Source organism: Microtus oregoni, unplaced genomic scaffold (genome assembly GCF_018167655.1).
Source record: "Microtus oregoni isolate MIOR12 unplaced genomic scaffold, Mior012 000003F_ref0000135, whole genome shotgun sequence".
Lineage (NCBI taxonomy): Eukaryota > Metazoa > Chordata > Mammalia > Rodentia > Cricetidae > Microtus > Microtus oregoni.
The window spans coordinates 57,209,095-57,783,851 of record NW_024543062.1 but is presented as its reverse complement, the minus strand read 5'-3'; the positions used below and the strand labels follow the sequence as shown (position 1 = coordinate 57,783,851).

Genomic DNA, 574,757 nt, shown 5'->3' with positions numbered 1-574,757 from the left:
CTGCCCTCCACCCTTACACCACCCTGTCCTTCACCCATACACCACCCTGTCCTTCACCCTTACACCACCCTGTCCTCCACCCTTACACCACCCTGCCCTCCACCCACACACCACCCTGTCCTTCACCCTTACACCACCCTGCCCTCCACCCACACACCACCCTGTCCTTCACCCTTACACCACCCTGCCCTCCACCCACACACCACCTTGTCCTCCACCCTTACACCACCCTGCCCTCCACCCACACACCACCCTGTCCTTCACCCAACCTGCCTACCCCCAGACTCGTGAGAAGAAAGGACCCTGGTACAAGTGTGACAAGTTCTAGTTTCTATTCAAAGACATCAGAACTGCTTTCGGCTGCTTTCCTCAGGTCCTGGGCTGAGGCACCTGGAGACCTTTTGGCCTCTTTCTCCTTGGCAGTGATAGGAGAGTTGTTGACTTTTAGACTCGTCTGTGAGGGATTGGCTTGATTGCTAATTGAGATGGAGAAATCCAGTCCATGACAGGCAGCACTACTCCTTGTGTTTGGGTCCAGGACTGTTTAAGAGCACAGAAGGTGAACTGATTTCAACAAGCTGGGCTCATCCAGTCAAAGAGACAAGTGATAACGGAAAGCAGAGAGAGGAGTTTTACTCAGTGTGGTTGTAATGATTTCAGCCACAATAAGGCTGGTACTTCTGGGTTCTAGGGGCCATGCATGTGCAGACAAGCCTCCAGGCAGAAGTGCCTAATGGCCCCCGGGGATGTTAAAGGGCCTCCTCATGACCCATGTGCAGCTTGGATTACATCATCCGCGTATGACTCAGCTAAGCCCTTGCGCACATGTGTGAGCCCCATCATCTGCATATGACATAGTCACATCAACCCCTTGTGTGCATGTGCTAGGCAGCTTTTAAAAGCTGGATGCGCCATCTTCCCCCCTCTCTCTCTTTACACTGACTTTCCCAGGCCTGTATATTTCTCCTCTAATAAACTCCTAACCGAGGGTTTGTTGCATGTTGTTGGAGGAGGGCAGCCTTTTGGTTTCTGGCCACCAAGCTAGCTTAGACACAAAATAATCTACACAGAAACTGTATTAATTAAATCACTGCTTGGCCCATTAGCTCAAGCTTCTTACAGGCTAACTCTTACATCTTAATATAACACATTTCTATTAATCTGTGTATTATCATTTGGCCATGGCTTACTGGCTAAAGTTCCAGCATCTGTCTCCAGCAGGGCTACATGGTGTCTCTCTGACTCTGCTCTTCTTTCTCCCAGCATTCAGTTCTGTCTTCCCCACCTACTTAAGTTCTGCCCTGTTATAGGTCCAAAGCAGTTTCTTTATTAATCACTGGTACAGAGGGAAATACCATATCAGCATGTTCCATGTTTCCTTCTCACTCACGCCAGGTAATTTCAGTGGTCACAATGTGAAAGGGACAGAGTGGTTCATTCACTGACTCTCCCCAAGTCCACCTTCTGAGCTCCTAACAGGGGGTTTAACTACAGGGCTACATGGATGCAATATTGAGAAGTCCTGGTCAACCAAAGCGTGGTCCCACCCATCACTGACCCATATTTATCTGGGCTCCAGTTTCCTCTGCAATGGAGTTTGACAAATTAGAACTGTGAAATCTCTTCCTGGGAGGTAAGTTCACTCTCTGGCAGGCACTAGGCTTCAGTCCTTTTCTTTCTCTTAGAGTGAGATTTCTAGGAACTTCCAATTTCTTGGGGTGCTTTTTTTTTCAATATTCTGATAACCAAAGGAAGGGCACAAGAATCTCTTCAGAATAGTGGTTGTCAACTCATGGGTCTCAATCCCTTTTGGGGGGGATGAATGACCCTTTCACAGGGGTCACATATCAGATATCAGGCTTACCAGATACTTACATTACAATTCATAACAGTTTCAAAATTGCAGTTATGAAGTAGCAATGAAAATTATTTTATGGTTGGGGGTTACCACAACACAAGGAACTGTATTAAAGGGTCCAAGCACTAGGAAAGTTGAGAACCACCACTTTAGAATGTCTTCATTTCTGCCAGGATGGTGGCAAGTCTTACTATCTGGAGATGGTCTTAAATTTGTCTACATTCAGAAATTGCTGAACTAATAACTTTTTGAGTAAACACCACAGGAACAGGGACTACACTTAGCTCGTCTGTTAATTTTATGTTCTGCCTCGTTGAGGTTCTGATGCTCAGATCTTACGCCAGACATTACTCTGCCCTTTTCTGCTGATGCAGTTTTAAACTGTAGCAACATTTAAACCAGTGGAGTTTCAGTAAACTGATCTATTATTCACAGTGATTATGAACTTCCTCCTGTGAACTGAATGAGACTTTGTTTAAAAAAAAAAGCAACAGACTGGTTTTCTCTCCTCCCACCCCCTGCCTATCTGTCTATCATGTCCCTTACTGATGGAAATATGTTCCAGAATGTGTTAGGCAACTTTGTTATCATGCAAACACGATTCAGTTGTACTTACACAAACGCAAATGGTATAGGGTAAGCAAAAGACTTGGTAACACAGATCACATATGAAGCTGCTGTCACTATAGCATCATGGGTTTATTTTTTTGCTAGTGTGTGTGTGTGTGTGTGTGTGTGTGTGTGTATTGGGGGGTTAATTGACAACTCGACACACCTTAGAATAATCTGGAAAGAGTCTCAGTGATGGATTGTCTAGATCAGGCTGACCTGTAGACATGTCTGTGGAGAATTGTCTTGATTGCGAATTGGGGTGGAAATATCCAGTTCACTGCCGGCAGCACCATTCCCTGTGTTTAGGCCCTGGACTGTGTAAGTGTGGAGAAGGTGAAGCGATTAGCAAGAATGGATGCATTCTTGTCTCTCTGCTTCTGACTGGATGTGATGTGCTTGTCTGTCCTAAGCCCTGCCATCTCTGTCCCTGCTATGATGAGCTATAACCTGGAATTGGAACTGTGAGATAAAATAAACTTTTTCTCCTAAAGTTTTTGTTTTTTTTTGTGTGTGGGGGGTAAGGTTTTCATTATGTAGCTCTAGCTGTCCTGGAACTTTCTATGTAGATCAGGCTGGTCTCGAACTCATAGAGCTCCACCTGCCTCTGCCTCCCAAGTGTTGGGATCGAAGGTGTGTGCCAGTATGCTTCTTTCTACATTCTTTTTCTTTTTCAATGTATTCTCTCACAGTAACATTATCAGACAGTTTCCATTCCCAGAGTGCCTCTGGCTCTTTTTATATTTATGTAATTAAGTGTTCAAGGGTTGAAACAGAAATTAACTTTAGATTTGAATTTTAAAAGTGTTGGCCTCAGTGGTAGATGGAAAGACTTTAAGCCATAGACATGGGAAGAACTAGGCTGTAGACTAAATGTTGACCTGCGTCTGATAAATTAAGATCTCCTAGACTAGGGGAAGAAGCTCAAAGAAGGGACAGTAGCCTATGGACACTGTGAGTCCAAGATAGGATGGGAGAAGAATCCCTAGATGAGTTAAGAGATCTTGATCTAGGAATGAAGAGGGGTTTTGTGCTCATGAAGAGTGGAGGAAGGAGCCAAAAGGCAGGATGGAGGCTGTACCTGGACCAACAAGGCTATGTGTGGGAAAACAGAGTAGCCACACAGCTCAACAAGGTGAGAGAGCTTCAGGGTGATTGCAAAAGGAGGATGGGAGCAAGTCAGATATCAGGAGACCTGGGGGAATAGGTAAGGGATAAGGATAAGCCTTCAGGCCCTGTGTGTGTTAGTGGTTGGAGAAGAAGCATGGAACCACCCAACATCAGCGATTGCCCATACTAAATACTACCTCTTCATGCAATTCTTTTGCCTATTGCATTAGTTACTTGTTTTGTTGCAAAATATCTCACAAAAGCAACTCAAGGAAGGAATGGTAGTTTTGCCTCACAATTTGAGGGTACAGTCATAGAAGCAGGTGCATAAGGCACCTGGTCATGGTCTTTCTATCTTCACTAATCTAATCTAGAAACTCCCTCATGGACATGATTCTAATCCTATCAAGTTTGTCTTCGAGGTTAGCTATTGTGTCCACAGGGAGAATGGGAAGACCTGGGTTAATAGTTCAGAGCATGAACTACAGCAATGACATGGATTTTGTTTCTTTGGGCAAACAACTTAACTATTATCTCTCTCTCTCTCTCTCTCTCTCTCTCTCTCTCTCTCTTATCTATCTATCTATCTATCTACCTACCTACCTACTTACTTATCTCCTGATATGTAAAATATGACAGTAATGGTAGATTCTACCTTGAGCTGTTATGAGGATTAAATTAACTAATATATGGAAAACATATAAATCTGCTGGCTAATGGTACATAAAGGTTAGTCATTGTTTTTCTTCTTACTGTGGCTATAAAAGCCTGTCGGAAATTTAGTTAAAATGTCCAGGAAAATGTGCAGATAAACGAAACCCTGAAATGACTGAGGTAAGTTTTCACAATTTGGTGGTAAAAGAATTTATTAACAACTGTGCAGAATCATAGGGAAGTAGAAGAAGTTGCATTTCACATCCCTCTGTGGACACTCCCGAAAATTTTGCAAACTCCTTTAGGAATTCCTTAGGTCATTGTCTTACGGTTTTTATTGCTATGATAAAACAACATGATCAAAAGCAACTTTGGGAGGAAAGAGTTTATTGGGCTTACACTTCCACATGTCAAACCATTATCAAAGGAAGTTAGGGCTTGAACTTTCAAAGTAGGAACTCAAAGCAGGAACAGAAGCAGAAGCCATGCAGGAATGTTGCTTACTGGCTTAGTAAGCCTGCTTTCTTATATAACTAAGGCCCATCTATCCGTGTGACACCAACGACCTCCCTGTGGGATGAAGCCACAATGATCAAGAAGATGCCCCATAGGCTTGCCCAATCTGGTGGCAGCATTTTCTCAGTTGAGGTTTCTCTTTCCCCATATGTCTGTAACTTGTGTTGTGTTGACAAAAGAGTAGCCTGCACAGTCATTATAAAGCCCAGGAGGCTTGGAGACTACTGGGGATTGGTCACTGTAGGTAGGGCACATCATCAAGGGAATGAAGTACCTGAGGAGGTACGGAGCAACAGATACCAGGAAACAGGTAAAGTGTAAGCTTAGGGGAGGAGGGCACAGGAGATAGCTCAGAGGGTCAAGTGCTTACTACTCAAACAGAGGGACCCAAGTGGGATTCTTTCAGCACCCATACAAAAACCTAGCTATAGCAGCAAGCAGTTGTAATCCCAGTGCTGGGAGGGTGGAAACAGATGGATACTTGGGGCCGGAGCACAGTCTAGCCTACTTGGTGAGCTCCAGGTTCAGTGAAAGACCCTGTCTCAAAAGCCAAGGCAGATATCACCTGGAAAAAAAAAACTACCCGAGATTCATCTCTGGCTGCACACATATGTTCATACTTGTACATGCACACACACGAACATGTACATATATATAACAGGGGAAGGGAGTCAAGGAACACTAGTGTGTAGGTGGAGGGTTAGCTTTGGGAAGGAGGGTCCTCCATCTGACAGGCAAAGACGAGATGAAACAAGGCCGTGAGCACAAGGCAACCAATCATCCTCGCCACCTTTGGTCTTTGTGAAGGAGGAAGTGAGGTCATTGTCTGAGACGGAAGTTAAAATTTACAATAATGGAATGGCCTTCACATGTCTGGGTGACAAACAGCAGCCTCAGCCCTACAGTACAGTTAGCCTTTAAGAATGTCTAATTGTCCAAAGTCTAGAATAAAGTGTACTGGATTGTTGTCCTGAAGAGATTATTTGCGCTTCTCATCACTGTTTTTTTTTTTTTCCTTCTATGTGCAGGTGCACAGGGAAGCCAGAGGCCAACGCAGGTTTCTCCTTTCTCTTGTAAATACTCTTTACCCTGTGTGTATGCAGTTTTTTTTTTTGAGACAAAGTGTAGTGATAGGAGTGGCGGGGCTGTGTCCCCAGCACCCCAGCCGCCTGGCTAGCTTATGCCCGAAATAACAACACACAAACTGTATTCATTTAAACACTGCTTGGCTCATTAGTTTCAGCCTCTTAACCCATTTCTTATTATCTATGTAGCACCACGAGATGCGCTTACCAGGAAGATTCTAGCCTACGTCCATCCTGGGTCAGAGCTTCATTGCATGTGCTTCAGAGAGCAGAGCTATCGTGTCTATCTGGGAGAGGAGAGCATGACGTCTCTCTCTCTGAGGCGTCTGCCCCCGAGAGGAGAGCTGACGAGTCTGAGCTCACTTCCTCTTCCTCCCAGCATTCTGTTCTGTTTACTCCTCCCACCTATGTTTTAACCTATGACGGCCAAGCAGTTTCTTTATTGCTTAAAAAATGAAATCAACAGATTGATATATGACACGCTCACATCAACAAAGTTCCCTGGCTGTCCTGGAACTTGTTCTATAAACCAGGCTGGCCTTGAGCTCAGAGATCTGCCTGTCTCTGTCTTTTACATCCCAGCCCTACCCTGTTTTTGAAAAAGTCATTTTTTTTTTTTGGTTTTTTGAGACAGGGTTTCTCTGTAGCTTTGGTGCCCGTCCTGGAACTAGCTCTTGTAGACCAGGCTGGCCTCGAACTCACAGACATCCGCCTGCCTCTGCTTCCCGAGTGCTGGGATTAAAGGCATGCGCCACCACTGCCCGTCTTGAAAGAGTCTTTGACTGAACCTGCAGGGTTAAGATTCAGGCATTATGCTGACCCTGTCACCTAGCAGGATGCACTCAGGCAGTAAGTACCCTGGCCAGTCCAGGGTCCAGTGGCTGCTGTGCCACTACTATTAGTCTGTGCATATGCGCCACGCCCCCTCCTTAAGAGACAAGCTCGGCCCACTCTAGCTCTCTTTCCCATAGCTCCTCTGAAGAGATAGACAGGTCTTTGCCTGTCTCTCTCTCTCTCTCTCTCTCTCTCTCTCTCTCTCTCTCTCTCTTTCTGTCTCTCTCTCCTTGTCTCTCTCTCTCTCTCTCTCTCTCTCTCTCTCTGCCTTTTTCTTCTCTTCCTCCACTCCTGACCCCAGAGGCTGATATCCCCCTGCCCTTTCTCCCTTTTCAATTCCCTTTCTCTTAATAAAACCTCCCACATAAACATGTGCCTGTCTCTCATCCGCCGTGGGACTCCTCGGACCGCCAAGGTCCAATCTCGTGCGGTATCATAACGTGCATCTTGTCAGTTTGACGAGGTTGGTTGGCCAGTGAACCCCAAAGTTCTTCCTGCTCCCACTTCCCCAGCATGGGATTACACGTGTGCGTCATTGCACCCGGCCTTTTTCATGATGCAGGGGATCCAAACCCAGGTTCTCGTGCCTGTGCAGCCCGCACTTTACTAACTGGGCCATATTCCCAGCACCTTCGTGAACACGTGACAGTACTCCAAGCATTTGAAGAGTCTAGAAAACTTGTTTAGAAAGAACTCTCACTGTTTCACATTGCTAGTGTTCCCAGAAGTCACCACCATCGCTGTCATGCTTGGCCCTGAAACGCAGAGATGACTTCACTCAGTTGCTGAGTCACAGTTCCCATTTGACCCTAAAACCCACACACGATGTGACTTTCCTGTCTCCTTCAGCAACTGAGTCAGTAACCTCACAGCCCTTTGCTTTTTACTCCAGTTATTCCCGAAACTAGAGAGACTCTATCCACCATCTCCTCCCATTTCATTAGTTTTGCCAGATCAGTTACCTAGTAGGAGTCTGCACCTGGGCTGCAGAGATGGCTCAGTTTGTGAAGGGATTGCCCTGTAAGTGTGAGTGAGAACCCAAATTTGATATCCAGCACTCAAGAGAAAACAGCTGTTGTATGCAGACAAGCAGATCCCTGGAGCCAGATGGCCAGGGAGCCTAGCTTTCTCGGTGATTTCTATGCATTCAGTGCCTGAGACATGATACTGGATGCTGTCCTCGGGTCTCTGTGCTTATGTGAGTAAACACACATGCATGTGTGCACGCACTTGGGCTGACTCAGGGGCCACCCTTTACTAGGACTAAGGAAACATGTTCGTTTCACTTCAAATCAAATACAGCCCCAAAGCTAGTACGCTTGAATTTTATTCATCTTGTTTCCCTACTATGACTTTGAATCAGTCATCAGCAGCTCCTCTGTTGAAGTCTCTTCATTCACTACTTTTGGAGTTGGTGACTAATTCAGAAATGAACAGTAGGCATTTACAGAGTTGGAGACAGTGTGCCAGGCACTCAGGATATCAGCACAGTGCGCCAGGCATTCAGAATACCAGCGCTGGAGCTGGCAGTCTGCACTTCTTTGCAACACTCTAAGATAGAGAGGTGGATATAAATGCATGTAAAATCCTGCACCTGGGGTGGAAAGAAGGAATTCCATACTAAGAACTCTGAGGATAGGAAATGATTCTTTTCCTACAGGGTTTTAAGGCTAAATTTAGAAAATTACAGTTTCTCCCTATGAAATCCTAAATGTTAATCACCTAGAGGAATCCAAAAAGATGGATATCAACTCTTCCCTGGTGCTCCCCATCAGTTACCTTTAACTGTCAACTTGACACACCCTAGAGTCATAGAGAGATTGTTGAGGAATTGCCCAGGTCAGATTGTCCTGCAGTATGTCTGAGGGGTGTGTCTTAACCATTAATTGGCGCAGGAGGGCCCAGCCCACTGTGGGAGGCACACTTCCAGGAAGGCGGTCCTAGAGTGTATAAGAAAGTTAGATAAGAGCTGGAGAAATGGCTCAGTGGTTGAGAGGGACCAGGTTTGATTGACAGTACCCACATGGCAGCATCCACATGGCAGCTCACAGCCTTCTGAGACGCCAGTATCCAAGCCCTCTTTTGACCTCTATGGGTACTAGGCATGCAAGTAGAACAGATTTGCAGGAAAACACCCGTACATGTAACATGAAATAAATAGAACAAAACATTAAGAAAAAGAAGGCTAGCAAAGCATGAGCCATCAAAGCAGCATTCCCACATTGCTCCTGCCTCCTGGTTCCTGCCCTGATTTCCTAATGATGGATTATGACCCAGAAGTGTAAGCCAAATAAGGCTTTTCTTCCTTTAAGTTACTTTTGGTTAGAGTGCTTTCTTACAGCAACAAAAGAAAACTAGAATCTCTCTCTCTCTCTCTCTCTCTCTCTCTCTCTCTCTCTCTCTCACACACACACACACACACACACACACACACACACACACTCTTACCCCCAAATGCAATGTGCAGTCAAATTTGAATTTCAGATGAGTGGTGTGCGATGTCTTCCGTGTAGCGCCATTTCAAAGATTGCGCAGAGCGCTTAGTGCTGGGACTGTAACTTAGTGGTGGCATCCTCAAAGGTCAGAAGAGGGCGTGCTGAAGTTATAGCTGGTTGTAGACCCCGTGTGGGTTCTGGGGATCAAGCCTGGGTCCTCTGAAAGAGTAACAAGTGCTCATAACTACTAAGCCATCTCTCCAGTCCCTGAAATGTCCTCAAGTTCTTTGGGTTGGTTGTGATGTTCACTGAGGTGAAGAAAGATGAGGCTGGACCTTCCAAGGAGTTCTTTCTAGGTGGAAATTGGCAGAGGAAGAGCTGAAGTAGCAAAGAGAAGGATGGGTATTCTAAAGACAGACCAGTGGGGTTCATCCTAACCCCAGTAAAGTCATCCTATTTTCTATCCTATATTCTGTGTGTGCATTTTGTTTGTTTTGGCTTATATGTCTCTATGTGCATGTGAGTAGGTGGGTACAGGTACATATGAAGGCCAGAGGGCAACCTTATGGTGTCTTTCTTCAGGAAACAGACCATGACACTCCCTCAGTGTCATTGTGGGGTACCGGTCCATTATCTCAACGACAGAGTGTGTTACACATGCAAATCCCTAACCCCAGACAGTTGCTGTTTGTTTTTCTGTAAATGTAGCTCAGATGTGTGAGCTGGGAGCTGGGATTTTGAGGTCCACTCTGTTTTAGAGGGAATCCAGGAATGAATAAGAAAAGGTGGGGAACACAGCTCATGAGCCAGGGACCAGAACTTCTATGGACTTAATAATTTCTTCAAACATTTTTGTACTAAGTTAAAACTGTTTTTATTGGGAGCTGGAGAGATGGTTCAGTGGTTAAGAGCACTTATTGCTTGTCTAGAAGACCAGGATTCAATTCACAATGTCCACATGATGCCTCTCACCAATCTGCGACTTCCGTTCCAGGGGATCAAATGTCTCCTTGCTTCGAATTAGGCCTTCTATGTAGTCCTAGGGGTGTAATCGTCAAGATGGGTGAGTAGACCATATATTTGAAGTCCTGAATGAATGTGTGTTTTTGACATGAGATGGACATGTTAAGGACTCCTATGTCTCACACCCATAGGAAGGGCAAGAAAGTTCTTGAATCTCAAAGATTTTCTATCCTCTCCTTTCTAAGTGCTGGGTTTCAAGCTGAGCACTACAATGCCCAGCATCAGTTTTACAGATTTTAAAAAACAATAGATTGCGTCCCCCCAAAAACATCTACTATACTTTACTGCAGAGTCTAGCCAAAAAACCCCACAAAAACAAACAAACAAACAAACAAACAACAACAACAAAAACAGATGCTCATTGACTTGGTTAGGGTTTCCATTTCCATTGTTGCGAGAAAACACAATGACCAAAAGCAACTTGGAGAGAAAAGGGTTTGTTTCAGCTCCGCAATTCCACATCACAGCCTGTCATTGTGGGAAGCCAGGGCAGGAACTCAAGGCAAAAGCTGCTGCAGAGGTCCTGGAAGCGTGCTGCTTACTGGCTTGCTCTCCGTGGCTGCCCCAGCCCACTTTCTCCACACCCCAGGACCATCAGCTTAGGGCCGACACTGCCACAGTGAGCGGTACTCTCCCATATCAATCGTTCACCAAGGCAATACCCCACAGACTCGTGTTACAGCCGGGTCTTATGGAGGCATTTTCTCAATCACTCCCTCTTCCCAGGTATGTCTAGGACCAAGTTGACGAGACCCAACCTGTAGACCCACACTCCATGTAACTAGCTTAACTCTCCTATATTCTTGTGCTGAAGGTAAAGGAAGTTCTAGGCACACTTTACTAACAGAGTTCTGTCCCCAGCTCTGGACTCAGTCATTCACTCCTCAAAGCAACCCACAAACAAGAACCTCTCTATTTTTCTGATGGCAAAATTGAGGCACTGTGAAGGCTCATTTCCATCAAACCCAAGGACAATATACTTCCGGATGTCAGTGGGTCAGGCAAAATGATAGGAAGACCCCGTCTGCTGCTTGAGAGGCTACTCTTTGAGTTCTTGTACTTTTTAGGGTCCGTGAAGCTGCTTTCAGGAATGCCTGAGGGAGCCTTGGGAGGGAAAGAAAGAATGCTGGGGCTACATCTCGAGGCCATGAAGGCAGCTGTGTGAAGAGGGTCATCTTCTCAGGGCTGGGGAGGTGGCAGTGGGTGAAGCTTGGGGTAGAAGCCTGGGGAAGCTGAGCTCTGGTTCCCAGAACCTGTGGTAAGTTGGGTAAGGGAGTGCAGATCTGTAATCCAGTGCTCCTATGGGGAGCTTGGAGGTTGAGATGGGACCCTGGGAGTTTGTGGGGACAGCAGGGACTTCTCAGAAAGGTGGAAGGTGAGGACCACCACTAGAGGTTGCCTTGTGACCGCCATGTGGGCAGGATTGCACACAATAACTTGCTCCCCCGACCCAGGTACACAAATCATCCTCCCCCATCTCTCTCTATCTCCTCCTCCTCCCTCCCTCCCTCCCTCCCTCCCTCCCTCCCTCCCTCCATCTCTCCACTCCCTCCCTCTTTCCCTACCTTCCTCTATCCCTCCCTCCCTTGCTCCCCCCACCAGTAAAAATAAATAAAGAAGTGTTCTTTCCTTGATGCACGATAAACGAGACAATCACGGACAGCACACTACTCCGAATTCTAGACTCCACAGGAAGAAGATGAAGAAAAACCACAGGCGTTGCCATGGCAGAGGAGACAGGGAGCTGACTCCAAGGCTATCTCCTGGCAACCATTTGACAAGGAGCTGCACTTGACTTTGAATTACAGGCAAGGCAGCAAGCACTTGGGGATCCTTTGCAAGAAAACTTTAATCAAGCTTACCTGGCTGCCTCGGGAGAAGCCAGGTTTATTAATAGAAATTAAACACACTTTCAGGCACTCCCCATCCCAGCCAGGGGGCCACTTCTCTAGTTTACCAAGTCAGAAAAGCTTTACACGCTCGGTTCCATGAAAGTGTTTTATTTTCTTTTATTGTTTTTATTAATATTTACTTATTTATTTATTTATTTATGTATGTGGGGGGCACTTGTGTGTGATGGCACATGTGTAGGTCAGAGAATACTTAGACAGAGCAGATTCTCTCCCTCCATCATGTGTCTCCTGGGGCTTGAACTCAGGTCGTCAGGCTTGGGGGCAGACTTCTTTGTCCACTAAACCACCTCACTGGCCGTAGCATGCCCTATGCTGAGGAAAACTTGGTAGTCCTTATCTGCAAACACTTCTATCCCAGAGGCCAGAGCATGGGGTTGAGTATCCTAAAATATTTGCTGGAAAAATCCCATCACTGCTCTTGCTTTGATTTTTATGGTTTCTGGGCAAGGATACCATGTGTAGCACAGGGCTGTAGCACTTCCATTATACATTGGCATCACAGGAACTGAAAAACCACCCTCATCCCACCTGAGTGTCCACATGTCTGAAAGCTCTGCCGGCTTTCCTGATATCCAGTCAAGGCTGAAAAGCGCTAGCTTGAGGGATCATTGAGGACTAAGATGGACTAGAGGAAGCCGTCATTCTGGGAATAGAAAAGCACACACTGAAGGTTTACATTTTCTGTTTTTTTTTTTTTTTCAAACAAAGTTTCTCTGTGTAGCTTTGGAGCCTGTCCTGGTGCCGGGTTCTCTGCAGAAAGAGTGGGGTCAAAGCCGGACTCTTCCTGGGGCTGAAAGGGATGGTGAGAGCCACGACTCAGCACCCTCCCTGGGCACCAGGGAGAAACACACCCACGGAGTCGGGAGTCCGTCAAAGCAGGATCTCTGTTAATAGTATCAAGTAGGGACTTATATAGGGTTGTGATGGGGGTGGAGAAGCCTGGGATGGGTCAAGGCAGAGCAAGGAACAAGGGCCAATAATATTCTGCCACGCTAGAGGTGGATGGGTGGAGGCGGGTCTAGGTCGGGTAGCCAGAGACAGGTCTCCAGACTCTAGCTAGGCTCAGGAAGTTACACTAAGCCTCACACCAACTCAAGTTAGGCTCAAGAAATTACACTTGGCTTCACACCCGGGCCTAATGAGTCCCAACATCCTGGAACTAGCTCTGTAGATCAGGTTGGCCTTGAATTCAGAGATTCACCCTCCTGCCTCTGCTTCCCAAGGGCTGGGATTAAAGGTGTGTGCCACCACTGCCCAGCACATTTACTGTTTTTTTTTAAATATTTTATTTATTACGTATACAATATTCTGTCTGTGTGTATGCCTGTAGGCCAGAAGAGGGCACCAGACCTCATTACAGATGGTTGTGAGCCACCATGTGGTTGCTGGGAATTGAACTTAGGACCTTTTGAAGAGCAGGCAGTGCTCTTAACCTCTGAGCCATCTCTCCAGCCCACATTTATTGTTTTTTGAGACAGGGTGGGTCTCTCTATGTAATCCTGTATGCAATTCTCTGTGTAGAATTGGAGAACTGTAGAGCTGCTGGCCTCGAACTCACAGAGATCTGCCTGCCTCTGCTTCCTGAGTGTTGGGATTAAAAGTGTGTGCCACCATGCCTGGCTATATTGACTTTTAAAATTACATTTATTTAATGCTTTTCATCAGATTCTCAGTTATTTTTGATAATAAGAATGTTGCTCAAATTGTCTTTACAAAGTTTTAAAAAATATATATAAGTTCACAGGTAGATTTCCTTCCTTCTTTTCTTTTTTGTTTTTAAAGCAAAAATCATTCTTGTTTACTTGTATTTCAGAGGTAACTCTTTTGTTAGTATGGGGTGTATCCATTTGGACTTTTGCCATGACTGCTAAATACGTATATGTGTATAGAGACATAGACTTTGTATATGTGTACATGTCTATGATTGTGTGTGTATGGAAATGTATGCATGTGTGTGCATATGTGTGTGGAAGCCAAAGGTGAACTTTAGTGGTTGTTCCTCAGGACGATGCCCACCTTGTATTTTGTAATAGGGTCTCTCATTGAACTTGGAGCTCACCTATTCAGTTAGGATGGTGACCCGCGAGTCTCAGGGATCCTCCTCTCTCTGTTTCCTCAGCACTGGAGTTACATGTGTGTTATATGCCTGACTTTTTTCATGTGGGTTTTGGGGGATTGACTCAGGTCCTCATGCTTGTGTGACAATCACCTTACTGACTGAGCGGTCTCCCCAGTCCTGTAGCCCTCTATCCTGCATTTTTTTTTTTGCCAGTCAGTCAGCCCATAACCATGTAGGTGTGTGCCCTTATTTAAAAACAGCTTATACATACATTTGCATTGTCCTTCATCTGAGTGCTATTAGTATTCTATCAACAGTGGAATGAGGGCCATGTGAGTATGATGCATCTAATCCTTCTCTAATTAGGAACACCTTGGCACTGTTGGAGACCCGCTCTAAACAGCAAAACTATCATCAAAAACCACAAAAATGTTGGTCTGGAGAGATGATATAGTGGTTACGAGCACATACTGCACTTGCAGAAGATCTGAGTTTGGTTCCCAACACCCACACAGGACACCTCATAACCACCTGCGACTCCAGCTCTGAGGGATCCTACATGTCTAGTTTATAGAAACACCTGCACTCATATGCTCACACACACACACACACACACACACACACACACACACACACACACAGAGAGAGAGAGAGAGAGAGAGAGAGAGAGAGAGAGAGAGAGAGAGAGGAGCGTGTGTTGTTGTTGTAGAGGATCCAGTTTTGGTTCCCAGCACCCATGTCAGATGACTTAAGCCCTCCTGTAACTCTAGCTCTAATGTCTTTGACCTCTGTGGACATCAGTACTCAAGGGCACATACCTCTACACACACACATGCACACACACACACACACTTTAAAATAAGATAAATCTTAAAAATATTTTTCTAAAAAGAATAAAAATATGGAGAAAATGTGGCGCTAAGTAAACTACAGAAAGGAAACCCAGAGACTTAACAGAAGCTGAACAAGGCAGTTGGTTGTTTGTTTCTTTGACCTTAGATGGAAATGTGTGTGTTCTGAAGACTCATATTTTCTACTGCTCTGTGCATTATCTGTGAGTGGCCCAATGACCCCAAACAACCTAGTATTGATCTGAGGGGTGCAAATCCCTTTGAGTAAGTAGGCAAGTTCACAGATACACAGATACAGAATCTGTAAACAGTGATCATTGACTATTTCATTTGCAGCATGGTGATACGGAGGAGGGGGATTGACTGAAGAAATTGAATTATAGGCTGGAGCGATGACTCAACAATTCAAAATGCCTGCCGCTCTAATAAAAGACCTGAGTTTGAGTACTAGAACCCATGCCAGGCAGCTAGAACCACTGCCAGAAATTCTAGTTTCAGGGGGATCTGATGCCCTCTTCTGGCCTCCAAAGGTACTGGCATGATACACATCCACACATACATAATTTAAAAAAATTAAAAGAAAGAAATTGAATTAATGATCAGGACTCTAAATTTCCCAGCAGAATTATTGCACTCTATTTTGAAGGAAAAACACTATTTGGAGGCAATGGAAAGGAGAGATGGTAGATGCAGCTTTGATTCTAGAGTGCTTACCTAGCATGCTTGAAGCCCTGGATCCCATCCTCAGCACCTCACAATTTATTGGTAGACGTTTCCCACCTGCTGGTTCCCAAGTAACCAACACGGAGACTTAATATTTATTATAAATGCTCAGCTGATAGCTCAGGCTTATTACTAGCTAACTCTTACATTTAAATTAATCCATATTTCTTATCCATGCTTTGCCGTGGGCTTGGTGCCTTTATCTCAGCACGGCATGCCCATTTTGCTTTTCTCTGTATCGGCTAGTGACTCCAGACTCTGCCCCTCCCCTTCCCAGCATTCTCAGTTTGACTCTCCCACCTAACCTTATTCTCTTTAGCTATTGATCAGTCAACTTCTTTATTAAACCAACCACAGTGACATATATACACACAGTGTATAGGGATATTTCACACAATTAGGGCACATTGTCACATCACTCTCATTCCAGCACTGCAGAGGCAAAGGAAGAAGAATCAGAAGTTCAGCACCATTGTTGGCTATGTAGTAAGTTCAAGGCAGCATCAGTTACCTGGGGACTTGTCTAAAAACACCACCAATGAAAGTAAAACAAAATAAAATAGAGTGACAAGAAATTAGCTTTGTTTTGTTTTGTTAAGAAAACTAGTGAGTTGAAAACAACACAAGAAACCATAGGTACAAAGATAACCCAGCTGGGGCTAGAGAGGTGGCTCAGTAGTTAGGAGATCAGAGAACCTGGGTTCGAGTCCCAGAACCCACATGACATTTCACAACTGTTTGTAACTCCAGTGCCAAGGGGATTTCATAACTTTTTGGACACTGAATGAATGTGGTGTATAGACGTGAATGCAGGTAAAATGCCCCCCCCACAAAATTATAAAAATAAATCTCAAAAAAGCTCCACACAGATAACTAAGCTGATGTATGTGAGGGGGCACAGGAAAGAAACTACTGAAACAGCTGCTGCATTAGAGGGAGGGTTTTTATTGGGATAGGAGAGAGAAAATATCCAGAGGCATCTTCAAGAGTTCAGAGCAGCGAGAAAAAGAACTGGACACATTCAGGGCTTTCTGCGAGAGAGGCTAGGGGGCACAGGTATATGTCAACAGAGAGCCACATATCCCTTCTGCCAGGGGCAAAGGAAAGGACTCAGTCCTTTTGGCAGACAGAAAACAGGAGCTCCCAAGGAATGCTGGCTTTCATCTAACCAGCAGAAATTTTTCTATAGTCCAGGTGGAGCTCGATTCTGGGTTTGTGCACTGCCTGAAACCTAACACTAATAGCCAAGTGTTCATATTTTGAAATTTAATTTCAACCATTTAAGCGAATTTTCATTTTCTAGATCTGCAATTCAGTTAAAAGTTTTTAAAAACTGACATTCAGTAATTTTCATTCTGCTTTTAGGAAATGAAGGGGATACAACTTTTTTGTTTTCTAATTTTTCTACAACATGGCATCACTTTCAAAGCAGTAAAATGAAAGTGAGGGAAAGCCTTCACATCCCTTGGGTTCATCATCAGGCTCCCGTGTCTGATTTGCTTGTCACATATGTGACCAGAGCCAGAAATGTCACAGCAGAGAGCAAACCACATTTGGTGGGCATTTGCCTAGAATGTCTGGGATCCTGGACTTGACCTCCAGACCTCATAACATGGGTGCAGTTGTGAATTAATGAACCTAGAACTTGGCAGGTGAGGTGGAGGCAGGAAGATGAGTACAAAGTCTTCTTTGGCTATGGAGAGCTGGAGGCCAGTCTGGGGCTAGGTACAGGAGACCTTGGAGAGAGAGAGAGGGAGAGGGAGAGGGAGAGGGAGAGGGAGAGGGAGAGGGAGAGGGAGAGGGAGAGGGAGAGAGAGAGAGAGAGAGAGAGAGAGAGGGAGAGAGAGAGAGAGAGAGAGATTGGGAGTGAGGGAAAGGGTTTGGGGAGAGGGAGAAAGAGACAGAAGAAAGCAGCTCTGATAGCAACTGCAGGTCTAGCATTGTTCCTGTAGGGCGTCTGTGTCTTGCCTACAGTTTTGTGATGCTGTGTTTCATAGCAACACACATTTGAATCCTTCCCTTTGTTTAACCTTTGCTTAAGCCTCCTCCCATTTTCTACCTGAAAGAAGTGATTCAGCCGTTAGTGATAGACGTCGCCCCCTAATGGACATTCCTCAATCCTTACACACTAAGGTCTCTCAGTCACAGAGCGGATTTTCAAGTCACTCTGCCATGCAGGATAGATAAGACCAGTTTTCCTGGGTTTCCAAGCTGTTCCATCAAACTGGTTATGACAGACAGAACAGTGTCCCCAACAGAGATGCCCGTCTCCTAATGCCAGAGTCCACGAATACATTACGTACAGAACCAGAGGTGTTGTGCCCATGTCTTCAAGAATATCTAGGAGGAAAGTCACGGGGACTGTCCAGGTGTGTCCAGTGGGAGCACAAAAGCCATGGTCCACAAGGAAGAGGAGGGTCAGAGTCAGAGGAGGTGTGAGGTCAGAAGGACAGAGAGATGAAGGTATGTACAAGAAAGGGTCTTTGATGACACCATGAGCCAAGCCCCACCAACAGCTTCCATCAGGTAGAAAACACAGGAAGTAGATTTTTCCCTGAGGCTCACAGTGAGAACCTATGCTCACATGGACTTTAATTTAGGTCAGTGAGACCCATTAGTTTAGAACATGTGTTTTCTTTATAGGCATGTATGTATTTATGTATTATGTATGTATATATCCTCTAGTTCAATGAGAAATTCTGTCAAAACAAAACAAAACAAGGTGTAGAGTAACTGAGGAAGACACTCAATGTCCACCTCTGGATTTGTTGCCTGTGCATCACCTTGTGTATTACCCAATTTGAAAAAAAATCCCTATAGATCATGAGAGTAGGTAGGATTGATGGGCACTTACGAGAGTCAAGGAACTCCCCTTCTAAAGAATCTCACCACCCATGTTTCACACAACTTGAAGAAACACATCAATCTGATGAAACAGTCACAGTGCAAGAAGGAAAACAGCATCTACATTGCTTGCTGACCAACCTTTTGCAATCTGAATTTAGCTCTGCATGGAAGCAGAAATGCCAGCCTGGTTAGTTCTTCACCTTGGATGTTTTTTTAATTTGAGAAGTTCTCACAGGTACACACCTTGTGATTTCTATGCGTTTAGTAACGGAAGACTATGTGGGGATCACAACTCCTTAAAATTCTAAATTCTGTGAGATTCTGATGCCTGTTGTGCCTTTGATGTCATCAACACTTCAGGGTATGTGTGAATGCTAGCTAGGCTGTAAGAAAAAAGGCCTTAAATTTCTGGGGGTAACATCTGTGGGAAGAGAAAGAACAAGGGAGGAGGTTTTAAAAATAGAGAAAGGGGCAGAGAAGAAAGAGACCACTTCTAGTTTTAGATAGATGGCAGAGGAATTTTCTCAGATTCAGATATAAGAGAATTTTTTTCTTAGTGTATTAAATGCAGCCATTGTGGCAACATACTTTTAGAATATCTGCCAGCCAGCAAACTTATCAAACACCATAGAACACCAAGTTCTACATCTAGTGGGCAATTTCTTTTTTATATTTTTATCTATCCGTTTATTTTTTTTTTTTTGAGGCAAGGTCTCATATAGCCCAGGATGGCCTTGAACTTTCTGAGCCTCCCCCCTCCACTTCCCAAATGCTAGGATTACAGGAATGTGCCAGCACAATGCACCATGGGATGATTAGTGTTAATTGTTCAACCTGCCAGGATCTAGAATCACTTAGGACACAGGCCCATGAGCATGTTTATGGGACATTATCTCTGTTAGGCCAACTGATGTGGGAAGACCTGGCCACAGGGGATGCAGCTATTCCCAGAGTTGAGATTCTGGATGGTGTAAAAGTGAGAAAGTGAGCTGAGCACAAGCATCCGTCACCCTCTGCTTTCTGAATATGTGGGATGAAATGACCAGATACTTCAGGATCCTGCCACCTTAACATCCCTGAAATGATGGATTGTTCTCTCAAACTGTGTGCCAGAGTAAATCTTTTCTCCCCTAAGTTGTTTTTGTCAGAATATTTTATCACAGTGACAGGAAAAGTAATTGTATTCACTGTGTGAGACCTCTAGTTTAGGTAGTGCTAGATATTGAACTCAGGACTTCATGCATGCTAAACAAGTTTGGCACTAACTGAGCCACATACCCAGTCTGAGCTATAGAGAACATCTGTTGCTGCTAAAGAATTTTTCTGGAATGCACATTGGAGAGGTCTTGGGCTGTAGACAGAAATTCTGATCCATTTGTTGACTGGCATTGTAACAACATTGCCTACAACAACAATGCTAGCTTTTGCTATATTTCTGGGCAAATTAGGAAAACATATCATTGATCTAATTGGGTGAGTCAGAGCCAGGCACTTCACACAGTAGAGGGTAGCTAGGGCTTGAATGCTCACCTTTAACTCTTGGTCATGTGCATTTTCTAGGGTCTAAATTTTCCACATGTAGACTTCTGTAAAACCTCTTGTAGAGTACTGAATATACAACCCTAAAGTAGACAACATGTCTAGTCTGTTGAAGACTCAGCCTCCATCCCTAGTACCACCAACCAACCATCCATCCAACCAACCAACCAACCAACCAACTAACCAACTGTCCAACCAACCAACTACCCATCAACCAACCAAACATCCATTCAACTAACCAACAATCCAAACAACCAATTACCAACCAATCAAACAACCAAAACATCTATCCATCCAACCAACCAGCCAACCAACCAACCAACCAACCAACCAACCAACCAACCAGTCAACCAATCAACCATCCATCCAACCAATCAAACAACCATCCAACCAACCAACCATCCAACCATCCAGTCAACCAACCACCATCTAACCAATCAACCAACAACCCCACCCCACCATCTAACCAATCAACCAACCAACCCACCAACTAACCAGCCAATCAATCAACCAACCAACCAACCAACCAACCAACCAACCACCTAACCAACAAACCATCTAGCCATCCATCCAACCATCTAACCATCCAACCATTCAGCCAACCAACCATGCAACCAACCAAAAAACAATTCAACCAATAAACCACTCACCCACCTACCCACCCACCCAATCAATCAGTCAGCCATCCAACTAGCTCAACAACCAACCAATCAACCAATAAAACCAACCAACCAACCAACCAACCAACCGTCAGCTAACCAACAAACCAGCCAGCTCGCCAGCTAGCCAGTCAGTCAGCCAACAGCCAACAGCCAACCAGTCAGTCAGTCAGTCAGTCAGTCAGTCAGTCAGTCAGTCAGTCAGCTAACCAACCAATCAGTCAACCACCCAGTCAGCAGAATACCTTTGTGGAAAGGGTACCTCCAACACCCCTCTCCATCTGTAAATAACACCCTCCTTCAACAGATACTCACGATTTTCTAAAATGTAAAGGAGTTATTATTTGTCTCCAGAGAAACAGTTGACAGGGGCAGGGGTGGATGAGGAGGTAGGAGGGGAGTGAGGTGCTGGTCTCATTTTACAGACAGCCAGGGAAGAGCACATTTTCCTTCTCCACCATGTCTCAGGATCCTCTACTTCCTTGAATGACCAAGCAGAAACTTCGGGAAAGGTTAGCCTGGCAATCTTTTATGTGATTATGTTAAAGATCAAGTCCAAAGGTCATATCAGTTAAGGATGGCTTTAGCAGCACACATGCACACACACACACACACCAAAACAAAACACAAATCCCCCCAAAACGTGTCCAGAATGGCCATGAATATAGGCCATCTCATTGAGCAAGAAGTTCTGAGGTAGTGTAGTGTGGGGTCAAAAAAATCACTGCCGTGCTTGAAGGTATAACTTAGTGGTAGAACAATCAGCTGAACTTCTCTGAGGCCCTGGGTTATAACCCCAGTGTCAGAAAAATCAGATTATATCTGATTTGTCAAACTTTTGTTAATTTAGCTCCCTTTCTGCTACAAAGTGGTTGCAGTGGTTCCAGATTTTCCATACTGGCATGACACCATTTAACAGAATGAGATGAAACAGAAAGGATTTTTATTTGTGTGTGTGATGAATTCATGTGTGTTTCTCTCTCTCTCTCTCTCTCTCTCTCTCTCTCTCTCTCTCTGTGTGTGTGTGTATGGATGTATATATGTGTATTAGGTAGGTCAGAGGACACGTGGGTTCCAGGGATTGAACTCAGGTTCCTAGCAGCAAGCACACTTATATGCTGATCCAACTTGCTGGTCCTAGACATTATTTCATGCACTTTTTGGTTCCTCTTTCTCCCTGCATACACCTGCCAGCACATTTTCTTTTTGGATATTTTCTATAACTGTGTCCAGGCCCATGTTCCTATCACTCACTTATAGATAGCCTATTTGATATAGATATGAAAAATTTGCATTGGTATGGATTTTAAGGTCAATCTTGTTATATGTATATGTATTTCTGATCTTGATTAAAGTTTTGTGATTGTGTAGTTAATTTAAAAATGTAATGTATAATTAGGAAATATAGGTTGTTAATGGATAATCATAGATAATAGTCAAGCTTGTAGTCATGTTAGTTAGATTTTCTGGATATATAGAGATATATTTCAGTTAGATAGGCATTCTTCATATCTTTCAAAGACTACAGAATATGGCATTTTAAATGTTTTAATAACTTAGGGCTTTTCATGATAACGAGACACATCTGCTCATGGCAGCACCAATCTACTTCAAGAGGAAGATGGGCATTGAAGAGGCTCCTTATGGAGTTTGATAGCCATTTGGGCAAGAAACTGCTCTTGCTTGGACTGTTGCATAAACTGGACACAGAGAACCCGCAGAGAGAGGACTGATGAACTTGCCTAAAGGTGAGATGATCTTTTGGGGTTCCTGATTCATGAAAGAGTCTGCAAGACATTCTGCAGGACATAGCAGAAAGTGACTGAACTGTCTTTGAAATTTCCTGCTTCATGGAGGAGTCTGCTGGATACTATGTCCCTGTAGGAAGAAGATGGATGCCCCAACGGTACAGAAGAACTTTGGGTGACTGTCCAGGCAGTGAGATGTCTCTGTCATTTCTAGAGTTTTGGAAGTTGCTTACTTCTTGTTTACTTAGGTAATATTATATCCTTCTGGAGTCTTTGATGGAGTTGAAGAATGGATAGTTATTGTTTTCCCTAGTTTTGATAAAAGATAAAGTAGATATAAATATTGTAACTGTAATTCTTGCTTGATAACTGTTTTGTTATATGTAATTTTACTATGTTAAAGTTAAAGCCTTTCTTTTTTGTTTAAACAGAAAAAGGGGAAATGATGGAGGAGGGTCATCTGTCTTATGTGTTACTCTTGTTGGTCAATAAAGAAAACTGCTTGGCCTGACAGGTCAGAACATAGGTAGGTGGAGTAGACAGAACAGAATGCTGGGAAGAAGGGAAGTGACTCAGATGCCATGAAGCCAGCCGCCAGGTCAGACATGCTGAATCTTTCCTGGTCACAGATTATTAGAAATGGGTTAATCAAGATGTGAGAATTAGCCAACAAGAGGCTGAAACTAATGGGCCAAGCAGTGTTTAAAAGAATACAATTTATGTGTTGCTATTTTGGGTGTAAAGCTAACCATGTGGGAGCGGGTGGGACAAAAAGCAGGCCTGCTCGCCTCCTCACTACACCAATTAGGAAGGGCTCTGAGTAAGATCTCCATTTGTTGCGTGAGTGTTGAAGTAGATTGTTGCTGTCAGGAGCAATCATGTCTCATGTCAGCAGAATGCTAAGTTATTTAAATGCCATATTCTACAGTTCCTTGAAGTAGTTGAAGATTACCAATCTATGCATAATACAATCCCTATGTATCTAAAGAACATGATTAGTCTATAAATGTGATGAACATGTATGACTAATGGCTTATAATTCTTAATACCTATATAGCTTAAAGAGTAAGGTCTCATATTAGAATATTAAATAATCTTTAAACAACTGTGCAGCAAATTAGGACAATGACCTAAAAATGTAAACAATGTATAATATGTATAAGTATCTTGGTCAGAAGTAGAAAGGTATAATGCAATATGATAAATATATCCTAAAATTGTAGCAATATACAAAATGTCTTAAGGAGAGGTAGAAGAATGCATTCATACAATATGACAAAATAACTTTGCCTAGGTTTACAAATACTGTAAACAGAAATATGAGCATATTCAATATAATTTGAATCTGTTTCAATATTCAAGAATCTATATTAATGTAAATTTATAAATAATAGCTCACAAGTATTCACTCTATTATTCACTATTATTATTAGTGTGAGTAATCTCACACTAATCTACTTATTATCCCATTCAATTTTCATTTTTTCAAAGAGATCCCTGAGCCTACATAATTTCTACTCCAACTCCCAACCCTCTACCAGTTATAATCAACCACTAGTTGATGTCCCTAACCCAAACTTTGTTGGGAGAGGGGAAGTTGTCTTCTAGAATTACTTCCAGATGTCATGAGGCCAATGTTTTATCTATGGGATCCTGTAAAAGTAAAACGATGGTTAAATTTCAAGATTACTCTCTGGTATAATTGCAAATAGTCGCTGAGTAGGCAAAAAGGGTTTTTTTTTTTTTTTTTTGAGGCTCCTATTTGAAGTTCTGGCCAGAATGTTGTAAGAAATTATACCATTTCAGCTAATCAAGTCGGAATCATCTTGAGCAGCTGGTACACAAAAACAGTCTTAAAGTAGTGATATCAACATCATGATGTCATATCAACCATGTAGGATTGTTGTTGTGGGGTCCCATCTTCTTTCTGGAAACTTCAAAGAATACTACAGTGAAGGCGTAAGTCATAAACAATGCCACACCAGTTTGGAATTATGATTAATAGGGTGGTATTTATTTAAAGGGGAAAAAACTTACAGATCACTGTCAGCCCTCTGCGCAACCAGGAAGTGAGTCTAGTCGCCGGCGGAGCAGGAAGTGAAGAGAGAGAGGAGAGGGAAGTGGCCACTTTTTTAAAGGGAGAGAGACCACGCCCCAATGGGCTGGTATCTCAGCGGCGATAGGCTGGAGGAGTGGGAGGACCTCCTGTAACACCTCCCCCTTTTGTTTACATAAGAGAGTTCTAAACCTACTATGAAATTATATACAATAAGTACAAATATCCTATTCTAACTAGCTTAGGTCTTGTATAATAAATAACTTGGCCAAGTCATGAGAGAAAGTAACTGCATTTATATAGTCTTCAACCCCATCGAAGATCTGAGAAGGGAAATAATGTTACCTGGGTAATTAGGAAGTTCAGTAAAACAACTTCCAAAACATGCAACAAATCACAGAGACAACTAGCTACCTAGGCAATCACCCAAAGTCACATTAGCAGCGTTGAAGCAACCAACATTGGCTAAGGCCTAACATAACTGACATACCATTTTTCAAAGGCAAGCAACTTTTCAAAACTATCTTACCCTGTCTTGGCAGGATATGACAGCCCTGTTTTATCCATTGATGCATGCTCTGTATCTTTGTCAGTTGGGGTATGGGCATTTCTTTGCCCCAAGGCCAGTTCTGCCAAAAAGAAGGCTCCAGGTGGAGTGTCTTTGGTGCTCAACATTCTCTCGGGAATAGAGCGGTGTTGCCAGGAGCAATTGTGTCTCACTACCACAAAACTCTGAGTTAGATTAAAGGCCATTTTCTACAGCTCTTTGAAGAAGTTGAAGATTATCCATCTATACTGACTATAATCTCTATATACCTAAAGAACCTGATTAGTCTAATTATAAATGACAAACTTAGATGACTATTAGTCTATATAATTCTCAATATCTATCTAACTTAAAGACTAAGACAATAAACGACTGTGAAAGAAATGAGGACAATGGCCTCCAAATATAAACAATGTACAAATATACATTGCAGTAGGTAAATATATATCAATACACAAACATTATATAAGTATCTTAATCAGAGGTAGAAATGTACACTGCAATATGGTAAATATATACAATATATATATCAATACAATATATGTCAATACATAAAAAATGTTTTAAGCAGAGGTAGAAACATGCATGCTTACAATAGTCAATATAATTTAACTTTGTGTCAATATACAAGAATCTATACCAATATATTTGTCTAAAAACAGTAACTCACAATTACAAATCTATTATCCCATCATCCCTCTTTTTTTTTTTCCAAAATGATCCCTGAGCTTCTAAAATTCCTCCCCCAACCCTTAATCGTATACTAATTATAATCAACCCCTAAATGATGTCCCTAAACCCAAGGGCAAACTTTACTGGGAGAGGGGACGTCGTCCTCTAGAATTACTTCCAGCTGTCATGGGGGCGACGTTCTTTCTGGGGGATCCTGTGAAAGTAAAATGATGGTTAAATTTCAAGATCAATGTCTTTTAAAATTGCCAATAATCTCTGAGTATTTTGTGCAGGTCTGGCCAAAATGTTGTATAAGATGTGCACCATTTCAGCTAACCAAGTTGGAACTGTCTTGTGCAGCTGGTATCCAAAGCAGGTCTTGTAGTAGCGCTATCAGTATCATGACGTCATATCAACCAGGTGGAGTTGTTGTTATGGGGCCCCATCTTCTTCCTGGAAACTTCAAATGTCACTTCAGGAAAAACTCATTGTTCTCTTCCTGGAAACTTCAAATGTCACTTCAGGAAAAACTCATTGTTCATTATGAAAAACTTAAACATTAATCATATATATATATATATATATATATATATTCAATGAAAGACAGGATAGATATATTCAATGAAAAGTATGATAGAGATGAAGAAAAGCAAAGATGTTTTCTAAACTCATATTTCTTTCTGTCCCACATCATGGCTCTTGACATGAGACAGAAACTCTGGGTTTTTCTCTTACTAACAGGCTTGGAATTGGAGAGGGACTGAGCCAGAGTCCAACTTCAAAACCAGCTTTATAAATTTAGAAATATGGTTTAATTTTACTTACACAACCCATTCAGTTTTCTTGATATTTCCTATTGGGCAGGTATTTTTCCATCTGTCAATATCCAAATATCCAGGGTCCCTTGAATTTTTCAAAGATGAGTGTTTTCCTGTGGAGATAAGAACAGAACCCTGCCCCCATTCTATATGTTTTTCTTACCACCTGTATGAATATCATCATTGTGGATAAGTTGTCATTTCTCCTTTCCAAGAGGTTTCTCCTCTTCAAATCGAAACTTTATTAATTTTGATGGTATCCACAATTTTTCTTCTCCTGTGGAAACAAGAGCAAAACCCCTTCCCCAACGTAGCATATCTCCTGGCTTCCATTGAGAGGTCAGCACATCTTTGAAATAAATCGGTTGATTTAGTTCAGCAGACTTTTCCATTATCCAATGTCTCTCTGCTGCTGTCGTTCCTTTCTCATTAGCGTTAAGAAAATTCAAGGTTAATAAAGCATTATGTAATCTATTCCTGGGGGTATTTTCGGTCCCTTTCTGTTTGTTCAGCATATCCTTTATAGTACGATTTGATCTTTCTATAACTGCCTGACCTGTAGGATTATTTGGTATACCTGTAATGTGTTTTATATTATAATAATCAAAAAAAGCATTTCATTTTCTTAGATACATATGCTGGACCATTATCTGTCTTTATTTGTGCAGGTATACCCATGATGGCCATAACTTCCAATAAATGTGTGATTACTGAATCAGCCTTTTCTGAGCTCAGGGCAGTAGCCCATTGAAAACCTGAATACGTGTCTATGGTGTGGTGTACATATTTTAATTTACCAAATTCCATAAAGTGGAACACATCCATCTGCCAGATTTCATTTCTCTTAGTACCCTTTGGGTTACTCCCTGCAGGCAACGGTGTTTGATTATACAAAGAACAAGTAGGACATCTCTTTATAATGTCCTTAGCTTGTTGCCAAGTAATGGAAAATTCTTTCTTTAGGCCTTTACTATTGACATGATGCTTCTTATGAAATTCTGAGGCCTGTAACACACTTCCAATCAATAACTGATCAATCTCAGCGTTGCCTTGGGCTAGAGGACCAGGCAGACCTGTATGGGACCGGATGTGTGTTATGTACATCGGACAAAGCCTGTTCCTGATTATGTCTTGTACCTGGATAAACAATGAAGTCAACTCTGTGTCATCTGGTATAAATTCAGCGGTTTCAATATACAAGATAACTCTTTCTGCATATTGTGAATCTGTAACTATATTAAGAGGTTCTTTAAAATCCCTTAGCACCATAAGAATGGCATATAATTCTGCCTTCTGGACAGAATTATAAGGGCTTTGTTCCACCTTACTCAATTCATCTGACTTGTAACCTGCTTTCCCTGATTTATTTGCATCAGTATAGAATGTACGGGCTCCAGTTATTGGAGCATCACGTACAATTCTAGGAAGAATCCAAGAAGTTCTTTTTATGAGGTTAAGTCTACCACTTTTGGGATAGTTGCTATTAATTTCTCCCAAAAAATTAGCACAAGCTCTTTGCCACGGTTCATTATCTTCCCATAACTTTATTTCTTCAGTAGTAAAAGGCACTATAATTTCTGCTGGGTCTATACCTGCTAGTTGAGGAAGTCTCAGCTTACCTTTTATAATTAATTCAGAGACTTTTTCCACATAAGTTTTTAATTTTTTACTTGGTTTATTAGGTATAAATATCCACTCTAAAATAATATCTTCCCTCTGCATTAGAATCCCTGTAGGAGAAATTCTGGAAGGCAATATGACTAGGATGCAGCTAAGATTTGGGTTCACCCTATCCACATGTGCCTCCTGTAATTTTTCCTCAATCATTGTCAGTTCCTTTTCTGCTTCAGCTGTCAGTTTTCTTGGACTATTCAAATCTTTATCACCATCTAAGGTTTTGTTTAAATGAACTATTAGATCAGGTGTTATCCCAACAGCTGGTCGTAGACTGGAAATGTCTCCTAACAATCTTTGGAAGCCATTAAGAGTCTTTAAGCGGTCTCTCCTAATTTGTGCCTTTTGCGTTTTAATTTTCTCTAACCCTATTCTGTAACCTAGGTAATTAATAGAATTTCCTCTTTGAATCTTTTCAGGGGCAATTTGTAATCCCCACCTAGGCAAGACTTTCTTTACTTCTTCAAACATCCTTTCTAAAGTATCTTTATTTGAATCAGATAACAAGATGTCATCCATGTAATGATAAATGATGGACTTGGGGAATTGTTTACGAATTATTTCCAATGGCTTACTTACAAAATATTGGCACAGTGTAGGACTATTGAGCATACCCTGTGGGAGGACAGTCCATTGATATCTCCTATTAGGCTGAGAATTATTATAAGTAGGCACTGTGAAGGCAAATTTTTCTCTTTTTTTTCTTGTAACAGTATAGTGAAAAAACAATCTTTCAAATCAATAACTATAAGAGGCCATCCTTTTGGTAACAGAGAAGGCAAAGGAATTCCAGATTGTAGTGGGCCCATAGGTTGAATTACTTTGTTGACAGCTCTTAGATCTGTCACCATTCTCCATTTACCAGATTTCTTTTTTACAACAAACACAGGAGAATTCCAAGGGCTGGTTGATTCTTCAATATGGTGAGCATCTAGTTGCTCTTGCACCAGCTGTTCCAATGCCTGTAGTTTATCTTCAGCTAGAGACCACTGTTTGATCCATATTGGCTTCTCAGTTAGCCATTTTAAAGGTAGGGCTGTTGGTACCTCTAAAGGTTTGGTATTTGCTGTATGTTCTTGTACAGCCTGAATGGCTGGTGACCTTTTTCCATAATACCTCATCATATCCTTCCCAGAATTATGAGTTCCTGGAACTACAGGAATGTTAACCTGGGTATTCCATTGCTGTAGCAGGTCACGGCCCCATAAATTTATGGCAATATTGGCTATATATGGCCTTAGTCTTCCTATTTGCCCTTCGGGCCCTATGCATTCAACCCATCTTGTGCTTTGTTTTACACGAGATAGGGTTCCAATTCCCAGGAACTGAACATCTACCTCTTGAAGAGGCCAATTCGGATGCCAAGATTCTGGGGTAATGATACTTACATCCGCACCTGTGTCTAATAAGCCTTCAATAAAAGTGCCATTTATACAGACTCTTAGCTTTGGTCTTTGATCATTAATAGAAGTCTGCCAAAATACACGTTTACTCTGTCCTACTGGGTTTTTTGACTCATCTTCCACACGTATTTCATCATTTAGACCAGTATTACTTTTTACAGCAGAAATTGGAGCTTTTAATTTTCTTGTTGAGGCACGTTCTCCACTGTGACTGGGAATGACTGGGCCACTGTTGGCTTGGGGGCCTGCGAGAGGCCCCTCAAGGAGTTTCCCGATGGTATCGGGTTGCCTTGTTTGTCTGTTGTTGACCTGCATTCATTGGACCAATGTCGGCCTTTACCGCATCTCCTACATATACCTGAAGGCCTAGGTCTCCTATTTTTGTCATTCCCAGAGGAGATAATATTCCTAGAAATTCTGTGCCTGCAATCCCTTTTCAGATGTCCTAATTTACCACAATTAAAACACCTGGCAGTTTGATGTCTCCTCATTGCTGTGGAAATCGCTTCTCCTACCCAAGGTTCATCGTTATAACTAAACGTCTCAACATTCATCGTATGCTGAATCCATTCATCCATAGGTGCTGATCTAGACTTTAAAGGCCCAATTATCTTTTTGCATTCTATGTTTGCATTCTCAAAAGCTAGAGATTCAAGAAGTATTCGTCTAGCTTCTGGGTCTGTTACCCCTATGTCCAGAGCCTTAATTAATCTTTGCAAAAAGTCAATAAAGGGTTCTCTCGGTCCCTGCCTAATTCTAGTATATGATTCAACCCTTTTTGCTGGATCTTGTAATTTATTCCAAGCATTTAAGCTTCTTGGTGACATAGACACAGTACTTCATCATCATAAAGAGCTTGGACCTGTGGATCAGCATATTCTCCTGCACCAAGAATTTGATCTTGGGAAACCTCGACACCTTTTGCTCTTCCTTGCTGTTCCATATGTTTGTATTCTTCTCTGAAATAAATTCCAAACATCAAGGAAGGTCCATTATCTAAAACTGCAGACACTAACTGATGGAAATCATGGGGGGTAGCTCTAACATTAGAAGCCCAAGTCCTTATCATTTCCTTTACATATGCAGAGTGCAAGCCAAAATTAACAATAGCTTGCTTAATTTCATTTAGATCATTCATTGCTATTGGCGTCCATCTAGCTTCTCTGACTCCCTTTGAGCCTTTAGAAGTTGATGCTTTGTCAGAATTAAGTATAGGGTATGCCGCTAAAACCTTTGGTAAGCCAGTTCTAATGGCTGGTGTTGGCATTGTATCCTGTCCTTGTGCCTTATTACTCTGTTCACCAGCTCCAATCATTTCTTCAATCATTTCAAGTCTTTTTATTATTGTCTTTATTATTGTCTCTTTTGAATCCTGAATCTCCTGACCTGCATGAGTTTCTAGTAAAGATTGTATGGTTCTTAGGAGTGCCATGATCTTCCTAAATGATAGAATATTCAAAAGAATACTGAAGCCTAGTAACCAGTAAATTAAGTTATCCCCATAGTCATATAAACCTTGCATGATATAACCCATTGTATTGGCAACCAGAACAGTAAAATTCGTGTTGGAAACGAAAACTGCCATATTACCTATTAACCAGCAGGTGGCGCTGTTGCCAAGTCGCGACGACAACAGAGTCCTGTTTCAGAGTCCGCCTAGTATTTGTTAAAAACTGGAAAATGTAAGTTGTTCAACAAAGTAAATGTAATTAAATCAATTCCAGAGACGGAACCAGAAACCCAGAATCCATGTGTAGAGAGAAGAGCAACCTAGAAGCTGCTTATGCCTCCACGTGACAGAGTCACCCTGAGGGGTTGCAGCTTTCAGCAACCGCGTGCTCTGGTTCGTGCCACTTAAGAGCTGTGCTTGCAAGGGAGATTTAAAAATGACTCAGAAAAGAGCAAATCACGCGGGAGAGACTACGCGGGCCTGTGGAGTTTAAATCCACGTGGGGAGGCCAAGGCCGCCGGTGGCGGCTGAGGAAGGGAGGGCTCCCGCCAAGCCGAACTCGCGGCCGGCAGCCGAGCGGGGAAAGGAGAGGTTCTAAAACCAAACGTTGGGTGCCAACTGAAGGCATAAGTCATAAACAATGCCACACCAGTTTGGAATTATGATTAATAGGGTGGTATTTATTTAAAGGGGAAAAAACTTACAGATCACTGTCAGCCCTCTGCGCAACCAGGAAGTGAGTCTAGTCGCCGGCGGAGCAGGAAGTGAAGAGGGAGAGGAGAGGGAAGTGACCACTTTTTTAAAGGGAGAGAGACCACGCCCCAGTGGGCTGGTATCTCAGCGGCGATAGGCTGGAGGAGTGGGAGGACCTCCTGTAACACTACAGGAAAATTCATTGTTCATTATGAAAACTTAAACATTATTTATATAGACATATAGAGGCAAAAATAGGTATGGAGAAATGTAAATTTTTTCCTAAATTCTTTCTTCTTTCTGTCCCATACCAGATGGCTTCTGACATGAAACAAACTCTATTTCTTTTAACAACATGCTTGGGGCTTAGAGAAGAATAACCATTGTTCAACTCCAAAGCCAGCTTTGATTTTTAAGTAGAGATATATACATATTCAGATAATCAAATTTTCTGAAAATCAAATAATTATGTAGATGATATGGCATAAGTCAGATTTCTGTTTGCGTGGCAATTCTTTCTGGATCTTTTTTTCTTTAGGAACATAGATGTCCAAGGTCTCTCAACTTTTTGAAGATAAGTATTTTCTTGCAAAGACAAGAACAAAACCCTGCCTCAACCCTAATAAGGTTTCCTAACCACCTGTATGATTGTCGCCTCTGTGAATAAGCTATCATTTCTCTTTATCAATAGATTTTTCTTTTTTAAAACTGAATCTTTATTAATTTTGATGGTATCAATAGCTGTTTTTCTCCTATGGAAACAAGAGCAAAAACCTTTCCCCAACGTAGCACATCTCTTGGTTTCCATTGTGAGGTCAACACATCCTTGAAATACACCAGTTGATTTAATTCAGAAGTTTTTTCTATTATCCAACATCTCTCTGCTGTTGTTGTTCCTTTCTCATTAGCGTTAAGAAAATTCAAGGTTAATAAAACATTATGCAATCTATTTCTGAAGGTATTTTCCATCCCTTTCTGTTTGTTTAGCATATCCTTTATAGTTCAATTTGATCTTTCTATAACTGCCTGACCTTTAGGATTGTTTAGCATACATGTAATATGCTTTATATTATAATAAGCAAAAAAACTGTTTCATTTTCTTAGAAACATATACTGGACCATTATCTATTTTTATTTGTGCAGATATACCCTTGATGGCCATAACTTCTAATAAATGTGTGATTACTGAGTCAGCCTTTTCTGAGCTCAAAGCACTTGCCCATTGAAAACCTGAATGAGTGTTAGTGGTATGGTGTACAAATCCTAATTTTCTAAAATCTGCAAAGTGGAACATATCCATCTGCCTGATTTCATTCTTAATAGTATGATGGAGGAAGGTCATTGGTTAAAAAATAAAGAAACTGCCTTGGCCCATTTTATTGGTTAGAACATAGGTGGGTGGAGTAACAGAACAGAATGCTGGGAGGAAGAGGAAGTGAGCTCAGAGAAGCCATGCTCCCCTCTCCCGGGCAGATGCGATAGCTCTGCTCTCTGAGGCAGATGTGATCAAGCTCCGGCCCAGGATGAACGTAGGCTAGAATCTTCCCGGTAAGCGCACCTCGGTGCTACATACTTTATTAGAAATGGGCTAGTCCAGGTGCGAGAGTTAGCTGAGAAGAGGCTAGATATAATGGGCCAAGCAGTGTTTAAAAGAATACAATTTGTGTGTTGTTATTTCTGGTGTAAAGCTATCCATGCGGGAGCCAGATAGGATGAAAAGCAGGCCCGCAGCTCCTACTACAATAGTACTCTTTCGGTTACTCCCTGCAGATAGTGATGTTTGGTTATAGAAAGAGCAAGTAGTACATCTCTTTATGATCTCCTTAGCTTGTTGACGTGTAATAGGAAACTCTTTCTTTAAACCTTTGCTATTGACATGATGTTTTCTAATGAAATTCTGAGGCCTTCAGCACATTTTCAATCACCAATTGATCAATTTCTGCATTACCTTGTGCTAGAGGACCTGGCAGACCCCATTATGGGATCAGATATGTGTCATGTATATGGGACAAAGTCTATTCCTGATTATATCTTCAACAAGGAAGAATAATGAAGTTAATTCTGTATCATCTAATATAAATTCAGTGGTTTCAATATGCAAGACAACTATTTCTGCATATTGCAAATCAATAACTATATTGACAGGTTCTTTAAAATTCCTTAGTACCATGAAAATAGCATATATTTCTGCCATTTGAACAGAACTATAAGGGGTTTGTTCCACCTTACATAAATCTTCTAATTTGTAACCTGTTTTTCCTGATTTACTTGCATCAGTATAGAATGCATGAGCTCAGGTTATTGGTGTGTCACATACAATATGGGGATTCAAATAGTTCTCTTTCTAAGGTTGATTCTATCAAATTTGGGATAATTGCCATTTTCTCTCCTAAAAAATTAGTACAAACTCTTTGTCAGGGTTTATTGTCTTCCCATGATTTTAAAAATTTCATCAGTAGCAAAAGGCACTATAATCTCTGCTGAGTCTATTTCTGCTAGTTGACAAAGTTTAAAGTTTTCTTTTATAATTAATTCAGAGACTTTTTCCATATAAGTTTTTAATTTTTTAATTGGCTTATGTGGTAAAAGTGTCCACTCTAAGATAATATCTTCCCTTTGCATTAAAATTCCTATAGGGGAAATTCTTGAAAGCAATATGACTAGAATGCAATTAAGATTTGGGTTCACCCAATCCACATGTTCTTCCTGTAATTTCTTTTCAATGACAGTGAATTCTTTTTCAGCTTTAGCTGTTAATTCCCTGGGACTATTTAAGTCTTTGTCACCATTTAAGATTTTGTTTAAATGAATTATTAGATTAGGTGTTATCCCAACAGTTGGTCATAGACTGGAAATGTCTCCTAACAATCTTTGAAAGTCATTAAGAGTCTGCAATTGGTCTCTCCTAATTTGTGCTTTTTTTGTTCTAATTTTCTGTAAACATGTTTTATAACCTTGGTAATTGACAGAATCTCTTTGTATTTTTTTCAGGAGCAATTTGTAATCCCCATTTAGGCAAAACTTTTTAAATTAATTTATTTATTAAAGATTTCTGCCTCCTCCCCGCCACTGCCTCCCATTTTCCTTCCCCCTCCCCCGATCAAGTCCCCCTCCCTCATCAGCTCGAAGAGCAATCAGGGTTCCCTGACCTGTGGGAAGTCCAAGGACCACCATCTCCATCCAGGTTTAGTAAGGTGAGCATCCAAACTGCCTAGGCTCCCACAAAGCCAGTACATGCAGTAGGATCAAAAACCCACTGCCATTGTTCTTGAGTTCTCAGTAGTCCTCATTGTCCGCTATGTTCAGCAAGTCCGGTTTTATCCCATGCCTTTTCAGACCCAGGGCAGCTGGTGAGTTCCCGATAGAACATCCCCATTGTCTCAGTGTGTGGGTGCGCCCCTCGTGGTCCTGAGTTCCTTGCTTGTGCTCTCTCTCCTTCTGCTCCTGATTTGGACTTTGAGATTTCAGTCTGGTGCTCCAATGTGGGTCTCTGTCTTTGTCTCCTTTCATTGCCTGATGAAGGTTAATATTCAGGAGGATGCTTATATGTTTTCTTTTGGGTTCACCTTCTGCAACCACTTTGGAAAGCAGTATGGTGGTTTCTCAGGAAATTCGGGATCAACCTACCCCTGGACCCAGCAATACCACTCTTGGGAATATACCCAAGAGATGCCCTATCATACAACAAAAGTATATGCTCATCTATGTTCATAGCAGCATTGTTTGTAATAGCCAGAACCTGGAAACAACCTAGATGCCCTTCAATGGAAGAACGGATGAAGAAAGTGTGGAATATATACATATTAGAGTACTACTCAGCAGTAAAAAACAAGGACTTCTTGAGTTTTGCATACAAATGGACAGAAATAGAAAACACTATCCTGAGTGAGGTAAGCCAGACCCAAAAAGATGAACATGGGATGTACTCACTCATATTTGGTTTCTAGCCATAAATAAAAGACATTGAGCCTATAATTCGTGATCCTAGAGAAGCTAAATAAGAAGGTGAACCCAAAGGCAAAACTTTTTATTTTATTTTTTTTAAATTTATTTATTTATTAAGGATTTCTGCCTCCTCCCCGCCACCGCCTCCCATTTCCCTCCCCCTCCCCCGATCAGGTCCCCCTCCCTCATCTGCTCGAAGAGCAATCAGGGTTCCCTGACCTGTGGGAAGCCCAAGGACCGCCCACCTCTACCCAGGTCTAGTAAGGTGAGCATCCAAACTGCCTAGGCTCCCACAAAGCCAGTATGTGCAGTAGGATCAAAAACCCACTGCCATTGTTCTTGAGTTCTCAGTATTCCTCATTGTCCACTATGTTCAGCTAGTCCGGATTTGTCCCATGCTTTTTCAGACCCAGGCCAGCTGGTGAGTTCCCGATAGAACATCCCCATTGTCTCAGTGTGTGGGTGCGCCCCTCGTGGTCCTGAGTTCCTTGCTTGTGCTCCCTCTCCTTCTGCTCCTGATTTGGACCTTGAGATTTCTGTCCAGTGCTCCAATGTGGGTCTCTGTCTTTGTCTCCTTTCATTGCCTGATGAAGGTTAATATTCAGGAGGATGCCTATGTGTTTGTCTTTGGATTCACCTACTTATTTAGCTTCTCTAGGAACATGAATTATAAGCTCAATGTTCTTTCTTTATGGCTAGAAACCAAATATGAGTGAGTACATCCCATGTTCCTCTTTTTGGGTCTGGCTTACCTCACTACGTATAACCCCAGCAGCACAGACATTAAGGGCATCATTGAATAAATGGGACATCCTGAGACTGAGAAGCTTCTGTAAAGCAAAGGACACTGTCACTAAGACAAAAAGGCAACCCACTTACTGGGAGAAGATCTTCACCAACCCCGCAACTGACAAAGGTCTGATCTCCAAAATATATAAAGAATTCAAGAAACTAGACCGTAAAAGGCTAATCAACCTAATTATAAAAAACTTTTTAAAAATACTTCTTCTAACATTCTTTCTAAAGGGTTTATGTTTGTATCAGACAGCAAAATGTCATCCATGTAATGGTAAATTATAGATTTAGGAAATTGTTCACTTATTATTTCCAATGGCTGATTTACACAGTATTGGCACAGAGTGGGACTATTAAACATTCCTTGTGGGAGTATAGTCCATTGCTATTTCCTAGTAGGCTGAGAATTATTATAAGTAGGCACTGTGAAGGCAAATTTTTCTCTGTTCTATCCTTGTAAAGATATAGTGAAGAAATAATATTTTAAATGAAAAACTTTAAGAGACCATCCGTTAGGCAATATGGGAGGCAAAGAAATCCAGATGGTAGAGGGCCCATAAGTTGAATTACCTTTTGACAGCTCTTAGATTTGTCACCATTCTCCATTTACCAGATTTTTTAAACAACAAATACAGGAGAATTGCAAGGGCTGGTTGATTCTTCAATATGGTGAGCATCTAGTTGCTCCTGTACCAGCTGTTCTAAAATCTGCAGTTTCTCTTCTGTTAAAGAGCATTGTTTAACCCATATTGGTCTCTCAGTTACCAATTTTCAAGGTAGGGCCATTGGTATCTCTAAAGGTTTGCTGGTTGTTTTGTGTTCTTATACAGCCTGGATGGCTGGTGACCTCTGTGTATAGTACCTTATAATATCCTTCTCAGAAACATGAGTTTCTGGGACTGCAGGAACGTTAATCTGGGTATTCCATTGCTGCAGCAGGTCACATCCCCATAAACTCACTGCAATATTAGCCACATATTGTATCAGCCTTTCTCTCTGACCCTCTGGACTTATGCATTCAACCCATCTCATACTTTGTTTCACTTGAGATAGGGTTCCAATTTCTAGGAATTGAATATCTACCTCTTGAAGAGGCCAATTTGGATGCCAAGATTCTAGAGTATTAACAGTCACATCCACACCTATGTCCAGAAATCCCTCAATTACAATGTTATTTACATGCACTATTAGCTTTGGTCTTAGATTGTTTATAGAAGTCTGCCAAAATATATGCTTCCTATTTCTTACCAGAATTTTTGATTCATCCTCCATGTTTATTCAATAACTATGTTGAGAGGTTCTTTAAAATCCCTTAGTACTATGAGAATAACATATAATTCTGACTTTTGGGTAGAATCATAAGAGCTTTGATCTACTTTACTTAAAATTTCTGATTTGTAACCTGATTTTCCTGATTTATTTGCATCAGTATAGGATGTAGGTGTTTCCTGTACGATGTGAGAAAGGATCTTGCTATTCTCTTTATGCGTTGAATTATTTTGCTTTTGGAATAGTTGCTGTTAATCTCTCCCCCAAAATTATTACAAGCTCTTTTACAGGGTTCACTTTTTTCCCCATAATTTGTCAATTTCATAACTATTAAAAGGTACTATAATTTCTTCTGGGTTTATTCCTGTGATCTTTACTCCATTGCTGACAAAGTCTCAATTTTCCTTTTAGAATTAACTCTGAGACTTGTCACCATCTAAGGTTTTGTTTAAATTAATCAATTCATCAGGTTTTATCCTAATTGTGGGCTGTAGATTAGAAATGTCTCCTAGCAATCTTTGAAAGTCATTAAGAGTCTTCAACCAATCTCTCCTAATTTGAACTTTTTGGGGCCTAATTTTTTGTACAACTATTTTATAGCCTAAATAATTATTAGAATGTCCTCTTTGTATTTTTTCAGGAGAAATTAGCAATTCCCAACAAGACAAAATTTTATTTACTTCTTCAAACATTCTTTCTTAAGTATCTACATTTGAATTAGCTAATAAGATATTGCTTATGTAATGGTAAATTATAGACTGAGAAAATTATTTACATATTATTTCCAATGGTTGACTTACAAAATATTGGCACAGGGTGAGGATATTTAACATTCCCTGTGGAGAATCTTCCACTGATACTTCTTAAAGGACTGAGAATAATTGTAAGTATTCATTGTGGAGGCAAAATTTTCTCTGTCCTTTTCTTGTAAAGGTACAGTTAAAAATGTTTTAAATCAATAACTATAATAGGCCATCCTTTAGGCAATAGAGAAGGCAAAGGAATGCCAGAATGTAGAGAACCCATCAGCTGAATCACTTTATTAACAGTTCTTAAATCTGTTACCATTCTCCATTTTCCAGATTTCTTTTTAATAACAAGTATAGGAGAATTTCAAGGACTGGTTGATTCTTCAATATGCTGAGCATATAGTAGCCTCTATACCAGCTATTCTAAAGCCTGCAGTTTCTCTGTTGTTATAGGTCACTGTAGAGCCCATACAGTTTTGTCTGTCAACCATTTTAAAGGTAGGTTTGTTGGTGCCTTTGGAAGATCAGCAACTGTTGTCCCTGTTCTTGTATAATCTGAATGGTTGGTGGTTGTTCTTTATAATACCTTCTAATATTTTACCCAGAAACATACGTTAATTTATGGTTTGTTTCTAAGATCGGGGGAATGTTAATCTGAGTATTCCATTACTGTAACAGATCACACCTGATGGAGGAAGGTCATTGGCTAATAAAGGCACTGCCCTGGCCCATTTTATTGGTTAGAGGATAGGTGGGAGGAGTAAACAGAACAGAATGCTGGGAGGAAGAGGAAGTGAGCTCAGACGCCACAGCTCTCCTCTCTGGAGCAGACGCCTGAGAGAGACGCCATGTCCCGCTCCCAGGATGAAGCCCTGACCCAGGATGGACTAGAATCTCCCCGGTAAGCGCACCTTGGGGTGCTACACACAGATGATTAGAAATGGGCTAAATTAATATGTGAGAATTAGCCTAGAAGAGAATGGGCCAAGCAGTGTTTAAAAGAATACAGTGTCCGTGTAATTATTTCGGGGCATAAGCTAGCCGGGCAGGCGGCTGGGGTGTTGGGGACGCAGCCCCGCCGCTGCCCTTATTACTTCACACACCCCTTCAAATTCATAGCTATGTTAGCATCCTATGACTTTAATTTTCCTCTCTGTCCTTCTAGCCCTATACATTCGGCCCATCTTGCACTCTGTTTTGCATGAGATAATGTTCCAATCGCTAAAAGCTTAACATTTACCTCCTGCGATTTGGATGCCAAGATTCTGGTGAATTTTTTGTTACCTCCGCACTTGTGTCGACCAGACCGGCAATGACAATGCCATTGATTTGCATTTTTAATTTTGGTCTTTGTTCATTTATAGAAGTTTGCCAAAATATGTGCTTTATGGGTTCTCCTGATTTTTTTTGTTCTCTCTTCTATAGCTGTTTTATTATCTAGGTTAGTGCTCTGGGATGGAGTTTCCTCGATGATGGTAGGAAATGACTGAATCAGATTTGGCCTAGGGGTTTCTTGTTGACAAAGGGTGATCTTGAATGTCTCTTGTTCTGTATTCATTAGTCCAATGCCTGCCTTTGCCACACCTTCTCCGTAATCAAGAAGGGAGGGGTATTCTGTGTGGATTGTGCTTAGAATAAACATTGCTTCTAGGAATGTCCTATTTATAATTCCTTTTAAGATGACCTTATTTGCTACAATTTTAACACTTGACTTTTTTATTTTCCCTCAAACCCTTGGTTTTTTCTTTTTTCTTTTGGTTTTTCGAGACAGGGTTTCTCTGTGGCTTTGGAGCCTGTCCTGGAACTAGCTCTGTAGACCAGGCTGGTCTCGAACTCACAGAGATCCGCCTGCCTCTGCCTCCCGAGTGCTGGGATTAAAGGCGTGCGCCCCCATCGCCCGGCTCCCTCAAACCTTTGGAAATCACCACTCCTATCCAAATATCATCATGCCATGAGATTCAATATTGATTGTATCTTAGATCCATTCCTCCAAGGATGCTGGCTTTGCCTTTATGCCTAATTACCCTTTTGCGTTGAGAATTAGCATTTTAAGAAGCCAGAGATTCAATTACTATTTTCTAACTTCTGAATTTGGTATCATTCTATTTACTACTGAAGTCAATCTTTGTAAGAAATCCATGAAGGCTTTCTTTTGGGCCCTGTATAACTTTACTAAATGACTCAATTTTCTTTCCTACTTATCCATTTCTGTTCCAAGCATTCAAAGCTGCTGAGTAGCATAAACCCACGGCATTGTCATCATATTAAGGTTGCCTTTCTATAGTAGCATAATCGCCTTCTCCAAGAAGTTGATCTTGGGAAATTTCCATACCTCTAGCTTTACTCCATTGTTCAATAGTCTTAGCATCTTTACTGAACCAGGTACTCCACTGTAATTGTGGACCAGGCTCTAAAACAGCTTTAACCAAGTCTATTCAGTTCTTACAAATTGACCATAAGTTTAACATTTGCTTCACAAAAGGTGAATGCATACTGTATGAGTCTATCGCTTTCTTGAATCTCCTTAAATCCAACATTTCCACAGGAGTCCATTTAATTCTTGTACTGCCTTGGCAATATCTATCATTTGACAGTTGTTCCTGTAAGGTTCTGGATATATTAAGGCTTGTTTTTTTTTTTTTTTTTTTTTTTTTTTTTTTTTTTTTTTTTTTTTTTTGCTTAAGCTGTTCCCCTCTAAATTTATAATGCAGTGTTGAAATTGTTTCTCACCATTAAATTCCTTTATCTGAATTTGAATATCTCTATGATCTATTTTATTAAGTTTTTCTAAAGTCTCTATTTTGGCAGTTAAACCAAACAGCTTTCTAAGAGATAAACAAAGAATTATCAAAACGACAAAGATTATCAAAATGATAACCAATAGTATGTCAATCCCAGTTGATTATGCCTTCATTTAATCGTTCCATTTTTAAATCATGCATTACATAATCATGCAGAGACCTAACTTTCTCTATCATAACTATGTCTTCTTTTTTTTTCTTTTTTAAAAATTTATTTAACGTGTATTGGTGTTTTTGCCTGCATATGTATATGAGGGTATCAGGTTTTGGAATTACAGACAGTTGTGAGCTGCCATTTGGGTGCTGGGAATTGAACCCAGATCTCCTGGATGAGGTGCCAGTGCTCTTAACCACTGAGCCATCTCTCCAGCCCTATGTCTTCCATTTTTAGGATGGGAAAAATTCTCCCTTTTAACTAATTTCTCCCTTAAGAATTCTCAGTTTTCTCACCAAATCTGCCACCAATAATGATGAAGATGTGAGGCTTATTGCTGCTGCATAGAACAGTAAAATTCTGACTGGATTTCAAGGCAGCTACTTAGTTTGGCAGCAGCCTGAGAAGGGGGTTCAGGGAAAGCCCACCAGGAAAGAAGAAAGGAAAACCTAGCTGGTAGGGCGGTGACTCCAGCTGTGTGTAGCTCTGACCTATGCCAGTGGCTGTAAAGTCACAGGCAATAGTTTTTTTTTATCATGAATTTGTACTTCAAACGTTGGGCACCAGATATAGCACAAATAATAAAAACCCAGAGACAGATATTAGGGTTCAAGCTGAAAGATCAGAGAAACAAAGCAGCCAACCACCAGAGAGCTCTTACCTCTACAAAATCTTCAGACTAGAAAGAGAGTGAGTTCCTGTCTCATCCTGAATCATATTCCTCTCTAGTGCTGGGATTAAAGGGTGCACCACCACCTAACTAGTGTGGCTGCTGTGATTAAAGGTGAGTGCCACTACTGCCTGACCTGTATGGCTGACTAGTGTGTCTAATTTTGCATTCTGATCTTTAGGCAAGCTTTATTTATTAAAACATAAATAAAATATCACTATAGATCTTAACCAACCTCACATCTGACAGAAGGTTAATCTCCAAAATATATAAGGGACTCAAGAAACTAGACATTAAAATACCAAATAATCCAATTAAGAAATGGGGTACTGATCTAAATAAAGAATTCTCAAAAGAAGAATCTCAACTAGCTGAAAGACACTTTAAGAATTGTTCAACATCTTTAGTTATCAAGAAAATGCAAATCAAAACGACTCTGAGATACCATCTTATACCTGTCAGAATGGCTAAGATCAATAACACTAATGAGGATGTCAGAGAGGATGTAGAACAAGGGAAACACTCCTTTACTGCTGGTGGGAGGATAAACTTGTATAGCTACTTTGCAAATAAGTATGACAGTTCTTCAGAAAATTGGAAGTCAATCTACCTCAAGACCAAGCTGTACCAATCTTGGTCATATACACAAAGGATGCTCAATCATACCACAAGGACACTTGCTCAACTATGTTCATAGCAGCATTATTCTTAATAGCCAGTACCTGGAAACAACTTAGATGTCCCTCAAATGAAGAATGGATAAAGAAGATGTGGTACATTGACACAATCCAGCAGTAAAAGAACAATAACGTTATGAAATTTGCAAGCTAATGATGGAATTAGAAAAAAAAATCCTGAACAAGGTAACTCAGACCCAGAAAGAGAAACAAGGCATCTACTCACTCATAAGTGCATATTAGCTGTAAAGTAAAGGGTAACCATGCTGTAGTCCACAACCCCATAGAAATTAGGTAAGAAGGGAGACTCAAAGAGGGATGCAAAGATTTCCCCTGTGAAGGGGAAGTAGTTGAGATCTCCTGAGTAAACTGGGGGTAGAGGCAGGAAAGGGGTGGTGGGAGGGGTAGGAGTGAGGTGATGGGAACATAAGGGATCAGGCTGATCTGGTCTGGGGTGGGATGGAGGGGAGTTAATGTAAGAGATACCTTGGTGGGGGGGGGGTCATTTTGGGGTTAGGGAGAAACCTGGTGCCAGGGAAACTCCCAGGAATCCACAAGGATGACCCCAGCTAAGACTTCTAGCAATAGTGGAGAGGGTGCCCGAACTGGCCTTCTCCTATAATCAGATTGGTGACTATCCTAATTGTCATCAGAGAGCCTTCATCCAAAACTGATGGAAGCTGATGCAGAGACTCACAGCCAATCAATGGGCCGAGTTCCGGGAGTCCAATTGAAGAGAGAGAGGAGGGATTCTATGAGCCATGCGAGTCCACATCATGATGGGTAAATCCACAGAGACAGTTGACCTGTGCTCCTGGGAGCTCATAGGCTCTGAATTGACAGCTAGGGAACCTGCAAGGGACTGGCCTAGGCCCTACATGTGGGTAACTGGATCTGTTTGTGTGGCTTCTAGCAAGAGAATCAGGATCTGTCCCTGGAGCATGAGCTGGCTTTGGGAACCTATTCCTTATTCTGGGATGCCTCATGCAACCTTCATGCAGTGGGAGGAGCTTGGTCCTGCTTCAACTTGATACTCCATGCTTTGTTGACTCCCATGGGAGGCCTGCCCCTTTCTGAATGGGAGTAGATGAGAAGGGTGGACTGGAGGTTGGGGGAGGGAACAGGAGGAAAGGAGGGAGAAGAAACTGTGGTTGGTATGTAGAATAAACAACAACAATAATAATAAAGAAGACAGCCTGGACTACAGAACAAGTTCAAGGACATCTAGGGCTACACAGAGAAACCCTGTTTTTAAAAACAAAAACAGGGATGGAACGATGACTCAGCACTTAAGAACATTGACTGTTCTTTCAGAGGTCCTGAGTTCAGTTCCCAGCAACCACATAGTGGCTCACAACCATCTGTAATGGGATCTGGCACCCTCTTCTGACTTGCAGGCATACACACAGACAGAACACTGTGTACATAATAAATAAATAAATCTAAAAAAGAAAGAAAAACTAAAAACAAAAAATCAATAAGAAAAGAAAATATCCTAATTTAAGACTTGGTTCTGTTACTATGAAAACTTCATGAGACCATTTTCCTGATGGCGGATAGTATTTGGGGTATTCTAAATCTGTGCTCCCAGACACAGTCACTCATACTCAGCTCCAAAATAAACCATCTCTTATTCCTTTTGAGGTAGGCGCTGTTTCTTCTGGTTGTCAGTTTGATTTTTATTTTATTTAGTTTTGCTGTGTAGCCCAGGCTGGCTTTGAACTCTCAGTACCCTGACTCCACCACTTGAGTACTGGGATTACAGATGTACATAGCCATGCTTGACTTGTACCTACTGGGTGTCATTTTTCATTCATCATGGCTGCCCTGTGTGTTTTCTAAGGACCAGCTTCCTGATGTCTGTCTTCTCCATGTACACAGGAGGGAATGCCCATCATGCCTCCCTGCAGGACTTGGATACTCCTAGGACAGACACACATGCTCCATTCCTCTCAGATGGAGGTCCTGTCGGTCCCCAGCAGGGTCCTTCAGGCCTTCTGCAAGTGCTCCTCTTCCTGTCCTTAGACCACAGCAGCACCCCTCCCCCAGTCCTGGAGGTTTCTGTGACCATGGCTCCTTGAAGTGTCTACGTTTTCACCCAAGGAGAGCTACTCACCTTTTCCCCAATTTAAACTTCTCACCACAGGTAATTTTCATCTTGATTCTTTTAGGTGCCTGGACGGCAACGTCCCCTCTTTGCACTCACATCACTTTCTATTTCAGTGCGGCCCGAGAATGTCAGTTGTGACGCGGTGTCCTTTTCGGGAGAGCTGCAGAAGATGCCAAAAGAGAAGCGTGTTGCGGGTGACCTTCTGAGATCCCCAAGAGGAGCACACACAGAGAACATGTCCTCACCTACCCAGGCAGGCCCTCCCAACATCGGGGAGGACACAAGGTCTGTGGTCACTATGTCACATCCCAGGGACTCTGCAGCGCCCTTTAAGGTGTCCCCCCAAGTGACAGAGGGCATCTATATTTTCATTATTGCTGTGACAAAATATCTCACGGAAGCAACTTAAGGAAGGAAGAGTGTGGTTTGACTCAGTTTGGGGGATATGGTCCATCATGGGGAAGAAGACATGGCGGCAGGAGTGTGAGGCAGCGGGTCTCATGGCATCCACAGTCAGGAAGCAGAGAGGTGGGTGCTGGTGCTTGTTTACTTTCTCCTTTTTATTCAGTCTGCGTCCTGAGCCCATGAGATGGTGCTGCCAGCAACAAGGGCTGATCTTCCCACTTTAATTAATCCAATCTAGAAACTCCCAAATAGAGACGCCTAGAGGTTTGTTTCCATGGTGATTCTAGATCCCATTGACTTGACAATCAAGATTAACCCCATTTACAGTTGTGGAAACTGTGAAGCCTTAAGCGGGTACCTGGACATAGGCTTTTACTAGGGCATCCTTAAGGCTGGTGTGGAGTCAGGCTAGATGTCCACAGGCCGCTGCACGTGAACAGTAACCCTGAGCCTGGGGGCTTGGGACCGTGCCACAGTGCCACCATGTCCTAGTAGGAGCAGCCGGGACTACGGAGGGGGCAATAAAATAGGATATGTGCGGCCAAGATGGGCAGTAGCGATGGGGATCCTCTGTTTCCTTTTCATTTAGGCTCTGGGACCAGCTGCTCCCAGAGACTCTCTCTCACTTTGGGCTTGGCATTTACAAAGTAATTCTGACTAAAAGCAGGCAGACTGTGAGTTCTCAGCCTTGAACCTGGTCTGAAATAGAAAGATTGACAGCTCCCTGCTCCATGCTCTGTTCTGGGAGCTGAAAAGACACAATGAACTCCCAGGAATTTTTTCCTCCTTTGTTTGGGATGATACTCTCTTTCCACTGGGAAACCTGCAGAATAGCCTATCCGTACAGGCTGGTGGAGAAGGCAGGTTCTACCTAGCACTGCAGTGGTGTCCTCTTTAGTCAATACTAGGCAGTGAAGCCTGCAGTGAGGCTGTAATACATAGGCAGCCACACTGGTCCCAGGGATTCAGTATCTGCTGTGAGTGTGTATATGTGTATACGTGTGTGTGTGTGTGTGTACATGTGGGTATATATATTCATATGCATATGTGTAGCACAATTAATAAAAACCCAGAGGCAGATATTGGGGTTCATCCTGAAGGTTAGAAAAGCAAAACAGCCAGTCACTGGCTCTTAACTCGACCTCAGCCTGAAAGGGCGATCCTGACTCCAGGAGTCCTCAGAATGAGACTGTGCCTGAGAGATGTCTCCTCTCATCTTATATTCCTCTCTAGGACTAGGATTAAAGGTGTGTACCACTACCGCCTGGTTTCTAAGACAAACTGTGTGGCTACTGGGATTAAAAGTGTGCATCACCATTGCCTGGTCTGTAAGCCTGGCTAGCGGGGTTGTTTTACTCTCTCATCTTCAGGCAAGCTTTATTTATTAAAATACAAGTAAAATATCACTATGCATATGTGTGTGCATGTGTGCATGTGTATGATTATATGCATGTGTACACTTAGGCATATCTTGTGTGTATGCAACTGTGTGAGTGCATGTCTGTGTATTTTTGTGTCTGGTGTTAAGGATCAAACTCAAGGCCTCTCACATGCTCAACAAGAACTCCATCAATAAGCTACACCCCAGTACCTATTTATATACCAGTTACAGAGTAGCCAGCCCAGCTCCCTTGTTTGGACCCAATCCCACAGAGGCAGTGGTCCCAGGCCCGGGGCCAGGTGGTGGCTGTCCCTATGTAGAACAACATCACTGGGAAGAAAGGTTGCTGCATTTGGGAGAGGGTGGAGAGTGGTCAGCACCCCTCTCTCCTATCCCCTGGCCACCTTCCAAGGGCTACCACCTCCTTCTCACATCCTGTTTAAACCAGAAAAGCTGAATCAGCTGTGGTTTCCAGGCAATGGCGAGAGACTGAAAGGAAAGGTGTCCAAGGGTTAATGTGATTGTGATGAATGTGAGAATGGATTGTCTTATCTATTAGTTTTCTTTACTTGAGACAGGCTCTCACGATGTAGCCCTGGCTGCCTCTAAAGTCATGACATCCTGCCTTGGCCTCCCAAGTGCTGGGATCAGAGGCAAGACATACACACCTATTTGATACTGATTCTTCCCAATTCCCTTCCCGTAGGAGTCTGTTTCCTCATCCACTTTCTAAAACTCAATCATTATAATTTTAAATCTTCTTCTCTTCCTCCTTTTTTTCTTTCCCCCTTCTTGTTATTCCCTCCCTCTTTCCCATCTATGACTTCTTCCTTCTTCTCTTCTTGCACAGTCTCACTGTGTAGACCAATCTGGCCTTGATCTCTGTGACATCCTTCTAAGACAGGGACCAAAATACCAAGACCTAGTCCTTGTCTTAAAATTGACTTAGACCAGAGGTGCTCAGCCCTCACTCATGCGTCTACAATGTAATCTCTACACCCGTGGCTCAGAGAACATCTCTAAAGGGGGGAAAGGCTGCAAGAGCTAGAGGACCAGGACATCTGCTTCGAGAGTGTTTCCTATAAGTGAAAGGAAAGTTACATGCACGAAACCCCAACAATAAGACCTGAACAATGACAGGACCACTTGACATGCTAATGTGTATGTGGGAAATCTCTCAGGACCCCGCCCCTACATGAAGAACTACGAGCAATTAATGACTGCATAGAGAGGGAGCATTCATCTTCCTAAGGGATAAGTCTCCTAACCAATACCAAGTGGTTAGCCCTAAAAACATATATATATATATATATATACAGGCAACACTGAATAGACTCAGCATGTCTATATATAGATCATATATTAAGAAGCCATGAATTTGCGAGGAAATGGGGAGAACATGTGAGGGTTAATAAAAAAGAAAGTGAAATAAAATTGATTTAGAAGCATTCCACATATTAAGAAAATTAACCACTCAATCACTGTATTTCCCCAGCCTGGACCCTGTCTGTTTTCCTTTGCTCATGATATCTGTTACTGTGCAGAAAACATTTTATTTTGTCAAGCCAAGCACATAAATAACTTTCTTCATGGCTTGTCAGCTTTGTATAGTACTTGGTGTTTCCATATTTACATTCTCATCTTCTGTTAGAATTTGTTCAAGTTTATAATCTTGATTCTTCCTATTTCAGTTTGGGTTCCACTAGAATTTGTTGGGTTCAGAGGTCACATGGAGGAGGCATTCCCCCCTCCCCCCAGGAACAATTGGCCATTCCAACACTGTGCATTGAAGGATTTATTTGTCCTATCTGATTTGAAGCACCATCTTTATCCAATAACTACCATTCAGAGGCATTTGCCCTTATTTCTATATTCATTTTTTATTAAATTAAACTGAAATTTCTACTCAGAGGTTACTATCTAGGTAATTCTGCTAATAATTGTGAGCTATTGTGTATTTTTTTTACTAAAATTCCTTCTCTAGGGGAGATGTGGACATTTACCCCTGCCACCTAAGGCCCTAATGACAAACAAAAATATAACTTTACTGTAGTTCATCCTGGGGAACCAGTGAGTGTATTGGGCTTGCTTACAAAGCATGGATGAGGTGAGGGGTCATCCTATCAAGGAGCGTGAATGGCCCCAAAGCAGTGCATTGGAAGGTCTTCATCCATCACGATGATGGTTGCCCCATAATCATACAGACGGAGCTCACACCTTTAGTTCCTCTCAGCCTGCATACTCTAGAACCTCCTGTAGATCCCAAGAATGTTGTAATAGGAGCGGCGGGGCTGTGTCCCGGCACCCAGGCAGCCTGCTAGCTTATGCCCCGAAATAATTACACGGAAACTGTATTCTTTTAAACACTGCTTGGCCCATTTCTATCTAGCCTCTTCTTGGCTAAATCTCGCACCTGGACGAGCCCATTTCTTATAATCTGTGTAGCCCACGAGGTAGCTTACCAGGGAGATTCTAGCCTACGTCCATCCTGGGTTGGAGCTTCATCGCATGCATCTACCCGGGAGAGGGGGACATGGTGTGCTGTATGTGTGGGGGCTGTAGAGAGTGCCTGTTCACAAATGCTTGAAAGCCAGAGGAGGCTGTTGGATATCTTGTGCTATCATTCTCTTTATTCCCTGAGACAGGGTCTCACTGAACCCAAAGTTAGGCTGATGGCCAAGGAGCCCCAGCAATCCTGTTCTGACCCAGATTAGCACTGGGGTTACAGACACATGCAGGTGCACCTGGCTTTTTGCATGGATGCTGGGATCTGAGCTCAGGTCCTTGTGCCGCTGTAACAAGTGCTCTGACCTGCTGAGCCCCTTGCCTGCCCCTCGTTACTGTGGCTTTGACAGTATGTTCCAAGACAGGCATCGCCTCCTATCAGTTTGCTTTCATTTTAGAAAATCATTGGTTATTCTAGGAAGGTGTTTGAACTTGACAGTTAGCTGTGATGGCCCAACCTCCTCCAAAGTTCTGGTTACCATTTGCATTAGGAGAATATTCTAGAATAATTTATGGGGCACCGACTTATTTATAATGCTTAATACCCTTGTAAGTTGGTTTAAAATGCTATTTTTATTTAAAATGAAATATATATCCATTATTTATTTATTTATTTATTTATTTATTTTTGGTTTTTCGAGACAGGGTTTCTCTGTGGCTTTGGAGCCTGTCCTGGAACTAGCTCTGTAGACCAGGCTGGTCTCGAACTCACAGAGATCCGCCTGCCTCTGCCTCCCGAGTGCTGGGATTAAAGGCGTGTGCCACCATCGTCCGGCTATATCCATTATTTAAAAAATCTGAAGCAGGGAAGGTGGATCAGTGGATGGAGTGCTTGCTGCTCAAACATCAGGACTTGAGTTTGGATCCCCAGGACCCACAGAAAAGCCAGGTACGGTGTCCTGCCTCTGCCTCCTGCCATGGGCACAGGGGACAGGAGCAGTACAGAGACTTGAATACCTGCAGGTTCATGATGGAGGAGGAGGAGAAGAAGAAGAAGGAAGAGGAGAAGGAGGAAGAAGAGGAAGAAGAGGAGGGAGAGGAGGAGAAGGAGGAGGAGGAAGAGGAGGAGGAGGAAGAGGAGGAGGAAGAGGAGGAGGAGAAAGATAATGGTGTGGAAAACAAAAACTTCTGCTCATGGATTCCAAGCCCTTGCCATGCAGAGTGTGACTCATTCATGAACAACAAGGAACCGGTTAGAATTTTAGAAAACTGGGCCTCGCTGGAAGCCACCTGAATGGACTGTGTACTTACCAAGAGTGGTAGTTGATGCTCGAAGTTCGCAGTCAGGTGCTCTGATCTCATCCAATGCCTTCTCACACTTGACTGTATGTTAAATCCTTTACTGAACACAATTGCCTGGATGCCATTGCCAGAGATTCAGATGCCCCTAGAGATTTATCAAGAGTACAGAGGTGGCTGGGGTCTCATTTATTTTTGTGTATTTATTTGCTTATTTTGAGACAAGGTCCCATGTAGCCCAAGACGGCCTCAAAGTTGCTTTGTATCTCAAGGTGCCCTTGAACTCCTGACCAGGAGTTTCCACCTCCTGAGGACTGGCACTGTAGGTTTGTGCTGCTACAAAGACAGTGCTGGGGATTGAACTCAAAGTCTCATGGACACCAGGCAAGGTCTTCACCAACTGAGCTTCGTATAAACAGGATTGTTATGAAATAATTTGATTGGACTATTTACTGTCCTTGTTTCCAAGTCGTTGACGTGTTTTCAGGACATGGAACTTGCGATGCCCAAATCAGAACTGCCTCTAGTTGTGACGTTTGCATATGTAATGGCCCCACAGGCTCACACACTTAAACACTGCTCCCCAGCTGGTGGTGGTATTTTGAGAGATTATGGGACCTTTGTGGAATGAAGCTGGTAGACATGGGCACCTAGGGGTGAGCCCTGGGAGGTGGTACCTGCTTCTGCTTCCACCAAGGCTCTCTACCTGTTTTCTACCACAGCAAGATGAATCAGAATGCTGCAAGTTCCTACTACCTCCACCTGGGTGCCTTCAGCCTTGAGCTTCCTGGTGAGCGGTTTCCTTTGAACTAGCAGCTGGAAGAACTCTCATCTTCCTTAAGTCTTCCTGTTGAGCATTTAATCAAATTGATGAGCAAAAATAGCTAACACATTGGCCGACCAGTATGAGCCAGCTGTTCTAGACTGGGTGCAGTATAATTGAAGTCTGCTGCTCCAAAGGGTAAGGCTGGCAATGTAGAAATGTAACACATTGGTGGGACTGTGCATCCCTTGAAAGCAGGGATGACATTTAAAAAGTCTTTTTTTTGGCAGACATGGTGGTGGCACATGTCTTTAACCCCAGCACTCAGGAGGCAGAGGCAGGCAGATGTTTGTGTATTTGAGACCAGCGTGGACTACATATAGAGTTCCAGGCCAGGCAGGGCTACATAGTGAGATCCTATATGGTAATTTGAATGAGACATGTACTTCATAGTCTTGGGCATTTGAACACTTAGTTCCAAATTAATGGTGCTGTCTGTGGGAGGTTTAAGAGATATGGGCTTGATAGAAGAAGTACATCGTTAGGGCTTAAGAGTAAGAAAACCTCCACCAGTTCCTGTAGTCAGGGGCTCCTTGCTCGTTCCCAGGCAGCCAGACCCAAATAATCAAACAGAAACTATATTGATTACACTACTACTTGGCCTATTATCTCGGGCTTCCTATTAACTAACTCTTACATCTTGAATTAACCCACTTCTATTATTTTATATTTTATCAATAGTCTCATGGTTTACTGGTAAGGTTCCAGAGTGTATTTCTCCTGTGGCAGCTACATGACATCTCTCTGACTCTGCCTTCTTTCTCCCAGCATTCAGTTTAGTTTTTCTGCCTAGTTCTTTTGTGCCCTGCCACAAGTCAAAGCAGCTTCTTTATTAACCAGTGGTAATAAAACATATTCACAGCATACAGAGAGGAGTCCCACATCAAGTTCCAGTTCTTTACTCTCTCTATTTTGTGCCTGTGCACCTGCCACAAAGGGTGTGAGCACTCAGCTTGCTGCGTGTTGTCATGTTTCCCCCGCTGTCATGGAATCTAACACACTGGAACCTTAAGCCCAAATAAACTTCTTTCTGTAAGTTGCTTTCATTGTGACAATTTATCACAGCAGGAGAAAAGTAACCAATATAGCCTGTGACAAAAAAAGTCATTCAGGATGCCTCCCTTCCTTCCTCCCTCCCTCCCTCCCTCCCTCCCTCCCTCCCTCCCTCCCTCTCTCTTTCTTTCTTTCTTTCTTTCTTTCTTTCTTTCTTTCTTTCTGGTGTATATGTGCCATGGTGCCTATGTGGAGGTCAGAGGATAACATGAGGGAATTGGTTCTCCTTCAACAATATGGGTTCTGAAGATCAGGTTGTCAGGCTTGGTAGCAAGTGCCTTTGACCCCTGAGCTGTCTCTACAGCTTCTTTTTGGATATCTTATAGCTTACTTGCCCCATGGTATCTGGTAGACTGGTTCCAGGACTCTTACACAAATATCAAAATCTCTTGCATAAAACGATTTACATGCATCTCTTCCTGTACACTGAAATCATCGCTAAGCTGCTCACTGTCTTAGTTCCTGTTGCTGTGACAGGTGGCCTAATAAAACAACTTAGGGGAAGAAGAGTTTCTTTAGCTTGCAGTTCCAGTTCTAGGTCCTAGTTCCCTATTGTGGGGAAGTCAAGGCTGCAGGAATTTGAAATGGCTGCTCACATCCACAGTGAGAGGCAGGGAGATACCGAGTCCTAGCATGCCTGCTGCTCAGCTTGCTTTCTTCACTCTTCTACAGCCCAGGATTCCAAACTAGGGGATGGTCCTACCTACAGTGGGCTGGGTCTTCCACGTCAACTAATAACTATGGTAAACCCCCCCCCCGCAGACATGGCCACAGGCCCACATGATCTAGAGCAGTGGTTCTCAACCTTCCTAAAGCTGCAACCCTTTCATACAGGTCCTCATGTCGTGGTGACCCCCAATCACAAAATTATTCCGTCGCTACTTCATACATGTGATTTTGTTACTGTTATGAATCGTAACGTAAACACGTGATATGCAGGATAGGTGATATGTGACCCCCAGAGGGGTTGTGACTCACATGTCACTGATCTAGATAGTGTTTCACTGAGACCCTCTTTTCTGGTGATTCTAGGTTGTGTCAAGTTGAAAACCAACCAGCACACTCATAATAAAGTTACTGTTGTGTAAATGATTGTTGCACTGTATTGTTTAGTAATAATGAGGAGAAAGAAATCTCTGGGCTGGGGAGATAATTCAGTGTGCTCACTTTGTGAGCACAGGGCCCTGAATCCACTCCTCAGCACCTATATTTCAAAATATGGCACACACTGGAGAGGGAGAGACATGGGATCCCATTGAGTCTACTTGGCGAGTTCCAGGCCAGAGAAAGACACTGACATAAAAGAAAAATAAAAAGTAGACCATGTCTGAGGATCAACATATGAGGTTGTCCTCTGGCCTGCACACACACACACACACACACACACGCACACACGCACACACATGCACACACATGCACGCACGTATGCGCACATACAGGTGTGTACACACACACAGGGCAGAGAAGACAGAAAAAGGGATCTCTGCAGATTCGGTAGAAGTACAATTTAAACATGTCTACTGTGGTCTGTGGTTTGCAGAATGCACAGGTACAGAGCTCATGGACCCGCGGGGCTGACAGCAGAATGTTTTACGTACAAAGCCTCTAAAATAAATAATGCTTCTCATAAATATGTCATCTCTCTAAATGTTCTGTGGTTGTGACCTAGTTTGCTTTTTTTCTTTTTTTTTTATGAGAAAGAGTTTATAAATGTAGCACTCCCTAGTGCAGGCACTGTTCATATACATACATACTTGCTACTCTTCAAGGGACCTTAGGGATCTCCTCATAGATGGCACTGAGGTCGACTCTGGCCCCAGCATAGACACTCCTGTATGGCACAGCTAGCTCCTAGTCCCATCCAGCCCTGGGGTACTTGTCTTCCAGGGCACATGCTCTTCAGGGCTGGTTGTGTTTATATAAGACATAAAAGGAAGGGCTGGGTGGTTAGTTGGCTCAGTTGGCAAACTGCTTGTCTAACATGGAAAAAGCCCTGGGCATGAAGTCCTGGCTTCTATCTTCAGCACGCAGTAAACTGGGCATTGTGGCATATGCCTGCAATACCAGTACCTGAAAGGTGGAGGCAGGAGGATCAGAAGTTCAAAGTTATCCTCAGGTACATAAGTGACTGCTAGACCAGCCTTGGCTACATGATATCCTGCCTCAAATAAAATAAAATAAAGTTGGCTTTATTGCTTAGGACAGTTTTTAGTTTGTGTAAAACTTAAATATTTTCATGGACTCCCCGGCATTCCCAGTTTCTTCTTTTCTTAATGCCTTGCTTGGTTCATTGACTGCAACCGAGTCACATTTCCTTCGCAGCTTCCTGCTGGAATGGCTTTCTTCCTTTAAAAAATCATTTTAAAATAATTTAATTTATTATATTTAATTATGTGTGTCTATCTGTGTGTGTGGGTATGTGCATATGAGTGCAAGTGTCCTCGGAGGCCAGAAGGGGGCACCAGATCCCCTGGAGCTGGGGCTGCAGGTGACTGTGAGCTGTCCAAGGTGGGTGTTGAGAACTGAACTCTGGTTCGCGCGCGCGCTCTCTCTCTCTCCCTCTCCCTCTCTCCCTCCATCCCTCCCTCTCCCCCCCTCCTCCCCTCTACAATTCTTTAGGGCCACTCACTTTTACGACTGTGAAATGAATCTATGGGTACTACATATCTAATTTTAAAATCAATATAATGATAGCAGAGGAACAAAAGTAGCACCATACATAATTAATGTGTATTTGCTGTGATAAATGACCACTCAGAACTGTACTGGAAGCCAGCAGAACTCAGAGGTCTGCACCTACTTGTGATTTAGAAACAGAAGGATGAGAAGATTCTAGAATATTTTTTGGCATTGTTTTTTTCATGTTTAGAGTGTTGAAATAAAATCTCAATAAATATATTCATAAACACACATGGAATTCCTTGGCCTATGACAGTTACACATACGATGGGCACAGAGATGCTGACTGCTGACTCAGACGTGGGGAATGCAGCTGCCTTCAGTGGCCAGAGTTCCTGAAATTAAAAGAGTTCTGTCTTAGTGAGGGTTTCTAATGTTGCAATGAAACACTGTGACCCAAAAGCAACCTGGGGAGGAAAGGGTTAATTTTGTTTCTGCGTCCATATTGCTGTTTATCAAAGGAAGTCAGGACAAGAACTCAAACAGGGCAGGAACCTGGAGGCCAAAGCTGATGCAGAGGCCATGGAGGGGTGCTGCTAACCTAACCGGCTTGTTCCTGCCTGCATTCTTACAGAAGAACCCAGGGCCACCCACCACAGGATGGGTTCTCCCCCAGTTTCCACCAATTGGGAAAATCCTACAGCTGGATTTCATGGAGGCATTTCCTTAGTTAAGGTTCCCTTCTTTCAGATAACTCCAGTTTGCATGTAAGGTTGATATAAGACTAGCCAGTACAAATTCCATATGCCTAGACTTACATGCTAGTTGTATTTTTAGAAAATTTTGTGTATACTCAAAAGATGTCAACATATTTCATGTCCACATATAAAACACAGTTAAAATTCTAATGTGATTGGAAGCACATTTTTATAGAATCAAAGACCCAGGCAGGCTTATGCATCTAGTGTGGCATCAAAGAAAGCACCTGAACTTCTCAAGAATGTCCCCTAGGGGGCGGAGCTGCTGCGAATTGTGCCGCAGTTGAGCTGGGAGGGAACGCTTGTGAAACCTTTAGCAAGGTGCCGGCCACGCCGTCTCCCTTAAAGAAAGCAGCTAATATAATCTCCCAGGAATCGGCAGGGGCTTGGTTTGGGGGGAGCTGGAGCCTAAAAGGCAGGAGAAGCTTACAACAGCTCTTGCTTCTGAACCCTCTTCCTCCCTTTCAAAGTACTGACTTGGCTGTGGTACCGAACACGAGGGAGCTTGACGAGCCCCAGTTTGCTCAGTTACACCTTTACATGTGTGATGCTCTGGATACAAAATAAAGTGAGGAACCAGCACAATGATTCTTTCTTTTAGAGAGCCTGCTATACAGCTTGTGTGTGTTTGGAGGCGAGGCCGCGGCAGGTGCATCGGCGAGGGGCTGGAGGAGGGGTTTGGGGAGGGGGCCCGTTCCAAGACTTCTAGGCAGTTCTCAAGATCAACTGAATCAGAGAGCAAAGAAGAAATGCTTGTTAAAATACCAAACACACACACACACACACACACACACACACACACACACACACACACATATTGGAGGGGGATAGAGTTTCGTGCTAAATCCTGTGTAAATCTACCCTTCTCTTGTCCCCAGCACCAGAGAGAGAGAGAGAAAAATGATTTTCAAAAAGCAGAATAAGGAGGAAATGGAGTCTAAAAACACTCTCGCTAAGGTTTCAGCCAACTCTGTCGCAGTCTGTGATATCGCCCTCCAGCTGAGCTCAAGGCCTGCGCTTTTTCTGTTCTTGGTAGCCAGGTGATTCTCTGAGAAACCTTGACAGGACATCCAATGGAATAACCTGGAACAACCCCCGCCCCACAATCCAGGATGTGGGAGGACTGGGGACTCAGTACATTTGAAGCATTGTTATCGAGGGCAGCATCAGGACCAGAGGGTAGAAATTGTAAGCGTGTGTGTGTGTGTGTGTGTGTGTGTGTGTGTGCGCGCGCGCTCGTGCCTTAAAGCCCAGCAAGCATGGCGTGATTCTTTTTCTTTTGGGAAAAGAAGGGGCTGTTAAAATGACCTAGTTTGACGCTTTCAGTTTATAGTTGAAAATATTGTTTAAAAAAAAAAGATCACTCAGATCTGATCCCAATAAAATATACCCCCCCCCCTTTTCATCTCCGGAACCCTGCAGAGACGTTTAAATTCTCGCTGACTTCCATGATCACCGGCAGAGCGGAAACTAAAAAGGAAACCGGTTACTCTGGAAAGAAACTAGGGTGGTTTCCTTTAAATAAAGGCATTGGCATGTTAGAGCACTCAGATTAAATTTAGAGACTGATACTAACCTATTGATAAAATTTAAACTCTATAGAGCTGATTCTCTTGTGAGTCTTCCCGGGCCGGCCCTGTGGACCAGGTTGCAGCTTCGTTGGGGAGACCAGCACCACCGCGCAAGGGTATGAAAGTTGGCAGGGTCAGAGATGTGGAGAACATGGATGAAGGACCGGCAGGAAGAGGAGTCTTCAAGGGGGATTGATCTTGGATGTTCAGACAGGGAAATGAGACAGATGGATAGAAAAAGGCCCAGGGATAGTCGCATTGGGAGAAACCACTGTTACAGCAAATCCACAATCTAAGTTGGTGGAGGGAAATAGGGAGGAGAGTTAAAGCCCTTCAAATGCAGGAGATACAAGGACTTGGGGACAGGTGAATTCCGATACCGGCCTGGGCAGGAGGGAACCAGGTGCAAACCCTGTAACCTGCATGGATCCACGAGAGAAAGAGGGACGAGCCGCGACGCTTTCTCTCCTGCCCACTCGCGGCCACAGGCTCGGACGACTGCAGAGCAATTAGGGTGGAAGGGTTCCTCCTGGGCACCAATCCGCTACGCGAGTGGGGGGCGCGTCCTCCGTCACGCCCTCGCCCAGTCCTGCGCTAGCCTCAGGCTGGTCCCCACGCCCCCTAACAGTCCCTCGGCTTCCGCGCGCCTGGCCCGTGCGGGGCCCTCCCTCTCCACCCGCCTCGGTGCATCGATCCCGATCCCGGTGGCCGGGCTCAGCGCCTCGGGGCGGGTCCCTGTCGCCCGCACCTGCCCCCGGGGGCGGAGCGCAGCGGCGACAGCGCTGCCCCAGCCTCCTCCACACGCCAAGCTAGCGGTGGACCTGCCGCTCACCGCGGTCGGGGTGAAGCTCTCCGTCTCCGCGCCCTCGGTCCCTTGTCACTTCGGACAAGCGGTCGGTGTTTCCTCGGGGATCTGCAGCCCCGGCGCCATGGAGCCGGCCCTGGGCAGCGAGCGCCGCAGCCCCCCTGGCCCCGGAGCTCCGCGACCACCACCGAGGGGCCACGCGCCTTCGACCACCGCCCCCGCCCCCAGCCCGGCCCCGGTGAGCTCCTCAGTGCAGCCGGACGAGGAGCGGCAGCCGCGGATCAGCGAGAGCGGCCAGTTCAGCGACGGGCTGGAGGATCGAGGTGAGTTGCCACCGCCCCGGGCCCTTTCCCCACCGCCTCTCGGAAGCCACCTGTCCCCTGTACGCGCGGCTCGGCGCGGAGAGCAGATACGACATTCCCACCTCTCAGGATTTGTGCCGGCCGGGGGCGGTGCCTCCTGGGAGCCCCTTTCAGGTTCCCGATCCCGGCGGGTGCCTAGGCCAGCCTTGTCCGGTGTCCTCGGGAAAAGTTTGTAGATAGGGTTCTTGGTCGCTTAGAGGAGACTGAGAGGGTTCATCTCCGTGCTGGGAGATGTGGGTTCTAATGCATCCCGCCGCGCGATCCCTGCCATTCACCCGGGGAAAGTTCTTTTTGCTGGATTTGTGGCGGGGTGCCTCATAGGTCCCCTTAGCCTCTGCACTCAATAGGGCCTGACTCTCTCTGAGGTTCTGGGTCACAGCGGTCACCGCTCTACAGTGTGAGGGTGCTGGCAGAGCGGTTGGGGTTTTGGGGCTCTGACCGCTAACCTGGTCTGCACAGATGCTACTCAAAGCTGGTACTTCCTGGAGAACGTGTGTCCAACTCTCAGAGTCCTTCCTTGGACGCTGGACTTGGACCCGTGCATCTCCCGGAAGGCATCTCCAGCTCTTGTCCACAGCCGCTGCCTCCTTAGGGTGCCTGCATCCAACGCCAGGGCTCCCTTTATTCATCCCGCCTCGCTCTCCTTCCCCATCCTGCCCTCGTGGCCCTTGGCTTGGATTCTTTGCGGAGACGACCGCATCTACTACACCTTTGCTCTTTCTTACTGCTTCCGAATTGGACCCCTCGAAAATTATCAACAGTTCTGCTAAAAACCCTTGGTGGCAGATTTGGGGTCTCTGCAGCCAGGCCCTTCCCAGGCAGCCGGCTCTGAACACCTCTACTCATTTTTTTTTTCTTGGAAGCTTTCATCTGTCGACTGTAGAGTGCTTATATTATTTTAGTTCCAGCAGGTTTCTGTCCTATTCTTAGTACCTTGCACATCTTTAAATTCCGGTTTCGTGTTGGGATGCAGGATTTCTTCCTTAGAGATTCCGAATTGTAGCGTGTGAAACAGGATGACATGGAAACAGATTTCCCAGAGAAGCGGCAGAGATGCTGTGCGGGGAACTGGAGCTGCTCCAGCTTGGAACGAGTTCTGCACCCGGGTTGCAGGTTCATTCCCTGTTCCCTCAGAACTGTATAGCCTTGAGGACAGGAGAGAAGGTGGCACCCTCGGAAACCCCGAAGAACCTCTCGCTTTAATTCTGGGGTGTTAGAATTACCTTTACTCCGTGGTAACTCGCATTGCAAGATTTAAACATTTTGTATTGAAGAAAGACGGATGCCCCGGGTTGGGCTTAATTCTGTAGCATTGCGGGTTATCTGTAAGAGCTGGCCAGTCAGTCTCTCCTAACCCCTGCAGAAGGACAGACAAGAAACCCAGACTGGAATGAATTGATATTTATCAATATCAAGAGGCCCTGCTTCAGCATTAAATTACAAGGAAACAAAACCCTTTTCTGAATACGTTCTTTAGGTTTTCTGTCAGTGGTCAAATGAACTTCATTTTCCATTATATTGTCTCCTGAAAGCATTGGCTGTTCATAAGCCACTGCTGTGTGGAAGCTCACATATCACACACAATCTCTCTGTTAGGATGCATTGTGTCCCCTACAGAACCCGGGGTTCTGTGCCATTTTTAAGCTAGCTGAAAGTCGCTGTGACATTTCTTTTGTTCCACCCATTCCTGGCTGCAAAGGGTTAATGACAAATGAAAAACTCCAGTTAAATGAGAAGCCTCCTGGAAGCTTGGGTGTAATATTTTATATGGTTGTGCTATTTTATCTTTCTTATATCCATTTTTTTTGGTATCTCTTGGAAAAATGGTTCATGGGTTAGGACCACCTTCCCACCAGCGACAGGAACCAGGGAAGAGGACTGCTCCCTGGTCTCCAGCTCTCCCTTTAAATGGCTTTCTGCTTAGGCCCCATCCCCACAGGGTGTGGGGGATGGGCACCCCGGGGCTGCGTCTTCCATACTGGTTTTTGTGTTGACTTCCTTCTGAGGCTGTAGAACCCTATGGCAGACCACTGCTGATTCCTATTGGAAAGTTGCTTTATAACTAGTGGTTTGGGATTTTGGGGGACATTTTCTTCTTAGAAGAGATATGGGCTAGTTCTCAGAATTCCAGAGAGCCCAGAATGTCCCAACACTACTATGACAGCTGGTTATCTTAGTGGTTTCTTCCCTCTCCCCTTCTTTAATATCCATTTTTTATGATTTGTCTCAAACCTTAGGATGTGGCCCTCCTCACACAGTTATAGACTTTATTGGGCACTTTCCCCAGCTGCTCTTCCAATTAAAACAAACAAACAACAAACAAAAACCCAATAAAACACCTTTTTGCAGGCATTAAAGCTCAATGGCCTGGTGTGGTGACTCTGGCCTAGAACACCAACCAGCACTTGGGAAAGAGGAGCAGGAGGATCACTGTGAGTTCATGGCCACCAGCCTGGGCTACATACCAAATTCTGGGCCAGTCTTGACTGCAGAGTGAGACTCAACCCAGAGACAACAAGAACAACAAAAGTGAATAAGCATAGGAGACATCAACGACAAGTTGGAAATAACATCTTCACATATGTTTACCTCCGTCCTCCTTTGTTAACATATCCCTTGGCATTGTCAGAGCCACACTGTGGAGTTTAAGTTAGGTTAAAATTTCATCCTGGAGACTGGCTGTGGGCAGGGGGCTGCAGCGCTGCACATGGACCGTTGGGCTAGCCTGCCTGGTTCCCACTTGTGATACACTGCTGTCTGAACCCTCCCTCTTCCCCCACATCCCTGTGGCTTTTGGGTGGGAAAGCATCTGACATGGATGCAGAAGGAGCATCTGTGTGGAGACCCATCATTTCTGAGCTGAGTCCTGTGGGTCATCACATTCTACTTCCTTTGGGGTATAAAATGCCCATTCTTGGCATCAGCCATGTGGGTACCTATGTATGTCTATGTTATTTGTGTGTGTTGGTGCTCGTATGTAGAGGGCAGAGATAGCTTCAAGTACCATTTCTCAAGTGCTGTCCTCTTATTTTGGGAACAGATTCTCTCACTGGTTGATTCCATTTTCTGGCCAGTGAGCGTCCAGGGGACCTAAGCATGCACCGCTATTCCTGCGTTTTTATGTAGATTCTGGGGTTCTCATGTTTGTGTGGCAAGTGCTTTACCACTAAGCCTCCTCCTGAGCCCTGCAGCTGCATTTTTAGAAAGGAAACAAAGAGATAAGCACAGTTGCACCGAAAGAGAAAAGTCCTTCCTCTTTTGAAGTGTTTCCATGATAATGACTTCATGTTGTTTTTCCCTCCTCAACTTTTCAGTCTCCCAGGGGAGCTACAGGGAAGGTTGGATCTCTGGAAGAACCTCCAGTCCTCCTCACTCACTGGAGCAGGTGGTCCAGCCCCTTCTGGCTCCCACTTGAATCTTCTGTAGTGAGTGCTGATCCTGGAGAGGCCAGAGGAAACACTCGCAGGGCAGGCGTGGTCAGGGCCAGGTGTGCTGGCAAAACCAGCCAGCTCTGGAGGGAGAAAGAAATGTTGCTTGGCAGAGTGGGCAGGAGTGTTCCCAGTAATGGCTGTCCCCCAGTGGAAAAGTAAACCAGCTTCTCAAAGGGATCATGTTTTTGCCTCCACTGGACAAACCTCTTAAAATGGGTGCTGTCAGAATGCCTGGCAAATGAACCATTCGTTTGAGCTGCTACTTAAGTGGTGTGGTTTCACTTCTCCTGAAACCAATGGACCAGGAAGAAAGCACACACTCGTGTGTGTGTGTGTGTGTGTGTGTGTGTGTGTGTGTGCGCCGCGCGCAGAAGTGGAAGTCGGAGGTTGATGTCAAGTATCTTTCTTGATTGCTCTCCACCGTGTGTGTGTGTGTGTGTGTGTGTGTGTGTGTGTGTGTGTATTAAGGTTTTTCAACTTAAAATTTATTTTTAAATTCAGGGATGGTGGTGGTGGTGGTGGTGGCAACACACACCTTTAAGTACAATACTTGAAAGGCATAGACAAGGGGATCTCTATGAGTTCAAGGCCAAGTCTGGTCTACAGAGTGAGTTCCAGGACAGCCAGGGCTGTTACATAGAGAAACATTTTCAAAAAACTGAAAAAAAAAACTCTTTTTAAATTTTATTTCACAACCCCCCCTTTTAAACACCAGTTTTGGAGTCTTATTTTTTCCTAATTTTCAAATTAAAAATATAATTACATCGTTTTCCCCTTTCCCTTTCTTCCCTCCAACCCTTCCCTTGAACAACCCTCCTTGCTCTCTCTCGAATTCGCAGGCTCTGTTTCTCTAATTGTTATTATATATAAGTTCAGCCTACAGGGCTGATCACTTGGTAACCAGTTTTCGGACTTATCTCTGGAGAAGACTGTTTCTCCTGCTCTCAGTGTTCCTTAGTTGCCTGCGGTTCTTAGTCTAGGGTTGAGACTCCATATGATTTCCTCCTTCCGTGCTAGCATGCGGGTTCGTGTCATCCTTGTTCAGGTCTTGTGTAGGCAGCCATACTGATGAGACTGCGTGGGTGTAGCTTCCCTGAGATGAAATCTCACTCCACCTTGTTTTTCAAGACAGGGTCTCTCACTGAACTTGGAGTTGTGTTTTCACTAGACTGACTAGCCAGAAAGTCCCATGATCCTCTTGCTTCTACTTCCCCAGCACTAAGGTGACAGGTATGCCTCCATGTCTGTCTGTTATGTGTTCCTGGGATCTGAACCCAGGACTTCAGGCTTTCACAGCCAACACCATTCCCACTGAACCATCCCAACTCATTTGGGAAAGGGAAGGGAGCTTTTAGAGGTGCATGGGACTTGTTTATTCTAGGTTATAGCTTCCCGTGGACACAGGAGTGATTTGCTTTTAGGGATAAAAAAGAGATTTTTCTTCAAGAGCCCAGGAAGAAACAGAAAACTGTGCTGTCAAGTTATCATTCGAAGGCGCCAGGACCTGCAGCAGAATCTGTGCAGACAAGAGGCCTGAATTCTTCTCCTCAACCTGCTCTCACTTATTTTACTGTTTGGAGATAGAGTCTACATAGCCTAGGCTGGCCTCAATCTCACTGTGGAGCTGAGGATAGCCTTGAACTCCTAATCTTCCGCCTCCACCTCCGGGGGGCTGGGATCTTAGCTGTCTATGACCCTGCCCCTTTTATTTGGTGCTGGGGTTAGAACCTGGCCTTGTGTGTGATAGGCAGACCCTGTGCCAACCCAGCTACAACTGCAGCTCCGTGGCTGAATTAATGAAGGAGGTTTGAGGCTAGTTTCCCAGGGCAAAGGTGAAGATGGAGCTGATAATACCTGCTTGCTTTCTCATTTATCCTCTGATCCTATAGAAGCGCCCCTTCCCCGCCTGGTTTTGCTCACTCTGATGTCTCTTGGGTTACTACTCACAAAACACCTGTCTGCAAAGTCCTGCATGCTTTGAGGCCTGTTCAAAGATGACTGGGCAGAGGTAGTTCAGCTGGATCTTTGTTATAATTGTGTGTGTGTGTGTGTGTGTGTGTGTGAGAGAGAGAGAGAGAGAGAGAGAGAGAGAGAGAGAGAGATAGACTCTATTGTATAGCTCTGGTTGTTCTGAAACACACTATGTAGACCAATCTGGCCTTGAACTCATAAAGATTGCCTTGCCTCTGCCTCCTGAGTTCTGGGATTGAAGGCACAGGCCACCACGCCCAGCTGTCCTGATTCTTTTAAACAGGATACTGCTTTGGGCAGTGATAGGGCTCAGAAAATGATTCCCCAAAGCACACTACCTTGGCCTGCTGGACACTCTGAGCTGACTGTTTCTGGAAGGCCTTAAAAACAAAGCCTTGTCCTTTTTCTTCTCCTTACCTTTGCACCCCAAGGCTGACCATGGAAACTAGAATTCCTGGCTGGGGAGCTGGTTGGGTTGGTAAGGTGCTGGCCTTGCAAGCATGGGGACCTGAGTTGTGTCCCCAGAACTCATGTAAAACCAATGCTGGGTGTGGTGGCGCATGCTTGTATCCCCAGCACTGAGGAGCTGGAGATGGGCAGATCTCCAGGACCCACAGGCCAGCCAGCCTAAGCAGAATAGGTGAGCTCCAAGTTGAGAGAGAGAGAGACACTATCACAAAATATGTGGCAGACAGTATCTGAGGAACAACACCTGAAGTTTACCTCTGACCTCCAAATATGTGCACACACATGTGCATATGAACCCGAACACATACCAGTGTACACACACGCACACATTTAAAAAATCCCAAATGTTAAAAAAAAAACAGGAAAGAAATTTCTACCCTCCTACCTCAAAGATGACCATAAACCCAAGAATTATTGTTTTGCACACCCCGTCCCAAAGTGTGAGAGCTGGACAGAGAGAGAGAAACTCTCTGACTGCCCTTGTCTAATGGTGAGTCAATCAAAAGACCTCATCCCAGAAAGGGGCCTGTGCCACACTCAGCACATTGGTGTCTTTTATGGAACACTAAGGCTCAGAGCAGACAGGTCTCGCTGAGTCTCTCTGCCTCATTCGTCTCTTATCTAATCTCATCTCCACAGGGATATGCATTTTTCATTGAATTGGAGCATAAAAATAGCTCCCCTTGGCTTTTGGGTCTTTATTTCTGAAGCCTTCCACGTCATATAGGATGGGATCTCTCTCTCTCTCTCTCTCTTCACCGCTCCTCTTCCTCCCTCCCCCTTCTTTCTTTCTCCTCTTTCCTCTTCCTCTTCTTTCCTTTCACCTCTTCTTCATCCTTTCCTCCCAACTATCTGATTGTTGGTTTTACTAATTTTTGAGATGGAATCTTATGTATGCCAGGCTGCACTCAAACTCCCTATGTATCTGAAGATGGAGACAACATGGAACTTATGATCCTTCCTCCACCTCCCAAGTACTGGGATTTCATTCATTCATCCCCATGTGTGACTAGACAGTGCTACGGGTGGAATCTGGGGCTTCTTGCATGCTAGGCAAACACTCTACTGAGTGAGCAACATCTCTAACCCATTGCATAGATCTTTGTTTTAATACATTTGCTATATGTTTTTATGTTGTTTTTCTCATGTTAACCTGTCTTGTAGGTGTGTCAGTCATGACCATAATTATAGGAAGAATAATCTCCTGTCCTTTCTGCTCCAATAGTGGCGGTCAGTCAGATACAGGAATGGTGCTCGTGTGTGGTACGTCTCATGCTGTGACATTTTACAAATGGTGCCTAAGCTTTACCTTCCTGTTCACCATTGTCTACAGCTAGTGTGATGAGGCCGCCCTGTCTCTGAAAGATACGTTCCGAAACCAGAGCAGGCACAGTTGACTTTACCTGTACAAGATACACTTCTGATATTTTAAGTTGCTGGTAACTAAAAAAGAGTATATACACACATCATCATCTTTGTCTTCCTCCTCCTTTTGGGTTTTCTGAGACAGAGCTTTTCTCTGTTTAGCCCTGACTGTCTTGGGACTCTCTTTGTTGATCAGGCTGGCCTTGAACTCAGAGAACTGCCTCCAAAGTGCTGGGATTAAAGACATGTACCACCACTGCCTGACTACAATTTTATTATTTTTAAAATTCCATAATTATTATTTACTGTATGTGTACATGTCTGAATATGAGGAGGACAGGAGATCCTGTCAGATCCCCTGGGGCTGGAGTTACAGACAATTGGGATCTGCTTGACATGAGTGACAGGAATCAAACTTGGGTCCTCTGCAAGAGCGGCATGTGCTCTAACCACCTCTCCAGCCCCTACAATTTTATTCTCAGAGGATAAGAAAGAAGTACAAATCAACCCGGAGATGTGTCCGTGGGCATTGCTGGTGAGTTATCACAGACTCTTGTTAAGGACTCCTTATGTGCAAAGCGTAGGAGATAAGCCTTGTTGTACTTGAAGCCTTCCTAGGAAACTAGGTTTGGCTTTAGCAGTTTTCAATGTACTTTCAGATTCAGATAGTATGTGTATGTGTGTGTACATGCATCTGTGGGTGTAGTTTAATCAGAAGTCTTTTCTTGGGAATGCTATACACCTCGAGATGGAGTCTCTCATTGGCCTGGAACTCATCAAGGAGGGTATACTGGCTGGCTAGTGAGCCCCAGGGATGTGCTTGTCCCTGTTTCTGAAGTGCTAGGATTACAAGTATGTGTTACTACGCCCATCTATTTTACAAGGATTCTGGGGAATCAAACTCAGGTCCTCATATTTGTATGGCAAGCAGTTTATTAAAATGAACTCTCTCCCTAGATCCCTGAGAAAGCTTTAAATTTTTAATTAATTGGTTAATCAGTTATTTGCTTAATGTGTGCTTCAATACAAAGGAAAGAGAAAACATGCTGTATAATCTGGGCCTGATGGCTACTAGTTGCCTAGGGGTCTAAAGAGGGCATTTGTATCGTCTCAGATTCCTTGGTTTGTATAAACCCCACACTGCTATTGGGACTGTACTAATGGATCAATGCTCACAGCTAGGGAGCCCAAACATCTAATTAGTTACTACAGTTCTTTCCTAATGAAGGGTTTTGTTGGGACGAGAACATTCTATTGAGCCAAGTGGCTTAGTGCAGAGGATGAAGATTGGCATGGAAGGAAGATGGCAGGAAGTGGTGAGGTGTGTGAAGGAGTCCTTCTAAGTTGGAGAACTTCTGTTGCCCTGTGGAAACTCTTATCTGATACTGCCGGGGCCTGTGGCTTTATAAGGAATGCCAGAACACTTGATAATTTTGTTTTGTTTTTTGATGTGCAGTCTCCTAGTTGTAGAAACGTAGTGTGGGCCAGACAAAACACATCTTGGCCCACAGGCTGTGGGTTTGCAATCTTTGGATGAGATTCCGTAGCTCTGGCTGTGCGTTCTGTTGTATGAAAATGCCTTATACTCCCTCTCCTCCCTGTTTCTATCAGGTTTACTAGAAAGCAGCACCCGGCTGAAACCTCACGAAGCCCAGAACTACAGGAAGAAGGCATTGTGGGTATCCTGGTTCTCCATTATTGTCACCCTGGCCCTGGCAGTGGCTGCCTTCAGTGAGTATCAGGAAGTCTCGCCAATCAATGCTCGCAGTTGCCTGTCTTTCCCTCTAACCCCCGTGGGATGTGCTTTGCTTTTAGTTGACTGTTATTGATGAGTAAAATTTTTTTTAGATGGTTGGATAATCAGGGTACTCATGAATTAGTAAAATGGCTTCACTCCTCTGCAGAGGGAAGAGGTATGAGAAAGAAGCGGAGGGGAATAACTGAGAGCTTCGGTCTCATCAGTATGCAGGTTTGTGGAAGTGGATTCTGGCTGGCACCAGCCGAATAGTGAAAATAGTCTCTTGGCAGATGCCTTCAGCTCGGGCTGACATGACAAATACGCATCCCGGAGATTTGGATTTTGAGCCTAATGCAACTTGATGAGTGCAGTATTGCAAGAAGCTCTCTCCTTTCCCTCTTGACTGGGGCTCGTGCAAGGTCAGGAATGAAATCACATGTACGATTTTAATGAAAGAAACATGGAAAGGCCTTATTTCAGGGTTTTAGGGCATGAAAAGAAAATAATTTCCTACAGTTCTGAGATGCATGAGAACAGAACAACTTCTGTCTATAGATGATTTTGTGTGGTAATCTGGACTTTCTATGGTGGGTTTTCTCCACTGAGACACATGTGCTATTTATTCTTACTAAGTGTGCAATGATTCACAAGTTTAAGCTCTGAACTACAGCTCAACCCTGATAGGAATTGTGTTGTTTTATTTTTATTTTTGGATTCTCTCTCTCTCTCTTTTTTTTTTTTTTTTTGGTTTTTCGAGACAGGGTTTCTCTGTGGTTTTGAGCCTGTCCTGGAACTAGCTCTTGTAGACCAGGCTGGTCTCGAACTCACAGAGATCCGCCTGCCTCCGCCTCCCGAGTGCTGGGATTAAAGGCGTGCGCCACCACCGCCCGGCTCTCTCTCTCTTTTTTTAATGGTGGGAACAAGGCACTGTGTTTAAAATTTTGTGATGGAGAGAAAGATCTGTGCTTGATGTGCTAAGCATCCCACAAGGTGCTTCAGGGGAGGAGGGAAAAGACCGTGGTCATTAGGCCGTGTGGCTGTGTGCAAGTTGTTTAAAATTCTCCGCCTTTGATGCTTCTGCTGGAAGTTGGGGCTGGATCCCAAGGGGGCAGGAATTAGAATTTGACCAAATGCTCCCTTCAAAACTCAGCATATATTATTAGAGACAATTTATACTGGAAACAGTGTACAATAGCCTGGCTCTAAAATAACCAAATATTCAGAATACTGAAATTTTATTCCCTGAAATATTTCAGGGAATAAACATTTATCAGTGAGCCAGAAATCTAATCAGGAAGAACTCTGATTTTTGAAAGTATAATAAATAGCTTCTCTTTCCCCTTGCCTTCTCTTTTTTAATACTGAGACCAAAATAACAAGGCAATAGATGTCCCTCGAGGGCAATTTGGTTGTTGTGGCTGGTAGGGGCACGGGAGATCAGACATGGTAATTTACATATGTGAAGAAGGAGGAATGAAATGAAGGGGGGAGGGTGATTTACAGACAGAATAATGGCTCCTTAGGCGTGTCCCCGTGCCCTAGAAAGCTGTTAGGGCAGCAGCCTCCTCCGAGTGTTTGAATAAGGACTAGAGTATGGGGTTGTGAATGCGTCTTCCTTTTGAAATAACACTGTTGCATTTCGTGTGCTTACGCCATGTAATAGAGAAGAAATAGGAGAAAAACTCAGCTTCACTTGTAATACCCAGTCAGGAGAATTATTCTAGAAACGTTCCATTACTTTTGATGGAAAAAGTCTCCATGAGGCCAGGTCACAGGCTTAGGAAGAGTTTCTTTTTGAAAGCCATCGTACTCCTTTATCGTAGAATTATTTAACTTAAATCCTTTAACTTCCCTTTTAAAGATTCGCGTTTACTGGTTATCTATGTGTACGCACGTGATTGCCCGTGTTTGTTCTGTCCATCCTAGGAGGCCCGAAGAGGGTGTGGAACCCCCTGCAGATGGAGTTCTGGCCAGTTGTGGGACAGGGATATTGGGGGCTGAGTTCAGCTCCTTTGCAAGAGCAGCGAGTGTTCTTAACCACTGGCCATCTCTCCAGTCTCTTTAACTTCTTGCCTCTAAGATGTGGATGCTGTTGTGCTGTCTATTATGATCTGTTATGTTCTATAAGCCTTTCATTTCACTTGTGAGCTGCTTCTAACTGCTTCTGGTTTAGTTAAACCCTAAAGCATATACGATAAATCATATTTTGCCCCATTTAAACTACAGTGACTTCAGTACCTCTGTGTGTGTGTGCACACGTGTGCACATGTGCGTGTGTAGGGGTATATGCTTATGCATGCTGCAAGTCCTTGCAATTCCCATCACAGCCCTCCACTGTACTCGAAGCTACCCTTAGCTTTCTATATGGGTGCTGGGGATTCAAACTCAGGTCCTCACGCTTGCACAGCAAGCACTTTGTTGACTGAACCATCTCCCCTCTGAACTCAATTTATAATTCTTGGTGAGATAATGATTTGGGTAAGCTAGAGCATCTATATGAAACTATGGTAATTCATTTTGGAATATTTCAGAGGGAAGTCCTTGTTTGGTTTTAAAATAGATTCAGCATATAATGGGTAGGCAGTGTAGAAAATAGCAGCACTCTTCTTATGAACGAATGTGAAAACAGGTCTGTTGTAATAATGAGGCCAGAGAGAGGATAAAAGTTCAGCTTCAAAACTCAGAGTTCTGCCAACATTGATGTCTTTGTCAAGATGATCGAAGAAAATGTATTCTGACTTTGGTTTTAAGACTTGAGTATGTTAATTTTTAGGGGCTGGATACTTGCTTGGTTCTGTGGAAAATGAAGTTATGTTGGAAACAGTATCAAGAGGAAAAATCATTTTCTAAGGTGGTGTCTTAGTTTCTTTTTTGCTGATGCAATTAAATATTCTGTCCGGAGCAATTTAAGGGAGAAAGGGCTATTTTGGCTGCTGGTTCCAGGGTATGGTCCATCATGGGGGTGAAGTCACGGTGGCAGGAGCTTAGGGTAGCTGATCTTGTTGCATCTACAGTCAAGAATCAAGGCCAAGATTCCTGCTTAGTTCGTTTTCTCCAGTTTATTCAGTGTAGCATCCCTACCGAGGGAATGATGGCACCCACAGTGGGCAGGTCTTCCCACTTCAGTTAACAAAATCAAGATAATCCCTCACAGGCAAGTCCAGAGGCTGGCCTCCCAGGCGAATCCAGATTCTCTCAAGTTGACAATTAATTAACACCAACCACACAGCAACTATATAGCTCCATTAAAACAAAATAACAACCTCAAACTAAATAACAAAGCCCCTTAAACCAAAAGCACTCCAAACCAAGATCTCAGAACCTGAATCTGACCCTCAGGACCCATGTTAAAAATAGAAACAAACAAGCAATTTGGGTGTGGTGGTGCACACTTGTTGGGGAGGTGGAGGCAAGGAGACTCTTGGGGTGCCTTGGCTGACCAGCCTAGTCTAATTGGTGAGCTTCAGGCTAGTGAAAGACTTTGTCGCAAAAACCAAAATGGAGCCAGGCAGTGGTGCATCCTTTTAATCCCAGCTTTTAGGAGGCAGAGGAAAGTGGATCTCTGTGAGTTTGCATCCAGTCTGGTCTACACAGGCCAGCCAAAGCTACATAGTGAGACCCTTATCTCAACAAACCCAAACAGGTGCTTGGGGAATGACATCTGAGGTTGTTCTGTGTTCTCCACACACAGGCACATATGTGCCTCTACACACACGTGCACAATCACACATACAGGCACACACAACATGGAAGTACATTAGGCAACTTCAGAACTAGGAAAGCAAACCTCTGAAAGGAGTGGTTTCTTTTTTTTAATATATGGGGATTTTTTAAAAAAAAATTGTGCTTGCATATATGTCTGTATACCATGCGCAAGCCTGGGGCCCAAGGCCAGAAGAAGGTATTGGATCCCTTGGAGCTAGAGTTACAGAGAGTTGTGAGCTACCATGTGGGTGCTGGGAATTGAACCCCACTCTTAATCACTAAGCCGTCTCTCCAGCACCCCGATTGTGGGAATTTTAATATTTGATTTAGTTTAAATTTTTGACCTTTAAGCATGATAATATAATGTGTATGCATCCTTTTAGAAAGCTTTTCCATTTACTGTATCATTTTTATGCATGTGTGTGTCATGTGTGGAAGCCGGAGGGCAACTTTCAGATGTCCATTCTCTCCTCCCACCATGTGGGTCCGAGGAACTGAACCCAGGTCCTCAGGCCTGGTGGCAAGCCCCCATCAGCTGAGACATCTTGAAGCCCACGTCCTTTTTATTTCTATACCCTAAGGGTAACAGAAGTGAGATAGATAAGGTAAGATCACATGACTTGTCTGCATTAGTAGAGAAGTCTGGGGACTTCCCAAGGTGTCCCCTTACCTCAGTGGATACACGGTCAGATAGAGAAGAACCAAGGTGACTTCCAGGACAGGTGACACAATCTGAATCCCTAGCACCTTGAGGCTGAAGCAGGAGGATTGAAAGTTTGAGGTCAGCCGATGCTATGTAAGGGAGACTTTGTTTCAACAACAACAACAAAAAGAGAGAAAAAAGAAAGAAAGAAAAAGAAACAAAGAAGGAAGGTAACTGAGAGTCCGCAGGAGGCTTCCTGGGTTCTAAGAGTAAAATCTTAGTGTTTAGAGTGGTATTTACTTATTTATTTATACTTAAGTATTGTTTTCTGACACAGGGTTTTATTGTGTAGCCCTGGCTGTCCTGGAACTTGCTCTGCAGACCAGGCTGGCCTTGAACTCACAGAGATCCTCCTGCCTCTGCTTCCTGAGTGCTGGGGCTCCACCCTGGCCAGACCTGGCCCTTTGAACTTCGGCAGGACTGGAGTCATGTTCTTTGGTGTGGCTTGGACTCATAGGACAGACTGCTTCTCACAGACTCCTCCCGAGTCACGTGGCCTCACCACCTAGAAGAGGCTGTATGATGGCCAGGCAGGAGTGAAGATGATCTAAGGAGGATTTGCACCTCTCTTTTTTGGTTATCAGATTATTGAAATCATGTCCCCCAAGAAACTGGAATTTGTCCAGGAATCTCCTGCTAGAGAAGGAAAGAACTGGAGTCTGGTGCCGGCCAGAGGAGAGGCTTGTTCCCTAGAAGGAGCTTTCTTTCACACAGTTCTGGTGACAGACAGGTCAGGCCATGTTGTAGGAGAGGCTGGAGCTCAGACGGTGATGGCATAGAGGGGCAGGACCACATCTTGACCAGGGTTGGTCAGCTTGTGCATATTTCTTGCCTTCCCTTTAAGTCTAACCCTCTATCGTTACTCTAAAGACAGTCTTGGGGGTCAGCCTATGTCCATTCCCTTTCCCAGTGTGGCTGTGTTAAGCAACCTGCTGCTTTTTGTTTCTTATCATTGCTTATGGCCCTGCCAAGGATAAGTGGCTGAACCTGGCTTGTTACGGCTACCAAGGCCCAGGCTCTGACCCTACAACACTGCTGACAGAGATCTCCGCATGCACTGAATTTCTCCCTTTGGGTTCCCCTTTCTCTCAGGCCGTGTGGTTTGTGAAGCTCCAATGCTTGTGCCTTTGCCCCTAAGGGCTTCTTCCACTGAAATACTTCCTGAACCAAAGTCTTCAGCACCTAGCACAGATTCTGCAGGTAGCTGATTCTTTGCTGGATTCTCTGGTCTTTTATTTATTTTTATTGAAAAGAGAAGTCTGTGCACATAATAACCATTCGTGAGCCTAGAGCTGTGGTTCTGATCCTTCCTAATGTTGCGACCCTTTAACACAGTTTCTCATGTTATGACGACCCCAGCCATGAAATTATTGTGTTGCTGTTTCGTAACTGTAATTTTTCTACTGTTATGAATCATAATTTAAATACCTTATATGCAACCCAGACGGGGGTTGTGACCCATAGGTTGAGAACCACTCGCCTATGGGTACTTGGTGCATCGTCCCTTGTCCATCTATCTCTTTCTTCTGATCCTGCCAGGCACAGGACCCTACAAGCCCGGTGCATCGTCCCTTGTCCATCTATCTCTTTCTTCTGACCCTGCCAGGCACAGTACCCTACAAGCCCGGTGCATCGTCCCTTGTCCATCTATCTCTTTCTTCTGACCCTGCCAGGCACAGTACCCTACAAGCCCGGTGCATCGTCCCTTGTCCATCTATCTTTCTTCTGACCCTGCCAGGCACAGTACCCTACAAGCCCTCTGCATGCTACTTTCTTCTTCTTGCTGGTCTTCTAAACGCTGTGAGTTTCTTCCCAGAGCAGCCTCCAAGTGGAGCATTTGCCTGCTGCTGACCTGGGCCTCAGGGCAGCTCCGGGGGATGTGGGCAGGAAGTCTTGAGCCACATCCTGGGGTTGCTGGGGGGATAACTTTTCCCTGTCAATGTGTTCTGTGAATGATAACTCTAGAGGCTGCTTCAGGGAGGTGGAAACGGAAGTCAGAACCGGCAGAAACTGGCTTTGGGAACTTGGCCCTGAAAACTTCCCGCCTCTGGGCTCTTCCTTCCTAGCTTCATGGTCGTGTCCACAGAGATGCTCAGGTTACCCTCTGAGCTGCCGGCCCTGGAAGCTCGGGAACACAGAGCAGCGTTTTAGTCTGACCGTGTCCCGTGAGGCCTGCCATGACCTTACTCTTGGTTCCTGGTCTTTGCCCATCCCCCAGCTCACAGAGATTGCAGTCCATAGATGCTTCTGTGGTCCCCAGGCGCCGCTGCCTTCAGACCCATGAGCTTGCTCTTCTCTTTCTCGTAGATTTCCTGCTTCCTGGCTTTTAGCCATCTTATTTCATTATACTCTACCTTATTTAGTTCTATTTTATTGACTTTTTAGTGCATGTTTGTGTGTGTGTGTGTGTGTGTGTGTGTGTGTGACGTGCTTGGGTTTCTGTGAATCAGTGTGCATTGTCAGTGCTGGGGTCTCCCTCAATCCTTCTCTGCCTGATCTTTATTATTGTTGTCACCATTTGAGACAGTCTGCTTCTGGGCCTGGATCTCACTGCTCTGCCTTGGCTGGCTGGCCAACGTGTTCCCTAACACTGGGATGATAGACATGGATGCTGGAGAGGCAGCCGGGGTATCCATCATGATCGTCTAGCAGGCACCTTATGGACAGAGTCATCTCTATTTTATTTTATGCAGAGTCTGGCTATGTAGCTCAAGCTGGCTTGAAAAACCCTCCTCCTCCAGCTCAGCCTCCTGAGCGCGGGGTCACAGGTACATACTTTAACAGTTGACTTCTCACCAAATTGTATCTAGCCCTTAAAATAAAAGTGAAAAGAGGCCACCTCTTCTAGGCAGTCCTCCAGAGTGATGTAAATGTCCTTTCCCAGTGACATGAAGATCAGACATGTCACACAGCCCTTGAATCACAGCAGTATCGCCTCAGTGATAATCTACACTCCTCAGTACAGGGATTTCTAGCTTCTCTGGGCTCTCTTCCTGGTCCCTAACACAGTTCGCCTGGAGGTATTGGTTGCAGTGAATTTTGACATCTCCCCGCTGAGGCCACTATAGACAGTAGATTGAGAGTGTGTTTTCAAGTGCGGATTCCAGACAAAGGAATGGCGGGCGGCCTGCTCAGGTGGAAGGGAGCTAAAAGCGAAGTTATACCTTGGGCTTTGTTGAGGATGTAAGCGGCTAGTTTCAGGAGCCCGTCCCCTCCCCTCCCTCCCTTCCCCTTGTGGGACTGAGGGTTCCTGGCCTCCGCTGCTGTTAGCACGGGGCATCTTCCCCAGCTTCCAGTTCACAAAGGGCTGCTGTTTGCAGCCTGCAGCGGAGGAGGGGTTCCAGCAGCTGCCTGCCTGTCCTGCCTCCGTTCTCAGTGCTTTCTGCACACAGCCTTAATTAAAGCGTGGCCAGCGTGCATTAGCACGAGGGCCCGGGATACACAAGGGAGCTGAGCGTGTGCTCCGGACTGTATTTCTAACCATGCCAGGCCTGTCCTAAGCTCTTTGCTCAGGTCTGAAGGGGAGGAGCTGGCCCGAGAGATGGCGAAGGCTTATCTGGCTGCCTCCCTGTCTATGAGTACCCGTGCTTGGTAGCCAGCTGGAAGAGAGAGGATTTCTGCTCTGCTGGTTGTGAATTCAGCCTCTGAGAACTGCCCCTTTAACGTGAATTTCTAGTGCAGGCACAAGATGTGACTTCACAGGATCCTGGGCTGCGTTCTGATAAAAGCAGATAGAGTGGGAGAGAGATAGAGAACTCTTTCTAGACTCAAGTAAAAAAGGCTGTGGGGCTGAAGACGTGGCTTGCTTTGGAAGAGTTCTTGCCTAGCTTAAGGAAGCCTTTGGTCCAATTCCCAGCACAGCATAGACCGGGTGTGGTGGTGCCCCCCTCTAATCCCAGTACTCCGAGGGGAAAGGCAGGGGTGTCGGAGGTCAAGGTCATCCTCAAGCTACATACTGACTTTGAGAGCCTGTTTTGAAAAACGAAAGGAATGCTGGGGAGATGACTCGGTGCTGACGTGTGTTTGCTGCTCTTTCAGAGAATCCAAGTTCAGTTCCCAGCATCCTGGTCAGGTGGCTCACAACCACTTGTTGTGATCTGGCATCTTCTCCTGGCTTCTTCAGCACCTGCACACATGTCACAGACATACATACATACACATAAACAAACAAACAAACAAACAAAAACAACCTAGAAGAAAAGAAAGAAAAGCCAAAGGGGAAATGTTTGTCATAGAATCTTTGCTTGCCGTTGTGATAAAACACTCTGACCGAAGCAGCTTTAGGAATGAGCTCTTCATCTCCAGCTGCCATTAAGGGTACAATCCATTACGGCAGTGAAGGCACACGGGCAGGAGCTTGAAGCGGCTGCTGCATTCAGAATCAAGAAGCAGAGAGAGATGACTGCTTGCTGGTGGTTAGCTCGATTTCTCCATTTTATACAGCCCAGGATCCCTTGGCTAGGAGATGGCCCCACCTACAATTAAGGTGGGTCTTCCCACATCAGTTCCTATAACCAAGAAGTCCCCTCCAGACATGCTCAGAGGCCGATCTCCTAGGTGATTCTAGACTCTGTTTACTTGACAACTAGTCAGCAAACTCTCCCTCCCTGACTAGAGCATCCTTGCCCAGTGGCCATCCCTCATTCCCGCTTGTGGCCGTGCTCCTTGGTGAGCGAAAGGCGCTGCGAGGACAGTGCACAGGACATTAAGAAGGAGAGAGAGCTGTCTCCCCCAGAAGAGCTCAGGTTTAAGCAGACAGGCGATGACAGGCTTTGATGCAGAAGGGAACTCCATCCCACTCAGGGAAAGGCCTTGCTGTCTTCAGCATGCATAGCATGTCTAGCTGTTTGTCCCCGGGACACAGTGTTGTCATCTACGAAGTTCACACGAGAACTGCACAGCTGAATCACAAAATATTGCACAAACTGTTTCATAATGTTTTGGGTAACTTTATAGTTTTGTGTTGGGCCGTATCCATAGCTGTGTTTGACTATGTGGCCCGTGGGCTTGGGCTGTGGCTTGTGGCGCTAATGCTGGGATCTGAACTCTGCTCCTCAGATTGAGCAGCTAGTTGCCTTTTTCTTGTAGAATGCTTTAATTCTCTCTGGATTTAATGTCTCTTTATCCATGTTTGCTTCTTTTTGTATGCGGGTGTTTGTGTGCTGGTGCAAGCACACACAGCAGTGGCCTGTGAGGAGGACAGCTTCTCGCCTTATCCCTCAGGTGCTGGGGATGGATGTGAATGGATCTCACTGACTTGGAGTCCTTTGGATAGACACCCAGAAGCGGCACAACCAGGTCATGCCATAAAGGTTTTCTCACACACCCAAGTATACACCACTCAATTTAGTGATAGGCAAACTAAAAAAAAAAAAAAAATCCCAGTGCACTAGAGAATAGCATGTAAAACAGAGAGATGAACTGTTGGGTAGAAAGCATTTACAAAGCATTCACTCACGTATGGCTGAAGAAATGTACAAGATTGTGTGTGTGTGTGTGTGTGTGTGTGTGTAAGCCGAGGTTGGCTCTGGTATCACGCCAGCACAGCAAGGGCATTCCCCCCCGAACCGTCTCACTCACCCCATGACTTCAGTTTCTAATAGCCAAAGCCTAGGAAGGAGACAGCGCCATTAGCAGGAAATCCGAGCCATCCCTCCTGCCGCCAAACAGTGCACTATACTTAGATGCAGGTTTTGGCTTAATCAGGCCCCATGTACCCTTTTTTTTATAACAAGTATTTTAGTATTTCCATTTTACTATCTTAAAATGAACTTCCGCCTGTACACACCACCAATAAAAATAATGTTGTTTCCTAAATATAGTACAATGGAGGAAAAAAAAAAGAAGACAGGCAAGTTTTGAAAATCAGGTGCATACTTATACATACAAATGCTTAAAGTGGTGATGGAGACAAGTGAGTTAAAACTACATAGGCTAAGCCAGGCAGTGGTGGCGCACGCCTTTAATCCCAGCACTCGGGAGGCAGAGGCAGGCGGATCTCTTTGAGTTCGAGGCAGCCTGGTCTACAGAGAGAGTTCCAGGACAGCCAGGACTGTTACACAGAGAAACCCTGTCTCAATTCTCTCCCCGATAAAACCCAAAACAGCAACAACAAAAACCAAACTACATAGGCTAATTTGGACCTAAGAGAGGGAGAACAGTCATACCATATTGCCAACATTTTCCTTTGTATGATTTTGTTCAGAAATATATTTGTGTGTACATATGCACGGACCATCAGGACTGTAATAGCTACATGCGCAGACTGTGTCTTAATTGTTCAGTTCTTTGAGTGGGGTTGCTCTGGGTGACTGAACTTTCTGGGTTGCTTTCATACCTCCTTGTAAAGGTCTGAATAAAACCAAGCCTGCCCTCTTAATTCAGAGGGTCATTACATTCGTGTGTGTGTGTGTGTGTGTGTGTGTGTGTGCGTGTGTGTGAGTGTTCTTTAAAACAACAGAATAAAACAAAACAAATTCTTCTTTATTGATAAAGTTGTGTTCTAGGCACAGTTGTCTGTTGAAATTAGCATGAGTGAGAAGTACAAGAGGGGAGCCTTTGTTGTGTGTGTAAATATTTATAAATAAGATCCCTGGCTCCATCCCACCCAGCAAATACCAGGATCCCAAGTCCAGAGTTGTGACCCCCAGTGACGTTGTACACACTTCCGTCTTGTCTGTATTCACAGACACAGAATTGCAGGCTCTGCTAACTGTATAATCCTCAGCGGTAGGTACCGCATGGTACTTGTGGTTCTGGAAGTCGCCGATGAGACAAGTACAGGGACGGTAGAAGGAACAAACTCAGAGGAGTGGGTCGCTGGGGGGGGGGGGGGGACTGAGACGATTAGTAAAGGGCATTCGAGGAGTGTCAATCAGAACTGTGACGTTTGTTATAAAAATGTTTTGGCAGCAAATGCAATGACATGTTAGGGTTTGTCAAGGCTGAGTAGAGAATTTATTGGTGTCAGTTTCTGATTCTGTTCGGCTCAGGTTTAAGAACTTTATACAATAATCTTAGAATCAGTGGAAAACACGGCATTGGTGCCGCCATTCTTCCGATACATTTGAACCCCTTCCCCCCTTTTTTACCCACTGAGTTTCCAGCCTGGGTTGACCTTGACCTCTCTATGTACATTCCTGAGGATGACCTTGAACTTCTGACTCTCCTCTTCTCCACCTCCTGGGGGCTGTGGTTACAGGTTAGTGTCTGTTGATGCGGAGCTGGGACTTGAACCCAGGGCTTTGCGCACAGCCCACACACTCTACCAGCTGGGTTACACCTTCAGCCTGCTTTTAAAAGCTGTTGTGTTTTATATTTATTTTACTCTATTACATATTGATCCCCTTTTGTTTCCTCTCCCCTCTCTTTACATATCTAATTTGAAATAACAGCCCACCTTTAAGGAAGTCTTCGAAGTTGCACCTTTTCATATCTTTCCAGTGAACTTTTCTTTCCTTCTCACATGCTGTCCTTTTTTATGTAGCCTCCAATGCTTCTCCACTCTTAGCAGTATCGTCCGGCAGCCACACCGTCAGATCGTATAGACAACATGGACACTCTGTTTTCTCGTAGCCATCTTTTGGTCTTCGGTCTACAAATGAACATGTTTTAAACAGTCTCTGCCAATCCCCAGTGATACTTCACCTGAGAACTTTCTCCCCTCTCTTCGGCTTCAGGGACAGTTGATTGTCACAGTGCCATCATTTGTGTCTGTTGCTGCCCCTCCCCCCACACGCTGTGGCCTTCATACATCAATTTTGACTGAATATAAAAATCTTTGGTTTCTATTTTCTTTCCCAGGTATCTTAAATATATTACCCCGTTGTATCAGGGCACAAAGCACTGCTAACAATGTTTGATGAGATGTTTCATTTTCTTCCTTTCAAAGGTAATGAGAGGTTTTCTGGGCTACCCAAATCATTACTCTCTTAAAACAAAATCCAAGGGCAATTTCAGCTTTTCCAGATAGAAGGCATAGCTTCCTGCCCTTTTATTTTGTAAAAATTTTGAGTTATAATTGTCTGTCTTTGTTCTGTAGCTTCATTCCTATTCCTTAGAGAGCTCTAACGTGTGCGCGCGCTGGGTTCTCTTTGCCTGACCTTGATGTCTGCCCCTCTCCTCCCCTCCCAGTTTCTATTTGATTTAATAAAATTTCCTCTATGTTCACCTAGTTCTTTAAGAGTATGCCTAGTTTGTTTTGTTCATATTCATTTGTAAATTTCCCACATTGTTGAAATAAAAAATTTCTTTCTTAAAAAATATATTTTTTTAACTGGGTGGTACTGGCTCACGCCTTTAATCCCAGCACTTGGGAGGCAGGCGGATCTCTGAGTTCGAGACCAGCAGAGTCTACAGAGTGAGTTCCAGAACAACCAGGGCTAGAGGAATCCTGTCTAGAAAAACAAAACCCAAAAATATATATTTTATTTTATTTTATTGTTTTTCAAGACATGGGTATTCCGCTGTAGTTTTAGAGTCTGGTCTGAAACTAGCTCTTGTAGACCAGGTTGGCCTTGAATTTACAGAGATCCACCTGCCTCCAGAGTGCTGGGATTAAAGGCGTGCGCCACTACTGCCTAGCAAAAAAAATATATTTTAAATATATGCTTTTAACAATTTTATTTATGTTTTCTTTTATGTGTAATGGGTATTTTGCCATGCATGCAGTTCCTATGGTGGCAAGAAGGGGGCGTTGAGTTCTCTGGAGCTGGAGCTATGGATTTTGAGCCACTGTGGATGCTGGAATTGAACCCCAGTCCTCTGGAAGAGAAGCTGGAGCTCTTCAACACTGAGCCGTCTCTGCAGCTCAAGTCTTTCTTTCTTTTCAAAGTCTTTTCTGAGCCTCACTTCCTGCTTTAAAAAGTTTCATTTTTTTTTCAATTACGCATTTCTGAAATTTTAAATTCTGTTTTTTGTATATTTTATATTCACATATGATTTTCTCTTTCTTTCTCTTTCTCTTTTTTTCTTTTGTTTCTTTGAGACAGGGTTTCTCTGTATAGTTTTGGAGTCTGTCCTGAAACTCACTTTGTAGACCAGGCTGGCCTCGAACTCACAGAGATCCGCCTGCCTCTTCCTCCTGAGTGCTGGGATTAAAGCTGTGAACTGCCACTGCCCTACTGGATATGGTTTTCTTAATTTCTACTTACTTAGTTCAAAATATTATGTTCAGTCCAGGTGTGGTGTCTCACATCTGTAATCCCAATACTTGGGAGGAAGAGGCAAGGAAAACAAGAAGTTCAAGGTCATCCGTGGCTATCAGCGCTGCTTCCCTGGTGTGGGGCTTCTCATGTGTTTCACTTAATGGCATATTTGAGGTGTTTCACTGTCACTTCCGCAAGTCACACAAGTCTTCCCTATGTTTGTGAAGAGTGAGTCCAGAGAGGCTTTTCAACATCACGGTTCTTGCTCTCCCTTGTTTGCCCAACAAAATGATGTCAAATATGGGCCCGCCTAATGTTGCTCGCCCAATAAAGTGATGACAAAATATGGCCCTTCTACTGTTGCTCCAGGTTCTCTTTGACTGAGATTCCTGGGGCCCAGCAGTTGTAAACCTCTGCTGCCCCTGCAGAGGACTAGAGCCTTGGTTCCCAGCACTAATGTCTGGAAGTTCACAGACCCCCGCAGCCCCAGTCCCAGGTGATCTGCTGCCCATTTCTGGGCCCCTTAGGCACCTGTATTCAGGTATACAGCCCTCACCGCAGTGTACACAAACACATCATTAAAAATAAAAATAATCACAAAAGAAGAACTGAGATTTCCTTTTCCCCAGTCATCTCTGGTTTGTTCACGTTATTCTCTGCCTCTAGTAATTTCTCTTTAGTGTGGTCTCTGACCCAGACTGGAGCTTTGACTCTGTTTGTGTTCTGTGCTTGGTTGGCTTCGACATCTTTTGCCATCTCTGTGGACCACAGGGTCTCTCGGGACCCAAAGTTCTTGCTTCTGGGTGGAGCTTGTGAAGTCTATCTTAGTCCGACATCCTCCTCAGACTGACCTGCTGCTCGCTCCAGTGGTTATGTCAGTGATCTGGGGATTCTCCTTTCTTCCCCAGACCTCTTCTTGACCACTGATGGGAATATACAGGCCTGTAGCTGTCAGGGATATTATGTATTGAAAGGCAACGCCCCTTACTCTATTAATGCTTGATTTTTCTAGCCTGTCATTTTAGTCTATTATATCCTATGCTGTAATTTATTGTCAATTCTGGGAGATTAAGTTGTCCTAACACCATTTCTCTAAAAATCAAATACATCTTTATTCAGTATGTGTGTGTGTGTGTGTGTGTGTGTGTGCCTGCATGTGTGTGTTTGCGGTATGTGTCTGTGAGCCTGTGTGTGTGTGTGTTTGTGGTGTGTGTGTGTGCCTGCATGTTTTTGTACCTCTGCCTGTGTGCCTGCATGTGTGTGTTTGCGGTATGTGTCTGTGTGCCTGCAAGTGTGTGTTTGCGGTGTGTGTATGTGCCTGTGTGTGTGTTTGTGGTGTGTGTGTGTGTCTGTGCGTTTGTGTGCCTCTGTTTGTGTGCCTGCATGTGTGTTGTGGTATGTGTGTGTGTGTTTGTGGAGTGTGTTTGTGTGTATATGTATGCCATGGCATACAAGTAGAAGTCAGGCAACAGTTCAGAGAATCAGTTCTTTTTCTACCTTGTGGGTCCACGGGTTTAACTCAGGATGTCAGGCTTGGCGGCAGGCGCCTTTTTACCCATTTTTGCCATCTCTTCACCGTCATTTCTCTCTCTCTCTAGAAAGGACAGAGTTCGCATTTCTTAGCTGGGCACATCTTCCCTTATGTCTTTATCCTTGAAAATTCCTGGCATTTTTATTAGTTACATTCATAGTTTAGCATTTTGTCTGGAAAGTAGCCTTTGTTCCCTTCATGAGAATGGAGACTTTATGCTTTTTCCTCCTACCCTGGGAAACAGTAATATGCGTATTGTCATTTTGCAAGAGTCTGGACCTAGTCCCAGGTATTCTCTGGTTTGAAAGAGGAGAAATGATATCAGAACTGAATAGATCTTAATCCATGTACTGGTCTCCTAAAGCAGGAGCTCAATTCTGCATAAAGACGGCATTATTAGGGGATGAGTTTCAAATGACAAAAGATGGCATATTATTTTTGTTGTTCATGGGGCAATTGTGGCTTGTTTCCGGTGAAGTAAGATTATGTCCTTAGCTGTGAGCAGGTCTCATCGCTTTCATGAGATCAGATCATCATGCTGGTGACACCGCTTCCTCAGCTCCGTGACACTGGTGGTGACTCAGATTGAGAAGCGGCCCTCTTTGCAGGCAGCCCTGTGTCCAAATTGCCGTCCTTGGAGAGCCTTTCCTCTCAAGGTCAGTTCTAATGGTTCTCTGGTCTTTGAAGTCCCTGTTACAGCTTGAATAACTGAAATGTCCTCCCTACGCTGAATTTTGACTGCCTTGCTCTGCGCTGGCAATGCTATTTTGAAGACCGAAGATTTCAGATATGGAGGCTGGCGACAGAAGTAGGTCATTAAGGGTAGGCTTTTGAAAGTTACGAAGGGCACTGTTATGGCCTCCTTTCTGTTTCCTGGTTGGTAGAAAGTAGATCAGCACTGCCTCCTGCTGCCTCACGATCCCATCCACTCCAAATCATATCAATTTCACAGTCCTCTTTCCCGGTTGACGGATTCTTCAGTCCCTCACCAACCTGTGTCCACTACCTCAGGTTCATGCTGCACCACACTGTTTCACTCTTTCTCCCACCTCACACTCTGCCTCAAGCTGTCACCTCACACTCTGTCACCTCACACTCTGTCACCTCACGGTCTGTCACCTCATGCTCTGTCACCTCATGCTCTGTCACCTCACACTCTGTCACCTCACACTCTGTCACCTCACACTCTCTACCTCACACTCTGTCACCTCACAGTCTGTCTCCTCACACTCTGTCTCCTCACACTCTGTCTCCTCACACTCTGTCTCCTCACACTCTGTCACCTCACACTCTGTCACCTCACACTCTGTCACCTCACTCTGTCTCCTCACACTCTGTCACCTCACACTCTGTCACCTCACACTCTGTCACCTCACACTCTGTCACCTCACTCTGTCTCCTCACACTCTGTCACCTCACACTGAGTCACCTCACACTCTCTACCTCACACTCTGTCACCTCACACTCTGTCTCCTCACGCTCTGTCTCCTCACACTCTGTCACCTCACACTCTGTCACCTCACACTCTGTCTCCTCACACTCTGTCACCTCACACTCTGTCTCCTCACACTCTGTCTCCTCACACTCTGTCTCCTCACACTCTCTACCTCACACTCTGTCTCCTCACACTCTGTCTCCTCACACTCTCTACCTCACACTCTGTCTCCTCACACTCTGTCACCTCACACTCTGTCTCCTCACACTCTCTACCTCACACTCTGTCACCTCACACTCTGTCTCCTCACACTCTGTCACCTCACAGTCTGTCACCTCACACTCTGTCTCCTCACACTCTGTCTCCTCACAGTCTGTCACCTCACACTCTGTCACCTCACACTCTGTCTCCTCACACTCTGTCACCTCACACTCTGTCTCCTCACACTCTCTACCTCACACTCTGTCACCTCACACTCTGTCACCTCACACTCTGTCACCTCACACTCTCTACCTCACACTCTGTCACCTCACACTCTGTCTCCTCACACTCTGTCACCTCACAGTCTGTCACCTCACACTCTGTCTCCTCACACTCTGTCTCCTCACAGTCTGTCACCTCACACTCTGTCACCTCACACTCTGTCACCTCACACTCTGTCACCTCACACTCTGTCACCTCACACTCTGCCTCACACTCTGTCACCTCACACTCTGTCACCTCACACTCTGTCTCCTCACACTCTGTCACCTCACAGTCTGTCACCTCACACTCTGTCTCCTCACACTCTGTCTCCTCACAGTCTGTCACCTCACACTCTGTCACCTCACACTCTGTCACCTCACACTCTGTCACCTCACACTCTGTCACCTCACACTCTGTCACCTCACACTCTGTCACCTCACACTCTGCCTCACACTCTGTCACCTCACACTCTGTCACCTCACACTCTGTCACCTCACACTCTGTCACCTCACAGTCTGTCACCTCACACTCTGTCACCTCCCGCTCTGTCACCTCACGCTCTGCCACCTCTCGCTCTATCACCTCACACTGCTCTTCTTCTTCTGCCCCCTCACATTACCTCATAATGGTTCGTATTGTCCTGTATATTGCCTTTCCTTGCCTCATGTTGCTTTATACTGTCTCTCGCTCCTGCCACCAAGCCGTGAGCTGTCTGTCAGACATTCCGTCATAGTAATGCAAACTAATACAGTCACATAGAATTGGAATTTTAATAACTTAGTGATCACTAGACCTCTTTATGTTGTCCATTACCCATTTAAAAAGTAGTTGCAGTAGCGACTCAGCTTGCCTCCTCCAAATGCCTGTGTCTTTGCTATTCATCTCTCCGCTACCACTATGTACCAGGAACCTTGAACTAGGTGGTTTACATACGCAGTTGCACCTGCTCTCACAGTGGTGCTTGGAGGCAGTTTGAACTTACCAGCTCCACTCAGTACAAAGATTTTAATGACTCCGAGAAGTCTGGAACCCAGCTGAAGCCCCACTGCTTCCATGGATCTCCATCCCATATCCCTCCTTGGTTATTAGTGTCTCCCTTCTACCATCCCAGAGATCACACTTGTGGACCCCTTCAGAAGAGGGTTCTGTTCTGAACAGAGCCTGGTCTTTTCTACTTTATGTGTCTATCCTCAAGGACATGGCTTGCTAATCGCAGGTAGAGGGGCAGTCGAGGTTTGGCAGTAAATCAATGAGCTGTCTTTAGTTTGGATATCTGTTTGTATCTTGCTGGTATCAGCCTTTACATTGGTGGGTACAGCCATGGTTTGCTTATACAAGGTCTAACTAGTTGGCCTTGCCACCGGCTTCTAAAGAAAGCCAAGATACTCGGGTGAATCAGAGGGAGAGCTGGGGGTGGTTCTCATTGTTTGCTCATGGTTCTGCAGAGGTCAGTATTCGGCGACCTTTCCGGTGTAGAAGAAATCCAGTTTAGAATCTGATTAGTGACTTTTTTATTTTAGAAATTGCTGATGTAGCTTCAGCTGGATAAATCAATGGATTACCTGGGATGTACAAAGTGGAAGGCCAGTGTGAGCTCCACGTCAGGGCTGTCTATGCAGTATTGTGGAGAAGGATTTTCTGAGTGTGTGTGTGTGTGTGTGTGTGTGAGAGAGAGAGAGAGAGAGAGAGAGAGAGAGAGAGAGAGAGAGAGATACCTGTGCATTATGTGTGTGTAGGCCAGAGGTTCCGATGTCTTCATTGATTGTTCCCTAGTTTATCTTTGGAGACAGGCCTCTCACTGAACCTGGAGCTCACAGAATGAGAAGAATTGACTCTAGCCAATGAAACTTTAGCTTCAGGAGACCAGCTGCAGGGAGGTGTGAAGGGGCCTTTGCTCTCTCTGTGCTCCAGAAGGCTATCTGGACAGTGAGCCACCGGGATTCTCTTGTTGAGGTGTGCCACCAAGCCCAGCTTCTCATATAGGTGTCAGAATCCCAACTCAAGTCTTCGTGTTTGTACAGCAAACATTTCTCGGAGATGTCTCCCTAGGCAGCGGATTCCTCCAGGGCTGGAGTTACAGGCGGTAGTGAGTCACTGAGAATTGAACTCTGGTCGCTTGCTCACCGCTGTCCGCCATCTGCAGCCTGGCGGGAGGGAGGCCAGGCTTGGGAGGCTGGATTAAACATGGCTGTCATGCCTGCAGAGTGGCTGAGGCACAACAAAACTGACGCAGAAGTAGCTTCAAGGTCTGGCTTCTTGCTGGAGCTTTCAGCCTGGCCACATGCACATGGAGTTCCTCCGACACTGGAAGTGACAGCAGCATCTGGTTCCCGTGGCCCAGCTGCCATCCCAGCCAGGAGTCAGTAGGCCTCAAGCAGCCCTGGGGGCTTCGTCACTAGAGGGACAAGGCCATGGCCCCTGCGTTCTATATCCCGTCCCCTCTCTTCTGGCAGCTTTGGGAGCTTGTGGTCCTGGCCTTTCAGGCACATCTCTGAACTCTGCCTAAATCCCTTCTCTGTTAATCGGAGTTGGTTGGTATTTTTGGCACTCGGGAATTAAGCTCCTGGGGCTGGAGAATCAGCTCAGTTTTTAAGAGGGGCCAGAGTGCAGTTCCCAGAAGCCATGTTATTGGGCTTACACCATTGGTAACTCCAGCTCCAGGGGATCGGACATCCTTTCCTGAACTGTGAAAGTACCCTCACACACATGCACATTCTTATACATGGGCAGGTAAGCAAAAATAAAAAAGTAAGTCTTTTAAAAAACAGTGATTTATTTATTTTTCTTTTATGTGCATTGGTGTTTTGCCTGCATATATGTTTGTGTGAGGGTGTTGGGTCCCCTGGAACTGGAGTTATAGACAGTTCTGAGCTGCCATGTGGGTGCTGGGAATTGAACCTCTGGAAGAGCAGTCAGTGCTCTTAAATGCCGAGCCATTTCTCCAGTCCCCCAACATAAATCTTAAGAAAAAGAATGAGTCTCCTTGAGTATGTGGTTCAGTGGGTAGATGCTACCCAAGGGCCTGGCCTGATTCTCAGCACCGCGCAAACCAGGGTTGGAGGTACATGCCTGTAATCCTAACACTCGGGAAGCAGAGTAAAGGAGAAGGGGATTCAGGGTCATTGTAAGCTACATAATGAGTTGAATGACCAGCCTGGGCGTGAAGGCATGAAGCCCTGTTTGTTGTTGTTGTTGTTTGTTTTTTTTAAAGAAAACAAAATATAATAAACTGAGGTTCTGTGCCATAAAAACATGACTTGTGTTTTATGAAAATGACATATATGACCTATGTCAGTGTGGTCCCTTCCCTTTCCTCACCAAAGAGCCCCCCACTCCACTCCTCCCTCCTTCCTTCCCTTCTACTTTCCTTTATTCTTCCAGGGAAATAGTGTCTCTGTGTAATCAACGCTGGGCTCAAAAGCTCCCAGAATCCTCCAGTTTCAGCGCTAGGATTTCGGGTGTGCTCCTCCATGCCCTGCCTCACATAGCTATTTCTGACCCCAGAAAAAAATGCTCCTTGGAATAATTCAAAAGCAGTAGGAGGAGTGTGATGGAGACAGCGGGGAGCTGAGCTGGGGGCTCCAGAGCTGAAGAGCGCACTCTGAACTTCATGGTGACTTTGCTGGAAGACGGCGCCTTATAGTCTTCTCACCATAAACCGTTCCTTTCACAATTTCATATTCCTACTGCTGAAAGGTGATGCTCAGCAAAAAATAACACAGTTCCCTCTAAACTGCTCAAGGTACAATGTTCAGTGCTCAGGATATGACCTATTGTTTTCTTCCCAGCCACAGCTCTTTCTGTACACAAGACACTTTGATGCCAGTATCGAGGGAGAGCTTTCAGTGGCAGTTTGTTGTGGAGACCCAGGGAAGCTGGCGAGTCTGAAAGCAAGCGTTTTGTTCCTGAGGGTTAAACATGTTTATGACACAATTCTGGCTCCAGGAACTGACTCAGCCGGGGCTGTTAGACGTAATACCACCGACCCCAGTGAGGACACACGTATGTACGTCTATGACAGTCACTTTGTCACCTCAGCTCCTGGGGGCAATTGGAAAAAGATCCTGTTATATTTCAGTCACAACACCATGAGGGGAGGAAATGGAGATCGAGAAGTGGGCCAGGAAGTGTGATAGTCATGGTCCGTTAGTGTGTGTGTGTGTGTGTGTGTGAGAGAGAGAGAGGGGGGAGGCTGTGGTTGTTAGTGTGTGTGTGTGTGGGGGGGGGGGCTATGGTTGTTAGTGTGTGGGTGTGCAGGTGTATGTGCACACGTGTATACTATGCAGTGACACAGCCTGCATGTGACTGTCAGTGGGTAACTTTGGATGTTGATCCTTGCCTAACACCTGGTTTGAGATAATATCTTTTATTAACTACTATGTAAACCATGCTAGCTGGCCTTCAAGCTTGTGGAGTCTCCTTTTTTACCCTACCAATAAAACAGACGTGTTCAGTATGGCTTCCAGTTTCTGTTGGGCTCTGGGGATCTGAACTCAGGGCATCAGTACATGGCAAGTACTATCACCCAGTGAGTCATCTCTCCAGTCCCGCACCCAGCTTTTGTATGACTTCTGGGGACAGAGCTCAAGCCTTCACTCTTGCAAGAGAACCGCTGCACTAACCATGCTGCCTTCCCAGCCTTGGTTTTGTTTTGTTGCTTTGTTCCTTTTCTTTCCATTCTTTGCAGTAAAGGGAATGGAACCCAGAACTTCACAAATACTAAGCAAGTACTCTACCATTGGAGCTACATCTCCAGCCCCCCAAGTTTTTGTGTGGAGCTTGTGTTGTAGAACATTATTTTAAGATGTGTTGCATTCATTTATGCTGTAGAATATTTGTTTAAGGATGCAAAGATATGTTATATTATGTTCGGTTGCACTTGTTTAACTCTGCGAAGCTGTGTTACTTTGCCAGTCTAAAACACCTGATTGGTCTAATAAGGAGCTGAACGGCCAATAGCAAGGCAGGAGAAAGGGTAGGCAGGGCTGGCAGGCAGAGAGAATAAATAGGAAGAGAAATCTGGGAAGAGAAAGATTGAGGAGCAAGAGAAGAAGGAGGATATCAGGGTCCAGACACCCAGCTACACAGTAAGCCACAGAGTAAGAAGTAAAGAAAGGTATACAGAAATAGAAAAAGAGAAAAGCCCAGGGGCAAAAGATAGACTGGATAGTTTAAGTTTAGAAAAACTGGCTAGAAACAAGCCAAGCTAAGGCCGCGCATTTGTTGGCGAATTAGGTTGGTACGATAAATAACCAGACCAGCTCAAGAATAACAGTTATATTTTAACAGTTGAAAAGGGGAAACTCACGCTACAAGAGTGGGAGGTCCCAATTCCAATCGGTCTGGTTAACACTGCGCAGAGAGAGCTCACACCTGGATCTCCCGGTTTTTCTTCCTGGGGTCCAGGTCGTCATGCCCCAATTAGCTGTGATTGGTTAACAGAGTTTCCTCATCATCTCTCCCTTTTGTCTAAACAAGATCAATTAAACCCAATGCAACTATATACAATAGGAACAGATACCAAATATAAAATTACAAACAATAAGCAAGGAACGCATAACAAAAGTTTTACTAAACATTCTATTTTAAGGAGTCTAAATATTGCATTGAAATTAAGCTTGGCTAAATCATGAGGAAGATAACCACAATTATCTAATCTTTAACTCCATCAAAGATCTGAGAAGGGAAACAATATTACTTGAGTGAACAGGAAGTGCAATCGAGAAACTTCCAAAATGTGCAACCAATGACAGAGACAACTGGGTTTTAGGGTTCCTTCTTGCTCCATGCCCTTTTGTTTGAGACCTCTGGAGTCCAGCCTTGCCAGCTGCCTCAGCTGCCAAGAAATCTCGTCCTTATGCCTTCCCTAAGAATTAAATGTTCTTCCTTCTGTCCTTGGTCTCGGGAGAATGTTCGTCTCCTTCAGGCTCCTGCTTGAGCTTTTGCTCCCGTTAATAGAACTCGCTACCACCTTACAGTACTGCATACAGTCTGGTCAGGCCTCATTTGATTTTGCCTTTTGCATTGTTGATGGTGGTTGACTGGCTCTATAACCCTCGCTAGAGAAACTCTGTGAGGTGCGTTTATGCTAGTCATGCCTTGGGGGCCATCTACCTTGGTGTTTAATTTTGTTTTGACACAGAGTTTTCACAGGTTGGAACTCACCGTTGACTGGCCAGCAAGTTCTAGAAAATCTGCCTGTCTCCACTTTCCATCTCACCATCACTGGGACTGCAGCCACATGCCCCTGGCTGCTGCTGCTTCCTCTTCCTTTTCCTCCTCCTCCTTCTAAACACGGGTTCTAGGGATCGAGCTCAGGTCCTTATGCCTGCAAGGCAAGCACTTCACCAACTGAGCCATCACCCCTCCCATCCATAAACAAGCTTTCTGATGTTACGGTCGCTCTTGCTAAAGCTTTTCTGTTACTAGTATGTAGAAGTTTCTCAGTCCAATACTCACTAAGAGGCTGAATGAATGGGACAGTGTGAGGCAGAGACCAAAGTCTGCTTGTTTGCTCTGTGACCTTGAAAAAGTTACTTTTGGTAGATCCCAGCTTCCTCATCTGTAAAGCTAGATAGTAAGTAGTGTTGGCCCCACGGGTAGGGGTGGTGTGGCTAGTGTGGGAACCAGCGTGTGCAAAGGGGCAGAGTCACGTGGTGCACAAAGGCCAACGATTATCTTGAGTCATTGTAAATACATTGAGATTTTAGTGTTCTGACTTTGCCTCAAGTTCAATTGCACCCTTTGGAGCCCAGGAGAAGTTCAGGGAATATCTGTGGTCAGCAGTGTTCAGATGGAGTTTTCCCAGTTCCCTGCTGGCTGTGACCTTGGCGCTCAGAGCTGTCTTAAGGAAAATGCTGAGACCAGGCACTCTAGTGCCTCTGTGTCCTCTGGCCTGTTGCTGGACCCATATGTTTTGATAACAAAATCTGATAAACTTTCTCCTCTTGTCTACAGAACACCTACTAGAAAGCCACGGGCTGTGCTGGGGGTGTCTGTGTGAGCAAGACCTGCTCAGCTACCTTTGGATAGTGTGTGTGTGTGTGTGTGTGTGTGTGTGTGTGTGTGTGTGTGTGGCGGGGGAAGGGAGAGAGGGAGAGAGGGAGAAGGATTTGTAAACCAAGAGCATATTGTGTACTGTGGGTGCCGGTCAGTGGAGAGAAGGCACAATGTCTGATGTGGAATCTGTGTAGTGGGTCTGCAGGACCTGGTTGCACGGTCTGGGGGAGAGTGACAGAGAAAGAAGGGGAGCAGGAGGAGAGATGGGCAGTGAGTGTGAAGAGTGTGGAGGAGAGCAAGCAGTGCCTCTGGGGAGTTGCAGGAAGCCATTCTTGGGTAAGAATGCAGGGGGGCTGTTCTCGTGGGAGGAGTTGCAGGAAGTCATTTATGGATAAGAATGCAGGGGTGCTGTTCCTGTGGAAGGAGTTGCAGGAAGTCATTTATGGATAAGAATGCAGGGGTGCTGTTCCTGTGGGAGGAGTTGCAAGGAGTTGAACTGGAGAGTAGGGTGTTGGGGGTGGGGGGTTAGTGGACTCAGGACTTTTCTCCCTAGCATGAAGCTGAGGCTCTACTCAGGCCTCATTGAGGTCACCCAAGGGTACCGATAGACTGTAACATGGCCCTGTATGACTCCCAGAGACGACTCTAGACATCCTGGGGAGGATGGAGCCCAGAACCTCAGTGCCTCACAGGTGACTGTGTAGAACAAGTGGGAAACATAAGAGAGTGGCATGAGTTGGATGGAGATGAGAGTGTGGCTTAGAGAATGTGGTACCCACCAAGGCACCTTCAGTGGCTCAGGCATCTTAGGCAGTCAATACTAATGGGTCTTTAGCATGTAAAATACACAGTAGCACCTAATTTCCACCTAAGCCTATCAACTGTGCCATGATGAATTGCTTGTGTTCAAGGTTTTTTGTGTGTTGTAAAGATAGTTTTGTATGTATGTGTATATGAACGTACATGACGTGTGTAGGGCATGTGTATGAACGTGTGTGTGTGTGTGTGTGTGTGTGTGTACATTTGTAGGTCATAGGATAACCTTGGGTATCATTCTTCAGGCCCCTTATTCTTTTTGTTTGAGATAACATCTCTTATAGGTCTGGAATGTTACATAGTCCAAGTGAAAGGGCTTAAGAACTTCCAGGAATTTGCCTGTATCCACCACATACCTTGCCAGCTGTAATGAGAAGCACAGGCAGCTGCCATGGCTTTTTCCAAGGGCTCCCAGGATCAAACTCAGGTGCTTACACTTCCAAGGCAAGCACTTTAACCAATCGAGTCCATCCTTAGCCCATGAAGTGAATCTTGGTTGGATACTACCTTAGTTAGGGTTTCAATTGCTATGATAAAACACCATGACCAGAAGCAGGCCAGGGAGGTTTGAGAACCACTGCTCTAGCTGACATCCAGTTGACAAAATCAAGCAGGACAGACACCTACTATGTGCCTGGGGTCTGCTCAGTCCTATACGTGCTTATGTCTAATCTTACGCCGACTTCATGAAGAAACAAACGTACAGCGGCGTTATCAGCTCAGTGTTGCATAGCTGACTCGCGGCAATCCTGGATCTGAACCTAGTTTTTATCTTTGTCCTCTGAGGTTCGCCACAGCCCCTGCTAACCCACAGTCTCCCTGACCTTCTGAGCAGGGATGGGGAGGCTGTCCTCATGCCTTTGACCTGGAGTAGTGAGCTGTCAGATCTGACGGAAACCCCGCCCTTTAATGTGGTCTCCAAAGAGCCCTGGGCATGGAACGCCAAGAAGAATAGCAAGTTTCGGTGGTTTAGCCAACAGAAAATGAAAGATTAATGGGAGGTAGAATTTAGACTTTAAAGGAAAGTTTTTATAGGTCTCTTTGTGGGTTAAATCCTGTCTTTGATTTTTAGTCTTTAAATCTAATCCTTTTATCTGTCCCTTGAAGGTAAATACTCATTTAAAATGAAAATTGCATGAAAAGAAACCAGTCGTTAGTTATTTATAAAGCAACTAAACTTCTTTTAAAGCTGTATCTAAAATTTGTTTTTGCCCAAAAAGGTTATGCAGCAAACCATTATTTCCATATAGGGTGGGGTGCTTGTCCAGCATGCTCCAAACCTGGTTCCCAGCACTGTGCAAACTGGGCATGGTAGTGCACAGCTGTAACCCCAGCACTTGGGAGGTGGAGGAAGCAGGATCGGACTCCAAGGTCATCCACTCCCTTGAACAGTTCCCCCCATGCTCCCGTAAGCAGCCCCTCACTCACACTCCTGTGGATAACCCAAATTACACGCACTGGATCACCATGTTAGACTGGGGTGGAATTCTTTTTTTGCTCTGCTACTGATGCCCTAACTGGGGTGAGTAGTTGTTTTTCATCTCCTTGGGAAAAGTCACACAACAGCTGGGTATGCCTGTTCATGTCTGCAGTAAGCACAGAGTTAGGTGTGCACACAGCAGGGCACAAATAGCCACTGTCTACCAGTCCACCCTCCTGCCTTTGGCCACCTCCCACACAACATCTGAATGTATTTGATGGCCAGCAACTGGAAGGTCCACTGCTGATGTGGGCTCCGCTAAGCCCTGACTCAGGACAGATGCTGTCACTGGTGACTGAGGGGAGCCAGTGCTCTGTCAGCTGCCAAGTGTGTGCTAGTCACCTCTGAGTATGAACCCAGAATTTTCGTGCACATGGATTTTGGCAGATGTTTTTTTTTCTTTTGAGAAACTGCCATTTCAACAGTTGAAGTAACAGTTGTTCTCAGATATAGTAGTCTCATTAAAATGTAGCTTATCTACTCGGGCTCAGAACAAAATAGTTCAATACAAATTCATTTTAGAGCAATTAAAACCCAGCAACTTGAAAGGATTAATGTATTCAGTAGACATTTATTGATCACCTGCTGTGTGCTTGGAAGAATAATACTTCTCTCGGATGAACACCAGAGTGCCAGGGCTGGCTATTGCTTCCGGGACCAGCCACGTTCAGTGTTCGCCTTGGTCTCCCTGTTACAGAGTCTGGGACACGAAAGAACTAGCCATGGATTGGTGAGTTAGCTCATGGTAGCGTGCTTGTGTAGCGAGCATGAAGCCTTGGGTTGAACATCAGCACTGCATACAGGCAGGGGAACATGCTTGCAATCTCAGCCCTCAGAATATGGAAGAAGGAAGACGAGAAGTTCAGGAATATCCTTGACTACCTAGCAAGCTTGAGGCCAGCCTGGGCTATAGACTCTTTCTTAAAAATAGAACCAGAACAAAATAAAACAGTATCTTCTAGGGAGCTTGTGGAGCAGCAGAAATTGGGTCTCAACCAAGGCATGATGATTCAAGAGCCACAGTTGTGGTCTCCAGACTCATTCATGTTGAGTATGGCCAGGAACAGGGCGGCTAGGACAGCAGGGCACAGTAGTGAATGCCCGTAATCCCGACCTTGATGGCGCTGAGACAGGAGGATTATTTTATGTTCGAAGCCATTCTGGGTTACATAATGAGACTAACACTAAACCAAACCAAAACAAAGGGTGAACAAACAAACACAAACTAAACCAAAATGAAAACCAATCAATCAACAGACATTAAGGACGAAAGCGACAAGTATCTGCCTTATCCCAGTGGGGGAGTCTACATGTCAATATAAATACTCTCCATGGTATCCTGTCACTCAAAACAGAACCAGCAAGCCTTTGCCATCTTAGGAACCATTTGCAACCCCCAAAGTCCAAAAAGCTGAAGAGAGTAGCAGTTCATGAATCACTGCTTCTTTTTTCCTTCCTTCCTTCCTTCCTTCCTTCCTTCCTTCCTTCCTTCCCCCCTCTTTTCTGTCTCTCTCGTCTCTCTGTCTCTTTCTCTGTCTCAGTCTCTCTCTCTCTCATATTTCTCTCTCTCTCTCTCCTTCCTTCCTTAGAGACAGAGTTTCTCTGTAGCTTTAGACCCTGTCCTAGAACTCGCTCTGTAGACCAGGCTAGCCTTGAAACTCACAGAGATCCTCCTGCCTCTGCCTCCCTAGAGCTGGGATTAGAGGTGTACCACCACCACTTGGCCAGGCCTTTGCTTTCTAAGACTCGTTCTACTGCTGCTTTTCCCAGGGAGTTCTGGCTGCTGGGCTGGTGTTGAAGATGCTGGCCAGGTATGTTGTATCAGTGCTAGGAGAAAGACTTACTCTAGCATGGGGACATGTGTGGGTACCATGGCTGTGGGCCTTTACAGCAGGAGAGACAGAGCTCACCTGGACAGTGCTGACAACTGAGAATATAGATGTGGAGCAGGCTGGGAGTCAGGCTGTTACAGCGATGGGCTGGGGAGTCCAAGAACATCTGCTGAAATCTCTGGTCCTGGAATACAGAACTGGCCAAGGGACAATACTTGGTTTCAGGGTACACATCAGTAGTGTTCCGGCTAGAGACAAAGATAGGGTCCTTAGTAGAGACAGAGGCCATTTATTAGGAAATAGCACTCTGCAGAATGGAAGTGGGATAGAAAACTGAGCTTAGCCAAACAAATATCACTGGGCCACAGGAGTCCTGACTCTACCTGGACCATTTGCATAGACCCCGCTTTATCTCGCATGTATAGCATGGGCTTTCCTTTGGCTTGTCCTATCCCTTACACATAGCTCTGTCGGGGCTGGGGAGTCTCTAAACTTTCTGCCAACTCAGCTTCTTTTATTTGGATCTTGGTGTCCCTTTCACCAGCTGCTCTAGTCTCTTGCCACGAGAAAATAGAAATTTCCATAAAAAACCTTACTGTTAAGGAGGGTTTTGTTTAAGCAAAGTTAACAGAGTTTTTGCTAAAGCCAGGCCTGCATCATTAGCCGGGATCTGGGGGATGGTGGAGGATGAAGAGCACAGTCAGGTTATGGGGCGATTACATCTTGAGGGCTTGGTTTCTGGCTAGCCTGAATTATGACAGCTCTTGATTAAGATTTTTTATTTTCTTTTTGAGACAGTTTGGCTCTATATCCCAGCCTGGCCTTCAACTTGCTGTCCTCTTGGCTCCCCATTGTAAGTGCTAGGGTCACAGAAATATGCCACCATACCCCGCTGAAGCTATTTTACAGGGACCTACACAGACAGGTTCAGGGGAAGACTAGAAGTCGAACTAAAGTTTGGCTAGCCAGAGAACCTTCCTCAGTAGGGGTAGACAGTTGTGTTAAAGGTGATTTTTAATAGCCCATTGCAGTAATGGGAAATAGGTGTTCTCGAGCTGGAAAAAATCAATTAGTTGTGTTTAATCTGTTTCCCTGAAGGCAGGAAGGAGCAGTGACAAAGAGGTGACTCCAGGTGGACGAGGGTTTTATGTCTACCCTGTGTTCTGTGGGGGCGGGCATAGACCGCTTGAAAGGAGGACGGTTCTCACGGTTAGTTTCCCGAGTTAAACTGTTCCCCAAGGAGACCTCATGAGTTCCCTCCTTCCTGTGTCTCCAGAGACCGTGGGGACTCCTGTGCACTCCGTGGAGAACACATGACACAGATGAAGATGAATTAGTTACTGAGATGGTGTAACTTCATTGTCAACAGGACTGGATTCAAAAATCCCCAATGGAAACATAATCTTTGGCCTGTCCGTTTCCAGAAAGGGGTTAACTGGAGAGGGAAGACCCACCCTGAATGTGGGCATGTCCGTCCATGAGCTGGGATCCAGGGTTGCACACAAGGGAGGGCGTGAGCTGAGCACCAGCCTTCATCTCTCTCTGCTTCCTGACTGCGGATGTGGCAAGCTTGACTGCCTCATGTTCCTGATGTCTCGCCTTCCTCTCTGACTGTCGGCCCGAACAAGCCCTCCCTTTCTTAAAATGCTGTCAAGTTTTTTGACACATCAGTGAAAAAAATCAGTTAACACAGGTATTTATTAGAAAATTAAGTTATAAAATTAATACATCATTTTTGGGGAAGGGGAGACACTAGTCTTCCATTCTTTCAGATCCCAGGCATAGCCATTTTAATATTTCTTGTTTGCTTTGACAACTTTTAAAATCTATTTTAAGAAGCATATCAAGATGGTCATATTGCAAATACCATTTTGCATTCTGCTGGTTTTGGCTAATTTTATTACAAAAGATCTTTTAAACATTTAAGCTGTTCCTCTACCTCAAGATGAAATAAGCTTCTTTTCCCTTTTGCTTGTGAAAGTTATTACATGATGAGACTAAAAAAAATCAAGGGGCTATAGAGACAGCTCGGCAGTTAAGAGCACTGGCTCTCCTAAAGGACCTGGGTTCGATTCCCAGCACCCACATAGCAATGTTTCATTCCCATGTCTTTGACTCCAGTTCCAGGGGATCTGGCATCTTCATACAGATACACATACAGGCAAAACCCCAATGCACATCAAGATAAACATAGCAAGTCTTTCTCTGTACTTGCAGGTCCCAAATAACACATGTATGGAGGCCAGTGGTCAACCTCAAGTGTCACTCCTCAGGTACTGTCTACCTTCTTTTGAGACAAAGTAGCTCACTGTATTCCACTAAATTTGGAGCTCACTGACTATGTGCTGCTGGCTGGCCTGGGAGTCTCAGGGATCCTCCTATCCCTGGGATAGCTTCTATACTTGTTTGCTTGTATTTTTGTTTAAATGTGGGTGCTAAGACTAGAACTTAGTCTTAAATCTGCTAGCAATTCTGTCAAGATTGGAACTGTAAAGGCAGTCTGGAGGAAGAACTCCCCCTGCTTTTGGATCCAGTCTTTTCTCTGAAGAACTTCAACTGCTTGTATGGGACCAAGTCACTCCTCGTTAAGCTAGGTAGTCTAATTTCATCCATCTTTACCAATTTAAATGTCAGCTCCATAGTATTGCTGTTTTGTTTTCTATATTAAAGAAGTTTTTCCATACCAAAAATAAAGAGACTAGAACTTAGGTCCTCATGCACTTAGTTCACTGAGTTATCTTTCCAGCCTCCCTCTCTCTATACATAATATATGATCTATAATGTTGTGTGATTTGATTTATGTGAACTATCCACACTAGGCAAATGTGTGGAAGGAGAAAGTAGACTAATGTTTGCCTACGACTGGGACTGTTGGTACCCATAAGGAGTGACTTCTAAGAGGTAGAGAGCATTTAGGGGTGGCAACAGTGTTTTGAAGTTCAACATGCTCATGGTTATAGAATTCTGAATTCACCAAAAATCTTGAGTTGTACACTTTAGTCATTTACTGTGTGATATGTAATGACATCTAAGTTAAGCCTACATAACAAGGTCTATTCATATATAAATATATATGCCCAATGCTGCTTGCATATATCTATATTTATGTCTATGTGCCTATCTATCTATCTATCTATCTATCTATCTATCTATCTTCTTTCTATCTATGTATCTATCTATCATCTATCTGTCTATCATCTATCTATCTATCTATCTATCTATCTATCTATCTATCTATCTATTTATCTATCTATCTATCCGTCCATTGCAGTTGATCTATTACCCACTGTGAACACATCCCTTAAAGAGAGAGTATACAGAAGGGTGATGCTTTATTCATCAGAAGGAGCAGAGATTCGGGGATCTGAATGTTTTTATTGTGACGTTCTTCGTAACAAGGAGTGAAGGAATTCTTAGTGAATTGCTGTGGGTTGGCTCAGACAGGCTTGTTTCTCAGTTTTCATGATTTTTGTTTTTCAAGATAGTTCATTTCAAATGGCTGACTTACATTTGGCAGTGAGCTGAGTCCAGTCTGGAAACTGGCAAATGCTAAAAGTCAGGGCTTTTCTTTAGAGACATGGTTTAATGCAGCTCAGACTGACCTTGAGTTTGCTATGTAGCTGAAGATGACCTTAATTTTTTTTTAATCTGTCAGCTATCTCTTTGTCTGTCTGTCTCTCTATCTATCTACCTACCTACCTACCTACCTACCCATTCACCTACCTAACTACCTACCTACCCATTCACCTACCTACCTACCTACCTACCTACCTACCTACCTACCTATTTATTTATCTATCATTCATCATCTGTCAGTCCTGGGATGGAAGGTATGTATTTGTACTATTTTTTCAATGTGAGGAATGGACTTCAAGATGTTTTAGTTGCTTTACTATTGCTGTGATCAGACATTGTGACTTAGGTGGCTTATTTTAAAAAGTGTTCAATTTGGGATGTACAGTGTCAGTCAGAGGGTCAGTGTTCACGATGGTGGAACCAAGGTATAGTGACAAGTACTGAGAGCTTATATCTTGATCTTCAGTTGAAGGCAGAGAGAGAAACATATAGACAAGAGACAGTCTAGGAAAACCTCAAAACCCACCCCCAGTGACAAACCTCCTCCAACAAGGTCACACCTTCCAATCATTCCCAAACAGTTCCACCAAATGGAGACTAAGTATTCAGACATATAAGCATCTGGGAGCCATTCTCATTCAAATTACCACATTCCACTTCCTTGTAGGCTCATGACCATATCATAGTGTAAAATGCATTTAGTCAAACTTCAAAAGACCCCATAGTCCTTCACAATCTCAACACAATTTAAAAGTACAAGGTCTCTTCTGAGACTCAAAGTAATGTCTTTATTGTAACCTCATAAATTCAAAAATCAAATTACATATTTCCAGCAACAATGGGACAGAATATGCACTGCCATTGCAAGAGGGAGGTATGGGCCATAGTGAGGAAATGCTGGACCCCAAAAGCCGGACTGAAACCCAGTAGGACAAACTCCAAATCCTGCGGATTCAGGTCTGATGTGAGAGAGGTTAGATGGAGCTCCTCTTCGGCTTTGCTGACTGTAGCAGACTTTTCTCTCTAACTCTGCTTCCATTTCTTTACATTCCCACTGTAGCTTTTCTTGGCAGGTGTCTCTGGCATCTCCAATATCTTGGGGTCTCCAGGATTCACTTCATACAACAGCCACTCAAGACCTTCATGTAGGGAACTCCCCTAACATATATCTGGCCTCAGAGGCTCCACCTAACCACAGATGAAGATTCTACAAACCCTTTGCTTGTATATCTCATGATTCTGTCTTTGTCAGTGTTCTATAGCTGTGGAGAAACCACATGACCATGGCAATTCTCATTAAAAAAAAAAGGCATTTAGTTTGGGCTTGCTTACAGTTTTAGAGATTTAGTCCATTATGGTCATGATGGGGAGCAATGTAACATGCAGGCAGATACGGTTCTGGAGAAGTTGAGAGTTCTGCATCCAGATTCACAGGCACCAGTAAGAGAGAAAACAACTGGGCCTGGTTTGGGCCCTTGCAACCTTAAAGCCCACTCCCAGTGACACACTTCCTTCAACAAGACCACACCTACTCCAACAAGGCCACACCTCCTAATCTCTCCCAAGTAGTATCACTCCCTGATGATGACTAAACATTCAGACGAATGAGCCTATGGGGATCATTCTTTTTCAAACCATCAGAGACTCTAAAGGCAGAATCCCCTTGACAACATTGCCAAGTTTGACTTATTTCTTGGGGTGGAGTCTGGCTCCCTTGAATCACATTTGCATAAGATGTTCTTTGTTGTTACTCTTTAGGAACAGAATATTCCTCTGGCCCTTCCTTTCTACGAGTTGAAAGCTTAGCTGGGAGTCTTGCCCTGAGGGCACTCCTCCATTTTAAATCAGGCATCTCCTTATTTATTTATTTGTTTTAGCACAAGCTTTGCTTCCAACATTAAATGTCTAGGTGCTCTGTGTTGCTTCATATGGCTCATTTTGTATTTCACTTTGCATTGCTTGCTCTTTTTCATTGTGATGCTGCATAGGAGTGATTACCAATACAGAATCAATATTAGACTGTCTTGAAATCTCCCCTAACAAGACAATTAGTCTAATACTATTCTAATATTGATCAAGGCGAATTTTTAGGATAGAAATCAACTGCCCTAGATAGCATATGGAAGAGTAGAGCCAGTGACCAAAATGGTAGGTGGTTCACTGACTAGGTCTCTGTGGCAAAAAAGGAAAAAAAAAGGCACAAGTCTTCAGAAACTCCAAAGCCCACCCCAGTGACATGCCTCTTTCAACAAGGCCACACCTCCTAACCCTTCCCAAACAGTTCTACCAACTGGGGACCAAGCATTCAAACATATGAGAATATGGGGAATGATTTTCATTCAGACCACCACATCAGAATCTTATGCATGCTAGGTAAGCCCTCTGTTGACTGAGCCACATCCTTTGCTCTATCCTGCTTTGTTTGCTCTTGTCACAGAGAGCCTGTGAACTACCTAGCATTGGGTCCCAGGCCCTTCCCTTGTGTATGTGATCCTGAAGGGTTGCTTTTCCTACCAGCAGATGGCCAGGTGGTTTAAGAGGAGGGGTGTGGTGTGGTCTTGATGGGGGTGTGTGGTGTGGTGTAGTGTGGAGGACTAGCTGAGGCCTCTGTTAGGCTCCCACATTCCCAGTAACACATCTTTCTGGCTTGAGCCAATCTACGAGGTCTTTTTCTTTTTGGCAGGTGTGAGTTGTGGAATATTTACTATCTGTAAATATTTACTATCTCCTTCCCAAGTATTCTGCCTACCAGCCTGCCTTCCTGTACTAGTTTTGCTGTTTGTAGCTGTGATACCCTGACAAAAACAACTTAAGAGAGAAAGGGTTTATCTGGCTCACAGTTCCAGGTTACAGTCCAACAGCAGGGTTGCCAAGGCAGCAGGAACTTGAAGCAGCTACTCACATCACATTCACAGTCAAGTGCAGAGAGCAGTGGTGCTCAGCCTGATTTTCTTTTCCTACTCAGTTCAGAACACATCCTTTCAAATTCTCCCACCTGTAATGAGTGGGCTTTTCCACCTTGTTAATGGAATAGAGCTACTGCTCCATAGACCAGCCCACAGGAAACCTAATCTTTGTTGAAATTTCCTTCCCAGGTGATTCTAGATTGTGTCAAGTGTCATGCTATCTGTCTGTCTGTGTATATCTGTCTATTTATCTACCTATCGTCTATCTATCTATCTATCTATCTATCTATCTATCTATCTATCTACTATCTATCATCTATCTGTCTACTCATCCATCTGTCCATCCGTCTGTCTGCTTGTCTGCCTGCCCACCTGCCCACCTGCCTGCCTGTCCATCCATCCATCCATCCATCCATCCATCCATCCATCCATCCTAGGTTTCACACTGTAGCTTAAGATGTCCTATGTATTCCAAGCTGACTTCTAATTAGTGGACTTTTCTGGCTCCATCTCCCATGTGCTGGTTTACAGTCATGCTCCACCATTTGTGGCTCATTTTGGCACCCCTCTTCCACACACTCTTTGAGACAAAACCTCATGAAGCTCATGCTAGCCTCAAATTCCCTGTGTCACCGAGGGTGACCTGGCAATTCTCATCTCCTGTGTCAAATTTCCTAATACAGGGTCCACCATCACACTTGGTTTATTAGATTCTAGAGAGAACCCAGGGCTTTAATCCATGCTGAGCAAGCACTTCGCCAAATGAACTATGTCCCCTGTTGACATGCTATTGAGAGTCAACAGTTTGACCAGATTAGAGTCTGCTCGCTCACATAGAGATTATTTTGCGAATTCCACACAAAGTTCGCCAAGCTAACCTAGGAGGCAGAACAACAGAACCCACTGCACTTATTACTCATCTTCTTTAATTAATCCAGTCTGATTTAGGTTTCTCTCTCTAAAAGTTATTTTTTCCCAGACAGAGAATATCTGAATTATTCATTTCCTTCCTGTAATGAGCTAGGTGTATCGGTCCCTTGAGAAATCGGTGCTACACATCTTGACACTGTTTACGTGTGTTGTTTTGCCAGCATCTCTCAGCGAGATTAGTAATCAGTTAGCTTGCTAGACATTTTAGGAGCGATAGAAGTTTTGGGGAAACTTCAGGTGATGTAAGAACTGAAACTTAGAGTCCCAAATGGTTCAGATTCCTTTCATTAGCTGACTTCCTTTTTTCCTAAAAAGAAAAGCAGGGCTGAGGAGATATACCTCAGTTGGTAGAGTGATTGCCCAGAATACACTAGAAGCCTAGCATGCATGAAGCCCTGTGCTTGATCCCCAGAACTATATAAACCGGTCCTGGTAATGCATGCCTGTAAACTTAGCTCTTGGGGGATGAAGGCAGGAAGATCAGAGTTCAAGGCCATTTTCAGCTACATAGCTAGTGTGAGGCCAGCCTAGGGTACATGAGATGGGGCAGGGAAGGTGGGGGGGGGAATAGCTGTGTGGTTTGTGTGTTTTATTAAATTTTACTAATATTTGGTATTACATTTCATTCTCACTAATGATCAAAACGCAATTTCAACCTGAAACTTTTCTGGGGCCAGGTCTTTTCCAGGAGTGGAAATTGTTCACATACTTCTCTGTGTGACTACCTAAGAGTATTCAGTTAGCACGTAGGGAGTAAAAGGTAATGTTTCCCCTCATGATGAGGGAGAAAGGCCTTCGTGTCCACATGGAGCGAGATCTGCGATACAATGTGTTAACAACAAAGGCTCTTGAGACTGCAGTGTGTGGCCAAGCCAATTCTGAACAGGAAATATATCGCCGAATATGGGGGAATGTGAATCCTTGACAGAAGCATATGTTTGTGTGTGCATATCAATGAGGACCAGACAAAAGGTGACCTTTCCTTTTCTAATGGCTGTATCATTGTACACACATACAAGGGCGGATGGAGGCTTAGGATGTTGTTGTTTAGAATCCAAATAGTTATACAAGAATGATATACCATAGTGTTACTCTGTGTAATCCTTAGTCCTGTTGCTGATATGACAAATGAACACAGATTTAGTGGCTTAAAATCCACACAATATTTTTACTGTTCTCGAGGTCAGAAGTCCACAGTCCGTCTTAGTGGGCCCGAATCAAGGCAATGGCAGGATTATGCTCCTTTTAGGGCCTCAAGGGAAAATCTATTACTGGCAATTTTTTTTTTTTTTAAAAAAAAGCTTCCAGCTTCTAGAAGCTCCTAGAGGCTCCCATGAGCTTCTTTGATTCGTGGATTCCGTCAGCCCTCAATTCAATACCTCCAGTTCTGCTTCTGTTATCAGATCATCCACTTCTCCGGCTCTCACTTCCTGTTTTCTAAGGGCTTTTGAAATTCCAAGGTCTGCCTGAATTATTCTGTAAAAATCTCAAAATCCTTCACGCTTGCAAAGATCCTTTGGCTATGTGAGGCCACATGTTCCCAGAGATTTGGAGGCGGACTTCTTCCGGGAGAGATGCTACTATACAATTTAAGTGCATGGCTAGCTAGCGGCATGATTGATTATTTTATTTAACTGATCTCCCTGTCTGAGCACTCGGGATGCAGAGAGGAATAGCACAGTTTCAACTTTAAAGGGAGTTGGGGGAGCTCATGACAGAATTTGGGGGCTTGGAGGATCTGGAGGTCACTCATGTGAGGTGACTGGAGCTCAGTTTCCAGGTAGGAGGTAGCTATTGAGGAAGGTAGAGAGTTATGAATTCTTTTTATGAAGTGGTGTTTATGAATTGATGAGTGTGTGCTTATGAACTGGTACCCTCTCCTATGGATTAGGGATTCTCAGCTCAGTGTTAGTGGAAGGATATCTCTCTTGCCCTTCTGGGTAAAATTTTAGGGATATGTCAGCACTAGGGAGGCAGAGGCCGACGTATCTCTGTGAGTTCGAGGCCAGCCTGGACTACACAAACTAGTTCCAGGACAGGTTCCAAAGTTAGAGAGAAACCCTGTCTTAAAAAACAAAACAAAACAAAAATTAGGGATCTGTGCAGTTTTTTATTATGAGAGTTCATGATATTCAATAAACTATTATTATTCCTTTTTATTGGGTTCTTTTTATTGGTTTATTTATATGTGAATGTGTGTGTGTGGCTGTTTCCTTGTGTGTGTGTGCACTTGTGTGCACTGTTTTGTGAAGGCCAGAGTCAACCTTGGGTGTCGTTGCTCAGGAGTTGTTCACTTTGTTTTTGAAGATAGGGTCTCTAACTGAGGCTTGGACTCATCGATTTGGCTAGGTGGGTTGCCAGCAAGCCCCAGGAATCCACCTGACTCCACCTTCTCAGTGCTGACATTATAAGGGTGAACTGCCACGTCCAGCCTTGTATGTGGCTCTTCAGTCCTCAGGCTTTTTACAGCAATAGGAATTTTTTTTTTGACAAAGTGTTTAGTAGCTGATGAATTTTTCTTACCTTTAAAATTTACAGCCCGGGGTTGGAGAGACAGCTCAGTAGGCAAAGTGCTTGCCTTGCAAACATGAAGACCTGAGTTACAGCACCAGGGCTTGCGTTAGAAAGCCAAGCATGGTGGCATGCCCCTGGAATGCCAGCGCCAGGGAAGTGAAAGCAAGAGGTTCCTGGTGCTCACCAGATGACAGTCTAGCCTCAGTGATGAGTTCCATGCACATGAGTGGCTCTGTCTCCAAAGCAAGCAAACCACCAAAAGCAAGATGGAACAATACCTGGTACTGACTTCTGGCCTCACACGTCTAAACAAACATGTGCACTTGCACATGAGCACACACCCTTCCCCATGCACATGCACGCGTGTGCACCCGCACGCGAGTGTGCACACACACACAGATTTACAGTTCACTTTTCGCAGACCAAATTCAATTTTTCCTTTAAAAAATGTTGAGGCTGGAGAGATGGCTCAGTGGTTAAGAGCACACACTGCTCTTGCAGAGGACCTGAGTTTGGGTCCTAGTACCCATGTTGGGTGACTCACAACTCCCTTTAACTTGAGCTTTGAGGGATCCAATGCCCTCCTTTCGCATTTATGGGCACCAGCACTCACATGCACATACCCACATACAGGTGTGCACATATGTACATATAAAATTGTATTACATTGGTGTATGTGTGCATGCACATGTGCAATGGCCTATGTGTGGAGGACAGAGGGCAACTTTCAGGAATCAATTCTATTATTTTACCTATGGTCACAGAAATTAAATTTAGGTCATTGGGCTTCGTGAAAAAGCCCCTCCAAATTTTGACCTCCCCCATGGCTACCTAATGAGGGATAGAGGATGAGCTGATAATAATGACAGGTGGGATGCCCACCACAGCAGGCAAGACTCTGAGTACCTACCTAGCAATTACAAGCTCACTTCCTCTCCACAATAGCGCTATGGGATTCTCCCTTTTAGTCTCCTCTCTAATGGCTGAGGTAGCAAAGTTCTGGAAAGGTAGGTTGAGCAATGTGCCCCAAGTCACACAGCTGGTGAGGGCTGGAGCTCGGCCTTGAGCTTGTCCCAGGTGCTCACAAGCCTGTGACTTTGTATTGGGTCCATCACTGCTGGGGATTGGCCCCAATTCATCCTCATCAACTCCAGCTTTGGCATCTCTTGTGCTCTGTCTCTCTAAGGATGGGAAGTGGTGTGGACCCCATACATTTGTGGTAATGGTATTTCTGTTTCAAGTCCAGTGGTAGGAAGGAAGGGTCTCAGAAGAGGGTTGTGGGGGCATCACAAGGAAGGGGAAGAGAGATGGGTCATGGTGGGTGCCTGGATAGTCAGCTGTGGGTGGGAGGCTCATCTGACTCAGGCTCACCTCAAACTCACTGTGTAGCTGAGAACTGCTTGGTTTCCATGGTCCTTCTGATTCCTCCTTCTGAGTGCTGTAATTACAGGCAGGCACCACTGTGACGGGTTTTACAGTGCTGGGCTGGAACCCAGGGCATCATGCATGCTGGGCAAGGGTTCTACTGAGTTATATCCCCAGGTCTGTTTAAGTTTTAACCCAAGGAATCTGGTATTCATGGAGAGTCAGGCTGTGGAGAGAGGCACTGGATATGGTCTAGTGAATGTGGTTCCCTAAGCATCTATCTATAGCTGGGTTCACGTCACTTGGTTCAGGAGTACTGAATTGTCTGTGTGGATGGTGAACATTCTGAATCACAGGCAGGAGCAGAGGCCTCTGGGTACTCCAGTTCTGCAGCAGATGCCAAGCTTTGCCTTGTTTGTGTGGGTTAGCTCTTGCAGAGAGCCGCGGTGCTACTGAGGGAAGGGGAAGGACAGTGCCACCGCAGTCACTGGTCTGCAGATGTGCTGGACAGCGCCACAGAGGCTATTTCTGGGGGGAGGGGAGTGGTATGGAGTCCAGAGGGCCTGCCTTGCCCAGGACAGGGACATGGGAAGAGACATCATCTAACAATAGGATTGGAACTGGAACCGAGCTTGAAAGAGTCAGAACATCACAGACAGATTTTTTGTTCATTTAGGCACTGATGTGGTGTTAGTTTCAAAGTTCTTTAAAATCAGGGATCTTAACACCAAGTAATTGGCTCTTGATGGAAAGGTTTCCGGTTACAAATGGGGAGCCGGTGATCTCAGATCCCAGCGGGGAGCTCAGTTAGAAGGCAAAGCCATTGGCTTTCTGAAAGGGAAGCTTCCCTCTGGACACGCCCCCTTTCTCCTCTCCACTCCTGCCTTGGCATTAATACATCTCTTTTACCTCTAATGTGTTTCTTGCTGCTCAGGGCAGGATTCTAGGTCTCCGATGAGTTATTGGTTGTTACAACTCTGTTTTCTTTCCTTTCTCCCTCCCTCCCTCCCTCCCTCCCTCCCTCCCTCTCTCTCTTCCTCCCTCTTTCCCTTCCTTCCTTCTTAAAGGTATAGTATATTTTTATTTATGCATATGTGTGTCTGCCACATGTGTGTATGGGTTACGTGGAGGCCAGATGAGGGTGTCAGATTCCCTGGAACTCGAGTTGCAGGGGACTCTGAGCTGTCCTGCTTGGGTGGTAGGTCTTTACAAGATCAGCAAGTGCTCTTAACCACTGAGCTATCTTCCCAGCCCTGTACTCTACTTTTTGCTTTTAGGTGTTAATCAGGATGCCTGACTGTGGGCTTTCAAAAGCTACTTTGGGGTGTGGCTGTGGAGCAGGGGATGGCAGGTGCCAGGGGGTGGCAAGGGTTGGGACAAGGATGCCTAAGAGGGCAGGTCAGGATCTCCCTCCGCGCTGCTGCCCTCACTCCGAACCTTCTTCCTGGATGCTTAGGACGCTTACACTTCCAACTGGGCACACTGTCCAAGGCTTGCTTCAGATGCCGCAAGAATGCTCTACGATCCTGAAAGAGGTATTGCAAAAGTCTCAAGATCTCGAAGCAGAAATTTAAACTCTTATGCTTTCTTCCTTCAAGTGTCCTTTATTGTACTCAGAGGGTGAGTTGTGAAATTAAACGCCGGTGCGATGTTCTAAACTCACCCGGAGGAGGTAAATGATTATCTCGAGAGAAGGCTCCTTTGAGCTGCAGATTCTGTAGGGGTTGATGCTGGGGAGGTGGCTGAGCTGGAAAAGAGCCTGTTACTAATCCTGACGGTTTGAGTTAGATTTCCAGTCTGTGGAGAAATGGCGGGGATGGTGGCAGGCTTCTGTAACTCCAGTGCCGAGAGGAGTGGGGAGGAAAGGCAGACACAGAAGGGTCCGTGAGGCTTGCTGCTCAGTCAGTCTAGTCAAATGGGTGAGCTCTAGGTTCACTGAGTCCGTCTCAAAAACGAAAGTGGAGAACAGTTGAGGATGACCTCCGTCTTAGGGTTGCTGTTGCTTCAATGAAACACCATGACCAAAACAACCTGGGGAGAAAAGGGTTTATTTGGTTTACACTCCCACATCACATTTCATCATCAAAGGAAGTCAGGACAGAAACTCAAACAGGGCAGGATCTTGGAGGCAGGAGCTGATGCAGAGGCTGGGGAAGGGTGCTGCTTACTGGCTTGTTCATCATGGCTTGCTCATCCTCCCTTCCTCTAGAGCCCAGGACCATCAGCTCAGGGACGGCACCACCCACAACGAGCTGTGCCCTCCCCCATCAGTCACTAATTAAGAACATGTCTTACAGCTGGATCTTATGGAGGCGTTTTCTCAACTGAGGCTCCCTCCTTTTAGATGATAACTCTAGTTTATGTCAAGTTGACATAAACTATACCAGCCCAGCACCTAACATCAATCTTTGGCTTCCATATGCATGTGCACAGACAAGCTCATGTAGCACCTCTCTCTCTCTCTCTCTACACACACACACACACACACACACACACACACACACCACACGCATGTTAGCACGCACACACACATACACACACACATATCAATGAATAAAGTAAAGAAGAACCTGTAATGTAGTCACGGCAGCTATATAGCAAATCACCCCCAATGCGTGACTTAAAACCACAATAATTGCTATTACCTTTGCTTTTTCCTTCCTTCCTTTCTTCCTTTTTTTTTTGGTTTTCAGAGACAGGTTTTTTTCTATGTAACAGCCTATTCTGGAACTCACCTTGTAGACCAGGCTGGCCTCGAACCCATAGATATCTACATGCCTCTGTCTCCAAAGTGCTGGGATTAAAGGTGTACACCACTACAGCCAGGCTTACTTTTGTGTTTCTATGCGTTGGAGATTTAAAAGCACATTTGCAGGACATTGGCTTGAGTCCCTGGTGAGGATACTGAGGCCGGTGTTGCCTCAAAGGCTTCTGAACGTCCATGTCTAGTGTTTGACGAGGGATCCAGGAGCTGTTAGGGGCTGAACCCCATGGGGCTCTTTGCCCACTCATTGAAGCCCAGAATCTTCTTGTCTCCACATCACCAGCCCTAGGATCACACATATGTGCCACTGCATGCTTTGATTGGCTGCTGGAGATAAAAACTCAGGACCCAAAGCTTAAGTAGCAAGTGCTTTACTAACTGAGCCATTTTCCCAGCTTTGTGAATTTTTTTCTCCCATGTGTGCCTAGAATGGCACCGAATCTTCCTACATGGAGTGGGAAAAAGAGGTCAAGAGTGAAAAACAGCTCAGAAGAATTCCTTTTGGGGCAGGCATCAGAAGGGATAGGTGTTTACTCGAGGAGAGGACCTTTGGTCTCGCGTGCTGGCATATTCTGAAAAGGATCAAAAGATTTTTCCTTTCCTCTGTTTTCCCACTCTCCAGAAATAAAGGGGAGAAGCCCTGGGCCCTGCTCTGGCGGATGCTGCTGTGGGGAGGATGTGGCCACGGGGTTCCTGTGCCTCTTGTTTGATTTGGCCCTTAGTGGTGGTCTCTTTCATGTAGCACATGCTGAAGGCTGAGAGTCAGAGTGTCTCTCCCGTGAGAGTTCTTTTAGGAGCTGAATCGTTCAGCAGACCTGAAGGAAGAAATGGCCACGTGGGAGCCAGGTCCACCTTGCTCCAGAGGAAAGTGATACATACAAGTAACCAACCTTCTTTGTAGTTTCATTGTGCTTAGCTTCTCAGAGAATCAGTCCTTTGTTTAAACTACACTCAATGAACTATGCTTCCTGTGTGCTGTGTCATGGAGAGGAGAAAGGTATCTGAGACCCTACAGCTAATGCATTGTATTTTTATTTTTTTTATATTTATTTATTTAATTAAAGATTTCTGTCTTCCCCGCCACCGCCTCCCATATCCCTCCCTCTCCCCCAATCAACTCCACCTCTCTCATCAGCCTGAAGAGCAGACCAGGTTCCCTGCCCTGTGGGGAGTCCAAGGACCTCCCACCTCCTTCCAGATCTAGTAAGGCGAACATCCAAACAGCCTAGGCTCCCCCAAAGCCAGTACGTGCAGTAGGATCAAAACCCAGTGCCATTGTTCTTGACTTCTCAGCAGTCCTCATTGTCTGCTATGTTCAGTGAGTCTGGTTTTATCCCATGCTTTTTCAGACCCAGTCCAGCTGGTCTTGGTGAGTTCCCGAAAGAACATCCCCATAGTCTCAGTGTGTGGGTGCACCCCTCATGGCCCTGAGTTTCTTGCTCGTGCTCTCTCTCCTTCTGCTCCTGATTTGGACATTGTGGTTGTAGTCTGGTGCTCCAATGTGGGACTCTGTCTCTGTCTCCTTTCATTGCCTGATGAAGGTTAATATCCAGGAGGATGTCTATATGTTTTTCTTTGGGTTCACCTTTGATAAAGGAAGGTCATTGGTAATAAACAAACTGCCTTGGCCCATTTTGATAGGCCATCCCTTAGGTGGGTGGAGTAGGCAGAACAGAATGCTGGGAGGAAGAGGAAGTGAGCTCAGACACGATAGCTCTGCTCTCTGGAGCAGACACCATGACGCTCCGACCCAGGATGGACGTAGGCTAGAATCTTCCCGCTAAGCGCACCTTGGGGTGCTACACACATTATTTGAAATGGGCAAGTAGTCCAGGTGCGAGAGTGAGCCAAGAAGAGGCTAGATATAATGGGCCCAGCAGTGTTTAAAAGAATACAGTTTGTGTGTTGTTATTTCTGGTGTAAAGCTAGCCATGTGGGAGCCGGGTGGGACGAAAAGCGGGCCTGCAGCTCCCACAACACACTTTCTTATTTAGCTTCTCTAGGATCACGAATTATAGGCTCAATGTCCTTTATTTATGGCTAGAAACCATATATGAGTGAGTACATCCCATGTCATACAACAAAAGTATATGCTCAACTATGTTCATAGCAGCACTGTTTGTAATAGCCAGAACCTGGAAACAACCTAGATGCCCTTCAATGGAAGAATGGATGAAGAAAGTATGGAATATATACATATTAGAGTACTACTCAGCAGTAAAAAACAATGACTTCTTGAATTTTGCATGCAAATGGAAGGAAATAGAAAACACTATCCTGAGTGAGGTGAGACCCAAAAAGACGCACTGTATTTTTAAACCTAATGAACGAGGAACCTGAAGTAACAGAGAAGACACCCTATCTCAACTCCTGATGTGTGGCTCTCTGAGACTCAGGAACTTGAATTTGGGGTTAGATTAGAAACTAGAATTCAGCTTGTGCCTCCTGTCACTTATCTAAGCTAGTGAGCAGAGATAGGGATAGACTCATCATTTGTAAAAACCATTTATCTTATTTTATTTGTGTGTGTACGCACATATGTGTGCGTGTGTCTTCAGAAGTCAGAAGAGGGTATCAAATTCCTTGGAATTGACAGGCATTTTTGAGTCACCCGGTGTAGGCACTAGAATCTGAACTCCAGTCCTGAGGGCAGTAAGCCCCCTTAACTCCTGAGCTATCCCTCTAGCCTCAGAAATAGAATATTTAAAACTGTACTTTATTTTGAGAGTCACTAATCTGAGAAGACAGTAGATTGACCGTCTAAAATGATCTGCCTTCCGTCCCTTCGCCAGTTTGCAGAGTGAATAGAGAGAAGACGGTAGTAGGAGAGACAAAGGCAAAGTCTTGCATTTGCCTGTGTGTGCTGCCTCACCCACAACTCTCTCTGTCCTCACCTGTGGGGCAGTGGGTGGAAGCCATCGGAGGATACATTCAGAGCAGCCAGCATGCACACCTGATGTGGTCAAAATAAACACAGAACTGATGAGTCAAAATGACAGGGGTATGACTCACACCAATGTGTTTGCTATGCAAACCTGAGTACCAAAGTTTGAGTCCCAGATCCCCCACAGAAAGGCAGCTGCAGTGGTGTGCTTATAATATCAGCACGGGAGAGACTGAGACAGAGTTTCTGGCCATTCAGCCTGGCTTAACCAGCAAGTTTCAGGTCCTAGTAAAAAAAATGTATCTCAAACAAACAAACAAACAAACAGGTAGATGACATCTGATATTGACCTCTGGCTTTCATGCACAGGTGCATGCACATATATATACCTGCATGTACATGTCCTTGCACATACATTCATATTCACATGAGCTCTCATACGTGTGCGCGCGCGCACACACACACACACACACACACACACACTCTGAGGTTGTAGCAAGGACACCGAATCATTAGGGACTTATGAAGTATACACACTTAGGGGCCTGGGTTATCAATGTCTTTCTCCAGACTCATCCAGAACCCAACCCAACAGTAGTTCAAACAGCCAAGGCAGAGTATCCTACACATGGGTTATTATCTCTGACTTCTTTAGGAATAACAAGAAATTCATGAAGGATTTTTTTTTATTGAGAAAAGGAAAAAAAAGTTTCCCCCTCCTCCCAACCTCCCATTGCCCTCCCCCTCCCCCCACTCCTCTCCCCCTCCATCTCCAGTCCAAAGAGCAGTCGGGGTTCCCTGCCCTGTGGAAAGTCCAAGGTCCTCCCCCCTCCGTCCATGTCTAGGAAGGTGAACATCCAAACTGGCTAAGGCTCCCACAAAGCCAGAACATGAAGTAGGATCAAAACCCCGTGCCATTGTCCTTGGCTTCTCATCAGCCCTCATTGTTCGCCATGTTCAGAGAGTCCGGTTTTATCCCATGCTTTTTCAGTCATAGTCCAGCTGGCCTTGGTGAGCTCCCAATAGATCAGCCCCACTGTCTCAGTGTGTGGGTGCACCCCTCGTGGTCCTGACTTCCTTGCTCATCTTCTCCCTCCTACCGCTCCTCATTGGGACCTTGGGAGCTCAGTCCAGTGCTCCAGTGTGGGTCTCTGTCTCTATCTCCATCCATCACCAGATGAAGGTTCTATGGTGATATGCAAGATATTCGTCAGTATTGCTATAGGATAGGGTCGTTTCAGGTTCCCTATCCTCATCTGCCCAAGGAACTAGCTGGGGACATCGTCTTGGGCTCCTGGGAGCCACTCTAGGTTCAAGTCTCTTGCCAGCCCTAAGGTGGCTCCCTTAACTAAGAATTGTGCTTCCGTGCTCCCCTATCCAGCCTTCCTTTATCCCAATCATCCTGTTTCCCCAAGTTCCCCCCATCCTCCCCTTCTTCCTTTTCTCTCTCCATCTCCCCTTACCCCCAACCCACCCCACCCCCAAGATCCCACTTTTCTCCCGGCAATTTTGTCTACTTCCCATAGGCAAGAGGATAACTATATGTTTTTCCTTGGGTTCACCTTCTTATTTAGCTTCTTTAGGTTCACCGATAGTAGACTCCGTGACCCTTATTTATGGCTAGAAACCAATTATGAGTGAGTACATCCCATGTTCATCTTTTTGGGTCTGGGTTACCTCACTCAGGATAGTGTTTTCTATTTCCATCCATTTGCATGCAAAATTCGAGAAGTCATTGTTTTTTACCACAGCGTAGTACTCTACTGTGTATATATTCCACACTTTCTTCATCCATTCTTCCATTGAAGGACATCTAGGTTGTTTCCAGGATCTGGCTATTACAAATAATACTGCTATGAACATAGTTGTACAAATGCTTTTGTCATATGATTGGGCATCTCTTGGGTATATTCCCAAGAGTGGTATGGCTGGGTCCAGGGGTAGGTTGATCTCGAATTTCCTGAGAAACCGAAACACTGATTTCCAAAGTGGTTGCACAAGATTGCATTCCCACCAGCAATGGATGAGTGTACCCGTTCCTCCACAGCCTCTCCAGCAAAGGCTATAGGAGTATAGGTATTAGAACTTCTTGGAAGTTCTGGTAGAATTCCGCATTGAAACCATCTGGTCCTGGGCTTTTTTTGGTAGGGAGGTTTTTGATAACAGCTTCTAATTCTTTGTGACTAGTAGGTCTATTTAGTTGTTCACCTGGTCCTGGTTTAACTTTGGTATATGGTATTTATCTAAAAAAGTGTCCATTTCTTTTACATTTTCCAGTTTTGTGGCATACAGGCTTTTGTAGTAAGGTCTAATGATTCTCTGAATTTCCTCTGTGTCTGTGGTTATGTCCCCCTTTTCATTTCTGATCCTATTAATTTGCATATTCTCTCTCTGCCGTTTGATTAGTTTGGATAGGGGTTTATCAATCTTGTTGATTTTCTCCAGGAACCAGCTTTTTTTGTCATTGATTCTTTGGATTGTTTTCTGTGTTTCTATTTTGTTGATTTCAGCCCTCAGTTTGATTATTTCCAGTCTTCTACTCCTCCTAGGTGAGTCTGCTTCTTTTTTTTTTTCTAGAGCTTTCAGGTGGGCTGTTAAGTCTCCAATGTGTGCTTTTTCTGTTTTCTTTAAGTGGGCACTTAGTGCTATGAACTTTCCTCTCAGGACTGCTTTCATAGTGTCCCATAAGTTTGAGTAGGTTGTTTCTTTATTTTCATTGAATTTGAGGAAGACTTTAATTTCTTTCTTTATTTCTTCCTTGATCCAGGTGTGGTTCAGTAGTTGACTGTTCAGTTTCCATGAGTTTGTAGGCTTTCTGGGGGTAGCATTGTTGTTGAATTCTAACTTTAATCCATGGTGATCTGATAAGACACAGGAGGTTACGAATATTTTTTTGTAACTGTGGAAGTTTGCTTTGTTACCGAGTATGTGGTCAATTTTCGAGAAGGTTCCATGAGCTGCAGAGAAGAAGGTATATTCTTTCCTATTTGGGTGGAATTTTCTATAGATGTCTGTTAAGTCCATTTGATTCATTACCTCCATTAATTCTCTTATTTCTCTGTTAGGTTTCTGTCTGATTGACCTGTCCATTGGTGAGAGAGGAGTGTTGAAGTCTCCTACTATTAGTGTGTGTGGTTTGATGGCAGCCTTGAGTTTTAGTAATGTTTCTTTTACGTACGTGGGTGCTTTTATATTAGGGGCATAGATATTCAGGTTTGAGACTTCATCTTGATGAGTTGTTCCTGTTATGAGTATAAAATGTCCCTCTCCATCTCTTCTGATTCATTTAAGTTTGAAGTCAAATTTTTTAGAAATTAGTATGGCCACACCTGCTTGATTCTTAGGTCCATTTGCTTGATAAACCTTTTCCCATCCCTTTATTCTGAGTAGGTGCCTGTCTTTGTGGTTAAGGTGTGTTTCTTGTAAACAGCAGAATGTTGGATCCTGTTTTTGTATCCAATCTCTTAGCCTGTGCCTTTTTATAGGTGAGTTGAGCCCATTGACATTAAATGATATTAATGACAAGTGGTTGTTAATTCCGGTCACTTTTTTAGTAGTAGAGTTTGTGTGTTTCCTTTCTTTGAGTTGTGCTGGTGAAGGGTCTCTAGATGTTTGAGTTATTGTTGGACTCCTTGGTTTGTGATTTTCCTTCTATTACTTTCTGTAAGGCTGGATTTGTGGCTACGTATTGTTTAAATTTGTTTTTATCCTGGAAAATTTTGTTTTCTCCATTTATAGCGAACGAAAGCTTGGTTGGGTATAGTAGTCTGGGCTTGCATCCATGGTCTCTTAGTTTCTGCAGTACATCTATCCAGGACCTTCTGGCTTTCATTGTTTCCATAGAGAAATCAGGTGTAAGTCTGATAGGTTTACCTTTATAAGTTACTTGGCCTTTTTCCTTTGCAGCTCTTAATATTCTTTCTTTATTCTGTATGTTTTGTGTTTTGATTATTATATGGCGAGGAGATGTTTTTTTTTTTTTTTTGGTCCAGTCTATTCGGTGTTTTGTATGCTTCTTGAACCTTCAAAGGAATATCCTTCTTTAGGTTGGGAAAGTTTTCTTCTATAATTTTATTAAATATATTTTCTGGACCGTTGAGCTGCACTTCTTCTCCTTCTTCTATCCCAATTATTCTTAGGTTTGGTCTTTTTATTGTGTCCCAGATTTCCTGAATGTTTTGTGATGAGAATTTGTTGGCTTTGCTGTTTTCTTTGATCAGTGTGTTTATTTTCTCTACGGTATCTTCAGTGTCTGAAATTCTTTCTTCTATCTCTTGTAATCTGTTGGTAGTACTTGTCTCTGTATTTTCTGTTCGTTTACCCAGATTTTCCATCTCCATCCTTCCCTCGGTTTGTGTTTTCTTCATTACTTCCATTTCATTCTTCATGTCTTGAACCGCTTCCCTTACCTGTTTGATTGCTTTTTCTTGTTTCTCTTGGTTTTCTTGGGTATCTTTGAGCGATTTATTCATTTCCTCTACCTTTTTGTTTGTGATCTCTAATTGTTTATGGCAGTTTCTCACCTCCTGTTTAAGGTGTTCTATTATTTTCATATAATTCACTTTTGAGTCGATTTCTTCTAATTCTCCTAGAGTAGGGTGTACAATTCTTCTTATTTCAGGATCCCTGGGTTCTGGTGATGTCATGTTGCCTTCAGGTTGTTGGAGGAATTCTTGCCTTGGTGCCTTCCCATCTCTTCCTTCAAATGGAGCCAAGAGAGGCCTGGTGTCTTGGTCCAGTCTTTGCTGTGACTGACTCTCTGGTTGTAACTCTTCAGTGTAGAAGCAGGAACCGTCCGGTCCAGATGGAACTCCTCAGCACCGAAACATAGACGCCTGGTAGTCCAATGACCCGTGGACAAAAGGGAGAACTTGGGGGGCAGGGCGGGGACGAGTAGAACACAGGACACCCTGCCGCAAAAGCTGAAGGTGCGCATGCTCCCTTTTGGGGGGGGTCCTTGAGGCCTGCCCGGTAGGCAGGCACTCACCTCTCTGGGTGGGTAGCCTTAGTGTAGGAGCAGAAAACTGTTCCTGAGCAAAGGACCTAGCAGAAAACACAGGCTGGGGGGGGGGGGTCCTGTATAAGAAAAGCTCATGAAGGATTTTGAATTTGATAAATATTTGTCCTTCTACTGGATTCTATCCTAGGTAATTGTCTTGTTCGACAAACTCACAGATTTGGGAATCACCCAACATATTACTAGAGTTCTTCGCTGCACCTTCTTACCTCGTTAGGACGGCTAAAGAAACAAGTGATAATGAAAACCAGAGAAGGAAAGGATACATTACTGTGGCCACAATGGGAAGAGGAACAAGAGGCCCTTTCCCTCTCCCGCCTTACCCAAGCCCATCTGGGACTTGATGTGAGAGTTAGTTTGAGACAGACAAGAGGTTGCATACCTGAGCTGTACCAGCCAAGTGTGGTCCTACCCATCGCTGACCCATCATTGACTGGGTTCCAGTTTCTCCTACAAGTTAGTCTGACAGGTCATCAGAACGGTGACATCTCTTGGGGACAAGCCCCTCCTCTGCCTGCATCTGCCTTCAGCCTTTCCCTTTTTGGCAGGCAAGGATCCAATTTGGGGGGCACCATTTCTTCTGTAGTCTAGTAGCCAAAGTGGGGATAGGCATAGCACTATTACTTACTAGTTTTTTTTTATTTTGTTTTTTCAAGACAGGGTTTCTCTGTAGCTTTGGTTCCTGTCCTGGAACTAGTTCTTATAGACCAGGCTGGCCTCGAACTCACAGAGATCTGCCTGCCTCTGCCTCCCGAGTGCAGGGATTAAAGGTGTGCCACCACCACCTGGTTTACTTGCTAGTTTTATGTCAACTTAACACAAGCTAGAGTCATCAGAGAAGAGGGAGCCTCAATTGAGAAAATGTTTCTATAAGATCAGGCTTCAGGTCAGACCATTGTGGGTAGTGCTACTCCTGGGCTGGTGGTCCTAGGTTCTGTAAGAAAGCAGGCTGAGCAAGCCAGGAAGCAGCACCCCTTCATGGCCCCTGCATTAGTCTCCAGGTTTCTGCTCTTTCTGAGATCTGGTCTTGACTTCCTTTGACGGTGAACTGTGATGTAGAAGTGTAAGCCGAATAAACCCTTTCCTCCCCAGGTTGCTCTGGTCATGGTATTTCATGGCAGCAATAGAAGCCCTAACTAAGGGCAGTCTCTTTTGACTATCTTCATTCCTACCAGGAGGGTTACAGGCAGGCTTTTAAATACTAGTATTAATAATTTCTAAGTGACAGTAGCCAGTCTGATTCTCCTGAAACCATACTCCATCCTAAGACTTCTCATGCAAGAATGGGATTCTGATCTTTGTTGGTTCAGCGTCCTGAGGCGAAATGCAGCTGCCTGAGGTAGAAGCTTAGTCTCTTAGAGTCCTGACAATGATGCAGACCTGATTCAGGACTCCCAGAGGAGACTCTGACTAGGTTGAAGAAGACCTGGAGTCAAACTAAGCCGTTGGCTGTGCCCTGTGGAGTTGGAGGCATGCATGGTGTTGGGGGAAGTATTCTTACACAAGGCTTAGTTCACAATCATTCTCAGAGAAACCAAAGGAACTGTTAGCTGAACAGACAGTCCTGGTGTGCCAGGCCTGGCCCAAAGACGCCACCACTTGGTGATTAGCTCCCCTGTTGTATGAAAGACTGTTGGGAACTTCCTGCTCTTTTCATCTCTTGTGAAGCTTGAAGTGTGATGTGGTATGTGTATGTGCATGCCCACACATGCAGATGTGCATACATGTGTACATGTAGAGGCCAGAGGTTGATGTTGGGTGCCTCCCTTATGTTTGAGGCAGGGTCTCTCCCAGAACCTGGAGTTTACTGATTTGGGCTATGTTGTGTGGCTAGCAGCGCCCAGGGTCCTCTTGGTACCTCTTTGCTCTGTGTTGTTACATCAGGCATGTGCCGTACCACCCTTCACTGCTTTCTTACACAGGTGCTGGAGAGGGAACATGGGTCCTCATGACTGCACGGCAGGCACTGCCTACTCAGCCATCTCTCCAGCTCCATGATGAGATCATTTTTGAGACTGCCAGTGATAGCAGGACAGAGATGAAAACCTTTCCTCTCCCGCCTCTCCTTTTTCCCTTCCCAGTAGAAAAACCATAAAGAGGAGAATCACAATTACTCACTTGCTAACACCCTGCGTGAATCACTGTTAACATTTCAGTCTTGTTCATAGGGAGCCTGATTTTCCCTCCTGTGTGCACTCTGAGATACTGTGAGTAATTGTCTTGAAAACAGAGCCTGGCAGATAGGCTGGGGTTTCTTTTGACAGCAGCCCACTTCAGCCTTGCCTCTACCTGGTGGAGATATCCTCTTTCCTGCATTTTGCATGTACCCTTCTTGTTCTTTTATTAGACCACCCCGCCTGTGTGTGTGTGTGTGTGTGTGTGTTCACATATGTGTGTAAGGTGTATGTTGGGGGGATGGGTGGAGGCCAAAGGTCAACCTCCTATATTGTTCCTCAGTCTTCATCCATCTTCTTTGAGGCAGGATCTCTCACTGACCAATTAGGCTAGGCTGGCAGGCCAGTGAGCCCTGGGATCCTCCTGTCTCCACCTCCCTGGGAGTGATTGAAAGTATGTCGTGTACCAACTCACCTGCTCTTTGTGTGAACTCTGGGGATCTAACTTAAGCCCACATGCTGATACAGGTAACTTTACTCACTATCTCTTCAGCTCTCTTACATCTTTTTTTTTTTGTATAAAGAGAGACCACTTTCTTTTAAAATAATTTTATATTTGCTTTTTGACAATTTCATACAAGCATATAACATATTCAGGTCATAGCCACACCATTCTTTTTTTAATACTCCACCCACTCCCTTTAGAACCTTCCTTCTTCACAAACATCCCCTCTTACTTTCAAGTCTATTTATTTATTTATAACCCTCTGAGTTTAATTAGAGTTGCTTGCATGAGTCTGGGTGAGGGGCTATTTATGGGAGCTATACTACTGAAGAAAATGACTCCCTCCTCAGCCCCAGCAGTCCTAACTGACAATAACTCCTCAGCTAGGGAAGAAATCACTTCCTACCTAGTTCAAAACATCTATTGAGAAGAAAGAGAAGTTCTATCTGAGTTCTCTAGTGTGGAAACAGAACACATACAAGTGAGCACACCTGTGAACATCTCCTTCAAGGCGTGTCGGGTTTTGTCACTTATTTCCGACTCTGACTTCTTTAGAACTTCCTGTTGTAAAGTCATGCGTGTATCCAGAAAAATGTGTGGAGGCAGAACCTCTGGGTAAACTAAAATGTCTCTTGAGAATGTGTTCAAGGCAGTGAAGGGATTGCTTAGTGGTTAGAGCATGTCTACTCTTGCAGAGAACCTCTGTTCAGATCCCAGCATCCTCACCAGACAACTCCCAACCACCTGCAACTCCAATTTCAGGTGATCTGATACCTTCTTCTGACATTCTTGGGCATTTGCTGTCATGTGATGAATATTAATTCACACACACACATGCATGCAAATACACTTTTAAAGAGTGTGTCAGAGTTGATTTTATTGCAATTTGTTCAGTGATTAATGAATAAATGAAAAAAGGTCTCAGTCTATAGAATTTAAAAAGGTTGTATATTGTGAATGGCTTACTTTTTTCAATTTGGCACAGGCAAAGGTCAGGTGGAAAGAGGGTACATGAGAAAATGCCTCCATTAGATTAGGAAATCTGCAGGGCATTTTCTTGGTTAATGGTTGATGTGGGAGGACCCTGTCTGCTGTGGATGATCTCTCCAGGGCTGGTGATCCTGGCGTATATAGGAAAACTCTCTGAGCGAGCAGTGAGCAGCAAACCAGTAATTAGCTCTCCTCCATGGCCTCTGCTTCAGTTTTTGCTTCCAGATTCCTGCCTCAACTTCTCTGGATAATGGACTTTAAGCTGTAAGCTAAAATAAAGTTACCTTTCCAAGTCGTTTTTGGTGTTTTATCACAGCAATGAGAAGTAAAGTAAGACAGGATTCCTGAAGTATGGCTTTGTTGGAGTAAGTGTGGGTGATGTGAGAGTTCCCTCTGTGTGCTGTGAATACCATAAATAAATAAATAAATAAATAAATAAATAAATAAACAAACAAACTGAAGTGGCCTGTTGATAGGGCAGAACTTAGGTAGGTGGAGAAAACTAAACAGAATGCTGGAAGGAAGAAGGCAGAGTCTATGTAGCCTGCTGGAGACAGATGCTGGCAACTTTGTTTAGGATGAGAACCTGTGGTTTGCTTCCACACTAATATTGTCTGATGGACCAAAACCCCCTAAAAGGTTGCCTTGAACACCCCTCAAAAATTACTTTGTCCAATAAACAGCAGGAAGAAGTTTGGACAGAACTATGCCCACATTCCCAAATATTGTCTATAAATATTTCTTTACATTTTAAAGGGTATATGCTATATAGAGTTGCATTGGTATGGATCTTGCTTTATTGATCCAAATTTAAAGTCAATCTTGTTATATGTGTATTTCTGCTCTTGATTAAGGTATTATGATTGTGTAGTTCATTTAAAAATGTAATGTATAATCAAGAAATAAAGGTTAATAGATAGCCATCTATAATAGTCAAACTTGTAGTCATGTTATGTTTTCTAGATATATAGAGATATATTTCAGTTAGGTATTCTTCAAATCTTTCAGAGACCTTCAGAATATGGCATTTAAATGTTTTAAGAAATTAGGACTATTCATGACAGTGAGACACATCTGCTCCTGGCAGCATCAATTACTTCAAGAGGAAGATGGGCACTGAAGAGGCTCCTTATGGCATTGGTTAGCTATTTGGGCAAGAAACTGCTCTTGCCTGGACTGCTTGATGAACTGGACATGCAGCACCCACAGAGAAATAACTGATGAACTTGCCTAAAGGTGAGACAATCCTTCAGGGTTTCTGCTTCTTGAAAGAGTCTGCTAGACATTCTGCAGGACACAGAAGAAAGTGACTGAAATTTCCTTCTTCATGGAAAAGTCTGCCAGATACTATGAGACAGTAGGCTGAAGATGGATGGATGCCCCAACAGTATAGAAGAACTTTGGATGACTGTCCAGGCAGTAAGATGTCTCTGTCATTTCTAGAGTTTTGGATGTTGCTTACAATGCACTTTCTGTTTACTTAGGTAATATATCCTTCTGAAGTCTTTGATGGAGTTGAAGAGTAGATAGTCATAGCTATAGTTTTCCTTAGTTATAATACAGGATAAAGTAGACATAAATGTTGTGGTTGTACTATGTTAAATTTAAAACCTTCTTTTTTTATTTAAACAGAAAAGGGGAGTTGATATGGGATTCCCCTCTGTATGCTGTGATTACCATTAATGAATAAAGAAACTGCAGTGGTCTGTTGACAGGGCAGAACTTAGGTAGGTGGGGGAAACAAAAAGAATGCTGGGAGGAAGAAGGTAGAGTCATAGAGAAGCCATGTAGCCCACTGGAGACAGATGCTGGGAACTTTGCTGGTAAGCCACTACCACATGGCAATATACAGCTTAATAGAAATGGGTTAAATTAATATGTAAGAGTTAGCCAATAAGAAGCTAGAGCTAATGGGCCAAACAGTGATCTAATTAATACAATTTCTCTGTGGTTATTTTTGGTTCTGGGCGACCAGGACGAACAAGCTCCCTCCTCCAACAAATTGGCGTGCCAGCGTGGGTAACTACATCCAACAAATGGCCTAGTTGGAGGAAGTGTGTCACTGTGGAAATGGGCTTTGAGGCTTCATATATGTTCAAGTCATGCCCAATGTCTCAGTTCATTTCCTGTTGTGTGTGGATCAAAGATGTAGAACTCTCAGCTCCTTCTTCCACACCATGTCTGTCTGCACTATGCCTTGTCCTGCCATGAAGATAATGGACTAAACCTCTGAACTGTAAGCCAGTCCCAATTACACATTTTCCTTTGTAAGAGTTATCATGGTCATTGTGTCTCTCCCCAGCAACAGAACATTGACTAAGACATGGCTCTACCTCTAGAGTGTTGGGTTTATAGAGTGTGCTCCACAACCTCTTTATACAGTGCTGGGGATGGAACCCGAGGCTTTGTGCATTCTGGGAAAGCATTGTACCCACCGAGCCCAGCCTCTCATCACAGAGTAATTAGCATTTCCTTAGTGGTAATGACTCAGAGCATATTTTCTTGTGTTCATTTGCCATCTGTGTAGCCTCCTTAGCAAAGTGGCTTTTCAAATCTTTTCCCCATTTGCAGAAATGGATTGTTTACTTACAGTGTTGACAGTTTATAAAATATACTCTGAATACAACTTTTTTGTCAAGTATGTGATTAAAAAAAACCCTTAAGTTCCTAGTTAGCAGTTTAGATCATTATCTCTGTAGCATCATTTGCAAAAATATCAGCCCAGTTTTTCAGGCATTTTCCCCCCACGAATTATAACATCAGTATCTTGTCTTTAGATCTCTTTGTGTAACTGTGTGTCCTAAAAGGTTCCTCTTGTCTTTTTGCTTGGGATGTTAATAGTCTCATGCTTTATATTCAGTTCCTCAATTTATTCTGTTAGTTTTTACATGATGCATAAACACAAATATTGGCCCTCATCTATGTGTCCTCATTAGTTTTTAATTTTCTGTTTGATACAAAGTAGAGGCACCTGGGAAAGAAATTTCAACTGAAGATTTGTCCAGATCAAATTGGACAGTGGCCATGTCTGTAGGGCATTTGTCTTGATTGGTGACTGATGTAAGAAAGCCCCGCCCACTTTGGACAGTGACATCTCTGGGCAGGTGGCCCTGGGTTATGGGAAAAGTTAGTATGAGTCAGTAACTGTGTTCCTCCATGGTTTCTGCCCTAACGTCTCTCAGTCATGGCCTGTGGCTTTAAGTACAAGCTTAAACCCTTTCCCCTACAAAGTTACTTTCTCTATATCAGAACAACAGAAAACGAAACTAGGTCTCTCTCTCTCTCTCTCTCTCTCTCTCTCTCTCTCTCTCTCGGTTCACACGTGCCACAGTGCACATGTTGAGGTCAGTTCACACGTGCCACAGTGCACATGTTGAGGTCAGAGCACCAACTCCAGTGTTGGTTCTCGTCTTCCACTTTATTTAGAAAAGGGTCCTTTGTTGTTTGCACTGTGTGATTTATCTAGGGTAGCCGGCCCATGGGCTTCTGGGGCATTCTCCTGTGCCCGCCTCCCATCTCCTTGTAGGAGCACTGTGATTATAGATGCACACTGCTGTGCCCAGTCTTACCCGGGATTCAGTCTTAGGTCCTCACTTTATACACCGAGCCATCACTACAGCTCAAGTGGCTTTTTTGGCATATGCACATCCAATTGTTTGTCATTTGTCAAAAGGGACACCCTTATTTTTCTTTTTCATTTGCTTTTGTGCCTTCATAAGAAGTCATGGCCACAGTTCTGTGGGTTCACTGAGACAGCTGTCTAACCCTTTGTTGACCCTACCCTGTGCTACTTACAACACATTCATAGTAAACCTTCACATTGGAGAGCGTATTGCTTTTATGCATTCTTTTTCAGAATTGTTTTTCTCTAGATCCTTCCATGTGATTTTTTTAAATATTTATTTATGTGGGGGCACTGAAAGTATGAGCATGTACAAACCACAGTGCCTATGTGGAAGTCAGACGATAACTTGCAGGGGTCAGTTCTTTCCTTTCATGTTTTGTGTGACAAGGATTGAACTCAGGCCATCAGGATTGGTGGCCCTTACTTGCTGAACTCTCTGGCTAGAAATCATCTGAACTTTAGAATTTTAGTCTGTATCTAGAAATTTACTAATAGTGTTTGAATGGAGTTAAATCTATAGATGTATTTTGGGAGACTTGCAACTTTGTTCCAACTAGATTTTCAATCTGTAGCCAGAGTCTGTCTCTCCTTTTATTTTTTTGTTTCTGTTTTTGTTTTGCTTTGTTTTTTTGAAACAGGGTTTCTCTGTAGCTTTGGAGCCTGTCCCAGAACTAGCTTTCGTGGACCAGCCTGGCCTCAAACTCACAGAGATCTGCCTGCCTCTGCCTCCCTAGTGCTGGGATTAAAGGCATGTGTCATCACTGCCCGGCTATCTCCCTATTTTTAAAGGTTGACCTCACCTCCAACAGGCACATTGAAGTCTCTAACACATTCACCCCTAACTTTGGGATCATGGTGATGTTGATTGTATGGAGAAGATGCCTCACTGTCCCTCCCTTTATGGATGCAGGCTTACATCTTCTTCCCAGCTACCTTCTGTAGCTCCCATGACATGTGTTCCCTTCCCTGCCCTACCTGGCTTCTTGTCTTATCCTGGCTCTTGCGGTCATCTGTGAGGTGGCACGGAACACTTTTCCTTCTCTGGCTTCTGTCCTATTCCAGCCATTTAGTGGTCCTTTCTCTAAATCATTCTTTTCACTCCTCTGTGGCCTTCAGACATCTTTTTTCTTTTTCTATTTTTCCCCATGAAGAAAGACTTTTATTAAAGACACACACAGGAAAAAGACCCTCTGAAAAGCAGAGGGGGAGTTGGGAGCCAAAGTCCACTCTCTTCTTGGGAGTCAGGGCTCTTAGAGTCTTGAAGGGTCTTCCTTCCAATTTAGGGTTGGTCAGTTTGAAGAAAGACAGGATGACTGGTTGGCCCATTACTGTTTTGTGACATGACCTGAACTGGCCTAGGACTTGTTGAGCCAGCCATTAGCAGGGGGCCTGTTGGTGGAGACAAGAGGCTACAGGCCTTTGTTTTCAGCTACCAGGCTTTTGTCTCCAGTCAGGAAGATGAGGAAGAAGTCAGCTACTTTGGAAGTTTGCCCAGGGCCCAGACCACTGCCTAGGCCATGTCTGTATCTGTTGTATCTGTGATCCTGCAGCAGTCAGGATCTAGGGTGATGTCCATAGCTTCTGTTACCATTGAGGGCTCTGCAGATGCCCAGGATCTGGTCAGTCACCTGGGACCGTGTTGGTGTCCTAGGGCCATGCTGCTACCAGGGCCATACTGATCTGGGTGGCTTGTGCCATCGTGAGGGACATGGTGACATCTGGGTCCAAGCTGCTGCTGAGAGCCATGTCTGGGTTCATGGTCCTGCTGCAGCTGGGGTCTGTTATGATGTCTATAGCCAGTGTTAGCACAGGAGGTCATAGGAACCTCATGTGTGGAAATCAGAGGGCCGTACTGAGCCAGCCCCAGCACCCTTCACTGCCCTACCCCTTGCTAGATACTATAGCAGGAGCACTGGCCCCACCCCTCAGAGGAGAGCTACCTTACCACACTCGGGAAAGACAGCTCCATCCCTCACCATGGGCATGCAACTCACTAGCATACTAGAGCTGACCCTATTGTCAGGGACATGGGTGAGCTAGCTTTGAGGGCCTGAGAACAGGAGAGCTGGCCATGCCCCTCCCCCTCCCCTGCCGTGCAGTGGGGTGGCTGAGAAACAGATGCCCTCACCCGCTCACCCATTACCACCTGTGGGAGGGGAGAGACCTGGCCCTGGAGTCACACGAACGGGAGAACTCACCCTAACCTTCACCGGCCGCAGCATATAAGAGAGTGGGTTCTGCACCCTGTCTGGACAGCACGCTAGAGCGGACCCTGTTGTCAGGGACACGGGTGAGCCAGATCTGAGGACATAGGAGCAGGAAAGCTGACTCTCTGCACCCACACACACACACGCTTCCTACAGCAATCAGTAGAGAGGCCCCTGCTCCCCACCTGGGCAAGAGTAGAGGTGGCCCTGGTGGTGTGAGTGTGGGTGAGCCAGGTCTCAGGACCTGAGAACAGGAGAACTGTCCCCTTGCTGCAGGCTGAATTGGGCGAGCTAGCCTAGGCAGTGCTGGAGAGCTTGCCTGGGCAGTGACTATGAGGGTAAGCCAGCAGGCTGACCAACCCAGCTACCACACAGGCCCAGACCCAGGGCTATGAGTTGGCCCACCCCAACATCCACTGCATCTATAGACTGTTGGAGCATGGGAAAGAGACAAACCTAAAGATCTAAAACTGCAGGGTCTCCATGACACAGGACGTCCAAGAGGAGCCCCAATGACAGACCATTATCAATAGTGCAACAGAAGTCAGAGGTCTTGAACCAGCCCAAGGACTCAAAGCCCAAGGAACACTTACAAGTAAAGGGGCTAAAGGGTGAACTGTGAGACTCAGTGGACTGCACTACAGCTTCCACAATGAGATTCTTCTCCTTTTGTTTTTTTCTTGTTTGGCTTCTTTGGTTCTGTTTTTTCTTTTAAATTTTGTTTTGTCTGGGGTGGGGTAGGTTACATGGGCAGAAGGCGGATGTGAGGGGGCAGGGAGATAAATGGGACTGGGAATCAATAAAAGCTACATAAAATAAAAAAATACATCTGTGACATAAACAGGGGAGACTTGAAAGTATAGCTAAGAAAATAATTCCTCCAACATCTTAATGCCACAGCACCCAGCCTGACATTAGTTTTACCGGAGGTGGCATCTGCCCTGGGGAGCAGCTTGTTTGGAGGCTTGTCTCTACCGTGCACCAGGCCTGGATACACGGGAGCCTTATTTAGTCTTTCCCCTGCTTTTTTTGTGTTTTAACTTTAATTTTTTTGTGTATTTGAATTATTTGGTATGTTCATACATGTGTATAATGTGTTTAGAGTACACCCAACTCTACTCATTCCTTCCACATCCCTCTCCTAGCTTTATGTCATAATTTCACAGAGAGAAGACTCATTATATAACAGAGCTTTCCAAACTCAACAGTTCTCTTCTTTCAAGTCAAGATGCTTCCCTTGTTCAACTGGAGGAAAGATTTTACATCTTCTCATTGGCATATCGAAGTGGCCAGTGCATTTTGGAGCCATGATTAAGTATAATCCCTAGTCCAACAGTGCATGGTTTGGTTCCCAAGAGGGCTACTGAGTAACTCTCGGGTGGGTGGCACACACTGCCTGGATATTCTAACTCCTGGCGGGGGTAACATGGCTGTGAACCATCCATGCTCACAATGAGCAGTGAGGCCGCATCCTGCCTCTCTGAGCAGCGCTCTAAACCTCAGGCAATGTCTACTTTGGAAGGTTTCCATTTACTATTACTGAAATGTGGCTGGTTGTAGAAATTCAAACAGGGTACAGGGGAGACTTCTGTCAGGGCACTGTGTTCTGCAGCTGGACCTGTGCTGGGCTTCCTGCATTGTCTCTTTTTATATGGGATTTTTCCTCCTGGCCCCCCGCTAAAGACTTACCTGGCACGTAGATAGACTGGAGCCGTTCATCTTCATCTCTCTTCTCTTCAGTGAAGGGATTCCTTAGGATTTCCATGTTGTGCACTGTGTGTTCTGGTCTTTTGAAGGACAGTAACGGTTGTCTGCCAGTGACCTTAGATTTCGTGTCTGAGATCTGTTTGAAGAGTGAAGAGGATCATTTTAAAGGAAATATTTGAGGATGACTTAGTTTTATTTCTGTTGTCATGATAGACACCCTGACAAAAATCAAAATTAGGAAGAAAGGGATAATTTGGCTTATGATTCCAGTTCATCACTGACGGGACTTTGGGCAGGAATTCAAGCAAGGACTTGAAGGCAGGCAGGCCTGCTTGCTAGTCCACGTAGCATTACCTATGATCAAAGAACTCACTTCGCAGTCAAAGAAGTGTGACAGGAACCATGGAGATGCTACCAGCTGACAGCCAGGCAAGCTGATGTTTAGCAAGCTTTCTTATTTAGTTCAGGATGGTCTGTCTGGGGCATAGTGCCATTATAAATGGTCTTGGCCCTCCTACACTAATCAAGATAGCCCCCCCCCCCCAGACATGCCCATAGGCCAGTCTGATCTAGACAAGTCAACTGAGATTTTCTTCCAAGATCATTCTTGGTTGTAGCAAATTAACAGGTAAAACTAGCTAGGACAGAGAGTATGATGAAGAGAGGGGGTGGAGCTTAGAGATCCGTAGAGCTAAGGCATGGAAGAACTGTGCGGTGGGCATTGGATACAAGTTTCTGTCACCAGGGAAGACATGGGTAGCATCCTTACCACTTACATTAACACAGGAAGCTGAGCATCTAATCAGAGATTATGTCTGTGATATAGTCAAGGATGATCTTGAACCCCTGACCCTCCTGCCTCTACCCTTCAAATGCTAGACTTTCAGGCATGTACCACCGTGTGCTGGGGGAAGAGAACCCAGGGCTTGACGCATGCTAGACAATGACTCTACCAACTGAGGCCTGCAGATGGCTTTTGATAACTGTATTTATGTGTTCCTCTAGCTTGTATATTGTTTCCAACAAGAACTTCATGGTTTTCCGTCGAGCTCTTTGCCGCTCTGTACCATCCTGGTCAACTGCAGGGAAGCATTAAGCATGTAAAGCCACTTGACACACTTGAGAGTGTCTGACTGGGAAACGAGGGGCCTGAGGAAGGGACCTGGGGACAGGGATAACCTTCAAAAGTTCACCCTCCAACTAGGTTTCCCCTCAAAACTTTCCAGAATGTTCTAAATCAGCTTGGAATCAACCAAGTATTCCACACATGAACCTGTTCATAACAGAACACATTATTTTTCTGTTTGTTTCCTTCTTCTTTTCTTTCCCTCCCTCCCCTTCTTCTCCTTCCTCCCCCTTCCTCCAGTCTTTCTTTCTCTTTTTCTCTTTCCCTCCCTCCCTCCCTCCCTCCCTCCCTCCCTTCCTCCCTCCCTCCCTCATGTCTGTGTGAATTTTCTCTCTCTCTCTTCTTTTCTTCCTCCTTATTTTTGTTGTATGTTAGCGTGGTGACTGTTGGGGACACATGCCCTTTGTGGAGGACACTGATTGTCCCGCTCCATCTCTATCCACCTTATTCTCATGAGACAAGCTCTCTCACTGAACCAGGAGCTGGGCTGGTAGCCCTCAAGCTCTCTCTGGAGTCCACCTATGCCCCCATCCCCAGCACTGAGGTTACAGGACTCATGCACAGTAATGCCTGACATTTTATGGGGTGCTGGGAAGCCAAACTCAGATCTTCATGTGTGTACAGTTAGCACGCTGCAGCCATCTCCCCAGCTGAACTTATTCTTTTCTAAGATGTTCCTGAGATTCCATTAATTGTTTATTTCATTAATGGAGAATAACACATGCTTATGAAGTTTTTAAATGTATGTAATTTAATGTCATGCCTATCTTTCTGGATATATGATTTTCCTTAGCATTAGGGCCTTTAATGGCGCTTTCAGGGAGGGTGGCTGGGAGAAACGGGAATTGTGAAATGGGTCTGCAGAACCATCCACTCTTGATTCCTAGCCTTCCTCTTTTGTATAGGTGAGCCTTAGGAAACTGCCCACCATGAAAGAAAACAGTTTATTAGAGAACCCCCACCTGGGAATGGACTCAGAATCACATTTTAAGATTTTACCAGGAAGTTGGCATCGCTTCGGTGATTGGCAGAGAAATAAAAATTCCTAAAATATGTTAGAAGGGTCAAAAAATGTCTGCTAATGAGAAGCCTGAAAAGACCTGACATTCCCGCTGATCTACAGTGCAGTTTGTTGGCTACAAGCAAGCTAGGCTCTCTGATTCCCTATTGGAATCTCTCAAGTATGTCGTCTTCCCTTCCCTTTCTTCTCATTCCTGTTCCTTTTTGTTTTTTCCTCTTCCTCATCCTCCTGCCTCTCTCTGAGATATGTTGTCTTTGTGTCCCAGGCTGGCTTTAAACTTGCCATGCCAGCTGAGCGTCACCTTGAACTTCTGATCTTCCTGCTTCACCTCCTGAGTCCTGGGATTGTGGCTCTGCACTGCCATACCCTGTTTTCAGTCCTAGGAATTGAACCCAGGGTTTTGTGCATTTGAGGCAAGCACTCCAGCAAATGAGCCACACCTCCTGGCCCTGCAATGTTCCCTTCTGCGGTCTAGAAGTGATGAACTGACCCTAAACTGCTTGTGAGGGAACACCTAACTAGGTCAGCTTGGTCAAATGGGAGTTTGCTTTCCTTCTGTGACTCTAGAGGACTTCACTTTACAATCCTGACAGTGACCAGGCTCTCTGACTTTGGTCTTTTCATCCCAGGAGCATGGAGATTTTACTTTCACATGTGGAGATCTTTGCTTCAGCAATCCTGGGAAAGGGAGATGGTTGAGCAAAAAGGCCAGAGTGAAACCAGGCGCTCTCTCTCTCTCTCTCTCTCTCTCTCTCTCTCTCTCTCTCTCTCTCTGTGTGTGTGTGTGTGTGTGTGTGTGTGGACTACAGGTGAATTTGGGGGTGTTGTCTACCTCTTTCTGAACCTGGAACTCACCAATTTGGCTAGACTGTTTGGCCAGTGAGTTCTAAGAATCCTCCTGTCTCTGTCTCTTCAGCAACAGGATTACTAGTGTATGCCACGAGGCCCAGCATTTTATTTAGGTTCCAGGGCTTGGATTTAGGTCTTTGTGTCTTCCCAGCAGGCACTTTACTGTCCGAGCCATTTCTCCAGCCTGTGCCCACACTTTATCTTTGTCTATTTGCTAGCCAGGACGTTAGCAAGCTACACTCTGATTCTTTGCTGCAGCCTGTGAGAATCAGAACTGCAGGGTCCCCCGATCTATCTCTCATCTGCCCTAGCACATGCTCCCGCAGATATCTCTAGGGCTTTCTTCTTCCTTTCCATGACAAGGGAATTCATCAAGCCCTGGAGAGGGGCTGGTGCTTCCCGAATGCACCAGTTTTCATTGGACTGGCTTGGTTTTCATTGGACTGGCTTGCTGATTTTCTTTCATAAGCCAGTGTTCTTGAAAGTGTTTGACACTTGGCCGAGTGGCTGTCAGAATGTTTTCTTCCCATCATTAGTCTAGTCTGTTTTAGCCAGGGTTGCCAGTGTTTGTGGTAGGTTTTGCTTGATCTGCCGAATCACTGATTAACAGCGAACCCCTCCCCCTCTTCCCTACAGAACCTAGAGAACTAAGTCAGTTTCAAAGAACCTTCTAGACATTTCTCAGTGCTGAAGAGGACAGGCGCCTGTTTCCCAGGCTGGAGGTGGTGTGCCTTCTGACAGAGTGTTGCCATGGCAACGGGGGGAGATGGGGGGAAGGCTAGCTTAGCCTAGCAGAGGACCTGGTTTGTCAGGCCCCAGTGCAGCCCTTTGGAAATATCTTATTTCTTGCCACGCTTGTGGGATGGGCTCCTGGCGCACAGTGAGTGCCCACGCAGAGCTGGCTTTGCTAGGTGTGCCAGGGTCTGTGCTGTTTGCTCAGCTCCCTTTTGCGTGCCAGTTTCATTAGCTTTCCCCATCCTCCTGCTTCTCTGTTCTCTGCACAGTGCTGTGCAGATGAGGGGCTTGCTAGAGGACACTCAGATCCCGAAGACGTCGCAGATTCAATGGTGCTGGAAATAACAGGATCTCTGTCTGTTTAGAGTTGTCTCCCTTTTCATTTTGAAAATGAGCTATGACCTTGAAATGGTCTAGTCATATGGAGATGGTGTCAGAACAGGCTGCCCCCATCCCTTAGGTGCCTACAACATCATAGAAGTTTAGCATGGTTGTATCATGTGGCCTGAATGGTTATCCCAAAGGTGTATAGTTATTTCCACTTAGGAGGAAAATGAGGATCAGGGAGCTTACATAGCTCACCTAAGACCACACAGTGCTGTGGTTAGTATGTAAAATGTCCCCCATGGGCTTGTGTATTGTGTCAGGGTTCCCACAAGTGTTACAGCGGATATGGAAACAGTCTGCAGGAGCTGAGTAAAACTTCAGAGTCTGACCTCGCGGTTTATTTTTCTTATACATTTACGCACAGTAAAATTTTGGGGGAATATCTCCGCTTGACAATTATCACGACAAACTTTGGGGGAATGTCTCCACTTGACAATTATCACAACAATGCTTTAGGCATAGCAAAGGGCAAAGCACCTGTGCCCTTTGCAGTAAGAGTGAGTTCTGTTGACTGATAACAGTGCTCAGTGTAAGGGCCTAGGGAGGAAGGGTTTGTAATAAACACAAGGATGGATCTATTGATGGAAGATGCAAAGTACAGGGGACCTCTCTCATAAGGATGGATTCTATTCACTAAGCAACAAAGTACAGGGGACCTCTCTCATAAGGATGGATTCTATTCACTAAGCAACAAAGTACAGGGGACCTCTCTCATAAGGATGGATTCTATTCACTAAGCAACAAAGTTCAGGGTTAGAGCCTAAGCAATGCTCAGGATTTTGAGGGATTCGGGAAAACTGGCACCATAGAATAGCAAAAAGATCAACAGGTTGTCAGACAGCATCTGCCCTGGCCCTTGGGGTGGAAAGGCATCGTCTCCTTCCCTTGGAGAAGATGGGCCTTTGTGCTTCAGCAGCGCTGGTGCCTCCTCCGTGTGTGGATACTTGCTCCTAGCTGGGTGGTGCTGTTTGGGATGCTTTGGAATCTTTAGGAACTGGAGTCGTTGTTGGAGAAAGTGGGTCTCTGGGGGCAGGCTTGCAGATTTGAGAGCTTGGCCTTACCTCAGGTCTGCTCTCTGCTTCCTAATCACAAACACGATGTGACTGGACAGTCTTCTTATACTCCTGTTGCCATGCTGGACTGTATCCCTCAAACTGTGAGCCCATAACAGCAATGGGGAGAGTAATCAACCCCGGCTACGTCTAAAGCACAGGTATTCTTACTCAGTCAGGCTGCATGGGCACTCCTGACATGTTGTGTGAATGAACTGGATTGCTACTGTGTGATCCTCCATTAATTCTGATATCGATTCTCTGGTTGGAAAAGTAGGTGTTACTAGTTGCTGTTCCCATTCCCCTGGCTATTTTGTGATGCTTGGCTTTTCCAGCCAGCGTGCCCATCACATCTGTTCTCCACAAACAGCAGAGGTCAACTTTGATGTGGAACCACAGCTTCCAAACTGAAATTCTCTTTATTGGAGAGGCTATGCTTTTGGGTGAAATCCATGCATACAACTCCACTGAATATTATAGAAGAGGTTATTGTTGGATAGCTTGGTAGAATGATGTAGAAGTTAATTTAGAAAAGTAAATCTGAAAAACAGACCCGAAGATTGGATGGAGATGGTGAGAAAGGACTAGAATAATCAGAAGCACGATGAAGTTAGAATTGGGAGATGCAAAAATAATACAGAATATAAAACAGAGCGTGAAGCAGGGGCTGATTAATAAAAGAAAATAAACAGCCTTTGTGATATTTATAAAAACTGACCACGCAACCAGAGAGATGGTTCAGTGGTTAAGAGTGTGAACTGTTTTTGCAGAGGACCCATGTTTGGGTCCTGAACCGCCTGTAATTCCAGCTCTAGGGAATCCAGCACCCTCTTCTGGTTTCTGTGGACACATGTTCTCATGTGCACATACCCTTGTTATACAGATAAATGTGTGCACAAAGGTAGAATAAGGTCTTTGAAACAAACAAAACAGAACAGAAGCTGCCCATGTGAGGCGGATCTTCTGACTGGAGAATGCTGCCCCTTCAGTCATAGACACTCGTTCTATCAGAAACACACGCACAACGTCAGAGTAAAAGCCCATCTTCCCTTGCCTTGATTCCACTTCCAAAACAAAAATACTATTACTAGATTTTAATTGTATTACAAATGCACCTAGAGGTGTGCATATCCTGGGGGAAAGAGGCAATATGATGTGTTGATGGTGCCTTGACAGAGAATGCCAGCTCTGATATGACATGGCTTCAAACCCTGATTACTGTGACTTGAGTCACATGACTTAATCTCTCTAGGCCTCACTTTCCTCATTTTTCCATTTTATTTTGATGTGTATGAGTGTTTTGCCTGCATGTGTTTAAGTGCACTGTGTGCATGCTTGGTACCCGTGGAGGCAAGAAGTCATTGAAGTCCTTGTAACTGGTGTGACAGAGGGTTGTGAGCTGCTGTGTGGGTCCTCCGCAAGAGCAGCAAGTACTCTTAACCACTGTGCCACCTCTTCAGCCCCAGCTTCCTCATCTTTTCCCCACTGATGCTTAGGAACTTTATTTTATTTTTAAAATAATCTTGTTTTACGTACCAATCCCAGTTCCTTCTCCCTCCCATCCTCCCACTCCTCCTACCTTCTCCCCACCCCACCCCCATCTACTCCTTAGAGAGGGTGAGGTCTCCCACAGGGAGTCAACAAAATCTGTCACATCACTCTCAAGTGACCAAGGCCCTCCCCAATGTATCTAGACTGAGCAAGATATCCCTCCATAGAGAATCGTCTCCAAAGAGCCAGTTCATGCACTAAGGATAAATACTGATTTTTGTTAATTTGGATATTCTCTCTCTGCCGTTTGGTTAATTTGGATAAATGTTTGTCTATTTTGTTGGTTTTCTTGAAGAACCAACTCTTTGTCTCATTGATTATTTGTATTGTTTTCTTTGTTTCTATTTTGTTAATTTTAGCTCTCAATTTGATTATTTCATGCAGTCTAGTCCTCCTGGGTGAGTTTGCTTCTTTTTGTTCTAGAGTTTTCAGGTGTTCTGTTAACTCACTAGTGTGGGATTTTTTTTCAGCTTCTTTATGTAGACATTTAGTGCTATGAACTTTGCTCTTAACACTGCTTTCATTGTGTCCCATAAATTTGGGTATGTTGTGTGGTCATTTTCATTGAATTTTAGGAAGTCTTTAATTTCTTCCTTGACCCATTGATGAATCAGGTGAGCACTGTTTAATTTCCATGTGTTTGTGGGCTTTCTGAGATTAGTGTTGTTGTTGAATTCTAATTTTAAACAATGGTGATCTGATATATATATTAGGATAGCTACACCAGCTTGTTTCTTAGATCCATTTGATTGGAAAATTTTTTCCCAACTCTTTTCTGAGACGATGTCTGTCTTTGAGGTTCAGATGTGTTTTTTGTATGCAGCAGAAGGATGGGTTCTGTTTTTGAATCCAGTCTGTTAGCCTGTGTCTTTTTATAAGGTAAGTTGAGTCCATTTATATTAAGTGATGTTAATTACTAGTGATGGCTATGTCTTGTTATTTTAGTTTTTGTTGTTGGTGATGTTGTTTTGTTTTTGTTTCCCCCTTCTTTGGAATTTGTTGCTGTAAGATCATCTATTGTCTGTGTTTTTGTGGGTATAGCTAACTTCCTTGGGTTGGAGTTTTCCTTCTAGTACTTTGTGTAGGGCTGGGTTTATGGCTAGGTATTGGTTAAATCTGGTTCTGTCATGGAATATCTTGTTTTGTTTGTCTACGGTGATTGAAAGTTTTTCTGAGTATAGTAGAATATTCTAGCATTTGTGGTCTCTTAATGTCTGCATAATGCTTGACCAGGACCTTCTGACTTTCATTGTTTCCATTAAGAAGTCAGGTGTAATTCTGATAGGTCTGCTTTTATATGTTACTTAGCCTTTTCTTTTTGCAACTCTTAATATTCTTTCTTTATTCTGTATTTTTAGTATTTTGATTATTATGTGGCTAGGGGACTTTTTTTTTTTTTGATCCAGACTATTTGGTGTTCTGTAAGCTTCTTGTATCTTCATAGGCATATCTTTAGACTGGGAAAGTTTTCTTCTATAATTTTGTTGAATATATTTTCTGTGTTTTTGAATTGAGCTTCTCCTTCTTCTATCCCTATTATTCTTATGTTTGGTCTTTTCATGGTGTCCCATATTTCTTGGATATTTTGTGTTAAGCTTTTGTTAGATTTAATGTTTTCTTTGACTGATGAGTTTATTTCTTTTATTTTATCTTCAGTGCTTGAGATTCTCTCTTCTATCTCTTGTATTCTGTCCTTTATGCTTGCATTTGTGGTTCCTGATCATTTTCTCATATTTTCCATTTCCAGAATTCCCTCAGTTTATGCTTTCTTTATTATCTCTATTTCAATTTTCAAGTATTGAATCATTTCTTTCATCTGTTTTATTACTTTTTCTTGGTTTTCTTTAAGGGATTTGTCGATTTCTTCCAGTTTTTGTTTGACTTTTGCTCCATTTCTTTTGAGGGAATCTTTCATTTCCTCTTTAAGGGTCTCAAACATTCTCCTAAGGTTATTTTTAAGTTATTTTCTTCTGTTTCATCTATAATAGGGTGTTCAAGTCTTGCTGTTGTAGAACCCCTTGTTAGTGTTGTGTTGTTCTTTGTGGTGTTAGTGTGTTCTTACCGTGTCTACCCATCTTTTCCTCTGATTGGTGTAGTTGGGACTGTGTCTCTGGTGATCAGTCTTCCAGGTGCCAGTGGATCCAAGGCTCAGATGGTTGTTCATCATGGTGCCCTCAGGGCCACAGTTCCAGTCACCCTGGAGGTCACTCGGTGTTTCCAGATCCCCCCGGGGGGGTCTGAAATCCTGGGAGATCCCATGGAGGTTGCTTTCTTTGGGCTGCTTCCACTGAGGTTACTAGTTTGTGCCTGCTCTGGTGGAGGTCACTGGCTCAGGATTCTTCTAATGGAGAAAGTCAGTGGCTCAGGACTATTCCTGCAGATGACCCTGGCTTGTGCCCGGTCATGTAAAGGTCTCTGACATGGGCCATACTGGTTCTTGAGGTAGGTTGATTCCCAATTTTCTGAGAAACCTCCATACTGATTTCCAAAGTGGATGCACAAGTTCTCACTCCCACCAGCAATGGGGGAGTGTTTCCCTTACCCCACATCCTCTCCAGCGTAAGCTTTCATTTATGTTTTTGATCTTAGCCATTCTTATAGGTGTAAGATTAAGTATCTCATAGTTGTTTTGATTTACATTTCCATGATGGCTAAAGATGTTGGGCAATTCCTTAAGTGCCTTCTGGCCATCTGAGTCAGCAAATATTTACCCAGTGAGCTTGAGAATCTGAGTATGAGCTTCAGAATCCCTGTATAAAGTTGGGTTTGTTGTCTTGTGCTTGTAATACCAGCAATGGGGAGATGGGGGCAGAGACAGGTGGATTTCTGAAGCCTGCTGGGCTGCTAGCCTAGTGAAGTTCCATGCCAATGAGAGACCCTGTCTCAAACAAAAAGTGGGAGGCATCTGAAGAGCAATACCCAGAGTTATCCTCTGACCTCCAAGGCATGTGCACACACACACAAGACCTGGAGAGGGGGCGGAGAGGGGAAGAGGGAGGGATAGGGAAAGAGAACAAAAATGAGGTTAATATTTACATATTAATGATACAAATAATATTCTTAGAACAATATTGGGTATGTAGCCTTGCAAGCTGTTATTACTGTCAATATTTAGTACTGTGTAATCAGTACGACAATAAGTCCAGCATAGACAGATTTGACAGCAGATAATGCTGTTCCTTGACTACAACCTAGTAAAAACCAGTCCTATCAGAGGGAGCTCCTTGAGGCTGCAGCCTGGACCAGCCAGAGTGTTTCATAGAGGAAATAGTGCTGCTCCCAACAAGTGTGCCTGTGGAAGTCGGCTGAAGAGTTTATGCCTTGTGCATAATCATTTGTGCAGCCCTGCACACAGTAAGTCAGGCCTTGAAGCAAGCTGCCTGCAAAGGTTTCTCCTCTTATTTCTTTTTCTTCATTGAGAGCAATTAACTTTCTACTTCACCAAAACCCTTACTTATCAATGACTGAATCTATGTAGCATTTGTGTGTGTGTGTGTGTGTGTGTGTGTGTGTGCATACACATGTGTGTAGAGGCCAGACGTGTCTTCCTTAGTTGCTCTCCTCTTTACTTTTTGAGACAGGGTCTCTTACTAAACTTGGAGATCACTGATTGGCTAGACTAGCTAGTGAGAGAGCCCAGGGTTTCTCCTGTTTCTTCTGCTCTTAGTGTTGAAACAGCAGGTGCATTCACCATCCCTGACGTCTATGTGGGTGCTGGGCATCTGAACTCAAGCCCCAGAGAGCGTTACTGAGTCAGCCATCTCTCCAGCTCTATATAGCATATTGCATCTTAGCTTATATTCTTGTATCCTCAGCGTGTAAATAATTGGCCATTGTGGGTTTTTTTTTTTTTGCTTCTGAATTGGGCATGTTGTACATTTGATAAAAATGATGGTAGGTTATCTACTTACTGAGCATTTAAGTCAGTGGATGGACCAACATCAGCTGTTGTGATTGCTGTGGGAGCCACGGTCCTCACATCCTGGGCTCGGAAACAGCAGAGTTCCTTTTTGTGCCACGTGTCTTTGTTTTGACCCCGATGTATGTCAGAGAGGGCATGGTGACAAAGCAACCTATGCATAGCCACTTTCTGCTTTTATTTTTTAATCTTTAGTGGTGAGGGTGTTTTTAAAGTGGAGTTTCTTATTTAATAAGTTATGGGATGTAAATACCACCTAATAAAAGACAGACTGAGTCTCATTCATTGGAAACTTGCAGCAAGTTTAATTCTGCGTATGGTGGAATAAAATAAACTTATCAATGAACTAACCATCAGTCCACCTTAATCTTCATTAACCCCCTCTTTCTTGTCCCCATCTCTCTCCCTCCTCCTCCTTCTAGCCAGTCTTCCTCCCATCTCTTTTGCTTTCTCACATCTCGCAAACTAGAATAAATCAGGGTGAAAGAAAAAGGCAGATGCCCTCATCTTCTCCTGCTGTAAGTGTGTGTGTGTGAGGGGAACAACAGCTCTTATCTCAGAGGGAACTAGATTTTATTGTTTAGCCAAATAAGAGGAACCATTGCCCTAGAGTAGATTCAGGTTGCCCAAATTCCATTTCCTAGCGAGGTGACAGTTTCATATCCTTTGTATAGCAACAGGATAAAGGAAGCCATACAGGAAGATGCCCTTTGGACACAATGGTGGAAACCCAGGTAGGCAGGGTTATAGCAGCATGGAGAAGTCTCTGCTGTGGGCCTCAGATGGCTCCGATGGCATTCGTTGGGTTGGTGGAAGCTAGGGGAGTCTTTTAGGATTTATCCTATAGTTACAAAAGTGCCAGACCAGACAAGGTGGGTTAAGGGTGCTAGGATGCTTTGCTTCTGGCCCTGCAACATCCCAGCTCTCCATAGTCACTGGTTTTACTCAACCATCTGCAGAGTGTTTAACTCAGGTGTGACTTCTTTTCTGGAAACGTCAATTCGCTTTGCCGCTTTCACTGAAGCAGCTGCCTACAGCCTTTAATTCTCCACCTAGTCAGTCCCAAAGCCTTCTGAAATGAACCTCTTGCCATGCCTGGTGTGTTGGAGTCTCCTCCCCGGCAGAGCTCGACCAAGGGCCGCTGATGACTGAGCCTCCTTCAGAAGGGTTAATCTTCCCACTGAGTTAAATCTTTATGTAGAGAATCCCAGAGTGAGAGTGAACTTCAATTTTTCATGAGTCAAGCTTTTAGCCACTGGGAAGAAATTATTAACCCTGCTCTCACCTAAGTTCCCAGGGCAAGATCTAAACAGCTAGACAGAGAAGGGAAAGGAAAGAGAGGACTTCTTCGGTGACCTTGGGTTCTCCTCCGCTCAGTGACCCCTCCCTACTGGTCTGAGTGTTCTCATGACCTTCAGGACAGCGGGGACTCTCCATCACAGTGTGCCTCAGGAGAACTGTAGGCAGCACTGGGGTGTGGGACCACCCATCTTGTCTTGTTCTTGCAAACTGTTAATTACAGGAGAGGGGACTGTCTGTTTGAGCGGTTCTCTGGTCACTCCTGGGTAGGAGTAGGGGTGAGGTGGGAGTGGGGGTGGTGGTAGGGAGGCAGTGTGATATACATCTGTTTCCCTGGAAACTGCCAGGTTCTGTAGATTCCATGAAAAGGTCTTAATACTATCTTTTGTCTGTCGGTGTGCATGTGTGTACATGTGCGTGACCTCACGTGTGTGAGCCAGGTGACAGACTCAGGTTGTCATTCTTTAGGCACTGCCCACTCTTTTTCTCTCATTGGTCTAGAAGTTATTAAGCAGTTTGGGCTGGGTGGTCAGGATCTTTGGGGAATCCTGTCTCTGCCTCCTTGGCTCTGGGATTACAGTGCACACCACTGGGCCCGACTTTTATGTAGGTTCTGGGGATAGAACGAGGGCTCTTCTGTTTATTTGAAAAGCACTTTACTGACTAAGCCAGTTCCTCAGCCCCTCCCAATATAACTTTTTTGTTTTGTTTTGTTGAGACAGGCTCTCTATTTATAACCTTGACTGTCCTGACGTGCTCTCTGTAGATCAGGCTGGCCTCGAACTCACAGAGATCTGCCTGTCTCTGCTTCCTGAGTGCTGGGATTAACCTTATGAATGCCCCCTAATAATCTTAAGTGAAAAGAATTAGAATCCCTGTTAGGGAGTTAGGAACTTTGGAGGAATTTGTGTTTTCTAGGGAACTGAATGGGCTGATTCCCACCCCTCCATTTGTCTCGGTTCTCCCTGCCCTGGTTCCAATCCACTTCCCATGCGGATCCTGCAGGCTCCCATGGGGTTCTCTCAGCTGTGAGCTCACAGGGCTCAGTCTGACCACACGCCACATATCTTATCCTCTAGAAGTGTGTGTTCCTAGCACCACAGAGTCTTCTAGAACTTCAGGATGTAAGATCTCTTTGGAAGAGTATAGTAGAACAGTTTTAGTAGCATGGTTATAGTGAATTGCTTGCTGGGCCTAGAGATACAGGTCCAGAGAGCCGACTGTTTGGGAGGCTGAGGCAAGAGGATTGTAAGCAACCTGAGCAGCTTAACAAGACCTCAAAATAAAAACAGCCACAGAAAGACAAAAACTTGGCCATCAAGATGGCTCAGCAGATAAAGGCGCTTATCTCACAAGCTTGGTGACCCAGTTCCATCCCTGGAACCAGAAAAAGGAAAAGGGAGAGGATCAGCTATACAGAGTTGTTCTCAGACCTCTGCAGTGTGTGGTCCTCAGACCTCGGCGTGCACACACACACACACACACACACACACACACACACACACGCACACACTTTATAGAAAACAAAAGTCAAAACTGAAACCAGAAACCAGGCTAGGGAGATGGCTCAGCCAGTAAAGTGCCCGCCTGGTAAAGATCTCAGTTAACACCCCAGAGTCCACATTTAAAGAGGCTTGTAATCTCAGCGCTGGGGAGGCAGAGGTAAGCAGACCCGTTCTGGCTCGCCGGCTAGCCAGGTTAGCCTATTTAGTGAGTTCCAGGGAGCGCCCCTGTCTCAGACAAGGTAGATAGCACATGAGGAATCACACCTGATTCCTGAGGTTGTGCTCTGGCCTTCATGTACATGTGTGTCTGCACACATGCTAAAAAAGTGAAAGCAGAAAAACTACAAGTGGCAATGTTTGTCCAATTCTCTTAGAAGATGCATGGCACACTACCGTGTGTTTATAGCCACACTTCTCTCCATAGAGATGTCTCCGTTGGCCTAAGTGGCTGTCTCCCATATGCGCAGCCCTGGATGCGGAGAAACAGGCTGGGTGTTACTTGTGGGCTAAACGAGAGATCACGGCATATGTGAGCAGTGGCATTTGACCAGCGTGTTGGAGCCTGAATGTCAGGCTGCCGAATCCGAGCTTTACTTGGTAGACAGCCTTTGTAAATGGAAAAGGGCCGTGACTACAGACCTGACTTGGGGCAGATTTATCTGGAAGCATTACATGAGAACTGGAGGAAACTAGCCCAGAAGAGTATGGTGTGGTACAGTGACAGGAGCCCAGGGGTCTCATGACAGTGTCCAGAGACAGGGGTCAGGTGGTCTGGGGGCGCAGAGAGTGGGAGGAAGGAAGATGTGCAGGAGGGCAGGCAGCAAAGTCACAGTCCCAGAGACAGCAGGTGGCCACTGCCCACCTCAGTGTCCTTGAATGGAGTTAGCTAACCCGTCCTGTCTTTAGTGGGTCTGAAGCAATGCGCCCAACCTTAATCTTCACATGACTACATGGGTATAGCTCAGCAACGGCTCTCAGCAGGAGAGAGAAACAGTGGGGCTTGAGTCTGCAGCACAGGAGAAAGCCAGAAGACCATGGAAGTTTTAAGTCTAAGTATTTCTGACTAGGAATAAGTCTGTCACAAGCATCTCTGTCCAATTAGGACAGTGGTTGTGGGAATCTTCTCTGCCAGTCTTCACCCCATCCCCCACTCTGGATTAGAAGCATACCTCACCAGGCCTTACTTTTTAAGTGGGTTTGGGAGGTCAAAGTGGGGTTCCTCAGCATACTGGTCAAGTATTTACCCAACTGAGCCATCGCCTCAGCTCTCTCGCACACTTTTCTTTTGGAGGTGTAAGAGAATGGCTTCTTAATTTCATTAACAACACAGCTTTCAGTGACCTAGCTGATTGTCTAGAGTCTTCTCAGAGCTGTGTGCAGGATAGGTGGGGGTTTTTGTGGGGGAGGGGGAAGACACTAGCAGGTTTTACATTCACCCAGTGAATTCTCTTGGTTCCAGAAATGGGAATTCCAGGCCCAGAAGATAAGCAGCTTTGGTTTTACAGGGATTTTTATGAAGGGGTGGGATCAGGCCAAGGTCAATAGGACTCACACTGAGGTAACTTCCAGGCTCCTGTTACATTTTCCCTTCTCTTTGGTATTTTCCTGGGAGATTGTCGCTGACTAGGTAGTTTCTCAGCCCTGTGAAATTGCTTTCTCCCTAACAAGGAAGTCAGTGCAAGCCTTCTGTGGTAACTGGGCCTGAAGTGTGTCCTCTCCTGCTGTTATTTGAATGCCTCTTCATCGTCTCTCCATCGGCGTGATGTCTCCAGAGACTTCACGTTTCCACCATCATGGACCAAACTGAATTGCTACCCATGAAAGAAATGTCTTCAGCCAGGGTCCCTAGGGGTAGCATTTAATTCTCTGATTGAGAAACAATTTTCTTATTTAGTTTCACACAGCGTTTGCTCTTAGCTTCTGCGATGTCACCAGATGTCTGATCTCTCTCATGACTTCGTTGCCTTTGGTAGATCTCATCTACCTGCCCACGTGCAGAGTCAGGCATGGGAGTCCATGAGTCAAATAGTTGCTGGGATTTTATACAGATGGTATTTTCAACCCAGCCTCCCAGAATGAGGGGATGGGGGATGATATCTTGATTCAAAGTCAAGGATAGACCTTCTCAAAGTCCTCCTCCTCCCTTTTAAAGCTCATGGCTTCTCAGGATCAACAGACTTGGTCTGAAGTTGCTGGTGGACCTGTATTAGATCACTGCCTGCTATTCCTCACTTCTTCTCCCATGAAAGGAATTGACATTCTACCCACTGTGTCCAGTAGTGGGATGCATCGTAGGAGCCAACCTTTGGGATATTCCTGGTGCACTAAAACCCCAGCTTCTCAAACTGCAGATTGTGACGTCATGTGGGGTCAGGAACTGTGTGTATGTGTGGTGGTGGTGGGATCCACAAGATATTTGGCCACTATGGAAGGTTTCTGAACACGCAGCAACCAAAAAATAAGAATTTGAATGCAAATGTGTAGCAAATGCCGGGTGTTTCTGGCAATGTTCACCATGGTGTGGCATGTGGCTTCACTGTAGCCTTGGTTCTGAACACAGAGCACAAGCACTTTGCACGGCGCCTGTCACCGGCACATGGTGCCAAAGAATACTGCCAGAGACACTTCCGCCCAGGTTCAAGACTGTTGTGTACCGTGAATCCACGCACTCCCTGTGTACACAAGGTCTCTGCTTCTGTGGAAACAGCACTTTTTACAGAAGACAAGGCTCTGCTGCCCCTCTCTCAGTTGTCAGCCTGAGCACATCAGATCGGTCTGTCCTTTGATCATATTGGTAAAAGGTTTGATCGTAAAAACTGCCATTTGCTTGATTTTCATAAAAATGTGAAATGGATTTTGTCTTGTGATTAGGACGGACTTTCCAACAGTTTCAAACCCGGCCCTAAACATGCTTCTGCCATTTTCTACTACAGATTTACACAAATGGAATTCTCATCATTGACAAAGATAGGATCAAAATATCAATTACTTCTGAACACATTGAAGAGGCTTTATAACCTGCAGCATCAAAGAGTCAGTCAGGGCTTAATTTTTTTTTTTTAATTTTCAAGATGAGGTTTCTCTGTGTAGCCCAGGCTGTCTTGGAACTCACTTTGAGGACCAGGCTGGCCTCAGACTCAGAGATCTGCCTGCTTCCGCCTCCCAAGTGCTGGGATCAAAGACTAAAAGCATGTGCTACCATGTCTGGCCCAGGGCTTAATTCTTTGTGTAAAAACAAGCAACCACATCTGTCTCCTTAGAATGCAAGTTTTCTCTCATCTTTAATAGGTGGTAAGATTGTATGTACACCAAAGAGTTGCTTTAAAATATATTTCTTCATGCTTGATTATCAGTGGGTGCTTGATTTGTGCACCTATTCTATATCTCTGTGTACTTAGGTTACATAAAAATGTCCTGGGTCTACAGGGGCCACAGTGGAAGAAGCTGGGAAGCCTAAAGTCCTGAACAGACAGAATGTTAGCTGTGGTGTTTACGTTTTTTTATTAAACCCTGTGCTCTGCCTTGTGCTGCAGCCATACTGGGTGGCCCTGGACTCTGCCCACGGCTCTACTGTAGGCTGACTGTGCTGTCCCAAATCCACACATTGGAGTCCTAACCCACAGCCCTTTACAATGTATTTTATTAGGAGGTAGGGCTGTTGTGGATGTAATTACTTAAAAGGAGATCATTCCAGTGTAGGGTGAGTCGTAATCGAACGTAACTAGCATCCTTTTAGAATGTGCATGCAGATATGTTCAAGGTAAAGGCAGAGGTCACAGTGATGCAGTAGAAGCTGGTCATCCACCCACTGAAAACCTTGGCCTGCAGAAGGAACCACGTCTTGCAGTATCTCAATATCATCCTTCTAGCCTCTAGAATATCTAGAAGATATTCAGCTTCTGTTGGTTGAAACACCTTTTAGTGATTCTTATCTCAGTTGCTCCAGACTCTTACTGTGAATTTAGACTGGGATTGTAGAATTCTCCAAGGAAAAGGACAGAGCCCTGCAGATAGCCCTGTCTCCAGCAAGCACTGCCTTAAAGATTTCCACATCCTTTATGTACTAACTCAGCTGTTAAAGTTTATAGTCGAACGCAAAGTTTGAGACCATGTTTGGAGGGCCTAGAGCCTTGACTGCTCTTTGTTCCATCTGCATTGAGCATGTTTTAGACAGAATAAAGTTGGGCAAGCAAGATGGCTCAGCTGGTAAAGACAGTTGCCACCAGGCCTGACCACTGAGTTCAATCTACAGGGTGCACATGGTAGAAGGAGAGACTTGACACCTGCAGTTTGTCTCTGGCTGTCACAAGTGCTGTTGCATGTGTGACCACATACATTACATATAAACAAAATCAACAAGTAAGATGCCAAAAGCTTTGTCTGTGCACTAGACTGTTTGTTTTTCTCTTTGTTTGTTGGGGGCCTGCCACCCAGCTCCCAAATAAACATACGGAGGCTCATTCTTACTTATGAATGCCTGGTCTTAGCTTGGCTTGCTTTTAGCCACTTTTCTAAACTTAAATTGTCTCATTTACCTTTTACCTTTCTACGTTTTATATTCCTCTCTTTATTTCTTACTCCATGACTGGCTGGGTGGCTAGGTGACTGGCTCCTGACCTCCTCCTCTCCTTCTTTTCTCGCTCCTCCCTCTTCTCTCTTTTATTTACTCTCTCTGCCTAGCAGCCCCGCCTATGCCTCTCCTGCCTACCTATTGGCCATTCAGCTTTTTGTTAGACCAATCATGTGTTTTAGACAGGCACAGTGATACAACTTTACAGAGTTAAGCAAATACAACATAAAAGAATGCAACACATCTTTGCACCATTAAATGAATATTCAACAGTATAAATGAACGTAACACATCTTAAACTAATGCTCCACAACATTTCCCTTTTCTCTAAATAAAAATGAAAGGTTTTAACTTTAATATAGTAAAACTCCATACAATAAAAACAGTTATCAAATAAGAATTACATTTATAATATCCAGTTCATTTGTATTTGGCAAATTTGGAGAAAATACTTCATTATTGATCTAACGTTAGTGATTCTAAAGCTTCATACCTGATTTATTTTTTATTATAACTATGGAAAACTAACACTATTTAGTCTTTAACTACATCAAATATCCCAGAAGGAAGTAATATTACCTAACAACACATCTGGCTGCCTGGACAGTCACCCAAAGTTCCTTGGAACATTGGGGCGTCCGTGTTTGGCCTTCAGTCCTAAAATGTCTGGTAGATTTTTCACTGAAGCAGAAAATTTGAAGACTGTTCTGCTTTATACTGACAAAGTTTGTCAGTTGCTTTCCTCTGTGTCCTGTAGAATAGCTGGCAGACTCTTCTGTGACGCAGGAATCTCAAAGGACTGCCCTGCCTTGTTTGGGGGAAATGTCAGTAATCTTTTTCCTGTCTACTGCTTGTTCAGTCTATACAGCATACTGCCAGCAGTGAAGACAAGAACGGTGTCTTGACCAATTGGCTCACCTTGCCACATTGACAGCAAACTCCATATGGAGTTTCTTCAATGTCCACTATCCTTTATGAAGCAAATTAGTGCTGCCAGGAACAGATATATCTCATTGTCATGAAAATCCTAGATTATTAAATGTCTTAAATGCTGTATTCTGTAGGTCTTTGAAATGTTTGAAAAATAATCTGTCTAAAATATACATGCTTAACATTGAAAGCATACCTAATGTGACTATAAGTTTGATTATTATAGATTAACTACTAACATCATTTCTTAATTATACATTGCATCTTTAAATGAGCTTAATAAGCACAATACCTCAAACAATATACAGTTATATAAAGTTTAACAAAAATAACTTAAAATTTTTATCAGTATACCAAAATCCATGCCAATGCAAAATATCTGTGATTAGTTGTTTTTCTATTCTATATTCCTGTATTCTCCTAAATGATAACAAACATCCATAGCCCACCAAACAACCAAGTCCCACCCACACCCCAACTCTTGGAATATGGGCATTTTCATCTCTAGACTGCTTCCTGTTGTCTGTGGGTGAAAGCATCTTTAGAGGTTCCTGAAAAATTGAAATAATGACAAAATCTTGGGAAGACCAGCTGTAACCTTTGTTGACATATATCACCTGTGGAGATTCAGGATCAAACCTGATCCATATTAATCTGGAAGGAATCCACAGGCTCTTGTCTGCCTTGGAAATCAAAGCAAAACTTCTCCAAAGCAATGCATTTTTTGAGTTCCATTTTAAAATTAAGACATTCTTAAAATATCCAGGCTGGTTTATTTCAGTTCTTTCAACCCCATGCCTCTTAGCAGCTGTCCTTTGCTTATCAGCAACCAAACAATTCAAAATCAACACAATAGCATACAGGATCCAGATTCCCTGTGTATTTTCCACCATGAAGTGTTTTTTCTTTTATACTACTTTTCATCTCTCTTTTAAGACTTTATTATTTAAACTGTTTATTTCTTTCTATAACTGATTATTCCTTCCTTCCTTCCTTCCGCCTATATACATTATAAAACACACTGAGACCTGTTTAGAGCTCTGTTTGTTTGTTTTTTCATCTGATCCTGCTTTACTGTGTATCTCTATCCTTTTCTGACTGCATGAGCCTTCTTGAAACTGCTAAGCAGCACAGCTAGGACCTCTGCCATGGCTTGGGCAGCTGCCTCCACCCACTTCTCTGGTCATTAGAGACAAATCTAAAGGTGGTTGGAGGTATGTCACCAAGAACTACATCCAACTCCCAGATCTGGAATTACTCTTTTTGTTGTTGTTTGTTTGCTTCTACTTAGCATGAAAGGAGTTTTTAAGTGCTCTGTTGTACATCAGAACTTCTTAAAGGAGCTGTGTCCCTATTTTCTTCTGTTTGTTTGTTCCAGCTTTCTCAGGCCCTATGGGAATTTGAACCTCACATTGGAATATCAAAATGTAGGTGTTTTGTAGTTGTTGTCTTGTACTCTTTGTTTTTGTGGGAACCACCACCGAGTTCTTAAATAAATACATGGAAACTTATTCTTACTTATAAATGCCTGGTCTTTGCTTGGCATGTTTAACTAGCCAGTTTTTTTTTTCTTAAACTGTCCCATCAATCTTTGCCTCTGGGCTTTTACCTTTCTTTAGTCTATCTACCTCTCTTTACTTCTTACTCCATGGCTGGCTGAGTGGTTCAGTGGCTGGCCCCTGGACTCTTCCTCCCTCCTTTTGTGTTCCTCCCTCTTCTCTGTTTTCTCTGCCTGCCTGCCCCACCTATCCCCGTCCTGCCTAGCTATTGGCCATTCAGCTCTTTAGTAGACCACTCAGGTATTTTAGACAGGCAAAGTAACACAGCTTCACAGGGTTAAATAAATACAACATAAAAGAATGCAACACACCTTAAATTAATATTCCACAACGCAAGACCTTTCCTTGAGATAATCATTTGTGATAAATCTTTATAAAATATTGGCTTATCTCACAACTGGTCAAAGTATGTATATAATGTCTGTAGAATACACAGCTACAAATGGAGCATCTCTCTCTCTCTCTCTCTCTCTCTCTCTCTCTCTCACACACACACACACACACACATTCACAAGGCTCAGAGATCATTGTGGAAGAGAGGACAGGAAGATTGTAAGACTCAGGGGTTGGGAAGTTCCAGAGATGTTGGGAGAATCTGGGAGAAGTTGAAGGAGGGGAGATTGATATGATTAAAATTCCTTGTATGAAAGTCTCAAGAATTACTTAAAATATGTTCGTAATGTTAATTTATATTTAATAAATGTTTGAAAAGGAACTATCCCTTTTGGTACATTTTATTAATTACTTCTTTCTTTCTTCTCCCTCCTTCAATCCTTCCCTATCTTACTCCCACCATCCCTTCTCTTCCTCCTTCTTCTCTTCTTTAGACAGAGTGTAGCTACAAATCCCTGGTTGGCCTGATATTCATGTGGAGTTCAGGTGCTTCTTGAACTCGAAGCAATCAATCCTCCTAGTGTGTGGACTCTCTAGTGCTGAGACTATAAGCATGAACTACTCTTCTTAACTTAATGGAGCATCTTGATTTTGTATTGTGTTTGTAAGAAATATTAATAATAGTAATAGCAAACAAAGTCATTGAATGTTTTCTCTGTTCAAGACATTTTTCTAGTTTTTTTTAAACTTTTATGGATTCTTTGTGGATTTCACATCATGAATTCCAATATCATTTTTCTCCCAATCTCCTCAAACCCACCCTTGCAGTCTCCCCACTCACCAAAAAAAAAAAAATCTTCTAGGTATTTTTTAATGTGATGATTCCTTTGAGTCTAGAGCTGTGGTTCTGAACCTATGGGTTGCAACCCCTTTCGGAGTCTAACTCTACCCTTTCACAGGGTAGGGGGAGGGTTGCCTCAGACCATTAGAAAGCAAGGATATTTACATTATGATTCATAGCAGTTGTAAAATTACAGTTATGAAGTAGCAATGAAAATGATTTTATGGTTGGGGATCACCACAACATGAGGAATTGTCTTAAAGGGTTGCAGCATTAGGAAGGGTGAGAACCATTGCTCTAGAGACTCTGCAAGAGCAAATGGAGGAATAGAAAGATGAGGTAACTTGCCTAAGTGTTTTGCAAGATGATTCAATTTGCAGCTGTCAGGTGATGAGCCATTAGGTTAAGAGGGTGCGATTACTATCTCATTCTACTCCTGTTTATAGGAGAATAGAAAATTAATGGAAAAATGCAATCAATACCCCTGCATGTAATGTGGTTATAATATAAATAAAATGTCAGGCATGGAGCTAGCAGTTTGGGGGCCTGTCTCTCAAGCTCTTGTTAGAGAGCATGCAAAGTCCGTAAAATGTCCGTTGTCTCTGGGGCAGGTGGCAGGTCCAGCCATTTTACTACCAGCTCAGTCCCTCTCTCTCCCTCTTTCTCTCTCATCCACTCTCTCTGTCCCCACCCCGGCCTCTCTCTGTGTGCACACACGTGCCACAGCATGCATGCAGAAGTCAGAGGACAATCTCAGGTGTTGATCTTCTACCTTGTTTGGGAGGGTCTTTTTGTGAGTTGCTGTTAAATACACTAGGATAATTGGCTCTTGATCTTCTGGGGATTCATATGTCTCTACCTTTCATGTACTAGAGAAGAAATATTGCATTTTGAATGGTGATATTCTAATACCTTTAGAATATGAATGTTCGACAGTTAGCGCCCATGGTCAAAAAGGGTCAAGTTAATGGAAATATCTACCTTTACTCATGTCTAACTTGAGGTGCTCCCTGGTTAGACTTGGTGGTGACTTGGAAAGCTATACCCACAGTCAGTAACTGTGCTTGAGGTATAATAGCCTCATGTTCCTTCCTGTCCACTCTTTGCTTCCTGGCTGTCTGCAGTGTGACTAGCTACATCACTCTCTACTGCCCTGTCTTCCCTGACATGTTGGACTGTGTTGACAGAGGCTTCTGTCCTGCCCAGTCCCACAGCCATTCAGCCCTAAAGAAACACACAGAGGTCTACATTAATTATAGACTGGTTGGCCTATTAGCTCAGGCTTCTTATAACTCTTGTAACTTATATTAGCCCATAATTCTTGTCTGTGTTAGCCATGTGGCTTGGTACCTTTCATCAGCGAGGCATTCTCATCTTGTTTCCTCTGTGTCTGGGTGACGACTGTAGACTGCTTCTTTCCTTTTCCCAGAATTCTCCTATTCTCCTCACCCCTCCTCTACTTCCTGCCTGGCTACTGGCCAATCAGCATTTTATTAAAATACAAGTGACAGGGTACAGAGCATTGTCCCACAGCAGGACTGTATTCCCTCAGTCTGTGAATCTGTGAGGCAAAATAAATTCTTTCTTCCTTAAGTTCCTGTGTGTGAGTGCACTTGTGCATATTCATGTGTGTACACACACGTGCCTAAGCCAGAAGTCGAGGTCTGGTGTCTTCCTCTATTGCTCTCCACCTCATCATTTCGAGGCAGAGTCTCTCCTTTATTTTTCTAGACCAGCTGATCAGCAAGCTCCAGGAATCCTCCTGTCCCCGCTTCCATAGAGTGTGACTACCAGTGCACATCACTGGGCTCATGTCTATGTGGGTGCTAAGATCCAACTGAGGTCTTACTTGCATAGCAACTACATGACCAATAGACCATCACCTTAGCACTTCTTTTAGTCGGGGATTTTGATACAGATGAGAGAAAAGTCAACAATATAGGGGTTCTGGAAACTTTACCTTCCAAATAAATCTTTCAGATGCTATCTTCTTGAAACTCATGGACTTTCCACTTGTGAAAGTCAAGGCGTGGCAGTAGAGGACTCATACATTCGTTCTATGTCCTCTGCCTGGTAGGACTATGGACACACACTCCTGTGGACATGCTTGTTGTGGTCTTTGTTCAGGACTGGTGGCCTTTCCTGGCCCAGGGCTTTCTTGGCAGCATAATGGACTGAAGAGTTTTCATCTCAAGGGTCTGACTGCTCTTCAGTTCCATTCCCGGCAACCATGGGGAGCTTCTCCTCTGTGGGATGGAGAGATGGTTCAGGGCTGACTGCACAAACATGAGGACCTGACTTGGGAGTCCCAGGATCCACACAAAAAGCCAGATGTGGTGGCACAGGTTGTAATTCCAAAGCTTGGGATCCAGAAGCAGGCAGGTCTCTGGGACTTGTCAGTTAACACCAGTCTCGCTGAATATGTCAATGCCAGGACAGTAGGGTCAGTAAGGGACTCTATCCCCTAAACAGGAGATAGGGGCCAGTGACATGCCTCAGTGGATATAGGTAGTTGCTACCAAGCTTGATGACCTGAGTTCAGTCCCCGGGACCCAGATGGTGAAAGAGAGAACTGACTCTGCAGACTATCCTCTGACATCATGGTGCATATGCCCTTCCCCTAAATAAATAAATAAATAAATGCAATTAGAAAAATAAAATAAGTAATGGAGAGGATGATTGAGGGAGACACTTGATTCAACTTCTGGTTTCCATATGCATACATGTATGTACACACCCATGAACACATACATCACACATTAGAGTTTCCTTATATCAGTTGGAGCTCACTGTATCACTGAGCCTTGTTCCTGCATTGCATCCATCCAACTCCTTATTTATGTGTGACAACTGCTCAGGGTCCTGAGGACAGAACAGTGAAGGAGACAGAAATTCCGGCTTCCAGGGAGCTTGAGACAAAGAAGGTCCATGCTAGATGCAAGGGATAGGGTGGAGAATATGAACTGGAGAGAGTGGAACCAGCCTTACAGTTCTCAACCTCCAGTCACACATTCAACAGCAAGGTCACAGAAAATCCCAGGGAGAAAGCGAGTGTGCTGGGGAGGACAGAGGGGTTGCGTGCAGTGATGTGCAAAGAAATCAGCTAGGCAAGGCGGAGTGGGGGTCTGGTGCAGGAAGAGAGAAGAAGGTGACTCGTGTCTGAGCAGAGGCTACTAGGAGCATGTAAGTTATTTTTTAACCTTAAAAATATTATTTTTAATTATGTGCATATGTCTGTATTTATGTGGGTATGTGTACGTGAGTACAGTGCCTGCAGTGAGTGACAGGTTCCCTAGAGCTGAGTTACAGCCACTGGGCACCACTGATAGGAGCTGAACTCAGGGTCTCTGCAAGAGTAGTATTCCTTCCTAAATGCTAAGTCCTTTCCTAAGCACCCATTTTAAAATCATGCACTAAAGAAACAATACAGATGTAGTAAGACCTTCTTTTCAGAATTCCCTAGTCTTCACTTCTGGTCCTTGAGTTCTATCTATCTATCTATCTATCTATCTATCTATCTATCATCTATCTATCTATCTATCTATCTATCTATCTATCTATCTATCTATCATCTCTGTTGTATGCATGTGTGCATAACTGTGTACCCTAGCTGGTTTAGGTGCACATGGTGGCTGGAGGCTGATTTCTGGATAGTTTCCTAATTGCTTCTTCACCTTATTTTTTCAAGACAGCATCTTTTCTTAAACTTAGGACTTGCCTTCTCAGCTAGACTGGCTGGCCAGTGAACCCATCTGTAACACCAGCACTGGGGTGGTGAACACACACCATGCCTTGCTATTCACATGTGTGCTGGAGATCTAAAGTTAGACTTCAGAGGTGCAGGCAGGCACCCATGCGCGTGCAGCAAGCACTTTACAGACGGAGCCCTCTCTCCAGCTTCCTGTCTTTATTTCTGAGATAGGGTCTCTCTCCAAATAGGCTCGGCTGGCTTCTTAGTGAACCCCAGGGACCCACCTGTCTTCTGCTCCCCAATTCTGTGATTGCAAGAGCACACCATTGCACAGGGGCTTTTCACATGGGTGCTGGGGGGTTGAATTCGGGTCTTCACTCACTCATAAGGCGAACGTTTTGCTAATGGAACTACCTCCCCAGCTCTTAGTTCTGTCTTGATTACAACTCCAGTGGCCTTCCCCTTGAGTTCTAGTGGTTTCAGCCCCATGTCTGATTTAACTGTGTTTTCTAACAAATGGTAGGACTTTCTTGTCATTGTTGCTTTCTCAAAGTTGCCTCGTCTAACTGACAGGTGGGAGGGTCTGTCACATGAAAACGAGATGTGTTTAGTACGAAGTCGCCTGCCAGCAAGCACTCACCGTGGGCTTGGCATGTTTCCCCATATCAACCCTTTATTATACGGTGAGCCTGTCACTACAGACTGTCACTCCAGTTTTAGAGCTGAGAAACTCACATTGGGACTGAGGAGGCGCTCAGAGAAGCTTACCTAGCACGCTTAGGTTCTGGATCCTAACCTCAAACACCACCAAAGCTAGAGAAATAGAAAGGCCACAGGAAAACTAAAACATGGCACAACGCTGTTAAATACCCCCCCTCCAGGTTTGTTGAATAGCTGGGGTCTAAACTTGGTGCTGTAGGCAATTGTTATGCGCAATGAGGTGTCTCTAGACCAGCTGTTCTCAACCTGTGGGTCACAGCCCTTGGAGTGGGGATTTTCACAGGGGTTGCCTAAGACCACTGGAAAACACAGATATATACACTATAATTCATAACAGTAGCAAAGTTACAGTTATGAAGTAGCAATAAAAGAATTTTAGGGTTGGGGGTCACCACAACGTGAGGAACTGTATTAAAAGGTCGTATTAAGAAGATTGAGAACCCCTGTCATAGATAAAGACTGACTTTGTCGTCTTCCTCCTAGGGGCAGAGAGCTTAGCATGGCTAACGGGCTGTGTGCACATCAGGATACAAAGAGCAGCTTGGGCAGGGGTGTCTGATCAGGTTGGATCTATCTTTTCATGGCCTTTGTAAAACTTCCTTTTTCCTCAGCGTTGGCCCTCACTCAGCCTGAATTCATGGTCCAGTGGAGTTACAAAAGCAAAATCAAACAAACGAAAATAGAGAAAGTATCTCTTAATGTTTCAAGGGAGTTTGTACTTTTCTGGGAAAGTGTGTTCTGAGCTGGTTTCAGCTGTCCGCGGCCATGGACTGTAGGTGGGATGCTTCCTGCCTGTCTTCCCATCGCCCACGCCCACCTCTCCTCCCTTTCTGAAACAAGTGCACTTTGGAGGAGATGAGGCTCCTCTGGCGGTCAGGAGCCATTTCCTCGATGTCTCCTGTCTTCTCCCCCTTTACCTTTGCCTTCCTCCTCACCCAGCTTCTTCACCTCTTTCTCTTCTCACCTCTTGAATGGCTCTGATCGCTAGAGTTCTCGGACTGTCTGCCCATGCTCACGGCACCGCAGATTCCCCCAGCCTCATGCCGCTGGCAGGAAGAACAGTGTTCTAGTTCCGGCAGCTGCCCTTGGACTGGGTGACTATCTAAATGGAGGACTGGCAAATCTTCAAAGGCAGGAGAGAAATTAGAAACAGAGTAGTTGCTTTTGGGGGATCTATTCTTTCATGTAAAGTTCTGCTCTTCCATATTCACTGGCCAACACGGTACAGTGTGCATGTTATGTACATGTGTGTTCACATGCAGATGGAGTGGGAGAACTCAAGGTATAACATGCTTCTCTCTAGAAGGAGTTCATCTGGCTTTCAAAGCTGTTACCTTATCCCCCTTATCAGCTTCATAAAAATCCTTCCCCTCGGGATGGGAGGATGGCTCAGTGGGCAGTGTTTGCCATGCAAGCCTGTGGACCTGTTTGGATCCCCAAAGCCCACATGAAGTCAGAGGTGGTGGCACGTGACTGTAATCCCAGGATTCCTACACTGAAATGGGAGGCAGAGACAGGAGAGTCCCCAGAAGCTTGGCGGCCAGTCAGCCTAGAGTTAGTGTCAACAAGAGATCTTGTCTCTACAAGGTGGGAGGCAAAGGCTGGCACCGGAGGTTGTCCTCTGACCTCCACGCGTGCTCTGTGGCATGCACACTCTCTCTCTCCCACACACACACAGACAGACAGACAGACAGACAGACAGACATAGATAGACAGAGACAGAGAGAGAGGAGAGACAGAAACAGAGAGAGAGATTGATTTAGAAGAATCCTCCCCTCCCCTGCAGAGAGTACGAAAGATGCCCAGCAGGGGTTGGCACAGCTGCTGCAGTGGTACGGGTGGAGTAGGTGGAGGAGATATTTAGAAAGTGGCAGACCCAGCTCTGAGGTGACTATGAGGGCTGAAAATTCTGTTTCTCTTGCCACAGTGAGGTGGGGAATTTCAGATAGGTTTGGAAGAGACGGACATGGGAAGGCTTTGCAAGGAGACACCATGGGGAAAAGGTGTGAATACTCTTTCTGCAGCACTCGGCTTCTCAGTAATTAAAAAATAGTAATTGCTTTTCAGGAGAGCTACTTGAGTTGTGTCTCTGTTTTTGCTCAAACTAGCTACTTTTTCAGACAGCAGTTCACTTTGAAATTTAAAATACAGAAGAAGAGGAGGAGGAGGAGACAGGGACGGCCAGGGTTAGCTTGAGGTGGTCAGTTAGCTACTGGAGTGTGATGGACCCTGACTACTCATGGCCTTCCTGCCTGACAGTCTCCACTGCACCAGCACTGCTCCAAACTGCACCAGCACTGCTCCCCCTGCACCAGCACTGTTCCCACTGCACCAGCACTGCTCCCCCTGCACCAGCACTGCTCCCCCTGCACCAGCACTGCTCCCACTGCTCCTACTACACCAGCACCGCTCCCTCTGCCCTAGCACTACTCTCCCTGCACCAGCACTGCACCACTGCACCAACACTGCTCTATTGCACCAGCACTGCACCACTGTACCAGCACTGTTCCCACTGCACCAGCACTGTTCCCGCTGCACCAGCACTGCTCTTATTGCACCAACACTGCTCCCGCTGCACCAGCACTGCTCCCGCTGCACCAGCACTGCACCACTGCACCAGCACTGTTCCCACTGCACCAGCACTGCTCCCACTGCACCAGCACTACTCTTATTGCACCAGCACTGCACCACTGCACCAGCACTGCACCAGCACTGCACCAGCACTGCACCAGCACTGCACCAGCACTGCACCAGCACTGCACCAGCACTGCTAGTGTTTCCATCTTCATTTCAGGGTTTTGCAGATGGATAACTGGACGGCACCCCAGGCACTGTCTTTGGACACCTTTGGAAAGAGTTGTGGGCCAAGGCTGGTCTGAACCAGAAATAGACCCTCATTTTGCCCCATTTTGCCCTACAAATATGCTAGTCTTGGGTCTAATTAAGCATTGATTAATTATTTCATTCTTTCCCCACCTCTCCTTTGCTTCCTCCAGCCCCCTCCCCCCGTTTCTTTTTTCCTTTTTAGACAAGACCTCAGATAGGGAAGTCAACCTTGTTACCCATCAGTGGATGCCCTTGAATCTCTGATCCTCCAGCCTTCACCACCCAAGTGCTGGCTTATACCACCACATCTGGCTCAGGAGATGCTGGAATGAGAACTCTGGCTTTCTGCATTTACCCAAGCACTCAACTGACTGAGCTACATCCTTAGTCCCCAACATGTTAATTTCTTGGTGTCTTAAAAACATTCACTGCACGGTTAATGAATAAATGGATTTTTTTGTCACACATACAGAACTGCACACTTTGGTGGCAAGCACCTTACAAGGATCTTTCATGCTTCTCTTGCCATGAGACTCTTCAGAGTACCCCATGGGATGTTCCATCAACCTGCTTAATAGGGCTTGACAGCTGAGTTTTTGTTCTTAAACAGTTCTGAAACCCCCCTCATTAAAGCCTGTGTGTATGGTGTTATGTCTCTTAAATTGATGGCTGTGACTCATGGGGCTGAGATGACCTGATTAATTCTCAACCTCTAATGAATTCAAACTCTCTTCACCTTTGTTTCCTTGGCTTCCAAAGTCATTGAGGTGAGAGACAGCATGCGCATGCATGCATTCAGCGTGCCACAAAAATGCAGCTTCTTAGTTTACCAAGTCTCCTTTCTTGCTGTGCAAGGTCTAAAATACTTATGCTTTGTGGGTAATAAGGTCACCAGCCTGGAACTCTCTAAGTAGACTCGGTGGGCCTAGGATAGCCCCAGGATCCTCCAGGATTGCGATGCTCACCATGCTCACTGTTTTAAAATGAGTTTGGCAATGCAAATTCAAGTCCTCACCTCCGTGAGGTAAGCACTTCACTGACCAAGCCATCTCCTCAGGCTGAGAACCATTTCAATACCAGGTATGGCCAACTGCCCTGCTTTGATCGTTGGTTTTTGGTGAAATAATTTGTATTTGTTTTTTGCCCTTTTGTTTCTGTAAGTCTAGATCTCTCAAGTTAGCATCAAATAAGCTCCTTCCAGTGGTGTAAAAGATGGAGCCATTCCATCCGTGCAAGGGCCACGTTGTCAAGCAAGAAAAACTCAGGCTGTAAATGAGTCATTTTTGAAATGACAGCTATAGATGCCTTAGGATTTTCAGTTAGTATTTGACCCTCCCACAAGCCCAGAGCTGGAATCTCAGTACACCGCAGAGAGAGGCAGAAGGACCAGAAGTTCAAGGTTGTCCTCTGTCACACAGTGAGTTCAAGGCTTGTCTGGGCAACAAGAGACCCTGTCTCACAAACAGGCGAACAAGCCCTGGGTGCGCCCGGCGTGGAGGTTTGCATCTCGGCCATAGAGGAGATGAGGACAGGAGTGTAAGTCCCGTTGTCAGTGCACAATCACCCTCTCTAAGAACATGGGGCGGCTCCACATGGCTGAGCTGGACAGAAATTGTTTTCCGTGTATACACACGCATGGCTGCACACCCACCCACGCGCCAGCCATTTATCCAATTAGGCCATGGCGTTTTACATGGGTCTAGGCCGGGCGTCAAGTCCCTGTGACAGGCTAGGGAGAGAGTCATCAGAGCTGAGCGACAGCTACTTGAGATGTGCCTGCTGTTTTCTATATTAACGGTGCCTGGGTGCCTTGGGGAGGTGCTGTATGATGCCTATTGCGATTCATTATCAAATTAATCTCTTCCAAATGGGTGCACACCGCATCACACACACACACACACACACACACACACACACACACACACACCCCACCCATGGTGGGACTTTACAGAGGGACACTGGCAGTGAGCTGGGGTTATAACGGGCTAAGGGGAACTGACGCTGTACACTCCCATTCTGGTCATAGACGCTTGATAGCAGGGCCGTGAGGCCCTTAGCATAAGCAAAGTGATCCTTTTCTCCCTGGGTGGGAAATTTGGTGAATGTAATTCTTTCTGGTTTTGCTTTGTTTTGGTTGACGTAGGATCCCATATCACAGCTCAAAGCCTGCCTATCATAGCCCAGGCTGGCCTCCGACTTGCTAGGAAGACAAACTTCTGGTTGTAAAGTTTAGAGACCAGCAGCTACAGACCACACTGCCTCTGTAGCCAGCTCTCCCCACCACAGGTGGGGCAGGAGTCCTGCTGAGATGTTGCCAGTCCCTCTCTAACAGTTGACAGGTGCCAGGCTTCCTCACCCTGGGGAGTGAGTTTCCACTCTCCAACTATCTCCCTCCCTGCTCCTACTGGGAATGTGGAGAGTCCAGCTGCAGCCTTGTGCCTTGAAACCTCTTTCTCCTCAGAGAGCTGTGAGAGACTCCCAACTTCTGTTGCATGGGCTGTGCCGCTGCATGGGCTGTGCTGGTTCTCTTCAGTGCGCCTGCCGTGGTGTCTGTCTCTGGTGCTGGGACCTGAACTCTTTCCTCAGAGGCCCCTATGTGTTGTCTCTCTGTCTGTCTGTTCGCAGCATAAACTCCATACCCTCAATGGTCCATCTTAGTGTCCCTCTTGAACAACCCTGGTCCCCAAACCCCTCACTGACCTTCTTCTGCTTCCCGAGGGCTGGGATTATAACTGGGTCTAGGGCACCGCTCCTCAGCTATACGGAGCTTGGGACGGAATCCAGGGCTGCATTCCAGCTCTGCCCTTTCTGTTTAGATGTGAAAATACTTTCAGATGCATTAGCTGTTGAGAGAGGTGTGACCCCTGCTTTGTCAGCCTGGAGCCCCAGGAGGGGCCAGGCCATTATCTATCTCTCCTGCTGGCTCCTTTTTGTGTGAAAGACCTTTGTCTCCTAAAATGAAAACCTTGGCCTTAGAGAGGCATCTGTTTGTGGGGAAGGAGTCCTGCCAGGCCGTTTGCAAAGGTTCGGATTCTTACTGCCACTTCTTGGTGACTCTTTTATCTTGGAGCTTATTTTGTGGGCTAAAATTAGGCCTGTGTGAGCCGGAGCCCTTATATCCCAGGCCCAGCCTTTCTCCGGAAGATGGCTACAGCAGGCTCTGTTGGTGCTGGTGCTTCTGCTTTTCTGATTTAGGGGTTACTGAGAAACACCGCAGTAAAGGTTTCCTGATGGCTATAATCACTCTGTAGAATTTCCTGGTCAGGTCACAGTCTAGGGCTCATTTTTAGCATCTTTCTTCTTAAAATTCTCCATCAGTTTTTAAAATCCTCATATCCTTTCTAGTCCGTCGTTGTGCTCCCTGGCCCACCCACTAGCTGGCTAGTAATACTCTTTTCTTTTCTCATTTTTGAATCTGTGTGTGTGTGCGTGTGCGTGTGCGTGTGCGTGTGTGTGTGTGTGTGTGTGTGAGCACACATGTGCCATGCCATGTGGAGATCAGAGGACAACACTGGGCATCTGACCTCTTTCCACATTGTTTAAGACAGGGTCTCTTTAATGTTTGCTACTATGAAAGCCAGGCCAGCTGGCCCTCAGCCTTCTGGCAATTCACCTGTCTCTGCCTCCCATCTCTCTGTAGGCCCTGGAATTACAGATACACTATCCAGAATCATAGGCTTAAGAGTCCCGAGACAAACAAGTACTTTACCCATTGAGCCATTCAGCCAGCCTATGACATCCCCTTTCTTCAGGAGCTAGCTCTCAGTCACTACGGCCTGATCAAACAACACGGTCACCCAATACTTTCAGCTTATTGTGCCTGGGAGGTCCCGCTTTCTCCACTGGCTTTTGCATCTTTGTGGGTTTCTTGGACACAGGTATCCCTTGGATCCTTCTGTGTCAGGTTAGTGGGATGGACAGAGAAGCCTCAAAAGTAACATGAAAGAAAAAATGAGAACCTGGAAACAACCGAGATGCCCTTCAATGGAAGAATGGATGAAGAAAGTATGGAATATATACATATTAGAGTACTATTCAGCAGTAAAAAACAATGATTTCTTGAATTTTGCATGCAAATGGACGGAAATAGAAAACACTATCCTGAGTGAGGTAAGCCAGACCCAAAAAGAGGAACATGGGGTGTACTCACTCATATTTGGTTTCTAGCCATAAAGGACATTGAACCTATAATTCGTGATCCTAGAGAAGCTAAATAAGAAGGTGAACCCAAAGACAAACGTATAGTCACCCTCCTGGATATTAACCTTCACCAGGCGATGAAAGGAAACAAAGACAGAGACCCACAGTGGAACACCGGACTACAACCCCAAGGTCCAAATCAGGAACAGAAGGAGAGAGAGGATGAGCAAGGAACTCAGGACCGCGAGGGGTGCACCCACACACTGAGACAATGGGAATGTTCTTTCGGGAACTTACCAAGGCCAGCTGGTCTGGGTCTGAAAAAGCATGGGATAAAACCGGACTCCCTGAACATAGTGGACAATGAGGACTACTGAGAACTCAAGAACAATGGCATTGGGTTTTGATCCTACTGCACGTACTGGCTTTGTGGGAGCCTAGACTGGATGTTCACCTTACTAGACCTGGATGGAGGTGGGCGGTCCTTGGACTTCCCACAGGGCAGGGACCCCTGACTGCTCTTCAGGCTGATGAGAGAGGTGGAGTTGATTGGGAGAAGGGGAGGGATATGGGAGGCGGTGGCGGGGAAGACAGAAATCTTTAATAAAAAAAGAAAAGAACAATTATCAAACAAGAAAAAAAAAATGACAGACGAAGACTGGAAACCCAGACTCAGGGCTGCGCATAGGAGACAGAACATTAGCGAAGAAAGCCAAAATCCCCAAGTATGGGAGAAGGTAGGTGCTGTGTAGACGATACAAGCAAACTTGAGACTCTTGTGGTCAAGTGTCTTCAGAGCTTCTCACTTCTCTCTGCTCTCTAGCCCACTCCCACGTGTGAGAGTGTCCCTTACAACAGGACGCAACAACCTGGAACTCTCAGCAGACGTTTCCTGGACTCAGATCCACACCTGTAACTGTCCTCATGTTTTTCCACTGGAGAAAAATCCCACGCTCCAGTCTCACTCCTGTGTGGATGAATCTCAGAGTCCCCATGGCGTGGTGCTTCGCCTGAGGCTCAGGAAGACATGTCTTTCCCAAGTGTAACGTATTATTTTGGGGTGGGTGTGGGCAGGGGTTCACGTAGTCCAGGTTGACCTCAAACTCACCATGTGTCAAATGTCATGACCATTGTGCACCACTGCACCCCGTGTATGCAACAATGGGGACTGGGCCCAGGGCTCTTTGCATGCTGGGCAAGCCCTCTGCCAACTGGAGCACATCCTAGCTCGCAATTACATCTTGACTCTCATTTTCTCATCTATCCGTCATCCATCCATCCATCCATCCATCCATCCATCCATCATTCTGTATTCAGTAGTAAAGACAACACAGGTCTCTGAGCACTGCATTGCTCTTCAGACCCCCAGGATCTGAGGTTGGTCTCATCTGCTCAGAGCAAGGTACCCCACCCTCAGCACTACCGCCATTTTGAGATAGCTAATTCTTTATTGATGGGCAGTATCCTGTGCCTTGTAAGACATTTGTCAGGAGATCTGGTCTGTACCAGATGCCAGTTGTAACCTCACCTTCCCACTGTGACAACCACCACAGTATGGACCTTTGTTTGGAAATAGGCCCTATATAGGAATGTTGTTTCTACTTCCCTATACACGTGATGCGTCACTTTCTAGGATTTTCAGATTTAACATATACTTCAGATTGGACTGTGGAAAGAGTCTCTTCATGTGGGCTGGCTGCTGGGTCACACACACACACACACACACACACACACACACACAAAATGGGACTGTGTTCTGGAGAGAAGTGACTTAGTGTTCTCTAGCCTCGTGCTTCTGCCATTCTCTGTGTGTGTGATGGTGAGGATGTCCCGAGAAGACCGAGGCTCTGTTTCCTCAGGCCATCTAAATAGCTCCTTAATTGTCTCTCAGGCTGCTTGAGCACGAAGGGAACACAGACAGCTCCAGTGATCACAGACAGGATGCAGAAAGTCTCTTGGCCTTCTCTGGAGTCATCACTGGGGCTTGAGCGGCTCGGGCATGTCACCACCACTGATGTGGTGCTGCTGCACTTCTGACTAATTGTGTGCATCCCAGAAGTGACGCAGACAGGCAGCGCCTAAATGCCATATTAAACCTCCTCCGGCATGGCAATCGTCTCTATTAGTTTTCTAATCTAAAGAATATTGGCTTGTTGTTGCTCAGTTTTCCTCTCAGAGGCCACGATGGGAAATTCATTTCAGATCATGGCACAGTTAGGATCTATAACAAGCCTGCGACAGTGGGCATCCTAGGGAGGATACATGGCTAAGAGTCAAGGTCGGGGTTCAGGGTTTTGATTTCAACATGTTAATAATGGCATCTCCGTCACGTGTTTCCTCTGCTGAACCTCACTTTTTTTTGGTCTGGTTTCCTGTTACTTAAAGAGTTTGGGCTAGGACCCGAGGACATAGCTGAGTCAGTAGAGGGCTTGCTACTGTACAAGCAGACGGGCTTGAGTTTGGTCCCCAGCATGCACATTAAAAGTTGGGCATGGTGTTGCAAATGTGTAATTCGAGGGTTGGGGAGGTAGAGACAGACAGATCCCTGGTGTTCCCTGGCCAGTTAGCCTAGCAGAGTTGGTGAGCTCCAAGGTTAGTGTATAGCCGGTCAGAAAACCTGGGAGCTAGCATCCTGAGGAAGAAATCCATGGTTGACCTTGGCCACCGTGCAAACACATGTGCACGTGGCAGCCCACGAGGCTCCACCCCACACACACAAAGAGGGTGCACCGGAGCTAGCAGACCGCCCCTAAGAACTCTTCCAGCTTTAAGTGAAGAACGTGCAACTTTAATTAAAGTGATAATGAATTGGGCATTAGAATATATAGTTCGAGTGGGGTTGGTTTTTTCTAAAAAGAATGGATCGAGGAAGGTATTTAAAATTTGCAGGATATCTGGCCTGTATTAGCTGCTAGTTGTAACCTTCCCTCCCCACTGTGATGATCATCAAAGTATGGGACTTTACCTGGGCACAGGCTCCCATCTGAGAAATGTTGTCTTCTACTTTTTTATACAAGTGGTGTGTCTTTCTCTAGGCTGAGCCCTTTCCCCCTTTCAGATTTATCATATACTTCAGTTAGACTGTGGAAACATTTGTATTTATTCCACCACTGAAATGTCTGAACATCCGATGTAATTGGTGTTACCATGGAGACTCTGTAATCCCAGGACTGAGCCCTGTCGTGCTCCATCCCTGGCAGGTTCCATCTGATGGGGAGCAACTTCTGTGGAAGTTGTGAGCCTCCGAAGGCTTAGGACAGGGCAACTGTGTGTGCTTCTCTGGGAATCTGCAGACCTGAGCAGGAGTTCCTCCCATGCTGTGTGACTTGGGGCAGGTTGTCTCTGAGCTCTAGTCTTTGGATTGTGGAGAGGTGGCCAGCAGCAGACTTGAGATTGCTTGTCAACCTCAGAAAAGCTTCTTTGCAAGACTGGCTGTTAATTTGTGGAATTTGGCTATCAAACACGTTTTTACACTGAGGAGTGAATTTGTATTCTTTTTCTGAGACAGGTTCTCATATAACTTTCAAACTCGCCATGTATCTGAGGATGTCCTGGGACTTTTTATCATTCCGCTTCAGTGTCCAGCTTGCTGAGGTTATGGGCATGTCCATCACGCTGGATTGGTGGCACTGGGACTCTGCACCAGGGAAGGCTCTACCAACTGAGCAACATTCCACGGCTCCAGAGAGTAAACTGTAAATGATAACAGCTCCCTGTGCCTAAACCACACACCAAATGCTCTGTGCTGAGCGCCTGATTTCCCTTGGGGAGCCTAGAGTTCTGGGAATTCTAGGAGTAAGATTGCTGGGCACTGACTGAGTCTGGTAAGCCCCCTGATAGACAGCACTTGACACATCCTGCTACAATGTACAGTGGAAGGAAGCTTGTGTGGTGTTAGCCAGTGGAAAGGGACTGGCAATTGGGGTTTTTTCTAAACTTAGTTCTGTCAGCTTTTCTCTCTGTGTGTCTCTCTCTCATTCTCTCTGTGTCTCTGTCTCTATCTCTGTCTCTTTCTCTCTCTCTCACACACACATCCTTTTCTGCAACAAATGTCATTCATGATTATAGCTCTGAATCAAGTCATGGGAGACACATTTTGTTAGCCAACAAATATGGGCGTGCTCAGGGGGACCTGTAGAAGGAGCGGCGGGGCTACGTTCCCACCCAGCTCCCGCATGGCTAGCTTTATACCCGAAATAACAACACACAAATTGTATTCTTTTAAACACTGCCTGGCCCTCTTATTGGCTAATTCTCACATCTTGCTTTAACCCATATTAGTAATCTGTGTAGCACCACAAGGTGGCTTACCAGGAAAGATCTTAACCTGTGTCTGTCTCGGGTGGGAGAATCATGGCGACTGCCTGACTTGGCTTCTTTCTCCCATCATTCTGTTCGGTCTACTCTGCCTACCTAATTTTCTGTCTTATTAAAGGGTCAAGGCAGTCTCTTTATTTAACCAATGAAATCAACACAAAACAGAAGACTCTCCCACATCAGGGACCTGTGACGTAGTGTACTATCTACCTTTCCTGGTCTTTGATAAAATGCTTGAAAAGGACAACTTAGTGGAGGAAGAGTTGTTTTCTGGCTCGCAGTTCAAGGGGATCATGGTCATTACTCAGGGAAGGCATGGCAGCTGCAGTGGGTAGCTGGACGCCTTGTGTCAACACTCAGCAAGCGCTCGTCACAGACATTTTGTCCACTACTATGTCTTTGATTACAAAAACAAATAAACACAGGTGAGCGAGTGACATTTAGGCAGGTGACACCACTATGGCCTTTGTCCTATTGCTTGCATCTCGGTGTCTGTGCTGTTTAGTTTTAACTGTCAACTTGACACAACCTAGAATCACTCTGAAAGAGAGTTTCAATTTTGATGTGTTATCTAGATCAGGTTTAGCCTGTGGGCATGTCTATGGGGGATTGTCTTCATTGCTAACTAAGGTGGGAAGACCCACTCAGATATAGTTGACCCTGTTTCCTTGGCTGGGTTCTAAACAATCCAAGAATGAAGAGCGGCACAGCTGCCTTGGAGTCTCTCTGCCTTCGACTGTGAGTGGGAATTGGCTTCTTGTCATTTTTCTGAGACAAGGGCTTACATAACCTATTATGGCTCCAAACACTATGTCGCTGAGAAGAGCCTTGGCCTGCCTCTATCTTTGGAGTGTTGGGGTAGTAGGCTTACATCACCATGCACTACTGTGCACAGTGTCTGTGGTGCTAAGTCTTGAACCCAGGGCTTATTGGATCAATTTCCAGCACCACCCAAAAGGACAGAAATCAAAGTATTGTTATTGTCTCTGGATTGTGAAAAAAACACTATTCCTTATTGTTATCTGCTTTTTGGAGAATCAATATAGATTAATTTTTGATTTATAGTTCAATACCACTGGGACATTGTTTCCATAGAATACACAGCTCCCCATCTATAAACTCCCATCAGAGTTCAGTCTGGCCGTTTGACTCTGGGTAAACGTGGCATGGTGATATCATACAGAGTGGGTAATTTTGATTTTCAGACTTGGGTCTTCCACATCTGTTCCTGCTCAAGTCTTCTCTAGTTTTATATTGGTCGTTTGATGGGTTTAATATTGTCCCTGCTTCCCCTCCTCCTTCTTCCTTCTTCACCCCCCCCCCACTCTCTGAGGTGTGTGTGTGTGTGTGTGTGTGTGTGTGTTTGAGACAGAGTCTCTCACTCAAACTAGAGCTTTGGCTTCACTGGTTCCTCCCATTTCAGCCACCACAGCAATTAGGGTCATGGGCATACCTCAGGTTTTATACAGGGCGAGGGGTCTGGCATAGCCGGACTTTCCCCATGGAGCCTCGCCCCAGCAACTATTCTCCTTACTGTTGTAGCTCCTCATTCCAGATTGTACACTAGACATACGCGTTGTCGACTTGGAAACACAACTCAAGGTTTCTTTTCCTTTATTCCAGTTTCTACCTTGGGTTACCCATTAAAGCTCACGCTCAAGGTTACTGAACACTGACAATACTCTATTGAAACAGAACAGGGTTGGAACACAAAAACAACAAAACAAAACAAAAACCATCAGCTAACACATTTCCAAAGAAAGACAGTTACATTTGTTGAGAGAGTTACCTTATTCTGGTATGAATCTTGAGCTCAGTTTTATTTTCTTGAGCTAGGATATTAAGGTTATGTAATCACCTGCTTCAGATAGGATGGCAGCCTTTGAAAAAGAGATCACAGAGGCTGGAGAGATGGTTCAGTGGTTAAGAGCGCTTGCTGTGAGGACCTGGGCTTGATAACTGTCACTACATTGTGGTTCACTGCTGTTTGTAACTCCAGTTGCAGAGGGAGCTGATGGCCCCTTTGGGCACTCCACACATGTAGTGCACAGACATACACAAAATAAGGTCTTTGTTTTGTTTTTGAGCTAGTCTATCTCTATATAGTCTTGACTGTCTTGGAACTCTATGTAGACCAGTCTGGTTTAGAACTCGCAGAGATTGGCATGACTCCACCTCCCAAGTACTGGGATTAAAGACATGTCACCACATGCTGCCATAAAATAAAAAAAAATATACTACAGATTTTTATATACTACAGATATATAGTATCTACCCAGGAACTATTCAGGACCATGGTATTACTAAAAACACCCTCCCTTCTCCTCCACCTTCTCCCCAACCCTCTTTTTCCTTGCTGGCTCTTTCTGCCCCTCTTCATTTTTTATAATTAGGAAGAAAAGTGGTTTTGATTTTGAAAATGAAGAAACATGATATTTTGGGACCTTCACTATTGGGAAATTTCTGACTCTAAGTTTTGTGGCTATTAACAGATAATGGGTTTATCAGGTGCTCTAAATGTCATCTTCACAGGCATTTTGGACTGAATTGGCTTCTTCTGATGAGTGATAGCAACCCATAGCAACCAGATTTGCAGCAACCCTGTCCAGGGGCAAGGCTCCTCTGTCCACCAGGGACACATATCTGCCAGTGCACACAGAAGACTCCCATATGGGGAGGGAGAGCCTCCCTTCAGTCTTGCACCCCCAGGTTTTGGAGGCAGTCAGCACTCCTAGTTTCCGTAGCTTTTGTGACGTTTTATCTGCATATATGAGCTCATTCTCTGCACACGTAAGCTTTAATAACCACTCATCCAGTTGCCTTATGTTTTAGCTTTACAGATCTGTGATCTCAAGAACTCAAGGACACAGTGTGGATACATGTTACTTTGCTAACGCACTCCCTTATTCTCAAATGCTCCAGTGGTAATGTTCTGCATTGATGAGACACGTGTGGAGATCAGAAGACATTTTCGAGAGTCAGTTTTCTCTCCCTACTGTATGTTCCAGGGATTGAACCCATGGCTTGCTGGATCTCTATGTTTGTTTTTTAAGATATGATCTCACCTTAGGGCCCAAGCTAGCCTAGAACGATATAGTTCAGGCTGGCCCGAAACTCAGAGTCTTCCTGCTATGGGCTCCCAAGTGCTGGGATTCCTGGGGAATACCACCATGTCTAATTCGATGGAGGGAGGGTCTGCGCCAATTGAGCCTTGCTCTTAGTCCATGCACAGATTTGTCTGAGGTGTGCTGTTGGCTTTTGGCTTCTTCTTCTAGTTCATCTGGCCTTTGATATATTTGGCAGATAACTTTTGTGAGATGGGCTTTGCTATGGGATGGTCTTTCTGTACATGTGAATTGTGTTGCTCTCCTTGGGTGATAATGTCACTTTGGCCTATGGCAAGGCAGGATAGAGCCAGATGGGAAATCCAAGCAGAGTTTTAGGGAAAAGGGCTAAGGCTGAGAGACTCCAGCAACTGCCCAAGAAGCAACATGCCAGCAGACCAGTAAAGCCAAGGCTATGTGGCAATACTTAGATTAATGTAAATGGGTTAATTTAAGTGTAAGAGCGAGTTAGTAATAAGGTTGAGCCATTGGCCAAAATTTATAATTAATATTAAGCCTACTAGTGATTATTTAGGAATGGCTGCGAGATGGGGCACGACATAGGAAAGCTTCTGTTAACAGGGCTTCTTGGGTTTCTTTGGCCTTTTGATTCTTTCTCTAGATTTCCACATTTCTTATTACTTTGGCATGTTTTCCATGGGAGAGTAGAAGGGAGGAGAGAGAGAGAAAAAAGCTATGCTCCTCCATGTTTAACTATTATTCCCCGAGCGGCAGTGTTAAAGATCCTCTAAGAACTTTGGTGCAGATCAGATGAGTAAATACTTTTTCAGCACCATCTCTTAGCCAGGTTTGTAAGGCCTGTATAGTATGCTCCTCTTCTTCACAATACAGTCATTCTGTGTAATGTACTTTGGGGCCAGCAGGACAGCTCAGTGGGTAACGGCGTCTGCTGCCAGGAGAGATGACCCGAGTTCGAGTCTCAAGGCCCACATGGTGGAAGGAGAGAATGACTCTTGCCGGCTGTCTGAGACCTCCACAGACATGCACACAAAGTAAATAAATGAAATAGATTTTCAAAATGTCTGATAGCAGCTTTATATCAGAGAGGTTCAGGGGCTGGAGAGATGGCTCAGAGGTTAAGAGCACTGACTGCTCTTCCAGAGGTCCTGAGTTTGATTCCCAGCAACCACATGGTGGCTCACAGACATCTGTAAAGAGATCTGGTGCCCTCTTCTGGCCTGAGGGCATACATGGAGGCTGAACACTGTGTATATAATAAATAAACAAATAAAAAAAAAACAGAGAGGTTCAATGTATAGCGTAGCGCCAACAGTGCCAGGCCAAGGAAGCAACCTCAGCAGGCAACATTCATGCCGTCTAGTTTTAGTGCTGAGAGCTTTAGCTTTTAGTTTTGGTGAGGGACCAGGCAGGAAAAACAAACACTTCTTCAGGTAACCAATACTAGTTTAGCTGTTTCTCATTAGTATGGTTTCTTCACTGTGACCCTTTAATACCCCATGTGATATTAACATCTCTCCTGTGTGAGGGAAATTCTGTTCCAGGATTTAGAACACTTTAACAAGAAATATTAGATAGTAAACATGTGTGATAACAGCCTAGTCCTGATCCTGGACCAGGGAAGCCTCCAGCCATACACAATGTGTGAATGATGTACACAATGTGTGAATGACGTACACAGTTTGTGAATGATGTACACAGTTTGTGAATGATGTACACAGATTGTAAATGGTGTACACAGCGTGTGAATGACGTACAAACGTGTGAATGATGTACACAACATGTGAATGACATACACAACGTGTGCATGACATACACAACGTGCGAATGACGTACACAGTTTGTGAATGACGTACACAATGTGTGAATGACGTACACGTGTGAATGACATACACAACGTGTGAATGACGTACACAACGTATGAATGACGTACACAACGTGTGAATGACGTACACAACGTGTGAATGACGTACACAACGTGTGAATGACGTACACAATGTGTGAATGACGTACACAACGTGCGAATGACGTACACAATGTGTGAATGACGTACACAATGTGTGAATGACGTACACAGTTTGTGAATGACGTGCACAACTTGTGAATGACGTACACAACGTGTGAATGACGTACACAATGTGTGAATGACGTACACAACGTGTGAATGACGTACACAACATGTGAATGACGTACACAACGTGTGAATGATGTACATAATGTGTGAATGACGTACACAGTTTGTGAATGGCGTACACAACGTGTGAATGACGTACACAGTTTGTGAATGACGTACACAATGTGTGAATGATGTACACAATGTGTGAATGACGTACACAGTTTGTGAATGACGTACACAGTTTGTGAATGACGTACACAACGTGTGAATGACGTACACAACGTGTGAATGACGTACACAATGTGTGAATGACGTACACAGTTTGTGAATGACATGCACAACGTGTGAATGACGTACACAATGTGTGAATGACGTACACAACGTGTGAATGACGTACACAATGTGTGAATGACGTACACAACGTGTGAATGATGTACACAACATGCGAATGACGTACACAGTTTGTGAATGACGTACACAACGTGTGAATGACGTACACAACATGTGAATGACGTACACAACGTGTGAATGATGTACATAATGTGTGAATGACGTGCACAGTTTGTGAATGGCGTACACAACGTGTGAATGACGTACACAGTTTGTGAATGACGTACACAATGTGTGAATGACGTACACAATGTGTGAATGACATACACAGTTTGTGAATGACGTACACAATGTGTGAATGACGTACACAACGTGTGAATGACGTACACAATGTGTGAATGACGTACACAACGTGTGAATGACGTACACAACATGCGAATGACGTACACAATGTGTGAATGACGTACACAACGTGTGAATGACGTACACAACGTGTGAATGAGTAGGTGTATAATTAGGTGGTTACTCTTTTGAGGGATTTGTCATGATGGGAAGTCACCCCAGCGGGACCATGCAGCCACTGGTCACATAGAAGCTATAATAAGGAAACATAGATGAATGCTGCTGTCAGTTCCCTTTCCCCCTTTTACTCAGGCCAGGACCCCAGCCCATGGGATGCTGCTGCCCACAGTTAGGGTGGGTCTTTTAATGTCGTTAGCCTTATTTAGATGCTCCTTCACAGGCACACCCAGAGACTTGCCATCTAGGTGATTCTAAATCTTGTCAAGTTGGCGGTCTTAACCATCACGGAGGGGCACCAACTGGAGAGGATGTAGCACACATTCATGCATCAGTGGGCTGGATACTGCTCTAGATGCCTCTGGATAAAGAACTGCAGGGAAGCAAGAGTGGAGATGGAGTGGGCCAGGTTGCAATATGAGATAGGAAAGCTAGGACAGGCCTATGAGGGGAACTTGAAGCAAAGGCCCAAAAATGAGGGGTCAGTTCATTGGATCCCTGGGGTAGGTGTTGTGGGCAGAAGAGCAAGGCTGGGGTAAAGCGGCAGGGAGGCCTGTGTGCCTGGGGAGTAGTGGGCAGGTCTGGCCTGTTCAGGAGGACATCAGAACATGAGGCTGGAGTGAGCTGTGTAGAGCAATCTGGCTGTGTGCTGCAAATGGCGTGCAGAAAGGAGAGGTACCCGCTGCTTAGGAAGCATCTCAGCAGCTGTTTCTTTTGAGACACCTGAATGGGATGGACCTCTCATTGCAGATGGACATAAGATGCTATCAAATGACACAGCAGCTCAAGGGCAGCATTCAGCAACCTCTTCAAGCTTATTCTCTTGTGTATGCTCATGTTTATGTATGTGTAGTAAATGTGTGTATGTCTGTGTGCTTATGTGTGTTGTTGAGTGTGGATATACAGGTGTGCGCGTGTGTGTGGAGATGAGAAGTCAGCCTCAGACGTCGCTTCCCAGGTACCATTCCCGTTGTTTCTTGAGACAGGGTCTCTCACTAGCCTGGAGCTTGTCAAATAGGCCAGACTGGCTGACCAGTGAGCCCCAAGGGTTTGCTGATCTTCCCCTCTCCAATGTGGGATTGCAAGAATACACCATGTACCATACCCAGCCTTTTTATAGGGTGGATTCTGGGCATTGAACATAGGTCCTCCTGTTCTTGTTTCAAGCATTTTTATCAACTGATCCATTTCCCCAGCTCTACACAATGTTGACTTATTCTTTTTCCTTTGAGAATTTCATACAGCATATTTTGATCATATTCTTAAAAATGTGTTAAGCAGTTTTCCTTTTTCCCTTGAAGTAAGAATCCTATCGCTAATTTTTCTGTAGCTGATAATCTTATTTAGAGTATGGAAACCAGTAGAGATCCTGTTGGAGTGAGTTAGAACATAGAAAAACCACTGTTTCTTTTTAACCTGCTCCTGGCCCCAGCTCTTTGATTCCCAGGTTCCAGTGAGCAAGAACGGAGAGCCTGCCTCTGATGGTGGGTGGAGAAGTGGCTCTCCAGGGTGGGCTTGTTCCCCAGCTGTGGGGGAGGTGTTTGCTAGGCATCTGAGTGATAGAAACAGTCTAATTAAACTGGGATTGATTTATTAACAGAGTTCTGCTGCTCACATAATTTAACAACTCCGAGGTGTTGCGGGGCCTGGGGTATTGCTAAAGAGTGCTAAGGCTCAAGATAATTATTGCCTGACTTTGGAGAGGATGACAGATGGGTCCTCATTGTCTCTGTAAATCTCGCTGGCAATTGAAGAAGGAGTCTTTGTTGGGTGTTGTGCAGGGGGTCTTGCTGTTGGTCCTTGGCATGCCTTGCTGGCATGCTCTCTTCCGCTTTCCAAGGCCCTTTGTCTCTGCTTTGCAGGCCCTCCCTCCAAGCCCCTGCTTACTCAGCTGCAGGTCTGCCTTTGGCATGGCCGTAACAATGAATCTCCTGGGTCCGGTTCATTATCCAGCTGCCTTTCTGTTTGAATTTATTTCCAGCCAACATGTTTTTCGGTCTGGTTTGACTTAGTTAAAAACAAAAAAACAAAAAACTGGTCTTTTAACCAGGCCTGTACAAATATTTATTTAAGACTTACATTGTGTGTCTGCTTCTGGGTGTAGCTATTAGTGAGTCCCTGACTAGATGACAGTCTGGCTTAGGACAGGCAAACTCTGGGAGGCTGGAAGGCTGTAGGGCAAGGAGCGATATTCTGCTAGCGTTCTGTTGCCTGGCTTATGTGGCCCACAGCCACATTCCTGAGACTATTAGCCACCTGCTCCTGTAGACCATGGGACACAGAAACCACACGTAATTATGGATAACATAGCCATGTACTTTCCTATCGGCCCCAATCACTCGCAAGCAGTGTTTTCTGTTTCTAAGAGATGTGTTTGAACTCTCCTGCTAGCTCATTTCAGACCTTTGCTCATTTTTTTTACCTTTGCTTATTTTTACAGGATAGTTTTTCTCCAAATAAAATATATAATCTAATTTGAATGGTTACTTATAATAGCTGTAGAAGACACAGAAAAGTAGGAAAAAACCCTCAAATATTCCTGTCCTTCAGAGGTTAGCAACTATTATTGTTTGAGAGACCAATAACAGACAAAGAAGTGACACCCAAGTCCACCCTGGTGAAACAACGAATTGGTTGGCTTTACTTCAGAGAACATTCATGACTCGAAGGCAACTCCATATCTCTGACCCAGTGTAGGTGATGACTCAGAAAAGGGGCATCTTAGAGTCCCGATTCCCTTCAGCTCTACGGCCCAACCTTGCTAAGAGCTGTCTTCATAGGAAAGCCCTGCTTCACAGCTGCTTGCGTGGGCTTTCAGGGTGCAGTGTGGCCGAGGCTGACATGGCTCATGTGTGTTCTTCACAACTGAGTCTAGCTCCTATCTTACAGGCAGTGTCTTGGCCCTATGGCAACTCTGGGCTGTGCTTGCCCATGTGTACACAAAGTGCTTTGGACCTCTCTGTGCCTCCATCCATCACCCTGGTACAGGCCCGTTCTCCAGACACAACTCATTCTTGCAAACCCTTCAGTTTGGTGGTTGCGTAGATGGCTCCAGGTTGTCAAGTGCTGACTCTCCAAGTGAGAGGAACTAAACTTGATGCCTAGAACTGCAAGAAGAGAGTTGAGTTACTATACTCTTAGTCTTGGGGAGACAGAGACAGGAAGACCCCTGGGACTTGCTGGCCAGCCAACCTAGCCTCTTTGGCAAGTTTCAGACCAACGAGAGACCTTGTCTTGTAAAACGAGGTGGGCCTGGTGGCAGCAGTGGCATACACCTTTAATCCCAGCACTCATGAGGAAGAAGCAGGCAGATCTCTGAGTTCGAGGGCAACCTGGTCTATAGAGTGAGTTTCAAGACAGCCAGGGCTACGCAGAGGAACCTTGCCTCAAAAAGCAAACAAAACAAAACAAAAAAACAGCCAACCAACCCAAAAATGGGGCAGACAGCTCTTGAAAAATAACACTGGGGTTTTACCTCCAGTCTCTACACACATACTCATGTACCTACACCCACATACGTACACACATACAAGAAAAGAAAGAAATCTCCTCAGTGTGATTTTATTTACACGGAAACAGGGCTACCTAAGCCTATCTACCCACTTCTGTTCAAGTAATTCTTATCCTGGATTCAGGATGCGCTATGATTCAGTTATGGGCCAAAGAAAATGAACTTATTACTTGACCCTCCTGAAAAGTCCTCAGAGGCTACTGAGCTCTTCCGCGTGGGTCTAGGGCTAATAGCTGTTCACAGCTGTTTGAGAACTGGCCACAGGGGGAAGCTGCTAGCACAGAGAAATGTAGGTGACCCTTCAGAGGACTCTTGACTCCCCATGCAATTTTGGCTTTTTGCGTCTTATCAAGGAATTAGATGAAGGTGAGTCCTGAGTAAATAACACATCCTCTGAAGGGCCCTGAGTTCACTAGGACCCCACTGGCTCACAGTGCCCTGCCGCACGGGGCATGAATAATAATATAGTCCAGATTTGCTAGCCTTTATCTGTCTACCTGGCAGGCTTAACTCACTTTCCAGTGTAGTTCTGAGAGTGAAACATGGCATTGGATGCCATGGAGTCAGAGAAACCTCCCCTTGGCGGTTATCTCCTGTGCGTGGTGTGTGTGTGTGCATGTGTGTGTACACTTGTGTGTATGCTTGTATTTGAATATACCTGCATATATATGTATGCAAACACAATTACATGTATAGGCCAGAAACAACTTTGATAACTTTGATAGCATATATATGTGTGTTATATATGTATATGTATTATTTCTTTATATCTGTATATATACTTTATTATTTCTTTATATCTGTATATATACTTTATATATATATACTTTATTATTTCTTTATATCTGTATATATATACTATATATATATATGTGTGTGTATATACTTGTATTATTTCTCTTTATCTGTAGGTGTGTATATGTTTATCTGTCCCAAAGAGGCCAGAAGAGGGTGTCAGATTCCCTAGAGCTAGAAGTAACAGGAGACTGTGAACCACCTGACATGGGTACTAGGAACTAAATTCTGGTCCTCTGAAAAAACAGAGAGTGGTTTTAATCATTCCCAACCTTGTTTTTTGAAATGGTCTCTTATTGGTTTGCAGGCTACCAAGTAGTCTAAGCTGGCCTGACAGCGAGCCCCAGGGGTCCACTCATCTCTGCTTCCCCAGGGCTAGGATTGCAAGTGCATTAGCTTGCCTGCCTTTTGTGGCTTGGGAGCCAAGGGTCAAAGTCATGCTCTCCCGTTTGCAAGGCAAGCATTTACTCTACTGAGCCCTCCACCCAGCCGACAGCATTTATTTAACTCAAATCTGAGGTGAGGCTCTTCATGTTTCTCACTGCAATAACTTGGGCATCTACTCCTTTGAAACCTGCGGCTCTCCAAGGAAAGCCCTGGTATCACCAAAGAACTCAAGTGCAGACGTTTTGAAGTCACAGTTTAACATCTTCCAATCAGGTGGCCTTCTGGGGCACGCAATGTGGGGGGAGAGGGCTTTTTAACTGTGCCCACCTGTTGTACCATGACCAGTTAGAGCAGATGAATTCAGAGTAGAAATACAGCCAGGCCTGATCGTGCAGGCCTGTGATCCTAGCAGCTGAGGAAGCTGAGGCAGGAGGATTCAGGTTCAGCTTCACTGAAACCTGAAATTTAGTTCCCAGCTCTCAGCTTTCAGTTTCTGGATTTTCAAAGGCACGGAAGCCATGTGATTGACAGGTGCTTAACTTTGTTTTCCCTGAAGTTGGTCCTTGGATACTTCAGAACAAGGTGGGGGAAGTGTTGTAGGTATAATTTGAAAATAATTTCTTTTTCTTCTTTTTGAATTCTTTGAATTTTTAGACATCGGTTTTTAAATTTTTATTCTCTTGGAGCTTTCCCTTGGTGTTCAAAGGTTGTATGCACTGTGATGACGAACTCACGAATGAAACACATAAACCATGAGGCTGTCAAATCTGACTGAATACTGTTTTCTTTCTTTCTAGCTGTCTCCGTCATGAGGTACAGCGCCTCTGCCTTTGGGTTTGCAGTAAGTAGCCTGAAACGTTCTCACCGTGATTAAGTTCTGCATGGGTTTCCCCGAGCCACGGCTCTCACCGAGTCGTGGAATAGATGGGTGCTTATGCTTAACAGATATGAAATGAGCATGGAAAGCACAAATTTAGGAAAAACAACTGTGCAAATGACAATGCAATAGAATTAAATGGCGTCACGATGGGATCGTTCCCACGTATACATCCGGGGTGCACATGTTCTCTGAAGGATTTGCTTGAGAGGATGTTTTGGGGGAGACTAGCCTCTCTGTGCCCTTCCAAGTTGCATGTAGTCCTGACACTGGGGTGGTGCATATTGCTGGTGTAGGAAGAGACACTGGAAGTTGAAATGGATTGGGGCTGCTCACACTAGAAGTCAGTTTATCTATAGCCCTGCTAAGGGGAGCTGAGCTTTCTGTCTGCCTCCTGGAGGAAATAGGTCATTTCTTCTTAGCCCTTCAAGAGAGGGCCAGCACTAGCACAGAACTGAGACGTGTGATGTCTCAAGCAAGCTCTTTCCCTCCTTGTTGACAGACATGGGGAATCCTGTACCCGGCCGCAGACCCACATCTGCCCCTTGTTCTAAAAGCTTCATGTTTGGAGAGTGTTGCTCTGAGACAAATTCTTTTAAGAGTTTTATAAAGGATTCAAACTGTCTGGAAAGTTACACATGTACACACTGGTACCCAGAATACGAACAACATGTGCACATATCCAGAAATAAATATACAACACATATACAGACAGCGAGATGCATATACAATATATAAACACAATCAGACATATACAACACATACACGGAGAGAAATAGAAATACATAAAGCATAAACACACATCATCCAGAAGTAAATACACAGCATAGATGCACACATCACATGTGTGCACACACACAATATGTATATATATATCCAGACACACATAACATATACACACTTCGAAACTCTTCTCTCTCTCTCCCTTTCTCTCTCTCTCTCTCTCTCTCCCTTGTTCTCTCTAAAGCATAGAGATTTCTATACAATATCAAACTGTTGGTAGACTTCCTGAACCTAGCTAAAACAGTTTCAACGAGAGTCAGAAGTAGAATTTTTTTAACTTACTATTTTTTAAAAATTTCCTATGTATAGGAAAATGCCAATGCCACCTTGCCTGTTGTAGTATAAACAGTTTCACGTATTTCAGAAAACTGTACCTTCCATTCCTGTCTCTTGTCCCATATCTCTATAGTGCCAGGACCCTAAGGATCTGAGAACAGAGTCAATCATGCAAGGGCCACAGCTCTGCTACCAGGGCAGTAATGCCCAGGGCTGCACCACGGAGTTCAAAGTGGCTGCAAGACGCATGTAGAAATATGTAAACTCCAAGACGTTTATTCAAACTCTCTGGGTCACTGTGCAGTTCCCCTGTGTGTTCATGGTTGTGCCTTGCTGACTCTGGAGAGCCACTAATGTCCTGTCTCCTTCTCTAGTTTGACGCCATCCTGGATGTGCTGTCCTCGGCCATCGTCCTCTGGCGTTACAGCAACGCAGCCGCCGTGCACTCTGCTCACAGAGAGTATATGTAAGTGGATTCTTCTTCCAGATGGGAGGAGCCTTAAATGAAAGCCTTGCCCTCAGTCTTTGTCCTGATGTTGAGAAGAGGATGCAAGTTGTCTTTGATATTAGCTAGTGCACTGTCAGTCATGTGACAGGTCTTCCCTGGGATAGTTACAGGGATATGTAGCCTTTATAATTTGCTTAGTTCCCTGATCTGGAGTCTGTAGTGAATAACTTTTTGTCTGTTCTTCTATTCAGTCATTCACCTATTTGTCCATCTGTCTGTTCTTTCAACTGTACATCTGTAGTCCCATACTCTCATCCATCCATCCATCCATCCATCCATCCATTCAGCTAACCACTAACCTATCTTCCCTCTACTCATTTATCTTCCTTCCCTTCCTCCTGTTTTCTTTTCTTCTCTCCTTCCTTCCTCCCCTGCTTCCTTTCTCCCCCTTCTCTCTCCTTGGTGTCTCCATTTTCTTTCAGGGTCTCACAAATACTAGACTAGTCCTTTATTACCAAGACGTATCTTGCAGTCAGATTTGTTGTTGTTTTGTCTGTCATATTTTCTATAATTAATAGCTCAACACAAAAACTATGAATATTAATTTATGATGATGATGATGTTTTTTGCAACAGGATTTCTCTGTGTAGTCCTGGCTGTTCTGGAACTTACTTTGTAGACTAGACTAGCCTCAAACTCACAGAGATCTGCCTGTCTCTGTCTCCCAAGTTCTGGGATTAAAGGCCTGCACCACCACCTCCAACCTTAACAAAGTAAAGTGTTTTCATTTGTTTGTTTTGTTAAGTCTGCAGTGCCTGGTATTCCCAGGTCTCCCATCAAAGTACTAAAGAGCCTGGCACAGCTTGGCTTCTAAGATCAGACAAGATTGGACTCATTCAGGGTGGTATGTCCATTGCTCTTTTATTTTAAAAGACATGGTATAAGGCACACCTATGCATATAAAACATGCACAAACACACATAGAAATTCAGCACCACTTTGAACATCACTACTTGCTAGCTCTGGGACTTCATCATACTTCAGCCCCTCATTTGGTAAAGTAGAAAAAGAAACATTCTTCCTCTATAGAATTTCCATGATGGACACATATGTTCCTACACATACACGCACATAGATACCTGTGTATATGTGTGATTGTGGATACACGTGTTTATATGTGTGTGTGTGTGTGTGTGTGTGTGTGTGTGTGTGTGTCTGTGTGTGTGCCTGTATATCGGGACGTGCAGTATTGCCCCTAGCTTCTGTAGGTTTCAGATGACTGAACATCAATGAACAAATGCTCTTCTGTGTGGTTCTGGGGCGCCAGGGGGGAAGGTGCTGAGTCGGTGCCAACACCAAACCAACAGGCAGAGCTATGTCTTCGGTGTTGGGAATTCAGGCAGTGATATATGGCTAGGTGAGTTGAAATGCAGAAACTCCTGAAAGTTGACAGCATCCAGATTCATTAATGAGAGCAAGAAAGCAGGGAGTTGGAGGGATGGCTCAGTTGCTAAAATCACACACTAGCCTGGCAGTGGCCCTGAACCCATATTAGGTGGCTTACAACCCATGAAACTCCAGCTTCAGGGGATCCAATACACCCTTCTGGCCTCCATCGTGACCTGCATTCATGTACATAAACACCCACACAGACATAGTCAAAAATAATTTTAAAATATCAACATATACCAAGCGGTGGTGGAGCACGCCTTTAATCCTACCACTTGGGAGACAGAGGCAGGAGGATCTCTGTGAGTTTGAGCCCAGCCTGGTCTACAGAGTGAGTTCAAAACAACCAAGGTTCTTACACAGAGAAACCCTGCCCCAAAAAACCAAATAAATAAAATAATAGAATACATCCCTTAAAAAAAGATTGAAAAGAGAAAACAAAAATCCGCAAACCCAAGCTTTTCTGCACGCATGCACCATTTGCTTCAATGGGCATCAAGCAAATGTGAAGTATCAGATTTGTGACATCAAAGACTATTACCATTGGGATCAAGGTAATCTTGAAAATAAGTTCATCTTTTGGTAAAAAATACCTTAAGAAAAACGGATAGTAGAAATTTTAATTTTATAAAATTTCAAATGATGATTCTATAATCTGAGAGGCACTAGTGTCCCCACCCAATTTATTAAGAAGGGGTTTGAGGGCTTCAATAAAACTGCCATGAAGAAGTCTTGAGAGCTTCGCTGTCCCTGGTCAAGAGCTAGGCACCATTTAGAGTAACATGCAACCCTGTTCTGCAGCTGTGTTGCCCAGTTTGCCTTTGCTGCCCTGCGTTAACCTGATATGGAGATGAAGTGTAAGGGTAAAATACACCCCAGACTCCGGAGAGTAAGAAGAATGTCTACAGTTTATTAATAAAAAAAAAACCAAAACACTGTGAGCTAGAGAGATGGCCGTGAGTGATGTGCTCTCCAAGTAAGCATGGAGCCCTGACACACACACATACACATGCACACGTGCACACACACACATGCGCGCGCACACGCACACTCTGGATGTGATGGTGCATTTGTCACGGGAACTGATGAGGAATGTCCTTGGGGCTGACTGGCCAGTCTGCCTAGCCTAGTCAGTCAGTTCCAGGTCGGTGAGAGACCCTGCCTCAAAAGACAGCGGAGATGGTGCCTGAGGAATGAAACCCACACATATTCATACATTTGTGTGTGTACCCTTACAAATGTGCACACACACATGCACAGAAATTTGATTGTGTGCTGATATCAGGATATTTTATTCATAGTTGGCTAAACTATTAAATTATTTCTTGTACTGTGTTCCTTTGGAAATTCAGAATTTTATATGGGCCTGGAATTGAATTCGGTCTAGGACTAGAAAGAGAAAGTGTTGTGCTCACTTTCCCTCCAAGTCAGAGCTAATAATTCCAGGTTTGAGCTATGTCTCCAAAAGAAGCTGAGTTCTGGTTTCTAATTTGATTTTTTTTATCTTATTTTTTTTCTGTTAAAAATGCTCTTTGTAAATACTTAGTCACAAAGCTAGAAATTACCGTGACTTTTCTGAGGCCTCAGAATCTCCATGAACACTCACCAGGCGGCCTGCAGGTTTCCCCAGGCCAAGCTTCGTAAGAACTGTCTTTGCTTTTACTGTTTTCAACTTTATTTTGTGTGTGTATGTATGTGTGTTCATGTGTGTGTGTATGTGTGTGTGTGTGTTTATGTATGTAAAGGGCAGAGGTCAACCTCAGGTTATTCCTCAGGTGAGACTCCTTATTTTTTGAGACAGAGTCTCCCTTTCTTAAATTATAAAAACCTTCATTTCTTTTTTGAGATTATAATATAGTTATGTTAGTTCCTCCCCTACCTTTCTTCCCTCCAAATCCTCTGAGAGCTCACTCATATGCTAAATTAGCTGACTAGTTAGCCTCGGGGATTTACCTGGCTCCATCTCCCTGGTGCTGGGATTACATACAGGGGCAGCATATTTGGCTTTCTGAAGGAGGATTCTGGGGATGGAAATCAGGTTCTTACATGTGTGTGTGGCTAGCATTTTCCCAACTGAGCCATCTTACCAGCCCTGGTTTCACTGTTTTTAAAGATCCCCAGATAGATGCACTAAAAACTGCGTCTGGATAACAAAAATGTGGACGACGTACACAATGGAGTATTCCTGAGTGGTAAAAAACAAGGACATCATGAAATTTGCAAGCAAATGGGTGGGACTAGAAAAAAAATCATTCTGAGTGAGTTAACCCAGACCCAGAAAGACAAACATGGTATGTACTCACTCCTAAGTGGATACTAGATGTAAAACAAAGGATAATCAGACTACAGTTCACAGCTCCAGAGAAGTTAGGTAAAAAGGAGGACCCTAAGAGGGACATACATGGAGGACCCTAGGAAGAGGAAATAGTTAGGCTCTCCCAGGTAAACTGGGAGGGAGGGGTAGAAGGGATGAGATGGGGATGGGAACATGAGGGATTGAGATTGCTTAGTGGGGGAAGGGACAGAGAGGGAGAGCAATGAAAGAGATATCTTGATAAAGGGAGCCATTAGGGGGTTAGGGAGAAACCTGGTGCCAGGGAAATTCCCAGGAATCCACAAAGATGACACCAGCTAAGACTCCTAGCAATAGTGGAGAAGGTGCCTGAACTGGTCTTCCCTTATAATCAGATTAGTGACTACCCTGATTGTCATCATAGAACCTACATCCAAAATGCAGTGATTCACAGCCAAGCACTGGGCTGAGTTCCTGCTCTTCAGTTGGAGAGAGGGAGGAGGGATTATATGAACAAGAGGGAGTCAAGATCATGATGGGGAAAACCACAGAGACAGCTGACCCAAGCTAGTGGGAGCTCATGGACTCTGGACTGTCAGCTGGAGAAACTGCATGGGACCGAACTAGGCCCTCTGAATGTGGGTGACAGTTATGTGGCTTGATCTGTTTGGGGGGTTCTGGCAGTGGGCCAGAAATGATCCAGGGTGCATGAACTGACTTTTTGTAGCCCATTTCCTATGATGGGATACCTTGCTCAGCCTTGATGCAGGGGTGGTGGGCTTGGTCCTGCCTCACCTTGGTATGTCAGACTTTGTTGACTCCCCAAGGGAGGCCTTACCTGCTCTGAGGAGTGGATGGGGGAGTAGTATGGGGGTAGGGGAGTGGGAGAAGGGAAAAAAGGGGGAACTGGGGTTGGTATGTAAAATGAAGAACAATTTAAAAATAAAAAAAATTAGTGCATTAAAAAAAATGTCTGTTACCCACAATGCAATGGTAAAGGCCTGCCCTGAGAATCTTTGGGTGGTTGCTCATTGGATAATGATCAGGAGCTCACTTGGAGATTCCTAATTTAAGGATTAAGTGATACTCATAATCCCCCATATCACCAGCTTTCGTTAACATTTTAATCTCTGGTTAAAAATTCATGAGATCACAGCCGGCTGGGAATATATCTGCATATTAATGCGCATAAACAAGCATTGAGGAATAGAGTTAGGAAAACCATCGGCTTCCAGTTAGTTTCTAGAGAGTAATGTCAGAGAGGCTGAGTTCTAGCCACTGGCTTTTCTAAGAAGCCCAGTTCTCTTACTTTTCTGATTGGAAATCACAGCCTCAGTGTGAACCTTGTGTTTGAAATTGCCGGTGTTGAAGGTAAATACCCGCTAGTCCTTGGCCACGTGGAAACCGAGGGCATGATGCTTCTGCCTCTCCACAGTTTGCTGTCTCCGTAGTTTCCTTTTGCTGAATTAAAAAACAAAACAACAACAACAACAACAAAAACCTTACTAAGCTCATATAGCTTAAAAATTGATTTACTTTCTTTGGTGCATATGTTCATGCATGTGCAAGTGTGCATGCGTGTGCTTGCCTGTGTGTGAAATCCAGAGGATGACTTTGGATATTGTTCCTTGGGTGCCATTCACTTTGTTAGTCAGGGAACCTCATTGGCCTGGAGCTCACCAAGTAGAATCACCTGACTGAGCACTGAGCCCCAGGGATCTGCCTGTTTCTACCTCCTGTTCCTGGGATTGCAAGTATGAGCCACTGCATCTCATATTTTTTTAAAAGCATTCTGCAAATTGAACTCTTGTCCTCATGCTCCTGTAACACACATTTTACCCAATGAGCCATCCTCCCAGCCCTCAAACGGACCCCTTCTATGTGTGCATAGCTCATGGTCGTAGACGTATTCATGTCCTTGTGAATCAGCCTTGCCATCCTGCATAACTGCACTGATCTTAGCCCAAAGGGCAAGAACTCCCCTCACAGGAGAGAGAGCCTATACCCATGGACTGTTCCCATTTCTTCTCCTTCAGGCCCCGTCAACACCACGTTACCTTCTGTTTTCATGCCTCCGATTTCATTATATAACTCATAAAGGCAGCTCTACCATATGGTGTGAGCTTTCCTGGGGAGGAGAACAAATGTCTGTCCACTCTAGATATGGTGTGAACCAATGAAAGTAATTGGGGTTTCTTACAGGATCATGGCCAACTTGTAGATGACTAAGCCATGGTGATGAAGACTATCAACTTGGAAAGCTCTTGAATCACCAGAGTGAAGGTGTCTGTGAGAGAACTGGTCTAGTTAGCTGAGATGGGACGGCCCACCCTAAATGTTGGTAGCAGCATCCCATAGTCTGGACTGCAGGCTGCGCTCCAGTGTCCAGGGCTCTCTGCTTCTGTGGGGTGGACACACGTCACCAACTGCCTTCATTACAGAGCACTAATGACTCTGTTAGTGCAGACTTCCTTCCTGCACAGAACCAAAGGTCCTGAGAGTTCAAGAGGACGACATGTCATGCCTGTGTGTGTCATGTGTGTGCCTGGTACTCTCGGAGGTCAGAGGAAAGGAAAGCATCAGAGTTCAAGGTGGTTGTGATCTGCCATGTGTATGCTAGGACTCAAACCCGGGTCCTCTGGAAGAGCATTCAAGGGCCATGTGACTCTCAGAGGACTGTGTTCTACAACACGCAGTTCTCATCACTAGGCTCTCCAGGCTTATCCGTCTTGTAGAGTGTGACACCGTTTCCTTGTCTTCACAGGATGAGTAATATTCCATGTGGTGTATCGGCCCCACACCCACCCATCCATGGACATTTCCACTGTTTCTGCACCTTTGTGGTCAGGCCCCAGTCTGCTGTATAACAGTGTGCCTCTCTCTCAGAACCAGTTTTCGGTTCTTCTAGACCTACACCAACTGGGATTGAAGGGCCATCCTTTTAAACTTTTTCCCCCTCTGAGGAAACTACATACTATTTCCCAAAGCGCTATCCTAAAATCCTGCCAATTAGTTTTTTTTTTTTTTGAAAAAACTTCAAATTGAGTTGGTTAATTTAAAACTGGATATATTTTAACCATTTTAAATTGTGTGTGTGTGTGTGTGCTCCTGTATTGAGAAACAGCGCATGAATGAGTACGATGCCTGCAAAAGTTAGGAGCATGTTGGAGCCCTTAGACCTGGGGACACGGGCAGATGTATGAGGAGTTCAGTGTGGGTGCTGGGGGGCAGACCCTGCAGGAACGGTGTGAGCACTAACCGCTGAGCCACCTCTGCAGCCCCCATCAGTCTCCTTTGGAAGAAGGAGAGTGTGTCAGGCAGAGTTCTCCAGAGGAGCAGCAGTGAACGGACGGACATGTGTGACACACAGTGTTCCCTGGGTTAGCTTCCATGGCATGAGCTGGGTAGTCCACCACTGGCCGGCCACCTGCCTGCTAGAGGGCTGAGCACTGCAGCTGCCTGGTCTGTGGATGCCCAGGGCAATGACACCATTTTTATGAAGATATCCCTTACACTCAGAAAGATGGGAACGTTTGCTGGACCTCATAGCCAAGTTAATAGTACACTTTGAGGTCACTTAGGACTCGGCCTGATAGCCTGCTGTCTACTTAGTCTGTTTAACTTGCCATAAAGGGAACAACGTAATAGCCAACCTCACTTCCCTTGAATTTCCCATGTTATCAGCTTTTACTGCCTAAGATAATTTATAGCTTTAATCTCAAATTATGTACTCTTCCATGCTCCTAACTCAAAGCACTCTCTGTATGTGTGTGTGTGTGTGTGTGTGTGTGTGTGTGTGTGTGTGTGTGTGTTATGGTGTTCATTTGCTGAGAACAACCAACAGGTTGGAAAAATCTTGTACAACAAATACCTGACATAAATATTGAAAATACCATGGCTATAACTGGCAGCTCATTTTGAAGTACTGGTATCTACTGGGTGCTTTGGGGTCAGCTGTAGTCAGAGGCAGTGACTTAATCCTTTGTAAAGTCCTGTTAAAGGTGCTGGAGTACAAAGAGCACCAGAGGCTCCACCAGAGGACCAAGGTTTGATTCCCAGCACCCATACGGCAGATCATAACTGTCTGTAACTCCAGTTCCAGGGCTCTGACTCCCTCGTCTGATCTCCAAGGGCACCAGGCACGTACACAGTGCATATATACACATACAAGCAAAACACTCCCTTGTAAACATAAAGAAATAAATATTCCAACAACAACAAAGTTCTTTTAAAGATTTCTATGAAATCTGCCTCCTTCCTTCTCCATGTGATTCTTTCTGTGTTGCTCAGTAACCACAGAGCAAAGACCTTTGTCAGGGACACAGGCAATAGGGACAGCTCAGACATACACACGAGAGACGGAATATAAACAAGCCAGAAACCACAAACTATAGACTGAAGCCACAAGAGAGAAATGGAGAATTAAGACTTTGGCTCACTCTTGGTCAAATCCATTCAGGGGTGTGCTGAGCTTTCTTCCTGTAATGCAACACTGATCATTTTGGTGGCCCCGAGTATCTTTACTGCCTTTCACCAATGCACCCCAGTCAGCCCAGTCTGGTGCGAAAAGCCCAGAAAATTTTTAATTGCTGATCTTCAGTCCATACTTGCAAACTAAAGAAGCTGAGTCTGATGTCAGCTGAGGAGGGTGGTGGTGGTAGCAGCAGACCGTGGAGAGATGCACTCAGCTGCAGGAAGTGAAGCCAGGCGAGGTGAAGCCAGGCAGTATGCTGTCCTTTCCTGGGCCTTTGACTCCCTGGGCTGGAGGTGCTAAGAGCCTGCTACTCTGGGAGAGGGGGCTCCCACTCAGTTAATCCCCACTAGAAATGCCCTCACAGACCTGCCCAGGGGTGTGTCTCTTATTTGATTCAAGATCCTCAATTTACCCTCACAGGAGATCACGAGTTTCACCTAGATTGAGGTTTTCAGTGTGTGCTAGGAGAGAAGGCAGAGTCAGGGAGTTGAGTCTGTTTGCAAAAGTCTTCAGATTCGTTAGTGTATGTCCCAGTTTCATTTCTGCGGCTGTGATGAAATACCTTAACAAAAGGCAGCTGGGGGAGGCTACCATCTTTTGTGTCAGAGATGTCACAGTGGGAGGGGCTTGACCCAGCTGGCCACATCATACCCACAGCCAAGAGCAGAGGGACGTGAACACACACATTCAGGTGCTCATCCCCCGGAAGTGAAGTTACAGACAGTTGTGAGCGGCCATGTGAGTGCTGGGAATAGAACCTGGGTCCTCTGCCAAGAACAGTAAGCACACGTAATTCCCGAGACGTCTCTTCATACCTCCCCGTCTTCTCTTCTCTTTGACAGTGGAGGTCCCCTCCTTCACTGTGTTTTTGGGACTTCCCACATCATTTAACAATCAAGACAGTCCCTCACAGACATGCCCATACCGCAACCTGATCTGGGCAGTTCCTCACCTGACACTTCCTTTCCAGGCGACTCTAAGTTGTTTCAAGTTGACAGAATGAGTTGTCCAAATATCTAAATTGGTCTAGAAGGTGTGAAAGGGCGATGAACAGTAAGACAGGCTAGAAGTCTTGATCGTCTGGGCAGTTGTTGGTGTGAGATGCTAAGGACCGGGTTCTCTAGGTGTTTCGTCGGTTGGTACAGATTTAGACTGATGATTGAGGCTGAGATCAATAGACAGGGATTTGCATCTGACCAGGTGTTGGCTGGATGCTCTGTCTGGGATTGAAGTTAAAAAGAGATTGGGGAGGAGATGCAGACAGCCAATCAGGTATTAGTGCCATCAATAACGGAAGGAGAGGGTCCAAGAAGTCAGAGAGTGATGAAGAGAGGCGGGTACGAGGCTGGGAGGATGGCTCTGCTGAGAAAGTGCCACCATGTGAATGGGTTCAGAGCCCGCACCCATGTCAAAACCCACATGTGGTCTCACGCATCTGCAACTGTAGAGCTGCTGGTAGGCAGAGGCAGATGGGTGTTCACAGCTCTCTGGGAAGCCGTCTGGCCAATGGATGAAAGAGAGGATGGTGAGCTGGGCTGGGAGCCAGGGCATGGCAATGAAGTTGCTCAGAAGAACCACACACTTACTTGTCCACTCGCATGGTAATCCCCAGTGTCAGTGAGTAGGGAGAGCACGGTGTGAAAGGGACGTGGTCTCTTCTAGATTGTTTTATATATGGATTTTACATTTATATGCTCTTGTTCAGACATATTTAGGGACACAAAGGGGATGGGTAGCAGATGACCAGATCTCCAGGAGAGGGGCTGGGGACAAGTGAAGGAGGAAGATTTTTACTTCCTTCCAGGCATGTCCAACCCACATGGGGGGGGCAGTTCAAGATATTGTGGCCCACCACAATATCACAAACTTAGCTGAAATAGTATGAGAATTTTGTGTGATTTTTTTCAGTTACTATTCAATGGGGCAGTTCTTGAGTGATCAATTTTGTAAACTTATTTTTATTTATTATTGGTGTATGATGGCGGGGTCATGCATGTACCATGGCATATATGTGGGTGTCAGAGGACGACTCTGTGGAGTTGGTCCTTTCCTTCCACCTTTATGTGGTTACTGTCTTAGTTAAGGTTTTTATACTGTGATAAAACACCACCAAAAGCAACATGAGGAAGAAAAGGGTTTATTTCACCTTACAGTTTGTAGACCATTTGTCATTCAGTGAAGTCAAGGCAGGAACTTAAGGCAAGAACTAGAAATAGGAGCTGTTGCAGAGGTCATGAGTCATCTTTCCTCCCTTCCTCCCTCTCTCTCTTTCTTCTTTCCTTCCCTTCCTTTTTCCTTCCCTCCCTCCCTCCCTCCCTCCCTCCCTTCCTTCCTTCCTCTCTTCTTCCCTCCCCTTCCTTTTTACCTTCCCCTCCCTCCTTCTTTCCTTCCCTCCTCCCTCCCTTCTCTTCCCTCCTTCTTTCCTTCCCTCCTCCCTCCCTCCCTTCCTCTCTCCTTCCCTCCCTCCCTCCTTCCTTCCTTCCTTCCTTCCTTCCTTCCTTCCTTCCTTTTTTTCTAACATGAGCCAGTCCCCTTTCAGTTTTCAGCCAAGACATTAAGATTCAACCACAGCTGAATTCTTCCTGGCTGGAGCTGGCAGGTGTTTATGCTCAGGCATGCGTTGCCCTGAAGCTGACTCCTCTTCAGTGGTACTTATGTCACGCTAATGTCTGAGTTACTTGTAGGAAATGCCATTGCTGAGAAGCACATAGACTGCCAGCCTCATGCTAAGGCCTGCAACGCTGTCCCTCCACATGTTGATATACTTGAACATGTTGATGTACTTGTTCCATGCTTGATGATATCTTTCTGAAAGGCTCCCATGATGCCACTGGACTGAAATCCTGCATCAATATCAAGCTTGGAAGCTCTCCAAGTTTAGCCTCCACGAGCTTGTCTCTCAGTGACACGATCGACACCATTTTGCAGTCCCAGTGTCTGCAGAACCCAGCTAGGCCCAGCCTGTTTTCTTATGGCTCCTATAACCACCAGCCCAGAGGAGGGACCACCCACAGTAATCTGGGCTCTCTTCTCCCACATCAGTTATCAATAAAACAAACAAACAAAAACGCCCCCAGGCCAGTTTGTCGTGGTCATATTCTCAACTGAGGGTCCCTCTCCCCAAATGATTATGATTTGTGCCAAGTTGGCATGAAACTAACTAGCACCTCTGAGTTCTGGGGATTAAATTCAGGATTTCAGACTTGCAAAAAAGTGCTTTCACCCCCTGAGCCATCTCACTGGCCCCTAAGAAAATAGTTTTTCACCCAGAGTGGCCCTGAGAAGCCTTAGCTATCAATTTGACATCTAGAGTCATCAGAGAGGAGGAGCATCAACGGAGGAATTGCCTAGGTCAGGTTGGTCTGCGGGTGTATCCGTGGGAGACTGTCTTTATTGTTAATTGATGTTGGAGGACCCATCTCACTGCTGGTAGCACCACCCATCAGGTAGGGAGTCCTGCTAGGACCTGTATAAAAAAGCTACGTAAGCATGAACAAGTAAGCAAGCCAGACAATGAGCTAGCGACGAGGTTTCCTCCACAATTCCTGCCTTGAGTTCGTGCCCTGACATCCCTCAGGAACGGACTGTGACCTGGAAATGTAAGTCAAATAAACCCCTTTCTTCCCATGATACTTTTGGCCAGAGAGTTTTGTCACAGTAACAGAAAGGAAACTAGAACAGGACCCTTGCAAGTTTAGACCACTGCTAACCAGTAGACTCTTCTATAATAGGCGAAGAGGCAAGAGGCTAGGAGTAGAGTCAGCCTTAGAGCAGTTGCTAAATATGCCTTATGCCCTGGGAACCCCAGCCTCAAAAACAAACAAGCAATATCAAAGTGCAAGAGATTTGCAGACAAGAGAAGAGAATCAAGAGAAGCAGGAGGTACTGATTACAGAGGATTGGGGGTGGGGCGGGCGTATACTACATGAGACTTGGCAAGGCTGAACCACACTGGGAATTTCATGCCTGTCTTAGCCATTCTCAGCCCCGTGCACCTTGTAAGGCCACAGGAAGGACAGCTTCCTGCTGCTGTCAGCTGCCAGGGCCGCTGGGATGCTTGCCACAGAAGGTACAGCCTGGTGCTCTTTGGGAAGCCTCTGACATTTTACATATGAGAGCTGCACAGGTGGAGCCCCACCCAGGCTCCCCAGGCCCAGCTGTCTCCCCGGGCCAGCTCCTTCAGAGTGAGAGGTGGCAGCAGATGGGGGGCATTGCTCACTTCTACAGGCTTTCCTTCCTCAACTGAGTCAGCAACACAGCCCAAAGACGCTGCTCTCCAGTTCCAAATGTGTGTGTGGCTAGCAGGATGCTCAGCGGTGTGTCAGAGCGTGCATGGATCTGAGTGTTCTGAAACGGGTGTTCTTAGAGGCCTGGAGATGCACCGTGCGGGTTCCAAGTGAAATAAACAGGGTACACCGGTTCACACCCGGGGAAACAATGCTGCTCTCTTTTTCAATTTGCTGAGCAAATGGCTTGGCGTGAGAACTCCGGGTTAACAGAATGGCTCCAATGGCACCTGCCCTTTCGATGCCTGGCATCAGCTAGCCTGTGTGTGAAGTTTGGGAACAACGCCAAAATCTAAAAAAGAAAAGTAGCTGATGCCAGGCTGGTGAGATGGCCCAGCAGGTAGAGGTGCTTGCCGCCAATCCTGCTGGCCCGAGTTCAAGCCCGGGGACCCATGCGGTAGAAGGAGGAGACTGACTTCTGAAGGTTGTTCGCTGACTGCCACACGAGTGCTGTGGCATATGCCGCTCGCCTAAAATAAGTAGGTAAGTAACGGATTCTCCAGAGAGGTGAGAGATCGGTGGGTCACTTCTGGCCCCGGAGCCTCTCATCTTCCCCAGCTTCTTGCGGGGTGCTTGGCCTGGCCCTAAATCTGACTGGCTAGGGGAGGACTCTCCGTTCTCTAGTGCCCTTCACATTACAGCCACCCTGAATATGTTTTGTCAACAGCAGGAGCCGCTCTAGAAGAGAGGAAGGGATGATTTCCCAGGGACCCTCAGTGTCTGGGATGTGAGGCAGGAGGAGTCTTTTGGGATAGTCTGAGCTAACTTGACTTGAAGAGAGGGTCCTGTCTTCCTGAAGGAAGAAGGGGATGGCCTCTATTGTCAAAAGCCTTTCAGAGTCAAAGGAAAACCTTGCCAGGACAGGCATGAGGCTTAAGCATGTGTTGGTGAGTGCTCTTTGTGTGTGTGTGTGTGTGTGTGTGTGTGTGTGTGTGTGTGTGTTAGAGAAAAGGGTATGTAGTCTTGCTTTCCAATAGCACTGAAATGTCATCCCCCAAAATATGTATGAAATAAGACATGGTAGTGTTGTCTACAATCCCATCCCAGCACTCAGGGGGTGGAGGCAGGGAGATTAGAAGCTTGAGCTATCCTTGACTGTGCAGTGAGTTCGAGGGCAGCTTTGGCTATAATAGACTCTGTCTCAATGACAAACAACCAAACAAAACCAAGTTTGGGGAGAAAGTTTCTCAAGCTTTAAATGAAGAGTATAAGCCTCCCCCTCCCCTTTCTGTGACTCTCTTGGGGGTGATTGAACAGCCAGAGCTGATGTGTTTCTCTCCTCCTAGTTTTGTTTGTTTGTTCTTTTAGAGAGGTTTGGGGCTTGGATGATAGCCTCTCTCAACATTTACTCTTCAGCTTCTTCAACCAAGAAACACATTTGCTCCTTTTATTTTTACTTTTTGAGATAGGCTGATGTAGCCAAGGCTGGCCCCAAACTCACTATGTAGTCAAGGTTGGCCTTGAACTCCTGATCCTCCTGTCTTCACTTCCCAAGGTCTGGAATTACAAATATGTACTACAATGTCCAGTTTATGCATTGGTAGGAATTGAACCCATAAACTCATTCCATTACTTTTTTATTGCTGTGATGAAACACATGACCAAAGCAATATAAAGGAAACAGTTTAGCTGGGATTATGATTTTAGAAGGTTAGACTTTATGACGGCAAAGTGGCAGGTGGCTGGAGCAGTAGCTGAGAGATCACGTCTTATCCACAAGCAGGAGGCAGAGAGTGCAATGGGCATGGCACTTGGCTTTTGAAACCTCCAAGCCCATCCCGAGAGACAAAGGCCACACCTACTAATCCTTCCCAAACAGTTCCACCAACTGGGCCCATACATTTAAGTACATAAGTCTATGGTGGTCATTCTCATTCAAACCACCACCTCCATACATGCTAGGCAAACACTATCAACGGAACCTTAGCCCCGAGAGGTTCTTTTTCTATCAGTAGACTCTTGTGTACTCAACTCCAACTTGACTGTCTGTCTGTGCCAAGCACTTTATAAAAACATTTGGAGGGAATGAGAGCAGCAAGCTCCATTCCCATGGACCCAAAAGGAGAAGGTAGCCAGTGTGGCAACATATGCAGGGGTAAGGAGAGCTGGGAAATAGCACTCTCAGGTGTGTTGTAAGGAGAGTCAACCTCGAAATAATCACACAGAAACTATATTATTTAAAACACTGCTTGGCCCGTTAGCTTTAGCTTCTTATTGGCTAACTCTTACATATTAATTTAGCCCATTTCTATTAATCTGTGTATTGCCACAAGGCTGTGGCTTACTGGGTAAAATTCTGGCATCTGTCTCCGGCAGGGCTCCATGGCTTCTCCTGACTCCACCTTCTTTTCCCCAGCATTCAGTTTAGTTTTCCCCGCCTAGCTCTGTTCTACCCTATGAGGCCAAGTCAGTTTCTTGATTCATTAACCAATAAAAGCAACACATAGACAGAAGGACCTCCCACCCCACAGGTGGGTTGTGGGGAGGGTGTCTTTGAAGCTGGGGGTCAAGGGCATCCACTTCTTAGAGACTTAAGCTATACTGAGGTTGACTACAAGAAGCCTGTGTGGATATTTGGCATTCCTAGACAGAGTTGGCCATGGGGCACTTAAGGAGGAACCCGCTGACTGCATTTGAGAGTCAGAAAAATGAGTTGCCGAGGCTTGACCTAAGGAGTAAGGGGCCTCACAGCTGGGGCCTCATGAGCCTCTGGAGGAAACTGTGATTATAAGAGAACTGGGAAGCCATGGGCGAGTTATTAAGCCTCGGGGTGAAGTGCCCTGGTTATAATTAATGCTGTGAGCTCAGCTGGCTTGCTAGCCAAGAAAACTAAGGTGACTGTGAATGCAGGAGGCTCCGTATTGATTCTTAAAAGGAGAAAAAGAATATGTCTCATTCATGTCGCCAATTACTGCTGTGGTGCATATGGGAAGAATAACGGCCTTGAAGTGGAGACCCACTTTAAAGCGTTCCCGCACCCATGGCTACCCTTTCCATCCCTCTACCCGTCTCTGTGAATGGCAATCACCACGGGCATTTGGTGCAATGCACTTCCAGCATATTTCCTGCGCAAATCAAGTAGAACAGGCAGATATATGCTGTTTGCACACACGTGTAGCTGGGCGTGAGAATGAAACTTAGACCTTTCTCTACATATTGCCCTGTAACCTGCTTTTCTCCCAACTCAAAGCCAAGAACATTTCCCAAATCTCTTTCTTATATCCCCAATCTGTTCTTTCTAGTGACGTCAGAGTTATTGGCACTATTTAACAGTCTATCGGGAGGTTTGAATTGCTTCAGTTTTTGTTATTTTAAGCAATAACACTTCTTATGACTTGATTATGAATCTTGTGTCTGCGATGTAGGGTTTACTTTTCTTTAATAAGAGACAAGGGCTGGAGAGATAGCTCAGTTGGTAAATCATGCTACCACACAGACATGAGGACCCGAATTCTAGCCTGCAAGCCTCCTTTTAAAAAGCTGGGCGTGGCAGTATGTGCTTGTAATCCCAGCACTGGGGAGGTGACCAGGAAGATCCCTGGAGCTCTCTGGCTACCTAGCCTGGCCTATCTGGTGAGTTCAGGTCAGTGAGAAACCTTGTCTCAGAAAAGCTAAAATTAAACAAAGTGAGGGCTGGTGAGATTGCTCAGTGGTTAGAACAAATGCGATCTTTTAGAGGACCTGAATTCCATTCCCAGCATCCACATTGGGCAGCTCACAGGGCGTTCTTGTGTGGCTCCTGCCCCAAAGGAGTCTAGACCCTCTTCTGGCCTCCACAGGTACATTACACACATGCACATTCCCACACCCAGACGCATGTACATGTAATTACAGTATAAAATCTTAAACAAAAACCAGCTAAGGTATATGATGCCTGAGGAAAGACACCCGCATTGTCCTATGGTGTCCCCATGCACCCACACAAACACATACACATGAACACACCCAGAGACAGTTAGGCCACGAGTTTTAAAATCTTTTAGTGTGTGTCCTAGCCCTGACTGCATTTTGGGTAAGAAAGAAAGCTGTTTGGGCCACAGCATGAAATAGACCTGAGACCCGTCGGTCCCCAGGTCCCCAGGCACAGTGGGTGGTTGTTCACCACCGATCTGCAATCTTGATTTTTCATGGAGTGGCTGCAGGGACTAGAAATGCTGCCAGCCCCAAATGCACGCGGGAATGAGGAGCATATGCAGGAAATGTTAAGCTCACCTAGTTTATATGCACGTGCAGCCTGGCCCACTCCCCAGGCGCTCCTCGCTGCGCGGGCACAGCTGCAGGGAGGATTCGGTTGCTTTGCTTAATGTCATGAGTAACTAAAGCAAGGGACAGGGCCCGCAAACAAAAGACAACACAATGAGCCAGCCATTCTGCTTTTCCAGAGATGCGATTGTCTGCGGCCATGGTGAGCATGGTCAGAATCAAGTACACACTTCCTCTATTATGGGATTAACATCGGCAGATATCACACCCTATTAAAGCAAAGGAGGGTGGCGGAGGAGACTGGACTGGTGAAAGCTGTGTGTGTGTGGGGGGGGGGAGGACTCCGAGGCATACTTCTGTCTGCGTTGTTTTTGCCTTGAAACAGTTCATCAACACCGGCCTGGCTGACGTGTTCACGGGGAACCTCACAGCGTTTGAGGCTTGTCATGCGCTGTCTGGACGTGAGCAGGGGAAGTGGAGAAGGGAGCAGTCTCTTTGTTTATTGTGCACCCCACCATAACTGCAGCGGCTGGAGTTAGCCAAGATGAGCATCTTCTAGCCGCAGACTCTCAAGCACAGAAGCGCAGGGCTTTGGGCATGTCAGATACATAGATCATGATCATTCGGGTTTTAAATGTTTGTGTGTACAGGTGTGTTTATGCCAACGTGTATGTGGAGGTCTTCAGAGGCTAGAAAAGGATGTCAGATGCTCTGGAGCTGGAGTTACAGGCAGGTCTGGGCCACCTGATGTAGGTGCTGGGAACCGAACCCTTGTCCTCTTGAAGGGTAGCAGGAGGCCTTCATTGCTGAGCCATTTCTCTGGCCCCAAGATTGTAGCTTTGTGCTCAACATATATACAGCTAAGCCTTGCTCTGAACCCAGCCAGGCTCACCCCACTTCCTGACTCAGTCTCAGGGTACTCCCTCCTGCAGCTCTCTTCCAGATCAGCTCGGATACTAGAGCAGCACACACGTTTTCAATGGCATTTAAGCAAATGAACTGATGGATTTCAGCAGCTCAGGCTGGCCAGGATGACCTTGACCTTCTATCCTCCTGCTTTCGCCTTTGGAGTGCTGTGCAGTATCGGACCTGGGGTGTAGTGTATGTGGTACTGGGGATGCACCCAGGGCTTCATGCCTGTGAGGTAAGCACTCTGCCAGCTGAGTTACACCCAAGGCTCCTCAACGGGCACTAGCTTGTGGCAAAGTAGGATGGCTACGAGTTGCCTTACTCCCTTCTATACATCACAACTGCTCTGTTAGAAGCTGACAATAAAAATGTTCACTGAAGCTCAGAAGAATCAGAGCCTCACTCGGGACATGCAGAGAGATGGGGGAACACTCTCTTCTTGGATTCTGGGTTTTTTTTGTTTGTTTGTTTGTTTTGACTCTGGACTGATCCACTTCAAAGGAAGCAGCAGGATGGAGAGATAGCTCGGTCATTAAGAGTGCTTGTCGCTATTCCAAAGGACCTGGGTTCAGTTTGCAGCATCCATATCACACAACTTACAATGGCCTTTAACTCCAGTTGCTGAGATCCAGTGCCTTCTTCTGGCTCCAAGGGCACTAAACTTGTGTGTACAAACCACACAAAGCTTTGTGTGTGTGTGTTTGTATGTATGTATGTACATATATACATATATATGTATATATAATTTAAAAAATCATCAAAGGAAATGTATGCTGTGTGAATTTGTATGTATTCATGCTCGTGTGTTGGGGAAATTTATTGTGGGAGAAAGTAAATTTGCACATTAGCGACTTTCCAGACATAATTACTTTGATTTATTCCCCTCCCAACCCTAGAGGGAAGGCCAGGTTATTAGATTTAGTTCCACAGAAGGCATCTGTTAGTGAGTTAATGAAAAAGCCTGAAAGCCGTTATTCAGGCTTCTTTCTTCTTCTGCAGAATGAGAATGGTTTTGGTAGGTTGATTGAAGCAGGCTTTTTTTTTTTTAATTCCTCTGAGATCCATTTGATTCTGGAAGGACAATCATGAGGTGTTTTTATTATTGTTGTTGTTTTGTTTTGTTTTGTTTTTCCTTTGTCAGCTGCCAAAATCTGAGCGTATCCACAGTGGAAGATGGGTGACAGTTGAGGAAACTGAGGCACTCCAGTTGACACTGGACTGGTCCATTTCAAAGGACCATCCCATATCAAAGGACGATACCTGGGGGAGGAGGTGATGATGTGAGGCTCTAATGATGAACCCATTACTTTTCTGTTGGTGTGATAGAATCCTAGCGACCTGAGGACGGAGGTGTTGACTTAGGCTCAGAGTCTGTCGGTGCAGTCAGCTCACTGTGGGAGGACATCATGGTAGCAGTGAGGCAGCTGGTCACATCGGCCTCCCTCCCCAGCCAGGAGAAAGAGGAAGACAAGCCCTGGTGGTCACTCTCTTTCTCCTTCATATTCGGTTCAGAACCCGGCTTATGGAGTGATGTTGTCCGCCCCAGTCTGGTTGGTCTAGACATGTCCTTGCCAGACACTTGTCTTCTAGGTGATCTAGACCCCAGGAAGATGACAGTCAGTGTTACCTACCAAAAACAGGGTCATGGATTCCTAGGGGATCCTGGGAAGAGCTGGGCTGGCTGCTCTGTTGGAAGTGACCTTAATGACCACCCAGTGTCACTTCCCCAACTGCATTTCTGTCAGAGTCTTGGGTAACGACCCTGCAGTCCCCACGTGAGTGCCTCTGTTTCCTTTTCATAGCTCTCCAAAGCCATTTGTAAAAGGTGTGTGTGCTCTAAATGGCATTTCCTAGCTTTCTGGTTAATGTATGTTCACTTTCAAAGTAAAGCATACCACGGTGTGAAAACAAAGGTTACCCTTTATCCTGCCATCTAGTGAAAATAAGGAAGGTAGATTTTTTTATTTCCATCTCTTTTATACATGCCCAGGTTCATAGGCAACAAAACTGGGTCCATGCTATGTGTCTGTTGTATATCCTGCCTCTGTCTCCATGGACTTTTCTAGAGTGGGGATTCTTTGAGAGTTAAAACTCGTGATGGGCTCTAAATGTTGTGTCGTCTGCGTGCAGCATCTTGTCTTTCAGAGAACACTGTGCGGGCTGCTGTCACAGCTCACTTGGTAGGGTGCTTGCCTACACCAAGCCCTGGGTTCGGTTCCCAGCACCACATAAACAGGGCCCTAATCCCAGCACGCAGAAGGTTAAGATAGGAATATCAGTTCATCTTTGATTACACAGTGAGTTTCAGACCAACATAAGTGTGGTGGTTTGAAAGAAAATGGTCCCCAAAGGGAGTGACTCTGTTAGGAGGTGTGGCCTTGTTGGAGGAAGTGTCATTGTGGGGGTGGGCTTTGAGGTTTCTTTTGCTCAAGCTTCCCCCAGTGTGACAGTCAATCGACTTCCTCTTGCCTGCAAGATGTAGGACTGTCAGTTGTTCTAGTGCTCTGTCTGCCTGCACGCTGCCATGCCCCCCGTCATGATGGTGATGGACTGAACCTCTGAAACTGCAAGAGAATCGCCCCAATTAAATGTTTCTTTAAAAGAGTTGCCCTGGTCATTGTGTCTCATCACAGCAATGAAAACCCTAAGCCAATAGGCTACATGAGACCCTGTCTCAAAAGAAACCAAAACCAAAACCACGTGTGCTTTTTTCCTGTTATGCAGCCTCTGAGATCCTTGAACAACTTTTCATCTACTTGGCTATTTTCTCAGAAACAAAATTCCCTCAGATGGACTCTCTGATCAGAATTCTTTTACATAATACTGAACTATCCTCTGAGGAGGTCATGGCCAGCATCAGGTGTTTCACTTAAAGAGGCAAAGGCTATCACTAAAACTAAAATGGCTTTTAAAGATGTGACCCCAGAGACCTCAGCCCAAGTTGATTGCTTGACTAATCCAGATTTTCTGCAGCGTTTATGGAGCTGGAGTTTATTCACCCAGCTGCACTGTTATACTCCCTTCTGTGTAGAATTGTTACAGTGGGGCCAGAGTATTGCGACGGCTCACTGGGTAAGAGGGCTTATTGTGTAAGCTTGAGGACACGAGTTTGAATCCCCGACATCTCTGAAAAAGGCTGGGCTTGGCCACATGTGCCTATAACTCCAGCACTGGGAGGCAGAGAAGCTGAAATAAAATAGCAAGATTCTGGGTCAGTGCAAGACTCTTTTTCAAGGCAGAGAGCAATTGAGAAAGACACCTGATGTCCTAGTCTGCCCTCTGCATGTGAACACGGGAGTGCACAAGCATGCACGTCTGCACACTTATGTGGATGTATCCTCCCATAACACACACACACACACACACACACACACACACACACACACGAGACACTTGTGGAATGCATTCATGAGATAAAATAGAGAACTCTAGACCATGTCCTGACTACTAGCTTGGGAGAGCCATGGAAAAAGAAAACGAAATGCTACCAACCGCATTTGTTCCTGGTGAGCCTGGGTGAGATTCTTCTTGTTTTGAATATGTGTCACTTGAAAAGAAGCCATCCACGCATCTGAAGCAAGCTTTTTCACAGAGCCTCGTCTCCAGGGTCCACTCAGGAATCTCAAGATGCATTTCTAGAATATTCTCCTGCTCTTTCAAGCAGCTGGTGGGTCTCTACATTAACTTGAATTAGTTAGTAGTTCAGTGTTTGGGAATCGAGCTGTGGTTAAAGTGGCAGGTGCTTCAGTTCAACGTTCTCTTACAGCATGTGTGCACATGTGTGCATGCATGTGTGCGCGTATTCGTGTGTGTGCATGCGTGTGTGTGCGTACGCACTTGTGTGCATGCATATGGTGTGCACATGTGTGCAGGCATGTGTGTGTGTGTTCTGTGTTGCTGTAATAAGTATCCTGACAAAGAGCAACTTAGGGGAGAAAGGCTTTATTTTAGTTCATACTCCCAGGTTACGGTCTGTCATTGTAGGGAAGTCACAGGGACAGGAGCTTGAAGCAGCTAGTCACCTTGCATCCGCAATCAAAGCAGAGAGAAATGGATGTGTGCATGACAACTGTTCAGCTAGCTGTTCTTGTTCTTACACAGTCCAGGCCCAAAGCCTGGCCAATGGTGCCATTGACTTTCAGTCTTGATCTTCCCTAAGGCAGCCTGCAGCAGACATGCTCAGAGGCTGGCCTGGTCTAGACGATCCCTTCTGGAGTTCTCTGTCTGGGTGACTCTAGGTTGGGTCAAGTTGACAGTGGGAACCAGCCAGCAGTGCGTGGTGGGAACACTTGCTCATCTTTAAACTGATCTATCCCAGACTTTACAGAGGGCCACCAACGCCTGTCATCTTAAGCATATGAAACTGCCTTGGGAGATGCTGCTTGTTAGAGGAGATGCTGAGGTTAGAAACCTGCCACCAGGTCTGGTGGGAAGTCTCAGAAGTGGTTGATACTTAATTAATTAATAGTAGTTGCCTTTCATGAAGCAGAAAGATGTTCAGGAACTGAAAAAGACTGAGAAGCTCAGAGATGGATCTGATAGGACATCATATAGCTCAATATATACACATGAACATGAACATTTATGCACATATACACATATTCATGTACACATAAGAATATTCATACCTATATGAACATACCTATAAACACAATTGCCATACATGTACAAGCACACATATACGCACATTAACACATAAGAACACACATGACTGTATACACATATATTCACATACACATGTATGTATATTCATATACACAAATATACCCACACACAAACATATACATGCACATATACATACAAACAATTCATGCACTCACACAAATATATCCATATATACATGTATATACATAAACAAATATTACAATATTCCAACATCTGTATACCAATCATACACATATACGCATATGCATACATGTATACACGTATACATATAAATAGATATTCCTAGGAGGTGCAGTGATGGTGTGGCTCGTGTGAGGCTATGGGTTTAGTTCCCAAGCACTGCAAAACAACAACACTACCAACAACAACAAAACAGCAAAACGAATTCCAGAAACCTGGAAATGGCCCGTCCCCCACTGTCTGTCAGCCCCGGACCATTACAATTGTGAGTACCATGTCCCAGCCTTTTTCTGTTGAGGACAGTTTTTGGCATGTGACCTTTTAACAAGCTGAAGGGTAATTCCCTAATTGATGTTTGGTGACGTTCACACACACTCGGCCCCGCCTCCTCACCCAGCTACAAGCCATTAAATCAGCAATGGTTGTAAATTGCGTATCTCTTGCACTGTTTTGGATCAGGAGCTCCCACACACACAAAGCGTGTTAATGGTTAATAAAAGCACTGTGTACACAGACGTCAGTCTTAAACACAAGACCCTCATTCTGTCATTCGCTTAACTACCCTTGGCTTTAATAGGGCAGATTGAATGCGGAGCTGTGATTACCTAGCGCCTCATTAAACAAGCACTGTGAGGGGTGGGGTCCACCCTCCCCATCTGTCAGAACACCATCAGGCTGGTCCTTAGGAAGGGACAGGCCTGGAGGGCCGCTGCAAGACACCCACGTTTTCCTTTCTTTCAATGTGCATGGGATTTGATCTTTCCCCTCTTGTTTTAAAAAAGCAAATAGCATAGTAATTTAGAATTAGTGGGCAGACCAATTAGAGCAAAATGGAACAGTTGAGATGAGCTTTGGATGAGTTGATAGAATAATTATGGGGTAGTTATAAGAGCTTTGGCTTTTTATTGCACCCTGAATCATTTGGCTCCTGGGGCTGGCAGCGTGACCATACAGGGCTGTGTATTTTGTTGGCAAAACAAAGAATGAAGGACAATGAGTGTCAGATGTGTAACCCCAACACAGCACAGGCACAGTGGGCTCCATGCATGTGCCCTGGTTGTGAGATTTTTGCGTAGGGGTGAAGATCATCCCACGCACACACAAGGTCCCCAACTATTGGAAACTTGGTTGATGTTAGCACCCAAAGTATTTATAATAATTGTTGTTATTGCTGTCATTACGTCTTATTATGACCATTTTTATAATTTTCAACAAACCTGCATAGCTTCTTCTCCTTTTAGGAGCTTCAGGAACAAAGGAAGGAGTGTGTGTGTGTGTGTGTGTGTGTGTGTGTGCGCGCGCATGCGTGCGTGTAGTCACGCGCATGTGCCCATGAAGCTGTGTGTGTCTAAAGAGGTACGATGTCAGCTCAGGTGTGGCTCCTCAGGAGCTGTCCACCTTCGTGTTTGAGTCAGGGTCTCTCGCTGGCCTCGAGCTGACTGACTCAGCCAGGCTAGCAGGCCAGCAAGCCCCAGCATCCTCGAGTCTCCCTCTTCCAGCGCTACGATTTCCAGCAGGCACTGCCACACCTGGGTTTTTAATGTGGGTTCTGAGGCTCGACCTCAGGTCTTCCTCATACTCCAGAAGCAAGCGCTCTGTGAACGGAGCCATCTCCTGGCTCATTACTGTCCTTTAAACTCTGTATCATCAATCGATCCTGTGCTGGAGACCCTCTGTGTGGGAATTCCCTTATCACAGTCAAATTGCTGACCTTAGTCCACACATGATGGAACTGGGCGAAGAGGGGTTGCCTAACTTTTCGGAGGCCAAGTGACTGGCAACCTCTGGTGCTGTAATCCAGCCTGGCACTCTGTTTCCTGAGCCTGGGCTCTCGGCGGCCCCCGCCTGGTTTTACAGCAAGGAAGCCGCTCACTGGAGAGTAAGATTCCTCCACACTTAGACATTGCATCATTGTGATAGATTTTACTGAAATTAGGGGGAAGGATTCTGTCATAGAAACATCCACAACTTTAAAGTTTAATCAATGAATCCTTTGGTGGGGGGATGCTGATTCTGTGTTTCGGTACTGTATGACTATATCACATATGTATATGTGTGTGGTGGTGGTGGTGGTGGTGGTGGTGGTGGTGGTGGTGTAGGGGTATGTACAAACGACTGCCGTTAGTCATAGATGCATTGAATCCCCTGGAAATAGAATTACAGGTGGCTGTGAGCTGTGTGACATGGATGTTGGGAATGGAAGACTCACTCTTAAACACTGAGGCATCTCTCCAGCCCACATCTCTTTTGAGACATGATCTCTCACTGGGCAGGAGCTCATTGATTCAGCTAGTGTGTCTGAGTAGCAAGCCCCAGGGATCCCAGTATTACATCTTCCATACGAGGATCACAGGTATGTGTCCCATATCTGACTTTGATATGGGTGCCAGGGCTTGAACTCATGGCCTCAGACTTGAGCAGCCTGTATCTTGCTAACTGAGCCATCTCCTCAGCCCCAGAACTGCCCTTCTAAAGGGAACCTTAGCATTTTGTGACTCTAATAATGTATTTCAATGTAACTTTAAATTCCAGAGTTTTTAGGAAGTGAACCCATGACGTCAAGGCTTTTGTATTATTCTTTAACACACTTGTCTCCAGGTTATAATGTTGTAAAGTTCCAGAGTATTGGTGTAATGAATAACTTAAAATAATTCTGCATAGACATCCAGCTTCCCATGGAGGAGGGAGGAAAACTCCACTGGTAAAGTGCTTGTCTTGCAGACATAAGGACTCCAGAGTTCAATCTCCAGATATAAAAAGCCTGTTGCGGTATTGAGTGCTTGTAATTCCAGCACTGAGGAGGCAGGGACAAAGGGCCTTCCTGAGCCTCTTGGGCCACTCAGCCTAGCCTACTTGGTATTCTCCAGGCCAGTGAGAGACCCTGTATAAAAAAACCTGATTAATAGAATAATATTTGAGGTTTCTTTGACCTCTATGCACACACACACACACACACACACACACACACCACCCCAAACCAAATACCCAATGTAAGGAATGCATAATTCTTCTTCTTCTTCTTCTTCTTCTTCTTCTTCTTCTCCTTCTCCTTCTCCTTCTCCTTCTCCTTCCTCTTCCTCTTCTTCTTCTTTTTTCTCCTCCTCCTCCTCCTCCACCTCCTCCTCCTTCTTCTTCCTCTTCTCCTCCTTCTCCTTTTCCTTCTCCTCCTCCTTTCTCCTTCTCTTCCTCTTCCTTTTTTTATTTTTGTTTTCTCAAGCCAGGGTTTCTCTGTGTAGCTATGGAGCCTGTCCTGGAACTCACTTTGTAGACCAGGCTGGCTTTGAACTTAGAGATATCCACCTGCCTCTGCCTCCTCAGTGCTGGGATTAAAAGTGTACACCACCACTGCCCAGTACAATGTTTCTTCTTAGATGTTCTGTTTATTATCTTTTTTTTTCCTGTCCTTCTGGGAACCATGGGCTCTTCTTCAAGAGGAGAGTATGTAGGTCACAGAGAAGGTGCAGAAATAAACAAGAGCTGGCCACAAGCCTGATGCACCTGACCCCCAGTCAACAGCTCTCTTGTAAGTTACCTACAGTTTGTGGATGGCTTATTGGGAAACCCATATTTTTCCCTAGCTTGTCAGTGAGTAAATAAAACCTGCTGTTCAGCTCTTGCATTCTGGTTGTCCAAACAAATCTGTACCTCAGACCTGTTGACTTAAAATAAGAAGTGTTAATGAGCCAGAAATCCCATTGCCATATCCAAACTAGAACCTCAGCTTCAGGATTTTTGAGCGTAAAGTCAAAGCTGCTCATTTTGAGCATGAGGGGAGCCATAGTTTTCCATGCATCCTCAGTGTTAATGACATGGATAGGTCTGGAACCCAGGACTCTTGATTCTTGCCCAACTTTAGCAATACTGCCACACATGGTAGGAAAAAATGTGTGCACAACTCTACATGAAAGAATGTGTGTGTGTGTGTGTGTGTGTGTGTGTGTGTATGTGTGTGTTTGGGTCTGGGATGATGGCTCAGTTCTTAAAGATTTGCCTTGCGGACACAACAAACTGAGTTTGATCCCAAGAACCCACATGAGAAGCCAGGCAAGGTAACCCAGCACCTGGGACTGGCTGATCACCGCATAACCTCACAGTAATAAGTTTAAGAACCTCGTTATCCAAAATGGGTTAGACCTGAGGAATGACACTCAATTTTTCCCCTGGTCTCCACATGGACAGACAGACAGACAGACATGGTGTGTGTTTGTTTAGGTTAGCAGATGATCTAGACAAAGAATATCCTTTATGCACAAGCCTCATGTTTGTACTTCAATTGTAACTGGCTTTCCAAGTCTCTGCAGGCTGCAGTCGTTCGTAATTCTTGGGTTCACACTAAAGCTCATCTCAAGTCCTCCAGTCACTGTGATGTCATGAAGATATGTCCCTGGTGGCACAATGGAAAGACATCACGTGTTTTCTGTATCTAAGTGCCACAAAGCTTTAGCCCCAGGAGATTTGTCCCCAGAGGACATGGCTTTAAGATAGATTCAAAGAGGACCAGTGAGGACAGGCAAGGACAGATGGCAAGATTAGATAAGTAATGTCACCTTGAGTGTTTGATATATGCGTAATCTCATCTCAACAACATTGAATGAGCCAGAGTCCTCTAGAGGAACAGAACTAATAGAATGAACATGTATTAAAGGGGATTTACTAGATGGGCCTACTTGATACAGTATGGAAGTCCGACAATGCTGTCTCACACAATACCAGGAGGGAAGTGTTCTTTTTCTCGTTCCCATTTTTCTCACAGGTAAACTGAGTCCCAGAAAAACTGAATAGGACTCTCTCGCGCCACAGGTTCTGAGGCTATGGCTTGCCTAACCATTGGTTGAAAATCCCTGGAAGAAAGTGTTCAGATTAACCGCATACAGACCGTTTCCCGTCAGTGTTGCCTAAGCCACGCAGCCCAACTATTTACCCAGCACTGATGGTCTCAGGTGTTGCAGGGAGGGGTGACTTAGGGGCTGGAGAGGCAGCTCGGTGGTTAAGAATGTGCACTGCTCCTGCAGAGGACCAGAGTTCAGTTCTTAGCACCCACATCAAGTGGCTCACCCTGCCTCTATTTAATTCCAGCTCCCGGAGATCTAATGTTCTCTTCTGGCCTCTGCAGCATGAAGACTTGAGTTTGATTTCCCCAGGAGCAATGTAAAAAAAAAAAAAAAAGGGTGTGGTAGCACACATGTGATGCCCAGGGTAGAGGAGGAAGAGACAAGTGGGCTGCATGGACTCAGTGGCCAGCCAGTGTAGACAAATCAGTGAACTTCAGGGCAGTCAGTGTGTAGACAGATCAGTGAACTCCAGTCAGTGTAGACAGATCAGTGAACTCCAGCCAGTGTAGAGAGATCAGTGAACTCCAGTCAGTGTATACAGATCAGTGAACTCCAGCCAGTGTAGACAGGTCAGTGAACTCCAGGTCTGGTGAGAGGTCTTGTCTCAAAAATTAAGTAAGAGAATCATTGAGGAAGACACTGAGATCAAACCCTGGTCTTCACACACAAATGGACACCCATACATACATGCATACAGACACGTTATCACACACAAATGGACACCCATACACACATGCATACAGACACGTTATCACACACAAATGGACACCCATACACACATGCATACAGACACGTTATCACAGACAAATGGACACCCATACACACATGCATACAGACACGTTATCACAGACAAATGGACACCCATACACACATGCATACAGACACGTTATCACACATAATGTTTTAGAATTTAGAAACGTGAGTTTCACCAAGATGGAAGACGGGCAAACGTTAAAGGGAAGGAGCTAGTTGAGTGTGGTGACTCCTGCCTGAAATGCCAGCACTCAGGTGGCTGAGGCTGGTGGGTTGCCTTAAGTTTAAAGCTAGCCCAGACTACACTGTGAGTTCCAGGTCAGCCTGGGATACTGTGTGAGGCTTTGTATAAAACAAACAAATAAACCAAAACAAAATTACTTTATCAACAGAAGGTATTTCCAGAATTTTCTTTCCTTTAGCACAATAGAAGGAAACAAAGCAGACCCTCATAGAATTATTACTCAGTAGTATATTTCTTTCCAGAATTTTCTTCCTGAATTTATATTTATTTTTACATATTTCTTATCTATCATCTGTCTGTCTAGTTTTATATATATATATATATATATATATATATATATATATATATATGTATATATGACTTTATGGCCCACTGTTTTGTTTGGTCTTCTGAGACAGAATTTTGTTATGTTACTCAGGCTGACCTTTGAACTCAGATCTTGCTTCATCCTCCCAAGCACTCCCTATGTTTTTTTTTAACTAATACTTTATTATTTACACTCTGTTTGTCATCTTCAGACATAAATCTTTTGTTTAAGGCATCTTTTTATATTGATCTTATTTACCGGTAATCAGATAACGTGTTCACAGTGTTCAATGATTCCGGCTCACAGCACTTTTATCAGTTTGTGCTAATCATCTCTGCACTGGAACAAGACACTCTCCCAGTCATTTTGAAATGTAGAGTACATGAAGCCATCATTCTGTAGCCCAGACGTCACCTCTGTGTTCCGCACCCAATTGTCTGAGTTCTCCACATTCTCTTTCGCCTCCCCTCTCTCTGGTGACCAAAACTCCACCCAGTTCTGTCAGAACAAACGCAAATTGAGTCCCCCAGCGGCCAAGCGCACTGATGGAACTTGGTCGCTTAAACTCCGCTTTTGTGGAACATTGAAAGTCCTCATGCTTAGATCTAAGGCAGCAGGTTCCTACGAACATTCTCATGTAAGAAGCTTTTTCTGTAGGGATAGAATCCCGGCGGTGACTCAAAGCAAATGAACGATTTAAGCCAATTACTTTAACTGCTATAATCAAGTAGCTTGAGAACATTGGAGAAAGGGTTCCTGCAGTGATGCTGGAGGGTGTGTGTGTGTGTGTGTAGCAAAGCGATTGATTCCACTCACCTAGGCATACAAGGAAGCATAGACACTAAGTGCTGAGCTGGGCGTGTGTGTTTGGGGATGAGTGTGTGGGACATTGTGTGTGTGTGTGTGTGTGTGTGTGTGTGTGTATAGGTCAGAGGTCAGTGTCTTCTTGCATCATCACCTCGTTTTTTTTCTTTTTTCCATTTGTGTGTGTAATGTGATATACGTGTGTATGCATGCATGTTGGAGGCACACATGTGTGCTGTGTGTATTATGTTCAGGAGGAGGCCCTGGGTTGGTGTCAACAATTATCCTCAGCATTCTCTTGAGATATTCATCAAGGCAAGGTCTCTCAGTCAAACCCAAAGCTTCCTGACAGACCCAGGCTTCCTAGTCCAGTTGCTCTGAAATCCCCTGTCTGCCTCCCAAGGTTGGAATTACAGGTGACCACCACAGCCACCCGGCTTTTATGAGAGTTCTGGGGGTCCATACTTAGCTCCTTATACTTGTATGGCTAGCACTAAACTGAGCCGACTCCCCAGCCCTGCACCTTATTTTTTGAGACAGAGTCTCACATTGAAGCTGGAGCAGATTGGCTCAGCTAGACCGGCAGGTCAGTGAGCCCAGGGGTCCACTTGTCTCTGTTTCTCAGCACTGGGAGTAAGTGAGTATCACTGTGATTGGCTTGTTTTAAAACATGGGTTTTGGGGGTCCAGTTCAGGTCCTCGTGCTTTGCAAGACCGGTGGGGTTCTTTCTGAGGAGCACTGAGTGATGAGGTCAAACCAGCTGCAGACTCCTAGCTTCAGCCTGAGTTAGCGTCATAGCCACTCAGAACCAGCAGAGAACACGAGCAAATCTGAAGGATATCCAGTTGGCCTCTGCTGCAAATAACCCTGCCCTGCAACTGGGACAAGTAGCTGAGAGTCAGTGGATGTGAGTGATGGTGCAGTTGTCCACAGGCTTGGTGGACGTTGCCCCTTGCTTGCTTATGATGCCAGTCTGCTCCCTTTTCTCCATCACAAACCAGTTCTAAGCATGGACTGCATGGACCAGCTCCAGGTGCAAAGGTTTGGTCCAGCTACTTAGTAGTCAGCAGACTCATGGGCCTCTGTATTACTGTGGCCGGCATTACAGGTTGATCCCATGCTGTGTCTCCCTCTCCCACGTGCTCTGTGATAGCACTGTCCTGTCCCTCCAGTTATGGAAGGCAGCATCTTAGTCTCCTGCCCCTCCCTCTCAGCAGCCTGTGATGCACCTTGAGGCTACAGAATTCTCTGGAATGTGCTGTGTAGCTCCCAAGGCTCTGCAGCTTCTGACTGAATCTAAGGGAGCACTTGATCTGGGGGAGGTCATCCAGTGTGTGGGAAGCCTGACTTCCTCTGGGAACACAGGTTAATCAATTTGGTTGACAGTTCTCACCCGGCTCAGCCCTCCAGCCATCCCAGTTCTGGGATGAGTCATCTCAAATGGTCTCTGCTGGCTTTCATTTTGGCTTAAAGTCTATAGAAGGAGAGACCAGGGGTACAGCTCGATTGATGGAGTGCTTGCTTAGTGTGCACAGAGCCCTGCGCTACATCGCCAGTGCCATATAAACCAGGAATGGCGGTGCACATCTGTCATCCTGGCGCTTGAGAGGTGGAGGCAGGAAGACCAGAAATTCAAGGTCAGTCTTAGCTACATTTTAAGCTTGAGGCCAGTCTTACAAGAGTATAGGATATAGAGATCAGCCCAGCATGGAGCAGGTGCCATGGTTCAGAGAGAGCATACTAACCACCAGCACTCTCCTCCTCTCTGGGACACCACGGCACAGCATAGGAGGGTACATACATGGCCCATTGCCGTAGAGCCATAGATAAGGCAGGTTAGGCCCGGCTCTGCTCTTGGCAGTCACTACCTTAGAGCGCTCTTGAAAATGCAGATCTAATTGTCTCACTCCATCACAGTCAAAGCTGCGAGGCTCCCCATGGCTTCAGAAGAGAGTTTCTACAGCTCAGCTCGTCACAGAAGGCTCCTCCGTGGTGAGCCTCGCCCGCTTCTCTACCCAGCGTCTCAGCTAGGACCCAGCATGGACTCTTACCTCTGGACATCTGTCATAATCAGAGCTGTGTCCAAGGCTTAAACTCTGTCTGTGTGCTGGGGACTCCCTAAGCATGTCCCCGCCTGGGCAATCTAAGCTCCTGCCCCTAACTGCCCTTCTCAGAACACGGCTCATTTGGTGGGGGTACTGTCATTGCAGGAGAATCTTAGTTACATGGGGATTCAGGGCCAGCTTAGGCTAAATGCGACCATGTCTCAAAATAAAAATACAATGAAATATCTCTACTTGGATGTCTGAGAGACGTCTCTAACTTAGTGTGTCAAAATGGACCTTTTGATACTCCCCTGTCAACACCCACTCTTTCTGAGGTCTCCATCTCAGAGGAGAACAACTCCATTGGCCTATTTTCCAGGCTTCGAAGTCCTGCCTCATTCTTGACTCCCGTTAGCTTTGGACCATACTTAAGAGAACCTGTTCACCGGTGCCTTCAGAGAAGCTCTCGAGTCAGAATCTCCAGACTTACTCCTCAAGTTTTACCATTCTGATCCCAACCTGTTTGGTCCTACCCTCACCTGGCCTGGGTTTTGTAGCAGCCTCGTAGCTGCTCTTCCTGTTTCTGCTTTGCCAGAGAGAGCCCAGTCCTGCTTTAAGACATGCCACTGCCTGTCATTTCCAAGCCCTGGTCCCCTGTGGCTTCCCATCCTAGAGACTCTATACCCTGCATGGCTCAAAGAACTCAAAGGGTCCACTCCCCAATCCCCCAACCCCACCTCTCTCTTTATGCCCTTCATCCCAACTCTGCCCCTTCCCTCTCTTCTCATAGACTGGCTGTATCCCCATCACATCAGGGAGACTTCCACATTAAAGTCCTCTTTTCCTTCTGTCTGGAAGGGTCTTCCCCAAATACCTGTTCCTCTTGTCAGGAGAATGGCTCCTGACACCAAGGAGCGGGGGTGCAGTGTTAACAAGATGAATGAAAGAATTCTGATATCTAGGATACACTTGCTGCTCTTTAAAATTGGAATTGTGTGTGTGTTGTTGTAGGGACCTGTTTGTGTGTGTATGTACACGAGTGTGGTGGGTACACATGTGTATATGTATGTATTGGCGTGGAGACTAGAGGTCAGCATTCAATGTCCCCATCACTTTCGCCTTATTCTTTGAGATAGGGTCTCTCTTTGATGTGCTGGGCTGGCTGGCCAGTGAACCCAGGAATTGATCCAACTTCACCTTCTCGGTGCTGGGATCACAGACTCAGTCTACCCTGCCTGACATTTACGTAGGTGCTCTGTTAGAGCCCGTGGGCCCAAACATAGATAACTATTTTCCCTAACTGGACTGGTACGGAGCCGCAAGGAATAATCAGACACAGCTTACACGGTCATCACGGAAGGGCATCTCAGGCTTCTTCTCTCCTCAAGATCTCTCCGCGTTTATTCTCCAAACAACTTTTATGCTAACACATAACTGAGCGGGAAAATACCTGTCTCCTAGGTAAACAGGTGAATGGAGTTTTTTCACGTCTGCATCTACCTGTCTGCTGTGTATGCTAGCTGTCACGTAGGCTTGAATCAGCGTCTCTATAAGGCATCCTCCAAATTACAAAGAAAGGAGCAACAAACATCCTGACCCTTTGTTAGGCAGAGACAGCCTGTCTTTAGGGCTATGTGACCACCTCAAATGGGGCCTATGACTTCAGAGCCTGGCTGCCACACCATATAGAAATATGGGTCTACAGTGCTCAGGATCTGCACTCAGGTCCTCTAGCTTGCATGGTGGAAACTGCTTTCTCCACTGTGCCACCTCTCCGGCCCCTGTGAGGCCCATAATTGAGCTCCTTTTGATTTGCTCAGAGTCAGCTTGCCCGCCCCTTGGAAGTACTCTGTGTGATTTAAATGTTTCCTTTCTCCACATCTTGAAGAAGGAACTTAGGCTTATGTGTCACATTCTAGTGCTCAGAAGGGTTCTTGGCAAAAGGTGGGCCCGCAGTAAGTAAATACTTCTCAACTGTGGCCTGTCGCTTAATAGGTGGATCAGCTCATATAGTCACAGAGAGCCTGCCGTGAGAGACGGAGAGCCGGCCCCCCTTTCCTGTATGTTTCCAGCAGGCAGTACCTAGGACCAGGGCTGCAACAGATTCCCTCAGTTTCCTTCTAGCACATTCTCAGGTGATGTGGATTCTGACCAAACACACACACACACACATACACACACACTTCCCACGGGAATCTCAATTCAGTTTGAGCCATCGGTTGGGGGTGGCAAGGAAGGGGAAGTGGGTCATTTGCTTTATTGAAGAGGTGGTAGGTTGTTTTCTCTAACTCAGGAAGCCATGTAGGGTTTAGGCAGGAGAGAAAAGGAATGTGTATTCTCTCTGGAACCCTGGCTGCTCAGGGCCCCTTTCCCTCAGCTAGGCCCGCCTGTGCAGAAGTCGGAAATGTGGAGGGATCCAATTCCGCTCTGCCTACCAGACCAGTAGTTCACTTAGTCCTGATGGAGAAGGAGTCACCTTTTCTCTATTTGCTTCTAGCCTAAATCATTGAAGTGTTTGTTCTGGAGACTAAGAGAGGTGGTGGTCATGTGACATGATACCCTGAGCCTTTGTTGAGTGGGCTGGCCTCTGGGAGGTCATTAGTTGAATCAGGTTCTATTTCTTGTAGCGCACACGCGCTTGTGTGTGTGTGTGTGTGGTTTGAACATGTTCCTGTGTGTATATACATGTGTATGTGATTATGTATTTGGAGGCCAGGTGTTGACATCAGATATCTTCCTCAGTTCCTTTCTACTTGGTTTTGTTTGCATTTGTTTTAATGTTTAAATTTTTTTTTAAAAAAAGAATCTATGTGTGTATATGTGTCTGTGTGTATATGCCACATGTATGCAGGCCAAGAGGCCAAGAGAGGATATTGAATTTCCAGCGCTGAAGCTCCAGCTGGCTTTGAACAGCTGGATGTAGGTTCTTAGAGCCAAACTCAGGTACCCTGGAAGGGCAGTAAATGTTCCTTACTGTGGAGCAAGCTCTCCAGCCCCTGCACAAGTTGTTTTTGAACCATGATCTCTCACTGACTCAAGAGCCCACCAGGTCAGCTCGTTGGTTGGCCAGTGTGTCCCAGGAATCAACCTGTCTTTTCTTTTTATGGGTGCTGGAGCTCCACACTCCGGCTTGTGCAGCAGACCACTTACCCATTGCACCTTCTACCCCGCCCTTCAGGCTCTATTTCTAGGTAGAACTCAATGCTTTCCATGACCTTGAGCCTAACCTCCTGAACCTGGTCTCTCTGGCTTTGTCTCCTTGTGTTAATGAAACACACATCACCCTCCCCATTCATAAACTGCAGAAAAACAAACACCTGGATTGAGGAGCCCTCCGGGGGATTTGGGAGCTGATGTGCAGAACTCTGAGTGCCTGAGGAGAAAGCTGCTGTGTAAACACAATGTATTATTAATACAATGTTAAAAAATAGCATTGCAGCCTGAGCTATTCATAGCTGCTTTGGGCTGCAGAAGCAGCAGGGCCCTGACACACAGGCTCTGACACACAGGCCCTAACACAGTTTTGGAAATAAGGGCTATGGTTTTCAAGTCTGCAACACACTGAAAAGAGAAAAATGAGATTTTAGTAAAAAAAAAAAATGAGCAAATTCTTGTGTATAACAGAAGTGTATATACAAGGTAGGTTGCAGTTTGTGAGGTCCAACTTTAACAAAATGGGTGGCAAGCTTCTTTCATTACACTTTAGAGCTACGTTACAATGTGAATAGTTTGAGGGTACAGGGATGAAGGATAGGAGTACCCCTATCCATTAGAAATCCATTAGAAAGCTAACAATGCTACCTCAGACTCCATGGTGAGAAACTCGTAGGGGGTAAACTAGCAATGATTAGTTATTGGTTTGGTTAGCTAACTACTTAGTTGGTCTTATCCACTCAACAGATGCACCCAGGGCATCTGCTATGTGCTTCTGTAGACACTGGGAAATGGAAGATATCAATTATTACCTAAGGGACATATTCTCCTCTCTCTCTCTCTCTCTCTCTCTCTCTCTCTCTCTCTGTCTCTGTCTCTCTCTCTCTCTCTCTCTCTCCCTCCCTCCCTCCCTTCCTCCCTCCCCCTCTCCTCTGTGTGTGTGGTGTGTAGGCCAGAGAGCAATTTGAGGTCTTTCACTGAACCTGGAGCTCACTGGTTTGTTTACATTAACTTTTCAGCAAGCCCCTGGAATCCATTCTAGATAAGGAATTGGCAACATACCAAAGAAATGATTCCATCTAAGTAGATTAGTGAACAATGAGTTTCATTGGGGCTACTTACAGGAGCACAGGTTGACTAAAGGCAGCTGCATCATTGAAAAGCTTGTCCCAGTACGGTGGTAAGTCACAAAAGCTGCCTCCCAGGAGCTCCCTCTACAACCTTCAGGCAGCTCCACTGAAGAAAATCACCTCTTCTCAGCAACTGCTACTGCTTATGTAACATTCAAGAATGGGCCTTGTGAGTCTTGTAAGTTTCAGGAGTTTACTGAGACCTGTGTGTTTTGTTGACTTCCTAAGACTTGTAAGTGTCCTTTACTTTCTGAGGCTTAATGAGCCTCCCTCCAGGGGGAAATGTTTTAATTTAGAGGAAATAACTACACAGCTATCCATGTTCTTTTTCTTACAGAGCCTGTGTCATCTTGGGGGTGATCTTTCTTCTGTCATCTATCTGTATAGTGGTCAAAGCCATCCATGACCTTTCAACAAGGCTGCTCCCTGAAGTGGTAAGGTCCTTCTTTCCTAACTTTCGTCCCTGAAGTTCCCACTTTGATTGTCACACGGGTCTGCTGCAGTGGGTGGGTAAGGGAAGGAAGGCCCTCTTAGGGACCAGAAGAACTCACTCCAGGGACACAAATGACACCGCATAGTGAAGTTCCGGGTCACATGAGACTCCACATATTTGAGCTGGCTCTGCCTTCTGTGTCCTGCTGGCTTTTTGACGAGTTTTAAAGAAAGATGCCTTTCTTTTCCTACAAAAAGAATTGTATAGGTGCAGCTGTGATCCAGCCTGTTGTCTGAATCCAATGATTACTATAATAAGAAGCATTTCTTTTTTATTTTGCACCTCAATGCAGATGTAAATCTATTTCCATAGGTTTCCTAGCATGACTGATGTCTAGCTATATAAACTAGAAAAAACAATTTCTGACAGGGATGTTTCTCACTGTTTTGTCCTCTGATGATTACTTTAACTCTTTCTTCCCCTATTCTCTCTGGATATTTTTGTAGCTTCCTATTGGGTAGCCTTCATAGAAGGCAACTGATTTGGTTACTAGGTGATAAAGATGCTGCTTTTATAATTTTTTACATTTGGGTTCAGGACAATGTAAACAAGAAACATTGGCTTGTCAGATGTGTTTGGATTTCAGCTTGACTACAGCATACCATTTTATATATGTCAGAATGATCAGGGAGACTGCATTAATCTTTTGGATGACATATTGCACCTGTGCTTATGTAATGCTTGTATAACTTTGGAAGTGGGACCTTGTGAGTCTTGTAAATTTCAGGAGCTTCCTGAGACTTGTGAGTTTTGTTGGCTTTCTGTACCTTGTAAGTTTCCTTTACTTCCTGAGTCTTAAGAGCCTTGCTCCAGGAGGGAATGTTTCAATTTGGAGGAAATATTTATATAACTGTCCGTAGTCTGTTTCTTATAGATGCTATGTCATCTTGAGGGTAATTCTCCTCCTCTGTGTGTGTGTGTGCGCGCGCGTGTGTGTGTGTATGTGTGTATGAGAAAGAAACAGAGAGACACATAGAGAGAGACAGAGAAAGGTAGACAGACGGACACACACAGAGTTAATGAAAACTTAAAGGGATATTGTGCTACATTTGGTAGAAGCATCCAGATGGCTGCTGGCGTTGTTTCTTTCCTCTCTTGAAGCCATCTCTTTCATAGTCCATCACAACTGTTCTTTATCAGCAACGTTGCCCTGAACCTGCTCCTGTGATCTCTCAGGAAGGAAAAGCAGAAGCCATACTAGGAAGGGACCTACTTAGGGTACTCAGTCACTTTTAGGGCTGCAGTTAGCTTGCGAAAACACTATGACCGCCTCTATGCTTGGGTCCCTCCCTTCTAAAGACTGAGTTGTCTCCCACCATCTGCCCAGCTGCTGCAGGTCTTAGGCCTGTCTGGCCTCTTCCTCATCAAACTCTATGTCACATGACCCATTTCGCTAGCGTATGAATCTGCTTAGCATAGAAGGCACCAGGGATGATTATGCATGTTACACTTTGGGTAGGTGACACCTGACTTTTCAGAGTCTATGAACACACCCAAGCTTGAAGAACTAGCACTGGGTAGAGCTTTTTAGCCCTGTGCCAGTTGACACAGTCATTCATTAAGATATTAAAGATTAATTTCCAGCAGGCATCATGGCATGGGATGGATGACTTTGCTCACAGGCCTCTATAGAAATACTCCTTGTCTCTCTCTCAATAGCAGAAGCTCTTTTAGTTGGGGCAGTCACCCATTACCCTATGGTGCAGACGGTCTTTGGTGAGGTGAAGAAGCTCAGCGATTTTAATCCTGCCTCACTCCATCAGAGTCTAAAGATCCACCCCGCATCAGGTTTAGAGGGCCACAGGGTTATGTCCAAGATGGGCCCTGTTCTTGGAAGACTGAGGCTGCTGTGGTCTTTTAGCAGTTCTGGGACGAAACTGAAAGTTTATGAATTATATCACTTTAAGGCTATCCTGCACGTGGTTGGTTTTATTTTTAAGTTATTTAGCATCATGAAAAGTTAACAAGGAGTATTTGCTGTTTGCCTGAGCAGCACACAGGGACACTTAACACTACCAGTGCATAGAAAACTGTTTATTTTTAATGCATGAGGGTGGGGTGTGCGTGGAGGTTGGAGGACAAGCACTAGTGTTGTCCTCATAAAGGCTGTCCCTCTCCTTTGAGTAAGGGTCTCTCACTGTCCTAGAGCTCACCAATTTGGTTAAATTGGTTGACTGCTGAGCCCCAGGGATCCACCTGCCTCTGTCTCCCCAACACTGCGATTACAAGTGTGGGGTCTGGGGACTGAACTCACGTCCCCACGCTTGCAAGGAAAGCACTTTACCAACTGCGCCATCTCTCCAGCCCAGTTTCTTCCTTAAATTAGTAACAGATTTCCTCATGTTGCATACACACACACACACACACACACACACACTACTTAGTTTTGCCTGCTATCCCAATACAAGCTCCTCTCCCGTCTTCCTGCACTCCCGACCCTTTTGTACCCTCTCACCCCTTCCATTTTCATATCGTGAGTGTTCTGCTACTCTCCACAGCCTCCTCCCTTAGGGCCTCTTGCTCCTGGCCTCTCGTGACCCCTTCTAGTCTTCTGACACCACACACACTCACTCCCACATCAATATGCATATATAAAAAGGAGAAGCCAGGCTCTGCCTACGAGAAAGAACATGAAGTGTTTGTCTTCCTCTGCCTAGGTTACCTCACTTATTTCCCCGAAGTTCCATCCATCTTCCTGCAAATTTCATGTTTAATGACTAAATAAAATTTTATCATGCACATGGACCACATTTTCATTAGCTCTTCATCTGTTGATGGGCATCTAGGTTGGTTCCATTTCCTGGCTATTGTGAAAAGAGCAGCAATGAACATGGATGAGCCAGTGTCTCTGTAGTAGGAAGTAGAGTCCTTTGGGTACATGCCTCAGATTTTTCAGTCAAGTGTACTTGTTTGTTCTGTACCAGGGAAGTTTCTAGAAGCCAGCCAACAATAATCAGGCTCTCAGTTCCTGCCCTGCTGTGACTCAGGATGAGTGTTAATACAGAGTGTTTCGTGTAAATTAGATTTGTCAACTCAAATGCCCAGGGAAATCAGGCCTGGGCACAAAAAGGAGAAGTTGGCCAGTTTTGCGGTACCCAGAGAGCATGTGCCTGGTTAAAGGGAACTCCTTCGGGGTTTCAGGAGAAAAGAGTAGATACCTCTGCTGGCACAAAACTAGCAGAACTGGGCAGACAGCTCAGTGGACAAGCACAAGGACCTGAGCTGAGTTTCAGCATCACTGAAAAGCCAGATGCACCAGTAAGGCCTGCTTGTCACCTCAGCATTGAGGACAGAAAACAGGAGCACCTTGAGGGAGGGGGCTCTCTGGCTAACTGTATTGGTGAGTTCGGGTTCAGTGAGAGAACCTGACTAGACAAATAAGGTGGAGAGCGAAAGGGAAAGATGCCTGATCTACATGTACATGTATGTGTGGAGTATCTGCACACAAACACATGTGCATATAACAACACACCTGCATACAGGCACATACGTGTAACACACTTTTGCACACATACTCATGTGTCTAACACACAGAGACACATATGTGTAACACACTTGCACAATACTCATGTGTCTAACACACACACCTGAACACAGACACATATGTATAACACACATACACCGGCACACAGCCCCCCCCCCACACACCACAGATGCAGGAACTAATAAGATATCAAAAGCCTGATTTGAGTGAGTGAATAGTTTAACACAGGGCAAGAGAAGCCTCAGCTGCACTCAGCGACTTTGCCACTTCTTGTGGGGCCTGAGCTAAACCAGGCACAGTGCTCTTAAGGGCTCCAAGGTAATGGCCATCCCTCCCAATCACACCTTAACCACTCCCCTCAAATCCAAGCTTCCTTGTCACAGCTCAGTTCTACCCTGACAGGAGAAGGCCCAGAGACTGTGTGTGGCACCATGGGTAATGCTTGCCTAGCAAGTATGAAAGAAAGCCTGGGTTTGAGCCCCGGCACCACACAAACTGTGTCTAGAGGGGCAAATCAGCCACGTAACCTGGCACTGGAGAGCTAGATATTGGAGGATTGGGAGTTGAAGGTCACCTTCAGCTTCATAGTGAGTTTAAGTACAAACGGTGCAATTCTCAGAGTGAGCTTTAGTACCAGAACATGTCAGTGTATGTGTGTGTACACGTATGTGAGGGTATACAGGCCTGTGAAACTAGAGGAGGGCATTATGTATTCTCTATCACTCCCCACATTATTCCCTTGAGACTGATTCTCTCTCTGAACCTGGAGCTCACTGTTTTTCATCTAGGCTGGTGGCTAGCAAGCCCTAGAGATCTTCCTGTCCCCACATCCCCTCCCCTGAAGGGCTCTGGTTATAGGTTATAGCTGGCTGTATATGTAGATTCTGCGATCTGAACTCAGGTCCCTCCTCATATCCACTCCCCAGTTCACAATGGGTCCATTTTCAACTAGAAATCTGTGTAGCCAGGAGGTACTCAGCTGTGAAGTCAGCTGGCTTTGAACCTCCAGAGTGTCACCAGCCCCTTGGGGTTTGTCTGGAAGCAGAACTGAGCCAGCTGGTTCTGGGGTGAGCCGCAAAGCAGGCCTGGGGGGTTTGTGCAGCCAGGCTGCCTTCATAAAGGGCAGAAACCTCCCCTTCCACCACACCTTTGGTCAATGAGGCAGATTCTGCAAGAGACTTCTCTACAACTCTGCACTGTTCCGAGTCTAGAAGTCGAGCAGTAGGCTGTGCTATGGTGTGAGCCAACACTTGCTCGATGCCAGCAGCTGGCTATTTACTTATTTACAGTACACAGCCAGCATCTAGTGATGGGGTGTGGTTCAGTCCGTAGAGTGTCCTTGCCTGGGTTCCATTCCCAGCACTGCCTTGAACTAGGTGCGGTGGCACAGTCTTTGCACTTGGGTGGTGAAGACAGGAGGATCAGAAGTTCAAGGTCATCCTCAGTTACACCGTGAGCTTGAGGGAAACATGGGCTATGTGGAATATTGGCTCTAAAACAGACAGATTAATAAATAAATAAAAATAAAAAGATCGAAAATAACTTCTGAACAAAAATGTGCATCTTCAGAAATCTGGGTCTCGGATTGCCTTACCCACTGCATTTTACTTAATTTTTTTCATTGATATATCTATGTTGTTTAATGCTAAGATGGAGTGCTTTATTCTGTTTTTCTTCTTTTTTATTTTGACCATGGGTTGCTTCTAAAGGGTCACATCCTGTTTTGACTCTGCAGCTGCTCTCATGAGGAAGGGCAGGCCGTGAGCTTTTCCTTTTCGTGGGACACGGGCTCTGAAAGCTGAAGTCTAAGACTGTCGGTGGCTGGTGGCAGAGTCTGGGTTTGAGCCCTGGTCTCTTTTGCTGGACTGCCTCTGGCTCCCGGTTCCATGGGCTTGTGTGTCTTTGTCTTTGCTGCCCACTGGCTTTCAGGGCTTAGCCCTCTCGAACATTTCGCCCCTCTTCCCCTCCCTCCCTTCATCCCTCCCTCCCTCTCTCCCTCCCTCCCTCTCTTCCTCCCTCCCTCTCTTCCTCCCTCCCTCTCTTCCTCCCTCCCTCTCTTCCTCCCTCCCTCTCTTCCTCCCTCCCTCTCTCCCTTTGTCCCTCCCTCCCTCCCTCTCTCCCTTTGTCCCTCCCTCTCTCCCTCCCTCCCTCCCTCCCTCTCTCCCTCTCTCCCTTTGTCCCTCCCTCCCTCCTTCTCTCCCTCACCTTCTTTTGCCTCACTTCTCTCTTCTTCCTCACTCTGTTCCTTCTCCTCCTCCTTTTCCTGCTCCTCACATATGACCCTTGGCACTGTGTGACTCCTCCCACAAAAAATAACTCAATGTAGTTTTAAAAACTGTAAACTCATCCTTGTCTGGTCACTTCCTGCTTGCCATCTGCTCTGTGTTGACCTTCATCTGCTTCCCTGGTCACTTGCATGGTAGAAACATCCCCGCCTTTACCCCTGCTTGGTCTGCCCCTGTTGGTGGGATCTCTCGAGCATGGCTTTAGAGCAGTGGTTCTCAACCCCCCTAGTGCTGGGGTCCTTTCGTACAGTTCCTCATGTTGCTGTGACCCCTAACCATAAAGTTAGTTTCCTTGCTACTTTATAAGTGTAGTTTTGCTACTGGTAATGTAAATAGCTGTGTTTTCTGATGGTCTTAGATGATCCCTGTGAAAGGGTCATTGGACCCCCAAAGGGGTCGCAATCCGCCCCCCCCCCAGTTGAGAGCTGCTGATAGAGACAAAAGCATCTGACAGAAGGAAGTGAGAGAACGGCTGTGTCTGAAGGAACAGCAGGGACACGGGGCTAAAGGAGCGTTTTCCTGGTCTTGCTGTCCATAAGTGTCTCATTGGCCTCTGCAACGAGGGTCTCATTTGGGGAGGGTATTTCAACAGGTCCCACAGGTCTCCAGTGAGGTCTCTGAGGCTCATAGCAAAGGTGTTAAAGATGTGAGATCGGAGATTCCAACTGTAAACTGAAGTTCCCAGAAGAGAAGAAAATGCTTCCCACCCAGCAAAGACTCTTCAAGGCTGATTGACTGATTTCGTGATTGGGCTGAGTTGGAATGCTGCCAGTCTTAAGCCAGATCGTGTGTGGCTGTTTTTAATCTCTCATTAACAACTGTCTTTGCTTGCCTCCGTGACTGACCTACCAACACCCATGACTGCCAAAGCTGGAAGATCATGGTAACCTGACCACTCATTCCAACCCAAAGCCAGACTGTCATACACAGCGTCTGAGACGATCCTTACAGAGACGTCCCCAATTTTCCGAACCCACCTACCTGATATTCCAGGCCATATATTTAAAAACCCCTTGACTTATGACTTTCTTTATTCCGTTAGTGTAAAATCTCCGTGAGGTAAAGACACTTACCATGCCAGCTCGACAGCCTCAGTCTGATCCCTGGAGTCTGCACAAACTTGGAAAGAAAAAACTGACTGTGCAAAGTTGTCCTCTGACTTCCATATGTGCACTGTGGTGTACACATACACACACACACAACACACAGACACATACAACACACAGACACATACACATACACACACAGACACATACAACACACAGACACATACAACACACACACACAGACACATACACATACACACACACAAACACAGACACATACACATACACAGACACACACACAAACACAGACACATACAACACACAAAATACACACACAAACACACACAAATTAATTATCATTTTTTTAAAAGGCAGCTGGGTCCTGAGAAATGACACCTGAAGTTGACCTTTGACCTCCACATGCTTGCACGCACACCCATAGAAGAATTCACAGTCACAGAATTTGTCAATGTTGATCGAAACGTGTACTTGAAGCACAGGGGCTGTGCTTAGCCACAAGTGGCCTCTCATTGTGAGGCCAGCTAGGAGCCCACTGAGATCTACCCAGGACAGATGAGTCGCCATGAAGACAAGGTTTGCTCTCCCAGTGGTGACCCAGACACTCTGCTGACGATACTGTTTACCTGTGCTATAAACAGATGGCGTGGAAGACAATGTGTTTGATTAGACAGGAAAGCTAAACAGGGAGCTAAATATAGCAGCAGTCCGCAGAGGATCTGTGTGGGAAACACGCGTGACCTCATGGCACATCCCATGAAGGACCCTGGCACTTGGGCTCCTGAGTGTTCATCTGCATCAGCTTCTGAGGTGTGAGCGGGTCGTCCTCCTGCTCTCCTGACTGTCAGCTCTGGTTTCCTGGGAGACTCAGGAGTCTCCAATGGGTCTTTTTCCTGGCTCGGGGAACCTTTGTTTTTAATGAGTTTGTTGTATCTGTGAGCAACCCGCCATGTTGCTTCATCCTGTCATAATAGGTATCGTTGTGTTTTCTTCCTCTGAAACAGTGTTCTTTAGCTTGTCGCCTCAGACCTTTGGGACATTTCCGTAGTGGGTGGAGGTGTTGGACTGGCCACCATCTTTCAACAAAGACACATTCTGGCTCAAGGGAGAGAGCCGCAGACTCTGAATGGTCATGTGAATGATACACAGTCTCAGAGGCAGTGAGTGGACCCACGTTTCCTGACAGCTGTTCGAAGGCTCTCCCTGAGGACTGAGGGTTGCAAAGCCAGGCTCCACAGAGAGCTTCTAAAGATGGCTGTGTGAGATCCCCTGGAGCTGGAGTTCAGGTGGTTGGGAGCCATTCAGTGTGTGGGCTCAGAACTGAGCTCAGGGCCTCTGGATGAGCAACAAGCACTCTTAGCTGCTGAGTTAGCCAGCCAGCTCCAGCTAGGAGCATTTAATATTTTTTCTGTTTTGTCCTCAAACGACAAGAGCCGTGAAATGCTCGCCTGTGGGAGGAGCTGGCCGAGGTAATTTGCATAGAGGCCCGTTTTCTGCTTTCCACTTTTCCTCTTCTGGGTCTTGTAGGTATGTGGTGGTTTTAGTTTCTGAGATTCTTGACGGTAACTCTTGGGGACCAGCTCATTTGCAGGCTGCGAGGATGAATGTGTGGTGTGTGAGGCTCCAGTGGCCTCGACTTATCGTGAAATCTGCTGGCTGTGGCACGGAATATGTACATATTGAGTGTCAACACCCAGTGAACCCACTGCAGTTGGTTGAAGACCCTAAAGACTGAGCCCAGGTCTCCCTGAGGAAAGAGGGGGTCATTCCGGCTATGGGCGTTAGCGTCTGTTCTGACCACCCTGCTGCTTGGCCTTGCGGGCTTCTAACTGCAGACTCACCAGAACCGCCTCAGCTGATGCCTCTCAGTAGCTGTCTGCCATAGGCAGACTTTCTCAGGCTGGACGCTGACCGAGACAGCCGCAATTACTATCCTGAAATATTCTCCTTAAATGTCTAAGATGACAGCTGGGGAGTGCCTCACTATGGTAGCCCAGGGTGGACTGGAATATATAATTCTTCTGCCTCAACCTTTCAAAGGCTGAGATTATGGGTGTGGGCCACCAGGATGGGCTAATTACTTGTTTTTCTCTAACTTAGACACACACACACCCTAAGTTGTTTTACAAGGTTCATTATTTAAAAAAAAAACACTTAACCTCTTCCCTAGAGACAACATTTATAATTTTTAGACATCTCCACATCACTTTTATATTTTATTTTAGTTTTTATTATTAGAGTATACTTAAAAATATTAATTGTGTGTCAGTATAATTGGTTTTCTTTGTTAGCTCACTCTAGAAACTTCCTCACAAACATGTTCAGAGGTGTGTCTCCCAGGTGATTCCAGAGCCCAGCAGACCGACCATCAAGATTAACTGTCACAGGTTATGTGATGTAATGTTTTTAGGAACCCCGAGGAGCCTCTTCCTTTAAATGTCATGATCATCCGGGGAGGAGGGTGTAGCCAGGTAGTCACCAGGGAAGGAAAGCATGGGCCCAGCCAGGTGGCTCATCTCTGCAACCATGGCAACACCCAGATATTAGAATACTCGGTTTCAGAGATTCACATTCTCATATGAGAAAGCAGAAGTGTGTCTGATGCCTCATTGAGCAGAAGCCAGGACGCACCAGGGGGTGTCAGCCAGCCTCTCAGAAGGTCCCACTGGACCCCTGGACAATCATAGCGCCTTTGCTGGCAAGGCTGTGGCTTCCTTCCATGGTTCCTATGACCCTCACATCCGTCTCAGCTCCGTGAACCCCAGGAAGCTGGCACCTACTCTGCTCACTACCTGGCAGACCCTCACCTGTCAGTCTGTCGGGGCTGGGGTGGCCCAGTCTGTTTCAAGCCCATAAAGATCCCCAATGCTCCCTGTTTATCACACCACCATCCAAGCATCAGTGTTCGACATCCTGACTTCCGAATGGCCTGATGCTACCTTACAAATTCCCAAGCCTTCCAACGAGAACACGGGGTAATTTGTCAATATGATTTAATCACCAGCGGGGAGTGAGGCTTGTGCTTGGTGCTATTTCCCCACCTCTGAGGGGGCGGGGGAGGGTGGTGACGAAAAGTTCTGAAGATGAGAGCGACGGTGTTAATTTCACCTGGGGCCGTAAATCGATTCTCATGCATTATTCAGCAGGCACTGGCATTGCCCTGGTGGCGCTCTGACAACATGCAGTGTCAGAATGGTTTGAAATCTGTCCTCATTAGGAAGGCAAAGGGCGCCTTTTTGCAGGCATAAGCAGGCGAGCCTCCAGAGTCCTTTCTTACCCCCTCATTGCCTATGAACAGAAAAGTGGGGGTCACCAGGGGAAGGCTGGATTGGCTTTGCAGATCCGGCCTCTGTCTGACATTATCAGGGACAATGCATCATGTCCTGGACTTGCAACTGTTACTGTCACCGCCCATAAAGAATAAACCACACACAGGAGGTGACAACTGGCACACACTATTGAAGAAATTTCATTTTGACACAAGGATTTCCTGTGAGCAATGGCATGAATACAAATGCTCTGAGATGCAGCTGTCTCGGGAAGATGGGAGTGGTGCCTGGGAGGGCAGAGAAACTCGGTCATATCGTGTTAGAAACTGCGGCAGGCAGGTGTCGGGTCCTGCAGACCATGGGACACCTGTGTCCCAGGATAGCTGCGAATGTGGCCCAACACAAAACTCAGGTGACAAATAGTGTTGAATGTTGGCCGTCCTTGACTATGTATGGAAACATGTGAAGATGAGAATCATGGAGAAGATGCGATCAGATGTCCTTACTCTGTGCTGATGGGCGGGATACTGGGTGAGCGTGGCATGGTGAGAGAGGGTACGTTCCATGTTGTACATCAGGTTGGAAGAGATGGAGTTGCGTGGAGATATCCTGACGGCCAAGGTCATTAGACTGACTAAGAGCCTGTTGTCGCTCCTGCAGGAGGCAGCATAGTCAAGCCTCCACCTCTGCTCATTTCTCTCTGGCATTTGCTTCTGGTCTCCTAAATAAGGGAACAGCGTTAGATCCCATGAGGGTTAATCTTGGTTGTCAGATTAATTGTATCTGGAATTGATCTTTGGGCAGCACTGTGAGGGAGTCTCCAGGAAGGATTAATAGAGACGGAAGACCCTCTCTCGGAATGGGTGGTCACCTCCTTGCCTTCACTTGTTGCTGTTAGGTGCCTTTGTCCCATCGTCACTGCTGCCCCTGTCCTTCCCCACTATCAGAACCCAGCTTCTTCAGCTTCCCAAAGTAGACCGAAGACAGGCTGCTTTTAGGAGTCCTCCACGCCTTCAGCACCAGATCGGGACTGCTGGGGCATGGACTGAGCAGCCGCTGGGTTCTCAGTCTTACACGTGAATATCAGGTGCATATGGCCACTGCCAATTTAATTTATATACATGTGTGTATATGTATATATAGTGTAAATTATATACATGTGTGTATATACATATATGTATGTAATGTATATGTATATATGCATGTGTGTGTATGTATAATCATTTCTCTTCCTCTAGAGAACCTACAGACCCTATGAGCTGTCCTCCCATTTGTTAGCTCCTTGTAGTAACAATTTTTCCACTGGGAACATAATGGAAAACTGCTTTACGCATGAGGAGCCTGGGTGGAATTACTAAAACAAAACAGAAATGAAAAAAAAAAAACATTTTGTGGTAAGAGCTGAGACCAGTAGATTGAGTATCAGGGCCACACAAGACAAGACACTGAAACCTGCAACCTCATGCAGGAATCTCAAAACCACACTAATAAAAGAATTCAGAGCCAGGCAGTGGTGGCACACACCTTTAGCCCCAGCACTCAGGAGGCAGAGGCAGGCAGAGGTCTGTGAGTTTGAGGCCAGCCTGGTCTACAGGGCAAGTTCCAGGACAGCCAGGGTTACACAAAGAAACCCTGTCTTGAAAAATCAAAAAAGAAAAAGAAAAAATAATTCAGACTGAAACTTGCTTACTGTGTGGCCAACTGTATAAAATCCAAGATCAGGAGAAATTAATATATAGGCTTGAAATCATAAAGCAATTATAGGGGACTGAGTTGGGGACATGAGGGAACTCTCTGGGTGTTTTGGTGAGGTTTATTTGTATTTCACCACTGACACAATCAGATTCAATCTCCAAAATCTTTATATTAAAGTGTTTTATTATATTTTGATTTATTTAGTGCAGGGTGGGGTATGTGTGCCACAGAGAGAACATGGAGTTCAGGAATGTCTTGAGGGAGTCCTTTCCTCTTATGGGTCTGGAATTGAATTCGGAGAGGGTCAGACTTGACACCAAGTGCCTTTACTTGCAAGAGACCAAAACAGGATGATCCCTGTGAGTTCCAAGCTAGCCTGGGCTACATAGTGAGTTCTTGGCCAACCTGAGCTATACTAGTTTAATTTCCAGACCAGCCTGGCTACACCCTGAGACCCTATATTGTTTACTTTTCTTGTTGTGACAACACATGTTATAAGAAGCAGCTTAAGGAAGGAAGGGCTTTTTCTGGCTCACGGTTCAAGAGGAACGCAGACCACCGCAGTAGTGAAGGCGTGGTGGCAGGAGTGTGAGGTTACTGGTCACAGTGTAGCTGCAGTCAGGAAGCAGAGTGAAGACAGAAAAGCAGGACCATGCCAAAAAACCTGAAGGCCGCCCCCTGGTGACCCATTTCCTCCAGCAAGGACTGGTGTCAAAGATTCCAACAATGTCCCAAACAGCACCACCAGCCAGGGACCAATATGCTCAAATGCATGACCCTATGGGGGACATTTCCACTTGACAGCAAAACCCTCTGAAGATGAGAAGGATTGCATTCAGGACCACCTGACTGAGGAGGTGTTGTTTTCAGAGAGAAGGGTGACGATGGAAGGGCATGAAGACACACCGAGCTTCCAGGCAGGCAGAGGAGCCTATACAAAGATGGGATAAGAACACACAGTATCCATACTGAGGGACCAGAAGGAGGTCAGCATGACTCCGGCAGAATTAAAATAGCAGGTGAAGGCCGAGGGGGTCAGCTCCATCCAGTAGCTTTGGCTGGCCTGGGATCCTCTGATCTGTTGTGGAAATAGAGAATTCTATCTCATGGGGACTTTGATTTATCAGCCCACATGCTGTAAGCTGAGGCAACGCTGGGGCCTGGCATCTCCCAGGAGAAAAACTCACTGGAGAACCTGGTCTGACTGGCAAGGTCCTTAACCTCGCAAGCACACAATGACAGATGTCACACGTCAGCACTAGAATCCTCACCTAGCTCAGGTTTTATCAGCTCCTCTCTAATTGCCTTTGAGTCTTAAAAAAAGAGCTGAAATTTTCTCCACCTTCTAGTCTGGGCCAAAAAATCGAAAGGGTGGGTGGCCTTTGTTAGACTGTGAGGGAGAGCCAGCAGATGTGAACTCGGAGTGCAGGTCTTCGCCAATGGGTTGAGGTCACCCCCACCCCACCCCTGCTCTCCAAGCCTGTTTCCTTAGTGCAGTGTGAAGTGGCTTCTCCCTAGGGCTGGGTCCAACTCTGCTGCTGTGTGAGGTCATGGATCCCTCTTCACCGCAGGAGGGAGGCTTTCTCCTCTGGTGTGGTCACATGTGGAACTCAGATTGTTTCCCTGATTCATTCTGCTAGGTGAGATGGGGTTAATCTTGACCCAGATTGGAGTGTAGGATTCAAAGCTTTGTATGTATGTGCCTGTGTGCATGTTTGTGTGTGTGCGCAGGTATATGTCTGTGGTGTGTGCCTTTGTGTGTATACAAGTAGAAGACGGAACAACTGTCTACCTTATTTTTTGAGGCAGAGTTTCTCACTGAACCTGTAACTCACCCATTAGGCTAGGTTGTTTGGCCCATGAGTCCTAGGGACCCACCTGTCTCTATCCACTTCCTTGGCACTGCGATTGTGAGGGCATGCCACAACGCCAGCTTTTTCATGCGGATTCTGAGGGTGGAAACCAGGTCCTCCTGCTTGCAAGGGGAACACACCACAGACTGAGCTACCACCTAGCCGAAACATGCTTTCAGCATCTAGAATCTTCCAAGTTCTTGGATTCCTCTACCAGCTGTTGGTCCTGCCAAGCTAAGGTGTTGTTTTTCACAGTTTGGGACCAACAAAATTGGAAAATTAGAGTCTGTCCATTATTTGCTCTTCACAAAGACATGCCACTCACGTGGACTGATCAACAGCCACTGTCACATGCAATCTGAAAGACAAGAGGCATTTGAGGGCAGATGAGGTGGCTTCTTATAAGATGTCCTTCAGCATGGGTCAGGCATTGCCCTAGTTTGGTTTCTGATGCTCTGATAAAACACTATGACCAAAAGTAATTAAGGGGAGAAAGGGTCTCTTGGCTTGTCATTCTGGGTCACATCACAGTCCACCACTGAGGGAAGTCAAGAGAAGAACTCAAGCAGGAATCATACATAGAAGAAGGCTCTCTTGGTTATCTTGCTTCTTTTTCTCCCCCTCCATCTCCATCTTTTTCTCTTCCCTGTCTCCCTACCCATGAACACACACACACACACACACACACACACACACGGGCAGTTTCTCTGTTGAGGTTCCCTCTTGTGGCTCTAGGTTGTATCAAGTTGACAATAAATTGAGTACACACAGAGGCTAGAGAAACGGTTTGGTGGCTGATAGCATGGATGGCCCCCAGAGGACGTGGGTTCAGTACCCTTGCACCTGTGTAGTGACTTACAGCTACCTATAACTCCAGTTCCAGGGGATCCAATGCCTTCTCAGGCCTCTGCAGACACTAGGCACAGGCATACATATGCATAGAGCAAAACCAAACCAAACCAAAACCAAAACAGCAAACAGTTGAGGGGCACAGACACTATCTCAGACCATTTGGGCTACTGCCACAGAGTACCATGGACTAGGGTTCCGTCTGCAAGCAATGCTTGCTTCGTACATCCTGGAGGTAGGGAAGGCAAGATGCCAGCCTTGTCTTCTTGCCTTGTCCCCACTCAAGGGAGTTTTCTGAGGTCTCTTTATAAGAGGGCCACTACTCCTGTATGTGGTGGTAATACTGATTGTCACCATGGCAATATCTACAACAGTGGTTCTTTCCTAATGCTATGGCCACTTAACACAGTTCCTCATGCTGTGGTGACCCCCAGCCATAACATTTCCTTGCTACTTCATAATTATAATTTTTCTATTGTTATGAATCATAATGCAAATATCTGTTTTCCGATGGTCTTAGGTGACCCCTGTGAACGCGTCATTCAGCCTCAAGGCAGTCATGCCCCACAGGCTGAGAAGCACTGATCTACACTCACATTGGAGACAAGCTTCTAGGCACACCTGTGAGGGATTATTTAGATTTTTTTTTTTTTTTTGCCCTTCATGAGGGATTCTCATGACTAGACTCCTCTTTCTGAGGCAGACTGTTGATGGAGCCACTCCTGTGCAGGTGACCACAGCTCCTGAGAGTGCTGTGTATGTCCTGACTAGGGAGTCTCAGCCTGTGACCAAGCATCCTAGGTTGCTTACCAACAATGGGTATTTACTACTCACGCTTCTGGGATTGGAAATCCAAGGATCACGGTACCGATGCTTTGGCATCTTGTGATGACTTGCTTCCTGGTTCAAAGATGGCTGACTTTTCTGTGTCCCCATGTGGACAAGTATTAGAGGTCACAGTTCCGTGAGATGGATTATTTGAAGATAATTATAAATCTGAAAATGTTTTAGCTCAGTGTTTCGTGTTTGTAGATGTAGGTTTGTATGTGTATGCATTCATATGTGTGCAAGTGTACGTGTGTGTGTGTGTGTGTGTGTGTGTGTGTGTGTGTATTGGTCTGGGCCTGTTGATTAGATCGATCCTTCTGGCCAGTGAACCCCAGGGATCCAGTCGTCTCTGCCTCCCCAGGTCTGGGATTGCATTGTACCTGGCTTGTTTTTTGTTGGTTCTGGAGATCAAACTCAGACCATCCACTTGAGGGGATAACACTTCACCAACGAGACACACCCCACCTGTGGACACTTCAGAGCCATGAAGAATCTATGTGCAGAGGGTTCATGTCCCCCACCAGTGTCCCCGTATTATCATCTCACAACCCCAGTGTGTTCTCCCCATGATGGGCTCATAATGCTACAGATAAAGTCATGGATGCAGTTTTAATGTCCCAGTTTTTCCACTGATGCTTTTAGTCCCTGAACTTACCCTCAAATGCCACGCTAGATTTAATTACCAAACCTCCCAGTGTTCAGTCGGTGACAGATTCCAGATATACCTTTGATATGGGGGGAATGAAGATCAGGTGCTTTCTAAGTGATAATTTAGTTTAGGATTGCTTGATAGTCTTCGCATTAATCGGAGGCCATGGATTTGGGGTGAGTCACGACAGAGGCACAGTCCCATCTCCTCATAGGATGTGTGGTATCACAACTCATGTTAGCCTCAATTACTCGTCCGGGTGGAGTCTGGTGTCCCATCTCCTCATAGGATGTGTGGTATCACAACTCATGTTAGCTTCAATTACTCATCCGGGTGGAGTCTGGTGGGCTAAAGCCCTCTGGTGCTACCATTCCCCCATTTCTTTCATTTTTTATTACATTTTAAACTTAGAGTGTGTGTGTGCGCGTGCATGCACTTGAGTGTGCATGTATACTTGCCACAGCATGGGTGGAGGACCATGAACAACCTTGGCAGTCGGTTCTCTCCTTTTACCACATGGGCCCCAGGGATTGAGCTCATGCCAGCAGGCCTGGCAGCAAGCATCTTCACCCACTGATCCATTTCAGCTGCCTCCTTTTCCCTTCCCTTTGTTGGAACTGCTAGTCTTGAGGCTCTAAGTCCAAGGAGAGCTGGTGATCCTGGGGTAGTTGGTCCTCCTAGGAGGGAGAGTAGATAGGAATTTGTGAGCACATACAGTCGGAGCTGCTGCTGTCAATGGTGGGCGTTTGCGGGGTGGGGGCGGAGATGCTTTCACGTTGTACAGAAACCCCAAGTCCAGAGAGGTAATTTTTTAAAAAATGATTTAGTTTAGTTTCAATCCTGGCAAGGCAAGCTGTCTCCTTTGTCCCTGCGTCTGTCACTAGGATAGCAATTTTATTAATAAACTGCTAAAGGATGATCCTATTTCTCTCTAAATATCTGCTCCCGTGTTGAATTTCTGCTGGCAGTTGCATTTTAATCCTGGAGAACCTGGAGGCTGTGTCTCAGGGGAGCAACGCGTGGGAGCTCAAAGGGGATCTCTAGGGGCCTGATGTCAGGAGATAGCAATGAAGATGCCAGCCTTGAACATGTGACTCACCCATTTGCTTGCAAACGTTAATGCCGCACCTACAGGAAGTGTGAAAATCACGTCAACAGTGGACTATTTTTAGGCACCATTTTTTCCCACCTTGAAGATTATCTTTGAAATCTCAATTGTGTGAATGAAAAAAAAAACCCACATGGGTTTTAAGTATCTCTAAAGAGAAAGGATCCTGTGGCTAAACCAGTTTGTTCCGTGAGGAAGGGTTCTTGGGCAGTGCCGTGGTTCCCAAATTCTCAGTTGCCAGCTTTGTGAATTCTCTAGAGAATACTACTTGGACATCATTCTTGGCATTATAACCAATCCTGTAACAATCAATGATTGCTGTGTGCTTTAGCAGAACTGCAGGCAGGGGGAATACATAATGGCTTTGTAAATATTAGTCTGGCTATTTTTAATAATCCTTTCTCAACTCCAGGCACACAGGTGACCACCTGCGGTATACTGCCACCTGGCGGCAGCGTGTCTGACCCATCCCTTATACTTTACACAATGCTGGTGGGGAAGATGATTGCGCTAGCGAGATTTGACAAGATGACTTGTCAAAATCTGGAATGCTCTCTTCTAGGATGACTTCCTGTTCAGTGTCTCCATTTTAAGTGGGATCCTCTGCAGCGTCCTGGCTGTGCTGAAGTTTATGCTGGGGAAGGTCTTGACAAGCAGAGCTCTCATCACAGATGGTGAGTAGTGTAGGCGTTTCTTGTCTGAGGGCTGAGCTCTGAGCCAGGGCAGGTGCATCTGGATGCTGGTAGATGCTGGTCTTGCAAGTGAACTTGACAACTCAGGGATCCATTTACCACCAGCCCTATTCCTCAAACTTCTTACTTTGTGACTCTTGGAGCTCTCACGCCAAAGCAGGCGTCTACCACCCTAAGTTTCATCATATAAAACAGAGCAGAAATGACTGGGTTTCTTTTTTTCTTTTTGGTTTTTCAAGACAGGGTTTCTCTGTAGCTTTGGAGCCTGTCCTGGAACTAGCTCTTGTAGACCAGGCTGGTCTCAAACTCACAGAGATCCGCCTGCCTCTGCCTCCCCAGTGCTGGCATTAAAGGCGTGTGCCACCACCGCCCGGCATGACTGGGTTTCTCTTGGTTTCCTGAGATAGGGTCTCGTATGGAGCTCAGGCTGGCCTTGGACTTTCCTTTCTCCTATTTAGCCTCCCATGTATGGGGATTACAGATGTGTCCCACTAGACCTGGCCTTTTATTTTCTTAAGGAAAGAAATAGAGCTAGGGACATAACCAGTTCATAGAGTGCTTGCCTAGCATGCACAAGCCTTGGGGGTTCGAGCCTCAGTAGGGTATTGTCTGGGTAGAGTGGTGCACACCTGCCGTCCAGCACTAGAGACGTGGAGGTACAGGGGCCATAAGTTCAAGGTTACCCTTGTCTTCATAGTAAGTTCAAGGCCAGCACAGGCTACATGAAACCTTGCCTCACAAAGCAAACAAGACATCGGTCAAATTTATTTAAACTGAAGGATTGTAGGCTGAGATTGTTTTTCTCTGAGGATGTATCTATGGCCGGGTTCTTCAAGCAGAAGATAACAGAGCCTGGTGGGGCCTTGGTCTCTCTAAGCTGTGGATTCTGTGTCTCCCCCATCTGTGTTTCACCACCTGGTGCCTGGGGTGGGGGTGGGCCCCAGAGTAGTCAGAACGGCCTGCTAAGCTCCTAGGATGGAGACAGCACAGGCACTCCCACTGTCATTTCCAAGGTAGACCTATCAGTCCCCAGGCTCTGCTGGCTTGCAGAGGCCTGGGGTCTGTATGCCTTCTGCTGCCCCCACCTCCGCTGCAATGAAGCTTGAAGCCTGAGCATGAACTCAGTGGTCAGAGCCACCCCCAGACCTGTCCATGATCACAAAGACCACCTATGGCTGTGACAAGACACCCCAACCAATCCAACTTAGGGGGAAAGAGTTTATTTGGCTCATACTCCCAGGGCTCATCCCATCATTTCAGGTAATCAGGAAAGGGATTTGAAGGAGTTCAACATATCCACAGTCAAGGGCAGAGAGAATGAACGTGTGCTTGCTTGTTAGTGATTAGCTAGCTTTTCCACTCAGCTACAGCCCAGTGCCCAAATTCAGGGGCCGGTGCTGCCCCCTTCGGGCATTATTCCCACAGCAATTAAGTCAATAGGGACAATTCTCCAAACCTATAGGCCAACCTGACCTAGACAATCCCTTATTGAGACTCTCTCGCCCCTTGATGCTTGACTGTGTCAAGTTGACAACGACCATCGTTCGAGTATGACCTCATCTCTCTGCACTGATGGGCCTCGCGCCTGTGTATGTGGTTTTCCCTTATCCTCAGAGCTGCTTCATATTCAGATCTGTGCTTAGGCTTCCCTGAACTTCCGACTTCCCACCACCGTACTGAGTGTCTCGCTGTGTTGCACATACACGGAGAGGCCGAAGGACAGTCGTGGTCATTGTTCCTCAGTCACTGTCCTCCTTGGCTTGTGAGTAGACCAGACAGGCTGGCTAGTGAGCCCCTGCAATCCACCTCTCTCTCCCTCCCCAGAGCTGGGATTACACATGCATGCCACGATGCCTGGCTCTTTGGTTTGTTTTGTTTTACATCGATTCTGGGGAATAGAACTCAAGTCTCCATTTATGGACCGAGCTATCTCCTCTGCTCCCTCTGAGCTTGATTTCCTACCTAAGTGGATAGGTCCATCATGCTCAAACTGGAAGGAAACTCCAAAGAAAAGTCAGTATGTGGAACGAAAGTATTCGTTCTCAAGCAGATGACTGCTGATTGGCTTCCTCCAGGAAAAGGGGTTCCTACCAGCTGGAAAGGGGCTCTGGAAGTTAGTGGGGGCAGATCCCAGGGAATGACTGTTCCCTGGGCAGAAAGACAGAAGTATGGCTATTTTATCAAATATTTAAGTAGTTGGGAGACATGACTAATCCATTTTGAAGGCACTTCTGGGTCTCTTGAGTGGAGAGCAGAAGGGAGGGAGGTAGCCACTGAAGTGGGGACAGGGTTCTGGGGAGGCAAGGAGGTGGCCGCAAGAAATGGTTAAGAGGATGCCCCCCCATGAATAATGGCAGCAGACCCCTTCTCCTACAAGGGGGTGTCTCTGGCAGATGGAGCTATAGTAATTACAGCCATCTCCTCATTGTGCAGTCCAGAATCTGGGCTCCAGTTGTTCATTAGGTTTAGGGAGCTACCTGCAACCCTTTCTTCTCTCTTTGGAAGCAGAGTGGGGTCAGGATTGAGGGTCCCTGGCTATTCTTATTGTTGGGGGTCCATTTTTCAGTTATGAGAAGACAATATACTGCTCCATTCTGCCACCCTCAGTAGCCTGAGGCGTTTTCTTAGACTTTTAGGGATTTTAGTCCCAGCCACTTGGGATTGATGGCTTTGATGCTGGAAAGAATTTCAGAAGTAGCTGCTGTAGTAAAGTGGACTTGGTTGGCTTATTAAAGGTATTTTAATATAGGCTTCCAAGAAGGTGCTCAGAAGACAGTAAACACAGCCACACGAGGGGAGGGTGCCTCTCAGGGGAGAATACGAGAAGTAAGATGTACTCCAGTGTGGATGTGAAGTCCTCAGGGCACAGCAAGTGATTAGCTGCCATAGCATTGGCCATTTAGACCCTTCTAGTGTCTCTCAAGTTTCATCTCAACGGTTGCTAAGAACTCTCTCTCTCTCTCTCTCTCTCTCTCTCTCTCTCTCTCTCACACACACACACACACACACACACACACACACACACATTTCCTTCTCTTTTCCAACCTTCTGGAGATGTCTTGGATGGGACAATATCTTGATAAGGGGAAGCTAGGAGCCATGAGGTGATACAGAGGGTTAGTACGTGCTCTTTCCCTGAAATGGGCTTTCTGGTGAGATTCCCAGAAAATTCTAGCCTTGTGACTAAGATGGGAGAGAAACCTTAAGTAGCTGTCAGTTACCAGGAGATTCTTGCTTGTCTGCTGGTGAGTGGCCTTAGCTAGATGCCTGGGGAGGGGCTTCTTTCTCTTTTTGTCCCCCCTCTCCCCCCCCCCCTCCCGCTAAACTTTCCCTACATTTCTATCTTGCCTCACTTTGGTGCATGCCCTGTGGCTGTTCCTCTGGTTGAGGCAGAGCCAAGAATCTTCTCTCCCAACAGAGACCAGAAGTGACATTCTAGAACCCTTATCCTATGAGCTAGACAGCCCCTGACTTGTTCCCATGATGTCAATGCATCCTGGACTGGAGTTCTGTGGGAGCTGGGCCCCGCTGGCTCAGCCGGCTGGGTCCTTGGTGTGTGTGTGTGTGTGTGTGTGTGTGTGTGTGTGTGTATGGGGGACAAGTGTCTTGGCATTCAAGAAGCAGGTCTTCAGAAGAAAATGACAGCAGCTAGTGGGGGGGGGTGGAGCCAGGGGGTGGGGGAAACGGCCGGCATCTTCTTCATGCACCTCGGAGGCTCTTGGTCCAGCTGGTTGGTTGCTGTAGACATTCAGTAAGCATGTAAACATGCCCTCAGACAGAAGGTGAAGCCAGGAATGTAGCTCTGTTATAGGAGTGCTCACCTGAATGAGTAGAGATCTGGATTCCATTCCTAGTGCCTACTAAATCACCTACTAAACCGGGCATAGTGGTATAAGCCTGTAATCCCAGCGCTCGGGAGGAGGGCCGGAGGGTGGGCAGTTTCGGCTCATTCTTGGTGAGTGTGAGGCCAGCCTGGACTGCAAGACTAAAATAGCCCTGAGCACAACTGAGGAATCAAAGTAAGACAACTATGCAAGAGGCCACCTTGTGGAACTTTCCAGTAAGGGTTGGCAGTCTGAAGGAATCAGGGAACCCCCTGAGAAGAGGGGCCAGATGTCTCATTCCTTTCCAACTTGAAAACACTTGGAACCTCTGTGAAAATCCTTATCAGACTGTTCGGCATGGAATTAAAGATTACACAGATCAATTAGTTACACAGATTCCAATCTAGTCGTGAAAGTCAGGTCAGTGGCATCTCCAGTCAGCATGGCCCCCACTAGTCTGTGCTGTCAAGCCAGCCACAGGGTTTATTCACAGAGACTGGTGTGTGTGTGTGGGGGGGGGGGGGCACTCGAGAACTTTCAGGACCCTGTGATCGCAGTCTTGGCAGCCAGGGGCAGAAGCAGAGGCAGGGACAGAGGCAGAGGCAGGGGCAGGGGCAGAGGCAGGGGCAGAGTCAGAGGCTGGAACAAGGGCAGAGGTGGGGGCAGAAGCAGGGGCAAAGGCTGGAGCAGAGACAGGAGCAGAGGCAGAGGCAGGGGCAGTGGCAAAGGCAGGGACAGGGGCAGGGACAGAGGCAGAAGCAAGAGCAGAAGCAGAAGCAGGTGCTAAGGAAGAGGCAGAAGCAGAGGCAGGGGCAGAGGTAGAGGAAAGCTAGGCAGCCCAGCTAGCTCCAGGTTCAGTGACTGTCTTGAAAAACAGGATAGAATGTGATATGAGAATGACCGCTGAGGGTGACCTCTTCTCTCTCTCTCTCTCTCTCTCTCTCTCTCTCTCTCTCTCTCTCTCTCTCTCTCTCACACACACACACACTACACGTTGGTGGTGGTGGGGGACTGTGAGACAGTCTGGAGTCAGTCCCTAGTCCCTGTCTATGAAAGAGAAGACACTAAGAGTCAGGCTATGTCACAAGCAGAGGATCCCCCCCCCCCCACCCCCCCAGCATCAAGCTCCGTTGGCCTCAGCTGCTCATCAGGGAGGCTTTGGACAGCTGTCCGTGGTGCTGACTGATGAGGGCTGGATCAGTGGAACTATGTGGACATCTAGTGGCTGCCTGGGGAACTTCTCCTCTTTTCTGAGCAGCGCAGCAAGGCGGTCCTCCCCTCCAACACACACTACAGGGACAGCTGAGGTCACACCACACACCCTCCTTTCCTCTCCCCAGTCTTGTGGACAGTCACTAATTATTACAGCACCATCAGCACCCTTGTTCTGGGATATGGGAGACGGCAAGGAACGGGACAGAACTTCTGCCTCCCAGCTTAGTTTTCTAGTGGGAGATGGTAAAATACAAATGGCAAATAGGGAGGAAAGAACCATGAGAGAAACAAACTGAGGACAAGGAGGCAGGTGGGGCAGTCTGTAGAGAGGAGGAGTGTGCGCACTGCGTCCCCTGCTGGCAGGAGAGGGAAGCAACAGGCATGGGAAGGCCCAAACAAGGAGCGCTTCTGTTAGTTCAAGGCCCCCATGGAGGACATGGAATGGTTGGCAGTGGGGTGTGCATGTGAAGAGTTTGGGGTGTGACTAAAAATAGTAGTGTCTTTCTGCTTTATATTTTTTGTTACCACACCCCACCCTTATGTGTGTAGACACACATACATACTCATATGTGTGAGTGTATGTGCCAGGGGCATGCCTGTAGAGGTCAGAGGACAACATCAGGTGTTGGTTCTCACCTCTCACCTTGTTTGAGACAGTGTCTCTTGTTTGCCACTGGCCAGCGAGCTTCCAGGACTAGTCAGCTGTCGCCATGTCCCATCTTGCCACAGGAATGCTGAGCTCACAGACTCACAGACCCATGCCAGTGTGTCTGGCTGGGCATCGCTGCTGGGGGTGCACACCTCCCTAGTCTTTAAACTGTTGTTCAGACAGCTTGCAGCCTGAGAAGACAGTGGCTTCACAGCCCAGAGGTGTGCCTCCCATCTCGTCTCCAGTGGGCAAGCTATACAGGGAGAGGAAGCAAAGGTAGCCAGGCATTCATTCCGTGTAGTCTCGCCCACTGGGCCCTGTTTCTCCTTCATCATTTTTCCTCTCTCTGTGTAGCGTGGAGGAAACCTCCCCACTAAGAGCCTCGGATTCTTCCCGAGCCAGCTTTTTGGCTGGCATCCAGATTGGAGGTTAACTCAGAACAAACAATCCATTAGCAGTGTGTGTGTGTGCAGGTTCCATCTACGGAATGAAGCCTGTTATGTTCGTCTGTAGTCTATAGACTTGATCGCCTAGACTGTGAAATGTCCACTTCACATTGGTATGTGATCTGTCTTCTTTTGCAGGGTTCAACTCCCTTGTCGGGGGAGTGATGGGCTTCTCCATCCTCCTGAGTGCCGAAGTGTTCAAACACAACGCCAAAGTCTGGTATCTGGATGGCAGCATTGGTGTCCTGATCGGCCTCACCATCTTTGCCTATGGGGTCAAGTACGGCTCTGCTTTTAATCTTTGATCACCCAGGGGGCGGGGATGCTCTGAAAACTCTTCTTTCCCCCACCCCTTTTCCAGCCAGGAGATGAAGAAAGGGTCTGATGTTTTATTCCTTTGTGCCTCAGGCACGAGTGCTGTGTTTGCCATTCCTGGGGAAATGTGAGCAAACATCTTCCCACCCCAAATAGGGCACAAGAACTGGACCGAAGTGCTGGTCCCATCCATGTCTCGCTTGGTGCAGGTTCTTGGGCTTATTCACAGGAGCACAGATGAGGAGCTACTTAGAGGCCTGCAGGTTTTCTAGTTGACTTTCTAGTGCTGTGATCCACACCATGACCAAAAGCAGCTTGGGGAGGGAAGGGTTTATTTATTTATTTTTTAAATTTCTTTCTTTTTTTTTTTTTTTTGGATTTTTCGAGACAGGGTTCCTGTCCTGGACTAGCTCTTGTAGACCAGGCTGGCCTCGAACTCACAGAGATCTGCCTGCCTCTGCCTCCCGAGTGCTGGGATTAAAGGCGTGCGCCACCACCACCCGGCTCTTTTTTTTTTTAATTTATTTATTAAGCATATAATGTACTGCTGGCAAGGTGGTTGTGAGCCCCCATGTGGTTGCTGGTAATTGAACTTGGGACCTCTGGAAGAGCAGCCAGTGCTCTTACCCTCTGAGCCATCTCTCCAGCCCAGAAGGGTTTATTTAATCTTGTACTTCTGCATCACAGCAATCAATGGGGGCAATCAGGGCAGGGACTCAAAGCAGAAACCTGGAGGCAGGAGCTGAAGCAGAGGCCATGGAGGGGTGCTGCTTACTGGCTTGCTCCAACATGCCTTTCTCAGTTTTCTTTCTTACAGAACCTAAGACAACCTGCCCAGGGTGGATGGCAGGGCTACAAAGGGCCGGGCCATCCCATATTAATCATTAATCTAGAAAATACCCCTACATACGTACCTACAGGTCAACCCGAGGGAGGCATTTTCTTAATTCAGTCTCCCTCTTCATGGATGACCCCAAATTGTGTCAAATTGACCAACAAAATGAAACACAGCACAACTAGCCAGCTCAGTGGGTGACCTTCAACCAGCGCCACCATTGGAACGCCTCACCCTAATGAGCCCCTCATAACTGCATATATGCAATAGCCTGCAGATAGCCTTCCTATTCCATGTACTCCAGCATATCCCATGAGGCCATGGAAGCAGCTGGGGTAGAAGATGCGCAGCTGGGAGGAAGGTGTGGGGCAGGCTAGTGTGAAGGCTGGGATCTCAGGTGAGCGTCTGATGACCCATCCTGCCCCATCCTTCTCTAAGGGATGTCGACCGGCCAGCCCTTGAGGGTCGCCTGTGGGTCAGTGTCGCTGCCTTGAGTACAAAGGCGGTGGCTGTCGTGCCCAGAGGACAGGGCTGCACAGCACTGACCTTTCTCACAAGATTGGAAAAGGCCTCATGGGATACAGCCTTCCCTGTTGGGTGGTCTTCTACGAGTGAAGTGGGAACTCTTGGAAGAGAAAAGCCTTTTACACTTCAGACACTCATTTTCTTCTTCCTTGTTCTTTTTGTAAGCATTTATTTATTTATTTATTTTGTATACAATATTCTGTCTGTGTGTATGGAGCCGGCCAGAAGAGGGTACCATACCTCATTACAGATGGTTGTGAGCCACCATGTGGTTGCTGGGAATTGAACTCAGGACCTTTGGAAGAGCAGGCAATGCTCTTAACTGCTGAGCCATCTCTCCAGCCCTCTTCCTTGTTCTTTTATGCACTAAATGGCCCCCTTTCTTCCTCTATACTGTGGGTTCAGAATTATTATTATTACTATTATTATTGTTGTTGTTTATTTTTAAGTCCAGGTTGCCTTAGAGTCACTCTGTAGCCAAGGATGGCTTTGAACTTCTGATCCACTTGCCTTCATCTTCAGAATGCTATAATAAGGGTCTCCGTGATGCCCAGGTGAAGGTCATCTGAGCATCCTTCCTGTCACCTGATGCCATGTGTATTGCAGGGAATCAGAGAAGGCCAGGCAGAGGCAGCCCTAGGCTTAGCAAGGCTTTACAAAAGGGACCAGTCCTGGGGCTGGAGAGATGGTTCCATGGATAAAGGTGTTTGTAGCCAACACTGATGATCTGGGTTCAATCTCCAGGACCCATATGATTAAAGGTAGGAGAGAACTGACCTCCACAGTTACCTGTGGTGTCTGTGCAAACACACACACACACACACACGCACACACACACACACGCACACTAAAATGTAAAAAGAAAATGTAAATAGGCCTACTCCATGCAAAGGGTCACCCTGGATGGAGGCAAAGCCATCTTAGCATGGGGTCCACTTACTGAAAAAGTAGCCCAATGCCAGTCCCTGGATATGGCCTCTAAGGCTTGTCTTGTCCTTAGGGAGAATTGTTCCTGTCGAGGTGCTGTATTTTTTAAAAGTTAACTGATTCCTGGCATCCACTAGGGTACTGTCCATATTTTGAGGACCTGACAAGTTCTTTTCCAAAGCAGCACCACTGTGCGCATTCCCAGCAGCCATGTCTGAGGTGGTCCTTGCCAACACTTGTAACTATCTCTGGGTTTGAGGACTCAGGCATCAAAGTGAATGAAGTGTCCCAACACCTTACAGTGTGGACGAACTAACATGCCAGATGAACATGAAGGCCATATACTTTTGATCTGCAAACTTCAGAATAGATCCACTTGAAGAGTCACAGAGTAGATCATTGGTTGTTTGGGAAGAGATGTGGAAGACGGAGCAGGGGTAACCATTAGTGTGCACAGAGGATAAGAAGAATGTTCTGGAATTAAGACAATGTGGATGAACACACAGCCTCACATGGGTGCAGGAAACCACTGAGCTGTCTGCTTTGAAAGGGACAGTGACGTGGCATGTGGGCAGAATTAATAACAGCTAGACTCGGGGGCAGAGGCAGCTCAGGTGGGGAAGCACAACTATGTGAACATGATCCCTGTGACCCACATTGAAAAGGAGAGCCAGCTGAGGTGGTGCATGCCTGTAATTCCAGACAGGAAGAACATCACCCAGCCACCCCGCCTAGCAGGGTGCGTTCCAGGTAAAGATGAGAGACCCTGCCGGGGAAAATCAAAGTGGACAAACGGACAAGGTTATCTGACTTCCACAGCTCCCCCCCCTCCCCCCCGCCATGCATAAGCACACACCACCCATGCACCTGAACACACAGGAAAGGACACAGACGCACACATACACAAATAACCTCCGTTTCCCCAAGCTCTCCTGGTATCAAGGTGACCCTGCCTGTCTTCGTTTCTGCAGGCTCCTCATCGACATGGTGCCCCGAGTGAGACAGACGCGTCACTACGAAATGTTTGAGTGAAGGCGGCTGAAGGGGCGGCAGGGACGGCCCTGGGGAAGAGCGTCACCATGGCGACGAGAGGTTTCCACGAAGGCAGTTGGTGCCAATATTTAACTGCACATCCAGTTTCATTTGGGGAAGTTTTCGTTCATAGAGTCTGTCATCACGGGATGAGGTCGGCCTGGAGGCTGCGCCTGCCCTACATCCTCACCCTGTTGCCCACTGTCAAACACGTTAGGATGCTGCTGACCATGGGAAGGGCTGCCGCGCTTCCCAATCTTGAGCCGGAAGTGACATGTTCTATTTCCTGGGGTCAAACAGTTCTTGAAAGCAGGATTGGGTCTCTGCTTGATGGGAAGCCACCTGTGGCATTTACTGTCAGCCAAAACCAGATAGTAACTGACCGAGTCACCGCCAACCAGATAGTAACTGACCGAGTCACCGCCAACCAGATTGTAGCTGACCGAGTCACCTCCCACACGCGGCCAAGGCGCCTCCAGGGTCACACTCCTCTCTCCTTGCAGCAAATTTCCTCCTAACGTGAATCAACCCGTTTCATACACTTTTACTAATCTTGACACTAAGCAGATTTGTTCAGAGGGAGGCCATTCTATTTTTTAAAGTATTTAGTGGCAGATGAATGAGCTTTGCATGGACAGGCTACGTAAGCACACAGCCCTTTATTCCACATCCAGATCCTGCCCATCCATGAAAACCCAGGAACCATTTTTGAGAGATGTGAAACTCTATACATTTATTTGTAATAAATAATTATAATCATTACCTGCATTCGCGTATCTCTGTATGTTGTGCTAAGTGGTCGCGCTCCCTCACGGTCTCTGAGAAGTAGGTCACTCGTCCAGAAGGGACGAGATGTCCCCAGCTTACGGAACGTGAGGTGTAAGTGCTGCAGACACGTCCCCCATGCTACCGTGTTCTGTAGCTGGCACAGCCCTGTGGAATGCAGATTCCACAAATCTGTCCACACCCTTCCTTGTAGTCAACAGACATGGAGTTCAGGGAGTTGAGCCTCACATGACGGTGAATTCCACGGTGTGGTGTCTTTTTATTGTGAGAACTACCCAGGAGGGCCCCTAGTTTCAGAGAGTGCCTTGAGAATCCCAATCCTCCTGCCTCCGCTTCCTGAGTGCTGGGATTGAGGGTGTGCACCACGTCCTGAGTGCTAGGATTGCGGGTGTGCACCGCCAAGTCAGTTTGTATGCTGTTGGGATTCAAACCTGGGGCTTTGTGTGTGTCTTAGCCAGCTGTCCGCTGACTGAGATCCCCGGGCAATGCTCATGGCCCACAGATGCCTCCCTCCAGGCTGCTTCTTCTCTTTCAGGTGAATGGAGGCGCTCTGCCTTTTACCACCCCAGTCGGACAAAGTTTTAAATGCACCCCGCAGTCAGAACTATTTCTGAAGAAAAAAAAAAAGTCTAGCAGTTCATTTTCCAGTTCAGCTCCTTCAGTGAGAGTGGAAGACGGAAAGACTGCTTTCCATTCAGTATTGCGGTGGACGTAAGGGAAGAGTACGTAGTGGTGAAGCCCTTCCCCTACTCGTGCGTGCGTGCGTGCGCGTGCACGCCAGACGTCAATTTCATGCGTGGTACCACGGGATGCTGTCCATCTTGTTCTATGAGACAGCGTCTTTAACTGGCCAGGAACTTGCTGGTTTGGCTGGGCTGACTGCGTAGCCCCAAGGATATACCTGCTTTTGCACCTCCAGAACTGGGATTACAAGTGTGTAGCACACTTGGCTTTTTTCATGGCTTCTAGGGATGAAACTCCGGTTCTTGTGCATGCCTCGCAAGGGCTTCCCCACGCAGCCATTTATTTCCCTGGCCCCAGGTCATAAGTTTTCTATGCATGCCAACCATGTTGTCTCTTCGAGAACTGGGGTTTCAAGCATGTGCCATCATGCGTGCCTTTTTAAAAAGTGGATTTTGAGGCTTGGAGCCAGGCTCACACGTGCATAGCAAGTGTTTTCTGAACCCAGCTATCATACACTCAGCTACCGAACTTCCCAGTCCCCGTCTATCCGCTGCTTGACCTTTGACAGTGTGTTGGCACCAGGAGACGCAGCTTTAGCGCCCCGCCCCAATCACTACCACCTGTCACACAAGAAAAGTTTATTGAAAAATAAAGCTCTCCCTAGGTTTTCTACAGCACAGGAAAACAAAGCAGTATTCTGTTTGTCTGGTACAGCAAGCAGGGGGCAGTGACACCTCACTGACAGCATCCTGTGGCTGAGCCCCAGGAGTGACAGTAGGAAACAGTGTACCGGGATCCATCTGGAGACACAGCCACAAATGGCCATGACAGCAGCTACAGTGGAAGGGACGTCACCATGTCCTTTGGCATTGTGGTTGCGTTATTTTAATACTTGGACTGGGTTCAAGGTGGGGAGAATGATGTGCCCCATGTCTGCTGTGTTCCAGCTTCCATGGGCTGCTGTGCTTGCTGTGCACCCACCACACCTGCGTGTGTCCCAGTTGCAACCCACATCTGCATGTGTGTCCCCGCTGCAGGGGTGGGGGTGGGGTGAAGGCAGCCTTGTGAGCCTCAAAACCTGGGGCAGAATGAAGCTCTGAAAAAGAAAAATTCAATCATTTCATCCCTTAAACGTAAAATCATTGACTGCCTGAGAAGAGCTGGAAAAACACCCTGGATTCCAGGGAATTCTCCTCCCCCTTTCGTACCTGCAATCCACCCAGATGTGTTGGGCCAGGGAAGAGGCTAAATCCGCAAAACATAAACAGCAAAGTGGTATTCAAGTCACCTCCGCGTCCAGTTGTGAAAAAAGTCAAAAATCCCTGCCGTGGGGTCTCATGTGGCTCCTTTGGGGGTAGTGGTGGATTTTTTTTTTTTGGGGGGGGCAGGTCATGGGATTACTCTTAGGGTGGGAATGAGGCAGAGGTAACCAACCTGCTGGAAGCCACCCTGTCCAGCAGGGGGCAGCAAAGGGTTTCCCAGGAACTGTAAATTCAGTTCATTCTTTCCCTTAAACAAATTGGTTCTATTATCACATTATAGAGGAATAAAAATTAAACTCTAATTCAAGGAGTGCAACTTGTGAGAGAACTTTTAATTTTGAGCTAAAAAAGTTCCCCAAAGAAACCCCTGGAATGTTCCAGAACATATTGGTGGATTCAACTTCCTTTAATAAATTCTTTCAGTCTTGTTTCACGGAGTGCTGAAGACTGACATATTTCCCAATCAGCACATTCAAGAAAAACGGTATAATTCCAGTGAGCAGAGTAGGCACAGAGCTGAAACATTTGTAACAACAAATTTCTATACCATTGATTGACTCAACAAGATTTTTGTGTAGCCATCATGTTTGAATCAACAGATAGGGGGTGAACGCAGGTCTTTATTTCTCAAGTTTTATGATAAACTACTAATATCAATATTGAACATTAGCCAGGCTTCCTACGAGCCAGGCACTGTGCTATGGGATCCCCACAGAACCCTAAATGCTAGGAGAGCTAGATTAATTCTTATTTTCTGTATCCAAGACTATACAGCTAATTTGGTCTTTTGCTATATGTAAAAAACAAAATCCAAACCAAAAAAAAAACTTGACTGCACTTTCTGTCGAAGGCAACGAGAACGAAAGGAACTCCTCAGCTCCAAGCCGCTGGCTTCCCGAATGACTCTAAATCTATTTCTGCCACCCGTCTACTCTAACGAAGACATGCCCTGAAGCCACACAGGGACAGATGGGCCAAGAAGAAAGCCCACGGGAAAGGAAAATAGTTTTAAATAAATAAAAGAGTCCAGGCTTGGAATAATAACACACGTAGCCGAGCCTGTCGTTAGCAAAATCCTTGGCTTTTCTTTTTCAGTCAAGAAGTTTGGGAGAGGGTGGCGGTGTCTAATCACACACAATCTAGGTGACCCACCCTGGTCTGAAGCATAACACACACTCACCTATAGACGACATACAGTTTCAGTGCAACCCAACTCACTGATCGGTCATTACCGTGAGCAGTCCTGCAGCAACACCCACGTCCATTCACCAAGGAAGAGAAGAAAGGGAGTGGACATGGCTCACCTCCATCATGCTAAATAGTTGAAGTGTTTGGGGGTTACTCCTTCCACATAGATGACCTCAAAGCTAATCTCCTGCCTCAGCAACATGTCAGCCAGGGCCAGGGTGACAGGAATGAGGCCTTTCACTACCTTGTTCACTATGAGGTCCTGAGGATGCCAGCTAAGGGATTCCTGGCTCCCTCAGCCCTATTCTGGGTGTGTGTGTGTGTGTATACAGACACCCTACATTGGGAACATATACAAACACACACATACACACTAAATGTTTCAGTCTTGTGCGCATACATACACTGGGAACATAACTAGCCATGTGTGTGCACACATACTGTGGATATATGCAGTTAGCCCAGGCTGGAACAATCTGCTGTCAGCCTTCAAATTCCAACCCCAAAGAGAAATGAAGACATGTCAGGAAGACATGAACCACCACACACACACACACCACCACCACCGCCGCCGCCACAACAACAACAAAAAACAACAAAAAAAGGCAAATATTTCCAAACACTCACCAGGCACCTAAAACAAGTGATTCATCTCAGAAACAAAAGTCTAAAACAGACAAAGCAAAAACTTCACAACATTTCCTTTTGGACAGGAAATCAGAGCACATACAGAAATGCCCGAGCTGCGGACTGGGGTTCAAGCACTGGCCCTCTCAGGAGTTCTCGCTCTGCCAAGGCCATCACCCTCTGAAGAGAAGCATTCTCTCTCTTAGTGAGTTACAGAAAGGTTTTCCCCTAGGTGAAGAGCCTAACATCACACAGGGGAAAGAACTCCAAAGACGGGTCAAGATCTGACGGCAGTGCCAGAAAACACAAGTCCTGATTTCAGGTTTCTCCCCTGCGGAAGGTTCGATCACACACAGGCCGAGGTTTCTCCAGGATCATCAATGCTTTGTCAGTGCGATGGGCTCCCGGCCAAGGCTGTGAGTTCCTTCTTTGCTGATGTCCACACCCGACAGGCAGAGTGCCCCACCCCCCACTGTCAGTTTCTCCTGGAGGGTCACTTGGCCACACCTTGCTACCTCTGGGCCCTGGGAGCTGGTATATGTTAAGGGGACACCCCACCTGTTGCTAATGCCCTTCACAACTAGAGTGCAGCTGGTTAGCCTCAAGAACGGGAGCCCACCAGGGAAAGTGAGGCTTGCTTCTGGCTAAAACCGGAAGAGGAATTTATTCCATGAGAGAAAGAACGTGACTTGGGTTCTGAGCTGGAGAGGAATAGGAAGGTGGAGAGAGCCTGAGCTCAGGCCCAGGCAGCTTCTGCAGGTGGGGGCAAGGCTGCCTCCCCTCTCCAAAATCCTTTACAGCCATCTACAGCAAGGGGAGCACTTCAGCGTGGGGTACCCCCTGCTGGTTGAATGCCAGCACTGTCACCCATAGCGTGGTGGACTCAAGTGGAGAGGCCTAGGAATTGCTGGTCTGGAAACTAGCAGATTCCCACAGATCTGGTGTGCAGCCAAGAGGATGGCTCTCAGGGAAAGCTCTTCCTCACAAAAAGACGGCCGGTTTTCTTCCATCCTGCAGCGGGAAACCACTTTTGCAAGGCTTAATAGACAGGTTTCATAGCTAGGCTTTTAAACTTTCGCCTGCATGGTGGCTCGACCTGGGCAAAGATGATTCTAGCCAGGTCTTGGAGAACCTGTCAGTCTTAGGATAGAATCCCCTGACATTCCCCCTCCCCACTCCACTTCTTTCTCTAGGACTGAAGCTCAGCCCCTTAGCTGCCTATCTCAGGGCCTAAAGGGGAAAAAAAAAAAGGCTGGAGATGTAGTTGGTGTGACATTTGCACCCAGGTAGACATTAAGAGCCAGGCAGATCAGATTTCCCAGACCTCAAAGTCCCATGCCCCACCTCTCCCCACCTTGGTCAGGTGACCACAAAGCCGAATCCTCCTTCCTGCTGCTTCTGGACTGCTCTGCTAGTCCTGGGCCTTGCTAGGTTTCCCAGGCTCCACCTGGCCACTAGGAGGCACTGGGTAGCAAGAGCAGGCCAGGAAGTCTACTCCAACAGGACAATGCTAACAGCAAGAGGTAGAAGAGGGTTGGAGAGAAGTGTGGGAGGTGTCTCTAGAAACTCACAAATGTACAGAGCACAGACACAACGCTTCAGCAGGGACGGACACGCACAAAAAAGCTCCAGATGTGAAGAGTGGAGATCCCAGCATGTATGACCAGGCCAGCCCGCTGACGGGACCTCTACCGGGCTGCCCAAACTCCTTGGAATAGTGCTTCAAGTAAACCCACCTCTAGTCTCCGGCCCTCTGTAAGCCATGCCCACTGGGGAGCAGCCAGAAAAACACCTAGTGTTGATTCCAAACTGTCCTCACCTCCCCAGAAACCATCAAGGAATCAAGGAAGAAACCATCTTCCCTGGAATTCAGCAATAGGGGACATTGATGGGGACACTGTATGAACCCCTCACGCTGCTAACTCATTCTAACCCAAACTTTAGCTGTTCTGAAGCTGGAGACCACCCACGCCACACACACACACACACACACACACACACACACACACACACACTCCAAGTTCAAGGGCAACTCTTGGGGTCTTCAGTTTCCACTGTCCTCCTTAGAGCGAGGCAGGGCCAGTTTACCACCAAGAAGAATTACACAATCCCGTGTTTCTGCAACAGAGGAATTCTAACCAGAAATTAGGGCCAAGCTGTGAAGGTGGGTAGGGAGGGGACACACAGGAAAGCAGCCTCTCTTGTTCACAGCCCAGCCTGTCTTTGGCACTTGGCAGGGCCCTCAGGACACACAGGCACACGTCCCCACCAAGGCTATCTGCCTTTTAGCTGCCACCTGCCAAGCAACACACAGGATCATCAGCTCTAGGACGCTGCTCTGACAGGGGCTGGCTGTGTTTGCAAAGCAAAATCAAAAAAACAAAAACAAATAAAACAAAAACCAACTGTTTTCTGAGACAGGATCTCTCGTAGCCTAGGCTGGCCTTGTCTTTGCTATGTAGCCAAGGCTAACCTTGAATGTTTGATCCTCCAGCCTCCACTCTTTACCTGTGATTCCAGGTGTTCACCTGTTTTTATGTAGTGCTGGGGATGGAACCCAGGGCTCCATGCATGCTAGACAAGCATGCCGCAAACCGAGTCACATCCCTACTCACAATGATAATTTTCTTTTCTGTGCTGCCACCTGCTGTCAGGAGCCAGGCTCCCACAGCTGCCGTCCAGCACGCCACCAGCCCCTCTGCATCCTGCGTGAGGCCAGCAGAACAAGAAGATCCTGAAGATGGGTGATTAACAGTGTGGGGACAAAAAGGAAACTGGTCAACCCCTTTCCTCCCTCCCGACCCAACCCCCACCCTCCCAAATAAATAAATTAATGGGTTTAGGAATGTCCCCAAAGTTCTTTCCAATCGGCTCAATTCCTCTTCCTGTTCTGTTTTCAGTTGAATGCGTCTCCAGACTTTTAGCCTTCCTTTTTTTTTAAAAAAAAAAAATAATAATAACCCCGGAGCAGCTGCCTGGACACTTTCCGGGACAGAGAGGACATTCGTTGCACCAGGGAGAAGCCAGGCCCCTGGTCTGACCTTTGTTCTCTTGCGGTTTTGGTGTAAACTCCTGGGATGCACTGACTGCAAGCTGGAGAAGTACCAAATCCAAGCCCTGGACCAAAGAGTTCGGGCTCCGGTCAGAGTCCCTGAATGACTTCGGCCCCCCTGGCCCTGCCCAGCAGAGCCACCTCTGCCATCTGAATGAACCCGGGTTGGCTATGCTATAAGCAGTCTTTGCAGAGGGCCACTTGGCCCTTGATGAAGTCCCGGCAGGGGCAGATCCTCTGGTGCGTGGGGTGGGCCCCGGCACAACTGAAGAGCAGGAGATCCCCTTGGAACACACAGTGCTTGCTCTTGGGGTGGAAGGATGGCACCAGGATGTCCTTATACAGTTCTGAGCTTTGGCAGGTCACCTTATACCTAAGGGGAAGAGAAAAGTACATGAGGCAGAGGTGCTGGGGCAGGACCTGTCCACCCCACATTGCTGGATCATCTGCTTTGTGGTGTTGGGGCATATCCCATTGCCCTGCTTCAGAGACGGTATCCTCTGCCTGACTCTGAAGTTCTCCACATCTAGGGAGCTCAGCCATGCAAAGAAAAGCACGCGTGCAGGGGACCAGCTCTGAGGATGGGCTCCTTGGGAGAAGCGTTATCTGTCGTGGAGAAAAGCTGAGAGCAGCCTGCACACTTGAACAGGGGATGAGCATGCTGTGCTTTGGGACTCTGTGCAGCTGCTGGAAAAACAATGGAGAAGAAATGTGTGTCCCATCCAACGTCTGGGAGGAGGCAGGAAGTGCAGGGTGAGAGGTGGGGTGAACGTGGTGGGTGAAAGCCAAATGGGGCTCGAGAAGATGGTTCAAGCCAGCAAAGTGAGGGCTGTGCAAGCATGAGGACCGGAGTTCCATGCCTAGGACCCAAGATAAACAAAAAAAAGCCAGTCGGTCGGCATGCACTGGTAACCCCAGGGCTGGAGACCACTGGGAGTTTATAATTAATTAGCCAGCCTAGCCCACTTGGTGAGTCCCAGGAAAACGGGAGACCCTGTCCCCAGAAGCAAGGCACCTGAGGCATGGTAGCTGTCTTCATATGGATATTAGTGTACCCACACAGACATATGTACACACACACACACATACACACACACACACACACACACACACACACACACCCTAGATCTATACCCCGATGTGCAAGCAATGGTCGCTTCTGAGAAGACCAGGACAAAGCAACGTACTATTGAAGTAGTTTTAGATATACACTTGATATTTAGCTGCGAATGGTGGCTTATACTGGCAATCCCAGTTGAGTACAGGGTTAAACTGGGCTACATAGTGACTTCTAGGCCAGCATCTGCTACAGAGTGAGACACTGTCTCAAAGCAAAGCAAACACCAAGGAAGAGGCTGGCATGGTGGTTCATGGTGGTCTATTATCCTAGCATTTGGGAAGTGCAGGCAGTAGGGCCAGCAGTTCGTGGTCATCACCAGTTGCACAGTGAGCTCAAGGCCATTCTGGGCTACATGTGACCCTGTCTTAAAATAAGTAAAAGAAAGGGGGAGAGGAGAAAGAGGAAAGTGAGAATAAAGAGGAGGAGGCAGAGGAGGAGGCAGAGGAGGAAAGAATGTCTACTTTCACTCCTAACTGCGCTCTACACAGGTAGGGCCCTTACTCTGGGTTGGCCAATTGGGGTACCCTTTGAAGAACCTGGGAGCCTACGTTTGTCACTTGTGGTGTTGTGATGACAAAAAGACTGATCAGAGTCACTTAAAGTTTCAAGTCTGGCTCACAGATGCTTTGCCAGTTGTTGTGCCAGAGCCAAGAAGTAATTCAGTGCACCTGAGAATATTCTTATCCTGCAGGTAAGAGAACAGAAGTGACAGGTAACCAATCCCAGACCCATGAGAAGCTGGGTGTGGCGGTGTGGCCTGTAACCTCAGCCCTCCTACTTCCAGATGGGAGGCAGACACAGGACATTGCGTGGGAGCTCACAGGCCAGCACTGGAGAAAACAAAGAACCTGTTTCAAACAAGGTGGAAGGTGGGGAACAGCTGCGGTTGTACTCTGACCTCCACACAGATGTCATTGTCCGTGAAGACCCACACTGACATACATAAATGCATGCATGTCCACATACATCATAGAAACAGACATCATGCACACACATATCACACAAATCCAGGTCGTACACATATCATGTGTGTACGTGTGAGTGTGAGAGTTGAGCTCTTTCTGGGCTGCAACCTGCTCCCCCTTTTCCCACAGTGTCTCCTTGAAGCCCACAGCTGGGAGAGCAAATCCAGGCACCTCTCAACTGGACTCTAAGGCAGAAGTACAGAGGCAGCAGGCCCTGTGTCCTCCCACTGTCGAGGAACTTACTTCAGCAAGTCTTTTTCCTTGTTGAGGTGCTGGAAGAAGGACGGCTCACAGATGAGCTGGTTCTCCTGGCACACTTGCTTGCAGGACTGCCCTGGCTCAGCCAGCTTCACCTGCAAGGCGCTCAGGGGCGGCCACATCACCTGGCCATGGCAGAAGTCCTAGAAATGACAGGGAAGACATCATCAGCTAGAGGACCAAGGACACAATGAAGCAGCTTCAGTCTCCCAACCAACTACAGGAGGCACCACGCTCAGAAAGTGATAAAAAGGACACAACCTTGGGACAGGTTATGGCCTCTTTAAACACCCGTTTCCAGGCCAAGGATGTGGCTCAGTAGGAAGAATAGCTTTCCAGCTGCATGAAGCTCTGGTTCTATCCCCTTGCACTGGATAAACCAGGAAACATACATAGCTGTAATCCCGCTCTTGGGAGGCAGAGCGGGAGGATCAGAAATTCAATGTCATCTTTAGCTACAAAATGAGTTTGAGAACAGCCTGGGCTAGAGGCTCTGTCTCAAAATGCACCACACACACACACACACACACTCTTCCTCATTCTCCATGAGGACCATCTTTGGGACCATTCCCACTAGCTCTGACTTCTCCTTTTGCATTTTCCAAATACTACACACAGGTCGTGCCTACACTAAGTCATGGGTAGCACAGTCCTGTGGGTCTGGATGCTGTTACTAAGGGAACGGCATGACTGTGCAGACTCACAGTACGTTAAATGGAAGTGCAGTCTATACTAATGGCCACTGCTCTTTGCCATTATAGTGTGTAGAAAGCTTGCATATGACAGCTGCCCATCCATCAGAATAGCTGTAAGACAGAACCAACAGTCGAGAGACGCACCGGCATCTGGAAAAGCTTACAGTGTGTTCTTGCTGGCTAACGTAAGCATCTTTACTTAAGTGCTCAGGAGGGAATGGGTACCTCTCACAGCCCTTAAAGACTGTAATGGAGAGAGTTTCGATCCAGCATACACGGAGTTTCCTAGGTGACTAGACAGCAGGGGAGGAGTACCAGCTATCATACTTGTCTCCTTGCTGTGACAAAATGCCTGCCAAAAGTGACTTCAGGGAGAAAGGGCTTGTTCTGGCTCACCTGATGGGACAGTCATCATGGTCAAGACGCAGAGCGAGAAGAGTGCTTGCCTCCTCCCTTTTACCCAGGTTATGGGACAGGGCCACCTATATTCAGAATGGCTCTTCCCTCTTCAGCAAGCCCTTTCTGGAAACACCCAGAGGTCTGTTTCCATGTGATTGTCAGTCCAGTCAAGTTCACAATTAGATAAAAACAGGCAATCCACAAGGACCCCTAGACCAGAATGTACCCGAACCAGAGGCAAGTGAGAATTTCTCGGCCTCTTGAATTTGGTGACTAGAGTTTGACCTTTAATATCCTTAAAGGGCCATGAATGGAAAGCTTTGTCCCCAGTGAGGCATCTCCTGGGAGATGTTGGAGTCTTTGGGAGGCTTAGAGCCTTCAGGACATTGTGAGCTTGCCTCTGAAGGGATGTTGGAGTCCCTTCCCGTCTTCCCAGTCATGAGCTAGGCAAGTTTTTGCTGTTGTTATTTGTTTGTTTAGATTGATCTTATTTTTAGTGCACATATGCATGTGTGTGTGTTTGTATGTGTGGGTGCCAGCGCGTGCATGCGTATGCATGTGGGGTCCACAAGAAGGTAGTGGATTCACTGGAGCTGTAGTTAGATACAGGCAGTTATAAGCAGCCTGTTGTGGGTTTGGGGAACTGAACTCGGATCTTCTGCAAAAGCAGCAGGTATTCTTAGCCACCACGTCTTCACTGAGTCCCTAGCTGAGCAATTTTGCTTTGGGACATGCTTGGCCATGATGTACTGCTTCACGACAAACCCACAGCAATGAGGCCCAGTCACGGATAGAACCCTAAACTGCACTGATAGAAAGCGTCCCTGTTCTGAGTTCATCATCTTGGGCGTGTACAATGGCTACGGAGGGCTCAGTAGCAAACCTAACTTACAGCAGCCTGGGGAGATGCGAAGCCTACCAAGGCTAAATGTTCAGGTTCTGGCTTTCACGACTTTGGTCTCTCTCCTTGGACGGTCCCTGGGCTGTATCCTTGCACCTGGTGTTTCAGAGCGTCAGAGTTTCCTTTCTCATTCATTCTTACCTTCCTACAAAGCTAAATCTGAAGCTAGCAGACCAGATGGGCCAGATCTGAAGCCTGAGCCCAGGACACTGGCTCTGGGCACAGGTCCTGGTCCAGCTCCGGGCTCATCTGAACTGTAGAGGATCTAGTAGAAGAAGAACGTGGCTCAGGGGAGATGGCAAAGGGCAGGCATTCACTGATACCCTTTAAGTTCCCTGGGAGAGTGGCTTCTCCTAGGGCAGCCTATGGACAAGGCCAGGCAGGCATATGGGGAAGTCGGGCTTCACGGATGAACCGTCACCCTGCATCTGTTCTGGAGCAGGGCAGGAGTCCTTGCAAGGCTCAGACAGTGGGAGCTACCCTTGAGGCTGCATGGTGGAGCTGAGGTGACAGCGGCTGTCTTCCCCAGGGCCCTCCCACGCACATGCCTCGCTCAAGTCTGCACTAAACAAAAAGGCCCCCAGGTACTTGCTCCTGCCCATTATGATGGATTGGCGTACTCTTAGGAGTCTGTTCTAGGGACCACAAGGTCCAAGAACAGAAAAAAAAAATAGCATTAAAGCCTTAAACTTAGTAACTATCTAGACAGTTTGAAGGTAACAATTGATCAGAGGGAGGCCATGTTGTCAGAGAAAGCATGGCAGAGGAGGGCTGGCCCCCAGCGGGGGACTTCACAGATGTCTTGCAAGCCCCCTCCACCTGACCCATATAGGAAATGGGAACAGTGACCCCTGCCCTTCTTTCCTGTGCAGTTCTGAGGATGAAAGGGAGACAAGGTAAGACGGAGGCCGAGAATAACAGTGCTGGGCACTGCAGCGGGGTGGAGTCACTGGGTCACACCCACAGTTTATCTATGACAGCACCTCTTGGTTCAGTTGCTTCCAGAGCACAGCAGGAATGCAAGTGTGGGGCCCCAGCCTCCTCTCAGCCACCGTGCAATGGCCAGTGGGTGATGGGGAAGCTGCCTCACTGTTGCCAACTGCTCCATTTACACATTCCTCCATTCTACAGATCCTTGTTAAGAGACAGGAACAGGAAGGCGTGCGCCTGGCCTTAGAGGGGCAGTGCACAGTCTAGTAGTAAAAGGTTGGCACTTGCAAAGCCTTGAGAACAGCGAACCAGATGCCTATGGACATGGTGAAGGCCACCTGGAGGCTGGGCAGGGCTGGCTCTATGGGGAGGGGAAGAGTGGCGGTGGCAGCAATCAGAGGCGGCTTCCAGGAGATGTGGCCTTCTAGGCTGGGTTCTGTAGGCTATAAGGGAGCTAGCAGCTTACGGCCAACATGGCAGTAAAGAGCTACTGAATGGGACTGCCTGATTTTGGCTTCCTGGAGGCTTGGATAGGAGTAAAGTAGAAAAAGAGGCTATTCCAACCCAATGAGGCATCTCTGCAGCCAGGAGGAGGGCGAAACAGCCGCCGCCAATCTGGTTAACAAGCTCACTGGGGGCACACGCCATCTGCAACTCCTCTCTTCCCGCCATCTTCCTCCCGCCATTGACGCACCTGTCTCTCAGTGTGTTTGGCTATTCTGAAATTGTCATGCAGGGACTAGAGATCAAGAATTCACCAACCGAGCTGTCAGTCAAAGCAATGCCTTCTCTCTCTGTTTCTGCACGCCCCACGTCTCTAAATGTGTACAAGTATGTGAAGGACCGAGGCCAATGTCTGGGGCTGTTCTTCAGCTGAGACTTGGTCTTCTGCTTCAGTGGGACCCTTCAAGCAGGCTGGACTGTGTGTCCAGCAAACCCCAGGGGTCCTTCCATCTCCATCTCCCCAGATCTGGGATTACAGGTGCATACCACCAAGCCTGCTTTTCCCTCTATGCTGGGGATGGAATTCAGGCCCTCACACCTATGTGGCCAGCACCAGACTGACCGAGCCATCTCCCTATCTCCCCCAGCATGACTGAGTCCAAGCACTGGGAAGGAGATACTGGTGCCAGCCCCATAAAGCAGGTTCAGCAGGAGCCTGGAGGAAGAGTGCTTCACCCAGTGCCCATACGGCTCAGGAAGACTGGGGGCCTGTCCTTATGAGGGGAACACTGAGTGGGGTTGGCTTGACCCTCCTCTGCTATGGCTGAATCAGGTGGGAGGGGCCAGGGGCTTGGTGTAAAGCAGAGGCTTCTGAACAAAAAAGCCAGTGACAAATGCCAAGTGTGGTGTGTGACAGGGTCTTTTCCATTCTATCCAGACCTTGACTGATTCCCCCCGGCCCCACTTGCCTCTCCATCCCTCCCTCCCTAGCTCTCTTCCTTCCTTCCTTCCTTCTTTTCTTTTCTTTTTTGTTTTTTTGAGACAAGGTCTCCCTCTATAGCCTAGGCTGGTCTTGAACTTGGAGTAATGGAGTCATCCACCTGCCTCAGTCTCTTGAGTGCTTTGGCCAAAGCCTGTAGAGAACATTTCCAAGTCTTGGTTGATGGGGCTGTTTGGGACTTTTAGGGGGTGCAGCTTTCCTAGAGGAGGTGGGTTACTTGAGGTAGACTTTGAGGTTTTATAATCTGGCCTTGCCTCCTGCTCATTCCTTTCTGCTCCCCCACTATGGATGCCATGCTACAAGTCATACTACGCTCTTGCAACTATAGACTGAACCCTGACTGCCGTGCAAACTCTGAGTGTGAACTCCGTAGGCATTGATGTGTTACGATGACAACAGGTTTTGTTAAAGAATTAGGTTGGTCCCTGCTGCACGTCTTGTAAAAAAAGTAACTGAATTGTAGGGGCAGGCTTTTTTGTTTTTTTTTTTTTTTTTAATTTTTCGAGACAGGGTTTCTCTGTGGTTTTTTGGAGCCTGTCCTGGAACTAACTCTTGTAGACCAGACTGGCCTCGAACTCACAGAGATCCGCCTGCCTCTGCCTCCCGAGTGCTGGGATTAAAGGCATGCGCCACCACCGCCCGGCTAGGGGGCGGGCTTTTTTATTTTGTGTGTGTAGACTTGTCACAGTGCACAGGGGTCACAGGACGATTTGTGGGATTGGTTCTCTCCTTCTATCACGTGAGTTGTGAGAACTGAACTTAGGTGGTGAACTGGCTGGTTTTATGTAGACTTAATATAAGCTAGAGTCATCTGATAGGAAGGAACTGCAATTGAGAAAATGTCTCCCTAAGATCCATCTATAAGACATTTTCTTAATTAGAGATCAATGGGTGGAGGACCACGTCATGGTGGGTGGTGCCACCCCTGGGGTGGTGGTCCTGGGTTCTGTAAGAAAGCAGGCTGAAAAAGCAATGGGGAACAAGCCAGCATGGAGAACCCCTCCACAACCTCTGCATCAGCTCCTACATCCAGGTTCTTGCTGTTTGAGCTCCTGTGCTGGCTCCCTTCAATGACGGACTACAATGTGGAAGCAAAATCTGAACAAACCTTTCCTCCCCATTTGCTTTTCAGACATGGTGTTTCACTGCGGCAACAGAACCCCTGACCTAACTAAGACATGTAGTTAGGTTTGGAAGCAAAACCTTTCCCTGCTGAGCCATCTTGCTGGCCCTGAATTGGGTTTTATGCTCTATAAATTATGTCTGTAAATTGAAAACAGTCCCTATATTGATCATTTAGGATAGCTTACATGGTGTTTTGTAGGAAGTATTTTGAACAAAAGATTCCTAGATTTAATTTTTGTTTTGTTCTTAGGGACATGGAATCTTGTGGCCCCAAGTACAAGAGCCTCTTGCTTTAGCCTCTTTACTGCTGGATGCTGTTTTCTGGGTTCCGAACAAAAGAAGAGCTACCAGGTCAGACACGTAGCTTAGCCTTAACCGTGTATCTGCCAACCCTACACAGTGGGAAGGTGGTATCGGCACTGTTTCAGAGAAGACGTAGTAGGCAGTCTGATGCAGGCTGTGAACTCAGGCCCTGCTTACTAGTGCCAACACAGCAGGGAGCAGGGTCACCAGCAACTTTCACTGTTAGCCAGTGTCCTCTTTCACCTCTTTGTGAGCCTTTTTCCCATCACCACCCTGCTGGCCCAACCCCAGTCCTCTCCAGAGTCAACCAAGGTCTTATCTTTGTTTCTGGAACACTCCCCAGGGAATTCAAGACAATCTGGGAGCTTGAGCTGATTCTGCTGCTGCTGTGGGAGTGGGGCTGGCTGTGCAGTGGGGTTGGCTGCACCTGTCTGTATCCTCATAATGCTTTGCATGTGACCAGACAGTTCTTGTTAAGCACATCTTGGTGGGGTGGGCTGAGCTGGTACAGAGCCTGTCAAATGTACACAAAGCCCTGGATTCCATCCTAGCAATGCATAAATAGGGGCACGGTGTAACACACCTGCAACCCCAAAATTTGTGAAAACACAGGAGGACCAGGAGTTCGAGGTCATTCTTGTCCACATAACAAGTTCAAGGCCAGCCTGGGATGCATGAGATGCTGTCTCAAACCAAATAACAATGTAATTGTGACCGACTACCCTGTATATGCATTTAAACATTTTTTTAAAGTTAGTTTTATTTTGTGCATATTTAATTGTCATGTGTGGAAGTCTATCATCTCCTTCCATCAGCCGGATCAACTCAGGTTGCTAAGGTTGGAAGCAAGAATCTCCTCACCAAATGAACCACTGTTCTGGCCACACTCTGTATATTAGATCTTTATAGGAAGCAGAAAATGAGTTTCCCTTCTCTCGCTGCTTCGTTCCCCCTGGAGGTAAATCAGTGACTTCCCCAAACAATGCAGAATGGGAACCTTCACAAGCCTGGACACACTCGGAGGGGGAAGAGTCACAACTCATCTTCTATCACTGGGGACTCGTGCTAACTCCCTATCAGGTGGAGTCACTCCCCTTCTGAGTGCTCATTTCAAAGACAATGACAACATTTCAAAGCCATAACAATGGTTTCAGTGTAGTGGGACAGGTCAGGGATGGAGAAGAGCAAGGATCTTCCTCCCATGGGAAGAGGGCTTGCACCCCAGCAGGCTGGGTGTGAGGTAGGCTTCCAGCAGTGACTCCTAACTGTACCTTGAAACCTGGGGTAATCTTAAAGACTGTCAGTTTAGCCTCATCTGGTTCCTGCAGCTGTGGGGAACTGTGTGTGTGGTGGGGGGAAATCTTGAAAGGGTCCTGGGATAAAGGTGCCCATGTTCCATGTAGCCCACATGGTGGACTCTGGAAGCTGAGCCCCCACTAATAAAGGCTCCAGTGTGGGAGCCTTCTCCTCCAAGCCCCAGGCTCCCCGCCACCGCCAGGAGCACCCTCTCTCCGTCCTTGCTGCTCTTTGAAGATACTCTCCAAACTCTAAAAATATAATGAACACTCCAAGCTCTAAGATCCAAGGCCTGCAGCTAAAAGAAGACTTGATCTGATCCAAAGGGGTCTTGGATTTTATTGTGCACCCAGGAAACATTTGGTGTCTGAAAGAGTTTCTGAGATAAACTAAAAATAGCCCCTGTCATTGCTCATTTATGAGGAATTCGGAGGATGTCTTATAAAAAATTGCCCAGAGATGGTTCACTTAGTGGAGTACCTGCCTCACAAGCATGAGAATCTGAGTGTGGTCACCAGAACCCACTTAAAAAAGTATAATCCTAGCACTGGGGAAGCCAAGCTATGGGACACCTGCATCACAGGGCTTTACACCAAATCTTCAACAAATCCTGGTTGTGCTCAGTTCCCAACATGCAGTTAATCCCGACACATCCTGAGCCTTACTGTGTGGATCGAAAGAGTATATAGATCCTGCCCCATGATGGTCAATATTGTCAACTTGGCAGGATCTAGACTCACCTAGAAGACAAATCTCTGGGCATGTCTGTGAGAGAGGACTGGGTAAACTGAGGTAGGAAAACCCACTTTCCATGTGAGCACCAGCATCTTATGGGCTGGAGTCCTGGACTAAATAAAAAGGAGACTAGTACTCATCCTCTCTGCTTCTGACCATGGATGGAATGTGACCAGCTGCTTCATACTTCTGCCGCCACGTCTACCAGACCCCACCATGACAAACCATACCCTTGAGCTGTGAGCCAAAATAAAACCCTTCCTCCATCAAAAACTGCTCTCATCGGGGATTTTGTTGCGGTAATGAGAAAAGCCACTAACACACCCTGTATCTTAGCAAGATGAAAAAGTCAGCAGTAGAAGCCCGCAACTGTGCAGAGTACCAAACCCATCCTCCCCTCCCTGCCCTGCACCCGTGATGAAGCTAAATTAGCCATGACAGGAGAGCAGTAGCTAAAACTAAAGCAGAACATTGCAACAGTCTGCCGCAATCAACACGATGAGGACAGTTTCTTCCTCTTGCAAAACATTTTCTCATACTGAACAGATATTTCCCACGTCGTACTCTGGGATCCTGATTAATATGGAAACCATCCCTTGGAAAGGGAACCCATGGCTGGGGAGGTGGCGCACACATGGGTGAGTGCTCACTGGTACAGCTGGTGCCAGAGCTATGACACTTTGGTTCTTTCTGTGTCCTGTGATGAATGGGACAATGACAAGCGCTGAGCTCCCCGTGTGCATCATTATATCACGAGACACCACATAGAGCACAGCATGTTAAACAATGCTGGTTAACCTGCTCTCCCTAAGCACGGGGTCAGACCTTACTCTCAGCACTTCCTGGGTACTGCTCATGCAATGCTCTCAGGAGCATTTTTCTTTTCTTTTTTTTTTTTAATTTTTTTTTTATTGAGAAAAGGAAAAAAAAGTATCCGCGTCCTCCCAGCCTCCCATTTCCCTCCCAGCATTTTTCTTTTTACTTCTTTTCTAAGGCACAGAGAGCATAAGTAACAAATATTCAATTCCTAGAAACAAAAACTCATGGTACGGGGAGTTGGACCCAGGAGGCTGGACCTGGGTGATGATTCAGTTGCTAAAACGTTTGTTGTGCAAGCACGAGGACCCAAGTTCAAGGGAAAAGCCGGACTTGGCAGTCAGTGCTGATAATCCCAGCAGCAAGGATATGGACACATATGGATCAGAACCTAAGGAATGACACCTGAGGTGGTCCTTTGCCTTCTACACGTATGTGTGCACATGCCGTGTGCACCTGCATATATAAGCATGCATGCATGCTCGCATATATGTGAGCGTGCACACTTGCAAATGTGCGCAGGCACCTGTACACACACATGCACGTCAACTCACCCATCTCAGGTTCCCTGCCTCCTGGGCTGGTAGCCTACATTTATGTTTCTCCCCTTCTCTTCCTATTTTCAGCTCAACTGCTCTTATCCCCATTGTGCAAAGATTCCTTGTTCACCCTTAAACATTGTTTTGCCCTATAAAGAGGACCCCCTGTGTCTGGACTGGGCAAGAAGTTCAGATTCCCTTACCGACAGGGGGTCTGGCTTTTGTCTATTTCTGGGTCCATGTTGCTTCTGAAGTCCAAGAAATTAAAACATCATAAAGGATTGCAATGGCAGTTGCCCCTCCACCTCTGAGAGCACATGCCTGGGCTTCACAGAAGGATTCTTTAGAAGGAGACCCAGTTCAAAAACCACTCAAGAGTCCTAACATGTTTAGAGTTGCTGTATTTATGCTCTTAAGGAAATGCTTCAAAAATGTAGATTTGATCCCTGCATGTATGAGTATTCATGTGTGTATAGATGCATACACACGTGAACATGGAGGTCAGAGGGCAAGGTCAGAGGCCATTACTCATGCTCTGCTTGTTTTTAAGACAGTCTCTCACTGGTCTGAAGCACCTCAACTCGGATAGGCTGGCTGGCCAGCGAACCCTAGGGGTTTGTCTGTCTCCACTCCCCTTGCATTGTGATTATAATTATAATTCATGCATGGCTTTTTAAATGTAATTTCTGGTAATCAATTCAGATCCTCACACTTGTAAGGCAAGCGCTTCACTGACTAGGCTATCTTTCCAGACCCTAATCCTTGCTTTTATTTTAAGGGGGGATTAGGGATGAGGAGTTAGAAATCAAGGGTGGACAGAGAGCCGCTTGTCTGTTCTTCACCCTTCTTGAGTGCTTATGACATTCTGAAACTCAGGGTACAGGCTGGTCAGGGAGGACCCCGTCTTGACCACTCAAACACCTTATTGCCTTATTCTAAGTGTCCGTATGACCTTTCATTGTCAATACTCCAAGGAAGACTGGCCTGTGGGGAGACCGTGAATGTCAGTGAAACATTAAAAACGACAATAAGTCATCATGGAGCCGCTGGGCGTTTTCCAAAGCAGGGAAATAGCCAGAGAAGGGCTCCAGGTGAGAGCTGGGAAAGAGGAAGTGGAACGCAGAAAGGACAGACAGACATCTGGTGGGCCTTACCTGCTTTTCTATGAACGCGTTGATTCTCTGAAGCATCCCTTCACACGTGAACTCATACGGCATATATGGCTCAATCTGCAGAAACAACAGGGCACCGTGAAAGGCGACACGGGACACGAGGCACTTACTGACTCTCCACTGACTCACACAGATGCCCACCCCTGAGTGGGAGCCCTGGCAGGTGTTAGAGCTGCACACCTGGAACTGGACAGACAGCGCTCAGGCCTTGCTGTGTTCTTCTTTAGACCCTGAACAATCTATCTTCCCTAAATGGCAGGTACCCGATGTGTGAAAGAGCGGCAAGGAGGAAAACCCGTCTCTGTTAAGCTGAGGTGAGGTACATGGTGGGAAACTGCCTGGTTAGTGCAAAGTACATAGCAGGCCTTCAAAAAGGTGGACGTTATCACGTGCTAGCAGGTAGACAGTGGGGAGTACAGACAATGGCTGTGGTTCACCAGCCTCTCAGGGCTAGGCAGACTGCACTGAGGGCGGGGAATTTAGCCAACATCTGCAGAATGAACATGTGCTCACTGCTCTGGGGAAGGCAGGGAGAAATGACTGGTCTGTAGTAGATGAGGTGAGAATGTATCTGAAGAACTCCTGCTGCAAAAGCAAGGGGACCAAGTGCTACAATCAAGGAACTCAGCTAGTGGCCCCGGGAGGGCTGAGATTTTTTTTTTCCTTGAGACAAGGTCTTATATAGCATAGGCTGGTGGCCTTACTGTGTAGGCGAGTGACCCTGAACTCTGATCCTCTCATCTCCACCTCTTGGGTGCAGGAATCAGACATGTGCTACCATTTCTGGGTTATTTGGTACTGGGGATGGATCCCAGCACTTTGTGCATGCTAGACATGTATTCTTTCAACTGAGCTGCATCCCTAAGCCAGAGTGTGAACTAAGACATGAAAAGACAAAGCTCAGGACTGGGAGCTGGTAGACAAGGTACAGCAGGATGTGCAGTATCACAAAAGCTTGTGGTTTCTATACAGGGGCTTACACCGTCTGGGGAGGAGGACAGGAAACCCTAGGAAAGTCATGGGGTAAGGAAAACATTCTGATGGCCGCTGAGACATCTGAGGGGGAGACAGGAGGGGTGGCACTGGGCTACACTGCATCAACTGACACACAGACAGCAGTGTCTCCAGGCCACACGCAAGGGAAGTGGAGACCTCATGTGAGAGGAGTCACCAGCTGTCCGTCTAGATGGAGCGCTGTTGGTGACAGGACAAAGAACCACCTTCAGGAGCTTCTTCTTGAGCCGGCCCTTACCCATCTGCTCACAGCACACATAGACCAACAGGTAATAACCAAGGGAAAGGTGCTAGAGAGGAGAAGCACAGGGCAGGATGTGCCTCAGAGCTTCCACAGCAGTCCTGGGCAAACTAAAGTCCTCTAGGAGGTAGACTTCCCACAGGGTGGTCAGCCTCATCTAGGGTGGAGGTAGCCATCTCTTACCTTCCTAGAACAGCTTATAGGGGGCCCTGCACATAACAGGTGCTTGATCAGTTCCTACTGGATTGATCAGAAAGATCTAGAATGGTGATGTCAAAAAGATTCTACCTAATGCTCAGGTAGAAAAGATAAACAGCAAACACTGTAGAAAACTACAGGACTGGGGAGATGGCTCGGCTGCTTCCTGTGTAGACCTGAGGACTGAGTTCAGATCTGCAGCATGCATGTGAAAACCGGGTGGGAGGGGCATGTCTATAATCTTGGTGCTGGGGGTGGAGACAGGCGGATCCCTGGGGCTTACTGGCCAGCCTGCAAGGCCAAATCAATGAGCTTTAGGTTTAGTGAAAGACCATGCCTCAAGAAAAAAAAAGGAAGTGGAGCGTCAAAAGGCACATGTGTAAGCCCCCGTGTCCATAGGAACATGCGCAAACACACATATAAAACCTACCACCACCACCACCACCACCACCACCACCACCACCACCACCACTAAAACAAAATAATTTTACAAACTTTACTGTTTGTATAAGGCAACATAAGCAGCCTAATTTTGCAAATCTCTCCAAGGACATGCTTAGATCATATGAGTAAGTACGAGTCAAGCCACGCCCTTCATGCCTAGAACCCAGGAACCCAGAAGGCCCATCAGCAGGGTCAATAAGACCCAAACCCACATCTGCCACCAGCTGTGTCGAGTCTCACAGAGCCTCCTTGAGATCCTCAGGCCAGATGCTATGGCTAGACTATGGTCTGAGTCTAATTCAGGTGGCAAGCTCTGCTTACTGAAAGCAAGAGACCGCAACATTCTGCACGAGTTCTAGGTTACGGGTCTAACAAAGGCAGGGCAGCAACCTTCTGGTTTAAGATGGCTTTCACAGCATCCTCCACTTCTTCTCGATTGCTGAGATCCACGGTCCAGACGTGTGGGCGGCCGATGAAGACTTCTGCGTACGGGTGCTGAGACGTCAGCTGGAAGACAGAGGACATGCTGCAGCTTAGTTTCACATCCGCAGGACTGCTCAGATAAAGCTCCAGGCTAGACAAAACGCTGTCTTCACGAGCCGAGCTGAACTCAGACAGGAGATAAAGCGTTTCCGTTCTTCCTGTAGCAATCAAAACCTTCTAACCCACAAACAGGCAGATAAAAGAAAAATAGTGATGGGTGGAACTTTTGAAGCTCACTGGAAATAAAACAATGTCATAGCAAAGAGGCTCCTACAGGTGGTGCTGGGTCGAACTAGGGTCTGTGTACAGTGAGTGGTGCTCTGTCACTAAGCAAGGGCCTGTAGCCTCTGTGGTGGTTGATAGGGCTCGTCAGCCTGACAGGACCCAACCTCCAGACATAAGGGAGTCTGTAAGGTGGTTAGATCTTGCTGATTAAGGTGGGATGAGCCCCCCATATGTGGACAGCACCGTTCTATGGGTCAAGTAGACTGAATAAAAAGGAGAAAGTGAGCTGAGCACAGCATCCATCTCCCTGCTTCCTGACCATGTGACCAGCTGCAACATGCTCCTGCCGCCATGCTTTCCCCGCCATGATGGACTGTATCCTCAAACTGTGAGCCAAAGTATCTCTTCCTAGGCTGCCGTTTGTTAGTTCATGTGTCACACAAATGAGAACAGCAGCTAACGCTCCTCTGTAGTTATCCTGGGCTCTTAAGGGACTACTTATTCTCAGCCAAAATTACCTCCATAAATTTAGTATCTATTCTCTGGGCTAGGATGGACAGGTATTCACAGAAAATCACAATAAGGACCAAAGCACCCCCCCCCACACACACACACCAAAAGAAAGACCAAAGCCATAGCCAGGGATGCCTGTGATTTCTTTAATTGGCAGGTATGCATAGGAACCACAAATCTGCGGCCAGCCTGGGACTATACAGTTAAACCCAGTAACAGACAAACCTGCCGGGGGAAAAGCACACGGGCACGAGGAACAGTGCACACAGGGGTGATGTCGGGAGAAAATGTGCCACTGGAGAACTCAGGAGTTTTCAGATGGTTTCAGGGATAATCATAGCAACACCAGAACATGAGGGTCACTGACTTTAAAACGTACGGGCGTGTGTGCATCGATGTGCATATCTGCACGTGTGCAGACAGTTACAGAGACCAGAAACAGTTGTGAGAGCCGCTGGAGCCACTCACAGGCAGTCAGTTACGAGCTGCTTGACATGGGTGTCAGGAAGCAGAGCAGTATGTGTTCCTAACCACCCAGCCATTTCTCCAGCCCCAGAAAACAAGGTTTGTAAAGGCAGTTTAGAATCAGAAAAGGAAGGAGTGAGTCTCCTTCCTAATGGTTTTAAGAGTCAAGTAGCTAGGACAGCTGAGACGCTCTGTAGGAAGGGGCACTTGGGGTCTGGACTGATGATGGTTCAAGTTTCATCCTCACATGGCAGGAGAGGACTGATCACAGAAGTTGTTCCCTAACCTCCACAAGTGTAGTGTGGACATGGACTCTCCACCTACTGTGGACACGGACTGTCCTCCTACTGTGGACACGGACTCTCCTCCTACTGTGGACACGGACTCTCCTCCTACTGTGGACACGGACTCTCCTCCTACTGTGGACACGGACTCTCCTCCTACTGTGGACACGGACTGTCCTCCTACTGTGGACACGGACTCTCCTCCTACTGTGGACTGTGGACACGGACTGTCCTCCTACTGTGGACACGGACTGTCCTCCTACTGTGGACTGTGGACACGGACTGTCCTCCTACTGTGAACACGGACTCTCCTCCTACTGTGGACACGGACTCTCCTCCTACTGTGGACTGTGGACACGGACTCTCCTCCTACTGTGGACACGGACTCTCCTCCCACTGTGGACACGGACTGTCCTCCTACTGTGAACACGGACTGTCCTCCTACTGTGGACACGGACTGTCCTCCTACTGTGGACACGGACTCTCCTCCTACTGTGGACACGGACTGTCCTCCTACTGTGGACATGGACTCTCCTCCTACTGTGGACACGGACTGTCCTCCTACTGTGGACACGGACTCTCCTCCTACTGTGGACACGGACTGTCCTCCTACTGTGGACTGTGGACACGGACTGTCCTCCTACTGTGGACACGGACTGTCCTCCTACTGTGGACACGGACTGTCCTCCTACTGTGGACACGGACTCTCCTCCTACTGTGGACACGGACTCTCCTCCTACTGTGGACACGGACTCTCCTCCTACTGTGGACACGGACTCTCCTCCTACTGTGGACACGGACTCTCCTCCTACTGTGGACACGGACTCTCCTCCTACTGTGGACACGGACTGTCCTCCTACTGTGGACACGGACTCTCCTCCTACTGTGGACACGGACTGTCCTCCTACTGTGGACACGGACTGTCCTCTTACTGTGGACTGTGGACACGGACTGTCCTCCTACTGTGGACACGGACTCTCCTCCTACTGTGGACACGGACTCTCCTCCTACTGTGGACACGGACTCTCCTCCTACTGTGGACACGGACTGTCCTCCTACTGTGGACACGGACTGTCCTCCTACTGTGGACACGGACTGTCCTCCTACTGTGGACACGGACTCTCCTCCTACTGTGGACACGGACTGTCCTCCTACTGTGGAGTGTGGAAACGGACTCTCCTCCTACTGTGGACACGGACTGTCCTCCTACTGTGGACACGGACTGTCCTCCTACTGTGGACACGGACTGTCCTCCTACTGTGGACACGGACTCTCCTCCTACTGTGGACACGGACTCTCCTCCTACTGTGGACACGGACTCTCCTCCTACTGTGGACATGGATTCTCCCTCCTTGAAGAATAAATGTGAAAAAAAAGTGTGGCTAAAGGAGGCTGGGGAGTTGGTAGAGTGCCTGGCTTCCTCCTGGGGTCTTCTACCTCTTTAAGGCAGTGGATAAACAAGAACCTTTTACACGTTTGTCGAAATATTTCAGGTGAGAACCAGGGACACATGGCAATGGCATCAGGACACTGTACACAAGGAGGACTTTCCATCCCCCAAGGAACTTTATTTGTTTGTTTGTTTGGTTATCATTTATTTGCTGTCTATTGAGACTGAACATAGAGCCCCTGAATACATTAAGCATGTTCTTTACCACCTAGATCACTAGCCTGGAGACCTTTCATATGCCCTGCTGGGATTTCATGTGAATTCAGGGAAGATAATTCTTAGAGGCCATCTGTGTGCACGTTGAATTGTCCAGGACTGTAATATTAGTGTACATTATATATAGCAAGAAATGCCTTTTTTTCTTTAAGATGAAATCTTATGCAGTCCTGGCTGCAGCTTCTGACTCATTAGGTAAATGAAGATGACCTTGACATTCTGATCTTCCTACCTCCACCTCTAGAGTGCAGGACGGATGACAAGCTTGGTTTGCACAGTGCTGGGAAGGGGCCCAGGCCTCCTGCATGCTGGGCAGGCACTCCTGTGCCTTCTACTGGTTTATTCGAGACTTCATCCATCAGCAGTCACCATTTCAGAAAAACGTCACAGCAACATCAGCGTTCCCCTGGGTACTACCCTCCAGTAAAACATGCCTCCATGGCTAGATGCCACATTACCCACAGTTCTATAAACGTGTGTGATGTGTACATGGATTATACTCAGCTCCCTTTTCATAATGGCAAACATAAGAAAATAAGGCTGGCAGTGTACAGATGAATATTTTATACCTTTAAATACAACTGTTCACTTGTAAGGTGGAACTAGACATCCCATCGTCTATAATTTCCAGTACATAATACTGAACGAAATAATAGGCATATTATTTTCCTAGAAATTGTTTTTTACATATTTCTTTTATATATATATTGTAAATGTAAAAAATGATCTACAAAGGCAAGTTCTATTACTTGCAAATCTCATTTCTGGAGAGGAAATATGTTTTATTTATTCTTTATTTATTAATTTACTAACTTGTTCCCTCAGTCACTCATTTACTGAATGTAACCGTATGGGCAATGTATGTGCAGGAGCATGTCCTTGTGTGTGTGCCAAGGCTAGGGGAAGACACTGGGTGCCTGGCTGTGCCACTGCACTCTCTGCCTTATTCATGTGAGACATGTCTCATACTGAACCTGTGCTCACTGGTTTTAGCTAGGCTGGCAGGCCAGCAAGTCCCAGGGATCTCTGTTCCCCATCACCCAGCACACCTGGCGCAGGTGCTGGAGGCAATGCTCGGCTTGTATGTTGGTGCTCAGGACCCAAAGCCGGAGATAGTACCTGTTCAGCAAGGGCTCTCACCCGCTGCCCAATCTCTGCAGCTGGGAAACGCATCCTAACCTATTCGCTACAGGAGCTGCCATTGCTGATGCTAGTGCTATGGCTTTGGCTTCTGAGGCCAGCCTGCTTCTCTTTCTTGTTTTTCCCTTTCTTTCTATTTCCACAAGTACATAGATACTTGGAGAACTACAGGGCTAAGTGGCACCTGCCATCTCTTTGCCACTGCCCTTGGAACCTCATCACACCAGCCTCTGCCAGTCCAGTCTGGGGCAGGAAGCTAGGAGCACAAGCCTCTGGGAAAGTCTCCAGGAAATCTGAAGACCTTGCAGTCCTGAGGCTGCAGCCTTTCTTGGTTGTACACAAGCTCCCTCTCCTGTCACAGCCCTCCCAACCCCCATCTCGTTTCTCAGGCTCTGTGGTCAGTGCTGAGGAGTTTGCAGGCCCACAGAGTCATGGAAACCTTATTTGCTAATTAAAAAAAATCTCTGTATAAAATATTTTGATTCGATACCAATCCACAAGGTCTTTGGTGGGGTCAGACATTGAGCTGATCCCCAATCCATATATTATTTATTAGGCTTCCTATATATCACAAGGATCCCAAGGTTCTTGGAGTCTACATAACTAGAAAACAGCAAAGCCAAGTTCAAATCTAGACCCTTGAACGGCTTTATGGGGATGTGCTTGTGTGTGTTTGTATGTATGAGTGTGCACATGAGTGTGGTGGCCAGAAGTCAATCTTGGGTGTCATTCCTGAATCAACCTGGGCTGGTTGACCAAAGAGTCCAGGGATCCGCTTGTTGCTGCCTCTAGCACTGGAATTACAGGCTCACAGCCACACCCAGCTTTTTACCTCTCTTCTGAGGCCGGAATCAAGTCCTCCAAGCCTTTTACATCAACCAAGCTGTCTCCCCAGTTCCAGTTCAGTGTCTTTGAGCAAACCACCAAACAGAGAACACCACCAAATTCTTAAGAAAAAAAATGAACAAAGCCTCAAACCACTCTTAAAATTTACACATACATGTATATCTCTCCATCGCAGGGCTGCGTTTCTGCCATGTTAGACCTTTTGAGAGGATGGGCAGACTGTCAGATCATTTCCGCTTTGTGGCCTAGAGGACAAGCTAATTAGTCCATCTACTGCAAAAATTTCTATTACCAGCAATGTCACCACTGAGTCATCTACGTGGTGGTGCAGGCTCGGCTCAGCCCTCCCCTCCCCTCTTTCAAGGCCCCTGCTTATTCACAAGACTGCTCCAGGCGCTTAGCAAACACACAATGCGGATGGCGAGCCATTACTGTTTGATTCGTTTGCATTTGATGAGGGTTACTTAATTTTACGAGTGAGGCCTTTTTGATTCATTAAGCCCTCTCAGAACTCTGTGTTCCTCCTTGTTAATTTATTGAGGACCGCTGATCTCAGCTCCTTGAGTGTATATCTGTCAGTAGGTTTACTGAGCATCCTCCGGACAAGCAGCATCATGGGAAATATGAGAGGTGACTTCAGAACCTCTGTAGAGCCTGCAAGGAGATTCCTCGCTCCCTTTACAGGAACCTATTAATATGTTCCCCAATATAAAAATAAAAATCTAATTTATAATAAAGTACAAATGAAGCAACTCCCCTCCTCAAGGCAATGTGGAGTCTTTCTTCCCTGCTCTGAACAGACAATGCACTCTGAAAATTTGGTCTGATGCAAAAATAAAAACAAAGCTAAACTCAAATTTAGAGATCTCAGTTTTTCCCCTTTCCTTCAAGTGAAGGCAAAGAGAAATAGAGACAACTGACCTTAATCAGTGTTTGTGTGGGAAGGGTCGTTCAACAGAAAGTGTCTAAGGGACACAGAGGCAGTATGTGACTTTGGCTTAAAACGTTTCCATTTGCTAAGGGTGTGTGTGTGTGTGTGTGTGTGTGTGTGAGAGAGAGAGAGAGAGAGAGAGAGAGAGAGAGAGAGCTTTCTTGCTTATTCTTTACCATTTCTTTTGGAGACAGAATTTCTCAATGAACCTGGAGCTTGCCAATTCCTTGGCCAGTAAAGTCAAGGGATTCTGTCTGCCTCCCCAGGCTGGTAGCATAAGCCACCATGCTTGAATTAATCTCTCTGTCTGTCTGTCTGTCTGTCTGTCTGTCTGTCTGTCTATCAGTTGTGTTGTGTCAGTACCTGCATATATATATATGTGTGTGTGTATTGGGTACATGCTTGGTACCCAAAGAGGCTAGAGAGGGCATGAATCCCCTAGAACCGGAGTTTATGAACCACTAGATGTAGGCACTGGGAACTGACTCCAGTCTTCTGCAAGAGCAGCAAGTGCTTTAACCACTGAGCATCTCCCCAGTTCCTTCTAGATCCCTGGTTTCCAGCATTACTAATGCTGTGACCCTTTAATGCCATTCATGCGGGGGAGCCCCCCAACCATAAGACGATTTCATTGCTACTTTATAACTATAATTTTGCTACTGTTACAAATCATAATGTAAATATCTGATATCCTTCCCCACAGTTCTAGGATTACAGGTGAGTGCTACTGTGCCTAGGTATGTTTGTTTGCTTTGTTTTCAAACATGTGTTCTAGGGTCTGAATGCAGGTCATCCTGCTTGTGTGGCAAGCACGTTACCCACTAAAGCTATTTCCACAGCTTCAACCTTTAAAGGTTTTACACATCAAGAGAAATAACCAACAAATAAAAGAAAATATTTGCAAATTATGTCTGATAAAGGATTAATATCCTAAATATCTAAGGAACTTCTACCGCTCAAAAGCAAAAGAAAAAAAAATCAACAAACCCCCATTTAAAAATAGGTAAAGTATTGGGTGGTGGTGGTACATGCCTGTAATCCCAGCACTTGGGAGGCAGGTGAATCTCTGTGAGCTGGAGGCCAGCCTGGTCTACAGAGCGAGTTCCAGGACAGCCAATGCTACACAGAGAGACCCTGTCTCTAAAAACAAAAACAAACAAAAAAGGACACTGTATCTAAATAGTCATTTCATAAAGACTCCAACAGAGGGAAGGGAGGGGAGAAACGCATTTGATGTACTGCTTGGAAGACAAGTCGAGGAAGTGTCCCAAAGGGTTAAAAAAGCAACAGAACTGAAAACGAATGTTCTAGAAACAGCAGCTGCTGTGTCACACTAGGCCTTTCCAGCCCTAACTCTCCAGCCAAAGGCCCCGAGGGATTCCGCGTTAATGTCCCCATGCATGAGCAGCCAGGGGAGCCACTAACTGCCCAGAAATAACACAGAAGCCAATCTCATGGTTTCCTGCACACACCTGTGTCTGCCCAGATACAGAATCATCCCACCTTTGGCACACTGATCACCCACACGGAGCTGTAATGACTTCTGTTTATGGCCCCAAATGAACCCCAGCGATGCTCCGTGGTGATTCATCACCCCACTGCAGGTTTCAAGAGCATCTGCAAAGGCAAATGCGCCAAGGCTCCTGTGAGAGGCTCTTGCTATGCGGGGATGGCTTGACAGCCTGCTGAGGGTGGGCTGAAATCTCAGGAATATCCTGCTCATCAACTATGCTGTCTTAACTCTGATGTTCTCTCTCTCTCTCTCTCTCTCTCTCTCTCTCTCTCTCTCTCTCTCTCTCTCTCTCTCTCTGTGTGTGTGTGTGTGTGTGTGTGTGTAAATGCTCGCTCAAACCTATAGAGGTCACAGGCCAACCTTGGCTGTTGTTCCGGCACTGCCTACCTTGTTTTCTTGAGACATAGTCTCTCATCAGTTTGGGACTCGCCAAGAAAACTAGGTTGGCTGGCCAGCGAAGCCCAGGGACTCACTTGTCTCTGCTTCCTCGGTTCTGGGGTTCTAGGAGCCTGCTACCATGCCTAGCTCTTTACAGAGTTCTGGGGATTTAATGTGCAGGGCAAGCACTTTATTGATTAGTCCATCTCCCCCACTCTGTGGCTGACATTCTCTGTAAAGAGTCACTGGCCAGCGTTTCTTCTTTACCATCGCCACGCGCAATGGAGAGGCCAGTGAATGTTCCCAGGGGCCTCCTCCATCCCAGCTGTCAGCCGTGATGGGAAGACTAGAAAGAACACCCACCATGGTCACTGAAAAGAGAATTGGGGTAGGGGCTGGAAAGTTGGCTCAGCAGACAGGAGCCTGCTGTACAAAGGCGAGGGCCTACGCACGGGTCCTCAGCACAGGGTGGGCATAGCAGCCAGTTTTTAATCACAGAGCCTAAGAGGTGGAGGCAGGAGACCCCAGGGCAAGCTGGAGTACTCACATCAGTGAGCTCTGAGTTCACTGAAAGACTCTGCCTCAGTGAATATAGTGACGAGTGATGGAGGAAGACCCCACACTTCACCCTCTGGCCTCTACAAACATGCCTGCACATGCACATGCGCACATACAGGCCACCCAGCCACACACACATAAACACAAAAGCATAGAAGAAAGAGGAACACTTCTGATGCTCACCTCTCTCAGGGTCGGCTTGCCAATGAAGAAATCTGTGTTTTTGCTGCTCTTGGGAGGGTTGAACTTGGGGTTCAGGAAAGCACAGCCATTTGCGATGGCCTCCAGGGGAGCTGGACCCTCATAGGGAAATCCCAGCCCAACAAACAGCTGTAAGACAGGAAAACACATCACATGAACATAGCATCACAAGTGCCTATCAGCTCCTGCAGGTCAGTTTCTGTGGGGGCCTCTGACATACTGTGAGGGGCTTAGCTCTCGAGGTTGGTGGCTTGGGACAGAAAGAAGGGGCTTATAGCAGGATCTGCAGAGCTGCAGGTACAGCACAGGAAATGCAAGGCCCTGTGGAGTGGCTTGTCTTGTTCCCTGCTCCCTTGCTGATATGAAAGTAAAGAAGAGGTGGGACTCTGGGGAAGAGAGAGTGGGAGTACGAAACAAAACCAGCAATAAACTCAAGACCCAACAATTGTCCTTCTGTCCCTTAGTAGGAGACATAACTGCAAAAACACTTGCTTAACTAAACAGAAGTTTTCTTCACTCAGGCAGGGAAAACAACGGGCCCTTTCAGGGACTCTGGGACCCAGGGGCAGAAAGGTCACTTGATTACAGTTCAAATGGAACTGCTTTGGAACCTGGGAGGTCAGTAAACACAGGTTTTATGACAGAGTTTTCACTGGGGACACCACCAGCTGGCAGGTTTTGTTTTTCCCTCTGTGGGAGCAGAAGTTGCAAAGGCTGCGATTTCCCACTTCCCTCCCCAGCTGGCAAACCTTGACTTTCCCGAGACTGACAGTAGATGGCAGCAGAAACAAGCTAAAGGTCCTTAGCAAGCCCACAGCGGCGGGGAGTAGCTGGGACAAAGCGATTGACACCAAGGGTCAGTGACACAGACTCTGTGTATACCAGATGTAGGGGTACAGTACTGTGCATGGCTGCTGCCGGGTGTATCTAATCCTGGTTCTCTCTCTCACGTGCAGACGCCAAGTCTGAAAGAGCTCCAGAGGCACACATCCCGTGCCTGGTGGGAGTGGGGTAGGGTGGAGGATGTTGGGGTTCCTTGTGCATTCGCATTCAGGAATACCCAGGCTCTTTCCCCCAAGAAATGTAACTATCCAGGCAGTAATGAAGATATTCTAAAGATGACAGGCATTAGAGTCTCTCCCTTTGGCCATCAGATATTGAAACAATGAGTCCCATGGAACTGGAATTTCGCTTCAGTCTCAAGCAGAAAGAAGGGAAAGGTGTCAGTCAGGGAGGAACTTGTCTTCAGGGAAGAGATTTCACCCAGTCTGACTCGTCAGACAACACTGCAGGGCAGACTGGAGCTGAGACAAGGATGTATCAGTGACGACTGAATCACACCTGGACCAGGACCGCTTAGTGATGAAATCTCCTGTCCTCTGTTTAACCTAAGCCCCGTGCCGGGACCCCAAAGATGATGTGGGAGTCATGAGATTCCCTTATTTGTTCTCTCCCCAGTGCGGTCACAAGTAATTCCCTTTTCTCTTCACTATCCCTGGTCCCTCTAATTGACCCATTGAGGACAAATGGCTGCACCTACTTGGCATGTCGGGGCTGCCAAGGCCCAGATCCGACCCTAACAGTCCACTAACAGCTGGGAACACAGGATAGCATCAGGCAGCCCCTCTCTTTTCAACTTTGAGAAGAAAATGCCGGCAGATACGGACAGGGTCTTGGCAGGTTTAACCAGAGCTGTTGAAGCCACAGTATTTCTTGACCTCTGAAAATGAGTGTCTGCCAAGAAGTGCTGATGCCCTCCTCCACTCTACATCATCAAAAACAGGTTTGGAAGAAATGGAGGCAGCAAACGCCTATCCATTTAAAAAGAGAATCTTTGGGAGATGGGTTATCTCCTTTAGATGAACCCATCTGCACCTACTATTAAGGGATTAGAGGCCATTGCTTGATGGACTTGAATATGACCTAAGCTTAATTATATCTGAATAATCATTTGCACCAACAATTGAGCACTATTGGCACCAGAGCATCTCAGTACAGAGAAACACATGGGGGGGGGGGAGGCTGGGGAGAGGGCTCAGTGCTTGCAGTACAAGCATCAGAACCTGAATTTAGATCCCCAAAGCACACACCAAACTGGATGCTGTAGCACACTTTGTAATCCCAGGCTCCTACAGTGAGACTGGAGGCAGAGAAGGGAGACTCCTTTGATCCTGAAGGCCAGCTAGTTGGGATTATGCAATGGTGAACAATAGTGACCTTATCTCAAACAAGGTTGGAGGTAAGGATGGATAGCTGAGGTTTTTGTCTGACTTCTACATGCAGACTGTGGCATTCATGTACCTGCACTCATAGATATGAACACACGAGTGTGCATATACACACACAGGTGAAATAAGGAACACTTGGGCCTAATTCTCCCAAGCCTCGCTCACTAACTTCCCAGGATGATTACACCACCAGCAAACACGACATCATTTCTTTCTTTTTCTTGTTTTCCTTCTTCGTGACTGTTTTTCTGTGTCTTCCTGGCTGTCTTGGAATTCCCTGTGTAGACCAGGCTGGCCTCAAACTCACAGAGATCCATCTGCCTTTGCCTCCTGAGTGCTGGGATTACAGGTGTGCGCCACCACTGCCTGGCTACCTCACTATTTCTTGGCAACAAGTTTTCTTGTCACGCCAATTAAGACGACAGGAACTGATGCTTGCCTTTGAAACACTGAAGTGACAGTTTTCTGTCGGCTGTCAGTAAGGAGTTTTTCTCTTGCTTCCTGTGTACTCAATACCTGTGAGGGCACAGTGAAGCACATGTATGAAGCGCACAGAGCACATCTAAGGATCGGGTGGCAACAATCCAGGTAGAGAAAACTCACCAAAGGCTTCTGCCTACTAACAGTCTTGACACACACCTCATCTGTACCAACTTGCTTTTTCTACTGATCCGCCACTGTGTCCCCCCGCATCTCTCTTCCTCTGCCCCTCCCCCCAGGCTCTCTCTGACTCCCCTCTCTTCTTTCTTTCTGAGGATTTCATATTATTTCCACTCCATCCTTATAGAATTCTTTACCACAGAAGGGAGAAACACAAGACAAGAAGGCATTCAAGGGCCGGGGAGAGGACCTAGTGAGTAACAGCACTTGCCCTGTGAGTAAGAGGACCTGAGCCTGAACCCTCAGATAAGAATCTGGGTGAGGTCACACATTCCTGCAACCCCAGCACCGTGTGCGATGGAGAAAGGTGCTGAGGCTGGATGGCCCCAGCCTAGCTCCAGGTTCAGTGAGAGACCCCGTCTCAAGGGAATAAGACTGCGTATGACAGTGTAGGACATCTGCTGTCCTCCTCCAGCCTCAGCACAAACTCACACGGGTGCACACGCCTGTAAACATATGTGTGCACATACATCCACACAGACACTCCTGCGAAAACTGGGCAAAAGAAAACATTCGGTGCTAAGGCTTAACTCTTCCAGGGAAAACTGGCCATGTTGTATGGGCTTAAGTCTGCCCTTCAGAAGACCAGCGTCTAACAGGGACACTCTAGATGGTGCACATCTCCATGGCTACAGCCCCAACTCCAATGGTGAGTGTTTCTAAACTGAAAGATCTCACTATCTGAATCAAAATGACGAGGAAGAACAGACAGCACACATTTTATTCATGAAAGGACTGGGACACCCTGACACGGTCGCCGAGGTATTTTTCCTCTGTTTTGAAAGGAAAAAGAATTGTCTTAAGTCTTAACTAAGTTAGTTAACGAAGATTCCTCTAACCATTCCCGGGCTTGGTCAGCATCACTCTCTTCTATGATGTAAGTATGTGGTTATGTGCACATGTGTGTGGGGGCCAGGGGCCAACCCTGGATGTTTCCCTCAGCTGCTCTCGCCATCGCTTTCTCTCATCTTCGGCGAGGCTGGCTGGCCAGTGAGCCCCAGGGATCCAAAGGCCTCCATTCCCCCAGTGCTGGGATTAGAAGTGAAGACCACTACAACCAGTGTTTTAGATGTGGACTTTGGGTGATCAAACTCAGGTTCTCATGCCATTAATTACTTTATTATGTAGTGGTGACTCAACCCAGAGACTCATATATACTGGGAAGTGCTGTATCACAGAGCTACACCCCAACCCCTGTTCTGGTCACTTTTAATGGGGGAAGACCAAGAATAATAAGATATTGGACCCACATACACTCGGCACGTACTCCTCTGATCTTTATTAATGAGCCAGTGTGGGAGGCTCAGGAAGGAATCCGGGCAATGAATTAACTTCAGCTCGCCGATAAAATAGATTGCTGGTCAAGATGGCCAGGGCAATGAGACGATTAACAGCACAGGTTGTGCAGTCAGAAAGACAGGGATTCAAATTCTGATGCCAACGGCTCCTCATCAGGTAACCACGGCAACTGCCCGTGTGAGCTCATTCGCAGTCTACTCTCACTGGTTCTAGAAGCTCACCTAAGAACACACAAGCACTCTGTCTCCTTAGGAGTGAAAATGGGGCCACCAGTGATGCTTCCGGCATGGCGTTTGCTGTGAAAACTGAAGGAAATATTTGATAGAAATATTTAATATTCTCAGGCTTGGTGCCTAGTAAACACCTGAAAAATCGTTTCTCAAGTTCAAATCCAGTTGAAATTTCACACAGTTGGACATTATGCTGGTCCTTTTTTCATACAGTTGGAGATGAAGGGCCTGAGGGCTGTTTGTGGGTTATGACAACTTCAATCCTTTCATGTGTTTTTATGAGTTCCCTTCCTTCCCTCCCTCTCCTTCTTTCTTTCCTTCCTCCCTCCCTCCCTCTCCTTCCTCCCTCCCTCCCTCCCTCCCTTCCTTCCTTCCTTCCTTCCTTCCTTCCTTCCTTCCTTCGTCCTTCCCTTTCCCCTTCCCTTCCCTTCCCTTCCCTTTCCCTTTCCCTTCCCTTCCCTTCCCTTCCCTTCCCTTCCCTTCCCTTTCCCTTTCCCTTCCCTTCCCTTTATTTCCCTTCCCTTTATTTCCCTTCCCTTTCCTTCCCTTCTTCCCTTCCCTTCTTCTCTTCTCTTCCCTTCCCTTCCCTTCCCTTCCTTTCCCTTCCCTTCCCTTCCTTCCCTTCTGCCTGCCTCTGTCTCCTAAGTGCTGGGACTGAAGGTGGGTACCATTATGCCCAACAAGTCTTCACTATTCCATCCGTTGCTAAACTACCAGAAGAGAGAATCATCCAGAGCGTAGTGACTTCCAGGTACAAAGGCCAGTCCTACAAACCGTATGCTATCGTTAGGCTCCCCCTGTTTGTTCTTGACACAGCGGGGCAGCAATCTATTTCTAGGAATAAGTATTCCCTTTATCTCTTTAAAGAAGAATAAGAATACATACAATGGTTGAGTGTGCTGGTCAGTTTTGTCACCTCGACACATCCTAGAATTCCCTAAGAAGGGAGTCTCAGCGAGGGATCCTCTAGATCAGACTGGCTTGTGGCTATGTCTGCTGGGGGGGTGGGGGCTGTCTTGATGGCCTTAATTGATGTGGGAAGATCTAGCCTAGAAGTAAGTGCCACCGGTTCCTAGGTTTGGATGTGGAGTGTGTAAGGATAGAGAAAGTTAGCTGAGCACCGGGCATGGACGCATTCATCTTCTCTTTGCTCTTGGACGTCACATTTCTTACTTTTCTGTTGCTCTGACAGAATAGCCCGACCACAAGCAAGCTAAGGAAGAAAAGGGTTATTTGTCTTAGAGTCCCAGAAAGGGGGACAGTCTATCATGACAGGGAGGCTTGATGACAGGAGTGTGAGGATAGCCTGGCAGGCAGGAAGCAGGCTGATCCATTCCTTTTCAAGTGTGTACAGGAGACAGACATATTGGCAGGCGCGCGCACATACACACACACACACACACACACACACACACAGAGAGAGAGAGAGAGAGAGAGAGACAGAGACAGAGACAGAGAGACAGAGAGAGACAGAGAGTCGGGAAGTGGGGCCAGTGACTAGTGTCGTACTTCTTCCAGTGAGGTTCCATCTCCTAGAGGTCAGCTACTTCCCACAGGACCAAGTGTCAGACACAGGTGGGCACTTACAGGGCTACTTTGTATTTAAAGTTCAGTGTCTACAGTGTGACCAGCTGCTTCACCTTCCTTGACTTCTCTGCAGTGATGAACGGTAGCCTGGAACTGAAAGCCAAGGCAGCCCCTTCTCCCTTTCTCAAGGGCCCCTGTTAGTCCTCTGTATTTTATTACAGCAATGGGAAGAAATTAGAAGATCAGGAAGTAGAGAAAACAATTTCTTTATCCTGAAAGGTGACAGTTTCACTTGGCTTCAAGTGTCCCTCTTCTGACGCTGAAGGACAGAAACAGTAGTCTTCCTCATTGTGGCTCTGCACTCTCCCGATTCACAAAGCCTCTAAATCTGAGCTGCTTTGGCTGTCTAGGGAAGAGCTATGATGGCCAAGTAACCACAGAACTTAGCACACCTGTTTCAGCATTACCAACTGGCCAAACTGGCAACCAAACCAGCACTTTCTGGAGACTGGATTCCTGGGGCGGACTCCTGACTTCTCCCAGCAACCTTAGCGCCTCGTCAGAGATGAAACAAGCCAGACCACAAACACCAGCTCCCAACTTGAAAGTTCCCACATTTTGTCATTTGAAAGCCAAAGCCAAATCAAATGTATTACAATTTATGTGTCAATTCACTGACCTAGAGGTGGGAAGTGAGCAGTTTTAGATAATCTCGATCAACTGACCTATGTTCTAGCTCAGGAGAAATTTGGATTTCTGACTTTCAGATTTGGTGTGGTCAACTTGGATGCAAAAGCCAGACACTGGGAAGAGGCCTGTGGAAACATGGAAGCTCCCCTGACTACTGAGCTACCTGGATCTGGTTTTAGGACTGAATGAACCTTATCCCCAAGTGACACCTCTGTCACCTTGTCACAACCTAAAACCACTTGGGACAGTCTCAGTGAGGGATTGTCTAGATTGGGTCAGCCTGTGAGATTATCTTGATGATGTTAACTAATGTAAAGAGCCATCCACTCTGGACTGCATCACTCCCTGGGCAGGAGTGAGTGTGTGTGTGTGTGTGTGTGTGTGTGTGTGTGTGTGTGTGTATGTAGAAAGAGAGCTGAGCACAAGCAAGCATTCACTTCTTCCTTGTTCTCTGCCCAACTATGAATGTAACTGCTTCTAGTTCCTACTGCCTTGGCTTTCCCACAATGGTGGACCATAACCTAAAATTACAAGCCAATTAAACCTTTTTCTCCCTTAGGTTTCTTCTGTTGGGTATTCCTTTACCACAGCGAAAAGGAACGAAACTAAGACACATGGTTAGGGAGAAAGCTTGAGGCCAGCCTGGGCCCCATGAGAGCCCGCTTATGGGTAAATCTCTTTGCTAAGATAAGATGTTTAGGAAGTGCCAGGTGATGTCTGAATTAGGTTAGTCTGTGGGGATGCTGGTGGGAGACTGTCTTAATAAGTTAATTAATATGGGAAGACCCAGCCCACCGTGAGCAGTACCATTCCCTAGGCAGGAGTCCTGAAGCGGAGAGATTGAGCTAAGCACAGTAAGCAAGCAACTGGACAGGATGCATTCATTTCTGCCTGTTGTTGACTTGTGGAGATGCTCTAACCAGCTGCTTCAGTCTCCCGCTGCTGTATTTCCCTGAAAGAACAGATCATATCCTGGACTTGTCAGCTGAAATCCATTTTGTCAGGATATCTTGTCATGTCAACAGAAATGAAACCCAGCTGAACCCAGTGGGAAAACCCAAAGTTAGCTGGGGTTTTGGGGACTTTCAGCTGTATGTTTGGGACTGCAGTTAGGCACAAAGGCGAGACTGTTGGAGCACATAATCTATACTGGTCATACCCGTTTAGGCATCTAGAGATAACTTGGTGAAGAATGAGGATCATTCTGGGTCACCCAAGTCATGGAGGAAGGAACGGTGGGGTTCCTGGAAGGGGAGGGTGTGGACAGCAGCTTCCCCTGCTAGGCTACAGTTAGAACTTGTCCTTGACTACAGAAAGGAAAGAACTTAGTGTGGCTAAAGAGTAGAGCCCCAGACACCCTTCCACCGGAGAGCGGGACGTGAATCCTCTACGTATTATGGCCCATTAATAAGAACCACCCAAGAGAAGACGGGAAAGGTACTGAAGTTTAAGCTAGGGAGGTAGGCTGGAGATGTTGTTCAGTTGGCAGAGTGCTTGCCTAATGTGCACAAGACCCCAGGCTTGATCCCCGCCGCCACATAAACTGGCTGTGAGATACATACCAGTAATCACTACATTCAGGAGGTAGAGGCAGGGGGTCAGAAGTTCAAGCTCAGCCTCTCGTACGTGGTAAGTCTGAGGTCAGCCTGAGCTACTCAACCAATCAAGCAACCAACAAGCAAACAAATGGAACCAAGGAAGATGAAGAAAAAAAACCACATTGATGGAGCTGGGGGATTTACCACCTTAGCGGGTCATGAGGCGCTGGCTCCACCGGGTTTTCTAGAGTCTGCCAGACTAAGTAGCCTGCCTCTGGTCTTCAGATAAATAATTCATTCATCAAACTTCAGATAATCCTTTGTTCATCTAAATTTACAGCTCTGTTAGAAGAGGCTTCTAGATTACAGCAACTTCCCCGCACTGTAATCCCCAATTTTCATGTTATAGCAACACCTTCTGAGGCCGAGGCCCCAAGCGGCATGCTCAGACAAAGTTCTACTGAGCAAAGGGTGCTGTGGGCTAGTCGCAGAGCTTCAAAGACAGGCTGGGGATGCAGCTCAGTGGCAGCATGCTTGCCCCAGCATGTGCAAGCACTGAGTTCAACGTGCAACACCGAGGAGCCAAGAACAAAGCAATACCAACCCCAAAGATGGCTCCTTAACAAAAATAACGAGCCCAAAAGTGACCGAACACCAGCCACGTCTCTGTAGCTCAGGAGATCTTGGGGGAGAGGAGAGCAGGCTTGCTTCCGTGTCTAGCTGAGCCTGAGGAGAAGCTAATCATTTCACAGACATGTCTCATTGGTAGCTCCCGTTCTTCACCTCCAACATGGATGGAAATAAACTGCTTTAAGATTGCTCAGAGGCACAGAAGGAGTTAGAAGTGGGAAAGGATATGAACGCAGAGCCAGAGTGAGTGGTCTGTGTCAACTTTCTGAACTCCAGAGTCATTCAGCTCAGTTGCATACTGTTGGGCTCGCAATGGAAGGGGAGCCTCGGCCACACACTGCCTCGTGTTCCTCATATGTCCAACAATCTGAGTTATAATTCCACACGGAGTGCTTTAATGTATTCTCTAAGGTTTATTTGTATTTTAAATTACGTGTGTGTGTGTGTGTGTGTGTGTGTGTGTGTTTACACATGCATGGAAGTGCCCACTGAGGCCAGGGATATCAGATGCTCTGGAGCTGAAGTTACAGGTAGGAGTGAGCAGTTCAATGCAGGTGCTGGGAACAGAACTTGGGGCCTCTGGAAAGGCTGCATACACTCGTAACTGGGGAGCCATCTCTCCAGCCCTATATATTCTTTTCTTAGCAGAGAAACAGGTGCTACATAATTCCATATAGGGCATCATCATAAGGCATCAGTTTTAAATTAATTACTTTAAAAGTTCATGTATATGTGTACCTGTTTATCTCTGTACCACATGCTTGCAGTACTTACTGAGGACATAAGAGGGAGTCTGATCCTCTGGAAGAGGCATAAGAGGAGGCTGTGCCCGATATAGGTGCTGAGAACTGAACCCTGGTCCTCTGTAAGAGTGGGATGTGGCTGGGCCGAGGTGGTACATGCTTTAATCCCAGCACTCAGATGGCAGAGGCAGGTGGATCTCTGTGAGTTCCAGGGCAGCCAGGGCTTCACAGAGAAACCCTGTCTCCAAAAAAACAAAGACAAAAACAAAACAGAAAAGAGCAGTATGTGCTCTTAACCACTGAGCCACCTCTCTAGTCCCAACATCTGCTTTTTTCTTTTTAAAGATACATATATAATATGTATGCGCCTCTTGGCTATTTGGCCTACTCCAGCATCATGGCTGGATCTTGGAGACGTTTTTTCTGTGTTCCCGCCAGACAGGCTGGACCTCAGTTGTGGCCTATTTCTCATTCTCTGACAAGGTGACCGGACGGTAGGCAAATGAGGATGCTTTTAAACTCTGCAGGGCTGAGGAGACATTCCTGAGGTTGGGGTAACAGAAGCGTGTGAGACGGTAATGACACGCTGCGAGACAAGCTCTGCCACAGTGTTATTTGAAAGGAACTTGAACTTTCAGAAGGATCTCACTGAAGAAAAGTAAAATGAGGCAAACGGCAGAAAATAGCAAGGCTGCCGTGAAAGGGCCCGGGCATCTTGATGACTTGAGAATGTCAAACTCAGAGAGAAAATGACAGGAAGAGAACAGGGAAACTGGGGGGCGCCTCACTCCTAGAGCCATGAGCATCATTAGATGATAGGTGACCTTTAGGAAATTAAAGTCCTTAGGAAAAGAAACCTGGTATTTGGCAAAAGGGTTAAAAGATTTATCAAAATATTTTATCTCTAGAATCACCCTTGAAATAACTTGGAAGCAAAAAGAATCAAGTGTGTTTACAGACGGAGAAACAGACAAAGCCCAGAGAGCCATCCTTCTAACTGGTGGACAGCCACAAACTTTCAGATGACTTGCACAATCATGTGTATGATATGTGTATGTGGGGGTGTGTGTGCATGCATCTCATGGCATGTAAGTGGGGGTCAGAAGACAGCTCTGGGGAGTTAGTTCTCTTCTTTTTCTTTCCACTTTTTTGTAGGTTCTGGAAATCAAACTCAGGGCCTCAGGCGTAAGCAGCAAGTACCTCTACCTGTTGAGCCATATCGCTGGCTCCTGCGCACCCCATCTTTTAAAAATCTCTGTGTAGCCCAGCATGGTGGCATATGCCTCTAATCTCCACACTTGGAGGTAGAGGCAAGTGGGTCTTTGTGAATCTGAGGCCAATCTAGTTTACACAATGAATTCCAGGACAGTCAGGGGTATGTAGTGAGACCTTGTTTCAAAACAAACAAAAAAAGCAAGTAAAGAAAATAAAAATCTTTGTGTGCAGGTACGCAAGTATGGAGGTCAGAGGACAATCTTAGGGGTCACATAATCCCCCACCCCAATGTTGTTTGAGACAAAATCACTTGCTCACTGTAAACCAGGCTGGCTGACCTGTTAGCTTCTGGGAGTTCTGTTCCTGCTTCTCATTTTACCATAGAAGTACTGGAATTACAGATGTGTGCTCCCACATCCGACCTTAGGTGGGTCTGGGTATCCAAACTCTGGTCTTCATGTTTTTGGGTTGAGCACTTTACCCTATGAGTTATGCCTCTCCCCTTTTACTACGTGTTCCTAAGCAGGGGTGTTTGTGAAGACAGTACGCCAAAGGCCCAGCAGAGCTTGAATTCTCAATTTGTAAGCTTGAAGGAGTCAGAGGCTCCTCCATGACTTGATCTCAGTTTAACTGTGGGAAGTCGGGATACCTGAAACCCACAGCCGTGTCTGCTTTCTTCACCTCAAAGCTATTGCCAGATGCACCTTCTAAAATTGAGATCCTGATCTAGGGAAACAGGTTGATTAGTAAAGTGCTCACGATCTAGCCTGAATTCAGTACCCAGAACCCACATAAGATAAGTGGGGCACAGTAGTTAATAGTGATGCTTGTCACCCTAACGCTGGGGAGGCAGAGACAGGAGGAACTCTCATGTTGACTGTCCAGCTGGCCTAGCCTATTTGGTGAGCTCAGGGCCAGTGAGAAACTCTATCTAAAAACCCAAAAGCAAACATAACCAAAAATCCCAAAGGTGTGGGGTGGAGAGTTAACTCAGCAGTTGGAAAGTTCCTCCTGCTCTTGTAGGACCTGGGCCAATTCCTAGCACCCACATTGTGGCTCACGTGACTCCTCTGACCTCAGGGTCCTGCATGCACATGGTGCACATACATATACACTCAGGCACACACACATACATACATGTAAAATAAGTAAATAAATAAATAGCCCCACCAGGTAAACAGTACCTGAGAAATGATATCCAATTTTGACCTCTGGCTTCTACATGGACACATATAAATATGCACACACATACATACACTCATGTATAAACATGTACTCATACATATATATGTAAATAAATAAATGCATAATCCTCAGTGGTTTTCCAACCACCTATGCCACAGGGTCTGAACTCTGCACCAAACCGTGACAGCCAGACCCCACCTCCTTAACAAAAGTCATATTCTAACATCAAATATAGGAAGATTGGATTTAATTCTCTCCTGAATATGTCACTGACACCTTGGTCCCATGAATCTGTTTCCTTATGGTTCAAATGCCAGATAGTTCTACACTCCAGTCATCCCACTGGACTCTATACCCCCTATAATGCTCCTTGAGTTAGTGGGCCAGGGAAGGGGTAGGAGGAGAGCAGGCCAGGGACCTGGTTCCCTGAGCAGCAGTGACTGGGAGGGGGACTTGACAGCTGTGACCTCTGCTACCCTATCACAAGGCAGGGCCTTACCTTTCTTTCCACTTGCAGCTGCTGGCTTGATGCCCAGCACAAGAAAAGTCTCCCATAAACAGGGGTTTTTAAAATTTATTTCTTGGGGTTCTGGAGATAGAACCCAAAGCCTTGCACACATCAGATAAATGCTACCACTAAGCTCTAGTGAACATAGTTTTTTTTAACTTTCAATTGCAAAATGCATATTTTAAACAAAATCAAGGAATGGATTTATAGCAACCAACCACAATGTACAATTTATTATTATTATTATTATTATTTTCCAATAGCTGCTCTAGGACTATGCTGCCTAGTTGCTTAGACAGGGTCTCATGTAGGCTGGCGACAAACTCCCTATGTGTCTGAGGATGCCTTTGAAACCCCGATCCTCCTGCCTCTAAGTCTCAAGTGCTGAGATTACAGGCGTGTTCCAGCATGTCCAGCATCGACCTTTCTCCTTTAGAGTCAATACACAGATACATTTGAAACACAAAGACACATGTAAAAGTTTTGCAACTGTAACGTGTATATGTGTGTATAAACACCCAGAAAACCTTGTAGCTAGGCTAACCTAAGCTAACGTTTCTGTGGAATCATCATTAGTAAATTATTTTAACAAATAATAATAGTTACTAAAACTTCAGATACTGCAGTACAGTTCCCATCTGGTTCTATGCGCTGGGCAAGCACTGAGCTATATCCCCAACCTATTGCCTCCAGTTTTATTGCAACGTTGAAGAGAAAACATGATCAACAGAGTGTACCAGGATACCAGGGCTACACTGAGAAACCCTCTCTGGAAAAACAAACAAACAACCCCTCCAAACAAACAAACAAAAAAAAAAAGAAGAGAAAAGAAAACATGAACGATTTTGACCCCATTTCCAATGCCAGGTAACAAACCCATAAGCCGCTTGAACGTTTATGAATCTGCTGGGACGTTACCTTTGTTTCCCGGAGAAGAAACTGCAGGTCGCGCCCACTGAGAATGCCGTGATTCTTCACGTAACTGGGAATGTTCTTTGTGCTGGAGCCGTAAACAGTGGCATGCACTTCCATGTACGTGTGAATGATATCCAAGTAGATTTTCTTATTCTAGAGAGGGGACATGAGCAGAAAGTGCATTAGTGAGACTACCTGCATGGGAGGTCGGAACCTCTGGGGCGAGCGACAGGGCACAGAGACAGGAAAGGCCAACGCTGAGATCTTAGCCACATGGCCTAGGGATGGAGACATGGCTCGGAAGGTAAGCATGGCAGCCTGCTTGCAATCATACGCTAGGAAGGCAGGAACAAAGGGTCTCGAGGGTAAGCTGACCAGCTAGACTAGCAGAATCAATGATCTCTGGGTTCAAGTGAGAGACTCTGTTCTCTAACTTGGTGCAGAACGATCAAGAGGACAAGGATGTCAGCCTTCATATGTAATCCCCCGCAATGCATATATGTACAGGTATGCATAAGTGTGCCCACACACATGCAAACCCATACACATGCATACATATATATGCTGCAGCGACACATATACACATGAAAAGCAGGAATCTGTCTGGATCTTGAGGGTAGAAATAGTCATATTGCTACTGTACAAGTCTGTAAACAGAACCATGTTGTGTGTGTATACATACATACATATATATATATAATTAATATATAAATATTACAGAATAAAAACAGTTATAGCCAAGGAAGTATCATCCTTGTTTTGAGAATCGCTAGGAACCTAATGTATTGCTTTTGGCTTGCTCTGATTTTTGGGAAGGAAGTTTTGTGTGTGGTGTGGCTGGGATGAAGGTTTGGAGAAGGCAGTCAGTTGGACTGGAATATTTATCCAGAGCTGTTAAGCTGTCTCCAGGGAATACAAACATCCCCCGCTCGCCAGATTTCTTGTGATGATTAACTCACGCTGTTAGGACTGCAGCCCACTTCTTTCTGATGCTGGGCAAGAGGACGGTTTCTCACAGTCCGTACCGATGGGCCCAGCAGCCAGCGAGACTACCCAAGTGAGCCGCAAGAGACAGAGAAGTGAAGGGGAGCTGTGAGGTGCTGTGAAGCTGTGGGGAGCACGCAGAGTTCTTATTGGAAGCAAAACCAAAGGTCCCACATCTGTAGGCTCAGGTTTCCAGGTTCCAAAATTGGAACCACCTGTGCCAAGGAAGCACGCTCACTTTCACTTCCCCTGCATGTGTGTGTGTGTGTGTGTGACTGAGTTGTACAAGCGGATTTTGTGTGGCACGCCCCCTCCCCTTTCTTTTTAATTTTAAGGATCCAAGCTCTATAATGGTTTCCAGTTGTGCCAGAGTAGGACATGCATTTTCCTATTCTGAATGTCTTCCCCTCCCCCGCCCACACACACATTAGGCAAATCTAATAATAGCCAGTTTGTGACCAAAGACTGTTACAGAACTTAGAGAGAGAGAGAGAGAGAGAGAGAGAGAGAGAGAGAGAGAGAGAGGAGTGGTGGGTGGCCCTAGCAGCCCAGAGTGCAGAGAAGTGGACTTGAACCCTAATGAAGCTGGTCTAAGCTGGTCTAAGCCTCTCTGTGTGCCATCCCTTCTCCTGTGACTATTACACAATGCCTGGACTTTGGAGGAAACATTTCAGAAGTATTCGTGAACAAAGTCCAGCTAAGTCACGTTAAAATGACTCATTTTGTGCACAGAGTAACAGTCAGTAATAAGCAGCCTTTGGCTAGCCTATGAATAAAGCAAACGTCTGAACCGCAGGCTCGATCCTGAGCCATGCATGCTTGGTGTGCCCGTAAGTGGCTGAGCTTATTTATGGTCTCAGAGATGTGGTAGCTTACCAAGCAAGAGTGGAACAGTTTATCAGCCCCAACTTCTTTTTTTTTTTTTTTTGCTTTGAAATTTAGAAACAAGTTTATTTAAGATCTGAAATACAATTCCTAAAATATCAACTTTTCAGAAAACTGTGGCTACACACTAATGCATTGACTCTATCATGTTAGAACGTGCATTAGACTCAAATACAAAAGCCCGACTTCTTACTTCAAGCCTGAGAAAGCCCTGTTTAGGATCCTCTACCTCCTGTAAGTTAACTGGTAGGAGTCTAGGATATAGGTGCCTGTACTGAGCATCTAGTAAATCCTGGTCCCCTTGTCTTCTCAGAGCCCCATTCCCTGGGAAGTAGGCAGGGGGCTCTGTAATCCCATTGACTTCCCTACTGGTCAGCCCAGTGGAGACTAAGTCCCAGGGCAGCTAGCAGTCCCAAAGAGCCTGCAAGATCCTCCCCAGCATCCAGACCGTTCAACACAGACGGCTAAGGATCAAAGGCCACTCAGTGCTGGAGTCAGCACTAACAAGGTGAAGGTAGGAAGGGGGGTAACTGGGCAGATGGGAGGCAAGCCAAGGGGCTCAGGGACCATCTTAGAACAAGGGAGCAAGACAGATACACAGAGAGAAATGGATGATGAAGAGGAGGAAGGGGAAGGATGGGGAAAGAGGAGGAAGGGGAAGGAAGAGGAACAAGGAGGAAGAAAAGGCCAAGAATGAGGAAGAAGAGGAGGAGAGGGAGGAAGAAAGGGAATAGAAGGAATGTGAGAAAAAGTGGAGAAGCAGGTTTGGGGATCTATCTTAGTATTAGAATCTGCATCTCTAGCCGTGCCACCCTACATGAGAGAAGAAAGAAAGAAAGAAAGAAAGAAAGAAAGAAAGAAAGCCAGTTCCTAAACTTAGCCATGGCCACCCTATGCCCTATATTCCTGAGTCTCTAGATACCTATAACAGCAATGGTGCTAGACACCCCAACTCTTCTCAGACCCCCCAGTTTTCACTTGAGTCACTTGGGGCAGATTCTAATCATGCAAAAGAGGCTCTCCGGACAGTCTGCGGGCTTTGAAGTGGGGACTGGAAGTAGATGCAGGCATCTGCCCCTCATGCACAAAGAGGCTTTTCCGCTAACAACCAGCTGCTGACTGGGGAGGCCCTAGCAGGGGCTGAAACAAGGCGCAGCGCAAAAGGCCCATGTGGTTTCGTTTGAGGGTAAACCCCTTCTTTGCAGGCAGATTTAAGATTAGGATCCCAGACAAAGGCCTGGGAAAGGAAGGCCCTGCGAGGTCACACATGTGCTGTGACCAACTCGAGGAAAGGCAGGGGCTCGCTGATGTGCTCCCAGCAGGAAGGCACAGGCAAGGAGGAAGGCTATGGGAGGGCTCAACAAGTTCATAGAGGCACCTGGGTGTGGTGAAGTCTGGGAAGAGATTCCCCTCAGAGAGGGGATGCCGGCAGATCAGAGGGGGGAAGGCTTCAAGCAGAACTAACCTTTGAATTTGACGTGACAGATAACGCTACCTCTCTCTGCTACAGTTTAGTCACACATAAATACCTTGACATCATTTAGGATGTCAGCTGTGATATGGTATATCTGTCATCCTTTGGAGAGTCACATGTTAATGACATCTTTTGCTGGACCTTTGGAAGCAATTAGGATTACAGAAATTGAGATCTCATCATAGCTAGCCTTGTGGCAGTTTTGTAGAAACCTGGGAGACGAAGCCATGTTTCTGTTCCAAATAGAGCTGCTCTCTCAGACAGCTCCCTGCTGAGACTAAAGACCTGACAGGAAGCAGCTTAAGCAAAGAGGAGTTGAGTTTGGCTCATAGTTGGAGGGCATATAGTCTGTCACTGTGGGGAAGGCATCATGGCAGGGGTGGGAGGTGCTGGTCACACTGCCTTCAGTCAGTCAGTAATCAGAACAGCAAGTTGGGCCAGGTTGTAAATCCTTAGGGCTCACCCTGGTGACCCACTTTCTTCAGTGAGATGCCACCAGAATGCCAGCTGGGGACCAAATGAACCTATGGGGGAAGGGAGAAATCTCAAATTCCAACCACAGTATCTTCCCAGATGAAGGCCCACTCAATGCTGCAGGAGCCTGAGAAGTATTTCTGGTTCATTCAGGACTGAACCTGAAGTAGTCCCCAGGCACACTGTGGCCTCATCAAACACAAGAGGCTTAACCTGAGGATGACTTGCCTTGCTCTACCAGGCTCCCTCATCTACTCCTGACCTCTGTGACCGGCACCAATCTCCTAGGAATCTCAACCACATCATACATATTGTCTGTATACCCTTGAAACCCTTAGTGAGCCAGTCCACATGCCAGACTCCTCCCTAGTCAGAGATTAGGGACAGATGCCTGAGCCCACCCCAGTCCCTGCTTCAAAGCTCTGATCCTTGGTCAATTGAATAATGCTAGAATTAATACAGCCAGTAGTGTGTGTGTGTGTGTGTGTGTGTGTGTGTGTGTGTGTGTTATAGTGCAGTCCACCTTGAGGCTTGAGGTAGAGTCTCTCAATGGCCTGGGGCTTAATAACTGAGCTAGCCTGGCTGGCCTACAATCCTCAGAAGCCTTCCTGTCTCCACCTCCCTGTCCCAATCGTAGGCCACTGCACCCAATTTTTTAACGTGGGCTCTGGGGACCAGATTCAGAGTCTCTGCCTATTTGGCAAAGTACATGACTGCCTGAGCTATTACAATGAGTGTCTTAGCAGACCTCACCATAGCTCAAAAGGTGTGACTATGTCAAGGAAGGACCAGTGTCAAACTTCATTACAAAATAACTACTACGTCTCAATGCTTCATTTGAAAAAAAAAAAAATTAACCATGGGAACTAATGTTAGGCATATGGTTAGTGTTTATACATGTGGGTGTTTGTAGATCAAGTCCATAAGTTTGCACAAGGATGATCTAAATTCACTTCCAGATGCTGGGTACTGAGGAGTGATGGTTTTCAGGGGTGGACACATCCTGACTAATAACTGTAATATATAATCGCTACATTCAAACACCACCAGATCTCAACATCTGTAAATCGGGGTAGCATTTGGAGGTCAGCTATGATTTAATAGGTCTATCAATAGTTCCGCCTTGGGAATTCACATGTTAATGGTATCTGGAGGTGGAGGATGTTTGGGGAGTAATTAGGATTAGATGAAGTCTGAGGGGGTGGGGAGGTTATCCCCATGACGGAATAGTGGATTTATAGAAAGGGGCAAACAAACCTGAGCTAGCAGGCTTGCTCTGTGTAGCTGCAGGAAACCCCTCACCTTGCTATGATACAACGAGAGGCCCTTGCCAGACCCTAAGCAGATGATAACCATGCACTTGGACTTCCCAGCCTCAAATATTTTATTAAAGTAACAAAAATGGGCTTTACATGTGTATGTATGCGCACATGTGTGCATGTGTGCACATGGAAGCTGGAGGTCAACCTTGGATGTTCCTCAGACGCCGTCTACCTTCTTGTCAGGGCATCTCTCACTGACTCAGGTTAGGTTGAGAGAAGCCCCCTGTGCCACCTCTCCAGTGCTGGGGTTACAAGCATAGCTCACCACACTCAGGCTCATGGAGATTCAGGGGATAAACAGACTCCACATGTCTGTCACCACAGGGCCCCTCTGCAGAGTTACACAGACAGACAACCACTACTGGGGCAGGCACCGACCATCCCAGTTGCCCAAAAGGGATTTCTCAGACTGTGGGGCTGCCTGCAAGTCATAAGGAGAGAGAGCTCCAGGGCTCCAGGTTTTCTGAGTTCTCAGCAACATTGGTGGGGGTGGGGGTGGGGGGTGGAGGGCAGGGGGTATTTTCTGTGATGTGGCTGCTTCTGAGTCACCCCTGCTCCTATGACACCTCACGGGTCTCCTGTTAGTGACCCTAATGAAAACTCATGCTCACCAAGCTGTAATTTTGTGCAACTGTTATTTTGATCTGTAGTGGGATGAGTAGATTGTGTGTGTGTGTGTGTGTGTGTGTGTGTGTGAGAGAGAGAGAGAGAGAGAGAGAGAGAGAGAGAGAGAGAAAGAGAGAGAGAGAGAGAGAGAGAGAGAGAGAGAGAGCATGTGTGAAGTGGGCCCTCAGAAACTTCCCTTCTCTGAAGAAGATGCCCAAGGGCAAAGGAAATCTATTCCTAAGAAGCCCTCTGGCCTACTCTTCGGCGAGGCAGCAGAAAGGATGTGCACCGAGGCACAGTTCCATCCCCAGCTCACAGCCACCATGTGAGAACCTCCTGCGAGGTCTCACATGAGCAACCTATCAGTTAAAAATAACTGATCTGATTAAAATGAAAATCTACCAGCCGGAGGCGTGGGGACACAAACCCGAGGAACAGGGATCAGGCGAGCAAGGGAGTGGACCCTTGTCAGAGCTCCCCGGCTATTTCTGGCTAGAGCTGGGGGCATAATCGGTAGTGAGATATTAAAAGCTCTGAGAAATCAAATCTAAGCAACATTGAGCTCTTCAGGGCCGGGTCAGAGGTGAGAACTGGAGGCTCATGAATTCTTCAATCAACTCCTTTTGTGGTCCGGGGATAAGAGCCATGCAGGAATGGGATCACTTTCCTGGGCAAATGGAGGTGTTCAGCTGGAAAGGATGCTAGACACCTCTCTATTTAAGAACACGCCTGTTCTCTGTGGCAGTCACGGTCGGCCCCTCTCCTGACATTTCTCCTCATCTGTGTGGCACCTTGTGACCTGTCACTTAAAAATTCTGGGTTAGGAAGATGGCTCCGTAAGGATGCTTGCTGCACACGCATGAGCACCTGACTTCAAATGCTCAGCACCCATGGAAAGCCCCAGATGCAACTATTCGCAGCCCAGAATCTGGGACTGGAGGCTGGGAGCAGAGACGGGAGAATTTCTGGGCTTTGCTGGCTGAGAGCCTAGTCCCAGGTTCTGTAAGAGACTTTGTCTCAAGGGAATAAGGTAGAAAATGATAGGGCAGGATCATGGTGTCCTATTTTCTTCCACACACACATAGTTGTGTGTACCTTTGCAGCATACCTGTGCAGACACACACACACACACACACACACACACACACACACACACACACACGCATACAGAGTACTCAGAACTGATTGATCCAGCGATGGGCACCTGCCAAGTGTCTGCCAATAGAATTCTGTCCTAAAAGTACTTGATGGGTGTGGGAAGCCAACTCTTTTCACAGTGGCAGAATTGGGCCCCCAAACCAGGCAGTACAGACCCCACCCAGTGGGCCAGGCTGCAGGAAGAAAAACAGAACTGTACGCAATGAAGATGAATTTAGTTTCTGTTCAGACTTTTCTGACAAAATGTCTAACTAGTGCAACCTTGAGAAAGAAGGGTTTACTGTAGCTCAGTTTAAGGAAGGATACAGTCCATCATGATGGGGAATACATGGAGGCAGGAGCTGAGGCACACTGCCACCTCAGTCAAGCAGAGGACAGGAAGTGAGGTTACTTTACAACACATAAAAGCCTGTCCCCGGTAACCCACTTTCTCCAGGGAGGTTTGCCTCCTACAAGTTCCTGTCTCAAAACAAAAGGCAGGGGATGGAGAGACCGAGCAGCTGTTAAGTGCACTTGCTGCTCAATCATACGGACAGGAGTTTGGATATCAGTAACCAAGTCAGGCAGCTCACAAATGCCTGTAACTCCTGTTCCACGGGATCTGATGCCTTCTTCTGGTTCCTGCAGGAACCCACATGCACATGAGTCCATACTTAAACAATGACACACAAACACACACACACACACACACACATTGCCAGGTGCTTTGGAAAGGGTAAGAAGTCCTTATTTTATATCCTGCTAGACACCTACTAGGGTCATGAAACCGAGATAAAGGTATCTTAAAATGTGGCACTACTGACAGTCCTGGGGTATAAAGGAACGAGCCACGAAAAGGGATTTTTGCACAAAGAATACTTACACTGCCCTGCCCTGCTTGACCCAATACCCACATCCCTACTGATCTCAGGTCGAGTCACCTCGTTAGCATGCTCCCCTGGTTTCCAGTACTGTGTTTCAGGGCTGTCTGCATTTAACAAATGCCTCTTAAAGGGCCCTGGGGAGCTGCCAGCGGGTTTGCAAAAACAAGAAGCCCTTTGCCATGACCCCCTTTCAGCTTAGAGGAGGGCAGGAGGCCATCGAATTGGAAAGCTGACATCCTTCTCCCCAGGGCAGATGCAGTCACTCGCTGTATCATGATGTCCCTTAATCTACTCAGAATGACAAAGTCCTACAGTGGCAAAGTCCACCAGCTCCATTACTGTGCTCAGAAAGGGCCTGGGAAGACTGGCAGCAGACCACTGAGGCTGGCATGTGTTGACAGGTCTTCCAGAGGCTGCCTGCTATCAGCCCCACCTGTGCAGTCAGAACAGAAACAGACGACAAGTACAGAGAGAGCTGTCGCAGAGGAAAGATAGAGGATGCTGGGCACATTACACTGTATGTGTGTGCTTCTGTGTATCTGCATGCACATGTAGCTGTGTATGTGCGTGGTTGTGTTGGGGGAGGGTGCAGATGTTGGCCCCTGATTTTTTTTTCCAGTTGCCATCGCCTTGTTTCTAGAGGCAGGGTCTTTGGCTGAACCTGGAGCTCACTGATTGGCTAGGATGGCTAGCCAGGGAGTTCCAAGGAATCCTCCTGTCTCTGTCCAGCCCTCAGCGATGGCGCTACAGACAAGTGTCACTACAGTGGGCTTTTACCGACGTGCTGGACGTCTGATCTCAGGTCACACGCGCACTTGGCAAATGTTCTATGAACTGAACCATCTTCCCAGCCTTGTCAAGTTGGATGCTTTGAAAACTTCCCGGAGTACATGACTTACAGACTCCATCCCTGAAGCTGGGGGCTGTGGCAGAGCTGGGCCGCCGTTATCTCACAGAGAACTGCTATCACACAGGGCTATCCTGTGACCATCTCCAGGGGACCTCAAAAGTGAGGTGCTCAAGGTGACACTGGGCACCTGCTAACCATTAAGTGCAGACCTCAGAGACCAGCAGCAAACACAAGCCAAAGGAGTCCTCAGATGAGTAGCCAGCCGTCCTCCAGAGGCAGGGCGTGGAGGCAAGTGGGGATGAATGAATGGCTGCTAGCTGTCACCTACCTGAGGGAGGAAGGAAGATGGCTATGGAAAGATTAGTTCTCAGAGCCACTTAGTCAGGTGGGGGGCTCTAGGGAACCACTTGAAGAGCCTCACTGCCTCCTCCAGGAATTTCGGTTACACACATGTGCAGACCTGCAGTCAGACACTGAGTTCCCAGGATGGCTTCTCTTAGGGCAAGGGTGGACTGCACAGGAAGGTGCCTAAGGGGGGACTGCTGGGCAGAGTGCTGCCCACAGGGGTGACAGGGACAGCAGGCAGCTGGAAAGTCGGGAGTCAAGAAGAAAGCAAACCACTAACCCAAGAAAGCGAAATAGTGACAGGGTGCAGGTAAGTGATACACAGGGCTTGGGGAGGTGGAGGGTCGGTAACACTGATAATCTCTCTAGAAAAACCTGGCATCTGTCACCTGGAGAGCCCAGGAGGTAGGGTGGCAGGCAGGGCCAGTCCTGTTGCTGTACTTGGTTCCTATTCCTGATCTAGACCTTTCCCCCACTTTGTCCCCGAAAGTTTGTGTGGGGTGGGGGTAGGGTGAGCAGGAACATAGTGGCGAAGGATAAGGAGGCTGCAGAAGGGGAGACAGCTCTTAGGGAAAGCAGGATTTGGCAGCCAAGGAAAGACCTAACTTCAAAGCTCTTGAGAGTTTTCATGGTTGAGCTAAAGTGGGTACTTTAATTACTGCAATGGGATTGTTTTTGGAACACAGAGTAATAGAAGGGTGAGCTTTTTTACTGTTTAAGAGGGAAACGGCATGTCCCAACGGCATGTCCCAAATTGTATCCAAAGAGCAGAGAAGTTAACTACAAAGCAAGAGTCCCAACAGTTGGTTTTTCTTGTATATGTGAACTTAATTCTTCACTTCAACTTTAAAAAAAAAAGTTCCTTCAACTTAATTCTACAAGGAGCTTTTAGGTAGAAGGTGGCTGATCAAGGTGCACCTTGGCTTGCATAGGTCCATTTCTAAGAGGTTGAGGAAAACAGCATACTCACGTGACTTTGTGGATATTGATTTGTGGGGTCAGAACTGAAGCTAATGAGCAGAGGAAGGATGTGGTGGACAGTGTCATTTCAATGATGGGGTGGGGGAAGAGCCCCAACCTGCTACTCCCTCAAATCTGGTAGTGGCGAGGCTGTCCACAGGGTCACTTGCCTCCCCTGGTAGGCCTCATTCAGGGTCAGAGAACGGGACCAGAGAGACCATGAGCTGTGTGTACACTTCCTACCAGGTGGGTGAGAGTCAAAAATGCAAGGGAGGTGACCAAGCACGTCCACTCCAGAGCTTGCTCTGTGCAGAGGCTCGGATGTGGGAAGTTTTCCTGTAGCTACTTTTGCCCTTAGCAGCTGCAGACTGCCCGTGCTGCCTCTGACACACCGTGTGGAGAAAGTCTGATACGGAGTGTGGCTCCTGTCAGTTTCTGAGCTGTTTCCAGGCCGTTTCCTGGGAGAGGCTGGGCAAGGCTCTTTAAGTGGTCTGTGGGAGGCAGCAGGCCCCATGCAAGTCTGAGCTCCCCTACCACTGCCTGGATGGCACCAGGCAACTTAAACCCTGGCTGCTTAAGTCTTTTATGGTGTGTGTGCAAGCAAGCGTGTGCACATGAGAGTATGAGTGTGGAAGCTAGTGGACAACTTGTTTCTAAGTTACTGTGTATATACACACACACACACACACACACACGCGCGCGCGCACGCTCACGCGCACACACACACTTCTTGACTCCTGACTTTCCAGCTGCCTACTTTCCCTGTCACCCCTGTGGGCAGCACTCTGCCCAGCAGTCCCCTCTTAGGCATCTACCTGTGCAGTCCACCCTTGCCCTAAGAGAAGCCATCCTGGGAACTCAGTGTCTGACTGCAGGTCTGTACATGTGTGTCTGGTGGTCATCCGTGTGTAACCGAAATTCCTGGAGGAGGCAATAAGGCCCTTCAAGTGGTTCCTTAGAGCCCCCGCCACACCCACCTGACTAGGTGGAACTGGGAACTAATCCCTCAGACAACTTCCTTCCTCTCTCATGTAGATGATAGCTGCCGGCTATGTGGGAGTGTGTGTGTGTGTGTGTGTGTGTGTGTGTGTAGACAGGTTTTCTCATTGGTCTGGATCTCACTGATAGACTAGGTATGTGACACGACACTCTTGGGAGAGCACGCACTTCTTGAAGTCTTTAAAGGCAGCAGGTGCCGTCCAACACCAAGAAAGCATCCACGCATTGAATTTCAATTACAGAAAACGCAAGCCAGGGGCCAGACGGATGGCGCAGAGGGGACACGCACTTGACACGCAAGTCAGGAGACCTGAGCAGGATTCCCAGAGCTGCTGGTGGAAGGGAAGAACCGACCGAATAGAGGTGTTCTCTCATGTCCTCAAGCGTACCATGGCATGGGTACTCCTTCAGCCCAAGATGTTAGCTACACGTACAAACAACAACACAAAACCCAACCCGCACAAGCCACGGAAGCCACCATGGTATGAGGAAACAGCTGTACACAGTGCGGGGCTGAAACTTTTCACTAAGAATTTATCCCCCCACGGGGCAGATGGCTCAGTGGGAAAGGTGCATGGCATACAAGCCTGAGGACCTGAATTTAGATCCCTGGCACCGTGGTGCACGCCGATAACCCCAGGGCTGGTGAGGCAGGCACAGGAGCATCATCACCCTGAGGCTCACTGGGCAGCCAGTCTGGCAGAAATGTGGAGCCCCAAATTCAGCGAGAGACCTGAGTCTGAAAAATAAGGTGTAGAATAGGAAGACACACAACGTTTTCTTCCGGCCTTCATAAGCAGATGCACAGGCAAGTGTGCACACATATTTACACACACACACACACACACACACACACACACCCCATAATTCTATTGCTGCCTTAGAGGCATTCTTTTCTTTGGAGAGGAATATTACTAAGCAGCACCTTTCTGGGGACATCAGGATGGCCAACCAGAATCAGGCAGGTGTGTGTGGTACCTGCACAGATAGGAGGTGGCAGTTTGCGTAAGACGGCACTGAAGGGACCCGGAAACTCTAGGCTAGAGTGACTGTAAGTGGGTAGACAGCACTGCTTCAGGAACACCCAGCATCTTTCTGCAGATCTCACGCCTGTCTGACTTTCCTAGTAACTTCACAGACCGCGTAGCTGTCCTGACTCAGTGCGGGGAGAGAGGAGACTCTGTGAACTGCTAGGTAGCACACCTGTCCCTGGCCATGGGATCTGGGGCTCTAGTTACATTTAACATGGTAAGAAGTGGCGGTCAAAATGAATATCTGAGATAAAAAGCTGCAGACTAGGAGATTTGCCTATTTATTGTATATGTGTGTAAATGTATATGGAGGTCAGGGGACAACGTGCAGAGCCAGTTCCCTTCTGCCACTGTGTGGCTTCTGTATTTCGACTCAAGTCATCAGGCTCGGTGGCAAGCACATTTGCCGACTGAACCATCTTGCTGGTCCAAAATAATCTAGATCTTTATTTCAGCTCAGTGACTAATTTGTGGGCTCTCGGGCAGGCTCCCAAGCTTTAATTTTCTTTCTTGTGAAAAGAAGCTCTTGGGTTGATGATGGAGCTCAGTGGGCAGAGTGCTTGCCTAGAATGGAGAAAGACCTGGGCACTTTCAGTGGGTGCAGATCTGTATTCCCAGCACTCAGAGTGGAGACAGAGTGGAGACAGGAGGACCAGGAGTTCAAGGCCATCTCTGGTTACATCGAGAGCTAAAAGCAAGCCGAGCTACACGAATTTCTGTCTAAAAAACACAATAAAACTGTTCTGCTGAGGGCCGAGAGATAGTTCAGAGGTTAAAGCGCGTATTGCTCTCGTAGAGGGCCAAGCTCAGTTTCCAGCACCCATACCGAGTCTCTCAACTTTGGTGGTTCTAGTGCCAGGGGATCTGACTTCTTCCTCTTCTAGTCTCCATGGGCACTCATGCAGACACACAGATACACAGAAAGACAGAGACAGATAGACAGACACATACACACATACCCCAAACTACAAAACAAACAAACCCACCACCCTAAAAACTGCTCCATTAGCCAGCTTCACACCTGCAATCCCAGTTCTCAGGAGGCTGAAGCAGGATTGCTGAAACTGCGAGGCTAGCCTGGTCTACAGATAAGTTCTGGAGACCAGTTTGGACCTCAAGGCGAGACCTTGCTTCAAAAATAACCCCTAAACAAACAAACGCTACCCACATCCCTCACTGAACTCAAATTCAAATGGAACCAAATCAAGCAAAGGCTGCCCTAACATTTCAGGGGTGTTCACAGAAACACGCGAGTTCTTCAAGGTCTGTGGTTTGAAGGGTCGTAATCCTGACCCCCGGTCTTTCTCCCATCCTTTTCCTGTACACACCCCTTCATTCCTGATATACACTTGAATGCCTGTGCCCAGCATACAACACAGTGTCCAGAACGACCCAAGGGCATGGTGTAGCATAGTACCGACCCTTTACTAGCCTAGGGACCTGCTAAATTTGATACTGTATGGAAAATGACAACATGGCTGCTCCAAGGTGTGGCTGAGGAGAAAGTTTATTGTTGATACTAGGGAGGCACACTCAGAGGCTTCCGGAAGTGTCCAGACTGAACTGGGTCATGAACAAAGAGAGGCCAGAGGAGAGCGAGAGAGAGAAGAGAGAAGAAAAGAGAGGAAAGAAGGTGAGGGAAGGTACCAGGAGCCAAGAGAGCGTGTGGGAAGCAAGAGAGCACATGGCCCAAATGGCTGGGTTAGACAGGAAAAGAGAATGGGGAGGGGAAGCGAAGCTCAGAGGTTTGGGGTAGGGTGTCAGTTGGCCAGCCAGGGTGACTCTGTAACAGGTACTTGAGAGTAGGGACTGAGGGAGCCTGGAGGCCAGACTCCTCTTTGATATGTTAAATAGGCATCTCAGTTAGCCATTGGTCAAGAGTTTCTCTGAGACCTAACAGATACTAAGCCTATGACCTGGAGCTCCCACTAAATGTCAGTGGCTTCAGCTGGCCTCACCCTGGCTTGTTTCCACCGAGCTATGCATTTGCTGCGGTCAAATTCCAGTCTCCAGCCCGAGCACAGCCCGAGCTGCTCCAGTTAAATTTCCTCTCCCAGGCCCTCTGCTTGAGCCACACGTGCTAATACCCAGGCTTCAGGATGATGGATGTGTAATAAAGTGTGTAATCTTTCTCCTCAGAATGCCACGTGTCAGCATGCTGCTGTTGGAGGCTAGGACCTGACGTGTGTCAAACCAAGGCACTTAAACACGAGACTTTCCCTTCTCTGCTCTGATGGAAATGAGAAGCACCTTCTAAATCGCCCTGCACAGTCTCTGTTTGGTGGCGGTGGACAGATTGAGATTCTGACTCAAGGGCAGAGGCAGAGGTTTTTCCCCCAAGACAGCTGACAGCCGGCTTTAAAGGGATGGCTGATTTGTAGGAGAGGAGCTAAAAATAGCCTCCCTTCCCCTCCCCTCTAAATAAGCCACGTGCTGCCAATAATGTCTTCACTCCATCCCTGATTTCTGGAAGACACGAAGATAGCAAAATATAAAGAGTGGCGAGGGCAATCAGAGCACACTGGAGTACGAAGTGCTGGTGATGCGTGTGTTAGGAAGGGAGCCAGTAGGTCGTACAGGGGTGCAGTGAGGAGCCCTGGTGGGGAAGCAGGAACAGCCAGGATACAGGCGGATCAGGAAAGCTGGGACACACCTTGCTCCCATTCTGGGAAATGTCTTCTGGGATCCTATGCCTTTCCCTTTCCTACATTCTCTTCTCTGCCCTGATTCTCAGCTCTGCTCAGCATCACCAGGATTAAGACAGACACAGCCCCAGGGAGGAACAGCAGGCCGGGGAAGGGACAGAAACCCTCGAAAAGGGATTCACCCACCTCACCCCAGTGTCTTCGGGTCTTCAGGGAACAAATGAGGCTTGTGATTTGAGTAAAATTTAGTTTCTGGAAACAAAAGGACTTCCATAATGAAACTAAGATAATTCTGTAATGGGAACTGCACTTTGCATGTGATATTTGCCTTTTTTTTTTTGTAATTCTACTTTATTGGGACCCCAAGTATTGGCCAATCTAAGATATAGACCCTAGAGTGGGATCCCCTAGGACAGCAGTTTTCAACCTGTGAGTCATGATTCCTTTGGGGAATCACATATCAGATATCCTGAATATCAGATATTTACATTACAGTTCATGACAGTAGCAAAATTACAGTTATGAAGTAGCAACAAAATTTTATGGTTGGGGGGTGACCACAACATGAGGAACTGTATTAAAGGGTCACAGCGTTAGGAAGGTTGAGAACCATTGCCCTAGGGGATGAGAAAAAAATATGAAAATGTTTGTTGTGCTTCTCAATATTTTAATAACATGAAGAACACTATTACAGCACTGTCTTGCTGTGATTCATGCTTACATGTTCATGCATATTCATGTGTTGCACATGTGTGTGCATGCATATGGAAGCCAGAGGATAACCTTGGTTGCTATCCTGAGAAAGGCTATCCTCGTTCTTTGAGATAGGGTCTCTCATTGGCCTAGAGTCATCAATAGGTGTTATCCTGGCTGGCCAGTGAGCCCCAGGGTCCTCCTGTTTCTGTCCTCTGCACTGGGGTTACAAATACACACCATGATCTGTACTTCTATGTAGGACCAGGAGCTTGAACTTGGACCCTATGTTTTCCCAGCAAGCACATTACTAATGAGCTATCTCCCAATAGACACTAATACTAAATATTCTTATCAGTAAACAGAATCTGTGTATGAGGAAGCTTTTTTTTTTTTCATGAGAAGGGCTGCAGCAATCAAACAACTTGAAGGCAACCTAGCAACTTGAATGGAACGTTGCGGGAAACCAGTGGCATCAATTGCTGCAAGCAGGAGGGAAAGGCAAGGAAGCCCCACCATCCCCACCTGTCACGACCACTGGATACCCCCAATAGGAGAAGAATGAAGTTGTTCTCTAAATTCTCGCAGACCATGGGAAAGAGTGAACGAGTCGGTCACAAAGATTCCTAGGAGGTGGTGTGTGCTCCCAGGTCTTTGGCAGAATCTCAGAGCTGAACGTGGCAGATTCCCTCTAGCAGAGACTCTTCCACCCACAAAGGGAAGAACAGGGATGCTTCAGACGTGTTAGAGAAGCAGTTTGCCCCAGCTCCAGTTAGTTCTAGTTCCAAATGTATTCAGGTCACCTTCACACACCATTAGCTCAGCTACCAAGCCATTAGGCACCATATGTGCCTGACTGAGGGCCCCAGGGTCTCCAGGAAAAGAATTAATCACTGAACCTATCTGGCTGGTCGGTCTGATGGCTCAGCTGGTACAGCATATGTGGGCACACGGAGGCTGAAGCTGAAGTCTGCTTGGGAAAATTCGAGCGCAAAGAACACTCTCCTTCAGGAAGGAGTGGGTCTTGGGAAAGCAGAGGAGGCGGCTCTCTGCAGATGTTCTCCAGGTCTGACTTTCCAGATGGTTCCAAAGTTAGCAGCATGCAAATGTTAAATTTACTAGTTAATATAGCATCAATAAGAATAGCTGTCATCATAGCTGGGGTGATGGTTCAGCTGGTAAAATGATTGCCACGAAGCAAGAGGATCTGAGTTTTAAGCCAAGGTGGGGCCAGGCATGGTAGTGCATCTACTCCTATGAGCTCAGCACTGGGGAAGCAGAGGGAAGTGATTCCTGAAGAAACAAAGTGGATGGCAATGGTGCATCCATGTATAGCTTAATGAACACACACATGCACACATGCACAAGTTACAGTCTGAAAAGCATCATACATACTTAAGAAACCACATACAGACATTGGATTGCAGTCTCACTAGCAGGAACAGGAACGAATGGGTCTGGGAACTGAAGTCCATGGCTGCTGACACTAAGAGCAAGAGATGGGGCCAGCAAGATAGTTCAAAGGGGGAAGGTTCTTCCTGTCAAGCCTGATGACCCGAGTCTGACCCCCTGGGTCCACATGGTGGAAGCAGAGAACGTATTCCCCCAAACTGTCCTCTGACTAACTAAAATGTAATAAATATTAAACATTTTATAAAAGAAGAAAAAGCAAGACACTGGATGTCATGTGTTCGCAGACACTATCTGCTCACAACGCTGATTAAGGAGTCTTACTAAATCAAATCTGCATTTCATCAAGCCACTATCTTATCTACCAATTTCAGAAAATATAGCAGGAAGAGAAAAAGCGTAAATCTTATCTGGCATGTACAATTAGGAAAATGCAGACCGTGAGCAGACTTAGCAGCTTCAACAAACCAACCTCCAAGAAGAGGGACTGCGCAGCTTCTGGTTTGCAGTTTTGGGAACAGGCATTTGAGACACAGGCCACCACTCAGCTCCACCTCCATCCATCAGGTGAAGAGCTTTCAGCCAGGGGCCCGAGAAAGGTATGCTGGTGGGGGCTTGTGGATGTCTTGAGTTTGCATCCTGGAACCCATAACAAGTGGCTCAAAACTGCCCGCAACTCCACCTCCAGGGGATCCAAAACCCTGCCACAAGTACCTGCATGTATGTGGCATACACTCACACACGAAAGAGACGGGGTGGGGAGAGGGAAGAAGAGGGGGAAAGAAGGAAGGAAGGAAATGAGAAAGTAACCCTTACTAGTGATGAAGTTCAGCTGTGAAAATGGTACTGTGGGGTAGACAGAGAGAGAGAGAGAGAGAGAGAGAGAGAGAGAGAGAGAGAGATACATTTTAGAGATGTATATTCAAATTCAACAACAAAATCATCTATGGTGGGCTGAGGTGACAGCTCAGTTGGCTATGCAGGCACAAGGACTTGAGTCAACCCTCAGAACAAGGTCTCCTGTACCTCAGGCAGCCTTGAACTTACTATGTGGCTGAGGATGACCTTGAACTTCCGATCATCCTGTACTTCCATCCTGTGTGTTGAGATTACAGGCATATGCTACCAGGTCTGCTTCTGTGTGGTGTTTGGGATCTACCAGAGCTTCATGAATGCCAGGAAAGCACTCAACCAACTGAGCTACCTGCCCAGTCTTGCCATTGCCCTTTTAACATCCGGCACTTGATTCCACGATGTCTTCTATGATTTATTAAATAAACAAGGGTTGGCTACTACTAAGCAAGTGAAGAAGACTGAAACTCTGAGAAAACAGAGCTAATTAACATCTAGCACCTTCTTTAAAGGGCAAGAAAATGCTCAGAATGGTGGAAAGGGAGAACCATGGGGGCCGGAAGTAGCAGGTGTCTAGGAGGATGGCTAAGTCAGGCCCAGTCGGCATTTGCCTACCTAGCTCTTAAACAAGTACGGTCTCTGGATCGGTAGTTTAGGGTGGTGGTAGATGCTCAGCTCTGCCATCAAAACTCTTGACGCTTGCCCTCCTCAACCATTTGCCAATGTAGAAGCCAGGCTTAGGTCACAGCCATACGGGCTGGAGTGACTGGGCCTGCTTTCGTGTTCTGACACTAGACACTGGACACTTTTCACCAGCGGGCTACAGTGGGTACTAATGGGGTTGAAACTAGCCCAGCTGACAGCAGAAGGAACGTTTCAAGAGAGGCTCCTGTTGAGGCAAAACTCGAGAGCGAGGGGAGTGGAGAGATACTGGTGAACACTTCCTCTTGGCGCTTGATTTCTATCAGAGGGGTTTGGTGTTTTGTAAGAAAAATAGTTCATTAAATTGTATGCCATTTAAATAATAAGCATAGAAAATTAAATGCTGAGGGAAACCTACCGATGGCTCTCCATGGCTATTCCTGCTTATCCATAGTCAACATCCCTACTCTGTTTTATTCAACATAGGGATGGAAAAAGGTAAAGGGTTGGGATGTGGTTCGGTTGTAGAGCACTTGCCCAGCACCAAGGAAATTACAGAGAAGAGAAAGTCATCAGCTAATAAAAGAGTCCTTGAACTAGGGGGGAAATGAAGAGATGCCTATAGTCAGGGAATTCTTTATCTAGCCTAAACTACAATGCAGTCTCTACACTTAATTTCCTCCTTCCCTTCCTTCCTCTCCTCTTTCCCCCTTTCTCTCTTTCATCTCATTCCCTTCACACCCCCCCCCCATGTGGAAGAGACTTCTGTTTTGTGTTGATTTCATTGGTTAATAAAGAAACTGCCTTGGCCTTTTGATAGGACAGAAAATTAGGTAGGCAGAGTAAACAGAACAGAATGCTGGGAGAAAGAAGCCGAGTCAGGCAGTTGCCATGATTCTCCCACTCCAGACAGACGCAGGTTAAGATCTTTCCTGGTAAGCCAGCTCGTGGTGCTACACAGAATATTAGAAATGGGTTAGCTCAATATGTAAGAGCTAGCCAATAAGAGGTTAGAACTAATGGGCCAAGCAGTGTTTAAAAGAATACAGTTTCCGTGTAATTATTTCGGGTAAAGCTAGCCATGCGGAGCGGGTTGGGAACGCAGCCCACCACAGCTCCTACATCACCCCCCCTTTTTGAGACAGGTTTCTCTGTGCTGCCCTGGCTGTCCTGGAATTTACTCTGATAGCCCAGGCTGGCCTCAAACTCAGAGATCCACCTGTCTCTGTTACAGAAATGTGGGAGATGAAAGGCACGTGCCACCACCACCCAGCACCTGCCTTCTTTTCGAGGTAGCTTCTCATGTAGCCCCAGGCTGGCCTTGATCTCACTATGTGGCTGAGGATAAACTTGAGTTTCTGATCCTTCTACCTTGATATACTGAGTGCTGAGACAGGCTTTCACTAGCACACCTTGTTTATGGGGGGTTGGAGATCAAGCCCAAGGCTTCGTGCATTCTAGACTAGCACTCTAAAAAGAATAATAAAGCTTTATCAAGGTTCTGTGGTTGTGCATAAATGTATGCAGAGCAAGGTCCATGCAAACTCAGTAGTGTGTGTGTCTGTGTGTATGTGTGTGTGTATTTCCTCCATTATTTTAGTGGTGTCTTCATTACCCAGAATTAAATAGCATTTTGCAAAAGTCTAACCTTTACTAAATCCCAAAGCTAAAACCTAAGCTTGTATAGAAACAAATGCTTTGGCTTCTTGAGTGTGATTTTATCAGCTTGAGTGATGGTTAATATAATTATGTAAATACCACTCAGGTATGCGGCACAAACAGGTCTGGTAGGAAACACACCCGATGCTGGATGCCTGTTATATAAAGAGGCCTTTGAGAAATGGTGTGCCCCCTGCCAAAAGATTCCTCAGTTACCTGCAACCTTCCAGTGCAAAGTGCAGAATCCTCAATGGCACCTTTAAGGACATCACCACACAGGGCACCACAGGTTGGCAACCGAGCCTTTAACACAGGGGCTTGTGTGGCTGTTTCAGATTTTAAAACCACAGCGATATTCATAGTTACCATCTACTGAAGACTCACTGCAGCAAGAATATGCTCTGAGCATGCGTCTGGCTCATACCCGCCTCTAGTCTTCTGAGGTCTCCTTATGTCTGCTTAGCAGATGAAATCCAAGAAAGTTGGTGGGTTGGGGGCAGACGTGGGCTATACTGGGTAGGAAACGATTTCACAAGCTCTTAACGACAAACATCTCTGGGCTGAAGGCTGCTGAGTCCCTGAGAGGTGGTGGAAGCTACCAGGGGTAGAGTAGGAGAGGCAGTTATACCTCTGGGGAGGGTGACTTAGAGATCTGTGCAGTTCCCATGGGACTCCTGTAGTTCCCACCAGAGGACCCAGAGTGGACGTGACAGGGTCTTTCCAGCTTCCTGTCTCATCACGTGCTCTCCTCCTAACACAACTGTGCTATTGTTGCTGGGATGTCTTTTGTCATTTCAGCCACGCTGGGCAAAAGTTCTTGACTCTCCAGAACTGCGAGCGGAATACACCTCTTTTCTTTCTAAGTTGCCCAGCTCTGGTATTTTGTGATAGCAACAGAGCATGAACTACAGAGACACTGTCCTTGTCTTAGGGAAAGGAAGCTCAGAGGAAATTCCTGAGGGCCCTCTACATACCACACAGGGCAGCGTAGCCTTCTTGACTTTCTTATTTCTACAGTCCTAGGACTTACATACCATCTCTTTTATCACACGTGACAAAAGTGGCTTGACAAAGCCTGCCCCTTGGTCACAGGGCAAGAACACAGGCAAAGCCATAACCTCATCATAAGAACACAGCTCTAAGATGCAAACACCGCTCCTTCCGACCCTTTGGGTGAAGAGCTCTGAGTCTTAACAGAGAGCAGTAGGAGCAGCCTTCATGTTCCTCCCTCGGTCCAGCGCCATTTGAATATTTGCATTTTATTTTCTGGAGATAGTCATTTTCTCTCTCCCCTGGCCTGGGTGTGGCTGGGCACTAGAGATGTCACTGTGAGCATGACCAATGGGAGCCTGTCCTCAGAAAGCCTAAGGTTCAGTCCCTGTGACCTCAGAACGGGAGTTCTGGTCCAATGAGGATGGGAAGCCGGGGCACACAGTGAGGCTGGGGGGCTGTGCCTGCCTGTGTGTGTCTACAGGAAACAGTCTCCGAATCCCTGATCCAGCGGGTGAAGGGACAGATGTCTCCTCACCAGGACAAGGAACTTAGACTGAGAGCTCAGAGTCTGTAGCTAAACTGTGACTCATCTGTCTTTTGGTCACAGGCACAGTAAGACTTGCTTCTTATTTTACTCTTGAAAGACTAAATCTGGGAAGGAATACTTGATTCAAATGGGGAGTGGAGACAAGCCCGGAAAGAGATCAGGCTATTCAGAACAGACATATACATTTCTGAAAGGACCCGGGGATAACGTTTCACAACCCCATCACCAGACCACTGCTAATCCATTACAGCAAAGAGTCTCAACACCCAGTGGAAGGGCTAAGAGAAGTCAAAGAAAAGATGGCTAGAACAGGGGATGGGAAAACGTGGGAGAAGGAGGAAGGACAAAGGGATAGCAAGCTGGGAAGTGAGGAAGCAAGGTGAGGGCAGCTATACAGAACCTGAGGATTTAGAGGCAAGAGGAGTAAATGACAGCCAGTCTAGTCTGCATGGGTTCAGGCACCTTAGCAACAGTTACCACATAACCATGGCCATGTGGCAGGCCTGACCTATAACCATTGTCTCAAGCAAGTCAGAAAACCCTGAGTTGTACGTAAGGGCCTCCAGTTCAGACACCGAGTAAATGTCAGACACAAAAGCACAAAGGGAGTTGGTGATAGGACTTGGAAACACTTTCTGTTCTATATCTAAGGCCTCCACTTAAAATGTGTGTGTGTGGGGGGGGGCATATACAGGCCAGAGTATAGGCATGGCAGTCAGAGGGCCATCCCTGAATCAGTCCTGTCCTGGCTTTCCACCCTGTTTTGAGGCAGAGTCTCCATTGAGTACAGCAGGCTAGCTGACTACAGTTTCTGGGGACTCCATCTTTCCACGGGGCTCCACCCTGCCACTGAGTGAGCTGTTATGCAGGTTCTGGGGATGAAAACTCAGGCCCTACGATTTGCACAAGCACTTTACTTCACTGAACGAGCAATTTCTCTGAGCCTAACGGCAGCATAACCTTGACCTGGGGTCCCACGGATGCTAGTGTGGTGGACTCTGGGAAGGTAAGTTAGAGAGGAGTTGCAGAGGGAAGGCTTTCTATACTTCTGCTTCTCATAGCCAAAGTCTCAGCCTGACACTAAGCTCTGACCTCATGTCCCCCTCCCCTCGTCTCTTTCCTCCCTCTTCTCTCTTCTCTTCTCCCCTCCCCTCCCCTCCCCTCTCCTCTCCTCTCCTCCCTCACCACTCCCCCCCCTCCTCTCTCCCACTCCTCTCCATCTTTAAGCTGCAGAAGCTTCTGGTGAATCAGTCACACAATCACTGTGTTGCAGAAGTGCCCTCTCAGAACCTCTCCAGGCAATGCTCTAGTGCCAGTTGCAAAGGACAAACATTTCCAGGTCCCACATCCATTTTCACAGAGATCTAGGGTGGATTTGAAGTCAAATGGCAGTGAGCAAATACTGGCATGCTTATCTACCCAGGCCAGCAGATTCAGTGTTTCTACGGCCTGCTGAAAGCAGAGGGGTGAGTGTCTCATGAATCTGGTCAAGGACTGTGTTAGAATCAAGTCCATGCCTCCTGCCTAGACAGTTTATGGTCCAGCAGCATGTACAATGGTCAGGTCTCTAAAATGAGCTGTTGGAGGCCCCTCTGCCTCAGAAATCAGTAGGAGAGAGAGACAGACAGGCACACAGAAAGTCTTAGTCATGAAGACCATCTAGAGTTTTGATGGCAGGAGACCTTCCCTCAGAACCTGTCTAAGTTATCGAGATTTGAAAACCTAACCAGGAGGATGAGGCAGAGAAGTCACAAGTGAGAGTTCATCTCCCTCAGTCCAGGGCTGGCTAGAGGTCATTCTTCCCTTCGAATCTTGCCCTTGTGACAGCCTTAGTCTCCACCTGCCTCAGGTGTATGTGTATACATGTTCCTGTGTGTATAGGTACACATGTGCAGGTGCCTGTGAAGACCAGAGGCCTGTTCCAGGTGCCTTCCTTAGGTACAGGCCGCCTTGTCTGTCTGTCTGTCTGTCTATCTATCTATCTATCTAGAGACTATCTATCTATCTATCTATCTATCTATCTATCTATCTATCTATCTGGAGACCAGGCCTCTCACTAGTCTGGAACCGGCCAAGCAGCTAGTAGGCTGGCTGGCTAGCTAACCCAAGGTATCCACCTATCTCCACTCCCTCCTGTACACACGACACACAACTTTAGGTGGATTTTTGGGGTCACGTTTGCAAGGCAAGCACTGACTCAGCTGCCGCTCCATCCTAGCCACCTCGGTTCTGTCATTTCAAACTGGGACTTATAGTCCCAAGGACTTCATAACCATGGTGATAACCTCACTGGCTGTGGTGAGGACCCTCAGATGTTAACATGGTGATGTCCAAAGGATTCTGGTCCAGTCAGAAAGAGCGTCAAAGAAGGGGGATGCCATTGGCAGCCTTTCCTTAAGCATTTTAATACAGCAGGGCTAACTCCAGGCTCCCCTGGAACTTTACCCTTCTCTGAGGAGATCAGGGCTCTGGTTCATCCCGAGGACAGATGGGCTCATTCAGTACACAGGGCTGCACAGCCACAGCCAGAATTCATGAACATATGCTGCCTATAGGATTTTTATTTAAGCATAAAATTACACATTGATGCTAAATACGTTTTTAGAAGCATGGATGTTATTACATTCAAAAATATTTTCTAAATTGCTTTATCACTATTTCTCAGTGTCACTATACTTCTTGTAATAAAACAATGGATTCTGCTTCCAACAGAGAGCCCACGCTGTCAAGTCTTCTCTTAATATATACATTCATGTTATATGTGTGTTAATATATATTAACATAAAACTCTTATCAATAGGCTCTATCATTGCAGGACCTGTTCCAAGGGCTTGGTGACATGGTTCTGCATAGACGTAGCAGGTTCCATATGGGCAAAGCCCATGATTTGAGTTTCTACACAAATATGACTCCTCCAGCTTTCTGGTTGGCAGGGAAGCCACTTAGGTGCCAATGCTTCCAAAAGGAAAAAAATCTACTTAGCTTTTCTCTCCAAGATGCAAGCAAAAACCCAACTTTCTGCTTCCTTCTTGCTTCATGATTTTGCTGCACTGGCCGAGGTTCTGAGTGCTGGGATTTAAGAGTCACAGTGAACCTGTATCAAGGCATTCTTGCTGTGCCGAGGCATGGAGGTGGTGCAGAGAGAAGGGCAGAGATTAACATTGGATGCTTTTCTTCATTGGTCTGTACTGGTTTCTTCTGAGACAGGGTCTCTCACTGAACCTGGTGCTCGCCAACTAGACGGGCAGGCTGGTGAGCTCCAAGTGCTGGGAACACAGATGTGCACAGCCAGGCCTACCCTGCCCCCTTCAGGTGCTAGCCAGGGATCTGAACCCAGATCCTCACACTTTCTCGGCGAGCACTTTATCCACTGAGTCATCTCCCCTTGGTGCTCTCTATGGGTGTGCCTCAACCTCTGAGAAATGAGCGCCATTATCCCAGGGCTTCAGAGCCAGGTAACCACAGAGATTTTTTTGTTCAGAACTAAATGAAGAACCCCAAGTTTCTTCTATCCCCAGGATGCCTTCTTTAGGCTGATATGGGCACAGCCCTCTTGACATCTCCCCATGCCCTGGACTTCATCTCTGTGAGGAGCTGTGTGGGGAAAATGGACCGTGCTTAAACAGCTTGGCCACTGATCAACATCTCAGCACCTACCAGTGAGGCCATCTTCCCCAGGCTCAACCAAGTCCAGTCTGAAAGGGCAGGTCCAGGTCAGTCTCCTTAAGCCTTTCCATTGTCAGCAGACTTGCCCTATCAACCCTGTGATTTACCTAGGGAAGGGACGTCCAGCCAGTGGCCCAGAGTAGTTGTGAATGCTGCCCCATCCAAAGCTACAGCTTACTTAAAAGATGATGCGATTTTCTTGTCATTGTTTTTTAGACAGGCAGATGACAGGGTCTTCTTACAGTGCCACATAAAAGAAAACACAAACATGTCCTCCAACCTGCAGTCCTTGTGTTGGGTTGGATACCCCTAGCCCAAGACAATTCTTTGACCAGTGTGCCTAGGGAAGCAAAACAAAACCCCCCAAACAACAACAAACAAAACAAAACAACTACAAAAACATACACCCTTGATCTAACTGGAGGGGAAATATGATCCACGTCCTATTCAGATGGCTATGGCTATCAGAGCACAGAAATTCCGAGGCATATGGATCCATCCTCCTGCAGGATCATTCTTCTTTTTTTTTTTTTTTTTTTTTTTTTTTGGTTTTTCGAGACAGGGTTTCTCTGTGGTTTTGCAGCCCTTCTTTTTGCTTTTAATCAATTAGTTCAATTTATTCTATACGCATGGGTCCTTTGCCTGCATGTGTGTCTGTGTAGCATGGGCATACAGCGCCTGAAGAATCCTGAAGAAGGCATCAGATCCCCTGGAGCTAAAGCTACAGAGTTGTGAGTCACTACGTGGGTCCTGCGGAAGAGCAGCCAGTGCTCTGACCCACTGAGCCATCTCTCCAGCCCATGAACAATCTTCACCTTCTATAGCAGATGAAAACAACTGTGTGGACCATGTGTGCATATGAACACGTCTGAAAGCCAGAGTACAGCTTCATGTGGTTTTGCTCAAGCATCATCGACATTTGTTTCTGAGGCACAGCCCCTCACTGGCGCTCACTGAATAAGCCAGACTGGTTAGCCCGTGAGCCCCAGGGGTCCTCCTGTCTCTGCCTCCCCAGTGCGGGGATCATGAGTGTATGCCCCCACGTCCGGTCTTTTCATGTGGCTTCTGGGGACAGAGGTCTTCAGGCTTGCACGACAAGAGCTTTACTGATGGGGCCATCTCTCCAAGGCCTGCAGAGCTTTAACGACACTTCCTGTGTAAGTTCCCCGGCTTTCTCCTAAGATTACCTGGGCACCAGACTCCTTTAGACTATTAGGGACCTACCTAGCTCTTCCTCCTTGTGAAGCAAAGGCTCTGCACAGCTAGATGGGCTCTGTACACCGCCATAGCCAGCCTTGTTGCCCTCTCTCCGCTCTGGGAAAGCGGGCTTTTTACTATCGCCATGCCTTTCTTCCCACACCAGCTGCCAAGTTGTTAGAGCTAGAGTAATAGTGGAAAGCCTCTGGGCAGATTACAATCACGACAGCTGTGTTTACTAAGAGCTAAGAATGAACACATCCCAGAGCTATTAGTACGTGGGGGATGGGGGCCTGGGAACCTTCTGGAAGAACCCCATCCTCAGGATATTTGCTAGCTGCCCGAGTCTCCTGCTTCTCAAGATGGTTTTGGCTTTTGGATAAGACCTTCAGGGGCCTGGTTTCTACTAGCCCAAGCTTTAATGACTGACATTTGACTGCTTATGCTAGTAAAAGAGCAGCCCTGGTCAGTGGACAGGTGGGTCACATGACTCCTTTTGCTGCTCTGCTGGCTCCCTAACCACCCATAAGAAAACCTAAGATTCTGTCACTCATCTTTCAAACCTCGGCCCGAGTGCTGTCTGTCCCAAGTGTGATTATCCGTGCAAAAGGCAGGAAAGCAACACACCCATTCCGGTAAACTGCTTGCTCTAAACGAGGCTTCCTTCATTTTCTCACCTGAAAGACTGCTACTTGTTCCTGGGCCATGAAAGAGTGTTGGGGTAGCTTGCAAAATTCCTACCAGTCATTATCTGAGTGAACGGGCAAACTCTTTTTCTTTTTATTATTTAATTTTTAAATGTTGTAATTACATTGACTTATTTGTGTTGAGGGGGCATGTGGGAGGTCAAATGACAACCCTTGCGACTGTCCCCTCCTTCAACATGCGGGGCAGGGCACTGAACTCAAGCACCTGGGCTGGATTAGAGCACCTGCATCTACTGAGCCATCTCAATGGCCTTATTTTTATGTATTTGAGATGGGTTTCATGTGGCCAAGACTGGTCCTCAGCTTATTATATAGCTGGACGATGACCTGGATCCTGCTTCTTCTACCTCCCAAGGGTTGAGATTATAGATGTGCTGGGGATGGAACCCAGGGCCTTCTGCATGCTCTACTAACTGAATAGAATCTCCAGACTCTGTCTTGGAGACTTGAAACAACACCTTCAGAAGGACTGTCATCCAAGGAACAACCCAGGGGCTGTACCCCTTAGTAGCTGTACCCCTTAGTTCCAAACAGTCACACAAAGCTTTTTATGCATTGCTTATATTGCCAAAACAAGCTTGGGATTCTAGCTTTTCTGACAAACCTCTCCAAACGACTTGTTTTCTCTTCTCTTCTCTTCTCTTCTTCTCTTCCCTTATCTCTCTCTCTAACCCTTTCTTTCCTTTGCTCCTCCCCCCTTCTGTCCCTTTCTGTGTGGGTATGTATATATATACACAATCACAAAACAACCTTATGTGCAATCACCTTATCATTTAGTTTTGATCTCTTAATTTCCTTTATAACCTTTATTAAATTAGTTCTTTGATTATATGTATATAATGAATTCTGATTATTCTCATCCCTTACCCTTCCTCGTGTTCCTCCTATCCCTGTTTGTTGTAATTGGTGTGGCGAGGCTGCATCCCTGGCACCCCGGCTGCCTGGCTAGCTTATGCCCCCAAATAACAACACAAAAACTGTATTCTTTTAAACACTGCCTGGCCCATTAGTTTCAACCTCTTAACCCATTTCTAATAATCTATGTAGCACCACGAGGTGCGCTTACCAGGGAGGATTCTAGCCTACGTCCATCCTGGGTCGGAGCTGAATCGCGTCTGCCTCAGAGAGCAGAGCTCTCGCTTCCACCCCAGAGAGGGGAGCATGGTGTCTCTCTGAGCTCACTTCCTCTTCCTTCCAGCATTCTGTTCTGTTTACTCCTCCCACCTATGTTTTAACCTATCAGGGACAAGCAGTTTCTTTATTGCTTAACCAATGAAATCAACAGATTGATATATGATACTCCCACATGACCTGTTGACCCTTCCGTCTAATCACAAGTCCCTTTCCCACACTCCTATCTTTTTGTTTTGCTGTTTGAGTCTTCTTCTTCTTCTTCTTCTTCTTCTTCTTCTTCTTCTTCTTCTTCTTCCTCCTCCTCCTCCTCCTCTTCTTCTTCTTATTATTATTATTTCAGGGATAGGGTATGACACTGGAATTGAAGACTTGGTGTTTTGTGGGGTAGACTGGCTAGCTAGCAAGCCCCATAGATCCTACTGTCTCTTTCCCCACGGTGCTGGGAGTACAAACACAAGCCCCATGCCTAACTTTTTACACAGATTCTGGTAATCAAATTCAGGTCTTCACGCTTGTACATCAAACACTTTCCTGAGTGAGCCATCCCCCAGCCCTCCAATGGCATGTTTTCTAATTTTAAAAGTACTATGCTGGCTCAGTGTAAGTGCTAGGAGTGGGATTCAGCCTCTACAGGGTAAGGATGTGCTTTGGGCACTGTTGCATGAAAAGCACACGTGGGCAACATATTTCCTTGACTCTGCCAGCCTGGGTCCCCCTCTACCCTCCCTTATTTCTTTGCCATCCACATTCTGCGAAGACAATCTGAGGGATGCCAGGGACCTTACAAAGAGCCCAAATGCTCTGGCCTTACAGACACCTCTCAGAAGTTCAGCCCCAGTGTCTACAGCCACAGCAGTGGGGGCTCGATGGCTTCCCATGTGGCTCTCTCAGCTCAGTTCATCTGCCTCTGCGGTTCCTAGAAACTCTCAACTCTTTTCCTGTCCCTTTTTAGCTTTGTCTCTTACTGTTTGTCTCTACAAGGTCCTTTTCTCGCCACTCCCAACCTTGGTTAAGCCTTGACCAACAAACTGATTTCAATCCATCTTCAAATAATAGGTTTCTGAGTCTCTCTACATTTTATTCCTCTAGATCAAAAGTGCTTCAATTTAATTCACTCCTGGAGATTTATTTATTTATTTGAGACATTTTCCTGTAGCTCAGGCTAGACTTGAACTCCTAATGTAGCTGAGGATGACCTTGAATTTCCAATCCTTCAGCTCCCACCTCCCTGGTATTATAATGCTGGTATTACAGGCATGCACCATCATACCTGGTTATATAGTACCGGAAATCAAATCCAGGGCTTTGTATATGCTAAGTGAGTGCCCTATCAACTGAGCTGTATCCTCAACCATGAAAATCATATTGGTAGTAGAAAAATTCAACAGACATCAAAGAAGAGAAGACACTGCTAGAACAGATTTACACAACAACATGCATCTCTGTCACGGACAGGCTGTTCAATGGATGCCCCTTGCATTCTGTAGAGTAGCTGGCGGACACTGTAGCCATTTTAGTTTAAGCACTTCATGCTATCTGCACAATGATTAATCCATAATCAATTTCACATATCAATGCATTCTCAGACTGTCTTCCTACGGCTAACTGAAGCATGAGTGTATTTATTAAGTCACGCAATCTTCACTCAACCCCTAACAAACACGCTACTGTTTTTATTCATTTTGCAAAAAGAACTCAGAGACACAGGGAGCTGAAATAATTGGCTACATTAAGGATGGCATCCCACTGTCTCCAGGTGGACACACTAGTACAGAGGCAGGGGACCAATACCTTAAGTGTTCACATGGAATGGCAGTATGCTTAGTGCTCCCAAATACTGAACACAGCCCCTTAATCCTATATGTTAAGGTTCAACTTGGAGGCCCATAGTCAATTCTTGGCAGACTCATACTGCTGACCCATATGAACCCTTAAATCTCCTATGTTCATGGATGCTTTCTGGGCAGTTGGCTTTGTGGACTCTGTGCCTGGTCTGTCCCAATATCCTGCTCTCTGTCCCTCTCCCAGGCTCCTGGCTGGCGCTGCCCTACTTCTGATGCGTCCGGAAGACTACTTCCTTCTTGCTTGATCTTGAAAGAATTAGACAAGGCCAAGGACGGGTCTGGATTATAGCATCACAGACTCTGGGGATGGGAGAGAACAGGCAGGGCGGCTGCATCATTTTACAAAAGAGGAAAGCGAAACCAGAAAACAAGCAGCAGGTAACCCAGACAGTCAAGTCCGCTTTCCTGCCCAGGGCTCCTCCTGTCCCAGACTGTCCACAGTCAGCATCTCCAGACTGACAGATGGATTCGTCCGGGAGAATGTGTTCTGCCAACAGACAAGCTCTTTACAATGGAAGCAGAAAGCTTGCAGAAGCTGAATGTATGACCAGGAAAACGAGATGGAAAAGGTTGCCTGATCTTTGCTGGTCCTCGCATTGTACACTCAGCAAATGTGCAGGGGTCTGTGGGGGATGTGACCCAGGCTGGGTTACAACCAGTGCTGTTTTGTTTGTAGGAGCCTTTGAGGGCCCTGGATTGTAAGCTTTCCTCTCGTTGTATTGTAGGGTGTGTGTACTTGTGTCTAAAAGTGTGTGCACATGCACATGGGGGCCATCCTCGGATCCTATCTGCCTTGTATTTTTGAGAGAGTCTCAGTAGTCTAAAACTCTCCAGGCAGGCTGGGGTCTACCTGTCTGTGCCTCCACAATGCAGGCATTACAGGTACTACCACACCCCACTTTTGTTTATATCTGTTTGCAGATCAAACTTGGGTCCTTTTGCTTGTAGAGAAAGCACTTAATGACTGAGCCATCTTCCCAGTTTATGAGGATTCACTTGTTATTTATTTAGGAGGGCGAGGATGCTGTGGTGTGTGTGCAGAGGTCAGAGGACACGCTGTGGTAGTTGATTCTCTCCTTCTATCATGATGGTCCCGGGATCATGCTTGTGGGCTTGGCAGCAAGCACTTCTATCCAATGAACTATCATTCCTGATGGTTTCTTTTGTTTCTTATCTCTATCTTTCTTCCCAGTTACCACAAGCTACTACCTGAGTTAGAGGAGAAGGCTCTACCATATGATCATACTTTTCCACATGCTAGGTACAGAAGGCATGCAAATGACCTCTGCCTGATGAACGGCTGCCCTCAAAAGTTCCTTCCCCTCCACCTCCTTGAATTCAAATGTGCTTCTGGTGTAAGCCTAGGGTCTGAAGGACCATGACCAGGTTCCTATGATTGCCATGTCCAAGGGTAAGAAACTAAAGGGAGTATTCATTTAGAAAGTTCTTTTGTTTAGACCTGGAATCAAGAGCAGTGATGGGACTGGATAGGGGGCTCAGAGGTAAAGTGTGTACTTACTGCTCTAGCAGAGGATCTGAGTTGGGCATCTTGAACCCACTGTCTTAGTTAGGGTTGCGATTGCTGGGACGAAACACCATGACCAAAGCAAGCTGGGGAGGAAAGGCTTTTTTGGCTTACATTTTCACATCATGGTTCATCTTGAAGGAAATCAGAACAGGAGCTCAAACAGGACAGGAACCTGGGTGCAGGAGCTGATGCAGAGTCCATGAAGGGATGCTGCTCACTAGCTTGCTCCTTATGGCTTGCTCAGTCTGATTTCTTATAGAGTCAAGGACTACCGACCCAGGGATAACACCACCTATAATGGGTTGGGCCTCCTTCACCAAACACTAATAAGAAAATGCCCTACACCCCAGATCCTATGAATTTATTTTTCTCAATTGTTGTTCACTCCTTTCAGATAACTTTTTGTCAGGATGACTTAAAACTAACCAGAATATCCATATTGGGTTGTTCGTAACCACTGGAACTGGAGTTCCAGGGAATCCAATCCCCTCTTCTGGGCTCCTGGGCATCTGGCTCTTCATGTGAACACACCCACAAGTAAACACATGATGTGGGATTCCCCTCCATATGCTGTGAATACCATTGGTTAATAAAGGAACTGCTTTGGGTCAATAGCAGAGCTATAGAGGAACAGAACTAGGTGGAGAAAACTAAACTGAATGCTGGGAGGAAGAAGGCTGAGTCAGGGAGAAGTCATAGAGCTGTTGCCAGAGACAGATGCTAAAACTTTGCTGGTAGGCCACAACCTCATGGTGATGCGCAGATTAATGGAGATGGGTTAAATTCAGATGTAAGAGTTAGCAAATAAGAAGCTAGAGCTAATGGGCCAAGCAGTGACTTAAATAATACAGTTTCTGTGTGATTATTTCGGAACTGAGCTGCCACACAGTCAGGGAACCAACAAGAGGCCTCCCTTCAACAAATACATGCACTTACATATAATTTAAAAAGTAATAAAATAAATCTTTTTTAAAGGAGCTATGATAATATTAAATTTCAACAGACTCAATATTGATTCCTTTTACCTTAGGTTGACATATATGCTTAGGTTGACATATGGTAGCTGCTGATGGCCTCATTTATCTCTGTTATCTGGTAAGGAGGAAGTATGGTCACAGGTTTAGCCTACTTACAAAATAAGCTATTTTGTAAGAATTCAAGAATTTCAGTCTATTCCCTAATTATAATGGTCTTTGGTGGTTCATTAAAACCGCGCATTAAAAGCAGTTAATCCCTACTATGAAATCAAATGGAATTTCTCCAAATGACTTCCATTTCCAATTCTCCCTGCATTTCAATGAAGCCAGAATCAACCTAATTAGCAAGCCAGATAATTACATAGTTCTTTGGATGGGGCTCCATCTCAGACTCAGAGGTCACTTAGACTATAGACTTTTCAGACTTATTTCTGGTGGTTTAAAGCAACATTCCCACTATTTTGAAATATTGAAATCGTCACTGGAGAAAGCCAGTATATCTCTCGTAGGATGGATCAAATACGGTGTGGCTGTCCTCAGATAGCTCATAGTGACTGCACTGTAGCACTCCAAAGAACACAGTTAATAATCATACATCTTAGGAGGAGGCTGTGGCTCAGGTGGCAGAATACTTGCTTGCAGGAAGTTCTGGGTTCCATCTGCAACACTGCATATATTGGGTATGGTAGTGAAGTGTAATCTCAGCATTCAGGAAGCAGAGGCAGGAGGGTCAGATGTTCATGGTTATCCCTTGGCTACGTAGAAAGTCGGAGACCAGCCTGGGCTCCATGAGGCTGAAGCTGAAGCTCATTAATTTGGCTAGACTAGCTGGCCAGCGAGCTCCAGAATCCTTCTGTCTCTGCCTCCTCAGTGCTGGGGTTACAGGTGTGTTCTACCTTGCACAGCTTTCAACTAAGCACTGGGGATCTGAACTCGAATCCTTTTGCTTGAGCAGTAAGCACTTTAACAACTGAACCATCTCCCAAACTTCCCAATCTACATTGGAAGAAAATCTCCCTGGCTATTATATATAGAATACATTGAGAATTAATTAGAAAACTGGTGTGTGTGTGTGTGTGTGTGTGTGTTACAGTCATGGTCCACTTACGGACATTATTCTGCCCCATTTCTTAGGCCCGAAGTAAAGGGACCTGTTATTGGTTGAAGCTGAATGTGTGTGCTTCCAACCATAATCTCAGAGGTCCAGATCAAAAGTTTTCCCTAATCAAATGAGATAGGTTTTCTCTGCTTGTTGCCAGGCAGGCTACGTCTGCAGCAAGCCAGGCCCTGGAATCTGGAGCAGAAAATTATATGAATGACTGTGATGGAGAGTTAGTCACTCAGCAGAACTGTAAGGCTACTGCGGAGCTGGCCACCGGGGAGGCAAGTGGACAGGAGCAGTGGCTTATCTGCTTTGTTAATATCTGCCCTGGTCTCCTGCTGTCCACTCTGGTCACACAGGGTGATTGCCTGTCCAAGCTTTGGAACACTGCTTTGTACATGAAGTCACCAATTTCAATCAAGCAAGGGACAACAAGGAGTTGAGTCAAGAGAGGTAGTGCAGAGCCTGGATCTTGGCGCTGCCATTTGAACAGATTGAGGGACTGTGGCCATGTTGGTGCCATCATCGTTAAGGATGGCCAAGAGCAAAAGACATCAGCATGGACCACCTTCAATGATGGCTATGAAGGGATTCAAACGGTGGAATCATGTCCACCAACTGCTATAATGCTGGAGATGGGACAAAGAGCCTAGCATGTGCTGGGAATTTAAGCCCAAGCATCTACCACTGAGTTATCAACATCCCCCATTGGCCAATGCCAGCTTGACACAAACCTAGATATAATTGGGAAGAAGAAATCTGATTTGTCTCCGTCTCATTTCCTGGTGGCCACATCTGTGAGACATTTTCTTAACTGCTATCATGCAGGAGGACCCGCCCCACTGTAGGCAACTACACCTGCGCTGTATGAGAAAGGCCGCCGACCAAGCCAGAGAAGCAAACTAACGAGTAAGTGACATTTCTCCATGGTCTCTGTTTCGGCTCTGCCTTGGCTTCCCTCGGTGACTATAACTTTTCCTCTTTCAGGTTGGTTTTGGCCAGTGTTTTATTACAGCAATAGAAACCAAATGAGAATGATGCATTCGTCATTTCACTGAAGCCTAGAGAAGCAGCCAGCTTGATGCCAGCCTTTGTGCACGGGGCTATTCCGTTAGAAATAGCTGAATTTTGCTCAAGTCCTGCCTCATCTCTCCATGAATAAGTTAATCACCAGCATAATGAAGAACCTCAAAATGAGTTCTGGAGAAACAGTTCAGGAGGTAAAGTATTTTCCTTGGAAGCATGAGGACCTGAGTTTGACCCCACAGAACCTACATAAAAAAGCTGGGCACAGTGGCACCCTTGTGAACACACCAGTAGTGGAGATGTGGAGAACGTCAGATTTCTGGGCTTGCTGAACAAACCAGGCAACCTAGTGGAACTGGTGAGTTCCAGGGCAGAGAAAGACTCTGCCTTCAAAAAACAAGGTAGAGCTGGGCAGTGGTGACTAGGCCTTTAATCTCCCAGTTCAAGACCAGTGTGGTCTACAGAGGGGGTTCCAGAACAATCAAGGCTACAGAGAAGCCCTATCTTGAACGCCCTCCCCCACAAAAAAAAGAAGAATGAAAAGAAAAGGAAAGGGAAGGGTAGGGAAGGGAAAGAAAAAAAAAGAAAAGTCAAGTCAAGAACAAGGTGAAATGCTTGATGAATGACAACCAAGGCTGTCTCCTGGCTCCACACGCACATGCCCATGCATCCTTATGTACCCATGTACATAAAGTGAGAGACAGAGAGAAAAAGAAATGGAAAGGCTATCTAAAATGCATCCTGAGAGAGACTGGGGATTTCTCAGGACATACCAGAGTTCAGAGGTGAGCGAGGAGCTCCCGAAAAGGCCAGGCAGTAAATGCTGTTGCCTCCGTAGGTCAGCTGGTCTTTGCACAATTACTCAACTCCACAATTTTAGTACAAAAGCATCCACAGACAAACAACAGGCATGGCTGTTCTCCAATAAAATGCTATTTACAAATACAGACACTAGGCTGGATTCAGCACATGGGCAGGGGTCACCAACTGCTGGCACAGTTTAGAAATGGGCATCTGCCTGTCTGCAGGCTGGCCTGTATTTACCAGATGCGCACAGGCTTGGCCATCCTCATACTCAGAACCAGCTCTCGGTGTGGCGATTCTTAACCGGCCCGATAACGATATCAGTGATAGCAACATTTAGTTACGCTGTGAGATGTGCTAAACCCTACTGAGGAGTCCTGTGTGTGTGGGGGGGGAAACAAGCCAAGAGCTGGGTGTGTGGTGCACACATTGAATTCCTGTACCAGGAAGGCTGCGGCGAGGGATCTGAGGTTCCATGGCAGCCTGGATAACACAAAGACCCTGTTTCAAGAATGCAAAACAAGGCTGGTCGTGGTGGCTCGCAGAAGTCCTTACATCTGTAATCCCAGACATTTGGGGGAGTCAAATGAGGCAGGAGGATTGCTAAGAATTTGAGGCCATCCTAATCTATGTACTAAGTATTACTTGACCAGCTTAGGCTGCATAGTGTCTAGTCAGAAAGCAGAGATCGTGAACAGGAAGCAGGGCAGGGCTACGAATCTGAATCCTCAAGCCCCTTCTCTAGTGAACTACTTCCTCCAGGGAGGCACCACCTCCTAAAGGCTCCAAATTTTTCCAAAATAGTAGCAACAGCTCAGGATCAACACAACACATGAGCCCATGGGGACAGATTTCACATTCACCTTATACCTTACACTGTTTGTACACACACAGGATGAGAGTCATTTCCTAAATTTCTGGGTTTGAACTGAGACCTGCCACATGATGTCACCGGTAGACTCCCCCACCCCCAAATCTCCCAGCATCATGCTAACATCAAGTATTTGAGATTTACAAATTTTTTAGCTAGCAATATTCAACTTGTGATAACACATAAAGAATACTATTTTATTAGAGCAGAGGTCCCCAATCTTGACATCACTGCCAATGTATGTCAGAACTATGCGGGGAACCTCCTATGTACTATGGAATGCTTATAATATTCCTCACCTGCACCCACTGGACACCAGTACTACTTCTACCCAGACATGACGATCAGGATTGCCGGGAGACACTGCCGGATCACCCGCTAGAGGTGGGAGGCAGTGACACTGTCCTTAGTGGAGAACCATGATACTATGTAGTACAGAGTCTCGTTGTTTACAATAAAAACCATTATCTGGGAATAAGTCAATGTCCACCTTAGCCACTGGGACCCACAAGATGGCTTAGTCCACGAAGATACTTGCCACTAAGCCTGCCAACCCAATTTTAATCTCCAGAACCTGGAACTCACATGGTAGAAGGAAAGAAATGATTCCTTCAGGTTGTCCTCTGATCTCCACATGGATGTATAAGCCTTACACACACACACACACACACACACACACACACACACACACAGAGAGAGAGAGAGAGAGAGAGAGAGAGAGAGAGAGAGAGAGAGAGAAATGAATACATGTAAAACCTACAAACCTGAAGGGTCTGCACCTTTTATTTTCTGAACAGCAGATCAGAAAAGCAACTAGACCTCCTAGTTGGGCATGTCACCGATACCCTCAGGGGTCAGTTTCTAACTTCCACCATCAGGGAGACACAAGGTCACAGCTTGTGATTATTCCAAGAAGGGTATAATTGGGCATTAAGGAAGAAATATGTTTGAAAAGTCCTGGGGATGTCTGTGTTGTGATTGTACTTTGGTCCTAAATCAACTTTGAGGCTGTCTGAAAAACACATTACATATAGAAGTTTCCCCGTGAAATTTCGTCCACATTTTAAATTCCTAGCCTCATTGTGAGAGTAACTGGAGGAGCGGCACTTGTCTGCTGGCGGCATTACACATACAGACACACAGCCAGAACCCACGCCTGACCTTCCATGTCTCTGGTCTAGGTAACACAACTTGTCACCAGATCCTGGGTGTCTTCGACATGAGGGCATAAGACTTCCCTTCCCACCAGTAGGTGATTCTAAGAGCTTCAGTCCCCGAGTGGATGACTACAGAGCAGCTCTGTGCATCCAGACTTCCATGGAGAGAACCCCACCCTAAACCAAAGCATTCTTCACTTTCCTTTTAGAAATCCAAGGCCAGAGTCACGCATGATGACACCAAAGACGACCTTTCGTCATCTAGAGAAAAGGTTCAGTGGTTAAGAGCACTTGTTGCTCTTCCAGAAGACCCAAGTTTGGTCCCTATGTCTCCATGTCTGGCAGCTCGCCTGAAACTCTAACCCCAAGGAGGACTGCATGCCTCTGGCCCCTGCTGGTACCTGTATGCTTCTCCCTCAAACCACACATGCAAACACACATTTTTAAAAAATGACTTTTCATCTTGTTCTGACCTCAACCCAAAGAAAGTTTCTCCTATGATGAAAACAGACATCAGCTGTCTTTGCATCCACCCAGCACTGCTGAAGTTGCAAGCATGCCCTACTTTTTATGTGGCCGCAGGAAACTGAGTACAGGTCTTCATGTACTTAACCCACCGAGCATTTCCCTAGTCCACTTTTCACATCTAACATGCAAAGAGGTAAAAGATTGGGGTACTGATGCTCTAAGGAGGAACAAGCAACCCAGGCACAGTTAGGACGCCAGCCTGCTAGAGGAACTGAACACTTGTGTACTTCTGTTCATGTCTAGTGGACGACGCAAGCCCCGGGTGCTTGGCTTGATTACTCCCCAGATCAAAGCAAAATTAAATTACCTCCCAAGCTTTCGTTCAGAGAGCTCAACACGCAGGCGGGCTGACTCACCTTCCAGAAACTATCCACTTTGCCATATACAAGGGACTGGTTCTGCCGTTTGATCTCGTTAATGTGGTGGATGTCACTGGAGTTCAGGTGCTGCTCGACCACGAAGCCCAGAAAGCTGTTGTCTGGGGTGTGAGCTGATGTAGAAAGCAAAAGACAGGGCTGTGAACATTTAGCAGGCACAGATCAGTGGTTGCATTACAGAATCAACACAAGCCGTCTAACCCACTGGTTCTGCTTGTACTTAATCTGTTTATGCCTCACCCGGGAGCTCAATCAGCTATGATTCCAGCTGGGTTTGCCATCTAGTTTGGGTAAATCAGAATCAAGCAGCATAATCTGCAATTTCACCTCCTCCATGGGGTTTTCTCTGATAAAACATACACAGGGGCTGGGGAGATGGCTGAGCGGGGAACGGCAGCACAGCCTCCTCTGGGAGTCCCAGATTCAGCCAGAGACTGTGGAGGGCTGTGGCTAAGCCTGGCAACTCAAGTTTGATCAGGCTGAGGCGGCTCAGAGAGAAGGCACTGGCCATGCAAGCAGGAGCACCTAGGCTCTATCATATGCATGCAGAGAAAAGGCTGGGGGTTGGGATGCACGTCTATAATCCCAGCATTGACAGGGAGTCAGGTGGATCCCAGTGCCTGGATGGCCAGCCTGCCTAGCAGAAAAGGGTAAACTCAAGGTTCACTGAGAGACTTTGCCTCAAAACAGACAGACAGACGGACAGACAAAGGGATAAATACTAAGATGGAAGTTATTGAAGAAGATATTAAACATCAGCCTCTGATCTATACACACAAACACAGTATGTACAGTCATGTACTTCTGTATCATGGTCGAACATGGATTGCACCATGAGAGTCACGGCTTGAAGATATCCTAAGCCGCTTTGGCTTGGTAAGTACAAGCGAGGCTGCCTGCGTAACAGCCACACACTGGCTGTCAGTGAGCCCTAGGGAGCTCCCTGCCTCTGCGTCCTCAGTGCTGTGGTTTCCTGTGTGTGTCACGACACCTGGCTTTTTATGTCAGTTCTGGTAACTGAAATCAGGTCCTCCTGTGGTTATCATCTTATCAACAGGAGCCATCTCTGCCCTCTGTGATTTCCAAGTATGTGCCACCAGGCAGGGCAATCTGATCAGAAGACAATTCTCTCTTGATTAAACAGGACCCGCACCAACTCTACCTCCCACCCCGTTCAGATAAATTTCTACTTGTCAGGAGATGGCTCAGCAAAGGCCACACATGGCTGATATGAAATGAAGCAACCATTGCTCAGTCTGACCCAAATAAAACAGAGATAAATAACACGAAGGCAAATAAATGCCCCAGTAGTTGAGATTGGTCATTTGGTACATGCCAGACACTGCAGGTTCAGACAAGTCCATTCGCCTTTGGGTACTTAATGTCAGGGGAAGTCATCTTGCTACCTTTGCTCTGGGTTTCTAGGAGCCAAGGAAAGCTTTGCCAGATACAAAGTCAGTTCAGAAGTTCTGCGTTGGGGAAGGGCACGTGCACGCACGAAGCCAGAGTTCAGGTGTCTTGTTCATACAATTTCCACCTTATTATTTTTTAAACATTTTTTAATGTGTTTATGCATGTGCCCGCATGAGGCCAGAAGAGGGCGTTGGATCCCCAGAAATGGGGCTATAGGAGGTTGTGTTGGAACTAGCAGAGGCGTGAGCTCCTGACCACAGAGCCATCTCTTTAGCCCCTCCATCTTCAACAGTGTCTTTCAATGAACTGTGAGGTCACTGCTTTGGCTAGGCTGGCTGGCCAAGGTGCTCCAGCCACCTGCCTGTCTCCACCTCCCCAGGACTGGGACTGTGAGTGCTGCCACACCCAGCATTTTTATGTGGGTGCCCAGGATGACTGAGCCACTTCCCAGCCTCCGGAAACCTTCCCAACCATCGGAGGTGGCCTGCTAGGAACGAGACACCCCAGGTCTGTTGTCACCTTTCTGAGGGAGGATGGGGGAAGAGGGGCGAGGATGCAAAGGAGATGTGGAGATGCACAGGCTACATAAACACTGCCATGTCTTCAGCCAGTCTCCAGCGCCTGTGCCTAAGGGCGGTGACAGGGGGAGGGAGGAGAGAGCAGGGCTGTGACTGGGAGCTGTGCTTGGCCAAGCCAATCTGTTCCCTCATTTCTGTGTTTTTGAACCAGCGCCCAGAGGCAAGGGCCATGGCTACAGTTAGCTGAAGAGTAAATTACTGAATAAATTCTATGGCCAACAGGAGACAAAGCAGGGGCTGCCTGCTGCTGTTTTTCTTTTTCCTCCTTTTCCAGGGGCACAGAGGGAGGGCTCTAGAACAGGAAAAAAGGAGGGACTGGGAGACAGCCAGTGCATTGGAAGCATCCTTAAGGCAGTCCGTTGTTATGCTAAAAGGCCAAGATTGGGATCTGGGGCTCGAGACTTTAAGATGGCAGTTTTGAACTGTTATTTTCAGGAAGCTGTTGTAGTGACTAACACTTTATTCTTGACATGTTTGTTTCTGTGATTCCGTTTGTCTAAGCCCCCATATGGGCACTTACAGAAAAAATGACTATCTAAAATATTTAGTGAATCTTATTATATGTCATGTTATCTAAAATGTAGCAAAAATAAGATTAAAAATTGCCAAAATAAGAAAAAAATACACGTGTGTAATTTATTTGTGTCAAAGATTTTTTCAGCTTAAAGCATGAATGTGAGACAAAGGGGGAAGAAAAAGTGTATTCTTTTTCCTTGAGGCCAGGTCTCATGTAGCCCAGGCTGGCCTCAAACTCCCTATGTAGTCAGGGATGACCTTAAACTTCCACTCCTCATGTCTCCACCTCCTCAGTGCTAGGATCACAGGCAATCACCACTACAGATGGCTTATGTGGGACTGGGGGTGGACTCCAGAGAGTCCAGCCTGTCAGGCAAGCTTACCAACTGAGCCACGCCCCCACCTATTCTTCTCCTGCTGTGTTGTGATTGTACTTTGGTTCTAAATCAACTCTGAGGCTGTCCGAAAAACACATTACATATAGAAGTTTCCCCCTGAAATTTCGTCCACATTTTAAATTCCTAGCCTCACTGTGAGAGTAACTGGAGGAGCGGCACTTGTCCGCTGGCGGCATTACACATAACAGACACACAGCCAGAACCCACGCCTGACCTTCCATGTCTCTGGTCTAGGTAACACAACTTGTCACCAGATCCTGGATGTCTTCGACATGAGGGCATAAGACTTCCCTTCCCACCAGTAGGTGATTCTAAGAGCTTCAGTCCCCGAGTGGATGACTACAGAGCAGCTCTGTGCATCCAGACTTCCACGGAGAGAACCCCACCCTAAACCAAAGCATTCTTCACTTTCCTTTTAGAAATCCAAGGCCAGAGTCATGCATGATGACACCAAAGACGACCTTTCGTCATCTAGAGAAAAGGTTTAGTGGTTAAGAGCACTTGTTGCTCTTCCAGAAGACCCAAGTTTGGTCCCTATGTCTCCATGTCTGGCAGCTCGCCTGAAACTCTAACCCCAAGGAGGACTGCATGCCTCTGGCCCCTGCTGGTACCTGTACGCTTCTCCCTCAAACCACACATGCAAACACACATTTTTAAAAAATGACTTTTCATCTTGTTCTGACCTCAACCCAAAGAAAGTTTCTCCTATGATGAAAACAGACATCAGCTGTGGGCAGAGGGCATGAGGGTGAAAGTTTGCATTTCAGCGTAAATCAATGGACTCCCACGATAAAGGAGTCTCAGGGAATGCTGCACTTTCTGTAATCAGTCCATCCTGGAAGAGAAACAAGTGGGATGTCTACAGACACCACCCCGACATCTGAGTTCTCTTTACTTTCCCAGTCTTGTCCCAAGCCTGTGTGACGGCAAAGACTGTCAACTAGAAGGGAGCTACAAGCACCTGCGAGACCAGCCTCTGGGCAGGTCTGTGAGGGAGTTTCTAGACTGGGTAAGTTGAGGAGGGAAGACCCACCCTAAATGTGGATGGTACTGCTCCAGGGACTGGGGTCTGGGACTGAATAAAAAGGAGAAAGTGAGCTGAGCATCAGCGTCAGCTCTCTCTGCTTCCTGACTGTGGATGCCATATGACCAGCTGCCTTACCCTTCTGCTGCCACGCCTTGATGGACTGTGCCCCTACACACACACACACACACACACACACACACACACAGTGAGCCCAAACAAACCCTTAAATTTCTTTTGTCAAGTATTTTGCCACAGCCGGGTGATGGTGGTGCACGCCTTTAATCCCAGCACTCGGGAGGCAGGCGGATCTCTGTGAGTTCGAGACCAGCCTGGTCTACAGAGCTAGTTCCAGGACAGGCTCCAAAGCCACAGAGAAACCCTGTCTCGAAAAACCAAAAAGAAAAAGAAAAAAAAATATTTTGCCACAGAAACAAGAAAAATGATGCACAGAGAAAATGATAGTGACTCTCATTTTATCTCCACAGGAGCTCTAATGGATGCAGATGCAGGGAGACCTACGGCCGGGAGGGGCAGTCCTGGGGTTCAGAGCCAGAACCTCCTTTTGCAATTCTACAGACAGCATCATGGTATAAATACTTCATTTTCTGTACCCTGTGAATAACGGCAGTAAACCATGCCTTCAGAGCAAAAGCATGTTCTACTATAGTCTAGAATGCACACAAGAAGACAGAAGTGCACGCACACTCTACACTATTATACACGGATAAACCGTATCACTGCAGTTCTGCCAGGCGTATTTGTGGCTACAACTTTTTTTTTTTTGTTTTGTTTTCCTTGAGACGTGGTCTCCTATAGCCCAGGTTAGCCTTGAACTCACTATGAAGCTGAGGATGACCTTGAACTTCTGATGCTCCTGCCTCCACCTCTGGAGCGCTGGGATGGCAGGAGTCTACCACCATGCCCAGTTTACGTTGTACTGGGGGGACGCAGGGCTTCCTGCATGCTATTCAAGCACTCTGCCCATGGAGCTACATCCCAGCCCCTCCTGTCTTTTTAAAATATGAGTTCTTAGTAAATGAAACTGACTTTGCTTTCAATTGCACAAATCTCCAAGGCCCGTTTCTATCCTGGTAAGTCTTTTAAACGTCTCTAAGAATTTTGAGTTACACACACAATACGCATTCCCAAAGCCATAACCCCGAGAGCAAGCCTGGGCTGCCTCCTCAGCCCTCACAGCTAGTCTCTAGGTCCCAGGGGTGTGAACTTCTCAAGACTCAGCAACTACCTCTCTCCTCTCTACCTTTAAGAGCTCAGGCCACATCGCTATTTGCCAATAAACACATTTTTCTTTCCCCTAAATAGAAATGCTTTAATTGTTTTTCCTGTTATAACTGATACATGTCCTCAGGGTAAAATTCTTTTTCTTTAGTAACAGAGAAAGATATAAAGAAGAAAGTTATCTACGAGCTTATCACATAAAAATACCCCCATCAGTGGGCTTTCTTCACCCTCTTGTTCTATGGACACTTTTTAGCTTCAAACTAAAATGGATCCTGCTACATTTACTCTGGTTATGTGTGTGTGTGTGGCCACACATACTCATGTTTTGTAACTATATATGCATATATGTGCAGGTAACCAAGCATATGTGTGTATGTGTGCATGTGTGTGTTTGTATGTACACCAGAGGATGGATGCCCTTGGCTATCATTCTCGGGTTGCAGGTACACTTATAAAAAGATGTATTTATTATTTTCATGTACATGAGTGTTTGTCTCCACATATGCAGGCAGCACATGCATTTCTGGTGCCCTCTGAAGAAGGAAGAGACTGTCAGAGCCCCTAGCATAGGAGTTCAGGCAGTTGTGAGCCATCATTTGGGTGTTGAGAACTAAACCTGGTTCCTCTGCAAGAGCAGGAAGTGTTTTTAACTTCTGAGCCACCTCCCCAGCTCTCAATTTGTTTTCTGAGAGAGGGTCTCTTAGAGTTCACCAAGTAGGGTAGCCTCGCTGGCCAGCAAGCCCCAGGGCCCTCCAGCCTCTGTTTCCCCAGACAGCAATTACAAATGCACATCACCTTGTGACCCCACCCTCACCCCGACAGAGTTTCTTGGTGTAGTCCTGGCTGTCCAGGAACTTACACTGTAGATCAGGCTGGCTCCAAACTCAGAGATTCACCTGCCTCTGCCTCCCGAGTGCAGGGGATCAAAGGTGTGTGCCGCCACCACTGCCAGGCTTTGTGCGGCATTTGAACATAGGCTCCAGGGACTGAACTCAGGCCCTTATGCATATAAAGCAAGCACTTAACCAGCTGAGCCATTTCGCCAGCCCATAACCTGGATTTAAAAGCTGCACATAGACAGTGGCTATATTTTTCAAATTTTACCAAAGCTGATGTTCCTAAATGGTTATGATGCTCGGTTTGTTGAGAGAGGAGGCCGGGCACAGACGAGGGAAACAGCGATGTGCAGTGGAGGCGAAAGCACGGATGTCTGAGCTGTCCATAGAGGCACACCTGAGTGAGCCGTACGTGTCAAAAAGCACTTTAGGAGGGAATGAACTTGAGAAGAGAGCCCCTCCTGAAGGCTGATCCGCAGAGGAAGCTCTGACTTGCAGGTCCCTAAAGGAGCAAAAGCCTTTTAACTTAAAGACTAAAAAGGCCGTTTGCATGGAAAATGGCCCCTTCGATTGTCCTTGGAGTAAAACTGTGCACTGAAGTGCCCATCTTCAGTGAGAACTGACAGGCTCGCAAGGAGAGAGAAGCAGCTTGCTGTCTTCCTACAGTTTCCCTAATCCATGGAATCTTCTAAAACCAGGAAGGCCCTGTGCTCAACAGCAGAAGGCAAATACAGTCCTGGCACCCGGCCTCGATGACCACGGAGGGGTGGCTCTAGGTAGCCAATAGAGTAAGTCCTTTGTCATTTTTTATAATCAATAACTCAAGTAAAATTTTATCCTTCTCAAAGATCTCTGATGCAGTTTGACAGCTGAGAGGGTTTGGCAGTTTAAAAAGACAACCTCACTAAACAAATTTCAGTTCAACTTCTTAACATGTTTTAAATAAAGGGTGTTTTAAGATATGCAAATGCAAGTTATTAATGTGTATACCTGCAAGTTCTAAAGGTGTGAGGACAAAGTCAAGTTATCAAGTTTCTCCTTCACACTGCTTTCCATAGTCCTAAAGATACTTTTCATTGTGTAAAAACACCTGTCACAGTCATTCTGACATAAATATGCTACCGTTTATATAATGCAAGTTTCTAAAACAACTCAAAAATTATTGTGAGTTCAGGGAGGTGAATTGAAAGATTCTTCTTAAACAGGTCAGAACACCTCTCTGAAATTTTTTTTCTTCCTAAACTTAACTTTGTCCTCTGCTATAGCAATACCTTGCCAGGTCCAAGAGACACCGGACAGGTCCACACCATAAATCCAGGATGGGAATAAAGCAACCAGCTACCCCAGGGTGTGATCAGCACCCAGCTTTCTCAGGCCTGCCAAGAAAGACTTCGATACCCACAAACAAGCAGGAAGAAGTCTTGAGAATCTGCCATACCAACCCCCTCGACCTGCCATGCCTAATTCTCTGCCTTTGTATTATAAGAGAAAGATAAGAACGTTGTAATCTGCTGGCCTGGCCTGTCACCTGGGTGCCCTATCCCTTTAAGAGAGAAGTCCTGCCCACTCCCAATCTCCCCCTTTCCCTGCCTAAGCAAGCTGATCTGCCTCCTCTCCAGAGTGGATCTCTGCTCTCCCTCTCTCAGCCCTTCTCTCCTTCCTCGCTTTTCCCCTTCCCCTACCCCTCCACAACCCACTAAATAAACTCTAAATCCAAGCTCTCTCTGCATGGCATATCTGTCTGTCTCTCACTCACCAAGGGGACTCACTGCTGGCCTTGGGTCACCCCGTTTTATAAATGATAACACCCAGTTCTGAACCATTTCCTACCCTTCCCTGATTTGTTCCACAAACAGAACAGATATTACCCTTTGATTTTACGTAAACTCACTCAGCAGATACTGCCTACCATGCACTAAGTTTCATCAATGAACAAAATAGGTTAACCTCCAAGCTTTGCATAACCCAGATGACAGGAAGGGAAAAGAAACAAAGGAAGAGGATAAATGCTGGGAGATCAGCAGTTATGGAGGAAATGAGGCACGCAGGGGTGGGGAGAAAAGGATTTGCTCTTCCAAATGGGATCAGGGCACCTTTCACTGAAGGGTCAGCTGAGTTACAGATACAGCTGTGGTGGTGGAGCCAAACCTGGGGAAAATGTTCCAGAAAATGTAACAGCTGTTGCAAAGGTTCTGGGGTAGAAGTGTGTCAGACATAGTTGAAAAAAAAAAAAAAAAACATGAGGGAGGCCAGGGGGAAGTAAGGCAGAACTTCATCAGGAGGTGAAGGAAGTCTACCCTGTGGCTGGAGACATCTAGGATGCTGGACTGATTCACATCTAAGTCACTGCAGTGACTCAATAAACAAATGATAAATCACGCATCTGATTTCATTCAAGAAACAAGGAAGGGCTCTGAAGATCAGATCTGAGCTGAAGCTTGCCTGAAGAAGGGTGGAGCAGTCTCAGCGTTGCTGTCTTGCTACCTTAAGTCATATTCTCCAGGGAAAGATGGGGATTCAATTAGATAAAATGATCTTTCTACCCTGGCCACATCTTCACAGGAACCAGATGAAACCGTGAATGACAGTGTGATGCGCTAATTAGAGCTATCCAAACAAGGAGTGAGAAACAGCTCAAGTCATCAGCTCCGGGATTCTCTCTTTCTTTCTTAGATGGCTCCATCAAATACCTTCTTCATTTCACTCTGTGTGGGTGATTTTTACATTGTTTACAGAGTTATAACACACCTTGCTTGAGACTGAGAAGTAAGAAAAGTGACTGCCTTCAGGAGTTTACAGCAAGTGAATTCATAATAGACAAAAGACTGGCTAACATTGAAACAAGGTCTAGATGGAGAACGAATCCAGACACCTAGAGATGGGAACAGTCTAAGAGACAACAAAACAACCCCCAAAACACAGAGCACAAAATGGATATTTAAATAGGTTCTTGACTAGTACTGAAAATATGGATAATGTTGAAGCTTGAAAAGAAATGTGGTTTATAAAGTAGAGAAAAGTTATGAGCAGGGCTAAGAAGACAACTTAGCAGATAAAGAACAAAAATACCAGGTCAGATTCCAGGACCCTCTGCAAATGGAAAGTGGAGTGATCCTGCCTCAGTGAGCAAGGGAGAGAGCATCTGAAGAGAACTCCTGATTTGGGGCTAGCCAGGCTGTGGTGCACGCCTTTACTCCCAGCACTCAGGAGACAGAAGCAGATCTCTGGAAGTTCAAGCCTAGCCTGGTCTACAGAGTAAGTTCCAGGATACCCAGAATTAGAAACCCTGTCTTAAAAAACAAAACAAAACAAAAAGCTGGGGCTGGAGAGATGACTCAGTGGTTAAGAGCACTGGCTGCTTTTCCAGAAGACCTGGCTTCAATTCCCAGCACCTACATGGCAGCTCACAACTGTTCCAGGGGATCTGACACCCTCACACAGACAAACATATGGGCAAAACACCAATGTACATAAAATACAAATAAATAAATAAATAAAAACAAAAAAGAAATAAAAAACATCTTGGGCCTCCATATGCTGTGTATACATGTGTTTGTCCCCCCACATACATATGGGCAACCACACATGTGAACATATACACACACAGGCAAAATGAAAAATAATGAAATACAAAATTTTAGTGTGAATAACTAAAAATACAAAATATAAAAATATACATGGGGAAAATACGGTGATGATTTCAGTGTCAGTTCTGTTGCTGTGATCAAACATTTTGAGCAAAAGCAGCATGGGGAAGAAAGGGTTTATTGGCTCTATACTTCCAGGTCACAGCCCATTACTTTGGGGACTGAAGCAACTAATTCCATCCCATCCGCTCAAAGCAGAGTTTTCTCTACTCCAGCCCAGGAAATAGCTCTAACCTGGGGAGGTGAGGGGTGGCCACTGAGCCCAAGGCTGAGAATACTTCACTACAAAGTCAGGATGTGAGCCCACAGACAAGAGGGGGAAGGCCCCCAAGCTCTGCGGGGAAGAAGAGCTGGTTCTGGAGACAGCTTGGAAACCAACAAGCATGAAGACAGCATCTGAGGGGACACTCATCAGCGTCTTTGACACACAACAAGCTATCACCTAGGGCTGGAGAAAGAGCCAATTGAGGAGAACACTTGTAGGAAAAGCACAAGGACCTGAGTTCAATTCCCAGCATCCATCGGGTGGGAGAAAAGGCCAGGTATGGTTGTACACCCTTGAAATCCCAGAATGGAGGAGGCAGAGACAGGTGGATCCCTGGGGCTTGTTGGCCAGCCAGCGTAGCGAAACTAGTGAGTACCAAACATTAAAAGAAAAGTAATGATTAAGAAAGACATCCTATGTCAGGTTCTGGCCTCGACATATGCAGACACACTGTCACAGACACACAAATCCACAAAGCTATCACTTGTAGATTTAACCCATGAGCCTCAGTGTTATCCAGTCAGGCCACCTGTTCATCCTGGCAATCACTTCAGGGAATCAGGCATAGCACATAACTGTAGACCCCAAAATGCCCAGCTACCAGCAGCTTACACAAAGATGTCATCCCACAGTGCAAGCCTGCAATTTGGAGCAAAACAAGGAACTGTGCGGCTTTTAGAAACTTCACCATCTGAATAAGCTAGGTTAGGCATAGCAGAATTTGTCAATAGGCGGTGTGCCATGAATATTCAATAACAGTAACTACTCTGCTGGCCTGGCCTACTTCATTTCATATCTCCCAAAGACAGCGTTCCCACGTGTGCGCTTCTCTCCTCCCAAGCTGGACTCTCTGTACTGCATTCATACCCAAACACTGTATCTCCCAAGACAGTTGGCCTTGAAGTCTCAATTCTATACCTCCAAATTTAATTCTACTTCTGCGGTCTCTTTTAGGTTGTTGTTGTGGCCAGCAGCATACAACAATCTCGGTCCACAAGAGTCTCAGTGCATTCTCAACACTGGTGCATCTTTATGTTACTAAATACTGCTTAAATGAAACATTAATAAATTTGTCACATTAAAACCAACCAAAATGGGATGGTGTAGGGATTTTAGCTCAGTGGTAGAGTGCTTGCCTAAGCAAGTACATGACCCTGGGTTTGGTCTTAGGTCTAGGAAAAAATACAAAAAAATTAAAAGGGAGGAATGGGGATATAGCCCTGTGGGTAGAGTACTTGCCTCCTCTGCATGAAGCCTTGAGTTTCATCCCCAGGACTATATGAACTGTGTATAGTGGCTCATGCCTGTAATACCTGTAGCCCTAAAGTGGAAATGGTGGATCAGGAGTTCAAGGTCATCCTTGGCTACATAGCGAGTTCAAGGCTACCCTTTTCTTCACGTTCAAAGAAACAGTCTTCAACTATAGATTGCCAGAACAGCCACAGCTGCCCAGCAAACTGGTCTTGTCACATGGGGAGGGAGGGAACCTCTTGACAAGGGTATTGGAGGTCACTGAAGGCAGGGTCTGTTGTCCATTGCGAAGCCCCTAGCCTCAGCTTGCTTTGACATGATGAATGTCTCACAAGGCCATTTCCTAACTTCCTTCCATATTTCTTGTGCTGAAGATAATGCTGGCCGAGGAGAGTTCTCCATCACCTTGCTACCTGATCGGTTTTAGCAGTGGCTGATGATCGCTGGACCTGCAATCTCATCAGGGGTTTGAAGATGCTCACTCCCTAATCCTTCATTCTGCCTGCATTTGCAGCTCTGCTCTCCCTATTATGAACAGTTTCTTATCATCAACCATTTGATTATCTTCGAATATAATTTGTGCTAGAAAGGCAGGAAGATCAAAGCCGGGCTCTTCCCCCTTCATTATTCAGAGGAATGAGATGGTATCCTAGCAACTTGCAAAGGTGACCCACTACATCTTCTTGCTTGGCATATCATCATATCTGGGCTCATCAACTGCCTTTTTTTAAAGGCAGGGTCTGAGGTATCTCATGCTAGCCTTGAGCTGACTGTGCAGCCGAATGATTCTGACCATGTCATCCTTCTGCTCACACCTCACGAGGGGCATGGATTACAGTTGTGCACCCCCATGCCCAGCTTATGTGGTACACGGGGTGGAACCCAGGGAATTGTGCATATGAGCCAAGCATTCACTGACTGAGCTCCACCCCCAGCCCTACTGGTTACCTTTCATTTGTTTGGTTTTAATTCATTGCCGCCTGTTCTTTTGATGCTGTTTGGGGGATCTTATTAACTGCTGATACCCGGCCCCCCACCCGTGGTCCTTCCTGTCTCCCTCGCCTTCTCTACCTCACATCTGCAACCTGACTTATCCTAGGAGGAGGCTCTGTTGCATGGAAGAAGGTGTTTGGAGAAAGCTGGTTTTTAAAGAAAGGCTTGTATACTCATGACCCCCATCAGGGGCTGGCTGAACTTTTTTCAAAGTACAGAATTGAAACATTTAATTTGTCTGTGTGGTGGGCTGTGTGGTGTATGTGTGGCGGTGGTTGTGTGTGTGTGTGTGTGTGTGCGCGCGTGCGCGCATGTGTATGGAAGTCAGGAGAGGACCTGCAATGCCTTTCCTCAGGTACATTGCTAAACTGGCTGGCGCCAGCAAGCCCCTAGGATGCACTTTTCTCTGCCTCCCCAGCACTGGGATTACAGCCCTTTGCTAACATCCCAGCTTTCGACTTGTGTTATGGGGATCGAACTCTGGTCCTCAGGCTTGTATGGCAAATACTTTACCAACAGAGTCAACTCCCAGCCCAGTGTTTCCTTTTTATGAATTCACTAATATCCTTTCCAAACTGAAGCTCACCCGAGGTCTTCACATCAATGCTGTAAATATGTCTTTCTTGTGTACAGATATCTCGGCTCTTCCACGTTCCTCTAACAGCCTCAAATAACCATGTAAACATTTCCTGCTACACTGTTTGCTTCCAGTGTCCTGGGTGGTTGATAATGTTTTGCTCTGTGGGTTCTTTTCTTAAAAAGCATTCAACCGCGTCAACTTTCCCTCTGCTTTCTGCTGAATCCAGGAACCGTATCCCTCTCCCAGGTGAAGAGAAAGCACTTTCTGCGTCTGGCTTTCATTACATTTTAAACAGAGAACTTCTTTCACTGGAAGGGACTCCTACTTCCGAAAGCCTCCACGGGCAGAATTGAAGCAGGCTTGCAGGGTGCTGAATCCCAGTCTTCTACAGGAGAGCACGGCATCTCCTCTCCGGGGCGGGACACCAAGCTACTGCTGGCATGACTGCCAGGCGAGTGCACGAAAGCACAGGTTTACCTCACTTGTCCCAACACAGGTCTCAGCTCAGTTTATTGGCCCGCAGTTCTTCTCAGGCTCAGAATTTCGTAGCAAAGTCACACCCCAGGCAGATTCCAATCATGCCTTGCCATGCTGACAGCCATCTGTTACCTGGTGTGCCAAATATTAGTTTGTTCCCTGAACTGTGCCCCTGGGACAGGTGGCAATAACAGGACGATATAACTCCAATAATAATAATGTCTATCATACACACAGCATGCTCTCACCAAACTCTCTGGGCTCAAAGAACATTTGAACAGGTAATCCCCCCCCCTCCTATGCCCCCTCTCGCTCCCTCTCTGCATGTGTGTGTGAGCATGTGTATTTGTGTCTCTCTGTTTGTGGTGTGTGTGTGTGTGTGTGCGCGCGCGCACATACACACACATACATGTAGAGGTCAGGGGACAATCTCTGACATCATTCCTTAGGCACCATGCACTATTTTTTTGAGACCCTGTGAGCAAGGATGATTGCCCAGTGTCCTTCCAGGGTTCATCTATCTCCTCTTCTCCCACCCTGGGATTACAAGTGCACACCATCACACCTAGCTTTCTCCATGGGCCCTAGGGATCCAACTCAGGTCTTCATGAGCACTCTAGCAACTGAGCCATCTTCTCGGTCCATAGCATGGCTTGAATTTTAAAACGGCTACTTTACCATTCCCAATTCTGTTCTTCCCAGACCTGATGCTCAGGGGTTATTTATTAGTCTAATGCGTTCGTTGAAACATTTGGAGATCGAGCAAGGAATCATCTCTGGGCAGTTATGTGTATATGTGTATGTATATGTATGTACGCTGTCCATGTGGAGGCAAGGTTTCTGTGAGGTCTCTTCCTCAGTTGTTCTCCACATTCCATACTGAGGCAGTCTCTCTGATATGTCTACTCCAAAGCTCACTGACTTGGTTACTATAGCTAGCTGGCTTGCTCTGGGAACCCTGTCTCCACCCACTGAGGGCTGGGAGTTGAGGCATGCCACCCCTCTTAGCTGGCATTTACAGATGTTCTGGAGGTCAGAACTCTGGTCCTCAAGCTTATACGGCAAGGGCTTTACCCACGGAGCCATCACCCCAGCTCAGAGATTATTTTTCCTTTGAAAGATCTCATGCTCAAATAATGAAGACTGAACTAGTGGGCTGCCATGGCAGGCCTCATTCTTCTTAAGAATACAGCGGCCCCTTAGCAGCATGGGTAGGGTGCTGGGACATGCTCAGTGCCTGCTCATTCAGAGGTGCTCTGCAGGCTTCTCCCACATGGCTTCTATGGGTCATTTGTATTGCACACTCCTCTCTAGGACATTTCTAAGGCTCTTTGCACAGTGCTCTGGTGTGCATTTAACGCCAATTACAGAAAAGAAGGATCCAATTATTCCCCCCCAAAAAAGGGCCAACTTTTTCAGCTAAGGGTCCTGCGAATCACAACCCCAGATGGATGGCTGCCTAGATAACCTTCGTAGCTATTTTCAGTCACTTCCTGAAAGACAGGGACCACATACAAATACTCACGAAACATGGTGTAAAACTGCTGTGGGTTCAGATTCCATTTTCCCCAGGGCGTCTTGTGGCCTTTCGACTGGGCATAGCTTGCATGGTTGAACTCAGGTTCTGTCCCAAAGGAATCGAGCACCCGGAGCATGCACCTGCAAGGAAAGCGCTGTGTGTCAAACTATAACCTCGATACTAGCTGCTACTGCTCGCTCGAGAGTGGAGAGCAGCTGGACCCACACTTCAAAGTAGAACTGCCACCGGAAAGGAGTTCAGGCCTTATTTTCTCACTTGTTCAGTTTGCAAAGAAGGCCTCAGCCACCCCAGCACATAGACCTGGCTAGCCACCGAGAGCGGCTGGAGTACCAGTGAAATAGACGTTCATGAATGCTGCAAGGGGCCTGCAGGATTCACTGCGGTGCACTTAGCACCCAGGTAGGACTGGGCACACAGAAGGTACCTAATCAATGTGATGAAAAGAAACAAAGCATCATTATCTCTACAGTTCTCATTCTGCTCAGAACACAGGGCATGCTTCAGGGCTATCAGCCTCTGTCAGACTTTACATCAATTAGCTAAATCAAATGGCTTTAGGTGATGCTAATAATACAGCTACAGGTATCTGTTTCATACTAGACACAGCTGCAGGTATCTGCTTCATACCGGAAAGGTACTCTTTACATCGGGAAGCTGACATGGGTTCTAGGGGTTAACTAGGGATAGATGCAGGCCCATGACGCCAATAGTGGCTTTGAAAGAAGATGACCAGAGACCCAAGACAGAACTTTGTGCAGTGGAATTCGGCCCTCACTGGACTGGATGGGGCCATGCCATTCCATCTTGGACATTTTAGCTTCCAACAATGAGAAACAAATTCCATTTCACAATAAACAAGTCTGGCTCCAGTATTATGTTGTAGTAACACAAAACAGACTTCGGTCTCATTTATGAGGCAGCGGTAGCTTTTACATATCCAACTCTAATAGAATAGGACTTGATTGCTAGACCAGCAAAGAGCTGAGGCAGTACAATGGAGTCTTGTCGGTCTGCTCCACTGAGCCAAACCTGCTCCACCAGCTACCTTAGTGAAGCTGTGAGCTAAGAATTGTTTTTGTTTGTTTTTTTTCTTTATTTTTATTTTTCGAGACAGGGTTTCTCCGTAGCTTTTGGTTCCTGTCCTGGAACTAGCTCTTGTAGACCAGGCTGGCCTCGAACTCACAGAGATCCGCCTGCCTCTGCCTCCTGAGTGCTGGGATTAAAGGCGTGCGCTACCACCGCCCGGCTAAGAATTGGTTTTTATAATCTTTTGTGTACCTGGATATGTGTTTGTATATGAGCACATGTGCACAAGTGAGAACAAATGTGTGTGTGTAGGTCAGAGGTCAACTTTGGACTGTCATTACCCAGGCACCGTCTACCTAGGCTTCTTTTGAGACAAGATCCCTTGCTGACCTGGAATTTGCCACACAGGCTAAGCTGTCCAGCTAGGGAGCCCTAGGGATCTCCCTGTGTCTAATCCCCCGGCAATGGTACTGCAAGCGGGTACCGCCATACCCAGTTTTGTCACGTGGGCTCTGGGGCTAGAACCCAGGTCCTGGAACACGACAGAACACTTGACTGACTGAGCACTTTCCCCATACAGCTTCACAGTCTCAATTTTAAAAAACACAACAGAGGAAAATTCCATGAAGTTTACATTCCTACAATGGAAAATCAAGTTTTATTGAAACCCGGCCACACTAGTGTTGATACCCTCTGTCTGCAACTTGGTGACCGTCTTCAAGCCATGACGGCACAGTGGAGAAGCTGCAGCGGAAACTATACATGGTTGCAAACTATTCCCAAGCTGGCCTCTTAGACAAAGGAAGCATAGAGGATAACTGGGAGAAAGGAATTAGAGAACCGGCATTATCGATCTGGGCTGCGCAGACTTAACTGGTGATTTTCAAACCATGTAAATGCAGCTCGGGGCGCTGGTCGATGGGTGGTTCTGTTTGCTCTTGCCCTCTATCAGGACACTTCCGAGCAACTTCCATTAGGCCAACACACACCAAACTGAATGAAAATTAAAGCCCACATTTAGGACAGATGGTGGCAACACTTTTAAGGACCCTTTCTTCCTTTTCTTATGATCAGGAAGCTATTCTAAATTTTTGTAAACTTTCACACTGATATAAGATTCTGAAAACAGGGGCTGGAGAGATGGCTCAGAGGTTAAGAGCATTGCCTGCTCTTCCAAAGGTCCTGAGTTCAATTCCCAGCAACCACATGGTGGCTCACAACCATCTATAATGGGGTCTGGGGCCCTCATTTGGCCTGCAGGCATACACACAGACAGAATATTGTATTACATAATAAATAAATAAATATTAAAAAAAAGATTCTGAAAACAAAATAAAACCATTGAAGTCCAAATACCAGATCACACACTCCAGGAAATACAACTGTCATCTGAGATTTCTAGATGAGACAAAGACAAAATGGAGGAAGGCCATGGCCACAGAGTGCACTGTGAGCTAACCTGGGACAACGTCCTCACCTGGATTCCTAGGTGGCTTTCTTGCAGCTACTCTCAGTACATTGACAGGTCTCTCTTTGGGGGATGTGGGAGTTCATGTGTCTGCATGTATGCGTGTGTGTGCATGTTTACAAGTGTGCATGTACATGTGCTTGAAGCATGGGGGTGGCCAGAAGTCAAACTCTGGTGTCATTCCTCAGAAGCCACAGGCAGAGGCTGGAGGGCTTCTTGTTCAAGGTCCTCCTTGGCTCCATCTTGGAACTACCTTATTCCCGTGTTGTCAATATTTATGCCACTGCTTGGATACCTTCTATGTATCTGAAACATCAGGACCCTTCTAACAATTTGAACATGTATTTGCCCCAGTGCCCAAGGCAGCTGGCCTTCCACTAACAGAGACCTCACAGAATGTCAAATGACATTAGAATACTGTTGTTGCCCGAGGCTACACTACAGGGAGAGAGAGATGCTCAGAAGCAAAGGGTCTTCTTTCTAGCTGGGAGTCTGGTGTAAAAGCTGGCAGGCTGTGAACCATTTGTATCTCACATTCTTGCACATCTTCAACATTCAGCAAAGGACTCCTATGGAGCAGAAGGGTAGTGAGCTCTGTAGACCATGTTAGAGTCTAGAGTACCAGTAGCATGTCAGCATCAGGAGCAAGTGTTTAATCGAATTTCCTAGGCTCTTATGCAAATTAGAAAGAATTTATACGTATTCTTCCAAGGTCAACAGACCTAACAGGCTTGTTGCTCACTGGAAGGTGTGCTGACACCACACTATAGAATGCAGTTCCCCTTACCTGCCATCAAGTAATATGACCATAGTCTGACAGCTTCTTTTGTGTGCATGTGTGTATTGCACATGCGTGTGCATGTTCCTACACCTGTGTAGCTGTACACAGATGTGTATGGGTTGTGTGTATACCTGTATGTGATGTGATGTGTTTATGTACGTAGACCAGAGGTTCCTTGGTAGCTCTCCATCTTATTTTCTGAGACTGGGTCTCTACTGAGTTTAGAACTCACGGAGTTGGCTGGAGTATTTAGCCAAGAGCTCCAGGAGCCTCCTGTCTCCACTTCCCCATGCTGGGATTGCAAATGTGCACCCTCATGCAGGCCTTCTCTGTAGACGCAGGGATCCAAACTCGGGTCCTCATGTTGCATGGCCAGCGCTTTGCCAGCTGAGCCATCACATTGGTATCCCTCTCTCCTTTTGATTTTTGGGATACAGTTTCATGTCACCTAGGCTGTCCTCAAACATCTAAGCGCTCAAGAATGACCAAGCTTCTGATCCTCCTATCTCTACCTCCTGAGTACTTGAATCACAAAGAGGCACTGCCATACCTGGTTTTTAGGATCCTGGGGACTAAACCCAAGACTTCATTTACAACAGGCAAGTGAAATACACACGGAACTCTAACCCTAGACATAACTTTTCATATTTAAAGGGAAAGAAGTAGGCAAGAAAATTCTAGGAAGTCATGTGATGAATCTGTAGCTTTTTCATAAAACAAAGACCAAAAGCTAAAGCTCCACGAGGCCCCCTGCTGCTTCCTGCTAATTCAGACCTTTACTAAAGAAGGAAAACACTATGCACACCCATAAACCCCACACGTGGAGCATTTTCACACAGTAAGCATCAAATAGCAATCAACAGTGACCATTTTAATAACGACATGGCCTTTCTTAATTGACCCAAACACCACCACTGAGAATATATTTCCATCTAAAGAGCCCGTCTTAATAACAAGGATATGAGAGGGGAGGTCTGGATTACCCAGTTTCCTCTGCATGTTTTCCAGATATCTACCATTCATAAAATGACAGAAAGGAACAACCCTGACTTCCCTTAAGGCTATCACAAAAAAGTATTTATAATATGGTTTATTAACCAAGAAGAAAAATAGTTATTTCTATACAACTGAAAAAAAAAATAAAGTCATGGCTTGTGATCTGTGAAGAAAAAAACCAAACCAATAATAGACAAAATATGGTACCATAGACAGGGTGGAGTGCTGGAGCCGAGGAGATGGACGGTTACAGTGTGTGCAGTGCCTGCTGCACACTTTGAAACCCAGTGCTGGGTAAATGAAGGCAAGTGGATCCCTCGGGCTCACTGGCCAGCCAGCCTAGCCAAGAAGCCAGCTCCAGGTCATTGAAAGACTATCTCAAAAACAGGTGTCGAGAGGTGGAGAGAGAGAGAGAGAGAGAGAGAGAGAGAGAGAGAGAGAGAAAGCAGAGTCAGGGCATCACCATGTAACCACCAAAGAAGTAACATGCCAGCACTGATAAGCCACAGCTTTGTGGTGATACACAGATTAGTAGAAATGGGTTAATTTAAGACATAAGAGCTAGCTAGGAATATGCTAGAGCCATTGGCCAAGCAGTGTTGTAATTAATATAGTTTCAGTGTGATTATTCGAGTCTGGGCAGCCAGGAATGAAAGAGGAGCTTCCACCTACAACAGTGTTTCTGAAGAATGACATCAAAGGTTGTTCTCTGCCCTCCATATGCATGCACACCTATACACATGTATACATGAACATGTACACGCATATACATATGATCAAAAGAAAAAACTAACAAAAGGACAAAGCATTATCCTGGTCCAAACTTTCCTAAAAGTAAAAAGAATGGTACTCTCTCTCTTGAGGAAATGAAAATAATGCAGACTGTAAGAACAACATTCTCAACAGAGTCAATACAATCATCACAGTCAATCAACACAGTACAATCAACATCGTCAACATAGCAGCCATTCCAAATAATCAAAACAATGAAAAGTCAGTAGAGACAGTCAGCCAGCACAGTCAATAGTCAACACAGCCAACAAAGTTGCCACAGTCAACAGTCATTCAACAATCATTCAACATAACCAGCAGTCAGCACAGTCAACAATGTCAGCATAGTCTATACAGTCAACAGTCCACACAGCACAGTCAATAGTCAACACAGTCAACAAAGTTGCCACCGTCTCCACAGTACAGGCAGCAGTCATTCAACAATCATTCAAGAACAGCCAGCACAGCCAGCATGGTCAGCATAGTCAGCCACCATAGTCAACAGTTATTTAACACAGATAACACAGTCAACAGTCATTGAAGTCCGTCAATATAGTCAACACAGTTAACATAGTCAACATAGAACACTTGGACCCTTAATACAGTGTCTCCACTATCACCCTCTTTGATATAAATATTTCATCGCCCAAAGATAAAAATAAATCATTGCTGTCGGTGGTAATGTTTGAGAGAGAATATTATACATAATGGACATTACTAGACCTTGAATTTTTGAGAAAATTCTTTGCATTTTTACTTCTTATTTTTGTCTGATTCATAAAGGACTTCCAGTCTGAAATGATCTTGGGGGTTTAGAGTTAAAAACACTGAATGTAACTAACAAGAAGATAAAGGCCTACATTGGGATATTTATGAATTGGATAAGTTAGAGTATGTGATGGTTTATTCTTGATTGACAACTTGATTGAACTTTAAGAAATGCCAAGGAGACTAGACAAGCAAGCCTCTATGCGTGTCTGTGAGTGTATCTCCAAAGATGATTAACTAAGGGAAAGTCTACCCTGAATGTGGGAGGCACCATCTTGTGGGCTGGGGCTCCTGGTGGAATACAGAAGAGAAATTGTGCAGGCAAGGCATTCTCTCTCTCTCTCTCTCTCTCTCTCTCTCTCTCTCCTTCCTGACTGCTATGATGTGAACTGCTCTGTCACACTATCCACATCACAACATTGAAACCATGAGCCAAAATAAAATCTTTCTTCCTATAAGGTATTTTGCTCAGGTATTTGGTCAATGTGACAAAGTTAACACAGAAGACCATATCAAAAATGCTGGGATGTAGACTAGATAGCATGAATGAAGCTATGGTTTCCATTCTATCCTTAGCACTGATAAAATCTGTGTGCAGCTGCAGAAACCATAAGAAAGCCTGCCTCCTCAAGGTGGAAGAAGAGATCCAACTCTCAAAGGCTGCCCTCTGACCACCACATACATGCTGTGGCATGCACATACACAGATTCACACAAACACGAATGCATGTACACAACAAACAAACAAATGAACAAGAAAAGTCACTATTTGACTAAATGCATGAGATTCTCCTACGTATACAAAGAGAGGAATGCTAGGTATTGGGGAGGATAAATGGGAAGCTGCTAGATATGTTTTGTTTTTCTTTTTTTTCTTTTTTCTTCTTATTTTTTAAGTCAAGGTTTTACTCTGTAGCTTTGGCTGTCCCAGAACTCACTACATAGGCCAGGTTGGCCTTGAACTCACAGATATCTGCCTGCCTCTGCATCCTGAGTGCTGAAATTAAAGGCATGCGCCACTATGCCTGATTGGGCACCTGTTTTCTATTCTTAGAACATCAATAGAAATGATGAACAATCTCAGGGAGTGGTCAGTGGAAACAACCTGAATTTCATTAGGAATGAAAAGTATACTCCAGACAGTTCAAAAGATAATACTTAATTACCCTTTAAGAACAAAAAAAACAAACAAGCAAAACCAGATACAATTCTTGTCGGGAAAAAGGGTCTTAGCATGTAGTACTTACTGGTAATGAACCCAGGATGGTCCTAGAGTTTTCTTAAATTGAGCAAGTCCCACAATATCGATATAAATTAGCTCGACGATCCTGTCTCCTACAGTGGGGCAGCCAGACCGGTTTCCAACAACCTTCTTCATAATCCTGGAGCGGGACAAACGGGCACAAAAAGAAAAGACATCAGACACTTGACAATCCTAACCCAGGCAAATGTGACAGGATCACACACACCTCAAGTCCCTATCAGAGATAATGGGTTTATGCTCCACACCTGTCTCAACTCTCCAGCGTCCTCATTCTGACAGAGGGAAATTAGATGCTGGTATACAAACACAACCTGTGAGGTTAGCAACCTGTGTGACCCGTCTCTTCTGTGGAGCAGACATGGGCGTTACCATGAGATAGCTAACCTGATTCATCTCTATGAATCTCTCCTCCTATTGTCCTCCAGGATGGGGAGAGGGGATTGAATAGTGATGTGCCGATACTGTCCCCAAATTCAAACAGTCTCTCTTAGAAAGGGACTCTTTAAGACTCAGGAAATACAACTTACAAGGTCCAGGAAGTAAATGAAACTCACAAGTCCCAGGAAGCTCCTGGACCAGGATTCACAGGACCCGCCCGAGGTTATACAAGCAATAGCAATGGCTTAGGAGAGAAGACTCTGTAGTCAGTAGATCTGCCTGCACAGCATGCAGGGAGCTTGAGGGATGCAACTTAATGAGCTGCTACCCATGCTACCCATGCTGGGGTGGGCTTTTTGGTGATGCAGCTGCCTTTGAGTCACCAAGTTCCTCCTAAGTAACCCCTCATCCACAATCCTGTTAAGTAACCCTGATAAATTCACTGGCTCACTAAGCTGGTGTTGGGTGGAATCATTTCTTTGGTCTTTTGTTGGGGCCTGGTGAAAATGTCCCCAGAAAAAGTCACACAACAAACACAAACGCTATGACATTCTCTCCCTTTCATTTGTACTCCCTAAACACCTTGACTCCCAGCCCTCAGCTTGAGTAGCTCCCCATACACTTTTGCATTGTCATGAGAGACTCATGATAGACCTGGCCCTGAGGCTTAGACATTCTCATGATCTAGTCTTCCAGCCACTGACCCACCCTCTCTACCCTGACATCCAAACTGCCCTTGTGCTAACAGAAGACAACACACGTGCTGTTCTGTGAACCTGACTAGTCAGAATGAGTCCAAGGTGTAGGCGCCATGTACCCAGACACCAGGCACCACCTTTGACCCTTTTCCCTGCTCACATCCCACAGCCACACTTGACCATTTACAAAAGTCCCACCTTTGACCACTTTTGAATGACAGGGGACACAAGCTGCTCCACAGTTCCTGACACTTTCTGCTTCAGGCCCCTTCTGCCCCTTCTGCCCCTTCTGGGCTTCCAAAAAAAAAATAAATAAATAAAAAGTAAAGCTCTATTGAACTGATTTCTTCTGAAGAACTGGAAAACTTTCTATGAAAGGCTGGATAATAAACACTTTTCATAATCAACTCAGCCTCTGTGGGGTGGAAGCAGCCATGAGTTAAGTAATAGTTGGTGTGGCTCTGCAACCAGACAATGTTGGCAAAACCAGGCCGAAGGCTGGCTTTGGGCCGCCTCGGCTACTGGTTCTCAATCTCATCTGAACCTACCTACAGTGTAACACTGAATATTTAGACCATGACATTTCCAAATCTTGTAACTTAATGACCCTGGGAATGTTCTGTTCCAGGATTTAAGGAGATTCCCAAATCTCTTGGAAAGTGAAATAAAAAAATTCCCCAAGCAATCCTAATGAGTGGCAAAGAACTGGGGATCATTTCTCTGTGTTGCTTCTGTAATGTTCATTTTCAATAAAGCACATCTAGGGGCTGTGGATGTTGTTCAGTGGGCGGAGCTCTTGCCTAGAACTTCTGAAGCCCTTCGTCCCATTCCCAGCACCATATAAACTGAGTGTGGTGGTGCATTCCTGTCAAACTGTCCAGGAGGCAGGGGCAGGAGGGTCAGAAGTTCAAGATCATCCTCGATGACAAGTTTGAGGCAGTCTGGGTTACTTGTCTCAATGGCCCCTTCCTCCATAAATATTGTACATATGGCCCTCATCCCAATATTCACAAAGATTAATATTGACTTGTCCTTGACCATCAAGCGAGTCTCTGCAATAATCACACCCAACATCTTTCCTAAGCTCCACTGTCATGCCTGATTAATTACTCAGTCCTCCATGTGCTCATCCGCCTACTCGCCACTCACGTCCACGTTCCTTCTCTCATTCCTTCAGTAGCCAGAGTACACTGGGCACCATGTGTGAGAGGCAGGAACACAGTGGTGAGATTCCATTTTCAGCACCCCCTGTTCTTACAACCTCGATGAGCATTAATAGTGTTGTAATTAGTAAGATTATTATTTAATGCATCAGTTGTGATTGTCCAAAGATTGACAGCTGAGGAACAACATGCCGGTCACCTTTCGGACCCCATTTTGAATCCCAGCCCTCAGAAGGCAAGCAGGAAGGCAAGGGGAGGCAGTCTGGTAAAGAAAGAGAACCACTTGAGGTACAAAGGGCAACTTTGTACTCAGAGTTCATCCAACTCTGAAGGAGAAAGGGAGGGCTGTTGCAAAAAGCCTGCAGAAGTCAGTTCCAGGGTCAGATCCAGGTACCTACATGCTACCCCTCAAACCTCAGGTGGCTCAGGCTCAGGTTCCTCAGCTCTAAAACACAAATGGCAAAGCATCTACTTCCAGGTGCTGAGGTTTAAATACAATACAATATATGGGAAGCCGAGATGCTTCCTCAGTAATGCTCCTGCTTCCATATAATACAATATACGGCTGCCAAGATGCTTCCTGGGCAAAAGCTCCTGCTTCTTTCTGTCACTGGAACCCACAGTGGAAGACGAGAACTGACTTTCTGAGAGCTGTCTTCTGACCTCCACATACACAGAGGCACACGTGCCCACGTGCTCACACATACAGTCATAAACAACACTAAACTTAAAACCACGAGGTGCTTAGTATGAACACACAGTAAGTGGCTCACTATAGATCTAATAGCTACCATTAGTGCTGGGGTGGGGCCGAGCTGGTATAAAACCTGCCTGGCATGCATAAAGCCTTGGGATCCACTCCCACCGCCATATAAACCAAACATAGAGGTGCACAGCCCTGGGGAGGTGAAGGTAGAGATCAGAAATTCAAGGTCATCTTCAATTATATATATTGAGTTTGAGGCCAGCCTAGACTACACAGACCTAATCTCGACCTAAAAATAGCCCCAACCAACACTACTGCTATCATAATTCCCGGTATTTCTACTGTACGCAAACCTTTATCATGGTGCCTGGCATCTGGAAAGCAAGGCGAGGACTGCTAAGATTATCTTCAGACAGGATTACTGCCAACAACCTTGGTGTGTCAATAATGCAGTAGAAACAGGGTAGAACGTGCATTGCTCTCTACCATCTCTGGTGGCCTCGCAAAGGCTGGCACAGCGACATGACAACTTGCATGCTGGGTCAGAAGTCTCTGCTCGCAGTTTTCTGGGGGCTGTGGGGACCCTAGTTTTTCTGTTCGGGCAGCTGTATTAACTGAAAAGGCGCTGAGATGGGGGTGAGAACTGAGTGCAAACCTCAGTGGGACGGAAGACTCAGGGAAGAGCAGACTGAGGTGGAAGTTAGCTAACCGAGAAAGGATTGAATTCGGGCTTTCGGGAAATCCATTTTACTCATATTAAATTATAAACAGGAACTGGCCCTGTTTTGAGTTTTAGAAAGCTTGATGTTGAGCAGGGAGTAGCATGGATGTTGGCAAGAGGCAGGGAATTAGGCAAGTCAATAGAGTCTTGCGCTGCAGATGTTGGAAACACCTGGAATAGCAAAGAATAAACGCCTTCGCTTGAGTTTTCCTGGCGTTCATTTAGGAAGCCCCGGAGCCAGCAGCCAATGAAAACATATTATCCTCCTCATAGTGTATATATTAAGCTCCTGAAAATAATCTTCTTATCGCCCGTTTAGCGAATTATCACTCTCATTTTCCCCCCACGAGAACTCACACCCTAAGAGAGGAGCTTTACGAGTTTACTGTTTCGTTTTTGTATTCTGATTTTCAAATTGAAAAAGTAATTTCCTTACTCCTTGAGCTCAGCCAGTGAAGCTGAGATCCGGATGTCATGGCCCAGTAGGTAGAGAGACGTAATTAAATCACTCCATTGAACTAGTTCACCAAGAGGGCCACCGCTGAACGCCGTCTCTGCAATCTTGAAGCCAGATTCCTTGGTCAGGAGCCCCAGGTGCACAAGAATCTGGAAAACAAAAGAGGAAATGCATAAGGACTTCTGGAGCCACCTTCAAAATCCACGCACACCATAAAGCAGTCAGCCGGATAAAGGAACCACTGAAGTCTGAGCGAGGGGTATGCCATTTTTCTACAAGGTATAAATAAAATAAGCAAGGAAATAATGTTTCCCCGTTTCAGACAAAGGTTAAAATCAGGAACTGCCCTTGGTTGCGCCATGACTGTGAGCTACAGATTACCCTGATTTTTAAAAATAGAATATATGGTTGGGTCAGGCATCAAAGACTCTGATGAACAAACACAGGACCCCAGTTCGAATCCCTAGAGCCCAGATACAAAAGCTGGGCGTGGTGGTGCACGCTTCTAAAGCCAGTGCAGAGGAGATGGAACAGACTAGACAGTACTGCAACTTCCTGTGTTTGCCTCTCCTGTGTCGGGATTACAAGCATGTACCACTACACCTGGCGTTTTAAGTGGGGTGGCCCGTTCTTTATCAACTGGGCTCTCCCAGCCCAGCAAGCCTGTTGCTTAAACATCCTCTAATTATGATTCACGAGGCTTGCTTGGTTCTTAAACATAAAACCATGGAAATAAGCATATTGGATGTGTTTCGGTGAACTTTGGTCCCTACCCATCCAGCTGACCCAGTCTGGCCATGGGAGCCTGCTGCAGCTGGTATCTCCACTCTCTGGCCAGAATTGTAGGTGCTTTTGGTAGCTTTTCTATTCTGGGGTATGAGAAGATGTTCTAAGCTCATCAAGTGCAATTTCTGTCTCCGACCTTAATGAGCCATTTTCCCAAGAAACAGCATTTAGAGATCAAAGGCTAGTTCTCAGGGGACACTACTTAATTGCTATTTGGAGACTTCTCCACTGGCTCTAACGAGAAACTTCACGTTTCCTCGAAGATAAAATAAACTACGGGTTCTTCCTGGCAGTGCCACTCCAAACCCAAGGCTGGAGATAATACCTCCAGATACCATCTCCCATCTGTCACCAGCTCTTGCTGTCTCCTGCAGTGAAACTTCCACTCCACGAAGGGAGACGCCCAGTAAGACATTTTCTACACTGTAATGTTCACAATGGCTCCAGAATAAGATTATCAATACCTCGGCATATGACAAGATACAAGTGTTAAATTTAAATTGTCCTCGAAGCTCGCTGTGCTCACTTTACCGTGTTCTACAGAAATAGTGATCAGCCCTCCACTGTGTGCTTGCCCAAAATTGGAAACACACAGTCAATCCAGGTGTTTCATTTTCCTTAGGATTTTCAGGTATGAGGGTTCTTTTTCCTGTTTTTAAAATTTAAAATAGATTTTCCCCACCCAAACAATATATTCTGGTTATGGGTTCCCCTTTCTTAACTCCCCTCAGATCCTCTCTACTTCTCCACCCATCCAAGTCCATGCCTTTTCTTTCTCTCTCTTATTAAAATATAAACGTGCATTGAAAAAAATATAACAATACAAAAAATAATTCAGAATATCAAACAAACAGAAAAAAGAGGGAGGGTATGGCTCTTTTAAACTAATCTTTTTCTTATTGTGTAAATGGTTGTGGTATTAAGTTACCAAGCATGAAGTGCTGAGAGAAATTTGGTTTCCACACCAGCTACACCCACTCCATCCTATCCCCCTCCCTTCTCTGACCGCTCAATTATTTTCTTACTGTGGAAAAAATATGCATAGCATCACACAGTGGCCACCATTTTTTTTAGAGTTCCGAAACTAAAGTTTAAGTCATAGTGGATAAGATCTTTCCTGTGTCGTGTGTGTGTGTGGGGGGGGGGGAGTGCCTGTGGGAGCGTGTGATGAAGATGGCTACATACCAATGTATGCCTTATGCTTTTGAAGCATGTGCATTAAAATGTTTACACGTGCTATGCTAGAAACATTCTTTTATGGTAGGAAAAATAATTAAATGGTGAAAAAAAGGAAGAGAGGGAGGGAAGGAAGGAAAGGAGAGGATGTAACAGGTATGGAAACCATTGCCCACCCCTACTTTCTGCCTGTGGCTATCACCTCTCAGTCACCATCCACCTTGTGTGTGCGTGCGTGCGTGTGTGTGCATGTGTGTGTGTGTGTGTGTGTGTGTGAAGAAGTGGATGTAACAGGTATGGAAACCATGGCCCAGCCCTACTTTCTATCCTTGGCTACCACCTCTCAGTCACAATCTATCTTGTTTTGTGTGTATGCATGTGTGTGCGTGTGTGTCTGGAGATGTGTCTATCTGTGCACACATTCACAGAACACAGAGGAAGACATCGAGCATGAGAAAAGAAAACCTCAGACTGGGGTGAGGAGACGCCGAGCTCATCTCTGATGGAATGTCACTTGACACATGACATCGCTCTTCATCTTGTTTCCAAGCAAAGTCAAATTTTAGGAGGAAGATGCCATATAAAGGAACCGAATTAAGAAACTCACTTTCTTCCGTTTTCTCTTTTCAAGGTTTTGTTTCTCTGCCAGAGATTTGATAGCTTGGATCCAGGCATCAGCCATTCTCCGGATCCGGAGTCTCATCCACCGGAACTCTTCGTGCTTCTTCATCATGCTATAGAGAATGTTAAAATCCGTACGGATTTCCGCCTAGGGAAAAGAGAAAGAAATGGAATAAAATGAACAGAAGATTAAATAAAATCCTAGGATGGAAAGTGATTTTCATGATTGGGCATTTTAAACCTGAGAGCCAATTAAATCCAGGTTTTCAGAAATCAACCTTGACTCTCTGCATGGCCCTTGCTTAAGAGTCCTGAGGGAAGAGGGCCAACGAGATGGCTCGGCAGGTAAAGGCTCTTGCCAAACAGCCTGGCAATCTGAGTTCAATCCCCAGGACCCTCCTGTGGAAGAGACAGAGGACTGACTCACAGGTTGTTCTCTGGCCTCCAATGCTCACTGTGGCACACACATGCCCATACACATGCACGCACAAATAAAATGTGATTGAAAGACTTTAAGAATAAGGACTGCAAATTGAAACAAAACTCCCCCCAGTGCAGATTTTGTTACAAGGGACATCACTGAAAACATCAGAGATTGAGAAAGTAGGCATGGTCACCGTGAAGCCTGAGCGACGCTGGAATGTAGTTTTCACAATGGATCTACCTGATGTACCTTCAAATCCCCTGTGCCAAGACTTATCTGTGTCCTGGAGGCTCCTTCTAGGCAGCTGACCACCAGGAAAAACTATCAGCTCCAACAGGCCAGCCAACACTGTGCGGGTTCCCAGAGAGCCTCTCCTCCCAGGGTAAGATGGGGAAAAATGATCATTTTCTAGTTTTGTCCTGGGCCAAACCAACAAAACTGGATATTTCTAAGGAATTTTAAAAGCTAGGGATCGGGTTTGTTTCTACCATGGCTGAGCACAGTTTAAGATTCAGAGCAGAATAATTTAAGGCCCAGGAAGACTATTTTTCCTGCTCCTCTGGATACTGTAGCTGGATGCTGCCTCTGATTAGAAGATGAGAGAAACGTGGTATCCGTCAAGCAAACCAAATCCATCTCTTAGCCGTCTTCATGGCTCATTCTGAGCGTTTGTCTCCCTCCTTGACCCACAGTCTCCCATAGTCTACACTTGAGTTCACAAACCCTGGCCATAGAGCGGTCCTCCTAGCTGCCTGTGTGTGTACATGCCGTTTTAGTAGAACACTGTCACACCCTTCATGACATATTAATTACCCATGGCTGCTCTCTGCGTTAGGACTACGGAACTGAGCAGGCGTGAGATTAAAGCTCCGACAAAGACAAAAACACTATCTGGCGTTTTACGTTTTTCTTGTTTACTACGTTTTTATTTATTTAGAATGTGTGTGCATGTGTGAGCCTGTGAGCACACGCGCGCACACCCACGCTCAAGTGTGTGTTTAAGTCAGAAGACAACCTGCAGCAATTGGTTTTCTCTCTGTATCGTGTGGGTCCTAGGGAATGAAACGCAAGTCTTCAGACTTGGCAGTAGGCGCCTTTGCTTGCTGAGACATCTATTGGGCTGGTGAGCTCTATTACGTTAGTACACGTTGGGGTGTCAGGTAGCCTAAGCTGGTCTTGAACTCTCTATGCAGCCAATGATAATCATGATTTCTAATTCTCCTGCCCCTACCTCCCAGGTGATAGGATGACAGGCACACACCACCAAGTCCACTTTACCATGTTGCAGACTGAACCCAAGGGCTTCTTGCACGCTAGGTGAGCATTCTACCAACCGAGACACATCCTAACCCCCACCTTGACCTTTCCCGGAAAGTGTCTGCTTTGGGCTAGAGAGAAGACTAGGTGGGTAAGGGCGCTGACTGCTCTTGCAGAACAGTGGGGTTCAGTTCCCAGCACCCATGCCGAGCAGCTCACTACCATCTGTAACTCTAGTCCCATGGGTCTGATGCCCTCGTCTTGCCTCTATGGGCTCCTGCATATACACTGTGCACAAAATCTCATGCTGGCATACAAATAAAACAGACACACAAAGAAAAACAAGGAAAGATAATAAAGACTTTTCAAATGATTTGCTGATCTATGTCTAAAGAAAATGCAAAAATGCCCACGCTTTTGAGATAGCATCGAAAGGTCTCTGGAGTCCCTTCCTCTTTCTAATTGCATGTTCAACCCAGTTTACCCAAACCTCGGACCTTGCATGCCCAGCCTTGTAGTATGATACCAAAGACAGGCTTCCCATAGAGACACGCCTTTCTCCCCACACCTCACAGAGCTCTGCTTGTCCTTCCACATGCTGCTGCTCATCATCTCTTTGGACTCCCCTGACCTACACACTTGAGACCATCCTTCCTCATTAATCTTCCTCAGCAGGCATTAGAGCCTGGTGACAAGCCTGGTTGTTATTTACAGCCAGTCCCCTCATTAGATCACCCAAGGCCTCCACATCTGGCACGGGAGCTCATCCTTCTCTGTGGCCCATCATTTCAGGACCTTCAGAGAATTGTTCAATAAATAAATCTACGCTAACTGGTCTATGATTGGGCCAGCTAGACTTGGGGTTTCAGCTGGCACTTCCAAAGGACGCTGCGTGCATCATGTAGCATAGGACCCGAATGCCCAAGGGGAGGAAGAGTGCTCCACAGCCATTTACCAATGAGTTATGATCGGCTTCTTCATAGGGATTTTTCGCTCTCCAAGGTAAACGGGGACACCAATTTTCAACCTGAAAGAGATAAATCAGAAATGCTTGAACACACCAGTTCATCCTTCCGCTCATACACAAAGTGCTAAGAACTCTGCCCAGCTCACAACAAACATGGCGGGAGGGGGAGGGGGCGGGTGGAACTAATTAACCAGATATCAACCAAACTCCTGTGGCATCAGTGAGCTGCCCAGATGCAGGTGCCCCTCAGTGGGGCAGCATCCTTCCACCAAGGTGGTTAAGAAGTGCTTGACCACATCTTCCACCTGTCCCTAATTACAGGGAGTGAGTTCTTCAGCTAATCCCCCACATCCAGAAGAGGGGACGAGTGTTCTCTGAACCCTTCTACAGGAGAATGGCAGTGTGAAGGAGTCACTGCGGTACCATTCAGCAAATGGGCAGGGGTGATTTTTGATCTGTTCAGGCACATCTAAAGGGAACAGATGGCCTTCAGGCCAAAAAATTAAATCTCTGATTTGAGGATCAGGAACGCAAGCCAAGGTTTAATGCTAATTAGTCAAGGTTTGTTTTCTGGGTGTTTCCTTGACACTGTCTCAATAAATAACCTAGGACTGGTGGCTCGCACCTGTCCTGCCAGTACCAAGAGGTGGAGGCAGGAGGATCAGACATTCTAGGTCTTCCTTGGCTGGATAATGAGTTCTAGGGCAGCGTGAGCTACACAAAGACCCTGTCTCAAACTCCAGTTAAACAGGAATGGGTTAGATATCTATGCAGCGATCTCATGAGAGCCCTTCCACAAAATGACCTGTCCACACGCCTGCTGTGTCCAACCTTCTGATGCTGAGGTAACTACAAAGCTCACTCTGGAGAAGCTCACTACAGAATTACAAAACACACACACACCACACATACATCTCATAATGCTTTAAGCAACCCTATAATTTTGTGTGAGGCTGCACTCATTCACAGCTATCTTGGGTGTATGTGGCTTTTAGGCTCAGGATGAACACATCTGACAGCCATTGGGGGAAGAGAGAAAGAAAAGTGGAAACTTACGGGATTGGTAAAACTTCCCTCAAGAAAAGTTACCAAAGAGATTAGAGAAATTAATAATTTTATTATGATTATCATTCAGAATGGGCTGGAGAGAGTCTAGGAAGGAGCTCAGAAGTTAAGATGAGGATCTGCACTTTCAAAGGACCTAAGTTCACAATTCTCCATTACCTCCTGCCCTCCACCCATACCCCTGCTCCAGGGGATATGATACCTTCTTCCGGCTTCTAAAGGAACTGAACTCACACACACATATTGCTCCTCCTCATATATGCCTAATTAAAATAAAAATTCTAGGAAAGAAAAACCAATATAAATACATTGAGTGATAGTAACATTTAGCCTATTTAGCTAAAATAACAATGACATTTCAGAGATAACATGGTATTCATCTCTTTACTAATAAAGATGGCTCAAGAACTGGCATTGGAAATCAGTATTATTCAGTCAGGGAGACCTAGATGATTTTACAAAAGGGCATCCATTGAGGGTCACTGAGACAGGGAACCATAGCCTTGTTTGTGGGTTGGCAGAGCAGGCAAACAAGATAATCTATCTTCTTGGTGTGGGTGGGTTTTCAAAGAAACATGTCAGTTTCAGTAAAATCTAGAACTGACTCATAATGCAAGGTGATAGTTACTATGACCAAAAATAATTGGCCATATTTGCATAAAGCCGTCTGCTATGGAAAAGATCCGAAAGCAGATGAGCCCAGGGCAGTGAGGCTTACGGGGGGTAGGGAAAGCGTGATGTTCTCTTCCTGTGATGGTTAGGAGTGGCTGCAGTCACTCATGAACTCTCCCATGTGGAAAGCCGAACGCTTTCACTCCTAAGAGAGGATACTAACCTGCCTTGGAGGTCCATGATCTAAATCACTGTGGGCCTTTCAATGGTATGACCATGAAAAGCAATGGAACCAGCTCCACACCTCAGGAAAAACGAGCAGAAAAGCAGCTCAGCAAAGCATGACTCCTCAGCTGGTCCCAGAAATGTCACAGGCAACTGTGCTGGCTGTTCTTAGACCAGACCGATTCATGTGACACCAATTAAGTCTTAGTAAACAGACTCAGTATAACATCCCAATACAGCCTATTTATAATACGAAGGCTCCGGATGGTCCTGGGCTTGGCTGGGAGACCCTCAGCCAAACACACATTAGGCATGGATGTCAGGAATCCTCAGAAATAAATACACAACCACGTTCATTTTTTAAACATACATTTCTCTTCATCCACTTGGCTAGATTTCCTTTGTGTGTGTGACATGTTTGTGTTCCCGTGTGTCCATATGTGGAGGACAGAAGATGATGTTGAATGTCTTCTGCCATCACACTCTGTCTTAATTTTAATTTTGTTCTCTGTCTCTCTCTATCTCTCCCTGAGCTCATCTGTTCAGCAGACCGGTAAACAGCAAGCTCTAGGGACCCAGCTTTCTCTGCCTGCCCTGCTCTGGAGTTACAGGTGCAGCCCTGTGTCCATCCTGCTTACATAGGTGCTGGAGATCCTAACTCAGGTCCTCACGGGAGAGCAGCAGGCACTCTACGGATCCAGCCTCTCCCCAGCACTGAAGAAATGAAGTCTGTACAGGAACCTGTCAGGATAAAAGCATCTCCCCTCGAAGAAGATGAGGGGAAAGATGAAGCAAGACTGTGAATAAAGAAAGCCAGCGAAGAGGCGACACCATCGCGTGACCAGACACTGATAAAGTCCTCCCTTCACATCCCTCCGCCCCGTGAGCAGCCTTTGGTGACTTAGTGATGAAAACAGTCATTCCAAGGTGATCTGAAATATGACTTCACTAGAGAACTCTCAAGGCTGTAATTCCTTGTTTGAGCCGATCATTTTCTAAGTTCTTCTTTCTCTAAATCACTAGCTACCCTTTTGCTGCCTCCAAGGACATCTCTGCAAATATGGAAAATAGAGTGGTCCAGCCGAGCTCTTAGGCAGCTGTTTCAGCCATGCATGCCATCGGAAGAATGGGCAAACAGATACAGACCTTAACCCACAAAAGGAGGGTGAGCTAAGGGTGCTCTTCACAGGGATAGGCTAACTAGTTGATGAAATAATTAAATTATATGTAAGCCAATTACCCTGTGGGGAGTAGAGGAAAAACAAAATATTTCTCTTTTTCTCTGTGGAACCTCAGAGGATTACCAGAGCTGGAGGAGGGCCAGCACTGGTGATAACTCAAGTAATGAAACAAACTGCCTTCCACAGGGCAAAATTTTCCTAAATAAAAGCCCCGTGATGAGCACGCGGGGGAAAACCGCGCTTGCAGTTAACAATTTGACCTCCTGATATGTAACTGCATTTTCTGTCTGATGCGTCCAGTGTCATTTAATGAGCTTGGCCCATTACTATCACAGCCGATCAATAAAGTCGACCCCAGGAGGAGCCCACTGCCTGACTCACAGGAGCTGCCCTGATTCAAACTGTTCCAGAACAGCTACTCTAAGGCTGGCCTACCACCGCCTCCAGACCCTTCCGTCAAGGCTGCCTCGGCTACACTTCTCCAGCTGTGGCCCTTGGCTAAAAGCTTGCCCGCAGTGCAGAGGCACCCTGCCCCTCACGTCCCCTCACCTCTCCCCAATCTTAGAGCACACAGCCTATCGTCCACCACAGTGAACGACAGGAAACTGGATTGGGGAGATAGCCCAGTGACTAAAATGCTTGACACACAAAGGTGAGGACCTGGGTTTGATCCCTAGCACTTATGCTCGGAACCCTGGTGTGGTCGGTATGTTCCTGTAACTCAAGTGCCCGGAAGACATAGACCGGAGAACCGTGCCCAGACAGTCCAGCTCAGTGGTTTTCAACCTTCCTAATGCTTTGACCCTTTAGTACAGCTCCTCATATTGTGGTAACCAACCATAAAATTTTGTTGCTACTTCCTACCTGCAATGTTGCTACTGTTATGAATCGTAATGTAAATATTTGACATGCGAGCCCTGTGAAAGAAGCATGTGACCCGCGCCCCAAAGAGGGGTCAGGACCCACAGGTTGAGAACCACTGCTCTAGTGGAATCAGCACGTTCCAGGATCACTAAGAGGTGGTCTCAAAAAATAATGCGAGAGCAACACCAGAAGACATCCAACACAACACACAACAAACACACGCACGTCTGCAAAAAGGTACACACACGCAAAATGGAAAACCATCTGAATTCACGGTAGCACACACCCAGCGATTGATAAGGCGGCCGCACTACTCTCTAATCTTGTTCGATTTGCAGGCAAAACGCTTTAGACACAAGCTAATCTTTTTAGCTAGTGCCACGGGCCGCAGAATGAAGATGCCGCAGAGTGAGACATGGAAGACCTGCTGGGCCTGAACTTCCGAACACTAACAGATACCCAGTGGAGAGGGCTCTATAAATCACTTTTCTTGAGAGATGAAACATAAAATAAAACAATTTTGACATTCCTCCTGGCGATTTAGCCTTCTTTGAACTAAATAGGTTTTGCAGCTTTGTCAGGAGGCTGGGAAATCAAAGCAGTTCCTACAAGGCCTAACTGGGTCACGCTGCTTTCCAAGGTCCACGTATGGAGGAGTCATTGTATGTAAGGAAAGAGAAACTGCTGGCAGACAGACACACAGCTCAAGGGGGGGGGGGGTTAAAAGAGGAAGCAAGGAGCCTGCCGTCAACACTAACGCTAGATGCCAGGGGGTACAAACGCAGGCTTTTGGGACTGATCTCTGTGTGCCAATGCTCTTCTCTTTGGAAAGAGCCTCAGTTTGGGTATCTTTGCCTGTTAACGGAGAGTGTTTTGCTCTAGTGGATTACTGACACACAGGACCCTGTGCCACCTTTTCCAGGAGATAAACACGATCAAAACCAACTACCAGGTACAGGAGCCCACACTCCCGCACTCTGGGGGCGGTGGCAGCTTGATCTCTTGAGTTCTGGGCCAGTTTGGTCAACATAGTGTGTTCTAGGCCAGCCAAAGCCTCACAATGTGACCTTGTTTCAAAATCAAAATAAAACAACAAACAAAATTTCCCCCCAAACCGAATGCCTAAGAAAAGACTCTTTGTCTTTTTGTGTGTTTGGGGCTTGGGGTCTTTCATTCTTTTCCCTTTTGTTAACCTGCATATCATAATGGTTGTGTGTATGTGTGTGGTGTGTGTACATGTGTTATCCATTTACATCATCCTTCCTTGCCTCTAGCATTCAGAGTGCCAGGCATTCCACACAGAAGACCCAGCCTTACATCTACTGTGTGTTTTGTTCTGATAGGCCTTACTTTTTAAAATGCAATACATTTTTAATTTTGAAATTAAAATATAATTACATCATTTATCCCCTGCCACCAGGTGTTTCCCACCTTGGTGGACTGTACCCTTGAACTGCGTGTGAGCCCAAACTCGCCTTAGCTTGCTTTGGTAAGATAGCTTGTTGCAGCAGAGAAAAGTAACTGGTACACACAGAAGAAACAAACAATGGTAACAAATAAAGGGTAGACAATATAATAAGATAGTACAATAGAGGTTATTTGGTGAATTGTTTGCTGCTAGAAACTTCCACTGAGCCGGGAGGTGGTGGCACACATCTTTAATAGCAGCACTTGAGAGGCAGAGGCAGGAGGATGTCTGTGAGTTTGAGGTCAGCCTGGTCTACAGAGCTAGTTCCAGAACAGGCTCCAAAGCTACACAGAGAAACCTTGTCTCAAAAAAATTTACCAAAACAATAAAATAAAATAAAAACAAAGAAAGAAACTTCCACTGAACATAAGCAGGCCTCTGCCGACAGATTGTGAGTTAACTAAAGCAACATTGCAGATGGAACTATGGTGAGGATGTGGTCTGGAGAGCCATGATTGCTTCTACGGCGGCAGGCAGGAACGCTCCAGACACAGAATGTGAATGCAGCTGGCTGTGTGTAGGAGCAAGCCAGGGGCTGGAGGGATTCTTCAGAGCCCTGCTCAGGATAGGACACGGAGAAGCCGCATAAAGGCTTCCTTATGCCTCAGAACCAACAGAGTCTAAGGAGCTAGTGACACAGAGGTTTTAGTTTGTTTGTTTTTCAAGACAGGGTTTCCCTGGCTGTCCTGAAACTCACACTGTAGACTAGGCTGGCCTTGAACTCAGAGATCCACCTGGGTCTGCCTCTGGAGTGCTGGGATTAAAGAGTGTGCCACCCACCCACCCCCAGCATGACACAGAGTTTTAAAACCCATCTCAGGTTTAAATTCAAATTTAAATTTAAATTGCCATTAGCTAAGAAGAGTCGCTTCTCATCACACAGGAGAGATAGCAAATGAATTCCTCTGCAGATGAGCATACGAGTAAAACAGACACAGGCCCTCCTAAGAATTGGCTTCATTCAGCCTGAGTCCATGTCTACAGCCGGTGCTATTCAAAGTTGGGAGGCAGTCAGATCCTGGAGACCAGGGACACCTGCTGTGGGATATCTGTGCACTGTGTGAAGATGTATTGCTGTGATTGGTGTAATAAAATTCTGAACAGCCAATAGCTGGGCAAGATGGGGGGAATAGGATTTCCAGGGAGAGAAAGGAAAAGGAGGAACTAAGGCTCAAGAGACCCAGGACACACAAAGAGGAAACAGGAGGAGCAAGATGGAAGAGGTAATACCACGTGATAGAACGTAGATTAATATAAATGGGTTAATTTAAGTGATAAGAGCTAATTAAGAATAAGCCTAAATTATAGGCTGAGCTTTCATAATTAATAGGAAGTCTGTATGTCATTATTTGCGAGCTGGCTGGTGGGACAGAAAAAGACTCCTTACAGACACTACCGGTCTTTACTGCTTAGCATATGACTTTGGCTCAATATCATCTTAAATGACCATGAGAATAATTCTATTATAACTGCTCATTCATTCTACTATGTTTTTTTTTTTTGTTATTGTTGTTGTTTTGTTTTGAGACAAGGTTTCTCTGTAGCTTGGGTGCCTATCCTGAAACTTTTTTTTTTTCTGAATTTCTGTTTCCTCTGAACTTAGCTATCACTACAATTGTTCAGAACATAATATGAATTTATTTCTTACGTTCCGTGATACTTTGTGTTGTTTTACAGGAAGGAGATGGAGTGAATTCTGACTTTGTACTATCTTTTTCAAAATAGAAATTAGTTTTAAAATTTTTTAAATAAATTCATGTTAAATATTTAATAACTTCTGAGATGAGCTAACTTGAATCATGTGGCCAGTCTCCAGTTTACCCCTTTCCCTAAGGTCACTCATACTCATCTGTCCACACCATAATAATTATGTATCTGCTGCACGCCAGTCACTGCACTAAGTCTTGGGGAAGAAAACTAAACAAGAGCTCTAATCACAGACTCCCACAGAGGCTATGAAAAGTAAGCCAGAAGAAACGGGCTTCCTTTTGGAGATGGGAAACCTTGTGCCTATTGTTCCCAGAGGTTCTTGGGAATGCAGGGTGGATCAGGGTGCAGAGCAGGCAGAGAGGATGAACCTTGTATGGAGCAACAGGCAATGCGGAGATGAAAGCAAAACTCTGGAGACTTGATTCAAGTTCCAGCTTTCCTTCTTTCTAGATGCAAGAGTTTGGGGGACCTATGAAACCCCTCTATCTTAGCTCTCAGTGTAATGCTTTTTCCTAACCCAATACACTATGTCTAATAAAAATGCTACACAAGCCATGGTAAAAACAGGCCAAGAGCACATGGAGAGACGGCAGGGCAGTTAAGAACGTGAACTGATTTGAGTAGGGTCCAAGTTCAACTGCAGTCACCCTTATCGGATGACTTACTCTTCCCGAAAACTCCAGCCCCAGGACATCTATTGCCTTCTTCTCAGCTCCACAGACACTGTGTGTGCTCACATACCCAACTCCCAGCATAGGTAATTTGAAAAAGAATCAAAATATGGCCTAAAAAGAGCATATACTTTTGAGAGGGTGGCTCATATGATGATTTTGGTTAGTTAACCTAACCATATACATTTCGGGGAGATTAATAGTAATAATAGTAATAATAATAATGACCTAATAATGCTAATATGAGAATGAAATGAATTATTATATATAAAATTCTGACAATGAAGTCTTGGTAGCAATATGATCCCTTGGACTATTCTAGGAACACAGTAGGAGCAATGTAGATATTTGTTCAAATAAGGAATTTTTGACACACATGATATATAGAAAACACAAAAAATCTTGGCTGTTATAAAGGAAGGGGAAATAAATGAGCTGGTCTTGTGGAAAGATCCCGGAGTGCCTTTAGACAGCTTCACAGTCAGGTCACTGTTTAGAAGGGAAGAACGGAAAAGATCTGAAATAGCATTGTTGAGTTAGTAACTAAAAAAAAGAGGTGATTGAGTTTTGTTGCTCATATAAGGGTCAATATTAGAATTATTTAGAGAGGTATAAACCAGATTGATTGTCAAGTTATACCCACCTATATCGGTTGACCCATCTTTAGGCTCAAAAGGTAGATTAATGAGCTAGGGTATTTCTAGTAGAAAAAATATATATACACACACATATGTGTGTATGTGTATACATATATGTATGTGTGCATACATATATCTGTATGTATGTGTGTATACATATATATGTATGTGTATACATACATGTGTATATATGTATGTGTATATATGTATGTGTATATATATGTATACATATATGTGTATGTATGTGTGTGTATGTATATATATATGTGTGTATGTATATACGGGGAAAGAACTGTCAAGAGTTGTGAAGGCAATGGACTACAAAGAATATGCTGAACAGGAAGGAAAACAGAATCAGTGAGTGACAGGACAGAATTCTTGATGTCTAAGAAAAGCAACTGCAGAATCGGCAATTGAATGAGGAAGTGGGAGTAAGAAAACCCCTTAGAGAAGCACTCAATGGAAACAGCTTTTTTTTTTTTTTTCCAGAAGGAAGACCAACTAAAGCCCACATATCTCTCTGAGGCAGCTTAAAGGTTGAGTAGCAGAGCTAGCAGCTACCTAGGCCATAGCAGGCCTGAGAAAGCAAGTTCCATGGGAGTGGGAGTGGATCCAGACCAGGGACATTTATGGAGGCAGGACTGAGCCAGCGACCTGGGCCTGAGCAGACCAGAGACAGCGAACTCCACAGGAGTAGATACAGGGGAGAAACCGCTGAGTGAGTGGGCAAGAGCCAGAAACCACTGCGGGTCCAGGTATGATTCTGGGACCTTTGAGGGAATAGACCTGAACCAGGACCTCTGAGGAACTAGGCCTAAGCCCGGACATCTGTGGGTCTGGGCATGAATCTGGGACCTCTGAGAGAGTAGGCAGGAACCAGAGATCTCTGTGGGTCCAGGCATGAGTCTGGGACCTCTGAGGAAGTAGGCCTGAGCCAGAGACCTTTGCAGGACCAACCCCAAAGCAGGGACCTCTGCAGGAGTGGATCCAGACCAGGGACAATTACAGAAACAGGTTTGAGCCAACAACCTTGGCCAGAGCAAGCCTGAGACAGCAAACTCCACAGGAGCAGAGCAAAGCCTGGGAATGCTGGGCAATCTTCATGATCACAGAGTGACCAATGGGGTAACTAGAACCCTGGCACTGAGTGTACCATGAGGAAAAACCATCTGAGCCTTGGATTCACTGGTACCTAGAAGATTAATCACCAGAATCACAGATAACCCCAACCACACCAATTAGAGGAAAAGATGAGTAGATAAGGTAAGAATACACGTAGCACCACAAAGAGCAACACAGCACCAGTAAAATCTAGAGACCCTACAACAGCAAGACTTGAACAACCAAATATAAATGAAGCAGAAGAAAATGACTTAAAAAATAACTTCAGGAGAATGTTTGAAACTCTTAAAGAAAAAATGAGAAATCCCCTCAAAGAAATGGAGGAAAACACAAACCAAAAATTGGAAGGCATCAGAAAATCCCTTAAAGAAAACCAAGAAAAAGCAATCAAACATATGAAATAAACTATTCAAGACTTGAAAACTGAAATAGAGACAATAAAGAAAAAAGCTGAGTAATTATAGGAACAGAAATCATGAGAAAACAATCAGGAACCACGAACACAAGCAAAACAGCAGAATACAAAAGATGGAAGAGATAATTGCTGAAGATACAATAGAGGAAATAGACTCATCCATCAAAGAAAACATTAATAATAACAGAAAGAAATATGGGATACCATAAAAAGACCAAACCTACGAATAGTAGGTATAGAAGGAGAAGTTGTTCAACTCAAAAGCACAGAAAATATATTTAACAAAATAATAGAAGAAAACTTTCCCACCTAAAGAAAGATATTCCTATGAAGATACAAGAAGCTTACAGAACACCAAATAGACAGTATAAAAAAAAAAAGTTCCCGAGCCACATAATAATCAAAACACTAAACATACAGAATGAAGAAAAAGTTTTAATAGCTGCAAAGGAAGAGGCCAAGTAACATATAAAGGCAGCACTATCAGAATTATACCTGACTTCTCATTGAAGACAATGAAAGCCAGAGGGTTGTGGTCAAGCATAATGCATAATTAAGAGACCACAGATGCCAGCCCTGACTACTATACCCAGCAAAACTTTCAATCACCATAGAAGTACAAAGCAAGATATTCCATGACAAAACAAGATTTAACCAATACCTAGTTACAAACCCAGCCCTACACAAAGTACTACAAAGAAAACTCCAACCCAAGAAAATTGGCAACATCAACAAAAACACAGACAAATGATGATCTCATAGCAGCAAATCCCAAAGAAGGGAAAAACACACAAATTAACATCACCAAAAATGAAAACTAAATTAAAAGGAGATAGCAATCATTGGCCATTAATATCCCTTAATATAAACGGACTCAACTCACCTATAAAAAGACACAGGCTAACAGAACGGATACAAAAACAGAATCCATCCTTCTGCTGCATACAAGAAACACACCTCAACCTCAAAGTCAGACATCGCCTCAGAGTAAATGGTTGGCAAAAAAAAAAAAAAAAAAATTTCTAATCAAATGGACCTAAGAAATAAGCTGCTATAGCTATCCTAATATCTAACAAAATAGACTTCAAACTAAAATCAATCAAAAGAGACAAAGAAGGACATTTCATATTAGTCACAGGAAAAATCCATCAAGAGGAAATTTCAATACTGAGTTGAAAGCAGAGAACTGACCCCTGAGGCTGACCCCTGACCACACATGTATGCCATATTATGCCCATGCTCCCACATATAATTAAATAATAAACAAATGCAATAAAATATTTACAGGCTTTCTACAGGAACACTTTGGGTGACTGGATAGGAAATGAAAGCATTGTCACCTCAATGGACACGAAACCTCAATGGACATTCCCTGGGGATTACAGAAACAAAGAGGAGGGTATTACTGCTCCTAGGTATGTTGAAGAGGGTTTATTGTAGAAATGAAAAAGAGTATTGCCAGAGGCAAAGGCATCTTGGAGAGTCCAGAGTGGACATGACCAATGCCCTGTGCAGAGAGAGGGGAAAGTTAGGAGACCAAGAGGCTCAGAGGCCAAAAAGGCAAAAGGGAAAAAAAAGGTAAAAGGACCAGAGTAGCCGAAATGGCTGGGTTACAAAGGGAAGAGCAGCTGGGGGGAGGGGAAGTCTAGACTGTTTAGGGGAGGGGGACAGAGTATGCCCACCTGAAGGATCCTGCTACTAGTTAGGGACTGAGGGCTGCAGGGAGAGCCTGTCAGCCAGCGTTAATGATACCTCAGACATTTGTTATGGCTTTCAGACCTAACATCAGTGGATGAAGAAGCACACCTAGGCACAGGGGTACTGTCCCAGCATGCCTGAGGTCCCAGCTCATGGAGGAAGGGAAAGGAGGAGGGTGGGAAGAGAAAAAGCAGTCTGAAGGAGAGAGGGGAGGGAAGGAGGGAATTAGGGAATCTACCACCTAGTGTAGAGGCCTCCCAGAAAAAGTGTGAAACACCATCCATGATGCTAGAGACCCATAGCCTTACTCTGATCAGACTCAGGACAAACAACCAATAGGAAACACAACAGAGGACCAGGATACAGTGACACAGGGAGAATCACCAAGAGCCAGCCAGCGCAGGACACACTGATAGTAAGCCAAGCTAGCAGTTTTTGGTTTTGTTTCCATACTGTCCCTCAGGTCTCCACGTGAGAAGTCTTGTTGAACTCACTGGCACCCAAACCAGGTAGGAACAGCCTGGCTGGTGACTCAGTATTAGCATGGCAACTCATCATCGGGACAGAGGAATTGCAAGGGGAGCTGGGGCTCAGTTAGGGTGCTTGCCTAGGATTCACGAAGCCTTGAGTTCTACTGCACAGCCTTACTCTGATCAGACTCTGGACAAACAACCAACAGGAAACACAACAGAGGACCAGGATACAGTGTCACAGGAAGAATCATCAAAAGCCACAGGAATGGATATGGTATGACACATTTGAAATCCTAGCACTTGGGAAGTTCCAGGCTATCCTCATTTATATGAAGAAATTGAAATTGAAGCTAGCCTGGCCATATAAGAGCCTTCTCAAAAAATAAAATAAAACAAACAAACAAACAACAAACATACAACAACAAACAAAGAACAACAAAAAACAAAACAAATAAACAAACAAACCTATCAAATGTATTTTGAAGACATGCCAGAAACTATGAGAAAACACTGAAGGTATGTAAAATTCAGTTGGAAGATGGCTCAGTGGGTAAAGAACAAGTGTGAAGGTTGGATATCTATAATCCCAGACTTCCATGGCAAGATGGGAGACAGAGACCAGAAAATTTGCAGTCTGAGGACCAATGAACTTTGTTCTATACAGCAGAAAGGTAAGTGACTCTGTATCAGGTTCGAAGTGCAGGACAGTCACCTGAAGCTGTCCTCTGGCCACCATACATACTACTCTGTAGGACATTCTCTCTCTCTCTCTCTCTCTCTCACACACACACACACACACACACACACACACACACACACACACGTACACACACACATACACGTACATACACATAGACACAGACATATGCACACACATTCCCTAGTGCCTGTACATGTATACATAGATTAAACACAGATGTGTATGAAGAACAGAGAGGAGTTGACTGTACTGGATGGAGCCCCACCAACCACGTGTATTCCAAAGAGAGAGTATAGATGCAATAGTGTGGGGTTTGGCAACTCTTATTCTTTCCCCAAGTTTTGCAAGGTGGAGGCCAGAAGAAGTTCATTACAAATGCCATAGCATCTAAAACAACCAATAAATGTCCTTAAGACTAATTCTGGGAGGGAAGTGGCGGCAAAGGAGCAGAGACATCAGCCAGCTAAATACAGCTCTTCCAAGTCGGGGTGGTTTGAAAAATCCTTTTTGCAAAGGGCATCTTAACACTCAGGCAGCGAGAGCAATGAATACACGCAGATGAAGAGATAGAGATAAAGTCTGGGTGCAAAAAATGGGAAGAATTCAACCATAAATCTCAGCCAACTGCCTCGGCTGCCAGGAAATCTTATCTTGTGGAGAGAGAATTTCCGACTTCACGCAGTTGAACATGTTCAAGACACATTTTGGTCTGCTCGGGCAACAGCCTCGAGGTATCTCAGAAGCACATCCTGACCTGTACCCACGTGTCAGCTCTGCTCTTGTGATGTTTCCCTCCTGCAGCCTGAACAGTCAATTCTCCAAGGCTGCCCACTTTGACAGATTAGTCTCTGTAACACCATTTCCAAGTTATCTTTTGCAGCCCACACAGGCTATAAATCCAGATCATTGTGCTGGTTATTAGGATTTCATTTCATGCTTGCATTCACAGGCATTTAAGCTTCCAACCTTTCCTGTTGGGCATTAATCTTGGCAGTAATCAAGGGATTAAGTACGCTGAATTTAAACTCAAGGTTAATAGCACGCTCAACCAATATTGGTTTTACATATTGCCAAGGGAAAAGAGAAAGGCAGACACCTTTATGTCCATTGTTCATGAAGAGAAGGAACAGATTGATGGGTAAGGCATGAAATTGCTTCTTTTGTTCCATTAGGAAGGTCTCTCTCTCTCTCTCTCTTTCTCCCTCCTTCCCTCCCTCCCTCCCTCCCTCCCACCCTCCCTCTCCTTCCCACCTCCACCCCACACCTGTCCAAACTGGCATTTGGAGTAGTAGTTTGTAAACATCTTAAGATCTAGCAATAAATCACTGGGCAATTCGATTCTCTCAAACTAAATATACTCACAATAGCTACAGAAATGCTTCAGAAACTAGTATCAACACAAGGCTGAGATGGCTCGGCTGGTAGAATGCTTTCCACTCAAGCATGAGGCCCTGACTTCTAGTCCCCAGAGCTCATGTTAAAAAGCTGGGCACACTGGTGTGCATTTGCAGTCCCAGTGCTGGGGAGATGGAGAGGCAGGCCGCACTGGCTGGTCAGCCTAGACTGCTTGGTGAACGCCAGGCCAGTGAGGGATTATGTCTCAGGAAAACAAGGCGTATGTTTGGAGGGCTCAGTGAATAAAAGGCTTATATGATCAGTTTAAACCTCCTGGCCTCATAAAAGCCAGGCAGGCACAGCAGTCACCTGCAATCTCAATACTTGGGAGGCAGAGACAGGAGATCTTCAGGGCAAACTAGGTGGGCAGACTAGCTGGAATCAGCAGCTTCAGGGTTCAGTGACAGATCCTGCCTCAAAAAACAGAGAGATTGAAGAGGATACCTGACATCAACTTTGGGTCTCCACATACAAATCCATACATGTGTGCTAATATACATGTGACTATACGTACAAATGGGGAAATCAAAAGCAAACAAGCAACCACAAAGTGCACAGAACCTGAAGAACTACATCCTACGTTGACTTCTGCCTCTGCATGCGCATGCGCACACACACACACACAGAGAGAGAGAGAGAGAGAGAGAGAGAGAGAGAGAGACAGAGAGACAGAGACAGACAGAGAGACAGAGAGACCCTAGAACCAATGAGTCAAGAGATCTAGAAAAATGAGTTGCTTTCTAGATTTGGAACAATGATATAAGAAGAAAAAGCTGTGTAGGTGTCAAATACATGAACATCATCCATCAATGTACCGTTGATGGGGGCGAAGAAACTTGTTCCAAGTTTTATAAAAGCTACTAGCAACAAAAAGTGCAGATGGCTGAACTGAATTAATACACCCCAAACAAGGACAGTTGCAGTAATTACTGTATATGATCTTGTCTCTATAATGGGGAGAGTTACACAGCTCAAAGAAACTGGTCTATAAAGTGACCTGCCTGATGTTGAAATCCGCGGCTGCATGATGAGCTGCCTCATTCACAGAGAATTAGCAGAGTGAGCGACACCTGGCCTTCATCAGCTATGACCTCACAGAAGCCTGGTGCGATTCCATCTGCTTGGATGGTAGGCATCAAAATTATGGAGTGTTGGGAAATAAGCAATCAGCTAATTAGGGTTGTATGTCCAACATGAGTGGATTTCAGCATAGAAAGAACAGAACCAGTGGCTACTTGGCTGAGTTCTCATTCCTTCACAATGAGGGACTGCAAGGAGTAATGCGTGTGGAATTCTGAAGCCAGGAGACCCACCTAACTCGTGCAATGCAGCCTAACTCACTATGGCCTGGCTGTCTATCTCTTTTGGTTGTGGCCAGCAGTTTCAGTGTGGCTGGGCATCTATAACATCCACATTAAGTTATGTTTCAGTCTTCTTATATAACTGTCTGGGAGGGGACAAAAGAGCCTACAAAGACAAACTTATGCGTGACTCTCCAGTACCTGATACAGAGACAATGGATCCCAAGAAGCTGCAGTTTCCCTCAGTAAGTCTCAAGCTAGAAGGGAAGGCTGGAGCCTGGTGCCAGCAGTGGGGAGGGGAGGGATTTATTTCTTGAAAAGAGATTTCACAGAGTTCTTGTAAGACCATTTTGCAGGAGAGACCAGAGCTGAGAAAACGGTGATGGGCAGGGCCACACTTTGCCCAGAACTGCTTAGCTGTGTATCTCTCTTGCCATCTGTTTAAACCTCCCGTCAGGACCCTGAAGATGGACTTATGGGGTATCATTGGACCTCTTTATTTGTTCCTCTCTCTAATATGGCCACTTTGGATAATCTTCCTCTGCTTTCACTACTACTTGTCCCTAAGAAGCATACTGGAGACAGGAGACCAAGCCTAGCTTACCAGGACTGCCAGGGCCCAGGCTTGACCCTAACGACTCCAGGAATGTTCTGGCTTTCTCACAAGCCCATCCCTAAAGAGGGGAATCCTGGACTGTTGTTGAGGCATGGTTGTCACCAGCGCCGTGTCCGTCAGATAACAAGCAGCAGAGAGTAGCTACAGGAGCACATAGAGAAGGCTGCACTTTTGGGGATGGATTTAAAAAGGATTTGTAGATTACTAGGTGGTTAAAGACCCAGGGGGTCATAGGTTGGGAGACAACTACCGCTATTATCTTGAGAAATGGACATATCACACTGCCTTCTAAATAATTACATTTCTACTACGTCTCAGATTTGGTCAGAGAAGTGCCTTTTTCTGGGTGTGTAGCAATGCGGGAGTGGTGGCTATGGATGTTCGCCCTAATTGGACATCTGTAGGAAGCCCTCCCTCCCTCATTAGGCTCAGGGGACATCGAGGGAGACCAGGAAGGAGCCAGTGGACGGGGAGGAGAGCTGTGACATGGCTGCTGCCCTCAGGAGCTCACCGCAGCTATGGTTCCCTGGACAAGTACCGCCCAAAGTCAAGTCATTCAGCACTCAGCAGACAGCACTAACTAGACTCGGTGGGTTACTAAACAAAGCAAAAGGAGAGGACATGAAGGTGCAAGGGTTGTGTGTGGGGGTGTGTGGACCGAAGCTGGGTGGGGGGACTTGGGATTAGTATGTAAACGTATCATATGTATAAGCACAGTAAACTGTCAGGGGCTCCAGAGGAGCAAGCTGGTTAGAGCGAAGGCTGCAGTTCCATCACTCAGCTCAAGAGGGCGTGCTAAGATGATGGTGGAGGGGAATAAAGGAAGAGAGGTACTTCCTGAACCTAAAAATTTCCATCCATGCCAAGTGACATTTACTTTAGGTCTTCTTGGTATCTGCCTCTGTTCTAATACCAAACCGAGAAATGAGTTCAACTCTTTCAATAAAGGCTGGAAAAGCGATCGACGTCGCCCACATATGTGTTGATTGAGTTTACAGAACAAGTCAAACAAAGATGCTTTTCTCATTTTGCCAACTGCAAGAGAAACCTGGTGTGTGATATCGAAGTAACGGGTCTCAGAGTTCAACAAAATAGGAAAGTTATAAGACAACCAGAAAGGATGAAAAAAAAATCTAGACTAACAAACAGGCTCACATAGCTGCATTGCCTCCCCCCATTTTATTTTTTCCTTTTGTGTGTGTGTGTGTATGTGTGTGTGTGTGTGTGTGTGTGAGAGAGAGAGAGAGAGAGAGAGAGAGAGAGAGAGAGAGAGATCTTCATACAGGTACCCACAGAGGACAGAAGTTTTGGGATGCCCTGATGCTAGAGTTAAAGGCTACTATTATGGGTGCTGGCAACCAAACTCAAGTCCTCTCCAAGGGCAACAAGCAATTGTAACCACTAAGCCATCTCTCCAGACCCTTGTCCTGGATTTTAATACTGCCACAAGGTTAAGAATCTGGCTTTGAGAACTGCCTCAATTAATTACTCACACTGGCTCTGTGTACCAACTCAACACAAATGCAAACCAGCATTCCACTGGGAGACCAGCAGTCAAGAACAAGTGTGTTTGTTACACACAGGCATTACTGAGTGTCTTCTGCCTGCGAGGGCCTCTCTAAGGACATTCGATGTAAACCTGGGCATCCCCACTCCACCCTGATGGTGAGTAGAGGTCTTGAAACACAAACAAAAGTCCAAATGCAAGGACGAGCTTAGGCTGTGTCACAGAGATTAAGGAGTGGCTGAAGAGCTAGTGTGATTGATGTTCCTGGGTAGTGACCTTTCGGGAATGGCCATCCCTCCTGCGGCTGTCATGAGGCACATGGAACAATAGAACAGGCCCTAGTGAGAGAGAGTCATTTCTAGAGGCTGATTGTGACAAAGGGTCCACATCCCTTGCTTTGCTCACTGACAAAAGCAACTTCAAGGGAGGAAGGGTTGCTTTCGGCTGAACATCTGGGGACACAGTCCACCACGGTGGAGCATGCACAGCGGCAGATGGTGACATGGCACCAACAGCCAGGAAGCAGACAGACATGAACGATGGTGCCCAGTTTGCTTTCTTCTGTTACCTGAGCCCTCGGGACCACATCTAAGTTAGCTCTTCCCTCCTTAGTCCATCCAACAAACCTCCCCACAGACTAATCCAGAGGCTCCTCTCCTAGGCGACCCTAGAGCCGGTCCAGCTGACCATCAGCGTTAACTACCCCAAGGCTCCCAGCCGTCCCTGGAGAGGAGCTGTATCTTCTGCTTGGTGGCTACTTACAGCCCTCCTCTCTTCCTCTCCCGTCTGACTCTCTCTCTTCTTCTTCCCATTAAACTCTTAAGAGAAAGAATGCCTGGCAGAGTGACAAGAAAATGAGCTCTCAGCCTCTGCTGACAAGACAGTGACTACCAGAGGTCGGATGTGCTCACCCAACTGAATCGGCTAGAAAGGAAGAAAGAGACCAATCTTATGTTTTAGGCTACTGAAGCCTGCACACACTTCAGGAAAAGAGTAAGTACAGGCCTATGAGACCAAGGTCTCTATACAGACCAGTGTGGCGGCTTGCCCCTTGGAATCTTGTCCCCAGATGCTACTTTCCTCTTAGGGATTTATCCTTCCTCCACTGGGAGTGCCCTTAGGGTAGCAGTTTGAAAGGGAAGAAACCTATCTCGAGCCACTCATTCCTTTTAGTTCACTACTTCCCCCCAGGAGCTAGAGAAGAGGCTGGGAAACCCAAGTAGATTCTGACATCTTTCATGTCCTCAACCCTCCCCAGCGTACAAACCAGAAACGAGCCCTGCTTGTCAATCATGGCCCACGTCTGAACTCCGGCTTCTTCCATCCCAGGAAGGGGATTTGCAAAGGTAACTTTTCAAAATGAACCTGAAGAGTCTTCCCCTTGGGGCAGAAGAGGTGCTTCTGACTGAGCTCTCACTGGGGCAAAGGTTACTCACAGCTTCACTCTCCTTGCAGGAGGAAAGAAAAAGGCTGCAAAGCCAGGAATCAGAAACAGGTTCAAACAAATGCAGAAAAACCACTGTCACAGAACTCACAAGGAACAGCCCGGCTAGACTGTGCTTCTAGTTTCTAGAAGGCATCTTAGCGTCATTAGCGCTGGGACTCCCCTGATGTCTGGGGGTTGTTGAAAAGGTCTGTAGCGTGCCCCGGTGGTAGGCCCACACGCCAGCATCTGCGTAGCCTTGGGAGCAAAGGCCAGTGCTGAGGGACAGGAGGGCTGTAACTTTGATAGAATGAAGAAGGTAAGTATATTAACTACTTTTCTTTGTAACAAAATACCTTGCAAAAACAACTTATTGGAGGAAGAGTTTATCTGGGCTCTGGGTTTGAGGGTCTGCTTTCTCAGTCTGGGTCCACTACTTGGGGAATCTGAAGATGCCCGATGATTGTGCCCAAAGGCCAGGCTGGTGAGACGGCTTGGGGTAGTGTTGCTGGCCACCGAGCCTAATGACTGAGTCCCATCCTTAGGACGCACATGGGGAAGGAGAGAACCCCGTAAGTTGTCCTTTGTCCCCAACTTGTGTGCCATGGCACAGACAAACTAAATAAATTAAAAAAAAAAGGACAAAGGAGAACAAAATAAACAGCGATGCCGATTGTTTGAAATCCTTACATTCTGTGTATTTTACTGAAATAGGAAAGCTGAAGCAAACAAAGCCAACAGCTAATCCAGGCTGTTCTTCCTTTAAGAGAACAAAGATGTTCATGAGGGGGTTGGGAGGATACTAAAGGCAATCACAGGTCCTTCTTATCTTTCTCAGCTTTCCCAACTCCAGGCCCAGTGACAAAAGAGCCCCAGTGCAGAGCTGCATGTCTTCGGAAAGACTCACCTCACTGAGGTAAATAAAAAAGGAGCAGGAGGTCCCATCCACTCCATAGTCTGCGTAGCAGGGATCCGAGCGCCACATGTCTTTCATCCACTGAAAAGAGAGAAGAGGACATGGCTGAGGAGGCCGTGGAGAAGAGGGTGAGGGCATGAGGGAGTGAGGGCATGAGGGGTGAGGGCATGGTGGGCTGGGCGGCTCAAGCAGTGGCCCACAGGTAGAGCAAAGCCAAAAGTCCCTCCACTGAGGGCCAGATGACCAGATGCTCAGCTCCTAGAGAATCGGAGCAGATGCTTAGCCAGGCAGGGGAGCTCTGTGTACACACAGCGAGGAGGCAAAGGGCGGGAGCGTGTTAGTGGGACCACAGGGCCCCTTCCACGGCACCCTCCGGAGGTGCCATCACCACAGCAAAGGGCCTGCAAGGCAGAGTGCAGGCCAAGGACCACAGAAGTGTCGATGGACACTGATAGCTGTCCCCAAAGGACACCAGGGAATGTTCCCAGAATCTTTTCACCATTTTGAATGAGTACTTGAATGACAACCTTTCTCTGAACACCACTGGCCAGGAATGATCTCCTGGAGCAGGTCAAACAAATATGGTTTATTTTTCCCAAAAAATAATATAAGGCAAAACAAAAAAAGTTCAGGAGTCCAGGTGTGCACTGGTAACAGCAGCTCGGGGAACAGCCAGGTCAGCCTACTACGTGGACTCCCTGCCAGTAAGAGACCCTGTCTCAAGGGACAGGTGGATGGTGACTGAGGAATGACACGCAGAGCTGTCCACTAGCCTCCTACATACATGAACATACATGTTAACCTGTTGACCTCTAGCCTCCTACATACATGAACATACATGTTAACCTGTTGACCTCTAGCCTCCATATGTACATGTATATACATGTTGACCTGTTGACCTCTAGCCTCCATACATACATGTACATACATGTTGACCTGTACAACTCAGACACACAAGGCCAGGCTGTTGCTCAGTAGGAAGTGCTTCCCAGCATTCGGGAGATCTTGGGCTTGACCTCAGAGTAAAGAATGGCCAAGAGTCTAGGGGCACTCATTTGCATATGCAAATATCACATTTACACCGCAATCTGGAGAGGGAACAGGCCTCTGGGGATCAGGGAGAGGGAAGGAGTCTAAGGTCGCCTGGAAGTGAAGGGCTGGACAAGACAGAGTGGACACCTGAAGTGGTTCAGGTTCTCAGTGTGACCCCAGAGAGCCTCTGCTGACCCACTCCGTGGGAGGGGCAGAGCAGAGAAGGGTCAACCCCCTGCAGTATGGAAACACCTGGAAAGGACCTGCTGCAAGGCTCACTTGTCCACTTTATCGTTAGAAAGGAAGAAAGGTGGAGACTGATGGGATGATAGGCATAGCCCCTGCCTTACCTTGATTTTCCCCTCGCAGTGGGGATAGCCATCCATAGGAGGCAATACACATTTTTCTTGAACTCCATTAATGATATCTGTAAAGAATAAGAAAGGAAGGAACCATGAGATCCACACTACAGATGACCAACATCACAGTCTGCATAGGCTGAGAGAGAAACTGAAATAGAGAGGTCTACATGGAGCAAGGTTCTGATCCAGGGTGCCTGTCCAGCCCCAGACATCACTGCAGCCATAGCAGGATACTGCTGCTCGCATACAGGGGCGGCCATCAAGAAGGCTCTGTGGGTTCTTAATAGTCTTGAAAAAGAAAGATATGTCAGCATCTACAAGATTCGTTTTCTCTTTTTCCCCTTAGCCCCAGTATGTGACTGCATTCAGGTACATGAGGGCATATGTGTGCATGTATGTGAGTCCAGCCAATAATCTCAGGTGGCATTCCTCAGGAATATAACGTTATGCAGTTTTTGTTTTATTGTTTTGATATATGGTCGCTCACTGACTTGGTACTCACCATGTACGCTAGGCTAACTGGCCAGCAAGTCCTGGGGTTCTTCTTCTTCTTCTTCTTCTTTTTTTTTTTTTTTTTTGAGACAGGATTTCACTTGTAGCCCTGGCTGTCCTGGAACTCATTCTGTAGAACCACCTGGCCTTGAACTCACAGAGATCTGCCTGCCTCTGCCTCCTGAGTGCTGGGATTAAAGGCATGAGCCACCACTGCCTGGCTGCAAAGGTTCTTTTGAAGAACCCAGTGACCTTGACATTTTACTTAGAACTGAATGGCATCCTATAGGTTAAAAGTACCTGGTTACCTTCCCATCACTGTTTGGAAGGGGTGGTAGGAAGAACAGACAAAAATGAGCCTATAAAACTCCCCCAAACATAGGAACCATGGCCATCTGTACTCCCACTGGCAACTAAGCCAAATCTCCCTGTCAAGCTCAGTTGCAGACACTAAGGATAAGCATCTTCAGGAGGGAAGGCAACACTCTGCCCCGGCGCCTCACACATACTTCCTCTCTCCAGCAAATGCTTTGTGTGTACAACCTGGTAGTGTTTCTCCTTGTATACCTGATAGGGACACATGGCCACCTTATCAGATGGCCCCTGCAGAGTGTGCTCACGTAAGCTCCACCTCTGTTCCAGAGCTTGGCATCAGCCAGAAGCCAGGAATCTCTACATTTGGCCTGGAGAGGTAGCCCTTGCCAACACCCTCATCTCCAGCTTGGCTATACGAACCAGCAGTAATGGCTCAGAGGGAATCGGTCACAGCGGAAAACTATCTCCGATTAGCAATGACCTCACGCTACTCATCCTCTGCTTGGCCAGTCTTTATCTAGGCTTTCTTCACACCATGAGACGAGGGGATTTCTACAACTAGGTCCTAGACAGATTTTAGTTACTCTTCCTGCAGCTGTGACAAAACACCATGACCAAAGGCATGGAGAGAAAAGGGTTCATTTGGCTCACAGCCCATCAATCAAGGGAAGCCAAGGCAGGGACTCAAGCAGGGCAGGAATCTGGAGGGACAGAACCACAAACCAGCACCGCTTACTGGCTTGCCCCACATGATTTTCTCTGCTTTCTTCCTTATACAGTCCAGGACCACCTTCCCAGGGGTGGCAGTGCCCACATCCATTGTTAGTTAAGACACTATGCCACAGGCTTTCCAAATAGCCAATTTTATGGAGGCTTCTCTCAGTTCCCTATTCCCAGACATGCTGAGGTTTGTGTGAAGTTGAAAAGCACTAATCAGGACACCACACATTCTAGGCGGACACATGATTAAGGTCACAGGAAGCTCCTACGCCCCAGCGGACTGGAGAAGTCAAGGCTCCACAAGCTCTACTGGCAGCCTCACAGGGAACACGGGTTGAGTATCCCTCGTTTGAAATGCTTGTGACCCTCTGCTCCAGGGTATGCATAGACTACACATATGCATAGACTTGGCATTAGGTTGTATGTTCCTAACAGAATATTCAAAATCTATAACCAGAGTTTTTATTCAGAAATAATTTTATTTTGATTACTTCTTTAAGCTCTCATCCATGCACACATTGCATGGTGAGTACACCCCCCTCATGCTCCATCACCCCATTTTTCTTCCCTACTTCTCCTATTCCCCCTTTTGCCACAGACGGTTTTATTTCTTTCATATCTCATATGTATACACCTACCTACATGACTTTCTGGATCTACACGAGATGTAGAGCCACCAAGGAGAGAGAGCATGGCATATGTGTGAAACCAGCTTAATTTCCCTAATATGATTCTCTCCAGTTACTTTTTTCTTCTTTTCTTGGCGAACAACACGCCATCAACCTCCATGGCACTTGAAAGCTTGCTTTGTATTTCACTGTTTTTATGGGGTTTAGCTTAAAGAGTTGGGAACGGCATTTTCCAGGAAACTTCTCAAAGGCATAATTGCTGACCCTCCACTTTTCCCTGATTCATAAACCTGGAGCCTGGAGAGATGAAAAAGATGCCCGGTGCGACGAGGAAACAAGATTCAAACTCATTAAGCTGTTTCTCTGTGTCAGGCATCATGAATCTACACGGTTAGGGCTGTTCCCTTTGGGGAGTGTGCGTGTGTGTGTCTGAGTGTGAGACATGCCAAGCATGAAGTGTGGAGGTCAGAGGACAACCTCAGGTATCAGTACTCATCGTCCATCTTGTTTAAGACAGGATCTCTTATTTGCTGCTGCATATTGCCAGACTAGCTGGTCCCTGAGCGTCTGTGGATCTCCTGCCTGCACTCCGAATCTTGCTGGAGGAACACAGGTATTACAGACTGCGCCCAGTTGAGCATGGGTTCTGGGGAGTGAATTCAGGCCCTCATGACCATGTGGTGAGTGTTTTGCTCACCGAGCCATCTCTCCAGCCCAGATTTTCCGTTCAGGTCAAGATCATTTCCAGCCGACTGTGTCTAGGTATTCATGGGCACACCACTGTAATCACCTCGTTCTCGTTCTGGACGGGAAATGTGAGAGCAAGTGTGGAGGAGTAAACTGACGGAGCATTATTCTGCTTGGAAAGGCCCCTTCACTGGGCGCCAGACTTGTTAAGTTAGAGCCTGATGCTGTAGTACTACCTGTGGGGAAACACCGCGGAAACAAACAGAAAATTACATGAAAACACACTGCCAAACAGAGGGCTGGAGAGTCGGCTCAGCATGTAAAGCAATTGCTACACAGGAGAGAGGACCCGAGTTCGGATCCCTAGCAGCCATGTAAATGTCAGGCAGGTGTGATGGCCTGCCTAATGCCAGTGATGTGAAGGTGGCGACGGGATTCCAGAGCACCCTGGCTAGCTAGAGTGGCCAAATTGGTTATGTCCAACCGCTCGAGGGAGAGGTTCTACCTCACACTGCAAGACGGGGAGCAAGCAACAAAGACATGTGGTATCAGCCTCTTCCTTCCACAGGCATGCTCACATGTACATCCACACACATGTCTATGCTGACATACATATGAACACACATATATACATGTACACACAGGACATATACCTATATAAGCAAACAAAATTTCCAAAAACAATTTAATTAAAACCATCACAAGGTATTTCTACTTCTTTTCATCATAAACTCTGTTCTTTGGTTCTTGCAGGACTATGGCCTCAATTATGCTTCTAAGTTTTAGCAAGCCGTGAAATCAAGGGACACTGCAGAAGAGGGACAGGCCAGAGACATGGAAGACAGCGTGATGTGTCTTCTAAATCAGAGTGCTTTACTAGAACAAGCCCAGCCCTGGTTAGAGCGAAGGCAGTCAGCCGCCCCTCTAGGTCTGGAAGGGTTGAGAGGGAAGATAACTAAAGAAAGTCTAAGATACAGGGGAAGAACTATGATTGGACAGCTGAGCAGGCACTGTTAGCTAAAGGATCATGAACTCCAGGCTCGGAAACCAATGCATTGATTATCATTGCAGGCAATGGGAAAGGTACATGGACTTGTGAAGTTTGGAGACTGCACCAACCTTCACTGAATAGAAAACCAAAAGTGAAACCTGACCATTTCATTTGGGATGTCAAAGATAAAAACACACTAAGGATAAGAACATGCTGTGCTCTTAAAGAAAACCGCCATGTAAGATCTTCACAACTGAATAGGATTTTATATCTAACATAAATTGTCCAGGATCCAAAATTCATTTTATACTGGTAACTCAGCTGGTAGAGTGCTTGCCTACCATGCACTAGGTCCCTTCCCTGGCACCACATAAAGAGGTGTGCTTACAGACTGTAGTCCCAGGGAGAGGCAGGCAAAAGGACCAGAAGTTCAGAGTTATCCCTGGCTATCCAGTGAGTTCCTTCCAGCATAAACCCAAGTCACTCCCCTAATGATCCTAATGAGATCCTAATGACATACTTCTGCCAACAAGCCTCCCAACCCCCACAACTTTCCCAAACAGCGCCACCAGCTGGTGAATCGCATGCTTAACTACTGAAATACATATGAGAGACAATTCCCATGGCCTATGCAACAAACCCTTGGGAGCCTCTTTCTTCACTCAAGAATTGTTGCAAAACTTTCTAAGAACTTAGTCACCCTTCCTTGGCTAGGTACTGAGACCTGCAATCACCCAAGATCTCATTCAACCTCAGAGCGACCGTGACAGTAGTTCCTGGGATGCTTGACATCAAACACAGCACACAGACCTCACCGCATCCTTTACTCTATTGCGGCATTATATTCGTCCTGCAGAATGGGTCTTCTCTGTGCCTGCCTTGCCACCCCTAGATAGTTTTATGTCCCAGTGCCTGTGGGTGGAAGCTAAGGTACACTGAGATTACAATACTTTAGATTTGTGCAACCGGAGAAGCTTGGGTGCTTGCCAATGAATAGAATGGGGTCACAGCACACCACGGTGTGTATAAATTCTCAGAGCTCCGGGGCTGGGAGAGAAAACGGAATTTGCAACACGATGTGGATAATCAGGCTCCTTCTGCATAAATCGGCCTCACTTTCTGTAAGGACATACCTAGTTTCTTATACCATTTTTCCTGCAACAGAATGTTCCTTCAGTATTTTAAGTAACAGCGGAAAGAACATGAAATATCTCACATGGGTATTCAGTTACAACAAGTGGGCAAGGCAGTCACTATTATAAATTGGGAGAATGTTAGCTTTGTATTTCAAAAATATTTTTCTACAGCCGGGCGGTGGTGGCGCACGCCTTTAATCCCAGCACTCGGGAGGCAGAGGCAGGCGGATCTCTGTGAGTTCGAGACCAGCCTGGTCTACAAGAGCTAGTTCCAGGACAGGCTCCAAAACCACAGAGAAACCCTGTCTCGAAAAACCAAAAAAAAAAAAAAAAAATATTTTTCTACAAACGTTTCACTATTAAAGAAAGTTTCACTATCTCTTCCAAGAAAAAAAAAATAGCTTTTCTACATTTTTTTTTAAAATAAGATATAAACTGACATGTTGAGACATTCTTGCTGTCAATTCTGATGAGAATATGAAACTGTGAAGTAGGTGGAAAATATTAAGAATTCGAAGTGATACTGGCCACCACTGGATGGCATTCTCAGGTTGCGCCGTGGGTGATTTTTAGGGCTACTCTACTACTCTCTTTTTGCAATACACAAGAAAGAGCAAGGGCCTTTCAGAACCCCGCACCCCACAGGCGGTTCCCGGAGAAAGGAATGCCGCAGGGAGCTGTCCTTGTGGAACCGTGGCAGCCCCTAAAATGTGCACTCGTACTTCTTTTTTTCAGCCCCACAAATGTCCAGGGCTTTTGCTTTTTACTAAGTAAAAAACTAGAAAGATTTACTCTACACATGTGTGCATTTGTATTTCTTATAATTGGGGAAGAAAAGAAAATAATATAGGATTAGAGACTATGGGAGAAGACAGGCAATGTCCTTAAGCTATATTAAGTACAAATTACGTTTTACAAGCCTTCATTGAAACATGTGAATCAATTAAGAAAAGCAATCAAGGCTGGGTCCACCTTTAATCAACGTAGAGGCAGAGGCAAGGGGATCTCTGTGCATTCTAAGTTAGCCTGGTCTACCCAGGTGAGTTTCAGGGCGGCCAGGGCTACGTAATGATGGGTGGGGAGATAAAGATAAGAAAGGAGCTGATCTATTGGGAGCTCACCAAGGCCAGCTGGACTGTGACCGAAAAAGCATGGGATAAAACTGGACTCTCTGAGCATGGCCAACAATGAGGGCTGATGAGAACCCAAGGACAATGGCACGGGGTTTTGAACCTACTTAATGTGCTGGCTTTGTGGGAGCCTAGCCAGTTTGGATGTTCACCTTCCTAGAAATGCACGGAGGGGGGAGGACCTAGGACTTACCACAGGGCAGGGAAATCTGACTGCTCTTTGGGCTGGAGAGGGAGGGGGAGAGGAGTGGGGGGAGGGGGAGAAGGGTGGGAGGAGGGGGAGGGAAATGGGAGGCTGGGAGGAGGAGGAAATTTGTTTTTTTTTTTCTCTTTTCTCAATAAAAAAAAAGTTAAAAAAAAATTTAAAAAAAAGAAAGCAAAGGTCAGCAACCTGGCTCAACAGGAAAAGGTGCTTTATGCCCACTCTGTGATCTAAGTGTGACCCCTAGGATCCACAAGGTGGAAGCAGAAAACTGACTCTGACTTCCACGTGTGTGCCACGTGTATGCCACGGCACACAAACTTTTCCTCACAAAATACATACATATTTAAAAAAAATCAACATAGTCAGCTTCAGATGACATGAATGCCACAGAGAACTGACAAGGAAGTCAAAGCAGCTACGATAAGATCGAAGACAGAAGAAAACAATCCACAACTAAAAGAATTCTCAGCAGAGAAAAGAATACTTGGAAGAGACACACACGCACACCCAAAGGATTTGAGAGATGTAAAATAGACTACCTGAAATGGGAAATTCATGACTAAAAGTAATAGTAAACTAGAGACAGCTGAAGAACAGACCAATGGATTAGAAAACAATTGAAATGGACCATAAAGGCAGAAGGAAATAATATAAGCAAAGCCCCGTGACATGGGAGAAGATGGACAAACGGACACCAAGAGACAGCGTTCTGATGCTTAGCTTTAACTGTCAAGGTCATACAATAGAGAACATGGAAGTCTCAACGACCCACTGTCTGTAAGGTTGGCCTGTGGACATTTATTTGGGTTAACCGAGACTGGACGACCTGGCCAGCCTGACTGAGCCACAGTTTCAAGGCATGGGCCCTGGACTCTATAAAGAGAACGCTACAGCGAGCAGGAATGCAGGCAGCAAGCAGGCATGCAGGTAATCCTTTATGCCCTTGGTTGTGGGAGGGACTAGCTGCTTCAAGTCGCCTTTAAGTCCCTACAATGAGGGGCCAGAACCTAGAATTTAAGTCAAACAAACCCATTCTCCACTGAGCTGCACTTTGTCAGGGTATTTTTTTACCATAGCAACAGAAAGGAAACGAGAACAAACGGAAAAGAAAAATGTTTGAAGAAATAATAGCCAACAACTTTCCAACTTTATTTTTTTAAAAAAAAAATCGTTAACTTCAGATCTAATAATTCAGTGACTCACACAGAAGGCAGAGACAATTATGTTTGTTATAACCAAACCGCTAAAGGTCAAAGACGATGAAAAATGTTAAAGGCAACGAAAGAAAAACAAGACACATTACATAAAAGGCAATAAAGACAGCAACACCACCTGACTTATCAGAAGAGCTGAAACCAAACAAAACAAAGCAGATTTGCTGTGTAACTATTCAGAGAAAACTTACTGTTAGCTCCGAATGTTAGCTACATCCTTGAAAAATGCCAGCCAAAGATAAATAAATAAACAATGCCATTTTTTAGAAAAGAAAATGAGAAACTGCACCACTTGCAGAACTGTACAGCAAAAAAATAAGAAGAAATCCTTGGGGTTGAAAAGGAAATGCAATCAGATAATACTGTGAGTCTACAAGGAAATGGAAAAAATCAGAGATTCTAGTATAGGGCTGGAGGCATGCATGGGTAGACTGCTGGCTGTCAAGAGCAAGGACCTGTGGGGGTTTTGTTTGTTTTGTTTCACTTTGTTTTCCTGTACACAGAAAAAGTTGAGTGTAGCACTGTATGCTTGTGACCCCAGCATGAGCGAGGCAGAGACGGGGTCTCAAGAGTTTCAGCCTGTCTGTCAAATAAAATAGGGGAGATCCAGGCCAACGAGAGACCCTGCCACTAAATAAATGGAGGGAGGGAGGGAAGGAGGGAGGGAGGGAGGGAGGGAGGGAGGGAGGGAGGGAGGAATGGTAGAGGAAGGCCCCTGACACTGGCATTTGCCTTCCACAGGCACACACATCCGTGTGTACCCACTCACACACAGGAGAAATGTTAATATATGTTCAAGTAGAAAACTAAGGCTTTTTTGTTTGTTTGGTTGGTTGGTTTGGTTTTCTTGTGTGTGTTGCTTCTTCTTCTTCTTCTTCTTCTTCTTCTTCTTCTTCTTCTTCCTCCTCCTCCTCCTCCTCCTCCTCCTCCTCCTCCTCCTCCTCCTTCTTCTTCCTTCTTCCTTCTTCTTCTTCTTCTTCTTCTTCTTCTTCTTCTTCTCCTCTTTCTCCTTTTTCTTCTTTTTTCCTTTTTGAGACAAGGTCTCTCTTGTAACTTGGGCTGTTTTGGGTCTTACTATATAGACCAGATTGGCTTTGAACTCGTAAATACCTGCCTGCCTCTACGTCTCAAATGCTATGATTAGAGGTATGTCCCACCAGCCACCAGGCCCAGCTTCTCCTTTATTTCTTTTATCATGTTTCTACTTAATACAAAAATCATAATAGGGAGTAATGAGGATTAAGAGATTTCTAGACGTACCTAAGTACAATACTCGAAAGGATGGTTGATCAACATGAATTAAACATGAACTTGTAATATCATAGCCCTTTTATCTTTAAGGGATATCTGCCAAGGACCCCAGTGTTTTCATGAAACCAGTGTCTACATACACTGTGCCTTCTAATCTATATGCATATGACAATATGTCATTTACAAATTAGGTATAGCAAGATTAACAATAACTAAGGATAAAATTCAATTATCACAATATACTCTAGCCAAAGTTATTTAGTGTATATAGAAACTATAGAGGATTTGTTCTTCTTAAAAGAGATTTAGCCAGGTATGGTGAAGCATGCCTTTAGTCCCAGCACAGTGGAAGCCGAGCAAAGTGGATCTGGGTGTGAGGCCAGTCAGGCCTACATAGCAAGCTCTAGGCCCGCCAAGACTACACAGTAAAACCCTGTCTCAAAAAAAAAAATGCCAGAAAGATGATACTTTTATTTTTAACTATTTGTGTATCTATGTAGGTGTTTACACCTTTAAACGTAGTGCCCCTGGAGGCCAGAACTGGAGTTACCAGTGACTGTGAGCAGCCTGAAAGGTACTGGGAACAAACTGGGTCCTCTGGAAAGGTCTGAAGTGCTCTTAAGCCCTGAGTCGTCTCTCCAGACCTCGGAGGATTTGTTCTTAATGGAGATCTTAAAATCCTTAGCACACACATTCTTTCTTTGTTTAAGTCAAGAGTTTACGGATTTTCCCTCAAAGGAAGTCCTTCAAGGCGTCTCTTAGCCTTACAGGAATGGCAGTGTTTTAACTCCCAAGCTTTGGACCATTATTAAGTAAAATAAGGGCTACTTGAACACAACACTGCGCTGGGATGATTGCTAAGAGACTAGCTGCTGGGCAGCATCCATGGCAGCGAATCACGGTGGGTCCCTTCTAGGAAGGATAGCACAAGAACTCATCGCACTGCGCGGGACTTCAAAAGCACTAATTATTTCTGCAATTTTCCCATTTACTCGCACAACGTAAAAGCTGCTGATTATTTCTGGAATTTCCCATTAACCTTTCTAGATCACAGTTAACCCACGTAACTGAACCTAATCCAAAGCAAAACCAGACATCAGGGCGGGTACTGTTAAGTCTAGGCAGGCTGTATGTCCCAGCTTCACTGCTGTTGCTCTGATAATGTGCCCTGACCCACAGCGACAGGAGGGAGAAAGGGCTTATTTGGCTTCCCATCCCAGGTTACATAAAATCATCATTTCAGGTAAGCCGAGGCAGGAGCTCAAGCATTCTATCCACGGTCAAAAACAGAGAAAAACCAATACACCCCTACTGCATGCTTGCTGCTTCCTTAGCCCTTATCCTATATAATGCAGGACGCACCCCACATACACTTAGGGAAGGGTGTCACCCACAGGGGGCTATGGCTTCCTACATCTATTAACAATCAAGATATACCCACCAACCCCTAGACATGTCCATGGGCTAACCTGATCTAGGTTAACCCATCACTGAGATTCTCTTCCCAGGCGTCCCTGGGCTATGTCAAGGTGACAGCGTACACTCTCACACAAGTACTAAGAAAGCACATTGTGATATGCCCGACAGGGGCTGGTAAACACCCTTCATCCCAGTCCAGATCGGAGGACTGCCTACTTTTCTATGTAAAGCTGTGTTTCAGGCAATGCCATGCGGTCATATTTCCATAGCTGATATACGCACTATAATGATGGTTCTACAGCTGCAAGGAGGTTAAAACCATAGAGCTCGCGGGGTTAAAACAGCTCACAGTCAGTCCTTTGAATGCACGGAGTCTACTACTGAGTTGGTTTTTCTTCGTGTCTAAGTGATAGAACTGGTAATGACTCAATTGGAGGCGCTCCCCAACCCCGCTCTGCACTTCTGCACACGATTCACACCTCAAAACCCAAACCAAAACCGTGTGTGCCTCTGTGAGGAGGCCAGGCTGACGTCAGGTGTCTTCACCAACTGCTCTCCATTTTTTTTTTTACACTTTATTGTTTTCAATTGAGCTATACATTTCTCCCTGCTCCCCTTCATGGGCATGCATTGTGAGCACATTCAACTCCCTTTACTCTCTTCTGTTCCACTTCCTTTACCCTGAACCCCTCTTCCCAACTAGTCCCCAAGGGCTACACAATTAAGGAAATGGCACAGCCTCCTGAAATGATAGTATCTCCACAGGAAGGGCGGCTTCCCCAGTCACCTCCGCTATCCATAGCGGAAAGTTGGAAGGCCGGTCCACAGTATCCACAGCTGCCACGCATTCATGGCTTCCATTGCCACGCCGTATCCGGATGGCCACGTATTTCACAGCACTCTTCCTCTTCCTCATCCTCCCTAAACTTTTTCTTCATCTTCTTCTATAATGCTCCCTGGGCCTTGGGAGTAGGGGGACACATTTTATTTCTTGAGAAAGGATCTCTCACTGGGCCTAGGATTTGGAGCAGGCCAGTGAGCTCGGTCTCCACTTAGCTTTTTGACATGTGTTCTAGGGGTTGAACTCGGGTCCTCATGCTTGCGTAGCAAGCATTTTACTGACTAAGCCATCCCTTCGGCTGCTAGCCTACCCATCCTCTCCTCTAGTGCCAATTTGTCCTTCCAGCCCTGTGAGAGCCAAAGCCGTCAACAGACACAAAGACAACAGCCCTTGCAGACACCGTTAAAGTAGCTTCCACACCTGCATGAAGCCAAATCCCTTTAACAAATCCCTTGATGTACACATATTCTCCAAGCGGCTCTGCTGAGTTAATCTCCACTAATACAAATAGAGAAAAGTTTAAAAGCCAAAGTTAGTGCTTAGAAAAGATGAACGGCATATATAATTCCTGCTAGTGAGAATAACTGAGAAGAGGGGAAAAAATTAACAGCAATGGGAAGGATGGAAGGACAACCCTACACACTCCAAAGCTGGACAAGAAGACCGAGAGGCAGAAGAACTACCTTACTCTTTAGGTAATGTGACAGGCTCGTGGGTCTATGTCAGGGTAATTCATTAGACCGCACAAACTGGAAACAGCTCGCATGCTCAACACCCGCAGAATCGATAAGTCAACTATGTTATGCTCAGACAACTGAACATTACTCTCTGATTAAAACCCCAAATATGCAACAAGGCAAATATACCTGAAAAACCTCGTGCCAGGCTTAATGAAGCCCTTCTCTACATGTTCATACTCTAAAATCGTGTTTCTCATTCCAAGAGGAGGCAAAATTAGTGTACAGTGATAGACATCAGAGTGACAACTGCTTTCCTGGGACAGACAAACAGAGGAGGCATGAAAGACCACTGGGGTGGTGGACGTGTTCTTCACCTCGCCTGCTCTGCTGCCAAGATGCATGGATACACTTAATAAAGCTCACCAAACTGTGCACTTAAGAGCTGCGCCTTGCATTATACAGAATTCTGCTCACACAAGCTTTAACTAAGCGGTGTTGAAAAAGGATGCTTTTTGTTTTCCAATTGCCATTTTTTAAACCCCTTTATAGCCAGCTTTCAATGTACTACCCTGGGCTTGTGGAGCTCAGAGTTCAAGCTCCGATTTCCATTGGAAGCAAGGGCAGTGATGTCAAGCAGAATAGAACGAGGACCTTAGTGTCAAGCAGAACCTGCTTATAAAGTGGTGTTTTGTTTTGATTTTCAAGACAGGGTGTCTCTGTAGCTTTGGAGCCTGTCCTGGAACTAGCTCTTGTAGACCAGGCTCGAACTCACAGAGGTTCACCTGCCTCTGCCTCCCAAGCACCTAGATTAAAGGCGTGCGCCACCACTGCCTGGCTACAAAGTGTTTTACTGTCAGTGGCAGCACTGAGGTGTCCCCAGTGGGAGTGGGTGAGTTTACTGTGTGTTTACAGTTCCTAGCCTGAGCCCAGAAGGGTTTCAGTAATAATCTTTACTCCCAAGGGAAACAGCATGGGGGCAGAGTCACCGGCACCCAGCACCCTCAAAGGCTGAGAGGAAGAAAGGCTCTGATCTCCCTCCCACTCCCGTCTGCAGACTTTGACAGACGTCAGTCAGCCACTTGACAATGTGCAATCTCGTTTCTCAGCTGACTCGCAGTACCTGGTTTTCTGCCTCACATGTGGGTCTCCAAAAATAGCCCCGAACGGATAAGATGGTCTAAATGAGGGACCTGGGAGAAGTCATCGGGAATTTAAATTTTCCCAGCACCGACGTCAACTTGCCAGGATCTGGAATCACCTAGGATCACCGTGGGCATGTCTGTGAGGGAGTTTCTAGGCTGGCTTGGCTGAGACCGGGAAGACCTATCTTAACTGTGGGGGACATCATTCTCTGGGCTGAATGAAGGGGATAAAGCGAGCTGAGTACCAGCGTCCATCTCTCTCTGACTGTGGACGCCATGTGACCAGCCTCATGCTTCTGCCATCATGTTTTCCCCACCGTGATGGACTGTACCCTCACACCATGTACCCTTCCTCCCTATGTTGCTTTTGTCAATGAGGAAAGCAAGGGATGCGTTCAGCTAGAAAACCAAGTGAACAGAGTTCAGCTGCTTCCTGCAAAAGTCACACCCAATAATTAAGAGGTATGGGGAGTCCATTCCTTCTTCACTTCGGATCGTCTCATTAGAATACAGAAGTGAACCGAATCTAAACCTCTGCGAAAGAGGAGTCACCAGTGGCCTCCATGTCACGTGACACACACTTTACAGGATGAGTGGAGAGATGCGTGGTCACGGCAAGCTTATGGGAAAGGCAAGGAGAGATGTGTTAAGAAGGAAGCTTTTTGTGTGTTTGAAGGAAGAGTAACGGTTAGTATTGTTGATTTGACAGGCTTTAGAATTACCAAGGAGAGAAATCTCCACACATGCCTGAGAAGGAACATTCACGTTTGGTTAACTGAGCTGGGAAGAAGCATCATCACATGGACTGGGGTCCTGGACTAAATGAAAAGGAGAAAGTGAGACAGGCTTAGTGGCGGTGGCGGGTGCAGCACACACCTTGAATCCCAGCACCCGGGAGGCAGAGACAGGCGGAGCTCTACAGACGGAGAATTCTAGGGCAGCTAGGGCTGTTACACAGAGAAACGCTATCTTGAAAAAAAGCAAAAAATATTTTTTTCTGGTTTCCTACTGGTTTCTCTTAGTTTGCTTCTATGTTTGTATACAGGTACAACAAAGTCATGCCTGAGTGGTGAGCTTGGACCCTCCCAGATTCGTATATGCTAATTTATGGACAGCTAATTAAAACCCTTATTACTGTCTCACTTTCCAGGTCTCCATATTAAATCCTGGCTCATCCCCTAGTTTAAAGCTTGGCCTAATCCAGAAAGCATCCTCAGTCCAGGTGGTGGTCAGGTTCCCACTGCCACCAGCTGAGACACTGGAGGCGGGAGTTTTCTGCACACTGCTCCAAATTAGGTCAATTCCATTTATCAATGAAGCTGCCGGTGTTCCCAGCATGCCTTGCCCAGCTTCCAAGGCCAGGTTTGGTGGGTGGCAGGAACTCCAGGCAAAAAGGCTCTTGTACAGATTTACGAGCTTGTCTGGAGGCGTTACTTCTCAATTTGGCGGGTGTCGTCAGCCAACAGCCAAAGCTCGAAAATGGCAGCATTTCAGAATCCCGTCCAGATTCATTACTGATCTCTTCGTTTTAAATTTTTATTTTGTTTTTTAAAAAAATATTTTCCTATTTATTTGTGTGTGAGATGTGTGTGGTATTACATGGAGTGTGTGGGGTGGGAGGGGAATCAGGGGACAAGTTGTGAGAGTTGGGTTTCTCCTTTCATCACTTGGGTTCCGAGGTTAAATTCAGGTCATTGGGCTTGACAGCAAGTGCCTTTTTCCCTGCGAAGCCATCTTGTTGGACCCTTAATTTTTATTTTTTTGCTGAGGATTTTCCAGGCTATTTTCCTTCCACCACATTGAAAGACGTGCCTCCAAACACTAAGACTACAGAAAGAACTATACTTACTATGAAGTTTATAATCATAATTATCATTTAACCTTCTTTATATGGGTTCTACAGATATTACTATGGGAATATTACTTTTTTTTCTCATTCTAATCAAATATCAAGTCTAATACAGAAAAGAAAGGAAAGCAAAGCAAACTAACAGAAGACAGAGAGGGTAAAATTAAATAGATTAATACCTACAGAACACAGTCTGTCATAACTCAATTTCCACTGTCTCATGTACTCTATACAAATACAGAAAGTGATTTTTCTTTCTTTCAGGCAATTAAAAAATGAACTTTCCAAAGCCACAGAGAAACCCTGACTCGAAAAACCAAAAAAAAAAAAAATGAACTTTGTAAAATGAAATGGAGGAACGTAGGAGAGGGTAAGAGGGAGAAACGAAACTTTAAGCTTTAGTCATGGGCTACAAGGAGGGAAAAAAGATGAGTACTTAACCTTCCATCAATAAAAGTGAGAGCCAAAGACATTAAGAACAGGAAACACACAAGGACTAACCAAGTGAGCCAGGCAGCCACTCCCTCAATACCAAGCCAAGTAATTGATATTTAGTGCTTATTTAGTGCCCACAAATTCCAGACTTTGTCTCCTGGTTCTTATATGTCTCCGCTTGTTACATAGATACATACCCATGGCGGGTGTGTAAATTCTCTGCCACTTTTTAAAAGTATCAGGAGGTCATCCTCAGTTCCCCATGAAATGTAACGATTTTTGTCTGGCCCTGCCCTCCTCTCTCAACCCTACCTCTTGGCCTCAGTGACCAGCATCACGGTATTCCTGTTCTAGGAGTCAAAACTCAGTTCAGAACGACCACGTTACGTGTGGGGCGGTCAGATGTCAGTAGCTTAAACTCCCTGCTATCTGAAGAATCTCACCTCTCCTTTCCACCTCCCACAAAAAAGCTGCAGTTGTTTTCGGTTCCCGCTAAGACTCATCAAAGACTCTGGAGCTTGGAAACTATGTTGTGAAACGATGTCAGCCATCCATCCCACACCGAAGCAAAATTAACATGAAGACAGGGGAGCATTTGTTGGGCCAAGATTAAGCAGCTGAACCAAAACAGAGACTTGAACTTGGCAAAACCCAAGCTTCCGGAAACAACTCTTGTTGGGTATCTGAGGCTACCCAAAAGAATCGTCGATGGTTTCCAACTGAAACTCTGAGCAGTCCTTTTTCTGGTTGGCTCATGCCAAGAACAGCGGCGGCAAGCCAGGAGCCAGGCAGTACTGTTGCGCTTGCCATCCTCTGGGAAAGTCTAGATAATAAATCAAGATGGAATGAATCTTTAGTAGAGCGGTAATAAAACTACCGATTAGCATTACCACGGAGACAAGCAAGAAGAAAGGGGAGAGCTGCTGACAGGAAATATTGTCAACACCATCAAGACAGTTTTCCAATTATAACGTATTTCCTATCTCTACTGCTTACAAATGACTACATCAAGACTCCAAAATATCTCGCTTTCCCCGCCTGAGTTGTGAAAGCCATGTAGCTGGTTAGGCTACTGCATTCCCAACTCCACTGCCAACTATAGCAGACACTTCCAGCATAATCCAGAGATAGTCAACTCATGGGAACTTTAACCACAGATGCTAGATATTTCTGGCTATTTCCTTGTTCGTTTCCAATATTCATGAACTAATAAACAGCCTCCAAATGTCAGCAAACATCTGGGGCAGCCAAAATTATATTTCTTGGACCTGCCTTTTATAAAACCACAGTCCTCAGCCTAAATTCCCACAACAGGCCTTGACCAGCAGTGGCCTACAGCTCAGACAAGGGTTACTTTAGGGCATAGTGGTGGTTAATCCTCATTTGTTAATCTGGCTGGATTTAGAGTCTCCATGGAGACACACCTCTGGTTGTATCCACAGAAGTTTAACTGACAGAGAAGCCCCAGCCTGAGTGTGGGCAGCACCATCCTATAACTGTGGTGCTGAACTGAATGAAAAGGAGAAAGTGAGCTGAGCACAAGAGTCCATCTCTCTCTGCTTTCTGACTGTGGATGCCCTGTGACCAGCTTTCTCCTGATACCATGGCGCTCCTCATCACGGACTATATCCTCAAACTGAGCAAAATAAGCCCTTACATCCTTTAGATGCTGTCAAATATTTTGGTCACAAAAAGGAGAAAAGCAAGTAATTCAGTTTGTGTGTGTGTGTGTGTAACTTTGTCTCAGAAATATGTATATCATATACTGAATACTTAGCAGTTTTGGAGGCAAATAAAATCCCTAAGTTAAGACTTTAAACTAAGGCTTATAAAATGGGGGGAGAGGAAATTAGATGAAAACTCTGGGACGAGGGAGAGAGTTCAGTTGGTAAAGGGCTTGCCATGAAAGCATGAGGATCTGAGTTAGATCCCTACAGTCAACATGTGTAGTGATATTTCATTTGTATTTTAACAAATAAACCTTGCCTGAAGATCAGAGAGTAAAACAGCCCCCACCGGTCAGTCTTATAGGCCAGGCAGTGGTGACATATACTCTTAATTCCAGTTGCTACACTAGTTTACCATAAAAACCAGGCCGTGCATGTCTCTAATCCCAGTGGTGCATGCCTCTAACCCCAGCCTTAGAGAGGAATATAATATGGGAGGAGACAGCTCACAGACACAGTCTCATTCTGAGATTCCTGGAGGCAGGATCGCCACTTTCGGACTGAGGTAGAGATAAGAGCAAATGGCTAGCTGTTTTGCTTTTCTATCCTTCAGGTTGGACCCCAATTTCTGACTCTGGGTTTTTATTAATCGTGCTACAAACATAAAAACCCTAGGTGTAATGCCAGGTGGTGGTGGTGGCACACACCTTTAATCCCAGCACTCAGGAGGCAGAGGCAGGTGGATCTCTGTAAATTGGAAGCCAGCTTGATCTACAGAGTGAGTTTCAGGAAAGCTAAGTCTACAGAGAGAAGCCCTGTCTCGGAAAGGGAAATTCCAGGTGTGATGATGTGTGTTTGCAATCCTAGTTCTGGAGAGGCAGAGGGAGGCCCCAAGCTCACCTACCTGCCAGGCGAGCCTAACGGGTGAGCTCCTAGCTAATAAGAGACCCTGTTTCAAAGGACATAGATAGCATTCCTAAAAATAATGCTTGAAATTGTCCTCTGGTCCATATATATGCATGCATATCTGAACACTTGCTGTACACACACACACACACACACACACACACACACACACACACAATGAATACAGTTAACTGTCTTCCCGGAAGAGGGTCTGCAAAGGACAGTGAGTGCATTAGCTGTCAGTCAATACCAGAAAACAGAGCAGATGGTCACCCACAGAAGGGAGATGCTGACTACTAATGCTTGCAGACTTCTCATCCTTACACCAGAACCACAGCACAGGCGACTAGCGAGCGTTGGAAGCCAAGGGCCCACTGATAATGCATCCATTTGCAATTTAATGAATCCCTGGGGCATTTCAATTTTCCTATTTTTCCACTCAGCGGATGATAAGGCTTACGATATACATGTTATGAAAACAAGTGAGAGAGGCAAGAATACACAGTGGTAGCTCGGTGCTTCATAATGAAAAGAGAGCAGGCTCCTTTTCTGGGTGAAGGTCTGTTAGGGACCTGCACTCACTTGGAGGCATGCCTGCCTGGTTGCTGTTTTTACACTGACAACAACAGATAATGCCCTGAGCCAGGCACACATCTGGCCAGGCAGTCTAGCTGAATCCGCAGCTCCAAGTTCAGAGACAGACTCTGTCTCAAAAACTGAGATAGAGTTGGCCTGGACCTTCAATAGTTTTTGGAGAACTGGCCAACTCTTTGCTGGCCACCACAACAGGAGAGCTGGTCCCACCTCTAACCATGTCTGCAGGAGAGCTGGTCCAGACCCTTGCCTGGGGGTGGGAACGGAGGTGCTGGTGGAGGCCCAGTCTGACCATCTCAGCTATCACCCAGGCCTACATCCAGGTTTTGAGTTGGCCCACCCCAACATCTACCCCATCCATGATCTGCTGGAGCACATGAAGGAGCAGTCCTGAGGAACCGTAGGCACAGGATCTTCATGGCTAAGGGCAACAGCAGGAAATCTGGGAGAAGCTTCATTGAAGGTCCAGTATCGATGGTGTACCAGAAGGCGGAGGTCTTTAACCAGACCAACAACACAGTGCAATGAACATTTTCAAGTAAAGCTGTTTGGGCAGAAGGGTATACTTCATGGCACAACACCACTCCTGAGGCCACTATGACAAATGAATATGTATTGGAGAGACAGGGAATACAGAAGAACTGAATGTTTTTCTCTTTGTTTGTTTTTATTTTCTTTTGCAGGGGGGGAGGCTACAGGGTGGAAGGACTGGGAAACACGTGGGACTGGGGTTCATGGTATGAAAATCCCAAGGAATCAATAAAAAATTATAAAAAAAAAACTAAGGTGAAGAAAAGGGAAGACACCAGATATCAGTTTGTGACTTCCACAGGCGCGTGCACATGTGTACCAGACACACATACACACACAGAATTTTGAACTGAACAAAAGGTAGTGATGCTGAAGAGTCCAGGAATAAAATATAGAAATAAAGGTACAGTCCAGAAATATAGAAATATAAAGTTGGTTTTTTTTTTTTGGAAAAAAAAAATTAAAGCTGGCAGCCACTGTTGTTAACCTTTAACAAACGCTTTCTGCCTTAAAGTCAGACATCCTGGCAGCCACATGTACAGAGGTAAACTTTTAACAACTGTCTCTGCCTCCCAGCTTCCCTGCTAGGCAGGTCCTGCAGACAAAGGTTAGCTTCTCACTGTTGCCTCTGTGGGACCCTCTGCTTGTGTTCCCTTAATTTTTAACTGTGACTCTACTCTCTGCCTTGCATTCTTTCAGGGACAGTGCAAAGGGCTGGGTCAGCCCCAGGCTTTCCCAAACACCCTAAGTCAACGTCCTAATGTCCTGTAACCAAAAGCTGTAAAACTTATAATGTGCTGTGACTTTAAGCCTGACCTCAAGGCTGTAAAAGCTCTTTAACCCACACCCAGTGCTTGCTTGATTTTACCCTAAGAGGAGGTTCCAAACCAGCCCCCAATGCCACAGCTACAGAAGCCCAATCTCTGGCTGTGGTCAGAGCTATAACTACTGATAGGCTTGTATGCCCCATGGTGATTTTTTTTTCTTTTTCTGGAATAAAGTTTGCTTCCATTTTAATAGATTTTGGTGGCCTGTCGCCCACCAGTGTGTGATGCCCATGACCCAACAACACTAGGGCTCTATTCTTGTTTCTCAACTCCTTCACTACAGAGTCAATCCATAAGCAAGGAGAGCCAGGCAGGAAGGAAATCATGGAGCAGCATGCCTTTACCCACCGAACCATCAGCTCACAAGCCCAAACTCACTTGATTTCAAAATCAAGCATACTCCTTACTACTCAACACTGTATGTGAGGTTGATTAGCTGCTCATCTACTGTCTGTCTCCCTGCCTAAGCTATGACCACGCTCAGGTCAGGCCCTTACCTGTTCCCTTCTGTGTTACCTCCCTAGCAGGGACTTATAATCCTCAGACTCTACACACCCAATCCAGTCCTTAGACATCCATAGCTCAGCTGAGAAGAGTCCTTCCTCCCTGCCCTGCCTTTTTGGACCACAACTGTAAGGCTGGAGAAACTGGTCTCATTCAGCCCCTAGGTCTTCTGGTATCTGTTTCTCTGATAGTGTGCACCAAATGGAGAAATGGCAGTAGCAGCAGCCAGCACATCGCGACTTCCCCTACATCACCCTGCTGGGGTTTATTTACCGAGGGAGACACCCCATTTCCTGCAAACCCAGGCATGAAGGCCACGTGTCAACAGAGAACTGAGAGACGAGGCAGAGATTTTAGAAAAGCAATTTATATAACCAAAGACTGGCCTGAGCCAGACTGTATGAGATGGTGAGAGCCAGGAAGCAAGGTCTAGAGTCTGCATGTGGAGAGGACTCAGGAAGGAAGTGTGTGCAGGGGGGAGGGAGGGGATGGGCAAGCACTGGCCCCAGTGGACTGAAGGAAATGCAACTACTCTCTGCCTGTCGCCTATTCCAGTTCACCACAAAACCCCGGCGTTTGGTTCTGACTAATCATCTCACCAGAGAAAGGCAAGAGAGGCAGCTCTGGCCAGAAATGGTAGAGAGAACCAGTGCTGAGAACACACAGTAAAGAATCCACTGCCAAGGCAGAGCTGGTGGGACCCGCTCCATCTCACTGTTTTCAGTCATGAGCATTGGAAAGAGAGGATGCAGACTGGAGCGGTGGCCCAGTCAGTACAGTTCTTTGTCCACAAATATGAGGACCTGAGTTCACACAGCCAGCACACATAGTCAGCCAGGCATGGTGACACACGTCTTTAACTCCACTGCTGGAGAGACAGAAGCAGGTGAATCCCTGGGACCACTGACCGTGCTAGTCCAGCTGAATCAGTGAGCTTCGGGTTTAGAGAGAAACTCTGCTTCAAAACTAAGGTAAAGAACCATCAAAGAAAACAATATCTACTTCTAGCCTGCAAACATACAAGTAAGCACCCACATACACACACCCCGGAGAGAGAGAGAGAAAGAGAGAAGGAAAATATGTCTCTGGCATCTCACCGTAAAGTCACCAGGATACAAGTATAGGGAGTGTGGAGGGTCACCTTGATGACCTCAATAATCCTAACCGCCTTCCAAACACCCCAACCTCTACATCACCACAAAGTGCCCAACCTCCTAATGCCTTTCCTTAGGATTAAGAGGCAGCGAAACGCATATGCAAAACACAATGGCACAGGCCAGAGTGTCTATCAGGTAAGTCTGTGAGACACCCTGCTTAAGGTGTTTTGGAGACATAAAGCAAGCATTACGCATGTGCCAACAATTGAGACGCTAAGTAGGAAAGCAAGTGTTCAACAGAAACCACAGTCCGTGCAAATGGTTTAGCCACAGTCATTCTTTTCAGATGACAAGAGCGCTTCCAAAGCCCAGATTCTCAGACGCTGGCCCACTTTGCAAACAGGCCATGTTAAGGGCGGGCAAGTCTGGGCCTGGCTGTATTGATTTTTCTTACATGCTTTTCTTCTTTCCCTCTTTTCCCTTCCTTCTCTCTTCTCCCCTCCTTTCTCCTCCCCTCCCCTCCACTCCCCTCCCCTCCTCTCCTCTCCTCTCCTCTCCCTTTTCCTTCTTTCTAAGGCAGGGTCTCATGAAGGATGACCTTGAACTTCTTATCTTCCTACCTCCACTCCTGCATGCTGGACTTGCAGATTTGCATGGCCATTTTTGGTTTATGGGGCTCTGCGTATGGAACCCAGAACTTTGTGCATAACAGGCAAGCCATCTCCCAACTCTCCATCTCCAGAATATGCTATGAACTCTTTTCAGCACAGGTCTACATATCATACCCAAGTTCCTCCTATGTGTGGACACAAAATACACAGCATAGTGTTGCCAAGACGGAGCATGCAGGAACGACAGGCAGTAAGCAGCTGGTGACCTTTGTGACTGGGCATTGTGTACCCATAAACCAAGGAAAGGGAGATCAGCACACAGGAAGGCAGTGGAGGAGGTCTCAGAAACACAGACACTGCACCACAGCGAGGGAAGGACAGGCGCACAAGAGTGGGTGCTACTCCATCCAGCAAGGTCAGGTAAGGGGAACAGAGGGACGGCCTGACTGTTGTGCTTAGTCCCAGGAGAAGCACAGCTCTGGAAGGATGAGGGTCCACCTGACAGAAACGCAGGAGGCAAGGCTTTGACCTGTCTGAGTAAGGGCGACTTTCTAAACCAGGTCACAGAGGTAGGAAGAAGCACCCTGAATATGGGCAGTACCATTGATGGGCTGGGGTGAGACTGAAGAAGAGCTGAGCTGAGCTGAGCTGAGTCAGCATTCATCTCTCCGCTTCCTGGCTGTGGCTGCAGTATGAAGAGCCGCCTCACACTCCAGCTCCCACCGTGACGGACTGTATCCTTCCACTGTGAGCCTAAATAAATCCCTTCTCCCTTAAGCCGCTTTAGTTAAGTGTTTTGTCACAGCAATGAGAGAAGGCACTACTACAGGGGAATTTGATAAAGCCATGGGAGGAGGACAGGGGCCCTTGACCTAACAAATGAGACAAGAGACACCCAGAAGAGATTGTCAACTGAAACACGCTTAGGCTCTCAGCTTCCCCATGCTCACCTGCCTTCTACATGATTATCTGGCTTTGCTTTCTTTTAATACAGTGGTTCTCAACCAGTGGGTCGTGACCCCTTTGGGGGTCGAATGACCCTTTCACAGGAGCCCCCTAAGACCGCTGGAAAACACAGATACTTATATTACAGTTCAAAACAGTAGCAAAATTAAGGTTAGGGAGCAGTAATGAAAATAATTTTATGGTTGGGGATCACCATGAGGAACGTGTATTAAAGGGTCGCAGTACTAGGAAGGCTGAGAACCGCTGACCTGGGTCCTTGGTGTCCTGTTTCCTAAGAGGGGCCCCACAGCTGACAACCCTCACTAATCACACACTTCAATATGAAACCGCAAGTACAGAGTAGTAGAGATTTGAGCAAATACCATGCTGCAAAGATATCAAGGCCAAAGGCAAAGATCTGACCTCAGAGGAGAGAGAGAAGACAAAGGGACTTGGCTGGGAAGACAGTTCCACAGAATGCTTGCCTAGCATATGGGAGGCACTGGGTTCAGTCCCCGGTACCACACACAGCCAGGCATGGTGGGGCTGTGTGTAATCAAAGCATGGAGGGCAGGTGAGGTCACTTCATGAGATGCTGCTTTTAAATAAACAGGTAAGCGATTCGGTACGGGTTCATCTTACACGGAGGCTCAGTGGTATCTTTCCTGGGTAAGCACTGACCACTGTTGGCTGACTGTGTCGGGTGAAGGGCACTGGATATGGTGGGGTAAAGAGCATCCAGAGCTCAGCATACATGTTCCAGCAGAGAAACCTAGGACTCTATGGTGGGGTAAAGAGCATCCAGAGCTCAGCATACATGTTCCAGCAGAGAAACCTAGAACTCTATGGTGGGGTACAGAGCATCCAGAGCTCAGCATACATGTTCCAGCAGAGAAACCTAGGACTCTATGGTGGGGTACAGAGCATCCAGAGCTCAGCATACATGTTCCAGCAGAGAAACCTAGAACTCTATGGTGGGGTACAGAGCATCCAGAGCTCAGCATACATGTTCCAGCAGAGAAACCTAGGACTCTATGGTGGGGTACAGAGCATCCAGAGCTCAGCATACATGTTCCAGCAGAGAAACCTAGGACTCTATGGTGGGGTACAGAGCATCCAGAGCTCAGCATACATGTTCCAGCAGAGAAACCTAGAACTCTATGGTGGGGTACAGAGCATCCAGAGCTCAGCATACATGTTCCAGCAGAGAAACCTAGGACTCTATGGTGGGGTACAGAGCATCCAGAGCTCAGCATACATGTTCCAGCAGAGAAACCTAGGACTCTATGGTGGGGTACAGAGCATCCAGAGCTCAGCATACATGTTCCAGCAGAGAAACCTAGGACTCTATGGTGGGGTACAGAGCATCCAGAGCTCAGCATACATGTTCCAGCAGAGAAACCTAGAACTCTATGGTGGGGTACAGAGCATCCAGAGCTCAGCATACATGTTCCAGCAGAGAAACCTAGGACTCTGAAGCGCAGCAAAAGGAAAAGCAGCATCGCACATGTGGTTTGGAAAACTACGAAGACACATGTGGAACAAACAACCAAGGAGCTAAAAGTTTCTGCAGATGAAGAAGTCAGGAATAGGCAGGGTTGGCTAAGTGCAACGAAAGAGACCGAGATTCTGTTATTAGCCTTGTATATTTGACTTTGGAAATTATATACGTGTACTAATTCGATAAAAAGAAACATTAAACTTCAAAATTGCATACACCCTTTAACCCAGCCATTTGGAGCCTTAAAAATTCTCCCAAGAGAATGAGCAGAGATGCAAGATTTCTGTGCACTACAACGACCTTTTACAGGCGAAAAGGAGGAAAAATCTTAAATTAGAGACAGCTGATAAAAGAGGGCCAAGTGCTCATTTTTAAATAAAGCTTTTGAATAATAATAAAACATAAGCAACAACTCCACTAAAACCAGGTTTTAAAATTACAGAGAATATAATTACATTTTCATGCAATCCTGTACGTGCATAGAGAAAAATCCTGGAAGGAAACGACTGTGTTAACAGCCATGTGCTCAAGATGACAGGGTCATAATAAATAATAATAAATATTTCTTATTTATTCTTTCCTGTATTTCCTAAATTTTCTACAGTAAATGTGTATTACTTTTCAGAAATTATTAAATGTTTTTTAATTTGTAAAACAAAAAGCTAAGATAAAAAATAATTCTTCTCTAAAAAAAAAATGACCTCGTTGACTCTACCTCTCCTCAATCGTCTATTTATACAAACACACATGCATACGCACACACACGCACACGCACACACACACAGTTTTCTGCTATATGAAGATTCAGCTTGCAATGGCTTTGGGGGTTACAGGTGGCATGAATCTCATATTCAATGCTTCCTCCAAGCATGCAGCCCACTACCAAGCTATATTGTTACCTGCAGAAAGACTGACTTTATGATGATGTCGAAGCAACAGTCATGCACCAGAAACCACGCTTGAAATGGTTTGAACTTGGATCCTTTCCCAAGCTAGTGATGCACAGCCTGGTTCTCTCTTATGATGCTGGGGACAAGCCACAGCTCCCAGTCACATGAGCAGGCGGCAAACAACCAATGCCGTACATCTGAACGCTGTGTTGGTAAGGAAGGATGTTCACAAGCCAGGTTTCCCCACACGTTTTGTGTTTACACATTGGACTTGGGATGGGTGTGTGGATGTAACCCCACTTGCAAATTCAAAGGCATCTATGTTGCCTAATAGGAAAATCCAAAGGCGTTGTTCACTGGTAAAATAACCTAAAATACCCAAGCACATAAAAGATAGCATCCTTTACATCTGAGGATGTTTTGTTTTGGAGGAAGGATCTCAAGTATGTCAGAATGACTTCGACTTATTACACAGCCAAGAATGACCTTGAACTTCTGATCCTATGCCTCTACCTCGTGAGTGCTGGGATCATAGGTGTGCACCACCATGACCAGTTTATACAGTGCTGGGGATGGAATCTAGGCAACTTTGTGCATGCCAGGCAAATATACTACCAAGTGAGCTACATCACCAGCCTCAACATTTGAGACACTTAAGATTAGGTCCAAACCATCAAAAGGTCCAGTTTCTTATTCTACCTTCTATTCTTGAGCCTTAAACTCTTCTCATGATTAAATATCCCACAGATGATCTTATTCAAGGATGCACAACCGTCTCGGCCAGCATCTGTAGACATCCACAGTACACAGCAAAATCCCAGATGAGCCCTGAGTTCTAGTCCATGCTTCCTTCACACCGGGCAGATCAAGCATCTCCTCTCACCTTGACACTCTTGTCTGTGAAAATGGGATTTATGTTTTACACATCTGCTGGAGAAATTGTGGAAGTATTTTAAAATGACAATTTGTGCTTACGGATATGAACTCTCCAAAAGAAAATTATTCTCTTAAATCAATTTAATCAACATCCCACAAATGTAGTGGGCTGTACGCCTGATATCACAGACCGTACACTGTGTACAGGAATAACTACTGTTCACTGAAGCCAGGGGCCAGCTAGCTTCTTCTGGAAAGCGCTAGAGAATAAACATTTTTGGCGTGGTAGACCATATAGCTTCCTTTGTAGCCATTCAGTTCTGGTCCTGTAGCACAAATGTAGCCAGGGGCGATAAACCCACAAACAGGCATGGCTACATTCAATTCGAACGTCACAGCCCATTGCCAGGATTGTTCAGATGAGGTTAGGAGTGTACATGAAAGACCTTACAAAGCTGGATTTCCTTGATTTGAGGGAAATGTTAGACCACTTCAAGCTCGTTGGCTTCTAAAATGTCATGAAATTCCAGCTACGGAAGAAACAAAGATCAGGTAACTTTTCCAGAAACCCCACTGTAGGCCAGGGCAGCTGTGTGTGCAAATCTCAGGCCCCTGCCTGGGTCATGGTTCTGCTAGTGTCTGGGCAGATGGCAGAGCTGGGACCAGTGCTTTCTAAAATGCCTTGGCCCAAGTTTTCCTGACGTTATCTCTGATCCCATTCAAAGATTCAAGTCGCACACACTGGAGCCTCACTGTTTGGAGCCAGCTTGTGAACACCCTACACCCCCAGGATTCCAATACCCCTCACACACATCCCAGCAGAAACTTAAATGGTCAATTAGTAAACAATGTCTGTCTTAGATGCGTTTTTCATCGTTACAAAATAACAGACAAGAGAAGACTGCGGGGGAAGGGTTTGCCTTGGCCCAGGGTGTGGGCAAGCAGAGTTCTCATCTCTTGGGAATCACAGCAGGAGCGGGAGGAGCACGATTGCAGATGCTCACATTGTATCCCCAGTCAGGGCCCAGAGGCATGGATGTTGGCCCTCAGCTCTTTTCTCCCTCTTTCTTCAGTCCTAGACTCCAGCCATGAGATGAGTTACCCACATTCAGAGTGGACCTTCCTGACTCGGTTACATCTTTCTGGAAACATCTCCAGGGACATATCCAGAGGTATGTTTTCAAGAGAATCCTAAACCCAGACAACTGAAAATGAAGATTAGCATCACAGTGTCCACTTGCATTCCCCATTTGGCTACTAAGCTAACTTCCCCAGTAGATTAGATTAGATGTCACAACAGTGTTTCTTAAAAACACTCCACCAGGATGTGGCTTGGAGCTTTGGGAAAGCTGGTTCTTCTCTCTGGAACCTTCTCTAGATAGCCCGTGGGCTCCCCTCTACCTTAAGGTCTCAGCTCAATGTCTTTTGTCGAGGGAGGCTTTTCTGACACTCCCCACACCACCATCCTTCCATTGCCACTGGACCAAGTGCATATTTACATAGATGTTTACATTCACACAACACCATTGCCAGCGTGTCATCTCCAGGAAGAAGTGACCTGGTCTCTCCAGCATCCTGGGAAGGACCCGGCAGGATCAGACACCTAGAGCATCCAGCAGCAGATGAACCAGCTCAGTCAGTCCCTGGCGGGTGGGGGGGAGGTGGGGAGGGCGGTTTTCTGTTTCATCTTGTGGCCAGCTGTAATTCCTAAAATGTTAACAGTCCAATTACATCTCTCTTCCTGACAGGGAAGAGGCGTTGTTTTCCGAGTCTCCCTTTGAAAACACAACCTAGTAATTCACTTACACACGTAAGCAGGGACTTGGCTGGCTTTGGCCACTGGGAGCCTGCAGGCATGAAAATCACAGCTCAATGAATCCCCAGGTGTCCTCGATGACAGCTCAGTAGCCCAGAGCACAGCTTGGCCCTGGCATACAGAGACTGTGGGCATGCTTAGCCAACTCAGCTGCCACTAATGGCCCTGTGCCCCGGAGAAACAACTGTCCTCCTGGCAGGGCATAATCACGAGCCAGCAGCCACCTTCTTAATCCTCACAGCATTCCTGAACAGGACAGGGAAGGCAGTTAATCTCTGTCACCATGTCACTCAGTTCTGACAGAAGCCAGAAATATAAGAAGACAATGACCTTAGCCCTAACTCTGGGAATACCCATCTGTCTCCCTGGAGCTGGGCTTCAGAAAGTCACCAAAGAGAAACGGCTGGAGCCTCAGCCAAGTGGCTCACTTCAGGGACAGATATGACCAGACCCAGCTTATACTAATCTTTTCTCTGCCCCGACCTAACTGCACCTTAAAATGAAGTTTTAAATATTTACTTTGTTCTCTGAAAATCTTGCTATAACTTGCAATGCTTGCCTTAACTGTTCTTAATGAAAGCAATTATCTAGAAGGTCCTATTAGCATAGAGTTTAGACAGGTTAATGGCTGTCTTCCCTGGAGAGCAAAATACTCCCGAGTAGGAAATCCCCTCCCTATTTATGTGCAGTGAGAAGGCACAGGGAGGGGTCAAGCACTGTCCTGGGACTCCTTGAGTTTGCCAGGACAGGAGACTTAGAAGCTATGTGAGATTCACAGAGGAAATATTCCTACAGGCCGTTCCCACCCCCAGGTGGCTGCAGAGTTTGAAGCCACAGCTAAGGCTAAAATGTCACACAAATCCAAAGGGTTCTTTCAGGCTAAGGAGGAAACATCTTTGGGCTGAGAGTTAAGAAACACATGACAAAGGGCTGAGGAAATGGTTCAGTTGGCAGCACACACACACAGACACACACACAAACACACACACACACACACACACAGAGAGAGAGAGAGAGAGAGAGAGAGAGAGAGAGAGAGAGAGAGAGCGCAAACAAAATAGCTGAGGTTATAGGTTAGTGGTAAGAGCACTTGCTTAGTATGTATGAGGCCCCGAGTTACACCCTCAGCACTATAAAACAGCAACCAGAAACTAATCTTCTTATGGATCCCTCAATTTTAGTAGCCCCGAATATGCGATGAGAAAAGTACAGCTTAACAACACAACAAGAACAACAACAAATTATATACACCCCCAGAAAAAAAGCACTTTTCAAAACCAGGAAGACAGATGTATCTCCCTGCTCCCACGAAGACAGCTTTACTCCACAGTTGGTTCTGTACTCGGGTCTCACAGTCTAGAAAGTCTGAGGAAATATGCATCTGTGGAAACAGGTAAAGGAAGACGACAGCAAAAGACAAGAGAGCACGCGGGAGAAAGCAGATGCCAGCGACGGCTGTGGGCCGTCTACGGAAACAATGCCATATGCGAGCCGGCATCATGGCTGTCTGTGCATACCTCATTAAGCCGAATTAGAGTAAGTGATGGCTGTCACCTTCTGATCAAAACAAACAAGCGCTAATTTCAGCGTGTCCAAGTCCTAACTCTGATACGATGAGCAGATAACCCTGTGCAGAGGCTTTGGACCCAATGCCGGTGAGGCTGCCAAGGATATGGCTCAGTTGCTAGAGTGCTGGTTTTAGCATGCTGGAAATCTGGGGGCAATTCTTAGCGATGCATAAACAGGTAGATGGTGTACCCCTGTAACCCCAGCACTCCAGAGGTGTAGGGAGGCAGGAGGAGCTGGAGTTTAAGGTAAGGTCAGAGATGCCTGATGCCCTGGAGCTGTAGTTAGTTATGTGTTTTGTGAGCTGCCTGATGTAGGTGCTAGGAACTGAACTCTGGTACACTTGAAGATCAGCAAATGCTCTTGGCCACTGAGGTCAACCATCTCCTCCGTTTTGAGACAGAATCTCATACAGTCCAGATCTTCTGACTAGTTTTTTTTTTTGTTAACTTGACACAGCAAGGATCATCTGGAAAGAGGGAAATCTTGGTGAAGAAGTACTCTCAAAGGTAGGCCTGTAGGCAACTCTATGAGGTACCACCCATGGTTAGTGATTCCGGGCTGTGTGTGCGTGTGTGCGTGTGTGTGTGTGTGTGTGTGTGTGTGTGTGTGTGTGTATGTGTTGTGTATAAAATCAAGCTGAGAGAGCCATGGAGACCAAACCAGTAAGCAATGGTTTATCTGTGGTCTCTGCTTCAGATGCTGCCTTTGGTCGCTAAAATAAACCCTTTCCTACCTTAAGCTGGTATTGGCCAGTGCTTTTTCACATTAAAGGAAAGCGAGCAAACACACAAGCTATGGATGGACTCCGCTATCCAGCAGAGGATGACTTTGAACTGCGGAGTGCAAGGCTCCTGAGAGGCTCATGACCGTGCACCAGGCTTCCAGGTTTCACGTGTGGGAGGCAAACTCTCTCCACCTCAGTTGCCTCCCTAGCTGAGTTTTGAATGGACCCCTTCCCTTGCGCCTCCCAGCCACCTGTGCATTCACTATTGCTTGGAAACCATAGCTCATCTCTTCTTCCCCTTCCAGCCTGCACCCTTCCTTTTCAACCCAAACTGGCAGAACAAAGCAGAAACTGTATAGCTTTATTCCAAGCACTCCTTGTGAACGCCAACCTATCTTCCCGTTCCGTCCTCTCCTCCAGGTGCCCTGAATATGCTAGGGAGGGTGCCTCATGTTGTAAAGTTGATCTTCGGGAGCCTAGCTTGATTTCCTCGAGTCATTAAATGTACCCTCTCGTACCTCGGTAATTATATACACACTCTTCTTCAAATTAATAAAATGAGTTTTCTTCTCTTCAACATTGTGCAATTTAAAGCCATTGTCTCACGCTACTTGGTGCCACCATTATTCCGAATCAGTGGCTTTCACGAAGAGAAATAATTAACTTCCGTGGAAGCAGAAGCAAAACGTTCGCTGCCAAAACTGCACTGGTTGTGGGCCAGAAGGGGCGTTAAGGTCAGGATTCCAAACTAAGCTCTGGAAGTTTAGAGTGGAATCTGCTTTGCTGGAGGTCTCAAAGACCAGAGGCAACACTAAACAGGGCAATAGGCGAGGGAAGCATCGCAAACAAGCTGTCTTGAAGGAAAAGGACTCGCAAGTCTCCTCTGTGCAAGCAAGAAATCTTAGCACTGGAACCATGTATCTATTGGCAGTTTTGCCTATCGCTCCTGTTGGCTTTAAAAAGATTTTATCCTTAAATTATGTATATATGAGGAGCGGGAATGTGCAGGTGAGTGCAGGTACCTTCAGAGGCCACAAGGGGGTGTTGGATCCTCTGGACCTATGGCAACTGGTTGTGAGCAACTTGGTGGAAGAACCAAATTTAGGCAGTAGGTGCTTTTAACCACTGAGCCATCTCTCCAGCTCCTGTTTGATGATGATGATGGTTTGTGTGTGTCTGTGTGTCTGTGCATGTGATGTGTGTAGCAGTACCTGCATACCACTGTTATGTGGGCTTCAGGGACTGAACACTGGTCACTAGGCCATCTGGTTACCACTGGACCATCTTGTCAGCCCTGAACTGAACATCTGTCTTCCCTGACCCTCACCAGGACCAACAGCCACCATGAGATTGCAGTGAAACGTTGCTGACTGGGGCTCCTTGGCACAGCACGGCTGACATTTGAGGCTGGAGAATCCTCTGTTGTGTGGGCTGCTCTGGATACCAGAGGCTCTCAGGCAGCCTTCTCCGACTCTTTCCAGGAGATATAAATAGGACCTCCCAGATGTGACAACCGCAACCAACTCCAGATATTGCCAAGCGTTCCCCAGGGGTGTGAAACTGTCCAGAGCTGAGAATCGCTGCTGCAGACACACAGCCCCGAGGGTCAGCACGGTTCGCCTCGCTCGAACTGCATTCTTCTTTTTAATAATCAAAATCAAAACACCCTTGACCACACAATGTGAAAAATCACACTAACAATGGCACTTGGTTCCTGTGGCACTGGCAAAGACTCTTAACAAGTATCGTGTGTGTGTGTGTGTGTGTGTGTGTGTGTGTGTGTGTCTGCATACCCTTGAATTCACATGTGTATGGAGGTCAAAGGAAAAGCTCACTTGGATGTTCACGCTTCCTCAGGTGCTGTCTATCTTGGGGTGTGTGGGTGGTACACGTGTGTGGATGTGGGTGCCCATGAACTTATGTGTGGTCAGGAGGAGAGTGGTGTTCTCCTATATCACTCTCCACCTTATTCCCTTGAGACAGGATCTCTCACCAAGAGCTAAGCTGGTGGGCAACAAGCCTCAGCAATCCTCCTGTGTCTACCCTTCTAGTACAGGAGTGGCAGGCACAGGCACAACCATAACCATGCCCGGCTTCTTAAGTGAGTGCTGGAGAATTGGACTCGGTCTTCATTTTGGACAGCATTTATTCTTAGCCACTGAACCATCACTCCAGCCCATCTTGCTTTTTAAGATGACCTGGAGCTCAGCAAGTAGGCTAGCTAGCTACAGAGTGCTGGGGACACCCACCTCCCATGCCCCAGGAAAGGAATTACAAGTGTGTAAAACGAGACCTGGCTCTCTCTCGCTCTCTCTCTCTCTCTCTCTCTCTCTCTCTCTCTCTCTCTGTAAAACCAGACCTGGCTCGCTCTCTCTCTCTCTCTCTCTCTCTCTTTCTTTCTCTCTCTTTCTCTACTTAACATGGGTTCTAGGGTTCCAATTCGGGTTCTCATGCTTACAAAGCAGCAATTTATCAACTGAGCTATCTCCCAGCCCTGTATTTTAGTTCCTTACAACAAGAATCAAAAGACCTGACCACACAAAGTAAAAACCACACCAATACCATGTACCATCTTCAAAGATGATGCAATACTGACTTGTTTTCCTCACTGCTCCCTTTGCAAGGAACGGAACAGAAAGTCATAGCGGGCCACGGTCTGTGTTGTTAGTGAGCCACATCTGGGCTGTGCCCACACTGAAAGGAAACCCCACAGCTCCTGGCCAGACACAGCATCTGGGCCCCACTCAGCCGGCCAATCCCTGACCTTGGGAAAGCACCCTGGTGAACCTTAGCCTGGGCCTGGGCGGGGAACTGGGACACTTCAGGTGCTACCTCAACAGAAGTACTACTATGTGCGCACAGTCAAGGAGGGAACACAGGTGTAACTTAATTTCAAGGTCCATTAGCAGCACAGAGTGGGGAATTACACTGCTAAAGGCAAGTCCTAGAACTCAGCAGGGAATTTTTTCAATTTCCAAATTGTAAGAACAATAATTACGATGGTTGTTTTTCCCAAACAGCATCCAGGTTCAAAGTCACGAAACTTCCACCCTAAGTGATGGACGACATCGTGTGTGGGGCAGACGTGGTTTGAGAAACGAAGGGCCACCTAAGAGTCAGGTGGGATTATATGCCAAAAAAGGTCAGTAAGTTGTGCCTGCACACAGGATTTTGTGCCGGTGTTTCCCAGCTGACCTTGCAGCGGTAGGGAATCCAGAATGATACTACGGTTACAATGGGTACAACGTTGCCTTCTATGGAACAGTCAACAGCACCCACTCAGGTTCTGAAAGATGGCAACTGGTTATTGGTATGTCAGTGTAGTGGCTAATATTCCCCTCCAGCTTGATGGGATCCAGAACCATCTAAAAGGCACACTTCTGGGCATATCTGTGAGGAAGTTTTGGGTTAACTGAAGTGGGAAGACCCACCCTAACTGAAGGCAGCACCAGTCCTGAATTGAACAAAATGGAGAAGGTGAGCTGAGCACCGGCATCCGGTTCTTGACTGGATGCAGTGTGAGCTGGCTTCTCGTGCTCTTGCCCACCACAGTGGACTGAACCCCCAAACTGCTAGACAACATTAACCCTTTCTTAAGTTTTTTTTTTTTGCCACATCAATGAGAAAGTAAACAAATGGATGTGTGCACCCAAGCCTCTGTTGTAGAGTTGTGTGCTATGTGGTATCCTGTCTAGGACGCTGCAATCTAGAGGCACAACAGTCATATCCAAGGAAAGGTCCCCAGCATTGACTCATTGATAACTGTCTCAGGCATGACCAACAAGAGAGGGAGTGAAGTCCTTGAGTGGCATCCACTGCATCTGAGAAAGGGAAAGAAGATGCCACGTTCTGCCTTCAAGCAAATCAGCAACAGGTGGAGTGGAGACCAGATATGGTAAGAAGTTCATCCTGGAAAACTCATCCTCGGTGAGCAGAATCGCCACGTTCCTTCAGCAGCTAAGGCCTTGACCATGGCTGTATCGTCAGAGTGAAGATCACCCATCCGTAGAAGCAAGCAGGGCCACAATCACACATCTATGCTTACACTGCCCACCCCTCCAGTGTGGCCATGAAGACCTACACAGCCAACCCTCTGTGAGTCATCACTTACAAAGCTAGAGAGAAACAAAATACATACCAAAAACCCTAAACATCCAGCTGAGTATGACAGAATATGCTTATGTAGAAAGTGCCCAGACGAAACCCAACACCTTGTACATTACCTTAACATAAAACAAACAAAAAATAGAACTAGAGAAAGGCGTGCTCTCTCTCTCTTTCTCTCTCTCTTTCTGTGTGTGTGTGTGTGTGTGTGTGTGTGTGTGTGTGTGTGAAGACAACCTTGACTGTTGCTTCTCAGGTGTCTTCTACCTTTTTCTTTTCAAGACAAGACTGGTCTGGAACTTGCCAAGTAGACTAGGCTGGCTAGCAAGCCCCAGGGACCTATCTGCCTCCACCTTCCCAGTACTTTGATTGTACAAACCACTATATCTGGGCTTTTTTAGTATGGGTTTGGGGGAACAAACTCATGTCTTTAGGTTTGCAAGGAAAGCCCTTTACCAACTAAACCATCTTCTCTGACTCCTCCCCCCCCCCCCCCCATATGTCTTTCTAAAAACCAAAGCATCGTCTACCCCTTGTTTGTAATGGGAAGGATCAAACCCAGGACCTTGAGCTGGCTGGGAAAGGGGTCTATTACTCAGCAATGCTCCTGTTCCCATGAAAGCAGAAACATGTCAGGGGAGTATTCAAGTCCTTCCAAAGAGTAAGTCTGGGTAAATTAATTTACTTCACGATTGAGGGGAGGGGTGGAAACTTTTGTGATCGGATCCCTCATTTCTTTGACTCCCCTTTCTCTCCAACAAGATCAAAAGGGCTCACAAATGTACTTTAATCTGATTTTTTTATTTTAATAAAGTTTATTTTCCACCCAAATTTCTCTAAGGACATATTAACTTTGGTGGAACAACAAAACCCAAGGATGATACATTTGGAAAAAAGCCATTTTTAAAAAAAAGTCACAGAGAATACAACTAAACAGAGCAAGGAAGGGAGATACACACACACACACACACACACACACACGCACGCACGCACACACACAAGCACAAGCACACACGCACAATGCGAGCACACGCAGCTCGCTGTTCCATCTAAGAAAATAAATTCAGTGAACATTCTTTCAGCTGCTATGGTCCCCAATTTAGAAGCAGTTTACAGTCAGCCAGAAGATGGATCAGCAAGCAATAAGACACAGGAGTAAGCAATCAGAAACATCAGTGAGCTGAGCGACACTGGAGAAGTCGTAAAGACCGCCAGGGAGAGTGTTTCTGAGCAATTGCCACATGTCTTCCTGCCGGAAGGAAGAAAGGAAAACCTCACTTAAGTCAGGTTGGAACCCCATAAAAATGAACGCTCTTGCAGCTCATGAGCCATTGCTGAGGTGACAAGAGGGCTCTGAGGATCAACAGCATGGCCCACGGAGGAGCAAAAGCCATGGCAGGCTGCTCCTGGGTGAGAATTATTAGTGTAGAACTCTTTCATCCTCCTCTGGAGCAACCTTTCTGTAGGCATGGGGGACAGTAAAAAAGCAAGGCAAAACAGAAACCATGTTTAACTGACAAGACAGAAAGGAGCCGCCAGTATGGGGGAAGCCAAGGAGGCCATCCTGCACATCCACAGCCATGCCTAAGAAAGGACAGTATCTGAGCACTGAGGGACCACATCATAGCTGCTAAAGCAGTAGACGCCAATAGAGAGAAAACCTCCTATCAGAAAGCCAGGCTAATACTCTAGGACACTCAATTCTCCTTTTGCAGGACCTTTTGGAATTAGTAACACTTCTGTTACAGACTGTGGTGGTTTGAATGAGAATAGACCCACAGGCTATATATTGATGGAGGAAGGTCATTGGCTAATAAAGGAACTGCCTTGGCCCATTTTATTGGTTAGAGGATAGGTGGGAGGAGTAAACAGAACAGAATGCTGGGAGGAAGAGGAAGTGAGCTCAGACTCGACAGCTCTCCTCTCGGGGGCAGACGCCACGCCATGCCCCGCTCCCGGGATGAAGCTCCGACCCAGGATGGACATAGGCTAGAATCTCCCCGGTAAGCGCACCTTGGGGTGCTACACACAGATGATTAGAAATGGGCTAAATTAATATGTGAGAATTAGCCTAGAAGAGAATGGGCCAAGCAGTGTTTAAATGAATACAGTTTGTGTGTTGTTATTTCGGGGCATAAGCTAGCCGAGCAGGCGGCCGGGGTGCTGGGAACGCAGCCCCGCCGCCCCTTAATATTACAATATATGATTGATACTTGGTCCCCAGTAGGTGGAACTCTTTGGGAAGGACATGGTGGAGGGAGTGTGCCACGGGGCACAGGCTTTGAGGTTTCAAAAGCCAAAGTCATCTTCAGTTGGCTCTCACTGCTGCTTGCTTGTGAGCTCTTAGCCACGGCTCCAACACTATTCCTGCCTGCCTGCTGCCATGCTCCCCTTCATGATGGTCATGACCTCTAAGGTTCTGAAGTTGTGAGCCCCAAATAAGCACTTACTTTTTTAAGTTGCCTTGGTCAGGATGTTTCATCACAACCACAGGAAAGTAACAGAGCCACAGATTTGAGCCTTTGTGATGACTCACAGACAGAAACGGGAGCATGAAGAATTTCTTTCTCAGAAGCTAACAGAAGGAGGAGCAGTTAATCTTGACTGTCAACTTGACGGGCTCTAGAATCTCTACAAGGCAAGCTTCTGAGCATGTCTAGAAGGCAGTTTCTGAACTGGGCTAACTGAGGTGGGAAGCCATTCCCTGAGAGTGGTACCATGCCCTTGGCTGGGTTCTCAGACTGCACGGCAAGGAAAAGGCAAGTGAGCAGGAGCATCCATCTCCCCTTGCTTCCTGGGGATGCCACGTGACCAGGTGAGCAGCTTCCCTCTCCTCCTGCTTCCTGGGGATGCCACGTGACCAGCTGAGCAGCAGCAGCATCCCTCTCCCCCCTGCTTCCTGGGGATGCCACGTGACCAGCTGAACAGCATCCATCTCACCCTGCTTCCTGAGGCCACGTGACCAGCTGAGCAGCATCCACCGCCCCCTGCTTCCTGGGGATGCCACGTGACCAGCTGCCTCATGCTCATGCTCCATCCTTTCCCTGGCATGGCAAACTGTGCCCTCAAACTGTCAAGCACTCTGGCATGGCAATGAGTAGAGTAACAGACACAGAGGGCACACATGGCCTTTTGGAGACGGTGGTACCAGGAGCTCTTCCCTTTCCAGAATACTTAAATTCAATAAAACATGTCAAAGTACTGGCTTCTCAGAAATGCATAGCAGATTATGCCAAGGTAAAGACCCTGGAAGAGCAGGAGAGTAAGAGGCACCTGCTGCACACTTCTCTGAGCTTCCTCTCTTCTCTCCCCATTTTCTGGAGGTCACAATCCATTGCTAGGAAGCTGCTCCTCCACAAGATTCTTAGGCCTCAATTCCAATTAGCCCCACAATATAATCTCCTACAGAATCTCTCCATAGTCATCTACCTCACAATGACCATGGTGTGTTACTTTATGTGTGGATATTCTTTCTCTAATTATCCGGTAAGAACACTGAAGGTATGGAGTGTATCTAAACATGAGGTCACAAAGGCATGAGCATGGGGTTATTACAAATTTAATTCATAGGCTAGGGATGTGGCTCAGTTAGCAGAGTGCTTGCCCGATATGCATAAGGCCCTGGGTTGCATCCCCACCATCCCATAAATGTGGTATGGGACCTCACATCTGTAATCCCACCACTGGGAGGTGGAGGCACAAGGATAAGAAGTTTGAAGTCTTGGCCACGTAAGACCAGCCTAGGAAACATGTGGCCACGTGGTGGTTTGTCCCCAAGTGTCTGGCATTTGGACATTTGGTCCCCAGTTGATGGCACCATGTGGGGAGGTTGAGGAGGTGTGGTCTTGCTGGAGGAAGTATGTCAGTGGGGGCAGGCTTTAAGAGTCTAAAGACTTGAGCCATTTCTAGGGAACTTATTACTCTTCAGTTTGCTGGTGGCTCGAGATCTGAAACCTCAGCTTCTGCTCCACCCACCAGGCCTGCTGCTTGCTATCATGCTTCCCGCCCCTCCCCGCACGATGGACCCTATCCCTCTGGAATGGCAAGCCAAATGAACACTTCCTTCTATATGTTGCCTTGGCATGGTAAAATACACATTTTATTACAGCAACGGAAAAGTAACTAATATAGACTCCATCTCAAAACACAATTCTGACTCTGAATTTGTCCTACTTCAAAAATCAACAACAAAAATCCACCCAGCATATTTCTGAGTTTTTTCTTTTTAAAAATTAAGTATATATGGGTGAGTATGCACACTTGGGTGCAGATGCTCCCCAGAACTGGGGAGGCAGGAACAGGAGGGATCTTGGGGCCAGTCCGGCCAGTCTAATCGGTGATTTCTAGGCCAGGAAGAGACCTGCCTCAAAAGATAAAGCTGAAAGCAATTGAGGAAGACATCCAATGTTGACTTCTAACATTCATATGCATGCAGAAGAGTAAGAGGCACAGTACAAGCAGCTGCAGACATGAGTGTACACACACACACACACACTCTCTACCGTAGCTTGTTCCAAGTCAGATCACCTAGCACCGTGATGAAGACAGGAACTCTCGGGAAGCGACTTCCACTGGGAGTGGGCACTGCGAGCAGAGCCTGCAGAGGCACAGCGCCCACTCATTAATAAGCGTCTCCACACAGCAGGAGGTTTCCTTGTCTAATTACAGAAGCTGCTGGAAATGGCAGAAAGACAGGATTTATAGCCTAGGTGACACTGTCTCTGTGTTGTAATTAAAAGTTATTTTTAACACTTTGGTGAGATACTAAGATTACTAGAAATATTGTTTGTGAATTAAAACTTGGTAAGGGGCAAAAGGCCATAAGTAAAAGGTAATTCGCCCAGTTCACATAATGGGAAAAATTTAACTGATTTGACTTTGAGAGGCAGGAAAGGAAGAGAAAAATCTTTCCTACTTTTGGGTCGCTGAGTCGTCACAAGAGGGGAGAGATAAAGCAGCCAGGGTGTGTGCGAAAGCAGGCTGCCTTTACTGATCTATTTGTTTGTGTATCACAAGATGCCAGTGTAGCCTGGAACTGACTGTGTAGCTGCGGATGACCCTGGGTTACTGATCATACTGCTTCGACCTCCAAACACAAGCACCGAGAGTACAGTGCCCACTGCCACTTCCTTCTTCAGGCAGTGCTGGGGCTGTGACCCAAGGCTTTGTGTCTGAAAGGCAAGCACTCTGCTAACGGAGCTATATCCCGAGTACCTTAAAACTTGATCGTTAAAAATTCAAAACTAACATGGCTACTTAACTTCATCTTCCAAATAGTGTGTGTGGGGGGGGAGCATTTTGCCTGCATGCATGTCTGTGTGTACCATGTGTGTGCCTGATCCTTGAGACACCCATAAGAATGCATCATGTCCCTCAGAATTGCAGTTACAGACAGTTGAGAGCCATGCAGGTGCTGGGAACCAAACCCAGGTCCTCTAGAAGAGCAAAAAGTGCTCCTAACAGCTGAGCTATTATCTTCTGATCACAGCTAGAGAATACAACATACCAGAAGCCTAGCCAGCTGTTCACAACCACCTCTCCAAAGTGCCTCACCTCCAGCCCTACACCAGAGACTACGGTCATCCTGCCAAGAGGAACTGGGACTCACACACACACAAGCTCAGGGTGGGCTCCAAGGGGCTGTGATACAATGACAGACTCGAGGCAAAGTGTGGACAACGGCCTTTGGTATAAGACTTAGGTTTTGCTTTTAACCATTTCCCTTCTCTTGGTTAAGATTCCAGTTTTGAGAAGGGGCCAGGCAAGATGCATCCCTGTGGAAATCACGAGAAAGAGTCCACCTGGCATTCCATAATACACAGAGGCATTGTGTACAGCGGCAACCCTGCCTTAGCAAGAAGCTACCACAGGTAGTCGCCAGTCATCTTAAACTTCAAGGATCTGGGGACTTCTATCACACTGGCTACCTGGCCGGCCTTCCTTCCTTCCTTCCTTCCTTCCTTCCTTCCCTCCCTCCCTCCCTTTCTTTTTTTGTTTTTTGTTTGCTTTTTTGTTTTTCAAGACAGGGTTTCTCTGTGTAGCTTTGGAGTCTGTACTAGAACTCGCTCTGTAGATCAGGAGCTAGACTCGAACTCATGGAGATTTATCAGCCTCTGCCTCCTGAGAGCTGGGATTAAAGGCATGTATTATTTTTATTTCTTGAGGCAGGGTCTCATGTGGCTCAGGCTGGCTTCAAACTCACTATGCCACAGAGGATGACTTCAAATTCCTGATCCCCCTGCTTCCGCCTTGAGTACAGGTTTGCACCACCACACCTGGTTTATGAAGTACAGGAGGTTGAACCCACAGCCTTGTCCATGCTAGGTAGGCACCCTACCAGCTGAGCCACACTCCAGCCCCTAAATTCCCTTCCTTCTTCTCCTATAACCTTGATAACCCAGTCATCTTCCACTTATGGGCAGGGAGTTCTCCTTGCTTGCCAGAGTAACATCTGTGCAATGAGAAATTATTTTGCATTCTTCCATTTTTTTTCCTTTTTCATATGAATTTAATCATTTATATCTGCCTGCAGCCACGGACAGCTTACTTCACACTCTGTGTTAAGTAAGATAGAGCAGTACTATCTTACCTTCTGTTAAAATTCCTCAGCTTTGGCAGTTGCGTGTTTTAGCTTTCTGAGAGGTTCTCCCAGGACAGCCTCAAATTCACTGTACAGACGAGGATGACCCTGAACTCCTTAATAAACTCCCACACTCAAGCGCCGGGATTACAGGACCACACTGCCACATCCTAAGAACTGGCAGACTCTTGCAGCTGCTGGGATCTGGGCAGAGAGAACTCATCGGCAGGGAGCTTCTCTGATAAGCTCTATATTTCACTTAATCTAGGTTCTGAATCTTATCAGTAAAAGCCAATTCTAGGAGTTCTTTATCTGCAAACGTATCAGAGAAACAACCAGATATTCTGAGGGGACCATGAAGGCATCCCAATATCTGTTATTAAAACATAAATAGAAGCTTGCCTTCACAACAGTCATCAAGCTTAGGGAGTCTACATTGTGCCAGTAGAGCGTTGGTGCTGGGATCTTAGGCAGGGCTCAATGCCATGGCTGCACAAGGAATGGCCATCCTTACCTGCCACATTAATCTTGTCAAGTGATACCAAGCTGGGGACAGCTGTGGTGGAGTTGGTAGAATTTGCTCCTGTGCCGTTGACCAGATTGTCCACCTTCGACTCGAGCTTGCCAATGCGCTGCAAGATGTTATCCAGCAACACAGCCAGCGTCTTCTTCAGATCTGCAATAGAAAAGGAAGAGAACTGAAAAGTTCTGCAGGCGCAGCTAGGCATATCCAACTGTGGCTGCGAGTACCTGAGATATATATGAACACAGCCCAGCTCTAACTCACAGACTTGCTCAAAACATTGGGAGACATTTTTGCAGGGTTTTCTTTAGTAATTTTACAGTATAGCACTTGAGCATGAGCTCCGTAGGTGACAGTGTAACTACAACGTAAAAAAGCCAGACAGAGGCCAGGGTATTAGCACGAGGCATAAGCATGAGGACCTGAGTTCAGGTCCTCAGCTGTATAACTGTTTATATTTGAGCTACAAGACTAGGATTTATTTTGTGTAGTATTAAGGGGCGGCGGGGCTGCGTTCCCAGCACCCCGGCCGCCTGCTCGGCTAGCTTATGCCCCGAAATAACAACACACAAACTGTATTCATTTAATCACTGCTTGGCCCATTCTCTTCTAGGCTAATTCTCACATATTAATTTAGCCCATTTCTAATCATCTGTGTGTAGCACCCCAAGGTGCGCTTACCGGGGAGATTCTAGCCTAGTCCATCCTGGGTCGGAGCTTCATCCCTGGAGCGGGGCATGGCGTCTCTCTCAGGCCTCTGCTCCCGAGAGGAGAGCTATGTAATCTGACCTCACCTCCTCCCCCTCCCAGCACCCCGCTCTGTCCACTCCACCCACAGGGCCAAGCAGCCTCTCCATCGGCCAATGACCTTCCTCCATCATTTCCCCTTTTTCGGTTTAAACAAAAAAAAGGCTGCTGTGTGCCTGGAACTGTGTGTGGCTCAGGGGCACCAAATGGCTCTGAGGCAGGAGCGGCTTGGCTCAGCTCTGCCATGTTGAACTGTGCTGGTCTCAGGCAGGAACTACCGTAATTACCATAAAAACAGCGCATTTAAGGTTTCAACTGGGCAGGACACAGGCGGTACCGTATTACCTGTACATGGTGCAACTTAAGTTTTTAAGAACTGCTTAACATTTTAAGAAATGTTCCTGGATAGTAAAAAAATGTTACAGATTCACAATAAAACAGATTCAGACATAAAAGACCACACTGTTGGATGAATGCACATAGACTTGAGAGAGAGAAGAAAAAGAATATAGAAAATAAAGTTAATGGTTTAAAAAAAAAAGGTAAAGTCTTTAAAGAGACAGAGTACAGTTAAGAGATTAAAACAAATAAAGAAAAATAAGCCACGTAAAAATGGAAAATTCACAGAGAATCTGGATTATGTACATTGTGTTTTCTTTAAAATTTTTGACTGTGAAGGAGCTAAGTACAGAGAGACATTTCATTCTATGGGCTGCCAAGTGGAACCAAAACGGATATCATGAGGGTATGACTTCAGAATTTGGGTCTAAGGATATGATGCTTTGGAAAGGGTCTTCTTTTGTTTTCACAGAGGACCAGACCCTGTGGATTGCATCTACCCCGATATGGTATGATAGACCACGACCTCCCGAAAAGTTCCTGTGAACACCCTCAAAAAATTACTTCACTCAACTGGCAACTGAGATAAACCTGGCACACAGGTTACAACCTAAATGATCTGATTAACAGCGCCCCCATTCAGCAGGAAGCAGTTTGGAGAGAAAAAACTGCGCCCATGTTCCCAAAATATTGTTTATAAATTGTTCTTTTACATTTAAAGGGGGAAATGATATAGGTATGATTAATTTGCATTGGTGTGGATTTTAAAGTCAATTTTGTTATATGTATATGTATTTCTGATCTTGATTAAGGTATTGTGATTGTGTAGTTCATTTAAAAATGTAATGTATAATTAAGAAATATAGGTTAATGGATAATCATCAATAATAGTCAAGCTTGTAGTCATGTTAGTTAGATTTTCTAGATATATAGAGATACATTTCAGTTAGATAGACATTCTTCATATCTTTCAAAGACTGCAGAATATGGCATTTAATGTTTTAATAACTTAGGACTTTTCATGACAATGAGACATATCTGCTCCTGGCGGCACCAATCTACTTCGAGAGGAAGATGGGCATCGAAGAGAATCCTTATGGAGTTTGATAGCCATTTGGGCAAGAAACTGCTCTTGCCTGGACTGTTGCATAAACTGGACACAAAGAAGCCGCAGAGAGAGGACTACTGAACTTGCCTAAAGGTGAGACGGTCTTTTGGGGTTCCTGACTCATGAAAGAGTCTGCGAGACATTCTGCAGGACACAGCAGATAGTGACTGAACTGTCTTTGAAACTTCCTGCTTCATGGAAATGTCTGCTGGATACTATGGGCCTGAAGGCTGAAGATGGATGCTCCAACCGTACAAAAAAACTTTGGGCGACTGTCCAGGCAGCGAGATGTCTCTGTCATTTCTAGAGTTTTCTTATTTCTTGTTTACTTAGGTAGTATTATATCCTTCTGGAGTCTTTGATGGAGTTGAAGAATGAATAGATAGTTATAGTTTTCCTTAGTTATGATAAAAGATAAAATAGATATAAATATTATAACTGTAATTCTTGCTTGATAACTGTTTTACTATATGTAATTTTACTATGTTAAAATTAAAGCCTTTCTGTTTAAACAGAAAAAGGGGAGATGATGTGGGAGTGATTTCTTATTCATAAAGAAACTGCCTAGACCCATTTGATAGTCCAAACCTTAGGTAGGCGGAGTAAACAGAACGGAATGCTGGGAGAAAGAAGCTGAGTCAGGGAGTCGCCATGGTTCTCCCACTCCAGACAGACACAGGTTAAGATCATTCCTGGTAAGCCAGCTCGTGGGCTACACAGATTAATAGAAATGGGTTAGATCCATATGTAAAAGCTAGCCAATAAGAAACTGAAACTAATGGGCCAGGCAATGTTTAAAAGAATACAGTTTCCGTATAATTATTTCGGGTAAAGCTAGCCGGGTGGCGGGACACAGCCCGCTGCTTCGTATTACAACACTCAGCACTCACATAAAAAGACGTGTGTGGTCATGCATGCTGTGATCCCCAGCACTGGGGAGCAGAAGGTATACAGAAGATAGCTAGGGCTTGCTCACTGCCAAGCATGACTCTGGGTTCAGCAAGAAAACTTGTCCCAAGAGAGTAGATGGAGAAAGGGAGAGAGCAGAACACCCAGCATCCTCCTGTGGTCTGTCCCCCAACATATGGACATGCAACACACGCATACACACACACACACACACACACACACACACACACATACATACACACACCCAAAAATACAACAAAGTGTGAACATGCTCTCTCTCTGCCTCTGTAATATACAAAATAAAACTGAAATTGGGCCAGCAGTGAAGATGGGGTACATACAAGAACCTGGGTACCCTTCCCCAGAATCACAAACAAACCACAAAACTCTCAAATGTTTCTGAAGTAGCACAGATGACCTCCCCTAAAATAGGCACACCCCAGAGACAGCAGGAACTGTCTTCAACCCCGCCAGACTCCAGCAAACAGAGCAGTCTGTGCAGAAAGCAACTCTGACAAGGAGCAAGGTTACAGGAGTCTTTCTGGACATAAGGTCCTGCCCGAGAGAAGTTTGCCATGGCCCGCCCTACTCAGCACTGCAGGAGTTCCTCCCCCACGTGGCACTGTGGCTATTGACACACACATGATATGAAGGTGCAGCAGGCCTCAAAGCAGCTTCAGAATGACGTTCACTACAATTTTCAGGGTCTAGCATATTTTATTATAACATCTTTTTTCACCAAATCTTTGATGTAGGGCTGGCCTTGAATTTTCTATAGTCAACAATGGCCTTGAACTCCTGATCCTCCTGTCTCTACCACTGAGTGCTGAGATTACAGGTATATGCTGTCTTGCCTGGTTCTCTGTGGAACTGGGGGTTGAACCCAGAGCCCTGTGTGTGGCTAAGCAAGCATCCTACCAAATGAACCACATTCTTAGCTCTCAAAGTTTTTTATTATTCTTCTAAGATTTCATTCATGTATACAATGCCATATGACCATATCTGCCCATATTTCCTGGTGCTACAATTCTGTCTTCATGTCTTTCCCCCATCTCTCTCCATTCTACCCTCCCCCTTTCCTTCTCCTTCTCCCTTCCTCTGATAGCCTACTGTCTAACTAGAGTTATTCATATGTGCACAGATGTAGGGCAGTCTACCTATAGTGGCCACACACACTCTCAAAGAAGAATGATTCTCCCTCCTCTGGCAGCTATCAGCTGGCTCCTCAGTAGGGGTAGGGTTGGAAAACACTTTCCTCATCTATGCTAAACAATCAGTTTTTTAAAGAGTATATTTTGATGTGGGATTCCCCTCTCTATGCTGTGAATTCCATTGGCTAATAAAGAAACTGTCTTAGGCCTGCGATAGGGTAGAGTAGAGCTAAGCAGGAAAAACTAAACTGAATGCTGGGAGAAAGAAGGGTGGAGTCAGGGAGAAGTCACAGAGCCTCTGGTGAAGACAGATGCATTGGAACCTTGCTGGTAGGCCATGAGCCTCGTGGTAAAATGTAAAATAATAGAACTGGGTTAAATTACGATGTAAAAGTTAGCCAATAAGAAGTTAGAGCTAATAGGTCAAGCAGTGATTTAATTGATAGTTTCTGTGTGGTTATTTTGGGAGTCTGGACACCTGAGAAACAAACAAGTGGCCTTCTACAACAATTCTTGTTGGTTATTGATGGCCACAATCCAACACTCATAGCCATGCTGGAGAACCTGACATTAACTATAATCATATTTAGAAAAATGCTGAACTAAAAACTAGAATAATCATTGTTCACAAATACTTCTTAAACTAGTAAGGATGCATATTCTAAATACTAGGGATAGTCTCTTGTGGTGCTTACACAAAAGAGTAGAGTCCCTTTCTTACACCTCTGACTGTTACACGTTCCACCAAGCCTCACCAGAGAAGAAACAAGCTCCTTGGAACAGAGCATAAATGTGTCATGAACTCTGTAGTCTATGTTCCTGGTTGTTTAGCATGAGATCTGTGTGAGCACCACACCACACCACAAAACAGCAAGGAGTCCCTAACCGTGGCAAAGGAAAAAACTCCAGACACTGCTGGATATATACTAGGGTCAAAATAGCCTTCATTGGAGAAACCACAAAGTAAAGGCCATATTCAAATCTCTTGCATTCCTAGTCATCCTCTGGGGATATTAAGAGTGTTTGAGGAAGATTTTGCAGTCAACAACGCAAGAGTGAGAAGGGAGGCTGCAAGCATGCATGAGTTGTGGCCTCCAACCATCACCGCCACTGCTACAGACACAAGAGGATGAAGGAGCGGCTTTGTTTTCCTTCCTTCCCCAGGGGAGGGAACAGAAAATGAGCTAACATGGATGGGCTCTCAGGGCTGGGAACCTCCTGGGATGTGGTAAAAAGCTACAGGACTACAGCAAGGAGTCCTAGTCAAGTTCACGGAGGGACACATCCTAGGCAGGACACAAAACAGTCACAGAATCACTTAAGGAGATCTTCTCAGGCTGGGGAGATGGCTCAGCTGGACAAGCACTTGCTCGAGGACCTGAGTCGAGCCCCTAGTACCCATGTACAAAGCTGGGCACAATGGTACATGCCCATTGATGCCAACACTAGGGCAGCAGAGAGAGGTGATGTGACTCCCTGGATCTCACTGAGCAGCTCCACGTTCAGGGAGGTACCCTTTCTCAAAAAGAATGCAGTTAAAAGCCACTTAGAAAGACACATAATGTCAACCTCTGGGCCCCAACTACCTGCTACACATGCACCTGTACAGACATGTACAGGTGGAGGGGTGAGGAGAGGAGGAGAGAGAGAGAGAATACATAGATTTTAGAAAAGCTGGTCTCCCTAAATTCTAAAATAGGTTGTCACAAAGAGTGACCTTCTCTCTCTGTTAACAGTGTGTGACTTTGTGACAGACAAGGTGTATGGAAAGACTTGGTGAAGGAGGAAGAGGAGGAAGGTTCCTTCCCAAACCATCACAACACTATCAGTTCTGTCTATGCCTTTGTCCTCCTGACTTCACCAGTTAACTCAGTGCATCCTACCAAGAGATGAGGACTGTAGCGCTAAGGACAGTCCCCTCTTCAGAGTCACTGTAGACCTGCCTGCCAGCATTTCTAATGTGCAGCTTCTGAACCTACATGTCAGGCTCTTACCTCTCATGCCTCTGCCATGTCTTCTCACTCAGTCATGACCCAGCCATCCCAGAGAGTTGGCAATGCCACTGTGCCATGCATCTCCACCCACCCACCTGTGGAGGCCCAAAAATGTGAGCCTATTCCACCTTGTCTGAAGGTCAGAGAGCTTAAGCTTGCTCAAAGTTGCTGACAACCAGGGCTATACCCTGACCTAGGGTGTGGTTACTTGGTGTTTGGACATTAAGATGGCCCATGAGGTAGATCTACTCCACCCTGACCAAAAGTCAGAGAATTCAAGCATACTTCTGCTCCTTTTGAATTAGAAGGTTTGACCTAGGGAGTGGCTGCCTTCAGGATACTTGGTCTAGGGTGGGTTCACTGCCTAAATAATAGAACACTTTTCTCATGAATTAATGGCTTGATATCTCAAAGTATTGAAGCAAGTAAATGTTCTATTTGTCTTCTGTATTATGTTAAGGCAGTTTTTTGTCTTCCTCCCTTTTGTATTGTGGTTTAAAAGTGCATGGAAAATTAAACACAGGCGAGCTCAGAAGTTAGAATTCAGAGCTGCCCTCCCAATACCATCTTATGTCTCTGTGTTTCATTCTTACCTGTTTCTCCTACCTAGCTTTTCTAATCCTCACACCCCTACACTGGAACGTAAGAGCCCACCACAGCTAGAAGCCCTGCAGAAGTCACCCCCAAAGGTGGCCCATAACATATGGCAGCCCAAACATAGTGCAGCCTGTGACTTTTGGCAGCCCAATGTGATGCAGCTTGTGACATACGGCAGCCCAACATGGTGCAGCTTACAACCACCCCACCGCCAGCTGATGGTGAGGTAGAGACTACCTGATAAATCAAGAATTTCTTGAGTTTGTTTTATTGTTTTTGTTTCTTTAAGGCTGAGGAGATGGCTCAGTTGGTAAAGTGTGAGTTCCTAGGTTTGAAACCTAGAACCTGTATAAAGAGTCAAAGATGGGTAGGTTTTTTTTTTTTTCCTTTTTTTTGGCTACCAAGCAGTCTAGCCTAATTGGAGAGCTGTAAGTTCACAGACAGATCCTACCAAAAAAGATATAGAAGAGAATAAGAGGGGAAGATAGCCAGCCTGGAGTATGTGAGTATGTGGCCTCCACACCCACGTACACACACATGCACAGATACACAGGCACAAAAGTGAGTTAGTAAGAGCCCGGTTTGCACGTCTGCCTTTGCTTTTTGCACTTTGCTAGGAAGTAGAATGAGGCCACCAAAGCACTAAAGTCAAGTTACTAAACACCTCAGCATCTCCAGGCGTTTTACTGCGGAGGGCATGGTTTCTCTCCAGCTGAGAAAAAAAGAGTTCATTTCCAACGAAAGCAATACTAAGTCACAATTTCAAAGCAGTTCAAAATTTAAAATTAGTTCTTGTAGACCAGGCTAGCCTTAAACTCACAGAGATCCATCTGCCTCTGCCTCCTGAGTGCTGGGATTTAAAGGTGCGGGCCACTGCTGCCCAGCTTAAAAGGATTTTTAAAAATGGTTTGCTTGTTGGTGTGTGGTTTGCACAACACACATCTGGAAGTCAGAGAACAACCCCAGATTTTTCTTCTTTATTCTTCTCTCATATATTACATCCCTCTCTACTCCCAGTCTCCCCTCCCTCCCAACTCCCCTCTCCTCCCCAGCCCCTCCTCTTCCATTTCCCTACAGAAAAGGGCAGGCCTCCCAGGGATATCAACCAAACATGGCAAATCAAGTTTCAGGTTTCGAAAAGACTAGGCACCTCGCTCATTTTAAGGCTGTATGAGGCAACCCAGTAAGAGGAAAAGGGCCCCAGAAGCAGGCAAAAGAGTCAGAGCAGGCCCAGTTTGCATGGTTAGGAGAATCACAAGAAGACCAGGCTATACAACTGTAACATACATGCAGAGGCCCAGGCCTGACTCATGCAGGTTGTGGGTTCCATCCCTGTGAGTTCCTATGAGCCCAAGTTAGTTGATTCTGTGAATTTTCTTGTGATGTCCTTGACCCCTGTGGCTCCTACTGTCCTTCCCCCTCTTCCACGGGATCCCCTGAGCTCCACCTCATGTTTGGCTGTGAGTCTGCATCTGTTTCCATCAGTGGCCAATGAACAACTCCAGATATTGTTGCTAAGAATTCTTCCCCACTTTCTATGTTTTGTTTGAAACAGGGTCTCTCATTGGCCTGGAACATCGCCACATATGTTAGACTAGCTGGCCAGTGAGCTCCCAGGCATCCACATGGCTCCCCCTTCCCACATCTCACCACTTATGGGTTTATAGATACAGGCTGCCAAGCCTAGCTTCCTTTATAAAATGAGTTTGGGGGTTTGAACTCAGGTCCTCACACATTCAGGGAGAAGGCTTTACCAACTGTGCCAACTCCTCGGTCCCATTTAAAGACACAATTCATGAGAAGCACACGAACAAAGAAGATGGGGCAGAGGGGGCTGAAGAGATTGTTCCGTGATGAAGAGCACACACTACACTACTCTTGCAGAGCAAACCAGTTTGGTTTCCAGCATCCACACTGGGCAGCTCACAGCCACCTGTAACTCTAGCTCCAAGAGGTGCAACACCCTTGGTCCCCTCAGGCACCTACACTTATGGGTACACATTCACACAGACACACGTACTTGTAAACAAATACTAAATGAACAAAAAGGGAGGGCTAAGGGGAGGGAGAGAGGTGTGGTGGGAAAGAGAGGGAGGGAGGGAAGGAGGGAGGGAGGGAGAGGGGCAGGGCTAAGAGGATGGAAAGCTCACTCTTCCACTTTTACACATATACACAATGCCCAACACACTGCAGCACTTAGTGAATACGCTTTACATCAGCAAATGAATAAAACAGATGAACTATCACCTATTCACGAAGAACAAACAATCGTCCTCACATAAAGTATAGCTTTCCAGGTGATAAAATTATCTCTCACCTGTTTTTTCTTAAAAGGTGCAAAAACTGTTCCCAGCTTTGCTGCCATCCTGAAGAGACAGCGAAATATTTGTTTATGCTGTAGTCTTAGTGGCAATCCATTTATTAAAGGACACTGCATAATGAAGAGTCGTTTTGATAGAGTTTAATAAGAAAATGAGGACAGAAATATTCCTTCCAAACTCTAGCATAATCCTTTTATATTTATCAGAGTGTTTTACAGTTATGGTAGCAGTAAAATGTGTCCTCAGCATGATTACAGTTTCTAACTATTAATGAACTTTTGAATTTTTCTTTGTACTTCAGAAGCCTTGGCAGTAAAACTTCAAGCCTGACACAACCAACAAAAGTTTCTGTGTCCCTAAAATTCACTATGCACAAGAAGAATGAGACCGAGCAGTTGACAACATTTTGAACAACTCTCTGGGGAAGGGAGCTCTGGAGTTTTTCCAGCCAGGACTTCTTGAGAGATGCTGACATCAATTCGACCATGGCGGAACAGGTGCCCTCGCAGCGTCTGGAAGTTTTCATCTCCAGAAAGCCACGATGGTCCATGGTAGAAAGAAGAAACGACCAAGAGCAGGAAGGAAAAGGAGCTAGCACTGCTATTCCTTTGTGGGGGTTAATGTCGACTCACAGGATCCGGGGGGCTGAAGAGAGTACCTCCATGTGCCTCTGTGAGGGGGTTGTACATTATGTTATTTGAGGTGAGTAGATGCACCCTGAAACTAGTGTCCAACAAGGGCTCTCAGAAGTGACAGAGGCTCTGCTGGTAGATTAGAGTCCTCGGGTGTGTGACCCAGATCCTCAGGAGAGGATGGCAAACCATGATTTCTCTCATCAAACCTATCAGCATTCGAGGAATTATCAAGAAAGCCTGTACAGGGGAATGCTGGGCGGTGGTGGCACAGGCCTTTAATCCCAGCACTTGGAAGGCAGAGGCAGGCGGATCTCTGTGAATTCGAGGCCAGCCTGGTCTACAAGAGCTAGTTCCAGGACAGGAACCAAAAGCTACGGAGAAACCCTGTCTCGAAAAATTAAAAAAAAAAAAAAGAAAGAAAGAAAGAAAGAAAGAAAGAAAGAAAAAGAAAAAGAAAGGCTGTACACGGGAGACATCCTTCCCCTGACCCCATCTGCCCTGGACCACAATCCCTTCTAGCATTCTGCAGACTATTTCAGGACAGGAAGCAGAGACAAGAGAATCCCCGGAAGTTCATTCAACCAGCTGGTCTGGTGAACAAGACACCCTGCCTCACACAAGGAAAAATGTGAGGAACATCACCTGGGGCTGTCTTCTGACCTCCATGTGTGTACCATAGTGCACACACATGTACATACACACACAAGCATGAGCATGCACACATACACACACAGAGACAGAAGAGAGAGTGGAGGGAGGGACAGATGGAGGGAGGGAGAGAGAGGGGTGGGGAGGACAACAAAACCAGGCAGCTGCCATCAACCCTGCTGAAACTCAGCAGACTTCTCTGGTCAGCCAAGGGTTCCGGGCAAGGCCAAGACTTGCTGTCCACCTGTAAGGAACACTACCCATCAGTGGCGCAGAGCTGACTTTGCAATGAGCAGGGACTTACACCCAAACCGCCAAAAATAACTCCCTTCTCTATTTGGCTCCTAACTCAAATCTTTTTCTGCCACAGCTGCCCTGAAAGACAGAGCATGGACAAGAGAGCTGGCTGCAAAGTAGCCTTGCTCACAGCTCTAGAAAACAGGCAAAGACAGGGCACTAATGAGAAAGGAGGGTGTCAGTGAAAAGTGAATTAACCCCAACCTCCTAGAACCATCAGCTGCTAGGAATGCCAAGTTCCATGAATTACGTATTTTCACATGAATTTTAAAATGACCTTCCGATGGAAAGAAAATATGGTCACAACAATGACCAAATATAGTGCATTTGTTATGTAGAAGGGCATTCACAACAGTGATGGTTTTATATATACGTTGTTATTTATTCCAGACGAGAGCTGGAAAAGACTCAAACAGAGCAAGAACAAGCTCAAGTTACATTACCCCATCTGTGAGCTAGACCCAATCACTAGGCAAATATGGGTGTTGCCTCGACATCTGTGTTCACTGCTGATGGCGATTCATGAGTTAATAACTATGTAGTTGTCAAGTGACTTAACAGCATGAAGAATCACCACAAAGATGAGGTTTCAGTATATAAATACCACTCCAACTTCTAAGAAGGAACATGTACTTGTATACACGATCTACACACCCAAACATACGTGTCTCTTAGCACTTGTGAAAAGGCTGGAGGAGGGCAGGGAATATGGCTGAGCTGGTAGAGAGCTTGCCTATACGTGCAAAGGCTATGTCCCCAGCACCACATAGCCTAGATTTAGTAGTATGAGCCTGCAATCTCAGCATTAGGGAGGCAGAGGCAAGAGGTTTAGAAGCACAGGGTTATCCTTGGATACATAGTAAGTTCTAGGCCAGCTTGAGACATGTGCGGCCTTATGAAAAGAAAAGGAAAGGAAAAAGAAAAGAAAAGAAAGCATGAGAGAAATTTACATCACTGGTTAGATCTGGTGAAAATGCTCTCAATCTTCTTTAAAAGTTCCCATTCTCTTCCAAATCCCCTAAGTGTAAAGGGCCAGTTTAAGAGTGCAGGCAGTCCAGTGACTTCCTCTCTCAGAAGACGCCCCGATATCAAGTTGAATAAGATGTCTTAGAAGATTTTCAGTGCTGCTCACCATCCTACTCATTTGCCTGGTTTCTTCTTCTGCCACAGGGTCTCATGCAGTCCCTGCTGCCCCCAACTCCCTGTGTGGCTTAAGACGACTTTGGCCTCCATCCTCCTGCCTCTGCCTGTCTGGGGTGCCAGGTAAACACCACCATATCTAGTTTGTGTGGCAGTGCATGAGCCCAGGGCTTCCTGAATGCTAGACGAGGCACACGCTCTCCCAGTTCCTGCCTCGACTTCCTTCAGTGATGGACTGTACCTGTAACAGAAATAAATCCTTTCCTCCCATAAATTGCCTTTGGTCTGGGTGTATTCGCACAGTGACAGAAACTAGGGCGGGCACAGCATCCAAAGGTTGAGTGTGTCTAACACTGAAGCCCTGGCTGCGTGGTAACCAGAGGGGGTTCAACTAGGCTGGTGTGCAACAGAAGTTGCCCCCCAAGTTTGGTGTGTGGGTGATTGCTGTCCCCTTCATCCATCCCCATAGGTGTCCCATCCTCCCGTCCCCACACTACATGGAAACAGGTCTCTCAGGACATTTTACCACAAACAGTTGCCATATCAAGAGCCCCCATAATAACTACTTGGAGCACCCTGGATGTGGAGCCCACATGGAATTCCTCCCACTTCCTGCCTCACTAAAGACAGGACTGTGCCTCTCACATTAGTCTCAGTTGTCAGGACACCAAGCAGAGACAGAGTCCTGTGGTGGTGGGGGATGGGACGACACTGTTCATTCCTAGCTCCTACTGTGCGCTAGGCAAAGCCTTGAACAGAGACCAGACGTGCTCACTGTCTCTGTCAACCAGGCTGAGGAAGATGATCATACTGTTAGCTGGCCGAGAAGTTAGGAAGGATGAGAACCACGGGGTGGCCCTCCTGTGAAGAGGTCTGGTAGACTTCTCAAAAACTGAGAAGATGGGCCTAAAGAAGACACAGAGGCCAGAACACTGGAAACCACTATTCTATGACTGAGAACAAGAGTGAGGATGGCAGGCAGCTCCTGGGGCCTCACCATGGTAAGTGGCCTGCCCGGCTTGATCTGAGAGGAAAAAGAAACGGAGGCACTGGTGTGGAAAGAGACAGGGCCATGGCAGCCTCTGAACACCAGCTAAGGGGAAGAACTTTCTGAGAAGCATCCTTTCTTCAAGCCTGAGGTGGGAGAAAAGGCTTCAACAATAGGGAAGGCGGTGAGCCCCATATTCACACACACACACACACACACACACACACACACACACACACACCCCTCACTGGCTGCCTCCTCAATCTTCACATTGAGCTGATATACTTGGGAGGCTGGCCTGCCTCTGACAGAACTGTCTGGCTGAATGTCCACCACAGCACAGAGGAAAACTCCCCAAGCCCCAGAGGTCCATTTTTAGGTTCTAAGGGCGCCAAGCAGTCCTTTCCTTAACCACAGCAGCTGCATCCTTAGCCAATCCAGGAGCCTCTTTCCCCCTGCCAGCTCCTCTGCAGTAACAATGTATTGTTCCTTCCAGCCCAGAGGCTGTTTCCTCTCTGACGGTTTTCCAGGAGATGCCACCAAAGTCCTAGCCCTCCCATGACAGTTTCCTTGGTCCTACTGATAAAAAACAGAGGCAAGAAGAAAAACCCAAAAGAATGAAAACAAAAACCAAAAAGTACCTTTCTAGGCTTGCCAGTTTGTCCCATGCCACCTCCTCCTTTCTCACAGGAGCCCTTGAAAGAAAGACGCTGTAACAGCTCTTGACTGCAGCTCCGAGAGTCACCTGGGGATGCGCAGTGCCCGTGGGAGTCAACACCCTGGCCAGAAATATCCATGCTGGAGAGGCACCTCCAGCCCAAAGCTGATACTTCAGGCTGCTCAGTCCTGGCTGCTAATCAAAGCCCAGAGCTGACCCCTTTCTCCCCTCCACCTTCCGCCTGACTGTGCCTCTTCCACCCGCACCCCACCCTGTCTCTCCAAGGGGCACCAGGGGCACCTCCAGCACTCATTTCCACAGCACCCCTCTCCCTATTCATTCCCATTGGGCCTTTCACCTAAAGGCAGGCAGGCCCTCTCTCCCTAGTGTGGGCCCATCTCCTGTTAGGCAAACTCTGCCTCAACCTACCCTCTTGACCCACCCCTCCTATTGTCATTCAGGTATGCGCAACTCCCAGGACTTTAGCCTACTACAGAGATAATTATTTGCAGTATTCGCAACAGCCAAGCAAGGAATTGGCCTAGATGCCCATTGACACATGAATGGATAGTGGAAATATGGCATACATACATGTTGGGATTTTATTCAGCTGTAAAGAAAAACGAAAACTGTGGGAAAATGAGTGGTCTGGATATTACTGTATTAAGTGAAGTGGTGTAGACTCAGAAAGACAAATACTACATGTCCTCCCCATATACAAGAGTTTAGCTTTTAATGTATATACGCTCTGTTTACCTTTATATATATGTGTGTGTGTATCATCACTATATATCTACATATAGATATATTAATGTACATATGCAAATGTGTCTGCTTGGGTGTAGGCTATGAAACTAGAAAGGGGATCACGAGTGGAAAAGGAGGTGCTGAGGGCGGGAAGAGCAACAGTCTCAAGTGACATGAAGGCAGAAAGGAGGCCATGGGGTGGAATGGGGGATGGAAGGAACAAGGAGAAACAGAAGCATGGGGTACAAAGAGGGCAGGAGAATTAACAAAACCAAATTTTGTTTGAATATATCAACCTAAGTGATCCCTAATATTCTGTGTTCAGGTGCCTTCTCTCACCACTCAAGGTAAAAAAGTTCCTCAGGGACTTTTATTTAAATGTGTGTGTGTGTGTGTGTGTGTGTGTGTGTGTGTGTGTGTGTGTGTGTGTGTGTAGGTGTGTGCACATGAATATAGGCTCCTTCAGAGGCCAGAAGAAGGCGCTGGATTTTTCTGGAGCTGGAGTCACAGGTGGTTGCACACCAGCAAGTGGGAATGCCGAAAGAATAGAAAGCATTTCTTTTTTCCTTGCTTTTTTTGAGACAGGGTCTCTCTGTGTAGCCCTGACTGACCTGGAACTTGCTCTGTAGACCAGGCTGGTCTCAAACTCAGGGATTTGCCTGCCTCTAAAGGCAGGTACCACCACTGCCTGGCTCAGAAAGAACTTTTAATTGCCTAGCCATTTCTCTAGTCACTCTAGGATTTTTTTTTTTAATCTAATTTCTCCTTTGCTATTTTCCAAGGAAGAGTGATTGCTCTCCGACATTGTCCTGCTGTTCTCCAGGATGGACCACCCACAAGAGCAGAAAAGCCCTTTCCCCAGCATATGCCCAAAGCCTAGATAGTTGCTTAGAACACACCAGCCCGCAAAGGCAGGTCCTCACAGGCAGTCTCTAAGGATGAGAGACAGTCAAGTGGACAACCTGAGCCTTCAGAGCTCAGCAACCAAAAGCCAGGCAGAGACCAAGACAAAATAGGCCACAGATAAACCAGGCAGCAGGAAGTGAGTGAGGGGAGTTAGCTAGGAGAGGCTCCCTGCTGTGTTTGTAAAGAGTCCTAGCCCAGGAATAAAATACAGAAATAAAGGGTATAGTTCATGAATATAGAAATATAAATTTGAAAGCCCAAACAAATTTTGGAAAAAATAAATAAATAAAGCTGGCAGCCACTGTTAAGGCTTTCTGCCTTAAAATCAGACATCCTGGCAGTCATGTGTACAGAAGGTAAACTTTTAACAATTGTCTCTGCCTCCCAGCTTCCCTGCTAGGCAGGTCCTGCAGACAAAGGTTAGCTTCTAACTGTTGCCTCTGTGGGACCCTCTGCTTGTGTTCCCTTAATTTTTAACTGTCCCAACTCTACTCTCTGCCTTGCATTCTTTCAGGGACAGTGCAAAGGGCTGGGCCAGCCCCAGGCTTTCCCAAACACCCTAAGTTAACATCCTAAGGTCCTGTAACCAAAAGCTGTAAAACTTAAAATGTGCTGTAACTTTAAGCCTGACCTCAAGGCTGTAAAAGCTCTTTGACCCCACCCAGTGCTTGATTTGAAGGTAGGAGGAAGCCCCAAACCAGCCCCCATTGCCACAGCTATAGAAGCCCAATCTCTGGCTGTGGTCAGAGCTATAGCTGATAGGCTTGTGTGCCCCATGGTGATTTTTTTTTTTTCTTTTACTGGAATAAAGCTTACTTCTGGTTTAACAGAATTTGCTGGTCTGTCCCCCATCACTGTGTGACACCCAGACCCAACACTAGGAGCTTCCCTGGAGCTAAGCGCTCCAGTGGCAGGGGATGATAGAGTCATGGGACATAGCTGAACTACGGATCTCATTACGCTGCATCTTCAGAATGAGAGGCCTAAAGTGGCCCAGGCCTGGCCTTAGATAAGAGAGCACCATCGGGGATGGGAATTTGGGTCAAGCAGTCAGAGACAGATTGGGTCACCTCAGAAACAAGAACATCATTGACTAGAGTGAATGACAGCAACTACCATGCCCTGACAGGCACAGCCCATGATGTGCTGGCCTGGGATAAACAGGTGTGGCGAGGAGGCAGGAGCCAACACCCTCTGCACCCCATGGATGAATGCCCCCACTGTTCTGCACAGGCTGCTGGAGACCTTCCAGCTGCCCATCTGAATGACCAAGTCCCAAAAGGAGTTCAGAGGTCACTTTTCATTCTGTTTTCTGTTTCTTATTTCTTAAGAACAAAAGCAAGATAGAAAGACAGGAAAAACTGTGGAGAAGAGGCCTGAAGGGAACACTTCATTGCAAAGAGGTCTTGAAGCCTCTCATGCCCGAATCAAGAATTCCGGGACAGCTCATCTGTGCCGCAAAGGTGGCTGACGTGGAAATGACATTCCTTTCACATATAGATACTTTATGTTATAATAACAATGAACTAGGCTGAGGCCTGAATGTATACGACCTTGGATGGAGTTTCTGTCATCTCCCCCAGCAATTAATATGCTTGTGGTCTCAGTTGTTTTCTTAACAAACTTAAGTAGCAAGGAGGATTCGGTCAAAAGCTGTAAGTTGCTGACTTCCTCAGACCAAAGGAATCCTGAGTGGCTGCTGAATCCCTGAAGGCCATGACCAGAGAATGGGCTATGGTTACCGAGGAAGGATGGACTGGAATGTTTCAGAAGTTGTGGGAAAAGGACGTTGCTGTCGCCATGGTTCTAAGTAAGTGAATCTGCTATAAACAATGAGAGAGGCCGTTTGCCAGCACAACTTTATGTACATCATTAAACAGCGGTGTGAACCTGGCTCATGGGCAAAGCCTATGATCAGCTCTGCTGTTTCGGGATCTGGAAGCAGGGAGTCTAACGAATCAGGAATGATCTAAAACCAACTATGAAAACTCTACCTGTTTATAGTAGACCAAGATCCAATGTGGAAATGGGAGGAGAGGTTGCTTTCTTTCCTCTCTTCTGACAAGCTCAGACAAGTACATAATGCATTCTGGTAATGTTCACATACATTCTCTCTCTGTCTCTCTCTCTGTCTCTATCTCTCTGTCTCTGTCTCTCTGTCTCTCTCTCTCTCTCATTCTCCCCTCACTCCTATCAAGTTCCTTCTCAAATAAAAAGTTTATTCAATCTACTAATGGGATCCCTTTAAGCTAACCCATTCCTGGACACAGAGGATCAATTATTCATTCTTCCAGGGCAAATGTCTAGGCAGTACACTGACATGGGCTGTGTCTGTGGCAGACAAGCAAGAGACGACCCACATAGCCCAGCTAAGCCACACAGCATCCCATAGTCTCAGCACCTGCCTGAAACAGGACTTCATGTAGCTCAGACTGGCCTCTAAAATTCCATCTGTAGCCAAAGATGACTTTGAATTCCTGATCCTCCAGAGCTGTCTATCTGTCAATGTTACCAATGGTGGCGAGTTAAAGGAGAAGTGGGGCCATCAGAATGTCTCTCCAGCTTCCCAGGATTAGCACTAGGTCACACCCTAGCTAATATCACCATCACTTGGTTACTCGCATGCAAAATACTAAATCAAGGAAACAGTGAGGTTACCAAACTCCAGACTCCAAAACAAAATCAAATGAAAGCCACACAGCAGTAATCTATGTTAGAACACCTTTATTATCTCATACCAGAAGATATTGTTGATTGTCACAACTAGGGAGGGGCTACTGGTATCTCCTGCTAAAAGCTTACCACGTGTGCTAGTAATTTTAGCTGTCCACTTAACAAAGCCTATAGTGGCCTGGCAAGAGTTTCAGTCAAGTAACTTCTCTCTCTGGGCAAGTCTGTGAGGGACTGTTGGACTTTTTAATTGATATGGGAAGGCCCAGCCCACTGTGGTGTTACTATTCCTAGCAGGAGGTCAAAGGCTATATAATTAAGCTATCTAGGCATGAGACTATGAGTCAGGGATGGAGACTGGGAGTGACCCAGCAAGTGGCGTTCCTCCATGGTTCTTGTATCCAGGTTCCTGACTCGACTTCCCTCAATGATGGACTCTGGTCTGGAAGAGTAAGCCAAACAAATCCTTTCCCTCCCTAAGTTGCTTTTGGGCAGAGTGCTGTGTAACTGTGACAGAAGAACACTAAAACCCTACGTAAGTAAATCTTCCTGAAATACAGACTTATCTAACCTAAAACATCAATAGGACCAGGAAACCCTGTCTCAGTGGACCTCACCACAGGAGGGTCTTACATAGCTCAAGCACGCACACACTCTGGTAAGTTCCAGAAACTCAGTCCCACTGACCACTTAGATTGGCAAGTCAGCCTGGTGGGAGGAAAGCATGTTAGACTCGCTGATGACTCCCAATTCATTGTTTGCTGGTATGGGGGGAAAGAACAATTACTTCACTGACGGTCATCGGGAAAGGGTTGGAATAAATAATTCTTATAGGTGCTTTAATATGCAACGTCCTACAATGAAACACACGGCTGAAATTCCAACAGAAGACTCAGAGAGAGAGAGAGAGAGAGAGAGAGAGAGAGAGAGAGAGAGAGAAGAACTGTTATTTTGAAAACACCATCCATCTTGTTTGTTCTTTGTTTAAGATAGGGTCTCCTGCTGCTCTGGGGCTCACCAAGTGGGCTAATTCAGCTGGCCAGCGAGTCCAGGGATATAGCTTTCTCTGCCTCCCCAGTGCTGAGACTACAATAGTGCACCAAGTATGCCTAATTTTGTTTCATGTTTCTGGTGATTGAATGCAGGTCCTTTAGTCCTCTTGTAAACTATCTCCCTCCCCAGTCCTCGGTTACTTTTATATTATACACACACACACACACACACACACACACACATATGCATATGTGCTAAAAAGCTAAGATCAGATGTATTTTCTCTAAAATATGCAGGAAGTCTGCACTCTGAGCTTTTTATCAACACATAATAGAAACAACTAGCAAGATCACAAGTCTATAAATATATAGCTCATATGTTTTTGTGTCACCCAGGGAAAAAGTTTGATACACTGTGATTAGAGGAAATCACTGCTAAGTCGTTGCCCTTTCTCAACAAGGGCATAACAAAGTGAAAGGTTTCTGCACCCCGATAAGCCTCTCCGCTGCCACAATAATCCAAATCAGACCAAATCAAACCGAATTAGAAAAGGCCCAGGTTTAATGGCTACAAAGCTCCTGGATGATTTTCCAGCTCCCCAGAGAGGAGCTGGGGCAAGAAGACCACAAGCCTGTTTTCTGGAGGGCAGTTTAAGTACCCTGTAGGAGTGGTCTTGAGCATTTCTCAGGGAGGGGACTTGGTGTACTTTCTGCGAGATAGATAGGTTTGGAGAGAGATGGGGGAGGGGGCTTGGAGTGGAAGCTTCCACCTAAACATTCCAGACTCTTTGGATATATGGATGCCAGGGGCTGGGGTGAAGCCCCTGAAGAACACAAAGTACATGTAGGATTAAAACCTTTAAGACAGCATCTACCACAGGCCACATCACACTTATGGAACACCAATGTTCTGTGCTATTCTTTTCTCTCTGTCAATAACTGATCTCTGAAACTGATGGACGACATAAGTCATGTCAATGAGTCATATGACTTGTGTGGTTGGGCACCTCATATTTCTTCTCTCTCTCTCTCTCTCTCTCTCTCTCTCTCTCTCTCGTGTGTGTGTCTGTCTATCTGTCTGTCTGTGGTGTTTGTGAATGTGTGCATGTACACAGAGGCAAGAGGTTGATGCTGGATGCCTTCCTAGTTCGCTCTCCCCACTGAGACAGGATCTCTTAGTGAGTCTGAAGCTCCTGATAGGCTGGCTGGTTAACAAGCCTCCCTGGTGCTGAGATTGTAGGTGCATGCTGCCGTTCATGTCTGGTCGTTTTACATGGGTACTGGGGATCAAGTTCAGGTCCTCGTGGTTGCATGGCAAGCACTTTAACAACTGAGCTACCCGCTCCCCAAGATTGTTGCTGACAAAGCTCACAGAGATATATTACAAGCAGATGGTGTGACCATTCTGACCCTAAGAATTGAGAAAGAACAGGAGGGCTCCTCAGCTGTGGTTATCCTCTCTTCACACACACACACACACACACACACACACACACACACACCACAGAACCAAGCTATTGGGTCCTGTGATTTACTGAGCCTATATTCCAGCTGCCCAATCACAGCTACTAATCATCACGAGAGTGCTATTTCTCAAGGTCATATCCTTGACTGGGCCCCAAAGCAAACACCAGCTCTTCTACACCACCACAGTTGTCATCTACAGCCAAAGTCCCAAACACTGAGCCCACTCAAGTCTGTGGTGGATGGTTCAGTTTTCCATTTGATGACTAACAAGGACTCACCCTCTAGAAACCCCAATCATTCTGGATCCTCAGTGACCAAAGGGCATCCGGGGAGGACGAATTTCCCAAGACAGTACAACCCAAAGTCCATTTGCCACGGATATACTTCATAAGTGTTTGTATGCGCATTTTTGCACCATCAGGGTCAGATGAGATGGCTCAGAGAGTAAAGACACTCACCATGCAAGTCTGATGACCTGAGTTCCATCCTCAGGACCCACATGGTCGAAGGAGAGAACCAACTTCAGCCTAAAGGCTGTCCTCTCACCTCCGCTATGTGCAGTGGTGCGCGTGCCCAGATACACGAATGGATGGGCATGCACACATGGTGATGATGATGGAAAATCTATCAGAATATACACCAAACGCTGATTATGTTTATTGCAGAGCATAATTTTATGTGATTCTCCTCTTTTGTTTTTCTGTTTATACCTTCAATTTTTCTAAATTTAGCATAACTTTTGCTAACATAAAAATAAGATATATTTCACATACATACTTTATTTTTATATGTCTAAATATATATACGTGTGTGTATGTGTGTGTATGTGTGTGTGTAGTCTCATGTAACTCAGGCTAGCCACAAAGGCCCTCCGTAGCTGAGGATGGCCCTGTGCATCTGATCTTCAGGCATGTGCCCCTATGCACTGATCCAACCCAGAGGCTCCAAGCATGCTAGGAAAGCCCTCATGTGTCGTTTTAAAAAGAACTTGAGGCACCTGAAAATGGCCAATGAGGACAAGAAGATTTCTTTCAGAATGGGCAAAATCAAAGACAACAATAAAGCCTGGAAAATCAAACATTAAAGCTACAGGGCAGTTTATTAGCTCCACGCTGACCTTGATGTTATCCAAAACATCAGCCCCCTCACCCGCCCCCCCCCATCTAATTACATTCTGTTTAAGGACAGATAATGAAAATGTTTGTCTGCATTCCCGGAACACACTCCTCTGAGCACAGTCTAGAAATATGCTGATGGACTGGGGACTGACCACGGACACAATGCACAGAGCTCAGTGTGCTGACCGGCATGCCTGGGGGGACGGGGTGTCTGGGTTACGGGAGCTTAGAGTCCCCCAAAGAGCACTGTGTTACCTTTCTAAAAGCGCAGCAGTAGGCTGGGAAGGTGGTTCTGTCAGTAGAAGGGCTTGCTGGACAAGCATGAAGACCTGAGTTCAGATTCCCCCAAATCCACATACAGCTAGATACAGTAGCATGCATGTATAATCCCAGTGTGTCTATACAGAGATGGGAGGCAGAGACAAGTAAATCTCGCCGAGGGTCAGGAGGCAGCTATCTTGGCTGCCAAGAAGAGATTTTGGTGCAGACAAGGTAAAATGTAAGGACTCACACCTGAGATTATCATCTGGCGTGCATATCCACACTCGCATATATAAATACAGAGATGAAAAGGATACACATGCAAAACCAAATATGATCACTGCCCATGAGAACAGAGAATCCTCAAACCGTAACAAGACCACATATCCCTCCAAAGTCGAGGCACGCCCAACGGAGCAAGCCATCCCCGTGTCTCCTCACTCACCATAAGCTGTCATGACACCGGCATATGGGCCATCCACCACGTTCCTGTTTTCTTCGGCCAGCGCTTTAATGTACCTTTTGCTGAGATCCAGGATCTGCTCCCGCAGCATGGAGCTGCTCTCAGGCTGAGTTCGCTGCTGGATGGTGAAGTGCAGAAGCATCATCCCCCATATAAAGCCAAAAGTCACCAGGAAAAAGCCCAGCTTCTGAGAGGACAACTTCCAGGGAGTAAAGAAAGCCATCTCTCTCTAGCAAGGTAGCCTCCCGTGGCTCTCAAGGCGCAGAAGGTGAAGGCAAGTTCATGGTGCAGGCTGGGGCGGAGGGTGCACGAGGGCCGCTCTCACTCCGGCTCCTGAGTCAGCTGATTTCCTTCCCTGGCTTCCATTCTGCTGTGAAGGAGAAGCACAGTTAGCAATGTGGTAGTAGCCAAACACAACGATCAGGAACAGCATCTGCACTGAGGTAGCTTTCCACGAAATACCCACTCACGTCTGGCTCCGTGTGCTTTAGGCTAAAATCTGGGAGCCGTGAGCCCAGAAGAGAAATGTGGCAAAGCACCATAAAGTTGTACAAATACACTGGAGGAAGTGTGCGTCTGAGTGCGTGGACACAGGTGTGGAAGGGCTGTCCCCTTCTAGACCTCGTTCAAAACAGGAAGCATGTTTTGCAAGGTACAGAGGAGATGGAAGGATATGCCACCAAATGTCAGCCAGCCCAAGGGGGCGGGGGCACAGTCCCGGGGCCACTCTGTACTTTGTGTATGTGTAACTTGAACATAGAAAGTCATGACGAGCTTGGAGCCAAGTCTGTGCATACAGCTCGAGAACTGGGTAAGAAAGTGGAAGCGTCTTCAGAGAGCGCTAAGGAGAAAAGGGGAGAGGGTCCTGTGTTGTTCAAGCATGGCTGGATTTCACGATCAGCGTGGCAGCGTAAATGACTTTGAGGAGGGGAAGACGCCAGAGGCACAGCTCGGGTCATTTTGTTCCAGCTTTATGTTGGAGGTACCAGAGATCAGAGCCAGAGTGCACGCTAAGCATTCGTTCTATCGCTGAGCTTCACCCCAACCTCTTGCACCAGCTATCTGGAGCAAAAACTGCACCTCACAGGATCGCATGCCTGCTGCACAGGAAACCCCAGGCACCCGGCTGGCTGGCAGCTTCTCTGCGGTTTTCACTTTCACTGCCGTCCTGAGGCAAACCGAAAATTCAAAGGCAGAGTTTTGATGTGAAGGTGTTCCTCTCCCATCTGATAGCAGCACAGACAGAGCCTGTGATCTCTATTGGGATTTCTCAGCAAGGAGGGCTGAGAAGAGGTTGCAGGCGGGTTGATGGGTATGCCCAGGTATGTGTTCTTTAGAGTCATGGCGCCAAACATTTTGTCACAGTGATAGAAAACTGACACAGGGGGCCCCCGTGTCCTGTTTAAAGAACTCTTGGGACAAAGATCCAGACTCTCCTACTTCCATTGGGATGATAAATCCCTCATAGACTGAAAATATCATTAAGTAAAAATCGTGTTTAATACATTTAAAACCGGCCAAGCAACGTAGTTTCAGCTTAGCCTTTTTAAATCATATTCAGAACGTTTATTTTGGCCTACCGTTGATCACAGCCACCCAACTAACATAAAACCTACTTTGCAACGAAGTGTGTATCTCATGTAATCTATTGAACGCAACACTGAAAACCGAAAACAGTATGGGTACATGACTTCTCACGCCACTCTGACGTTCCAATATTTAGGTCAAAGGATCACAAGTCAAGCACTACCTGCATGCACCTACTCAGAGGAAGACAATGGTCAGGCCTGGGGACACAGTGCAGTTGGTTTAATGCTTCCTAACACACGTAAAGTCACAGCTTCAATCCCCAGTTAGGTAGAGGTGGGAGGATCAGGAATTCAAGGTTATCGTTGGCTACGTAAAGGGTTCCAGGCTTGCCTAGACTACATAAGATCCTTCCTCAAAACAGACAAAACACAAAAACAAAACAAAACAAACAAACAAAACAAGTGGAGGCCTCAGTGGGTAAAGACCATATACTCTTTGCATGTACAAGGAGCAGACATGCAAAGCTGGGTAGGTGTGGCACCCACCTGTAAGCCCCAGCACTTGGGAGACAGCCACAAAGGAAGCTGATTAGCTAAGACTAAATAAATTGGCAAGCTCTGAGTTCAACTGAGAAGCTCTGCCACAATAAATCAAGGAGAGTGACATCAACCCTGGGGCTTCACATGCACGCTGCATACATGTATGCCCATACATATGTGAAGATATATGCCCTATATGCACATGACACATGAAAAATCAGATAAATAGGAAGGAGGAAGGAAGGGAGGAAGAAATTAAGAAAGACAAACAGGACTGAATGGTGGTGGAACACGCCTTTAGTCCCAGTACTCGGGAGGCAGAGGCAGGTAGATCTCTGAGTTCAAGGCCAGCTTGGTCTACAAAGTTCCTTGGACAGCCAGGACTGTTACACAGAGAAACTCTGTCTCAGAAAACAAAAAACAAAAAAACAAAAACAAAACAGACAGACAATGACCACAGGGGGACAATAAAGTATCTGATGGCTACATATCCTTGTCTTGGGGGCACAATGGTGGCCAGTGGAATGGTATCACCCTCTATAGACTGAGTCCTGCTGCCCCCAGGCCTGGGGACTGAATGTGAGCAAGAAGGAGCACCCACCCTCAGAGGGCTAACACTTTGAACACCATCTCCCCTCCCCCAGTACATGAAGCAGCACTTCCTGATAATCCACCCATTATCACCTCAGATCTGAGGGGACTTTCCCTGGCTGTGTTAGCAGGGTGCCTTAGCCAAAAGGGGACCTTTTAGAGACTGATCTTAACTGCTGACAAGATTACCCATAAACCTTCAGACAGGAAGTCCCATCCTCTTCCTCAGTTAACCTTACTGATGAGGTTGATGAAGGATGACGGGTTAAGTCACAGGACGGGCCTGAGCAAAAGCTAGAGCAAAGACCAGGCCTTCCGTAGGAGGCTTTGCTTTGGAAAGGTCCAAACTACCCAGATGGTACATTCTAGGCGTAAAATGAGGGCTAAGCCAGCCAAATTATTCCAGCTCAGTGAGAGGCTGGCTTCTAGATTCACCTGGGAGACGGGCCTCTGGCCAAGCCTGTGAGGGATTATCTAGATTACACTGAGGAGTGTGGCAAGGCTCATCTTAACTGTGGGTGAAAGCCCTCCCTGGGCTGGCATCTTGAACTGTATTAGTGGAGAGGGTGAGCCAGGATTCACTGCTCTGTGTTCCTGGTTGTGGATGGGATGTGACCGGTTGCTTAGGCTTCCGCCACCTTGACATCCCCACCATGATGGACTTGGAGGCAAGTTTTGCTCACTGGACTGTATCACAGCAACAGGAACAGAACAAGACACTCAGAGAGTACACATTTGGTGTACCTCTGAACTCCTCTGAAGGGGGTTCAGAGCCATCGCGGGCTCCAATCAAAAGCAACCATATTTCCAGGAATGGCCTTTTCTCTCATAGGAAGCAGAATGTGAAGCAAAAAAAGCTATCAGCACACAGAGAACCACCTTAGCATTCACCTCCATGATTCCCATTAGGAAGAAAGCTGTTATGACTTCAGGGGTCTGTCTCGGGGAAGATAAGAAGATCCCCGCATGTCTCGGAGGGACAGGAGGATAATGACAGGCTTTAGGATAACAACCTTACTGAATCTTGGTCCCATGAGAGGACTTGATGATCAGCAGTAACACACACACAGTGCAGAGCACTCAGACCAACAGCCATCAGAAAGCAGGCATTCGAGCTAAGAAAGTTTGCGGCAAGGCTGTTTACAATATTAATCACTCAGGCCTAGGGAGATAGCTCAGTAAGAAAGGTGCTTGCCCAGCCACCTGCAAACCTGAGTTCTATACACCAAAGCCACATAAAAAGCTGGACATGGTGGTGACTTCTAATCCCAGTGCCAATGAAACTGTCAGACCCCTGAGACCCAGTCTACCTGGCAAGTGAGAGACCCTGTGTCTAAAAACATGATGTTTGCTAGGCTCCAGAGAGACAATACCAGAGGCTGACTTCAGGTCTCTACATGCATGTACGTGTGCACCAACACACACATAAATATGCACCCTCCCCACATACACAAGGAAAGGAGAGCAACACGGTCACCCTAAAGGCTAGTACCATCCCCTTCCTTCCTTCTCTTCTTCCTCCCTCCCTCCCTCCTTTCCTTTTTTCCTTCCTTCCTTCTCATCTTTCTCCCTCCCTCCCTTCTTCCCTTTCTTCCCAATCAAAATAAAATTTTTGCCAAGGACACATGCCAGTTCTAATAACAAAAGAAGAAAAATACACTTTATACCCAGATCCGTAGAGTCCCCCAAAAACCAACAAGGAGACTGAGTCCCATATATAAAAGGAAAGAGCCTTTATTTTTACACAAGTTCATGAACTGAACTCAGACTCTCAGTGTGCCCAAGGTATTGGCACAATTGGAGAGCCCTGAGAACAGCTGGGGTGGGGTTTTTATAGTAACAGAGGGATTTTTTTTAAGGTTCAGGACCCCTGATTGGCTGACATTTGCCTAGGGGTGCCCTGGTGAAAAAGGGACTGTGTGTGCTGGGCTAAGGGACACCAAGTGATCCTATTTACAATGGCTGGAACTTTAGGAATTTCCTTTGGATGGTCTGTACCTGGGTGGAGCATGGGTGGTCTCAGTTCGTGGTCTCTCGTGGAACCATGTATTGCCATAGGGTAAACTGAGACTCAGGCCTGCCTTCCTGCTGGTCTACACAGACTATCTTGGCAGGTGTGCACCAAGCTGCCCTGGGTCCTACAAGTACATTCAACATCTTTAATCACTGGGGAAAGGAGAACTAAATACCACGGAAGCAACAAGATATCACTTAGAACCCATTAGGATGGTTACCGAGGGCACCAGACATCGGCATGGAACCTGCGGACTGTGAGTGGGTAAAGAAAATGGTACACGCTGTGGGAAACAGCTCAGTAGTTACTCAAATGCCCACACGGGGGTACAGACCATTCTGCACTCAGGAATTCCAGCTAGAGAAACAATAACATGATGTCCCCACATATATATTTAAAAACAAAACACAGCAGGGTTATGGTGGTGCATGCCTTCAATCACCAGCCAGAGGCAGGAGAATCTCTGGAATCTCTATGAGTTGGGGCCAGCCTGGTCTACAAAGTGAGTTTCAGAATAGCCAGGGCTGTTACACAGAGAAAATCCTGTCTCGGAGTGGGGGTGGGGGACGACAAACAAAAACAAATAAACACCCTTGTACCACACCTGGTAAGGCACGCATACGGAATGGTGAGCTCACACATTCCAGTTCTCAGGTCTCTGAGCCTTTGAGATCAGTGGTCTACAAAGTCAGTTCCAGACCTGCCAGGGCTACCTACACAGTGAGATTGTGTCTCAAACAAAACAAAACAAAACAAAAAACGAAAGAACAAAGCCTTGTATACATCCTTTACAACAGATCAAAACTAAAACAACACAAATGACCATCAGCTGATCAACTGGCAGGCCAAACAGGAATATGCAAACCACAGCTTTTAGGCAGAACAATTATTTAGACAGAAAAAGGAGAAATCAGTGATGCTACATGTGTGACCCAAGAGCAGTCTGCTAAGTGAGAAAGAAAAGGTTTCTAGAAACTATTAATTACACGGTCCTGGCGTGGGCCACATGGCGACCATTGCTGCTGGACAAAGTTCCAGCGTTTAAACACTGTGGGCCACTCTTCTCCAGCACCTTTTCACTTTCATTTTTAATGGTTCTCAATATTAATGTCTCTCCCTTTGGGAAATTTTGTGCAGGCTTTGGTAACAGATAAAAATTCATAACAGTGGTAGCCTGTCTAAACAAAATAATTCTTTGGAAAAACATCATCCCGCCACCTCGGAACCAGGAAATCCATTGTGTCCTCCTAATTACACCAAGAACAGGAATTTTAGAAATTTACTAGACACACCTGATCCCAAGGATGAATGCCTACAGTTCAGATCTAGAGCCTGAGGCCATTAAAGGCAAGAGTTCAGTGAATAGGTGCAGAGAAATGGTCCGGTCTAAGGGGAAAAGAGAAGACATCAGAACCTTCCCTCTTAGGAGCAAGGTGGGGGGAGGGGGGGTGGGACTGGACGGACAGCTCAGTGCTTATGCCCTTAAGGAATGAAAACTGGCTCTTAAATTGTGTTGAAGTGTGAGGCCCACAGAAGTCCTCAATTTCCCAAGGTCAGGCTTAGGATAAGGGTCTCCATTCCCGGGAGGCTAGAGGAAAGTTCTTGCTGGCTGCGTCGGTCAATATCTTTATTTATGGAAAGTGAAACTTGTGGCCCTTCCAGGACAGGTGCCTAGAGTCAAGGTCAATGCTAGATTCCTCAACCCCTCCTCTCAAGCCACAGCCCAGCTCACAAACCCTTTGTCCCCAATTGAATCCTGTGTCAACTATAGAATATAAAAGGTTAAACCTGCTGGCAGCCGTCCCGATTGACCTTTCTTTCCCACTCTGCCTCCACCGAACACATACACTGAAGAGTCCAAGAATAAAATATAGAAATAAAGGAATATAGAAATATAAAGTTGTAAGTCCAAACACATTTTGGGAGAAAAAAAATAAAGCTGGCAGCCACTGTTAACCTTTAACAAATGCTTTCTGCCTTAAAATCAGACATCCTGGCAGCCATGTGGACAGAGGTAAACTTTTAACAACTGTCTCTGCCTCCCAGCTTCCCTGCTAGGCAGGTCCTGCAGACAAAGGTTAGCTTCTAACTGTTGCCTCTGTGGGACCCTCTGCTCGTGTTCCCTTAATTTTTAACTGTGACTCTACTCTCTGCCTTGCATTCTTTCAGAGACAATGAAAAAGGGCTGGGTCTAAAACAGGTTGTGAAGAGGCAGACGTGTCGTAAATGGTTCTCAAAGGCTCATGAGCTTGAACACTTGGTCCCCACTGGTAGTGCTGTTGGAAAGGCTGTGGAGCCTTCAGGAGAAGGAGCCTTGCCAGAGGTGGGGCACTGAAGGTAGGCCTTGAGGTTTCGGGAGTCTAGATTTGTTTAACCTCTGTCCTCAGATTTGTGACTGCATAAGCAAAGTGACCAGATGCCTCGCATTCCCGCCACCCTGCCTTCCCTCCCATGCTGGACTGTGTTCCTTCTTAGCCCCTGAGCCAGCCTTTACCTCTGATGATACTTCTTGCCAGGTCCTGGAAGTTACTACTGCAGATATGTAACTATGAAGACACCGCAACAATGCACTCTACATGGTGAGAGTGGCAATCTTCCAACAGGGCAGTGAGAACCAACGGCCCCCAAAAGCTTGGAGACTGGAGTTCTGTTTAGCGAATAGGCCTCTTGGGTCTCCAGCAGTCTCCTTCCCCATCCTCCAGGGTCCAGAAAGACCACACTGACCACACCATGTCACCACAAAGGGCTGACCAAGGCTAGCAGCATGACTCTTACAGAGTCATTTGCCTCCGGTTCCCCAAACATGGATGGCCACTCTTAGCATCTCAGCATCAACTTCACAGCCTATGCTCCAGGTGCCTCCTGGCACACGTTGCCTGGCAGATGCTGTTCGGATGAGGACATTTCAGAAAACAGCCCAGCCCAAAGCGGTGAGAACCACTCTGACCAAGCAAGTCCTTTCAACTAGGCCTCGCTGGAGGCTTTGTGTGTTTCAGCAGTCCCTGGCCCTAGAGAGGGTGGACAAAGCTAGAGAGGCCCTGCTAAGGGGGGTGGTGCAGGCCTTTAATCCCGGTGCTAAACAAAAGGTAGAGATGCTCATTCATTTAGCAGTGAAGCCAGCACCAACCCAGCGCCCACCAGTCCCACAGACAACATCAGACAATCTGACTGTGACTGCCTGCTCTAACTCGGTCCATTTCATACTTCTGTCAGAATTACGCATACCTGAATCCGTTCCTTCTATCTTTAACCTTGCCTAAGAGACCCATCTTTATCTTCATTCTCTCTGACAATATTCAGGATTTCCCCCAGCCATCTGTGCTTGCCTCTGTTAGCTTTGCTACCCTCACCCACACCTCCAGTGTCTTGACTCAACCTCACCTCCTGCATAAATACTCCTGGGTCCCAGAATAGCAGAACCCATCCTTCTTGGAATAGAAAGGGCAACCCTGAGGAAGTTATCTTCTGTTCTACAACACAGTCCTGCTTCAGCTTTCCTACAGGTCCCAAAAGGTAAGTAATCCTGGAGCTGGGGAGATGGCTCAGATGGCTTCGCAAGCTTCAGGACCTAAGTTCGAACCCCAGAACCTACAGTAAAAAGCCAGGAGTGTTGATCCTGGCACAGAAAAGCGGAGCTATCTGGAGCCCTGGGGCTCACACCCTAGCCAGCATAGCCAAACTGCTGAGCTCAGGGCAAGGGAGAGGTCCATGGCAAAAGATGAGGGCACCAAGCAGACAGGTAGTGAAGGAGTACGGGTGTTTGCTTTGCAATCATAACAGCCTGCATTGGATCCCCAGAACTCATGAGAAGGTGGAAGGAGAGACCTGACTTCTGTGCTGTGGAGCATGTGTGAGCACACACACAGTAATAGCAACAGTTTATAATAACTAAGGTGGACAGAACCTAAGTGACAACATCCAGGGCTGACCTCTGGCTTCCATAAGCACTCATGGATGCACACGCATACACAGAACATATAAAATACAGGAATGGAGAATGAAGAAGCAAGGGAGCTTCTATGGCCGCTATTGGTCATTTCTGCCATACAGGAATGGCCACAGGGAAAGGACAGCAGAGAGATGGTGAAAAAGCCCCAAACACAGAAAACACTCGGAAGATTCATAGCTTTATTCTACCTATGGCTAAAATGCAGACCATTCTAGAACCACAGGGTATTTTGTAAGTTGGGTGACTAGGGCTTTCATACTGTGCTCCAAAGGATTTTTCAAAAGATTCCAGAAAGTCCACAAATGCTTCATATTTTGTTTAACATAGATTTTTAGGGCTAGCGAGATGGCTCAGTGGATAAAGGTGCCTGCCTCCAAGGCTGATAACCTGCATTTGCTTGCCAGGATCCACAGAGTAGAATAAGAGAACCAACTCCAGCAAGCTCTGCTCTGACTGGCACAGCTACCCTAAAACACAAGCAAATAAATGTAACTTAAAAATCAAATACAATGTTTTCAAAATCCTGAACACACCTTTCTGTCTCCCCTGCCCAGCCATTCACATCGTGAGTGTCCACTTACAGAGGGGAGAAGCAGTGAAGGTACACATCTTACTGGGAAGTGGACAGGAGAAAGAGGACAAGGGTGACCAGGAAGCTGTGACTACCCTGTCACCTATGACTGCCCCATGTTCTGTGAGTTCCACTCACAAAACCCCATAAAATTATTCACACTTGACAGAACTTCCCACCCACACAGTTTGAAACCACAGCAACCCGAAGAATTCTGAAAACATTGCCAGCCTTCTGACAGAGCAGGAGACCTTGCCATCTACAAAGTTTACACTCAAGAGCCTAACATGCAATTAAGTTACAAAAATAAATGGGGGAATCCAAAAAATATTTTAAGGAACTTTACAGTTTTGACCTTGTGGTGGTGGCACACACCTTTACTCCCAGTACTCTGAAGACAGAGGCAGGAGGATCTCTGTGAGTTTGAGGCCAGCCTGGTCTACGGAGTAAGTTTGAGGACAGCTAGGGCTGTTACACAGAGAAACCCTGTCTCAAAAAACCAAAAGATAGGGCATCTCTTGGGTATATTCCCAAGAGTGGTATTGCTGGGTCCAGGGGTAGGTTGATGCCGAATTTCCTGAGAAACCGAAACACTGCTTTCCAAAGTGGTTGCACAAGTTTGCATTCCCACCAGCAATGGATGAGTGTACCCCTTTCTCCACAACCTCTCCAGCAAAGGCTATCATTGGTGTTTTTGATTTTAGCCATTCTGACTGGTGTAAGATGGTATCTTAAAGTTGTCTTGATTTGCATTTCCCTGATCGCTAAGGAAGTTGAGCGTGATGTTAAGTGTCTTTTGGCCATTTGAACTTCTTCTGTTGAGAATTCTGTTCAGCTCAGTGCCCCATTTTATAATTGGGTTGATTAGCCTTTTACGGTCTAGTTTCTTGAGTTCTTTATATATTTTGGAGATCAGACCTTTGTCAGTTGCGGGGTTGGTGAAGATCTTCTCCCACTCAGTGGGTTGCCTTATAGCGGACAATGAGGACTACTGAGAACTTAAGAACAATGGCAATGGGTTTTTGATCCTACTGCACGTACTGGCTTTGTGGGAGCTTAGGCAGTCTGGATGCTCACCTTACTAGACCTGGATGGAGGTGGGTGGTCCTTGGACTTCCCACAGAGCAGGGAACCCTGATTGCTCTTTGGGCTGACGAGGGAGGGGGACTTGATTGGGGGATGGGGAGGGAAATGGGAGGTGGTGGCGGGGAAGAGACAGAAATCTTTAATAAATAAATAAATTTAAAAAAAAGAAAAAAAAACAAAAGAAAAGAAAGAAAGAAAAATATAAGAAAATACACATGAATACCAACGCCCAAGTGACTCCAGAGTTAAAGAAAACCATTATAAAAAGAATTAAAATTATCTTAAATATAGGGAGCAATAGTATCAAGAGAAAAGCCATTAATGAATGATTGCTCAATGACCAGGCATCCTACAAGAGGGCCCTCCTGCCTTATCCATGGAGCAGCCAGACAGGGTGCTGATCCACACCAAGAGTATTCTATCTGTAGAAAAAGAACAGCAATCCATCCAAAAAACTAGACCAGATTAAGATCGCCCAGTTAAAGTCTAGCTGGCGCAACACAGCCATCAGAGGGTTATGAGACTTAGACCTTAGAATGGATTCACCAACTCTTAGATAAGGACAGTCAATGCACATGCCACAGACAGCTGCAGGAGTCTCAGGGTCCCAAACACCTCAGGTATGAATTTTCTTTGCGGAGGAATTAGGCAGTCACACACTAGATGCTAAGTCCATTTGTTCTGCGACTGATAACCAAGGTCAAGTCTCCCAAACTATACAGCAGTCTTAGGTCAGCCTAGCTAGCACACCAAGCCCTCGGAACAAACAAATGATGAATTAGCTCATGTTCGCATAGCCTGCCCTTCAACCCCTACCCCACCTACGGATATTTATCCAGTTCATCTGGGGTGTGGCCCAAATAGGAATGTCATATACAATCTCCCTAAAAAATTATAGTGTACAGTCAGGATACTGTTTCCTCATACCTACATAAAAAGCCAGGAGTGAGACTTGTCAAAGGAGGTGAATGATTGGAAAGACAGCTGAGGTCAATGTTTAGCCTTCACACACATGTATTCGTGTGTGAACACAGACACACAGAGAATTTCGGTCAAAGATGAAACCTGGATATAAATCTTCCAACTTTTATTTCTGGTAATATAAATAACCCCCAGCTGTGTTCTCTGCTCATGTTCATATTAGACATGGCGGAAAGGGGCTTCTGAGCTTGTGGTGCTTGCCTAGTAATTTCATTAGTGCTCACTTTAGAGCTGCCTGGTAACCACGAATGCTTCCGCAGCTGACTCAAGAGTAGGACCACCCTGAGCCTCAGTGAGTGCAGTTGTCAGCTGCCAGACAGAAGAGACGGTCAACCAATAGCTTAAGTTTCTGAAAATGCTTTAATACCCATATTTTCCAGAGTACGTGGATGCATCTTTATGACCACTAATGCCCTTTCTTTCAAAGTTTTGCTGAAGGAAACTCTACTGAAAAGAGATGCATGGGATGCACAGTGCCTGAATTCTTCTCTACCTGCTCCACCTGATCCCTTGTGAGAAACGAGTTTCTGCCTTAGCAATGCGCTCACTCCTGTCCAAGTGACTACACACCTACATTTCCCAGCAATGTAATCATCTCTTAGTTTCTAGTCACACATGACAGGGTATTAAAATCTTCATAAATGCAATGTGTTCAAGCTTATGAAGCTTACCCATTTTTTGCACATGTGGACTATAGATGTGACGTGTACGGTAGGTGTGCATGCACACATGAGTGTAGAGGCGAGAGACGAACCAGATGCCTTCTTCAATTGCTTCCCACCTTAATTTTTGAGACACAGTCTTTTACTGAACCTTGAGTTTGCTAATTCCCCTATAAAGAGTGGATGGCAAGTCCCAAGGATTCTCCCATTTCTTCCTTTCCAGCACTGAAATTACAGGCTCAAATTGTACTGTCCGGCTTCCTATACGGATGCTAAGGATCTAAATTCAGGCCTTCAAGCTTGGGTACCAAGCACTTTACTAACTGAGCAGTCTTCCTAGCTCCATTTCATTCATTTTGACAGCCTATCTGTTAATGTTCCAAGTGATTAATGGCAAGTTAGTTTGCTCATTTAAGGCCCAACAGTTAGTGTTTACTTGTATAAGGAAAAGTAAGTTCTGTCCACAACATCAGCTCCAAGATTATGTATGTGTTCATTAGAAAGCATTCAGTGTGGTGATCAAAGGCAGATTCAAAGCCAACCTCTAATGACTGGTCATATAGTCAAGCCTACACAAGAAACTGCCCAGTGTTTGAGCTACCTGGGTTTCAAAACAAACCAAGTGGTTTATAAAACGAAGACTCTACTAGACTTACTAACATGCAAGACATAATCAATTTCCCAAGAAGAAAGCAGAATGGCCAATCTCGTGCCTGGCAAAGAGGCTTGTGGGGAGGACTGTGTCTCAGGGCAGGAAGATGTCTAGACAGACACTAGGCTGCAGTTCTCTTGCTGAAAGTGAGCGTGGTGGCTATGCCCTAACGCACAGCCTTCAGTGACTGCCTAGCCATCACTCAGGGCAGCTAAGGTCAGAAGTCCATACCCAAGTCACAGCTTCCGATTCTGATCTCTCATAATAGTAGACCGGTGGTGTGTTTTCATGTTCATCTATCTGATGACTGACTCAGATCGCTATATGTTACTGTGTACATTGAGGGCACAAGTGTGTTCGTGGGGTTGTGTGCATGGGTCTGCAAGAATGTATGGAAGGCTAGCTAGTGGTCAACCTTGGCTGTCACTCAGGCGCAGTACACATTTATTTATGTAGACAAGTCTCTCATTGGCCTTGAACTCAATGTGTAGGCAAGACCAATGGCCAGAAAGCCCCAGGGATCACCTGTCTCTCCCTCCCCAGCGCTGGGATGAAAGGCACACACTACAGTTCCTGTTTCTTTACAACAAGATTTGAGGATCCTTTGTATATCACCTACAAAGTTATCAACCTAGCTCTGTATTGTATTTTAATCTTTATCTAAATGCTTCTATCGCCTTTAGTTCAGAACCCGGAAGGGAGGGTAAGATTAATTCACATGGCCAACTCCCTTTTGTGTGTTTTAATTTTGTTCTTGTTTATTTTGATTCCACATGCTAGGAGCAGACAGGTGGGTTCTACTTTACTGTTTGAAACACTTCTCTAGAAGTAACTCACTGCAAGTGTCAAGTTTTTAATTCTGATAGATGAAGAGACAAGATTATTGGTCATATGTTCTCTTTCTAAATGTTGTTTCTTTAAAAATGCTGTAATATATGCCCAAAGAATTTCCATGGGATAATGGATAACTTTTTGCTAAATGGAAGATTATTTCAAGAGAAATTGGTAGAGTCCCCAGTCATTTTTACTTTGACCTGTTTCCCTAATGCATCCTTCTGCCTTTAAGCATCAGGCCATTAAGAACGGAAATGGTTTTTATTAGCACACAACACATACTATTCAGAAACCCCTGACTGAGCTGTTAGTGCCCAGTCCACTTCTGAATATCATGTGCCATCGAGCTCTTGATCAGTGCTGCTCTTTCAGGTTCTTCCTGCACAGAGATTGATAGGTAATCATCTGTGCAAACACAGTTTATTTAATGTCCTTAAAAAATAGAAATGATAGGAGCTGTGTGTAAAGCTCTGTTGTTAAGAACACTTGCCAGGCATCCACAAGGCCCTGCGTTCAGTCTAGAGCATCCTCTAACCTGGGTGTGGTGGTGCACACCTAGACTCCCAGAATGCAGGCAAAGTCTGGGTGAGCGGCAGCTCAAGGCCATAGTCAAGCTACATAAGGAAGTTCCAGACTAACCTTAAATCCGGAGACCCAGCTTCAGTGAGCGGACAAACAAACAAACAAAAAGAGCTGCTGGGATGTCTCAGTGATGGAGATACTTGCTACCAAGGCTGACAACCTGAGCTTGATCCCTGAGACCCACAAAGCAGGAGAGAAGTGACTCCTGCAAGTTGTCTATGGAACACACACATACACACACACACACACACACACACACACACACACACCACAAATAAAATAAAGAAATCCAAAGAAACAATATGGTAAGCCATAAACATGTTCAGCTCACTGTCATTCAGAAGGCAAACTCAGGGCATCTCAAAAACTCCCTGGGTAAGAACACTCCATGCATGACCACAACTCCCATGCTACAAATCCCTGGAACACACCTGCCCCTGCCTCCTATGTCTAAGCTTGGGTGTTTGGGAAGCTGGTGATGCTATTTGGGAAGGCTGTGGAACTCTCTGGAGGAAACACATCATTGGGCTTGAGTCTTGAGGTTTACAGTCCCACCCCACTTCTTGAACTCACTCTGCTTCCCAGCTGTGGTCGCAGTATGACCAGTCAGCTTCCATTCCTGCTGTGGAGCCTTCCCACAGGGATAGGTTGTAGTCCTGCTAGAATGTAAAAATACCTAGAATGTAAGTGGAAATAAACCTTGTCTATGTTGCTTCTGGTCTGCAATTATGGTGGTTATAGTGATGAGAAAAATAAATAATTAAAATCTTCAACCATACCTTTGTATACAGCAGAAATGAATAGTGACTGAGCAGCTTTTTTTTTTTCTCGGCTTCCCATTGAGAAGATCAGATTTTGATTTGCTATCTTGGGTTTTGTAACAATCAAGGATGGTGATATGTACAGCCTAGAATGTGATCCTGGCAGGAGGGAGCCAGGCAGCGAGCAGCAAAGACACGGCTGATTTATAGAGAGTCAATTACAGGTGGATGAAGTCATGGTCAAACAAAACCACCAAAGTTAATTTTAACTGCTCTCGCTCCTTTTTCTCCCTTTCTTCAGATAAACTAAATCTGTGTCACTCACCCCTTATGACCACTAGATTTATAACCAAATTCAAACGACTTTTATAATCACCCATGCAAGGGGGAAAAATGACCATAATCGTTACTAGAATGATTTAGATTTCTCTATCGGCACAGTAGGATCTGAGGGGAGTTTATTAATACCTTAGCAAACCTGCCATGAATATGCCATCTGGGTGTTTGCTTTAGAAGAATGACCTGATTTTGCCTATGAGTTCAATTAGCATTGAACTTCTTTCCTGACACCCTCCATCAATTGGGTCAGATCAGCTGCTATCGCAATTCATTTCTTCCTTGGTGGTTCTTTCTTTCAGAACTGGCGAGGAAGTCAAGTCGATATTTGTTCTACAACTCTGAGTGTGTATCAGGTCACCTTGGGAGATGTTTTAGATACAAGAATAGCTCTCCTTCCTTTCCAAGTTTTTCAACCTATTAGTCTAGAGCAGAGGTTCTCAATCTCCTTAATACTGTGACCCTTTAACACAGTTCCTCATGTTGTGGTGATCCCCAAACATAAAATTATCTCCATCACTACTTCATAACTGTAATTTTGCTACTGTTATGAATCATAACACAAGTATCTAATAGTCTTAGTGTTTTCTGATAGTCTTAGGTGACCCCTGTGAAAGGTTCATTTGACACCCCTCCCTTCAAGGAGGATCGTGACCTACAGGTTGAGAACCACTGGTCTATAGCCAGGTAAACAAGGTAGCTTTGATCATAACAAGGTAAGCAAGGTAGCCTTGATCATCTAAGATTGGGGATTTTTTTTTTCAAGGCAGGGTTTCTCTGTGTATCTTTGGCTGACTGTCCTGGAACTCACTCTGTAGACCAGGGTGGCCTCAAACTCAAAGATCCGCCTGCTTCCACCTCCCTGAGTGCTGGGATTAAAAGTGTACGCAACTACGTCTGGCCCTAACATTCGGAACTATTAAGCTAAGATATCCACCTAACCAGACACAGGTTGGCGAAAGGGTTGGTGAAAGAGAGGAAGAGAAGGGAGCTTTGCCAAACAAGGGACAATGTGATACAGTCATTGACTAGCTAGAGTAAACAACCCCAGATGGCCAGACTTCCTGAACTTCCAGAAAATTCAGGGCCAAAGAGATGGCTCAGTTGGTAAAGTGGTTGCCACACAAACATGAGGACCTGAGTTCAGATCTTCAGTATCCGCATAAGCTGTGACCTCAGGCACAGAAGGACCCCTGAAGCTCGCTGGTCAACTTGTCTGGCCAAATATGTGAGCACTGAGCTCAGTGAGAAACTATTTCAAAAATTAAAATTTAGAAAAATATGAACATTATTCTCTGGTTACACATACACACCACACATACACACACACACACACACACAAACACAAACACAAACACACACACACCTACTACCACTACCACTAGAAAAACACAACTTGAGTGGTGTCTGGAGAGAGGATCTTGCTCTGTACCCCAAGCCACCACCAATCTCATGGCAATCACCATAAGCTGTCTTCTAGCAAACACAAACCTGTGACAATCCTAAGAAACTGGCAGAGAACTGGACACGTAGAAGCTATGCAGTGTTAGCCTGGGCTACAAAGGGAGACCTTGTCTCAAAAGGGAAAGATACGGGCTAGGGCGGTAGTTCAGTTGCTAGAATTCTTATCTAGCATGAATGACACCCTGGGTTCCAATCCAGTAACATGTAAATCAGGTATGATGGTTCAAGCCAGTGATTCCAGCATTTAGGAGGAGGTAGCAGGAAGATCAGAAAATCAAGGTCATCCTTAGCTGTATAATAAATCTGAGGCTAGTGGAGGCAACCTGTCTCATAAAACAAAGAACTGCCACCCAATGAGATACAGACACATGTCCCAGAATCCTGAAAGTCTAGCATGACTTTCCCACTTAAAGGCAGGATGGGGCCAAGACAAGTGTGCCCCTGGCCCTCTCCCTCAAAGGCGGAGAAGAGCCCCCTTGTCTCCCGGTTGTCAGCTGTGTCAACACCAGAATCTTCCAATTCCTCCTTCCTTCACTGATTTCTAGCTTCACACTTAGCCCTTCACACATCTAGAGTCCTTAAGCAAGAGCTACAAGTCCTTCTGTGAATTGGGCACTTAATATTTATTGAGAAAAGCCCTTGTCCTTTTGTCAGTGAATAAGACGTCTGCTGGGCTGGGGATATGGCAGCCAGTGAAGTGCTTGCCTCGCAAGCACAAGAAGCTGAGTTCAGCCAACAGAATGCTGATACATGTTCAAAATCCCAGATAGAAGAGGCAGAGGCACCACAGCAGGGACCCCTGGAGCTCACTGACTAGACAAGTCTCTCTGGTGTGTTTCAGGGACAAAATAATGGAGCCTATTCCTGGTTTTTAAAAAAGGGGGGGGCTGTGGATGACATCCTGAGGAATGATGCCTGCGATTAACATTCTGCCCCCCCCCACACCCTCCCACACACACCCCACAGCTTCTAGTGTTATCTTGGAAAACTAGAGGCATGGCTGCTCTGAGAACTTCTAACGTGTCTCCCAGAACCTATTTCTCAAGTAACGGTTTCATGCTTCAGAAACTTGAACAACGAGAATCAGACAAAGCAAACACAGAAGGGGCCTCTGCCAACCAGACTGCCCCATGCTCTCCCTGGCCCTGCTCTGATGAGGTTAATACCCAGCAAGGGACCCACAACACGTGTGGTCTGAACTTCGATACTTGGAGACACATCTCCTGGGGCAGCTCCTCAGCTGTCACGGAAGCCAGCCTCCTGAGCTTGCTCTAAAACCATTCAGGAGGCCCAAATGCCCTGGGTGAGTGGAGAGGTAAGCTAGTGTGACAGAGGCAGGTTTAGGAATCAAATCCAAATTCAAGTCTCAGCCCCAATAAGCTTCACCCTTGGCCTGCTTTGGAAAGTTCTAGAAACTTCCACGTGCAGAGAAAATGGCTACTACTGCAGGGAGCTATAATTTGCAAAGTGCTTCTTAGAGTAGTGGACCTCTGAGGAGAGCTATGTGACTAAAGAAGTCTCTTGACCCCTCAGAGGAGCCCCAGAGGCCTCCCCAAGCTCCTGTTTAACCTAAAACCACACAGTCAGCCTTCACTAACCTCACTTTATTCTGAAGCAGAATTACACTTGCTTTGTGCTCCTCAATCCCTATCTCCCAGGATGCACACACATCTATGTGAAGCACAGAAAACACGGGCAAGGGTCTGCCAAGTGTCACAGTAACTGATAGAGAACTTTTCTTGTAGATGGCCTTTGGTGACGAAGTCAGGCAGCCCTGGCTGGCCAAACCCTATACCAGGATTAGTTGTGATTGCTACTTCAAAGTATTTCCTAAAGCTGGGCAACTCGGTGGTTAAAGTGTTTACTGCTCAAGTACGAGGACCTGAGCTCAGGATCCCAGCACTCAAGTAGAAGAGGAATGGTGGTGCATACCTACAATCCCAGCATGAGGAGGTGGAGAAGGAGGCTCCTTGGAGCTCTCCAGCTAGCCAGCTTAGCTCAGTCAGTGAGCTCCAGGGTTACCGAGAGACTCTGTCTCAAGAGATACCGGGGAGAGCAGAGATCAAGGCCTGCTGTTGATCTGTATGCTAGGAGAGTGCACTGTGCACACACCCAACACACACACACACAAACACAAGGAATTGCCTGCGTCGGTACCTAGGGATGCCAATCACAGTATTGACTTTTCAAACGTAAACACACACCCTGTGGATTCACTGAAGCAAGCCATTCTCTGGAAGACACTGTATTAAAGAATTGTGACCAACAAAACTCATGTCCAAATGGATCAAAGACCCCAACGTAAAACCAACTACATTTAACCTCATAGAAGAGAAAGTAAGAAGCACATTTGAATGCATTGGTACAGGAAACCACTTCCTAAATATAACCCCAGCAGCACAAACACTGAGAGAAACAATTAATAAATGGGACCTTCTGAAACTGAAAAGTTTCTGCAATACAAAGGACAAGTCTACAGAATGGGAAAAGATCTTCACCAACCCCAAATTGGACAGAAGGGTGATCTCCAAAATATACAAAGAACTCAAGAAACTGGTCATCAAAAGAACAAATAATCCAATAAAGATGGGGTACAGACCTAAACAGAAAATTCTCAACAGAGGAATCTAAAATGGCTGAAACACACTTGTTCAACATCCTTAGTCATCAGAGAAATGCAAATCAAAACAACTCTGAGATTCTACCTTACACTTGTAATAATAGCCAAGATCAAAAACACTGATGACAATTTATGTTGGAGAGGTTGTGGGGCAAAGGGAACACTTCTGCATTGCTGGCGGGAATGCAAGCTGGTACAGCCCCTTTGTATGTCAGTGTGGTGATTTCTCAGAAAATTAGGAAACAACCTTCCTCAAGACACAGCAATACCACTTTGAAGCATATACCTAAAGGATGCTCAATCATGCCACAAGGTCATGTGTTCAACTATTGTTTGCCATAGCCAGAACCTGGAAACAACCTAAATGCCCCACGAACAAGGAATGGATAAGGAAAATGTGGTACATTTACACAATGGAGCTGAAAAAATAATGACATCTTAAATTTTGCAGGCAAATGGATGGAGCTAGAAAACATCATATTGAGTGAGATAACCCAGACCAAGAAAGACAAATATCATATGTACTCACTCATAAGTGGCTTTTAGACATAAAGCAAAAAAAAAAAAAAAAAAGCCTATATCCACAATCCAAGAGAACCTAGACAACAAAGAGGACCACAGAGAGACATGCATGGATCTAATCTACATGAGGAGAAAAAGACAAGATCTCCTGAGTAAATTGGAAACATTGGGACCATGGGAGAGGGGGAAGGGAGAGGAGAGAGGAAAAAGGGGGAATGGAGAAAAACATATAGCTCAATAAAAACAATTTTAAAAAAATATCATTTGGGCTGGAGACATGGCTTGGCAAAGCCCCCCAGGGTATAATTACAAGTATGAGCAGAATCTCACACTCATCATGACCACCATTGCAAAGGTGTCGGAGACGCCTTTAAATTAAAATGTGTCCCCAGGGGTAAAGGTGTGTGGCTCAGTGCATAAGTATCTTGCTGGGCAGGCATGAGGACTGGAGTCCAAGCCTCAGTGTGCATGTAAATAATTGGGCATGGTCACATACACCTGTGGTTCTCTTATTGGGGTGGTAGAGACAGGCGGATCTCTGGAACTCATATGCCAGCTGGTCTAGAAGAACCAGCAAGCTCCAGTTTACTGAGACCTTGTCTCAAAAAGAAAGGCAGAGAGTGATAGAGAAAGACACCAATGCTAACCTCTAGCCTAAGCACACAGCACACACACACACAATCTGAGAGAGAGAGAGAGAGAGAGAGAGAGAGAGAGAGAGAGAGAGAGAATACTCAGAAATTTCAGTCTGCCACATCCTAACAGCAACCTGCCAACGTGCATGCCTGGGTTCAGTATCACGTAAGACCATGCAGGAGTCCCACTGAGCATCCTTTTCCCTTTCCACAGTTGGCTCCACCAACCACAGTCTGGACATATTAAAAGTAAAATTCCAGGATCAGACAATACATTGTACATTATAAGTCACTCCAAATAGTGTGCTGGAATCTTCCTACTCCACACGGGAATGATATCTCCGTCTCCCACATCCATGCTGCACACGCTACCTGCCCATTAGCCACTTTGTGCTCATCTTAGTCATCAGATCGATGGCCTCATATAGCAGTGCTCATGATCCAGTAACTCTGATTTCTTTTTAACAGTGACCCCGAATTCACACATGCCAAAAAGAAGCTATGCTTCCTTCAAGTGAAAAAGTACATGTCCAATAATCTACTGTAGATTCATTTCTATTTTACACGTGTACAAAGTGTGCATTTGTGGATGGGTATATGCGAGTGAGCACACGTACCCTGGGGGGGGGGGGCAGAAAGGGATGTCAGATTCTGTGGAGCTGAAGCTACTTCACATCAGTGCTAGAAACCAAACTCAGTTCCTCCGCAAGAGCAGGAAGCGCTCCTAACCTCAGCGTCATCTCTGCAGGCCCAATAATCTACTCTACAGAGAGGGAGAACATGATCATGTTCTTTTATTAAATTATTATTATTATTCTAAGTCCTATTTTATGAGCTGTGAATCTTTTGCTCTTTCAAATTCGGAAAGTGAGCTATCATGTGTATATATGTATAGAAAAGAAATTGTGTATTGGGGATTCAATAGTATTTGAGGTTTCAGCAACCACTGAGGGTCTTAAGGCATATCCCTCATGCATACAGAAGATTACTGTGTTATAAGGTACCGTTGTGGAAGCGGAGTTCATGTGCTACTTTTATATACAGACGTTTCAAATAAGAGTGTTAAAATAGCAATGAACCCTGCCTATGGCCTAAGCATGTAGAGCCAAGCACAGCCTTTGTCTGTTTCTAGATCTCTAAGAATCCCACCAGCAAGACTATAAACCCTGTTAAAGGGACACATCCTTCAACCTTTGAGAACCACAGTTGTCACTTTCTCACACTGCAATCTTATCCAAGGTACCCCAGGAACTACCCTCTGATTTTATTCACTGATGAGGAAGAAAGGGGACGAGAAAGAAAAAAATCTGTTAGGAAGCCTCGAACAAGATAACTTTAGAAACCACTACAATCATGTCTATGGCTAGTGCTTAGACACATAAGAGGAATTCTCTCTTATACTGTCCACTGCCTAGGCACCTCCTCATTAACTTCCATTAATACCCATGTTTAAAACTATGTTAAAAACCTTTCTTTCTGTTTTTTTTTTCTTTTTTGTTTTTTGAGACAGGGACACAGAGATCCATCTGCCTTTGCCTCCTGAGCGCTGGGATTAAAGGTGCGTGCTGCCATCACCGGGCTAAAGCCGTTTCTTAAAAACCTCAACTCTGCTACACACTGGCTCATCCCACAGTTCTCTGCAGTGAAATCAAGAAGCCTATGTTCATCCGAGCAGAGGCCTCTGGAAAGAACGGCTCAGGCTGCGGCAGGTAGCAGTGTGGACCTGTGTTCCAGGTCCTTGCCTGCCTGCACTGCCAGTTCTGGAGGGACCAGCACACAGGACCTCTCCTTGAGAGAGGAGCTCATCTGCATTTCTATGGAGCATCGCTTTTCTCCACGAGGATGACTTTCCCTGTAACTTGCCAAATTGGAAAAGAAGTCACAGACTGTGAAAGACAGAGACAGCCCAAAAGGTGCACAGGACTTTTCGTCCATTAGAGTCTTCTGCATTTCCCTAACATTTCTTTTTCTAAGTTTTTGCTTTGTTTTTAAGATTTCTATTTGATTTCTTAATCATGTGTTTGTCTATGAACAAGTGCAGGCACCCACAGAAGCCAAAAGAGGGCAACAGATCCCAAGAACTAGTTACAGTCCACTTGCAGGCTGCTTGATCTGGACACTGGGATCGAACTTGGGTCCTTTTGCAAGAGCAGTAAGTACTCTTGGCCACTGAGCCACCTCTCTAGACCCTTGTTTATGTCTCTGTCAGCCAAGATCGAATGAGGAGATAGAAAGCACATAGTAACTTGAATAAGGAAATTTACTTTTTAGATATTTAATCTTTAGTGTTTATGTGCATGGGTGTTTTGCCTGCATGTATGTGTGTCTGTGCACTATGTGCTTGCAGTGACCACAGAGGCCAGAAGAAAGTGTTGGGTTCCCTGGGATCGGAGTTACAGTTGTCAGCCTCCATGCTGGGACTCAAACCCGGGTCCACGGAAGAACAACCAGTACTCTTAAACAACTGAGTCATCTCTCCAGCCCCCGAGCAAGGAAAACTTAACATAAATGACTTTTCACTTCAAGCCACAATTGCAATGACAAGGCACTAACTAGTGAGAAGTGATATGACATGCTTCAAGACATCCCAGAAGACCAGCCCTGTGCAGCAGCCTAGGCCTGGGAAGAAACAATGGAAAAAGGCACCCATCCCAGGCCAGCCATCCTGTAAATGACAGAATCACAACTCACTGCTGTGCCTGTGGTGACGTCACTGTGGTGCCTTCTAGAAGCTTCTGGGAATCAGCTCACAGGCCTGAATGGCCCTAGGCACTTGGGTACCAAGTTGCCCAGGGTTCTGCCATCCCGGCCAGAATGGAGATGATACTGGAAAGAGACACCTGTGCCCCTGCCTTTGTCTATCCGGTTAGTGAAAAACGAACTCCAAAACATAGGCATTTCCCCAGGATCTGGCACTGGGAAAAGGAAAAGGCTCAAGACTGGTGCCAGCATGAGTGGAGGGCTTGTCTCCTGGAAAGAGATCTCACACTGTGCTGACAACCCGCCAGACTACCTTGCAGAAAGGCTGGAACTGAGACAACCATGGCTCAGTGACAGCAAGCCGACACACTGACCAGGACTCTCGGGCATGCATACTCTTGCCCTCCGCTTAAACTGAAACTTGTGTTGAGACCACAAAGATGGACTTAGCAGAAATCATTCAAGGGGCCAAGATCCGTCCTTACAAAGCGGGCAAAGGGGATGGAGCTGGCAGGTTGTCTGTCAGGTAGGCCAGCTAGCCCAGGATATGCAGGAGCAAACAGGAGACCCATCTCAAATATGCAGAACACAAGGACTGATGCCTGCAAATGTACATGAGCTTCTGTGCACACCTATGCTGTGCCTGCCACCCACACACACGCACACACACCTATGCTCTGCCACCCACACACACGCACACACACACACCTATGCTCTGCCACCCACACACACGCACACACACACACACACACCTATGCTCTGCCACCCACACACACGCACACACACACACCTATGATCTGCCACCCACACACACGCACACACACCTATGCTCTGCCACCCACACACATGCTTCTGCACACATACTTATGCTCTGACACACACACACAAGCATGTGCACACACACATACACACCTATGCTCTGCCACCCACACATGTGCACACACATACCTATGCTATCACTAAAGCACATTACACTGGAACTTGAGACAGTATTCTGACACAGCCCCACAAGTACTGTGGCCTTCTGCCAACGATGCCTTAAAAGTGCTAAGACTATCCTAGATCCCCACACAGTCGGTGCTGGGATGGAACCCAGGGCTTTATGAATGCTATGTAAGCACTCCACCGCTGAGCTGTAGCCCAAGCCTCCCCAGTCTTTCCCCATTTAACAGGAAGAATACTCTCTATGAGCCTTTCCATCGTGGGCTAATGGGTTCTTGCTTAGCAGTCCTCTGTGAGTCTGGCATTGTGGGTATCCAGTTTGTTCCTGCCTCACGCTTTTAAGTTGGATCTTGCTTTGTAGGCTTTCCTGAAAGGACAGAGAAAAGCTCTTCAAGCGAGTGCTGGGCTATGAAGGAAACTGCCAGTTCCCTCCTGTCACACCCCAGAGGCATGGCAAAAGAGCCTGCTTACCACTAGCTGTGCTGCCCACCCCAAGAAATGGAAGACAAATAGTTCTTACTCCCCATGAGGCAGAACTCTCTGATGTCATCCAAGATAATAAACCACAGCAGAGTAAGATGGGGGCCTTCTCTTTCTGAGGTAACAGAAATATCTCTGAGGAAGCAGAGATAGAGAGCAGTGTGTGATAACAGCTCTGGCGAGCCCACAGAAACAGCCCCACCAACAAAACTCTCCAAACTGCTTTCTGAGAGGTACTTTTGGGGGGATTTTCTTGTTTTATTTGCATGTCTGTGTCCGCGTCTATGTGAGTGTACACCACACGTGTGCAGCAAGTGCCCGTGGAAGCCAGGACAAGAAGCTGGATCTGCTGGAGCTGATTACAGGTGGTTGGGAGCTGCCAGACATACATGCCAGGAACTGAACTTGCGTCCTCTACATAACTCATAGGATACGCTGTTAGAATAGTACTTCTTTCTACGGTAATAGGTGCGTGTCTCTCTGTGCGTGTAAGTGTACGTGTGTGTAGGCTGAACAACAACCTCTGCTGTCATTCATCAATTTTTTTGACACATTTTCTCTCAGGTACAGAGCTTGCTGAGAAGCCTGGGACAGCTGGTCCTGGAGCCCTGGGGATCTATCTTCCTGTCTCTGCCTCCTCAGCGCAGGAATTCCAAGCACATGCCATCATCTTTCGCTTGTTACATGTGAGGATCGCTGAACTCAGGTCCTCACTACCTGGGTCACCGTCCCAGCTCCGTGTAGCGTATTTCAGTGCAGTCTTCGCCATAGAGTTCCTCCTAAGAGCTGTGCCTTCTCCACAGAATAACCTGGAAAAGAGGTCTCCACAGGACTGTCTAGTCAGGCTGGCTGTGAGCTTGTCTGTACGGTGTTATCTCCTGTCCGTTAACTGAGGTGGGAATGCCACACCCATTGTGGAAGCACTTCCTAGGAAGGGGATTTGGAACTGTAAGAAGGTGCAGGGAGTGAGATTAGCACCGACAGATACACAGGAGTTCAATGCTCTCTGCTCTCCATGGTGCAAGTAACAAGACCAGTTCAGTTTGTTTTCTTTTCTTTCTTTCTTTCTTTCTTTCCTTCTTTCTTTTTCTTTCTTCCTTTCCCTTCCTTCCTTCCTTCCTTCTTTCTTTTTTCTTTTTTGGTTTTTCGAGGCAGGGTTTCTCTGTGTAACAATCTGAGCTGTCCTGGAACTAGCTCTTGCAGACCAGGCTGCCCACTCACTGAGATCCAACTGTCTCTGCCTCCTGAGTGCTAGGATTAAAGGTGTGCTCTACCACTACTAGGCCAGATTAGTTTTTTTAACTTCCCCGCCACGATGGACTACATACAGCCTGAAACTGTAAGCCCAATAAACACTTTCTTCCTCCAGTTGCTTTTATCCAGGGATTTTATCCCAGCTACAGGCAAAGAACCAAGACAGGTAATTTTATACAATACATTTTTAGTTGTGCCTAAGTTTTCAACAGTCTGTCACACAAAGCCAGGGTGGAGTCTCCTACTTACGCCAGTCATTTCAGCACTCAAATAATTTCTTATGTCTCATGTACTGTTTATTCAACATATGGGGGTCAGAGAATGAGCCGATGCTGCTTCCAAACTCACCCAGGTGAGTGAGCACAGAATCCAAGCCCAAGTTTATTTGACTCCAAAGCAAAAGAGTATGAAAAAAAAACGAGTCAGAATTCAGAAAGTATCTAGCCAAGGGGGGGGGGGGGGGGCAATAAATGAGCTGATTGCTAGCACATTCTAGTGTCTCAGGGAGGTTTTGTTCAACATGTCTAAACAGAAAGCACCTATGTTACAAAGTTACTGCTTCTCCCCTCTGCAAAAATCTCAAATCAAGAAAGTCAGAAATTGAAGCATGGAGAGATGGCTCAGCAATTTGGAGTGTATATTGATTGGGCAGAAGAGCTGTGTTCATGTCCTAGCGTGCACGTTAGGTGCCTTCACAGCTCCTTCTAACCCTCAGGGGACTGGAACCCTCTTCTGACCTCTGCAGGTACTGCACTCATGTGTACATACCTTCACAGAGAGACACATAATCTACATAATTTATGAAATAATACTTATTAAAGCAAGCCAGAAAGTCATCCTTTAAATCTTCAGATAGAGTTAATTCTATTTTACGTGTGTGTATGTGTGTGTGTGTGTATTATATATATAGTGATGATACTTCGGCTTTTCTATCTTGAAGGGATAATGTTATTTTAAAAGGTAGCATGTCAGGCTGAGGATGCATTTCATTTTGACGGAGTACCTGCTTGGTATACAGGAAACCCTGGGTTCCATCTAGTGCTGTATAAACTGGATGTGACAGAGCATAGCTGTAATCTCTGCAACAGGAAGTAAAGGTAGGAGGATCAGAAACTCAAAGTCATCCTGAGCAATAGAGCAAGTTCAAGGCCAGTCTGAGCTACAGGAAATTAGAGGGGGAAAATTGCTCACAAAGACAGAAAGTGATGGTAGGGAGGTTCAGCTTGATATGGGATTTCCCTCTGTATATGTGTTGCTTTTACTGGTTGATGAATAAAGCTGTTTTGGCCAATGTCAGGGCAGAATATAGGGAGGTGGGAAAACTAAACTGAATGCAGGGAGAAAAAAGGCAGAGTCAGGCAGACACCATGTAGCTGCTGAAGGAGAAAGATGTCAGAACCTTACCGGTAAGCCACAATCTCGTGGTGATACACAGATGAATAGAAATGGGTTAATTAAAGATGAAAGAGTAAGCTAGAAATATGCCTGAGCTGTTGGTCAAACCGTGTTGTAATTAATATAGTTTCTGTGTGTTATTCAGGTCTGGGCAGTCGGGCAACAAAAGTAGTGTCTGTTTATATCAACTGAGTGGGAAGCAGGGGTCCTCAGCCAGGGCAGAGCTACAGAACCATCTCAACAGGCTACACCCAAGCAAGAAACTATTCAACCTATTTGTTTTAAACAGAAGAGACACTATACAGTTGAGTCTGAAGGGCAATCAAGATAGCTCTCTGGGGAGGTTGGAAACCTGGGAAAGCCACACACCAGACTCTGTTATAAAGATGTCCTTCATCTATGTACATGTCAGGGGCATCCCTGCGTCCCCTTACACTGAAACAAGCGATAGCCCTTTTTGTTCCCCTCCGGCCAAAGCCCATTGGCCCAAAATTTCTGTTTTCTATGTCTGTCTTCCTGATCTGGACTTCTCAAAGGCACAGCCTGCACATTCCTGCTTGAATCTCCAGAACCTTCTATGGTAAGAGCATTCCAGAAGCATTATGGTACCTCACTAGCCCCAGACCGGAAGGTGATTCTAGATCCTGACAAGTTGGCCGTATCAACCGTCGCATGTGTGTAGCGCCAGCAATAGCATGAAAGTCTGCAAACATCTCCCCAAACGCAGGCATTTGTCCAACTCACTTGTACCCAAATCAAGATCCATCTGCCAGCTTCCTCCACCAAGAGTTCTACCACGCCCCACACCCAGGACTTTATAGAACGAATACACTAAAACCTTCCTTGAATAATCACAAAGACAGTTAATTAAGGTCAGGTGACACACAGTTGTCCCACTGAAGATGGTGTTTCCACCAAGCAGGTTTTTAGTTTGCCTTTCTGCTGCTGTGATAAAACACTCTAACCTAACCGAAAGCAAATCGGAGAAGGAAAGGGTCTGTTTAGCTTATACTTCTAGGTCAAAATCCAGAGCCGATGGAAGTTGGAACAAGAGCCTAGAAGCAAGAATCTTAGAGGAAGATGCTTGATAGCTTATTCACAGGCCAGTGCTTAGCTGGCTTTCATATATAGCCAAGGACCAGCTGCCTACGAAATGGTGCTGCCCATCAGAGGCTGGGGCCTCCTACATTAGCTAGAAGTCAAGACAGTCCCCCACAGTCATGCCCACAGACCAAGCTGATCCAGGAAATTCCTCGATGGAGGCTTTCCTCTCGCATGAATCCACATGGTGTTAAGATAACTAGGATAGATAGATGATAGATAGATAGATAGATAGATAGATAGATAGATAGATAGAGATAGAGATATTTATATATAGCCATAGGCCGACTAGCACTCTATACAGCCCTCCAGTGTCAAACAGAGAGCCATGAGTGCACTCTGCCTCACGTTTCCATGACTCTCTCATTCACCCATTCCTACATTCCTGTCTGAGAAACCAAGAAGGTCACCCCTTAGATGTAAAGTAAAAAGTGTCAGATAGCACAGCATCAAAGACAATAACCAGCCCACCTCCATTAACCACTCCCTATGAGTGAACTGTCTCCAGAAACAGCAGGAGGATGAATGACACCCTACTTGGGTGAAGGAGATCTGGAGCCCTTAGCTCATTTCTCTGACCAGCAGTATCTATTTCTTGGTCAAGCTTTAATTTTCCTTTAGTACTTTACATGGCAAGTCCTTCCAACATGCCCCTGCCTCAGCTAATGACCCAGAGTCCTTATTAAGAAAAGCTAACATAGCTCTATGATTGTTTAGCCTGGCCAGTGGCCGTGAGCTACTTCTCTCTTTTTAACGATCCCTGAGTCCTACAAGAGTACTGGATGGCAGCATGAGAACTGCCCACTCAGAACTTAGAAATCCTGCTCGACCTCCCAAGACCACAATGAAACAGTTTTCACACAGCCACCTGCCATTTGTTACAGACTGCTCTTCAACAAACACCAGCTTTAATGCACACAAATTCAGGCTGCACCAATTCCACTCGTAGGAGTCAATTGTTTTAAAGATTTATTTGATGTGAATGTATGTTTGGCCTGTATGTGTGTATGTATATCATGAGTGTGCCTGGTGCCTGCAGAAGTCAGAGGAGGGAACTGAATCTCCTGGAAATGGAGTTAGAGATGGTTGAAAACTACTATGTGGGTGCTGGGAACTGAACCCAGGTCCTCTGCAAGAGACGCAAGTGCTCTTAATTGCGAAGCCAGGTCTCCAGGCCATGATTTGATTTTTTTAAAGGTCTCATGAATCCCATGCTAACTTCCAGCTCACAATGTAGTCCACAGTGTTTTTGAACCTGTTCCTTCTGCCTCCCAAGTGCCAGAATTACAGAGTAGTGTCATCATGCTTGGCTTGTGGGGAGCTGGGGTGGACACCAGAGGTCAATCCTTTTGCATCTTAGAAAGTAAGCTCTGAAGGCAGGAGAGGGGTCTCCATCCTGTGTTCTCAAGCTTCCAAAGCTAGGCAAAACTCTGATTAGACAAACAGGGGGTTCCCCGATCAGGATACCTGTCTATCATCCTGCAAATTCATCCCAATCATCCTGTGTTCACACACACACACACACACACACACACACACACACACACACACACCACTTTTGTATTCAAGGGAAGTGAGAGGAGCCTTATGCAAAGAGATGCTTTTACCCCAGTCAGGACACTGGCTCCCTACCAACAAAATGCAAACAACCGTTCTCCGAAAGACCCATCCAGACAAAGCTTCTCCCCAGCAGGAAGCTCAAAGTCAAGGGCAAGGTGAGAAGCATTTCTGCACAGGCAAATTCAGCAGATTGCAGTTGGTTTTGTCGGTGAAGTTCAACAAAGGAGCGGAGTCATTTTTGGCTATCACTTGGGAAACTTGCAAGTTTCAAGGTCTTAGGGACATGTTCCCATCTCCTTGAAGGAGAAAAGTATTTCTGGAGAAGCAGAAATGAAGGGGGGCAGCTGTAACAGATGGAAACATGAGGGACACCTGTGACTTTTTAGGAAAACTAGATCCTTGAGGTGTGTGTGTGTGTGTGTGTGTGTGTGTGTGTGTTGCATGCTTATGTAGACTCGGAGACAACCAGAACTGTCACACCCTGGAGCTTACCAAATAGGAGGGGCTGACTGACCAAGAACCCCAAAGATCAGCCTGTCTCCTTTCAATGCTGGAATGCACACCTTTCGGGGGGGGGGGGGTTGTTTTATTTTGTTTTTCTGAGAGTTCTGGGGCTAGAACTTGAGCAGCAAGCAGCAAGCACTTCAGCTACTGAGTCAGCACCCCAGCCTGATCATCAAGCTTAGTGGAAGTTAGAGACATCCAAATTCCCAGAAAGCTCCCATCTACCACTCTCTAAGGCCTGGGTAAGAGGTGGCTCTGAAAGCAAGTTCGACATTTTAAGGGCATGTATGTTGCAGACAAACATGCTAATCCTGTGTGCGACCCTTCCAGCCCCATCACCCAACATTTGTATTTACCCCCAACAAAAGGAAATGAGAGGCAAGTGAGTACCAGGGACTCAGGGTGCTTGGGCAAGTCTGGTCTTTCCATTTCCATGAAGGAACAGGAACAGCCAGCAACTGCTCCCCCAGGACACCTGCACAGAGGCCAGTCACCCCAAGGAGCCCTTTCCTTAGGGATTCTCCTGGTTGTTGTTGTCTTAGCTGTCTCTACAGGCTAAGAGTAAGATACCGTTTTACTAAAGACTATAGCACAAAAATTTAAAAACATCTTTGCCAAGTGGGCTGGGGGCATTGCTTAGTCGGTAGGGTAGGATGCTTGGCTATCATGCAGGAAACCCAGGTTCCATCCCCGGAACTATAGAAACTAAGCATGGTGTTGCCTGTAATTCTAGCACTTTGAAGGTAGAGGCTGGAGGGTCAGACAATAAGGTCAGCCTTAGCTACGTAGGAGTTTCCGGCTAACCTGTCTGTATGTATGAGGTCTTGTCACTCGCAAAGTTCAGTCTAGCGGGCATACAGGATGTGGCTACTGTCATTCAACTTTTGCCTTCCTGGATACTGAGTTTCATGACTGCCTAGACTCTGCTGGGGACTTGGGAGAGAAATGTAACTTCTTAACTTTTCTTTAGTGGGACAAAGGCCAAGGTTTGGGAACTAGGAATGTAGCCAAATGAAAAGGAAACTAACCCAGCTTGCATGAAGGGGGAGCCTGACACCCAGTAGCAGAGAAGGGTGGGGAAGACCGGTTTCTTAAAGCTTGAAATAAAGGCACGTCCAATCTCTGTTTTTCAGATATTCTACTAAAGTGTTTCTAAATAGCTAGCTCGGCCATCCCTTGCCCCCCACCCCTGTGCTAAGTAGACAGAATTCTGACCAGAGATCATCGAACGCCCATTTCCCTAGGATCCAACATGCCTTGAACAGCCAGCATGGTCTAATACAGTTCATTTCTGTATTATGCGCAGTGCATTTGTGCAGTGGAACACATAATACACAAACTCTCTTTATTCCTCTCATTAAGCACATATCTGGCCATTTCCAAACTTCTCTAATTCATTCATTTCTATATGCTGCTGAGCACAGTGAGACCAAATTAAATGAGTTTATTTAGAATAAATCTGTAAGTACATCTATTGCTTTTCTCCTTGCTGGGACAAAGACCCGACAACAGCATCTTGGGTACTTTGGCTCACAGTTTTTGGATGCAGTCAGTTGTGGAGGTGAAGGCAAGAGGGGAGGAACAGCGAGACAGCTGGTCACATGACAACCCCCGTCAGGAAGTGAAGAGCAATGAAAGCTGGTACTCAACTTTCTTTCTCTCCCAGCTGTCTGTTTGTCTATCTCTCTGTCTCCCCACCCCACTTCAGTCCAAGACTCCAGCCAATGGGATGGTGCTGCCCGCACTCATGGTGGCCTTCCCTGCTCAGTTCAACTGCTCTGGGGATGCCCTCACCGATGTGCCCAGAAGTGTCTCCTAGAGATTCTAAATCCAGCCAAGCTGAAGATGAAGACTGACCATGTATGCAACTGATACACTGAATAGTATTGGTAACAATGTAGACTATTGAAAAATGGTGATGGACTTTTGAAAATACTTGTCTCCTTAGAAAACATGGGTCTATTTGTCGTTCTGTTTTTTTAATTGAAGAACAGTGGCTAGTCACTTGCTGACAAACTTCGGGACCTATAAGGTAGGAAAGAGCTCAGTCCTATAAGTTGCAAGTAGTTCTCTGACTTCCACAAATGCCCTGTAGTGCACATGCAGACTTGCATGTACTCATCCACATATGTACATGTGAGCACACACATAAAATAAATGTCATTAATTTTTTTTTAAAATGATACATTTAAAAAATTGAACCAAGAGGGGCTTGATAGTTGGCTTATCAGTTAACAGCACTTGTTCTTACAAAGGTCCAGGGTTCAATTCCCAGCACCCACATGGTGGCTTACAACCATCTGTAACTTCAGTTCCAGAGAACCCAGTCCTCACCTCTGACTTCAGCATGTGCCAGGCATGCACACTGTGTAAACATACATGCAAAGAAAACACGCAAACACATAAAATAAAAAAAAATTAAAAAGAAAAAAACTGAAACCAAGATTGAGAAAGTTCCAGAATAAAGCGCACTCTTGCTGTGTCTCTGAGGCTCTTCACCTATCTTCCAGAGCAGAAATCACTAGAAAGACCAGCACAAAATCTTCTCAAAATATACCTTCAGTTCCTTTTACCTTAAAATAAGATGTGCCCTGGCTGGCAGAGATTCGTGGCCTTTTGTTGAATTTTGACACTCAAGCCCAAGAATACAAGCTAAACTCCTCTGAGCCATGCTAAGTCACTTTGCCAAGCCTATAGGCACCAACCTCCGGGGGTTGGTAAGGTAGCAGGCAGGAGTGAACCACATGGGAACAAAACAACTGATAATAACTATCACTGTAGATTTGAGCCAGGGTCAGGGAGTCCTGTGGGAGAAAGAGGAAGAAGATGAAGGTAGAGCTAGTCTACTCCCGTGAGTCACACCAACATCTGGCATCTGGGGTCTTCTTTAGCCAAGGGGACCCTCCTACTGTGATAGCTAATACTATGGTTAAGATTCAGCAGGATAGGTCTTAAGGAAGCTATAGAGTAATTCCTAAGGAAAACCTAAAAGGGGGGACAAAGAAAAGAACTGCCATTCGTTTGAGAGAATCCCCCCTTAATGGCAATCAAAATGCATCTACTCCATCCATAAAGGTCAATGGGGTTTACTCACCAAGCCGATCGTAAATTAAGGCAATGTAAAAACTTACGGTCCTATATGCTAACGGGAACTAGAATCACTTCCAGCGGCAGCATGGACACCTGAAAGTGTCCCAGTCAGTTCTTCTCTGTGGGTGTGTCTAGCTACTGGCTTCCTACCATTCCCTAACTTCTATTTATAGCACTGGTCAGCCTGCGGGACACTGCGGGACACTGCGGTGTTCAGGGCTGACTTCTTCCAGAACTTACCTTATCCGGATTCCTGGGCTCCATGCTGGGTCCTCCTCATCAGCATCTTCTCCCTTTCACACAGTTCTGACAACTCCCTAGACCACAGGAGCACAGACAACCCTAGGTCAGTGATGGAGGGACGGCATCTTGACTAGGAAAGCTTGGCTGTGCATGCCTCTTGTTCTCTCTTTAAGCCTAAACCTCATATCAGGACCCCGAATTTGGAATTGTGGGGTCACTGGCCCTCTTTGTTTCCTCCTCTCCCTAATGTGAGTAAATCTCCGCCTCTCACTAAGTCTTGTTTAACTGGTCTATTGAGAATGGTGGCTAATCCTAGCTTGTTGGGGCTGCCAGAGTCCAGACTCTAATCCTGATAGCTCTGGGGACACACTTATTAAGGAATCTTAATAAGTGTCTTTGGGACCTGAAACACAGGAAGAGCTCAATAACTTCACATCTGTTGACTGGGCAGTTTTATAATTCAAGGTCAGTGTCAAGACATCTTAAAGTTTTATCTGAGTTCTTGTCTTGAGCTTTCTGGAGCAGTCATTTCCTACACACACACACACACACACACACACACACACACACACACGCACCTGCCCCCCTCCCATTCCTAGGACTGGTTCTCATTCTCTCTTGCTTTCCTCTCTTTCTCTTTTTGGATGTCCAGTGTCCCTTCTCCGCCAGCTGGCCGGCCACCATCTTCACCCTTCATTGTATCTAGTTTCTGTTCCTTCTTATCTCTGCTCTCCCTCAGCCCCAGGGTTCCATGCTACTTGCTAACCCACCAAGTTTTGAGTCTCTGTGCCCAACATCCTGAAATCTAATCGCACTGGCCCAGGGCCCAGGGGACACAGCATACAACAAAGGCATCTCAGCCCAAATTAACATTTCCAGTAGGGACAAGAGGAAATGATCTTGACAAGGAAGGCCAACAGCAGCTGCATTCACTTTCCTCTAAAGAGAAGATAGTTCTACGTGGGGCCAGCGAGATGGCTTGGTGGAAAAGGAGCTTGCCACCAAAGCTGACAACCTGAGTTGGATCGCTGGGACCCACATGGAGGAAGAAGAGAGATTCCTGCTAGTTGCCTTTGGACTTCCAAATGCGTATACTCTCTCTCCCTCTCCATCCCCCCCCCCAACACACACACAATGTAAAACTATAATAATAAAAATTAAAAGGTAAGTATGTGGCCTTAGGACATAGCTCAGTCAGAGTGCCCAGCATTTATGAAGCCCTTGATTGGAACCCATAAACCAATTATACCTGTAAAGTGTCTGTGTTCATTCTTCTTTTTATTAATGGTTTCAAGATAGCAAGACTCTCCCAAAGGCTGAGGGGGGGGGGGGGGCGCATCCAATCCAACAGGTGCTAGGCATCAAGAGCACGAGGGGTGATCAGGAGATAGAGATTCTCCAGAAGACTGCAGAAATACCTAAGAAAAGTCCTGCGAGAGGAGAGTTGTGGTTCTGCATGAATGAGTGCGGGCCCTCACAAAGCAGCAGAAGGCATCCCGAGCATGCGCAGTAGAGGGCTTGAGTCTGCAATAGTTGCCACTGCAGCATTTCTCAAATGAAGAAAGGATTTCCGGGCAGGTACAAGACCGTTTCTTCATGTGCCTATTGGCCCAGGACACTCCCAGCAACTCACAAAGACATTAGTGGAGGAAGGGTCTAAGGAGCTCCATCTTCCACCCTCAAGCATCTGAAGCAGTGGGCGTGGCTTGTCCGGAGCTCCAAGCAGAAGAGAGGGGCACACAGCATGGAGGTCCCAGGCCTCTTCTGGAGCCTCTGCACACCCTTGCTGCTGAGGGCTGGCTCTAGAGGGGTGGTTCTCAGCCTTCCTAACGCTGCAACACTTTAGTACAGTTCCTCATGCTACAGTGACCCCAACCATAAAGTTACTTTCGCTGCTACTTTATAACTGTAATTCTGCTACTGTTATGAATTATAATATAAATAACTGACATGCAGTCCCTGGGAAAGGGCTGTTTGATACCACCCCACCCCCGCCCCACCCCAGGGCTGTGACACACAGGTTGACAACCACTGCCCTAGAGTTTCAGAAAAACCACATTCTGGGTTTGGGGGGGGGGGGATGGAGGGGAATTTTTTTTTCCAATTTGAGACAGGATCTCTTGTATCTCAGGCTGACCTAGAGTTTGCTATGTATTGGAAGATGGACATGATCCTGTCTCCATCTCTTAAGTTCTGGGTTATAAGAATACACCACAATGGCCACTTCTTAAAAAGTATTTGTGTATGTCTGATGTATATACATGGGGGTAGGGATCTGTGTATATGTGTGTGTGAGAGAGAGAGAGAAAGAGGGAGAGACTCAGCATGCACGTGGGGGTCAGAGGTCAACCTCAAGTGTATGATCCTCATTTTTGCCCCATTTGAGACAGTCTCTAGTTCTTCACGGTTGTGCATACCAGGTTAGCTGCCCCCCAGCTTCTGGGCTTCTCTTGGCTGCTTTCTATCTGGCTTCAGAATTGCAGAGGTTACAGTTTGCTGCAGTGTCCAGCTCTATATGGGCCCTCATCCACCAGCCGGAATGTCAAAGTGAGGGGAGCTCTGAGGTCTCTCCCTGGTAGAGCAGTTGCCAGTGCCCAGCAGCAAAGACAAAGAGGACAGCGAAGGAACCAGGAAGTGGAGAGGGAAGAAGGAAGAAGGAAATCAACAAAATGCAGCTTTCACGCCAAAGGGAATAAAAGATGACTTATTCTGGGGCCAAGAATGAGAGAGCGTGACCCAGGAACAAAGGTTCAGTTCTCCCAGATACCACGCTCCCACGAGGAAGCAGTTTCATAAGGTTTTTATAGTGGCCAAATAGAGAAAGTCGCAAGGCAGTATTTGTAGGGTGCAGCATCGGATGAGCAATGACAGGAACATCCGATGTCTCCACGATAGGCCTCAGACGCTATCTGATGGCATTCTTAGATTCAGGCTGGGGAAGGTGGAGGTCTGATAAGTTAATACATTGCTAAAGGTTTTATATAACAGTCACAAAGATGTTGGATCAGACCCTGAAATGGGCAAGGAATGGCTATAAAGTGGGGTAAGAACGGCCCAAGATAACTCTGCTCTGGATCTGCACCACTCCAACTCCTCACAGTCAGAGTTCTAATCCTGAGCAGTGCTTTTCTGGAAATTCATTTCAACACTACCTCAACGATCTTACAGGGGAGTCTCTGGGGAATATGATTTTTTTTCCTTCTTATTACAGATCTTCAGCTTAAAAAGAAAACCAACTGTTCTTAAACATCAGAATAAGCAAGCATGGTTATTTTCTCCCTGCTAAGAACACTGCCCGAGAATGCACTCTGTACAAACCTAGCTCCAAAGGGCAGAGTCTGACCTCAATACTGGAATGACCTGGGTTGTTTAAGACCAAAGATTCCAGGCCTGTAAGATAACTCAGCAGGTGAAGGCTGCTCACGCCATCATGTGTGGTGAAGAAGGAAACCTTGGACTACCACAGACATGCTGTGGTACACACACGCACATACACACACACACATATGCACACACACGCACACACACACAACACAAAATTTTAAATAGGAGACAGAGAAACTAATTGGTTCATTACATCTCAAACATAAGAGAGGATTCTAGTGCTCTACCCTCAGCCCCCCAACTCAGAAAGCGCCCCTTCCAGATGACAGCTGGCATCTCTTTGTACACTCCCTGGGGCCTGATTTTAACTTTTGTTATTATTTATCATACAATCATACGCACTGGTTCACAGACAACCTGTCTCACCCTGACTAAAGAGCACTCCAGAGGGCAAAGACCACATCCTCTCCGCGGCGTGTGCACAGCTCTCCGGACAAGAACAAGCACACAGAGCCTCCTCATTAAGAGTTGTAGAACCCGTGAGATGGCTCGACAGGCAAAGAAAAATACTTGCTATGCAAGCCTAAAGACCCGAGTTCAATCCCAGGGACCCACAGTGGAGAGAACCAACTCCACAAAGTTATCCTGACTCCCACATGTGTGCCTTGGCATGCAGACCCACATGCACCTCCCATGCACACACACTAATAAAAATAAATGAAGGTAGTCACATACGAAAGCTTAATATGGAAGTTCCCAACATAGAAACAAAAAATTTGCTTTTCTTAAATCAAAACCACCTTCCGGAGGACTAGGGCACTTTCTTATTGTCAAGTTCACATTGTGAACACAGGAGCTGCCTGTCTATGAGCTCTGATGAGGCCTTACAAGAGCAGCGGAGGGAGAGAGAAAAGACAACAGACACATTCCCTAATGGGGAAGGAAAGGGGGAGGGAGCCCCCAAGGGGCCAGAGCTCTTCGGGCATCTTCATTCCCTTACCTGTGTCCTTACCCCAGTAAGGATGGAGACACAGTGTCTCCCAAGGTCGGGGAGACAGCTCAGTCCTAAAGCGCCAGTTCTACAAATACAAGTACCTGAAACCGGTTAAGAAAAGTTGGACATTGCGGCACATGCTTAGATTCGCATCACTGTGTAGGCAGACACAGGCAGGTGGGCTCAGCAGCCTAGCATACTTGGTGAGTTCCAGGTTTCAATGAAAGATTCTATCAAAAACAATTGGAAAAACCAGTGTGGGGACACGGCTCAGTGGTTAGGGTTGCAAGCACGGGAATGGGAGTTGAGACCCCCCTGAAAACCCAAGTAAATTCTGGGTGAGCTTGGTGGCCCACTTGTAAATGCAGTCTTGGAAGTCAAAGACAGGGAACTGTTGTAAGACTAGCCATACCAGGGAGTTCTGGGCTTGACTGAACCAAGAGACCCTGCCTCAATAAGAAAAATGGAAGAACACCTCAGGACAGTTCTCAGTATCAACCTCACTTCTCCGCACATACGTATACAAATCTGCAGTGAGGAGCACACACACATACATAGATACATGCATACCACATACCTGAAAAAAAAGGATTAGCTCCTGGAGAGCATATGTGAGGCTGTCCTGTGGCCTCCACAAGCATGTGCGTGCATGCTCACACGTACACTGTGCACATACACACGTGCTCACTAACAGCAGAGAGGGGCAGGTACTGTGGCCCAGCTTTCCTGCACAGCAGCTACCATCCGTCAGCCCTGGCCTATACAGGCCTTGATGGTAAGGGACAAATCTATTCAGACAAAGACTATGACATAGCCTGTCACTTCTAGGAAGGAAATAAGACTTATAACCCAGGACTCGGAACTCCACTGTCCATGAACAAGTAGATACCTCAGAATAATGCCACTGACAGAGACACATGGCCATTCATGCAGCCACATGAGGCTTTGTTCTTTTATCCCAATGACTCCAAGCTCACTCAAGAGGAAGCTGAAATGTACCCACCTTTCTCCACCACCCTGACTTCTCGCCATTCTCAATGCTAATTTCACTTGCTTCGCCACACCCATCGCCCTGTGTCTCCTGTCCTTTCATGTGTTTGTATGTGTGCATGTATGTGCACACACATTATATATGTATATATATGTATGTATAAGCATGTATGTGTGTAGGTGCGCATATGTGTGTGTGTGTGTGTGTGTGTGTGCATTGTGTGCATGTGGAAGCTGAGGGACAACTTAAGGTTCTCTGGGAAGGGAAATAAAATAGGTTTTGCAGGTGGACTGGAGGTGGGTGGAGATGGGAGTGGAAGGGATTGGGGGTGTTGGGATGGAAGGAGAGGGTGTGAGGAGAGACAGATGGAATTGGGGGCATTTGGGAAGGGGTAGAAACCTAGCCCAGAGGAAACGTCCTGGAATCTGAGGGTAACTCTAGTGAGGACTCTCAGTGCTGGGGGATATGAACTCTCAGCTGGCTATTTCTTGTAACCAGGCAAGGATTCCAGTGGTAGGACTGGGTTGCATAAAGTTGAGTTGATGGTTTTGGATGCCCCAAGGAGATCCTTAAGCAAACCAGGCTGATGCTAGGTCAGAGCATTGCTCTCTGAAAACTGACAGTGGGGCCGCATGGCCAAGGATGCCATCCACACAGCTCACTGAGTGTGAAGCTGATGCCTGCATGAAGCTTTCACCCCTTGTTTAGCCCCTTAGAGGGAAGGTACTCTGCAGACTACCGAAAAACAAACACGAACACCAAGCGGCCACAAAACCTTTGACCAACTATCTGTCCTGCCTGCAGGATGAGCTGGAACAATAGTGGCCCTGAGCTTGTGGGAGTGACCAACCAATGTCTGATTTAATTTGAGGCCCACTCCACAAGAGGGAGCCAAGGACTGACGCTGCTTGGGTGGCAAGGAACCAACTGGATGACCCAGACACCTAGGGGTGAACTAAACGTGACTAATCAAAAAAGAAAAAAAAGTCAATGAAAGGATTCCTAATGATATTCTGCTATACTCATAGACCAGAGCCTTGTCCAGTTGTCATCAGAGAGGCTTCCTGCCAGCAGGAGATGGAAGCTGGTGCAGAGACCCACAACCAGACATTATCTCGAACCAAGTCTAAATGGGAGGTCTCTGTCATGTCCCTCCCTCAGAAGAGGGGGTGGGAAGACTGCAGGAGTCAGAGGTGGAGGACACCACAAGAACATGTCCCACTGAATCAAGTAAGGCTCACATGGGCTCACAGAGTCTGAGGGGGCAAGCACGTGGCTTGAGTGGGTCTGTTCTAGATCCTCCATGTGTTTTTAGCTTGGTGTGTTTGTGGGACTCCTCTAACTGTTGTGGGACTCCTCTAACTGTTGTGGGACTCCTCTAACTGTTGTGGGACTCTGACCCTTTTTCTGCTCTTGGGACTCTTTTCCTTCTGCTGGGTTGCCTTGTCCAGCCTCGGTGTGGGGGCTTTTGCCTCGTTGAACTGTATTTTGTTTATCGTGTGTGTTTGGTTGTTGTCTCTTGGAGGCCTGCTCTTTTCTGATGGGAGATGGAGGGGGAGTGAAAATGGGGGACAGAGGGGTTCTTGGGGGAAGCTGGGAGGAGTAGAGGGAGGGAAAATTGTGGCCGGGATGTTTTGTTTGAAAGAAGAATCTATTTTCAATTTTAAAAAAGGAGGAAAGAAAAATATTTATAAAACACACACACACACACACACAAATTTAAACGATCCAGTAGTTGAGATGGCGATGGAAAGGGGGGCTCCTGTAACATTAACAAGAGAAGTTACTAGACCAGCTCTTGGGATGGAAGGCAAATCACTGTCTTTCAAAAAAAATAAATAAATAAAATAAATGTTCAGCCCCCAGAAACAGCAGGGGAAAAAACAAGTTACCAAGGAAAGGGAATTAGGGTGGGGTAAGCAAACAGCCACACCCAGCCAGGCTGGACACACCAGTCTCCACTGCCAATAGCCCTGGGGTAGAATGAAGGAGATAGCTTTCCAAGCCTGTTTGGTGGGGGAGCGGGGGTGCTACCAGTTTACCCTGAGTCTCAGCAGGGTTCCAATCCATCACAGGAATCTTTGTTCCTGGGGTTGGTAAGCTTCTGAGTCTGCTCAGCCCACAGACAGCGCAGTAGCCTCTGATAAGAGGGCAAAGAGGGACCACTCAAAGCACAAACCAGAGAGCAAAGGAAGGTAGCAAGCTTTTCTTTTTTGAGATGGGTCTCACATGGTCCCACCTATCCTCAAACTTGATATGGGCAGCTGATGATGACCCTGGACCTGTGATCCCTTTGCCTCCTTCTCCTGTGCTAGGCTAGCAGGTACCAACAATAGATAGGCTACCTGTGTGGTGCTAGGAATGGAACCCAGGGCCTCAGGTGCGCTAGGCAAACACTCTACCAACTGAGCCTCGGCCCTGTGAAGACAGTATTCCTAGGAATTTAGTTAAATTAAGAAATAATAGCTTAGCATTAAGAGCTCCAGAGTGGAGTGTAATGTTTACTTTCAAATCTATCACCAATTCTGGAAGACATGGAAGTATTAATTCCTCAGAAATGGTAGGCAAGCAAGTTTCCTGGAGTGCTAATTTTTACCTTCTGTTAACCAAAATGTTTGAAGACAACTTTAATGTGCCACAAGAAAACATTCTCAAGTAGCTGCGGAGCTGCACACACATGCCACTCACTTACAAAAACCATTTTTGTCTCTTTTATACTCGCTCATTGTCAAAAGCAGCCCAGCCCCAAACACTTACATGGAAGGCTGTAATATAATCCCCTCAGTGGAAGAGAAGGCGAGGCTGCTGTTATAAACAGAGGGGACTGGAGAGATGCTCAGTGGTTAAGAGCGCTTGCTGCTCTTCCAGATGGCCTAAGTTTGGTTCCCAGCACAGACATCAGGCAGCTCACAACCACCTGTCACTTCAGCTCCACAAGCTCCAACGTGGAAAGCTCTACTAGCCTCCATGAGCACCTGCACCCAGATGGCATGCACACCCATGCACATATCAAAACTAAAAAAAAACATCTTAAAAAGAAAAGAGTTCATGTTGAAAGAAGATCTCAAGGCAGAAGCTCCCAGTCCCAACCCATCCTTTAAACCCACACACCCCCCTATTCCCGGCACTTTTCCAGCTCCTTCAGTTTAACTGTTACACTGGATCACAGGAGTCCACAAACTCATGTGGGTGTGAGCATGTGTTCATATGTGTGCAGGGATGTATTCATGCATGCAGAGGCCAGCGAGTCACAGCGGGTGCCATTTCTCAGGAGCTGCTCACCTTGTTTGTAGAGACAGGGTCTCCCACTTCACCTGGAACTCACGATCTGTAGGCTGGTCGTCCAGCACTGACGGGAGTGCTGGGAACCAAACTCAGGTCCTCTGGGAGAACAGCAAGTGTTCTTAACTGCTGAGCCAGCTCTCCATATGATAAAGCTATCATATGCACACCCATAGATACACTGTTATTTTGGGATACAGATCAATAACAATCCTAATCAAACTAATTCAACTCACAGGAAATTATTCCAGAAGGTGTCATTTCTTTCTCCTTCCGAAAAAAAATCAAGTGATGGAGAGAAAAGGAAAGGGATGCAAACGGGCGGAGCAGCAGGGTTGTCTCAAGGTGCAGAAAAGACTCAAGAGCAAGTGAAGGTTTTCTGCTAAGCCATATTCATTAGCGCGGCAGGGGGCACGACACCATCTGGCACCCCTGTCCAGACAAGGCGTGCGGCTCAGGATCAATTCTGAACCTGAAAGGCAAGCAAGTTTATTTTTACTCTTTAAAAAAAAAAATGTATGCACAGAACTACAAGGACATGTATGTCTGCCTTAGGCATGCCAGGGACATTTAACAAGACTGGAAAGTGGAAAGTGGGATCCAATAGCAGGAGCCAGCAAAAGTTAGCTGGCTTTCATCGCAAGTGATTAAACACTCTCCCAGCAAACCCCACAGGGCCTGGGCAGCAACTCTTTAATAAGCCACAAAGATGTGAGCCATGCAAGCAAAAAAAAAAAAAAAAAAAAACTGCCCAGGATCCATGGACACCAAACTCTGACTACAGAGGCTGGGCAAAAGAGCCCCAGGGCAAGTCCAAGGCCAGCCACCGCGGGACAGCTGCTGGGAACAGCTATGAGACAGGTCCCTCTGCTTGGTTCTTCCTTGGGGAACTGGCTCTTTTATGAACCTCAGATTCTAGCATCTTCCTTTTCCAACTAAAATTACTGCTTTTTCCTGCTGACAGTTATTTAATAGTGCTCGATGCCAAAAAAGGAAAAATGATTGGTCAACACTGTAAAAGCACAAAGAAATTTTAAATATCAGTAAATCATCCCATGGACTGTAAATATGCAATGGAGAGATTTTGCTATGAAATTATAGATATGGGGCTGGAGAAATGACTCAGCAGGCAAAGTGCTTGCTGTGCAAGCCTGGGAAAGACCTGAGTTCAGATCCCCAGAACCCTCATAACAAGGCACAGTGCTGTGCACTTGCAGTCCCAGAACTCCTATGGGGGAACGGAGGCAGAAGCAGGAGAATCCCCAGAAGCTGGCAGGCCGAGTACTCCACCCCTAGCCACATCCCAGTCCCACATTTCTGCTATTTCCTGGGAATGAAAGATTTGCCTGATGCTGGACAGTGATGGTGCACACCTCTAATCCCAGCACTCAGGAGGCAGAGACAGGCAGATCTCTGTGAGTTTGAGGCCAGCCTGATCTACAAGAGCTAGTTCCAGGACAGCAAGGGCAACACAGAGAAACCTTGTCTCAAAAAAGATTTGTCTGATAAAATACAAGTGTCTAGGATTTTAGGCTAGTGGCATTATGTATTTATTTCAGAAAAGTGGTACCATTTTGTAGTCCTCAGTAATACGATATAAGAGTGTAGATATAGCCTGTGATCTCAACAAAGTTTCTATTATTCCTATTTTAGTACCGCATAAAAACTGCTCGCAGGGCCAGTGAGATGACTTGCCTGATAACCTGAGTGCAATTCCCAGGACCACATGTTAGAAGGAGAGAACCAACTGCTAAAAGTCACTGCTTTCCAGGTTCAGCCCTCACACCTTGCCACACGCAACCTCCACCTGCACCCCTACACTACCCCCACACCCCTATCTCCACCCCTACATACCCCCACACCCACATAAACAAACAGCAGCTGCAGCATGTACTGTGTGTGTACCAGCCACTGTGCTGAATGACTTCCATGCTTAAAGTAAAGCTGTATTTAAACTTCATTGTACACATGGGGAAACTGAGGCACAGATGGTAAAGCATTTTCTTCTGCTGATAATTGGAGGAACTTGGGTTTCAGCTTTTAACCACCATCATACCCTCCCAGGCAGCTGGCTGGATACATAAATGAATGAGGAAAAGTATCGGATAGTGACCAGCAGAGACCACTGGAAATGTATCCAACAAGCTGCATGTGGCTGTATAAATGGGAACGCCCCCCACATGCTCATGTATTTGTATGCTTAGTCCCCAGTTGGTGGACTCTTTGGAAGGATTAGGAGGTGTGGTGTGGCCTTGCTGGAATAGGTGTGTTGCTGTGTGGGGGCTCTGAGGTTTCAGAAGCCCGGGCTCAGTGGCTCTCTCACTGCCTGCTGCCTGTGGATCAGGATATACAACTCTCAGCTACTGCTCTAGCTCCATGCCTGCCTGCTTGGTGCCATGCTCCCCACCATGATGATAACGGACTCACCCTCTGAAACTGTAAGCAAACCTCCAATTAAATACTTTCTTTTATGAGTTGCCTTGGTCATGGTGTCTCCTCCCAGCGATAGAACATTAAGACACTGCCTTTATCTACTTGCTTGGCACGCCATTCACAGGGCAGTCCCCTACCAGATAAACACAGTGCTCTGTTTCAGCAACTCATACTGAGAACTCCCCACTGCTACAGAGTAATTTGGGAGCAGGAGAGATGGCTCAGTGACTAAGAGAACAAGCTGCTCTTGCAGAGGACCCAAGAGCACCCACATCAGGCAGCTCCAGTTCCAGGGGACCCGACTCCTTATTCTGGCCTCCATGGGACCTATACATATGTACACACACACACAGACACACACACACACTCAAACACATGCACAAATAAAATTTTAAACGTTTAAGTAACCTGAATTTATTATTTATTTTCTTTTGTAAAAAAATTACTGAGGGTTGTTGGCACGATGGTTAAGCAGCTAAGGCACTTGGTACAAAGTCTGGTAACTTGAGACCCATATGATAAAAGGAGAGAACTAAGTTCTGCAGGTTACCCTCTGACTTCCTTGTGTGCACTATGGCAGGTCCATCTCTACCCACAAAACACAGAAAACAATACATAATAAATAAATAAGAAGAAAATATAAATAAATGTAAAAAAATTAATTTTAAACTATGAAGCCCAGCAATTCCACTTCTGGGTCTATATTCCCAAATAACAGAGACTTAAAAAGATAGTTGCAAACATCTGGGCCTAGTGGCCCATGACTGTCACCCCAGCCCTTGGGAGGCAGAGACAGGGCATCTCTGTAAGTTGAAGGTCAGTCTAATCTACACAGGGAGTTTCAGGCCAGCCAGGGCTTTATAGAGAGACCCTGTCCCTAAACAAACAAACAAAAACTTGCATACCAACATCCACAGCAGCACTAGGGACTAAAGCCAAATGTGACTAAAGCCAAAAGGTGGCAGTGGCTGGGCTCCATCCACAAATGAAGAGACGGACAAAAACCAAGGTAGGCTTTTGTTCAAGATTATTCAGCCTGAATAACATGGATGAGCACTAGGGACACCATACCAGCAGATGGGGAGATGGTTCATGGATAAGAACATTAATTACACAGGCATGAGTTTCTGGGGAATACTATTTCAAAAAAGAAAAAAAGAAAAGAAAAACCAGCTGAGCATGCTGGGGAGGTAAGCTGAAGGCCTATGAGAGAACTTGTCCCCAAAATTAAGGTAGACAGAGGCTTTAAGGAGAGATGGCTCAGTGGTTAAGAGCATTGCCTGCTCTTCCAAAGGCCTGAGTTCAATTCCCGGCAACCACATGGTGGCTCACAACCATCTGTAATGAGGTCTGATGCCCTCTTCTGGCCTGCAGACATACACACAGACAGAATATTGTATACATAACAAACAAACAAATAAATAAATAAAAAGAATGACAGCCAACACTCTCCTCTGATGTGGGATGGTCTTCTGTATACTGTGAATATGTATTGCTTTTATTGGTTGATGAATAAAGCTATTTTGGCCAATGGTTTATCAGAGTAAAGCTACATGGGAAATCTAGAGAGAGAGAATGAATAGGTTGGGTAGAGGAGATGCCATGGAGCTGCCAAAGAAGAAAGAGGTCCAAGTATTACCAGCAAGCCACGAGCCTCATGGTAAAATATAAACTACTAGAAATGGGTTAATTAATAGTTAGAGCTAGTCAGTAAGAGGCCTAAGCAATTGACCAAATGAGTGTAAGTAATATCAAGTCTCAGAGCGACTATTTCGTAAGTGGCTGTGGGAATTAGCAGCCGGGGACCTGGTGGGTGGAGAGAAACCGGTCCAGTGAGTCGGGCTGAGATGGAGAAAGGCCTTCTGTCTACAGTCCTCTGGCTTCCACGTGCACACGCACACATGTGCACACACTTACACAAATGCACCTGTATGAACTCAAGAAAAGCCTTCCGTCTACAGTCCTCTGGCTTCCATGTGCACAGGCACACACGTGCACACACTCACACAAATGCACCTGTATGAATTCAAGAAAAGCCTTCCATCTACAGTCCTCTGGCTTCCATGTGCACACGCACACACACGCACACACTTACACAAATGCACCTGTATGAATACAAGCATAAGCACAAAGCAATGGAAGGCAAGAACTACACTTGCTACAGAAGCCAAAACCACACCAGAATGAAGTGCACATTCCCGAACGGTTACTGAGGATATGAGGTTTGAAGGAAAGGGCCTTCCAAGCTGCAGCTCGTGTGACCTCAGGTCTTGTGGGAGCAAGACCACAAGGTGCAGAAAATGCAGTATGGTTGGTAGCCAGTTGGTGTGATAGTGGGGAAGGCAATCAGCGGGGTGGTGAAAGAATTCACTCTTGGAACAGAAGAGAAGAACAGTTTACCGAGTGCACAGCAGGAGGGCAGTGGGCTGGCCCTTGTTTAAAGCACAGCCTGCGCTGCAGGGCGATGGGCAGGGTGGGGCTCTATTCGGGAGAGGTACTTTTCCTAGAGTCTCTCTGCATGCAGTCTCCTGGCATGTAACTCTTGCCAGGGGAAGGAGGTTAGCATAAGTCATTGTGCAGCTTGGTCTCCACTTGTACCATTTCTGCCACGCAAACCAGGGCAATGCAATGATAAAACCGGGTCCTGTAAACGAGAGTGATCCTGGCTCCTTCCATACACCTGCTCATCCCAAAGGAATACTCAATGTTCCTCCAGGTTTCTGGGACTATCCTAAGAAGAGGACCTTCAGCCAGCAGCTTCCTCTATATCCAAAGAGCATGCTAGAAAGATACTAAACCACATCTGTGAAAGAAGCAAGCTCGGATACTCTCTGTGACTCATTTGATAGAAGGTCGCTATAAAAACCCCCTCGGTCAGCTTACTTATCAGGCAACTAAATTAAGTTACGCTAAAGCAGTGGTTCTCAACCTGTGGGTTATGACCCCTCTGGGGGTTAGAGGCCCTTTCACAGGGGTCACATAAGACCATCTGCACATCAGGTATTTGCATTACGATTTATAACAGTAGCAAATTAGTTATGAAGTATCAATGAAAATAACTTATGGTTAGGCTGTCAACGCGATATGACTGTTTTAAAGGGTAGCAGCACTAGGAAGGTTCAGAACTAGTGCTCTAAAGCGAAGCTAGAATGGCTCAGGCCAGTCACATATGCTACTGGACCCTGAGTTAGAGCAACAGCACCAGGACCAGAAAGAGCAAGGCCTCCATCCTGCCTTCCGCCCATGCATAGAACATGCCTCCCATGTTCTAAAGCATATACCTGGACTTTGTCTCTGCTTCCTGGGGTGAAGCCTCCAGTCCTTAGACTTTCCTGAGTGAAAGGAGTGCCTGTGATTCATGAGCCCCTTGGATCACGAATCTATGTATACTAAAAAAATGAGGTGACTCAAGCAGGAGCTGGCCACCAGAAATGCCAACCATGTGACAATGGGAGCAGGACGATGAGCCAGCCCAACAATGGGGAGAGGAAGCTGTAAGCTCCCAGTCTGATACTCAATTATCCAGCTATAACGATGCCCCAGGAAAGGCTCTGCACGCTGTGTTCAGTGGAGCATCCGGTGGGAGAGCTCGTGTGTAGGACACAGGAAGGTGACACACCCTAAGTCCAGACAGGAAGAGCGGAGGAACCAAGTTTGAGGTCCTCCAAGACCTTATTGTGTGTCTCTTTACTTAAATGGTGTTTAATTTGATTTACATTTTTTTAACTAAATTAATAGTAATAAATATGGGGAGATGTCTTAAAGGATAAAATGTTTACCTTAAAGATCATTCAAGTGTCTAGAGTCCACGTGAAATTAGATACAGTAGCAACTCTTATTACCCTCAGATGAGAGCAGAGTGAGGGGACTCCCCAGAAGCCTGGAGGCTAGCTAGCCTGTCACAGAGTGGAAAACAGGAGAACCTGTCTCAAAGATGCTTGAAAGGTAAAGTCTGGCACCCAAGATTGTTTTCTGACCTCCACAACTGTATCACAGTGCGCATAAGTCCAACATGCATACACATACGTGTTCTTGGGAGCTCTCTGGATTTGTGGCCAGTCAGTCAGAAGCATAAACGACCTGGACCCTACACAGCAGGCATAGGAAATGGGTGATGAATCTTGTTAAGAGTCTAGTCCCTTTAGCTAATGGGATCTGCATAAATCCAAGGGGATACCAGATTGAACTATAGTACTTTGGCAAGAGTAAGAACACCCCTTGTCCACATTCAATCTGTCTAGATGCCACATGCCAGTGTAAGGAAACACCAGTTTTATCTGTGAAAGATAATGGCCAACTGTTTGTGGCCAGAAATCTTCCCCCTCTTAATAACAAGAGGTAAAATGTTGGGAAATGTCTGTGGTACTCAAACTCAGTTATCAGTGTGATGAGATCTAGACTCATGAGAAAGCAGGCCTTTGAGCATGCCCGTGAAAAACTATATGGTTAGGCTAATTGAGGTGAGAAGATTTACCCACTATGAACGGTGCCATTCCCTGGGCTGGGAACCTGGATTCAACAGAAGACAGTGAACTGCAACCCAGCATTCCCTCTGTTTCCCCAGTAGGGACACAAGCTCCTGCTGCTTCATCTTCCCCACCACCTTGGGGCCATATCTTCAAACCGGAGCCAAAATGAACTCTTACTAAGCTGCTCTTGTCATGATATTTTTAACCCAAATATAGAGAAATCAACATCTTTTCTCAGAGATAGTTCCAGGATTTTCTACACATAGCAAATTGTCACAGCAATCTCTATGGAGAGGTAACTGTTACTCCTGTCTTATAGATGAAAAGATGAAAGCCCAGAGAAGCAAAGGGACTTACCCAAGGCTATAAGGTGAGTTACAGGGTACCAGTAATCAAAAGAAGCTTTTCTGTCTCTGGTAGTGATGGACAAGCTGTGACTCCCAGCAGTCCACCCCACTGAAGATGCTGCAAGCCCATGCTCTGCCAATTCCCCCCGACACTCCTCACCAGCTCACCATTCTTAACATGACCACAACTGATGGCCTATGTGTCCCTGAGGAAGAATGTGAGTTTTGCGATGATAAAATGACCCTGCTCAAACTACAGCTCAGGAAAATAAATTCTGGGAAGACAGCACTGGGGGAGGATAACTGTTTCTCTGAAAATGTCTTCCAACAAAAATATAAATTACCAGCCGGATGTAAATGGAAGTGACAGGTTCCACTGCAGGGAGCACACAGACCCCAAGCCCTCCCCTTCTCTCTCCAGGGTCACCTCACTCCCTTCATTCCCAGTGCAGAACCTCCACAGCTACCTCTCCTCAGCTCCTCTTATTATTCAAACTTCAAAGCATCCAAACACTTCTTGGCTTTTGTTATTACTCTGATAACACAGTTCTGTGTTTTTGCTGTGTTGACTGCAGCGATTAAAGACTCAGACAGTTGAGGTGGTAATTTTTCAAATAAAAATTATAGGCTTGGAGCTAGGGCTATGGCTCGGTTGGTAGGGTGCTTGTCTAATGTGTACAAAGTCCTGGTCTGCAGCCTCTGTACCACAGAAAATCTTCTTTACCTGCCTACATAGGGGGTTCAAGGCCACTGTGGCCTAGGAAGTTGGACTTTGTCTCAAAAGATAAGGAGAGTCACACTCGTAAGCCATCCTTTGTTCTTAAACAGTTCGAGAAGATGACCGGGGTTTAACGTTTAAAATCAAGTAAACTGTCTTCTATGAACTACAATATCATTTGTTAAACATTATACCCAGGGTTCTTACATCCTGTTTTAGATTTTGATGATAACATTAAAATCCTTCAGGGCTGGCAAGATGGCTCGGTGAATAACAATGCTTGCTACCAAGTCTGACAACAGGAGTTTGAGCCCTGGGACCCACCATGGCAAAAGGAGAGCCCTAACTCCTGCAAGGTGTCCTCTGACCTCCACACGCAAACCTAGTTGATCAAGTGTTCACATACATACGATAACTAAAATATGCTTTACAAAACGAAGGCTCGACTGGTCACCCAGAAACACAGAAGGGGAAAAACCCCAATTCTGCACCTTTGCCTTTAAACTCTGCAGTTACTGCAAACCCCCATCTAAACATACAACAGCGCTGTCTCCTTAGCCCAGAATCTGTAATGTGGGCTAGACTGTCTATTAGTGAGCCCCAGGGATCTGCTTGCCTCAGGTTCCTTAGCACTGAGATCTTTAAAAGAACCTTCAGGTTTTTATAATGATTTATTTTATTTTTAACATGTATATTTATTTATAATACATGTATTTTAATATGCACTCATGCATACTTTTATGTTTAATACATATATCCCTGTGTTTATACACTTGAGTGCAGTTCCCAACAGAGGCCAAAAGAGGGTGTCAGGTCCCCTGGACCGGAAGTTATGGGTAGTTGTGAACTGCCAGATGTGAGTGCTGGGAGCCAAACTCAGGGCCTCTACTAGAACAGTATGCAGTCTTAACCTCCCAATGGCTACGCCATCTTTCCAGCCCCCACCTAGCTTCTTCCCCTGTACCCCATGTGGTGTCTGGAGATGTAACAGGTCCTCAAGCTTGCAAGGAAGGTGGGTACTTTGTAACTAGGTATCTTCCCAGCCTGGGTGTCCAACTTTTGGACACTGCAATATGATGCTGTCATCTGCAAACACATTGGGCTGCTTTCATACCCATCCTAGGGCACATGAGACCTTAGGCCAAAGGAAGGACAGGCCTGTGAGTGTCACCGGTTCCCATTATAATCGCATGGCAGAGAGAAGTGGCTTCCTGCCTCTGAGCAGCATTCCCCAAACACAGTCTATCCCGTGTTCACTAGTCCAGGAAGAGATCCACATTCAAAGTCTGCAGAATGGCTGCGGCATCCACTGAACATGCACGGCTTTTGTGCCTCCACTCAGTCAAAACCCCATTAAGATGAACACCTGAACCAAAGACTCTGTGGTACCCATGGGTACCTAGAATGACAGTTACTGAAAGCAGCAGTGACTGAGCACTTGGACCTAAAAGACATTTTCTCTTTCAAAGGTGCATATGACCACTGGCTTTGTTCAGAATCGCCCTAAAACTGCTGCACCCCCGAGTCTCCCCTAATCTTGCTTCTTTCATTCTGGCTCTCAGGTCTCTCTGAATTAAGGGCAAAGAAAGGCTTTTGCTTTGTGTTCTGTTCACGTTTGTGGGGCAAGAAAAGGCATGCGTATGGATACTACTGCCGTCAGTGTTCTCTGTCTAGTCAAGTCACCACCACTGACGCTCACTGTGGGCCCCTCCCAGCTGACCCTGCACAGCGCAGCCACGGCCCCCTCCACTTAGTGCTATTTACTTTTTAAAGACCCAGAGGAGTCACTCCCAACTCACAAATACCTGGATTGCCCCCCCCCAAAAAAACACAAATGCAGTCTATGGCACAGGGCCAGTTCTTTCCCACAGACAGCAAGGCCACTCTGGGCTCTGATAGCCGGCACGGTCACTGGCCATCAATTTCGCAGACTCCACTCTCTTTCCAAGTTTTTATCGTTTCTTACCTCAGTGAATCAAATGTAACCACTCGGCCTTGTTGGACAGCTAGCTTTTCAAACATTAGTCTGGGCACACCGCTCAGGGGAGCTGCCCGCAGGGGGATGGGCCTTCCTAGATCAACTAGCGATCGAGACATTTGATCTTGGCAGTGTGTCAGCTGCGGGTTTTCACTCATGGAACTCTAGGCTGTGTCAAGTTAACAGTTAAAGAAAACTAGGACACTTTGTCTCAAAGCATGAGATGGACACTGCCCAAAGAAGGATACCTAAAGTTAACCTCTGACCCCACAATCAGGTGTAGAGACACACACCATATACAACATACACACCATACACACATGCACACACCATACACATATGCACACACACACGTATATACACATACATACACCATACGTATATGCACACACATCATACACATGCACATACCATACATATACACACACATACATACACACACATGCACACACCATATACACACATACACACACCATACACACACGGGCACACTCATGCATGCACACACACACACCATACACACACAAACACACACGGGCACGCACACACACATACACACACCATACACACACGTGCGCACACTCATGCACACACCATACATATACACACATACATACATACACATGCACACACCATATACACACACATACCATACACACACATACACACACCATACACACCATACACACACAGGCACACTCATGCATTCACACACACACACACACCATACACACACACACACACACAAACATGCACACGCACGCACACACACATGCACACACCATACACAAGATGGGGTCTAGCTGGAGATCTTCAGGTGGCTCAGGAGTTGCCCTCAAAGAAGACTCAAGGTACACCAAGTAAGGTATGCCACCATTTCTCCTGTCACCCTTTGGCATCATGGCCATGAGGTAAGCAGGCTTCCCCTATAATGTGCTACCATGGTACGCTACCTCACCACAGGCCAAACTCACAAGGCCAACCAACTGCGGGATAATGCCTCCAAAACTGTCCAAGTAACTATTTTCTGCATGGGCTGGTGTACCACGGGCATCTCTTACATGTCAGCAGAGACACGACAACAACATGGTGGAGGAAGAGGGTGAGTCACTCCGCCACCTTCAAGGGAGGCCAACTATGTTCCTATTTGGGGCCATCCATGTATGGAAAGGCCGTGTGCTATATCTACCGAAGGCTATATAAAGGATGATAAGAAACGTAAAAGCCATCTAGGATGTGACTTTCATGTTATAAATGTCAGTGGCAGCCACGTCTGCTGCTTATGGATCTCTTCCAACACCAAACTGACAACAGCCCGAACCAACGGCTCCGGGGGAGGCTGACGGGCAGCTGCTCTTTCGGTAGTCGTGTTTGGTAGAGCCAAGAGGCCCTGCAAGGTGGCTAACTATGGCACATCGAAGTTGGGGTGGTGACAACTTTAGGTTGTAGAAATACACATGCCAGGAGTCCTACATGACACCAATACATCTGCCAGTCTCAAGATGGCTGTCAAACCCACACAGTGGGAGAGAAGACAGCAGGAAGGAGATATGGAGACTTCCAGACAGAATAGTATAGAAAATACAAAATACAGTTTCATTGTAGCCTAGGCTGTCCTCAAACTCATGAAGTAGCTGTAGATGACTTTGAACTCTCAATCCTTCTGCCTCCACCTCCAGAGCACCAGAATTACAGATAGTCACCTCAACACCCAGTACATACAGTAGCGGAGACCGAACCCAGGGCGATCTGCAGGCCAGGCAAACACTACGAGTGGAGTCAGATCCCAGCCCAACACAATCTCTAGGCTAAGCTGCCCTATTGGAGAGGAGAGGCAGTATGCCCGGCTGTGCCTTCCCCAAGGCTAGCCTGCTGTCCCCAGCTGCCATCCTTGGAAGCACTGAACACTTGATAACCAGCAGAAAGCACTGAACAGACTGCCTACCAGATACCACTAAACCAGTTTCATGGGGAGCAAATCCTGAGGATAGCTTGCTTGGTTTCCAGATCCTGCAATGTCTCTTGTTCTCATTCTTTAGGAGGCTGTGGGCATTCAAAATGCTTGCTGTGTTTTAGAATTAAAAAAAAAATCTAGGTCCTTAGAGATTCAAAACCCCTTTGAGCTTCCTGTTTCCCTGATTTCTCCCACAGGGATGGAGTCTCAAGGTGACAGTCGAGAGAAAGTACAGATAAAAGTCACACGGTCACATGGCTTCTCTAGCACTAACTTTAATGCTGTTATTCACATCAAGTCGTTCTTCTGAGGGCATCGCCTGGTTGTTTTTGCTCCTGTGATGTGGTTAGAGTCTGAGTGTGTTCAAAGACCCATGTACATAAAAGAAATAAGAATTATAAATGCTGAGTGCCGCACTGTGTTGGCCCCATAACCTTGACATCCAATCCTCTCAGCCTGTGATGCCCACATGCCCCGCTCCAAGTTTACCAAGGTAACTAATTCTCAGGGGGAGTCCGGAGCACCACGGGGGATCCAGACAGTTGAAACGAATACTTTGCAAGTTGTTTTCTCTAGAAAACAGACAAAATATGGGGGTCAAGGAAATAAACTCCTTCAGCAAGGGTTTCTCATATAGCCAGAGTTCAGATAAGGTTCGACCGTTCTGTGTGTGAGTGCACATGCTCTATTCAACCGTTCTGTGTGTGAGTGCACATGCTCTATTCAACCGTTCTGTGTGTGAGTGCACATGCTCTATTCAACCGTTCTGCGTGTGAGTGCACATGCTCTATTCAACCGTTCTGTGTGTGAGTGCACATGCTCTATTCAACCGTTCTGCGTGTGAGTGCACATGCTCTATTCAACCGTTCTGTGTGTGAGTGCACATGCTCTATTCAACCGTTCTGCGTGTGAGTGCACATGTTCTATTCAACCGTTCTGCGTGTGAGTGCACATGTTCTATTCAACCGTTCTGCGTGTGAGTGCACATGCTCTATTCAACCGTTCTGCGTGTGAGTGCACATGCTCTATTCAACCGTTCTGCGTGTGAGTGCACATGCTCTATTCAACCGTTCTGTGTGTGAGTGCACATGCTCTATTCAACCGTTCTGTGTGTGAGTGCACATGCTCTATTCAACCGTTCTGTGTGTGAGTGCACATGCTCTATTCAACCGTTCTGTGTGTGAGTGCACATGCTCTATTCAACCGTTCTGTGTGTGAGTGCACATGCTGTATTCAACCGTTCTGTGTGTGAGTGCACATACTCTATTCAATCATTCTGTGTGTGAGTGCACATGCTATATGTGTGCAGTGGGAGTGGAGTGTATGTACTTGTGGGTGGGAGTACATGAGCCCATGTGCACACAAGGAGGCCAGGAGGACATCAGGTGTCCTGCTCCCTCATCCCCTGCCTTTATCTCTTGAAACAGGGTTTCTCACTGAACCTAGAGGTAGGCTGGCAGCCAGCAAGGCCCAGCAAGCCTTTGTCTGTCCCTCAAAGCACTGGGGTTATTTATGGGCATTTGTGTGGCCATTCCTAGCTCTTTAAGAGGGTGCTGGAGATTTGAACTCAGGATCTCGTCCATCTTCCAGGTCTCAGGTTATACTATCTTTAGAAGCTACGCTTCTCTACTTCGGTGGCTTTACATGGAGTTGTATCATAATCCACTGAATCATCCCTGGATTTGGCTGCTTCTGAAGGGGCTGGACTTCAGAATTAGTGGCTACGATCAAACTGAAAATTCACCAAAGTCCACATTTGGTAAAGATTACAAGAAATAACAAATAGACTCCTGTTAATTCCATAGAGATAATAACACATTTCTGCACAGTTAGCCTGACAGCTATAGTCTACTCTCTACCTTAACTAGACAGCCAGAGATGTCCCCTCAGGATTATAGGTATCAAGGGGACACCCACAGGCCTCTGGAACCAGTGTGTCTCTATTTGGCTTTATTTTGTTTGTATGTGTGTGATGTGTGTTGGGTTGTGTTGGATGTATATAAATGTACCAGTATTTCTTTATGAGACAGGATTTCATGTAGCCCAGGCTGGCCTCCAACTCTGCACATATTAAAAAGTGACTGAACTTCTGAGCCACCTACTCCCCACATTGTGAGAGCTAGAACTATAGGCACACACAACTACCTGTGTTTTTATGCAAGGCAAAGGATGGAGCCCAGGGCTTTATAAACGCTAACTTGGCTACATCCCCAGTCCAGTATCTGTATTTTTTTTTTGTATCTGTATTTTTTTTATGTTTCTAAAAGATAACATTTAACACAAATTCTTGGTCCTCTCTCTCTCTTCCAAGGGCAAATGGTGATCTCTGTGCTCAGGCAGGAGGCAGAGCTGCTGACTGCAGCACTTGCATGGCTAACGGACCCTCCTCTGAAATCCACTCTCTGGGAAGAATCACTCCTGAGGAGAAAAGGACAAAACCAGTTTTAAGTTCCTCCGTGGAAGAAAGGGCATGAGTCAGTGCTTGGAGAGGCTGTCAAAGAGCTTGTCTGACCTGTTTCTGACGTCTGGAACTCAGCAGCATAAGAGGGAGAAGCTCTCCTTGAAGGCATTCGAACACAGGGGACAACTCAGGGAGAAAGAGCATTCCTTGCAGTTGTGAGGACCCATCTATCATGCCAGGAGTGATGGTGGGTGCCTGTAACCCCAGCGATGATGGGAGAGGGAAGATGGGGGGGGGGGGGGGGTAGGCAGATCCCTGGGGCTTGCTAGACAGCCAGCCTAGCCTATCAGGCAAAGTTCCAGCCAATGGAAGACTCTGTCTCAGAGAAAGGTGGAGGGTGCCTGAGTTTGGCAGAAACAAAGGTACTCTTGGTAAGGAAGGGGTACCTATACACCAAGTCTCAGCAGGCACTAAAGCGTTTACCAACTCCAACACTGCCTAGACCACAACAGTATCTTACCACACATGGTTCTAAGCACACACAGAAACAAGCTCAAAATGGCTCTGTCACAAAGTCAGAGGAGTTGGCAAAGGGAGACAGAGACAACCCAATTCCAAGCCTGCTCCTACAAACACAACATATTCCTTGCAGCTGTTTCACCTTGTGGCATTAAAAAATGTCTTTAGAGCCTGGAGAGATGACTTAGTAACTAAGAGAGCGAGAGATTGCTGCTCTTCTAGAGAATCTGAATTCAGTTACTATCACAGAGCAGGCAGCTCACAACCACCTGTAACTCCAGCTCAGGGCGATCTGACTCCCTCTTCTGGCCTCCCTGGGTACTACACTCACATGCACAAGCTCACACAAAGACATATACACATGCATAATTTTAAAATGAAAGAAACAAGTTCTCCTTAGAAAAGTATCTAGTAATACTGGGTGCTTCTGAATTGGCTGAATTTTTCCCTTCGTAAAAACAAAACTTTTAAGAAGGAGCTGTAAAGAAAAGTGCATGTGAGCCGGGCGGTGGTGGCGCACGCCTTTAATCCCAGCACTCGGGAGGCAGAGGCAGGCGGATCTCTGTGAGTTCGAGACCAGCCTGGTCTACAAAAGCTAGTTCCAGGACAGGCTCCAAAACCACAGAGAAACCCTGTCTCGAAAAACCAAAAAAAAAAAAAAAAAAAAAAGAAAAGTGCATGTGAGAAACCTTACATTGGATCCCCAGAACCACATGAAATGGGACTGGTGGTGCGTACCTATAAATCCAGCACTCTGGTGACAGAGGCAGGAGGATCAGAAGTCTATGGCTATCCTCAGCTACAAAGGGAATTTGGGATACATGCGACCCTGAAACACACCCCCAAAGCAAATCAGGTGGGAAAATGAAAACATGTCTGTAAACACACACACACGGGGGGGGGGGGAATTCTGATATCCAAGAGGTATCTCCTCAGAGAATTATAAAACAACCAAGGCCTTCTATAGGAAGGGAGAGAAAAAAAATATGACCTTACTCTCCCACACACATACATAACCAACTGGTTAAGTCTTCTAAAACTAATCAACTTGTCCTTATTCTTAAAGACTTCATGGAAATGTGTGCTATGAAATAGTTTGGTTACTTTTTATCCACACGGGGGCAATTTCTTCTTTCTAAGGACTGTGGCATAGAACTATTAACAGTGTCAACGTTTTCATCCCTGAGAGCAAGCTCTAAACAATGCCAGAGGAGGGTAGAGGCCTGAGTACAGGCCAAAACCTCAACCATTCCTTATCCACCATCTCTAGGAAGCAGTCGGGGCTCCGTAAATGTTTACTGATGGGTGGGGCTAAAGCTTTGCCAATGACTGCATGAACCCTTTAAAGATGAGTCCCTGAGATAGCTCGGAGTGAAGTAAGGGGATGGATTCTGAGAAAACATCACAATAAAGAACAAAGCTACATACTGTGATAACTGCAGTTACCAAGATGGGGAGAGGTGAGGGGGATAGGTACTGTTTATGTGGGCATGGGCATATGTCCCTGTGTGAACAGAGCAGGGCTCAGTGTAAGGCATCTTCTTCGATATCTCTCCACATTATTTTTTAGACTTATTTGTCTTTATTTTATGGGTATGAGTGTTTTGTCTGCATGTATGTATGTGGACCACATGCGTGGCTGGTGCCAGAGAAGGCCAGAAGCAGTACTGGATCCCTTGGAACTGAAGTTACAGATGTGGAAGCCTCTATGCAGATGCTGGAAACCAAACCCAGGTCCTCTGCAAGAGTAGCAAGTCTCCACCTTATTTTTTGAGACAGGGTTTCTCACTCAGCTAGGAGCTCACCAACTCAGCCAGTGAACCCCAGTGGTCCTCCTGCCTCTGTCTCCCCAGTGCTAGGGTAACAGACACATGCCACTGGATCTGGGTGTTGGGGATCCAAAAATAGGTCCCCATTCTTAAGTGGCAAGCACTTTGTGGACTGAGCCATTTCTCCAGCCACTCAAGTCAACAAATCTTCTAAAGAAGATTCCTCGACCTTTTGTTTGTATCTCCCATGGGCAGTCCTGTAGGGAAACCATTGCTAAACCTATCAGACTCAAAGAAATGTTAGTGATCTGGACAAGGTTTTTAAAATCTATTTGATTTTTAATTACCTGCATGTGTGTGAGTATGTGCATCACATTCATGCTGGTGCCCATGGACACCAGAAGAGGCCATCCTATCCCCTGAACCTGGGACTACAGCCAGTGTGAGTGCTGGGAACACTCTTCTGTCCTCAACAAGAGCAGTATGTGCTGTTAACCACCAAACCACTCTATAGCCCAAACAAATTTCTTAATCCCTCATCTCCCCAAAAGCTTGCAAGTTGTTTTTTCTTTTCTATAGCAACAGCAGATAGTTAAGAAGTAACTTAAATAGCCAACAAGCTCCTTCCCAAACCATGGAAGGAACACTGAATCTGGGCATTTGCAAAATTTGTGATCAGTGAGAAGCTGAAGGGCTGTTTGCTTTTACCCTTGGCAACACTTAAATGTTCAAGTAATCTTAAATCTCATTTCCTGCATAGCCAAGTGTACAACCCTAACCATTCCAGACCCACCTCTTCTACCAACAGAGCTACATCTCCAGTCCCAGAGATTCCTGCTTCTTAATTACACCTAAACCATGAAACAGTCACAGAGGTCATTCAGTGACATTTTACAGCCATTTCTAGAGTCTGTCAAACTGACCCCCACATGTAGGAGCTCTCCGTTTCTTCCTGGGCGCATGTCTTAATTTTCCACAAATACAGGGTCTCGTGTAGGCCAAGTTGACCTCAAACTACATACACAGCTGAAGAAAATCTTGAACTTCTGCTTCTCCTGCCTCCACCTCCAGAGTGCTGGGATTACAGACAGGCACTACCTAGTTTGTTCAGTGCTGGGGATGAACCCAGGACTCTGTGCACAAAAGGCAAGTAATCTACCAACGGAACTACATCCCAGCCCTGGATTTTTCTCTTTCTTAATTACCTCTAACCTATGAATGTGCTCACAGAGGTTATGAGAGTATGGTTTAATCCTGAAAAAGGAATAAGGCCGCAACCTCCAGAGATGGCAGTGACAGCACAGACAAGATTGAAAGCTCACATCTAAGCAAACAAAATTTATCTCTTTGGTTTTGTATTTTTGAATAGAACCACTGTAAAAGACAGACTGACCAAACAGTCCACTTGGGAAGTGATATGCTCTCCAGTACTCTATGGCAAGTGTGGAGGCCCAAAACTGTGAGCCTATTTCCACATTGTCTGAAGGACAGAGAGTTTTAGCGTGTTCAAAGTTGTTGCTGATAGTGTGGCTATACATCCTGAACTAGGGAATGGTTACATGATCTTTTTGACATTATGATGGCCTATACAGGTAGATCCACTCCACCCTGACCAATGGTCCGGATATTCAAGCCTACTTCTGCTCCTTTTGAAGTAGGAGGTTTGACCTTGGGAGTGGCTGCCCTCAGGATACTTGGTCTAGGGTGGGTTCACTGCCTAAACAACTGAATGTTTTCCTCGTGGCTTAATTGCTTGATGGCTCAAAGTATTGAAGCAAATAACTGTTCTAGCTGTCCTTTGTACCTTTTCAAAGCAGTCTTTTGTCCTCTTCCCCCTGTGGCATTAGGGTATAAAAGTGTATAGAAAATTAAACATGGAGATTTTTCAGTGTTCACTGGAACTCCTTCCCAGAACTATATCCTATGTTTTCTGTTTTATTATTTTTACTTGTGTCTTCATATTCTTTACTAGCTCTTCTAATCCCCACGCCCCTACCCTGGTAAGTGGTACATGTACGTGTGTGTGCACATGTGCTATACACGCCTGCGGAAGTTTGATAACAACCTCGGGTTACTGTTCCTCAGGATTCCGTCCACCTAGGATCTCTGCTGGGGCTCTTCTCTCACTTTCTGGAACTCACCATTAGGTTGGGCTGGCTGGCCAGTAAACTCCAAAGACTCACCTGCCTCTGTCTCCTAACTGGCTCACAGGTGTGTGCCACCACACCTGGCTAGAGTAGTCTTTGCCCTCAGAACAGACAAGTTAATTTCAGGTGTTTATTTAACTCCAAAACTGATACCGCCTTCCCATTTCAAAGCGGTTTTTCACCAAGTCTCCACAGACTCTCAAGCTGTGGTAGACCTGAAATCTGGGCTCAGATACAGTTCTCACTCCCACAACCCATGTGACTGAGAACAACAAGGTGACTGCACATTCGTCTTCTCATGTCTGGGACACAGCTCACCACAGTGCCTGGTTCAGTTCCCTGAGTCCTCCACAGGTACTGGCAATTACTATGGCCATGGGTGCTGCTGCTTTAAAGGGAATAATAAATTCATAAAAAAGAAGTTCTACAAATAGTGCCTCAACCTCCCAAGTGCCAGGATTACAGGTGTATGCCACCATACCCAGCCATTTACCTATATTCATAATCATGTTTAAAGTTTATTGCACATCAAATAGCAAATCCTCCATACAAAACGTCAACACACCACCCCAAATAAGACATTGAATTTCTATCATCTTCAAAATTTACTGTAAAAGACACTGAGGAAATAATTATTTTTTGAGTCAGGGTCTCACTGTGTAGCCCTGGCTGGCCTTGAACTTAGAGATCTCGCCCTTGCCCCTCACCTCTGCCTCCCAAATGCTGAGATTAAGGGTGTGTGCTATCACACCTAGCCTACAGATTTAGGTTTTGATAAATCCTGAGTGGGGGCAGACATCTGTCCTCCTAGTATTCTGGAGGCAAAGGCAAGGAGAAGCAGGTGCTTAAAGCCAGCCTGAGCTACATAGCAAGGCCAGTCTGGGCCATATGAGATCTCCCATCTGAAAAATACAAAAATAAATAAAATAAAATTCTGCCTCCAGAACCATCCTCAACTTTACACCTGTCCAACTGTTCTAAAAGCGTAGCCCTCGAAATGCCACCCGCAGCAACAGAGGCATCATCAGAGGACAAAACCTCAGCCTTGAGGCTGCTGATATTGCTCAGTGGGTCAACTGATTACAGCAGAAGCATGAGGACTGGAATTATATCCCCAGCATCCATGAAAGAGCCAGGCACGGCAGTTCAAGTCAGCCCTGGAAGACAGAGGACAGGCAGATCCTAGGACTTGCTGGCCGGCCCGTCTAGCCCAATTGGTGGGCTTCAGGTTCAATAAGGGACCCTGTCTTTAAAGAAAAAAATAAGGTGAAGAACTATTTAGGAAGATAATCAATGCTGACCTCTGGCTTCCACATGCACAGGTTTACACACACACACACACACACACACACACACATACACACACACACACACACACACCCCTCAGGCGTCATCATAAACCTAAACACATCAGGAATTTTGGTGAACTCTAGTAATGAATGATTTGGAGGCAGGCTAAAGTTGGAGACCCACCACCCACTGCTGAGTGAGCTGGGCCATGACCCTTCAGAGAGGTCTTCTGCTTATACAACTCTCTGCCATTTTTTTCTGCTCCTTAAACACTTGCTACAGATGATGTCAGCCATTCCTCTCTATTTTTAATCCCTCGTGATGAGGCTGCTGCTCATTCACTCAACACCTTACGCTGTCACTGAAATAGGAAGGAGCCTTTTCTCACACCCCTAATGGAAGGTGACTGCTGTCTGCGGTCCCCAGTGTAATCACAGGAACGCTCGGTGGCAAAAGTGTGTCCTCTATTGCCCGCAGCGAAAGCTGAGCGGAGAGTTATAATTATAACTTCCCATAATGCACTCATCGCCCTGTATCCTTTGAAATCCATCTTCCCACGTCATAGGAAGGAAACGGCGAGCCTGAGATCAAATGTAGTTTACTGTAAATACAGATCAAAACTGCATCTCTGGGGCAAACCTCCCACAACTGACAAAAAGCAAGTCCACAGCAAATGATATGGCGCTCTCGTTTCTCTACAATATATACGAATGGAGAAAGTCCAGTTGAATGTTTTCTGGGGATCTTTCAGTGACCTCATGACAATGCACTGACTAATTACCAAAGCAGAGCGAACACAGGGACATTTCCCAAATAACTTTACTGTACATATCTTCAACCTGTTGAGGTAGTCGTGAATTCAGAGAAGGGATTTTCATACCTCCTGTGAGGTTTCAGATGCGTTGTGAATACCAACATGTTATTAATTTCCCTTTGCTTTTTGATTAATTTCACACTTACACTGCACAAGAAAGGAGAGATTAATGATGTCTGGGAGACAAGGCTGGGTTCTTGTAAGATGCTAAATCAGCCTCGAGTGAGAGAAAAGAGAGGAGCCAGATAAGGAAATGATAAAGCAATCTGCTCAGGTTGTCCAAGTTGCTGTGAAAACATTGATGCCCAGAAACCTGGAGAGCTCAAACCGAAAAGTCTACTTACCTCTCCTCCCAACATAGAGATGAGCTACTGGAATTCTGAAGCCTGTGTACCCAACAATTTCCCAATGACTGAAGTCATGGTTCATTTATCAGATGGTACTACAAATTTCAATGCGACAAGAGTCCTAGGACATAGTGTTCCGTCTAGTCCCATCCTGTCCTTGTCTTAACTCTTCCTGTCATAATTTCATGTCACAATTCCTAGCTAAATACATTAAAGAAACCCTCTCAAATGCACCAAAAGTTATGAAGAAAGGGAGACTACAGAGTTTGCTCAGTAACACGGATCCCAGCACGTGGGAGGTAGAGGCAAGAGAATCAAAAGTTCAAGGTCATTCTTGGCTATATAGAGTAGAATTCAGCCTAGGCTACTTGAGATCCTGCCAAAAACAAAACAAAAGTAAGAGAAGGAAGGAGAGAAGAATGTGGGAAGGGAAGAGAAGGAGAGAGGAGGAGTGAGGGAATGGGTGAAAGGAGGGGAGGGGAGGAGAAGGGAAGAGAAGGAGAGAGAGAGGGGAAGAGGAGGAGGAAAGGGAAAGGGGAAAGGAGGAGAGGGAGAGGGGAGGGAAGGGGAAGAGTCTAATCTCAAGGTACATACAAGCTAATTATATTTGGGATAATAAAACACCCAGAACCTCCTATGTACCAAGATCCCAGTAGTGTAGGTCATCCAACATAAGGCTTCTTTGAGGTACATCTATTCGCATCAAACAGAAGACGAAACACACTCAGAAAGCTAAAGATCATGCAAGGGGATCCCCATTGTGCTTCTGTTTAAAGAAAAACTGCTTTGCTGTTTTAAATTGAACACATCCATTCATTACAAAGACTCAGACTTACCCTGAAAAAGAAAAAGCCCAGAGCGGCCTCCAAGATCAGGTGGGGCTGCAGGTGCTAGGTGTGTCTTCCTGAACAGGGTTGGAGGCACCATTATGCCCCTCACCCTCACCTGGATCTGTCCTGGTCTCCACAGTGAAACACTCCACAACACACATTGTTTCCCTCTATGGCGAGTAGCTACCTAGCTACTACTTCAGAAGGTCTAAGAGAGGCAAGGTCCTATCCTGAGAAAACGCTCCTTTCCCAGCGCCAGCTCCAAGAGTCCCCAGTCAATGCAAGACCAATGACTGCCATACAGGCTGGCAGCTCTGCCATCACAGGAAGCTTCAGGGATCAAGTGGTCCCCAGGCTCATATGGAGTCCATCAAACTGTCTTGGATCGTTAACCAATACTGTGCACAGGGCCTGGAGAGATGACCCGGTCAGTGAAATACTTGCCATGCAAGCATGGACTGAGTTTCCTCCCCCAGAACACTAGTGAAAAGTCAGGTGAGGTGGTGTGTGCCTGTAATCCCGGGGCTTAGGAGGTAAAGACAGGTGGCTCTCGGTCAGGCAAGCCCCTGCCAATGACAGGCCCTGTCCCAAATAAAACCAAGGTGAACAGTATCTGGAGGGATGATACCTGAGGCTATCCCCTGGCCTCCACATACACGTGCCCATATGTGAACATCCACCCTCCATACACACAAATGACTCTCTGCTTGGAGGGGGAATGTAAATCAACCAATTTCTCCCAGAGCCTACGAAGGCCATCTAAATCAAGATAAACGTTTGTTCCTTTTCTCCCTAAACATTCAGCTGGATCACCTCACTCAGATGCCTGCCTCTCTGCAAAGCTCTACAGTCAGCTGAACACCAACCCTGTCATTCTTGTTCTTGCCTTAGCCATCTCCTCCCCAGCCAATCACTACAGCTCCCTAACTGGCTGGGTGCTCTCCAGGCTCATCCCACTCCTTCTCAGGGTACTCCATAATCCCAGGCAGGCAAACCCTCAGGAGCAGACGGGCAGGCGGGCAGCGAAACACAGACAGACAGACACACACACACACACACACACACACACACACATACACACACACACTTCCCACTTTTAAAAGAGGTGTAGATAGCACCTGGCTGCTGAGGTCCTCCTGATTCAAGGGCTGCGTAGCTCACATCAGTGGTTCTCACAGTGTCGTGCCCCCCACACCATTTCCACATTAGTTTCTCCACCCCACCCACTCCCCACCCTGCATCCTTGCCTATCTCTACATCTCTGGACCACTTTCACCTCTCACACTAGGTATGGACATTCCCCTAGGCAGATCTCAGCTCCCAGAATCACATCTTCTACTTCTCTGTATCCTCCACAAAACTGGCCACAGATAATTGCCAATCCACTGAATCTACAGTCACTGTTCATGATTTTATTTATTATTCTGACAGTAGACATTCAGATCTTTCTGGTCATTCCACTTTAATGAACATTTGGCATCTGTTTAATACTTTCAGAGCTTGGTTTCCTCGCCAGGGAAGTACTGGTGATGCTGGTGTGTGTTCCATAGGGTGGGTGGGGATAAAGAAAGCCTCTCACAACGGCAATGGCACTCAGCAATTGTTCCTGCACAGCCAGAATTCGATGATACTTTCAACCTCCTCCCCTTCCTATTACCAAGCCCTCTTTTCATTTCTGTTACTGCAATAAAATTTCAGAGCAAAAAGCTTCAGAAAGAAGGTTTACGTCACAATTCCAGGTTACAGCCTGTCACTGTGGGAAAGTCACAATGGCGTGAGCTTGACGCTGCTTAGTGGTAGCCACAGTAGAGAGCAGCGAGAAATGAATGCATGTGTACTTAATGCTCAGCTAGCTTTCTATACTATCATACAGTTCAGGGTCCAAACCAGGGAACCGGGCTGGACCCCTGTTGCCCGAGGTTTCTGTCCTGCCCAGTTCCCACAGCCGTTCAGTCCCAAAGAAACACAGAGGTCTACATTAATTATAAACTGATTGGCCTATTAGCTCAGGCTTCTTCTTATCTCTTATAACTTACATTAGCCCATAATTTTTGTCTGTGTTAGCCACATAGCTTGGTACCTTTGTTGGCGAGGCAATCACTTCTTGCTTCCTCTGTGGCTGGGTCACGACTGCAGACTCAAACTTCCCTCTTCCCAGAATTCTCATTGTCCCACCTCTACTTCCTGCCTGGTAACCCCACCTATACTTTCTGCCTGGACACTGGCAAATCAGCATTTTATTTAAAATAATACAAGTGACAGGATAAAAGGCCATTGTCCCAGAGCACTCCCCCCCTTTTTTAAACAAAAACTCTGAATCTAATATCCTTTGTTTAGCTTTTCTCCTGACAATGATCCATAACAACTTGTAACCAACATTTTAAACAAAGGAAAATATCCATAGTCCATTTTTTGGGAAAGGGTGATGTGGGAGTCCCCTCTGTATGCTGTGATTGCCACTAACGAATAAAGAAACTGCTTTGGACCTATAGTGAGGCAGAACTTAGGTAGGCGGGGAAAGCTAGGCTGAATGCTGGGAGGAAGAAGGGCAGAGTCAGAGGATGCTATGGAGCTGCCGCCAGAGTCAGACATGCTGAAACTTTGCTGGTAAGCCACTTCCACATGGCGATACACAGATTAATAGAAATGGGTTAAATTAAGATCTAAGAGTTAGCCAGTAAGGAGCTAGAGCTAATGGGCCAAGCAGTGATTTAATTAATGCAGTTTCTGTGTGATTATTTTGGATGTAAGTTAGCAGAGAGATGGGGAAGAATGAGTGGCCCCCTTCTCCAACAGGCCCCAGTGTGCTGGTCCTACCCCCATCAATACAGGTAAGCAAGCCAATACCCCCAGACATGCCCCAACGCCAGCCTGATCTAGACAATCCCTGATTGAAGCTTTCTTCCCAGGTGATTGTAGGTTCTGCCAAATTGATAATTAGAAATAACCATCACACCACATAGGAAGCAGAGTTCAGTCGTGGCTATTTGGGGAAGAGGGTGGAGGCAGGGAGATGACTCAACCACTGAGCTGCAGGGCAGACCTAAGTCACTGACAAGAAAATGTTTGAAGAAATGAGCTGCTATCTGGCTACCTTGGCTATGACATCAGTAGACAATATTATCTGGTGGGACAGTACACGGTGTATGATACAGACTGGTGATAATGGAATTGTGAGGTCACATGTGGCATTTTCCCGACAACTTCACCTGTAAAAGGAAAATCAGCCTCAAGAAATTAGAATCCTCTGGAAGAGCAGCAAGCACTTTTAATAGCTGAGCCATCTCTCCGAGCCCAGAATCCTTCTTCTGTTTTCCACTACCAGTAATTAAACCCAAATCTCACACACACTGCTCAAGTGCTTTGCGACTGAGCTACCCTCAGCTGTACTCATGCTTTTAAGGAGAACATGCTAGTCCTTACTGCAACCACCTCACCAATCTCCAAATAGTCATATCACGCTTACTTCACACACAACATCAGAGAAATCTTTCCTACCTGGTGCACTGCTATTATAGGCTGTACAAGTGGTTTTAAAAAAATCTATGATTAAAAAAACTCCCAACAATTAAATGAGGAAATATCAAATATCAGACAGCTCACAGAAACTTGTGACTCCAGATCCAAGAGCCAAAGTCCTCCTCTGGCCTCCAGGTCATGATGCTCACGTGCCCCACCCCTCATCCAGACACACAAACATATACACAAATAATAACAATTCTTAAAATCTTTTTAAAAGTTGGGTACAATTTTCTGTTAGGACAATTGTCTTAGGACCGTCTGCTTGGGTTGTCAGCTGAAACAGGAGACTGTGCCTAAGGATCACTTGCACCAGGAGGTTGAAGGCCTGCCTGGGCCTTACAGGGAGACTCTGTCACAAAAGGGAAAAGAAGAATGTGAGGCAAATGAATGAGGTGGGCTGCTCCTCTTAATCCTGTCATGGCTTCAGTTCAGTTCAGTCATAGTAACGGTGAGAGCTAAAGTTATGGTTTAAGTTTTAATTACTGTGCCTAAGAGATCCATAAAGCAAAAACCGCCTCTAACCGGTAAGCCTTACCTAAGGACAGATACTTCCTGATATGCTGGAAGCTGTTGTTTTTGGAAGATAACACAAACCACATATTTTCACTCCCCTGAACACACTTGTTTGACCCAACCGTTCACTTGATCACTTGTAGGTGAGAAGTTCAGAGGCAGGAAATAGGTCAGGATGTATACTTGCCTGATTGGATGTAGGTAGGAGGAACTCAGGCAGGAAGTACGTCCGGATATATGCTCGCCCCTGGTCAGACCTGATGGGAAATACAGCAGCCTTAAGGGGTTGCCTTTATAAGCCTCTGCAGAATGTGACTTGTGGGCATTTTCTGGGACTGCAAGGAAGGACCTGGCCAGAGTCTATCATCTTGGCAAGTATCTAATGACAGCTTGCTTCAAATCTGGCTCCAAAATTGTGGTAGCTTAATATTAAGTTACCAGCTACATTCAGAGGGCTTAGGCTTCATACTTCTTCATTTAGTTCTTGAGGGTTCTTTTTATTTTTTCTTATTTATTTATTTATTTATTTAAGATTTCTGCCTCTTCCCTGCCACCGCCTCCCATTTCCCTCCCCCTCCCCTGATCAAATCCCCCTCCCTCATCAGCTCGAAGAGCAATCAGGGTTCCCTGACCTGTGGGAAGTCCAAGGACCACCCACCTCCATCCAGGTCTAGTAAGGTGAGCATCCAAACTGCCTAGGCTCCCCCAAAGCCAGTACGTGCAGTAGGATCAAAAACCCATTGCCATTGTTCTTGAGTTCTCAGTAGTCCTCATTGTCCGCTATGTTCAGCAAGTCCGGTTTTATCCCATGCTTTTTCGGACCCAGGCCAGCTGGCCTTGGTGAGTTCCCAGTAGAACATCCCCATTGTCTAAGTGTGTGGGTGCACCCCTCGCAGTCCCGAGTTCCTTGCTCGTGCTCTCTCTCCTTCTGCTCCTGATTTGGACCTTGAGATTTCAGTCCGGTGCTCCAATGTGGGTCTCTGTCTCTGTCTCCTTTCATCGCCTGATGAAGGTTAATATTCAGGAGGATGCCTATATGTTTGTCTTTGGATTCACCTTCTTATTTAGCTTCTCTAGGATCGCGAATTATAGGCTCAATGTCCTTTATTTATGGCTAGAAACCAAATATGAGTGAGTACATCCCATGTTCCTCTTTTTGGGTCTGACTTACCTCACTCAGGATAGTGTTTTCTATTTCCATCCATTTGTATGCAAAATACAAGAAGTCCTTGTTTTTTACTGCTGAGTAGTACTCTAATATGTATATATTCCATACTTTCTTCATCCATTCTTCCATTGAAGGGCATCTAGGTTGTTCCCAGGTTCTGACTATTACAAACAATGCTGCTATGAACATAGTTGAGCATATACTTTTGTTGTATGATAGGGTTGAGGGTTCTTTTTAATATCTCTCCTTCTCCTTTCTTCCCTCATCCTCTCCGTGTGTGTGTGTGTGTGTGTGTGTGTGTGTGCGCGCGCGCGTGCCTGTGCCCATTCCATGGCACACATGGAGAGTAGAGATCTTCCCTGCAAGATGCACTGTTATTGCAGGCTATTCCAGTGGTTTTATTTTTTTTTTAATTTATGATGAAAGACATTCTGACAACAACAAGAAAAGCCCGGAGAGTTAAGCAAGGGATTAAAAACAGGGGTTCGAAACGGATAGTCATGATTATCGATCTCTATTATCAATTGAAGGAACTTAGAGTCATCATGGAAACACATCTCTGGGTGTGTCGATGAGGGTGTTTCCAAAGAGCTATAACTGAGGAGGGAAGGCTCATCCTTGAAGATGAACAGGCCCATCCCCTGAACTGGGGTCTTAAATGGAATAAGAAGAAGAATGTGAGCTGAGCACTAGTGTTCAGCTTCTCTGCTTCCTGACTGTGGGTGCCATGTTGGACCAGCTACCTTGGATTCCTGCTGCCATGACTTCCCTACCATGATGGACCATACATCTATCTGAACTGTGAGCCAAAGGAACCCTTGGGTAGCTCTGTCAGATACACCGTCACAACAATGAGAAAGTAAAAACATATCGAAGCACACCGATGAAAGGTGACAAGTGCATGCTAGGGACATCTAACCACATCACACTTCTGCTTCCTTCCAGACAGGGTCTCACACAGCCCTTGAATTTCTGAGCCTCCTGCCTACACCTCCTGAAGACTGTGAGATGACAGGCTGCAACATTAAACCCAGTTTACCTGCCCCTGGGGCTAGAACCCAGGCTGGGGAAATGCCAGGCCAGCACTCTGCCAACTGAGCTACATCCCAGGCCTAAGAAAACATGCTCACTAGGAAGAAAAATACATTCTGCTTAATCAAACTGATTTGCAAGTTATTAGGAACTAAGAGGAGGTCAGAACAGAAGCAAATCCTGAGGCTGCCTGTTCCCTGACCCTGGAGCCCCAGGCAGAAGCCCAGGGTGCTGGGAACTGGGAAGACCTAGAGCCCAGAGAGAGGAATCCCTGACTCAGATCCTGCCTACAGGCAGGACTGGGAGGCCAGAGGCCTTCCTTCAGCTGTAAAGTAAGTCACCAGGTCACAGTGCACCAAGCAGAAAATCGCATTCTCTAGACCATAGCCAGATTACACAAAACTAGAAAATGACCTCACTTCCTTCCTATTGCTCCCAGCCTACCCCCCAGAGCAGGGGCCCAGCAGCCCAGGCAATGAGTGGGGCAAGGAAACACTGGGATACAATGGCCTTACCCCAGCAGGCTCAAGAAACCATGTCCGCAGTCAATCCCTCTGGAGACTGCTAAGGGGACTTGCAAGGCGAGAGTCTAAGTTGCCAAGGGCTGCAAACCCACTAATGGCTCCAAGAGCCCTGCACAGCAAGTGCCCTGACTCCAAGCTCCTCCTCCTTCCAGTTCCACCACCTGCAACTGGCCTTTTCCTTGCCCAAGTCTGTCTGGATACTCCCGAAGGTCTTGGCTAAAAGTACTGAGTCTAAGGACCCGGAATTTCACCAGAATTATGCAGGGATGTTAGTAGCCACAGAGAACAGCAGCAGCCCACATTGCTGATAGCTCTGGAACATGAAAGATGCTTCTGAAGTTCCAGCAAATTTACCAGAATCCCCTACAGGAGCCATAATCATTAAGCCACTTGCACAAAAAGGAACCGAAGCAAGACATCGAAAGAACTACACAAATGACTGCCATCCCCAATGATTGCTGGCTGCAGAGTAATCCCCCAGTCTCTCTGACATTTGTCTTTGTGCTCACTATTCTGGGACTAGGAACCTCCGAAAAATTTACAAACTGACATCAGGTGCTGGGGAAGCTAGGCAGGACCAGCTGCATCCAGATTTGCCTCCTAGGCGATTCTATATCCTGTGAAGTTGGCAACAATAATAACCATAACATATGGGATGGGGTAAGAGGAGACAAGGAATAGAGTATCAGTGTGAATCCTGAATCCTCCGACCTCAGCTCCCACCGCATAAGGTCTTTTCCTCCCAAGGAGCATAAATTAACACACCACTCAGTGAAAGCCCTGAGAAATACAGCCAGCTGCAGTAAGCAAACAGTCCTCTGGTGGCCCTTAAGATGTTGAGTGAGTGGCTTAATCACCCAGCAGGGTCTAGCAGGCAATACAGAAAACCCGAGGAGACAGCCAGCAGCGAATGGAAAACATTATCATTTAAAGAAGGATTAATAACAAGTCTGTCTAGGCTGGAGAGACAGCTCAGTAGTCAAGAGCACTCACAGCTCTTGCAGAGGACCTAGTCTGGTTCTCAGCATCCACAGCAGGAACTTCACAATCACTTGTCACTCCAATTCCAGGGTATCTGTGCCCTCTTCTGGCCTCCTCGAGTACCTGCTTGCATGAGGTGCACAAAAGGCATGCAAATATACTCACATATACACAATTTAAACCCGGATGGATGGATGGATGGATGGATGGATGGATGATGGATGAGTGAATGGAGGATGGATGGATGGATGATGGATGAATGGATGGATGGATGATTGATGGATGGAGGATGGATAGATGATGGATGGATGAATGGATGGATAGATGATGGATGGATGGATGGATGGATGGATGATGGATGAATGGATGGATGGAAAATGGATGGATGACGGATGAATAGATGGATGGATGAATGGATGGATAGATGATGGATGGATGAATGGATGGATGGATGAATGGATGATGGATGGATGGATGGATAGATGATGGATGGATGGATGGATGGATAGATGATGGATGGATAGATGATGGATGGATGGATGAATGAATGATGGATGAATGGATGGATGGAAGATGGATGGATGATGGATGAATGGATGGATGGATGGATGGATGGATGATGGATAGATAAAGTAAGCCAGGCAGGAAGGAAACATCACCAGAAGACATCTCTGGCCTCTTCAGGAAAACCACCCAAGTGGGTGGAGTGGGGGTGTGGTATTTTTTTTTAACAAGGTAGCATCTGCTACTATGGAACACCAGGAACCCCCTCCAGAGAACTCACTCCCAGCCTATCTGCCCTGCTAATAAGTCCAGCCTCCTACCTAAAGTGCATGGTCAAAATGATGAGAAAATAAGCCCAGAAGGAGTTTTATAAGTGACTTAGCCAAGCAGGACAGAAAAGAAACACATAGAAAAAGATGAAAATGTCCTGCTGACCCTAGCACCCAGGAGCTGATCCATGAATCTTTAGTTCCAGGACAGACAGAACTATATAAATTTTCAAAATTTTAAGTCTTTTTTAAAAATATGTTTAGTGTGTGTGTGTCTGTCTGTGTACGTGTGTGCATGTGTGTGTATATGTGTGCTTATGTATATGTATATGGGTATATGTATATGTGTATATGTGTACCTATGTATGTATGCACACATGTGTATATATGTATGTGTGCATATATTGGGTATGTATATTGTATGTGTGTATATGTATATGTGCAGATGTGTGTGCATGTGTCATGGTTTGAATAAGTATTGCCCCCAACAGACTCACATTTTGAATGCTTAGCCATAAGGAGTGGCCTTGTTGGAGGAAGTGTGTCTCTATGGAGGTGGGCTTTGAGGTTTCATAGATGCTCAAGGCACACCCAGTGGGCAGTTTACTTCCTGTTGCCTGCAGATCAAAATGTAGACCTCCCGGCTACCTCTCAAGCATTATGTATGCCCACACACTGCCATTCTTCCTGCCATGACAACAATGGACTAAACCTCTAAAACTATAAGCCAAGCCCAATGAAATGTTGTCCTTTATAAGAGTTGCCATGGCCATGGTGTCTCTTCACAGTAATGGAAACCATAACTAAGACTGTATGTGTCTGTATGTGCATATGTATATGTGTGCATGTGTATGTGTGTATAGTGTATACGTGTGTATATGTATGTGTGTGTAAGTATGTGTGTATGTATGTTGTGTGTGGAGATCAGATAACTTGCAGAAGTCAGTTCTCTCTTTCCACCATGAGGATCAAACCCAGGTCCTCAGGCTTGTTGGCATGAGCCTTTACCCACTGAGCCATCTCACCAGCCCTTAAACTGAAAATAATCTCAAGAGGAACATGTTACAGGAGAACATGCTATAGTGTCCCTCAAACATCCATCATCCTAGGTGTATCCTAGGATATAGCAGGGAAATAAGCCACTGGGCAGATGTATGGCAGAGTTTCTAGATTAGAAAGGACCCACCTTAACTGTGAGAGGCAACCTCCACGCCATTGCCACGTGACAGCCACCTCATGCTCCTGAGGTATGCCTTCTCACCCAGGAGGGCTGTACACCTGAACTAAGAGTCGCAGAAAGCCACCCTGTCACAGCAATGAAGAAAACAATACACTCTCCCTCCTTGGGAGTCATACCCTTGGGCTTCCAGGCTCCCCCACCCCTCCCCTCTCGGATCCAGAGGCTCCATTTCCTACCTTTGCCCTGAGCCTGAGGGCTTTCCCACTGTCAGCAGGCAAGGTGCCTGGGGCAATCCTTCACTCTGGCAGTGCCCTGAAACTATTTCTGCCTGGAGTCTTTGCTCCAGTGTCTCAGGTAAAGTGTGTTACCTGCAGGAGCTCAGGCACTGACTTGCATTATCACAGCTGTGAAAAAAACGCATCCACGTGGGCCTAGAAGCTCAAGAGGGATGTTCTTGAGTGTTTCCTCCAGTGCTGTGAATACCAGGCTGAACAGGGCTGAGGAAATGGATGCAGCATCTGTAGCCTTGAACCGACTCCAACCAGAGGGTGACAACCATCCCCAGGTGGCAAGCCGCCACTCTGTCTTCAGCTATGTACAGAACCATTTGCCCACTGAGCTTTCATTTTTGCCACCTGCTCACCAATGGAAACACCCCTAGCACCCCACACCAGAGCCCAAAGACCAATCCAAGCTCTTTACAGTCTCCAGGGAAGGTAATGGAAACAGTCACCTGGGCCAGCGAGATGATACTTGCCACCACACCTGATGACATGATTGGATCCCCAGGACTCATGTGGTGAAAGGAGAGAACCAACCCCAAAATCTGCCTTCTGATTCCCCTATACATGTGGCACATGCGCCCACACACGCATGGATAGACACACACACACATACAACATATAAATAAAATAGCCTTGGGCACACTGAACAATCAGTGTGTACAATACAATAAAGAAGTATTTTTCTAACTTTATGACAGATGAGGAAACCGATTCAACCCCAGGCCTCACACCCAAGACCAGCCGGACTGACCCAAGGGTAATCATTTCCCCTCCTTAGTACCATTCTGTTCTGGTTTTGCTTTGTTGTTTGGCTGGCCTCCACCTCAGAGAGTACTCGGATTATAATCCTCCACTGTGTTTTGGGGTCCTTGGGATTGAAACCGGGGCCCCTTGTATACACCAGGCAAGTGACTGATCAACTAAGCTACATCTCCAAACTCCATTTTATCATTCTTCAAAAGAAAGAAGGACCCAAAGTCTGAAAGTTATTCTTGAACTGAGCCTAGAACTAAATTCCAGCACTCAGGAAGTGGAGGCAGAGGGTTCAGAAGTTCAAGGTTATCCTCAGCTACATAGTGAGTATACCTTGTGTCAACGATGATAAGTTTTTAAAATCTCTAAGATATAATTGTGATATGGCAATATGTGTGCCTATTTATTACACCAAGGTGATACCCAAGCATATCTGTTACCCACCAATTGAACGTGGTAATAATGAGTACAAAGATTATTTTGAGATTTTTGGCAACAAAAATGTACCATGATTTATATTTACTGGATAGCTAAGGAACTTCCGAACCACTGGGCTCTCTGTATCCATGGGGAACACACCTACAGATTTAATCAGCCATATTTCCTAGATAGAAAAATATCCAGAAAGAATTCTGTCAGGGAACTGGGGGTGTAGCTCAGTCGGCTGAGCTACAACAAGTACTGGGCTCCACCTCCAGCACCGCAGAAACCAAACTTGGGAGGCCAGAGGTATAGACAGAGTGGTCAGACGTTCAAGGTCATCTCTGGCTACGTGGCAAGCTCAAGGCCAGCCTGGGCTATGTAAAAACCCTGTTTCAGAGGGGATAAAAAATATTTTGTTTTTGTCTTGAATATACATAGAACTTTTTTGTGATATTCCCTGAACAATATTGTATTAAAACTATTTGCGGTTAAGTATTAGAAATAATGGAGATAAACTTCAGGCATAGGAGGGTATGCGTATTTTCCTAAAGGACTGGAGTAGCCCAGATTTCAGTACCCAAAGCAATCCCAGGACCAGTTCCCCTGTAGACTGAAGCCACGAGCATTCCAGTTGGCCTTATGGCCCTTAGCCATAGCTGGAGTCCAGTGGCTATGAAAAGGGAGTTTTTCTCCACTCAGGTTCACTTCTGGGTTTTGAAGGTTGAGCGGAGCCTGGGTTACATGGCCTATTTGTCTACTATAGATTTCACTACTAGGTTCAAGACCTCAGACAGGAAAGAAGACAAAACAGAAACAGGTACCAACAATTTCAGCCCCATCACATGGTCATTTCTGGCAGGCTATTACTATTTTTAAAAGGTGACTCTGCAAAGTTTCTTCAGGATATGAAAAATGTTTATTTCCTCAAAGCCACACTGCAGACTTTAACTACAGCAAACACTTTTCCAGCCTCTTCCTCTGAAAAGATTCCTGCTTCTCCCATTGAAAAAGCTCAACTATTTTATCTACTTCTAGGCATCCATCATAAGTATGCCAATATCTTAGGGCAGAAAGTGGGGTGCTTTTTGAACTTTCTAAGGGTTTAATCAATAGGTTCCTTTTCACAGACGGCTGTATTGCCTGCAGAGCATATGAATTCTTTTTGCTCTTTTTTCTAACTTAAAATAGCAATGTACTTTCCATTGCACGGTTATTACATTTCAGGCACAGCATCAGGCTCTTGTTTTCAATTATTCTGATGTTCACATCCATTATCCCATCCTAGTAGAGATATTAAATGATTAAGATTTCAAAGAGGATTATGTTACAAACCCATTCTCTTGAATGAAAAAGAAACAAAGAGAGGAAGAAGAAAGGAGAAAGGGAGGGAGACAGGGGAAAGAGAGGGAAGGAGAGAGAAAGGAAGAAAGGAAGGACTGACGGATGGAAGGAAGGAAGTACAGACAGATGGATGGGAGGGAGGAAGGCAGGCAGACAGGCAGGGCACAGATTATATTAACATCAGTATTGAAATTCCAATTATAAATTAAGATACTCACTTTATCGTTTATTTGTTTGTGTGTTCATTTTTGACACAGACTTTCAATATACCACGAGCCGACCTTGAGTTCCATCTCTCCCTCCCTCCTTCTCAGGTTTCAGGCCTATGCCACCATGCCCACTGTGGTGGTTTGAGCGAGAATGCCCCACCCCACCAGAGGCTCATATATTTGAGTACTTAGTACCTAGCTGAAGATGAACTGTTTGGAAGGACTGAGAGTTGTGGCCTTGTTGGAGGAGGTATGTCACCCACACCAGGCCCCGCGGCTCTCTCCGCCTGCTGCCAGTGGACGAGAATGTAAAGTTCTCAGCTACTACTCCAGCGACATGCCTGTTGCTTCCGACCATGATGACCATGACCATGACCATAATGGCCGCTCTGAAACATGTTCCTTTCCTACCCCATTACTTGAACCTCACTACCAGTCTGCGGGGTATTATTTTATTTCTGGCCCCCTGTAAAATCACTTCCTTTTTCAGCTGTGGGCTGGGATGAGAAGGGCGCATACATTAATGAGCTGTTTCGTTAACCAGACACCAGGATATGACTAAGAACGCACAACGCTGCCCTTAGAGCATGAAGCCTGGGGGAAGGCACTCAGAAGAGAGAAGCTGCTAACAACAAAGACACTTCACAGCCTGTGAAACAGCCTAGGAGAGCACCTAGGTAAGGCTCTCTGCTCTCAAATGTACAGGAGGGAATGGGTCGGGAAGAGACAGTGTGCAGAGTGACAAAGGAAGGGGTGAGAGAGAGGCCATCGAGTCCACTGACTACAAGTAACTTTATTTCCACGGGTGTTGTTCAGTAGTCTGATTTCCCCCCACAGCCTTATCAGACTTTCACTGTTCTAATTTTAATACGAAGCTGGAACTTGGAGTTTAAGCAACTTGCTCAGAAGCACAGGGTGACACCAGAGTCAGAACTGGTACCCAGTTACGCCTCAGAGCTTGAGAATTACTTCCAGATCAAAGTTCAAGACTCAGCAAGACCACACACCACACTCCAGATTCCTAAACTGGGGGTGGGGTGGGGGTAATCTCTTGGAGGGTGGGAAAAGATCAAAGCACATACAAAAAGAGTAAAGGGTTGAAGAAAGAAGGAGAAGACTATAAGGTCAGGGAAGAGAGAAAGATGGAGAAAGGAAGAAGAAAGGACATGGGGAAGGGAGGAACAGGAAGGAGGAAAGGAAGGAGAAAGAAGAAGAGGGAGGAGGGGAGGAAGGAAAGAAGACAAGGAAGGGGAGGAGGGAGAAAGGGGGAAATGAAGGAAGGAAGAACAGGAGAGAGAAAAGGAAGAAGAATGGGAAAGGGGGATGAAAAAAGAAAATCAGCTTAATTTTAAAAAATAGATTCCAAAACTGTTAACACTATGTTGAGTGTGTACACTGTGGCTCCAGGAAGAGTGAATGCCAGCAAAAGGCTGGGGACCACTGAAAAGCATGGTCTAAAAGCTGTAGGTGAACCAGCAGGAGAGTCCATCCCCAGCATGGCAAAAGTCAGTGAGGGAGAAAGACGGTCTTCGCAGGATAAGTCAATAAAGAGCCCAAAGCCACGGTAGCATCATGCCCTCTCTGAAGAGCCCTTAAGTTGTTGGCCAGGAGATAATACAGGGAAGCATGGTGTCTGTTTCAACAAGCCACTAGATCAGGTCTCCCAGTGACACCACTAGCAAGGACTCAGTGACATAAACGACTCATCCACTCTTCCAATCTTGTGGCCCTCTAGACTATCGAGTCAGACATTCCACCAGCCAGAAATAAGCACAGGCTCCCATTAGTGTATATTAATTTATTTAAAACAAAAACATGTACTACTTGTCAAGTTATGAAATTAAACCTTAAGATATTAATTTTACGGTAGGAATAAATGGAAACTTAGATATTCTTCCCATACCCCAAATGGTTATTATAAACACTAAATTTTAGAACTCACTGTCCTTGAACTTGCAATTCTGTGGTTTCTTGGAGTCCAAAGGCTTTGACCTTCACTGTACCTGAGCCAGATGGATGATACACTTTCTCTTGGCTCACTGTCCTGGCCTCCACTCCCAAGACTGGTGGGCTGTTCTCCATCCCTAGAGTTCCGAAACCACCACTGTCCATTTCCTGTGGTCCTTGGCCTCTAGTCCGTCAGCTCACTGAGCCATCCCTTCCCAAAGTCTTCCACTCCATCAGGCCTTACCACTACGGTCAACCACAAGTTCCACCTTTGAACAGCAATTTGCAACCCAATGTCAGTGTACCTAATCTGCAGTTAGGCACAGCAGCAGTACCAGAGGGGTGGGGGATGAGGGAATAAATGAATACATGGTAGCCATAGAAACACCAGTTACCAGGTTACTTCATGCCCTGGTCTTCAGCAGGTCTTACAGCTTAGTAACAACTTGAGTTTTTATCCTGCCCTCTGCTACCTCCATTTCCCAACATTCTCACTTAAGGTTTTGGAACTTCATCCATAGACTCAACCATTCTTCCATCCATCAATAACATCTGCTGAGAAGTACTTACATCTATGCACCAGAAGTACTCACTCCAAGTGCTGAGTCTCATCAAACTTCCATGCCAGGAGACAAGGCAACATCCCTCCAGGGTTGGAAGATGATCAGAATAAAGCCTCTGAGATAAAAGGAACCAAGCAAGAAAAGAGACTTTGCTCCTGTCTACTTATGCTTCCTTCAAATGTTTTAATTGAAACAAAATTCCTTTAAAAGAATACATTTCAGGGCTGAATAGCTCAACGTCAGAGCACTTGCCTGGCATGCACAAGATCCTGGTTCAGCCCTCAGCATCACAAAAGAAGAGTATGCATCAGTGGTATATAATATATAATACTGTGAAACCACCACCTCTGTTTAGTTCAGAAACACATCTATCACCCTGTAATAGTTAATTAAGCTTTACTATCAACTGATTAGATTCAGAATTACCAGACAAACAAAATTCTGGCTGTCTCTGTGTGGGGTTTCCAGAAAGGTTTAACTGAAAAGGGACGACCCTCCTGAATATGAGTAGAATTATCCTACGGGCTGGGGTCCAGGACTGAATTAAAAGGAAAAGAGTCTGCAGATGCACTAAAACCAGCCGCCTTATGCTCCTACTGCTGTGACTAACCTCATGATGGGGTGTACTCTAGAACTGCAAGTTATTTGACCACCGCAACAGAAAGTTTAATTAATATACAACCCAAAAGAAACCTTGGACCCATTAAAAAGTCACTCTCACATACTCCTCCCCCTCCTTCTGGGAACGTGGAATCTATTTCCTGTCACCATGGATTCTCACTTCTTTGTCTGTTTCCTGCCAGTGAAGTCAAATGCCCTTCCTGCCATATTCCTCTCTCTCTCTCTCTCTCTCTCTCTCTCTCTCTCTCTCTCTCTCTCTCATCTTTTTGGTCCATAGTGCTAACCCTATAAAAAAAAAAAACTCTCATATTCTAGAAAAGGAAGTAGTGCATATTTCCTTTGATTCTTTCTCCTCATGCCAAGCACACCTTCCTTCACTTCTCAGCGTCTGATTCTACAGGTAGACCTCTTGTATGACCCAGCTGCCACTCCTGGGTATTCCCCAAGAGACTCTAAGCCAACACATCACAGAGTGTTGCACACCAGTGTTTACCGCAGCACCTTGCACAATCCCTAAGTTATGGAACTGACCTAGGAGTCAACAGAAGAATGGATGCAAAAAATGTGTTTGGGACACACAATGGAATTTTCACCCATGAAGAAGAGCAAAGTTGATGGGAAAATGGATGGACCTGGAGATAATATTAAGCAAGTCTCAAAAAGACAAATATAGTATGCTTTCTCTCACTTGTGGCTCCGGAGTTTTATGCAGGCACAAAATCATGCATACACACATATATATGTATATTTCACACAGACACACACACACACAAGAAATGAAAATGAAAGCAAAGTAGGGAAAACAAAAGCAAAGCAGTAAAGCTGTTTTTGTCTCAAAGGTATCATCTCTTCTGTGACCCCAGTCACATGATGTGGGTGACCATGAACATACTGTGACTCGGCCTCTCTGTACCTCTCTCTCTCTCCTGCTTATAACTGGGATCAGATTAGCCACTTACATTATAGCACATCCATGAAGAACAAGTGCGGTTCTGAGGTTCCTAACATGATCATGAACGCCAGACTGCTGTAAGGACTCAACCCTGAATCATGGTCATATTCCATAAAACCCTTTGCCCTGCTCGCTCAGGCAGCCCAGACCTCTCCAACCCCCGGCACTTTTTTCCGGCTCAGTCTGTAAGTATAAGTATTTCTTCAAAACACTAACACTTCCTTAATGAAACCTTTTCAAGGGGCAGCACATCCCCTTGGAGCTCTAATTGCATCTGATACTGGAAGACCACAGAGGAACATGGGTGCTGAGAAGAACATGCCAAGGATGACTTGAATATAGAATGCCCCAAATTAAGAGTCATTCTCCCATCCCCGCACCGGCCACCACAATCTCTCAGACTACTGCAATAGCCTTCCTCAAACCTTATTCCTGCCCTGCCCCTCTTTCTCCCTACCAGACAGCTATCAGAAATCCAAATCTGGGCTCAGCTGGGAGAGAGCACACAGAGTTCGATTTCCAGCACCAGATAAATCCGGCATGGTGATGTACTTCTGCCATCCCAGCCCTTGGGAAGTGGGAGTAGGAGAATCCAGAGTCCACGGTCATCCTCAGCAACATAGAGTGGCCTCTATGTATTTCACACATAGTGAGTTCAAGGTCACCCGAGCGTAAGAAGACCCAGTTCATGTGTGTTTCATTTGATTTTCGCTGGTACTGGGGAGTAAACCTAGGGTTTTGCATGTGTCAGACAAGTAAGTACTTTACTACTGAGCTACAGCTTCAGCCCAAGACCCAGCTTAAATAAAGGAAGTTAAGTAAAATGGCACCCGAAGAGAAACACTGGAGGTTGCCCTCTAGTCTCCACATGTACTTACACATACACACGTGCATCTGGAATTCATGGGTGAGCACACACACAAACACACATACACACACAAACACACATACACACACAAACACACATACACACACAAACACACACACATACACACAAACACACACACACATACACACAAACACACACACACACATACACACACACACACACACACACACACACACAGAGGCATATAGAAGCCCCAAAGAGCTTTACAATCTAACAATGGAGACAGAAAGAACACTGACCACCACCTACCTCCCACGACTGCACAGGTTCCTAGAACTGGAGCTCCGTCTCCCCTACTTGCTCGTTACTATTACTCCCACGCCTGGCATAATAGCCCCTCTATAAATGTTTAGTGATCCCTCGAGGCTGGTTCCTTGGTTGGCATCCAAGATTTTGAAAGCAGGAAGTCATACTGGTATCATGTGGCCCAACTCAACCACTGTGGCTAAAGAGACAGAGGCTCATGGGACCTCAGTGACCAGGAACACAGCAGCCCCTGGGTCACCTGATGTTTCCCTTAAGTCTTAAAAGCAGCCCTGGGTTACCCATGGACACACAGCTGTTCTGTGGCTTCCAGTGTCCTCTGGACACACCTTCTGTTAGCCACCCTTTCCTTTTATTTCTACTTCTTTTCTCGGGCTTCTGGTTGGTGGCTCCCATGTTTTCAGAGAGAACTTGACCTTTCTCAAGGAGGGCCGGTGCTGGCTGTACTCTGTCTGGAGCCAGTCACAGAGCAGGGATGATCCTGCAGCCTCCCATAGCCTACTCGGGGTCCTTCACAGGACAGGACTTCTCCATGACCAGAAGTTAGTGTTCTGCATACTTTGGGGTTCAGTCTTTTGAGTTCTGTGAGTCCTAAGGTTCAAAGGGTGGGACCTCTGTGAGTCTGGGTATAGAAGGCAGAGCCATGACCCTCAATTAAAGTCAAAGACCAAAGGTCCAACCAGCTTCACAATTGTCCCTGTCCACCGGCTTGCTCTGAGTTCCCAGGGGAGTCATTTTCCTTTCTGTCCCCAGTACTGCATGTTCAAGTACAGACATCAACCTAGTGGGAACTTTTATCTGACCACTGTTCTGAAACCTGTTTCTGTGAATCAGCTGACTTAGAACATGACTCTGGGGCACAACTCCATCTCTGGGTGCCATGTACCTGGTTTTTGTTTTCCATCTCTTTGTTTGTTTTCCTTTTTAGCCTACTTTTTAAGGTGTAGCCCCAGACTGTGGGGACATTCTCATTCAAAGCAGCCTGTGACATGACTTCACCACCAGTGCTGCTGGGAGGACAGTTTGGTGGGCAACACCCTTGCCCTAGCAGCACGAGGACCTCAGTGTGGATCCCCAGCCTGGTGCTGATGGTGTGAGTCTGCAGTCCCAGCTCCTGGGACAAAATGGAAAGCAAAGGACAGGAGAATCCCTGGGAGCTCACGGGACAGCTGTCCTGGAGTACGGAGAGGCACGCAGGAGAGCATGGCGAGCAAGGTGAAAGGGGAGAACCGGTACCCATGTTGTCCTCTCTTTCAGGATGCATCTGCATTCACACACATGAACACATACAAGCTTAAAAAAAAAAATCACTACTCTTTAGCCAGAGGATCTGCTGAGCATCTTACTTTCTCAAGCCCAAAACGGATGAGTCTGAAGCGCTCACTAACAGAAGTGCAGCTTCTCAATAAAGGACCTTAGATACCTCACTTGGAACAGTTATGGGGAGACTGAGGAGATCAGTCAGTCTCGCAAGCACAAAAACCTGAGTTGGATCCCGAGAACCCACATGAAAAGAAGCCTGAGTTGACGGCGTGTGCTTGCAATCCCAGTGCTGGGGAAGTGGAGACGAGAGGATCTCCAGGGCTCAATGGTCAGGCTAGCCTACTGGGTGAGCTCCAGGTTCACTGAGTCAATCTGTCTCCAAAGTACAAACTGGATGGGGTCTGAAGAGTAGCAGCCAAGGGTGGACTCTGGACTTCACAGGTCCAGTGAGCTCATGGGGCAGTTGTCCAGGAATGCAGTTACACACGAGATCATGACAAGTAAGATGAAAGCAGAGGTACACACACCTGTACAATACCTGCACACACATATACACAAATGAATGCGTGCACACACACACACACAATCAGGCTCAATGGGACTTGCAAGCACATACATGAATCTGTCAATCAACAGTTCAGCAAAGGAATCCTCTTACACCTTAACAACAAAGACACTATTATTTAACAGTGAACACACACGTTGTCTTTAAGTCTTAAATAAGTGTTAATAAAATAATGAAAAATGCGACCACTCCTTCTTCAACGGAGGAGGCTTAATACTCGAGGAGAACTTCATTAGTTACTAAATCCACAGGAAAATGAAGGGGAAATGTGTGACTAGTCCATAATATTTTTTGAAATAATGAAAAACTGGAGCTAGGGGGTGTAGCTCAGTGGGTAGGGTGCCTGCCTAGCACACACAGAGTCCTAAGTTCAATTCCAGAATAACCAGGCACAGACTGCAACCACAGCACTCAGGGGCAGAAGCAGGAGGAGCAAATGTTGTCCTTGGTTACATGTGAGTTCAAGGCCAGCCTGAGCCACCCGAGACCAAAGGGAACAGTGAACAGGGAGATGACAAGATGGGACGGAGGGTAGAGGCACTTGCTATGAAGCTTAATTACCTGAGTATTATTACCAGGGACCGACCCCCACACATTGTCCTCTGACCTCCATATACATAGCACAGCGCTCACCCAGTTATTATACATCTTACACACACACACACACACACACACACACACACACATTGTAAAGAAAAAAATTTAAGGAGAAAAACTGTTATTGCTACAATCACTAAATATGGCTGCTTGGAGTATCCGTGTTGAGCACATGGGTCCCTCCTCACCAAGCTCTGAACAGCAACTCAGATGCTAAGAGGAAAAGAGGCTCATGTTACATGAGCTTCACATCTGAAGAGCAGTAAAGAACAGGGCGCAAACTCGTCTGTAGAAAGTCACTTCCTATGAAGAGAAGAGAAGTTTCTGGAGCAGCTCAAGAAGATCCGCTGTGGCAAAGTCTTGGCAAAGAGAAGCTTCTAGATACCCACACTCCTAGAAATCCACTTACAGTGAAAAACCAGCACCTTGGAGCCGGGACTCCATCAGCAGCAAGCCGGCAAGCAGGAAGAAACAGTTCGCCTTCCCTCCTAAGCCGTGTGGTAAAAGGAAATTGCTCTGTTTTCTATAGTTATTTGTGAACCATATCTCTGGTGTAACAGAGTATTTATTTATTTTTTAATTCTTTGACACACACACACACACACATATATATATATATATATATATAGTGCATTTTCATTCTCTTCAATGAAGTATTTCATAAAGGGGTATGTGTGTGTCTGCTCCTGTATGCATACATGTGAATATATGTGTGTGCTCCTGTATGTATACATGTCTATATGTTCATGTGTGTGTGCTCCTGTATGTATACATGTGTGTATATATGTGTGTGTGCTCCTATATGTATACATGTGTATATGTTCATGTGTGTGTGCTCCTGCATGTATACATGTGTATGTGTGTGTGTGCGTGTGTGTGAATGTGTGTGTGTTGCTGATTACAGTAACTTTGGCAAAGGAAGTGGAAAGCAGGGGTTGACCTGCGTATAGAGATTTTTCCCACACAAACTCTGGCCATTCTCCACTATAATAACGGAAGCAGAAGTCACAATTCTGTTTAGCAATCAGGAAACCTGTATGTTTCCATTTTAAATTCACCATGTTTCTTATGCAAGTCATCAGAGGCTGGCTGGAGAAATGTTCCAGCCAACTTCCTCCTCATATGATCGAGCAGTCATCCACGGGACCAGCTCAATTGCTTGAGCAGGTCAAAAGCAAGCTAGCAACTGCGGCTGAGCTCACACCCACTCCACACCCTTGCCTAAGAGCTCCAAGTAGAGTTGAAAGGGCCAAGTCCCAGGGACAGGGAGCACTGGGATAGGCAGTGTCCATAGCCCACAGACCCTTAGCAGAGGACTTTTCTTTCTAATTTTTTTTGGGGCACAGTCTCAGTGTCCTTAAACTCTCTATGTAGCTGTGTAACTGAAACAATGCAGAATTCCTGACCCCCACCACCTCACAAATGCTGAGATTGTAAGTGTGTACTACTGTTCTAGAGGCTTTAACTGTCAGTATGACGCTGCCTAGACTTTGAGAAGGGAGGCTCAAATGAGGGATTGCCAAGATCGGATTGATCTGTGGGCATGTTTGGGGGCGGGACCATCGTGATTGTTAACCAATAGAGGAGGACTCAGCTCACTGTGGGTGGCACCATTCCCTAGGCAGGTGATCCTAGGCTGTGCACACAAACCAGCCAAGCATGAGCCTCTGCTAGCCAACAAGCAATGCTCCTCCGTGGCTTCTGTTTCAATTTCTAGCCTGAATTCCTGCCCTGACTTCTCTCAATGATAAATCATGGCTTTTAAGATCAAATAAAGCCTTTCTTCCCCAGTTGCTCAGCCAGCACCGCCCAGTCTATACAGTGCTAGGGATCAGACCCAGGGCTAGGTGCACACTAACCATGCACTCTAACAACTAAATTAGACCCCAGCCTCACAGAAGGATCTTTCAGTGAAAAAAGAAAGAAATCTATAGGATTCAAGAGGAAATCAATTACACTTAGTTACTAAAATTTTTTTTTTAATTTTTTTCCCCCTCTTTCTTCCTCCTCCTCCTCTTTCTTCTGTATTTGGAATAAATCCCCAGCCTCACACGTGCCAGGGAAGCACTCTACCAACTGAGCTGAATTCCCCAGTTAGAACCTGCTCTTAACTGTGATAAAGAGGTGCACATACTTGTTGATTAACACATTAAGTCACACGGTCTAGCAGCAGCCCAACAGGATGATCAGCATAGACTAAAGACGACTCCTGATATGCTAAGACAGCTGCTTACTGTCTCAAAATATTGGCTGTCTGGTGCTGACAAAGTTACAAACAGCACTTAGGCTGCTGCTGCCCGAAGCCCAGAAAACAGACTCAGCTGGCCAAAGACTTGCCTCCCTGAACCCATCCACCAAGAAGGGAAGAAGGAGGAGAATGTGAGGGAACAGGATGGCCAAGATGGGGGAAGGACAGAAGGGAACAAGGAAAGAGACAAATTGTTTGAGGGAGCCATTATTCAGGGGATGCCGGAATAATAACGGCATTCCTGTGGTAGAGGGAGACGATCAGAAGTTTATGGTCACCCTCAGCTACATAGGGAAGAGAGGTAAGCCTGGGCTACAAGACATCCTGTCTCAAAAAGCAAAACGTGAAAGAATTGCTAAATTCTAGTGTGAGGCTAGAGAACACGAAGGTGTAACGTGATCTTCCTAGGGCTTTGAAGAAAGATCAGCAGCAATTCATGTTCAAATCACGTGACCACCTGACACCCGACTGCTCTGCTTTGCGACCTCCCAAAGGCTCCATAAGCCAGAAGCTTGCTTTCCAGTACAGTGGTGGGGAGGTGATGGAATCTTTAAGACAGAAGGTCTAGCCAAAGACCTGAGTCATGGAGGCTCCATCTTCAGGATTAATGCTGTGTCTGTCTCAGGAGTAGGTCAGGCCTCATGGGACTGGGTTAATTCTGACAGAATGGATAAGCATGAATCTGGCTTTCTTATCTCAGTTTTTTTTTTTGCTTGGTTTAGTTTTTTTTTTTTTCCTTTTTGATAAGGGTTTATGTAGCCCATGCTGGCCATGAACTCAGGTTTGTTTATTGATAAGAGTGTCTGTAGCCTAGGCTGGCCATGAACTCAGGCTTTGTTTATTGATAAGAGTGTCTGTAGCCCAGGCTGGCCAGGAAATCAGTACATAACCTTAACAAAGATCAAGAGACGGGCTAGGGAAACAGCTCTACAGGTAAAAGTGCCAACTCAATGACCACAGTGCAGTCCCTGGAGTCCACGTGACGAGCCAGGTGTACTGCTCCGCACCTGTAATCCGAGCACCCCCACGATGAGACAGGAGGTAGAGACAAGAAGAGTGTCCCCCAGGACCTTTCAGGCCAGCTCTCCTGGAGAAAGCAGCATGGCAGAAAGAGGAGCGGCCCTGACTCAAGAGTGGGAACGTGAGACACTCTGACCTCTATACACATGCCATGGCATGTGCGCACACACACACACGTGCACGCGCACACACACACACACACATACACACGTGCACGCGCACACACACGCACATGCACACAGAGTATTTAAGAAATGAAAATGCTCAGGCAAACTTCCTCTAATGTCGAAGACTCCACCACCCCTGCTCCCTCAGCCATTCGGGCTATAGTCCAAGTTCATTTATTCTGCCTCCAATCTCGCCAATAAATAAACAGGTCAGTGTCCATGCTTCACCTAGCATTTCAAAGTCTAAAGAGATATCTTGGCCAGAGCCTTCTGAAGCCCTTTCTGCCACAGTTCCTGCCCAGCCATCCAACGAGCCATGGGACAAAAATAACAGAATCATCTTGGAAAATATAACACTAAAGGAATGTGGCGGTTAGGGGCCCAATTAGGTCTGAATGGGGGTTGTTGTTCTGTTTTGCTCTTTAAAAAAAATAACAAACCATTTTAACTACAAAAGTTCTTGATTAATGTCTCTAAATAGTATTGTGCTCCGCAGCAATACCACCCTCACATAGAGAGGTGCTTTTAAGAGAAGCCAGAATCAGCCATAGTTTCTCTAACTCTTTTTCTAGTAGACTCCATTATATCACAAACACACACACATACACACACGCACAAACGCACGCATGCACACACATACACACACATATATATGTGTGCACAAACTCACGCATGCACACACAGACACACACGCACATACACACGCATGCACACACACACACACACACACACACACACACACAGCTTGGTTGGCCCCTAATGAATAAATAACCAGCACTTGAACAGAATTTGCGTCCATTTTAATTCCAATTTGTTTCCACCAGAAAGCCTCACGTGAATGAAAAGAGGGAGGCGTACAGTAGTTATAAAATGACACACTTCTGGAACTGTTTGAGAGTTCCCTAGCAAGCCTAATAGCCACCGGAGGAAGCAGACAGAGTTAACTGTCAGGGCTCGGTAGGCTGAAGATGGATGGGTTCTTACACCTGCCCGGTTTGGACACTGGCCTTCACTGGAAGGTAGCAGGAGAAGGTGAGTTCACCTGAGCGGCGTCATGTCCCAAGAACTACGGGTTGTGTAATCATTCCTTCCAGAGGCAGAAATGTTTCTCTTTAAGGGCCTGCAAGCAAACACTCAGGTCTTGCAGACCAGTCCAGCTCCTTCAGGCAGCTGACCTCCACTGCCAGGTAAAACAGTCAGACAGATGGGAGAGGCCATGGTGCACGCAACACTAGTAACACACACACACACACACACACACACACAAACCTGTACTAACAAGAACAACAAAACCTCAGTAACAAGACGGATAGCACATGAACATATGAGAACACCCGTGTTCCCAGACAATTCTAACAAAATGGGTAATACATGAACCAACAGGCCCGGCTATTTTCCAGCAAACATTATTAACAAAATGAGCAGCACATCAACAAATGTATACAGCCGTTGTCCAATAAAACTTTATTAGCAGGGCTGGAGCGAAGACTCAGCAGTTAAGAGGGAATATTGCTCTTCCATAGGATCTGGATTGGGTTCCCAGTACCCACATCAGATGGCTATACCATATATACAGATAACATAAATACAGATGCCTGTAACTCCAGTTCCAGGGGGTCCAACACCTTTTTCTGGCCTCTGAGACACCTGCATGTATATAGCACACATCAGACATAAAATACACACATACACACATAAATAGAAATAAAGAAATTCTTTAAAAAAAAACACTTTATTAGCTAACTGGCCAGCTGCTCATAGTAGGCTGATCCTTGGCTAGGTTTTCTTTCTAAGCCACTAAAACTGAACCAGTTAGACAGTGGCAAAGCTCATCATAGGTGCCAAAGGCGAGAACGTTCATAAAGCCTGCAAGTGCTGCCACCAATAAGATTCTGAGGCTACAGTTTTCTTATTGTGGATTTAAGTGAAAAGTTGCAATATCAGTAGGTAATACTAAGTTTGCGGATGGTACATAAGTGTTTCTAAGGGAAACTCTTCAGCATTTAAAGCATGTCACTGTCTTGTTTTTGTTAAATGGAAGGAAAGGGCCGATGAAACAAGAAGTTCTTGGACATAAACCACGACTGTAAGAAACTAATGAAGGGGTTACGGAAGGCTGTGGAACCACCCAGCATGTGTAAATCACTGGACCATCTCCAGCACCTCAAAAACTGAGGATAATGGCATGTACCCATAACCCCAGCACAGGGGAGATGGAGACAGAAGGATCCACAATTCAAGGTCATCCCTGGCGACAAACCCAGTTTGAGGTCAGTCTAGGCTATGTGAGATTCTGTCTCAACAAATAAGAACGGACTGGCAGGATGGCTCAGCAGGTAAAAGCCCTTGCCATGCAAGCCTGATGGTCTAAGTCCAGGGCTAGCTGGGGTAGCACGTTCCTGTCATCCCAGCACTCCTACAGAGAGATGGACATCAGCTAGACACTCTCGGGCCAGTTATCCTGTAGACAGCACCGACAGAAACAAAAGCGACCTTGCCTTAACACAAGAGAGAACTGACTCCCCTAAAATTCTCTGACTTCCACACATACCCTGCAGCACTCTTGAAAACACATGCACACACATACACACAACACATGGGCACACACATACATACACACTAATAAATAAGATGGCTCAGCAGAGGAGCCAAAACCACCTATAACTCTCACTCCAGGGGCTCTGACACCCTCTTCTAGACATCATGGCGCACACACACACACACACACACACGGGCACATGGACACACAGTTAAAACTGAAAATAAATTCTTTAAAAAAATTAATATAATAAGAATAAAAGAGGGAAAGGACATATACAATGGGACATTGTTGGCTCTAAAGTACAATCAGAATAGAATATAAATTTGTTGTAAGTGACACACACCGAGCTTCACAGGACACGAAAGTCAATCCCTCTGTCATTTAAGTATCTAACATGATCTGACCATCAATTGCTCAGAAGCCACTTTCCCTGGAACTCAGTGACTAAATACAGCTACATGGTGTTTACAAGTCTGTGAAGATCAGCAGGGAGGTTCTCCTAACCCAGGCCACACTGAACTGACCAAGGTAATACTCGGGTAATCATGAGTAATGGAAGGGTCCCTAGAAGGCTGGCTGATCTGGGAGGAGTGAGGAGACATAGCAGGGTTCACCCCACTGGCCTGCCTGGGCATGTTTCTCACAGTTGCACTACAGCTCTGAGACAGCAAACTGAGTTACAGACAAAGCAACCAGAAACACACAGGTGCTGTTCAAAAGTTGCTTACACATGGGGTTCAACAGCATCCTGCTGACCACAGCAAGCCACGCAGCAGCTACCCTGCAAAGAATGGAAGATCCAAGGAGGCCATTAGCGTGGAGCCATCATTAGTACCATCCAATTACTCCAGGCAATCTTTATATCTGCCATCTCTTTGGCAGAAGAGGAGCGATTCTACTTGATCGCAGGTTTTCCCATGGCACGTTCTCATTTTCTTTTTGCACGACCACTTGTAAGGAAGAAACACAACGTGATTAAGAATGCAGGCTTAGACGGGCGGTGGTGGCGCAGGAGGCAGAGGTAGAGGCAGGTGGATCTCGGTGAGTTTGAGGCCAGCCTGGACTGCAAAGGGAGTGCCAGGGCATTCAGGACTGGTAGACAAAGAAAACTTGTCTCAAAACAACAACAACAAAACAAAACAAAAAAAAGAGCAGGCTTGTATGCCCCGGCTCTGGCACTTGTGACTAGTGACCTCACGCACACTTCTTCAGAACCTCTGTTTCTGCACTGTAATGACAGCTCTCAGCCATTACATAACGAGGAGCATGTGCAAGTTTTTTCTTGGCTCGTCTCTGGCCTTAGCAGAACTCAAATCTTATTTAGACAGCAATGTGTGTTGGGAAAGAATGGCATGCATCTGTTTCAGAAGGCAGGGAAGGACCGCCTTCCTGAGTGAGTGACATGGCAGGCAGAGGTGCTGATGACCAGAGTTTTAGCCCCTAGACCTACATATTAAAAACCCAGACACAGTAACGTGTGTCTAGAATCCCAGCACTCCCAGACAAGGATGGGAGGCCCCGAGAGAACAATCACTGGGACATTCAAAGGCTATCTAGCCTGGAATCCGCAATGGGGCAGAACCAACGGGAGAGGCCTGGCTCAGCAAAATGGAAGGAGAGAAGAGACTCTCAAAAGTTGTCCTCTGGCCTCCAGATGTAGGTTGTGGCACACAAGCACACTCACACTCATCACACATACAATTAATTATATATATATGTGTGTGTGTGTGTGTGTATAGATACATATATGTATGTATAAGTACAATAAATACCTAGTCATATTTACTGTATTTCCATAGATGTATGTATATTTGTATTTATAATAAATACATACATGAACAAGGAAGCAGGTAAGTTTCCTGTGATGGCACAATGAGGAATCATTCTTTTCCAAGGCGTTTTGAGGACCCTGGTAAGCAGAAAGAAGAACTTTCCCTGAGGATGTTCAGTTTCTCAGCCCTGGACCCACCACAGGGCGAGGTGGACGTGAAAACATTAGGATCACCATGAGGATGGTCATGGATTATACTGTGGGCTGAACCCAGGGGTCTGGAAAGCAGAGGATCATTCCTTGCTCTGTTCAGCAAACAAGCAAAGCAGCAGATGGAAGAGCCCAGTTCTGGAAGGGCACGGGAGGTCAAGGCACTGCCTCGGGATGCAGGCAGCCACTGGGAACTGCAAGTGGTAAGGATGCAGATTTTGTCCTAAGCCTCCAAAAGAAATAGGAACCTTAACCCACAGTGAGACCTCTGTGTTGGGATGAAAGGAGAGTTCAAACTATGCCTTCAAATGATGAGGTTTGCTGTTTTTCCAGGAGCAACAGGAGAGGGGACAGTGACCTTGTAGCAGTTCCACTTAAAGGCTGACAGTAAAGAAACAGAAAGATCTCTCTCGAAGCTACTGCACCGGAAAGACTTTCCAGACTTGGAACATGCTAACCAGGCATGGACCTGACTTCAGTTCCCCAGAACCCACTTCAGAAAAAAGAAAGAAAACCTTTAAGGTATCGTAGCACACACCTGTACTCCCAGTGCTGGGGCGGAGGGAGAAGAGCCCCGGGGCTAGCTGGGCAACCGGCTGAGCTCCACATTCAAGAGTCCATCTCAAACGCAGGGTGAAGGGAGAGAGGGGAATGGCTGACTTTGCTTTAAGCTTCTATAAGCATGAGCCACAAAAGCGCACACACCCCAAGTATATTCGCATATGCACACAGGCATGCATGTGTGCAAACACATACACACTGGAGCACGCACACACACATAAAAAGGTGGAAACTATTTAAAGGGGAAGTTGAAAAAAGGCAGTTTGAAATAGCAACTCATTCATTTAACCGACAGCCAGTCCATAACTGACTTCAGCTCTTCATCCCTACAATTTTCAATTTTTTTAGATAATATGTCAATAAGCTGATGACCTCTTATGGTGTGTAGACACATACACAGAGAGAGAGAGAGAGAAAGAGATTCGTAGTGCCAATCTGCTGCTTTTCATGAGCCTAGGAATTTCATTCTCAATAAAAGGTCTATGGATTTCCCAGTTGAGTGCTGGGGAGACAGCTCAGTGGGTAAAGAGGTTCCTTTGCAACCATTAAGAATTCAGGTATGATCCCCAGCATCCAGGTAAAAAGATCTGAATGTGGTGCCATGTGCTTGTGATCCCAGCACTGGGGAAGTGGAGACAGGAGGATTCAGTGGACTCATATTTTGTATTAGTGATACTCTTATCTTAAAACTGACAAATAACCACAAGGTGATGGCTCAACATGCAAGGCTGACCTCTGACCTCCAGCACACGAACATGTACCACACACACAAACATGCATGCATATAAGTATGTATACACGCACACACACAAAGTTCAGATTGATATGGAACTCCAAACTCTTAAAAATGCATCAGAACAAAATAACCCTGAAAATAAGCCACACACTGACGCATGTCCTTCCACACTGATGAAAGAAGCTAGCGTGGGCATACAGATCCCAGCCAAGTGCACACACCAGAGCCATCAAATAAACACAAGAGAAGCTGGATGATCAGAAGGGGCCGCAGGACACAGCTGGCCCACGTGAGGACAGCCAGCCAGTGGCTGAGGCCTCGCCTTCAGGAGTTCCATGCACTCACCAGGGGCTCCAGTGTGCCGCCCTGTGCCCAGAAACAGAGTTTCTACTGTGAGAATAAGAGCTCCCCATTCCTTTCAGATTATCTGAACCAAAAAAATCTAGTAAAATCAAGTATGGTGGCAAACACCTGTAATTTCATCCTTTGGCAAGAAGACGCAGGGGGATTGCCACAAGTTCCAGGCCAGCCTGGTTTACATAATGAATTCTGGAGAAACTAAGCCAGGGCTAGAGGTGTGGCTAGCCAGGGCTAGAGGTGTGGCTAGCCAGGGCTAGAGGGGAGAGTGCTTGCTTGGCAAGCAGGAAGGTTTGATCCCCAGACTGTATCAGTCAGGCATGGGGACTTAAGCCTGCAATCCCAACATTTTAGGCGGAGAAGCAAGGAGAATCAGATGTTCAAGGTCAAAGCCAGGCAACACAGCAAGTTCAAGACCACAATGGGCTACATGGGACCCTGTCTCAAAAAAAAAAAGAACAAATAAAAAGGCAAGTGTCCTAGTTAGCTTCAGTATCAACCTGACCCAACCTAGAGTCACCTGACAAAGGAGTCTCAACTAGGGATCGCCCTCATCAGATTGGCCCGCAGCCATGTGTGATTCCTGAATAATGTGAGGGGTTCCACCCCACTGTTCCAGTGCCCTCCCTAGGCAGATAGGCCAGGTTTAATACTAGACCAAGAGGGCCAGTCCATAAGCAGGGCTCCCCCCCTTGGTCCTGGCTTCCAGTTTCTTCGCTGACTCCCCTCAGCGATGGATCGTGATCTGGAAATGTAAGCCAAATAAATCCTTTTCACCATAGTTGCTCTTGCTCAGAAATGGAAACTAGAACATCTAGGAGACATGTCTGCCCTTGCAGAAGTTCTTGAACATTTGAGTTGCAAAACTAGAGAAGAAGGATGACGGTATTTAGCCAAGAGAAATACGTCTATATGAACAAAATGATGGGAAGTGAATGCTGCCCACTGAACAATGTTGCCGTCAAAGCTGGCAAGGAGCAGGGACTCAAATCACAAACACAGTGAAAGGGGGAGGGTGTGGAGAGACTAGAACGTCAACAAAAGGAGGCAATTCACATAGAAGGTGGTACGGCATTGCTGGCAGAGGTCTTACCAGGCCTCTGACACCTCCTAATACTTGTTACTGACAGAGGGAACAGAGAAAAACCCTCCTTCCTCTCCCTACCCCAGTCAAATGCTGCTCCTCCTAGCTCCAGGCAAGGGAACTCGGGGAAATAGCTGGGCTGAGGAAGAATGCTAAGGGAGCTTGAAGACCAAAGTGAAACCTTCAGTACTTCTGCAAAAGCCACACACATGACTGTGAACACCTGTAACTCAGCAGCGGGGGGCAGAGACAGGAATCCCAAGGGATGAGAAGTCACTGATCACCCAGGCTAGTTGGCCAAACGGATGAGAGAGGAGACCCTGTATCAAGGCAATGAGATGTAAAGCAATAAAAGAAGACACCTGATGTCCTGTCCCGGCTTCTACCCATGTGCACACAGGCGCATCACACACTCACACACCACAGGGGAAACAAACAGGTTTCTTTTGAGAATTAGACCCGGGGCCACAAGCACCTCAGACAAAGGCTCTGCCAGTAGGCACGCCCAATCTTTTGAAGTCAAAACATACTGTTGTTATCTACAAAGTTAGGCAACTCAATTAAAAAACAAAACCTCACAATGTTTCAAGTAAGTGAATGGTCTGTGTTGGGCCATTTTCTGAGCTAATAAGGGCCATGAGCCGAAAGAGCACTTTTGCTGTTTTGAGGCAGAGGCTTGAGGTGTAGTCCTAGCTGGTGTCAAACTAGATATGTACACTAGGGCAGCCTTGAACTTGCAATAATCCTGCCTCTGACTGCTGACTGTTGGGATTACAAGCACGGGCTTCCACTCACAACTCAGGTAAAGCAACTCTTAGCAGCAACCACAGTGTGGGAATATATGTCATTCCTGAACTCAGGGGCAATAGCACAGAGAAAGACTCTTTACCAATCTTCTACGTAGCCGCTCCAGCAGGGAGCAACATCCAGCAGGCAGCAACACAGGCCTGGCAGTGAAAGAGAGAGACAGTGCCAGTTCACAAGGCAGCTACACCCATCAAACCCAGACGGTAAGAGGCAAGGGAGGTGGCTCGATTCCTAAAGTGTTTGCCACAAAAGCATGAAGTCCTAGATTTGAATCCTTGGCAACTACATAAAACTACATAAGAAGCAATACACATCCTAGTTCTAGGGAGGCAGGGGCAGTAGGAACCCTGGGGCTCGCCTGCCCGACCAGTGTTGTTGATCAGTAAGACACCCTAGCCCCCCCCCCCAAAAAAAGTTCAGAGCAACTGAAGAAGCCATGTCACATAGACTTCTGAGCTCACACTCAAACACCAGCAATGGCTTATCGCCTTGCCTGTCTAGACTTTTGGGACTACGGAATACCAAAAGGAAGGCCTGTTTTCATTCTAGAAGTTTGTGGGCTAGACAAAAGAGCTGTGGGAGTCTGAAGAAATAAAACAATTCCTCTAAACCTTCCCCCAGCACACATGGCCTTCCCAGGACCAAGCCAGGGAAGGATAAATTTAACTGTGGAACTGACAAAAAAAGACAAAGAAAACAGCTCAGATGACCAAATGCACAGCAGCAGAAGTCGTCACTCTCCTAGCTGAGCACATGGTCACTGTACCAGGGCTCCTGGGACCTCATCTTGGCAGCGTTCCAAGGACGCCAAGTCTGCATCAGCACGCTTGGACAGCTCAGCCACATTAACTGTGAGAAGGTCATTCAGAGGAAGAGCATCTTCATGGCCAGCATCAGCTCTGGCCACTGCTCATGGTAGATACTGGATAAAAACCAGGACTAGGGAGAGGACTCAGTAGATAGGGTGCCCACTGCACAAGCGTAGTTCCGATCCCCGGTACCCACATAAGAGACCAGGCGCACTGGTACACACCAACAGGTGTACAGCTTACAGGTAAACCAGATCCCTCGAATCATAGGTAAACCAGCCTAGCTCCATCAATGAGCTCCAGATTCTCAAAAGATAAGGTGGGGAACAATTAAGGAAGATACCTAACTGACATCAACCTTGGCCTCTTCAGGAATTCTATAGGGATGTATACACACGCACGCATACACACACACACACACACACACACACACACGGGGGGGGGTGTCTATATGGACACAGCATGTTAACAACACGTTAAACAGTATAGGGACATGAACTAAATTGGGCATTTATAAACCTTGTGTAGTGCCTGTAATTCCAACACTTGGGATGTGGAGGCAGGAAGATCAGCTCAAGTCAAGCCACAAAGTGAGCTTCAGGGCAGCCTGGGCTACATGGTACCCTGTGGGGGGCGGGGAATCAAAACTATGCAAAAATCTCAAAAGATGGGGATATCGTTATTCACTTGAAAATAGGGATTTAAAATAAAGCCATCTCTTCAGGCTATTGAGAGTGGTTCTACTTCAAAGCAGGCATTAACTTTAAAGGCAATCTAGTAAAACCTGCACTGACGGGTTCCAAACATTTGCTTCCCACTCAGACATCTCAACTGTCACCCAGAAGGCACTCTCCCTAGACACTTGATGTCTTCCCTCGTCCAGTGCCTGGAATGTCTACACTTCCCCCATCAACACTACCCGCTACTTTACTCCGCCAGCACCAGCAATCCCCCTCCCTACACATCTGCTGTCATTCGGCAACTCCGAAGACAATGCGAGCTGCATAGGTTTTCCTCAGACCCATTATAAAAGTATGGACACAGGCTGTCACTCTGGTGACCTGCCATTCACCACCGCCCCTAGGCCAGGACACCCTGAAAAACATAAAGCCACACGCAGCACTCTTTAAGTCTCTCAGGAGTGGGGTTACCTGTGAGGATGCTGAATGGTGACACAGGGTACCAAAGCCCCAATACAGATCTTCCCAATGGCTGCCCTTGATGACTTTACTGACATTTCTGGATCACCACCTATCCCTATCCCCCTCCCAAAATGTGACTCCAAGGTGACACAGGGCCTCAGTCATAAAGTATTTCCCATGCAAGCATGAAGGTCTGCATCTGGTCTCCAGAACTCAGGTTAAAAAGAGCCTATGACACTGTAGTGTGCACCTCTATTCCCAGTACTAGGGAGAAAGAGTAGACTAACCTACTTAGTGAGTTCCAGGCTAGTAAGATATACACAAAACCAAAAAAGTGGATGATGACTGAAAAATAACACCTGAGGTTATCTACAGACATAACACACCCCCCTCTCACACACACACATACACACACACACACACACACATACACACACACACACAATGGCAGAATGACATCCGGAAAGACTAGTGAGCCATCACTCTTCTTGGATAAGCCCCTGAGCTGTGACTACTGGCATTTCCATGCTTGGGAGGCCAGCTAAGCACAAGGCTGGGGGGTCCTTTTGAAACTGCACGTAAGTTGCATGGGAAGGGAATCTGCATTGCTCTTAACTCTTGGGGTCCCTCCCAGCTCCCAGCTTCTCCCTGGGAATGCTGTGGATGCTCATCCATATGCACATGGTCTTTATAAAAATGTACACAGATGTGTGAATAGGTAATGAGCACAGCGTTCACACTTCTACACACAAAGCACTGGGGAATGTGCACGAGGCGCAGGAGGCGATTCAAAGGCTCAGAGAGCTTTGCTGCGACAGTTGCTGGAGTTCACAGGGACAGCTACACTCAAAGAAGGGACCAGTGCCATCTCAGGTTACCTTAAATCCAACCAGTAGGAGAACTGGGGAGATGGCTACTTGAGGAAAGCACTCACTTGCAAGCATGAGGACCTGAGTCTGACCACCAGAGCATACATTTTTTTAAAAGGCCAGGCAGGTATAGGTAGATGGTTCAGTGGTTAAAGTACCAGCTGCACAAGCATGAGGACTTGAGTTCAATCCCCACCACCCACATAAACCTACAGCCCTAGCACTCCTGTGGGAAGATGAGAGACAGAGACAGGAAACCTGGAGCTCAGCTAGGTCTCTGCTGGCATAAGCAGCATAAAAAAAAAAAAAAAAAAAAAAAAAAAAAAAAAAACAGAGCCTGCTCAGACAAGGATGAAGGCAAGAACTGATACTTGAGGTCTCTCTCTCTCTCTCTCTCTCTCTCTCTCTCTCTCTCTCTCTCTCACACACACACACACACACACACAAAATTTTAAATTAAAAATAAAAAGCAAGGCAGTGACACAGGCTTATAATTTTGGTGCTGTTGTCCTCTGGCCTCCACAAGCAAGGACACACACACACACACACACACACAGGCCATTTGGATAGGAATAGGGGTTCCAAGCCCCTGTCGACTCCTTATCCTACTGACCCCAGTCCCCAATGTCCCAAACTAGGAAGGTAGGCTGGAAGGAAGCACAGGAAAGAAATTACTCAAATCTTTTCCGTTTGCCCAGACATTTAACTGGGCCACAGTCAGTTGCTGAAGACAGAGACTTCCTCTTTTTTTCTGTCCCTAAAAAGGGTACCTAGGTCAATCTCTCTCCACTTTTCCCTCCTCTCCATTTCCAGGGCTCTACATCAAGTAAGTGGATCACACAGACATTAAAGTTGATAACAGAAGAAAAACTAAAATTTCTCTAAAAGGGGGAGCTTTGTTCTCATGCTAACAGAATCACACTTAAGCCTGCCCATCTCAGCTCTGAGCAATAGCCACAAAATGATTTAGAGGAACTAAGGGAGGGTGGGAAAATTCATAAAGATAGATATGAGGTGGTCTGACTTTTTTGGCTGAGACAAGTGAGCTCTTGTTCTAGCGACAAAGGGTCTCCCACAAGTCCAGGGTGAGAGATCCCTCCAGTCTTAACAACACACTTGGGATAGGTCAGCTAGTAAACGTGTTTCCACTCAGATCTTAATAGATTCTGATTCGATGTAACCTTAGATCTAGGGTGACTTTACTATTCCACCGAAAAACCAACACAAACCTCAGCTTGCTGCTTTCCAACTCCACGGCCCCAGAGGAACCCAGGAACATATACAAACACCAAATCGAGGCCTGGCAATTAGCGCCAGGAGTTACTGAGCTGTTAGACCTAGACCAAGGCAACCTCAGCAAATCAGGAAACATCCTCTGGGACACACACACACGCGCGCGCGCGCGCGCGCATGTAAGCAGCTCAAGGGTGCTCCAAAAGCCACTGGAAAAAAAAAAATGCAAGCGCCACCCCTTCCCTCTTCCTTGCGGTGGCTTTGTGTGTGACATCGACTGTGAGCGCGCGAATGTTGCCAGGCTCACACACCCCCTTCCAAACCCAACCTGCTCGCGGCGCAGAGTCAATGCGCGCGACTGAGCACCGTGTGTGTCCTAAGAGCGGGTCCACCTGGCAGACCAACGAGTCGCCAGGCCTCTGGTCCTCCACTCGCGCGAGGAGCAAGGGTATGACATCCACGCCCCCCGTCTCCAGAGGCCAGAGTGGCTCTGGAAAGCAGAACCCTTGATGCCCGTCATAGGCTAGGCAGAGGCCTCGGGACGAGAAAGGGTGGACAAGAGGGCACAGAGATTCCCCACTCGCGTACCCCCAAGCCTCCAATTTAGCGAGCTGCGGCCCCAAAGGGGACAGAGGCGGCTGGCCTGGCGACTCGGCAGGAAGTTCCCAGGACCGCACTGAGCATGCTCTAGGGGAGTGTGTACGCGGGTGTCGGCCCTTGCATCCCGCAGCCTCTGCCATCCCCCGGCCGTGGGTGCACGCTGACTGGATCGCGGTCAGACTGACGGTCCCCAAGGCGATAAATCTGGGTTCCGAAGGGGGTACCCTTCATCTCCCAGCCTGGAGCTTCGGATATTCTTATCCCTTTTCCCCAGGGGCCTGGGGCCCCACTCCTTCATTCTTCTTCCCAACTGGCTCAAGGCATATCCCACTCTGAGCTCCCGGATTCCCAGGACCCTAGTCTGGCCCACGCTGGCATCCTAATTCTATGTGGTTTCATCGCGGTCCCAGTGCCCAAAATGCCAATCTCAGCTTCTCGCCTCCAGCCCACACCACCCGAGTGCCCTCTGGACAGTTCCTTGAGAAGCCTAAAAGCCTCAGAGCCTGGGGAGGGTCTTCAGGGTCCCATGAGAGAGGAAACCCCCAGCAGGTGGTGGACCCTCCAAGCGCGCCCCTCTGTTGTACTCTGAGGTTTCCACCCCCGTCCTAGATCAGACACGGCCAGAACACCCACGCCGCCCCGGTGTTAGCGCTGGGCCGAATAAGGGCTGCTTCAGCTCCTCTAGCGTCCCCCACGCGTCCCCGTGATCCCCAGTGCGAGCATCTCCTCGTGGGAGAAGGTGAGCTCGGAATCGATCGCCCGACCCTGCAGCAGCTCATACCTGCTAGTAGGGGAGCAGCAGAAGCACCATCAACAGCAGTCGGGGTCACTCTCCAACAGCCGTGCTCTGGGAGGCAGGGGGTCCCAAGCGCAGTCAGGAGCCGGGTCACAGCGCCCCCAGAGCCCAAGGCGCGGCTACCTGGGCAGGCTCGAGTCTGGGGCAGCCGCCGACGCCGACGCCGCCACCGCGGGAGCCGCAGGGCTGCCGGGCGAGCGGGCCTCGGCAGGGACGGTCTGCAAACTACCAGCCCTGGCGGGGCCGTGCGCAGCGCGTCCACCGTCCGCCCCTAGACGCAAGCAGGGACGTTCCTCCTGGGTCCAAGCGACCAGAAACTAGTGGAAAGGAAATCTGTTCGAGGTCCTACCAACCCTTCTCTGATCGACCTCCCCAACTTCTCTCGGCTTCTGTGCTCGCGCTTTTCTCCTAGGCAAAGGGATTCCGGGGCAGGGACGTTCTGCAAATTCCCCGCCCACCCTGGCAGAGCGCTCAGCCAATTCTGAAAGCCCCAGCTTCTCGGGGACCGTCTGCAAACTCTAGACCCTGTACGAGAGGATTTGAAGCCGCTCTGTTCTGCATCCCAAGGAGAAACAGGCAGCGTGCTAGACTACGGGAGTTGGAACCATAAATACTACGCTAAAAAAGGTCGGGGATAAGGTACGATTACTGATACAGACGGTGCATCCTCCAGAAAGATGCTCTCTGGGCCTCTTGAGGACAGAGACCGTCCAGGAGTGAAGTCAGTGGGGAGGAGATGGCGGGCTAAACTATTTAGGGGTCCTGGCAACTTTAACAAACGTCCTGAGCTCCCTTTTCTACTTTGTAGAATAGATTGGCAGAAGCAGTTGGAATTTCTGTCCCTTCTCTCTCTCCCTCCCCCCCCCCCCTCTCTCTCTCTCTCTCTCTCTCTCTCTCTCTCTTTTAAAAAAAAAATCTATTTGGTGACTTTTTGTGATTTTGTTTGAATGGGGGGGGGGGGTGTTCTCACCTAGCCCAAACCGGCCACGAACTTGCTTAAAGCCCAGGATAACCTCGAATTCCGGATCCTCTTGCCTTCATCTCCAGAATGCAGGGATTACAAGCACCAGACCTACGGGGCCCTTAGTTTTGTGACCCTGGGCAAGCCATTTCTCCAGCTCCTCTCGGCAGTTCTATTGATGAGAGTAATAACGGCTGCTTCATGAGGTTATTGTGTTTTCACATATGAGGTTATTGTGAAGGTGGAATGAAATATTTGTAAAGGATTTGGCAATGACTGGTCCACAGTAGGCACACAATCTTCTAATGTGCTCTTTTCTCTGCTCTGTCTGCATTTTATGAGCAGCCTGGACAGCTTAACTCCGTGCTGCTGTAAATTCAAAAAGAAATAAAACACATCCCCTGCCCTGAGGGCACCACAATGAAACACTGACTAGCATGAAATATTAAATCAGTCTGCCCTCCAGGGAGCTGGCCATGCTTTTACATCATGGAGCATTATAGATCCTGGTTAAGTGTTATCTGGAATGGAAGGAGGGCGGACTGGTGGATTATCTAGGGTGTAAATGACAGGAAGCCCTGCCCCTGTGAGCAGTCACAATATCCAATTACACTATAAGGGTTTCTTCTGCAGAATTCCTTCAATCCTGCTTTGCAAACCCCCTGGGGTCTTCATTCTTGAGCTGACTTCACCCTAACTTGCCCTCCCACCCCACACCCAGCAGAATCATTTGAAACCTGGGGGCTATGGAATTTTGAAATTCTTTAACTAGAAATAATTGAGTTCCTCTTCTGAGTTTTGTAAAGTAGCCTGCTGGGACACACAAGCAGTGTGTGTGCTCTTGACTCCAGGGTCTTCATAGAACACACCTGTGGTGTTGCCTCTTACACGGAGCTCCCGGGGATATACACAAATAACATCAGCCTTCCTTTTTACATCCACCTGGAGGAAAAGGCTGGCTCAGGTGAGCTTCCAGAGAGCTGTCAAAAACAGTCCAAGTGGTGTCCAAGGATGGCGAGGAAATCTGGGTGGGCAGAGCAATACCCTAAGAAAGGAGCTCTCCTGGAAACCCCAGGAACGTTCTGAGGTGCTATTCTTCGCATTCCCTAAGTAGAAAATGTCTCAAGAAAAATGGTGACATCTGGTGGCCAGGACTTTCTGTGCTGGGTACAGACTCGAATCATAATAGATTCTCTTGAAAGCCAAGTTCCCATGAATGGTTCCCAACTGTACCAACCCAGTTGCCTGAAAGACATTAATTATTAAACTTTATATAGGATGTTCTATATAGTTACCTCAGATTCTTTAACCCAAAGCAATATGCATATAAAGGAATAAAGTATGATATAAATAAAATATTAAATTTATGTGTATGCATGTGCGTATTCTCTGTCTTATGTATTCTTCTTACATACCTAAATATATTGCACATTCTTGGGAGACAATATTACTTTAATTGTTCTTCCTATGGAGTAAAGGCGATAATTTACTGGAGATGGAGAGAAGCTTCAGTCAGTAGAGTGCTTATTTGCCTGAACATGCAGACCTGAATTCTGCCTCCAGAACCTATATGAAAAGGGCCAGGCTTTGTAGAGCATGCGTGTAATCCTAGCGTTGGGGAGAAAGAAACCTGGGGATCCCTAGAGCTTGCTGGCCATCCCGCTTAGCCAAATTGGAGAGTTCCAGGTAAGAGTGAGTGATCCTGCCTCAAGAAACTAGGTCATCTGTGAAAGGACACCTAAGGTTGACCTCTGATCTCCAAGGGAACATGAACACAGGGACTGTAATACACTGTGTGAATTGCAAGAGGACTGTTCCTTACAGAGTGGGAGGTGGAGACTAGAAAGGGACTAGTCCATCTCTACTTCACATCTGTGTGTCCTGGGACAGCATTTACTACGAAGTTAGTAAGATTTGGGGCTTCTGTGGGGAAAGACTTCCGGCTGAGGGTCAAGTCCATGCGCTCTGGTGAGAGGAGTGAAATTTCTACCTTTTCCATCACTCATGAACAGTGGATGTGTTGCATGAATTTAATCACACCTCCACCCCCTCCTTACAGGACACCAGTGACAAAACAAAGTACAATCCTACCAAAGTCCAACGTGGGGAATTCATGAGTTTATTGGGTTTATACAGAGTATGGGGTGAGAGGTTTCTTAGAGGAGATTCTTTAGTCAGTAGAGTGCTCGCTTGTATGAATGAGGGGACCTGAATTTCATCCCCAGAACCTATATGAAAAGGTGATCTTGAGCCAGCCACACTTCAGCACAGATAGTGACTTCCTCATAGCTATACAGACTGTATATAACATTTCGGTTAGTACTCTATGATTTATATACCCTAGTGTCTCCCAAGACCACAGGACCCTATGCAACTGGGGCAGACTCCAGGTGTTCTAGTTTCCTTCTATCACTATGACTAATGCCGTGACCAAAAGCCACTTGGGAGAAAAGAGTTCATTTGACTTACACCTCCAGCTCACAACTCATTACTGGGAGGACTCAGGCTAGGAACTCAAGACAGGAGCCATGTGGGAGCACTGCTTGCTGCCTCGTTCTCTGACTTCATCACAGACCCGTGTTATCCAGGGTTGGTGCAGCCCATGGTGGTCTTGGCCCTTCCACGTCGTTTATTAATCGACAATCTCTCAAAATCATGGCAACAGGCCAATCCAGGCTGGGCAGTTCCTCAGTTGAAGTTCCCTATTCCTAGGATGCGTCAAGTTGACAGTCAAAACCAGCTAGCACACTACATACACATACATGAATACATCCTGTGTGGAGATTCAGGAGGGAGTGATAGAAAGCTCAAGGGACAGTCCAGTGACATTCCTCACCTCCTCTCCCCATGCCGGATCCTCAACAGTCAACAGGCCTCCTGGTCTCAGGGGTCCCTTGCTAGGAGTCAAAGCTGCCCTGGCGAGGTCAGTGGCTGAGAACAGCCAGGATAACAGGAGGATGGAGAACGACAGCAAGCTGTCAGGTGGAAAGGATGATGGATGTCTTGGATTTTTGTCATCTCATTACCGGTATGGGTTGCTAAGTCATTCTGAATTATATTGCTCCATGGCTGCCCATATATTTGTTCCAGGTGCCACACGGTGGATAATTGCTCAGTTATCAGCGTAAGTAAACATGCTCTGTCACACAGTTATCCCTTGTTTCCTCACCTCTCTTTGAGAATTACGTTTATTGTTATAACACTTCAGGGGACAGAGTTTATTGTGTCCCATAAACAGATTTAGAAAAGGTAACTAGCATACCTACCCACAAGCACTATTGCTAAGGCCCTTAGCCAAGACTAGAATCCAAAGTCAACTTGTTCCCAAAGCCTGGGATCTTCTGTGCCTTGCTGCCCACATTAGACAACCAGGAAGAGATGAAGAACAGAGCGAGCACTAAAGCGTATGGGGTAGACAGAAGCCGCATTTCTTGGCCTGTTGAAATGTCAAGCAAATAACAATTGTGATCATAACACGTATAAAACTGTGTCCCATGCGTTTTCGTCTTTGATCAGGGCTCTGTTAGGTGCCACCACTACCCCCACAGCAACGGGATTTTTGCTTGTGTTTGCTTTGTTGTAGCTTTTTTTCTGCCTGGCCTTGAATCACCTTCCTGCCCAGAGGGATTATCTACTGTGTTCTTGGAGAAGGCTGATCCTGTGCTGGTTAAGGGGATGGCTGAGCTGGACAAGTCAGTGGTGCCCAGTCCCTACTGTGCTCATGCTGGTGTGTGGCGGGATGCTGAGGTGGTGGTACCCCAACCTTACCAGTGCTCGTGCTGTATGGCTGTGGGCGCTGTTTCGAGATGCTAGCCACTGAGGCGATGACTGTCTTTCTTTTAAAGAAATTCCTTTCCTCCTTAAATCAGTCAGAATAAGTTCGGTTGTTTCTAATTAAGTAGCTGGATGATAGACATTTGAATCAAGAGCTATAGCTCTTGGGGAAAAAAGTGCATCAGGGAAGGGTCATCTAGTTTGATTACAGCCAGAGCTGAAACACAGTAGAAAGGTTTTGGGGTGGGGGCCCAGGACTATAGCCGAATGGCACAGCACTTTCTAGCATACATGAAGTCCTGAGTACAATCTCCAGAAGCAAAAAGGAAATGGAAACAAAATTAAAACTTTCATATGTGACTTTTGGGCTATACTAGCTAAATTTCATTAAATTCATGGTCAGGGATATAGCTTGGCGGTAGAGTATATAGAAGGTTCTAGGTTCAATCCCTAGCACCATAAAATATGTATTAAATGATAATTGATTTCATATGAATTAAAGTAGCCAAATCAAATTTTAGGGAGAGCAAGCAGAAACTAAGGATTATGAGGACCATGGGAAGAGGGTAGCTGTGTGGAGTTGAACCAGTGAGATTGTGGGGAAAAGTTCTTGTAGTCAAGCCTGCCAACTTGAGTTCAGTCCCAGAGCCTCAAATGGTAGAGAGAACTAACTCCTACAAGTAGTCCTTAGACATCCATACATGCTCAGTGGCATGTGCACAGGAGGAACAAATAAATGTAAAGAAAAATAATCAATAAAAACTAGTAATGATCTCCAAATCCTGGGTTTCTGGCCAAACTACACATGGAACAGGGGTGTGTACGCCTTCTCAAGTAGATGAACAGAAATGAGCCTCATAACCTGTGTTTTTAGCAGCTGGAGGTCAAGATATATGAGAAGCAAAACCAAAATGAGTCTTGTGAGACACTGTCTTATAAAGTCACCTTGCTCACAGGGCAACCACACCCTTAATTCAAAACATGCCTGCTGATGAGAACGGCTAAAAGGAACATTCGAGAATAACAAGTGACATGAGGGGTGCACACACCTCAGACCCTCTGTGGGCTTCCCAGGCCAAACGAACTCTCACCCCGCTACTGGTGTGTGTGTGTGTGTGTGTGTGTGTGTGCCATGAAGCACTGTGGAGGTCAAAGAACAATTCGTAGAGTCATATATGAGATCCAGAAATCAAGATCTTAAGATTTGCTGGCAGGTGCCTTTGCCAGCTGAGTCATCTTGCTGACACTTCTTTCTTCCCTCCCTCCCTCCTTCCCTCCCTTCCTCTCTCCCTCTCTTTCCCTTTCTCCCTCCCTCCTTCTTCCCTGACAGGATCTCACTAGGTAGCTGAAGATGACCCTGAACCTCCCAAGTGCTAGAATTACAAGCATGTGTCACCACGCCTGTTTATGTGGCCGGTATCAAACCAGGCTTTGGCACAGGAGAGGAGTTCTCTGCCAACTGAAGTACACCCCTAGCTGTTCCCTGAGCCTTTTGTGGAAGATCCTGAGTCCTTTTATAAAGGTGGGATGCCACAAAGACCTCGGTGTCACAGAGAGAAGAAAATGTAAGAATGTGTGGAGTGTCCCACATTTTCTATGATACAGCTGGAAAGTAGGATTGGAGGAGCATGTGACCCAGTTCTGGCCAATGACATTTAAGGGCATGTCTTTTAAGGAATTGGGAAAGATCCATTGTTTGTTTGTTTTGTTGTTTTTTTCAGTCAGGGTTTCTCTGTGTAGTCCTGGCTGACCTGGAACTCCTCTGTAGGCCAGGCTGGCCTCTTACTCAGGAATCCTCGGGAGTGCTGGATTAAAGGATTAATGTATCTCTGGCCAAGATACATTGTTTCTAGTGTTTCTATTGGTAGTGTTAGGGATGAAACTAGCTCCTTTAACTTGCTAGGCAAGAGCTCTACTCTCTTCCCTTTGTTTCATGTTGATGCAACTGTGTAGCAGTAGGAGAGCAGCTACAGGAACTGTAGGTCTCGTGAGTGCCACCTCCAGTTCCTCTGTTTCTGTTGGAAAGGATGTTGGGTTTTAACTTCAAGCCCCTTCAGGCTCCATGTCCTTGAAGGGAGGTCCTGGAGCCTGGAGCCATGATAGCTATTGTGCAATCCTAAGGCATAAACCTAAAAAGAAGTCACTTGGATTATCAAGTCTAAAAAGATGAAAAGGGTCCAGACATTTGAAAAGTCCTTCTAAGTAGCAGTGGGCAAGCCTGGGTACTTGTTCTAGGAGGGAAAGAAACTCCAACCTGTTACAGGATTATTTATTAGCGAAAAGGAGATCAATATAAGACTTGTGGCTGAAATTGTTTCTAAAGAATAACGTAATCCTGAAGAAAACACTTAAAATAGCATTACCGTAAGCATCTTTCCTTCAACCATAGGGAGACATCTCAGAATAGCCCGCCCATCTTCTTACTTGCTGTTTCTTGAAAACTTGGAAAAAGAAGCTTGATGCATTCTATAATTTATAGCAGTGTCTTTTTAAAGAAACGCCCTGCCCTTCTGACCCTTTGGATGGCAGAACTGATGCTGGGCGTTTTGTTTCAGGGTCTCGAGCTCTTTTTCTCTCCATCCCTCCCTTTGATTTTTAGTCCTGTGGTGCAAGCTCCCAATTCCTCCAGAGAAGATGACAGGCTGCTTAGAGTTTTAATATAAATTTTATTAGTTATTTAGGTTCATTGCACAAATTTATGGGGGGAGTATGATAGTTCTTTATTATGCATACTATGTGTGACAACCCAAGGTACTTAACATTCACCTCCTTAAAGATGAAAACAATAATTTTGGTTCACTCTTCCCTGAGGATTTATATACATAGTGAGTGGTTAAAGGGAGAGAGACATCTTCAGAGATGTAGCCACTGATAGGGTGCTCATGTTGCTATGAATAACCTTCCTGAAACTACTGGGTCACACACACACACACACACACACACACACACACCATGAAAATAGCAGCAGAACTAGTTGGAAAGAAGAGGGGGGATAGCAGGAGTGGAAGGGGGCAAGGGAGGTTAACGGGTATAACTATGATAAAAATACATTATTTACACTTGAAAATGTCATAGTGGAACCTATTACTATGTATAACTAATATTTGTTAGTTAAAAAGCCCTTAAAATATTTTGGGCCTTAGGGTTTTTTGTTCGTTTGTTTGTTTGTCTGTTTTTTGAGACAGAGTCTCAGATAGCCTGGGCTGGCCTCAAAGTCCTTGTCTGAGGGTAACCTTGAATTTGCGATCCATCTACGTCTACTTCCCGAAGGCTTAGGTTGTGGGATTTTAGATGTGTGCCACCGTGCCTGTTTTTTTTTAATTGTTTTTTAATCATGTAATCATTACCATGTGTATAGGACACAACATGTCAGTTACATCTCACTACATGCATACAGTATGCACTGATCAAATCTGTTGTTGACATTTGGAACTTATTGTTGTTACTATGTGTTTGGAAAGTGGAGTTCCTGGGAACCAAACCTTGCTCCTCTGCAACTTGAGCAACAGTGTTCTTGACTGCTGAGCCAGCCCCCAGAAACCTGTCTATCTGATAAGGAACCTATCTTGGTGGCACAAACTGCCACAAACACACTAGCTGAAAACAGCACAGATTTGCAATTTTACCATGCTGGATTCCAGAAGGACAAAATCAAGATCCTGTCAGTGGAGTTGGGACAACAGTGTACAAAGTGCTTGCCTGACAAGTATGAAGACCTAAGTTCAATCCCTGTATCCTGTGTTTAAAAACAATTCTAGGTGAGATGGTGTGTGCTCACACCCTGGCGAGGCAGAGACAGGTGGATTCCTGGGACTCACTGACCAGTTAACCTAGCCTTCTTGGCAAATTCCAGGTCAACAAGAAGACCCACTGAAAAACCAACTATAAAGGTGGGTGGTATCTGAGAACAATGCTGAAAGTTGTTCTCTGACCTGCACATGCGCGCGCACACACACACACACACACACACACACACACACATGCATATATATGAATACATACACACATGATGCACACAATACATATATGAACACACAAGCACATACACACATGAACACACAGACACAATCATACACACATACACATGAACACACAAGCACACATATGAATATATACAAACACACAATCAATCATGAGCACATACATGAACAGTATGATCACACACACATGGACACGTATGGTTACATACACACTCATGCACACTCATATACACACAGAGGCAGAGCTGTGCTTCTTCTGCAGGCTTCACAGGTTATTGCTTCTGGACACTGGCCCAATTCCTTAGTCCATAGACCCACACCACCTCACCTTTCCTCCCGGCATGTGTCTCATTCGTTAGACATACATTTGAGGGCACAAGAAAGAGAACACCATTTCAAAGGAAGTATTTGCACAAGATAAAATTGACTCTTGATCAAGAGGGTGTGCTCTTGAGAGCAAGCACCCAAAGACAAGAATTATATTTGACTTCTATTATAACACAGATGGTGGCTGTGTCTTTAGCTTATTGGCTGGGGTATGACCTCACAATTTAGGGTTGGAGGAGATGTTTTAGTGGGTATGGGTGCTTGTCATCAAGACTGAGGACCTGATTTCAATCTCCAGGACCCATGTGATAGAAGAAGAGAACAAATTCCCACAAGTTATTTTCTGAGCCTGTGACCTCCCATATGTATACACACACACACACACACACACACACACACACGCACACTATGGAACAAGTACCTCCACACTCATAAAAAAATAAATAAGTGTATGTAATTTTTAAAACTTCAATTAATCATTTTTGTGAAGTCCCTCTGCTAGATCAGATAATATTCACTGTTTCTAGAAATTAGAATGTGGACATCTTTGGCATGCGCTGTGCAGCCCACCCCAGACTCCACCTCCTGACCTCTCCTGGGAGTCATGTCTGTTACCAGGTGATACTTCAATGCTCTGAGTCTGTGGCTGCGCTATCTTCCTCACCACTAGACTCTAGTTTGGACCCTTAGATTTGCTTTGTCTAAAAGAAAGAGGCCAAAGCGATGCCGTTAAAACCTCTTCCAAATGTCCTTCTTTTCTCGTGCAGCATCAAGAAGGTAGGCTCCACCAACCCGGCACCACGATCTCCACACGATTGATGAGAGCGAAAGAAAGCAAAGCAGACCCAGGCAGGCCCAGCTCAGAGGTGCACACAGGCACTCTGCGAGAACAGTTTAAAAGCACTCTCTGTGTTCAGTACTTTGTTGGTGTTCTCATTAAATCCCTGACAACCAGCCACTTAAAAGAGGAGGGGTTTATTTTGGCTCATAGTTTGGCAGAGGAGGCAGAGTGGCCCGACCGACTGGAGCCGTGGCTGCAGAAGTATGTGGCTGCTTGCTTGCAGCTCTTGGACCAGGAAGCAAAGTGAGAACTGAAAGTGAGGGAAGTCTATAAAATCTTAAGCTTCACCTCCCACAATCCACTTCTTCCAGCTAGGCTCCACATCTCCCAAATTCCTCAGTCTCCCCAAACAGCACCAATTGTTCAAACCCATGAGCCTATGGGGCACATTGTACATTCAAGTCACAAAATCTCCCTTGCTGCTAACTCTGAACTGTGAGAAATAAATGGGTATCGTGGAATTCCATTGACTTCTGTGGCAACTTGCTATGCAAAATACAATTCTCTTATTTGCACAATAATTTTAAGGGATGATGGAAAGTTCTGAACTGTTCAGAACACCTACGGATGTGTAAATTTAAACACACCCACATACATCATTTAAAAGCATATCAGACTTAATTGTTTTTTATTTTAGCATTTTGCAAAAACTGCTCCTAAACAAAAATATCAACTGGGCTGAAGCATAAGAGACCTCCAGCCCTTAGCACAACTGACTCCATGATGGAAGTTCCATTCAGGCTGTAAAACTCAGCAGATAGACCGTACTACCTGCCAAAATGAAAACAAAGGTCTGATCCATCAAAGTCCATAGTTCTGGGAAAGTCTCTAAATGTGCTAACCTTGCCTTTTGGCTTCTGTAGTTCTGCTTCTGGCTAACTGTTCTTGTTAACTGAATTATGTCAACCCAGGGCATTTTTTTTTTTAAACCCTACTCTGAAAAGGCTCAGGGTGACTTTGGAACACTGAACAGGTAGTGTTGTCACTGACAGGCTAATAAAGAATTTTGATTGGCTTAAACTCACATCTGAGCAGTCTTTTCTGGTGGATACTCCAGAATAGAAGCCAAAAAAAAAAAAGCTAGAAAAAATTAGAAAAGGCAGTAACTTAAAATAGAGAAGACACCTTTGGCCATCACCATCAAAAGATTAAATCATGGTGGACTGTGTTTGCTGAAACAAGCTTACAAAATACCATGACATTCTGCGAAGAGGACCTTTAGGTTTCCCATGGCCACTGTCCTAATCTGAAAATCCTGAGATTTAGAACGGGGCTCAAGTTCACAATGTGTCTTGTGCAATGTTGCTTCAGCAGTCTTAATTGCTGGTGTGTTATTGTGTGTGCAGTGGTTGTGTGCCAGGAACTAATGGCATGTAGTTCTTCCCAGCCAGCAATCAGCCATTTGGTGACGTGAGGTGGGCAACTAGCAATCAGCCACAATGGCTTTATTCATTCTACAGATATTATGTTTCAGTCACTGACGTGTGCAATGGGTTGTGATATAAAGTATTTCTTTGTTATTACACTCTATTATGTGTTTGTTTGTTTATGTGCATGCTGGGCACCTGAGTGCCATGGAGTGTATATGGGCGTCAGAAGACAACCCATGGGAGTCAGTGCTCTCCTGTTTTGCTATGTTGGTCCCAGAGATCAAACTCAGGTTGTCAGCCTTACAAAAAGCTGATTTACCCACTGAGCCATCTCTCAGGCCCCTGAAAATATTTCTTGCAGGTCATAAATAGTTTTGGAAGCTCAGAAAACCTCCTCATTTCCCCACAACAGTAAGAGTCTATTGAAGGTAACCTTCCTGCTCCTGAAAGCAAGGCTCAACCCAGCAGCAAGTGTTGGTGGAGACTGCTTGTTTGTTTTCTGGCCGCCCAGACCCAAAGTAATCACACAGAAACTGTATTATGACAAGACTCCTTGGCCTATTAGCTCACACTTCTTATTGGATAGCTCTTATATCTTAAAATAACCCCTTTCTATTAATCTGTGTATTGTCACATGGTTGTAGCCTACTAGTAAGGTTCCATCCAGAGTCAGGTGTCTGTCTACTGCTGCTGCTACTTGGCTTCTCACTGACTCCACCTCCTCTCTCCTCCACTGTCTGCTTGGAATTCCTACCTTGCCCTATTCTGTACTGCAATACAACCAAAGCATATTAATCAATGGTATTCACAGCATACAGAGGGGAATTCCACATCAAGCAAGGCATATGACAACTCCCCTAAATTAATTTTGAAACTGGATTCTTTTCTTCTTGGACTTTCAGGTCTCTATTGCTCCCTTTGTCCCCTGTCAAGCACGGTGAAGAAGGAAACAGTATTTCACTCTATGTTTGGGGCTACAAATTGCAAGTTATGTCAGTGATGGAGAAGGAAGGGGCATTTGGTTTGTGTGACTTCAAAAGCTGATGGGAATTTCTCTTGCCCTGTTTTTAGCTCATACATAAGCCCAGTAGTGCCTTTCATGAGTGAGGTGGGAGCAGGAGCTGGCTTTGAACCACGCCGGCAGCTCTTACCTGCACTAGCAGACCCTAGCACAGCAATCAGGGAAGCCTTATGCTTGAGGAAAATTCGCCAGCTCAGCAGGGCTGGCAGCAGGAAGCAAATCAAGTTGTCATTACTAATAAAGTTTGGAAGGATCTTTGGGTCAGATGATGATCTAAACATCCCTTCCGTGTGTCTCTCTTTTTTTTTTAATATTTATTTATTTATTTATTTATTTATTTATTTATTTATTATGTATACAATATTCTGTCTGTGTGTATGTCTTCAGGCCAGAAGAGGGCACCAGACCTCATTACAGATGGTTGTGAGCCACCATGTGGTTGCTGGGAACTGAACTCAGGACCTTTGGAAGAGCAGGCAATGCTCTTAACCACTGAGCCATCTCTCCAGCCCGCCGTGTGTCTCTCTTAAAGAGGTGGCTAAGATGCTGTGTTTTTCAACTTGTATCTGTCTTTGACACCTGTGCACACAGTGTGTGCAGGTGTGTGTGTGTGGATGTACATCCTCAGTGACTCCACTCTCCACCTCGTTTAAGACAAGCATATTAGTCAGGCTTCTAAAGAAGCAGAACTGGTAGAATATGTATATTTGGGGAGCATCATTAAATTGGCTACAATGATATGGTCTGAAGGGCTGGATCCAGGGATGGCTCAGCCCATGAAGCTGGATGTCCCAGCAGTCTTGATCTGATGGCCCAGAGGACCCTGGAGAGCAGCTGCTCCTGTCGACATTGGAAGCTGGGAAAAGCTCATTCTACTATCAGCCAGGGAATACCACATCAGGATAGACGATTTTGCCAGCGAGAGTGAGGACCAGCAAGCAAAAAGCAAAAGCTTCTTTCTTCCGTGTCCTTTTATTTGAACTGCCAGAAGGTGCCACCTAGATTTAGGGTGGATCTTTAGGAAGATCTTTATCTTCAAATAACGAGATCAAAAAAAAAAAAAAAAAACAAAAAACAAAAAACCCTCACAGGAGTGCCCAGCAGCTTAAGTCTAGTTGAGTCTAGATCCAGTCAAGTTGACAACTAAAATTGGCTATCAGTGTCTCCCACTGAACCTAGAACTCATAATTATGACAGACCGGCTGGCCACTGAGCTTCAGGAATCCTTCTGCTTCTGCCTCCCCAGTGCTGGGCTGCAGGTGTATGCTGCCTTACCTGACATCTTCACAAAGACTCTGGAGACTGAACCTCGTGTCCTTTGCTTGAACAGGATGCACACCACTAACTGTGATATTTCTCCAGTCCTGGATTGTTGGGAGCTGTGAACCCCCAGATCCTGAATTTCTTGTAAACAACTTGTTTTCCTCTGCTCCGAGACAGCCTGCAGCTGCTCTGAGCATGAGACCCTCAGGAGTTCCTGATGGCAGGGGAGTGGTTTCTGGTGGGTTTGGCTGGGGCATGGCTATCAGTTAAGGATCTCTATATAAGTGGCTCTGGTACACAATGGAGGGGCATTCCTGTTTCAAGGATGACTCGTTTCTCTGTCTGTGTGTCTTTGTATGTTTCAATCTCCAGCCCCTTGCCCGGTTCACGAACTGCATGGCAGCGCATAGAGCACAGACAGGCGTGGTGCTCCGCACTGGACGTCCCCTATCTTGATGAGCCACCACATCCATTTTGACAGATAGCTTCAGTCTTCATCCTGGCTTTATGGCTTTCTCTGCATTCCTTGCCTTGGATGTGTTTAGGCCCTTGGTGCTTCTCCCTGCTCGTTATGAGTCCTTTGGTTTCACTGTAGCCGAGGGCTTTAGATAGGTGCTCTAGGCAAACACTGGTCTCAAGGAAACTTCTGAAGCCACACAGTACAAACCATTTCCATGGGCCTCAGATCTCCCATCTCTGTACTGATCAAGCCTGACTTGCATTAGCGTCCTAGGTCAGACAGGTTCCTGAAGCCATTAGGGTACAAACCATTCCAACTGCCTCTTTTTGCTTCTCTGTCTCTCCCCCCACTCCATGTAGGGGCTTACTATGTAGCTCTGGCAAGCCTGGAACTCAATATGTGACCAGGCTGGCCTCAGACTCACAAAGGTCTGCCTGCCTCTGTCTCCCAAGTGCTGGAATCGCAGGTATGTGCTACCGTAGCCTGATTTCCGTAGTCATTAAGTCTCCCACAGGAATACTAACTAGGACTGACCTTGCTTACTTCCCAAGACCAGACAATATTGGAAGCATTCGGGGTGGGATGTTCTAGTCACTCTTCGGTCTCATGCTGCCCCTGCTCCATGCTGTAGGTGGCACTGGCAGGATCGCCATCACGCTCTCAGCTCTCGAGCCTCTGCTCGCCTGTTGTGATTCCATCAACAGCTCCAGCCATTACTTACTTGCTTAAGTGCTCGGCAGATGCGATGTCAGGCCGAGTTCCTCTTCCACTCTACACATGTATACATCTCTCAGTAGCACTGCAGCCTTTGGGTTACCTCTGTGAGAATACTGGAGGTCTATTCTATGCACTCAGGAGCAAGGCTGGGTCCCCAAAAGCATACAAATATTATAGCCAAGCTAACAAGATGGCTCAGTTGTTAGGCTGTTGGCCAAGCATGAGAACCTCCAATCATCAGAACCTGCACAAAAGCCAGGCAGAGCAGCACACATCTGGAACTCCAGTGCTGGGGGTTGGAGAAAGGCGTAGCCCTGTAATCCACTGGCCAGTCAACCTTGTCAAATCAGTAAGCTCCAGGTTCACTGAGCGATGCTGTCTCAAAAGATAAGATGGCGAGTGATTGAGGAAGACAGAGGGTATCTGCCTTTTGCCTCCAGACACACACACTCACACTACATATATTCACATAAACACATGTGTACCACATACACACATACGCCACTGCTGCCATGCTAGTAGGCTACGGTTTCAGCTAGTTCTCCATGCCACACTAGCCCTGGACAGTTCACTCCTATTAATTAAACCATGAAACTCCCTGGAAACAGATCCCACTGGCGTTACTTTACAGTAGGAGGAAACAGAAGGAAGTCAACTGGTCAGGATCACAGAGCCATGGTAAGAGAATGGTGCAGTGGGTAAAAGCACATGATGTACACCCCGAAGACCTATGTCCAACTCCCTGAAGCTACTCACTTCTGTAATGTCAGCATCCCTGTAGCAGGGTGGGAAGTATAGATGGGAGACACTTCTAGAAGCTTGTGGGCCAGCTAACCTGGAGCATGCAGAGTGGAAGAAACAGCAAGTGAGGGAGACAACTGACTCCCAAAAGCTGTCCTCTGATCATTACATGTGGTCCAGGGCACGCATGCCTGCACACGCATGCTCACGCACATACACATGTGCATATACACACAACAACAATAATTAAGCTGGGTGTGGTAGTGCACGCCTTCAATACAGCAATATGCTGGCAGAGGAAAACATATCTCTGGGAGCGTGAAGCCAGGCCACAAGTTCCAGGTCAGCCAGGGTGTGACACATGGCTGAGACCCCATCTCAACAAATAAATAAAGGCCGAGTCTGGAACCAAATCCAGAGAGTTGGACCCCATGACTCAGTATACAGGCAAAGTTAGTATTAAGCTCTAAACCCCTGAAGAATGGACAGTGGTCTTGTCACTCAGGAGAAAGGTAGAAAATTCCCTCTTTATCTTTCCCTGGCTGTTTCTGATCTCACCTTCCTCTGGGCCCACCTCGGGCCACACAGTTCCCACACTGAGGAAGCCTTGGAGGCCTGGGCTGGCAGTACTGGGCCATTTGTGCTGTCTCTACATGAGCAAGGCTCTTCAGTGGGGTCCACGGTTTGAGGGCCACGTTGGTGGCACATTCAAAGTTACGGCTTGAAGGATACATCACTTTTAAAATTTATTGTTTAGCTTAAATACAGCAATTTTTCTTAGGTTGCATCTTACATGGTTTACACCAGTCATTATGGTGTCACGCCAGTCAAAAGTCACTAAAATCACAAGGAAAATCATTGTTTCCATTTACTTGGTTGACGCTTCTGTAAGCTTCACTTGAAGGCAGTTCAGAAAAGAACACATTTAAAATGACTGTCCCAAGCCTGTTCTTTCTCATGCTTAATGAAAAACCCCACACTTCCTGTTCCAGAAAACAGCTAACTCTCCTGAACACAGACCCGACCCGACGCCCTCTCCGGCAATCACCTGCCCTCTTGATTACAAAGCCAGGGTCCTTGACCTTTCCTGAACACAGACCCGACGCCCTCTCCGGCAATCACCTGCCCTCTTGATTACAAAGCCAGGGTCCTTGTTCTTTCCTTTGAGCGTCCTCACTTGAGGATTCTGTTTTTTTATTATGTACTCAATAGCTTGAGTAAGGTCTCTGCCTCAGTTGTCGCCAGCCCCAGCCCCGCCACTCATGTTTGTTTCTGTATTCTTTTATGTGTACGTGTGTGCACCATGCATGTGTAGCTGCCTGAAGAAGCCCGAAGCGGGTGTCAGATATCCTGGAACTGGAGTTCCAGGAGCTGCCGGATGTGGGTACCAGGAACTGGGCCTAGTCCTCCGAACTATCAGTAAGTGCTCCTAACCACCGAGCTATCCTGAGCTACCTCTCTTTCCTTGTCCCCCTCAGTGATGTGGGAGTGATTTCTTTCTAAACTGTTGCTTTCATTGGTTAATTAATAAAGAAACTGCCTTGGCCCATTTGATAGGCCAACCCTTAGGTGGGCGGAGTAGACAGAACAGAATGCTGGGAGAAAGAAACCGAGTGAGGCAGTCGCCATGATTCTCCCACTCCAGACAGACGCAGGTTAAGATCTTTCCTGGTAAGCCACCTTGTGGTGTTACACAGATTATTAGAAATGGGTTAGATCAATATGTAGGAGCTAGCCAATAAGAGGCTGGAACTAATGGGCCAGGCAGTGTTTAAAAGAATACAGTTTCCATGTAATTATTTCGGGTATAAAGCTAGCCGTGCGGGCGGCCGGGTGCCAGGAACGAAGCTGGCCACTCTTACTACAACACCCCAGGGGATTTTTTTTTGCCATTTTGATGCAAAAATGCAGGTAGGAATGGCTCTTACCCTGGAGACCCTTGTCTATATCCAGGTAGCACTGTCTTGGGCTTTTGTGCTCCACTCCTGAGGGTTTCCCCAGGGTACCCAGTGGTGAGTCTGGTTCATGGTCTCATGTTTCAGACCCTTGTGGTAAGTCTGGTTCTCGGTCTTGTGTTTCAGACCCTTGACCCTTGGTAGAATGGTGAGAATTTCACGCCGATTCTTCTTGGCACCTCCAGTTTTGGGGGGTTCTAAGATCTGAGCACCTATGATCTCTATAATTGGATTGATGGCTTGCAAAACCCCTTTCTGTGTTGCAGAAGGGCCTGGTTCATTGCACTTTTCTCTTCATACACTTGATATATCTCTAGTTATTTACTTAATTTAAAAAGTTGTGCCTCATTGTAAAAGGTACACACATACATCTACACACATGCTAAGCAAATGGGGACCCTGGTCCCTTCCTGTCTTTTTCTTTATTTCCCAGACACCATGAGGTGAGCTCTATCCCCCTCCACATACTCTTCCCATGATGCAGTGAATCTACCGTGGGCCCATAGACAGAATGATACCTCTGCAACTGTGAGGTAAAATAAACCTTGGTCACAGTGAAGGGGGCTGAGTAACATAGAGGGTCTTTTTTTAGAAAGCTCTGGTGAGCCCTTTAGGAGGAATCTTCATAACTAACCCCACCCACACCCTTTAAAAGATAGACTCACTTCATTTTTATTTATGTGTCTGTGTCTGTGTGTATACACATGAGGAGGCCAGAACAGGGTGTCAGGTCCCCTGGAGCTGGGGTTTTAGCTGACTGGAACCTCCTGGTATGGGTGATGGAGCTAAACTCTGGTTCTCTACAAGAGCGGCAAACACTCTTAGCTGCTGAGACACCATCCTCCAGCCTGACCTTCATGTTCACGTCACACCCCTCTGTAGTGGCTTGTCTGTCTTCCCAGGGCTTGGCTGGCCCCTTGTGGACAGGGACTGGGGTCTTCTTCTTTGCACATGAGCATACAGCCTGGACAGAATGAGCTGGAGCAGTACAGACTGCGTGAATCAAGTTGGAAACCGCACTGTGCTCTGATGCTGAAGGAGGAAAGGAAAGAAGGGGCGAATGTAGACTCTTGGCCTTTCTGATAGCACAAGCCCCAAATCTCTTATACAGGCATAATAGGAGCACATAAAGAAAAAGCTTCAGAGTTGGTATCTTGGCTACAAATTGGGTCAATCTAAAGTTGGGGGTATTCAAATTGGCATTTTCTCTAGGGAAGCAAACTGCATAAATTAATACACAGAACCTTGGCCTAAAGAGCCCTAGGCTTTAATAAATAAAGAGCTGTACCCAGCCAAACAAGAACATAACACTGCCAAGAGTCCCGACGTCTCAGTTTCAATCCCAATGTTTCCTGGGCCCGGGCCCAGACCTGAGAGCAGCTCAGAAAACATTAAAGAAAAAAAATTTTGTGCTTCGCTTAATATCTCCTTTGATTGAAGAGACATCTTTGGCATCTCCCAAAAGCAATAGACATATCCAGCCTGCTCAAGGCTTCAGTTTGACTCTAGCTGAAAATAAAAGGCTATTTCTGGACCCAGCTCTCTGAAGCATCCTCTCCTCCATAGCTTCCCTATTTATTTAGAACAAAGCCCCTCAGCTGGTGCCAAAAGGGCACTTCTTCCCAGTATGGTGGGGTCTTTGTTAATAGTATATCTTTCTCGGAGAAAGAGACGGCAATTCCTCAGAACCTCCTCTCCACAGACTATGTTTCAGCTGGAAGGCGCTTTAGGAATCCTATCATTTGGGCTTGGGAGATGGTCCAGTCAGTTAAGTGCTTGCTTTGTGCTTGGGTTAGATCCCCAGAACCTGTGTAAAAGCTGCTGTGCTGGTGTAAAGGTGTGCTGGTGTGAAGGTGTGCTGGTGTGAAGGTGTGCTGGTGTGCTGGTATGTTTTTGTTCTAGTGTGCTGGTGTGCTGGTGTGAAGGTGTGCTGGCGTGCTCGTGTGAAGGTGTGCTGGTGTGAAGGTGTGAAGGTGTGCTGGTGTGCTCGTGTGAAGGTGTGCTGGTGTGAAGGTGTGCTGGTGTGAAGGTGTGCTGGTGTGAAGGTGTGCTGGTGTGAAGGTGTGCTGGTGTGAAGGTGTGCTGGTGTGAAGGTGTGCTGGTGTGAAGGTGTGCTGGTGTGAAGGTGTACTGGTGTGAAGGTGTGCTGGTGTGAAGGTGTGCTGGTGTGCTGGTGTGAAGGTGTGCTGGTGTGAAGGTGTGCTGGTGTGGAGGTGTGAAGGTGTGCTGGTGTGAAGGTGTGCTGGTGTGATGGTGTGAAGGTGTGCTGGTGTGCTGGTGTGTTTGTGTGAAGGTGTGCTGGTGTGCTGGTGTGAAGGTGTGCTGGTGTGTTTGTGTGAAGGTGTGCTGGTGTGCTGGTGTGAAGGTGTGCTGGTGTGAAGGTGTGAAGGTGTGCTGGTGTGAAGGTGTGAAGGTGTGCTGGTGTGTTTGTGTGAAGGTGTGCTGGTGTGAAGGTGTGCTGGTGTGCTGGTGTGCTGGTGTGACGGTGTGCTGGTGTGAAGGTGTGAAGGTGTGCTGGTGTGCTGGTGTGCTGGTGTGCTGGTGTGACGGTGTGCTGGTGTGAAGGTGTGCTGGTGTGCTGGTGTGACGGTGTGCTGGTGTGAAGGTGTGAAGGTGTGAAGGTGTGCTGGTTTGATGGTGTGAAGGTGTGCTGGTGTGCTGGTGTGACGGTGTGCTGGTGTGAAGGTATGAAGGTGTGCTGGTGTGAAGGTGTGATGGTGTGAAGGTGTGAAGGTGTGCTGGTGTGCTGGTGTGAAGGTGTGTTGGTGTGCTGGTGTGCTGGTATGTTTTTGTTCTGGTGTGAAGGTGTGCTGGTGTGAAGGTGTGCTGGTGTGCTGGTGTGCTGGTGTGAAGGTGTGCTGGTGTGAAGGTGTGCTGGTGTGGAGGTGTGAAGGTGTGCTTGTGTGCTGGTGTGAAGGTGTGCTGGTGTGATGGTGTGAAGGTGTGCTGGTGTGCTGGTGTGTTTGTGTGAAGGTGTGCTGGTGTGCTGGTGTGAAGGTGTGCTGGTGTGTTTGTGTGAAGGTGTGCTGGTGTGCTGGTGTGTTTGTGTGAAGGTGTGCTGGTGTGAAGGTGTGCTGGTGTGCTGGTGTGACGGTGTGCTGGTGTGAAGGTGTGAAGGTGTGCTGGTGTGCTGGTGTGACGGTGTGCTGGTGTGAAGGTGTGAAGGTGTGCTGGTGTGCTGGTGTGACGGTGTGCTGGTGTGAAGGTATGCTTGTGTGCTGGTGTGACGGTGTGCTGGTGTGAAGGTGTGAAGGTGTGAAGGTGTGCTGGTTTGATGGTGTGAAGGTGTGCTGGTGTGCTGGTGTGACGGTGTGCTGGTGTGAAGGTATGAAGGTGTGCTAGTGTGAAGGTGTGATGGTGTGCTGGTGTGAAGGTGTGCTGGTGTGCTGGTGTGAAGGTGTGTTGGTGTGCTGGTGTGCTGGTATGTTTTTGTTCTGGTGTGAAGGTGTGCTGGTGTGAAGGTGTGCTGGTGTGCTGGTGTGAAGGTGTGCTGGTGTGAAGGTGTGCTGGTGTGGAGGTGTGAAGGTGTGCTTGTGTGCTGGTGTGAAGGTGTGCTGGTGTGAAGGTGTGCTGGTGTGGAGGTGTGAAGGTGTGCTTGTGTGCTGGTGTGAAGGTGTGCTGGTGTGATGGTGTGAAGGTGTGCTGGTGTGCTGGTGTGTTTGTGTGAAGGTGTGCTGGTGTGCTGGTGTGAAGGTGTGCTGGTGTGTTTGTGTGAAGGTGTGCTGGTGTGCTGGTGTGAAGGTGTGCTGGTGTGAAGGTGTGAAGGTGTGCTGGTGTTCTGGTGTGAAGGTGTGCTGGTGTGTTTGTGTGAAGGTGTGCTGGTGTGAAGGTGTGCTGGTGTGCTGGTGTGACGGTGTGCTGGTGTGAAGGTGTGAAGGTGTGCTGGTGTGCTGGTGTGACGGTGTGCTGGTGTGAAGGTGTGCTGGTGTGCTGGTGTGACGGTGTGCTGGTGTGAAGGTGTGAAGGTGTGAAGGTGTGCTGGTTTGATGGTGTGAAGGTGTGCTGGTGTGCTGGTGTGACGGTGTGCTGGTGTGAAGGTATGAAGGTGTGCTGGTGTGAAGGTGTGATGGTGTGAAGGTGTGAAGGTGTGCTGGTGTGCTGGTGTGAAGGTGTGTTGGTGTGCTGGTGTGCTGGTATGTTTTTGTTCTGGTGTGAAGGTGTGCTGGTGTGAAGGTGTGCTGGTGTGGAGGTGTGAAGGTGTGCTTGTGTGCTGGTGTGAAGGTGTGCTGGTGTGAAGGTGTGCTGGTGTGCTGGTGTGAAGGTGTGTTGGTGTGCTGGTGTGCTGGTATGTTTTTGTTCTGGTGTGAAGGTGTGCTGGTGTGAAGGTGTGCTGGTGTGCTGGTGTGAAGGTGTGCTGGTGTGAAGGTGTGCTGGTGTGGAGGTGTGAAGGTGTGCTTGTGTGCTGGTGTGAAGGTGTGCTGGTGTGAAGGTGTGCTGGTGTGGAGGTGTGAAGGTGTGCTTGTGTGCTGGTGTGAAGGTGTGCTGGTGTGATGGTGTGAAGGTGTGCTGGTGTGCTGGTGTGTTTGTGTGAAGGTGTGCTGGTGTGCTGGTGTGAAGGTGTGCTGGTGTGTTTGTGTGAAGGTGTGCTGGTGTGCTGGTGTGAAGGTGTGCTGGTGTGAAGGTGTGAAGGTGTGCTGGTGTTCTGGTGTGAAGGTGTGCTGGTGTGTTTGTGTGAAGGTGTGCTGGTGTGAAGGTGTGCTGGTGTGCTGGTGTGACGGTGTGCTGGTGTGAAGGTGTGAAGGTGTGCTGGTGTGCTGGTGTGACGGTGTGCTGGTGTGAAGGTGTGCTGGTGTGCTGGTGTGACGGTGTGCTGGTGTGAAGGTGTGAAGGTGTGCTGGTTTGATGGTGTGAAGGTGTGCTGGTGTGCTGGTGTGACGGTGTGCTGGTGTGAAGGTATGAAGGTGTGCTGGTGTGAAGGTGTGATGGTGTGAAGGTGTGAAGGTGTGCTGGTGTGCTGGTGTGAAGGTGTGTTGGTGTGCTGGTGTGCTGGTATGTTTTTGTTCTGGTGTGAAGGTGTGCTGGTGTGCTGGTGTGATGTTGTGAAGGTGTGCTGGTGTGCTGGTGTGAAGGTGTGTTGGTGTGCTGGTGTGAAGGTGTGTTGGTGTGCTGGTGTGCTGGTATGTTTTTGTTCTGGTGTGCTGGTTTGACGGTGTACTGGTGTGAAGGTGTGTTGGTGTGCTGGTGTGATGTGCACACCTGCCATTGTGGCAGTGAGAAGAGAAGACAACTGGTTCCTTGAGAATTTTTGGTAGCCAGCCTAGTGAAATTGATGAGCCCCAGTCCAGTAGAGAAGGTGCCTTAAAAAACAAGGGGGACAGTGGTGGCAGAATGCAGAGACAGGCAGACCTCTGAGGTCAAGGCCAGCCTGGTCTACAGAGTGAGTTCCAGGATGGCCAGGACTACACAGAGAAACCCTGTCTAAACACCCCCCCCCCACCAAAAAAGAACATGGTGGAGAGCATCCCACACAGACAGCGAGTACACATTAACATGAACACATATATACATACACACACTAACACACACTAACATGAACACGCACATTAACATGAACACACACACATATACACACATTAACATCAACACACACACATGCACGCACACACACGGGGGGCGAGGAGGGAGGGAGAGAGAGAGAAAGCGCACTCATTTTAAGCATCCCAGGCTGTGTATATGGGGAGTCTAGAGCTCACCCGCATGATAATATTTTTTTCTAGTCAGAAAATGTCCTCATTACCTCTTCGTAGCGAGAAAGGGCTGCATAACCAGGTCTAGCCAATGGGCTTGCAGCTGTGGTAGCTTGCATAATCACTTCCATGCTGAAGCATGAAATGCCAGGGTCAGATCTTCATCTTTCTTTAGCTTTGGCATTTGAGGGGCACCAGCCAAGCAGCATAAACTTGGGTCCCCAGGATCTTTAGAAACCCAGGCTAGATGTGGAGCACATATAAGAAAAGTGCAATAGAGTTAACTTTCTGAGATTTGGGGTTTGTTTACACAACACAAGCCTAATAATCTGTTTTGTCCAACATAAGATGAGGAATAACACAGGCTAATTAATAATATGGTTTAAGTGACTATAGTACTTTGTTCCTTGACTTTGCTTGAGACAAAATAGCCTACGTTTTAACGTGTTCTTGAACTCAGATGGCACATACCTGTAATTTCAACTCTTGGGATGTGGTGGCAGGGGCATCATAAGTTAAGGTCATCCTTGGCTACAGAAGGAGTTCAGAGTCAGCCTGGTCTACATGAGACTCTGTCTCAAGAACAAAACAAAACAAAGGGTGGGTTAGAAAAACAAATGCTTTATACTTGCTATTTCATTGTTTTCTTAATAGTTTCACAACATGATGGTGATGGGGAGCAGGATGGTACAGGCGTCTCACCACCCTTGGAATAGCCTGTTGTTTCACTTCCTTGAAAGCTACTCTATAGCTCAGTGCACTTCCCACCAAGAAACGGGGGCTGTTTTAACCTCAGAGGAAACCTGTTCCCAATGGGAAGAGGCGGGGAGAACAGAGAAGGGAGGAAAGAAAGGAGAGGAGGGAAAAAAAGAGGAGAGGGGAGGAAAGAAGGCAAGGAGGGGAAGGGGAGAGGAGGAAAGAAAGAAGAAGAGAGAGGAATGGGGAGAAAATAAGTATGTAAATTTGTCTTGGTTTCTAATTTCAGGGAGTCTGCAAGGCTGATTGCTGTTTATCAACCGCCCGCTGTAGACCGAGCGGATGTATTTCTAGCCTTGCACAGTTTATAAACGAGTGGTGTACAGACCAGTAAACAACAGGAATGGCTGACTGTTTGCCAGGCACTGACAAACAAGGCATTAATCGCTTTGTTCTTACACCGTAATAAGGCGGGCACCCTTCAAGCTCGCTTTACAAGTAAGGAGCACACATGGCCGTTGGGTAGGGTCACTTAGGGTCACACAGTGCACAGCAGAACTGGAATCTCTGTTCAGTTATCGTAGCTAGCCTGGCACTCCTGTCTCCATTGTGAGGTGAGTGTGGGTACAGATGCCTAGAGACAGGACAGCTTGGGAAGATGGAGCGGCTCACCCAGCACAGCAGGGCATGGCAGAAATGGGCTGGGGTGTGGGGAGAAGGCTCCTTGAGCTGAATCTTCAAGGTCAGAAGTGACCTAGCAAAGGTCAAGAAAACACTTTCAGATGAGAGGAAAACACCATAGGGCTGGAGAGGGGCGAGCAGGTGTTATTTTTCATTTATTAGCAATCCCAAGTGACTTCAAGCAGTAAAACTCCAGGGCAACGCTGACGAAGAATGCATATACTCTAAGGACGTAGGGTCTTATTTGCCCTCTTGCTGGCAAGAATTAAGTGTGCAAGCTGCAGTCTCACCGAGTCCATGTCTGTTTGGAGGACTGATTTTGTCATCCAAGTCTACTTAAGAGGTTGTGATGGGCCAGGTGTGGTGGCACATGCCTTTAGTCCCAGCACTCGGGAGGCAGAGTTTGGGACCAAACTGGTCTACAACGCTAGTTACAGGATAGCCAGGTCAGAGAAACCTTGTCTTGAAGCCCCCCGCCCCCTCAAAGAACAAGTTGTGGTTGGTTGTTGTTGTTGTTTGAGGAGGCAGGACCCAAACCACACAGGACAGCCTGGAACTCACCAGGCTGGCCCTCAACTCACAGGCTTCATCCTGCCTCAGCCTCCCAAGTTGCTACATTCCAGACATGCTTCACCACACCCGGCCTAGATTTTAAATATAAACTTGTCATACGAGAAAGCATCACTTCCGCTGAGCTCACCTATAGGCATGCCAGTGAGGGATTTTGTTTCCCTTAGCTGAGGGGGAAGACCCACCTTGCCTGTGGGCAGCACCATTTCGTGGGCTGAGGTCCTTCCCTGTGTGAGAGGAGACGGAAGACAAACCAGCAGATACACGTTTGCTTCTCTCCGCTTTTGACTGTGGATGTTATGTTGCCAGCTGCTTGCCTTCCTGCCTCAGCTTCCCCTCAATGATCAACTATAGTCTGGAATTGTAAGACAAATAGCTTGCTTGGATCAGGGTGTTTTAGCAAGGTGACTAGGAGTGACCTAGGACAGAGACTGTGCCAGGGGGAAATCCCTATGGAAGGGATGGTTCCTGAGGGATGGTGGAAGAGGGGTGGAGGCAGGACACGTATACAAGGCTATGGGATCACCTAGGGTACTGGAGAGAAATTGGAGCCAGTGCAGGGAAGAGTCATTAAGCGATGCTCTAAGGGGCTAGAGAGATGGCTCAGAAGTTAAGTGGGCTTTATTGCTTTTCCAGACCTACACTGGAAGACTCACAAATACCTATAACTCCAGTTCCAGGTATTTCAACACCTCTTCTGGCCTCAGAAGACACCCCCCACACACACACACATAGTACACATGCATACTCTAAGGCACACAAACTTGTATATAAGATATATAAGATGAAAATATATATATATTCTTCCACAGGAACCAAGTTCTATTTCTAGTTGCCCATATCAGGTGGCTCACAGCCAACTATAACTCCAGTTCCAGGAGACCTGGCACCATTGGCTTCTGCAGGCACCTGCACTCTTGTGCACATAACCACATGCAGACACATACCTACACGTAATTTAAGGTAAAAACTTTTCTTAACTTTTAAAATTTCCTTTAAATGGGTGATGTTCTCAAGGTCAGCACCACTGCCATTTTGGAGTTGGTCAGGATGATTCTTCGGGGTGAAGGTATAGGATAGCCATACATATTTGTTTTCTGTTGTAGAATATTTCTACGCTGTGTGAAGATGTGCTGCTGTGATTGGTGTAATAAAAAAGCTGAAGAGCCAATAGCTAGGTAGGGGAGGATAGGCAGGATTTCCGGGGAGAAAAAGGAAGAAGAGAAGGAAGTTAGGCACAGAGGAAGTAGGATGGGCAGTACAGAGAGGAGGTAACACCTCTCACGGAAGAATGAATATTTAAAAATATAGGTTAATTTAAGTTATAACAACTAGTTAGAAATAAGTCTAACCTAAGGCCTAGCTTTCATACTTAAAAATAAGTTTCTGTGTCATTTTTTGTGGGCTGGAATCCCAGAGAAAAACCCGATTGTATTTTTCAGTTCTCAGCATCCCTGATCCTTATTCCCTGACTTCCACTAATATCCCCATCCCTACCCACAGCTGGGACAACCTTAAACTATCTTGAGATGTTGTTCTATATTCAAGAGACGGTGCCTCAAAATCACCTTCAGGATGTGGTCTTCAGAGAAGAGAAGCAGGGTGGGTGGCACTGGGGACCGCACTAGAAGACACACCCTTGAAGCAGGGTGCGTGGCACTGGGGACCACATTAAAACACACATCCTAACCTGAGACTCTAGAGAAGGTGATCCTGTCTTTGGACAAAATGTGGGTATATGTCCAAATTCAGGGCTTAAGAGCTGTAAGGCAGAAGAGGGTCTAGGAGAGCAAAGCAAGAAAGACTATAAGTAAAATTAGAGAATAGAGAATCTGAAACATCAAAGACCCCAGCAGCAGGGGCCATGGGGAGGGATGGTACTTCGGCAGGACAGTGGGTGTGGGGAAGAGAGATATTGAGATTAACATAGAAAGGAAGAGGCATATAGGCCACAGATCAAGGCCTCTATATGCTTATGTGTGAGAAAAACTCCATACCCTCAGACCGGAAGTCTGGGCTCTACCTAAATGGCCCATTGTTGAAGTACGGACCGGCGGGCTGTGTCCCGCCACCCAGCTAGCTTTACCCGAAATAATTACACGGAAACTGTATTCTTTTAAACACTGCCTGACCCATTAGTTTCAGTTTCTTATTGGCTAGCTTTTACATATTGATCTAACCCATTTCTATTAATCTGTGTAGCCCAAGAGCTGGCTTACCAGGAATGATCTTAACCTGCGTCTGTCTGGAGTGGGAGAATCATGGCGACTCCCTGACTCAGCTTCTTTCTCCCAGCATTCCGTTCTGTTTACTCTGCCTACCTAAGGGTTGGCCTATCAAATGGGTCTAGGCAGTTTCTTTATTAATAAGAAATCACTCCCACATCATTTCCCCTTTTTCTGTTTAAACAAAAAAGAAAGGCTTTAACTTTAACATAGTAAAATTACATATAGCAAAACAGTTATCAAGCAAGAATTACAGTTACAATATTTATATCTTTTATCATAACTAAGGAAAACTATAACTATCTATTCATTCTTCAACTCCATCAAAGACTCCAGAAGGATATAATACTACCTAAGTAAACAAGAAATAAGAAAACTCTAGAAATGACAGAGACATCTTGCTGCCTGGACAGTCACCCAAAGTTCTTTTGTACCTTTGGGGCTTCCATCTTCAGCCTTCAGGCCCAAAGTATCCAGCAGACATTTCCATGAAGCAGGAAATTCCAAAGACAGTTCAGTCACTATCTGCTGTGTCCTGCAGAATGTCTCGCAGACTCTTTCATGAGTCATGAACCCCGAAAGACCATCTCACCTTTAGGCAAGTTCAGCAGTCCTCTCTCTGCGGGTTCTCTGTGTCCATTTTATGCAACAGTCCAGGCAAGAGCAGTTTCTTGCCCAAATGGCTATCAAACTCCATAAGGATCCTCTTCGATGCCCATCTTCCTCTCGAAGTAGATTGGTGCTGCCAGGAGCAGACGTGTCTCATTGTCATGAAAAGTCCTAAGTTATTAAAATATTTTAAATGCCATATTCTGTAGCCTTTGAGAGATATGAAGAATGCCTATCTGAAATATATCTCTATATATCTAGAAAATCTAAGTAACATGACTACAAACTTGACTATTATGATTATCCATCAACAACCTATATTTCCTAATTATACATTACATTTTAAAAATGAACTACACAATCACACCTTATTCAAGATAAAAAATACATATACATATAACAAAATTGACCTTAAAACCCATACCAATGCAAATTATTCATACCTATATCATATCCCCCTTTAAATGTAAAAGAACATTTATAAACAATATTTTGGGAACATGGGCGCAGTTTTTTCTCTCCAAACTGCTTCCTGCTGAATGGGGGCGTCGTTAATTAGGTCTTTCATGGTATAACCTGTGTGCTAGTTTCATCTCAGTTGGCAGTTGAGCGAAGCAATTTTCTGAAGATGTTCACAACAACCTTTCAGGAGGGCGTGGTCTATCATACCAAATTGTAATAGAAGAAATCCACAGGGTCTGGTCCTCTGTGAAAACAAAAGAAGACCCTCTCCAAAGCATCATATTCTTAAACCCAAATTTTGAAATCGTAATACCCTTATATCCATTCTGGTTTAGCTTAGCAGCCCATGTAATGAAATGTCTCTCTGTACTTAGCTCCTTTATAGTCAAAAATTTTAAAGAAAGCACAATGTACATAATCCAGACTCTCTGTGAATTTTCCATTTTTACATGGCTTATTTTTTTATTTCTTTTAATCTCTTAACTATCTGTACTCTGTCTCTTTAAAGACTTTACCTTTTTTTTTAAACCATTAACTTTATTCTCTATATTCTTTTTTCTTCTCTCTCTCAAGTCTATGTGCATTCATCCAACAGTGTGGTCTTTTATGTCTGAATCTGTTTTATTGTGAATCTGTAACATTTTTTTACTATCCAGAAACTCCTTTCCAAAGCATCATGTCCTTAGGTCCAAATTTTAAATTCAAGGCATTAAAATATCTATGTTGGATTAGCTCAGCAGCATTTATAAATAAATATCTTTTAGTAGCTTTTGCTCTTTCCTCAGCATTTAAACAATTTAAACAGAGCATAATAGCATACAGTATCAAAATTTTTTGTGTATTTTTCATCTTTGTGCAGCTTTGTTTTAACCTCTATTTAGTTTATTTTTACTTTTAACTTTTTGCTTTTTGAGATAGGTTAAAGCTTTTTTTTTTGTTTAAACCAAAAAAGGGGAAATGATGGAGGAAGGTCATTGGCTAATAAAGGCACTGCCCTGGCCCATTTTATTGGTTAGAGGATAGGTGGGAGGAGTAAACAGAACAAAATGCTGGGAGGAAGAGGAAGTGAGGTCAGAGACTACACAGCTCTCTCGGGAGCAGACGCCTCAGAGAGAGACACCATGCCCCGCTCCCGGGATGAAGCTCCGACCCAGGATGGACTAGGCTGGAATCTCCCCGGTAAGCGCACCTTGGGGTGCTACATACAGATGATTAGAGGTGGGCTAAATTAATATGTGAGAATTAGCCTAGAAGAGAATGGGCCAGGCAGTGTTTGGAGGAATACAGTGTCCGTGTAATTATTTCGGGGCATAAGCTAGCCGAGCAGGCGGCCGGGGTGCTGGGGACGCAGCCCTGCCGCCGCCCCTATTACTTCAGCCCATAGAGTGCCCAAACTCTCCTGGGCCCAGGGTTTTGAGCCTCCAAGCTTTCCCAGCAATTCCAATTCTGAAATTGCCTTTAAGATATTTATTTTTATTTTACAGATATGTATGTGTTGTTTGCATGTTTGTATATACACATACATGAGGGTGCCTTGGAGGCCAGAGGAGCTGTTAGATCTCCTGCAACTGGCATTACAGATGGTTGTGAGCTCCCCCATTGGGTAATGGGAACACAGCTCTAGTCCTCTGGGAGAGCATCAAGTGCCCTTCATCTCTGGGTCATCTTTCTAGCCCTGTGGTAAGACAAAGCCCAAACCAAAAGCATTTATTTCTGTCTGTGTGTCTTTGTCTGTGCATGCGCGCACGTGTGCACGTATGTGCTCGTGTGGTGTGTGCATGCCATGGTGGTGGGCATGTAATCAGAGAACTATTGGAGTCAGTTCTCGCTTGTCACCATGTCAGGCCCGAGGATTGAACTCAGGTCCTCAGGCTTGCCTGCAGATGTCTTTTCCTGCTGAACTCCCTAAAGGGCCCTGAAACAAACCACACCTTCGACCATAGCATTGATCTATGTGAATGGTAGGAAAAATCATTCCTTGGGGGCAGGGACTACTTTGGGCTGATTTACATACTTGCAAAACATCCACATTTATGCCACAAACTACTCCATGCTCATTATTTAGACATGCCGATTAAAAGAGGTTTCCTGCGCTTAATTAGTATCTTTTTCCACTTCATTGATCCATTTATCATGAACAGTGATCCCATTCAATGTGTCTGGAAGCCCTTAAGCTCATAAATCTCTGCAGAATCCAGGATTCATGGTGGGAGCCAGTGTCTTAAGAAATGAACTAGTCTCTGTCTGCCGTGTTTTTGGGCAAAGAAGGCCTGTTGGTAATCATATTCACAGGCAACTCAAGTAAGCTCCTGAGACAAGAAACTTAAAGAGTCATCTTTTGTGTGTGGGGTTGTATCAGTGAGTGTGCACATACATGAGTTGGTGCATGCGCACAATCATGAGCATGGGAGGACCTCGTGTGCCATCCCTCAGGCTCCATTCACCTTGCTGTACCATGTTTTGTTTTATTTCACATGTAGGAAAGTTATGTCTGCATGTATGTATATGTGCCACATGCACGCCTGATGCCCTCAGTGATCAGGAGGGTGTGTCAAGATTTCCTGGAACTGGAGTCAGGATAGTTTTGAGTTACCTTGTGGGTGCTGGCAATCAGACCCAGGTCATCTGTTAGAGCAGCAATTGCTCTAAACTGCTGAGCCATCTCCTCAGCCCCACCTTGTTTTTTGAGGCAGGATCTCTCATTGACCTGGAACTCATAAAGCAGTTAATCTGACTGTCTAGCAAGCCTCAAGAATTTACCTGT

The 574,757-nt window shown here is 46.1% G+C and overlaps 2 protein-coding genes and 1 non-coding gene across 5 annotated transcripts; 1 reads left to right on the top strand and 2 right to left on the bottom strand.

The window, feature by feature from the left end:
• Window positions 1-58,229: 58,229 nt before the first annotated feature.
• Tmem163 (transmembrane protein 163) lies at window positions 58,230-242,994 on the top strand. The gene is made up of 8 exons (XM_041648202.1): window positions 58,230-58,428; window positions 67,314-67,433; window positions 177,566-177,609; window positions 179,079-179,170; window positions 215,217-215,313; window positions 233,019-233,130; window positions 239,421-239,562; window positions 242,856-242,994. Exons 1-8 carry the CDS (start codon window positions 58,230-58,232, stop codon window positions 242,914-242,916), a joined length of 867 nt encoding a protein of 288 aa, XP_041504136.1. The 3' UTR covers window positions 242,917-242,994.
• Window positions 242,995-245,950: 2,956 nt separating this feature from the next.
• Window positions 245,951-544,052, bottom strand: Mgat5 (alpha-1,6-mannosylglycoprotein 6-beta-N-acetylglucosaminyltransferase). 3 transcript variants are annotated; one of them, XM_041648193.1, is made up of 17 exons: window positions 543,639-544,052; window positions 442,115-442,502; window positions 419,968-420,129; window positions 378,564-378,640; window positions 377,173-377,262; window positions 357,170-357,241; window positions 354,520-354,681; window positions 351,930-352,099; window positions 347,811-347,945; window positions 340,740-340,873; window positions 325,971-326,104; window positions 287,685-287,834; window positions 274,296-274,442; window positions 265,501-265,617; window positions 263,196-263,270; window positions 252,844-253,001; window positions 245,951-250,888 (listed from the first exon to the last, which is right to left on the bottom strand). In XM_041648193.1, the coding sequence occupies exons 2-17, from the start codon at window positions 442,353-442,355 to the stop codon at window positions 250,690-250,692; spliced, it is 2,223 nt and encodes a 740-aa protein (XP_041504127.1). In that variant the 5' UTR covers window positions 442,356-442,502; window positions 543,639-544,052; the 3' UTR covers window positions 245,951-250,689. The 3 variants fall into 3 exon arrangements, with proteins under 3 accessions (XP_041504127.1, XP_041504126.1, XP_041504128.1); XM_041648192.1 differs by having other exon boundaries at window positions 442,115-442,499; XM_041648194.1 differs by lacking the exon at window positions 543,639-544,052 and adding an exon at window positions 484,558-484,665.
• On the bottom strand, window positions 369,305-369,413 carry LOC121446674. Its single transcript, XR_005974105.1, has one exon. It is a non-coding gene; the product is annotated as a small nucleolar RNA U6-53/MBII-28 (small nucleolar RNA).
• Window positions 544,053-574,757: the final 30,705 nt, after the last annotated feature.

Bases quoted from the DNA above. Each gene is read 5' to 3' on its own strand.
- Mgat5 (XM_041648193.1), bottom strand. From the start codon at position 442,355: ATGGCTTTCTTTACTCCCTGGAAGTTGTCCTCTCAGAAGCTGGGCTTT. The intron at 347,946-351,929 runs GTAAGGAAATTA...GTCCCGCTCCAG, and splicing joins TCACTGGCTGAGCTCAAGGA to GATTATGAAGAAGGTTGTTG. The intron at 274,443-287,684 runs GTAACGTCCCAG...CCTGTCTTACAG, and splicing joins TTCTTCTCCGGGAAACAAAG to CTGTTTGTTGGGCTGGGATT.
- Tmem163 (XM_041648202.1), top strand. From the start codon at position 58,230: ATGGAGCCGGCCCTGGGCAGCGAGCGCCGCAGCCCCCCTGGCCCCGGA. The intron at 177,610-179,078 runs GTAAGTAGCCTG...CTCCTTCTCTAG, and splicing joins CCTCTGCCTTTGGGTTTGCA to TTTGACGCCATCCTGGATGT. The intron at 233,131-239,420 runs GTGAGTAGTGTA...CTTCTTTTGCAG, and splicing joins CAGAGCTCTCATCACAGATG to GGTTCAACTCCCTTGTCGGG.